The sequence below is a fragment of the Pseudopodoces humilis genome, chromosome 19 (assembly GCF_049639895.1).
Source record: "Pseudopodoces humilis isolate 2021_Gansu_Grassland_sample_001 chromosome 19, ASM4963989v1, whole genome shotgun sequence".
NCBI classification, from domain to species: domain Eukaryota; kingdom Metazoa; phylum Chordata; class Aves; order Passeriformes; family Paridae; genus Pseudopodoces; species Pseudopodoces humilis.
Window position 1 is genome coordinate 10,394,592 of NC_142218.1, and position 576,716 is coordinate 10,971,307.

Below are 576,716 nucleotides of genomic sequence, written 5' to 3' on the forward strand. Positions count from 1 at the left end.
TCCTACAGTAGTTTTTGTTTGTCCTTTTCCTTCTATTTGCCTGGTGTAAATTCCTACTTTTCCTACTTACTCCTACTCGAGTGGTGGGAATGTATTTTGTGTGTATTTGCTTATTCTTGATACAGATATTTCAAGGTCTCAATTTAGAGCACAGCTCTAAAGCAGCTGACCTCAGTGTGCCAGTGGAGATGGGCACCATTCCCACCAGCCCTCTCCTCCCCAAACCCAGGGGAGGCCTGTCCCTCCTGTCCCTGCAGCTTGATCCCAGAAAAACTGCCCAGAACTCCGTTCCCTGATGGAGAAATGCCCAGGAGCTCATGTGGGCTGGGAGGGAGGAAATGAGAGACCTGGACAGCCGAGGTGTGAGGCAGGGCAGGGTGGGTGAGCTGGAAGCTCTGAGCACATTCATCCTGTGGGAATGTGCCTGGGGCTGCCCATGAATTTAAAAAATAAATACTCTAAAAATAGCTAAACCTGGTCCGTACACAACACAAAGCAGGTCTGTGTGAGCATCCCCATCTCCTTGGCAACAGAAGCAGTCAGGGAGCAGGGAAGGTTGAGTGTGGGGGGTGAGTGTGGTCAGCAGTGACCATGGAGAAGATAAGGGCTCAACATCACATTCTTGAGATGGGAAGTGCTGTCTTGGAGGGTTTGTAGGCTTGGATGGATTCTTCTGTGAGTTTATGAAGTTGCTTTGTGAGTGTGGAGGGAAGGTCAGGAGGTTTGGGATCCCCCAGGCTTCTCCTGGTGTGGGCTGCCCCTGCTCCCAGGCCACCTAATTTATGGACAGATATATATACACATGAAATATGTGTGTCTGTATATCTATTTTATATATATTTGTGTACAAATACCTGCATACACTGAGAGGTATTTATAAAAGTCTGCTTTATATGCAGGGGCAGAGGGATGACTCTGTGACCCACCAGCTCTCCTGTATCCCTGATCCTGACAAAAGCTGATTTTGCAGAACTGGGGAGGTGTAAAATCGAATAATTTTATAATTGTCCAGCAAGGAGCCTTTTGAATGTTTCATCCTGCACATGGAAACTGCAGGGGGACACTCCCTCTGAGGATGGGGATGCTAAGGAAAGTTTTCAAGGAAAACTTCTGGGTCTTTTTCCCCTTACATCCAGCAAGCACTCTGGTTGTAGAGTATTTTGTGGCTGGATTTGGAAAGTGAGTGGGGTGAGGAAGTGTGAGAAGCTGAGAGAAAGAAAGAAATCAAAGTGTTGACAGAGTAGTTCAGCACTCAGCAGGAATTTAATGGCAGAGAGCAGGGGCAGTGTGGAGCCGGGTGGGGGCGAGGGAAGAGGTCAGTGCTGGGCTCTCCCTGCCCTAGGTGGTGAGGGAGAAGGCAATAATGACTCCTGGGAAAAATAATATAGAGAGGTGAGAATCGTGGAGGCAGCCGGTCCTTGTTTTCCCGTGCCTTCACCTGTCAGAGGGGATTAACACCGACTGCATCCCATCCGTGCCTCAGCTGAATTCCCGCTGAGGGAGGGCACGGAAACCCTCGGCTGGGAAACGCTCTGTAATTGATGTTATTTCATTAGGAAAGAGCTGCATCCGTTTTCTCCCTGCGCAGGGAAAGGCTGGGAGCCCGCACGGGCGGCCGGCTCTCCTCGTCAGGCGGCAGAGGGTGCTCTGAGCCCGGCTACGCCACCGCTCCATCCCCGCTCCATCCCCCGGTCCATTCCCTGCTCCATTCCCTGCTCCTTTCCCTACTCCATTCCCTACTCCATCCCCGCTCCATCCCCGCTCCATCCCCTCTCTATCTCCGTTCTATCCCTGCTCCATTTCCCGCTCCATTTCCTGCTCCATCTCCTCTCTTTCCCCGCTCCATCATCCCCGCTCCATCCCCGCTCCATCCCCTCTCCATCCCCTCTCCGTTCCCTCTCCGTTCCCTCTCCGTTCCCTCTCCGTTCCCTCTCCGTTCCCTCTCCATCCCCTCTCCATCCCCTCTCCATCCCCTCTCCATCCTCGCAGGGAAGCGCAGCCCTGCCCAAACCAAGGCCCGCGGTGGGGGCAATGCTTTTTTCTGCTTAATGCAAAGGATGAATGATTCATTTGCTGACTGATAAATAATAGGAAGTGGAGAGGGGAGAAAAGGGGATGCAGCTTGGATGATGTAGCAGGAAACCCACCCCCCTCCCCCAAAAAACCCTATAATTGAGAACAATTAATTTAAAGAAAAGGAATGAGGACAGAGCACTCTGCTTCAGTAAGGTTTGATCAGAATGGTTGCCCCAGACAATTTATGTATTTAAGTATTTTTGGGATGCACAGTCACTGAGTGGAGCAAATGTCTGTGAGCTACAAGAGCAAAGGCAGGTAAAAGCTGAGGGGAAAAGTGCAGAAGAAAATGAAACTGTCGATTAGAAACATTTACAAACAGGACAGAGATGTTCAAAGGGAACTTGTGGTGCTGGCAAGATGTAAGAAAATTGGTGTCAAAGACGCACAGTTCACACAGCATCAACATTTTAACCACCACCTCTTAGTTTCCCCACTTCTTTCAAATGCTGCAATTCCTGCAAGTTGCAAATGTATAACGGTCCAGGAGAGTTGTGTTTGGAGAGGGTGGAGGTAAACTGAGCCAGGAGTTGTGGATGCTGGAGGTAAAAAATCCCAGCTATGCCAGGAATGTGCTTTGGGACTGCAGGGCTGTGGGAGTGGGGCTGCAGAGCAGGATCTGTCCTGGTTCTTCTTCCAGTCAGCTTCACTGCTGCTTCCTGCCCTTACCCTAACCCCAACTCCTGCTCCTGGAGGAGCAGGCTGGTGGAGGCTTCCCAAGCTGCCTGGATCCAGGCAGGATCCTGTGGCACTGGGCCCTAAATCCCAGTTAATCTGTGTTGAGCTGTGCATCAGAGGGATTTCCCTCTCCTCATCCATCAGCGAGGGATGCACTGATGGAGAGAGATGGGTGCAGGGCCAGGCTGTGGGGACAGCAGTGGGGTGGCCCTGCTTCCATCCCATCCATCCATCCATCCATCCATCCATCCATCCATCCATCCATCCATCCATCCATCCATCATCCATCCATCCATCCATCCATCATCCATCCATCATCCATCCATCATCCATCCATCCATCCATCCATCCATCCATCCATCCATTGCTGGCAGCAATCAGAGGATTCAGTCTGCCCCTTTTCCCATCTCCCTGGGTGCCCAAGTCACTGTAAAGCTCCAAGATGCTCCCAAAGCCACACTCCAATGTCACCCTGTGGCTCAGGGGCTGGCTTGGTGCTGGCTGCCAGCGCTGTCATGTCCCAGCCCTGGCTGCTGCCTGGATTCCAGGTCAAACCACCCCATGGGCAGCACGGTGTCAGGGAATTGCTGTTTTCTAGGTCGTTAAGTCCTTTGCTCTTTATTTCTTTGCCTCCTGAACACCCCCAAGGTATGTTATAATCACCCCAAAATGCAGCCACTAATTGTTTGGTGTCCCCGTGGGGAAGGAAGAGCAGAGTCACGTTAAATCACAATAATCAAGAGCATCTGTAACAAATGAACTTGAACCTACTTGACAGGAGGAAGCGGCGGCGCTGCCTCGCGCTCCGCAAAGGGCCGTGTTTAGTCGTAATCTTATTTGTAATCTAATCAATATGTTTACTGAAGGAGAGAATATCATCAAGTATTACTTTAAGACACTTAGGGGATGTGACACCGCTCACAACTCCAATGTAAACAGGTTTGTTGGCTTTGTTTGCTTGTAGGCAGAAGGTGCCGTGCTCTAGCGGGGCTGGCACAGGGGCTGTGGGGAGCAGGGGCACCCATCTGCTCAGGGAGTCAGGGATGGGCTGTGCCTGAGCCCCTCCTCAGCTCCCCACATCCCTGGGAGTGCCCAGGCCCTTCCCCAGGCTGGTGGGCAGGCAGCTCCCTCCAATCTTCTGTGGCTGATGGTGAGCCCTTCCCAGGTGTCCTGTCCTATGAGAGTTTTTTTTAGTGTGTGAGCCTTCAGGAAAGTTTGGAGGTTTTATTAAAAACTTACCACATAACATCCATAACAGATATTTAGGCTCTAATGCACCCAGTGGAGGAGTTCTCCCCTTACCCCAGGCAGTTAGAAGGTGCCTTTTACCCTGAAACATGAGGGTTATACCTATAAAAGTGCATATAATGCTTCCCTTATAAAATTTTTATCCTGTCTAATGTATCCCAAAGCTCTCTAAAAACGGAAAGCAGAAACTCTGGAGGTTTGGCTGCAGGTCTGGGGGAAGGAAAGGCTGTTTAGGTGAAGGCAGCCCCGTCTGACACTGAGTGGGGGAACACTGTATCCCAAGAGGGCAGAAACATCATCCAAGACAGGCAGGACAGGACCAGTCCCATGGGTCTTGGACAGATGTGCCAAGATCCAGAAGCATCTTTAGGGGCCCAGAGCCCCCACCTCACCAATGGAAAAACACATTACCTGTGAGTTAAACTGACAGGGAAGATGGTGGGAAAATAAAAATGAGAGGAAAAATAAAAACTGCCTGTTCAATTACTTAAGACTTATTTGAAAGCTGTGTCTGCAGAAAACACCCACCTTCCCCTTTATTTTTTAAGGAGTTGGGGTTAGGTTAAGCCTTAGGCTTAAGCTTGAGAGAGCTGAAGAGCCTAGATCTCCAGGAACACTGGTGCTGGAAAAATGAGTAAAAGTGCTTCACAACATGGTTTAGTGGGAAAGGTGGTGTTTGATTGGACCTGATCATCTTGGAGGTATTTTTCAAGCTCAATGGTTCTGTGATTCCATGAATGCATCTGCTGCTGCTCTGTGTGGAGCTGGCACGGTGCTCCTGAGGTGGCTTTTTGTGGGATTTTCGTTATGTTTTTCTTGGAAGTGGCATGGTTTTTTTGAATAACATAAAGAGTGATTTAAAATAGAGCCCACTCATCACAGATGACAGGGTAGCTACAAAATCCAGTGTTTCAGGAGAGAAATGCCAACACAACAGCCTGAAGGCACTTGGAAAAGCTCATGGATAAAGGGTGGGTGACTGTGCTGGGGCTGGGAAGCTGCTTCCCCCTGCCAGGGAATGGGGGCAGAGGGGTGGGGATGGCATTTCTGGCACAGTGAGGTGAGTCCAGGTGCCTCTGGCAGCACGGGGTGGGCGTGTGGGATGTGGGCTGGGAGCAGAGGAGAAGCAGGGGCTGGCGATTTTCCACCAAAGCCTTGTAGGGATGCTCCAGAGCCGATGCCCCAGCCAGGGCACCCCCTGCCAGCTGCCATCTCTCCACAAAAGTAGAGTAAATGCTTTGGCAGCTCATCCCCCTGCACATTTAGCAGCTGCTGCTGCCTGAGCCATCGGGTGCAAGCCTGGGGGTGCTGGTCCCTTAATTTAAGGGATACTGGAGGGGAAAATGCAGCAGAGACCTGTTGTGTCAGGGATGTTTTTCCAGTGGACCTGCCAGAGGCAGGTGGCTCGTTCCCCCATTCTGGCTCAGACATGCTCCACTCCCTTCAAACTGAGTCTGCCACTGGAATGGGGCTCTCCAACCCTGAGGAATCTGTGAGGAGCCGCTGGCATCCTGTGAGAGGCAGAGCTCGGAGCTTGTCTTCCTGCTGCCTGCAAGCAGGGAGCAGTGTCCCCACGCTGGTTTCTCTGCAAGCTTTAGCCTGGTGTGTGGTGGTGACACTTCCCCATCAGAAACGCTGTCCCTGGATGCTCTGGCCACTGTCCCTCTGTCCCTGCCCATCCTCTCAGCATGGATGCTCCGACAGCCGAGGACTGAGAGGAATCCCCCAGGGTCCAGGGAGTTCTCCTGGGCAGGGAGAGGGCTTTGCTTTCATTCTGTTATTATCAGATAGACTGAGTCACACCGAGATAAATCCTGCAGATATTACAGCCTGTTCGTGCCTGAAAAAAGATGCATGTGGATGTTAACATTGCCAGTTGTCACCATGCTATGAGGGATGTTGTGGGAATAGAAATGGAGAAAATATAATGGATATTTGAGATTTGCAGCCTTAATAGCTTTACAGCACATCTAATTATTATATATCTATCACATCAATATACTGCAGCACTCATGGTATTTTTATTTAGCTCCATCTGGTGTATGATAACATGCTTCTGGTACCAAACAGGCATGAATTGGAAAGGAATTTAATACATAGTTCTGCAGAGAAGTCCCTTAAAACACATCCCAAGCCAAGCATGTGTCATGTAAAACCAATACTGCAGTTTGGACAGAGAAAGCACCTCTGGGTGAAAAGGAGGGGTGTGAGCAATTAAAAGTACACCCAGGCAGACACTGATCCAGGTTTCTTGCCTGTAGTCTGCAAATCTGATGTTGATGCTGTATTTGCCCATCTCCCAGCATTTAGTACTCCTGGGAACAGAGGTGTGGGATGATTCCAGGTTTTCTTTAGCTTTGAGAGAGATACAGGGGTGAAAATGAGGCACAGGAACACTGGAGACTGAGAGATGAGAGGGGAAGGGGCCAGTAAAACACCCTGTGGATATGGGAACGGTGGGAATGAGAAATGCAGAGCCCTGCTCTCTGAGGGCTCCTTCACCAAGACATTCTGACTTCCTCAGCTGTGTGGAAATCACTTAATGGCAAAACCAACAAAATGAATTCCCTGCTTGCTTTCCCCTCAGTTCCCAGCGGTGGCAGTGGATGAGCCAGACACTGTGGCCCCATTAACTGCAGATGGAATAACTGAGGGATACATTTTAAGAGGAAGGAAAGGGGCTTTGTGAGGGGAAAAATCCATTCCCCAGATGTGAAGGAGATGATGCATATGCTGCCAGCATGCCTTGCTGGGGAAAGCACCTGCAAACCCCTGGGATACACCAGTACCAAAACCCTCCTCCCTCCTGCTCTTGCAGATATTCACCTTTGCTCTCCCAGATGAGCCCTAGAAAATCTAATTGCATTGAACAACTCCAGTAATGAACTCCAGGTCTGCAGACAATCGGTTTATAGCCAGGCTGGCCATGAGCAGGTGTTTAAAACCTGGCTCCACCTGGCCCCAGGTGCCCTGGGGGTGTGTTGGCACCATGCACTCACCCTCCCAGCTTTGGGGCTGCTGTAGAGGAAGCACTGAGGAAATGGGGGCTGTGCCCTGGAGGAACCACGGGAGGCTTCCAGGGGCTGCTGGGGACAAGGTGAAAGATGGAAGTGATACAGGCAGGTGAGTGATGACTTCCCCACTTTGGCATCCGTGAGTTCAAGAGGAATTTTCCAGGGAAATCTCCCTCTGCCTCACTATCAGAGCATCAAGGACCCCAGCTTTGAGGTTGGCAAGGACAATCACAAACTTGTGTGTAGAACTGACCTGTAGCTCCATGCAGCTGGTCCTGCACTGGAGGCAGAGATGTGCCTGACTAACCTGTCCCACAGCAGAGGACAAGGGAGCTGTGCTGCATTTACTGCTGGATTACTGTTAATCACATGTTTCCCTCCAAACAAAGAATTGCCAACTTGGTACTTAGAGATCAAGGCATTTTATTTATCATTTCCAGGCAGGCACAATTTCCTATTAACGTTTTCCACACTTTACAGCCTAATTAAGGTCATCTGACCAGCAGAGTGCTGCTGTGTGTGCTTTAAACTACTGTACCTAATTATTTCTTTTAAAGCTTACATGGAGTAGCCCGTGTCTGACCAGCAGGTCCCTGCTGCAGGCTGGAGGCTCAGCACTGGCTCCCTCCTGCTCCTGGGCAGGAGTCAGCACATGTGGGGACGTTGCACATGGTCTCTGATGCTTATTCTTTTTGTTTGTTTAAGTATTTTTTTTTTTTTTGTTTTTGTTTTAAGACTTGGGAGCTCAAAATAAGCCCTGAAAACTGCTTGGCATTGACCCAGACTTCCAGCATGAGCAGCACCAGAGCCTCTTGCCATGGTGTGACCTCTGAGCAGTGGGAAAGTCCCACCTGAGCCCCGTGCAGACACACCTGAGCTCTGGTGAATCTCCTGCAGTTCCCTTTGGTGTCATCCCCATGCTCTCAGCACTGGTATCATTGAGCTTGGCTCGATGTCACATCTGATTTCACTGCAAATAGCCTCAAAATTCTTTGAAAGGCACAGCTTCCCCTCAACAGATTGTGGGACCTGCACCTACCTCCCTGCTACCTTTAAATCAAACTTCTCTGAATATATTACACTGCAGAGCCATATGTTCAGTGAAACTTCCCTCTGCATGTCATGTAATTCATTGCCTATAGGCTCCCCAAGATATATGGACGTTGCCAAAAGTAGGAAATGCTGGACCAACCCTCCTTCCCCTTCAGGAAAAACGTGCTTTCAGCTGGCTGGGGGAGAGGGCAGCTGGGAGTGGGCTTGAGGTGTGACTACGCAGGAGAAAATCCCTTAAACTTTGTTCTGCAGACCCCATCCTGTGAATGCTGTGAGGACAACCCTTCAGCCCTGAACCACTCAGGATTTTCCATGGCTCTCAGTCTGCATTTCCATGTAACACTCTGCTGGATAGAGAAATTGGAGAGTGTTGAGCAAAAGGCATCAAGAGCATCAATACATTTTTGCTGCCGTGGGGGGGACAAATGTGCACCATTCACATCTGAAGAGAATGGGATCTGCTAAAGCACTGGCAGGTTTCATCTTCATCAATATGAACAGACTCCATGGGCCCATCAGTTCCCTGTCCCCATGGTGCACCCTGCTCTTCTCCTGGTGTCCCCATCCTGGGATGGGCGCAGAACAGCTTGGGTTGGAAGGAGCTTTAGAGGTGAGGCTCTCCTGGATTCTGTTTCACAGCCTCCTTTACCCCACCTCTGTTTTTGCACCTTTGGCTGGGGCTGCCAGTCCATTTGGGGATGCTCAGGGTGTGAGGAGGTGCCAGAGCCCAGAATGGCCCTGGGAGCTGCCTGGCTCCGTGCTCAGCCCCAGCTCCAGCGCTGGCAGGGCACTGCCAGGCCCTGCTGATCGGGCACTGCCGAGTGCAATTACAGCTCTGGAATGCACTTTCCTGTGAATCCCTTCCAGACCAGCTAATATATGCTCTGATATTGGCACTGCTCTCGCTAATATTCCTGCCAGCGAATTCTCTGCTCTGCTTGAATATTCATGGGAAGCGAATGTGAGGAGAGGAACAGCCTAAATGAGGTGAGTACGTTTAAAAATTCAGCTTCCGAATTCAGTGGCTATTTCTTGCAGTACTCACCCAAGCGTTAGCTCCCACACTATTAATTTCAGTCTGTGTTTCAGACTTCTGAGCAAATTTTCTGTGTTTTCCCCTCACTGGATCTGCAAACTCTTCCCTCCCCTGAGATCAGTAGCTTTGTAGAAAAACAGCAACTCTCCTTGATGAACTTTGCAGTCAAAGGATTTGTTTTCCCTGACTTTTATTTAAATTATTCTGCCTTCACCTCCCTGTGCATGGTTCAGAGCCTATGGTGGCTCTGTGCTGGGATTGAAATGATTCTTGCTTAGGCAAACTCTCATTTGGACTTGTCAAAGGAGTTCGGTGTGTTTGTAATTAAGTGCCTCTCACACCTTCTTTAACCTCGCTTACAAGGAGTCGAAGCGATAGAAAAGCCTGCAAGAGGCAGAAAAGGCTCATTTGCACCTTGAAATGCCAATGTTTTGGGAGATCAATGCTGTCTGTATGGAACAAAACTATAAGCAACTTTCAAGTGCTCTGTTTAATGCAGTGTCTCCTTTGCATATTGGATTCATGTCTGATTATATGGTGAGTGAGGTGTGAGATAATGGGAAAGCAGCCTCTGAAGCATTAACTCCTTCACACAGCTCGGCTCTGCTTTCTTGTGCCTCCTCTGGCTATGATCCCACCCGGCCGGATGATGGAGAGGAACGCTACTGTTACAAAGCTGAGCGGAGGAAGTGTAGAGTGTATCGGAATTAGGGTAATTAGTGTTTGCATTAGGCTGCTTCTCCGCCATCCAGCCGGTCCCAGGGCAGGGAGGGAGGAAGGGCTGCTCTCCTCTTCCTCTGGGGAGGTGACACCAAGGTGGGATCACCGCCTGACCTTGTCTTGCTCTCCAGCTGCTCTGAGCCATCCCACATCCCTGTCCCTGGAATTGCAGCAATTCCAGCTTTGCCCGGCTGTCACTCTGCTCACAGCACTGCCGGGGTCTGCAGAACCAGGTACCTTGGTAATCGTCCGTGGGCAACTCGTGAAAAGCTGTGAAATTTCCAATTAGCCCGGAAAAAAATGTAGATAGGCGTGCAATTCTCAGTCCAAATTAAATCAAGCGTCCAAGCATGCTCTTCCCTCACTGCTGTGCTTCATCCAGCACCACCATCTCCCCTCTGCATCCTTCAGCACAGCACATTTTTCTTTTTAATTGGTGGCAGACTTTATCCTTGGAGTTTAAACTTTGCCAGCGGATGGAAGGAAGGGGCTGTCTTCTTTATTTGATTTAAAGAAAGGCTTTGCTGCTGTGAGGATCTAATGCATAAGCTTTTTGGGGGTTTCATATGCACTCCCATGGCTCTGAGATTGGCTTTGGTCTGGTGCAGCAGAGGAAAGCAGGGAGCTTAGTTTGAGATGCAGGGAGGAAACCTGGCTAGTTTGGGAAGCTGTGCCTTAGGGTTTACATTACAAACATGTTGACACTGCTGAACATGGAAAACCAAGGGAATACTAATGGTCCATTTATTAAATTTCTCAAAGTCCATTTAGAATCCTACAGAGACTTTGAGTAAATTAGAGTTCAGGAGGCAAACAGGTGCTGTTGAATATGCAACAGTGAATTTGTGTGTCCAGCCTGCTCCAGTGAGGGACATCCTCCACTGACAGGTGCCACCAGGAGGGGCAGATCCCGGTGCTCCTGTGCCACCAACAGCTCCCAAAGTCCAGAAGATGCTGGGCATGACACAAACTGGAAAACCTGTTACAAAAATAAAGAAATGATGCATCAGGCCATGGCTTTGTTTTAGGTGCTTGGATGTGGCATTTATAGAGGGGGACACTGGAATTGTTTTCACTCAGAGCAGAGTCATCCTGTCCTTCCCACCTGGAGTGTCCTTTCCCAGGGCTTTCTGATGCTTCCACCTTTCAGCATTCAGCAAGCAAAATTCAACACAGACCCTTTTTTGTTTACTTCTATCCCCATATAAAACTGAAAAATGTCTAGATCATGGGGAAGGCTAGGGAGCCTGTTCCACACCAGCTCAGTTGCTTTCCCCATTGCTTTTCCAAAGAAATACTGATCAATTATTTTTCTGTCTATGAAGCAATTGCTCCTAATTGCTGCCTCCATTGTGTGCTTTCTGATTTGGAGCATGTTTAATGGGAGATTTGTGCTCATCTTGAAAGGATGCTGGCTTTAATGATCAGGGAGAGTGTCAGTGAGCTGGAAGTTCAAAAAGCAGTGCCCTTATTTCTGATTTCCAGTGTGAACTCCCATCTGCAGCTCCTGCAGTTTAATACCAACAGGAACCCAGAGCTGGGCAGAGAGGTTTCAGAGTGGGTGGTGGTTCAGTTGTACCAGGGCAGGTGGGAGGGCAGGCAGACACAGAAATCATGGACTCATAGAGTTATTAGGGCTGGGAAAGACCCCCAAGCCCAACCTCTGAATGGACACCACCAGGCCCCCTAAACCAACCATGAAGTGAATGTCTGCAGCAAGGACTGGGCAGGAGCTGGACTCGATCCCTGTGGGTCCTTCCAACTCGGCTTAGTCCACGATTCTCTGAGCCCTTCACCACAAACATAAGACATCAGCAACTCCTCCACTTGCTGCAGAGGCTTGGCTTTGCTTCAGCATTTATGTAACAGCAGGAGAAACCCAAATCCTCTGAGAATGTGTCCTGTGCCCAAAAATGTTCATTTTGAGCCAGGTGGGAGCAAGGTCAGCGTGTCCCAAGGTGTTCTTTGGCAACGAGCACAGGTCTCCTGTTGGATAGCCAGCAGGGATGGCTGTGGCTCATGGCTGTGACAGGATTCTGATGGATGCCACTGTGGGCTCCACAGGCAACACAGAACAGGTGAAGTGGGATCAGCTGGGGACCCTGAAGGCAAAGCCTTGTGGTGGAGGCACAGAGCTCCTCAGCTCAGGGCTGAGCTTTGTGCTGCAGAAAGCCGGAGGAGAGCTCACCTTTATGACCCACTGCTCCTTCCAGCTGTGTGTCTCATTTGGTGGGGTGGGTTTGGACATGGAGCTTTGACTGGTGATGCCTGTGATGGGACAGTGAGAGGCTGGAGAGGGCTAGAGGAAGGGACTGGTGCTCTTGTCCATGTGCCAAAGGGACACTCGTGCAGCCTCACTCCCTGGTTTTGTTGTGTGACTCCAGGGAAATGGGAATTATTGTCTGTGATTAGATGGGTTTGGGGGGAGAGCTTTGATCCTGCCAGCAGAGGTGGGAGAATGATGGAAAGAGAAATGAGTTCAAAGAAAGGAGAGGGGAGGAGGGAAACACCATCAAGATGGTCCTGACAGATGGGGAGGAGGTGAGGGATGTGGCAGGAGATGTTTTCCAATGTTGCTCAAATAGGCAGGGGGAGGACAGGAGCTCAGGTTCTTTCTTGGGGAGAGCTTTCTCTTAGACCTGAGCTGTGATTTCCATTGGTACTGTCAGATCAGCCCTGGAACCTTGGCAGGAAGGGCAGTTTGACATCAACTCCTGCAGTCCTGTCTCTCCCTGCTCTGGCAGCAACCCGGGGAGTGCACTTTGGAGACAGATGTGTTTGACTCACAGACGTGATGCAGAGCAGTGTTAGGCTGTGCACTGAGCTTGGTGCTGCTCTGGCTGTTTTAAGGGGAACCAAGACCCTGGACAAGCTGGATGCAATGGCCTCAGTGAGCAGTGCACTGCCCAAATCCCTGTTTGTGAGGCAGAGCTCCACACAGGGACCCACACAGGGAGCTCTGGAGGTCTGGCAGCACTCAGGATGTGGGGACACAACAGGCAGTGGGCAAGGCTCCATCTCAGAGCTGCTCACCTTGAGTTTTATCAAATCATCCCAAAAAGCAGTGTCAAGTAGCTCTAGGTGTGCAATTCCCCCAGGAACTGAAGGAAAACAGACCCAGTGCAAGGCAATATCAGCCCTCCCTCTTGACCTTCCTCTCTTTGCTGGGGAGTGCCGTGTGTGGGGTCTCACCTGCACCTTCCTCCAGCCCAAAGCCCAGGGTTATCCTGCACCTGACACCACCCCACCTCCCTCTTGGCCTCCCCATCCACAGCAGATCCCAGAGGATGAAGAAAAACTTGTCTGGATCAGATCTTTTTGCAAACACAGCCCTGACACCCCCACACTTTAATGCAGCGCTTCCTGCTCTCTGTTGGAGGCTCTGTAGTGGAGGCTTCTAAAAAAAGGAGAATATCTGGAATTATTTACAGTTAAAAAGATTGGGTTTGACACATTTATGGCTGAGACAGTAAATATGACTTATGGCAAATCAATTCACTGCATTTGACAGTGACATGGGTGCTGCCAGGGATTTGGTTGGGGATTGATGGGATTATTTGCCAGAGGGTTGGGAGATGCCATCGGCATCACGGCTGCCTGGGGTCCAGGCTGGGAAATCGGGGTTCTTGCAGCATGCTGAGAGCTCAGCACATCCTGGCCCACCCTGCCATGCCTTTCCTGCTCTTCCCAAGCCCTGGGAATCACCACCTGGGGCTGTGATGAGGCCGATGCTGTCTCTCTGTGCTGAGCTGGCATTTTCACAGCTTCGCCAAACTTTTGGGTTTGTTTTCCATCCCTCCCCCTTTTCCTTAGAGTCCACTTGGATGTCTGAAAACAGAGACATTGAAAACTGAATTTATGCTACAAGGAGAAGCAGTAGAGATAAGGGGGGGTTGTGTGTGTGAGGGGGGAGCTCGAAAGGCAGCTTTTTAATTTTTTTAAAACTTTTTCGCTGATGGCAAGTGGTAAGCATGTTTTATTTATGTATTCTGAGATCTGCCAACGTTATGTTTTTCTCCTGACTGATGCCTTGGCTGCAATGACAGCTTACACCGAGCTGGCTGTGCATGAGCCTTATTTACCCTCCACAGACGCCTCCCTGAGACTGACAGTGAATTATTCTGCACCTTGAACTGCTCCTCACTTAATGCAGCACCAATTTGGCTCCTTTGTTAAAAAGTTTTGGTTTGTTTTTTTGGTTATTTTTTTCCAAATGTGCAGATTATTTTTCAATGAAAAGGAGGCTTTTTCAAGATGGTGAAAATGAGGCAATTTATGAAATTTGAGTGAACTCTGCCTTGCACCTGCCTTGCTGTTCCCTGGCTACGGTGGGGTGGTGCCTGTGTTAGGTGGGAGCTAAAGGATGGTGATTCCTTCCTCCCTGCTCTTGCTGCTGGAGGAGTGATGGGTGTTGCCTGTGACAGCTACCATGTACATTCCCAGTGCCTGCCCTCCTTTCCCATTACCTTCTTGAAAACTCATCTGTCTCCAAAATTCTTGTCCAAAACACTCCAAAATTTGTCTCCAGAACACTTCCTGGGGTGACCAAAACCAGATCCGAGCAAAGATCGATGTTAAATCAGACAGAAATTGGAGGATGCTCGCTGCAAGCTGCCAGGCTCTGTAGGGGATGCTCATCCCGTGTGTCCACGAGCACGTGTGGGTGTTCAGGAGAAACTTTCACCACCAGGAAAGTTCCTGCTGAGGAGGTTTTGCTGGTCCCAGGCAGCTCCCCCTGACCGAGCACGGCTTCGGCCCTGCCTCAATCCCAGCTGGGGAACTCCTTTGGCAAAATCATCTCTAAAAACCCTTTTAGCAGCGTGTGGTATGGAAGGCATCCAGGATTGTGGTTTTCCAAGGTAACAGCTGAAGGAAAAAAAAAGAAAAATAAAAAGTAAGACTGAGCTTTTGTTAAGTAATTAAAGAATTCTGGGTTGCTGGAAAGCCTCAGGGCTGTGCTTGTGTGGCTGATCAGAGGCTTTGTTTGCACAAGGCTGGTAAACAATTTGCAGTTCTTGGCAATAACCTGAATTATGTCCTACCATTACAAAAAAAAAAAAAAGAAAAGGAAGAAGTTGAAAATGCTGGGTTTATATCATTATTTCAGGAGAGGAATGAGGGAGGGACTTCTGATGGGCTGGCATTCAATGAGGTCTGTGCAGAGATGGCCTCACTTCTCTAGCTCCATCCGTGGGGTGCTTTTGGGTAAATAAATAAAGTTCAGCAAGAGCAGGGAGCCCAGGATTGCTCAGCACAGGAGCTCCTTCCCTCAGTCTGGGTTTAGCCACTGATTTAGGAACTGCACAAAGCATTAATCTGCTCCCAGTGTACCCTCAGTGCTCACAGCCAGGAGATTTGCACATGAAATCTCTGCTCCTGGAGCCTCCACACCCACATCTTTAATTAAACACTGCCCCACATTTCTGCTGTATAGGATAAGTGAATATATGCAACTGCAATGCACAGGAGAGAATTTTATAATGATTTTGCATTAAATGAGGAGGAATTTTGCTCTGTGGGTTCTCCTGAGCGACAGCTACACTTGGTTGGAAAAATATATGAATAAAAGCAGGATGCAATTTCCCATCTGGGGTGAGCTGCCAAGACACCTCCACTGGCACGTGGGGAGAGCAGGAGGCCACAGCCCTGCTCCCATCTGCTGCTGCCAGGGCCAGGGTCAGCCCACACCCTGTGCTCAGCTTCGGGTTAGGGCTTGCTCAGGGAAAGGGGAAATGGGAAAATTGGAATAAAAGCAAAAAGCACATGTAAAATATCCCCTCTGAGGGTGAGGTTTGCAGGGGAGGATAGGGGAGCACATCCCCCTGAGCTGGGGATGCCTGTTGGTGTTCTGTGCTGCCCCATGTCCCTGTACCCCATCAAGCTGTCACCACAGGGTGCCCACCAGTGCCTGGCCTGCCTGCCACGAGGTTCCTGCCTCAGGGATGGGATGGCAGGCAGGAGGACACTCACTGCATCTCTTCCAGTCCTGAAAATACATTGAGAAACCTCCTTGGACCCCTCCTAGGAGGAGACGCTATTAGAACAGCCTAATTTTTAAACACTGTTGACTCTGCCCAGCCTTGGGTCAAGTGGGGTTTGATAGCATGGTAAAGGACACATTCTCTGTGGCCTTTGTGAAGCCACAGGAGATATTCCTTTTATTAACCACAGCCACTGAGACTGGGAAAAAGCTTCTAGAACAGGCACCCTTCCTGGTCGTGCTGCGGGAAAGATCATCTGAATTAACATGAGCTCCTTGGCTATTAAACGGAAATTTTAAATGGGAAGAAAATTCTGCAGTGACTGCTAAATTGTGTGTCAGCAGAAAGGGGAAAAAGCAACGTGTGTCATTCCTATTATCATCTTGAAATCCATCTTCCCTCTACACGCCATGACGGTGGATAATCCCCGATACGACACCTGCATCGCTAATATTTGCAGAGGCAGAACTCCTGCTTTGGAAGAGTTTTGCTCAGCGTATCTTATCCCCCACCTTGAAGACATGGTCTGAGATGATGGGAAACGCTGAACACGCTGTTCCTGGGGGTTGGGTTTTGCCACTGGTGACAGCAAAGTGGCCTCTGAAGTCCAAGGAATCAAGAGAATATTGGAATGCCAAATGCTGGTGTGTCCCTCGTGCTGTGCCTGGCTGTGGTTAGCCCTGCTGACAAGGACAAGGGCTGCTTTCAAACCAGGAAAATATGGCAAGTGTGAGGGCAAAGTGGCCAGTGTGTGCACCCAGGGCTGCAGGAACACATCTTCAAAAGGAAGGAGAGAATCTGTGCTGCTTCTTTATTGCCTGTGGAAAAGCAAGGAGATCAGACAGGAATGCCAGGGCATGATCAATTTTGCAACACCTGCACTTTTTTAACCCCATGTTTGCATGGGATGTGATCAGGTGTTTTGCTGTGGTGGGTTTAGATGTGAATGAAGGTGGTGAAGGTGTCTCTGCTGCTGAGATGGAGCTGCATCTCCTGCAGCTTCTCCCTGGGGACGGGGACTTGGGGCTGTTGGTGACACAGCCCAGCTCCAGCTTCCCGCCCTGTGGGCTTTGTCATGGTCATTACCCAAGTGGCACGGGGTGGGTAGGCTCATGCTGGTGGGAAATGAGGGCAGGACACCCCAAATGAGTGATAGTGCACAGTTTGTCAGCCTTGGGTATCAGCCATGGCCTGTCACAAGTCTGCTCTCTGGAAAATATCCCGGTGGGTTGAGGGAAGTGGTGGCTGTGATCTTGGTCACGGCTTCAGTTTTCCAAGCCAGGCTTTGGTGTTTTCATGGTGAAAGTGGGCAGTGTGTGCCAGGTACCACTCAATGGGTTTTGGATACTGCACTGCTGTCCCCAGAACAAGTCATGGGCTGCGGGAGAGGAACTGGGGTGGGTTTGTTTGCAGTTGAGGAGCCAAGACATGGGAATGAAGTGAGTGTGGAGAACAAGATGTTGTGTGCGCACATCTTTGCATATGGCATGGAAGAGATCCAGACCAACTCCCTCCTTAAAAAAAAGAGCCTCAGCACTTTTTAAATAATAGTAATAAATAAATAAATAAATAATTAAACAAATTATTATTATTAATAACAACAACAACAACAACAACAAATAATTTTAAAATAAATCTGCCCCTCCAGCTCCCCATTCCACTTTGTCTGAGAGGGAGAGGAGTGTGGGGATGCCCAGGAGGAGAAAAGCAGAGTGAATGTCATCCAGGGTGAAAAAACCCAAGCTAATGATGTAGGCATTTGTGCAGAGGTTAAAAATGAAGCAATAAAACCTTTGCACAAACTTCCAAATGCTTCAGCAGCCACACGCCGCAGCTCAAAGTGGGGAATAAATAAGGGAAGGTGCAGGCAGGCAGAGGGAGGCTGATAGAGCCATCACTCCTCAGTGGCAGCCTGAGAAACACGTCCCCATGGAGTCCCCATAACCACTGAGGGGAAGGAGTGGGGACGTGGAGGCTTGGGGTGTCCTAATTTAATGCCTCCTGATGGGTTTGGGTCATCCTGTGGGGAGCAGAAGGGATGACACAGGAGCTGAATTTGCCAGGTCTCTTGGGCTCACGGCCTGGCCAGCAGGGCAGCTCGCAGGGTGGGTTTTTGTTCTCCAGCAAGGGCAAATTAAAACCTGTGTGTGGGATGGAGAACCTACTGAACACCCTTCCAGAAATCTGTGGGAGGGACGTGGGGGATCTTTCAGCCCTGCCTTTGGTTTGGCTGTGTCTGGAATGAGGTTGCTGTGGCCAAGAGCTAAAGCCCAGTTAAAGCCCAGCACTTCAGTGGTCCACAGCAGCTCTGTGCCATGGACTCCCCCACAAAGGCGTTATCCACAGGGCAGGGAGAGCAAGGAGCAGCTCCTGGGGGAACAGGGACAATCCACTTCCTATCTCCCAAGGCTCTCATGCTGTTTGCACTGACAACAGGCTTTTCTTAGCCTGTCTCTGATTAGTGGTGCTAAAGGCACAGCTAATTCATCATGAATTTTGAAAGGCAGACACTGCTGGGAATGCCCTTGGACCTCCTAAGTGGGTGCAGCTTCCCACCCTGCTGGAATTTCTGATGGTGAACCAACAGCCGCAGTCATTGTGCTACAGCAGCACGAGGCTGCCCAGAGAAGGTGGAAAAAAGGGATTTTATCCAAATGAGCTTCAGTTCAGAACTAGGAGGGGTCTCTCTGGTCCCTGGGGAAAGCTCCTCCTGGCAGTGCAGCCAGGAGCTCTGGGTCATCCTGCTCTCAGTGTACTGGGGCTTCTGATTATGAGCCACATCCAGCACTGCTTGGAACCTTTGCTTTATAAATGAATGTGGAAAAGGAATGTGAGTGTGTTGCAGCTTCCCAGGAAGCTACTCTGCAGCCTCTGCAGATGAACTCACTGTCTCCTTAGCTTAAGGTCTGGGTAAAGAACTAATTATTTGGACCTAAGCTTAAATCTGTATCCACAAAGATGGATTTGTGACTCTTGCCAGCTTCCCCTAGAGGATTGCAACCTCATTTTGTTCCTCGTGAACTTCTGCTGAGGTGTAAAATAACAACAATCTTGAGAGCTAAAATCGCTGAAGGATGGATTAAATTATAATGCAATCAGTCCAAAAGACCTTCTGTGTGCAAGGAGCAGCATTAGGCTGTCCCAGAGCAGGCAGCCTGTCAGGACTACCCAGCCCGCTCCGGCCGCTTTGTCTCCACCAGGAAACTGCATTTCCTGGGCATTTTCTGTTATCATCTGCTGAATGCTCCTCGGGAGCCTTGGCATCACCCTGCCCAGGGCAGGACTCACCCTGAGAAGGGCTCTATAAACCCACGACAAAAAAGGACAGATGGCAATGAATATTTTGAGGTCTGCAGCATATTCCTGGGGAAGGATTGCTTCTGACCTGCCATCTCTGTGCAGACTTTAAATCACAACTTGAGCAGCAAGCCCGGTCTGGGGTCTGTTAATATGTGTTTGGAGAGGATTTAGCATAGCAGGGCTCCAATCCCCACTGAGATTTTCGAGAATAAGCTCCTATAAATAACTAGGATGGAGCCCATGGGATGATTTTCAGACATTTGAAATACCCTGGGCCATGGCCTGGCAGCCCCAGCACAGATTTTGGAGCAGCTGGGGAAGCAGGAGCTGCCTGGCTGGGACCGACCCTGCTGGGTCCTGCCCTGCTCCCCATCCTGCTGAGGGATGACACGCTCCTCCAGATGCACCATGTCTCACTGGCAGGAGGAACAGGGCTCATTCTGGGACTCCAGGCACCTGGTGGGATGCTGGACAGTGACCTCATAGCAAACAAGGCACCCCAAAAGAGCCAGTGCAATAGATGTGGAGTTCCCCATGGTTCCTTGTAGCTGGCTACAAGGCCCCTTGGAGGCTCTGTCCCTCTTCAGGGCAGGTATAAGATCTCTTTTCCTGCCTGAACAAAGGTAACAAGAGATGCAGGGGCTTAATTATCTTTGTCTTTGTCTGATTTAGTTTTTCTTTGTCAGTGAGTTTAACTGTTTCTGTGGAGCAGGGGAGGGGGGATGCAGGCAGAACACAGCTGCTTTTGCTTAAGAAACCCTGCTAAAAAGACAAGTCCTTTCTGGAGATAAGGCAGTATTGCCCTCTGCTCCATGCTCACCTGCTGGGAGCCTCTGTGTTGCTGGGCCCAGTAGGATGCTTTGAGAAAAGTGGTCCCTGAGGACCCTGCCCTGATACTGCCCTGCTGAAGGTAGGCTCAGCCTTGACTTCACCCTTTGCCTGTTCACCTAAGCTGTTCTTAGGCAATGAAATGTGGAGTTTCTCTTAAAAGAAGCCCTTTTCTGCTTGGGCTGAAGTCTATGGGCTGACTGCAATCTCTGCCTAGAAGGAGGGAGCCCGAATGGTGGGGACAGAGCTTCCATTTGCAGAGGGGTAGCACAGTCAGGAGACTCCCAATGGCTGGACACCATTTCCAGTTTGGCTGAAGCCTCACTTGTTTCTTTGATAAGTCTGGATGAAAATATTTTGATTCCTTTTTGTTAATTTGTTTCTTTTTTAGGGCTATTTTGTGTTAATATTTTTTTTTCTTTTTGTGAAGAGGTTTTTGTGCTGAAATAGATTTCTTTGTAAAATGTCGAGTTAAGCAGGTCCACCCCCTGCACATACAGTGCCACCAGGGTCCTTCTGCAGCTGCAGAAGTTTAATAACAAATGGGAGAGACAAGCATGAACAGAAGCAGAACAAATGGAAAAGTAAGATGCTCAGTGAAAAATTTAGAGGAGCATTTTAAGCAAGGAAAAAGTTGTTCCTTTTCAATTTATTATACACCGTGGAAGCGAGGCACTGCCTGCTTGCAGGGGGCTGGGTACCTGCAGCAAAGCCCTGCTCTCCATTTGCATGTTTCCTTGCATTAAGGACAGGAAGATGATAAAATGCTTTTCATCAGAGGCACTTAAATAGCAGCATTCTCCTGTACAAACATGCTTTCCTGCCCTGATGTACTCAGGAGTGTGTCTTAGCCAGGGCTTGGGGACTGTGTACAGCCCATGGCTGTGGTGGCATCCCGCACTGGGGCAGGAGGTAATGAGAATTTCTTGTCAGACTTGTCCCAGGTCCCCTGAGCCAGCAAGGCCGTGGCACTGCAGTGATGTTTGGTTGTTCTGGGATGGATATTTGCTCTTGGCTTCATGCCTTTTACAAGAGCACAAATGTAATGTCAAAAGAAACCACTTTGGTAATGTACTTAGAAGTTAAATATTTTATACAGTACTATAGTGATGTGATATATTGCCTTCCTGGCATTGCTTTTTGCCTGAGGTCTGGAATTTGGGGTCATCTCTGGGGCTGGATTCCTGCATCCTCTCCTCTGTGCCCCCTGTGCCTTTTTCACAGGGTGCTGAATTCCTTTCTGTCCCTACAAAATGCTAAAAAGCAGCTCAATCCCAGTTCGTGATAAATTGTGAATTCTGATTATCCGATGGTTATTGTTTGAGCTCTCAGGATCGATAGCACTATATTAAAGTGAGGTACTCACTCCTCAAGGCACAAGGTGAGGAAAGATTTGTGATGATAAATGTATGTCAGTCTGTGGGCTGGGGAGCAGAGAGGAGGCTCAGGCCAGGGAGTCCTGACACAAACGTGTGTATCTGTGTCTGACCTGAGCTCCATCCCAATCAATATGGTTTTCACAGGCCAGGATTACACCAGGGCTGCACTTTATACTCTGAGGTAACTCAAACCACTTCATAAAGTAATGAGTTTGACTATAGATAGCACAGGTTAATGGCATGGTTGTTATGGACTTGGTTACAAAGCTTCCATGTGGCCTCAGATATTATAAATCTGCTTTATGAAGATTGGGAGTATTGACAGAGACCCAATTCTGCCTTATTCCTCCTGCAGCCTGCCAGGGATTTTTGGCAATCTGCTTTTAGCAGCTTCCAGCACAGGGAGAGAGAGACTTTATCTCTCTGAGGAAAACTTCTGGGTGAACACCAACTTGTTTTTTTTTCACCAACATTTTTGAGTGCTTGGAGGGTAAAACTGAGCCATGATAAGAACAAGCCAGAGGGGCTGAGTGCTGCTGGTGTGGTGGCTGCAAGAAGTGCTGGGGGCATTTTCCACTAGTTAAGGGAGCTACTTAGCTGGGCATGGGCTTCCCACAAGTGTCTGTACATCCCTGTCCCATCCTGGTCTTTTGAAGAATTTTGGACCCTGCTGACAGCAATAAATGCAGGGAAAGAGGCTCAAGTTTGGTGTCAGCCAGCAGCAGCACCTGCTAGTGCTGGGCAGAAGGGATGTGCACACCAAGGCACTCAAGAAGGTGAAGGTGCTCAGCTGCACACAGGACCCCACCATGTCACCAGTACAACTGAGCACGTTTCTCTTTACATGTGGAATGAATTTGACAGAAAAGAAGTCTTTTACCTTTTTTTAATATATTTTTTGAGCCTAGTAAACAGCTTGGCCAGTGATTAATAAAACGTTTCACCTTCTCAATGCTCCTTCTGCCCTCACTCAGTGGCTGTTTTGACAGTAGTGCAGCATGGCATACAGAGCTAGGGTTGATTCTTTTTATGGTAGTGCTTCTTGTGTCTGTTAACTCAGTTTTTTGTTAAAAAAAACCTGCTTTGTATTTAAAAAGAAATTGGGGGGAGAGATGGGCAGGAAAAGGTCTTGGTAATGCAAAGGTTTTAGTCTGGAGAACAAAGAAAAGTTCAGTTATTTCATTTATTGAAAAAAAAAATCATAATCCCTGTGTGTTTTGGTTTGATCTAAACCAAATTCTATTTCAAATTCTGGTATCTGACTTGGGAGAAAAAACCCAACCCAAGAGCCTATAATAATAACTGTAATAGTAATTGTTATTTTTAATTTTGATGCAAAAGTCCCTGGATTTAGGGGAGGGCAGCTGTTTCCATCAGCTTAGGAAAACTATTCACATGGTCAAAGTTAAGCATGCAGCTAAATCATTTGAGGAACAAGACTTTCTGCAGGCAGATAAGAGCCTAATAACATGATGATGAGAGCCCAGCCTTCCACTGATAGCAGAAACTAATATTTGTGATGCAACAGTCTTGCATTATTCAGTAGTTAAAGATAATTCTAAGAAACAGAACAGCTTGAGAATTAGCAAAACTAGCAAGAAAATATTCTTAGCTGGCTCTGGGGGGAAGTAAATTGCCATGTACAGGATTTGCATTCATCTTAATGTTCATTAAAAATGAGACAGCGCTGCTTTCCGCCCGTGTGGCCAGAACAGCTCCACAGACCAGTGGAGTGTGACCTCCTGGCCTCACTAACTCATGCCACGTGTGGGTTGTGTTGGGCTGGGAGTGATGGAGCCCCAGCTGCCCACCTAGACAAGTGCCCAGGCGTCCTGAGTGACGCTGCCAGTGCTAATTGCTCACTGTGTGCCCAGCACTCGCTGCTCGGCCCGGCACCAGGGTGTTTGTCCCCTCTCCCAGGGGTGAAACTGCCAGGGAAGAGCAGCTGAAGAAAAGCAGGAATGTTGGCCCTGAAGGAGATGTGCTGCTGTACACAGCAAGGCTGACACAAAGGGTTTGCACACCCACCTACAGCAGCTCCAGTTGTGACTTTGCCCCCGCACTTGCAGAGAAGGTGGAGAAATACAACTGTGAGAAGCAAACTCAGGTTTCCTCTGCAGGCCATCAGCTGGCCTGGGGTGCTCAGTCATTTCTTAAGGCCTTTTTGGACCATTCCTGTTCCCTGGCAGTGGGCAGGTGGAGGGGCTGGATGCCCTGATGCAGCAGTCAGGGGTGACTGAAGTGTTAGCAGCAAGTAAAGACCCCTGAAAGTGCTGGAATTGTGCTAAAGCACAAAGATCTGGTGAAATTGCCACAAAACTGATTTGCACCAGCAGCTCAGTGCAGAAGAAATGGATCACTTTGGGATGTGAGGGGAACCTGCACCACCTCATCCATAATCCAAATAACAACAGGGGCCAGAGGAGAGCCACGCTCCTGCCTTTAAAGAGTGCAAATTTCTGCAGGAGCACCGAGATCTCCAAAAACCCCACTGATGTCTGTGCACCTGGACCCACACCTGCAGCCAGACCACCCCTTGCTGGCTCACTGTGAGAGCAACAAACAGTGACTGAGCTGGGGTGGACATGTGGGGAAGGAAAATGGCACAAAAAACCAACCAAACAAATAATAATAAAAAAAAAGCAAGTGAGACTATTCAAAAGGGGGACTTTATTTTTATTACACTGGAGCCAGGCGTCAGTGCGCCAGTTCAGCTTTGATACACAATAAATCAGCAAACCTGTCACTCAGTTTGGAAACCAAGATTGCAGTGGCACTAAAAACACATTGAAAACATTTACTTTCTTCCCTTTTTTTTTTTTTCCTCTTTTGTTTTTGGTACAAAAATGGTACAAACAACAATACAAAATATTTGTGCTGTTGACGGTTACAAAAAAAGGTTTTTGAACTGGGTTTTAACGGACGCAAACTTTTGCTTTTGCGCTTCAGCGTGAATACAGCAGAACAGCAGAAGTCTTCCTTGAGAACAACCACAGTCATGCGGGCTGCTACACAGCTTCTCCATCAGAAAGGAAACATGCAAAATCATCATTAAAATAATAATAATAATAAAAAAAAAAGTGCTTCAATTATACATCTATATGCTGTTGTTTTTTCCCCTATTAGATTTGTAGCTTCAAGCACTAACTACATTATGTACACTGTGTGTGAACAGTTGTGTGTGGGGTTGGTGTGGATTGGAAAGAACTTTTATTTTCCCCATGAAACCGAGTAAATTTGCATGGGAGACACCTACGTTGTTTGGCTGCTGTTTTAAAACTTGCATTCATCGTGACACAGCATTTCCCCCCCTCTCCCAGTATTTTTTTTCACACTTACAAAGAAGATCTCCGAAAGACATGACAAATAAAAGTTCTGTATTTTACCTTTAATTTTTTTTTTTTGTTTTTTTAGATTAAACAAAGTTGCAATCTTGGCATATTGTGTGGTACAGACGCTGCACTGACCATCGCCACTCTTCAATGCCCGAGCGTCCACCCTACGTGAAGCAGTTCCAGGCGATACAGCCACCTCTGAAACCCCACTTCTGAAGGCTGGGTTTGCACCTGACCATCCCTAAAAAAACCCACGGGGAGCAAACTCCCCTTCACCATCCTCCAACTGCCAATGGCATCGCCTGGTCCAACAAAAAAGGGGAAAAAAATGGAAAACACAAAACCAGAAGCAAAACCATGACCAGAACGTGGGACACCTAGAACAGACTTGCCTATTTACTGTCATTAATTACCTGCTGAATCTCCTCCTTGCCTTGCAAAGCATTTCTGTGACTGACGCTGCTCCCAGTTTTTGGCTACATGATAAGCAGACCACCAGGGCTGTGGGTCATGTTCTGCTGGGGGTGGTTGTGGGTACAGCAGTGACGCTGGATCTGCATGGTCCCTGCCCTGGGGATGTGCAATCCTCATCCTTAGGCGGTAGGGAGGCCACCAGATGTGTCTGGCCCCAATGCCCTGGGTACTCACTGTCCCCATCCTTGGACAGCTGTGGTGGTGTCCCCTGGCAGTGCTATGGGGTAACAGGGTGGGACAGTGGCGTTTTAGGGACAGGATCCCTTTCACCTGCCTGGAAACAAGTCCTTCCCCACTGCCTTGCAGGGTATAAAGTGTGGGGATCACATCTTCAAATAGTTTAATGTTTTAGTTTAGATTAGTCGGGGAACAGGGGCTGTGGTCTCAATGCATTAACCCCTCCTGTGGCCTCCCACAATAAACAGCATCTGCAGGGTCAGCCAAAGGGTTCCTTGCCTCACTGCAGCTCCTTGTAAATCACCATCACCTCCAGCTGCAACTGGCTGTCACCACATCACATCCATGAGGATCAGAGTGGGACAGAGTGATGGCAAAGCCACCCTGTCAATGGGACCCCATGGATTTAATATAAATTTTCTTAGCTGGGTTACAAACCATCAGTAACATTAGCAAGCAAAAAGGTTTGTAAAAAGTGATCTGTTTTCACTGCTGGATGTGCCCTCGCTTACCTTCCACCGGTCCCACTGTGAGAAAAGGGGCCTGATGCTGCTGCTGCTTGTGGGGCTGTAAAACTCAGAGAGGGAGGAGAAAGGGGAAGAGGAAAAGAAAGAAGAGGAGGGAGAGGTCCTGCAGAGGGAGACTGAGCAGAACTGGGTCAAAACACAATAATCTGGTTGGTTTGATTTATAGGCTTGTGGGATTGGAACGGCTGGATTGCAAATGCTGCAGAAAAGATATCCGCTGATTTAAAAAAAAAAATTGCTAATGGAAACAGGTTGGTTTATTTTTAATCACTCCAAGAGTTTTGTTTGACTTAGGTTGCATAAATGTTCTTGAAAACCTGCAATGTTTAGACAAGCTGAAGTCAGACAACATCCCCTTCATGGCTAAGTGTCTCCTTTCACCGCTGGGGAGAGTGAGCGCTGCCGGTGGCCTGGAGCCGCCGTCCCACATCCCTGCCAGCCCAATCCCTACCTGAAATCCCTCATCCCAGCCAAAGCCACAGCAGATGTTTAGCACCGAGCACTCTGGAGCAGGGATTGAGCTCTCTCCCAGGGAAGCAGTGCCAGGTGGATGGCAAGGCAGAGCTCACAGCGGAGACCTGGCATTGCAGGATCCACAGGAGCATTCCAGGAGCCGCACGGAGCTGGCAGGCAGTGGCACCAACACAACAGATGGAGAACCACTGCCCGGCCCTCGAGCTGAATCCTTCTCCTGTGTTGGTGATGAGGCCACAGCGACGGACACCAGCAGCAAGAAACACCAAGTGCGTCTTTATTATTCACTACACCTGTGCCCGGGCAGCTTCTGCAGAGGTGCAAAGCCCTGGTGGTGAAATATTCCAGCCTGTGGCTTTTCCAAAAGAAACGGGGGAGAATCAAGAGTGCCATGGGTAAGGAAGAGAGGCTGCAGGGCCACGCAGCCTCTGTGCCAGGAGGCTGGGAACAGGGGCTGTGAGGTTTGCCAAGAGTGGCCAAGAGGAGGGGGATGGCACACGGCAGAAGCAAACCAAGACTGTCATGGTGTTCACACAGGATGACTGAGTTCACAACGATGGAATGGGAATCTGGAAGAGTGTCAGGTGCTGCCAGCCCATGCCTGTGGTGGGACATCCTCACCTTGCTGCTGCCATTAGCGCCGTCCCTCTCCTCTGAGGTCCACACTATTGCCTTCTGGTCTCCTCAAGAACCTTGGGTGAGAGTGAGTTTGCTCTCCGAGCCGTCAAAGACAAACTGACCCGTTGACTCACCGACTGACCGACCAAGAAAAAAAGAAAGATCTCACCCTTGGTGGTTAATAAAATCCTGGTAATGCTGAAGTCCCCTCGGGCAGACTTTTACCACATTCCACTCCATACAAGACACATTTCAAATGCTCATTAATTTACAGAAATTGCATTTTATAGAAAATATGATACAATGAAATATAAAATGCACTAGGAGCATTTCAAAAATCTATAGAGACGATCTTGCAGCCCAGTTTACCCTCTGAAAGGTGCCCACTCGTCACCGCAAGCTCTCGACCTCTCATTCTCTCTCTCATGTGCACACGCTCGCTCCCCCCACCTCCCCCCCTTTAACTCTTAGCATTCAACTTGAGAATCAATAGAGATATCAAAAAAAGTGTGATTATCCCCTGGATAATCACCTTCCAATACTGTGCACATTCTTGGATTTAAAGGAAAATATATCTAAGCACTTTTACAAGTTTTAGCGAACCCACTGCAAAATCGTCTGCAGAATATAAAACACAGGTAATCCAAGATTTCATAGCACATTAATTAAGTGGCTCATAATCCATTAAATGTGGTTTATATTACACATCCATGCAGTCTAAATCATTTTACAAACATTAGACATAAACCCACTAGTCCAAATCAGTAAAGGAAAAATGTAATAAAAAAAGCTAATAACTATTTGTTATTGGTTAAACTGACCCTACATATAAACTAGGTAGTTTGCTACCATTTATAATACTGATGTTGAATTATGCCTGGATGCTGCGAAACCTCTTGCTTACTTGGCAATGCTTGAGCATATTAACCACAAGATACTTAACAGGCCCTCGTCGCACTTCTTCTCCAAAAAAAACACATTTACTACAGATAGCAGCGCCTACCCATCGAATAGAAAGGACACACGTTAGCTGAGTTACACCATGTTGTTGAGCTTTGGCTACTAATGCTCCAAGGCATTAATGTGGTATACTAGACTAACTCCATACTTAGGGATGGGCAAAGTGTGGGTGACCTGTCCCCGTCCTCGGCACTGCCTGGGCGCAAACCCTGCCTCAGCCCAGGGGAGCAGCAGCGGAGCATCCTCAGGGATGGGGGACACCGCCACCGGCACCAGCAGCTCACCCCGCCGCTGCGTCCGTCGCTCGCGAGGTCGTGGGAGCCAGAACACGGCGATAGCAGAAAAACAAACAGATGGGCCTTTGGTCATGTCACCATTTACTTTGTAGGGTTCTAGGCAAGGGCTGTCGGAGATTTCTGTTGCAATAACCAAAGGCTTTATCAATGCTATAGTTCTATGCAGCTACATTGAGTGTGACCAGGGGCCAGCAGAGCCCTCTGGTCAGTATTTTGCATCTGATAACACTGAATTATATACAACATGATGACTAGTTCACCACCTGCTGAGGCTTAAAGATGGCTGTTAAGATTTCGACTCAAAACATCTCCCCCCTCCCCACCCCCCATCCTCTTCCACCCCAGAATGAGTCACCCCCTTAAAAAAAAAAAAAAACAACAAAATTAAAGGAAACAAAAAAAGGCAAAAAAGAAACAATCTCCACAGTTCCTTTTTGTTAACTCCTTCCCAGCTAGAACTGGCTTAGGGTCACAGGGAGTGCTGCCCAGGATGGTTGTATGTTTGTTTTCATCACTCCTGAGATTGAAGGGAATCTGACACATGCACCAAAAGGCACTTTCAAATATATATATATATATATATATTTTAAAAACAGTGCTTCTGTTCTAAGAAATTCAAGTTAAGACAGAGTGCCTTTCACTCTCTTTAGTCATAAAGCAGGTAAACGAGCAATATCCCAGCTGACATTAAAAAAACAAAAAAAAAAACCCAAAAAGAAACCTGCAGCAGAGACAAGTGTTCATGCGAGACAGCTCAATAGCCTAAGAAAAAAAAAAATACAAAGGAAAGAAAAAAAAAAAAAAAAAAAGAAACCTCCTATATCACCACTAAAAATAACAATACAGTCAGCAGGGGATATTAATTAAAAAAGCTGCCACATCTGTACAGTTCTTGCTCCTGCATCGGCTCTTTTTGTTAACGTTGTCTGTGGGTTTGTTGTTTGTTTGTTTTTCCTAAATTTTTTTTTTTTAATTTTTTTTTTTTTTTTTTTTTTAATAAGATGAGGTCAGTTTAATCTTCCTCTCCTCCCCCGTACATGTCCGCCAGTTTCTTGAACCTGGGCCCCCAGTCGTTCAGGTAGTCGTAGTCCTGGTCCCCGGAGCTGGAGGAGTTGAGGGAGCTGACGGAGCCGGCGGTGGAGCCGCTGCCCTCGTAGTCAAAGACGAGCAGGGAATCGTAGGGGGGGGCTGTGGGGTCGTTGTCTGCTGCACGCAGGCCCTGGGGGGGTGAACACACAATGTCAATGCCCACCGTGGGGTTTGGCAGGGGGCTGCGCTGGGGGGATCCCTGCAGCAAAGCTAAAAGGGAAAAATGAACATCCCAGGGCTTCCCAGATGCACCTCTGGGTGCAGAAACCTTTCAGCTGCCCCCAGCAGAAAACCCAGTAACTCCCAGTGTCCCTAAAAAGTATTGAGTGGCAGGGGAGTTATTTCCAATGATCCATTTCTGGATCTGGAAAGCTTTCTGTCCTGGCCAGCGTGTCCTTCATGGGGCTGCCTGTTGAGATGTCCAGTTTAGCCGGTGAAACAAAAACCAGCACCCTTCCTCTCCCACCAATATTTAAATTCTGATTATTTTCATTCATTCAGGAAAACAAAATAATAATAGTAAAAAAGATCACTCCTGGCAAAATCCTGCAATTAGGACAGACGTGGGGTGTGCACCCTGGGCAGAGGGCTGGGGGGCATTGCTGCTCCTGTGAGGTGTGGGCAGCAGTGTAGGCAGGCCATGGAAACGGCCTTGGGATATGGAGAAAAAGAATTGCTTTGCTGCAGAGCCCAGCATCAGGAAAAGCCAGGTGGAATAGCCCTGCAATAAAGCAAATGTTCCACATTCCCACCTTCAGAAGCCCTGGCCTCGGTGTGGGGAGGTGGAGATGGTTTTAGCAGCAGGGCCGTGTGTAAGAGCGAGTCTTCAGGAGCATGGATGTGTGTAAATGTCAGTGAAGGATGGGCAAAGGGACAAAGGAAGAAGGGATTTTAATGATGAAAATGAGAAAAGCACAGCAGGAAATGCATGTAATAATAGAATTAAATGGCTGTAACATTTATTTTTCTGGCTTAGGAAATAGATGGTGTGCTTTGTCTCGGAGGAAATAATGCATTGATTGGTTTGTAACCACTCAGTCACTCAAAACTAAAAATGAGATAAGAAATACCAAATGGATAGATATTTGTACAGGCAGATAAAGGAGCAGTAATCTAACATAAAATAAAGAAACCTCTCTGATCTGAGTCTCTCTGTGCTGCAAACTCTTTGAGGCTTTACACCAAACAGAGCTTACAAGGAAGGCAGAGACTGCTGAAATAATTACAAATCCAGAAGCAACCAATGGCTCATTCTGCCTGGGTGCTGAAAACCACGGTGTTTGCAACACCCACAAGACAGAAATCTTGTTTTTTTTCTGGTTCAATGCCTTCATTAAGCCAAGCCCTGCATCCTTTACTCATGCCAATCCTTTCCGTGGCTGGCATCAGACTTCTGGCATGAGCAGCAGCACTGCTTGGTCCGTGCAGTCAGGGAAACCTGACTTTAGCTGGCTGCTCAAGCTTTGAAGACACGACACAGAACCCCCTGCAGAACATACCTCATTAATAAAATCACCAATATCCCCTGGATGTGGGATTACTGGTCTTATAGGATACTGTGGTTCAGCACCAATAGGTCTTTCATCCACCCTTCTGACTCCAGGTGTCTTGTTCAGCACGTGGTCCATGGTCTCTGGCTGCTGGAGCTGGCTTAAATCGTAATCCTGTGACAAATGGGAAGGCACAGTGTGAAACCCAGAGCTTTTCCTTCAGATCACCTGCTCATTCAATGTGCAAACAAGTCAAGGGCTCTAATTCTGTTTCAGCTGAAGTTTGATAGCAAATCTTATCCCTGGGTATGTAGCATCTCCATCTAAATTAGAGATGAACCTGACATCTGAGCAGCTCATAAAATTGACCTCCTAAGAGTGCATCTTATAAGTTAAATCAAGTATTTAAACACTTTCTGAATACTTCACGCAGAAACTAAATATTTGGGATAAAACCCTGGCTTTTGTTTGTGTGTGCATAGGTGTACACATAACTTTTTTGACAAAATACACATTATAATGTAGAGACACAGTGTTGGTAGACATATTATTGCAATTACATTTCTACAGAAGTAAAAACATTAAAATGTGTTTTGCATTTATGCATGTAGGCTTTTCAAAGTAATTATGTTCTTTTTGCTTGTGAAAAATCCCAACAGAATAGGTTTCTATCATGAAATGAGAACCAGGTAATATTTCATTAAAAATGTATTCATGTAGGTAATGGTGTTTTGCTGCTCATTCTTTGCTGTTGTTTTTAACGAATCCTTCCTAAAATATTTAAGCCTACAGTGTAGTTGCCTGAAACCAGATACTTCAGCTACTTGGAATGCTTAGAACAGTGCTTTGTTCTACCAGGAAAACTATCCTTGTGCTCAGACAGGGATGATTGAATCTCCAGGAGCAATATTTATAAATAACTTGACAGCGAGAAGACAAAAAAGAAATGTTAATTGTGAGAATTTTTATGTGGAATAAGAACTTTTCAAGGTTTGGGTAAACTCCTGCCTCAAGAGTTTGCCATGGCAGCTCTCCCCGAGCTTGCCTTTGGAGGCCACCGGGACCTCCACGGCAGGATGTGCTGCAGGGCTTTTGTGGGATCCCTAAGCACTGACCTGGAACCATCCAGTCCAATTCAAAAAGCAAAAATAAAGCCATTACACAATGTACAGCCACGTAATCTGCATGAACATCGTATTTGAGAGGGTCCTGGGCTCTTCGCTCGTGTTTGGTAGGAGTAAAAAACCAGCGACTTCAACATGAGTGACCAAACTTTGCTATTTTAGCTGAGGAACTGGACACGTAGCAGAGGAAAAAGCACATCCCAGGAGTGCAGGCCAGGGGGGGTTTTCATGCAACATCAGCGTTGGTGTCTGTAGGAAAAGCCACTGGAGGAAAGCTGACGTGTTCAGGCAGCCTGTGGCTCAGGGCTCTGTCACCCAGCAAAGCTTTGCCACCACGCGCTGCGTGGTGAAAGAGAAAATCCCCAAATCTCTTTAGACATTTCTCACAAACCATGTCCAGAAATTAAAAGACATTAAAGGCACATTAGAGATGATTAAGTAAATGCAGGGAAAGCCCACAGAAGCTCAAGGCTCAAGCAAGCCAAGGCAAGAGACTTCAGCCACAGGGCTGGGCAGGGCAGTAGCTGCTGGCTGGTTTTATGAAGATCTCTGGTAAAATACACAATTTTAATGACTTAAGTAACAAAAATATGTTTTGAACATGAGTGTCAATGGAGTGATTTATAGTCCTTCCCCAGCAAGCTGCCCAGGGGGTAGAAAAATCCCTGTGGCACTGGCCTCCTGGCATCATCCTGCTTGCACAATCCCAGTAATATCCTGAATCTCCTGGACCTGCTGTCTCTTCACCACACCAGGGAAGCCAATAAAGCTGCCTGGTCATAAATAAAAAAACACAACCCTTTGCATGTACTGTATTAAAAATAATGTGGTTTCTGCTTTTTTGAGAGTAAAGACTGCACAGCTGCTCCTTGGCCACAACTCAGGGGCTCTTCTCACCTGGTCCTCCTCTCCACCTCCCTCCTCGTCGTACTTGAGGATGTTGTCCCTGACGTCGTCCTCGGGGTCGATGAGGAGCTGCTTGGTGTGGCGCTCCTTCTCCCGGCGCTTCATCCACACCACGAAGAGCAGAACCATGGCTGCAATGGGGAGGAAGCTGGGTGAGCTGGGACCTCCTGCAGCACAGGGCCAGGCTGAGGGTGTCCTAACACCTACCCCTGCCCACTGCAGAGAACCCCACTGGCTGCTGGAAGGAGGAATGAAATGTTAACCTACTGCATGGTCTAATTTTTAAAGGGGAGATCAGTGAGAGCTGTAAATACTGTGACAGATTCCCACTACAAACATTTCTTTAAGATCCATCACCGATGCTGATTGAGCTGATATTAATCAGGAGTAAAGCACACAATCAAAGGAGATGAAACCAGGAAGTGTGAAAACTGTGGCTTTCTCAAAATATTTGATCTGAATCCTGAGTTTTCAGGATTAGATTTCCACCTTTATTTTATTCAGGGGCATAAAGATGGAGGAAAGAGAGCTGCAGAGAAGGAAACAGGTGCAGATACCCAACATTTGTGCACAAGGGGCTGTTCCAGCAGCGTGGCACAGGCTCAGCCCGTTCAGGTCATGAGCCCTGACTGTGGCAGTCTCTGTTGTTTTCTGTGGTTGGCCAGGCAAGACTGATCTGGGGAGGATGCACAACGCTGGGTCCTGTAATCCAATTTGGCCACCCTCATATTCTTCTTTGGTCCATGAGGGAGGCTCTTAAGACTTCTGAGATCAGATTAGCCAGGACATTAGCACATGCATTTGGCCATCAACTTGGAAAGCAAATCTCAGATCATCTGAAATCCTTTCAGAGAGCAGGGCTAGCTTTGCAGAATGAGGGAGAGCAAATCTGGTAGCACACAGCCAAGCTCCTCAGGCATCAGCATTCACATGCCAGGCTCGGCTAATCTCTCTCAGCACAGTAATAGGGAGAGATGAGCAGGTCTTGAATCATGAGAAATTTTTCCTTTTTTAAACAACTTTACCCACAGGGAACACTGGCTCACTGCTCCCCACCCTCACCCTTCAAAGGGACACCCGCGTCCCAGGGGCTGTGTGCTCCCAGTGAATTACTGCATGCAAGATTATCTGGGAACTCAAGTCTCCACTAACATAAGGCAGCCAGATCTTGTCTTCTTCAAGAATGTGCTAATACATTTGTTTTCATTCTCGTACTCAGTAGCTGCAAATAATGCCCTGAACAATGAGGTTCAGCCTGGGCAGCTGCTGCACTTACACCTCCCACCATCTGCTCTCCCCTCCATTCTCTGTGCAAGCCCCACACTGAGCTGTGATGGTGACATTTTGCAGGAGAAGGGAGCAATGGATGGACAGTGGAGGTGGGAACAAGTGTCCCTGGTTCATTTCACCTGGGTCAACCTTCAACTGTGCCAAACCAACACAGCCAACACAAGCTAACCCAGGCAGGATGTGAGATCCCAAAGTTTGGGGTTTTTAGCTGAGTCCAGACCCTGGAGACATGGATGGGCCATCCAGCTTGCAGGAGGAGGTGCATAGGAGGATCCAAATTCTTCCTCTCAGCACCAAAGTGTTTATACCCAACAAGAACTCAGTGAAGTGAGCGAAGAGGACCGGACAGCTAATTACTGCCATTGTGTGCCAATTGGCAGCCATCCCTGCCTGCCAGCCAACAGAATTGTTTTCAGATAGTTCAGCATATCTTTAATGCTTATCCCAGATCTATTCAAGAAAGCAAGAAAGAAAAGGAAAGAAAATGTAACTCTCATCTGTACTATAAAACCTCTGCTATTTAGCACACTATTGAAGTCCTTTTTTCATTGTTCCTTTTCAAGTTTCTCACAACAAGGTACCTGACTGGTCCACAAAGACAATATTATAATGGTTACTGGGGTTTATCTTTTTATTTCCTTTTTTTTTTTTCTAAAAAATACTTTTTCATGCACTTGTGGAAAAAACGGTGCCATTAACGCCTTTACGGCTACCTTGGAAAAAAAAAAAAGACCTTCAAAGTGTCAATGGTGGATATAGTGCACTCTCCTTCCTTTTATTCACTTTGCAGAATGGGAAGTGCTATTACTGCTGTTAGAACCATTTTTGCTCTGCATGTAGTTTTCCTTGAAATCTATTGTCTTCACCCTTCACAATTTTTACCGCATTGCTCTTCTAAATGTGTTATTTGTGCAGCTAATGCATCAGGTAGCAAGAGGAAGAAAAAAACCCCTTTGAGCAAAGGTAAAGGCACAAACTTCCTTCACAGGAGCAATCTTGGATCTGTCCCCTTATTTCTTCTTCCTTTTAAAGTCATCCAGCTTTGACCTGCTGACTCTAAAATGGACAAACAGCACAAGAAAATCCCTCTTCTGCCTTTTTCTAGGCTATTGTTTAGAGGTCATGATATGAAACAGATAGAAAGGAGGCAAAACACTGGAAAGATGTAACTGTAAAACTGCTCATTGCAAATTACATTTTTCATCCCTGATACAGTGCTTTGCAGCTCTCCAAGATAAAAAAAAAAAAGTCAATTAGAATTACAATGAATGTAAAAATAAGCTTTTGTAATAAAACCCGTAATTTAAAATGGGATAATGTATCTGAAAATGGAAAGAGGAATCTCTTAAATCAAATGTCCTTCAGCTGAAGTTAATTTCAGTCAATAGGATTTTCAACCGTTTTAAATTGTATTTTAGCACTGGATTTATACAAGAGCAGCAAAAAGAAGACCTGTGTTTAATCATTTCTGTGGCTCCAGTGCAAACTTTGAGCCGAGGGGCAGCAGCAAACCTGCAGAGCAGAAGGAGGTGAGGCTGATGAACACCTTCATCTTCATCGGGACGTGTGACTGCGGTGCCCCGAGCAACCGCGCTGGCTGAAGGGAGCAGCCAAAACTGGGAATGAAGGGCAGGAATTGGGCACAGGGAGGCTCCATCAGCTCAGCTGGGCTGGGAGAGCAGCAGGGTCTGCACAAAACTCCTCACTCTCCATCCTGATCCAGCAGATCAATTACACACCACCCCTCCCACCACCAGCCCAGGGTGTGAATGGATGTCCAGGGGTGGCCCAATGCTCCTACTGTACCACGGCATGTCCCCATGAGGTGACATCTGGAGCATATGTCACTTTGTCTGCTGTTAAAATGCATTGAGGGTAAATATTAAATGTGATTTAGCACCATAACTCCCATTAGCTTTAATGAAAGTCCCATGGATTCATCCTGCGTTTCTTGATGAATATTTACCTCATTGTTCATTTCAGAGCTTGTTTTTATCTATTCCTACTGTGCCAACTCCTGCTTGAAGTTATAATAATATAATTTTTACTTTTTAAGTGTGCACACACATGGTTGTTGATAATACTCATGGAAGCTTGGGACTGACAGCACTCTGGGGCAAAAGGGAAGTTTTGCCTTGACGAAAGGGATGGCCAGTCCTTCTCTGTGATGTATCCCCAGCCCTCCATCATTTCTGACAAACTGGGAATCCTTCCTCTGAAAACACTCATAATCCCCCATGACCCCCCGATCTGAGGTCATTTTAAAAGTAATGGGAATAACTACCATTCTTCTTTTCCTTGGAACAACCAGGAAAACCCACTTATGCCCTGGCTCTGCAAGGGCCTAGCCAGACTCTCATAACCAGTGTATCTGATACTGGGAACCAGTATATCCACAGCCAGACTGACATGAGAGCTGTGGCAGAATCTGACAGAGATATTTGGAAGAAGCCTTCAACTTTATCCTGCAAAAAGCGGACGATCCTATCACACTCACTACTTACAAGTTGTTGTCAGGTGTAATAATGTTTGCAAAGCTACTGGAAGTCTTAGCTCTGACACAGGCAAAGCTCATTTTGCTGATGCTGCAGTGAAGGAGGTTTGAATGCAGATGTGTGAACCACCCCCACAGCCCAAGCTCAGGGACCTGCCCTCTGCATGGAGCTTGAAAAATACAGGCTATAGGAAAGAACAACAGGGAACAGGGAAACATGAAGGAGGGTAGGTTTAGAGCAGATTTTGGGGAGAAATTCTTTACTGTGAGGGCGTGGCAGAGGTTGCCCAGAGAAGCTGTGGCTGTCCCATCCCTGGAAGTGTCCACAGCCAAGTTGGATGGGGCTTGGAGCAACCTTGGATAGTGGAAGGTGTCCCTGCCTGTGACAGGAGGGTTGGAACAAGCTTTAAGGTCCAGCCCAAAGCAGTCTGTGATTTCAGGCCAGGCCCTGTGGTACTCACTCAGTAAGATAATGATGCAGATCAGGATGGCAATGATGGCCCCTGTGCCCAGCCCTGCAGCAGCCACGGCCCCGATGGTGGTGCAGTCGCCGTTCTCGTCACACGGGCACACCTTCACCTTGATGACAGAGGTGTTGTACAAGGGAGGGTTTCCTGAGTCTGTCACGATGATGGGCACATCGTACACGCCTGCTTCCAGGTACATGATCCTCAAACTGAGCTGGGCGTAGTCCCCTGGAGACCAGGACAGACAGACACAAGATGACACTGGTAGTGCCTTGCAGCCACACTTGTGCGGGCTTCTGAGCCCTGCAGAAGAGGTTAGCAACAACACACCTGGGCAGGACAGCCTCAGAACCCTGCCCCATCAGTCTGACCAACAACCAGCCAGTTGGCTGAAAGAAACAGCTTTCAGCTTTTCAAAGTTTTAAATTGTATTTTAGAACACGGTGTGTTCTCACTGCTGCACAGAACTACCTGGATGCCATTTGCAAATCCGGTTGCATGTGTTCAAAAAGGCATCAAACACAAAAAGGAACACATGGATAATGCTTCCTGAGGCTGGGCTGCCCCTGGCCACTCTGTACTCACTCACCCTTCCACCTGAGGATTTTGGGAACTCACTGATGACAGGCACAGGCAGGTAAACCCATTATGACTGAGCCCTGTGAGGGCACAAGCTGTTGCCCCCGGTCTGGCAGCCTCTGCCAGACCTCAGTGAGAGGGACCAGCATTGTGGCCAAAACCAGCCCATAATTCCATGACATTTTCCATGCTCTGCTGAAACTACCAATAACCAGAGCAATTAGGACCATTTGTGGTTGCACACTGCAATATAAAAATCCTTCACATACTGGTAATCTTCACACTTACCTAGCCCTCCTGGTTCCATGGTAAATTAAAAGGCTGCCTTTATGCAATTATGGTCAGAGAAATGAACATTGATCCTGATTGTGGCTTATGACAATTACACTGGAGGAACATAAGGAAGACTGATAATAGCTTTTTTCCCCTTGGCCATTATGGATGATTTATACTCTGTTCACTACTGATAACTGTTCATAATTATGAACTGCATTAAAAAAAGCCAAGTGCCAAGGCTCTTAGAGTTATGCTGCAGGTCTGATAGAAATCATTTCTGATTAACTATCTTGTCTATAATGTCAGCCGTAATGTGCTTTAAAAAATAAAAACCAGATAAAAAAAGTGGGAAAGTTTCGAAGTTGGAAGCCACACGTGGGGCTCATTAGTGAACCAGAGCCCAAATGTGCTCAGGATTGCCCGCCCCATTTACCATTGAGCCGTGTGATGGTCCAGTTCTTCCTCACTGCAGATGGCACACTTGGCAGCTCGAAGACGAAGGGCCCCACGTTTGGATCGATGTCAGCGTCCGCGGCGGTGATGTTGATGACATTCAGGTTTGGCTTCTCGCAGATCTGCGCCTCCTTTGGCAGCAGCTCCGGAGCGTTGTCGTTGATGTCGATCAGGTAGATCTGCAGAGTGCCGGTGCCGCTGGCAGGGGGAATTCCTGCACGGGAGACATGGACCTGTGACCTCCAGCTGGGAAGGCAGAGGGATTGGCAATACCACGGAGCAGCCCCCTCTCCACCTTCCAGTTCCAATAAACCAGGATTTTCACCTTCCCTCCCTGGACTTATTAGGGACATACTGCACTTTCATGGTCCCTTGCTCTAAGCGGTAGAAAACTTCCCCAAGCCTCCTAATGTTGCAGTTTTTCACTCCTGCAGAACAGGAGGTTGAGTTCTGCAGATCTGTAGCCTGCAGCAATGCCCCTAGTCAAACTAAAACTACAAGCAGGTAATGCCAAGCTGCTCCTGCAAATCTTGGTAATGGCTGTTTTGTAGAAGAAAAACCATTAGAAAGAGAGCTGACAAGAGGAAGAAGAGGGCTTGGAGGGAAGAAAAACCTACATAGTGTAACCCACTGGCCAGCATTTACTGTGGCACTTGCTGGCCAGTTTTCAGCTTTGCAGACCATTACTCTGCTTCAAGGGAAGCCCAACTCTCCGGCACATCCCACATCCAGCCCCAGCTGTAGTGGTGAGAGGTCCCTGCTTGAAGCCCACAGCATGAGCCATCAGCAGACACGCTGGGTGATGCCACTGACCCCCAGCAGCAGTGTTATGTCCCAATACACAATTCCTCATCCTCTCCATGTCTGTCCCAGCCAGCAGGGATATCACAGCACAGCAGTCCTGGTCCTCCACCCCTTTTTGATGGAGAGCCACATTTGTCAGACTAATGACTACTCACACAAAGTAGTATCTGCCCTGGCAGGAGAGAACAGTCTTCCCAGAAATGGCACAGTGTTCTTCATTTCTCTCCCCACACATTTATCTGGCAGCTCTGTGTTCTGCCCTCTGCCTGCCTCTCTTGTCTGGCAGCATGGCTTCAGACATTCTTTTTAAAGATTGTATTTTCAGTCCTGCCCCTTCCTCCCAGTGCTGGATACAAAGCTACACAAACCCCTTCCCCACCAGGCTTCTGCTTCCACAGACCTTCCTACCTGCATTCCTTTCTCCATTTCTCAAGGGAGCCTCAAAAATTATGAAGGAGCCCTGGAAATCCTTTTTTCATTGTTCCCACATAAGCTCTTCAACCATAGATTCTCATCCTTTTATCTTGTAAGCATGGGGTAGGTCTCCCTCTAAAACAATGTCTTTTGATCAGCCTTGAAAGCTTCTGGAGAGGCAGACAGCCCACCAGGATACTGGGGCTGAACATGAAAACTGACTTTTGGGACCAAGCAAAGTGATTTTACTGCTTTCACATTACCCAGAGTATCTTCTGGGATAAAAGCAAGGCTCCCACTGTAACCTCTGAGACAGACTGAATATAAACCCTCAGTCCTGAGAGGCAGTAACTGGCACGTGGCTGAAATAACCTGCAATTGCTGCACATACAAATGCACTTTTGTAGGGCCATTGAGTATTGTTGGGATCTGAGTCCAGGTATTTTTGTTTCTTTGTGTTCCTGAGTGCAGCTCTGGGGCAGTTTTAGGAGAAATGAAAAGGTCAAGTCCTACAAACTATGGAACATTTCACATTATTTCAGCTGTCTTATATGGAGAGAGCAAGGACACAGAGCAAGTACTGATGTGCAATGAAGGGTCCTTGGACTTAATCCTCAAGAGATGAGGAATACAATAGCACCACTGACTCCAGTAGAGAAGCTGGTCTGATCCCTGAAATTAAGATTGAAATACTAATGACAAAAGGAAGAAGATGTCTACATTTAACTGTTGAATTCTCCATCACTGCCTTTTGCACAGGGCCAGCATCTGCATTCCCACAGCAAGGTATAAGCCAAGGTATTTTCATGCTCAGCTCTTTGTTTCATGAAACCTGCTGGAATAAGACACATTTAAGTTCTCAGCTTCCCTGGGAGATTGGCTGAAATTGGCTGAGGGGTTCAAACACTGCCAGGCTCCACTTTTGTGTAGACACAGCGTGATCCAAGGGCCCCTCTCCTAGGAAACCAGGTTAAAACCATGCTGTTGATTAGGATTCCCCTTTTGCCCTCCTTACATTATAGCCAAGACTTTTCTTAAAGACAGCATCTCCACACTGGAGCCCAGGGAGCCAAAAAGAGCATGTCCAAGGAGCATTGGCTAAACTTCTTCTTTATCACGTACTGAGAAGAGCAGAAAGAACTTCAAGGAAAGAAGATGCTGCTACTTCTTCAAGAAAGAGAGAAAAATCCCCATCAAAACCCTTGACCCAAAGCTTTTCTTTGATGCTGGAGAACCTGGAACTTGGGAGCAATGTGGCAAGAGTCTATTAGCCTAGATGAAACTTTAGCTGTTATCCTAAGCACTCTAGACAGAATTTTAAATAAGGTGTTGCTTTATGTGCATTTTAATGGCTGCAATATACCAGTGATAGATTAATTTTTCAGAATAAAGAGATTTATCTAGGCCTTCACTTTCTGAGCTGCTGAATGATGGATGTGGAGGCACTGATGCACGGCTGCATCAGCACCACAGCCAGGGAAAGGGGTTAACTCCACATCACGTTGCACCAAGTGCCTGGAATTTGCAAGGTCAGATGGTGAGGATTAAGTTGATAGGTTCAAACTATACCACTGTGTCTGTGAACAGCCTTGGCCTCCTCATTTGACCTGTTTTGCCCTATGGCTTTTGCAGATGAACACCACTAGACCCCTATGAGAATATTTTGAATTTCCCTGTCCTGGCTGCATTCATTGAGGGGAAGCTTAGGACGGGGATGTGGGGTGAGTCCTACCATTCATGGCACAAAAAAGGGGCAGAAAGCACTTCTTGGTACAGCTCCTCAGCACTGAAACTCTTCCCTGAGTTCCCCTCACCCCTGTGACCTGGGATGCAATGTCTGAAGTGATGCATGGAACCCCAGAGGGAGGAAGTTTTCATTAGCCCTGCAACCACCACCAAATCTGCTGGTAATGACCATGGCACCTCCAGCTTGAGGGATCACACAAACACTGCCCTGAAAGCACCTGCAGAGTTTGAGCAATGTATTTAGGTGCTCACAGCCAGGCCTGGGCTGAACTGTGCTGCTGAAGCAGGGCTCTGGTTTGAGTGCTCAGCATCCTGCAGCAGGAAAGTGAGGGTGGGTGAGGGGAAGGAAGGCCTTCTCCTTGACCTGGGAAACTCCTCAACCTTTTCCAGATGGAGCAGCTGAGCAATTTACCAGCATGGCCACATTTGGGCATGCTTAGCAAAATTTGCCAATTCCTCCTAACGAGGATTAGGAAGAGAAAAGCAGGACAGCAGCACTGGGCTGCCTTCCCTTGAGCAGAAGTTCTCAGTGCTGACTGGACCAAAAGCACCAAGTGATCTTCAGTGAGAAGTACAAACAGGACTTCTCCAGGAGATCTGACTGGCCTGAGTGCCTTTGGTAACAAGCACAGCAGCACCCACGTCATCTGATGATGGCTGCACACTTCAGGAAGGCAGTGGCCAGAAAGAGCCCAGCTCACAGACACACCTTTTATGAAAGCCACCACATTTCAACAGGTGGGCTTATTTTTAATACCCTCCTGCCATCCCATAAAATTATTCCTGGTTTCCTGATGGAAGGCCTCCTGAATGCTCTGATCAGTGCCTTTGGGGGGACTACCAGGACTGGTGTGCTCGGCAGCCCCTGGAGAGCACATCCCTTTGACACTTTCTTAGGTTCAGGCTACACCGCTACACTGAACTCCCCAAATCAATTTTCCATTTGTCCTCCCTTTCTCTTAATAACACTCTCCATATACTGTGCGCATTTAATTTACTCCAGCAATTTCCCGTCCCACTTTCACATTTTTGACCATAAAAACCTGGGAAAAAGATAACTTATACTGACAACTCTGTCAGGGCATCATTTCTCTTAATGCATCACATTAGAGTCTTATTGAAGCATGAACAATGTGAAGCCTGGGCTCACCGTTGTCAGCCGCCAAGAATGTGGCCTCGTAGACATTATTCTTAATGTAGTCTGACTCTCGATCAAGGACAGCAGCAGTAGTGATCTGACCATTTGTGGCATTAATGTTCAGCCAGTTTGCAGGATCTGACAGCTTTGAGTATCTACAGAGAAAGGAAATAAATACATGGCAGTCTTTTCACTGACACATCCTTAATATTGCTTGAAATACGTTTTTTTCTGGACTCCTGACCCGTGATTCAAAGGACCTTTGGATAACTGGTTTTGTTGACAAACACAATGCTAATTGAGTATCCTGTTTTTGACCTTTACAATTATTCAATTTTTCAATTACTTTAGTTTTAAAGGTTCTTCTTTCCACTAAGTGCCACTTACATGCCAGTTTCCTGCTGCTAGGAGAGGACATTTCCTGAGGTCTCTGCAGCTGAGGAGAAATGGGCTCTGCAATGACCATTGCATTTGTATGCCTGAATTAGAGGATGGATTCCTGCTCTCTCCTGCTCCTGACCTTGTCCTTCTGAAAACAGGTTTTTAAAGTCAAAGATATTCCTGTTTTCTGCCCGTTTCTGTTATTTTCACTAATAACAGTTTGGGAATACCACGTCAGAGTCACCTCCCAGCTACTCAGTTAACTCCCAGTTGTTGTCTATTCATGCTCCACGCAACCAGCTGAGAATATGGGGTTTTTTGGGCAAACTTTCCCTGTCTTCTCCAGATCAGTGTGTTCAGTTCATCCTTCTTACTTGCTTGTTTTCTTGCTTTTCTGCCTCCCAGTTTTGTACTGCTTGAACTGAGGTGGACCATAACTATCCAACTGGAAGCTAATAAATGGCCAGACTATAAAGTACTGAAATAAGCAAACAGAAGCTGAGCTTATTTCATGGGTAACTCAGATCTGGTGATATTTTTATATAATTTGTCATTGGACATGCAGGTGAGAGCATTACTGGCTTCTGGTGAATATTCCTTTCCAGATTTGGGCTGTTTGAAGCAGAAACTCAAAAGGAAACTTTAGCTGCATCAATCCATGTGAAGAGGAAAGCAACACACAGCTGCACAAACTCCTGCCAAAGGAAAGAATTACATTTCATGGAGCTAGACTCTTTGGGATGTTTTCATTTCAATATCACTGCTGTGAGGCTCCTGCCCTTTCTCTGCTAAATGACCAGGAATCCAGTTTCAAAGCTGGCTTTGTGAATGTGTCTGTGGCTAATGAGGATAACATGAGGTGTGATACTGGCCGTGCCAAGCTGTGCTTTACGGAGATGCTCCTGCTTCCTCATCTTCTATTTGTAAAAACTCTATTTTATCAAAGACTATTCAGAGACTGAAATTCATGTGCAAGGCTCTAGCAGCTGGACCAGCTCTGCAAAGTGCTTATCATGGATCTGTAGGCTTAGCCTTTTGTCTATTTCTTTTCCTAACCAATGCCAACTGTAAAGTAAAAAATAAAATAATCTTTTTTTACATCTCACAGGACCCCAAAACCACCCCACTGCTTCTTGCAAAGCTTGGGCATTGGCTGTCCTGATGCAAAGGGAGACAGATTGTACTGGGGTTTGGAAATGAAGTGCTGGTGGATGCACAAAATGTGTGTCCTGGAAGCCCTAGAAAGAAACAACCCAAGTAACTGGCTGTTCATACTCACAGGAAGCCTTGCAAGACCCTACACATGCCCTGTGCAATGACAGGAACAGCAGGTGCTGGTTTGGATTACAGATCACCCCCCTCCAGGTTAGAGGGAGTACTCAATCATAAATGATTTGTTCTCTCTGAAAACCAGCCTTGGTACAGACATCAGGGAAATAAAGACCCTTCAAAGGGCAATATTTCAAAAAGAACGTAAGAAAAATGGGCTTGTTAGTTAGGATGGTCTCTTTCCTCCAAAGTCACAGTGCCTTGTCTAAAGACAACAAGATGAGGCAGTGAATAAACTATCATTTTCTAGACCCGACAGCTCTGTGCCAGGTGAAATATTTCAAACTCTTGCTGACACAAAATGTCACAACTGATGCAACTTTAAGTGGCTTCAGCCGTGGTCACGTCGTATACTCAGGTTTTGCCAAAAATACCACAGCCCTTACAGACTGGGAGCAAAAAAGGAAACAGTTTCTGTGGATGTGAAAGTGGATGTTCTTGGATCCAAGAGCAGGAAATGCATTTCCTGTCTGCACAGACGGAGCTGAAATAGTTGTGAAAGTGTCACAAGGACTCATTTTCACCTACACTTTTCTGCAATTATTTCCTGGTGGGAAGGTGTGCGAGCCGGGGTCCTGAACCCTGGATTCAGTCCCTGGTCTGCCCAGGTGGGACAAAACAGAGAGAGTGACACCCTCCTGGTCACAGCATGATTTAAAAGTCAGCTTAAGCTGTTTGGGTAGAAATCTGACTTTCACAAGGTTAAAATTTTGCCAGCTGAATCCCATTCACAGGGAAAGCAGCTAAGGAGGAGGTTATGTTTGGCAGGTGCTCTGAAGAGAAAGGGAAGGTTGGAATAAATTGCACCTACTGGGAGCAGGCAAGGGGAGCACTGGTGAGATACAGACCAAGTGCCAGTGGCCTGTGAATGGGTGTTTGACTGCTCAGGCAACACTGAACAATTTGACACTTTAAAAGCCTGCCCAGCAGCTGTTTGTAACCCCACCAGCCTTGCTCTGAACTAGCCCTCAGCTCCTCTTGCACTGTGCTTTTAAGCAAGGTTGAACCTAAATCCTCTGGAAGCAACACAAGGCATGATTAAAACCCCAGTCATTCCCTTTGAAAACCCAGGCCTAGCCCTTTCTGTGCCTCAGTCTCCCCTATAAAACAGAAATAACAAAGCTGCCTTTCTCTAAACCTCTGTGTTTATGAAGTGCATGAACCACACAGGTCAGAGCAGCCAGGGTGAGGCGGAGCCAAGGACTGGGTACAAAGCAGCCCTGACCTCCATAAGAGCACAGAAATCTGCTTCATTTGAAGGTGTGATGTGCCCCAGTGCAAGCCACAACACAGGATCCAGCTCTCGACCCAGCTGCTCCGAGCCTGGCTTACCTGGAGCAGGGGCATGGTGAGTTAGGGGCTTGCAGGACACTGTGCAAGCTCCCGACTGCAGGTGCCACTCCCTGCCAAGATTTCACTCATGTCCCAGCAGTCAGTTTGGAAATCAGCTTTCAGCTGCTTGGCTCCCCAGACTTGTGCAGCTGAACCCCCCAGCTCAGGGGAGCCCCCAGGCTGCCTGGTGTCCCACCTTACTGCCTGCTGCATGAAGCGATCCGGATCCACCGCCGAAAACGTCGTCAGCACCGTCCCCGTTGGCACCCCTTCCTCCAGCCTGATTAACTTGTGGTTTGTTGGGAAATACGGTGCTTCGTTGACATCTGTGACTGAAATTGTGACCCCTGCTGTCGACTGGAAGGACATCTGGATGCCACTGGCCAAGGGAGCTTGGTTTGATACCATCACTGTCAGCATGAAAGCTCTGTTCATCTCGTAATCAACTGCCTAAAACAAACAAACAAGCAAGTATAGAGCCAAGCAGAGAATAAATTCTACCTTCTGGCTGGAAGCTGCAAGATTAGAAGGCAGATGATATCAAAGTCATTGCCTCATCTTGTTTCCTCCTGAGCTGAGTTCTTTTGAAGGTGTAAATCCAGAGCAACTTCAATCCAGTGGAGGATTTGGCCTTCCAGTTTTTGGAGGGTCAAACAGTTAAAAAAATTCCACAAAGGAAAAAACTGCAAACAGCAGGGAGAATTTGCCCTGTGTTTTGTTCCAGAGCTAAGTGGTTTCCAAAAGACAACCTGCCTGTGAGAGCTGAGCATCAAATGAGCAAACCCACCCAGGGCTGCTCTAATGCAACAGGTGGAGCCTGTTCAGAGGGATGGGACTGGAACTGAGCAGTGCTATTAGCACTGAAACTGCTGACTGTGGAACCAGGACAGTCTCTGTGGGCCCATGAACCTGAAGGGCTCTTTATTTTCCCTCTTAAATGAATTTATAAGCAAAGGTGGAGCTGCCAGGAACGATCCCTGGTCGGGTTAAGCAGGTGGTGCTTCCAGTGGGACCTCTCATCCTCCTGGTGAGGCACCTGGTTGTCTCTGGAGGTTGCCTGCAGCTCTTACAGCTGGGTTTTGCTGCTGGGAGGCCACAGATCTCTTCTCAACACACACATGAAGACAATGTGTCTGTCCCAGGAGCCAGAAGGAGTGAAAAGCCTTTGCTGGCACAACTGACTGAGCCCAGTATAATAATAATTTCTAAACTATCCCACTAATTATTATGAGGGAAGTCGCTAATCATCTGCCAGGGAGGCTTGAGTTATGCAAGATCACACCTCTGCTTGTTAAAAACTGCTTTGCCATGATTTATAAATTTAGAAGCATATCCATCCTCCCTAATACCTGCTCCAGCGCTGAGTCTGCAAGGCACTCACTCAGGGTGTAAAACGCCACAGCTACACCGACTTGGGCAGGGATTTACAGCAGCAAGGGCTGCCTGCCATGTCCTGTTTAAAACCCAGTATTGTCAGGAGGGAAATCAAATCATAGGAGGCTACACGAAAGAAACAAATTTCAGGGGCAGAAGGTAAAATAGCGAAATCTCTACTCGATTGAAGTGCAAATGTTCCCGATGCTAAATGGCTTCCTGACAGGCAGGGCCAACATTTAATAAATAAAAGGAAGCATAAAGATTCCCAGTACACCCACCCATGCTGACTCATGGACTTGTGCTGCATTCAAAACCGATGCATGGTAAAAGTTCCCATTTAAACACTATTCAAGGCCTTGAAACAATTTGACTAATGCATTTCCTCAATTTCTTTTCATACCCCCTATAATTTATATTCCCCCAATTTTCTTTTTTTCATGCTGCTCTGTTTGCTAGGCTGTCCACAGGCACTCTGCACCTCCCTTTCCCCAAAGGAGCTCAGAGGCAGCTGGGGGCTGAGCTGAGCAGCTCCACGAGGAATGATGTGGGGAACTCCCTGCTCCTGATGCTCAGGACACACTGACCACACACAACTCTGCTGGGATGTGGCCTGATGCAAAGGGGTTGTGGGGTTTTTTCTCCCCACAAAATGTAGGGCTGTTCTCTCAGCTTCTTCCTCTTCTGGTAGCAACAAAACCAGGGCTGCAGAAAATCTGTGCAAGGAATGCAGCTGGACCAGGATCAGCCACACCAAAGGCTGTCTAGGACGCATCAGTGTCACCAAAAAGTGTACACCACACCTCAGCCTGCAAGACAGGGGTGATCTGCTCATCTCTCCTGTGTCCACTGAGTTCTATTTCACACAGTTTTGTGAAAAAAAGGAAAAAAAAAAAGGTAAAATCCTTTTACAGTCTGTGCTGTCCTAGCAGTCTGGGTTATTGAACCCCATGGGACAGCAGCACCTTGCAGCCAGACACTGTCCAGCCCTAAGGCAGAACTTCTTTCACACCTTAATAAGCAATTTATACCAGAACTGTTCATAACTCTGCTCCCTAAAACTGCCTCCCTCTGAGGATAATGGTGCACAGAGCACTCTGTGCTCCTCACACCACACTCACCCTTCCCACCTCCATGCATCTCACTGAAAGTGCTGTATATTGGTCATTTGACATGGCTTTAGGGACACAGTGGACTTGGCATTGCTAGGTTAACTTCTAGGACTTGATGATCCTAGAAGTATTTTCCAACCAAAGTGATTCTTTGATTCTATGATGGCAGAATCCAGAAAAAGCCAGAGAGCTGTTACATTTGGGACGAGGACATGTGGGACTCTTGCCTCGTTTTCACTTTCTTGTCCAAGAAGCACATGACATGAAATGAAGAAGCAGCACTTTTGCAGATACTCCTTGCTGGATGTTTGGTGTGTGATCTGGCTGTGAAAGATCCCCCTGGAGATGCTGCACATCCTCCTCCTTCACGAGCACCTCCAACCTGGGTGCAGCGGAGTGATGACAAGGGCTTGCCACGTGTCCTCCTTTTCTTGGGCTGCTTTTAACCAAAGTGAACAAATTTTCCTGGTGTTATAGTTGAGGCAAATAATAACTGAAACTTCAGCAGCATCTCCATTATAAATTCACAGCTCTGATCCATGCAGAGTTTATAATAACATTTTACTTAGCTTGCTGCCACAGGGCAGCCACTGCTGCTCTGGGAGATTGTCTTCAGACTCTGCGGCGTCTCATCTGAGTGGGAAGTTTCTCTCTCCCCTTGATCAAGGGTTTCTTTGAAGATTAGGGTCTTGCACAGTTATGGAAATGGTTTGGAAAGGCAAGAACAGAAAAGGGAAATGTTAAACTTTTGGTGATCACACTGGAGCTACAGATGAGGTTTTGCTGAGGGCAGCTGCAAAATGGCCCCCATGAGCATAATCTGAACTCCAAAGGGAAATCTGGCTTGGAAGGATTTCTGGCCCTCCATTTCAGGCCCCTAAAATGCTGGGGAAGTGGTGAGATTCTGCACAAAGCCCCACTCCCTGTGCTGTTGCTGTGACTCCTTTGCTTGCAGCAGGAGTTATGCATGAGTGGCTTTGAAGAGCCACACGAAAATCCAGCCATGTAGGATTTGTAAATAAATGGTTCATTACTTGACTTAATTTTTTACCTGTGTTTTCAAGCCACATCAGTGATCAAACCAGCAACAGACTGTTCCAACACAGCAAAGAACAAGCTCTGACTGGCCACCCAGTCAGATGAGAATACATCCCCCAAATCTTTAAGCATATTCACTTATTAACAGAGAACAAAATATTTCAAAGAAGAAGGTGGAATCCTAAGAGTCTTCCCTTCTTCACCATGAAAATTTAATCACAAGCAATTTTACTCATCCTCCTTGCTGAAAATACACCAACAAGCCTCCCAGCCAGACAGAGGTAGGGAACCCTGGTGCCCAGGAGGATCAGGTGAGGTGATGTAGTGAGGACATCCAATGCAATTTCAAGCTCTCAGCTCAGCTTGATGAGATCGGATTTTCATGTGGTTCTCTGCTTTGTGATCACTGTGGGTTACACAGCAGTGGAAAATCAACACCAGCATCAATGGTGTCTTGACAAATCTGCCCTGCTTTTTGCCTGCAAATTGTGAATAAGGGATGGTTCATTATGCACAAGTCCTTATGCAGCAGTGTTGATCATGCAAATCCCCTGTTGTTCACTTTGATGTGCCTTTAAACTACAGTCCTGACACTTTGCAAGATTAAGAATAAGGGGTCCTCCCCTACTTGCAGTGAAAATGTTGGCATTTCGATTTCAGTCTGGTGGCTGATGTCAGTGGAAGTTAATTTTTTGCACTTTTCTTCGTTGAATGTTTTCTGTTTAAGCAGAAAATGTACAGATTTGGATATGTGTATACTTACACACACATATACAACCATATGCAGGTGTCTAAGCTTGAAGAGCTTTCATGATGTTGCACCAGGTAAGGCTGTCAACCATCACCACAGAGCAATAAAAAGGGATAAATAAGAGGACCCTGCTGAAATACCATCTGGAAGGTAGGATGATGTGTCCCTTGAAGTTTCAGCAGAGCAGCAGCTCACATAGCCCAAGGGTCAGGGAACAGGACAGGCTCACACGTTCCTGCCAGCATGGCCTCACTGGCATTTCACTGATGTCATTTTTCCTAAGACACAAACTGTGCACATTAGGAATGACTGCAACTTGTTTAGCTAAAAACAAGGAAACAGGGCTCAACACAGAGCTGTTCTTCAATCATGCTGCTCTTTAAACTTTGTATTTCTACCTATTTGTTGATTAAAACTTTTTGTAAGGGAAGGCCAGACTTATCAGAAGGTGCTGGATGTTGCAACGAAGATAGAGTTATGTTCTTTGGAGGCAAGGAAGGAAACACGATTTGGCACTTGCTGCAGGTATCTTGAGGCTTCCAGCTCTACCAGCCCATGGAGGGAAGAAGGGATGGTGGATATTTCTGGTCTGATTTCTTGGGAGTCTTTAAAGGAGATCCTCTGCTGATCCAGCCTGCGGGGTGGCCTTGAGTAGAGCTGTACTGAATTGAGGATCTGTCCCACACTGTGTGTTTATCACTTAATACCAGGAAAAGGAAAATTTCTCCAACAGTTTTGCTGCCAAAAAAACTCAGCCAAAGGGAAAATTTCCTTCCCTTCTGTTATCAGAAAAATCACTGCTCCCGAGATCTCCTACACTGCCTGCTTTCACAGAGGATCACTTGACTGACCTAGGCAGTGAAACACTGCCCTTGATTCACAGCCAGCAGGGGCTTTTCTGGCCCAGCCCAGGTGGTTCCCTCTTACAGAACTCAAAGAGCCAAGGAGAAGCAGAAGGTGGAGGTCAGGCTCTGGTGCTGGGAATCCCTTCAGCATGTGAGGCTTTTTGAAAGCTCATGGTGGGCTGGGCTGAGCTGGGACACCCAGAACCAGCACCACACTCTGGAGGTGAGAGTATTCAGGACTCCTACACACAGAGATGGGAAACAAGATCCAAGCACTCGTACTTCCAGGCAGAGAAGGCACGAAACAATGGCAGGCTCCTGGCAATCCCTGCAGCTGTAAGGGTGACAAACACGGTGTGCTTTGGCTTCCCCCTTACCTTTACCACGGTGACCATGCCCTCGTTGGTGACGGGGTCTGTCCGGATGGTGAAGTGGCCCGAGGGGTCCCCGCTGATGATGCGGTAGATGGCATTCCAGTTGGGAGAGTGGGGCTGGTCCCGGTCCATCACCGTCAGGTTTGCCACCACAACCTCCACTCTGTTCTCAGGCACTTCTCCTGAGTACTGCAAAGGAAAGACAGGGCTGGTCATGGTGGGAGCTTTCTGTCCGTCCTCACACCTCCCTCTCCTCTCCCCTCCGTCACCATGCCCACTGGGAAGCCGGTCCCACAACGAGGACCATGGAGTTATTTGTAATGAGCAACACATCTCTTTCTCAATTCTGCTTTTCCTATTTTTTTTCCTTTGAGTATTTTCCCAAAGCCTAACTTCACCTCTCAGCCCAAAGGCGAACAAACCCATGATCGCACAGCCAATGCACAAGATTCAGCAAATGCCCCAAGGCATCCAACAAAAAACATTCCTGATATTCTTGCTCAGTTACAGCAACCAGAGGGTTAATTGTCAACAGCAGCAGAAAATGGCACACTGAAATGTCTAAACTTTTTAGGATGACTATCTCCTTTTATCCCAAGGTATTTTGCCTCACTCAGATTTCAGTGATGGCATTTTATTGCTTCTTCAGTGATTTTACTTCATTTTATTTCTTTCTTGCCATTGATTTGATTTTGTCTCTATTTGAAGTGTTTCTTGTGATTTTGCCACAGCCTTTCCTGGTGCTTAATTCTCTCATTTAGCACTGATTTTCATGGAGCATGTCCCGTTCAGGCACATCCTGACACATTAGCTGCATTCTTTTCTGCTTTCCAGTCCCTGATTTATCACATGGCTGATCAGGGATCCTGGCCTGTGAATACTTCCAGTGTTTGGGGCTCAAAAGCTGCCAGTAAGACACATTCCCAAATTTTCAACTGTCCTCATGTCTCAGCACTGCCTATTAGCAGCACTTGCAAATCAACACTCTGATTGACATATGGCAAATTAAACACTGGGGAAATGCCGGGAGCGGCTGGCTCGGAGTCTGCAGCTGAAATTCTGGCCCCAAACTGCAGGAGCAGAGCACTTCTAAAATCTGGCCTTTGGTGTGCACAAATGCCAGGTTGTGTAAATGATAATAAATCATTCCTTTGTTAGCACAAGAGTCCATTTCCCCTCCTAACCTATCCCCATCCTTTGGCATCTCTTGGTCACGGATGCCTGTATTTAGTATATATTATTTCACCACTGACAGCAAAAATATTCAATCTGCCTTATGCTAATGTAAATTTAAATTTGCCCTTTAGTGGTACCCTGAATGGCATCTTGCCCTCTTTTCTGCTATGCACCTGTCCTAAACAAGTTTTCATTAGTGAATGCAGATGGCATATCTTTCCAGCCATGCCGAGTGGTGGGGAAGAACAGTGGGAAGCTGCAAGATAATTCTTATTCCACTACATGCTACAGCTCTTCTTTTCTCTTTATTTCCCCTGATTTCACTTGTTCTTTACCCATTCTCTTGCCCAATTTGGAGTCTCTGCAGCACACAGCTTAAGCAAGGGAAATATATGGAAATTTATCAAAAGCCTCTTGAAAAATCCATTAGTTTATGTCATACGTACACTCTACTATCAACCTTGTCTGAACTGAGGCAGATTAGTTAAACAGGATCATCTCATCCTAAATCCACACTAGTTATTGCCCATTACATTAAATTAATGTTGTATGGCACGGCAGCAGTGACAAGCTGACGAGTCCCCAGCCTCTTTTAGGCTGCACTGCTGACAACAAGGGATCATATTGTAATTCCAAAGGAGTTAAACACTCCTTTGGACCACAGATTTTGTCCATCACTCCTAGGCTTATGCCCTGCAGAACCAAATGGAATTAAGCCATCAAGAACAAACCATCATCTGTATTTAACCCATTGAAGACGGCCAGTCCTGTCTGATCCCTGAACACCTTCAGTAGGTCACAACCCAGGTGCTGCCAATGACTTTGGGTTACATGGACGAGTCCCACACAATAAATTTTACAGCAGCTCCTCTAGCAGCCATCACAACATCTGTTTTCAGCCCACAGTGACAGAGTTTGAAACATGAAGTTACATTAAAAATTATAAATACACAAGCACATGCCAGTATAAAGCCTGGAGGAAGATCACAGCAGCCTATAAAGCTTTTCCACTGGGTTGACAGCCACAACTCTCAGCACATCCTGGACAATCCAGGAGTTCATCCACTTGTTGTTGACCTTTGTTAGGTACAGTTAGGAAATTATCAGTCCTAAGCAGCACTGAGAATGGGTATTGCTTACTGTGCTTATAAAGCAAAGTATTATTCTGATGAGAACAGAGCACCTTCACTGGAATCAAAGGAGCCATCCAAAGCTATTCAGGGTAAAAAGCAAATCTTGGAGAGACGTGCCATGAAGAAAAGAGTAATTTTCATCAGCTACAGATCAGCAGCTACTGGGAATTCAAACTGGAGTCTGCCTTCCCTCCCTCTCACACTCCTCCACTGTCATTATTATAGGTAAATGCTGTATTGTGTATTGTCCACAATTGTCTTTACCTTTAGTAAAATTAAGTAATGACATTAAATTACACCTGCTAAAGGAAGGATGGCAGCTCAATGCTACCCACACTTCTTTAATGTCATTCCCTCCCTACCCTGGAGTAATTCAGGATAATGAACATCTTTCACTATGCTGCTTTCCAGCATTCCCTCTGCTCTAAGTTCTCTTTCATAAGATTACAATTGATTTTCAAATAAAGAGAAGCATATCTATTCAAACAAGGTAAAACAATGGGCAACATAGGAGCTGCTGGAGTAAACACAAGATTGATAAAGCAGCACTTGACCTATACCTGTAGCATTTACTCATATTCCCCTGCATTTCATTTAGCTTCACTTTCAATTGTTGCACTTGAAGTTTTTAATTTCCAGGATTTTTTTTAAGGATCAGCCACAAGGATTTATATGGCTGATTGTTACACACTTCCCTTCTCAGATAAGTATTCATTCTGAAATTGGTATATTCTTAAATCCTTAAATTCTGTGGGTAGTTTTTTCTTCCCCTCCCATAAAGGCCTGTGCTGGCAAAATTCCTTCTTCCACTCCTCTGGAGCTGGCCCCTCTGAAGTCATGTCCTGATGAAAAGGAAATAATTCATTCTGATTTTTGGGTTGGTACTAAAATCAATTAATCCCAGAATCTGTCTTCTGTGTCATTTGGACCTGACAGCACATAAACACGCAGACAAATATCATTCTGGAGGAGAAGGGGGTTGATTGGGTGGACAAATGATGAATTCACACCATGACTTGACTTTGTACAATAAATCTGGAGTCAGGGCAGTGAAGCCATGCACGGCCGAGTAAAACCAATTAGCTGCTGCAGCCACTCCTAGGGAGGTGTGGGATTGAGACAGATGAACACAAAGATAATTATTCAGGCTTCCTTCTAAAGAGAATTTTTTTTCCCCAATGTTCTTACTTTTTTTCCCCTGGCTGGATTTGCTAAAAAGCTGTGAAGGCAAAGATTTGCTCACATGAATGTCTGCAGGAAGGATCTTTCTGTTGTCTCCAAGATTCACTAATGATGACACAACATTTGTTCCAGGCAGCAGTGGTTTGTGAAGGCTGAATTACCTGGACAAATAGTGTTTCATGACTATAACTATGGATTATCAGAAGAATAAGGACATCTCAGTCCTCTGATTAGACTCTGAGCCCCTCCCCTGACAACTATGACTGCTGCAAAGTGCTGAATCTTCTCTCTAGGTCCCCCAGGCTGGGAGAAACTGAAATGAGAGTGAGTGCATGTGGTGGTGGGGAGTCCCATCCCTCCCCAGCTCCTGCAGCCAGCACTCAGGGGGCTCCACTGGCTGAATAAAACCCACAGCTCCTCACTCTTCAGGGTGTCCACCCAACCCCATGCTGGCATCCCAGGCAAGGGTTTACCTTTTCTGCTAACAAAGATGATTGAAAAGCAGGAAAATTAATAAACAACTGAGGTCTGGTTGCAGCAATCTGTGTAAAATGGGGGGGAAAAAAAAAAAAAGATGAAAATCTCCTAATAAATCATTAATTGTGATGTGCCTGCCCAACTGCAGCATGGAAACAAGCAAATGCCATCCTAATTGATTGCTTCTTATTCTATCTTTATAGGCCTGCATTTTTTATTGTGGGGGTTGAATAAGCCCAGAGGTGTAAAAAAACCTCTAGACTGTACTCTGCATATCTGCCAACTTGATATTTAGATCAATAATGCTCTTCCCCCCCACCCCCCCTACTTCTACTACTGGTAATTTAGCTTTTCTTCCAGCAGACTAATTGCTGTTTTCTTAAGCCTTACTATCAATTCTGTGACCTTTAATTTCCAATATAGTTTGCTGTAGGGATGGGGTGCTGGGGCTGTGAGTTATCCCAGCTGCTGTGACAGTCACACAGGGACTGCCAGGGTCTCCCTCCACTGTGTGCAAAGGAGACCATGAGCTGGCTCAAATCCCCACAAAACCCCTCTAAAGCCAGCCTTATTCTGCAAGTCAGGCTTTGAGATGCTCATTTCTGGTTTTATTAAACTCCTCACTCTGGTGAAGTCTCGAGTGATGAGCACTGATGTCCTCACTCCCTTTTGAGTGATGCTCTGCATTACACCAGCCAGCAGCCCCTCCATAAACCTCTGGGCTGTTGTTTTTCCAGGCTCATGGCCAAAAAACTCCCTTCTTCAGCTTCACATCCACGTGGATCTACTCCACAGTCCATCCATGGATGCATCCATACCCAGCTGTCACAAAGGAACTGCACCTCGTGGTGGTCAGGCAGGAATCAGCCTTGCCCAGCCCAGACAAGGAAGGACATGAGAGTGAGCTCACCAGCTTTGAGAAGATGCTTTGGAAGTTTTGCCTTTGTCCTCAGCAGTTTGTGCTGCTAAATCACCTCACCTAGCTGCAAAGGAGGCATGGTGTGGTGGAGACAAGACACCCACCTGCCCACAGGAGTTTGTGCAGGAAGCTGGAGTGATCTTCAGCGTGGTCTCCTTGTGCTGGTTTCTTTTTCTTTGGGAGAGTTTGAAAAACAACAGCAAGCCTTAAAGTCTGGCACTTCTGAAGCTGATCTGAGGCTGGAACACAGACAGCCTGTGTCGTGTTCCTGCCACAGGTGACAGCCACTGCCTTTGCACTTTGTCTTTACTGGTGTCATCTTTCAGAATCTCGAGCAATGACTAACTCTGGATCAATATACAAATTTTTCTCTTTGAATATGAGGACAAAGCTGGAGCAGAGGAGAATAAAGCAATACCCTCTCTTTCAGAAGCAGCAAAAGAAAACTCTCTCACTTCCGACTCTGGTGTGAGGAAGGAATGTGTAGGTTTCACCTTGGTTCAAAGACTCTTTGAGTACTTGCCAGGAGTTCAGAGCACATAATAGTAAAAGGATATTAAAAAAAAAAAAGAAAAAAAAAAGAAGAAAAAGAAGTAGTTTGCATATCTGACAAAGAGCACTAATTTTTTTTTTTTCATTATCAGATGTTACATTCTTTTGATAGTATGAAAAGATGCTGCAGAAATGATGACACAAGACACCATTCTGCTGCAAGATAACCATTTCCAAATAAATATATCTTAAGAAATGAGGTTTGAAGTTTGCATAGAAATTTAGATATTTTATAAAAATGCATTACAACACAAAGGAGCTTTTTACAATATTCGTATGAAAGGTTTAAAAAGAGATTAAAATTATGTCCTTGGAAGGCATATAGCCTTGTCAAGGAAAAAAAAAATAAATTCTACATTAACCCCGTGTAGGAAAGCTGTACTTTATCTCTATTTCAAAGGCTATAAAAAACCATTTTAATCAACCTACTTGACTTTGGGGACTTGCACTTCTACACTGAAACTCACGAAATCTGGCATAGTGTGGTTTCCAGAACACAAAAGCCTTTAATCCGTAAACCGACACTCTTGTACATTCAAATCCTGATACTATCTCCTTGTTAGGAACTAAAATTGTGAATTTATCCAAAATGGGATCTCATCTCGTCTAAATGATGTAGCCTTTGCACGGTGACCTTTAACAATGATTATACCCAACAATGAAAGATTTTATGTCAGGAGCCAGTGGAAACAATATACATTAAAATTCTGATCTGATAGCACAGCCCTTTATTTTTCAGTTTTAGACAAGGATCCTTTGAACATTTCATTTGCTCTCTTGTCTAACATACCTTTGTTTCTTGCCCATGGAATGAACAGCAAGAAAAGGTGGCTAATACTTTTCTGCAGACTATTTGATTGTCAGGTGTAATTAGTAACGCTCTCTTTAAAACAGAGACATAGATTTTTAAACAGCTGGCACTGCCTACGAAGCCTCATTCTTAAAAAAAAACCCATATACATTTATATAACAGAACATTTTTTGCACAGATACACCATGGCTTTACAGCGCTTGACAGCCCTATGCTTCCCTTCAGCCGCAGAACCAAAGGCTGAAGTGACTTGCCTGTCTCCTGAGGCAGCTGCAGAACGGGCTGGAGCCGTGCCCTGCGCTGGGGCAGAATCCTGAGCACATCATTAATTCATGTGTTACTTGATAAATCCATTAGGTCAGCCTGGATTAGCCTATCGATCTCCCCAGTGCATTGTCACAGAGCCCTGTGATCCTCGCTGAGTTGCTGCTGTGGCAAGGCTGCCAGGGAACGGGGATCGGCTGGATCCCAGCACGGCTCTTCCCAGGCTGAGTTCCACTGGGGAGCCCACACAGCTTTCTACAGCCTGGGCAGGCCAAAAAAATCTTGTTCTGCTTCCCAGCTGGGAAATTCCACCACCTCAAACCAAAGCACCACGGGTTTGGGTACCCTGACCTCGGATTCCCAAAGCAGTGCCCCCTGCACCCCCCACCACGGCACGGGGGGCTTTCCACTTTGAATTTTCACTTTTTTTACTTTTCAGACAGTACTTTTACTCTCTAAAATAACCAGCTCCCTAAAAGAGGATGCAATCAATTCATTTGTTGGCACGTCAGGCCTCACATTTCCTTCTCCTGCAAACTGCAAAGCAGCAAATAACCACTCTGCTTTGAACAACACTCTGAAAACATGATTTTCCTGATTTAAATGTAAACCAGAGCAGCACAAATTGAGTGAGAGAGCTCAGTTCCTAAGAGAGCAAAATGTACTCCACAGGTACTGGCTCTATATCCCTTGTGAAACGTGTCTAGAAGGGGATGTTTCAATTCAGGCACCTGTAATAAAGTTTCATAAAGAAGGGCCTTAAGTTGATAAGTCTGGTTTAGGATTTTCTTATTAACTGCCCATTCCCCATAATGAGTTTTTAATTTAATTTTTTCAGATTTTAAGGCATATGAAAGCTGCTCGTGTGCCTCTGGGATCTCAAGATGAGTATTTGGGAAAGGAAGACTTATGAGAGCACTGAAACTGATTTTTTACATATGCTGTAATCCTGGTATTGAGATTTTTAACAAGTTTCCTGTGCAGCACAGCTCAGCCCATCTGCACACTGACTCCTGCTCAGGCTTCCTCTGCACTGCAATTGAAATCTCTGTTATTTCCAGATTAGTCTCAGAATTAGCACACAGGGGGTTTTTGTTTTTTTTTAATGAGTAGATTGGAACTCCATCATCAGGCACTGGAAGATCCTCTGGTCTGCCTATAAAAAAGGGTTCCTGACTGGACAGAGCAGTCTTGTAGGAGAAAGCCACTGAAGCAGGTGTTTTATTCTAAAAGTGGGGTTTATTCTGTGGTTTAAAGACATGATCTCCTGTACTGGTGCCACAATGGACGTTTCTTTATGTCCTTACTGATGCTTAAAATGTAATGGCAGTGTCTGCCAGAGGAGTGAGAACTTGCACTCAGAGGAGGTTTGTGCCAGGGTTTCTACAGGAAAGGATGGAATCCTCAAAATCTCAGAATTACAGAATGGTTCGTGTTGGAAGGGACCTGTAAAGGTCACCTAGCCCAACTCCCTGCCACCTTCACCCAGTGAGAATCTGGCATTCTAGAGAAATGCCTGTTTACAGCAACTCAGAGCACAGAAAAGACTACATTAAACACTGTAATTAATCAACCTTGCCATGAAAAAGAGGCTTCTTGCTGAAATTTTGTTTACAACATTTCCTGTGGAATGGAGGAGAGAAGTGCTGTGAGAAACAAGGGATATTGGGTCAAAGAAAAGATGGAGTCACTCTATACCTGTAAATTCAGGAAAGAAAAGAATATTATTTCTCCTTTTTTTGTTTCTTAGCAATTAAAACCTGATATTGCACTATGCTGAGCAATATAAAAAAGCTCAAAAAAACTTTGTGAAACCTTTCAACCATTCTCTAACTGGCTGTTCTCTGTGTTGTGACCCATTCTTCTACAACTAGGAAGCTCTAAGACATCCTGGACAGTCAGAATGATTTGATAAGAGAAAACTCATAGCACTCCCAAATCCTTTGCTAACTCTCCATTTATTTTCCCCCACAGCATGTCACTAAAGATTTCATAAGTGAAATGTACTTAATGAAATTCCAGATATATATCCTCTTAAAATGACAGCCCTTGGAAGCAACTGTTTTTAAAGCAACGGAATACTGAAGAATTAAAAACCTGCCGACCCAAGTTGGAAGTTAGCCAACCTCAGGAGAGGATTTATTTCAATAATGGAATTACAGAATGTATTTAAATTTCTCAGCCTCACACCAGTGCCTGAGATGTTGTGGAATTTTAAGATAATGAAGTAATCCAGCACAAATGGATGTTTGCCTGGGACATGTGGCAGACACCATGCCAGGGCTGTGTGGACATCCAGCCTAACCACGATGGTGCTGGGTGTCTACATTCCAACAACTGAATGAGGCTTTCCAAGGCCAGGTCTGGGTTGAAGAGGAGAATTAGGATATCTCATACATAACCAAAAGCAGAAAGAGGCACAAAATCTACAAGAAACAATTCAAATTTGAGGGAAATGCTACAGGTGGAGAAATGTCAGACAAGAAATGTGGGTAGATATGTGATACAGGAGCATCAATGTCTGATTTCTCCTTGAAATTTTAGCCTGACTGACACACCAGAGATGATGGGAACGGTGTCTGATCCACACACACGGATCTGCTGGTGGAGCCCAGGGCGATTTCCACGGCAGCACAGCACAGAGTAACAAGGGCATTTTCCTCTGGCATTTCCTTTGACTGCAGAGATTCTGTCAGTGACACGTGTCCCTGTCACACCTCGCTGCACACAGGTAGCTCACACCTGCCTGGAGCCTCCTTCTCCCCGGACATTTCCATGGAAAGCATGGGGTGGGGATGTGGTCTGTGCCTTCTCCCTCTAGATCTGCACAGACTGAACAGGGGAGGAGAGAAATCCCTGCTAAATGAGACATTGCAGCAGGAGACAGCTCTGCCAGATGCTGCAAATGAGAGGGCTCATGACAAATGGGGGACGGTGAGCGATGGCTGATGGGCGCTGTTGTGGGCCAGGGGTCGTCTGTGCTTTGATAACATTAGATGGTATTTAATATTAATTAAAAAATTTAAATGATATTATTATAAATATAATTATAATTACAATAATAATTATAATATTAACCCAGCTGCACAAACCATCAAACCAGCAGGTTAGAAAGCCAAATGTCAAACCAACTGACGTGTCACAAAGATGCATTGTTACACATCTCCGTGGTGCTGAGGATGGATGTGCCACTCACCCCGTGAGTGGCAGCTGCTGAAAGCTCTGCAGGGGCAGGAGAGCCTCGTGCTGAATGTTCCAAGTGGAACATATGCAGGAAGCACATGGAATCTGTGTTGCTCCTCCTGGCTCTGCCTCCCGTGTGGAGCTCACAGATTACACTCCCCAGCATGCAGAGGAGGTTGTATCATTCTTGATTTTACACCAGGTACTACACGTGTCCAATCTGAGAGAGACCAAAGAGTATTTTTTTATATCCATGCCACACTTTTTTTTTTCATGACAGAAAATTGAAATTTGTAATGAAACTATCGTTCCTGATTTTTTTTTTTTTTTTTTTAATCACTGGTCTTTGGCAATTTTAAACTCTGAGGTCTGAAAAATTCATTACCACTAACTTCCATCAAGGGTGTTCCTGAAACCAAAATTACTTAATCAACTCAATTTAGCTTCTTGTGTAGACCTAATTCAGAAAAACTTTATCTTCTTGAATTGTTATTGCAATTAATTTCCCCCCCCCTTTTTTTTTTTTCTGCAGCAGACGACATTTCAGTAATTAGATATTCTATAAAAATGAGTTATTCATTCAGAATAGATCCACTTTTATATTTGATTAATCATATTACCACTGAGGTCTGGGTTTTGTCTCCAAGGAAAGTTTAATGACCTCATTTTAATCCTTCTTTTAACCACCAGGCAGGTATCAATGAGGAGAAATAAAATTATCTTCTTTTTTCTATTTCTCTGCTTTATTTCACAATCTCGAGATTACATTTGATGCTTTTTCTGTGTGACTGACCCATTTACAAGGAAGAATCTAGCTGATTCCAATTAGGTTCAGGGCAGAATCAGGCTAAACTGAGCCTCGAACTGTGCCTTAATAACTAATGCTCAGTGTAATGGAGAGGAACCAGAACAGCTTTACCACATGGCAGCCAGTTTAAAGCTCTGGACATGATTAATTTGGTGATAATTTGAAAATGAATGTACTGAAAGGAAATGAACAAAACAAAAGGCACTGTAGATCTGCGTTTTTGATAAATGGGGTTTATTAGGAAGATACTTCTATCAAGGAGATGACTTTTTTTAAAAAAAAACTAATTCATATATACCAACCCAATGTAATGGAATAACTCATGTAAACCACAATTTGTCTGTGAGTAGAGACTTGGATATGATTGATGACTGTTTGCCTGGCATCACCATCTATCTATGCTTTGGATCCAGCTCTATGCACATCTATATTTGGTATTTATACATATACTTCTCTGTATCTCTGTTTTGCAGTCTCAAAGGTATTTCATCCTTTCTGTCATGTGTTACACTGGTGTAAAGGCTTAAGAGACATCACAGAAGAGGCTGAATGAAGAATGCTTTCTTCATTAGGACATGAAGAATTATTGTTTTCTCATAAAGTGAGAAATATCTTTCATTTTAGATGAAAGAGGTGATAAAATAAAGAACAAAAGTTGAGCATCCACAAGAGAGTACGAAGGGTGTCGTGTGTTCCCTAGCACGGCACTGAAGGGCCTCCAGCACTTGGAGATGCTGTGCCTGGGAAAGCCCCAGTGCTCCCAGAGAATCTGCACTTGGAGCTGGGGATCAGCCTCATTCTCTAACAGAATCAAACTGTGTGGGCATCAAACTCCCTCAGCTCCACTGGACAGGCTTTGCATTGAGGTAGGGATCCATCTCCAAAGGTCAGCTTGACTCCAAAGGCAGATCAAGATGTAAATAATTTCCTCCTTATCATGGCTAACCTGTGTGTCTACAGCTGCAAAGGCCTGGAATTATTGTGCTGAGTTCAGCACAAGGCTGAAAGAGGATGGGAAGAATGAATATTGCTTCTGCTTGTGCACTGTTTGTTACTGCTGCCTCCCAGCCTAACATCCTTAATCTAATTCATTGTTCATGGCAAAGGCTGTCACCAGGACATGCAATGAGAGGCAGAAAGCCCATTTCAATTTAGAACCACTGGGGTCTTATTTAGGAAAACTAGACTGATTTGTGGTTTTTAAGACTTCACTGACTATATATTTAATGGAAATGCACACAGAATTAGGTAGATGCCCATATACCCCAATGCTACTGGGCATATTCGATTCACTTGAATCTAATAATTTATTTCAGTTAGAAGTTGACAGCTCTATAACAGCCCAGGCTTTGCTGGGTACTTTGGCTGAGCCTCATTTTGACTGGAAAATTGTAAGTGAACACAGCCATCTGGGAATTTCCATGAAAGCATAATTGATTTTTAACAATAAAGCCTGTCTGCAGGACTGTACAGAACTCCTGGGTTTGTCCTCAGCTGTAAAACAACACAGTCCTGTACATTCCCTTACCACAGCACCTGGTCCTTCCCCTTGCCAGCTCTGACCTGTGCAATCTACCTAAATTCTGCCTTGTGTGACAACTGCCTCTAAATTATGCCACAGGCATAGTTTTGATGATTTAAAACTGCTGTATGATCCAGGCTAATCTACACTCAAATGTCACTGCAGGCTTTCTGAATGGCACAGGTGTAGTGACGGGGACACTGAGATCTGAATGGACAGCTACACATGCAGCTTTAGTCTGTACACTGGCAAATCGTGTACACAGCGCTCAAGATTTAAGCCCTTGATCTTTTCCAGGGTCTAGGGACAGGGAGGAGGCAGATGGACACGTGCCAAGGTCCTGGGAGATAGCAAGCTACCCACTTTCACTAGTTTTTCTTGGATCAGCCTGTTAAGATCTCTTTTTAGGGAGCTCTCGAAGGCATCCTGGTCCAATTTTCTGTCTGCAGGAAATCCCAGTGACATCCCACTTCTGCTGGGTTCTCCCTCCACAGTGTAAGATTAATTTGTAAAACATGAGCATGCATGTAAAAGTGATTTCTCATAACACTCCCATGTTCTGAATGCTTCTGGGTACATCTGCCTACAAATGTGTTTAGGAAACCCCAAGGCAGCCTGACGTGGATGCCGATTTTGGTTTCCTACGACCATTAAATATCATTTCTCCGAGGCAGACCTATTTGCATCTTTGCATCCCAGTCACTTGGAAGGCACAATCTTTCAGCCTGAAGGAAGAGCTGAGGGTTTTCCCTGCTACTTTGCTATTTTGAAACTCACCGTTAAAAATGGAGCTCAGCAGGATCTGACTGAGGGGGCTGGAGCCCAGGCAAAGCATTCACCCTACTTCAAAAAGTCACATTTTTACAGTTCTCATCAGCTATTTCTGTGCAGTGCTGCTCTTGCATAGGTTGATGCACAGCTCTATTCTCTCCTCAAACAAACAATGAACGTGAGAACAAACACATTCAGAACAGGGAATACAATTTTAGGTTGTGCTTGTTTGCTTTGTTTCCTCAGTTTTGGCAAGTTCACAGAGCAGGAGGCTAAGTGAGAGCTACACCACGGCTGTGAAAAATGAAATACTAATGCCTTTGTTCAAGGCACTAAAACTGGATTACTATATCCAAAGTGGGTCAGAAGAATGAAAACTGAGCAGAGCACGGAGCACAGCAGGGTTAGCAAGATAACCAGGGAAGGGAAGCTGAAGGGGTTGGAGGATCTTGGCTTGTTTTACTTCACGGAATGATGTACACCAGTAAATCACAGGGGAGAGAAAACGGGAAGGAAACATCAGAATGGAAGAAGGAAGAACTATTTCTGGTAAAGGACAATGCCAGCAGGGCAGCGATGCTCCGAGAGCATCTTCACTCTCAAATTCCAGAGCACGTCTCACAATGGGCTCATTAACATCTCCCACAGTACTCGGGGAACCAGAGCACCTGCACACACAAAGGTCAGACACTTTTGGCCGTGTGGTGCCAAAACCAAGAAACCCTTTTAACTTGGGTATCTCTCTGTGTTCTTTTGTGCAGGAAGCACCAAGAACTTCTCTGCAGATTACAGCACTGCCTGATCCAGCCCAGGTTAACTCAGCCTCACTGCAGCAGCCAGGGGTGAGCCTGGTCTGACAATATTAATTAAACAGGCCAGTTTAAAATGGGCAAGAACTGCTTTTCCCAATGTGCTTGCAGCAAGGACTTGCTCCTCCACTGATTAGCCAAGCCCATCTTGTAACCAGCTCCCCTTTACCCAGGAACACATCCCTCCTGCTCCAGCACACCTCTCTGAACTCAGGTTACTCCACACAGCTTTGAGTACAGCCAGTCTTTGGCCAGGCAGCCTTTCCCAGGCCAGCAAACCCTGTGAGCTGGGAAGCACCCACCCATCTCCAACAGTGCAGTCCTAAACCTTTGGAGCTGTTCCTAACTGGTGTCAGTGTCAGGATGAGCTGGTGAGGCAGGGAAGGGGATGCTGTCCTAGAGCTGCCTCTTTAAAACAGACTCCACTGGATTCAGCTTTGGAAGAGGAGATTCTCAAAGCAGTGCCAAAGGGCAAATTTTAAAGTAGCTTTAAATAAGACCTCCTAAGGCTCAGGAGCTTAAAGAACTTGAATAGCCCAGTTTCTTTTTTCCCTTTCTTTCTGCACCCCTCCAATTTTTTTTAAATTTTTTAAATTTTTTTTTTTTTGAGAGGTTGATTGCCAGGCAGGTTTTCCCAAGAATTGACAAGCTCAAGTAATCATGAGCACTTTAGCCCTGTGAAATAATATTTTACTTACATGGGCTACTATAAAAACAAGTTCTGCACAGTAGGCAAATTTAAAATAACTTTTAATTAACATTTCAGACACAGAAGTCTGATCATGCAAATTCATCTGCGTCTCCTCTCTGTGCCTGATTGTTCCTGATTGAATATGATAAAAATAGACTTTGTATGAGTCAAGTGTAGGCATGGATTTCTTTCACTTCTCCTCCCCTCTGATTATGCATTTTCTCAGATAAAGTGGAAATCCTTGGATGGCTATTAACAGTATCATGGGTCAGACTGGAAAGGGCATTCTGCCTGAGAGGAGTTAAAGATTTCACTGGAATTAAAGGTGTTCCTCCTGTGAGCAAGAAAGATGCTTCAATCTTACATAAAACATCACCTGAGACTATCCAGCATTGTTCTGTCTCAGCTGACTTTTAATCTCTGAAATACCAACTCTAATTTCACTGCACTCCCTCTATCTGTGGTGAGCATCTGGCCAGAGGCTATGGATCCATATTAGTATGGAAAAACCACAACTCACTTGCACACAGGAGATAAATATTTGAAGGGAGACCGAGGAATTTCCCCATAATTAAGATATGTTAGAAGACATGACCCTGTTATAAATAACAAGGACTCTGGATAATGGAGGACACAGTGATACCTTTATCCTACAACAGTAAGAGAGCCAGTTTTCCAGTAAAAATTCCTACACAGTCCAGTTAAAATCTCAATATTTTACTTGGCAGGTGCAAAATCCACCAAAAATTCCACAGAAATGAATGAGTCACAGAAAACTTGGGCAGGTGGGATTAAAATACCTTTTTCTATGGCACCTGACCCAGAGCCTGTGGCCATGGGCTGGATGGGCACATTGAGGAGTCTGTGCTACCTCTCTTCTTTGGCAGAGGGAAGAGCTGCCTCCCTTCATTTACTTTTGCAAGCAAAAATGTCACATGAAGAACACAACACTGTGGACAAGCTGAAGCCCGTTAGATAGCCAGAACATTCCCTGGGTCACAGTCCTGCACTAAACCATTAAAAATGCCCCAAACAGCTGCCTGTGAGGTTTACAGTGTTTCAGGGGATGCTCCTCTCTTGTGGTGTCTCTCAGGAGACACTTCCCCACTGCTGGCTGCTCTGTGATGCTTCTCAGCACAGGCACAGGTAGCACTGATGATCAAGAAAACATTCACCATCACAAAAAAAGAGCTGGAAAGGACCAGAGGAGGCACCTGGTCCTGGCTGTGCTGCAGCTCGATGCATGTAGTCCTCATGACTGTCAGGACTGGCCATGCTGATGGACAATGGCCTTAGAGTTAACAGCAGACTTGAGTTCCAAATGGTTTCATCCAGAGACTCTGATTTCCTTCCTCCTGCATAATTTCAGAACCCTTTGCTTGAGAAGGTGAAGCTCTTTCTTCCCCTGCCTTTCAGGTGGTGGGCCAAAGGATGTGAAACCCACTACACCAATTTCCATGGAGGCACCCAGGCATTCTGGAGTTTTACTGAGGTATCTTCATTTTGTACCTTTAAGGATCTCCTCTGTAATTGTGTTGCTCTTTTACCGCTTCTCATCCAGCACTACACTTTGATGCCAGCCCATCTGGTATTTTGGATGTTCAACACACCTCTGCTGGATGTGTCATTTTGGCATTCCTGTGTCTGTGTCTGAACCTCCACGTGCTCCATGCACTTCCCCTCTGCACTGTGCTTGGCTACAGACGTGCCCTGACTCTCTCGACCATCACAGTGGATGCTTTCCTCTTCCCCGTCCCGTTGTTAAATTTTACACAGCAACATTAATTCCTGCTGCTGAATCCATGAGCTGTGACACCAGCGTGGTGCAGTGTCCTCCTGAGCTACATCCCCATCCAGAAACGATTAAGTCTGAAACCACCCTGGCTGAATGACAGGTAATTTAAGAGCGCTATAGGGTGGGCCTTTGTATCTGTCTGGGATGAATACAGCTCCTGAGTTCCTCTCATCTGGCAGCTTGCCAAAGAGCAAGCCACAGTTTCACTTATTCAGCCTATTTTTGTTTTTACAGCAGCATCTCAATACAACTATTTAAAATAAAAATATACAATATCTCTCCAAACAGTCCACAGACTTAAAAGAGACCATGGGCTTTCTCACTCTCTGAGGAGCCATAGATTTCCTGGAAAGTGATTTTTGCTATTTTTTTTAGAGGTGTTAAAATGCAGATCAGACTATTTGAGGACAGCGAGGAGATTCAGCTCAGGCTTAAAGAAACTCATCAGCCTGATGCTGTTCCCTCTGCCAGTAAGGAAAAAAACATATTATACTTTCATACTAACATGAAATTCAGCCTGGCCATACCCAGGAGTATATCAAAGATATTTGTTTCCATAGAATCAGAAAGTATAATTGTAAAACACCCTTGGTTTTCAACTCTTTACAGAGAAGTCCCATGTGCCATTGTGGAAAGCCCTTTGGCCCTCGCTCTTTCTTTGGTGATTGAAATTAGAAAAATAATGGTACACATCAACTCTGCTTAGAGGAAGAGTAGCATTTTCTAATCCATTTAACACAGCTCTGTGGGTAATTCTCTTGATGGCTTTTATTCCTTCCACGTTTAACACACACCGAGACATTAAATACTCAGAATTCACCTGAAAGAAAATTTCCATTATCCCACCTTCCATCAGCTTGGAGAAGCCCTTTGGAAAGCCATTAAAATACACCCCATCTGGAGGGGATGCTGCCCTGTAGAAGGCAGCAATGTGCTCGTGCAAGTAACCCTGACCCAGCTCACCCTGCTCCCCAAAACCTCACCTCCCAACTTGCATCTGGAGACAGGGAGCCACAGCCTGGGTCATGTGAACAACCTGTGCTGAAGTGACATGGCCACTAGATGTCATTCCTTTTTCACTCAAATGGAGGGCAGAGATGTATTTACCTGGCACAATAAAATCCCCCTCACACACCAGGGAGCTGTGGCAGTGCTGTGCTGCAAGATCCTGTGGCCCCACAGACATAAATGTCCTTCCAGAGAGAACAATTCTGTCCTGGCAGGAGAAAGGACCACACAGCCCAAGACCTATGCTGTATTTTTATGGCTCTCCATAACTGTACCATACTGAAGGAGATTTTTAACCACAACATTACAACAGAGAGATTGGAACACTCATGATGGACAGGAAGCACATGTGTGCTGTTACATCCACTGGAGCAGCAGCACAGCCTGGGGGCTGATGCCCAGACCTGAAAATGTGTTGGGTGCCCATTTTGCTGTCACTCAGGAGGAACTTAGTGCCTTTCTTCTTAGAATTTAGGTCCAAGTCACTTTGTGAGAAAATGCTGTTAGGGAGCTGAGCATGTCACAGCCCCAAGCTCAGCTCCTGATGGAGATGGGAAGGAAGGACCCAGACTCCAGAACTGACATGAATCCAGTTTGGGTCCACAGGGGCATAAACTGGCCTCTGCATGACTTCTTTGAGTTTTGTGACATATCTGCAGTTTGTAAGAGTGTAACTAAGGGGAAACTTTGGTCCTACGCTAATAAATATTCAGAGATCCTTTAGGATGGAATGAAAATTCAGAATAATATAAATAATAAAAACATTCCTCCAAGGATGTTCAGTGACTTGAGCACAAAGAAGTTAGACCTTCCATATTTGTAAAGATTTGATGTCCACTTAAGATACATCGCTTACTGCTCCTTGTTGACCCTCATATGAATACAGATAGGGGGTACACAAGCATTTCTCCTTTATTAACATATAGACCTCTGCACTGCTCTGTGATTTCTAAATTTACTATGCACATTTCAGATATTCCACATTTATGGATCATGAAGGCTGGAATGAACAAGGCCACATCATTTCACCTTCCAATTCTTCATTTTTACCTTAACCAGCTCTAAAAATTTGTCATCTGCAATCTCTGTATTTTTTTTCCCTTGCCCTCCAGGAATACCTTGGAACACATGAGAACAGAACAGAGAAGACTTTGCTAATAAAACATCAGAAAAATCTTTAACTGATTAAAACCAGATGTACTGAAGAATGTCTACACGTTTACTGCCAGCACACACATCTGTTAGAGCTATCAGTGAAATACAGATTTTACCAGCTACCTGTTAACAATTTAGAGTACTTACAGCCCTCTTGAAATCATATCCAAGCCATAAACCCCAAATCTCTCTCACTGCTCAGCATTTCACTCCTAAGTATTAACAACTCTGATATGTCTACAGCCAATTGCTATGAAACAACTGCATCCTCTTTGGTGCAATCAGACATGGGCTGTTTGCCACCTTATTTGAGCTCCTTCAGTGCCTCATCCAAATCGGTCACCAAATACTTTGCTGGTTCATGAACCAGTCTTTTCCTTCTTCCTTTTTCTCCCCTGGAAGTCTCATTCCACAGTTATCCATCAAAGTTCCTCCCATCAGCCCAACCAGCTCGGAGAGACAGCAGATATCAACACCCATGAATTAAAACCACCGTGGCCATGCATGACCCCGCTGGTGTGTGGATACTCACAGTGCTGGTAGTGAATTCAGGGGGGTTGTCATTCACATCTGTCACTGTAATGATCGCTGTGGCCGTGTTTGAGAGGCCGTAGTTAAGATTTCCTTCCATATCTGTTGCTTGAACAATGACTATGTACTGCTGAACTTTCTGGAAAACAGAAAAAAAAAAAATAAAAAAAAGAAATAGAAGAAAAGGAAAAAGATGAGAGACAAAAACACAGCCTGTAAAATGCCTTGGTTTATTTTCCATACACAGGTGTGATCTTTGAGAAGACTGAGAAGTTAATTGGATTAAAAATGTTAGTACTAAAAGAAAAAAAAAATCAATGAATTTTTCTGCAATGCTTTTGAAGTGATTTTTGCATAGATTGGTGGACATCACCTGTCTCATGGGAAAATAAAAGTCTTATGGGCAAAATTCCCTGGTTGAAGCTGACATTTTTATTAACTTTCAAGCATTTTCTGCAACATTAGCTTCTGTCTTCTGAAAACCAGTAGAAGTTTTGTTCATGTGTTTTTACTGAAAACATTGCTTAGAACATTATACCCCCAAAATTGACATCAACATTGCCTGGCAGCCCTCCAGCTCGTTCTGCTCACACAGTTTGATGCCCAAAAAGCATTAAAATGCTCTTCGTGCTTCAATCCTTAACACAGTCTTGGTAAATAAGGAGAATTTCAGTCCAGTATGGGAGAAAAAAAATAATTCAATGCAATAAACAGCAGTACAGCAGAACTAATTTAAATTCCTGAGCATCCCCTACAACACAGCTCTTAAAGGAAAAAAAAAAACTCACAGAGCCAGCCATAAAAATCACACAGTGAAGTTCTAAAGGATGCTGTAAGTCAACACAACTGGAAAATAAACCTGAATAAAATAGGAGAGGCCATCTGATGTTGCATGCACACACATCTTCCTGGGATCTCTTTACTTAGGAATATCTGCCTGCACCAAGTCTCCTGATCTTTACAACTGGCCTCAACAATGAATTTTCATTTAGATCTGAAGATTTTACTATTGATTATATGTTGTGTATCTGTACAGGCAGCCAGGAAAGCAAAGCAGCTCTCCTGCAATGTGGGCAAAGGGATGCACAAGAACCAGGATCCAGCCATAAGCTCAACACAGCCCTGCTCCTTAAGGCTGCAGGTGGCACAGCAGAGAGCCCCAGAGGTGTGTAAACCAAGTGGAGGCAGAATTTTATGCAGGAAAGGCTTTTTTGTGAAGTCAAGTGGAGGGACTTTGATGCAAGGAAAGACCAACTACCCCCAGAACACAGCTCAGGTACCCAGGGCTGCTCCTTCAAGGTGCCAATGCTACAGGTGTGTGTAAAATGCCAAATGTCCTCTGAAGTTTCAAAGGGCAAGAATTAGGTCAATTAGGTCTCTTTATTCCCATATAAACATCCTTGAAGTGCTGTAATTGGTTCAGATCTTTAATTCTTCTGAGCTGCCAGAGTAAGAGATCTGCATTTTAGCTTTATCTTGATTCTAGAGCTTTTAATTGACCTGCTAAATTGACAAGACATCACACTTAGGGATCCATCAGCACCTTGCAACTGGAATATATTATGGAAATGCACTTTCATTATCTCTTCCTAGCTTGTATAATAAAACATGAGGGAGAAACTATTGTTAGCCCTTGTTTTGCCTCATGCAAGAAGGTACCGTTCATTGCTCCATTTGTAAAGCACTGCACAAGGCTGAAATGTCCTTATTAGTGAATGCAATTTCTATTTCATATTTCTCTTTTCTTTCCTTAATCTCTGTTACAGACAACCTGGGAGGCTGATGGAAGTATTTCCTAACAGGCCAAACACTTTGGTTGAAATAACAGAAGGTTTAAATCATAGAAGTGGGGAGGATACTTAAAAAAGTAGCAGCAATCAGATTTCACATAAATGAGAAAAACACATCTGTGTGTGTGTACTCACAGACCCCAGGTTTACAACAGAGTTGTTTTATTTAACAAAGCACCGTACACTGAGCTCTGTAGTGTTAATAAAAAACCCCTACACAAATTCAGAACACTAAATTAAAGAAATTTAAAAGAAAGATTTCGATCAGATCACACAGCACACACAAAAAAAGAGAAGGACAATGGCCAGGATTTATTATAATATGCAAATGTACCAGGCACAAAGAGCTGGTGTAGAAGGATGGAAAGAAGGGAAGGATGGCAAAGGAACACAGGCAATCCAAGCCTGGTGAGAAAATGTGGGGAATTACAGCAGATCTCAAAGGGATGGAGTGCTCAGGCAGGATCACGATGGGAATGGACATTGGAGACTGGTGCTGTACGTCAGGACAGCAGAGGCAGCTGATGGGAACATCAGAATTGAGCTGCTGGGGGAATCCTAGAGACATCCTCAAAGCTGCACTGATTTCCCTCAACTGAACACAAAACTATTGTGTTTAGAGCAAAAGTGGATTCTGACATGGAGAATGGTGTGGGAAGAACTCAGACATACGAAATCATAAAAATATCTAGGTTGGAAAAGACCTTTAAGATCAAGTCCAGCCATAAAGCCAACACTGCCAAGTCCACCAAATGAAAATAGTCTGAGATGTGATCTGCCAAACCTTCAAGCACATGGCTGCCATCCACATCCAGCTCCATCCAAAAGGCTCCAGCACTGTGGGCATATAAGGGTGCTCCCTTCAAGTGCCTAGTTTTAGTTTATAACTAATTCAATCTCCAGTGAGATTGGCCCCAGCAGATAACAAATTACTGATTTTTTGTTCTTCTCTAGCTAATCTTTTTGCTTTTGTGCATTAAGCTGATTTTATTGAACTATTCAATCAATTTCAATTTCAGCATGTCCTTCCAATTTGTCACATCATCTCCAGGGGCATCTCAGTTTGTTGTCCTAATAGTATTATTATTGTTAGAACTATTAAAAAAAAAAAGGCAGCCTCATGCCCCCAAGCACAAGAGACATTTTCTCGATGGCATTTTGATCATACAGAATAATTCTCCTATTCTCTTTCTTTGCAAAAATGACATTTTAAATAGCACAGGGCAGAAATTACAGCATGGAGGTAAACCAAAATGGTCCTAACATTTAATGTATGTTTGCCCTGATGGTGCTGCTGTGGAACTCGGGAAACTTGCCTGTGGCCCAACGGTGTCTAGACTAAAAACCCAGCCCCACTGAAGCCTGTGGGAGGTCTTCTGGCAAGTTTTTCTAATAAATCCAACAGATCTTCATGCTACAGCAAAGCAAATGTGCGGTTTCTGCTCCAGCCAAGGAAAAAACTCATCATGATAAGTGCAGAGCTTTTAGTCTGACCTAAAAACGAAGGACTTATAAAGGAAAAAAAAATATGAAAGAAGAAATAATTAAAGGAACTGTGGCAGATCTAATCTGTCTGCTCTTCTGTCAATCATTTGATACAGTGCCCCAAAGAAATACATCAGCTAAATTCCAGAAGATGGGAATTAGCTGAAGGAATGCTTTAAGCTCGTTAATGGCAAATTAGTCAAGGGCTTGGTTAAAAAGGTGCCTTGTACAGGAGGAATGGCAGCTTGGAAGAAGGGCAACTGAATAATAGAAAGATATTATATAATAGCACAAAATACAGGAAATTGCAGCAAGGCACCAATAAAACAAAACTTTCCTGGAAGTTGTTTTACTGGGCAGGAGGAAGGAGGGCGGTCCCCGTGTCCCACCCGCTCCCCGCTGCCGCACAAGCACAAATCCTGTGTGCAGCTCTTAGCACTGCACATCTGGCAGCCCTGACTCCCTGTGCCAAGCAGCCAGGGCTCATCGGGATGCTGAGCACAATCCAGGCCCTTGTGCTCGCTGCTGAGCCCCGGATCCAGCCAGGTGCCGGCACTGAAGAGCCCATCACCGGAGAAGAGCCTGGAAGAGCCTGGCGTGTTTAGTCTAGCAAAATGAAGGCTGATAGCAGATATGATTGCTGTCTATAAATAACATCAGGAGGATAAACACTAGGAAGGCAAAGAAGCAATTTAAACTAAAGGACAATGTTGACACAAGAACAAATGGGTATAAACCGGCCATGAATAAATTTAGGCTGGAAATTAGTAGGTCCTTCACCACTAAAGGAGTGAGATGCTGGAGCAATCTAATACAGGGTCTGGGGAGCAAAAATGTTCAAAACAATGTATTAAATTAGGGCTAAATCCTCTTGGTCTAGGTAGAAATTATGACAAATTGAGCTAAAGCAGAAGGCAGATCTCTCTCTGTGTACAAACAACTTTCTAAAAAGAAAAAGAAGAAAACCCCTTTCTGGCCAAATAGCACAGACTGTTCATGTGAAAAGGCTTAACACTGATCATTATCACTGAACCAGCCCATTCCATTGGCACACACAAAGGACCAGGTGCCCCAAACAAAATTACAGTTATTGCAAGTGGCTCTCCCCATCGAGACAGAGGCTGGCACGGAAAGCGCCGGCTCAAATCCCTGGCTGAGCTGAGCGCAGTCTTGCTGAGAGAGGACATAAACAAGAGTAAATCATATTCAGAGACAGATTAGAAAAGAACAAAGTGGTTTAAAATGAAGTCCTAGTAGTGGAGTGCTACCTGTGATCCCAATTTTCAAACGTGCACGCACAGTATTTGAGAAATGTGGCTATTGCCAGTTTACACAGGCAATTATTATACATCACAGATGAGCTGGGGAACTGTGTATACCAAAGTCCAGAAATGCAGTAATTATGTGATTAAATTAATCTGCATTATGGACAAAGGGTTTGCAAAATTAGGACCTACATTTTCAAAGCTCTGTACAAATATTGTCCAATTAATTACTACTTCCTGAGAAATGTATGAGTAGCTAATTTTAGCATCACGTCTGGTAAAGCAAATAAGGTTACCAGGATGTAGGATGTATTAGCAGGAATCTACTGGTGAAGGAGATAGAAAATCTAAATTCTATTTCCTCCTGTGGTTATCCTCACATCTTCCTTATATCTGTGTTTTTTTCATCTCCCCTTAATTTTGCAACACCAGTGAGATGAATATGAAATGTTCTTGTGATTTGTTTTCTAAATAATTTTTTTGCATGCTAGTGAAGACTTGATGTTCATGTTTTTGGGTATCAGAGATGGCAAACACACCATTAATAAATACTGCACCAGAAACGGGAAAGGCAATTGAAAAACAAATAAACAAACTCCCCCCAAACATTCACTTGACTCAAGCAGAAGTACTTTTTCTAAAAAGACCCAACTAGACACGATTTACACAAAGCTCACAGGTGAAGCTTTTAAAGAATATATCCTTTAATATTCCCTGCTTAGCCTTGGTTAAAGAAAACCAGGTTTCCAGCAGGAAGGCCTCTTCTAGAAGCTCTGGGAAGAAGGCAGCTTTCACAGAACACCCCAAGAACCCAGCACATCTGCAGCTCCCCCGGCGATGGTGGTTCTGAGTGAGCTTCACCCCTGAGCCAGAGTTGAGCAGAGTCTCTGATAAACCTTGACTTTTTCATTTCCCAGACAAGACAGCATCACACTGGGGCTGCAGAGTCCTCTGCAGACATCAAACCCTGGGCCTGTAAATCCCAATGCACAGGCTGCTGCCTGAGCTAAAAAGATTCAGTTTTGCTCCATCACAGCCTTGCTATACAGGCAGGACCAGCTCCTACCTGAGGTGTTCATGTTTCTGCTAAGACAGGCAGAAAACAAGGGAGGGAATGCTATTTTTAAAACAAACTGGGCCACTTGCTCAGTGCTGTGCAGCCACAGGCAGTGAAGCAAACACCAGGGTTGTTTTCTCCTTTTGGCTGGGGCTATATTGGCTTTTCCTCCAGCATGGCAAGGTGTTCTCCTTTCACAAGCCTCTGTGATGGCAGAGCCCCAGGCAGGGGTGGTGCTGGTCTGGCGCTGTCCAGCAAGGCACAGTTTGCTCTGCTGGAGCCCTGTGCTCCCCAGGCTGCTTTTCTTCCTAGCAAAGCTGTTGTGCCACCCTGGCCTGTGATGTGCTGGTCAGACCCTGTGTATTCCTGTGACCCTCCTTCCAAACCTGCCACCACCCAAACACCAATAAACTCCTCTGTGCCAAGAAGAGCCTCAGTCCCACCACCCACTGCAGTTTTATCCACACCTCCAGTCTGGAGGAGCTGTTCCACTCCCCTTCAAAACCCATTTTGTCTGATACAAATGAAGGTTCACTGCCAAGCTCAGGATTCTCATTGGCACTGGAGCTATACTGACATCCACCTCTAACAGCTTTCTCCTGGCAGCCTGATTAACCACCAGCAATTAAACTTCTTCTTGACACTTTCCCTCTCAGCACCTAAGAGCCATAACCTGGGGGATCTCACACCTTATACAACTCAATCTCTCTTGAGCTACTGCACTTTATGATAGTATATTAATTTGTTACACTTTACACCTTTTGACCCATTTGGAACCACCAGACACACCATTAACTTTTCCAGCTTCTCCCAGGGTGGGTGTTGAATCTCTCACAGAAGTGTAAATGGGACCTGCTCCAGCTTTTAGCAGCTCTTTCCTCTTTTGTGTAGCAGCTTTTGAAAGCAAAACAGCCTCTGGTGGTGGGTACAACACCGCAGCAATAGCAAGCTGAGCTTTCCTATGACAGCAGGAGGAAGTGCTTTAAAAGTTACCTGGAAGAAAGTGAATATGATCTTTTTATCACACAGAGGTTACAACATCAAAGAATGCCAGAAAGCCTTTCAGGAGTCTACTCTGTTTGTCCTTTTAGTAGCGTGAGACCAAACAGTTCAGTGGCTGCTGCCCACGGCTGCCTTTTCTTGTGCCATTCAGGTGGGGAAGTGCTGAAGTGGAAACCGTGCCTGCACTGGGTACACAGCACACCCCAGCACGCTCCCAAAAAGCCTCCCAGCATCCTGGCCACATCTCCCTGGAGCCTCTCAGACAGCAGGTCTGTGAACCAAACAGAATTGCTCACCCACCTCATCTCGTGGTGAGTGCCAGGACGCTGCTGAACAGCTCCAAGAGGGATCTGCCAGTTGTCAGGGATACACAGGGATGCTCAGAAATAGAAACTCCAGGCACTAAACAGCACTGAGACAAAACCAGGAAAAAAAAACAAAAAAAAGGAAAAAAGGAACAAAACCAACCCACAGCAGACAAATAACTGGAGATGTTAAGACAGACTGGGGGTCCTGACAGATCATTTTAATGATTCTCTTAACAGTGGCTGGTGCCAGCAATACTGTGCATAGGAAGGGCTGTATTAAACTGGAGCAGAGGTGCTTTGAGTGCAATACACTGCCACCACATTCATCTGAGATAGATACTTTTTTCTTCCTTTTTTTTGAGTTTTACTCCTAAGGGATTAGACACTGAGCCTGGGCTATCAAGGTTTTGAAAAAACATTCAAGCTGCAGTGAAAAAGGTGGAATTTCAATGTGGCAGCTTCTGCCCAAAGAAAAGGGCATACAGGAAAGTTCATCCACCGAAACAGTGAAGTGACCCAAACACACCTTCAGAGGGTTTGCCAGGCTCTGACCCCAGCTGGGCACCTCTGGTGGCAGCAGGATGTTTACAAGTGTGCTGTGCCCACAGTTAACAGCACAGTAGGGTTTGTTACTAATCCCATACTTGTTCTACATTTGGACTTGCAGAGGATGGGCAACAGAGGCCACAACATTTCTTATCTGATATTTGAGCACAGGCATTCCTAAAAACTTGAATGAAGTGACTCAGGTGCTACGAGCTGACTTCCAAACTATTATCAGAATTATTATCAATATTCTTGTCAGAAACCCCATTGTTACAGTGTCCCTGTCCTTGGAGAGTATCAACTTTTCTGTTTAGAAAGACTGAAAAGACTAAAGCTTCTCATTTATACCAACATTAGAATCACAGAATCACTAGAAATGGGCATCTCTCTTCTCAGTGATCCAAACTCCAGATCAGAGATAAATCCACAAGGAAGCAGGGGAGAAATAAGGAAACTGAATTACCTGCTTCTGACAGTCATGCAAAGGGACAGCAGTGAGCTGGAATGAGAGACAGATAAATTTCACAAAAAAAAAAAGAGATGTGATGAATATCTTGGATAATGTATTTTGATTCTGACTACAGCCACTGTGCCAAAACAGAGGAGGGTTGTGAAGACAGCTGCAGGCTGCAGCTTGGAAGATCTGGACTTCTTTAGCATTTTCCCAAACCCTCCCCAAGTGACCTTTAGCAGGTCATTTAATTTTTCCATGCATCAAAGAAATTGAAAATAACACTTCAAAATGAAATTAAAACTCTTTCTTATCTAATAGTGATACCATGGGAAGAGAAATCCATTTGTTGGCTGGAGCACTTGGCCACTGGGATGAGGGAGGCTGCAGAGCTCCCATCTCCAGCCCCTCTGCACAGGACAGAGCTGTGTCCATCTGCATCTGCCAGGAACCAGCTCTGACCCAACTCCCATCAACACATTCCAGCCTTTATGCCCCAGAGATTCCAGGCCATCTCACAAAGAGCACTTAAAAGGACACCTGAGGAATAATAAGCATTCTAACTTTTGGCTGAGGCAATTTCTGTAAAACCATGAAATTACATTTGGCTTTTCTTGGGCAGTGAGAGATGAGCAATAGTTCAAAATCTGGGTGGTCACACAGCACCCAGCGCTGCAGAGAGGTGCCCTTTGGTAAATATGCCAGAGGTAAATTGATGCTGCCTCCAGGTGGTTTTTGCCACTTACTGACAAAAGGAGTGAGTGCTGAGACAGAAAAAACTCAAAATCTCAAGGCAGAGAAGGGAAAGTAAACAACAATCTCAGAAACATTTTTTTTCAAGTGAAAAACAATCTTCTTTGGACTTGTGCAAAGCAAATGCCTCCTGCAGCGCATAACTTCTTGGTGATTACCCAAAGGCCAGGCTTTAGGATAAAAAAAATATCCTAGTTATGTCCATTGCACTCTTATAATCCACAAACCTTTGCTGTCAAATGCTGCCAGAGCAATTTAATAAACAGGGAGAATGCCTTAATGTATTCTGAAACCTGAAAACCACCCATCATTAGTCCCACATGCTGTTTTCCTACTTTCTCTGCTTTAAGCCATTTAGCTGCTACAGCTGTTTTTCTTGTAAGTCTGACTTCTGTTTTTATCAGCCTGATTTGTTTTCTGGTATATCACGCTTGATTAGAAGGAGGAAAAAAAACCTTTCACAATTCAGGTAAAACTGTCTTCTTCTTTAAGCTCTGTCAGGCTGGAAGCTTGAAAAAGATCATCAGGAGGATCAGTGTAGGTGAATAAATATTCATAGTATTGCTCATTATTTATACTTGGTCTCCTTTTTGCAGATAAGCTTGAAATTCCACACTCATGACACCACTGATGTAGCCAGACCTTTTTATTCTGAGGAACATGAGGTTTTTTTAAAAATCTATCAGTGCAGCAACTAAAAAATATAAAATCAAGGTATTATATTCAAACCGTTTTGTCTAATCCTATATGTAATACATGTGGTATGAACAACACTGAGATTCTGGATTTTAAAATTATTTGCAGTCAGGAGCACAACACAAGTCTGGGGCATCTGTACTGTGTTGACTCCTTATGGTCTGGATAAAATAAACTCATTTGGTGTCACTCGTTATTCATTGCTGAGAATTATTTTAAGGAAATAGCTTGGCTAAGTCCCTGCTGGGTGCATATCATATGTGCCTTATGACTTGAAGGGAATGTCCAAACAGAGAGGGAACAGGTTAGAGCCACAAAATCAGCTGATTTAATTAAATTTGGCAGAAGGAAAGGTTAGTGGAAAACAGTCAAATAACAGAGAAGAGATGAATGTGAGATGCTCCCTCTATTGTATTTCTCTTCAGAGCTGTTTCACCCGGCGTGGGCAGGGTCATGTGGCATCGATTTGCTGAGGGAGAATGTGATTGACAACTTCTGGAAAAGAAATTCAGTTTAGTTGTGAAGTTGGAAATAGTAGATGGGGCTTTTGTCAAAACCTGCTCTGCCTGCAAAGGCTTTGTTTTCCTGCCTTGGAAAAGGGCTACATGAAAACAGGTGCAGTGAAAAAGATCTCCAGTGCTGTGGAAAATGAACTGAAAGCTTATCTTGTGAGTGAAGGATTTTTTTTCCTGGCTGGAAATTCTGACCCATGACAAGAAACAAAGGCATTTGAACATGAGCAATATTTGGTCTTGCTAATTTTGTATATATTAATAACATTAAAGATGCAACACACAGGAAATAAAGACATGTAGTTGATTCAATACTTGACTTGTACTATATCTTGGTGTAGAAGAGCTACAATTCAGACTGAATCTGATGGAAAAAATAATTAGGTCCAGAGAAAAATACAGTAATAAAGTTTGTCATAACTTATCAAATGCTACACAGCTACAATTACTTCAATGGTACAAATCATTCACTGAGCAAGGTCTAGGATTAATGGAGGATAAAGTGCTACACTTTCCTGAAGGAGACATCTCAGCTTTTTTTTACAAGCTAATGATCCTGGTGTTTATACCCAGTTGTATTAGACAAATAGGAAAGAAGGATTTTTTATTAAACATTGTATTAATGGATTTGAGAGAAGTCACAAATGGGTACTTATGTGTACTCTTACAAAAGAAAGGCCACCAAAATGAGGAACTATTTCCAGAGAGCAGCCTTAACAGTACAGGGCTTCCCATGGAGATTCCTGATGGCTGTCAGTGCTCTCTGGGGTACAGCATTTGGGGCATGAGACACAGTGACCCCAGGAAAATACCAACTGCCCTACTGGCCCATCCTGGGTTTGCAACAGGATGTGGCTGCAGGGCATTTGGGCAAACTTTATGTTGGGTTCCATTGTACCCAAAGACTCAGCAGAGAACCAGCACAGTGAGGTCTGAACCCCAACCTCTGGTGACTCAGAGGTTTTGCAGAGGTTTTGAAAGGGACCCATGGCCCTGCAAGTACCTGCTCTCTGTTTTTAGAGTACAGCTCACTATCCTGTCTGCTCATAGGGCTTCAGACACGAGATAAAACCGGGCAAGCGAGGAACAGGAACAAATGACTTCATGATAAACTGAAAAACTGCTGATAAACGAAATGATTGAGACGCCAGGCTGGCAGAGTGCCACTGCCAGAGCTGCTGTGATGAGCAGGGACGAGTTCCTTCCCATACTGAACCTGCCAGCCTTAATCAGATCTGCCTTAGCAGAGCCTCTGTACACCCAGGTGAGACCCCAAAGAGAGAGCATCTCTGCCAAACTGCTCCATGTCAGGAGAGGGTCTGGTCAGAGCAGAGCTCCAGGAAAAGCAGACTGATATATGGAGTGTGAAATTAAATGCCCTGTTTATTAATTTGAAAGAGGAGGGAGTGGACCAAGAAGGATTTCTGATAATCCTAAATTTCCCCAGCTGTACAGGGAGACCTTTGGAGGAGTACCTTGGGCCTTTTCTGGTGACTGTGTATGACAAGAGGATGGAGCAGCAGCCATAAGCCACTGCAATAATTGAAGGCAAAATTTAATTTTCCCGGAGCAGGGCCTTAATCAAACACCATTTAATTTCTATGCTTTTTGTCATCTAAGGGATGTGCAGGATCTTTGCAAGTGTCAAAGGCCTTTAGGTGACCAGGAGCAGGTTCCACCGTAGCAGGGGAAATTTTTATAAAGGAATTGGCACTGTAGAGACCCCATTGAAAACCTCCCAGGTTCCTGTAATATGGAATTAACTTCACATTGCCACAAGGTATGAAAGAGGAACTTGCCAACCACCTTTATGTGATGAAATCCAATTCTTGCAGCTACAAAATTGGAGGAATGTAGCAGTTTCTTGGCTATTAGCTGCAAGAGGGAATTTCAGCACTTCAGCTCTCCCCAGTTCTGGCTACATTTCCGCTTAAAAAACATTTATGTAGGGAAGTGCTGAATTTCATACAAGAAGCAAAATGACCCTGAATTTAGTAGGCTACATTATCAAATACTCAAAAGTAACAGACTGAAATGAAAAATTGCAAAGCATAATTCTGCCAAGATAATTAATCCTTGTTAACCCATGACCTGATCATATATGATGCTGCTCTGACAAGCTTACTGAAATGCTATAAATAATGCCAGCATATTTTATTTTCTTTGTAAGCATAAATATTGACAAATTCCTACTCATTAAACTTCTGCAAGCTGAGAATTATTCCTGTTCCTCAAATAGGGAGCAGGCAGAAGAATTAAGGCTCTTTTTTCAGGGGGACTCATTGGTTTGCAGAGTCCAGTTGGAGATGCTGAATGCAATTTTAAGCCTTTTTTTATGCACAGAAGTAAAACTGTATTGATTAAATCCACCCTCACAATGTTACTTCTTTTCCCCCACCCTCAGCTCAGACCTGTTTCTATGTGCAAGACAGTCCTTTTGCTGTGTTGCATCAGTTCCCTGAGCAGAATTATTCCAAAAAGAAACTTCTTGCACATGTAAATAAACTGACTGTGAGTTCTGGGCAGCAATTCATCACTTAGTGCTCAGTGACAGAACCAGTCCAAAAATGTAACAGCAGACTGAAGATATAGGTACATAAAAAATTGTGAGAGAAGCTGGGGTGTAGATTTACAGTGCTTTAGGATCTGCCTCATGCCACCCATCACCTGCCATAAACCTGGGGTGTCTTATCCCATTTAAGGGTACCACGTGTGAGCTGGAATTTGTTCAGGCTATGTCAACTGCAGAAAATAGTCCTTATTCCAGTACTGATAATTTCTGGCAATTACAAAGGAAAATGGACACTGTGGGATAAAGAGTTCCCTCAAATGAAAGGTTTTTGCTTTGGCTGTGATATGGAATTCAAATGAAACCATCTTATCTGTGGTCCACACTCCAAAATCTCAGCTGCCTGTACAATGCAAGAGAAACATCCCCAAAACTGCATCCCTCTTTTCTTCAGAATCCAGCTGAACATCTTAGCCCTCTAGCAGATTTAGGAGGAGCTGATGAGATTCTAAGTTTAATACTCTCCAAAATACTGGTGAGACATGTACTTTTGGAAAAGCAAATTAGCATTTTTCCTACTCCTACAGCAGCATCAAGCTTCTGTGGAGCTGCTCACCTCGGGTTCAGGTGTATGAACTTACACTATAAATGTTGTATGTGTTGCTGTATTTCCTTCACTTCTCAGACAAAACCATGCTGGGAAAGTAGAAGAACAAGAAGCTGAATTTCTTTACTGCAAGAAAGCAGCAGGGCTGTAAGACCAGGGACCATGTGGAGCTGGTGGGACCATCCTTTTCAGGCAGAATGCAAAGGGATTTAGGACTCTGCTCCTTGGTCCCTGTCAGAAGAAGCTGGAGGCTGTGATAAATGAGTGTCAAGAATTTTGTGAGATGGATTGACTCCCTGTGGGGAGCAAGGTGAGACCATGAAATGTATTTAATTTTATCATAAATTGAACTCACATTTGTGTCCCAGAGTGAAAAGGTTTTATCTCACCCCATTAACAGCAGTGTTTACCTGTCTCTCTTGGTTAATGGGAGCTGTATGGATTTTTTATTCCTTTTTTTCTCACAGGAAATGTCAGAACAGTCCAGATTTAGAGATGTATTATCTGACAGCAGAAACAAAGTGCTACCTCACACCAGCTGGAACAGGTCCTCACTTTGAGTCATTAAGGTCTCTAACTAAGCCATTAGCCCACGGAATCACTGATGGGAGCCCTTCCCAAGGAAAACGCGGCACACACCACTGAGATCCCATTTTCACGGCTCTGTCTGGAACAGAAAACTAAAGAAGCCTGGCACCTTCTTTAGTCTAAACATTAGAGGGTGCATGTCTGAGGGACAGGGATTATCCCAGAGATTCTGCACTGCCTGTGGAGAGATGCCATGAGCCAGGCTCCTGGCACGCTGGGAGGGAAGGCACAGAGGGACGAGATGGATGCAGGAGCATCTCTTCAGGAAGTTTTCCCACCTGCTCTGCTGTATGCACAGAGCAGAGCCCTCTGCCCTTGGCTGCATGGTGCAGGCTGAGCACAGTGGATAAACAGGGAATTCCTGCTCTACCAAACCCTCCTCTCTCTCCTGGAAAGCTGCAAACAGGCCTTTGGGCTCAGGGCAACAGGAGGTGTGGGTGCAGGGTTTGATGGGTTAGCTCCTGGAGTGGCAGCTGGGGTACATTTGTCTGATGTTGTTTTTCAGCTCCTTTTCCAGAGGGAAGGGAATGTTCAGGCCTGTACCCAGGGGCTGGGTGTGCAGCAGGACTGGGCCTCGGGATTTTCACAAAATGGGAGAAAAGCAAACAAACCAAATCAACAGATGGAAACCCTCAGATGGAAGGGGACATACTGGTTATTTATTTAAAGAGCTGTTAAGTCCTAATGGAAATTTTCAAGAACCATTCCATTTAGAACTAGCAGAGGTTTATTTAGCCCATATTTTCTGTTTGTTTTCACTCATTTTTCATGTTAAAGAACATTTGCTACCAGTACTCATCTCCAGCATCTTCAATTGTGTATTCCCCAGCATTACCCTGGTTGCTACGGAGACAAGATGCCACAAACAACAGAAAGCTCTTCTGATGCAGGAGCAGTGCTCCAAGGAAAGAAATAACCCTGGAAAACATGATATCTAACAGCCCTTGCACACAGGCATGGAAAGGGGGGGACATTTATGGGACAATCAAGGTGCTGGACCCTAAACAAAATATTTCCCCAGAGCTGCTTCCCTGTTGTCAGCTGCTTTTCAAACTGCACAAAAGCCACAATCCATATTCCTCTAGACTTGATGCCAAAGAACGTTTTCTACCTGGATTTGAATAATGTGAATATATTAATTAAAGTTGATAATGGCTGATAATGATTTCCATCAGCAGTAGAATGTTGCTATATTTATCATTATTTATGAGATCACCGTACCTCACTGTAATTTATACAGAGAAGACTTGAAGTAACGTGACTTGACAGCTTAACAACTTTTCTGATCACAGCTTTAAAGCCACAGAACATTGTTTCCTCAGACAACCAGATCAGTATGGAAAGGAAAGAGAAGAGATCAAGGCCCCCAGGTTTTGTTTTGATCAGCTTGCCCTTGGGAAGGAGTTGACTTTGAGACTGGCCCCAGCACTGGCAAAAATAAAGGGACAATTTAGCATTTGTATTAATTATGGCCATCGCTTGGCAGAACTCAGATGTGGACTGCAGACAGAAGTGTGGCTTAAAGAGAGATGTGGGAGGGAGAACAGGAACTCTGTGGTGTCCTTTCTAAAATCCCCCAGGAGCTGTCCCTGTGTTCCCTGGCCTGAGCAGCACCACCGCAGGGTTTGGGGCTGCCAGCCCTGCCAGCTCCCCACTGCACTCAGGGAAAGAGCTCCTCTCCTCAGAGGAGCCTGTCACAGTGGGGGCTGTGGCAGCAAGATGGAAGAAGCATCTTGCAAAAGCAGCAGGAGGAAATCTGGAATCTTCTGCCAGCTCCTGGGCTGGATGGGTGGGCAAGGATGGGACCCTCCCTCAGTGGGGAAGGGAGGGGATGATCCCACTAAGGAAGCACCCAAATCCTCACAGTGTGTGGATCAGTAAGGTCTACAACCCTGTGGGGTGGAACTCAGGACTGCCTGGCTCTCACATGGATGCAGGAGGTATTTTTCCTGCTGCTGCTGTGCCTGGGTTCAGTGGAGCTCCTGGTAGGGAAGAACCTTCCAGAAGAAAAATTAGTCAGGCACTGAATGTCAGGCACTCCCAGTGGTAGTATACTACATGCTACTCCCATGGTAGTATAATCCAAAACCAGCTAAACTCTACCTGACTTTGAAAATTCTGTTTTATATCAGGTCACTGGCCAAAGACAGGTGAGTGAAAATTCTGAAAAAACCCACCAAAATATCAAAATAAGCACTTTCTATAAAGCAGGTCCCAGTGACATAAAATTTATAGAACATGAATTCATAAAATATGCAAACCAGATTCACTTTTAGCTGGAATGGCCAAAACTCAGAAACATCAGTAACTGACAGACTGAGGTCAAAACAGTTCAGAAAATAAAACAAGGAAAAAAAAACTATCCAGGAAAACCCAAATCTCTCAAAGCCACTGACATCACCGCTTTTGGTTTCAGCAGATGGAGGCACAAAGACAGAACAACAGGAATCTTCTTAAACATTTGTTGTTAAGGTGAATCTAAAATGATTGTCTAGCACAATGTTAATTACATTGTACAGCAATCAAAACAGAGACGCCGAGTCTAATGAATCCCTACTCTCACCTTTGGAACTGAACTGGAGTGTCTTGTTCACCTCCTTATTAGCCCATAAATATTCTAATTAGGAAGCAACTCCAGATGAATAGGATTAGCAATAAGGACATTTTAGACTAGGTACACAAGAGATACTCAAAACTCTCATGTCTTATCTAAGGCTCTCCTGACATTTATAATCATGTAGAAACGCTAAATTTACATAGCTCTGCCTAATTAGACATGGTTGCAATTATGTTTGTGGGCTTCCTTTTTTCCTGCCCAAGTATAACTTACAGTGTCAACACAGGAAGCAGGAACTGAATAGAAGCTCAGTAAGAAATAAAAGTGTTTTCTGCTATTTATTTTTTCCCGGTTTTAATTTGAAATTCATATTTCTAAGCTTTTTTTCTTTTCAGATTCCAGGCAAGAACTGGCTGTTATGGATCCAAGTCCAGATCGCTGCTGCTTTAGATGTAAAAAATGTGCTTTTTTTAGATCATCAGCATCTCAAGAGCAGGCACTAATCCAGGCCAAATTCTGCAAAAGGTGACACGTTCTGCCACTTGTGCTCTTGGTGACAGCAAGAAACAAAGAAACTTGTTTCCTTTGAGGACTGTAAGGTCCCTGAAATTCTCACCCTGCTTATAAATTTTGCCAACTGTCCTGGGGTTTTTGGTTTCAGTCCCCGTCCCCAGCCTGAACTTGACATTTCTACAAGAATCCTGTGTTTATCTTCCTTGGCCTTCAGAAAGCTGGTGGGAAGCAGCTAATCCATCACGTTGTATTTCTGTGCAGCAAATGTTGGCTTTATTGGGCAGAGATTTGATAAATGATGTGTACATTAGAAAACTGAATTTCAATATATTGTCTTTGATGTCCATAATCACAGATAAGAGTTCTTTCACCTCGGCTCAAATATAAATCAAAGTAAGTTATATGCACTCAATTCAATGTGCTTACAAATTCCTCTTTCAGAACTAAACCCCAATCATGAAAACTCACCTGTGTCAGCAGACTCACCTGCACAGAGCTCAGGCTGCAGACAAGGTAGATGGAGATGCCCAGACATATAAAACCCCCCAGGACTGGGACATCAGGGAATTCCCAGGACAAACATCCACAAATCCTTTTTTCTGACTGCTAGATGCTTAATTATCTTAACTCCTAAATATTTTGTTTATTAGAAAACCAGCATCTTATTGGACTCCCACATCATGTTTCGAGTTCCATTGAAACAGTGATCAGAGAATCATGGAATCATGGAACAGCCTGGGTTGGAAGGACCCTAAAGCTCATCTCCTACCTGGGACACCTTCCACTATCCCAGGTTGCTCCAAGCTCCATCCAACCTGCCCTTGGGCACTTCCAGAGATGGAGAAGCTACAGCTTCTCTAAGCACCCTGTGCCAGGGCCTCCTCACCCTTACAGGGAAGAGTTTTTTTGTAATATCTAATCTAAACCTGCTCTCTTTCAGCTGGAAGCCATTAAATGGCTCATGCCAGCAGAGTCATAGAGCCCTTGGAAGCCAGGCTGCAGAGGTCAGTGGCTCTGGGCAGAGCACGACTAAAGAAAATTGTCTTAATAAAGACTCATGAGGAATGAGATAACAGCCAAAGAACAGGATGAAAACCTCCTGTTTCCAGCTTCACTGCTTGGAACGTGGGAGAGGTGGAAAAACAACAGTTCTGCTCCAGCAGGTTTATAGAAGCCAAAATTAAACAATTAGGAAACCAAGTCTCCTCCTTCAGCAAACTGAAGAGAAGCAGATCACGCAGCAAACTGACCCTCGTGAGCACTCCAGGCTGTTCCTGCACAGCCCACGCTGGGAACATCCAGCAAGGCAGCCCAAAAACCCAACTGCAGCCTCCCAGTGAATTCCACACTCTGGCTCCATGGAGCTGAAGAGCAGGGGTGTTCCTGAGTATCTGCTTCTCAAAGGACATACCCAGCATGTTTTCCTGGCCAGGACATCAGTCCTGTGCCTGCTTTCTTATCAAGCTCTCTGATCAGGGCTTGTATTGGTCAAGGCAGCTGGATCTGAAAGCCTCTGATCCAGCCCAAGGAGCTGAAACAAAATCAATAACCACAGAAACCCCATCCTGTCCCCTGCTCTGCTGTATTTAAGATCATCCAATATGCAGAAACGACCAGTGCCAGGCACATCTGCACTACTCCTGCACATAATCAACTTTGTCTTGTCTCAGCTTAATAAAATTTTCTACCATATTAGCGGCCTTTATGATATCCTGTCTTTTCAAATAGACGTGATTCAGAATCACTACATAGTTCAATTGGATTACTGGAGTTGCACACAGACCCACACTCTCACACTTCCCCCCCCAAATCTGCTCTTGGTGACAGCCTCTCCTCACTCCAGCGAGGCTGGGATGACAGCCATGCTTCAAGTGTTTGCAAGGAGGTGACATCCACGGCCACAGCCAGCTTCCACCATTACCTCTGGCAGAAGAATGTGTGTGTGTATGTATAATTAACAGACTGGGAAAAGAAATGAACAAACTTATCAAATGCCATGCTGAAGCATCCATTTAAAACTGCACACACTTTTAATGACTTGGGTGAGGGTTGCTGTTGCATAAATTTATTTAACGTTAATGTCCCTAGTTTGCTGTAAATTTCACACTGTGAAATTACCAGGGCAGTTCTAATGGAGCTGAAGACTCCAGCTGCACTCCATGATAAAGGAGGAAATAATTATGAATTCCTCTGGGAAGCCAAAGAAAGTCAAAGATCTCCTTCGAAACTGCTCCCAGCTGAGCTGCTCATCAGGCAGCTGAGGAGGTGCAGAGCCGCTCCCAGCGCCGGGGGAAGTGGGATGAGCAGGACGCTCCCGCTGATGACGGCGCTGCCATCAACTGACATTTAATTTGGAAGGATTGAAAGCTGGTGTCTGCAACAACTCCTGCCAAGAAACATTATGAACAGTCAAGACAGAACATGGAAGTGGTTTTATGTTCCAAGTTCAGATGATACTGTGCAATTTTACATCTAATCACCTAGCGCGAGACATAACCGGCACACACAGCTCCAAGAGCTCGTGCCTGCAACTCTGACAGATGCCTGGATCACGAGAGGATGCTGCACTATGTGTGTTGTTCTATCTAGGATGGCATTCTCTACAACCCTTCAAATCCAGAGCTAACACCCTTTGCAAGAGTTTACCAGAGTAGAAAAAGTAAACTCCTCTCTTCCACCCTCCTTAATCTTCTACCCCTACAAATGTCTCTTCCTTCCATTTCTGTTTCTCTCTTTTATCTTCCTGTTTCTTCTTGTTACCTCCACACTACCATGGGCTGCCCTGGCCAACAGTGCTCTCCCTGCAGCAGGAGAGTGGGCAGTGAGCAGCTGGGGCACACCTGGAGACCCCAGCCCCTGCCTCCTCCCCACCACCACACTCCTTGCCTGGCATCCTCCCTTTCATCAGCTTGGAATTCAGGCCTTCACAAGCAAACCAATCGTGGCTCACCTCTGAGTGCACCTCTGAAATGATAAAACAACTCGTTCCTGGTAAAGGAATCAGAGAAATGTAAGAAACAAAACCACCTAATGGGGCAGCCAGGCAGTATTTATTCAGTTCCTCCTGGTGCATCACTCATAATAACGTCTTGCAGCGTACTTCAGGCTTGTTTCCCAAGAACAAATATAATTCTTATTTATAATGCAACAAAGGATAAAGCAGGTTTCCTGATTCTGATAAGCGACTCTGATTATTTCTTCAATAAAAACCATCACATATTTCAGATTATTCTTTCATGTTTTATTCTGGCTCAGAACAAAGACAGCACAGATGAGCATCTCTGCGCCTCGAGTCACTTGGTTTATTTCCTCATTTATAGAATGAATATTTTGGGACCTGCTAGAAAGCACTTCAGTGGTGCTTAAGGACTTCTGAACTTCATGGACTGGACTTGCAGGAGTGAATAACCAAGGCCTGGCTCAGGGGCACCCTCTATCAGATAACTGATCTGTGAGATGGTAACAGGGACAGAGGGAGTGAGGTGTTATCACCTTGGATCCTGACAGAGGGCTCTCCTGGAATGGCAAACACCAGCCCTTCCCAGCAAACAGCAACCCAAGATGCTGCTGGGGAGCCTGCCAGCAGAACTGCTGCTCAGTGCATCAGCACACACCAGACTTTGCCTTGATCTACCAAAACGAGGTGAAAAACGTGAAATGAAATGTCATCACCTGTTTGGACTTTCTTCTCGTGTTCCAATTTCTCTGCAAAATATGTGCCATATTATTTACTGTGTCTTCTTTTAAGGTAGCTGTCACCATATGACTTAGAAACTCCAAACATACTAAGAATGGGATTTTCTGTGTCAAAATGTCCCATTGAAATTCAGACACCTCCTTCTCACAGTCTGTGCAACACTGTGAAGCAAACAGGGCCCAGACCTTATTGGGAAAAAATCCCTAAACAAATGTTGTGTTTATGTAACGATCTATTTATTTAGGGCCACTTCAATCAGATACAGCTGGTTAGACTTGAAAATAACTGCATGTGAAAACGCAAACAATAATTTATGTAACTTTAAATGAGTTTTTGCAAGATGTTCTAATGCATTTTCCTTGAACGCTCCCCTGCACATCTGGATATGAAGTCTGTAATTTAGCTTTCCTTATTCCCTGTGGAAGCTGTGTGGAAAGGACTGTGCCTGTGCCCCTCTCTGAACTGCCCTGGCACAGAGTCTTGGGTCAGCAGAGTAACACAAAATCCATTTCTCAAATGTGTCAGTCAGCCTTTGAAGATGCTGATACTGCAGGCAATGGTCACTCTGAGTTACATTAGCAGCTCTTATAGCAAACACTGGAATTAGTTTTCAGAAGAACATCCCTAAATACCCATTTTTATGTGGTTGGATGACAGTAGTGGCAGAGACCATATAGAGAGCTGAAGGGGCCTGAGGATGAAAACTGGTGGAGAATATTATGACAAAATGGTTTTTCATCACAAGACACTAAGAGTGAAGCTGCTCCCAAGGACGAGCACTTGAAAGCTCTCCCTCACTTGGAATTTATTTTTATATTGCAAACGAGTCCTTTTTTGAAATGGTTTTAATGGTCTGAGCTAACTTTGACAAAAATTGATCTTTCAAAATGTCAAACATAATTTTGAAAGACCAATATCAATGTGACATTTTTGCAGTTATTAAAACAAAAATGCTAAATCTCTCCAGATTTTCTTTTTTGACTGGTAATTACAATTAAAAAAAATTGTTATTTTGTCCTAATTGGGGGTGGGGAAAATATTGTGGGGGCATTTCCTGCCTAATCAGGATGATCTACATAAATGATTCTGATGCTTCAATTTCTAATGTGATGGATAGATCTGAGAGAGTCTCCCACTTTTTACTTTAGGGATTCTCAGGGATGTGGCTATGACCAAAGGAGCTGAGGGTGGGCTACCTACCCTAAGAACCATCTGATACCTTGCAGGTTTCCCTGCAGGTTATTTTTCTAGGGAAGTTTGCTTAATTGTTTTGTCAAGAGCTCATACCCTGAAGTCATGAAGCCACCCAGCTCCTCTCCAGCACTCAGGGGTGGAAGCTGCTTGGCTGCTCATCTGTAGGACAGAGATAGTGCACAGCACTGGTAACCCTTCCAGATTGTCTCTTTATGCTCAAATATGCTTTCTTTCAAACCACATCTAGCTGCTGATTTACCAGCAAATACTGTTCATTCCCTTTTCTGTCAAACATTGTGTTCTGCTATCAAACATACGAGGGCCACATCATTTATAAATCTAGTAATGCATTTCCCATCTCCCTCCTCTGCATTGCCATGGTCACAAAAAGATGGAATCAGCCAAGATGAAAGCATTTTCAGGGCTGAAGTTTAATGGCTAAAATAATTGCAGAAGCATACACATCTCCAAAACAAACCACTTCCAGAATGAGTAATGCGTGGAGTATCCTCTCATCTACTACTTCACATCAGCACAGGCTCTCCTGTAAGCAAAATACATCCAGTATAGGATAGGGTGTTTTGATCACAGCAGATCTCTGAGGCTGGGCCAGCTCTACTCTGATGCAAGCAAACTGCAGGGTTGGCCCTGAGTTCAAGATACAAGGATCTTCTGACCTCTCTGAAATTCACCTTCAGAAGGGGACCACAATGATTCCTAAGTAGGCATTTTATCTGGCAAGCTCCTGCTTGGGTGGCATCAAGTCCTCCCTTTAGAACAGCAGATACCTGGCAGGAAAGCTTCCCACTTCCACAAGAGTCATTTGCTGTTGACTTACAAACCCCAGTTCCCATCTTCAGGCAGCTGCAGTCAGTCTGGTCAGATCCTTGGGCATCTGCCCAAACCCTGAACCATTAAAACAAGATCCTTCCCTACAAGCTGAGGTGAATTCCATGTCGGTATGAATAGGAAACTACAATCCATTTATTTTTCAGGCATGTATAAATAAGACTGGAAAGACCAACTTATTGAACATCTGGATAATAGGAGTCACTGCATTTTTATGCAATTAGTTCCCCTTCTCAATTTGAGCCATCAGATTTGAGGTCACTTGAGTATGTGACCTGTTTACTTTAACTGAAAACCACATTTATTTTTCTGGAAAGGCATTTGGAACAGAAAGCATTTTAAGTGCAAAGAAAAAAATGAATAGTTTGAATAAAACATGATTGTACTGACATGTACTCTATTTAATGAGGATTTCTTGCACAAAGTCCTGAGAATTTTTTAGAAATTGGAATAACAGAACAACAATGAAAGGAAAATATTTAGCCTAAAAATTAGAAGAAAAATTGTGAGGTTACCATGACAAAAGAACAAACTGCCTCACTGCTTCAGCTCTGCTAGTACAAGCTCCTAGATACTTTAATGTGCATTTCTGGGAAGAATAACACACAGCTCCATCCTGCCTGCATGTGGCACCTTGCTGGCCTTATCCACGAGCCCTCTCTCAGCCTGCAGTGAATGGAGAACAGCCCAAACCTCAGTACCTGATGTTGTGATTATTTATAGCCAGCCTAGTGATGCTCACGAGTGTCTAACAAGAACAGTCCTCCCCTTCAAAGAGCCACCTTCTGCCACCTTTCTGGATACTAATTAGTACAGAACTCAAGGAAATAGACAGTATTTGTGATGCAGAACAGCAAACACCCACATTTTGGTCCCTGTGCACACATCCTGTATTTTTGGAAGAATTACATCCTCTGCAAATACAAATGCCATGATCCTGACACTGTTCCAGATGAGATGTACTATAAAACCACTAGATACATCACAATTTAAATTATACTTTACAAAGCATGTAACAGCCTCTCTGCTATTTACACTGAGAACTCTCTATTTTAAGAATATTTCAGAATACAAGACTCTGTATTTGATCTTCTGACAGACACAGTCCTTTGCATTCAAGCTGCCTTCTTCTTATGCCCAGTTAAGAAAAGTAACTGATGCAGGGTGAAACATCCCATAAACTCACTCATGGTCTGGCAAATGTGTTGAAGACAATATTTAAGCAAGAAATGGAGCCAAAGATGCTCACAGGAAGGAATTCTGCTATTAAAAAAGTAGTACTAGGTCTAGGAAGAAGGAGTTAACAAAGTCTCTCTTTAAAATGCTAATAACAGACAATGGTCTGTGGATAAGTTAATTAGTGGAGCCAGCTTGTGTTTAATTATTTCACTTGACCTCGTGCAGATTTAGACAATAATCCCTTTAGAGAGGGGAAGGGGCTGTTGGAAAGTATGTGATGTACCAAAAGAAAAACTTTAAATCTGCCTGAGCTGAGCAGGTAGTCTTCTATCTGAAATTGGAATGATACACTCTTCTCCACTGTAAGACAAGCTCAAATAGAAAAAGAAATGCAGGTCTGAACTAGAGAGATTATGCTAAGGACCTGGTGAGCTTTCCACTCCGATACTTAACTTTTTTTTTCCTCCTCCCTATTCAGCTGGGATTTTACTACTGAATAATGTATAAACCAACCCACTGTAGTCAGAGGTGGGATTTCATGAGCAACTTGAAACAAGTGCAACCAGACTGTACCAGAACTCTCTGAACATATTAAATGTGTGTGAAGAAAGAAAAGGATCTACAGACTATTAGTATATGTGGAATTTTCTTATAGGAGAGGCTCTGAAGATTTCCATATTTAAAAGAAGGGAACAGATTAGGTGGGGTATCAGTCCTATTCTTGCTCGGACTCTATAATTGGATCCAATTAAACTCAAAGCTTTGTTTTATCTGAATAGTTCAACCTCAAATCATGCTGCTTTTCAATTTAGTAATATCTCTTCAATAGCTCACCCAAATATGAAAAAAACTCATTACAATTCGACATGTGAGTCAGTACAACCTCCTCCAGAGGCTCCAGCCTCGGTGACACCGAAAGCAAGCCAGGTGTATGAAGAGAATGTAAACCAAATGGGAGAAAGAATTAAAAAACCAAATAGTGAGCTACTCTGGCAGGCAGTAGAAGGTGTCAGAGGCACTGCCAGAGTGGGAGAAAACTCTTCATTTCAGCCAAAGGGCAGGGCTCACTCTTGGTGGAATGGGCTCCAAGGGAGGTGTAAACTGGCTGCAGTTTCCATGTACAGCCCAGTTCTGAGGCTGGAGCATCCTCCTGTGCACATCCTCAGAAGGACACACACTGCACTGGGACCAGAGCTGAAAACCTACACAGAACAAGCAGACCAATAAAACCAGCCCTACTGCTCTGTTTGACCCTCTTTATTAAAAATGTAATCTGATGGGGAATGAAAGGCCTTAGGACAGGACAGACCAAGATGAGTGCAAGCAGATCACACAGCCAGGCTGAGCTCACACAAACTCACAGCCAAACTGTGCCAATGTATTCTCACTTTGTACAGCCAGATGATCTCCAGCCTGTTACCCTTGTGTCCTGATCATCCTCCTGGTGTACCCTTGTGGGAGATAAATACCATGGCTGTTTTGCTGCCTGCTCATAGGACTCCCACAGGTTCCAAGCTATTTACCAGCCTCTTTCTTTGGAAAGTTCTTTTATTCTTCAAAAGTATCTCCTATCATACCCACTTTTTTTTTTTTTTTATCCCCATACTCATGCTATTTTCTTCCAAGGCCATGGCTCAGAGCCCTTCCTCTACCAGTTTTACTAGTCTATCTAGCTATCAGGCTTTTTTAAAGGAAAAGTAATCAAAAAATCCTTTCCATACACAGGAGCTCTAAAACTGATTGTCAGCTTCTTGTTTAGAGTTGCAGCAATCATGCAGAAGAGGGAAAGGTACAGATCCTTCCAGAAACACCCACCAGAAAGACACACAGGCACTGCAATTTGAGGAGCTCAAACGGGGAGACATATTCCTTCTGGGAATTGTGACAAGGCTTCAGAGCCACTGGCATTGTTCCCTTCTCATTTAAACAAACAGTGTGATTCCTGTGACAAGGATTTGCTCACATCTTTCCCAGCCCTCATAACAAAGGTTATGAGGGATCCCTTAAGCAGTGCTGGACCAACAGTGCTCGGAACAGATTCGAGCTCTTCCCCTCTGCTAACTTCTGGTATCTCAAATTACTGCAAGTGGCCCTCCACTGGGTGCACAACACACTTCCATAGGGTTAATAAAATGAATCTTCTTCACTGATGAGTGGTAGTGCTCCTCACCATAATTTTCTGAGAAAGGTCATTCTTGTCTGTAATGAGAAAAGGAAATGCACTGGGATGGTGGAACAAACTCAAATCAGTCCTATGTACAATGTAGAAACATAAACCAGAATCCAGCATAAATCTGCTGGCTAAATTCAGCTTATGGCTAATCAGCTCTTCCTTTGACAGGATATGCTGCTGTGGAAATGGGATAATTTTATAACTGAATAATTTAACCAGTTTTATCTTTAAGTAATTATTTCAGGCATATTAATACATAAAGCTTCAGTATTTACATTTTCGTTACACGGCCCTGAAAAATTACAAGGTATCAGGGATAACGTAGCATTCACGATAAATGATGTGCATAGAGTGGATTTCATCCCTCAGAGTGACTTTGTGCTCCACAAATCCCTGGGATGGCAGGTGGCTGCCAGGCAGACAGCGAGGGCAGAGCCTGTTGTGTGCCAGCACGGGGACGAACTGCTCCTCAGTGGCAGAGGGGAACTGCTTTCCAAAGTGTCAGAAACAGGCCAAGGCTGGAAGGGACAAGTAAAACACAGTCTGACAGAGGATGCTGAAGTATTTTACCTGCTTATCCCTGCTAAGACTCTGGTAGTTTATGTCTGGCTTGAAGACATGTTCCACAAGGACTCCTAATCACTATTTGAATGCTGTGAGAAGTGGAAGAGACACTTAACCCTGGAAGTCTGTAACAGTCCTTCATCATCCCAGTCACCCGGGGAGCCTGCAAGTCTGGGAGCCAAATACAAGGACTCGTGGTCCAAATTCATAGAAATGGATGTGCCTTGCTGGAAAAATAATTACTAATCCCTCACTCTGGTTCTCCACCTGTGAGTTCAGCTGTGGAGGAATTTTTCTGCATGTTTTGATGAAGTGATATGGGAAGTTCATCTTGAAAAGATGAACTTGTGGTTCTGCAGTCTAACAACCTTGTTTTAGTTCTTCTCTGGAAAAGAACATGAAAAGCAGAATCCCTCTCACTTTAAAGAACTCCTGTAATAGATACAAATAGCAAACAGGGTGGATGCTGGATTGTGCATGTCAGAAGGTGACATGCTTGTAGCAATTCTGCATAACTCCTCTCTGCTACTCGGAGAAGGTTAATCTGACTGAGGAAAATGGAAACAGAAGCTCTCAGGATGCATTCAGGCCATTTAGATGTCACTTTCCCTTGTTCTTTCTATTCTGTCGGTACACACACATGAATGACAATCTGCCCAGGTAAACTCATCCATCACTTGTATGGTGTGGGATCCCTGAGCCTCACACTGCAGCAGATGCTCCTCCAGCCCTGCCCGGAGGAGGAGAGGCAGCTCTGCAGAACATCACATTGATATGCAGTGAGGGAAATAATTAGCATGGTCACAGTAATTTAGAACAGAATCAACTCCTTTTGCTGTATTCCAGGGGTGGATAAAGGATTGAAAGCTGCTGGACTACACTGGCCAGGCTCAGCCTGAGTTACCTGTTGGCTACACCTGGATGATTGTCTGGCTGGAAGAGACAAACCCAGATTAAACCCAAACTGTATTTGGGTAATCTCAGACTAGTGGATGTCTATCTATGAGAGTGTTTCACAGCATAAAGTCATTCCTGTACCAGGACAATGCCTTGTTTACTCCCAGCCAGCATTTGAACGAACAAGGAGGTTTTGTAAAGCTGTTGCAATGACCTGGAGATAAATATAAGTTACTGCAGATAGTAGAAACCATCCCTGCTCAATGTTTGGAGCAGTTTACAGTTGTTGTTATTTTTGGTTTTTTTAATGGAACATTTCAAATTCTGCACTATCAGAAATGTCTACTGCACCAAACCCAGAGTGTTCGAAAAGAAATCAACTGTCTCTGCTAATAAGAAGAACTTCTCCTCTTCCCCATAAAAATTCTGCCATTTCATTCATAAATAAAATAAACCTCTAACTCAGTTGTTGGCAGGCTCTCCCTTTTATCTTTCACTCACTTGAGAAGGACCAGCAACATCACGTTTTCAGAAAGCCAAGTGCAGTAATCATAGAATCGGATTTCATGTATTTTTAAAAGCATTTGCAGCAGCAGAGATCCAATCACTTTTAAAAGAAATACAAACATACAGAAATTTGGAAGAGGCAACTCAGTGCTCCTGTCTGCCTTCATTTCTCCAGCACCAGATGAATGTGCTGGGAAGGGACTCCTTTCTAGGGGACATCTCAAAAAGTTAGCAACATTACACTACAAGCACCACAGTGCTGAAATACTTATTATCTCAAATAAACCTGGATGACATTTGAGATGTCTCTACATTTATTGGCCTGCCAGCAGAGCCTGGGATCAACAACCTCCTTTTCTCTCATTCCTTTTTTTTTTTTCCCTCCTGCTTGCTCAAAGTCTGTGTTCATAAAATATTTAGGGGAAGCTTTTCAGAGGATGATATTGCCTATACTATAGCCCCAGTGCAGGTTTACTGTGCTACTGAGACAGATATTCTGCCACCAGAGAAATCAAAATTGGTGATGGAGTTGAGTTACTGCACCAGGAGCACCATCAGCCTGACAGTCTGGGCTTGATCCCACCTGGGACACTGGGCTGAGTGGAAGGAACAAAGTAACATGTGGAACAGAGCTGGTCACTTTTAGAAGGTTATAAAGAAATGTTACTTTTCAGGATGGAAAACAAAAATATGAATGTTCTGCTTGTGTCTGAAACTCACCTGACCCTTTCTTACCTCTTGCAATTTTCTTCCCAGTGGGAAAAAAAACCAGCTTAATGAGATGTGGAATTCAGATATGCTGCTAAATGAAGCTGTCAGTCTGGCAGCATCTCGTGTAGTACCACCCACTTCTGCAGCAGCCTGCCATAAATTAAATCAACTGCCATGGTCCCTTCCTACCCCTGACCTCTGCCACAACCTGTTCATCTCCTGCATTCACAGCCTTCCCTAAAATCCACACATTTTGTGCTCCCACCATCGCATGATTTTTTCCTCCTAATTTCATTAAATCAGCTGCAGATTTCCACTCTAAGGTTTTCCTGCAGCAAGCATCTGCTTTTAACTTTTTCATCAAAACCTTGCTGTCTGAATGTACTTGTGAAACTCTGATGACCTTAAATCCCTATAATTTTCCCTGTTAGTTCAAGGAATAGGTGTTCCTTTGTTCCACCCTTGGCATTTCTCACCCTCAGGCATCCAGGCTTACATCAGGCTGTTGCTAAACTGCCTTCCTTTAATAATTTTTATGAAGTGCAGTCCAATTAACTTTATCTTCCTTGGGGATCCATTCAATTAAGTGCAGTCATAATGAGTGAGTGGACACAGAGCATTGTCACCATATTTACATCCAGATTAAGGGGAACCAGGTAAGATAACTTTAAAGCCATCAGTATTTTAATACTTTGGCTTTTGATTGTGCTATCTTCAGTGTCAGACACATTTAGGAGAGACCAGCACAGTTTGAGAGGCTGAGTTTTTAATTTCCTCTATGGTTTGTGGAAATGAGAGTTTAGAAACAGCAGCAAAAATACATGACTTTGTCTTAAAATAGTTTTGTTGCAAGTCAGACAAAACACTTGTCCTGACACAAAATAAGCCAAAACTTCATCCAGTTCATTCTTTCATGGATTGTTAGGAAACCAGCAAAGAACCAACACTTAAGTGGAGATGCTGAGAACATCAGGAAATCTCATTTAATGAGCATGCAACAGAAATGCTGAGCTGGGAACACCAGTTCTGAAGTGACTTTTCCCCCTTTTGAAAGACAAATGCTGGATCTGGAACATGGACCTGTCTCTCAGATGTGGAACAGCTCCAGAAGTTATTTTTACACCTGCTTTGCATTGCAGAAGCAAGGGAGAAGGGTCCAATGGAGACTGAAAACCTGGTTCTGTATCACCACAGCTTACCTTAATCATTTCTCAGGCACTGATAAATGTGTCAATAAGTATTTGGAGAAATAACTGGTATCCAGGGAATTTATCTTGGTTATAGGAGTTTCAGCTGAATAGGTCAAATTTGTTAACATTTTAATTTACACAAATCTGCATTCCAAATATTGCTCTTCATCTCCTTTTCCTAATGACAAGGAAATGTCAGCAGCAGAAATCCAAATTCACTCCTCTAATAGCTTCCTCAAGTTTTCAGGAAAAACAAACAAAAACAAAAAAACCAGTCTGTGGTACAGTAATGGGGATGTTTGAACACAGTTTTCAACTTAGACACAATATAACTTTATGTTAATGAACTGGGAAGTTTTGCCAGTTCCAGATGTAATCCTGAATGTAGGAGAGAGGGCTGGGAATAAGCATGCTCCGTAGCTTCAGGGCAGCCCCAGGATTATGCCCAGAGCTGGTTGTTCTGCCTCGATCCAAGTGTCCCTTGCCCAACCTTGTACTCAGCTTGGGACACTCAACACCAGATTTCCACACACAATGTGCCAGCTGTCATTTCCTGGACCCTGAGCACAAGGGAACTCCCATGAAGCACATGGTTCCCCTGCAAGTTTTTAAAATACTTCAGATGCAATGAGAGAAACACTAAAAAAGACAACCATCCTGCCTTATCCTTTCCCCCTAATTATCACCTGCCTCTTTTCTGAGCTGATTTGCTGAGATTAAAACCTCTCTCCCACCAAGTTATCCCAATCTGTGTTTCTGAAATTAATATAAAACGACGACCTTTCTCTGCCCATAGAGCCCTGCATTAAAATGCTGATGTCAGGGGGGCAATAATAGTTCTTTCATTTCCATAAAATCAGCATTTTCCTGCCAGAATTCCAATTTCTTCTCTGAGTACTCTGCTACCATCCCCCTGGGGGCTGCCAGCCAGCTCTCCAGCACTTGTTTCTCCTCCTCCACTGCGAGCCTGCCGCAGGCTCCAGCCCTGCCTGGGATAATCTACCTGCTTAAGATTCAGCCAACTTCCCAGCTCTCGGAATACAAGGAGTAGGGAAAGGTCAAATCTGCCCTAGGTTGTGCTTGCAGAGTCTGCCACATCAGGTGGGAAGGAGTCCTTGTACTCCCCCAGCTCTGCTTCCTGTCTTCACCTGGAAATCTGGAATCTGCAAAGCTCTCTGTTCTCCTGCCCTTCTCCTTGGAAAGCTGTTTCACACACTGTGTCACCCCTGGGCCAGCTCACCCTGAAACAGTGCTGAGGGTGAGCCCTGTGCTGTTCCCAGCCAGCATTCCCAGCCAGAATTCCCAGCCAGAATTCCCAGAGGCTGCCCTGCAGCTCCACACTTGCTGCTGAGCTGCTGCTGGAGCTTTTATCTGCTCTCAGCAGTTGTCTTTGGGATTCCTCCCCAAGCTGCTCTGAAGCTAAAAAGCAGCCCCAGACATGGGAATGGCACGGGCACAATCCCTGGCAGGGAATGTCTCCTGACTGGAGCCTGGACCAGCGCTCAGCAGCGGGGACAAAGTCTGCTGCTGGCCAGAGGGGCACGGGAAAAATCTGCAAGGTGCTGGAGGCTTCACCTCTCAAAGTTTAGGTCCCAGGCCCACATGTGGGGACTCCTGCTTGCTCTGCCCCTGCCCACAGGGGAGGAAAGGAGGGAAAGAAGAACAAAACCGGTTTCTGGTGCCTTATCCCAGGAACACAGCACACTGGGCTCTCCCAAATTGGACTCTCCCACTGGATGTGTTAACTCTGGGTACTGCCTGAACATAAATGTCTGAGCCTCAGACTAAGCAAGTCCTTCCTTCCATACTCTCTGTGGCCCATTGTTCCATGGACAAATGATCCTTCCTTCAATTAGCTCAATTACAGGAGCTCCCCCAGTTGCACTGAGCTGCACTCCATGACCTGCCCAGTCCGATGGGGAATTAAAAACAGAACTGAAGTTCTGGGGTTCTCTCCCTTTACACCCATTGATCCCATCCCCTCCTTCCCCACTCACTCCATCCCACCACTGACACTGCATTGATTTTTGTTTAACATCTGAGGTATAAATGCTTTGTCCTTGAGCTACACCCACAACCAGAAGAAGCAGAGCTCTGAGAATCACATTATATAGTTTACACTGGCAGAGTATTTTTTTGTCAGTAAAAGTGAAATTTCTGTTGCATTTGAAAAAGCTGCACATTGTAAAACACCAGAAAGAAGAGGCACTAAAGGCAGAACATCACACAAACCCAAAATCACTGGATGACATTTTACTAGTTTGGAAATGACACAAGGACACAAAGTGTGCTGAGTGCAGGCTGTGTTCCTTTTCCACGGGTAACATGCAAAGAACTAAGGTCTAGAAGGGGCTATAGATGTCTGGCACTTTATTGCCCCCCAACAGAAGCGGGGACAAATGACCATTTATTCATCCCCTTATGCCTCCTGGAGTATTTTCTATATCTTTGACTTTTACAAACTTAGGAAAGGAAAACATCAGCTCCAGGAGTTTGAAGATGCTCACAGGGTTTCATCGACTGCTATGGATTAAGACAAAAATATCACATCAAAGCCACTATGCCCCACAGTCGTTGCAGAAGCAAAGACTGTGATCTCCACACCTCAACTCAAGCTTTTAGAGGCTTGGGATTAAAGACAGGTTTTGGGCTTTTCGCATCAGCAACCCTCAACACCACCTGGTAAGACGGATTCAAACTCACCTCCCTGTCGAGCCCAGCAGCCACGGTGACAATGTCCCCTGTCTCGCTGTTAATAGTGAACATGTTTTGTGAGGGGCTCTGCGGGGTCTGGGTGACGATCCTGTACCTCACCATCCCGTTGGCCGTGGTGCCGTCGTCCGCGTCGTTCGCCGTCACCGTCATCACGTAGGTCCCTGGGAATGAGCCAAGAGGAATTATCAGTGCTACCTCATTGCTGAGCAGATTGTGGTCCCATTGACCCGGGGTCATGCATTTGGTTCAGAAATGCTATGGAACAGACATCTCACTTCAATCCAGCCAGCCAGGCAAGGCGAGGATTATGGAAATAGCAACACTGCTGAGATAGATGATCTGGAAGGATGCTGATTGCACGTAACTGGTAGACAGAGAGAAGTCATCTAAGGGTATGTATGATTAACTTCTAATTCTTTCAGTGATTGTAAGTTTTAGGGCAGCATTTTTTTGTCCTGCAATTTCATAGATACTCACAGGAGTTTTTTTCCATCCAATCACCGCATTCATGTGCATTCAGAAGTAGAATTTAATAGTGGAAAGCCCATCAGACTTCTCAGCAGCTTCAGAAGGACACTATCAACATGCCCATGCCCAGTACAGGAAGCAACTGCCTGCTGCTTCCAGTTCTTGGAGAAACATCCACCTTTCCTGTCCCTCCAGGATTAAAAAATCCATTTCTGCAGAGCAAATACAACAGCTGCTGCCCAGCAGGACAGAAAATCAATGATTTGGTATGTGTGGCCAGTGATGTATTGAATTGTTGGTTTGTTTCTTGCTAATCATCAGTGTCTTCATTTGCCTTGCAAAAAACAATCCCTACATTCTCAATGCTGTCGGGAGCGCACTGATGCACTGACAGGCTCATTAGCACTGGAGTTTGGCAGCAGGGTGTTTTGTTAAAGTGGGAAATTATCATTATGAGCGTAAAAGATGTTACTTGATTGGATGGACTCCTGCAGCTGCATGGTCCTGTGACCCCCCAGAGCTTGTGGGGCCCAGCTTTACACTTCTTATATTGATGGGAGGGAATGAGTGGAAGAGCAGGCACACACTGCTCACACAAGGCAACCTGCAGCAGTGGATGAATATGATGATATGAAACCTGAGAGGAGGAGTGGGAGGCAAAGAGAGACAGCAAAACCAGACAGAACCTCATTTTGTGATCACCAAACCCAACGGCATCCATGAAAAGAGGGAAGGTGCCACTCCAAGACTGTGCATTTGGGAAGTCTGAGCACACGGACCAGCTTAGGAGCCTGCCATGCTGGAGAGATGCAAAGTGGTCCTGGCAAGAGCCTGAGCTGACTCGAGATGGAGCCACACGTGGCTTTACAAAAAGAGCTGAGTTTGTTCTGGTCTCTGGGTTAGATGTGAGCCATGGGCAAACTTGAGGATGTGTGGCTGCATCCTCTGGCACACCCAGGTCCCCAGCCTGGTCACACTGGGAGCTGCCACACTCTTCATGCAGGGAGACCAGAGAGCTGGAGAGCTTGTTTGCAAAGAACTTGAAAAATACCCCATGCTCTAAATGGCTGCAGCATTTTGTACCTTAGCCAAGTGTCTTTAAGCCACTCAGCATGTAGGAAATCCCCCCAATACCTTTCCCAAATCTGGGAAACCAGTGTTTCTCAGTATTAGCAAGAAGTTTGTGTTTTTGCACTTGTGTGAAGTGCTTGGCTGATCTTCCATCTGCCTCAATCAGGCTCTTTTTGTTCTTGGTGGTGATACATATATTCCTGTGAGTTTTCTTAGTTCAATAAGAATTATAGATTAAAAAATAAATGAATGTGTAAAGCAAATCTTAATGATGAATACATTCCTGTTTTTCTGCAATAATCCTGATTCACATTTGAGAAATGAAAACAAACTATTCAACAACTTTAACATTCTCCCAATCAATAAACTTCAGAAGACGGAAGGAACACTGAATTGAAACAAGGCTGTGCAAGCAACAAATTTTCTCTATTTTCTCTACAAGCATTCGTTTTTTGCTCTTTTGCAAAACCAGTTATCACGAGACAGCTGATACAAATAATGAAACCAACCCTTAGATAACTACAGGGAAAATGTACAGGAGAAATTTAAATAGGAAATATGCTGAATGAGATGTTTGATTTGGAATTTATGTTATCTTAATGCATTCAATACTGAAAATATCTCTGAACAGAATGTCAAAACCTGGGGCTAATGAAAACAGAAACGGAAGAGGAAAACAGAATCTATTTTAGGACATGTAAAGTCCTAGGATGTATTCCAAAAAAGAGGTGGTATTTCATGATGCACTTCCAGCTCAAAAAACAGCTTTGAAAGTCATTTGGACTTCCAGGTTCAGACAAGGGCACCCCACAATTGTGGTCCCTCCTTGTGTGGGATGTCTCAGACTGTACTGTAGTTTCCAAAATTACCCAGAACACGTGTGAAATTATGGGTTCCCAGCTTGGCAGGGGAACCTGACAGCCTGAAACTGTGGTGGGAGGGGATGGGGGGACATCAGCTGTACCATGGATGAAGAGCATGGAAGGTCTCCTTCACTCTTTCTGTGACCCTTTTGCTTCTCTCCTGCAGTGTAGCACTGCACTGAGCACATCTGCTCTAGAGAAAAAGGACTGTTTCAATAGCATTTGACCTACATCTCTATAAAGGGAGATGGGGCAAGAGAAATGTCTCTAAAGTCATGAACTGAGCACCAGGGAGCTGTATTTCAAGAGGCAATCTGCTCCCTATCTCCTATCTTTAATTTTGATTATGAAACCCAACCACAGAGAAAATAAAGAGAGGAATTTGGCATTAATTACTATCTTGTAACTTAATCAAACACCCTCTGCAAAGGGCCCTGTGTGGCTGCAGCACATGATGGAGTTACAGCAGCCGCTTCCTTCCTGGCTTTCCCTGGAGCTGCCTGTCTGACCACAGTCTGCTGTAAACTGGCTGCAAATTGCTTCTCCCTCTCCACAGTCTGGACAGGGGCTGGTATCTCCTCTCCTTTCCCTGTGCTCACACTTTTCCCACCTGGCAGTGCTGACCGACAGCATCTCCTGTTCCCCCAGCCGAGGGCACCATCCCTAGGGACGGCTCCCGAGGGATCAGCTGGAGTAACCCACACCACTGCCTCTGTTCCACTTGGCTTGCTCTGCATTTAGGCTGTCTTTAACAAGATGTATCCTCCAGATACCTGCGTGCTGCAGTGTGAATGACACAAACATAGATCTGTGCACAAGAGTATTCAACAGAGTTATACACAGATAAAGTGCCTGACATCCTCTGGGTGCTGTATTAACTCCTGCACTATACTCAGATGGTTGGTGATGATCTACCTGCAATAAAAGTAAATAATGTCATGCTTCTATGTCCTTTGCATGGAGATACATCTTCATGTACTTTATATTAAAATAAAAGCAATATATCCCTGTATCCAGCCCCTAATCCTACACAAATTAGGTAAATATACAGTGGCAGAGAGCACAGCTTTAACACACTCAAGGATCGAAGCTGGTATTGTTTGTTTTTAAGTGACTAAGTACTGACTGCCCAATCTGGACACCCACAGGATGTGTGTGTTTTGTGGAAATAAAAGTATTAACCACACCCTATTTACAGCCCTGTATTATACCCAAACAGAGGCTAGGAGCAGTTACTACAGACCAGAAACACTGAGAAAACTCCACTCAGGACCCTGTACTCTGCCAATTTTGTACCAGATCCTGCTGGTGGTGATGAAACTACAAGAGTAAGTTGAACAAGTGTAAACAGAGCAAGAGGGACTTTATACTTTCAGTGCCTGAGAAAAGCATCACCTTTATTTTTCTGCTCTGCACTCAAGCACACTGACAACATTAAATGAATGCATAAAGTGCCCAAACTCAGAAATTTGCCCCAGCCTGTGCAGTGTATCACAAGATGAATACCCAGTGCAGATATAACAGATATATATCTGATATAACTGCATTAAACTACACACCTGGCCTAACTCAGGTACATAACCTGTTGAAAGAAAACAATTTCTCATCAAATAAGGCACATGGTGCATTAAATAAAGTACCAAACCTAGTACATCATGTCAATATTAAATCAAATTTTCTGCATGTTGAACAGCTCTTCTGAGCAGCAGATTGAATTACCATGCACATCTAGTGATGACAAGATTACTGTGCATTAGCCTTCATTAATTAATGTGCGGAGTTCATATATCACCTGAGTCAAAATTAATGGATGGCATGACAAAGGACATCTATCAATAAAAGGCAGGACCTCCAGAATCTGTAACTTGCCAGTGGAAACCCTTTGGTTTCCCAGAGCCCATAACCTCCCAGATGTTATTTTGTCAAATGAGATGGTTTTGTTTCTAACCATGGATAAGATACAAGAGAGAAATGCTTGAAAGCAACCCTTATGGAAAATATTCCCATTGGATTAATTAAAGTTTCTACAGGATAGGCAAAAAAATGCCTTACAGAACCTGGGGGAATGGAAGCAAAGGGAGATAATTTATACCTGTACATTCAGTTTTGTTTGTCAGTTTTAAAATGAATTGCATCTCCTTCTAAAAGACTGCGAAGAGATTTTGTTAGATTCACCATATCTCATTCCATCTATATATGTTAAGGAAAAAGAAAAGCAAAACAAGAGAGATAACTGCCCTGAGCATGTGTAAGCAGATAAGCACAGTCATAAACAAATGTCCCCCTCAAATCACTCTGGAATCTGAGAATCAGCTCAGTTCTTTGTAGCTCAGACAATCCCAAAGCATGCTGAGGGCTGCTAATTCCCCTCACGTTGTCTGCAATCTCTGCCCTCCCATCTATGCAACTTCATTTCTCCATAAAGATGGAGCTTTCAGGAGTTTAAGGCACACAAACAATATTTTGGCACAGCTGTGTTCCTGAAGTCTTTGTTACAATTGCTTTATAATTGCCATTTTTCTAAGCTGGTTTGATATCCATTAGTTAGATTTAATACATGTCAAAATACAGAGGTAATGGGCACTTACTGGGAAGCCAGTAAAATAGAAAAATAAAAACTCCTTTCACTTTGCCCTTTATCCCACATGTCTCTGCAAAAACACATAATCCTCTCGATCTTCTATGATATAAACAGAAAACACTAAAACTTTACCCACTTTTTACTGATAATGCTGTTTCTCTATCTAGCTTTATCTTACAGTTTATGTTTTTAAATGGCTGGTAAATGGCTGCAGAATCATTAAAGGTTGGTTAACCTTCTTAGTCTAATTCTGACCTACAAGATACTTAATTTAATCATTCCCACATGGAAAAGGACGGAATCATTATGTGCAGACATGTGGTGATAGCCATATTACATTAGATCTTCATTAACCCAAGTTAATAATGGCTTTGTACTAATGGAAGCTTCCCCTTACTCCTCATTTTTTCCCCCCAAATTGGAAAGCTCACTTAGTGGAGCCTCTGCATCTGATGCTAGAGATGACAGTAAGAGTTGTGGGAAGATTAAATACTGAGCAACAGTGTAAAATTTACAACATTTCCTGAAGCCAACATTTTCAACTCAGAAGAGTTTCCTGGTATTAGTTTCCTTCCCCACAGAGGATGGGAAGCTCAAGCCCCTACTCATAACAGGGAAATTCACATTTCAGGTGATTTCACCCATTGCAAGGAGGTCTCAGGGACAAAAAGACCCACAACAAAAGCAAAGGCATCAAAACCAAGTTCCAAGACAAGTATGACAGGATCCTGAAAAAATACAACTGAACTTTCTGTAGCGTTAAAGACTAAAGCATTTAATCTAACAAACCTGCATCCTCAAGTCAAAAAATTAAATGTGTTCAGTGGGTGATGGGAAACAATTTCACACACTCATTGCTCAGGGTTTCAAATGAAGTTAGGCAGCTGACCCAGCAACAGTGCTGAGTGGAGTCACAGAGGTGAGCAGGAACATGGACAAGACATCAAGATGACAGAAGTGAGAGCAAGCACTGCAGGTGTAATAAATTGCAAATATACTTAAATTAAACTGCATCCCACATGCTCTGGATAAAAAAAATGAAGTAGAAGCAGCACTTTCCTTCTGAATGGTATTCTTTCTGTCGTTACTGATAGCTGCTGTCATTCTCCTTCAACATAATTTTTGTAATCATTGGCAAATTTTGACCTTTCAAGCAGCTAACCTAATTCATAACGGATGCCACTTCCTAATTAGCAGAGACATTGGATTCTCAGCTTCAGACAGGGCAAGAGCCAACCTAATGAGAATAAAGAGAGTGAGCAGGTCTGGAGAGACAACAGAGAGAGCTGAAGAGGCTGCTGTCACCCAGAACGGAAATAAGATCTCCTTATTGTTAAAAATGGGATAAATACCTCCGGAGAGCCAGCGAGCAGATGCACTGACTGCAGCACACACATGGCCCTTGCCAGGTTTGAAGATCACTCCCCTCCAGCAGCCTGCAGCCTGCTGAGACCCCCTTACCCCAGAGAAATCTCACCAGTCGAACATCAGGATGGGCAAAGGCACATCCAGCCTCTGAGCAAATGGTTCTGGCTGCATAAATTCATGAGGTTCAGCTCAGCTGAGCTCCTGCACATGCATCCTCTCGATTTCCAGGGCTAATTTGAAGAAGGGGAAAAGCATGACAACTCAGGACAAGGTATCCTGAATATCCCCACTGAATTGTGCTGAACAGCACAGCCAGGTTTCATGCTGCACTGAAGGCAGGTGTGACTCCAGAAACCAGGCAGCCCCAGCTGCACACAACCTGACACTCAACACATCCTCCACAGGGATCCAATCCCTGAATTTTGACACTAGAATACAATACAATACAAAGTGGTGTAATATAATAGAAATGGTATTTTATATATATCATACTATGCTATTTGTAACTGCTGGTTAAAAGGAGGCAGAGTGTAGGCTATTACAGTGTTCAGTTGTAACTCCCTCCTACACTGGTGTCAAACCTTGATTTCTGCATTTTTTTCCTTTACATCAACTTGGCCTTTTTTTTTTTTTTTGGAGGGAAAACCCATCAGTCTTGAGATTTGCATTTTTTTCTCACTTGCAGTCCTATAATTCACTTCCTTGCTCTTGGGACTGGATGCTACTGAAAAGGAAATTAAGAGCACAGATTTCATAACCACTCACCTCGAAAGAAAATGGAAAGCACTACCACATGAGTTTGCAGAAAAAACAATTTCTTATCTTAAAATTGTGCTTGGCTGAGCAAAAGAACTTGAAAAAGAATATTGTGTATCCTAAGTCTGTGTGTAATGTGCAAGAGAATAGAATCAGGTTGGACAAAGCCATTTTTAATGGCATATGAAGTGCAAGGATAAGAGCAGCACCTGCCCAGGGTGCAGAAGATGGCACTGCCATAGATGAATATATTCAAGCTTGGGATGGATCCAGAAGTAATTCACACAACCAGTGAGTACCTCTGGGATGAATGGAAGAATCCATTGAGTCCTACTCTGACCCTCTGGAATATTTGACCTGTGCATGATCTCTCTGAAACCTTCAGCATTTGCATTATTTTTAGTTTCTAGTGCTACAAACCAGAACCTGTGGCAGCCCCATCCATGAACCTCTTCAGGTGCTCTCTTGAACTGGCACCTTCCTAAATGAAGAGTTCTAAAATTACCTCCAAGCTGAAAAAGACATATTGAATGCTTTGACTATGAGCAGCACGATGGTGTTTTTGGAATGGGTTGCAGTGGCAGAAGAGGGATTCACTCTGTGTCCTATCCATTTTTTAAAATGAATCATCTTCTCTTCAGCTCTCAGGCCCTGCCACCCAGCAACACCTGCTCTTTTCCTTCAATGAACAAACAACCAGGCACACCAGGCACCTCCTCATGAATTCCACTGTCAGGCTGGAGAAGAGGAACAAGCCAGAACTGCAGAATCCAAATTCTCCCCATGAATATATATATGAATGCAACTATATGCCTTAAAAGATTAATTTCACAAGCCTTAAATTGCAGTTTAATTTGAAAACTAATTCAGCCTCATAATTGGCTTTCTGTTCAAATCACTGAGGCTAAAGATTTAAATTCTTAATATTCAGATGACTTTCGAGTTTCTGGCCCCATCTGTGCATTAGTCCATGGTGTTAATCTCTGAGGGAATCTCTGCTGGCATAGAAATAAAATAAACAAACTGGGACACTAGTAGAATAATCGGCTTTTAAAATCCTTTTTTTTTTTTATATACTGCTTATTTTTTATGAAATTTCTTTAACTCAATTTGCCACATATAGATTTGGCTCCCAGCTATTTCATTTTTTCACGTGGCATGTTATCAACAATTATTCTATCAGAGTTCCATGGACTCAGGAGGAGATGGAGAAATTTTAAATTACAACATTTCTCATGTAAGAAATACTAATATTCCTTTATTTTGGAGGACTCTCTATACTCAGCACTCATTCACACCACTCCCAAGAAGGATGGTAGGAGTAAACTGTCATACAGAACTCCAGGAGAATGAACAGAGTTTAAAAGAAGTCACTTGGACTTGTGCTGTTGACTTGAAAGGGACCAAGATGTATCCAGAGTTAGTGAAGTGGAAAGGATGAACAGGAATGGAAAAGGCCAGTCTGACAGGAACAAATTGTTTTGGAGAGACGAGTTAATTTTTGACAATCTTTCTGTTAAAACAAAATAGATACAACCCAGAGCAAAGCACTCAAGTCACTGCAGAGCATTTCACATTGACCTTTTCAGAAATGAACGCTTCAGTTAAGTAAGACATCCACATCCTTCTGCCAGGAAGGGTTTGTGGTGGTTATAGCAAAACTAAGCTTCTGCAGAGATGGAAATAGTCCTTCTCCATCACACTATTGTTTTGTGATTGAATTCCCTTTCTTCTTTCATATTTAAGCATTTTCATGCCATCTTATTAATTTTTTTTTAAACTGTAAGTTTCTCCTGGAAGAGCCCTCCCCAGGGACACTGCTGGGATCCTGCACGCCCAGCAGAGGAAGTTCAGGGGCTGTGCTCATGGCAGGCGGCAACTGCTGCTGTACAGAGGGGAAAATCCCACTCCAAGCTCCAGTTCCTTCCTGCTGCAAGGAGGTGGTGTGATGCACCTCGGAGATGTGGGCATGGAAAAGGCAGCAGAACCCTTGCAGGGCAGCTGAGCTCTGCACTCATCCTGCTTTGTCAGCGCTTGAAAGGCAGCGCGCAGCTCCGGGAGAGCTCTGCTGATTAAGGCTGCCAGAGGGAGCAGGGGAATTTCAGCTCCAGCTTGCAGCTGCATTTTTAAAACTTGGCTGTGTTCTTCACACAGAGGCAAAGTTCAAAGAGGCAGAACATTATTCAACATGAGTAAAACATGGTCTTTTAAGATACACTTTCAAACAGTGGCACTTTAAATCAAAACAACTTGTGGAGGGGGAGAGTGAGGAAGAAAGATGGTCCTGTGGAAAAGGAAGTCCTGCATCACTAGTGTTCTGCATTTTTGAAGGGTCTGCTTTTACACATTTAAATTGCCCAGCTACTTGACCTGAGGATAGATAAGCCAGAAATGCAATAAACTGTTCTTCCAGAGAGTATCAGAGAAGGAAAGAGATGCAATTCAGTTTAAGAGCCAGCACATCAGAAGATGTCCAGGGGCCAGTTCTCACTACAGAGAACTTCACCAAGAGTGAGCTCCTGCTTTCAAGAACACTATGCTGTGGCTCAAGACACTATTTCAATTAAGGTATTATAATCCTAACCAGCAACAACAACCTATTATAATTAATAGTACTTGACGATTTCTTTTCTGTTCCTGCCAAGGATTGCTTCAAGGTGACTTGCAGAGAGCACGCTCCTTGGGAACCCAGGCTGAGTGCTCTGCAGGCTGGGAAGCCCCTTAAACCCCATCAGACTGTCTAATGAGTATCTTCACAGCGCTGCCAATTCATCCAGCTTTTGGACAATTTTGTATTCTGTACAAATTTGTATTCCAGGCTAAAGCAAACTTGCTTCTGCGGGAGGCTGAGTGCCCAGCAGTGTCACACCGTGCTGCAGGCTGGAGCACGCCTCCTTCTTCATTCCCATTCCCTTGGGTCACTCCACTCTCTTCTGGCTTCTTCGCTGTTCAGGAGGTCACATCTTGGCCACCCTCCATGCCCTGGCCTGGCCTGGCACACACTGCAGCTCCCTGCCAGGCTCAGAGATGAGGCCCCACACTCTGTTCCAGGTCACCACACCCCAGCCCAAGCGGGGACCAGGCTGTGTTTGGGCACAGCCCTGCCTGGTGTGCACACACAGCCCTGCCTCTGCTCCAGCCTGGTGCCCAGGTGTGCTGGGACAGCTTCACAGGGCCCCTTCCTGCTCCCAGGACTGGATCTGCTCTACTGGTCCTGCTCAAGCCTTACTGGGGCTTTCCCTGCAGCTCAAGGTCACTGCTCAGCCTCTGCTCAACAGCACACATTTGATGGTCTTGCTCTGCTAAAATTTCCATGGGTAGAGCTCAAGCTCCATATATCCTTTTTTATGTTTTTTTTTTTTTATTAAATCTGGGCAAAGAGCCTTTGGCTGCTCATTCTAGTTGCCCTCAGAGTCAGTGTTTATTTGGGATACTCTAGGAGACCTTTCTCATCAGAGGTGTGCAAAATTAAGAACATTGCAGATACTGTCGTAATCAAGTAATCCTGCATTTTTAATCACAGCCATTATAAATGGGCATATGGAAGATGTGAGAAATAACAATTGCATGGGATATCCAGGGAAGCATTTTCAGTCCTCAGGCATAGTTCAGCAGCACTGAGCAGAGAAAATGAATGCTGAACTCCTGTAACATCTAACAAGATTTTTTTGGTTTGCTTGAAGAACGGATATTCACACATATGCAGATATATTTTCTAGATCCATATCTAACTTACTGTTGAATCAGTACTGAAAAAATTTTGCTGTTACCTCAAAGAATATGCAGTGTCTTTCATTTCCCAACTGCTGCCAGAAGTAATCGTGAATTCTGCTCACGTATTTCTTCTCTTGCAATGGCTAGTGTGTTATCCTAAATTGTTACAATATTCTGAGACATACTGAACTAATAAAAACTTTCTAAATATTTGCAAGATCTGTGCTTAGCTAAATACATTGTCTCCACTTGTCTCTGCACAAAAGAGGGACATAATTTTGAGGTAAAGGAGGAGGTATTCCCTTTAACTCCATGACCTTTCTATCACTTTCTCAAAGGCACAAGATCACGTTTCTTGCCAAGCACACGGAATGAGGGCCTCGGATACCCAAATTCCTAGGAGGCTGTACAAAAGCAAGGAAGAGAAATTCAATACTAATATAAACCTTTAAAAGAATACCGATTAAACAGGAAAGAGAGAGAAAAAAAAACCCTGACAAATACATCAAAGACAAATGTAATTGCTTTTGAATAAAAACAGATTGCTTTTTACCTTCCTGCCTTAAAGGCAAGCACTCCAGCTTGGGATAGAGAACACCAAAAAACACTGCTAAGAAGCAGAGGCACAAGTATTTTGTAGGCAAAATTATCCTGTTCTATTTAATAGCTCAAAGGCTTATCTGGATTTCAGACAAGAAGAGGATGCAATTTACTGCTTCTTTGACAGATGAGCAGAGCTACTTAAAACATTTGGGAACACTTTGAATATTGATCTGTCCTCGAATAAGATGTAAGAAATTTGATTTGCTATGGAAATGTTGTATCAATCTTCAAACCTTTATATGCCCCAAAGTGGCCTTCAAATGAAAGCTGGAAAAATTCTCTGGGAAGATGTCATTAGAGCCATCAGCTCAGGGACTTCTCACGCTCCCTCCTCCAAGCAGGACCGGGTCAGGACTTTGAAGCTGGGACATCACCACCCAAAGGAATCAGAAAGCGAGCTGTACCTATTCTTTGCTCAGAAATAATGTCACGTTCTGTCCCCACCAGGCGTCCCCCACAGCTGCCCATCCCTCACAGTGCTGGAAGACAATCAATCACGACTGTGAATCACCTTGTTAAAAACAGTGCCCACCGGAGACTTCCCTCTCACACCTCCAGTGGAGCCGTGATAAATGTCTGCTGACACACACCAAAGTCACGGGGTATTTAACCCCTCAGCTGGCAAATAACCAAGGAGAGAATCCAGGAAAAAACTCCCTCTGATATCAGGAGACTTCCAATTGTACTGGTGACACACAACAATTTATGTTCAAAGAATGGATACATTCATTTTAGTTACACTCAGCAATGAGCTAAACCAACCCTGCTCCCATATTGGAGACTGCAGGGTTACACCACACTTAAGTAACAAATCAACAATAGAGTTAGAAAGAGAACAGTAAAGATCTTTATAGCTCTGTTTTTTCCAAGCATATAAATGTGCTCATGTAAAAATCATAATTTTTCCCCATACAACTTACACATTCACTGATTTTTTACCCATTTATTTCCTGAAATTCTTCAAAAACTTCAGGTATTCAACTTCCCCATTGTACCCTTTGTCGGAAAAGTGTCTGGGGACAGAGGATGAGCCTGCAATTTCAATGCAAATATTCCCACTTCTGCAGGTTTGCACCAGGTCCCAAGTAAGAAAGTGTTTTCTTGAGACAGAGCCTTCTTTGGAGTCTGACTGGATGCCAGATATTGAGCTGGCAAATGACTGAATTAAATATCAAGGAGGAGGATATTGAGCATTTGAGACACAGGGTCAGTGAAAGGCCACTGCCAGGCTGGCTTTCAGTGCTCTGTAATTAGAGTAACAGCCCTGTACGTGTGCAATGAGTGCATGAGACTGGTGTGACAGAGCATTACTGTACAAAACTGCTGCTTTTACTAATTCCACAGCCACCAGGGAACACTAGGATCCAGGTTCCCTCCATCCCAAATCTTCACTTTCTCCTCACCCAGAAAAAACACCAGATTGTTCCCACCTCCATCAGTCTTACACCAAGAGCAAACCTCTCCCTCATCCACTGTGCTCCCAGCAGAGCCCAAGCCACCAGAGCAGATCAGTGGCTGAAAATCTGTGAAACTTTGAGACTTTTTTTTCAACTGTACCTGGTTTAGAGCCTTCGTCAACAGATCCATTATAGACTTGGTTGATGAACTCGGGCCTGTTGTCATTCATATCAATCACATAGATGTAAAGGTCAATAGGATTCTCCACCTTGTTTCCATTCATATCCACGGCATGAGCCCGGAGCTGGGAATGAGCACAATGAAAGCACAAGATCAGCAGCTGGATTTGTTGCAGATTGATAGACTGTTTTGCAAGGATTGACTTTACATCATAAATACTTTCTCAAAATTGAATGGAGCCAGTATTTAATTCCAGCAGAAAGCACTGACATGGTTTCCATCTACACTCGATTCACAGACAGTTTTTCAGAGCTTAATAGAATATTGAAATAATATTTTAAACAGTGATTGTCAGTGGAAACACTTCAACTCTGGTGTAGTGATGCTATCCTATCCCCTTTGCAGCTCACAGACCACTCTATTTTAATTTTTAAGACAGATTGAACCTTGTCTGACAATCTGAAAAGCAAATTTTGCTCAGTTCCAAATAAAGTGAGGAAATTATTTTGCGTGGGAGGTTTCTTATGGGAACCTGCAGCATTTCACACCCGTAATACTAAGGATTAGTAAGTGAAGAGATTTCAGGATGATCTTAGTAATGTTTATTCTTTATTTAATCATGGTCTCCAGGAACAGCAACAGCTTCCGACCCCATTGCTCTGTGCACCAAAAGACATTTAAAAACTCCCTTTCCTTCAAATAATGGGAGCCCCCATGGCACTAAGAATGCAATTTCCTCAGGCTTGAATAAAATACCCAGTGCTGAGGCATTTCAATAACCAGAGCCACAGTGTTAAGCCCTCAGTTAAACTGAAACTGCAGCTTTATCTTATTAGCAATAACCATCAGTAATAATGCCCAGAAACAAGAGCATCTGTTTTCTGAACAAAAGAGACAGATACAGCATGTCAAAATGAGTAATTAATAAAACAAAGCAATCACAATAGTCTGGAACAATCAGTAACCAGGTGAAAAAAATGGATAGCTTTCTCATTAAAGGGAACAGATGGCTACTCTAAATGGTGTGTGGCTGAACGCGCTGCCGATGCTGGCGTCGGGAGAACTTCAACAGCGAGGGAAGAGCTGCACGGCCCCCGACCCGGCTGCCAGTGGGGAGGCACTGCCTGGCTGTGAGTACTGCAGATTTTGGCCACCATCCCTCTTCATTTCAGCCCCTGTGAGCACTGCTGATTCTCCACCCTGCCATGAGAGCTGGGGACGGCACTTGGGATGGCCGCGTGACATCCCACAGAGCTGGTGGGCTGAGGAACCGAGGCTTCAGAGGATGCCAGCTCCACAGAGTCACAGAACCACACAATGGGCTGGAAAAACCTTAAAGCTCATCTAGCTCCAACCCTCTGTCACAGGCAGGGAACCTTCCACTGGACCAGGTTGCTCCAAGCTCCATCCAACCTGTGCTTGAACACCTGCAGGGATGGGGCAGCCACAGCTTCTGTGGGCAACCTGCTCGTGCCAGGGCTGGCTGGAGAGGGGGGCTGAAGGACAGGGGACACACCAGCCTGTGCCATCCAGCGGGATGGAGGCCTCTGGTCCCTCCCAGCAGTTCCCTACACCATCAGGCTGCTCTGGGAGCTGACGTGACAGGGAGGTCTCCAGCTCCTCTGATGCATGACAAATAAATGTGCTAATTGCATTAGCCCTGGTTCCTGCCTTTCACTCTGACTGTGCTGGTGATTGATGCAACTTTCCCCTTCATGTATGGTGCTCAGAAGTCTAGAGCTTAACAAAAGGAACTGCACACCATTAGGATGGGCTGGATTAACGTTTAATCAAGCAAAGAGAACAAACTGCCACGTGAAATGAGCTGGGAGAAAAACACTTTTTTTTTTTTAAAAAAAGGAAATTAAGCATCACGTTCTCTTTAAAGCCTGAAGAAGTCCAGCTTTGCTTTCAATGCAGGGTGTACCATTTGTGTTTCATGACTTGCAATGCTCTTAATATCTACATTTCTTTCCTACATAGGAACTGCTTTGGCTCCCACCTGTTGAGCTATCCTTCATCATGTCAGATGTAGCAATTCAATAACTTTACAGTCAGAGGTCAGACAGTCTTTGAAAAAAAGTAATTCAGAGCTAAAATTAAAGTTATTATCTTCAAACTAAGGCAGCACTGGGCTCTCTCTTACAGCATTTCCAGCAGCGGAAATGGTTCCATTCAGAGATAAAGCAGAGAGCAAAGCTGGTATCTCCCCCCTCAGATCTGACTCTCCCCCTGCAAATTTTTAATTACATTCGATGGCTTTTGTTTGAAATCTTCAGGAGTAAGGGATTTCTCAGCAATGCACATCTATCTGCTTGTTGCACTCACTGAGCACATGTACCCATCAGCGCGTTACTGCCTGCACTCAAGGCAAAAATAATTCAATAAGCAAGACTGCAGGAATCTCATCAAACCTGTGGTGACATGCTCAAGTGTCCCAAGCCCAGCACCAGCTCTGGGCTAAGCTATGGGAGGCAGGGCTGTGCTGGGCACGTTGGTGTGGTCACTGGTGCCCTGACTCAGGAACATGGAACCCTCTCTCCTGCTCCTTTGTGTGGCCTGGCTTCAGTGAACATTTCTACTCTTCTCCTTTTGTGCTTGTTTGCATTTGTTTTCTCTGCCCGTACTCCCTGAACAACTCTCATGTGCCAATGCCTCCATATCTCCCACAACAGTTCTCTGTGGTCAGTGCCAGATGTGGCAGAAGGAGAAGGGAGACCTGAGCCAGAGGGTTGAATTTCAACTCAATGGGAGCTCTTCCTGCTAAAAACTAATCCTTGTTAAGAGAAAATTCCTCATTAGAGACCATCCTCAGCAGAGAGAACCAAGGAAGGAGGGACTCCAGGGGGTCAATCTGTCTGCTGGGAAATTGGCTGGATCTCCAAGGCAGATATATACTACATTTCCCTTCCTTAATTCATCTTCTCCCTCGTTCTCTTGTCCTACTTTAGGTATTCATGAGGCATCCTCAAGCTGGACAGCACACTTTGTTCTGGAGCCATTCCTCAATGGCCAAGGTGCAGCTCATTTCTGCGAGGCACAGTCGGAGCCCACGTGGTGCTCCGTGGCCACCTGTGACCAAGCCACCTCTGCCACCTCTATTTTGGTGGTGGAGTGATGGAGGAGATGAAAAGCAGATGCATGGGAGTGCTTTTACTTTGTAGTAAAAGGTGATGGTTGAGCTTCACCAGACACACACATCATTCTGAGCTGGAAAACACACCAGTGGAAGGTCAGGAGACATCACCACAGGACACATGCCAGACATGGGGCATGCACAAGTATTCAAATAGGAGCTGGTGGGTGGCTGAAGAGACAGTTAAGAAACATTTATAACGTTAGTTTAAAATATTTACATTTTCCCCAAGAGGGAGAACATGACAGGAGTGAAGAAGAAATAGAATCAAATGAAATACCTTGCAAAGGATTCTGAAAAATTAATACATGTAGCCAACTAATCTCTAGCTGATGCATCACTCTGCTGTACCAGCCAAGGAGCTGGCTCGATATTCTTTAACAAATATTGTTTAAAAGTGTGACAATTATTGCTATCATATTCAGCAGCAGCTACCATAGGTCTCTGAGGTTTTCCTACTGACAGCTTCCAGTGTAAATGTAGCTGTTGGCATACAAATGATTTGGTATCATGATTATTGATTACACTGGAGGCTGGTGGTATCTGAAGGTAGTTAGTCAAAGTCAACACAGTGAATTGTGTTAAATATGAATATTACTTAGGCACTAATACTACTAATACAAATATACATTATCAGTCAGTGACAGAGCCTTTAAGCAATAAGCATACAATGTCATGCCTAATTTGTGTGCTCTTAATTGTGATTAAAAGTTCAATTTAGAGCATTGTGACACAAATGGCTGGCATTATTCAACATAGTTCAAAATACTGGAATTAGCTCTTGTATCCCTTAATTTGCAGTAAAATTGTTTTGTTCCTTTGCATTTGAAACAACTCTGTCAGTCTATAACCCACCTGTTCTGCTCCAGCCATTGCTCAGGGAGTATTTCATCAGCCTGATGCTGACAGTGCACATGCTGTCTGGAACTGGATTAGGACTTGCTTCAAAGTTTCCCTATAATGCATATTACTTGAGTATCATAAGCAATGATTACTTACAGACATGTTTATGCTGATGTCTTTTGAAAACAGAGATTGAAAAACGTCTTGGAAAACTAAGCTACCAATTTTCTATCCCTTGTACTTGCCAGGCCTAACTGCAGCTTAATATGAAACTGGTGTCTGGATCAGAAAAGACATTCAGAGCCACTAATTCTGTCAGCAGCACAAACGGGACTTGGGGAGCGCAGCTAAATAAGGCCAAGAGAACTCATGCATATTAAATAATACTACCTGCTGAAACTTACTTGGCATGCAGTGAACATTTTAGGGGCTGACTGCAAGGGGAGATGCAGCACGTGCCTGCCACAGTGAGACAGCAGAGAAATGTGGGGAATGTGTCCCATGGCTGTGTGTCCCATGGCTGTGTGTCCCATAGATGTGTGCCCCATGGCACTAATGATGCTGGGGTGGCTCCCAGGGCATCACTCAGGTCATCACTGCCACCTGTGAAGTTCCACACCACAACCTGGGGTTGGTTAAGTGGCTGCAGAACCTTTTCATTTTCCTCTGCTCGTATTTTCAGCTGACTCTGAGTCTGGGATGTCTGTGAGGTCCCTGGAGGGTTTGTGCTCTGGTTTGGAGTGCTGACAAAAACAGATGAGGCCAAAATACAGCTGAAGTTGCAATCAGTGGGAGTGCCAGCTCACACAGCACCTGGGCAGGCCCTGGGAGTCCCAGAGGCACATACATCTTTACATACCTCAAGCTCCAAATGATCCTCCCTAAAAGTTCAAGAATAATCACAAAAATAGGGGAAGTTCTGCTGCAGAACTCCTGATCTAATTAGAAAAAAATCTGTTTCACCTTAGGGAATGAGGCAGATTTCATCAGACAAATGGCTTGCTGAATGCAATACTGGTGTTAAAACACTAGTATTTTAAAAATGGTAGTCCTGAAGCAATACAGATAATTATGCATAAGAAAATATGTGTTGAAAATGTGGGAGTTAATGAAACACAACTCTTACATGTAGCCTCAGAAACACTTGCAAATTATTGTTCTTTCTTTTATAATTAGTTTTTAGATTACCTGGGAACAAAAGCAGCAAGGACAACACTTGAGAGTGACAGAGATGCTGAGAAGACTCTGTTCTGTTTGGAGCTGCAGAAACCTGAAGCTGTATAAATGCACACACCTTCAGCAGGAGCACAAGGCTGCATCAGGCACAGAGATCGTGTCCTGTAGGGTCAGAGGGACCCAGGGTGGTGCCTTGCAGCTCCACAGACATTCTCCACCCCAGCTGAAGAGCAAAGCTACTAATTCAAGGTAGAGGAAACTACAGCAGATCTCAAACAAATTTAAAGGTGGTCAATCTCTCCAGTTCACATCCAAGCCTAGACCTCAGTCACTGCTCTTCCAGCATTCAGTTCAAACCTAGCTCCATGTTGCTTTTCCTATCAGTTAGAGACTGGGCTCTATGAAGTGGCATAAATTCACTGACTTCATCAAACCCTCCACTAGCCAAGACTTTGGACTTAATCTTTTTTCTGGAAATTGGACAGACTTTTTCTGATTTCCAGCACTGTTCACTCCTACTGTAAGTTTCTGCTCCAGTGTTTGGGTCATTGCTTTGTGCATGGTGTATTTATAAAGGCTTTGTAAAGGGTTTGTAAATGAACAGCTGATGGTTCAAGAAATCATCAATCCACTGCTCCTGAGGCTGAAGGATCTAAAGGTCATTTACAGACACAACTTAAAATGTTCTTCATCACCTTCTACTGTTCTCTTAACAAAGATTTTTCTATCATTCAGTATTCCTGTCTATAAGATCTCATAACATCCTTATCAGTTATTCTGTCTATAAAATATATCTTCCTGTAACCTTCAGAGTGTGAATATGCTTATTTACATATGGATGCCACTAGTTCAAGGTTTCTGAGAGGAACAGAAAAGGCTGGAAATCCTGTGGTATGTACAAGGCAGACTCATCCCTTCACCTTTGACAAGGCAAGAATTCAATTTGCTGAATTCACTGTGACTGGTAGATTCAGTTTGTTTTTAAGGAGCACAGGGTTTCTTATGATGGAGGACAAAATCTGTTTCATCTCATGTTTTTGACTGTGAGTGTCTGATCGCAGACATCACAGCGGCTCCATCAAAAGTCTTAACTTTTTTATTATTGACTAGACTGTTATAATAACCTGGCACTGCTGAAACAATATCAACAACGCTGAGATGACACACACTTTATATCAAATATTTTTTTCTCCAAAACAGCCTCTCTTCATATTTTCCTAGGCACAACAAACAAAATAATTGTTCTTGTTCACAGAGGATAAAATAATTTTTCTTCAGATCTCCTTTTACCCAGGGGAAATCTCTTTTTCCACCCAACTAAAGAGGTAATCTATTTTCTTTATCCTTCCACCCCAGCCCAGAAGCTGTGTCAACATGGTTAACTGGATACCTGATAAAGCTGACAGAATGTGCATCTCTGACGACGCAGTTTGGGATGCGGTGTCAGTGAAAGTGACCCGTGAGCTCCGCTGACATTACAGCATCCCTGGGAAGGACTATTACCATGCCAGGAGATGGGGCTAAGGCTGATAGCAATCCATGAAACAACCTTTCACAACCACTCCAGGAGACAACTAGAGCACAGATGCAGAAAATGTTTGAAATTTTGCAAGGCTATCATGCAAGGGGCAATCTATTCTTTTAGCAATTTGTGGGACTGGATCTGCTGTGCAATTCCACTGTGCAATAGAGGAGCTGGGATTTGTATCAAAACATAGCAATCAATTACACTGTGAGCATTCTGCAGGTAGAGCATTTTATGAACTAGGATAGCATGAGGCACCATCACTTTTGAGTGTAATTAATCTTCATTAATTTCCTGATATTTAATATTAGCCTATCTGTGTATTTAAAAACCTATCTGACACACCCCCATCATACTGCCTGAACGTCTCCTGGTGAATTAAAATGAAAAATGACTATAGCAATTATTGCATGTTTAGATGCAGTAATGATTCTTAAATTAGTAATTTCCCAAGACATGCTAATGTAGTCACTGGCTTCTCATGGTTTTGGGTGGTTCAGTCTACACATAAATTTGCATGGATTTAACAAGCAGTGTGAAGTTGCACCATTTTAAACAAATGACTCTGTGTCTGAAAGAGACAGCAGTTTATCTCCACTTTCATATAATCACAGAATTGTTTAGGTTGGAAAAGCCCTCTCAGATGAAGTCCAACTGTTCCCCCAGGACTGCCAAGCCTGTCACTCAACCGTGTCCCCAAGTGCCACATCTACATGGCTTTTAAATCTCTCTGGGGATTGTAACTTCACCACTGCCCTGTGCCAGGGCTGGACAACTCTTTGGGTGAACAAACTTTTCCTGATATCCAACCTAACTCTCTCCTGGCACAACCTGAGGCCATTTCCTCTAGTTCTGTCACTTGTTACCTGTGAGAAGAGACCGACCCCTGTGTGGCTACAACCTCTTTCCAGGTACTCATAGAGTGACAAGGTGTCCCCTGAGCCTCCTCTTCTCCAGGCTGAGGCCCCCCCAGCTCCTTCAGCTCATCAAACTCACTGCCTCTACCCTCCCCTGTCTCCACTGCTCTTCCCTGGACATGTTCAATGTTTTTCTTGTGGTGAGGAGCCCAAAACTGTCCCCAGATTTCAGGTGTGGCCTCACCAGTGCCCAGCACAGGGGGACAATCACTGTCCTGGTCCTGCTGGCCACCCTACTGCTGATACAGGCCAGTGGAACCTGGGCACACGCTGGCTCACATTCAGCTGCCACCAAGCAGCACTCTGCATTGGTTTGGCTGATTTAACATGTCCCTTCCTGGACCCAGCAATTCCGCTCTGAGCTTGTGGGCCCAGCTGAAAGTCAGGATGTTTGATGCTCACGTGGTAGGAAGCTCTTTCTTCCCTGTCCATCGGGCGTGTCACGTACATCCTGCCAGACACAGGGTCGATGTTGAAGACCTCCATGGGCGGCTGGTCGGCTCCCACTCCCGTGATGCTGTATCTGATATGGATCTCTTTGTCCTTATCGGAACGGATCTGGGGGAAACAGAGACAAGAATCCGTAAGTTCTGCACAAAAGCCATACAGATGTTTGAACAGCTTTAAAGATCTGAGCCTGAAGGCTGCAGAGATGTAATACCACTGTCAGTCCTGACAAGGGAGCTGAACGACAACGATTTGGCAAAAAGCCATGAAAAGAACACTCCACTTAGTTTCAGCTATTTCGCTCCTCTTTAATTCATGAGAAATCATTAAAATTGTGACTTTTCAACTAAGATGTGGAAGAGCCTAAAATGCACAAACCCCACTGTTTACATATTACTGAAACCCTGGTCTCCTTAGTGTCCAAAATTTTCAGCCATACCCAGAGTGTCCCAGCCATTAATCATTTCTGAAAATGCTGTCTGCAAGCTCCCCCATCGTATTCTCAGTCCCAGTGACTGTGCACATAAATACTCCCATGAAATTCAAAGAATGAGGCTGTTTGCTCCTCTTTGTCCAACCCTGCTGGCTTGAGAAGGCCGGGCTGGGAATGCACAGGGGATGTTATCATTTCATGTGATTATCTGTTGAGGAAAAGCATGTTTTGGACACTGTTTTTGAAAGCTCTTCCCTCCTGCACCTGGAGAAGAACACTGCAATCTGACTACAGCACAGCAAGTTCCATGAACCTCAGATACAGAGCTGAGGGAAAAAAAAGGGAGGTTAATATGTTGTCCTAGCAACCCTGACTATCTCTTTAAACACAAATTTAATTTTCTGATCAAATGCTGAAAGAAGTTCTTGCAACAGCATGACTGTTCCTGAAAGGAAGTGCAAGGTACAAATAAATTACCACCCCCCACACCATCACAAAGTGTCTTGGCACTGTAGAAAGCGATGTGCATAAATTTTTCCCTAACAGGTCTATGAATACAACGAAGTAGTGGGAAGATAATAGAGCCCTCGTAGCTGAGTGCACGTTGGCATCTCTGCTACGGCAGCTGCACCCTTGGAGGGGCCTGAGCGAGCTTAGTGGATTCTGTGTCCCTCAAACAGCCTCGATTTGGGGAGAGAAGGTCATTTCCCAAGGAAAGAGGGGGCTTTGCTTGTCAGGCAAAGGAATTGAGATGGGGCTGTGGGCTGCTCCACACTCCTCCCATATGTGACCTACTGCTATTCCTTCCTCTCCTGACACAGGAGGCTGACAAGAAGCTGAACGTGTCGGTGCAGGGCAATATCAGATCCCCGGCTCCCAGAATGTCCTTTGATACCTTTGTCCAGATCATTACCAAGTTTGTGCACTGTTTTCTTTGTACTTCCCCCACCAAACTGTTGGCTCCAGCTAATGGCTAATCATGTCAGTTATTACAGACACCGCCAGGATTGATCCGCGCGGCATCCGCGCTGCTGGAGCTGCAGGTCAGGGAATAGACACAGTTCCATTTGTCTTCTCTCCAAAGGATTCACTGCTTGTTACACTGTTAGTATTGAGGAAAACTGATTGGACTTACACTGGTATAGCCACTTAAAAGAGGGCCTGGGGACACTGCAAGTGCCCTCATGCTGCACAGGAGGATTTGTCCAGCTTTATACGGGGCTAGCGGGTATTTGGAAGAGAGACCCAAGTAGGCAGCCACGAATCCGACTTTCATTAGTAAATCTGTGGGTGAGGAAGGGTATACTAAAATCAAGCATTGCTTGCACAACCGTGGTTTCAGTGACAGCAGCCAGCTCACCAGTTTGATAGCTGAAGACCACAGTCCCCATTTTCAGAAGGTGAGCTCTGCCCTGCCAGAGGGAAGGGCTGGAAATGGAGCTGGTGGCAATATCTGTGCAGATGCACAGCTCACATCAGGGGGTTCAGGCTCCAAACCACTACATCCACATCTGGAGCCAGGCTTAAGGTAAGTGAAAACAGGAGGACACTGCTGGACCTCCAGCTTTGAGGCAGGGTGGGGTTCCCACATTACAAATTAAAAAGGATGATGTGGAACACAGCTGTGTGTCTTTATCAGTGTGTGTCTGCACAGCCCCAGACAAACTGCGATGTAAGTTTTCCCTTAAAAAAGGTGGAAAAAACCCCACAACAACCCAACAAAGCTATTTTGCACTTCTACCCAGCCCCAGCCTGTCCCAGCTACAGCTGTGCTTGAGTACAAACACCAAAGAGCTAAGCAGGCACTCCAGGGAACCAAAATGGGAGCAGTTTTAACCCAAATCACAGAAGGGAAGAGCCTGTTAGTGGACATTTTTCTGCTCTATTTCCTGTTGCATATAGTACCCAGATCCCGTTGTGATAGAAGCATTAGAAATGCATAGAGAGAGACAGAAACAGGGAAAAGGAGCCTGGATTTAAATACTCAGTGCTAAAGGCATTATATTTTATTTTTGGGAAACGCAGATAAACAGAAGCTCTCGAAGAAAGCTATGTACAGTTTAATAAAGTGCATGCTATAGGATGTCCTTGCAGCACTTTTATTAGCATTAATAGGGTCTAAGCTGTCTGTATGTAAATCATTGCAGATCTAGGAGATGAAATATATCATAAGAGCTTCACGACTCACCCAATTATACTGAGAGAAATCCATGCTAATTACACTGCATTTAGCAAAACGAAGATTGGGGAAATATATTGGAAATATTCAGCAAAGACTCATTATTTGCTGTTAATTGCAATCATAGCACAAGGGTTTGCCTGCTACCTATACTTAAATCCATTTCCAGTAAAAATACAAGGGTGTGAAGTGTTCAGGAAAAAAATAATGCAAGAAGTAGCACTTGTCACAGAAAGTTGCAAAGACCATTGACAATGAGGCATAGTACATTTTACTACAGGGAGATATTTATCTCACACATGCTTTTTATACTGGAACATATAATTTTAGCACTCTTAATGAGATTTAAAAAAAAAAACACAACGATTTTTTTCAGTAATCCTGTAACATTTTGACCAAAGGTTTCATTTGCCTAATTCCCAGGGTGCAATTTAGTAAATCTTGTTGAGAAGTTAAGAACATTACCTGAACACAATGCAAGGTTTACTTCTTTTGTTGAAACTGTTCCTGGAGCAGTTAATAATAAGAATAATAATAGTAATAGTAGTAATAATAACAACAACAACAACAACAATAATAATAATAATGATTATAAACCCCTCTCTATTCCCAAGGAGCTCACTAAATCAGGAGTAAAAACTACTGGTTGGGAGAATTTACTGGTTCAGAAGGGAGTTCATTTAGCCTGAGAAGTGTGAAGATGGTAACAGATCCATATGACAATCTTCTGACTGAAGAACATACACATGAATTTTCCTTTCATTTATCTCTCCTTTTATAATGCAGTCAAGAGGTATGCAGGGCTCTGGGTTACAGAGCAGATGGCAGAGGGATGGTTTTCCTTAGCTGCATTTATACATTTTTTACTCGGAGAACCCTTGGAGCTTTGAGCTTCTCTGGTGCCTGGCATGATACAACTCTGCATATGATGATGTGAGCAGGATGAATGATGATGGCTGATGACTGTCATAAAAGGAATTTGCTTGCAAAGCAGCTTTTATGCTCTGAAAAATCCCTCTGGGACGGAGCTTGGAGTGGATTGATACACTGGTGAGGGAAAATGTCCCAGATCAAAAAAGCAGTTTATGTTGGAAGATGCAATCCCTTGTTCCTATCCTACCTCATGAACACAGGTAGCATTTTCCATGCAGGAACCCTCACCAACCCTGACAGATACAAATGGACCATCTGGAACCTGTGGGATGAGCCACCAAAGCCCCAGAGGGAACCTGCAGCAGAGCCAGGCACCGCACTGGCGTTGCCTCCCTCTGCTTGGCTGTGGCCAGCAAGGACAGGGTGGCCTTGCAGCCCAGCAGTGAGAGGCTGGAGCTCCAACCATTGAGGCATCATCCAAAACACAGCAATGTTTGCAACTCAGAAGCAGAACATCTGGAATCTGGCTCAGCCCTTGTTTCTACAAAGCAATCCCAGAAACAGGAGAAATGGTGCAATTTCACAAGATGGGTATTTTCTACCGCAGATTCAGATATAATAACGAAAACATTTGAAAGTGAACATTGCAACCCTTGAGACAATACAGGGCTAAGGCCTACCTCTGCAGCAAGGTCACATTTAGACAGAAAAGCAGTGTTTGTGGCTCAGGATTGCATCCTGCTTTTTACAGGTAACATCTTAGGGCTCGTGCATCTCCATCAGGATTTACTGGGTAGCTAAACCATTCCCACAAATTCTACTGGTGAACAGAATTTCAAGCAGTGAGCTCCTCTAAGGTACCAGATTTTATCACTGGTTTTCTTCTGTTGATCCACACCCTTGTGCACTGCCCTTTCTTGCTGCAGGGGTTTGAATTCACAAGCCCCCCTCCCTTGTCCTGGCAGTGACAGGAGCCACCAGAGACCCTGCAGTGCTCCCATGCCAGGAGCAGGGCTGGTACAAGAGCATGGAAAGCTGTGTGGTCAGCAGATTGGAGTGAGACCATAAATTATACAGTTTTTGGAGCATGACATTGCCAGAAAAAAAAGAAGTGTTCCAATGGAGACTGCTTAGAGAGCAGCAAAGAAAATGCCTGGAGACTCAGGAAATGGAGTGTGTAAGGAAAAGCTGAACAAACAAGGACAACTGAACCTACAGAAAAGATGTGACTGTAACAACAGTACTCCTGTGCTTAATAAACCATATTTAGAGAACTTCATAAAGTGTCTGTGGTCTGGGTTCTGCCCATCCCTGCACTTGTGCCTGGAAATATATCTGGAGAAAGCAAAGCAGGACATTTATCCTCTGTTATATTTTCCTTCCACAGAATGAACCAGAAAATAAATTTCCTTTGAAGTTCTTTGTCTTGCTCTACAACATATGGAGTCAAAAATGCCCTTCAAAAAACACTTAGTTTACCAAATCTCCCACAGAATAGTATGCAACATTTGCACTAACATGACCTGGGGATACTCAGACTTGATTTTTTTGTTTTATAAAACCCATTATAATTATTAATGAACACATAAAATAATGTAAATGATAAGCAGTAAGTGTCTTTTATTATTAAGCTCTTAGCTATTTTGCCCATTAAGAAAACCAAATTAAAATAATTGAAGATTATAATCTGTCATGCATTCAAAATGCTCCATAGAAATTCAGACAGGCAAACGTATTCAAAGCCTTTAAAAGAGCACACTTAAGAGTCAGTCTAAGCATTCCAGGATTGGCTCATTAATTTTAGTGGAAATATTTTAATTCAACTACTCTTACTGTTTATTGAAATCTTTGCTAAGGACTTATTTATTTTTAACTGAATTTGCAATATGTTTAGGACTCATTTGTATAAAAGTTCTTAACTCTTATTTCACAGTTGTTTTAGAAGCCAGTAAAGAGGCACATCTCTAGCCCTGTATTTCCAAACAAATTACTGCTTGTTGCTGAAAGAATCACATATGGTTTCAATAAAAAGATGCAAAAGTCAAGCAGAGAAAAATTAAGACAGATTTGGAGACCCAACCAGGTGAAGGGAACATTTAACTTCTCTCTCATTTGATCATACTTGCCAACGATCCCAATATATGTCCTAGAAGGAAATGAAAAAAAAAAACCAAGCCAAAAACCCCTAAGATCCTCTAAAACACTTTTGTCTTCAGAGAAAACCGTCTCTTCTGTGCCTTGCAAAGAGGCTGTTCCAACATGGCAAGGACAGTTTGTATAAACCCAGAATTTTTCAGTAACTCTGGCCCTGGGTTTGACAGCAGCTTACCCTTAAATGTTCATCCACCCCTGGACAAATGACCATTGACTGAGCCAAGTGTCCATGGTGGTGGCATTTACAAAGAAGGTTAAGTAGGGGAAGACCTCTACTGGCAAAGAAAGAAGGGATGGAATCACACATTTTTATTTGGGGATTTCTTTCTGTCCTCAACTTGGACTGATTTCATGTCACACATGATTTTCTAAAAATTTTGTATCTGGTCTCAGATAAAAAGAAGAGAAGCAAATCTTTCCAGTGTGAAATCCATCCTCCTGGAGACTTAAGTATACATCACATTTCCTGGAAGAACTGGTTTTCTCTTTCCACCAAGACAAAGAGAGAACCAAAGACTACACCTAGACTAGAGACCAAATTTTCACACAGTTGAGATTCACTGCTGAGAGCTTAGGTTTCTTCCTCTTCTTTAAAATACAAATCCAAAGCCAAACTATTAAACATTCCCTTTGCCTCAATGGCTGGATCTTTCCCATGTCAGCTTAAATCTTCCAGCTGCAATCTGTGCAAAATGATTTTTAATGTTATTTATTTTGATGATAAGACAGAGCACAAGAAGTGCTCCAGAGAGATTAAAGCTGTCATTTAAGCCATTGATATAACTGATGATGCAGCCTGCATTAAAGAAACGAAGCTATGAGATGTTTGAACCCAGAAGAGAAGAACCTCTCCTGTGTGCATGGCTTGTTCTGTGGTACCTGCAGAGGAGCCCATCCCCATCCAGCTTTTCCCATCCAGCCATTCCCATCCAGCAATTCCCATCCAGCAATTCCCATCCAGCCATTCCCATCCAGCCATTCCCATCCAGCAATTCCCATCCAGCCATTCCCATCCAGCAATTCCCATCCAGCCATTCCCATCCAGCCTTTCCCATCCAGCTCTCCTGCTCCTTACCAGGAGGATTTGCTTCCTCTGCACGCACCCTGTGTGTGCTTGGCTAAAGTGCTGCACCAAATGTTCAGCTGCTGACAGCTCCCAGCATTTCACAGGTCATTTGGCTTCCACACTGCTCCCTCTGTCCAAGGGCTCCTCTCCAGCCCTGCTGCTCCCTTCAGACCAATTACATCCACATGGACACACTCCTCTGGAGCCTTCCCTATGCCCACGGGTAGCTTTGGTAGTTTTCACTCCTCCTCTCACTTCCACATTTTTTTTGAAGTGTTTACCAGGATTTTCCTCCTCTACCTGGATGAAAATGTGACACTGAGCAGATGGAGAACAGCATATCAATCAGGCTCAATAAGGAGCTGGTAATGCAGTGGGAGAGAATTTCTGCCTGCAACTCTGGCCAGTAACTGTGTGTGACCCCATGCATAAGGATGAAATTGAACTTGTCAGACTCACAGTCTAATTCAAACCTACCATTATCCTGCTTGGGACAGAAGTGAAATAACAATCCTTTTGCCTAGGAAACCAAATTCTCTACATGATGAGAGGACACATTACAAGCACAGAGTACCTGGTGTGCAGCAGTACATCCAGGTCAAGGATCTGCTGCAGCTTAATTCTACTTTCCCACCTGCTGAAACAGCAAAGAATCGATGTTTTAGCTTGAGTTGTCCTGACACAAAAAGACTGAGGTCTGCAGGGCTCATGGGGCCAGTCTGCTCTGTGTAACTCTGCAGATGGTCAAAGTTTCTGAGTGGTGACCTGGGACTGCCAGAAGCTCCTGCCAGGTCTCTGAAAAAACTCAGCAAACTGCAATTTGTTGCATGGTCTTTGTGATTAAATAATTAAATATTAAATAATTAAATTAAATAATTAAGTAACTTTCATTACTTGCTATTATAAAGGTCATAAAGCCAAGGTCCCCATATCAGGAATTGGGCAATGCTAATTTCATATCTAACAGTAATTTATATAGCACAGTCATTTCTAAAGCAATATGTGCCTTTCTTTGGGCCTTTTGTAGCCTGAGAACTTCTCTGTGGAAATGCTTCAGACTGTAGCAAGGCAAGAGAGAGGGAGGAGAGCAGCTCTGATGGGAAAAGAAGATTACAGAACACCTCCACGTGACCAACATCTTATCACTGCCAGAACCTTGATAGCAGAAGCAACAAAAGTAATTTTTACTACTCTTTCCCTTATCTCTCTTGCAAGAGAGCAGATTCTTCACTGCAGTGACTGAAGGCATCCCAGTGGAGCTGATGTGCTGCTATCAGGTGAATTTTGGCCCTGAAGAACTGAAGCTGGTTCATACTGTGCAAGATGCAAGGGGCTGATACTGCCTGACTGGGATTTGAACCAGATGCACAAACCCTCCTCTGCTGCAGAGGATGCTCCATGACAAAAGGCGAGAGGAAATACCTCTGAGAGTTCAAAACACACTGTTCTTCCTCCTCTGACAGAGGACTTGTGACAGGCAAGAGAAGATCATCCTTCAGAATCTATTTAAGAAGGACTACCCACTGTTTCTCTGCAGAGGGTACCATCCTGCAGCCCCTTCTTGCAGCTGACCCCACTGCTGCCTGTGATGGCTATGCCTAAATGAAGACAAAGTCAAGAAAAACAAATCACGGCAGTGGGAATTTGTCCTCATTTCTTTTTGAAGTGTATCTCTCCTGAAGACTTATGTCATTACATAAAGCAAGCCTGGAAAAGAGAATCCAGCACCTTTCTGGGTAAAAGTGAGCAGGAAACTCAAGTGCTCAGTGTGGAAGATAAATAAGGGTAGCAAATATTGACCTCCACAGGAGTAACCTGATCACTGTAACTAATGATTGAGGCTCTCAGCTGGTATAAATCGGTGCAGACTCAGTAGCTTCAAACAGAGGCACACTAAGTTATTTCAGCTGAAAATCCAGCCCATGGCATTTGAAAATTTAGCTGCACAGCAGAAGAACAAGTGAAGAATGATCTTCAGTTGACCCACAGTGATTTACCACAAGCAGCATTCCTCTTGGTAGGACAGTGTGCTCGGACACAGGGAACAAGCATTCAGGGGAGAACAAACACACTGGTGTCCTCAGGAAGAAAGTTTTTCCCAGACTCAAGGGATATAATTGGCCTTAGTGTGTGTGACCTTTGCTTCTGCAGTGAGCTCTGGCTTTCCCAGAGTCATGCATCAACTCCCAATGGCATGATGCCTACAGATATTACTGATCATGGAGAAGTGGTGCTGTGGCATGATTGTGAGTGCAGCTCTCAGCAAAAAAATAAAGCTTTTGGACCTGCCTGCAAATAGCTAACAATGGGAAACAACAATGAAACCCTCCAGTGTGTCTATTTTGGAGAACAAAATCTGCTGAGGCTTGTATTTGAGACACTACTTTGGGATGCTAGCAGAGCAGGATTTAAAGCTCTGCAGCTCTCAAAGTCTCTCTAAAAAAGTTTAATTATAGGAAAAGCAAACCTATTTGTTTGCTGTGTAGGGTAGATTACGTGGCACAGCATAGACATTAGTTATTTCAATGGTCAGTAAAAGGAAACACCAACGTGAGGAGCCAGGGTACCAAGTTCTCTCTGTGCACTACAGGAGCAATGCTAAAAGACACCAGTGCAGGTCTAGATTGGATGATCCTGAAGGATTCTGTCCCACCTGAGATATTCTATGATTCTATGATTTATTGACCAGTGAACAAAGACAGTGTGAGATGTCTTTGTTCCTAGGACTCATCCTCTTTTGTTACACAGGCAAAATATTGAATCCTCTCTAACTTTTCCCTGATGGCCAAATTCTGCCATGGATGCACACACATCCTTCCTTCCACAACAGCTCTGCTGGACACTCAAGAGCTGCATTTTTCCTTCAATAAACTTGCAGAGCAAGACACCACAAGAGCTCTGTGGTCAGGAATGCCCAGTAAGGTGACAGCAAACAGGCCAACATCAGGCACAGCTGGATCCAGCCCGTGCCCACACGTACACATCTGGCGTGCAGGTGCACAGCTGCATGCAGGACACAGCAGTGCAGGACACACTGCCAGGCTCATGCCAGCACACCCCCTCTCCCAGCCAGCTCTCCTGTGCCCTCCCATCACCTTCCTGCAGCCCTTGCCTACGTTCAAGGCCCCACCCAGCAGCTGCAGCTCCTGCACCAACACCCCAAGATCCAGGAGTACCTTTCCCCTTGGTGTGGGTGTCCTCACTCAAACCCCCATCGTTTGTGCAGATGTGCCTCGTGCATCAGGGATGGGAGATTGCCTTCCAGGAAATTTCAAACCTGGCTGAACTCTGCTCACTTGGAACGAATTCACAGGGCTGGATTTTTGGCAAGTTTTTCTCTTTCGTTAACTCAATTTCTGTGTGGGTTTGATCTGAGACCCCTGCTTGCTTTGACTTGAATTCATGTTAGACTTATCCATGTGACTTATTGATGTGCTTCCCATCCACACACTTTTAATGCATGAGGCAGACAGGCCAGCTTAAGGACATGGTGCCATAAATTTATAAAGAAAAAAAAAAAAAAAAAGAAAGTAATTTCTGCCACGTTACAGAGCCTTTTCATATCTCACTTCCATTTATGGCACATTCTGGTTCTGGATTTAACTCTCCAAAGCAAGTAACAGTTCTCAAAGATCACAAACACAAGCTTCTCACCCTCCAAAAACCCCAACAACAACAACAACTGCATTCATGTCATCAGGGATTTTAGAGTCCAGACTGGTCTAGGATGTTTATTCTCAACTCCCCCTTTAACTGCAGACACTCTTGATAGACATACGAAATTTCTTGTTTAATTTTTTTTTTTCCCCTGCAGTATTATTAATTGATAATTTAATTTTTGATCTGGTGAATTACATGCATTATATGAATTCACCATCAGTGAAATGACAAGTTTAGAGCAGAATAGTTTAGGTAAGCAGATTGTCAGTGCTTATGGCTGTAAGACATAATTATGTACAGCCAACTGTGTAACGCGCTTGAAAAAATTATAAGCCTAGACACAGAAATTAAAATTATTTCAAGATGAAGTTGTACAAATACAGCTGCAAAAAGCTGCAAAATCCTATTAATTTATGCCAACTGTAGTGGGTAGTGCAGGGGAGATCCAGCCCCCACCTCCCTGCCAAAGGAAGTTTAACACCCAGTGAATAAAGGGCTGGGTGTTTAAACAGAAGACTATTTCTGCTGTTCTTTATGTACTCATAAACTTGTGGGCATCAGCTGCTAACTTGGTATGATGACTCCTCAGTGTGTCAGGGCAAACATTAAACGCTAAATTACCATATGTCAGCTCAGGGTGGTTAATAATTCTACTGCATCTTGGACAACTTGAAGGTTTTCCTGAAATTGCTGTCAAATCGAATCTTCCCTTCGATCAGTAAAGGAGCACAAGGAAATGCACCATCCGTGGTGTCGAAAAGAATAGATTAGCAAAATACTGTAAATGCAGCTGGCAGGGACAACAAACTGCATTCTCTTAGCTAGAGATGCCCAATAACCACATCAATACTTCCAATGAGGGGACCTGCATGAGGAAAAGGCGGTGTCTGTTCATCTCATACCTACTGCTCTGTTCTGGCTGCCACCAAAGCTCCCCTGACCCCGTGCTACCTGTGGATCTAACAGGCAGCAGGTAATTATGGGAACAATATTTGTCCTACACTGCTGAGTCTATCAATTGCAGCCAGAGGAATGAAATAGAGAATCACTGTGAGCATGGAGAACCCCTCCGACCTGCTGCTTGTTTCCCAAGCTGTGTAATAGAGATATTTCTGGCAATACTGAGGATCAGGACCAGCTGGGAACAGCCAAATCACGTAGGAAAAGCAGAAATCTGCACATTGGGCTTATTTAGAGGGGTACTACCCACCCCAGATCGTGCTGCTTCTGCCACTTTTACTCTCAGTCAAGCACAGCTACAACAAACACATGCTACTCCAGCAAGTAAAACAGACTGAAAGAGATGTTGCTTCCTCTGTGCATTTGACAGCATCAATGACACATTTCAAGATATTCAACACTGGGAAATTGGGACCAGATCTCCAGTTCAACTGTGTTTCCTATCAAAACACCTTAAACCTAAATCAAATTATTCCTAGGTTTTCCTGCACATCTTACTATGGATATGCAGAATATCTGGCCATGGGCTCCTGTAGTGCAGCCACAGGATGCTCCAGCCTCTCCTGTGAGCCCTGGAAAAGATTATTCCTTAACAAGTGTCAGAAAAGGTGGTGCACTGCAGATGGCTTTTCTGAGCAGCACCCAGCCTGCTCCTCGCTCCCATGAGCAGCCCTCCAGGAGCAGGGCTGGGAATCCCTGCTCCAGTTTCTTTTTTTTTGAAGCACTAATGAAATATCAGCTCTTACGACATCTCAGTGTTTTCTCCTGCTCCTTGATCTCTTCACTACATTCACTGTCGTGTCAGATTTTATAGCTCAGTTGTGAGTCAGAAATATGTTCTCTGGCTCTTACAGATCCATCCCAGCCAGCACACACACCTTCCCACAGCCCTGCTGCAGCCTGGTGACAGCAGGAGTGGACCTGAAACACAGCGGTCCCCAACAACCTCTAAAACCATCAGCAGTGAGTAAGCAGAACCCATTTCTTATAGCACATTTTTTGATTTTCAGTAATTCAGGTCACTCCATCCAATACCCCGTTGCTGATAGATTTAGTTGTAGCAGTTGTTCTGAGGCTGCAGGGCCCTGAGAAAGTGATGTGAAAGTTGCTGGTTGCTGGTAGCAGGAAATTGCCTTCATAATGCTTTCAATTTAAAAAAAGTTGGTAATGACACAGGGAATAGGTCCTGTGGGAACCAGGAAGGTTGAAAATAATCCAACAGCAAAAGAATTGTGAACTGCCAACTTTGGGCATTTAATTGGGATGGAATTACAGGTGATCTCCCTCCATCAATTCTGTGCACACTCCAGAGGTGATACTAAAAAGGAACACATTATTTTATTTCATTCAGGGGTATTTTTTTTGTTTGTTTGTTTGTTTTTGATCAGAGGAAATTAAAAGAAAACATTCTGCCACATAACCAAACCATGCAGCTGCTTTATAAGCCATGCCTTGCTCTCTGAGCTGGTGTAAACCAGCACAGCTTCTTTAAGGTCAGCTTTGCACCCATTTCCAGTGGCTGCCACACTGACCCAGTATTTCTGTGGTGATTGGAGCGGGATATTGCTTCATGTTTATTTCTAGGAAAGCTCAAAGTTAGCCCTTGTGCCTTTGAGGAGCTGGATGTATGTGGGGAAATGATGTTTCTTCAAATTCTAAATCTTCAGGGCTTTTTCTTTCTTTCTTTTTTTCTTTTTTTTTTTTTCTTTTTAATAAGAAGCAGGAGGAAGATTTCCTGACCCTCTGAACTATCCCTGGGTTTGAATACACTACATGGCATGCCTGTAAACACAAGAAGAAAGCGCTTGTGTGGAACTTCTTAAACTGCAGAGGATGACAGACAGCAAATGGGATGCAAGCCAAGGAACATGACAATTAGCACAGAGAAAGTTTTCAGGGTTTATTCCACCAGTCAGCACTTAAGGAGGCTTTGAAGGGGAAAAAGCATCCTTTTTATATTAATCCACTACTGCACTTTCCCCCATTCCATGGATTTAGTGCTTAGCTGCTAAATATCTATATGCAGAGCTTTATTAAGAGGAGTTGGTTTACTTTTTGAAAGATTCCACATCCATTAGTTCATAGACAGAAAAGAGGCAAAATCATTTCTCCTGCTGCAGTACCCACAGTTTAAATGACGATTTACTCTTCCCCAGCTTTTAGTACTTAAAGATGTGGATGAGAAAAGAGCTAGCATTTCTTGCAATGGTATTTCTGGTCACCACCTTACTAAAGAGTTGGTTGTGCTACTGATAATTAAGTAATTCAGTAAAAGCAAAGGGAAAATCCCCCCTTTTCTCCCCCTTTTCTTTTCTATCTTGGCAGACTTCACATCTGAAGAGGCACCTTACTGTTCCAAGATAAAATATTTTCTTTTTTCTTTAAAAAGAAAAAGTTCTCTCAAGCAAGAACTTGGGCAACAGCAGGGGACAATGCCATGCCAGTTTTAATTAGCAAATTCCAAATGAATCATAGTTTGTGCTTAGCAGGGCACGGTAGAAAACGATGTGAACTTTTAAAATGTTGTGATGAGCATACAAGTTACAACTTACTTTCTATGTTTTTTTTTAAATCAGACTAACAAAGAAAGAGTTGCTTTGGAAGGGCATCTTATTCATTTCCTCCATGGCCCTGTTTGCAGGGATTTGTGCTCTGGCCCATCTCTTTACCCAGAGGTTGACACCCACCCTTAGCTCATCCCTTTTGGTTCGAGGCCACAACTGGGGGATGGCATTTTGCCTCTAATTAAGAGGTGGTGTGTGGGGTTGTCCCCACTGTGACCTGAATCACCTAGCAGGGGGTGCACAGTGACATGGAACACTTGTCACCTCTGTGCCTCTTTGATCCCCTGGGCTCCAAGATGTGCCTCTCCTCACGAGGAGTGCTGCTCCAGCCCCTCCATGCCAGGGCTCTCCAACAGCACAGGAGGCAGAACTGGGCAGTGGCTACATCTGGCAGCACTGATGGACTCTAATCTTAATTTCAGGATTATTCAGGTTGTGATTAAGATGGGGCACCTGCCAGTGCAAGGCTCATCAATTCTCTTTGATTTGGAAAACTCTGCATCTGTGTCAGGACTTCAATTCCAATGCAGAGCTCTGTGGCTGTTTTTCCTCTCTCTGCCTTCAACATTGAGTTTGAAAGAATCAGGAGTTGAGGGAAGAGACTGGTCTGGGGTAAGCAGCCATAGGAGGCTGTGAGCATTCATTCAAGTAGCTGCAAGGAGAAAAAGATGCCCTTGGCAAGCTGAGAAACGTGAGATTCCCAAGTCTCCTTGTGCTTTCCCTTACCCTGGCAAACAGAGCTGACAGTGCACAGAAGAGCTGGGGGCTATTACAACATAAAGAACAACTGCAACATCCACTGGGATCCAGAACATTCAGAGCTATTTTAATCAAATTACTATCGATTAGGGACAAACTAGAGTCTACTGAAGTTAATGGACACATTTCCATCGACTTCAAAGGGCTCTGAAACAGCCTGTAACCGAAAACAAGCAAGTACCAAAATGAGAAAATGCATCTGAGTCTCACCCTAATTGCATGAGATGAAAGAACTGTTTCAGATGGAACTTTTTGAAACTGTTCTGCCCGAGACAAATGTCAAACACCTCAAATGGTCAAAAATTTAGCAAAAGCTACAAGAAATAAGGAAAGTCTGACAGCAGCAAGCGTGGCCAGCTGAGGGTACCAGAGACACACAGACAGATGTATCAGCTCTACTGACAGTTCTGGAAGACCTTCACTAACTTACATAGCAAAAAAATCTCAGCAATTCTGTGTGTGTTTAGATATATACACTAATTTAGTTTTACTTTCCACTCAAATTTATTTTCTCTAAGAAGGAAGAAGTTGGTTTTTTTTTTCTTCTTCTTCCCTGGAAATGTCAGTGTTTAATTCCATGCTACAAATGTATCATTTGTCCTTTTGTCTTCACAGGACCTAATCATCTTCTCTGAGGGATGAATACGAAATCATGACACAAGCAATTTGTTTAAAGCAGCCTCTTTTACTGCCTAGAATATTTTGTTGTCTTTAAAGCTATATATTTATGTGACAGCCAGACATCCATTAAAACCCACAAACTTTAATGCCTATGAGGTACAAAAGGAATTTTTTCTTTTAAATTTTGTAAGGGACAAAACCAGGCCTGAATACTGAAGGGTCATAACTTTACTGACCTTCATAATATTCATTTTTTCCCAGAGCTGCTGTAATTAAGTGTTGAGTCAGTGGATGAAATAAGGAGTTTTTTTTTTTGCTATTTAAGAAGTCAAATTGAGATGGCATTTTAAATAGCTTGTAAGGACCAGCAGCACCATATTGTTGTCAATCCCAGCACCAGCCTTCTCCAGCTTTTATTCATTCAACAGCCTTAGAAAGTGAACATAAATCCCACTTGAGGCCACTTGTGCCATCCAGGATAGCAGTGGAGGCTGCAATGGCTTTCTTGACCACATGGTACTTGAGAAAATTTGGGGCATTATTAAAGGAAGTTTTTGGGATTAAATGCTCCATCCTGCCTGGTTCTTTCCTCCATCAGCTGTAAAGAGGATGTCTTTCTTAAAGTGTACCAGAATAAATACCAGCATCTGCATATATAGAGATACATATAGATATATGTATATATATATAGATATATATAGATATATATATCTGGATGGATGACAATTCCAGCAGCACTGTTACCAGTGAGAGAAGAGTACAAACATCCAACAAATACCCAGATACCAGAAGCCTGACTGACAGCTCTTTGGTAGAAAACCACACGGAAAGCTGTCCACCAAAGTCCCAAGGCTTTCCAGACAAACCCTTCACCCTGTGGGAGAGAACAGGTGCAGAGCACAGCAGGAGCTGATGGGAGCCCTTTTTCCAGGTCAAACCACAGTGTTCCAGCAGGGGAGATGCTGCTCATCCTTCCCTTCGTGCTGCTCCCAACCAAGTGTCACCTCAGTGGTCACCTCGAGTGTGTGACTGGAGCATGGGCTGAAGAGCTGCAGCCTCCACATCACTTCAGATTCCCAACTGGGACTGAAAGATATGGTTCAAGCCCCTTTTAATGTCCTATTATCTGTGGATCACTGACAGGGTTGATTATAACAGTTTGACATGGCTCCAGAGGAGCTGTTACAGCCTTTTGTGTCAATAGGTACCTAGGGAGTCTTTAATCTGCTACATGTGTAAAAACAGCAGACTAAAACAGCTTTTTTTTTTTTTTTCCCCTTAAAAAGCAGTAAAAAGAAGCAAAAGTAATGTTCATTTTAGAAATAAAAGACCTGTCATGTTTCCCATGACAAGAGCACAAAAAAGTCTGAAACCCAAGATTTTTCCCCTTTCAGCTGTAATATAAAAATGATCCAAAATGTTTACGCCAGGAGACAATTTGGAATGACTTGTTTTCCTGCTGAGCTATAATCTTGGTCAGCAGGAATGCTACTGATGTGCCTCAAAATGTATTGCTGCTCTAGTGTGAAGGAAAGAAGGGGTGAACTGTCATAATTCTTAAATTAGCAGAAATGGGTTTTTTGTGTATATGATGTGTGAAAGTATGACAGTAAACATGGGGGGGAAATTTTTTGTTTTCCTTGGAAACTGGTAGCTGGATTTGATTAAGGAAGGTGCAGTTCCACGTTAGGTTCTCGTGAGGTTCCTGGGTGCTGCAGAGACAGGCGTGGTGTGCAGGCACACAGCGACACTGGCGTGGTACAGAGAATATACAATTATCACTTGTGAAGTCACAGGCTCCTGCTTTTAACAAGCAGATTCTTTCAAAACACTGATTTGCCCAGTGAGGCCTCTGAGATGCGACATACCCAGAGCACAGAGCAATTCTAATTTGTTTTCCTAGAAAATGCTGTTAAAAATCGTTCACTTAATAAAGAATTCTGTTTACAAGCAAGAAGTTAGAAGATGCCTTGGAAACATCTGATTGCTCATTCTTTAAGCAGTATCTTTTTGCAGATACAGTACAATTTTCAAGAAAGGGTACAAGGTTCATAAACATCCAGGATCTCTCATGAGAACATCGCTGATTTTCAGTCCTATTTTAATTTAGTCCCGACAAAGAAACGCATCCACTGGAAGTTTTGCAAAAGAAAAACACTTGTGATGTTAGCAATTAAATCCTTCCTTGTACCAAGTCTTGATGTTTCTTTCTACTGACAGTCATGACAGAAGAGCACCACCATCTTATGAGAATTTTAATAAAAAAACTATTGAATGCAGAACCTCCTTTGTGTGACTTGGCACACTTTAGTCCTCAGGTCTTTAGGGGGAAAAAGGCTGCGTTGCAAAGCCCATACAATAGAAAAATATTTGACAGTATGTTTCAAAACATTATTTAAATAGAGATTTCTGTTCAAGTTATTAATGCTTTTAATATGGATTCTCATCTCCTCTTTTTATTACTTTGTGTGTCTTTCTGGTTATTTAAAGGGTTGTGAAAAGAGCTGGTCAGCACTTCAGAGCTCCCACTGCTCATCAGCGACAGATGCCGACCATAAAGTTAAAGCCAACACAAAAGAAAAGCCCAGTGCAGATTTCTTTCTTCTCCTCTCAGGGGAGGGAAGGCAAACACATCCATCCTTCCCTATCCTGCTCCTCCCCGTTTCCTACCAGAGAGCAACCCTGGAGCCAGAACTGAGCTTGATGGCTTATTTTAACTAAGAATGTGGGGGAATGAACTCTTTATTAATCACTATCCGACCTGGAGCAGAGCTGCTGCCCCGTGAGGCAGCGCTAAGAGAAGCCCAGCAGAACATCCTGCATCCTCAGAAGTGTCTGCAGGTGCTTGGGCAGCGTCTGCCCCCTCTTCTGGCACCACGCTGTCCTTTCCTCAGGGCAACAGCTGGCTGTGACAGCCTGTGTGCTTGATGGTCTGCAGATCACACACATGGGAAAAGGGTCACGCTTTCCAAATCATCTGCTGGAGTAATGGGAGGAGACAGCTCCCCAGCAGCACGCGCCAGAACATCTCCGCGCTCTGACATCGCGTCAGGGCAGCGGGACGGGCAAAGGCAGGGCAGCCATCTCCCGTGTCCTGCGACATCTGGTCATCTCCATCAGACCAGGGGTGGTGTCAGATCGTGCCAAAAGCATCTGGGCTCCTTGTTTGCTTCATCTCCCACACCTTCAATCTGAACTAATTCAAAGCACAGATCAGCTGGTGAATTTTTAGTGATCGTGAAAGCTGGCAGCATTAAACAAACACAGCGGAACAGAACAGACACAATCCAAAGGCACAAACTTGAGTCCTATCTTCTAATACACCTACCAGTGTAGTCCCAGGCTCTCCCAGTAACAGTTTCTTATCCTGACATGCTGAATGTTTATGTAGCATTTTCCACATAAACAGCACAGCAAGGAAATAAAGAGCCAGACGATTCATGTTCATGAGTAAATGATGTACACAGGGAGAGAAAAAGCCCTAATCCATTTGGAGTCTGAAATCAGATCTCCAGGGATGCTTTAGATTATTGCCCTACAGGATGCCCAGAGTTTGTAGCCAACTTAATGGCTTTCCAAATACCAAGATGCTCCTAATGAATAACAAGGCTGGATGAAAAAACTTTTTATAAAGTCACTTACAACTGGATTAAGTGTATCAAGATATTTTCTTTGATATTGTCTTGTCAGTTCATATCAAGTGACTCTTCCATGCTTTCATGTCAGGTAATTCCCAAGAAATTCATGGCTACAATCTAAAATAAATGTGTAGCTTTCAAATCAGCAAGAGCTGAATGATAGGAATTTTAAATTGCTGGGATAAAACTGCTAGCTACTTCATAACACTCATGCTGCTTCCAGATTTAATACCTGCCTTTTCAAACACTATCAATTCACTTAATATGTCAGTGGGGAATAACATTACATTATTTTATTTTCCTTTATAAGGATCATGAACCATTTTCTCTTACAGAAATGTACCAATTACCCACATGCCAATTGTCCCAGCCACACTCTGATCTTACAGCGTGGACATTCAGCTCAGGTGCACACAGAGCTTTCTGATGCTACAAAGGAACAACTGTGGGCTAAATTCCGGACTGATGTAAGCAGGCACATTTCTGCTGACATCAATGGAACTGCACTCCCCAACACAGGCTCTGAGTTTTGCCCTCTGCCCTAAGAATCTGACAAATGCCGATGGAAGTTGGAAAGAAACCTTTCATGTGAAAAATTCCTAATTTAAGAAATTAGCAGAGCAAAGCCATGGAAAGAGAGGGTAGAAATAAGCGACCATATTGTTCCATTTGTGCTGGGATAGGCAAATTGAGTCAACTGGCAGCTGGGACATCTGAGGATGGGGAATTTCCACTGAGGCATGGCCAGAGGTGCTGGTACCGCTCCCTGCCCTTGCAGAACTGCTTGGTACAAGGAGCACAACAGGGAAAAAGGGAGCCAATGTTCAGGAAAGGCTGGATCCAAGGAAAGACTGAGGGATCAGGTGCATGAGGGCAGAGCTTGGCCACTCAGTGTGGCACAGGGGCTGCAGTGTCTGCAGGGCACAGCGAGCAGTGCCAGCGCCGGGGGCTGCGTGGCTGTGCCTGCCCTGGCTAATTGGTCCTGCTGAGGGTTTGGGGGTGTTTGCCAGGGCCCAGTGCCAGGCTAATGGAGCTGTGTGGCTGCTGGAGCAGGGCTGGAGCTCTGCAGGGCACTGGTCTGGGCTGGCCAGGCTGTCCTGGCTGCTCACAGGACACGGCTGTCTCCCCTGTGCTGACGTATCCCCAGCCGTGCTGCAGCGAGCTCTGCCTCCTGCCAGGGTGCAAGAGGCTCTGACCAGATAAAGGAGCTTCATCATTCCAAAGCTGCATCCACTTACCCCATCCCAGAGCTGCCAGCTTGCTCTACACCTTTTGCAAGCTCCCCTGGAGGAGGCAGGACATGGCTCTTTGATCTGGGCAGAGCTGGCAATGCTGGGAGCTCTGCAGCAGGTCCCTGCCGATTTATTTCTGGTAATGGATTGTCCCACTGTTTCAGCATTGTTTACACTGATTTATTCAGAGTATATCTGCATATATATTATACATGCAGCTCTCACCAGTGCTGGGTAGACCTTATTCTGCACTGATGGGGATGTGCTGGGAGATATGTCAGACATTGCCAGCACAGAGTATCACACTGTACTTGGAAACCTTTACCTTGAACTTACCAATTCCTTTTGGCAAGGAAAACTCACCTGTCCCACTCTTTTGGGACTCCTAATAAAGCTCCAGATTAGAATGTTACCTGCAGTACCACTGATGCCAACACAGGATAGACACAAATACTATCCTCAACAGATTGATGAGCTCACCGATATCCCAAACACTGGGGGTATCATCCAAAGAAATAAAGTTTTTTAGATTTTAAATGTTTTAGGATTTAGGATACACATTAAGAACTGAACTGTAGCAGCCAGCATTTCAAAACCAGAAGTGCTTTGCTCCTGGTGAATGGGCATTGCATGATATTCCCCAAGAGTAAGAAAGGAAGGAGCAAGACCCTACCATGAATCCAGTGCTGAACCTGGTTATATATCTGTGTGATACTGTGGCAGGGAAAAATTAGGAAGAAGAGATGGGAAAGAAATAATTTGCAGCTGTGTGATAAAGGAGAAAGATCTCACTGAATCTGCAGTCTGAGGTATTAAACCTGTATGAGCCAGTAGGGAAGATATTAATGAGCATCAGACAAATCTAACAGGAGGTATCAAAAGCAGATAACAAAGATGTAAATAATGAAAGAGAAAAAACACACAGTAAGAGAATAATGAGATTGAACTGGGTTTTGAATCTTTTGGACACCGAGTAACAATTTAATTTGCACTGACCTTCTAGAAGCAGCCACAAATCTGATTTTAGATAAGCAGGCTGCAGTGCTGGTGCTCATTCACAGTGCAGAATCCTGCTCATTCCCTCTTAGCAGTGCTGCAGACAAGGGATCGAGGGGACAACCTCCTCCTGAGTTTTTCAGCTGCTCCTGGCAGAGCCAGGGCAAAGTGATAAAGCCCAGGGCACTGCAGGAGGCAGGGATGTGTTACAGGGATGTGCCACGGCTGGCTTGCTCTCCTACAGCCCAGTGGTTTCATGGCATATTCCCTTTTTTAACAGGTTGTGCTAGTATTGATTCAAATCAGTGAGAGCTGTATTGATCCCCCCAAGGGTTTGACTCTTACATAGGAAGAACATTTTCAAAAGACCTGATCCTCCTCATTTTTCACACTTGCTCCCAACAATGCAATAGGAGAGAGCTCGAGGCTTCCTCTGTATCCCTCCCTTTTACTGCTACACCTTAGAAACCTTTCCAAGAGGCGATCCTTGGTTGGCAGCAGCATTTTGAGAGGCTGAATTTCTCTGTGTAAAATCAGCTGGCGACCTCTCAGCGTGGCCTCCCTGGCCAAGTGCCCTCCAGGCAGGTTGGCAGCCCCTGTGGCCAGCAGCCAACCTCCCAGGGCTCCTGCTTGGACAGGGCCCTTCTGTGTTTTATTGGCCTTCATTTCCATTTTCATTTTAATGTGATGGTAAAATTTTTATCTGATAATCTAAACAAGGTAATAATTTTGTGCTATAAAAGTGCCTGTCTTCTGCTGTTACTGTCACCATCGTATATTGGAGAGTAATATTTGCAACATTATACAAAACTGTTATTCTATTAAAATGATAAAATGGCAGTGGTTTTATTACATGAGTGATTTTGGAGGCACTGAGATGCCCTTTACTGCAGACAGGAATAATAAAAACATTATTCACCAACACATTAGGGAACAATCCTGTGATTCTGGAAAACAGTTGTAACAAACAAGTAAATTATTACACTGACATGCTCAGGAAACACAGCCCTAAATCTCATCTACTGTAACTAAATAGTGCTAATAGCCAGGGACTCTGCCTGCTCTGCACTTCAGCACCCTGTCCCCAAGAAGTTGGCAAATCATAAGACAGACACTGAGAATTGTTCATGCACTTTTTGCAATCCCATCTAATCCAGGCCTTTGGATTTTAACCCTTTATTCCTACTGAAGTCTTAAGGATTTACCATCTGTCGCTGCAGAATCCGCGAAGATGAAGAAGGGGAGAGGATTAAATTAATTAACAAATTCTAATCCTAAAACAGTGTTGGTGATGTTAGGGCTCTTTGAATTCTAATGAGGATTTAAAGCAACGCTGACAACTTTCCCATTAAAAAGGAGGAAAATAATGTCACATTATCACGTCCCCAGCCTCTGCCCACCCCACACAGCATTTTATCCAACAGAAACTATTACAGGGACCATTCAGTTATCCAAGGCACCTTCCCAGCCATGTCTGCAAGCAGGAGCATAAGCCCACGTGCACAGGCCAGAGCTGCATCAGGCTGTTGCTTGAACACACTCTCAAGGTTCTCTGTATATTGTTGTACATACTCCAAGTTTTTTATAAGGTAATCCTGAACCAGGTAATATAACTTGGTATATTTGACTAGCAAACAGAACTTGTGTTTTTTCCCTTCCTCTTTTCTGACTCCATTTGCATCCATTGTCACCCAGAACTGCCAACAGTCTGTGCCTGCAGGAGATGAACAGGAAGGCCAAACAACCCAAATAAGTGTCTGAGGCGTCTGAAGTCACCAGTGACTTCAATTCAACAGGGAGAACACAACATGGGAAGACAAAGTTGAGCAGGGGGAGCTTCACAGGGAGAACACAGAGTTCTCCTAATGTGTTTTGGTTTTGTCATAAGAAAATCAAGCATGGGATGAAAACCAGACCGCACCAAACTGCAATGATGTACAACACATTCTTTCTGCAGCAGCAATGTAGAATGTGCATTAAAACAACAGTCCACAGCTCCACATCCATTTAAAACCCAAGACTTCTTGTGGAAAAGTGCAAATTTAAGCCATGTTGGGAATGGAATTTCACCAGGAGAGCTGGGCCCTTTGTGCGGGGAAGCAACTTTATATTTTCTGACATCGCCATGAATTTGGAAAGGAAACATATGGAAAGCAGATGACATATTTCACAAACTGCCAAGCAGATTTTGCGTGGTTTTGGAGAACACATACTCCAGGGAGTGTCCACAGCAACTTGATGGTCCTGATGGCCAACATTTGTTTTGCATCTTCACGCAGAAGAAGCGAGACATGACCATTCATCTGTCTCCTGTTTCCGTACAGGTGCGCGTTTCTCAGCCGTGCTCGGGGGACAGATGTTGCTTGCAAATGCCTTTTTAAAAGAAGGAAAATAGCAGGAAGGAGGGGGAGAGCCCACTGGAGCAGCTCTGAGGCTCGGACTGCTCTCTCTCCCGGAGAGTCCTGCCAGGCAATGCGGATGAGCTGGCCGTGGCACCGCTCCTCGGAGCTCAGGGTCTTTATGGGAACTGCTCACTATACTGCAAATGAAATCAGCTTCTTATTAGTCTCCATAGTGGAATAACAAACTACAGGATTCATAATATCTAGAGACCAGTGGCTACATTTTGATTTCCAAGCTTTTGAAACCTCTGTGCGCAAACAAACTCTTCAAAACAAATGCAAATTTGGCAGTTTATGCAGCAGTGAAAGCCACTTGGGGGGATTAAAGGCTGATGTACTATCAGCTGAAGAAATGAGTAGCCCTGAAACACAGAAATAGAGCTCCAACATTTGTATATTGATCCTCTATAAACTAGTGCTGAAAGTAGATTCTGAAGGACACCAATTCCTTCATTTTTAAGCCTTTTTTTTTTTTTTTTAAGTAGGAGAAAGCTGAAGAGATTTGACTGCCTGAATGTTGTGAATCCGATTTTCACAAGCAGACCCTGAGTTTTAGAAGCACAGCCTGTAGCACACAAGCTCCCAATGACACTGTTAATATGTACCAATACCAAATCTACCGAAGCCAATGGGAGTCTTTGAGGCTCTGTCAAAAATTAAGTATTTTATTTACGTTTTGCTGCTTGCTTTAGAGAACTGATTCACTGCACAGTGTGATGCATTTGCAGATACTCCTCCATCTCTGCATCCTTAAGAGATGGAGTTGTCTGAATCCTGCCTGTTTGTTCCCTGCCAAGGATGGCTCACCTGCACATCAGGATGAGAACTTTTTGCTCCCAGTAAGCTTAAAAACATAACTTCAGAAACTACAGAAAAACTTAGGCTACAGCAACCTGAACCCCATTCAAATTAGCCTGTCTCCTTTGAGACAGCCTGCCAGCCTAGCAGGAATAAAAACCAACTTTCCCTTCTGTACATTGTGCTGCAGAATGCTGTTATCTCCAAGACATTTTGTTCACTTCTTGAGAAGGCCTTATCAGGGAGGCACAGTATGTTAGAAAGCCCAAATAACCACGCTCCCCAAATGTGTGTGCATGTGTGTGGGTATATATCCACGGGCAGGACTGAAATAGATTTAAAAATACTTCAACACAGCCAAAAAAAGCTGGAAGATGGCTGGTAATTATATGTACATTACAAGTAGACCACACATGGGGGGGGTGTTAAAACATTCATATAAATTATACCAACTAGCACAGAAAGGAGGAAAAGAAACACTGAGGACATTAAATACGAGACTTCTATAACTGATACACAAGAGTACTAAATCATGGCAAAACAGTGCCCTAGAAAACAGTGACCAAAATGTCATCCTAAAATGAGCTCCATCTATGGCTCTGCTGCCTCTGTAAATGCAAGTCATCATATTAATGATGTATTTTGAGGACACAGGATAAATTAGAGAGCCAAAAGAAACCATGGAATTTGAACACATGGGGAGATTTTTTTTTTCTGGAGGAAATAAGGTATTGCCAGAGGACTGGAGTACCACGTATTGTAAAGATTTTTTTTAATTGTGTGGTCAACTGTGGAGATTCAACAGCTTCTGGGGTGTGATAAGAAAATGGGTTTGATGAAATTTTCCCCCTCAAAGCACAGCACAGGCTGTATGGTGGTTCTGGAATGCCTGACCTACATGTCAGCAGAGCCAGCATGACACTGTTTTGTTCAGAAATCTCCAGTCATGGTGCCTTGGGACAGGGGAATTAGAAAAAGAATTAGGATAATCTTTACAGGCAGAAGATTTAAAGTCTGCTACAGTTATTCTCCATCGATCCCCAAAAGATTGCCAAGAAGTGTGTATCTTAAAACTGCTGCTAATTAGGAGGTTTTAAGACACTGTTATAAAACACCTTCTGCTTGGCTTGTAAGGGAAACCATTTAGACTTGTAGTATAGAGAACAAAACAGTCATAAAACTTTATTTGTAGCTTCTATTATATTACCATTACACTATATTATCACCAGCATAGTTACATACCTCACATAAAACCATTTAATGAAATGTTTGAACTTTCAGGAGACCTACTGGCAACCTTCTTATTTTTAGCAACGGGGCTGACATTTCTTGTTTGCTGCAATACAAACAATAATAATTACACATTGAGATGTTAATGGGGATGAAAACTAATATTTAGTGCTGCTGTCTGCTCATGACCACTCACACAAATACAGAGGCCAGGATTAGTAATTTAAGAGGGCTTTGTTGTTGCTTGGATATATAATTTATTTACTCCATTATTATTTGTCCTGAATGGGAAGTTTAAACTAGAAGCAGTGACAGATAAGCAAAGAGGCTGCTCAAATGAAACAGGCTGCTCTACAAACTGGAGAGCTCAATGTTCTTTTCATTCCTGTAAGAATGGAACAACCTTTGAAAAGTTTTCATCATCAATTTGCACTCTGTGCAGCGTGGCTGTTCTAAGCCATGTATCTGGAATATGCTACATCTAAATGCAGGCTGTGATGCTGTCTGAACATTGATTTTATTAGTCTGTAAGGATGGCTACTCTTGCCTGGCCAAACCACATGACCTTTAACTATTTCTTAAGTGGGAGCTACCGAAAGCCTGTCCCAGACAATTACTTGAGATGTCAATAAGAAAAGGGAAAGAATAATGAAAATGTTTCCTAATATTTTCATGCTTTTTCTCCCCCTTTGTGTTATTTTCATTTTCCTCCTTGCTGTTTGCCTGGATCTCACTGGTGAGCTACAACTCTGCTTTTCAGTGCTGGCACCCAAACTCGAGTTCTGTGGGATGGTTTATAGTCTTTGGTATTCACACTGAAAAACACCACGAACCGCAGCCAGATGTGAAAAAACAGTCAGAAATAATGGTTGCCCCAAAAATTGATTTTTGTGGGATGATTTATTCAATTTTCTGTTTGTTTGTTTGCAATGGCTCACAGAAGAAGCTTTCTTAAGACTTCTGTAAATGGGGAAAATCATTGCAGGTTTAGGTAAACACAATTAGGCCTGATCACGAGGCAATTACAACATCCCATTTCCAGTGAGTAAAGAGCGTGCAGACAGCAGGTCTGGCTTGACTTTCCATTTGAAAGCTCAGCTGCTCTGATGCCTTTATATCTCTTTTTTTTACATGTTTTCTCATGATAATTTAGGATTAGCAGCTTTGAGAATCAAATCTGAGAACAAAGTTTCATGAGCCTAAATTTAATTCTGACTTGGTTCTGATCCAATGCCTTTGTACACTCGCCAACTGTGCCATACAGCATCACTGAGAAGAGGATCATTGAGTGGTCTTTTAGGTCCTGCAGGTTTTATTTTCTTGTTGAAAAATGGAAAAAAAAAAAAGAGAAAATTATGAGCCTCAGCACATTTTAAAATATTTGACTAAGAGTTTAATATTACGGGATTTATCTCTTAGATCCACTAAAGTGATTGTGTCTTAATACTGAATCCCTGAAAACACCTGGTATATGAGAGGGAGAGGGTCATCTCTTGGTCATGAAAGAGCAGAGGGATTGACAGAGCATGTCGATTATTGCAGCATGCCTGTGACTTAGATCTGTGTCAGCTTTGCTTTAGAAACCACCAGAACACAAGAAGAAAAGAAAAAGACCATTAACACTAGAGGGGAAAAAACCCAAAAAGCACACAGGGAGATGTTAGTCAACTCAAATGCAACAATCTAGTGATCAGCCATAAATTCTGGGGCAAACCTCTCCTCCACCCTGAGCCAATCCATGGGCATGCCCAACTCCCTCCATGGCTATTTCCTGCTATCTCTCCCAGGGGTGGTGTTTGCATTAGAACTGTCACTGCAGGCGACAGCTTATTCCACTTTCCCAGTGAAATACTCCTTGAGGAGTGTCGGTGTGCAAATAATGAGGGTGCAGTAAATTCCCACCCCATCTCACCACACGCTCCCATTTGATCTCTGTTAAGCTTTTAGACACAATACAGAAAATACTGGGAGCAGCCACTTTCCCTTTGAGAAATGACCAGCCTGCTACAAGGTGTGGACAAAGCTGCTCCCCCTGCAGCCTGCCCAGGTGCCCAGCTGTGCCAGCACCTCTGCACGCCCCATGAGCACCATCCTGTGCCCAAGATCCCTGGGGCCCTGCACTGCTGCATGTGAGCTGGAGCTGGGTTATGATAAATGTGACACAACTTGATTTTGGGGCTGCTGGAGTTGGGAACCTGCCTGGAGGAGCCTGTTTCAAGTTGGATCAAGGCTAACCCCATTCCCAGGGCTCACACACTGCAGCTCGTATCATAGTAGAGAAGGAGGGAAAACAGCAGAGCCTGCTGCACGTGGTAGGAGACAGTGCTGTGTATTAGGGGGAGGCCAGAGGAGAGAAATGGTGAAATTCAGAGGGAACTCTGGCTTTCTGTGAAAAGGATTAATGCAAGAAAGCCACGGGTTTAAAATAGCTTAATTGACCCAGGCATAATGTAGTTCACAGTCACACGGTGAAAGTCAGGCGGTATTTGAATGCCTCCTCATCATTTAATATAACATTTCTGTTAATAGAATATTTAAATCCTATTTTATCAAAATCTCATCACTCAAGTGTAGGAGCCTTTTCCATTGCTGGAGCATACAGTGTTATAAATTCATGAAGGTCATAATTATGAGCAGCTTCAACACTGCAAATGTGTTTGGCAAAGATATTATGCCCTTTCTAAACAAGATTTGAGTGACTACAGCCCACATTCAGAGTTACAGGGTTTTGCTTTTCATGTGCCTTGCAAGAAGCAGACTATTCCCTTTCTCCAAGATTCCCACTTGGACAGAAATGCCCCATGACCACGAGGTCACCCCAAAAGCACCACTGCCACCAACAAGCAGGTACAGAAGAATAATCCTGCTCCCTCTTGACACAGGAGAAGTAGCATGTTCAAATCCTTATTTAATTCAGCCATTTCACATCTGAATAATTAGTCAGGCAGGAGATCATTTCCCAGGAAACAAGGACTGATTACCTGTCAGTACAACTCACGTGTCCCCAGACCAGCATTGTGGGGGACTTGGTGGCCACAGCACAACCCTGGCAAGCTTTCCTCTCTCTCAGGAGGTGACACTTTTTTATCCACTTTTCTCTCTTTGATAGGCAAGCAGCTTCTCTGCCCAGCTCCAAGCTGAGGATGTTGCTCCAGGATCAGTGCTGAGCTGTCCATGTCTCAGGCAGAGCTCAGGTCTGAGCTGACCTTGGTGCTCCCAGGTCCTTTCCTGGCACTGCCTGTTCAGCTGAGCCCCTCTCTGTGGTGCTGGGATCATGCAGGGCTCAGCTCCAAGCTGGACATCTGAGCACTGCCCACAACCCTGCAAAACACAGCACCTGGCACAGATTCCACACAGGTCAGGTTGGCTGGAACTGATGGAAATGCCAAGTGCACGAAACAGTCCATGTTCTCCTCTCTGGAACACCTGGGCAATCTTAAAAAGATCCACTTTGGGCAGCTGAGCTGCTCTGTATTTGCATTATAAGTGAGGAGATGAAATTCCCGTGACAGTTTTACACAGGGCTGGCTCTGAGCAAAGGCTGCTGTGTGGGGAACTGGTTTGGGAGGCTGTGACAAAATCAACTCTGCTCCCTCTAGCCTCATTCACAGATTTCTAAGCCCTGGAAAACCAGCTTGGCTGCTGTCGCTGCTACCATAGCAAAGATTGAAAAAACAGAACTGCAAAATGGTAATGCCAAAGCCCAGGACAATCAATTCCACTCACATCCATCTCTGCCTGCAGGGCCACAGCCCATCACCTTGTGGGCTCTCCATCCTCATCCCAGCCCCATCCTCCCTCCTGTGAGGGAGCACCCAGCCTCTTGAATGCATCCACAGTCTTGGGAAGCCCTGAGCTGGCTCTGGTTTACTATTCTCTTTACAGGAGTTTGCAGGAATATTTTGGGAAAGGAAAAAAAAATGCTTAAGGGATTTATTCTTTAGCCAAATCTAAAATTATTTTCCGATAGGATGAATTCTCCTTCCGTGGTGGAAACTGACCAAGAGGCTGAAGCCATCTGCACAAGAAACCAAATGGAAATAAGTGGCAGAGTCAAGATTACATTCCCAGAGATTAAGATAATACATTTTTACAGCCTTGTGCTTTGTGCACTTTAACCTGTGCAGGAATAAAATGTGGCCATGTGGCTTTCCATGCTCTCCATTTGCTCTCTGTGACCCAGCACTGTGCTGCTGTGCATCACAAACAACATTTCATGCTCAGGCAATCAAATTCATCCACCAGTAACACCCCCCTGCACGTGAGGGTTCACAAGAACAAAAACCACGAGTCCACATGGTGGCTGAAAAGTTTATTTCTACTATTCAGCATCCCACAGCACACTAACACATCTTCATAACCTATTTATTTTACCAAATGTTCCCTTATATTCAATTAGAACATGGTTTTTATACACCCCTAATAGCAATTTCCAAAGATTTTCCAGTTCTACAACTGCTCTAAGACTACTGAAATCAGTAGAAATTTTCCAATGGTCCTAAATGGATATTATTTGATAAGAAATGTCTTATGAATATCAGAAAGAACTGTTTTTATTTGAAAAGGCTTATTGCTAAATAAACCACATACAGTCATACCTAGTAAGGTTGTCACGGTACAGCTTTAGGGGTGAACACCCTTTTCATTCAGATCTTACATTTTGCACACAAGTGTCAGGTGTGTAACTTTTCTATTTCTACCATCAATGGTAAAATCTGTCATGAAACACAATGAAAAATCACATTTGAGATAAGAAGATCTGCAGAAGCAAAAGGCAGCATACATAAAAGTTACTGCACTAGGTTTTTTCTTCATGGTCATGACTTCTAGGTTGCTTTCCAGCGGGATATATCCTTAAAAGCCTTTTGTTCACATTCTTTATTCTCTTCTTACTTGCAAACACTTAACAAGAATCAAAGCCAACCAGCCACACAAAGAAATAGCCAAAATGCTGAGATGCAAATAAAGGTTTGAGATATGTATTTTTTAATAATCAAAGCAAGCTTCTTGGATCTGAAGTACAAAATTCTAAAAGAAAAAACCCTAAACTTTTGGTATCTAGCTATGAACGTTGGGCAAGGGGGCACAGGCTGACAAGTAAATATTGAATTATACAGAGCTTTTTGTTAATATTTATGTTCATGCTCCAGATAGTCTAATAGAATTGATCAGATCTGCACTTTAAGACAAAATTATAAACATGTTTTTCACAATTGGTCTCTCTGCTGAAAGATGAGGTTAAGTGAAATGAAAATATTCCACAGTTACAGCATTTTGCTTACAGGAAAGTGTCCATAGTATTGAGCTCTTTAGTCACTTCTTGCCAGAGAGAAAAGAAAATCCAATCTAACAAAAAAATCCCTGAACAACTTGGCTGCTTGACTAAAAAAAATGAATATTCACACCCAGCTTGGCTTCCCCAAACTAAAATCATTTGAAGTGGTTTGTTGTCTTCCCATTATGAAGAAGCTTGGGAAACTCTTGCTGTGGTGGAAGCAAGGATGCAGGGATCCCAGGAGCAGCCTGTTCCTGGGAAAAGGTGGCTGTAGCAGGACACAGGGAGCAGGTCCAGCCCTCAGGAAGGGCTGCACAATGAGCATGGCATGTCCTGTGGAGATTTCTGAACCCCCTGTGCTGAGACTGGGAGTGCTCTTGGCACAGCCATAGATGGATGGAAAACTGGGTGGAGGGATAAAATGATCCAGGAGGGGCTTGGAAACGCAGAGAAGGTCTCCATTTAACTTTCTTTGTAAGCCACTACCTCCAGACAGCACTAAGCACAACCATCAGAATGTGACTGTATTAAGTGGCTTTTGGAAGGCTTTTATATTTATAAAGGTACCAGAAGAGAATTCCAAAGAAGGAAGTGCAAGTTGTTAAACTAACACGACAAAAACCAACATAACCCACTGAGCTTTAGAAGCTGAAATCAATCGAAGCCTTTCCATTGACTTCAGTGAGTGCTGGATCAGGATTTAAAGAGATTACAATTCTGAAGTTCATCTCTGTTGCAGTTCAGACTTTTTCTTTTGTTTCACATCACATTAAAGATTCAGCATCTCTCTTCCTAATGCTCTGAAATATAGTATGATCTATAAGAGAACAGAAAACAGAGCTAAAGGGGGGGAAAAACCCTCCTACACCTCATTAAGATCTAAAGTTTGTCCTTAATGTGTGCATGAACTCAGAATGAGTGTCTAAATGGAGACGTTTTTTCCTGCTACAGGGTAAAGTGATTATAAATGTCTCTGTGCAAAAGCTTAGTGGTATTTTATGCAGCTGGCACTGCAGAGTTTGAAACAAATCCAAGAAAACAGATTGTATCTTTAAGGTTAGAAATCAAACTTTCCCTTGCTGAAGCGCACATTTGCTGGTAACGGTCTGGGCTCTGACACCGGCAGCTATGCAAACAGGGGCTCTGCCACTTCCAAGTGTGTTGCTGTCTTAAGTGTATTCCCTGTGGCCTCTTCATCTATCCATTCCACTCCCAAGCCATCATTAAATGGACATTATAAAGTCATTTTTTGTAGTTTTCTGCTTCAGGTACTTACCATTCTTTTTCCCCTCTAATACCCATTCAGAAGTGTGCCAGGCATCCTTTCCTTATGCTTTATAACCTACATTCTCCTATAGACCTGCAAACAGCGTTGGTGCCTTTGTCAATCAGCAAAAGCAGCAGCTTCAGTTTACAGGTAGAAATACCCCAAGCTGCTAAACATCAGTTACAATAAACTTCATGCAAGAATAGAGATAGCCTCATGCACAGGCTGCAATTCTTCCCAGACTTTGGAGGTATTTCAATGCCAAGCACACATTTTGCATATGTTCTTTCAAGATGATTGAATTGACTCTCAAAAGCTTCAGAAATCCTGTATAACCATATAATGACATTCCACTTTGCCTCCACTGCTAAGCCGTGCTCTCACCCAGTGAGATGGGGCTGCTCTGCAGGGCTGCTGGGAACAGCAGGAGCAGGCTGCTGGATTCCTGGGATAGAGCAGCCCCAGGAGCAAGGAGATTGCTCTCCACCCCTCGAGCAATCTGCGCTTAAACCGTCTGGTGATGTGTAGGTTAAAAACAGCCTCTCGAGGTGCATTTGCCTCCCCTGCAGTGGTGGGAGGCACAAAGTGGTCTGCTCTGCATGATGAACCACCCAACGAGTGGCAGCTGTGTTCTAATTTAGCTCCCGACTGGTCCTAATGAATAACCTCATGTACAGCACGGGCTGCAGAGAAAGGATTTGTCTCCTATTCCTAGCTAGAGGCAGATGAGGAAAAATCCTATTTTTGGCTACAATTGCTGCTTGATCTTCCACAAGCAGCCCTGCTTCTAATAAAACTCCACTCAACTGCACTCAGTGGGGACACAGCGGTGAAGAGCGGAGGGCATGGAAGATGCAGGCTTGGAGAATAGCAAATGAGTCTGTGAACCAGCTGGATTTATGACCCACAGTTTGCTCCAAAGTGGTCTGTGGCTAGCAATTCCTGCTGATGGTGTACAGGGCTGTGCTACTCCTGCAGATGAGGGGAACCTGTTCTTTCCAATATCTGTGATTGCTGACGAGAAACTTCAGCTGTGCTGTCACCTCGCCTCTAGAACTTGATGGGATGTATCCAGCACGGGTACAAAGTACATCTTCTGCCTTGGCACACAGAGCTGGGAGAGATTACACTCTCACAGCACATTGCTATTAGTATTCCTTACATATTTGTAAATGTCTGGGTTCAGGGAGCGTGTCAGGTTAATACACAGCTCCGTGACTAATTTCACTGGAGCAGCTCTGTGATTACAGCCTGACTCAGCACAGGTACCTGAGCAGCTGCACAGAACCCATGGGATGCCCTCATGGGAGCATCTGTGTGGGGTTCTGACCTCAGCTCATCACCCACTCCAACATAAAACCAGCTCCATAAATTTAAGTTTCCCTGGAATGCACTAAGGTGAAAAACAAGCAGATTACCCTAAAAGTTTGTAAAAAAAGCAGATTACCCACCTGGCCTATGACCTGGGGAAGGTGACAGCAAATACTGTGTGTCCCTGTCGGCATAATTCAGACCTGCAATCTCTTGTCACAGATACCTGCTCAAACATGACCTTGACTCAGTTCCTGGCAGCTCTGTGTCACTAATAACTGATAGACAAACAGGAATATTTACTTGATGTTTACCTTTCTCTTTACCCTCCTTGCACGGGCTGATGCTCAGAACCAGGCTCCCCGATTAGTTCTGCTCACTACAGTAACCCTGTGGCCCTCATTAAAGAACAGCTCTTTGAGAAACTGTATCCATCCCATTTTCTATCATCAGTCCTTTGTGAAAACTGGACTGAAAGGACCTTGGTGGTGAATCTACCTCTCCCAGAGGTAAAATGCAAAGTGCAGAGAATGATGCTCACCAGCGGAGAGAGGAAGTGATTAAAGGACAGAGCAAGAGAACAGAGGATGAAATGCTGGCTCCAACAGGAGATGCTGAGGATAAATGTTGAAATTCTTAATTTTCAAAGGACTTTCTCTGTTTTGTTTTCTGCTTCAAGGAAATCTAGATCTCTAGTCCCAGAAACCACAGCATGAATTAGCCTGATGTCACTTGGCAATCAAAGACAGTATCCTACTTACTGATGGTGGGAACTGCACTGATCCTCCAAAAACATTTCAAATATCTGGATCTTCCTGTCATATTTACTATTTCCATAAAATTATATTCTCCTTTTTTTTTAAAAAAAAGGAAAGAGTTGTGGAGGGTAGCAAAGATTAAAGGCAGTCTGTCAGTCTGCCTCTGCCTGGTTTGTATTCTCACTGGAGTGTGTAAGTAATGCCTTTGATTGCTTCCATGATGGGGCTGGTGTCACCATGGCATTTGAATCACAGCACTTTCTCTTTGTATTGCTTCTGTCAGTCAGGAACAATAAAGAACTTTTTTGTTAAAGCCTTTAATTTCACGTAGTAATTACCTATTTGATCAGACAAAAGGTGCTGTGAATGAAAGTCATTTACTTGTTTGATGTGACTGAGACTGAGTGTCACTACAGCTGCGAGACTGTCAGAGAAAACACTAGTGCCTGATTAGATAAGCAGTCCTGCCCAGAAAAAAAGGGTGGAAATGGAATGGGGGAAGAATAGTCATGTTCTGCCTCATCTAAATACAAGGAAAATGAGAAATCCCTCAGAATATAATTAAAGCCATTTTTGGAAGATGCACCTTCTCTACAGCTTCACTGAGGTCAACTTTCCAGCTAAAGGGTTAAACACCCTCCTCTTTCCCTCCTCTCTCCCTCCACTCCATCAGCCAAGGCTGATTACAAAAAAAACAGGGATCTGCTTGGCACTTGCTGAACACCTGCTGCTGTTCATGTGCACATTCACACTGCAGCAGAAATCTCGCTACAAGGACATGAAGAAGCATCATCTGCTCGTGCCAATCTACTACTATTCAGATAAAGTTTTTGTGTTTGAAATCTAAGATGCTGTCACCTTGCCAAAATGAGCCTTTAGGCACCTACTGGGGCACAGAAGGAGTTCCAGGACACAGTGGGCATGACTTCAGCTTGTGGAGACCTGCTGGATTCCCCCAATGAATTATAACAAAAATGTGAAAATCTCTGAGGCTTAGCTGGACACTTAACTCAGCCAGACCACAGCCCTGAGAACCTCCCTCCCAGTTTTCAGTTTTGGTTCCAGCACAGACCCAGCCACAGATGGGAGAGAGACCCTGACCTTGTCTTCAGATGTGATGACCTACCCCAATCACAGTCATTTGCCTCCCAGGGTCCATGCTGGGCTTGGGTCTCATCTCTCTGCACAATAATCAGGATTTTATGGAGAGAAGGACATTTTCTGGATATGAAACTGATGAAATAGAACCTGCAGGATGAATTCACTCTTCTGATCATCTCGACTTCATGCCAGCAAAATATTCGTTGCACAGCAGCTGAATCATCTCTTCCCCTTTTGTACACAGAAATATGCACGAGGCAGGTGGCTCCAGCTCCCAAAAAGATTTTCCTTCCCTTCCCTTTCTTCTTCTCATCCTCCATGAAAGCAGGAAACAAGGAGACTGCAATTTCCAGCGGTTCCTTACTGGTAAGTGTGATGCAGGAGAGGCTGAAATGGAGGCTCTCATCTCTGCTCACTGCTGGTCTCTCTGCACTTGCTGGTTAGAGCTGCACATGTTTAAAACATTAACTGGAAATATTTTATTCTGTTGGATAATGTATCAAACAACACTGCAATGAAACTTTCAAGGGTTTAGAAACTGTGCCTGGAGGTACTTGAGAGGTCTTGTGGACTCCTTCAGCAGCACAGCCCAAAACAGCCCAGAATGGGTTTCTTCCCCCACAAGTGACTCAAGATGTAGCACAGAGGCTGAAAGCCTTAATTTGTCTTCCTACTCTCTCAAACAAGGCAGAAGGTAGAAGATAAAAGGGAAGCCCTCAGCTGACTAACAGTTTAGTGTGTGCTTAACGTGCAAGGCTACTGGAGAGATGAATGCCACGCTGTGGGAAGCTGGAGCCACTGGAGCAGCCCTTGCAGCCTCTGGCAGCAGCAGGAGAACGTGTCCTCAGCTCCACTCGTGCAAAGAGGGGACCCTGTGCCTGCCCCTGCCCTGCACTGCTCCAAGAACTCATCTGTCTTGGGTGATGTGAGGTGTCCCCTGCCTTGTCCCCATGCCTGGGGCAGTGTCCCCTGCACAGGGGTTCCTCAGGCCACACGTGCCCAGCCGCGGCTGGGAACTGCTTTAGAGCAGCTGCTGCTGCACCACCTCCCTTGGAGTGGCTCTAGCACTACAAGACACTCTCACAAAGGCAAAGCCAACACCACAGGGGCAACAGTTCCCTAAAAAAGCAAACAGACTATTTCCCTTTACAGGCTGCTCTCAAAATCTAATTTCACAGCATGATCAGTCACTGCGCTGCAATGACTTGCTTTCTTATTCAAATCGAATGAACATATTAACAAATAATACTCAAAATTCACTGGACAACACAATGGAAGGAATTACAATGCATGAAGAACTAGGTTACAGAAGCTACATAACTGCTTGAGTTAGATGCAATATGTATTAACCCAGAGAGGCTGTATATAGAATTAAAGAAATCATCTTATTTTAAAGTAATATTTTATTCAATGCATCCCTCAGTGCATGTAAGGGCTAAATGAAATGCATTGCATGCTCTACAAACACATCATCACCTTGTAAATGAAATACTCATGATATTAAAACTGATATAACATTTATTAAAAGCATCATGCAAAGAACAAGGTGGAGTAGTTGAACAGCAGTTCAACTAAGGCAAGTGCCGGCTCTGGCCTCGCACTCGTGCTCAAGCTAAGCAGCCTGTGGCTCTGAAACACTAATCAGAGATGTCTTTTCTAAAGGTGAGAGTTCATTCAGCTAGAAAGAAATCCATGTCTTGCCTGAGAAGAGTAAGGAGACGTGTTGGAGTCTTTGGCAGAGTCACGCAGGATGCGAGGGGCCGTGAGCTTTATGAAAAGCGTCACTGCCCCAGAGCAGGGCACCAAGGTGTCTGCTCTGTTCCACAGGAGGTCACTGTAAGAGCATGTTAAACCCTGCACACAGCTGAGCTATTTGGTTTGATATTCTTCCTTCTAGACTAACAGCAAAGTCCAACAGTAACATATGTTGGGATCAGATCATGACCTGCTTTCTCAGGATGGCAGAGGTTGGAGCACAGGGAGGATTTGGTGTCTTGCCCCTACAGCTCTGCTGTGATGGCCAAAGGATGCTCCAATCCCCAGACTGAAAGCAAAGCAGTCCTTGATTTGAGAGTCCCAAAGAGGATATGGAGGGGCTGAGCAGAGCCTGTGTGCCCAAGAGAACCTGTGCTAAACCCAACAGGGTGATGCCACTTTCTCCACAGTCGTTTTTTGTGTCTCTGGACATCCTCCTGCTCCCTTGCAGAGTGTTCTTGCTGCTGATTCTCTCCATGCATTTTTAAGATATTTGACAAGTTTTCAATGTAGCCACCTTTACCATCTTCTTTTCAAAATCAAGCATTGTACTACTAATTAATCTGTAGGGGATAGGTCTGACTGCTTTAAAAGCACAGCTCTGCTGTGAATACTTGAAGCATATTTTTAAAGGAAAATCTCAGAAATTTACTTTACGCTATTACTTCATTCTAGCCTATGACATTTTTAGCTCTGCACAAAGGATGCCTCTCTGCAGAACCCTGGCAGTTCAGCCGAGTTACACATTATAAAATCCCTCTATTTGTCACTGCCTTCAAGCCTCTTCAAAACGAATCCTGGTTAGGATATGTGAATGCAAAATGCTCTTGTTTCCTAGTGAAACGCTTTGAAACGCGCTGTAGGAGAAGCTTGATTTTACCCTTCCACAGGCACAAAGAGGAGTTCTTGCCTTTAAATGTTCTCTCCTGAAAGAAGAATTCACACAAACCACGTAGAGCTCAGGCTGCCAAAAAGGGAAATACAAACTCTTCTCCATCCCTTTCAACAAACCTCAGAACAGAACGAAATGAAGCATACATTCAGCAAAAAGGGATTAAGGGAAAGATGAGGGGAAAATCCTTTTAAATACTAATATTCACTAGAATTAATCTCCAATCACATCACAACAGACACAGGCCCTTGACAAAAAAAAAGTAAAAACCCACCTAAATATACTTCATGATGGCAGCCCTGCATCTTTCTCCAACCAGTGCTACAGGACTCTATATGCACACACCTACACAAACTTAATACCAAAACCCCAGTGCAAGCTGTATTTTGCTACATAGGTACCACATGCTGTGCTCCAACCCTGGGGATGGTAATCCTGGCATCTCCACATTCATTATAAACTGGTTAGGGATCTAACAGGGCTGGAGTCTGGGCTGGCTTTTTATTTCTAAGCACAACTGAGCAACAGAGTTAAAGCATCTCATTTGAGAGCACAAGTTTAAACTTACACACTGTGTGCATGAAAGTATTAATTGTTTTTTTAACTTTCAAATATTTGAGCATTGGGAAATTACATCATAGAAAACATGGACTGACTTTTTCGCTGGCACTATCATTAACTGCTCCCTTTCATGGGTCACACACAATGGCTGAAATACTGGGGACTTTCTGGTCAGACATTTCTAATCTGATCAAGAGAACACTGGGACATTTCATATGGCAAGACACAGACAAAAGCTCTCCAACACTTCATTATGTAAACAGGTATAGCTGCTAATTAATGAATTACAGTGGAGAAAGAAACTGTTGGCAAGGATGGAAACTTGGCCCAAAATCTCCCCCGAGTAATGCTCAATCAAGTGACCTAAGCCCTATTAGCGCTCACTGGCAGGTGCAGCTTTAGCACCTGCTGAAGAGAGTGGATTTTTTTACAATATTCACATTTTTTCTCTTCCCATTTCCCACTAACTAAGAATTCTCAAGACGGCTTTGCCACGCAGCCGGTATCATTCCGTATGTACAACAGCTCTCCACATCAGGCACGGAAACAAGGAGCCGAGGGTCAAGCTGTTCCTCTCTGAAAAGGACACGTGGTGCCACCTCCTCGTCACCTCCTGCCACCCGTACACGGCACTACACGAAGCCAACAAGCTGCTCAGACACGGCTTGGCTGCAGAGGAATCGTGGGGAAATGAAAGACTGACTGAATTCTTGTAGAGTTTTTGTCGTTTCCGTGCAGGAGGGAGCGGGACAAATCGAGGAGACCGTAAGGAAATCTTTGGACGGCGGTAGGGAATACATGTGTCTGAGCAGTGGTGAAGTGTTGGAAAGCAAAGTATGAAAACTGAAACCGTGCTGGTCTGAATGAGGACAAATTACTGTCTCTTAATCATACTCCAGGCTGCCTGGTTTTTATGGGATGCTGTTCCCATTTAGTTTAGCGGTACTGTTTTACACATGATGAGGATTTCAGAAGTGCAATTAAAGCTTTATCATCAACATAAAACCCAGCACAGTTTGCCCAGTACTAGACTTAAAAAACACTAAGTACTGTAGTCTAACCAAGGGGAAAGTGGTTATATTTTCACTACATATAGTTTGGAAAGCTGGGGTTGAATGAATATGAGAATTACAAACCGATATTCCAGAAGCACCACTGAACTGTAATCTAGATAAAAGCCATTTAGAAAGTGGGATTTTTTCTTTATCTGCAGAAAATTAATGAAGAACAAAGCCTACATGAATATTAGAATCTTAATTTTGCCAAAATACAGTCACATTTTGAAAAGCAGGGCCATTACTGATTATGAGAAGTATAATACTACTGATAACATTATGGAATGTGAGCACTTGAAATAAGTTTCAGTTTGGCTGGATGTTATTTTTAAAATGAGATTTTGCAGAAATATCTATCAGCTCAAGTAACCACCAGCAGCATCTTAACAACTCCAGAGCAAATGCAAAAAACCTAAGGTGGAGGGATTACTTGGGGGATTTGGGAGAGTCTGCTCAGTTCTCAAATATACCTTGGATTTCCTTTCTGACTTCTGCAGAGTCATTTAGGCTCCCGTGGCATCAGCAGCATTTGTGCCTGCAATTCAGTTGTGAACTGAAGCCTGAGAGCACGTACTACTAAATATCTGAGGAGAAAATCCAGGTAGCTAAAGCTGTAGATTCAGCCACAATTCCATTTGTAAGTGAGAACTGGAGCCAGAGGAAGAGAAGCTGGATCGTAACCTTGTTGGGTAATTTACTGCTTAATTTCTATCAATTTCTTGTTTAGGATTTTACCAGGTGTCAGGAATAATTGGTTTTGTGTACTTGTGGTGAGAATACGCTCTGCACCGTTTACTATCCGAGTGCAGTTAACAGCAGCTTGGATTTCTCCAACATTTTCACGTATCTAACTAAAGCAGATAACTCAGCAGGACAGTGAGGCAACCTATCCATTACAAAATAAATAAATCAGTTCTAAGTTCAGACTTCAAAAGCGAAAGGGTAGATGCTCCATGAAAATCTCTGTAGGCTGAGGTTTCCACAGAGCAGGAGCTGAGCAGCTCCACGGCTCCATCCTTGGGCAACACATCATGGTCCTTGCCCAGCACAGATTAATGAACAGCAGGAATGGAAATGCTAATAATTAAGAAAAGGTTAAAATGTTCACACTGTGTGAGAATGATGCATAAAAGGATACAACCGCTAAAAATCACTGCAGCGATGAAGGGTTTGGGTTTTTTTTTTTCAGAAACTAAATTCCAACTGGGAATATATTAAGAACAAGAAGAAAGAAATTCTCAGGGCATAAAAAAAAACAATGCAAAACAGCAAGTGAAAACCAGTCAGCTCTGTGGAATGGAGGGACTATCCACACTACAAACTAAAGCTCCATTCTGAACCAAAAGCTATTTGAAAAGCAAATTTAGGGAAACATCCAGACAAGACAAATCCCAAAATTACTATAAAAATCAGATATTTTTCCATATTAACAGTTTGCGTTCAAAGCAGCATTTGTCCCTTAAAACTCTACTAATGTAGCTGTAATTCAGAGAGTAAGAAACTGACCCAAATTTTCCAGGCAGGTGTTCAGTCCCACTAGTTATTCCAGTGAATCCTCAGGCAAAGCCTGTGCCACCCTCTGCCTCCCAGAGATTCCTCCCATGAGATCTGTACTGGTAGAGCAGTCCCATCCTCTCTGGGCACACCAGATGTATGATTTAAACACACTCAAATCTATCACACATATAAAAATATACATATATATTGGTAGGGGTGGGATTTGTTTTATCTTTAGAATTCAGTACACACTGACACACTAAGGGAGACCACTGCCTGAGACTTGTACCAGACCTCCCACCTCCACATTACTTCATCCTCCAAAATCTGGCAGTCACACCCTGCTATCCATGAACTGCTTTTAGTAACAAAATTTGAGGAAGCAACTTCCTATACTAGTGGGAAAGTAACACAGGGAAGAGTGATGGCCCTTCTTCAGACAGGGACATTGAGATTTTATCATTATCTTTTGCTGACTATTGCTTTCATACGCTTGCCTGAGATTACAAACTTAGCCTAAGATTTTATTTTTACACACAGGGTCAATTTCCACTTGCATAACAATTATTACCTGCAAACCACTAGCCCTAAACATAGGAAACAGCATATAAAGATTTCTCCTTAAAGTTAATACAAGCATTGTACTGGAGAAAACCTAAAAGGAGAACAGGGCCTGTAGAACATGGGTTATCCCCACCTGTCCAAGAGATCCTGTCAGCAACTGGATTCCTAATCACCACAGATTCATCTTCCCCTTGCTTGCTGCAATTATGCTATTGAAACCTGCAGGTCTGGGTTTTTTTCTTCCCTTCTCTTACTCTAAACAGAATTCATTTTTAATGTCTATTGCAGAAGGCCAATGTGATATAAAAACCCCAAACATTTCACTACTCATGCACTCTTATTCATAATATCACATCAAATTGCTGAAGTAGTACCATATGGCGCTTGAGCACCAAGCCAGAACAAGTTGTTCAGCTTGTCATAATCTCAAAAGCTGCATAAAACTTAAATAATTTCTCTATGAAGTGGAAGATCTTTGGGTTTAATATAACTCATCAGAAATGGATTCTGAATTTTTCTTCTATTATTTCCCATGTTTTCTATGATTCACATTCCATTTTCCAGTGCAAGCTATCAGTATAAGTGGCTACAACTATGGGACTGAAAGGCTTTAAAAGCATCCTGTCCATCCTTTCTTCTTGATCATTCATCACTGAAGGGATAAATAGCTGTCTCAATCAGACAGACATATAATTATAAATAAAAAAAGCTCAATCAGAAAAACTGAATGGAAAAGATTAATGAAATCTCCCACACTTTGATTCAGCCCTTAAAGCAACACCCTTGGCTGTGAAATGTCCACACTTCCACCCACACTGTCCTGTAGGAAAACGCAGCAGCCTTTCAAGAAAACTGGAGTGGTGACATTTAACTGGTGCATAAATCCATGGAGAGACAATGGTGGGAATGCTCCAGGTTTCATCATAGATTGCTCTGTATTTACATTCTCAATTTCTGGAGACACCACAAGCCTAGGTGTTTGTAGTTTTTTTTTTATTAAAAGCTATTTCCAACTGAGAAGAAAGGTTTGGAACTGACGGTACAAGAACTAGAGACAGCCAAGACTTCAGCCAAGCTCACAGTTTCCAGGGATTGTGATTGACTCCTGATCCTGAATGGCTGAGCAGCAGCACAGGGTCCACCTGAGCCAGAGAAAACACATGGAAAGATCCCCTGGGAACACACTACAGCAAAAATGAAAATGTGAAAGCAAGACCCGAAAAGGTGGAAGAGGAGACGAGAACTGGAAATGGGAAGACACAGGAAGGGAGGTACATGGACTGCAGTATTCCTCTAGAGGGGAGGGCATTATGGAACTCCTCCAATGGAAGGCTTATTTTAGCAGCTGCTTAACCAATTGAAGAATAAAAAGAAGAGCACCAAATCAAGCAGAATTTCCTAACGCTTCCTAGCATGTATGTTCAATCCTTGTTCCCATATGGGATTAGGATAGGCAGGAACTGCAGGCTGGCACACAGGCAGTACAGAGACAGCTATTACACAGCTTAAAAATAAGAGAGAATGGGGACATGTCTCCTGGAGATATGGACTGGGAGTTTCAAGAAAAACATTTCTGTAATGGTTACATTACATATGTGATTGTTCTTTTTTTTCCTTAGCTATATGGAGGAAAAAAGTGACTTGTCACCAGCCCAAAGGGAAAAGCACTTGGCTGCATGGAGGAAGACAGGATGTGTTGCATCTGTGGCTTCACAGAAGGAAAGGAACAGCTCTTCAAAAAAGGCAAGAAGCACAGAGAATACCTAAGATAAATAAATGAAAGGAATCAATCCCACTTCTGTGGTGAAGAAATGATGTCCTGGTTCCCAAACCCTCCACACAGCTCAGAAGGGGCAGCAGCAGCCCGGTGTCCCTGCTGTGGTGCCACTGGGCACGTGGCAGGACCTGCTAAGGGACCAGGTACCCTTCAGACCTTGAGGGAATCTGGGTCAACAAGGACCAATTCTTTGCTGCTCCTGATCATCCTCTGCACACTGCTGAGGAAGAAATGGAACTTCTCCAGGAATTAACAGCATTTTGGGTACAAAAAGGGTAAACCCAAAGGAAGAAGGGACTAAAATATTGAATATATGCTGCTTTGATGTGACTTGGTGGAGGTCTTCATCAGCAGAGCTCCCAAGGAATAGAAAGACAGCCTTGCTGGGGGGCTGACTGCCACCAAGAGCTTGGGCAATGCTTGGGTTACTTTAAATGCTGTGTTGAAAGCACCTTACCCCAGAGAAGAAAAAGAGGAAATGCAAAAGCTGAGGTGTGGAATTTGCATTTCCTTTCCTTCCAACGACAGCACCTTTTTGCTTGCAGCTTCTGGAAGAACAATTTTAATGGAGCCAAGGCAGGCAGGACTTCAGAGCAGGAGCATGAGAGAGGAGATGACCTGTGAGTGACAGCACCCCTCAGCCTGGGCCACAAAACTCTTCCCCAAATGCTGAAGCAGAGTTACTGCACAGATGCAAAGGGAACCTCAAGTTTTCCTTAGTTTAGGATCATACCATCCAGCATTTACTCCCTTCTTTCAACAGCATCCACACTCCCTGCTCAGTGCTTATGAATACCCTCTATCCAATTAATACCCCATTAAGCCGCTCGCCCGCAGTGACTTTATCCCCAGACCACTGTATGGCAGCTTTTAACTCCCTAATACCCCGGCATTATTTCCATATTAGACTACAAGGGTTTGATCCAAAGCTCATGGAGGTTAATGAGGGCTCATTAAACTTTGAATTGAGCCCTAACTGCTCAGCAAACACGGAGTGAAGTGATACAGTACGTGTCAGATGAGATGACAGAGGGTGTAGTAAACTTTAAGGCGAAATATTGAATGCTGATGGTGACAAAGGCAGGGAATGTGTGAGAAAGCAGCCGTGGGAGAGAATTATGATTGTGTTACACTCGGTATCAAGCAGGACAGATTTGTGCCTATATAAATAGACATGCCTGGTCTGACTCTGATGTGATTTTTGTCATCATATGGTTAGACAGAGCATAATATTGACACTATGGCTTTTCTTCAGATTTTAGTTTTGAATTTCAGCTGGAGAGTATGATACTGAAGACTTGAAATCAGTATGACTCCTTCCCTAATTACTGATTAATCAAGAGCTAAGGTTGCCTACATAAAGATTCATGGGGAGAAGGAGGAAGTCTCATTAAGAACAAGAGGTTAAAAAAAAAGGAAGGGAGGGGAACATTTAACAACTGAATGGATGCAGAAGGAGGAGGAAAAGAGATGATTTCCTAACAGCATGTTATACCTGAATGTTAAATTTTGTATTCATGTCTAATTAAAAAAATTAAAAGAAAATGTTTTAATGCTTGCAGATACCATGGGTTATGGTTCAAAAGGAAGTACAGAAAGTTGTTGGGTTGTTTCTTTCCAATGACTGCAGAAATACATATATGTTGTGTCACTCTGTCCCTCAGGTGCTCAAAAGACACAGCAGCTGTTTCATAAATTCTGAATTGCCTTTTCCTTTAGCATACAAAAAGCTGTGCCATAAACATAACACTGTCTGAAAAATATTCGGTAAACCCAGACAGTTGTTGGAAATGCTTCCTCCGATATTTAAATTCCTCTCTTAACAGGAGTTTCCCTGCAAAACCAGATGCTAACGAATAGTGCTTCTGCCATTGAGCTGAATGGGAACACTTTGGTGTAGCATTTTCCTTTTTTCCATGGAGACATTACAGAGTGCATTTCCCATGACTGAAAGAAAACTGCCACCTTGCTTCTCAATTCTTTGCTTTCAAATAATAAATAACTGCTATAATCTTCCATAAAAGATTTATGCTCTGATGATGTCTGATTCTTCTACTGTAATTTCCTTTTGTTAGAGGCAGTTGAATGCCACTTACTGGTAAGTAAATTGTGTCATCACTTCACTGCAAACCACACCACTGAAAATGTAAGCTGGCCAAACATTTATTTTTGTTTTCTAACTCACACAAATCCCTTCCGAGGGCTTGGATTAACTAGCAACACTTTTTAGTGCAGATCCTTAATCTTAGTTTCCTTTCCTCTCTCTACTAATATGCTCCCTTCAAGTGATGTTACTTCAGAAATAACTCCAAATATCTCACAGTGTTGTCAGAAACTCTGCATTTTAGCTGCCATATCTTTTACAGTGACTTGGAAATACAGAAAATTGGCCATTCCCACTGAATTTTTCATAGTCCTGCACTAATGGAGGCACTGCAGCTCCGCCTTTTCCACAGAGGAGTTCAACTAGCAGAGGGGCACATGCACTGCAAATTCCCCTAAAGGTTCAAACCACGGGCTCCATGTCCAATCTTTTCACAACACAATGCATGCCTTTCATTTCTTAGACAGAAACAACAAGCCCACATGGCTTTTCTTCTTCCTTAAACTGTCCCTCTTTTAACAAGAAAATTGGGTTCTTTGCCTAAACTAATGTTACAGCTCACAAAGCCTCGAAGCACAAATCAAACAAGTAAGTCAACTGCAAAACAGCCCAAAAAGGCTACAAACCCAAGCACAGATGCAAAACCCTCCTCAGGTCATGGTGTTTTGATTAAAATGAGCAGAGATCACGAGTGGAAGGAGGAGTCAGGAAGGAGAATGTCCTGGAAATGCCACCAGCACTGTGGCATTTAGGGGTCTGTTATTATTTCCATGAGAAACTTTTAGGTTTAGGAGTTTACAACTTGAGTCATAGAGGATTGTCCTGGTTTCCAAATCCTGATTCCTAAAAGGGAATTTCTCAGGTAAAACTTTGCAAGGGGAGGGCAGGGCCAGGTGGTTATGACAAGGATGAGTACATGGCAGGTTCAGCAGCTGCAGGGGCTCTTAGGGGATGCATGAGTTGGTTCATGGAGGGAAAAGAATTCAGCTCTCTTTACCCAGTGCCAAAAAAATCCTATAAAGCTCTACTGGGTGTTTTTTCAAGGGAGGTTCTGGTGCCTATTAGGAAAAAAAAGGACATATGCAAAGGCTGATGTGCATGCACATCTGAAAGTGTTCTCTCTGCACACTACCAGTACACTGAGAGAAGTGTTATTAGAATTTGGAATCTAATAAAAACCATAAACATGGCCAAAGAGGTTAGTACTGCACAATGCTGGATACAATAATCCAGTAAGGCATTATTTGTGTCCTTAGTTTCCAGTCAACAAATAAATTCTAAAGAGCCACCAGAGTTACTTAAAGGCTCAAATTTAAGCACATTCTTAAAATCTCTGCTGAACAAGGGCCAAAATGTTCAGTACCACCATCTGCAGATATCCAAATTGCCTTGGGCAAAATGTTTCCCTTAATATAATCCAAGGTTTTGTTTGTTTGCTTTTTAAGTTGTCTAACTGTTCGGATAGGAGGAAAATGTCCTTTAAATTAAGGAAATTAGCAACAAATATGAATGTTATTATAAATATGGTAATTATTAAAAAATATGGTAAAAATTATGGGAAAGGACAAACTGCAAAGGCAGGGGCCTTTAATGAACTGGTAAACTACTGTATATTCACTCTGCTACCCCATCATGTAGCCATGGCTTACATATTTCATCAGCCTGCATTAGAGACAAGAAAAGATTTGGATGGTGACACCTTTATCACTGAAGATCTCAGCTGTTATAAAAAAATAATTAACCACAGCAGTGAGAGCTTAAAATTAACCCAAGAGTAAATTCTCTAAAATCTTAAAAGCTGACATCTGAAATTCCAGGGTGCTGTATTTAATTCTTCATTGGTGCAGACTATCAAGAACATATGCAATAGTAAGGAAATAAAAACTGTAGATTTTTTTTTTTCCTATCTCATTCCAGCCTGCTACAGTGCATTTCAGGAACAGCCTAGCTGTCAAGGTTATATCTGCACCATCATTCAGCAAATCCAAACTCACACCCACACAACACCACACTCTATCTTCAGGACTCCATTTCAACTCATCAAGGAAGCCAAGTCCACAGCCACCTAATGTGGGTGATGAGTGTTAAAGAATGAACTCCTGCAGCAGAGAGGCAGATTGCGAGCTCTTTGTTCTGTCTCAGCTTTTTTTCATTATTACTGTTTTACTCTGGAAAAGGCAGGAGCAAAACCAAAGCCTTTTTCTAAGCAAATTAACCCACTGTTTTTGTGTACACTGTCTTTACAGATTTTCAATAGCTTTCATGAGCTGTGTGCATTAGCTCTGACTATGCCTTCCTGCCTGTACACAGAATGAGAGTGGCTATTACAGTTATCTCACTTTCTGGAGAGGATGGCAGGTAATGATATGTCGCAATATGTGCAATGGGGTATTATAGCTAAACACTCTTTGGAGTGACTGATGAACTCTTTTGCAGTATGCCTGTGATGACAATTTGAGGGGTAGTTATCCTTCTGTGCTTCCTGAATCTCTTGCTCTCGATGCAAAGCTGGAGCTGAAAGGTGAGGAGCTAAAAGGTGGAGGAATTGCTGGATAGCCAGCAGAGAGCAGAGAAGCACCTCTGCATGGCTGTGAAAACAGAGCTGTGTACAACAGACCTGATGCACAGGTGTAGCAGTGTATTCAGACGTGGAACAATGTGACTGGATAGAACCACACAGAAGATTCTGACCACTCCATTAAAATCCGAGTCCATTATGAGATTCTTCAAATAACCCAAGGACAGGCCCCGGTGCTGACAACTGGAAAGTGCTGCCCATGGCCATGGCAACAGCTCTGTGGTCTCAAACAAATCCTCACAGCTTTCCTGCCTTGGCTTCTATCTGTGAGAGAAAGACCATCCCCAGCGATGCAAGCAGGCTGAAAACATCACATCCTGCATGGAAAAAATACCTAAGCAAAGGCTTTATGGATCACAGCTGGACTTGAGGATCTTAAAGGTCCTTCCCAACATAAACAATTCTATGTCTCTCACTTGCAATTTGTATTTAACCAGTAGTCGTTGGTGGTAGGGTCACAAATCCCTGTTAGTACATCCCACCCCACTGCCTCAGGGGATGCTGAGTGACTGCAAAACAGTTTGAAACATCAACCACAAGGTCAGATCACATGCCTTTTATCCCAGTCTCCTCCCAGTCTGACTTGCTGTACCCCAAATTAACGACTTGAGGTTAATCATAAATGTTATCAATGATTTTTGAGACTTCTGAAATGTCATGCTGATACTTCCCCATCAGTGGGAGCAGTCTCACTGCTTCCAGTGGCTTCCGAGAATCTCAGTCTTTATGTTGTGTGAGAAATTAAAAATTCCATTTCCTTCATGCAACTGGGATGCTACATTCAAAGGAGATTTATCACTTCCAAATCAAATGGCATTTTATGATTTAGTGGGTTTTTTATGATTTACTGGGGCATTTTTCCACTCACGTTACTATTCCCAAAGCATCCTGGAAAACGGCAAAAACTCAAGGGCAGCTTTTTTAGCTGAACTGGGCAATAGGAGTCCTTGATATCTGTCTGCAAAGTGTCAATCACCTTTAAATCCCAACCTCACTCACGACGGTTCTCCTTGAGTAAGTGACAAGGCCAGTCTGGCAAAATGAAATTCTTCAGTAATACATTGACAAACTCAGAACCACAGAGCACCAAATTCCCCCTCAGTCTGGATTTGAATGCATAAATAAATAAGGCTCTTGCATTTATTTCTGCTAGAAGATTGTATTATTCCTTTCTGCAATTATGGAAAAATGCAGAGCACAGGCAAGATTTAGTGTCTGAGTTTTTGCTGCAAGACTCATGTCAGTAGAAAGGCGTTTGTGCTCTTGGGAATCAAAGTGAGATTCACCCATTTGTGGCAGGTGTTTTAAAGCACTCAGCCTAACAATCTACCCACGCATGGCACTACAGCAATTCAACGACTAAATTAAATCTCTGAATATTAAATTAATGATGGAAATCTAAAATATTAATATATTCTAATTGAATATTCTCTGATAAATTATCTAGGCATTCTCAGCAATTTGATTTTACTTTCATTTCTTAAGGAACTTTCAGCTGCATAAATACAGCTATTAAAGCAATTCAAAAAGGGAACATTTTCTGCTCAGACAAGAGAACTCTAAACACAAAGAATCTAAAAATTTCTTTCATATGATTGATTAAATCATAGAGCCCAAGACAGCTGAATCATTAAATGACTGCTTTCCTTCAGTCCCTCTGGCTTTAGCAAGGACAATATAAATTCCCCATGGGTCTGAATACAAGGAAATACAATATGTATAATTACAGTATAAGCTTGAATGCTGTTGTAAGAGAATTTTAAATGGAGCATTTATGCTGTAGCTGCACTTTTCAATCCATAATGCTGGGTGTGCGTGTGCATGGAAAGCCCATAAAGCACTGGGCATCTGCTTCCTTTGACCCAGATTCCCAAATGGCACACGCTGGGGTAGCCCCACCAGCTCTGGCAGAGATGTGTGATTTACATCAGAATCTGCCCCTCTCTTACAGTAAATGCTGGAAAATGAGAATGGTCTCATCAGGGAGAATGCAAACCAAGACTCCTTTCAGCAGTACATATAGCGTGGAATATGTTTTGGAACTTGTTTCAGACTGTAGATTTTAAAGGAATTTCAAATGGACGCATCAAGCAAGCAGCACTGTGTCATATTTCACTTTCTCTGTTCATTCTGTGAGTCATACGTAAGTCCTGGTTTGGTAACACACACACACAGAGGAGAGATCAATACCAGAGCCAGGACCATGGCAAGATAAACATTTAATGAACCATTTTCCTGCTCATCTTTCCCTCTTTGATGTCAGGTTGTTTTGTGGTGTGAAATTGCAGTAAAGCCAAGAGCTGTCTCAATCTACATCCTTGAACCAGCTTTTAAAGAAAGGCTGTGACTCTCCTGATCACCACAACCTGCACAGTGTCCCATTTCCTCTCCACTCCCTGGGCTTGCTCCTTCTTATCTTGGTCTGAGTGCTACAGTAAAGACCAAATCCCCTAATTTCTGAATTTCAGCGGAAGATGCTCACAGGCCATCACAAAGGTGAGGTGCACTGAGAACCAGAACTAGCCATTTTTTTTTCTTTGAGTGTGTGTGTGGCTGGTAAGGCAAAAGAAACACCTGTTCCTGTGGAGAACAAGGAAGATCTAGGTCTGTTTGTAATCAAGGCTGTCTGCATCTCTCTCAGGAAAAGTATGGTCTGATGTCCTCTGGGAAGCATTTGCAAGGCCTTTTCTCAACAAACCTTCTCTCACCACAGACAGATGTCATCTGTCTTGCAGCTGGGGGCTAATGGATTCTGCTCTGCCAATTTCACAGCAGTGAGCAACGCTGTGATAGAGGAGGCAAGAGGGATTTCCTACACAGCACAAAGGCACATGCTGAAACAGCCATGAGGAGCAAAGGAGATGGCAGAATTGGGGGCTGATGGTCCAAGCTGGCAGGAATTTCACAGCTCAGTGTGCCTTGTGTGCATCCAGCACCAGGATTTCAGACTTTGGGAGAGCTGTCTCACCCATTTCCTGCACCAGGGCGGGCTGTGGCTCACAACAAGGCTGTTGAGCTGGAGAATGTGCAATCAACCCTTTTCACATTAAATATTCAATGTCACAGGATAGCTTAAGATGAGCTAAATCCACCCATGAGTCCACCACAGGATTTTGCAGCGTGTCAAGAGGAGCTCTTTGCTCCCTTAATGTGCCCCATGCTGCCGGAAACCCGACCCACCAGTGACACCCCTGCTAAGCAACAACACAAGAATTCAGGTATATTATATTCTTCAGGTATATTATATTCTGCCAACTTTCCAAGCCACTTCAGGACTTTCTGATTAAATTTACATAAAATGCATCCTTCCCTCTTATTCCCTGTTACACACATCAGGTTATTTCTAGTATTCTTGTGGCTGAGATCACCAGCTCTCGCATACGGGAGCCCATGCTGTGCCTGCAGCATGCAATCAAGGCAGTTTGTGAGAGCACCAAGATCCTGACTTGGTCATCCTCAGGGGATTTTCATGCTGGTAATGTAATGAGAATGAACGACTTGTTTATCATAAAAGAGCTAACAGGAAAATAAAACATTTTTCAGTTCCATGTTTAATAAAGGCAAGCTGGGAAAATTAGGGTCTATGAAATGCAAGCTGGGAGGCTCCAAGAGCTCTGCAAAGGTCCTGGAGATGAACTGAAAGTTTGGAGCCCTCACAAAGAACACAGTTGCAGTGGTTGATAGAGGAGCCCATCATCTAAGCATGTCAAAGAGGGCCAAAGGCCAATTCTGCACAAGACTTGGATTTTTAAATGAATTATTTTCACGTAGCCCATTGAGATGGACCAAGACTTGCCTTGAAAACTGAGTCAAGATTCCCATTCGAAGCAGCTGGAGACTGGCTTGGGGATCCAAAACTGAGATTCTTTTTGAAGTTCAAAAGAGGATGAAATACAAGATAAGCTAATAGATAATTAGATAATAGATAATTAAGAATTAGCTACGCGTGTGGCTAAAAGGGATGAGTCAGTGAGAAAACAGACAGAGCTCAGCAAGGGTGCAACTATTTAATATATTATCTTAGCTGATCAGTGTGCCTGCATGAGTCATTTGCTTGGAGAAGGAGGGGGATTTCATATTGTTTTTTGTATTTTTAATAGGCATTTTTATGGACTTCAGTTATAATAATGAGAATACCTGACAATTAGTAATGAAATTAGCCTCACTACAGTGAAATATTTCACAGCATGTACAATATTATTCCTAGTACAAAGGTGGAAGTGAAGCAGAAGGAAATTAAACCCAAGATTTTCATAAATGTTTCCAAAATAAATAAGCACATATCAATAAATTTTGATAACTTTTTTCTCAGGTCAAAGACAAAAGCAGAATTTACAAAACGTTTTTTTGTACTAACAAATTATTTTTAGCTTATAAATGTCAGATGTTCATTTAAGCTCTTCGAAGACTAAGTAAATCTTTTCAGCAGCCAAAATTAATTAGAAATTCCTATTATTATTTTTTCAGCTATTATTTTTCTGAAACACATTTTCTAGTTAGTGTGGTTGATGTATATGAACAGATACGGATGTTCCTCTGAAAGAAAAAAACCCTGTAATTAACAGAAGGGGTTTTTTTTGGCAGGGATAATGTTCCTTTTTTTCTTTTTTTCTCTAAAAACTTTTTCATTTAATGTATTTTATCAGAATGAAATGGTTTAATGAGCAGAGAATTATAGTTGATCCCAGCTGAACCAGATAGGGCTGCCTTTCGAGGTATGCAGCTCCCATCAAGCTGCATTCACCTTTGCTATGATTTAAACTTCATTCAGGCACAGCCTTGCTAAAAATACTGACAAGTAACTAATCAACTTCCATAAAATGGAATTTTTACGTTCACAATAGGAAGCAGGAGTAGGAGGGAACCTGAAAGATTTGCCTATGCATTTCAAATTAGTCTGACCTATAAAAACGCAAACACCAAGTGGTTCTATGAAAATGTATTTCTGGTACGGCTTTTTGGTTTTTAGTGATGAGATTTTTCATGCCATCCCTTCCTCTCCTTGGAAGAAGCCAGAACCACAGATAGCACTATGGAGGGACTGGTTTCCATCAGTTATACCTACAAAATGCAAGCTCAGGCAGATCTTTCTGGACCAAAAGAAGTTCAGTGTCCAAGAACCAGCAGTGGGTTTGAATGTTTTATATAAAATAGCAGAGAAAACGGTGACAGACCTGCTTCTGTACAAATGAGATCTGAGCTGCAACTTCACATGTGCACTTCTGGTTCCAGCTTGTGAGCAGATGGACACAAAAATATTCAGTGCTCAGCAAGCAAAAGCATGGGAAATCAGATCAAAACTCTTACCTAGATCTAGGAGACAGCAAAATGCTCCAGGGCAATCTGAAGATTATGTGGATGGAAATAATCAGATAGTGCTGGTCTTTGAAGAGATGTTGATTTGTCCTATTTAGAGCAAAGTCTAATGGAGGGAGCTGTAACTCCTGGGAGGAATCACCCAAGCTTCACATTCAGGTGTTGGCAAAAGGGCCAGATGCTGCAGAGGAGCAGCAACTCAACCCAAGCCTGAAACATCAGGGGTCTCACGCTTAATCAAGTTGCACTCTTTGTATGATCTTCCCTGTCATTATGATGCTTTCTGTATGTCAGATGAAGAGGAAAACAGCCTTTTGTAAGCCAGTTTGGTTTTTTTATTTCCCACCCCATTTTTACTTCATTTTCATTGTTTCCTCTAGCATTTGTATTTGAAAATGGCAATGGAATATAGTGCTGAAAATCTGGGAGTTCTGTATTTCTATAAGCCAGGTTATCTTTCCAAGGTTACTGGTAGTCTAAGTGATGAATATAAATTCTTCTGTACCTATATAAAATTTATTATTTGTCATTTCCATTAATATTAGAATTTTGCATAGTCAAGTCCTTCTGTTTCATCTCCACACTGTAGGGTAAAAAGTGCCACAGAGATTTCAGTCCTTATACATCAACAAATTTGCCATGGTAAGCTGGTGCCAAGTTGTCCTCTTGCTGTCTAGTCAAAACTCAAAAGAAATCAGCAGGGAATGGAAGAGAGCACAAGTTCATTTTGCAAGTACTACCCTTTATTTTTCACAGGAATTCAAGATTTAATCTAAATTATTAATTTTGAAAGACATTTTTTGACACATCAGGTTATTCTCCTCTTCAGCTATTTCTTCAGCTTAGTAGGAAAACACATTAATGGGTCACTCCATACCCCACAACGCTGACCACACAAAGACTCCCTGGCTTCCCTCCCTGGTTTTCCAGGACAGATGTAAGAATATTTGCCACCTGGTACTTTTTTGTACTCCCTAATTGCACAGAGAAATGGCACCAACAATCCAAGTTTATCCAATCCCTGGCTGAACTGGGAACATGCCCCTTCCTCCTAGAAACAGGTAATGATGCAACTCATGTCAATCCAGGCACTGCTACAAAAGGACTAAATGAACTTCCTGAGAAGGGATACCAATGACACACCACTGCTACTCAAAATAACTTCTGAAATTTTGTAATTGTTGCCATTTTCTTCCAAGGAAAGTGCTGGAAGTGTCTGCCAAGGAGTTCTACTTTTTTTTTTTTTTTTTTTTTTCTTTCCAGCTAATAATTTGACTGCTCCAAAACCCTGAAACCAGCACCCACAAGAGCAATAGCAACACATATTTGTATTTTGCTAACACTTATCAACAGCAACAATAAATCAACCAAATGTCTCTGCAAAACACTCCTTTTCCCTTCCTTTTCCTATCCTCCCATAACCATCACAGAAAACCACACGGGTAAACCTCATCCCAGAGTTTATCCTTGTGAAGAAAGAAAGTAGCAGCCCAAGGGAGGCTGCCGGATCCATCTGCAGCAGCGGCAGGCAGCCAACCTCCCCCGGGCCGCGGCGCATCTGCCCGGGCTGGGCGCGGGAGGAGGGCACGGCGAGGGAAGGATGCAGCACCCTCATCACTGGGTGCCACCGAGCACAGCTTTTACACCTGCAGCTGCTTTCTGGATGAGAGCGTGGGCAAAGTGCCACCCTGGCGGCAGTGCCAGCGTCTCGGGAGGGACTGGCTGGAAGGAGGCGATTAGGCTGCCGTCAGCTGGGCAGGGAAACTGGGGTGAGGAGCTTTGGAGCAGCATGGAAAAGGAAACTGTTCCTGCAGGATGAGGGGGAGAGCAGAGAGCCTGTGCTTTGAGCCAGGCTTCCCACACCTACTGCTTCACCAGAGCCATGACAAGATCACCATTACTATTTGCAGTTATCCCTGTTTTGTACTCACCCGAACCAGCTGCTGTGGGAAGGGCCCTCTGGAGTTTTCTGGCACGTTGATGGGTGGGATGACCCAGTCCCGCTTCTGCCGCCGCAGCCCGTTGGCACTCTGGTGCTGCCGCCACGGCAGCAGGGTGTCACTCTGCTGCTGCACCAGCTCTCCAGGCAGTGCCTTCCTTCCTTTGGGCTGTTTTGGACACAAGAAAGCACAGCCAGTTAGCTTCTTCCTCGCCTCTTAGGACCTGTCCCAACAGTGGCGTAAACGGCCATGTGGAACAAAGACACAACGCGCTTTACTGGCAGCTCTGCTGCCACTTCGTTTTCACAGAAACAGAATCAGAGAATCAGATAGGTTGGAAAAGGCATTGGAGGTCATCAAGTCCAACCTGTGACCTAACACCACCTCATCAACTAAACCATTCACAAATGTATGGAGCTGTCACTCCCAAGGCAAGACACCTCCCAGAATACATCGTCTTCACTACAGCAGCTGCAAGGAGATGCAGCAGAGCACTGGAGTGAAGAAGTTTCTGCCAATTTCCCATAAGTACAATCTACCAGAACACAAAAAATGGGAGAGGATTCCTTTACAGTCCATGTCATGGGTCCAGCTTTATAGTCTGGTACTAAGCATAAACAGGGCTAGAGAAACCTGCACTCTGTGGTTCTGCAAATTCTGCCACACAAACTCAACCCCAGCCAGAGGAAGAGTCAGCCCCATGGCTGCAAAGGTGTGTTAGTTCAGATTCTTAATTCTTCATAACAAATGATCTTTATATGAAAGCTGGGTTTTGAACACAAATCCCAAAATACACCCTTCACACTGCCTGCAAAGTGTAATACATCTCAGGCACAGTAAATTTTTATTATTTGGTGTGACTTTGAGTCTTTCTTTGTGATTTTTTTTTAAACTATGGATTCTCTGCATGGAATACTTTGCTGTTGGAAATGCTACAGTGCTATGAATAAAAATGGAAATGATGGGACCATGGTTTTGACTTAGAGAGACTGGCTCACTATTAGAAAATTTATGCCTTATAGAATGATGAATCAATGAAATGTAGATTTGGGAAGGCTCTTCAGAGGTTATGCAGTCCCAAAACTTCAATACTCTGTGGTCTTCTAGGATTCCAGCAATTACTTCTGAAAGTCTGCAGAAAAGATAACTAAGCAAGGCCTTTTGTTACCATATGGTGACCCAGACTCCCACCAGAAAATGTTTAAACTTTCATAAATCACAAATAATGCAAGTTGCATTCTTTTCATTTGAGGTAAGATCCAGTGGGAATACTGTTCTCTGAATGTTACAATTTTCAGTTATTTTTCTCAAAAAAAAACCCCAAAACCCACTCAGCCCCAAACCAAATTCCCCAATACACAAGAACAATGCAGGAAAAGCTATCAAAGCATTTTCTGAGGCTCCTGCCATTTGAAGCCACATTCACTTTTTGTCTTACTCCAAACATAAAAACCCAAACACCCGCCAAGCAGTTATCTGTAGGCACTGATTTCAGTGGGAATCATTGCTTTGGGCTTTCTAGTTTGATGTAAATCCATCTATTAGCATATTTCAGTTCTTGACTGGGAGGTAAAGAAACAGGCAGTCACCTCAAGACTACACAGTATATGGAAACTGAACAGTGTAAGAAAGTTCAGCTGAGATGTGGCTCTAGAGCTGTGTGAACCTTCTCCAGAAAAGCTGGAGATGCTGAGAGCTGGGCACAGCAGCAAGGAGCCCATTCTCACAGCTTGGTCATGGCTCTGATCTCTGTTACCTGTGGAGGGCAGACATCCACTGGCTGCAAGGATGGGAAGCATTTGTGCCAAAATGCAGATATTTTTACTGGAAACCTTAAAAACAAGCCTGTTTCAGAGCTAAATTTTCACAGCACAGACAAATATGGTCTTTTCAGTCACACACAGAGGCACATTCCTCAGGTCCTGTCTCACACTCACGATGTGGGTTGTGATCACCTAAGTGCTGTTTACACACCTTCAACAAAATCACAGCACCATGTTCAATATTTAGATGTTGCTCTTAGAATGCTTACTGAAGTGTGCAATAAACAAAGAAACAGAATCTTGGTGTGGCAGTGGGAGACTTTCTTGGGATAGTCAGGATACTGTAGGCACTCCTGACCTCCTCCTTCCCATGGCATGCAATGCTATATCCAAAAGAGGTTTCATTTAAAAAGGATTTTATTGCCAGAAAGGTATCTTTTCTGAACACTGATGAAAACAGTGTTATCTAAAGAAGACACCCAGAAATGCATGACAACATGAAACAGGAGTATGAGACATGAGCCACAGAATAGTGGATATCCCCTATTTTTTTTAATTGGCTTGTGATTCCCAAATGGGAATCCTTTGAGAGCAGGTATTTGGATCAGTTTATATAATTGGCAACTGAGCATGGGGATAGATTATGAAAGGATGGTCAAATAATTTGTGCTCTGCTGAGTTTACACAGTGGAATGAGTCTGAACTAAAGACAGACTTGAGAATTAACACAAGTCCCAAAGCTCTGTGTATACTGAAATAATTAGTGTCAGCTCAGCAAGGCAATACCAGCCTTTTTAGTCTGTATGAAATACTTGCTGGCAGGTGACTAGACAGTGACTAGCTTGCTTGTCACTCTTCATGATGTTTTCCTATATTAGAATAAATCATCAACATGACTCTGAATTTGATATGTAGAATTTCAAAAGCATCTTGCAACAACAATTTTTTTTTCTTTTTTTAAACAACAGCTCTTTTCTATCTTCATTTGTTGACAATGCATTCTCATGACCTTAATTTCTCTGGTGTTGTTTAAATATGTTGTACATGTTTTCTGCTGTTTAAAAGCTGTGAGACAAATGCAGTAACAAAGTCTGGTGAGTATAAGTGCCAGAACTATTCAGATCTATGACTGAAACATCCCAGAACATATATGGAATAACAGCATCATTGAACTGTGAGCCCCAGAAAACTCTCCTGTGTCTTTGAGTTTGCAAGAATCTAAAGTTCAACTCAAAAGCAGAATGTGACACCAAATTCAATTAATTCTAAAATACAGCTTCCAGTTCTGGTTTTGCTGAATAACAGTTTTTACTGAGATGACAACTGCTTCTTCTCTCATGGCCTCACTGGCCACATGCTTTATGAATCTTAGAATAATTTTCAAAAGATAAAATATTCCTCTACCCTTCTGTAGTGCCACCAGAACACAAACTGTCCATACTCCTTCACAAAATCAAATCAAGCACTTCTAGTGCTGCTGCTTTGGGGTGGTTTCCCTTCACTGTTTTTGTGGCTCTCTTACATACAGCACGAGGGTGATGGTGTGCAGCACCAGAGAAGGCAACCCATGAAACACATGCCCAGGGGAAAATGAAATCCACTCTCCATTCCAAAAATTACACAGTGATGTTTATAACTCGTTACAACAGGATCAAACTCTAAACATGGAACATGTGATCACGGTCTTTGGTAATACGGAGATAATTACAGGAGGATATAAAATAGTCAGGTAATTCAGTAATTATGTCTGTCTATCACTTTGTGACACTGATAAGCCAGAGAAACACAGCTGAGCCAAAACAGATGAAAACCTTCAAGATCAAGAGGAAGAAGTAATTACAAAGTGTGGGATGAAGGAAAACAACAGGAGAAGAGACCATGCTGGGATGTAAACTTGTTAGGAGAGTTTGGATTCAGTAGGATTTAATGCCTTAGTATTTGTATTGGGGCAGAATCTTTCAGAGCCTGCTGAAGAAGCTGAGCAGTCCTGTGCTGGCTGTATTATTTAAAGCCCAAATTCCGCAAGTCTGGGATTGACACTTGGCTCAGAGTTATCCCACGTCTCTTCCAGTGGGCTTCTGGCCCATAACTGTGACACACATGGACAACGCCAGTGTTGGCAAACCATAACGCAGCCCTTGCATCTTCTGCTGATAAATGCTTCTTTCTCTGGAATGTGCAACTCAAATATTTGTTAAGAGCAGTTGCAGGGAAGAGGAAAAGCCTCTTGGAGACTATCCTCCCTGCCTTTGATAAGGCAGCTGAAGAGCTGAGGATCAACTGAAGCTCAGAGTGCCAGAAACTGCCCTGCAATTTCCCTTGCCACTCTTTTGGTTTGGGGTTTTTTTTGTTTGGCTATTAGTTGACATCAATTAAAAACATATAGGAATCAATCAGAAATCTTTCACTGAGATGGCAGATCAAGCTTTCAGAAAGCAATGCAAGGTTGGAAGAGGTGCAGCCTCAATCACAATCCTAATTTTTCACAATCTATAAGGATTGTGAAAAGAACTTTCTTCTCCCAGGCTGCTTCACAGAAGGTGTTGGGGTGTCTTGGAGTCCATATCAGCAGCTTCAGTGGCCTCTCCCAGGAGTCATTTCCAGTCCCTTTTCAGTCTGGAATTGCCTTTAAGGATGGTGAACACAATTGGCTGCCTTCAGAAGAGGACACAGCTAAATCCCAAAGGGACTGTCAGACCTCAAAACCCAACAGCCTCAGGACACCTTACTCCAAACTGGTGAGGCTGTAGGGTGCTTCACCTAACTCCGTTTACACCCCAATGCTGAGAGCTCAGGGACATTCCTTGTCTGCACCTGGCACTGGGAATAAAGAATAAGTTGAAAAAGCCATTTAGTGAGTTATAATCTCCTGTCAGTGTTGGTCTGTGGCTCATCAGCCTTTCATTTATTGGGAGACTCAGACTAAACCCAACCTTTACTCTTAAAAGAGGTCGAAAAATAATCCCCTGACAGAACAGGACACGTGGGACCCCAGCAGCCCCTCCAGCCCTATCCTGCTCGTGACAAGAAGGCCACAAAGCACTGACTTTTCACTAGTCCACAAATAAAAGCAGTGAGTGTGAAGAAACACCAGCTTCCACCTTCCGCTACACTTAGCAGTAGCCAGTCTCGCCAGCTGGCTTGTCTCCCCTCCCAGCCAACCTGCCTTTGATATCCGTCAGCCTCTGGCTACGGAGACATCTGGAAGTTATTATCCAGCAGAGCGTATCACAAACCCATTTACATAATATAATATCATATTTTGTGTTCCTGCTTAGCTGAACATTTTGGATCACTCTAATGTTTGGGTAAATAAGCCGCCATTCCCTGCATATAAATAACGAGTGAGTTAGGGTACGTTTGTTGGAGATTAATAATTTCATAGGGCTCAACCCGAAAAATGAAATGCTCCAGATTCGGCACTAAAATATATTGTATTTGCACTTGCAATAAAAACTACCTGCAACTGGAAGAAAGGGAATAAGGCCTTTACTTCCCAGGTATCAAAATTATTTATGATATAACCTGTTTTATTTATATGCCAGTCTTATTATTTTCGTAGGATCTTTAACGCTTCACACTAGACATTTTTCAGGAAAGAAATAATACTTGGGTTGCTCTCTTTCTAGTGTCATTCATAGGGTTTAACTGAGGCAATGTGTTTTTAATATATTTTTGTCAATACAAGGGGCTACAAAGCCACCTTTAGTCCATTGCTCAAACATATTTCCCTTCATCTCCTATATCAATATACATTTTGGAAACTGGTACCATTTTCTCCCAGAGAAAAAAAGAATCTAGTTAAAAATATTTAATCTGAAGCATTTTTGCTTGTTTCCATGGTAGCTGCAGAAAGGACAGGAGAAAATGATATTTACCAAACAGAAAATAAGACAATGAAAATAGAGCTTAGTTCTTTAACAAAAGGAACATGAGACTGCTGCAAAATAAACATTTGCATGAATTCTGTTCTAAGGAAACAACATTTTGCTGACATCAGGGACAGCAGTGGAGGACGAATGAACCCTTTTTTCCCAAAATGCACCATTTCTCCCATTTTTGATCTTTCAGTATAGAAAGATATTCCATTTTGTGTTCTCACACGGTAGAATGAAAGGGTTGCAGAACAAACAGCAAATTTATTTATTTTACAGTAATTGATTCCCTTTTTATTTAGGTCATTGCTGAATTCGCTGAAGTTGGAGACAGGAAAAAAAAAAGTAGTTTTAAAAAGATCAGACTTTTTATTTTAGACTTTAGTTTATTATAGTTGTGCTATGTGAAGCTATTATTTAAGGAACTGCACAGGTAAGGAATCCATAATCTGTTTTTCTCCTTATCCACCCTCTAGAACTCTGCGATGACTGTCTGTATTAGCTTTATTTACTAATAGTTGTAAGCTGTGGTAAATTTAATCAAAGATAGCTTCTTGTCACATCCCATTACCATCACAGCATAAATTGCCATTCATGAATGATTTGTGTCAAAGAGCTCTGAAAACTATTGTTTTAGCAGCAAGATGTTCCAACATGAGCAGCTCTTCATCAGGGGCATTAAATTAATGTGTTTGCAGAGAAGCCACTAATTGACAATGAGATGGGATTTTGGCAGTACACTTCCACTTTAAAGATAATGAACAGTGTTCAAATACAGAGAAGAACCCCCTCTGCTCCTAAAACTATAGTAATAATTTCAGGTATAAACCAATCCTGACAGGATATTTCCAGTACCCAAGCAAGCTGTTTGATCATCACGACTTCCAAAAGCAAACAGTGGAATTGCAGCGTTTGTGACCTTTATCAAATCTGGCTACATACAGTCAGGAATGTTATGTTTGGTTAGGAACTCATTAAACAAAATTACCTCTCCATTTATAGAAACCATACAAGTACAGTATAAAACATTTTAATTAAATCAGCTAGTTAAGCAAAAATTCATTACTTTTTGTTTTTATCAGCTAGCAGTGGGGCTGCATAGAGCAGTTCGCATTAGAGTCAATTAGTAAGAAAAATTGTCAGATTTGGCAAGTGCATGAGCTTCCAGAACACATCAGCTGACAGGAAAGAAAAAGTTTGACTAAAAGCTAACCAAGTTACTGCCCTCAGAGGAGGAGAATGAGCCACGTAACACACACAAATGCATCAGCCATGCCAAAACCCCTCGTTCCCGAGGAGTCAGTGTCAAAGCTTTACATGCCCCGTGCCTTGAGAGCTGAAAAATGAGGCATGCATGCAAATTTAAGGTTATTTGGTATCTGGCTGGCTTTGCAGGCTTTGGAAAATTTTACCCGATAGAAGCAGTAAAATGTGATCAGCGTGACAGAGGAGTCAAAATGTTCCTTGGTGTTGCAGGGCTGCAAAGCAAGAAAAAAGCTGAAGAAGAGTAACAGGGAAAACAAGGTAATTTTTAAATAGGGAGAACAAGACATACTTGGCTTGTGAGTCAGACAGAAGATCCTTTCCTTGCAAAAGGTGCAGCAGGGCCCTTTGTGGGTTTCTGTAATTAAATACTGAGTTGAATCTGGACTCCAGAGAAGAGAGATGCACCAGCTCTGGGCATAGCCCATGTGGTTACCACAGAAGGCTCTTATTTAAAAAACCCCAAGTACATGTTACTCTCTTTGATCAGAAAACCTAACAAGGCTGGCAAGGGCCCCATGGACACAGGCTGCAGCCAATGCCCCTGGGGCCAGAACGGGGCTTTTCGGGTGCCTGATGGCCAGGCTGGGACTGCAGGTGTTGATTTCCCAGTAGGATTTAACTGAAATTCAGAAATCTCCTGAACTCACCCACACATTCTGTTGGGTAAGTTATCACCAATTTAAGCTGAAATCCAGCCAGTCACCAGAGCACTTCAAGAGGCTTTGCTTTTGTGCTGCAGAGTCAGGATGGGCGCGGGCAGAGCGCTCAGTTCGTTACTGAGCAGACACAAAATGCCCACGGGATCTCTAAGGGATGGGAGTTTCAGCTGGGAAGGAGAGGCAGAGCTGTGCTCAGACTTATTCTGTGGTACCACACGGATGATTAGAGGCACCTCCTGGCCAGCACTCTCTCAGGGTTTCAAATGATCTTCCTCTTCCATTCTCTGGAAGAATCACGTACCAAAGCAGGTACATTAGAAATCTGTCTGCCTTTGGTGGAATCTTTTATGGTTCCCACAGGTTTCCAGCATCTGTGATACTTTTCTTGTCATTGTCAGGCTTTGAATATTGCAAGAGCTGTCAATGGACAGAAGATGACATCACCTCCAAAGTACAGCTCTGGATGTACTTTTTCCTCCTCACTTTAAGGCTTCAACATCTTATCCCAACAAGAAATGTTCTGATGAGGTTCTTTCCTTGCAAAGCTCCCCACATCAACTTGACCTTTTCACACTCCCTTTGTAAGATCTAATCTCACAGTGCTTCTCAGGTAGGATTGTTTAAGAAACATATAAATTACTGTTGTACTCTACCTTCTAGTGTTTACAAAGAGACACTTCTATCTTCAAGTTAATGTCATTCTTGTAATTGGCAGAAGCCATACACAATGGCTTCAGAAGTACAAGTACTTCTCAAGAGCAGGGCTATTAAATCACAAAATACTCATACTCGTTACCTGTAGGTTGGGAATAAAGGTGGTAGATCTTGTCACATATTATACAGTGAAAACCTCTATTGCAGCTTGGAATTACCTCTCTCATCCTGCACCTAATCTTGAGAAAAATGTATGAAATATCTGGGCTTGCAATTTGAGTTCTTCCTCCCCAATAAAACTTCTAACAAATAATTGAAAACATGCTTCCAAAACACATTTCTTTTGCTTCTAAAACTCAGGCTACTACAAATGCTCTTTATCAAGGACAGAAGTGGGAGCAAGTCTACCCTTTAAAAGCCTGTGAAAAATTGTAATCTCATTTTATTTTTCTAAAGCCATGAGGTTCAAAAGATACATGAATTAAAATATTCATAATGAATTAAATGTAACAATAACTCCTCCTCTTCATAATGTTTGCAAGTAAAAAGATCACAAGAGATTTAAAAGATCACAGGCACTGCTGCTACTTTAGCACAAAGCAAAGTAATTCAGTCTGGTACTTCTCCTCAGTGCTAGCATGAGAATTTGCCCTTTCAAGTTATCCTTTGGTTATTTCAAGAGGCTCTTGAGAAAAGGCTGTTCTTCTTTTTTTTCCTCCAATTCCAGAGTGCACCTAAGAAATGCTCAAAGTTGACCGTGAGGACACATTCAATTTATCTCCATTTGCAAGATGAAATTTAAGCCTGAGTTGAAATGCTTTGCTGGGTAGGGCCAGTGTTTGAGATCCCACTCCTTGCTGGGACTGGAGGCCCCCAGGCCACCCTGCTCTGCTGGACACCCATCCCTGGCTCCTCTCCTCACTCCTCCAGCTGGACACGACTCACCCAACAATCCAGGACCGGCCTCCAGGGGCTGGGAGGAACCAAAACCCTCCTCACACTGAGCTTGCACCTACCAGTCTGTCTCAGCTTGCCAAAGGAAAGATCCTGGACACTCAACAGCCCCTAAAGAAAAGCTTATTTTAATGCATGTGCTGGTATAAAGCAATTTTTGTCTGTACTCAAACTCATGTTTACAAGCAGCTGTCATCAGATTATCACAGCAATGAAGGTATTTTTAGGCTATCCAGTCCAAAATATTTTTTTTGAAGTGGCAGTCAGACTTCAGCAGTTACTAACAAAGAACATGAAACGGGAGGTCAAAAGCTTTGATCTGGCAAGGGCAAGGAACACATCACAGGCAGGAGCACGCAGCAGTCCAAGGGGTTGGTTTTATCAGAAAAAAACTTATTTCCGTGTAGGCAGTTCAATCCTTAGGACTTCTTTTTGTTTGAAGGAAGACAGATCTGGAGTGAATTTCACTTAGAGATGGTCTTTCGAGCCCAGCTTTGAGCCTGACCCTTGGTATGATGCTGACTGCTTAAGAACTAAATGCAGCAAGTGCAGTGCTTGGAAACTTCCCGTAGTGGGCTGATTTTCCAAGGCAATGAGCACCTGTGTGTCACATCTTATCTTGGCTTCAGCACCAGGCAATGGGATTCAGCACACCTGAAAATCAGGCCAGGGAAGTTCACGTGTTTTCACAAACACCACCCTCTCCTCCTGCAATGATTCCATGTGAGACGTTCAAATTCGCTTAAGCACGAGGTCAGGCAGGGTCAGCAGATACTTCTTCATTAGACTTGCACAAGTACCATGAGTGGTCTCACTGGTAACAATTATATGATATTAATTTATTAATCATCCTCTTTCTCATCTTTTCCACAGATCTGATTTGTTAAAACACCAAACAATGTCTCATGAGTTGTCTGAAGGAAACAGAAATTTCTGTATGTACCCTACCTGATGGACAAATCCAGGCCTCGCTTTACTGATGAGATACAGAAATAAAATTATTCCAGCTGTCATTTTCCTGGGTTTAGTTACTGCCTTGGATCCCCCACAGATGTAGTGAAAGAGGACAGTGCCACTATAATGACCCAGTACTTAAAATATGCACCAGTATTGTCAGAAAAAGGCCGTATGACAACTAAACCCTCATTTTTTTTCAGCCCTTCTCTAGTGATAAAACAGTTTGATGGGGCAAACTCTCATCACCCTGATGTCATAGATAACATCTCACCCCAGTGCAGGGAAAAGAAAGAAGAAAGAAAGTGAACACATTTTTTCTCGTTTCCTCCAGGTGCACCTGCTCAAGAGTGTCAGGGAGATTGGAGTCACTGGAAGGAAGCACGGATCCCAGTTAAAATCTGATTTTCCTCCCTCAAGTTAGGGCTCCCCAGCCTCTGCAGAGCATCCTGGCTGCACAATAACCCAGGCCATGAAAAAGAGCAGTGCTGAATAAGCCTTTCCTTGCCCAGAGACCTTTGTGCTTGTGATTAGCAATAAAAGGCTGTTCTTGGAATTTAAAAACCTCAGCCAGGTAAAATACCACAGATGATTATTTAAAGGCTTTAAATAATAATAAAAAAACCACAACCTTCTGTCTGTAAGAATCAGCTTTTCACATTCACATTGTATGGCTGTGGACTCATAGCTGGGTTATGAAAGCAGCCCAAAATAAGATGAGACATAATAAAACACAAGCTGGGCTTAAGCAAGAATTGATTTCTGACAGCAGCTCTCAATGTTTTAAACTCTAGCTGCAGACCTCATATACTTCCAAATTTAATTGCACAATTCCCAGTGATGTAACTTTACAAACATTTACATATTTCCATGCTCATAATTTGAAAAGCTCAAGCAATGAGAAACTTTGGTTGACATAAACATGGTTCAAAGAAAACAGTTATTTTTTTCCCCAAACAAAGTCACTGGCAGCAGATGACTGACACCTTACATGTGCTGAATATATCCTGTACCTCTAAGCTCTTTTGTTGTGAATTCCTTTCTATGCTATATTTCTACAACCTGGATTTTAACTTGTGAGGTGAGAACTAACAAAAATAGATAGCTAAATAAATACAGAAGAAAATATGCCAGATGTGCCTTAGACACATGAAAGGACTGAAAATTAAAGAAAATAATCAATATAAATGAGAAGGTCAGAACTTCACATGGGATGAGCCAACACAGGGGGTGGAGGAAGTTGATTTTCAAGGAATGATGAGGAGGAGCTGGGGAACAGAGGGCAGGTGTGGGGTGGGAAGGACAAATGGCACAATATTTCTACTCGTAACTGGGAAGATTTGAGTTTCAGTAACTAAAAAACAGGACACTCTGAAGACTACAGTCCTCAGCAATGTCACTGTTCTCAAACATAATCTTAATTTTTAGACTTTTGGTTGAATCAATACCCAATTTTTCAAAATAATAGAAAGCATTCTTAGAAAAGAAGACGTTACATTGCTAATTCCAGATAAGTAAAGCCTGGCTTTACTTTTTCTTCTGGAGCATTATCCCACTCAAGTTCATCTTTCATAAATGCTGACACAAGCCACAAAGACTTTATTATTTCATAAAATATCATCTTTTTTCATTTTCTCCTTTATTTTCTTCTCTTTCCTTTTTTCTTTTACTTTCTTTTTCCTTCTTCCCAAACTACACCCACAGTCCTGACTGATACTTTGAATTGGAACAACAGGCAGACAGACAAGAACAGTAGAAGAAACTTTATCTTAAGTATTTATTGTTATGCTGGAATATCACTCAGTTTCCTGTGGGGTAATTCAGCACTCTTGTGGGAAATGTGTGACCTCATTTGCATCTTCTAATTGAATTGCTATCAGGTTTCCTGCAAGACTGAACAAAAAATTTCCTTGAGTTACTAACATCACTTGTAGTAACCAGAAAAAAAGTTTCCATTCAAGTGTTAACTGGGGAGGAGGGGAAATGTATGCTTCATGTATCATAAAATACATTTTTGAAGTATATGCCTTCTTTTCTATCATTTCACCCTACTAGCATGACACTTTAATGTTGTAGTTAGAACTCTTTCATTACAGAGGTTTTCACTGAAAACTGGCAGGTTATTCAGTCATCTAAAGCAATCAGCACATTTATAAGGCCAACACTGAAAGAGGGGAAATTGTCACTGTGTTGGGTCCCTCCCCATTAAAATGTCAGGTTGTGTCAAGAGCAAGGCTCAGCTGGGGAAGCTGAGGTATGGACACCAAACCTGGTTTGGCAGTGGAAGCACACAAGGGGAGGACTGTCCCAAGCAGAAATGATCTGCTGCCCTGGAAGCCCTTGGCCGCTACCAAAGCTCTCCCAGCCTGTTACACAGATTTTCAGTCACACATCCTGTGACAAGAAAGTATCACAGACCCAAAGGATCATTTATTGATGGATTAATCCTCTGTGCTCTCCTGAAAAGCAACCCACGGTCCCCACTGTGCAGGCAGGCTCACTCCTGGCCCCCCAAAACCTCAGCCAGTATCCCAAAGCCATTGATTTCTCCTATAACGTTTATTCCCATTACATTGATGTATTATAACCTCCACAAATAAACCAAATGTCTAATAATGGCCATTCTAGGAGGGCTGGTTTTGATGCAGTTTTAATCCCTGGATAATCACAAACTAAATTCTGATTTATCCTTTCAGAGAGGGTTCTGAGGGGCACCAAGCCCCCCGTCACGAGGGGCTGCTCTTAATGAGGGCTGCTGCTCATGGAGCTGAGGAGAACCAAGGTAAAATAAATTTTGTGCTGTAGGTGCCAGCAAACAGTGATCAGCAGGTGCAGTAACTGAATTTCATGCCAGTTATAATGTCTGGGAACTGTTCAGCATTTTCACAAAATCAGTCACAAATTTACAAAGTAAAATGGAAATAAATGGATGCACCAGAAGAAAACTGGTCTCACTCCCTCTCAGGTCACCTTCTCCTTTCTCTCCCACATTTGCCATCCCTATATCCTGAGTATAACAAAACAGTCTGAAATGTCTTTAAAAAACATATATATATATAGTTTTGCTTGAGTCATATTATTCTATACAAAACCAAACGTGAAATCTGCTTCTAGTAAAAGCCACAAAACGTATAAGGGTCATGGCCTGAAACATATTGAAATGGATATTGTAAGGTTTGGGGTTCTTTTTTCAGCACAAACACTATTATTTTTAAAAATAATCTCATAATCATATTTATTTCTTTAGTAAACAAAGGATTATTTTGCTTGCAAAAACCACAGGCATTTAAATAAAACACAAGTCAGATGCCTACTATAGGGACCCACAATAAAACTGCTTATGACCTTGTCATTAGTCTTGTTTTCTGTATTTTTCCAGCCTCAAACTACAACTAATAAGGCTTTTAGAAAGGAGAGATATGAATTTTAAGAAGCTTAGCTCTCTCTGTTTTCATCCAGAGTTCAGATTACATTAACATTAGATATATTTCCGACCAAATATTCTACTAGAACAGAAACGTGTGCTTATTCAGGTTTTTTTTTCTGCTAGACTTAGAGAAGAAATTTAAAGCACTATATAAGACATCTTACTTTGTTCCTTCAATATTTAATTACTTTTAGAAGGAAGCAGTATTTCTTTGGTTAGAAATGGCAAATAGAGTTCACAATAACAAACAGGACTTAATTACATTTTGAACAAGCCCAAGCTATTCTGAAGAGCAGCAGAAGTGTATTCATACGACCCTAAGCCCTGCAAAACCTTAGGGGTCAACCCACTGGGCAAGTGAGAGATTTAAGTCTGTCCAAGTTTTTTCCTTTTTGTCTCACATGTGGCAGAAGTTTTCCCAAATAGCACAGATTTACATGGTGGAATTCTAACAACTTGACACAGGAAGTCTCTCCTTCTTTCCCCATCCTGCCCTGCACTCTCTGTCCAAGCACTACGGAAAGGATGATAGCAGAGGATGATAGATTCTTGCTGTTTGCACCATTCCTGTGGTGCATTAAAGCAAATTACAGCCATGGCCAAGAGACCCCACCTGTCCTTGAAGGAGCTATGGCAGCTCCCAGGACACACACCTCCATCCTTACTCTGCAAGATCCAGCAGTAAATCTGGCTCTTGAAACAATTCCCTGCCAAAACCTGCCCAAATGTCACCACACAGCCCAGCACTGCATTGTTTGAGCCAGCACCAGAGGAAATAACTGCATTTACTCCGTGTAGTAAAAGATCCTCATCCCACACTAACACTGAAAATGAAAATTTTGGCTGCTGCCAAAAGTATGGAAGAGGTGGGAAAGTGACAGCAACTCCAGGGGCAGAGCAGAGAGTTTTCATGGAGCAGCCCCTAATTGCAGCGGCTCTGCACATTTCACTGAAGGAACACTGCTCTCAGACTGCTGGGCAGGGACGGAGCCCTCCTGCTTTTCAGCTGTGTGTACAGAACTAAAGCAGAAAGAAACCATCTGTATCCTTTGGAGTGAAAGGCTGGCTCTGGCTTTTCTCTGTCGGGGTGGGCGAGGGAAGATGCTGGCACCGAGCAGAGGGGACGTTGGCACCGCAGCGCCGCGCTGAGCATCGCTGCCTGCCCCGTGTGTGAGCACGTGTCCCTTATCAGGCAGCAGCAACGCTCCCTGTCCTTGCAAGGGAAGGAACAAGCCCAAATCTCTGCTCTGCAAGCTGCAGGGCCATGCAGATTGCTCGCAAGAGTAACTCTGAAAACCAGGGAGATGAGGAGCAGGGCAGAGCTGCCAGCGCGTGACTCTGGGCCTGCGCTGTCACAAAAGAAATCTGAACTTAACCATCAAGAAGATGGTTGATTTTGACTCTTCACCCTTCATCTGCTGGTTTGACTTGGAGTCAAGAGAGATTATCAGCATTGAGGTGCATGTGATGTACATGATCTGCAGTGTATGATAGAGACAAGTGCAGTTAAAAATACAGAATATGAACGTAGAGAACACTTCCCTCACTGGAGAGTTAAATAATTTCTGTCAGAGATGCTCAAGGATCATTTGCAAGGAATTTGATGTTGCTTACGGTACCTCCTTCTTGGACAATTCCTTGTGAAGCACAGACCAGACAACACAAACACTTTGGGGCAAAGGAAGAACAAAGCAGGGAAAAGAGCTTTGAAAAAACTCTGACCTTGTGTCCGTTGTGTTGGGACTTCTCTGCCACCAGAAACCTGACCATGGCCTCCCATCTGCCCAGGGTCTGGGGGTCCCAGGCGGTCACCACCAGGATCAGCTGCTTGGAGGGCACCTGCAGGTGGTGGGCAGCGTACAGGGTCCCGTCCGCCCTCACCTTGAAGTCCAGGCTGTTGGTTTCGTACCGCACGCCCTTGTTACTGGCACAGTTATTAAATTTTACTAGAACAGAGAGGAAGAGATGGGAGAAATGTGTGAGATTGGAGTGATAAGGAAAGCAATCAAATACAAGTTTCAGACATTTAATTTTCACTGATGTCTTCTATATCTCTAATAACCATCAAGGAAATGATTTAACTGTTTCTTCGACCTTTCAGGAGTGCTCTTGTGCTTTATCTCTGTTCCCCAGGGAAGAAGTTGTAAGCCATTTTTAAAGTATTTGATACAGTTTCATTAGATCTCAAACACAGCTGTTCCCCATTTCTACAAGTGGATTTCTCCCTTGTCGCCATTATCTTTTAAATTCAACTGGAGTCTATTACCCACACTGTGGGTATTTTTTTTCAGGAAATGTTCTCCATTTCCCTAACCCTTCAATAACCTACTTACCAGATAGCCTATTTGCACATTCTTAACTGAAATTCAAAAGCCCATAACAATTCCATTATCAGAAATATAAAAACAACAACAAAAAAAATTAACACAGAAATAAAAGTTCAAGCCATTTTGGAGCATGCATCTGCTGCTGGAACTGGACCCCCCATCCTGAGCTGCATTCCCACCTTGGCCAACCCCTCACATGTTACAGCTACTGCAAAAAGGAAATGTAAAACTGTGCTTCATAAACCATAATGTGTCATTTGAAAGCCTACTTTGTCAGATCAAAGCACCCCAGTCGGTGATATTTCTATTTTCGCCCTTTTTTTGGTCAAAGTCTTTCACAGTCTAGTTTGAAAACTATTTTTATTGGCATTATGAAACATGTCGCACACATTAGACCAGCAGAAAGATCCCAACCCTATTATATGACAGAATTGACAAATCTGATAGAAATTGAACCTGCAGCTAATAACACAGGAAACAAAGCACTTTCTGCCATTTGAGTAATCCACGGGGCGGAACACACAATGTGGTGAAGGAAAACAAATTGTACCCGTAAAAACATCTCAAGTGAGTGAGAGTGGATGCACAGCGCTCCAGCCTGGATTGTTAGATGGGTTCTCACGCTGAGGTGCTCCAGCCCACCTCGAGATGAGGAGAACCTGCTGGGCCAGCCCTGGTGGGCTTCAGTAGGCTCTTGATTCCTGCAGAAGGGCTGGGTCAGATGGATCCGACCCAGTCTGACTGCTGGGAGAAGGGATGCAGGGCACTCCGGCTGAGAGGAGCTTCTGGGACAGTTGTACCCCAGCTGTCCCCTCCTCCTGTACCAACCACAGCTCTGCAGTGCTGCTCTGAGCTGAATCAAGGACTAATTTGGATTTAAATTTAAAAATCCCAGGCACAGGTGAAAGAAAAAAGCAGCCAGGAAATGGCTCAACCCATCTGGCTGTCAAAGCCCCTGGCCACATCAAAGTACAGAGAAATGAGGAGCAGGTTGTAGCAGAGAAGGGGAAAATCCTTCCCCTCCTTCACCACACTGCACCCCTCAATAACTAGGGTGCTGTGATGGTGTCATAACTGTACATTTACAGAGGCTTTCAGTGCTGTGTATTTATTTAGACCACACTGATACATTTTTATGTGTGTGGTGGGAAGTGTTACCAAATGCTGCAGCAACTGCTGGGCACAAACAGTGAATGTCACACATTGATTTATAAAAAATAAGATGGATAAAGTTATCTAGTACATAAATACAACCTGAAAGTCCTGGATGAGGGTAAGCATACACACAATTTGCTGACACCTACAAGAATTGGGACAATCTCGGGGACCTGTGTGGGGAGATACCCTGGACCTCTGGGACCACCCAGCTGGGAGATCACCTTCACTTCTCTGGAATTTCTGAAAATCTCCCCTGCATTCACAGCTACAATAAATATGTGTGAACATATCAAGTGCATCTTCACTTCTAAATGTTATTTATTTTCAGCTCAATACCGTGGTCACCGTTAGAACCTTGGTACATCAGCTCCTGTAGTGCTGCTGTGTAATGGTCACGTAAAACCCAAGTTCCATCCCTACTCCCCAAGTACCCACACATCACACACTGAAAGACATTTAAAGAAGAGAGAAAGGAGTGATAATGACTGCACATTAAAAAAAACATTTCAGAGCCTATTTGATTTTATTGAGATTAAAAGAAAGCCCTACAGTGTACTGGTAGTCTGCAGAAAATAACAACAAACCCTTTCTATATGTGTATGTAGTGATTTCAGTATTCAAAGTACTTAAACATCTGCTTAAGACCCAGCTAGTGGCTCCAAGATGCTGCTCTGGTGTCATATGTCACTGTGTCGACTTTTATGCTCCATTATCTAAAAATGGCTACCTCGTAGACAAAGTCCCTCTGTGACTAGCTAATTACTTCCATTAGTTTAAAACAAACTTGACTAGAGACGGAGAAAACCCTGAGAGAAATAGTCTGATTTTGTTGGTTTGTTTTTTAAACAAGCACCGTCTCTGTCCCACATTGCTCCTCTCAGGTGGCACAGGTAGGTGGATGCTCAGCAAGGCATAAGCACAGCCAGCTCCTCTCCTAAGAGCCTTTAGGAACTGCATGAAAGGCTTCAAGGACACAAAGATTCCACAGTTTTCAGTCAGTCTGCACAGCAGCAATGAGCCCTGGCTCACCTGGGCAGCCCTGCAGGAGATTTCAGCCCCACAGGGATGACCCTGCTCGGTTCTGTCGGGCAGAGGAGCTGCAGGCACTGCTCATACACAGCACAGGAAACACTGGAAATGCAAGTGAGCTGCTCCCACTTCCAGCATCTTGGAGGTGTTTTCTAACCCAAGTGATTCAGTGATTAGAAATCCTAAAATCATCCTCTTTGCTGCCCTTTCAAAATGAGTCCTTGGGATGTTACAAGATTGCTGAGCTGCACTCTTTTTTATATATATATATATATATATATACACACATATACACACACAAAGATCCACATAATCGATACATCTCATTTAGATATATTTATATATAAAATACTTTTCCCAAATATATATGTATAGGCTTAGGAAAAAAAAAAAATCAAGCTTTTGTTCTATAATGAATAGCATAACTCAAGGAAAGGAGATCTCATCCATATTTTCAAATTCTACCTCTTACCCCTACTCTTTGCTCTTGCAGAGACAGAAATTAAAATTTCATTCAATGGCACACAACTTTTGGGGTTTTTCCCCTTTTTTCTCCTTTAGAAATCTCTAAATCTATGTAATTTTCAGTTGATGCAACTCTTGACTTTCAAATAATGCAATAAATAAATAAACAAACATTGTCTGTGTTTACTAGACTTAGAACTCTCCGTGGACACAAATCAATCTTTCTTTGACCAGTCTGAAGCCTAAAGAACACTGCACAAATTTAACATTCAAAAGCTGCAGCATCAGTAATTAGGATTTTGGATAAACAGCGGAGTCACACATCTATCATTTTTACAGGATGGTAAAAAAAAACCCCCAACTTTTAAAAAAATACACTGGAAAAATGTTCAGTGAAGCTTATCGAAAGCTTATGCTAAAAACAGCATCTAATGCCTGATGAAAGGAAAACCAAGAAGGCACCCTCATTAGCAAGCTTTTAGGTTTAACCCTTTACCCTCATCATTTTTAATTGCTTCCCTATGAAAGGAGGAAGTACAACAATTTGATAAACTGAAACAGGTACCGAGCAGCGGGCAGAGAAGCTGCAGGAGTCTGCAGCAAACTGCTGGGCATCTGAGAAAAAAAAAAATGCTATTTTACTTCAAAAAAGATACAGGGTAAAAAAAAATTCAACAAGTTTTGCATTGTTCCCTTTTATTATTTAGCTTGTTAAGCTGGCTGGACAGAGTCAGATGTTCAAGCCAGGATCTTGAAAGATGTTTGAATACACTGAACTTCTTGCCCCCCAAATGTCTGAGAGAAATACTGAATTTAATAGGACTATAAATGGTATAAACCAAAGAATTTGCTTTTAGCCTTATCCTTCTGGATTTTCCTTTGACTTCTCCTAGTCCATTAAAAAGTGCCCCCTCTGGCAAGCAGCATAGGGCTGCAAGAGCAGGAGGGATAATACTCGTTTATTAGGATAAACCCCCTGGCAGGACATCATCCCACAGTTCAGGATATGGGTCCCTTCAGGACTCTGTTTTTCCCCATGGTTTTGAGGATTATCTCTGCAAAAAGATGTTTCTCTCCTGATGAACTTTAAAGCAGCAAACACACAGCACTATTTCCAGCAGGACCCATCTGCTTTTCAAGTTGTGTCTCTTGACCAGCTCCCTTTCACCCGGTGCACTGGGATAAACCTAAGCTGCCAAATCCGCCCCTCACAGCCCTTCTGTGAACATCATTAAGGTGAGGATGGCTTAACTGCAACCTTTGGGAATTTCAGATGTCTGGGTAACCTGCAGAGCCCTCAGCATGCATGGAAACGTCCCCACTGTGTGATCATGAGCAAATCACTTGAATTCCTGCCCTGGCGCTTCTGGCCCCACGCTTCCAAATGTCTGCACTCATCCATCTCCTCCGGCTTCTGCAGGGGGTCCAGTCCTGGCCAGCACTCCCTGCCTGTCACCACACCAGAAATTAAAAAATCCCAAACATGTCCTGTGTGGAGAGGCTCCTGCTGCCCAAGAACAGGCATGAAACCATTCAGTTAACCACAAAAATGCACGGGCACATTACAGCCTTGCAAAGTGAGCTCTCCATTAAGTGCTAATGTGAAGCAGAGCGTGCTGTGCCTTGTTGGGAAGCTGCATTTATTTGGCAAAGTAAGTACACAGCATAAAATTTTACACAGCCACATTTTCGAGGCATCCTTCTTTACGTTTGTGAAATCCCTCTGTGGTTCTGTGAGAAAACTGTTTTACAGCAGTGGGAACCAACTGCAGCCGAGTGAATTCCCCATGGCCACGCTGGAAACCTGGAGAAAAGCTGGGATCTGAGTACTGGAATTCAAACAGCAAGGAAACTGCCTCCATCACCCAGATACAAGTGAACAAGACAGAAAAATTAGAAGGATGGACTTTCAAAAAGCAAACAGAGGCAGACCTTTCTCCCTGTAAACGACTGGGCATTTCCAAATCAGTGCAGGGTGAAAAATTCAAGGGATCTCACACAAATTATTGCAATTGTTGTGCGAAATGGAGTCCCATGAGCACATGTAAATACACGGTGGAATTATTCTGTGCCTGAGATAGCCTGTCTCTAAAAGGCAAATGCTGAAATGGAGGCAAGAGGATTTTAACAGAATTGTAGAATCATGAAGGTTGGAAGAGATCACCTCTCAGATCACAGAGTCCACCCCTAAACCATGTCAAGTGCCACATCTGCATGTTATTTGAGCACTTCCAGGGATGGGGATGCCATCACTACCCTGGGAAGCCTGCTCTACTGCCTGACAATCCTTTCAATGAAGAAATTTCTTCTCATATCTAACCCTGGTGCAACTTGAGGCCATTCCCTCTTGTCCTGTTTTGTTTCTCTGCATTAAAAGGATGGATGTATCCAGGTATCACAGGCATTTTAACCACTCTGGAACAACTCAGAGATGGTGTTTCAGTGTTTTGTGGAAATTAAAAGCGACTTGAGCCATCACACTTACACACAATGCTACGTCTAAGTCTGGACTCCTGTTTCTATCCCACTCCTGCTTACAGTAAATCCCACACTATCACACAATACACAGCCAGATTTGCTTCCTGCAGTTCATTAAAGGCTCGGAACCCTTCTCCTTCTCTACAAGAAAAACAACACATAAATAGGAAAAAATGATGGCTGTAAAACCTGATGGAGACAATGTGTAATTTTCATCCTCTCATTACTAGTTTTATAGGTTACATTTTCCACCGTGTCCCCATAAAGGATATCACACTAATAAACTCTTAGTGTCTTTATTTAATATTTATAGCACCGTGGGAGAACCAACCTCTTCTGGTAAAAGGTAAAAACAGCAATTCAAACAGCTGTTTCAAAGACTAATAAACACATCCCTAGTGATTAAGAGTATACAGTTTAAAAAAATGCTTTGATACAAAAAACTGTAGGAAATAAATAGATGGATGTTGGTTGGTATATGAATGTATATAAAAATGTACATGCTCACACCCTCAGCTTCACAAAGCAGTGATTATTTATTAAGTTTTCTTGTAGTAAAAAACAAATATAATGAATGAGTTTGGAGAATTAATGAACCATCCCACAGTCTATCATCTGCTGAAAACATTTAGCATGATTTAGCATGTTCTTAATGTTATTTTCTTGCAATTAATGGCACAGAAATCTGCTGCAATTCTACCCATTTCCTAAATCTCAGGTCAATGTGAAACATTACATCCAATTTTCCAGCGCATTATTTATGATCTCTGAGCTATGACTGCTAATATTTGCCTTACTGGAATCATAGCAAATTACCATAACAATTTACCGTATGTAATTATGTTAAACAAAATCTTTCTTTATTTATCTTCTTGTAATCTTCAGTTACAGTGAATCCTCCTATTCAGAATATGCAATAATACAACATTCATGACATTCCCAACCTATTACATGCTTGTTGGAAATGGCTCCATGTGCCACTCCACTGGTGACACCTTGGAACCAGCAAACGAGCAGCAATCTGCCTCCAGCAGAAACTCAGAGAGATTTCAAAAGGGACACAGAAATATTTTATGTTTAAAGGCACATTTTGAATTTGCCCTCTCTAAGTTCCAAAGCTCAACCCCCTCCACGATCAGATTATCCGTGTGGGTTTTAGGCACACACCACTGAATTCCTGACTACCTCATGTTCATCTGCAGCTGGTTTGCTTCCACAAAGCCAGGACTGGAGGTTTTACGGGGAAAATGGAAAGGCTTTTTCATGCACAAGTCATTTATTTAAAAAATATGAAATACTTCTGTGGGCTTGATGGAACTACATGGAAAAGTCATCTTTTCATTTCCAGAGCCACCTAAATGCTTTCAATACCTTTTCCAGCTTTATATTCACTTTTATCAGCTCTTGCTTACACAGAATTTCTGTTTCCATGGCCAGAGAAAAAGAAAAGGAACAATACATTTCAACAGACAAATCGGGATCCTTTAAAAAGTCACTCTGTCACGTGTGCAGACAGCCAGTGGCAATGAGGAGTTAAGGGTACATTAAAAAAAATCTAAATCCCATTCAAACAAAACAAAAATCTAAATCCTAGACACCGAGTGCCTTCTTCATATTCCCACCTGTGCCATTTTTCATTTACTGGAAGCCAATTCAACTAAAATACATGTTTTTAAGGAAGAAAAAAATGAAGAAGTGTATTTCACTTTTGGTTTGGAATTGGAGGGGAGTACAGACCCCTGGGGAGAAGGACTATAGAACATGATAGAAAAGATGAATCACTCTGGCAACAGCCAGCCAGCCATTAATTTTCAGCAAGCCAGGAGTTGGTCCAATTAAGCCAGGCTCCTTTCTCTACATTAACATGCTTTACTCAGTTTTTTTCTGAAGCTAAAACATCAGCTCAAGACCCCAAAGGCTTTTCTATTTAGGATCAATCAATCTACCTTGCTGCACTGTAAAACATACACTGTCAGCTCCGAGGCGAGCTCAAAAAAAGAGCAACGGTAGAAAAATTTGATAAATCGACATGTTCTGGCAGTTAGTAGAGAGATTCTTCCTACACTGTCACTTATTTTTATCTGATTAGAAACAAGTATTAGTAAAGGGAATATTCCCTTCTATTCTCTTTCTGGTATTTAGCATTGGTTTAAGAGGAGTCTTTTTATCCCCAATTTTCTACATTCAATCCAGCAGATTCCTGCCAAAAAGGCGCAGAGATACTACCCAGCTTTCAAAGGGCAGCGAGTTTGAATTGGATTTGCAGGATGTGGACTCATATTCAAGCATTTTCTTCAGCACAGAAACATGAACCAGCATCTATTGGTGCTCATGTTAAAGACCTTTCTCCTTGCTTTCCACATTCTCCTGCTCAGGGCTTTGCTGTGACCACACAGCCTCACCCCCAGGTTTCCAGCACCTGCTTTGGCAAGGATTGCTTTATTTGGGATTTCACCGCCCACTTGAGATACACTCACTCTCCCTTGGCCTTACTGAGGCATCTCAGGAACGGTTAATTAACACACAGGCCAGGGCCTGATGACAGAAGGACGCTTACAAGGTCCAAAGTTCTCTGCTGGGATAACTTGGAGGATTGTGGGTTTTGGTAAACACCACAGTAACTGTTATTGGTTTCCATGTTGTTATCAGAATCTTTATCTTTGGATTAAAACCTTTCCTAACAGTCTCAGCAGGACAGTTCTCTGTTTTTAACAGCAGTGTAGACAGAAAGCCACTGGGATGTGCAGCTGATGTTCCAGCTCCAGATTAAAAGGCCAACAAAGAGAAGCCTGGTTTGGGTTATCTTGCCAATACCAACTGCATCACACTTTGTGGCAGATGCTGAGTTTTTACAGGCAACCATTTTTGTTCTTTGTTCTTGAAATTTCACACATCTGTAGGATAGTACTGAGATTCACTATGGCACTAATGAGATCATTTTGCAATTAAAGGCTAAGTAGAAACAAACCTCTCACCACTCTACAGGAGACTTTGGGTTCTCTGATTAAGCAGCAGTAAATAAACCTGTTTCACTCTTGGTCCTGGTACGCACCAGAGACTAACTCTCCAAACAAGATGGACTGATTGACCCCATGGATTAATCAATGAGTTTCCCAGCTTCAGAGCACAGTGCAAGTTGTGGGAGTTACGTGCAGTAGGATATGTTCTAATTATTATTACCAGCACAGAGTACATAAATCCCAGGGCACTTTATTTCGAGGTTTTACTCTTAGCACTAATGATCTCCACAACACTCTCATGTTTGTCAAACTACCTGTGTGGGAAAAGACTTTAACACCACTATGCATTTCTTGAGGAAGAAGTGCAGGTTTTTGGAAGCTTGATGTGCTAATTACAAAGGGTGGAGTCAGTGTAATGGTAGGGCAATCTCTGGGTTGTAACAGCTGCTCACCCCTCACACCTTTGGGCAGGAGCATCCCTGGAAGAAGCCATTGGGAGGCTGGGACTGTGCTGGAGACAATCCCCATGTGAGGCTTGGAGCCCTCCTGGGCACAGCAGAGAGTCCAGCCCTGCTGGTAACAGGCACCTTCTCACACTGGGAGCACTGGTGGGAAGTGGGAAGGGACACACAGCTCCTGCACAGCCACAGTCCCCACTGCCAGCGACCTGATGGCCTTGGGGGGCTTTCCTCTCTGCCACAGATCTCTTTTCAACTTGCCAGAAGTGTACTAGGAAGACATCAAGAGCTGCAGGAAGATTTTTAGCAGGGGAAAAAAAAAGTGAGCAGAGGCCATTTGCAGCCTAGGAAAAGAAGTTGAAAGAGATGCTCCAACTGCAGCTGTGTCAGACAGCCTCGGGCTTCTCTCTCCTCACACTCTTCAAACAAACAAACTCTCAACACCTAGAAACAGAGGCTGCACATGTCAGGGGAAAAAAAAAATAAAAATCAGACACAGCAGTAAAGACACTGAACTCCTCGGGGACTTGACTTGTGTGTAAACACTGTCAACTTTGGGGTTGAGTGTTCTCATCTTCCTCAGCCTGGCTCAAGTGTGAATGCATGCTGATCCAGGGAGTCAGATCTCAATGCAGTAAATGAACAGATGTTTCAGGCAAGAATATTAGAAATGGAAGACTTTGTTACCTGGAAGAGTCAAGGCAGGGTAGCTATATTTAACTTGCAGCTGCTGTGCACCTCTGCTCTTCTGCCAGCACAAAAAGCAGAAGCAGTCCTTTACCTTCAGCTACAACCTACACAGATCTGCAGGTTTCAAGAAAAATTAATACTATGTAAAATAAAACACTGTTTGGTTCCTGGTGGGCTCAAGTGCTTTGACATTTGGACAAATACAGGGAGTTTTATTTACAGATGGAGGCTCTGGGTTCTGTTTCTGGCACTTGATCAGAGGGAGCAGGAGGAGAACAAGTGGCCTTGGTGCCCGAACTGCACTTGTGGGGGTAACAAACACTGGCCAGTGTCAGGGCTGCCAGGCTGCAGAGAGCCAGAGGATCCTGCCCAGGGCTGGGCTCCCAGTCCACTGACTCCACAGGAATTTCACCCACAGAGCAGGAAACTAACTGGAAAAGCAAAACCACAATAAAACACAGATCCAGGCAGTTTGGTGGTGGTCATCACTGACCCAAATAGAATCTTCTGGCCTCTGCAGCCACCCTGGAACATGTCCTGACCATAGCATCCCCACAGCCAGAGCTTGGCTGCTGCTGCTGCTGCCACTGATGGAGTCACAGGGATGAGGTTTACTGAAACTCCCCCTTTTCTCTTTTACATTCATCCCCTCTGGCCCTTCTTACCACAGTGGTGTTCAAAAGAAAAGTTGTCCCCTCACCTGAAAAACCATTTTTAGGATTGAACTAGCAACCTTAAATTTCATGGAGCACTTTTGCAGGGCTCAGTCCCTTCAATTAAAACCTAGAGAGATTGAAGCCTGTAAATTAGAGAATGTGACAAATGCAGCACAAAGCACTGAAGATCCCAGAAGGTATCAAATTTAGTGTTAAAGTAAAGAAACAATAGGGAAGTCCAAGACATTTCAGAGTGTAGTGAATCAAATTAAATTGCCTTAAATTCCACATGGAATACATTTGACAAATTTCTTTCCCCCTCTTCAGCTTTCTGTTTGAGATGAACTGTCGTCTGGCAGCTTCAAACGTCTGGCACAGCTTCAGCTTCAGTTTGCTGGGGCTGAATCCAAACACGAACCTGAACTTTACCAGTTCTGCTCTTTTTGTAAACATACTTGCTGTGGCTGCCAAATGCTTTCCAAAAGCACACAAAACCCAGAATCCAAAAGGAAAATATTGTCTTGCCACAATAAAATTTGCATTTTACCACCTATGGGCAGCAGCCCACTTGCGGAGCCGGCGGTCGGGCTGAGCCCACCTTGCCTCGCATTCCTCCCAGATTTTGAGAGGGAATGGTGAGCAGGGAGCTGATGTGGGAAGGATGAGCCCAGCTCCAGCCCCAGCAGTGCCAGTGCCACTTGCCCCAGAGCTGCAGGGGAAGCAAAGAACAACAATAATAATACAACAATTAGCAGTAGGATTCCTCAGATGTGCTGGGCAAGACCAGCAGCAAGAGGTCATTAAACACATGTCAGTGATAGTGAAGACTGGCTTAGATGCCCCCAGTGAGTAGTCTCAGAACAAATTCATTTTAAGGTTGGGAACTTCAGCAGCGGAAGAGGCTGATATAAAGAGGGTTATGATCAAATTGCTCCTGAGAGCAGATAGCATCAGCCTGGATATATCATGGCTTTTTTTCCCATTTTGCTTTTAAAGCATATTTGGTTTTGCAAAACGCTTACAACACACATTGTGCTTTGATGCAGATGTGATTCTTCAGCAGCACCCCACAGTCTGGGTGGACTCCCCCTTAAAAACCCTTTCTTTCTTCATTTTAAACCTTCTAAAACACCCGAGCCCCATAAACCATCCAGCTGCAGACAGCTGAAGCGAGCCCACCTTCAGGCTGGAGAGCAGTAAATGGCACAAGTGTCTGAGCTCTGGCACATGACACAAACAGCTGCTGCTGGAAAAGCGTATTTTACTGTCCACAAAGTCTCAGCCTCACCTCTGAGGGCCACATGGAGCTCCCCCACTGCCCAAAATAGACAACATCTGGTTCATACAAACACTGATTTATTGCTTGTTTTCACTCCCCTTGGGTTTTAATTATGAGTAGATCTTGTAACTATTATATTTGTATGTTTTATCCACCTAGATATTTTTCTGCACTATTAACTACAAACTGAAAGCTCTTTCTAAAAATAGTACAAAAACATACTTAAAATATGCATATGGCCTTTATTAAGGAAATCCCTATAATGAAATCTTAGATGAAGTAAAAGCACCACTGAAACCACTGATTAGCAGGCAAGCCTGCACCTGATTTCATGAACAGTATGAAATTAAGAAGTTTCTTTTTATAACAATAAACTCCTAAAGAAAATAAGAGTATAAAACTGACTGCTGCTCTTAATGCAAACCAGTGTGGCAACAGGAAAAAATCCCTCATTACTGCAGCCCCCTCAGTACCCCCAGGGGCTCTTTGGGGGTGCTGAGCCAGTTCCAGTGGTCAGGTGTCCTCATTTTAAAGCACCTCCCTGGGGTGGCACTTCCTCAGCAGATGGGACAGATCCATACTGCACCTGAAGAATAAAACACTGTTACTCCCCTGGGTAAGAATCACGCAGTCAGGAATGCAATTGTTCAAAGCTTTCATACTCAGACTTTTTTTTTGGATATATTTTCTGGTGGTTTGTGTTTGGTTCTTTGCGTTGTTTGGAAATTTTTTGGTTTTTTTGTATTTTTTTTTTCTGAGAAAATTCTTGATCTTTCTGTGAATAAGTTGATTCAGAAGTGACTTAAATTTCTACAGTTGAACAACTACCACCACAACACAGAGTGCAATAAAAAAATAAATACCACTTGCAAACTTCAGATTTCTCTGCCTCCACATCACCCATCAAAACTAATTTTGTGAAAAAAAGAAATAAAAATGGATGTGACAAACCCAACCCACCTTTCTCCCCAATTTACAAAAAGGCTGGAAACTATTTCTGGAAATGTCCTAGTGTTTCTATTGAATGGCTGAGGCTTCTCAAAGTGTTCAGAGGTCCTACATAGACTGTCCAGGAGGACCAGCAGATCTCATCTCTGCCAGCCCAAGACACCCACTGGGCATTGCAGGTCCAAGCATTTAGGCAGAATCCTGTCCTAGTCACGGCACAGGAGTTTTGGGAATATGATGAAAACCAGAAATTGCCCCAGATGTCTGAACTGCTGAAATTGGAAGGCAGAAAGGGCCGATAGCTGTGTTTTCCCTCCCCCAGTGTCAGCACAGAGCACGACTTGTGTGCTGAACCATCTGCAGACCAACAAACCCTCCAGGTAGAGCAATAGGAATGCGAGAAATATCTTGGCTCCATATCTGTTTTTTAATTAAAAAGTTTTGCATGTAAACAGATACCTTCTCTTCTTCCAAATCCACACTGACATCCACTACTTATCATTCTGAGGCAACTGCTAGGGGAAACATGATTAAAAATCCCATATTCCATGGAAGTGATCTCAGAAGTGCCCATCATCAGGCCGTCTGCTCCCCTTTCACACCAGCTCAGCTGTGAGAGCTTTAAGCTGAAAACAAAAAGTCAGGCCATTTGAAGAGATAAAAGTCAGTTATGAGGGCTGCAATTTTATTTTTTGTTTATTGATTGATGGGTTGAAAAAGAAACATTGACTGGCTGGTATCTTTTAAAGGTTAACCAAATGAGATGAAAAAGGCTATCGAAGGAATTCCTACCAAACCTTAATCCCCACTTTTTTTATGAACTACACAGATACCAGGGCTGGACTGGGTGGGGTTTTTTGAGCAAGCTGGGAGGTGTCTCTGCTCAGGGCAGTGGGATTAGAATGAGGTGATCCTGAAAATCGCTGTGCAGATGTGAAGGGCAGAGCTGGCACCGACCCCACGAGGACACAGCCCTGGCTCTTGTGTCCTGTTACCAACACAGGGAGCAGCACTTCAACACTTTGCAGTCACACATTTGCAGTTTTTTCCAGAGCAGGCCTCAGTAAGGACTGTCAGCTACCACAGTCAGTGATGTCTAGCTCAGTGTAAACACTTTGTTAGGAATGTGATGAAATTACACCCTCAGGTTTATTCTAAATACTAAAATAAGTCTTGGCACAGAACAAGTGCTCATTTGTACTGTAGTGCAATGTCCACAAGTTTTAATTTTTACTATTTAATTATTCATCCTGGATCAGGTCTCAATTTAAGCTAATATGCAAAGATGAGAGAGAATGGGCACTTGTTTATCTCAGTTTTTCCAATTAATTCAAGTTGTTCAGTAATCACATTGCTTTTCTACAACGTGATAAGGAAGAAAAAAATGACCAGCAACCATCCAAAGAACAAAAAAAAAAGACTTCCTTTATATAAGAAGTAGGATATTCTACAAAATCTACTTGCATGAATAGACTCCAATAAACCAATTAAAATACTTATTTATAGGGATGGCTCATGTTATTGACTCAGCCTACAGGGGAGATTTTTCTTCTTTTTTGCCTTTAATGTCCACAATATTACCAGTGAATTGACCTCATAACAGATTGTATGATGGAGACTGGCACAAGTTTCCTGAAACTGTCCTGGAAATATGAAATTGTCCTAAATTTCCCTCTTGTTCCATGTGGATAGTGGCAATAAATGGTACATCAAGCAGCAATTCCATGTCTATGAACTGGTGCTATACCTGAATTAATCAAAACAAAAGCTTCCAGCCCCCTAAATGTCTGCTAAAATTAACCACCTACTACCTTTTTTCAACAGAAAACTGGGGGAAAGTTGAAGTAAGAAACAAAAGTATAATATAGGGTCCATAATTCATACAGTTTTAATGGTATTTCTGACCTTTAAAACAAAAAGCATGAATAGCTCACCCAGACCACTGGGCAAATAGGAAAAAGTAACAAGAAAAGCCAGCAAAGAAAAGAGAAACTACCCATGAGGAATCCTCTGCAGTTCCAATATGATAACATATCTACTCCATAAAAAATAAAATGCCATCAAACCTTCACCAGCCACTCCCAACCAGGTCAGTACACAGAAGAAGGGACAGACACTGAGCTCCACTGAACCAGCCACACCTCACCTGTATCAGTTAACTTAATGTTTTCCTAAATGTCTATAAAAAATCAAACAAAAATTACCATGTTGAACCTGCTTGCCACAGGCAAATCCTTTCTCTCTGCAGGACTCTCCCTGTGGATGCACCTCCCAAAACACCGTGGACATTGCTCCCACGTGGTGAAGATGAGGTCCTGGCAGTGCCCCAGGAGTATCCAGTGCTGCCCAGGGATGGGCACAGTGCTGACATGGTCAGTGTGCCCCTGGCCAGGACACCTGCCTGGCACCCACCTGCAGCTGCTCTGGCTTGCAAACCACTCCCTGCAGCACCAAAGGGACTGAAGGTGTGAAATGGAAAGGTACAGGGGAGCAATGCAGCCATCTGGGCAAGATCCACCCAACCAGCAGCTTCGGAATGAAAAATACAGGCTGTCTTCTTTAAAACACTGCCCTGTGCTGAGGTGGCCGCTTGGGCGTCTGCGCCACACAACGCCCCTGTGGAGGGGGATATTACATTATTTCTGTTATTTCTGGATGCTTAAGGAGCAAAGGACCAATATCCTGCTCAGCTCTGCTCAGTTGGTGCACGAGGGATCGGTGAGCGATGGCTCTGCCGCTCGCTTTCCGCACCTCGTCCTCGCGTGGCACCGCTGCCCTTTGGCAGTGATTGATGGCTTGCACCAAGCCCCTGCTACCAGGAACCAAATGGGTTTTTCTTCATGAGCTGCCCCTTATCACGCAAACTTTATGAGCTTTTAGGGTAGAAAGCTTATCCTCTGGAACAGACTTTCCTGGCTGAAACACCTCCTCCTTTCTCCTGTGATTTACTGTTCATTTATCTTTACTGGTGTACAGGCTAGAGACATCTGAGGCTCTTGTTTCTGGAAAAGCCAGCCATGGAAACCCAAAAAATGAAAAGCTGACACTCCTACCAGCATATTAGCTGGTTTAAGACCACAGTTAATGGCTTGTCAATCATATATAATTTCACATTAAATTTCATTTACATTTAAGTCACAGTGACTAAGCAGTGGTGTACATATCCATCAACCAGCTTCCACTGCCTACCAATAATTAACAGCCTCTGTTCACCCTGTGGGGGTGATTCCCAAATTCAGATTGACATCCACCAGACAGACTGGCTCTCCAGACAGTATTTCCACAAAAACTAATTCACACCTGAAACTCAGCACAGACAGCCATTCCTTTGGCAACGGTTTAGTTCCTTCCCAAAAGTCACCCCTCTGATTCTGGGCAGAGGAAAACCACTCTGCTTTTAACTTGAAATGGAACTTTAAAATGAGCAGTGCTAAGTATCTCAGACAAGGCAGGAAATCAACTAAAGGATTAATGAATTTTATTTACCTACTGCACAGCACCCCACAGAACAGCCACAGAAAGAGCTTGTGCCCTCTCCAGCCTCTCATCCCAATGCTTGGTTGTGACTGTCTTGAAAATCTTGGTTCCATTGGGCATTACCCGTTGTCTGGATTTCAAGTCAATATTTAAAGGGGAGATGAAGGTTCTGGGCTGGCCTAAATCGTACTTGTTATGGACTCAACATCATTTGGCAAGCAAAGCATTACTGATCTTTTGAAAGTCTACCTGCTCTGCCAGAGAACAAAGAGGAGCCAGCCCAGCCCTGGTTGATTCAGAGCCACTCTAAACCATGAACATCCAGATGACTCTCAGGCAGCTACACTGCAGCCTCCTAAGCAGGGTTTATCTCCATTAATTTGGAATTCAGGCCATTTTTCTGGCACTCTTCATCTGGCAAATGAGGGCCAAAGGATGATCAGGTCTACAAAGAATACTCTCGGGTAAGCAAAGGACAGAGAGGTAACCCTGTTGTTACATCCTTGCTTGCTCCAAGCCTTTACACTGTATTTAGTAATTTATTCTGCTTAGTTCTAGCTAGATCACTAAAACATTCTCTTCTGTCTTAGCAGCAAGGCAGGGTGTGTGTGGGTACACAAGGTCAAATCATGCCTGTTTACGCCACCTTTTAATTTAGCTGGTTTGAACTGAAAGGTTTGCTCAAGAGATGAATTACTCCTTAAGAGGTTTCTTTAAAGCAATTAATTTTAAGAAAAATTTGAAAAGCTTAAGGCCTCCTAATACATGTGAATACTTTGCTGTGCTTCTGCCCTGGAAAAAAAATAATTATGGAAGCAACAAAACTCTGTTTCTTCTAGTAATGAACAGTAAAAGCTTGTCTGGGGGAAAAACCAGTGATTAGATTGTGAATGTGTGTTACTTCCAAATGTAAAGCCATTTTGCTTGAGACAATATTAAGATGCTTAGATGCAATGTTTGATCATTAATTTTGGCTAACACTACACATTAGTGTTGCCACAGTCTTAGATTTTTTTTTCTTCTCCTTTCTAAGGTTTTAGACAGCCTTAATCATGCTTACAGCTGATCCTAATTGCTGAATCCTATCACTCTCCACCTTCTCTAAAATGCTTGGGGCAAAAGAAATAGTGAAGATTAATGGCAGATGTGTAATTAGAAGAAAATGTAAAGATCTTGTGTTAATCATTCAGAAATAACTTGATAAATATGAAATCCTGAGGAGCTCTCGGAGTAGAAGATGATAGAATGAGTGCTGTGGCACAAAGCTGAGCACATTTGTATGTGCCACACTGGGAGCCACTGGAAGGAGGGAGCTCACGCCCAAGTGTGTGGGAATGCAAGGGAGGCTTGGGGAACATAATGGGATTCAGCATGGAAGACCATCTGTTTTAATTGAGCAAGCTTATTCGTGCAATGCTTTGCTCCACTAATCTTGTTTAGATTAATGTTAATGTTCTATTAAAAGGTAGTTTATCATCCCACAATACTGAGTTAAAGCCATCCCACCCATAGCAACGTTCCCAGCTCTCGTGGAGGCACAGAGCTCGCTCATTACCAGGCTATTGATCATTTACAGCACAAGTGTGAGGCTTGGGAACCTCACTTAGAAATAACCAGAGGTCTTTTGTCCAGTGAGGATACAGGCACAGATAAACAGCTTTCCTTTAATTAATTTAAAATACCAAAGACCACAGTCCCCAAAATAATTCTCAATTATGCTTCTGCGTAACTACAGGGATGATACTTTGGTTAAAAACTCCTTTCAGGCTGTAACAGAGAAGTCTCAAACTGGGATGGGTTTCTCTCAGTTTCTTCCTGTGACACGTCTCCTCACCATAACCCTTGGGCTGTCCTTGGTGTTTGCTTTTAATGAGAAAGCAGGAAGCTGAGTGCTAGCTGGAAGTACACCTATCATTAAAAATGCAGACACAGGGCAAGACAAAAATGTGTAGCAAAGCACCTTTTGTATATGGATCTAAAAATCCCAAGCTGTAGGAAGCATTATTATATCCTGAAGTTTTGTTGGTTGTGTATTTCAAATATGGCAGAATCTGAAAATGAGCTCTTGTATCCTCCATGCTTGGAGAATAATGCATCTAAATGTTTTGGTTATTACTTTTAGAGGTTTTGTTTTTTTAAAACAGAAGCACGTGCCAGCCAATAAATGAATCATTTCATCATTGTTTTGGGGTTGGGTGCTGGAGTAGTAAAATGTATTACAATCTACTATATTTAAAATGTTTATTTGGTACAGCTCCTACTTCTCTGGGGTCTTTAACTGCAGCTGCTCAACAGCATTGCAGCACAAATCAGGAAATAAAAGAAGCAACAATTGCATCCCCTACCCCTCCTTCCCAAATTTAAAATATGGCTTGAAAGAGTCCACTTAAAATTTTTATTTCCTAAGGGAACGTTTTATAATTACATTTTGGACATGAGAACAAGGAAGATGAAAGATACCAGGAGAAGATGAAATATATTTGAAGAAATTTTTCACATGCCATTCTAAAAACAATAATCTCACAAAGCAATAATTCAAGGGAGATTTCCTCCCCAAACACCCAAACATGTCAGTCATTAATTACAACTCAGAAAAGCTTTTCTGTGATACAAAAGCATCACCATTCCTTCTCTGCAAAATTGGGAACTTGAGAAGGGGGAAAGTTTAATGGATCATCCAAGAAAAAAACAGCTGACAAACTGCAAAACACTGCAAGCAGCATCAGATTATTCTTCCCACACTGGCTGTGGGGATGCCAGCAGCTCCCCACTTTAGCCTGGGGTAGGTTTTAAGTTTCTCAGTAAAACTAAACCTGAAATTAGCCCAAGCACTGAATTCTGAAAATCCCACCTGAGCAGGCTCCCAAGTACATGAATTATGTCAGACACAAAGGCAATGTCTCATTAAAAGAACCACACTCCGAGATGAAGCCTTCTCTGACTGGTGCGCTCCAGTGAAAACAGGGCTGGCTGAGGACACATGTACCAGCCACAATTTTTCATGGGAATGTTGGAAGAGACTTAAATGAACCCCTTAATTTGCAGAGTGGAATTGTTAATGTTTCCCTTGGAAAGACAAGATGCATTTCTACCTCTAACGAGCGATATCCATCCATAGCTAATGAGCCTCACAACCTCCGAGCGAGCGCTGACAACTTCACATGGGAGGCACACGAGCCAGAGCTTACACTGGGAAAGTTGATAGTGCTCAGGGTTAGAAATCACTGATTTCCTGAGTACTTGTCAAGCACCCATTCCACGCTCCAGGCTGTGTCCGACAGAAATTACAAGTGACAAAATTAAATTTAAATACCCAGACATTTCTGCCCCCATCTGTTTTCAACATTTTGTCCTTTCCAAACAACTTCCTGTGTTGAGCTCCATCTCCCCAGCCTGGCTGTGCCCCACGGAACTACTCCTTCTGCAGAACAACTCTGGGCCCGGGGTTTGCTTCACCAGTGCCTTGTTTTTAGGGCATTTGCCACATTTTGGGGGCAGTGGAATGGAGAGCAGCTGGGATCTGTGTTGCACAAGGCCCTGCATGCAGTTGTGAGGCTGCCTCCAAGCACTGAGCCCAAGGGAAGGGAAGTGGGAGAGGCAGCCAGGCACTGTAAGAAGGCTGAGAGTGAAATGGCACGAGAAGTGTGGAAGTGCCACACTCAGTCACAGACAGCACACAATCCCAAACTCTACTGTGTCTCATCATCAGCTGTATCCAGCACTGGTGTGTTCCATCAGCTCCTCGAGGATGAAGTTACACTGTGCAGGGCAGGCTGGGTGTGGACCTGCCTGTCCTGCTGGGCTCTGTGGGAGAGCAGAAATCACACAATCCCTGTAAAAACCTACCTCTGCACCTTCCCTTCGATTTCCTGGCTGCTTCCCACATTTCTGTGCACAGAGGGGAGGGAAAGATGCTCCACCTGCATCCTTTGGGGTCTCCTCTCTGGTGACAATGCTGAATGAGGTGCCTGTGGGTGGAGCAGGAGAGTGCCTGCACTGACATGAAAAGCACAAACCTAAAAACCTCCTTTGGTCAATAATGCAAAGCAGAACATGACTGGCATTTTCTCCTTAAGAAAATGAATTCAGGAACCTGTGCCTAAGCTGCACGGGCTGTCAGCCAAGGCTCTGTATCTACACATGACAAATTATGAATTCATCCATTGTTTGAAAGTTTTGAATTCACTGTTGGTGGTAAACTTTTTACTAGAACACACAGATGGTCCTGCCTGATCTTGTTAATGAAAAACTCTCACACAGCTACAAAAACAGACGTGATCATCTGTTTTTCAACATTCTGAAAAAAATCTACAGAGGTGTAAGGTGCTATACAAATGAGAATAATTAGCTTGTGCCATCTGTGGACATTAAAAAAACCCAGTGTGTCTGTATTCCTGTGTTTTATAATGATAAGCATTATGTCTTCAGCAAAGTACATACTTAATAACTTTTCAATTTATTGTGACCTTCTGCTCCAATTTACTTAAGGAACTATAATACTAGCAGTGCCTCACACCTTTTCCACCTTATAATTAGCAAGTAATAAAAAATGCTATTAAAAAGTAATAAGTCTGAAGCTCTCTGACAACTCACTGATTAATTCTTAAGATTTTGAAGTATGTTGGAACATACTTAGCTAAAACATCAATTTTACCCAGTTTTCAGGCCCGCTAACGAGTGCTGGTACATGATTGAGTCTCACAGCTCGCTCACAAGTGATGGCAGTAGGAACTGTACCCTCACTGTTATATCTGACAGGGTCACACTTCCCAAGTCTTTCTAGTCCGAGTTTAGTGGTGAGCTGAGCTTGGTCCTTGCAGATGCAGCACTGCATGCCCGGGCTCTCCCGCAGCAGGGGCACAGCGCTGCAGCAGCCGGGGAATGGATGCCCTCAGCATCCAGCGAGGAACAGCCAATACAGATGAGTGCCTTAGAGGGAAAACAGGAAAAATGATCAGCATCCAGGACTGGATTTCACCTGATTTTGTACAACATCCCCTGGAGGCACTTAAACATGCTGAGGGTGCAGAACTTCTATCCCTCAGCCTCCATAAAAATGGGAAGTGACTAGGCAGGCTGGTCTTGCAGGCTGTCCTTGCTTGTTTTCACAGCACTCCCACAGCACGGGCACAGATTTGTCATTATTGCTGCAAAAGGGTCATTTGCACACAGAATGAAAAGCAGGTTAAACAGCACTGCACAAGCTCGGGTAAGAAAGAGGAAACCCAGGCAGGAGGGCTGAGAGGGGAGCCCACCTTACACGGACATTTGCTGGACACCAGGACCAGAAAGGCTCAGAGAAGCTGCTTCCCCAAGTTCATTCCCATGTCTCCCACAGCAGGCACTGGTGTGAAATACCCTCCATGTGCCATCCAGCTCCTCTCTCTGAGGCCTGCACTCTTCTGTCAATGGGTTTCACTTCATATTAAGTTAAAGCAAAAAATGTTCAGTGGGAAACTGCTGATTCCATGGGGTGGAATGATGAGAAAATGCTGGAATGCAGCTGCCTCTGCCACTGCCATTTCTAGTGCCCTTCCACCCATGGACTGCTCTTGTATTACTCCCACAGATAAAAAGGCAGCCAGATCTCATTCCCTCCCAGCTGCTAGGGAAACCTGGGACTTTTCTCAACAGCATTTTGTACATAGAGCTCCAAAACAGACCTGAGCAGCAAGCAGGTTAACAAATGCTGTATTTTGTTTATTATTTAATGGTTTATCATTACTTTGTTAGATGCTGGTAACAGACCCCAAGGTAGAATACAAGATCCAGGCTGTGCCCCAAACAGTCTGACACCTGGAGAAGATTAAAATACAAAACACATCCTGTGCTCACCTTGTAATCCTAGCATGGAAACCTGCAGCTGCAAATACACAGATGGAGAGTCCTTACTCTCTTACCTGTGCTTTAATAACTGCAAAACCCCTCTCTCTACTCATATGTGACTTGAAACCAGGACAGGTGAGTGAAGGAAGAGATAGCAGCAGTTGAAAGCATTTTTTAATTGAGTAGTCACCACTCCCAACAAAATCTTGTGGTGTAACTCATTAAAAAAAAACCCAAAAACAAACCCTGTACTTTCTAGGTTTTTTTTTCCTGATTTGTACTTTCTGATTTGAGCTACTGCTATGCTGACTCACCTGCTGTCTTTAAAACTTTCATAAATTTACCTAGTACAGATGGTTATGATTAAAAGTGTGACTACACCATCTTATAACACCAACTCTTTCTCATCCATTTTGTAACTTTCCTAGGGGCATGGATAAGTCAGTCTTTGCTCTCAGTCCAAGGACCTGGTGTTGTTTCAGCTTTTAAACATTCTTCCCTTAACTGACCCATTTCCATTTCTATTTCTGAAATGCCTCCAATTTCCCCTCCTCTGCTGCCATTTATTTATACAGCAATTATCTGCTGAAGATTTGAGAGTACCTGCCTTTGCTTTTGCTGTTGTTGTACTCATTTAAGCTGCAGCATCTCCTAGTTAATTTATTTCAAAATGTTTTTTTCCAGACTTCTACTGGATAGAAAGCAGCATCTCTACTCTGAGATGACTTGGAAGAGCCTGCATGCAATGCCATCTCCTAAGTGCACTCTGAAGTCAAATCAATTCACAAAGTCATGTTCACAAAATGGGAAATGATAAGAAAAGAATGAGTTCTGTTCTACAAATTACCAGCAATTCAGTGCGGTGCTTTAATGTCATTCCTGTTCTTCATGGATGTCACTGAATGCACCAGGCAAGTAAAATGCCCATATGAAATTAAGACACTAAAAGTAAATGTTTGCTCCCTTGCTGTAAAGAACCTCATAAACGTCAGAGGTTTTTATTTCATGCACACCACAGCTTGTAGAGACACAGGAAACATTTGGTTCTAATGGGAAACTGATGTTCCTTTCAGCACCGTGGTGCCCATTAGTACCTGTCTGAGCGATGTTCTGCTGCCAGTCTGAGCAGCCCCACACACCAGCTGACCAGCACAGCACAGGCACAGCTTCAGTTCTGTGTTGTTTCAAGTGCCAAGGGAAGAGAAATTCACATTCTCCTCAAAAACACTGTGTAAAGTCTCGTGTCCCGTGATGCTGTCACTCCATCAGTCAGAGAAGCTCCTGCTCACGGTATTCCCCCACAAAGCCATGAGTCCCACAACGTCTTTCCCTCGCCTCCACATCCTTCATTTCACTCTGTCTACTCAACAGAAGTGTAACTTGGAATGCACAGACAGCTGGGAGGTGAGGAGAGGTGGGAAACTCATTTGGGTTACAGTGGGTGACTGCAAGTAGAAGAGAAAGGAGTGCTGAGGCCAGTGATTCTTTGTTCCTTCACTGCTCCACTCGTTCCTAAAATTTTGGGGTGTACTAATTGCACTGAGATGAGCTTGGCAGCGTATAACTATCTTGCACTGTGATTTAAGCTGGATACTGCCAGCATAACAAGGATATATCACATTTTCCAGCTCCTCCTACCAAGCAATGCTGTAAAAGCCTCGTGCAAACACACGGGGCCAGACTGCCAGGAGAGACCAGAATCTCAGCAGTTCCTGTTGAAACAGGGGTCAAAAAACCCCTAAGGGCATGGTATGAGAGATGCTCCATTCCCATTACAACTCACAGACAGATGGTCATCCCCCAGTGACTCAAACCTTGCCCTAAACCTGGCAACTTCATCAGGTGATTCAAAGGTGGCTCCATCCTTAAAAGTCTGGTTTCAGCTATGAGAAGGCTACAACTGAGCAGCCGACCCCAGCACCTTGGGAGATGGAGGTTGATCCCTCCTCACAATCCAGGTATTATCCTGGGGAGGAAAGGAGAGGGGAAGGGTTCTGGCAGGAGCTCAGCTTGCTCAGAGGCAGACTCCCCTTTGGAAGAGGGAGACACATGCTCAAGTGGGCTGCTTTTCAGTCTTGGAAATGCTAACAAGATTTTGTGTTTGATTTTTGCCTTTACACCAGTCAAATCAAAATTAAGGGATTTCTATGTGTGATACTGAACACATACTTTTGCATTAGGGATTTGTGTTTTGTAAATTATACCCTTTAGCCATATCACTAGTCATTAACCTAATTTAAATTTCAATAAGGAGATTCTCCATTTTTGTCATTAAAATTAACTAGCTCCTCGCTGCGCAGATACAATCAGGAGGGTGAGGTGAGAGGATATCACCAAGTAAGTCTGATTAAACCCACCTTTTATTCGGCAGCTCCTTGCACTCCCCTGCAGTGATACAAAAGCACCTCCCAAGTGACTTCCCGTGGCTGATGGAGAAGGTGTCAGAGTATCCCTCTGCAGTGTCTCAAAGGCCACTCGGTGCCTGCTGTTTCTGCTAAGTGAAGTCTGTCATGTGCTGCCGAGGTTTATACACTCACAAGCGCCTTTCTAACCGATTTCAAATGCAGGAGGTCATCCCAGGAGTCAGCAGTGCCAGCAGCAAAGGCAGTCCCTGGGAACAGCCCTGGTGGCTCAGTGTGCCAGGAATGCGGGAATGTGTCGGGAATGTGGCTCTGGAGCTCTGTGATGCTCACGAATTTGCCATCAGAGCACGCAGTGACCTCCCCTGGCCACTCGCTGCTCCCCCAGCCAGGGATGCAGCTGGAGTCAGGTGAAGGACTGGGAAAAACTTTATCTGCCAGGAGACAGCGGGACAGGTCTTTGTGAAAAATCAGTAAAGGGATGCTGCCAGATCCAAAAAAACCGAGGAAGAAGAAACTGCAGGTGTGGGAGGCAGGGCAGGGATCGGAGAGCTGTCCTTGGGGCTCGAGGATGCCCAGCCGAGGCACAGATCCCTCCAGCTCCCGGCAGCAGCACCAGAACACGGAATGTGCTGCAGCTTGGGAAGAACTGAGCATAACAAACCAGGACAGAGAGAGATCCAGCTCCCCCATCAACCTCTGTCCTGCATTTCCAGACCGGCAGAAGCCACAGGAATTTCCAGGCTTCTTTGCCTCGGGGCATATTTTATTCTGCAATTCCTCCTTCCAGAAGTAGCTCTAGAGTCAGCAACACCAGCCAGCAGTGAGTGCTGAGAGCAAACACAAAGATAATACTTTGTCCAGAAAAAACTTCCTCTGTACTAAAGGACATGCCAAGAACTGGAGTGAGTCAGATTTTATGGGTCCTGATGATGTAGCAGAAAATTAACAAGACTGCATATTTCACAGAAAACAGGTAAGAGAGGAGGCTGAAAAGAAATGTTATTTTAATTGGATTTTTTTGTTCTCTTGTTATCTTCAGCACCTCAGCAATGCCTGCAGTACTTAAAATCTCCTGTGACTTAAGAAAGTTCCATTTCTTTGATTCCATTTTCATTTGAAACTTATATGAGCAATATTATTGGTATGTAAGGAAAACCATATGTACAACGCTATGCAAAGAACACCCTACACTAAGTGGTGTAGGGTAAACCCATAGCACACAACCAGCAGCAGATGCAACCCAAGAATTCTAAATTCCAATCAAACGAATCTGAAGATTAATTGCAAAATGCATCAAAGTACTGTGGGGAAAAACAGTAAACTCTACATAAACATTCAGGGACTTTTCCAAATTCCTGCAGCCTATAATTAGATTTAGTGAATGCCATGAAATCTGAGGCTCCAGTGCAAATATAGACAGTTTCTGTTGTTTTAAGATGCGTACACAGATACATGGAATGTGCCTAATTACCCATAGTTGTTTTGTTTCCCTATTTAATTTCAGCAGCACAAATCTACTCAGAGTTTTGCGTACATTGGAATAAATAACTGCAAAATTGGAATGTCTACAAAGTTAAAAAGTAAAAGACAAAAATGGAAAGTAGTCAGAAGCACTTGATGAAGCTGCTTTGCCAGCCAACTCAGGGTAGGGATTGTGGTGTCTACATCTCTCATATAATCTCTATCCAGATTCATTAAATTCTCATCTTTACTTTTCTCATCACAGAGAAATACAAACATACAAAGAAGCAGCCCTTAATCCTGCAGTTTCATCCAGGTGAAGAGCATGCACAGAGCCCTTCCAGGTAGCCAGGCTGTGCATCTGCAACAGGATCCCTGAAGCCTGCAGAACCAAAGCAGGTCATTTCCAGCCACAGGATCTTGGGGAAGCAGCACCAGCTTCCTCCAAATCCCCAACCCTCTGTTTTGAGGGAGAGCTCTAAAGGAGACTTTGGAAAGCAAATTCACCTTCCCAAAAGCACCCATGTTGCACAAACAGGTTGCCTGAGTGAGGAGGAGACAGCAGGGATGCTGCAGTGCAGATCACACCCTGTGCTCCACTCTCTGCTTCCCCATCAAAGAGGAATTCACCTCGTCAGCATCTGCAAAACAGATCCTAATCTACACCCAGAGCTACAACAATGCAAGACTCGCTGCATCTCATATGCAGCCCATGTCTGCATCCATGTGTTGTCATAAATGCATTAGTGCCTCTAATTAATGCACAATTATGCTTCATTTTAAGACTAAAGTCACAGGATGTTTAAATGCATGTGGACCCAAAAGACAATTCAGGAACAAAATTACAGATGACATTCTTCACCCTTAGCTGCTCTGTGCAAAATATTTCCCAGATTTGAAGAAAGAAGACACTAATCTGTTTGGTAGCCGAAATAATTTTAGAATTAAGCAGAACACTTTTCTATTATTGTTGGTACTTGCATGTTTAATTTTAGAAGAGTAAATCATGTAATTGAAGCTTTGACATGAGAAGTGATTATGCTCAAATGCAGCTCTCCATGCTATGAGAAAATACAGAGGGATGATTTCAGAGTTCTGTATTTAAATAAAAAACCCCATGCATTTTAGAAACACAGAATACTGTACAACAAAGAGATGCTGGGGCTGTATCTTGCAGGCTGAGATGCTCTCAAGCCCCAGAGCAACCCAGGACTGAAAAACTACAAATTACTTTGAGCCATAACAGCCATCATAAACTTCTTCCACCAAGACCTCTGTCTTCCAAAGGAGAATGACTAAATCTCCTCTCTATTGCCAAACAGGTCTGGCAGACAGACAATTTCTGTTCCTTTCTTTTGCTCATCTTTCCCCCTTACTGAAAAGAATCAGCACTGCTGAGTTGAAGTAAACTGATAGCTACACAAGATAACTTTTTATAAAAAATTCATAATTTCATATTGCATTAATAGGCTTAACATAGATCTCTTAGACTTTGTTGGAAATTAGCCCCTAAGGGAATTAGAAGCCTAACTCACCTTGACTTTCCATTGTATTTTGAGTCTAATTGGCTTAGCATCTTTTGAAAATTCTAGTTTTAATTGTTGGTTACATCAGTTCTTAAAGTTACAGCTGAGCAAGAAAAGAGAGTGAAATGCTGCTTATCTCACTTTCTAGGCAGGGTAACAACCTTGCAAGCACATCATCTGATCCTGTTTTGGACCAGCTCTCCAGTTTCTCCAGGTTGCCAGATGCTTGGAGCCACGACCAGGAGAATGGAGCCAATCCAGTGCTGCTCCACTGATGCCTGAAGAATTTCACCAGATTCCCAACTCCCCTATTGCCTACAAACTTCCCTAGGCACGTGTGACTCCAGGTTTGCCACCACCACACCCCTTCTGCCACACAAAAGTACTGGCATTTATTTATCACTGTTACAGGACAGCAGGGTCAGGCTGTAATTCACTTTTATCCAATATTGATTTTCTACTCCTTCTCCTGACCACAATTTAAAAAAGAATCAAAGACTGGATCCCAGAGAAAGGTGTAGGCACATCATGAAAGGTTTTTAAGGAACATTATGGGGCTGCCTCTGTTTATTTTTTTTGTTTGTTTTTTGTTTGTTTTTTTTTTAAGAAAAAGCTCTGTGTTAAACCATTTCCAAACAGATGGGATGCAGGCTGAAAGAGAGGAAGGTTTTATCACAGGTAAGAAGTGGATATAGGATGCTAATGTGGCTTACACCTGATTTATTCAACTAAACATTAAGGTAGGGATCAGGTTGCAAAAATTGGTGTGGGGAGAAAACATTTTCCTACTTTATCTGCCCAGTGAGAGCCAGGCTGGATCAGCAGGGGCTGGAAGCTGGTGCTGGGTGAGTCCCCTTTGATGGTGGCTGCCAACGTGGAATTCCAGCTGGCTGCGACGGGCGGGCGGCCAGGCTCGGCTGGAACTCACTGGCAACTTTGCAGGCAGTTTCATTTGCTCATAACGTGCTAAGCAGAGAAATAACATGAATCAACTACACATAAATGAGATGGGTTTTAAGTGAAAAGGAGGAATAAAAGGAGGAATTCGCTCAAAGGTGCCTGTGCCTTTGGGTTATTCCAGCAAATAGCCAGGGCACGTATCCATAAATGCAGCTGGAGTCTAATTTCAGTCGTGTTTTAAATAATAGCACATTCACAGATTTCACTGGCACGTCTCCCAGTTTGCATTCCAGTAAATTGTGCCATCTCCATTCTCTGCCTCCCTCCAGGAGCAGAGTTACCACAGGTCTGGGGTTCCAAAAATCCCTGCAGAGGCTGCAATTCTTGGGTCAGTCCCTTCTCCACACCTGGGGAAATGGATGCTTGCCTAAAGCACAGGCTGTGATCCGTATGATCCATATGTACCACGGCCCCAGGTCAGAGTTGCTCTCACAGAGGGGAGGAGAGGAAAGGACACATTTGTCCCTAAAGCTGGCAATTTAAAGCAGTCTCTCTGTTGATATATCATCTATCTTTTTGTACAAGCAGTGCTACAAGACCAAGGAGAAAAGCATTTGGGGAATGCTCAAGGATTGCCTGTGTTAGAAACAATCTCTGTGTATAAATCATTGCTATTATTGTTAGCCTCTGAACTAGATTTCATCCTGCAGAGATGCCACCTTAATAAATCTGAAGTTTATTTTAAAATGTAAACAGTTAAATGGAATATTCACCATTCAAACTCTTCCCTCAGTTGCTGGAAATGTGTGAGCCCAGAAGAAAAGCAGAATAAATCTCCAAGCTGCAATGAAAGCAAGTTAACTTCCTGACTCTTTCCAAACTTATCACTACCCATGGCACAACTATTAACGTAAGGGGCCAGATTTGTTGTCATTAAAATATGTATTAGTGCAGGAGGACATCAGGTTTTGAATGCTCTACACATTTTCTTAATCTGAGCTTCTCCATATTCTCTTATTCCTGTAATTTCTTTGGCTGTGCCATGTGCTCCTCTGCCTGCAGCCCGAGTAACCTTTGTGGAAGCATGGAACAGTCAATCAGTCAGCAGGGAAAATCACTGAACAGGCCAAAGTGTGTCCCAGACAACCACATTTCATGTTAAAATCCAAATACCTCACTTTTACATACTGCAATGAGCACACACGAAATGTAAATACAAAAACATAAATACAATCATTTTCCAGTATTCTGTGATGTGTAGAATCTTCTGGCCATACTTTCAGAATATGACATTTTAAATAGCAATCTTACTTCCACAGGCAGCTGATTTCCACACTCACTGATGAAATGAGGCCTTTCACATTTCCATTTCCTATTGGGAATTTTCCTATTGGGTGCTTCTGTCACCAACTTGCAGGTAAAAAGGGAACATTACGCATTTAACTTGTTCTGGGTAACAATTAGAGGAGTTAAAATAAAGACTTGACTTTCTGTGTCAGAGAATTTTCCTTAAACCCTGTGCCAGAAACAAACAATATCTTTTGTCCCATTCTCACAGTGCTGGGTGAGGGGAGCTGTTACTTGGGGGATGGCTCAAAGGTAGAGCAAAAGGTCAGTCCTGTCCTGCTGAGCACAAAATTAAGAGAACAGACTGCAGATGGGCAGGGAGAGGTGGGTAAGGGAAGAGGCTTGGAAAAGAAGATATATTTTTATCAGTATGTCCTTTTTTCTCCCTTAGTTCTTACTGAACAACAATATAAAAGTGTTGGGTTTTTTTCCATTCCTAAATTCTACATTTTCATGTTCTCTGGATTTTCACTGCATATTTATATACTGGTTTCCATGTCTGCCTGGTTACTTTGCCTCTAAACTTACAATAGCACAGATCTCCTGAGAGAATAAATTGCATTGATCCTAAAACGTATCATTATGAATATAGTTTCTAGCAATACTGGCATCAGAGAACATCTGTTTACTTTGAGTTAATCAAGATTAATATTTTATCTTCTGTCTGGCTAAAACACCCACCTATATGAAGCAATTTGCTTCAGCTGTAAGGATGAAATCTTTAAGCAACATAATATTAAGTATATACCAAATTTCTGACAGGGTTGTATCAGGGTAATAGATGATGAAGACTGACTGAATGCTTCATAGCCAATCCCATCCCAACATCCTGAAATAACTCTGAATCTATTAAAGGCACACACAGCTACACAGGGGATGCTTATACAGACAGACAGCGTGGCTTCATGGACACCTTCCAGTGATGTAAAGAAAAGTTGAGTCATATTTGGAACTTTCTCCCAACTCTCATTTTAACAGCAAATATGGCACAAGGCAGCTGAGGGCAGACTGGGAGCCCTCGTGGCCTCACTGACCCATCTTCTCCCAAGCAGACTCTGCCAGGCTTATGGAGAATTCCATTTATTCCTCCAGGCAGGTACCCATCATTAATATGGGCAATCTGGACGTACGATTTCAAAGCCTGAAATTCCTGCTCTCACAAAACACGTCTGTTTTGATCTCTTTCTATGCAGCCAACCAGTAGAAATGTTGCACATATTTTCTGCACCTATCCAAAGAAATTTATCTTTCACACCCTACTTCATGCCATATGTTGGAAGCTGAAAGAATGAAGGATTTAGCTGTCAGTCTCTGAAGGCAGTACAGGCCCTCTTCCAACTGCACACGGCGTCAGATCTCAAAGTATGACATTTCACTTTAGCTTCTGTCAGCACTATCTGCAGTGTATCACTGGTGCACTGTTGAAAATATTCTTGATAGGCAGCTCATATGCGCTGGATAAAGTGCTCATTAATCTTGCCTTTAAAGAACTGAGAAGTTGGGTGGTAAATCCTTAAGGGGACGCGCCCGGCTCCCGCACGGAGCGGACGTTCCCGCTGCATTTCCCAGCCAGCAAAGGGAGCCTTCAAAAAGCCACTTCTGAAGCGCTTTCAGCTCTGTTTGTTTGCTTTAGGTACGTTGTTTTTCCCTCATGGAAAATCTCCTTCCTCCCAGTGGGTTTTGCGTTGCTGTCCCAGCGGCACATGAGCGGTGCCGCGGAGCGCCAGCCCCGCTGGGTACCAGCTGGGGAAGGGTTCTACCTCCCCCACGTCCCCCTGCAGTGGTGGCACCTGTGGCTCCTCAGCAGCCTCAGGACACAGCCCTGTCTCACAGCAAACAGAATTAATCCTCTCGCCGGCACAGAGGTACATTTTGGAGGTACATTTTAAAAGAACGCTTTTGAACCGCCTCAAGAAATGCATGCATGGGGTGATTTTACAACTTCTCTTCCCACCATGCTTGAATATTTTGGTGTTTAACAGGAACAGTTCAGTCTGCAAGAACCTGGTTCTCTGACAAATATTTTAAAAATGCTTCCACAAAACAAGGACACTTCATGAAACATTTAATGAAAATATGGATTTTTGCTTGTTTTTAATCCCTTCCCTATTAATAAAAGATTGGGTTTTTTAAAGATTCACTATTTATTTTTCTCCCTCTGCAACCTAATACAGCAGAAGCAGGCAGTAGGTGAGGCATTTGCCAAGAGCAACAGGAAAACAATAAAATGAAACAGAATAATACCCTGCCTCCCCCCCCACTCCCTGGGCAGAAAAAGTATGAGATGAAATTTATTTTGACAAGGGACTATCAATCACTTCCTCCAATTTGTCATTACTGCTAAACTATTCTATGCTTATATTGGCACCCATATGAGAGAATCTGGCTTCATAGTGCAACACACTAAATAGCTGAAAAGCTGCATTTCATAATAAAGGCAAACCCATGTTTTGGATGAAGTCTTCCAGTCTTCCAGCTTAATTCTATCAGGAATAAAAAGCCAAAGAAACCAAACTCTCAAAGAGACCAACCACTATCTCTCAAGGCAGATTTATAATGTAAGTGATACCTGTAACAAATGAACTGAATGTCACTTATTTTAGCCATATTAATAATTTTGCTCTGCAAATATCTCTACTCTAGGTAGCTATGCTGATGAAATCCTGGCACGCCCACTTACCAACCACCACACTACACAGTCACATAAACCTGCAGCGATCAGCCACAGCAGAGCCTGCTGAAGCCTCAAAATCTCCTAATGTCAAATCAGGCTGGTAGGAAAGTGTCTGCACCAACTCTAAGTCTACCTGAGGTCTTGAAGGAGAGATGCAGAGTGATGCTCTGCGATTCATTCACAGAGAGGCATGAATGAATCAAAGAACTTTGAAATGTTCCTCAGACTCCATTCATGCTTGTGGAACAGCAGCATCCCACTCTCACGAACGCCCATGCCTTTTTCCCCCCATGATAAAGCAAGTTTTGATCTATGTTTGACTCTTTGCACTTATTAATGCAATAATTAACATGCAAAAATACCTACACCATGATTTCATATGAATGCAAAACTCTAAACCACGTTCACTGCACCAGGGGGCCTCTCTCAGCAACAACATTCAGTCACAGCCTCTCACAGCTTGGTGTTAACTCCCCTCTGCCAGTACCTCAACACATGTACCCTTCACAGTCCATCTGCTTTGGGGAAATCTGGCTGAGGAGAAGCCCTGGCAGTGCCTGTGAGCTGTGCCCTACAGCACACACAGGATATTGGGAATAAACCATGGACAGCAGGCTCTCCAGCAAAAATGTCTGGTCCCCCTGTGCCAGCTGACTGACAGCTCAAACCTTGTAGCTGTGCTGTAGCTCTACCTTAAGCAAAACCATCTCCAAGTCTTGGAAAATGCTCCACTTTCATGCCCTTCTTCCCTTCCGAATTTCCAGGTCCCAAGACCATCTGGCAAGAATAATCATTGGGCTACCAAAGGTGTCAAAGGTGCACTAGTAAAAAGGGACACCAAAACCACACCTCCCTTGGGAGTCCCACTGTGGGGAATTTGGTACTGAGCCACCAAGCCCTCAAACCCTTTGCTCACCATGAGCTTGAGAAAGAAGGCACACAAGGTCTAAAGGTGATCACCTGCTCAGCCAAGTTCTTCAGGATGAAGCTCTGCCATACTTTTCAGGAAAGGAAACAACATTTCAGGAGTACCAACAGACAGGACCATGGTCAGTTCAAAAGAATACTTTAAGTGACAGAAAACATCTGCTAAATCCATGTCTCATTATCACCCAATGACAATACTTGTGTATTTTGCAAGGTCCAAGAGGCTCTGACCAACCTGTGACTGGAACATGGGAAGCAAAGGGTGAGTGAGACTTCACAGTACAGCTGCCTGCTGAGGTACCTCCTTACTAAGTCCATAGAATGTCTGGAATTGGAGTTTGGAACAAATCCCACTCGACTTAGCCCTAGAGAAAGTAGTAAGAAACTTGTATAAAATGTCTTTTAAGCAAAATCTGTTCAAGCCTCAGACTTATTAAGCCTATTAAATCTTCATGCACTCCATCTTACAAAGGTCAAACAACCAAGCAGGAATTTGACTGATGTATAAATCTAATAACACATGCTCATGTAGGCTCAGTGTGTTTGTGCCAGAACAACTGCTCTGGGCATCAGTCTGCCATTTGCACACACACCTTACAAAAAAGCAGAGTTTAAATAAACACCCTCAGTGCTTTGCCCGTGGTGTGTAGTTGTGTTTCTACCTAAACAGACAGAGAGGACAAAGCACCAGGAGATGATTGAGGAGTTCTTTGGAAAGGCACCTGTATGGGATGTGCACACCAGGTGGGTCTAACGTGCCTGAGACAATTTAAGTGTAGCACACAAACACCGAGCTCTGTGCCATGTTCAAGTGTGTTATCAGCACCTAAGCCGTTTGCAGCAGAACTGAAGTGTTTATGTGAAAGCTGCTTATGTGGCCAGCCACCCAAGAGTTCTCACTTTAAAGCACCATGAAATAGGCACACTATTATGGGAATTAGGGACATTTCTCAACAGAGGCCAGCTGGCAATCACAGGGAGACCCTGCTGCATCTTCAGTGGGATTCTGCACGTTTCACCTGACCCACCACACCTGGATAAACCCAGGGTGTGCTGAAGGTTTGGCTCCAGAGAAAAAGTGTCTGTGAAGATCATACAAGACTCCTGGCAGTGCCTTTGAGAGGAAGAACCCTGCAGGCAGGGATGTTGGAGCATTCTCTGGATGCTGGGGAATGTTTCATCAAGCTGCGCTTGATCCTGTCTTGTGTTTTTGACTCACTACTCTTTTATTTAGCAGGCACATTTGGAGGAGTTAAAGTTTCCTCTGCAAAATTTAACTCACAGAGAAGGCTCTCTTCTGACACATCCTAAATTCCAATCAAAAAGTTGTAACTTGCTGCAAGTGCCACACAGAGTTTCCCATTAACCTTCCAGTGGCTGCCATCACAACGTGTTACAGAGGAGATTCAGCTACAAACCACCACAACAGGTAAAGCTGGTTTGAAAAATTCTGAAAGAACCTGAAGAATAAATGTGTGACAAAGCTGCCACAAAACATTTTGACTTCATTAAAATAAAACCTTACAGAGGGAATATCTAAACATTTCCAGCTGAAATTTTTCAGACGTGCAATCACACAAGGTATTTCTGTTCCTTTTCTGGGAGTGAAATTCCAAAATGACTGAAAAACAGTTTAAAAACACTTTGGTAAAATCTCCACTAGCCCACACCAGCAGCTGTGAGGGTTTAGCCAGAGGCAATGGGGACCCTCAGCACAGAAGACTGGGACATTTATCCCTCCCTAAATCTACTGTGCTCCAGCTAGAGCAGCTACTGCCTGATTTTCCACTATGACTCACCATGATCTAGCACTGAACACAGCACAGATCCACTATTTAGAATGTTTGGCATTATTTGTCATTTCTGTTGTGTTTTATATGAATTTCTTTCCAGAATATGGTGGATGTATTAATGACGGGGAAAGCTGTTTTAACAGCAATTCAGTATTGCAATAATGCTTTTGTTTCCAAGTATTTTCATCTCAAGACTACAATTTCAGGCAATTAAACATTTCACCATGCCTGGGAAACAAGTAATTATTGTCACTTCCATCTAACAGACTGAGGATCTGGCAAAAACCAGTCACTGACTAAACTGAACTGGGAATGGGATGTTGGGAGTTGCTGCATGAGATCAGAACTGGCAGGAATCTCTCCTAGCATGCTGCTCCCTACCTGGGGCAGAGGAAGACAGGGGGAAAACAGTGGGGAATTCATCCTGACCCTAGGAACTGCAGATCAGCTCAGTTCCAAGCAGTTTCAAGCTGTCTTTTATTTAGCAAGTGTGGTATTTGGAAGCTGTGAATGCTTCACAGCCACTTCAATGCCATATTTCCCATCGAAGATGCTCACTAAATTCTTCGTGTCAGTGACATCTTGTGGCAATGAACTCTTTGCTACAGCATATGGGAAATGCCAGCACGAGAGGGAGAGGCAGAAGCCCAGGGACAGGCAGAATTCTGGACTGGAATGTCCCCTCATGTCCCTGTTTGTCCCAGGCAAAGCTCAACCCTGAGCAACCCAAGTTTCTAACCCTGCTCAGGCTACAACCCTTTATGGAAAGGGCAATCCAAGTGAAAATTACAGAAGGAATTATACCAAACCCTGAAACTAGACATGCTTTTTCACATTTCTTGTCCTTTGTGCCACTTGAATGCTTGGGCTTCTGAAGTCCATAGGAATCATTCCAAAAGCTTTCCAGCTCAGAATGCAAATTTGGCATAAAATACATTTAAACAAATTGTTTGAGTTCATAAGGACTCAAATAATTTTGTTTTCTCTTCTTCTTGTTCCTTCTTTTGTAGAATGAAAAGGGATTAGTGCATGTCCAGCTATCTAAACTGAGCTTTTTTTAGGAAAAAATGTTGACAAAGGAGAATGTATATTTTTATAGCTCTGAAATCCATGCAGAAAATAAGTATTTCTGAGATAAATACCGCAACTTCATAACTTCAAAAAGTATTTGATGAAACAGAATCAATTTTCTTTAGCTGCATTTCATTTCCTTCTGTTCTAATACTTTCTCTCTTAGACTTTCTTCTCTCACTTTGTGTTGTTGGTCTAGTGAGTCTAAAAAAAACCCACTGAAAAGCCTATGGCTGCTCCACAGTCTGCTCAAGCAAGTGGGAATCTTCTTTACTCTCAGCAAATCTGAGGCCAAGCCCTTTGACAGCCTTAACCAGATGGGTATTTTTTTATTTTTATTTTTATTTTTTTGCATTATGGTTGTTTCTCAAAAACTCACAACGTTCAGCTCATTTACACATATTTGGACATGTCAGCACTTTGCTGTCGGTGGGAATGCTGTATCTCAGCACTGCTAACTTCCATCCAGGTTACTTGCCTGGGATTTTAGAAGCTGGGGGAAGGAAGGATCCTGGCCAGAGAGAGGCAAGGGAAGCCCAGCAAACTGGAACAAGGTAATTAGGTACGTTCAGATTGCTAAAGGTCACAATAAATTACTCATCTCTGAAATACGTGGGTGATTTCATCCTAGTGAATGCACAGGCTGGTGGTGTAAAGTACAAAAGACAGACAACAACCAGCCTTTTACAGCCTGATGAGGAAAAGGGTGGGAGAGGAGGAAATTTCAACAGGCAAATGGCACAGCTTTAGATAATTGAAAGTAGCTCTCAGTATCTTTTGTTTGGAAAATTGTCTGCATGGTCTGGCTCAATGTCTAACAGATTTTGGGCTCTGGAAATCCCACTGCTGTGTGCTGCAGAGAAAGAGAGATGTTCATTTCTAACTGCAGTCTTGTCTCAAAGAACATGGAATGTTCTGGAAAAAGCACTGGACAAAACCAAACATTTTTGTCAGTTACTATTTTAACATTTGTTTAGCCTCCTGCCTGCTCTCCTGATCATTGTTTTCCATTTAGACAAGTAATTAAAAAGCAATTGTGCTATTTTACATGTGTTACCACTGATTTACTTTTCTGCTGCATATCTGAAAAACTGCAAAATGAAGGCACTTGAGCCTGGACTTAGACACCCAAAATTCCACCTGAGTCTCCACACCTAATGTTTCCAGTTAGAGAGATGTCTTTGCAGACCCAGCAATCAGGTGCCAAAAAACCACAAACCCATCAGACTGTGGCCCTCTGTGAAAGCAATTTGTTCCAAAACCACAGAAGAGATTGTGTTGGAAGGGATCTTTTAGACACTTTTCATCTCTGAGAGCCTGGGTCAGCCAAAGGGCTCCTGAGCTGGGGCATCACTTCCATACATGGTTTCAGTCAACATTCGTTCACTGACTGGATTTAAAGGCAGGCTGCTGATTGATTTATGTTATAAACAGGGATAGCAACTTCCTGAAAATACACATATCTATCCATAATCTGATCCAAACTTCCCTGTGGAATTCATAGTGCTCAGTCCTTCATCTGACTCAAAGAAGGTTTTACACTAAACAGTTGTAAAATATGGCTTTAGTAACGTCTCTTGTACAGAGAAAAACTTTAAAAATGGAACTTTTGCCATGAGGTACAGATGTCTGAAGTAGATAAGGAAGAGTTTCTGTGTGCTGAGGGAAGTGTCTGATCTGCACTTATCAGAAAACATGAAGGACTGTAATCCATCCCTGGAAGGGTTCTGAGCTCACAAAAGGCTGAAGATGAAATGTTGGTACCACAAACCTGGAAGTTTTGTGCCTTCAGAAAGCCAAAACTCTGTGGATGCTTTTCACTAAGAACTGGGCTCATTTCCATACCAGATCATGTCTGTTTTGTACGTGTTCATCCCTAAACACCAGGGCAGCAGCTGGAAAAGCCAGCCACCTCCTGAGCACAGGGTGCCTGCACACGGCAGGAACCACAGCAACTTCAGGGATGTGCCAGAGCCAGGAACCAGCACACACTGCCTGCCTGGAGAACACTGTGAACACCTCACCTGACACAACCAGGGGACATTTCATCTGCTCAGACAACAGCCAAGATTTGATCAGAGCATCAGTGTCAAAGAGAAATGCAAAGTAAACGTAATAAAGAGAAAAGCAGTATCATTTCCTGAAGAATGCCAAATCCTATGAAGTCACCTGCAAAGCCTTTCAGGAACAACTCAGATTCCAGAGTCAGGGCAAAGTGTGTTAGCCTGGCTCAGTCATCCTGAAGAAGGCAAATCATTGTAATTCCTGTTCAAGGCAAAACAATTTCAAACTCACTTTCTGTCAGGCACCTGAGCACAAGTGGTCTCATTTCCAACAGCAGCAAGCACCAAGGCTCTCAAAAAGATGAATGGGAGCTGTGATTGCTCACCACTGCTGACAATCAGGTGGCTTGTAGTTAAGTGTCTACATCTGCAAAAGAAAACAGCTGGGTCACAGGCTTCATTTTCACTGCAAGTGCAAGCTGGGGTGTCTGAGTGCAGACAACAGCCTCAACACCTTCCTTGCAAGGTCTTGCAGCCTCCAGCAAAAAAAAAAAACCTAAAAGCCTTGCACGGGTAATGCTCCTATTTGCAGTTTGCAGTTGTACCTTCCTAAATATTTTAAAGGTTTGACATCAGTTGTAGGCATAGGTACCCGAGGAACGTGTGCCTCCTGTGCTGCAGGGTCCCACGGGATCCACCAGCTCTGTCCTTGAACTGCAGGGAGTACTGCTGACTGAGGGCCACTTGCTGTGCAGGATGAAGAAGCTAAATATTTCTTTAAATAAATTCTTTTAAGCTGGATCCATTAGGCTGGAGCTCACTTAGGCTGTATATTCTTACTGTATTTGGGGTGGGGCTGTGAGCTGTCAGATAGGCTTAATAAATTTTCCCCTCCCCATTTAGTCAATTTATTTTAAGAATCAGCTGTTCAGTAAAATACAGAGAAGGATCATTTCTCCCCAGGAAAACAGAATCAGCATTCCTTGCTCTAAGATCCTGTCCTTCATGCACAGAAAGAGTGCCCATAAATCCAGAATGGTGGATCTGAGAAGCTGAAATAGGATATATTTGGATGCCTTCCACACACTGCAGCTATATTTCATAACCACTTGCAGCACTCAGTGAATTTTGACATGGCTGCTCTTGAAAACACACTTTTCATGGGGGGAATAATTAACTGTGCACCTTCTACCCACTCAAGAGGTATCAGGCTGAGTGCATTATGAGCAAGATCAGAAATCTGTTGCTACTGCACTGGAACTCTTATGGAAAGAGAGTTTAAAGTTCTAGGCATGATGGCAATCCAGAAATATTCAAAAACACAGCCTGGACCCCTTCTTTGCATTCCCATCAAATCTCAGTTACCATGTTATCTCCACGATCAGTGTCAATGTTTCTGCTTCTTAACCATTCAAATGAGGAAGAATTGTTCTGTGAATAGGGAATGTCATGACATCTATATCAAGTTAAAGAAGAAGGATACAAAAATTTCTCTTTTAAAGATCTTATTTTTGGGGGAAAAAAAATAATCATTTCATCACCTACAGCACAACACACTGGTTCAAAGCCAGACCTGAAGGAAAGTGAGAAAGAAGAAAGTGAATATAGAGAGGGGTGTCAGCTGCTGTACCTAGGAGAGAAGGGATTCAAGTAATGAAAGGAAATTGGGGCTGAACATTGAGATGGAGGAGAAATTCGTCATAGAGGAGCTTCTTAATGCAGCACATCACTTCAATGCATGCTTTTTACCTTATGGAAAGATTTACAATCTCTGAATGTGTGTACTAGGTGCTTGACTTCCTCTGGCTTTTGAAAAGAATTAGATGCTCTAACTGTCCTCTATGCCTTTGGAAGTTTTCTCCTCAGACCCTAACTAATCCTTATTCACTTCACTTGGTCCATTTCCAGGCTGAAAATTAAGCACTCAAGTGCTTTGCATAGGATTATGGCAAGGCTGAAGTTCCACCATGTGAAACATTTCCAAGGACCAGCATCCTGATAAAGGCACCAGGGTGCCCAGCCAATCCTGCTCTGCAATCTGTAAAGAGCAATCCAGCCCCTCTTCTCCATTTCTGCTTCTTCCATCCCAAAATCCCAAATTGTTATGTAATGACAAACTCATAGTTTCAAAACAGAGCTGTGGCTTCTGTGAAAACTGAAGTTTTTCCTAAAGGGAGGATTTTTATGCTTTAAGTACAATAGGCGCTCATGAACCCCCCATTTTAATTTTTCTTTTTGCCTCATCAGGTACTTACTGAGCAGAAGGTACTACCTGTGATAAATGCTACCTGTCAAGACTTTACTTTGATCACGCTTCAAGAAGGAAGGATTTCCAAATCATTTGCTTGGAAATTTTTAATTCTTAAGTGGGTTGTTTGTTTGCCTCAAAGGAAGCACTAACCTATTTTACATTGTCAAAAATCTATTTTTAAACAAAATTTTCCTTTGTACTTTAAACATTCCCTAAAAATACTTCTTAGGCTCAATTAAAATGAAGTAGATGTTTAAACTAGTGTCTGATTCAGCAGCTCTGTCTCTGTGCTTATCCATTGCCTATGGAAGGATCAAATCTGGCCAGTGGCTCTGTTCACCTGAATTAGGGTGTTGAGTTAATACTGTCATTTGTCATGGCACTGAAGTCCCCTAACTGTGTCAAATCACAAACAGGAGAGATTCCTAGGCCCTCCTGAAATTCTTTTAGAAGTCACAAGCAGAGCACAAGTATTACAGCCCTCTCAGTAGCCCTTCCTATGGTTTATATTCACTGTCAAAAATAAAAGTAGGAGGCTTGGTGTGGGAGGTGGTTTAAAAGGTCACCTCTATAGCTTATAGAAAGGATTTGCTGTGCTTCACTAAGCCCCAGACACTGTACTTCAATTTTCTCAGTTAAATTTGACTTTGCAGGACTGGGCAGGAGGGGTGCAATCCTTGGAGCGCGGTCAGCACAAAGCAGGGCGCGATGCATCACAGGTGAGCAGCAGTGCCAGGAGCAGCCCTGGGCTTGGCTCTGCAGGGGAAAAACCAGAGCAGCCTGTTTTCCTTGCAGAATGAAAGATTTGGATGTGCATTGACACCCTGAGCTGCCATGCTGTGACTGGGAGCCTTTTTATGGAACAAGGCAGAAAAATAGCCAGGATGCTGCTATAAACTGAACATCACCTGTGTACAGAGGGATCCGAGCACTAATACTGCACTGAGATTTTAATCAGCAGTAAAAGCAAAGGAGACTTTGCTTTTTGCAATTGGAGGATGTTCTTTTCCACTCCCTCGTCTCCTGTCTGAGGGAATTACTCACAGGAAACACAAGAGCTAGACCCCTTTGTTTTGCACTTGCTGTTCTTAAACTCAAGGATTTCATTAAAATCCCTTCACGTTAAAAAAATGGAAAATCTTTTGAGGAAGGGAAAAAAATAAAGCTTTTTTCCCCATTTTATTTACAGACACTGCTAAGCCTCCTTAAGCTACTTTTGCCTCGCTGTCTCATACCCCGACAAAGCAGATGTGAAGAAGGCAGATATATAACAGTACAGCACACACAGCAGGGCTGCCAACTGTCAATAAATTTATGAACAGTTTGGAGATCTACAGGAGTTTTCTGAAAATTCTTATTCTTCCAGTAAAAACTGGCAAGCTCTCCTTGATCTTGGCAAAGAAAAAAATAGAAAAATTATGATTTGGGAACATTCTGGTCTACTTACACCTGAAAAAAAAACCTCACACAAAACATAATCCTGATGTTGCTGGATCAGATCAATTCTGCATGGAGCTCTCTTTCAAATTCCTCTGATGTTGGAAGGGATAAGAGCTGCTGATGTTTAAAAGCAATTGGCAAATGAATTCTGCAGGATACTGAAAACTGAGCAACAAAACGTGAATGCAGTTTTGTTCACCATTAAAACAGAAATACTTTGTTTCTGAAATAACTTACTGACACTGGAGTTTTATAAATAACCACCTGGGATTACTTTTATGACTAATCCCACGGGATAGTTCCCTTTCTGCCCCAAAACTGGGTAGGTTGGTATTCAAATGCTAATCAGCACAAACAGCTACAAGCTTCATTTTCACTGATCAACTTGAATGTGCAAGATCTGTGCTTCCAAATGTACTGAATCTGTTCTGCATAACTGCCTTAATATGCATGAAATTACAGGGGCATCCTACAAATTAGTCATCGTGTGCTTTGTACTTGCACCTGTTCCTGTGCAAACCCCACACCTGGACACCCAAACCACACAAACCTGGGGCAGGGCTAATTACAGAGGCCAGCTCATGACCCAAAGTCATTTAACACACCAGGCCTCAAATCCTACACTCAGGTTTAGCCCCTCTCCAGCTTATGGATTGCCAAGGTTTTATTTAGGGAAGTGCAGCAGGAACATTTTTGGAGAGGAGCCTTGCCTACAAATTTTTATTGTAACGGAGTTGAATTTATTCCAGCTGGCTTTCTGCAAATGCAAATAGGGCAGCCAAAGATTCTACATTCAAGATTAAGCAGAATTTGAAAGGCAGAAAGTGTGTCTGCCTACAACAGCATCTCATGAGGTTCCACATCTCTTGCTGTGGTTGAAAAAATAATGAAGAATCTACAAAATGTCCATTCTTCCCAGCAGCTTTCCTTGTCCTACAGCTAGAAGGAAAAGATTTTTCAGGCTTATGCTATCTGTCAGGCTTCATTACCATTTTGAACACTCATTTAACAGTTAACCACGTCTTATCCATGCTGTTTCTATCAGCTACTTTAATCAGAAATAAGTGTTCAAGGCCAGGAGCATCCTGGACTAGTGGAAGGTGTCCCTGCCCATGGCAAGGTGTTGGAATAAATAATCTCTAAGGTCCCTTCCAACCCAAAACATTCTATAATTCTATCAGGGACTTAATAAAATCAAACTAAGTAACTGAGACAGTGTCTTCATCTTCTTCCTTTTTTTGGTTTGGGTAATGGTAAACATGAGCTTTTCATAACTGTCTACTTATATTATTTTTGGAATGTGTTTAAAACAGGTAAATTTGAATAGAACAAGTGAAATTAGCTGTAACATTTCCTTGCATGTTCCCACCTTAGCTGTGGAGGGAGCAGAGAGAGAAAGAGCAGACACACAAACCCAGACAATCATTCTGGTGAAGAAAAAAAATTTGCCCTGTATAAAACTGAGATTAAGTGAATTTCTGCAATTGCTGAATGACTTGGGAACTCTATTCACTTTAATGTACTATGAGCTGTCATTCCCATCTTTATACAAAGACACTCAGTTTCTCAAAAGCGGCTTGCAAAAGTATTCAACATTTTCTGTAATTTCTATATGTATTTTTCTCCTGTAAAATGATACTGCTGCATGCTAGCAGGAATAACACAGACACCTTGGATCCCGCTCTTTTCTGTTTGTATGCATTATTTATGGGGAGCACTGGCTCCAACCTTTGCATTTAGGCGAACACTTGCTATTATAAAATATTATTGTGACCTTTTTTGAGTTCTTAACACTGTTTTTTTTTGCAGCTAGCTTTGGAAACTCAGAAAAGGCCCTGAAGCCTTTTCCTTGGTCCATGAAATTTGTTTCAGATTTGAGGGGTAATGATTCGAAAATCTCCATTTTGTTCTCTCCCTTGGTCAGCACCGTTTTGGCAGTGTCAGATAACATCTGGACACCTGGAAGTGCTGTACCACGGCAGCAGCATCTTTCACTGCCCTGCAAAGGCTCGGATGTCAGCTGGAGTCCTGGCCAGGCACACGCTCCTGGAGGGACACTGGTGTGAGCACATCCTGGAGGGGCACACTGTGCCCTGGCAGTGCTGAACCTGCTCTTTACACAGATCCCTTCCAACTCTGGGCTTGCCAGTGCCACGCTGGAGTGCTGGGGGTGATTTCACACCACACCCGAGAGATGCTGGGAGCCTTTTGCCCCTTTGTGCACCTGAGCACTCACAGCAGCTCCCAGGGCTGGGGAGCCCCCAAATCCCCATCCCACCACCAGCACAGCATCCCTTGCTCTGGCCCCTCTTGGTGGGTCCAGGATGGAGCTGGAGCTCCCTGGCTGTGTCCCAGGGGGAAGCAGCGGCTCTGGAGCCGTTTTGCAGCCGGTTGTACCCACGGCAGGAATGCTTTCAGCTCCAGTGACTCTCTTACACAGCAGCAGGGACAAGATGACAAATCTGATTATTTTAACGTCCATTCTTTCACCCAGCCCTTGGAATTTACAAGTTCACCATATGCTTTAATGGAAGAACAACCTGCCTTTATTTAGGTAACTGTTGTTTCAGTTTTAATGGATTCAGCCCTTCCATGCGTTCAGTGCCATGTACACGGAGCAGTCAGCTCCTGTATATTCATGGACAACACTCCTCTTGGCACAAGCCTGAGCTCTGTGCCCAGTGCCACTCAGGCAGCAGTTAAGGGATGTTTGCAAATGGGTCTCCCCACTTCAGGGGCATTTGTACCCAAATGTTAAAAGATGCTCAGACATCTTTTTACTGATTGGGTCCAATTAACATCAGAAGTCTATATACATAAATAAACACAGGGCAGGAGAAAGAAATATATATATATATACAGAGAGACAGAGAAATAGCTCATCTATTTTGCCACCTCCCAATTTAACTATATTCCACTACATCAGATTTTAAATTAATTATTATTTTCTTTAAATTTCAGAGAAGACCCATTGTTCAGTTTGTCAGCAAAAGAAAATCCTCACTGCAAAGATCTACTTGGCTGCAGTGCACATGATCTGTAGGTAACTCACACAAAATTGTATCTCCCATTCCACTGCGTGGTACAGAACAAAAGATGTGCCAGCAAAATTGGCAATGGAACATCTGCAGAGAGAATCTGAGTATGGGGCAATAAGGCACATTCTCCCACTCTCCTCACAAAGCACCTGTGGAAATGGGGGTGACCTAAATTCAGGGTGACCCTTTGACAACCCTTATGTCAATGGGACCTTGCCACCAAACAGGACAAAGAATTAATTTCTGAATTTCTCTCCCAACTACACTGAATATAAGCCCACAAAATACACTAGGAAGGAAGCGTGGTGGAGTGGTTTTTCTTTCTTTAAGTTTATAGGTGGGCAAAATTAAGATCTAGACTATTTTTTTTCCTCCTGGTATGTGGGTGTCAGGACATTGCAGCTTCTTTTGCACCTCATGCAATATGATTTTGCTCGTGTTTCCCTCACGCTGTAACAAAAAGCAAAGTGGGTGGTATGGACTGGCTTCCAGAAGTGCAAAGTCCCATTATGTTTTGTATTACATTCAGATGTGGTCTGGAGGAAATAAAAGACTTTATTCTGCAGAAGGGATGGATTTTCACTCCTCAGCTCCAGTGTGCACACACCTGCACCTGTGTTCCCACATGCAGTGACACCAACCTGTGGAGGAGCCCCAAAATAAGCACAGAAAGCTGCAGAAACTGTGTGCCAGGAGGAAATTCTGGGCCATGTAGGTGTGAGGCTATTTAAAGGGTTGCCAAAAATGTCAAAACGTTAGCACATTTCTTCTTGCACCTGCAAAGTGAGGGTTTGCAAATACCCAGTTTCCAGCACATGTGGAGGCAGAGCTGAGGCACAGGTACACGCTGAGCTGGGGTAAACATTGACTTTGTGTTCCTCTCCTTATATGAAGGCAGAAAAAGCAGAATGGTATCTTAAGAGAAGGACTTGATAGAGACCCAAAGCCCTGAAGAGAGAAGTAAAAAATCCAGAGCAGTGGAACAGCCCTTCCCAGCATGAACAGCAAAGCCTTCAGCCATTCCAAACAATTTCCTCTGAGGAATATTTGGTCTAGAAAAGCAAATGAGAGACATCCACCCCCGGGTGGGCGGCACCTGCCCCCTCACATCCACACTGGGGACTCGGCTACAGAGGAATTCCTGGTTCTTTCTTTCTCCCTGGTGAGAAGGGGGAAGAAAGAAGAATCCCAGTGGGAATGTGAGCAGGAATATTGCCGTCAGCCCCCTCACATCCCCGGCAGAAGCGAGCCCACGCGCCTGTAAGAGCTCAGCAATGGCCATCGCTGCCCCAGCTGCAGCAGCAGAGGTTGCCAGAAAGCACCATCAGAGGAACAATCACTGCAAAACTGGAGTGGGTTTTATTTTATTTTTTTTGAGATGACTCTTTTTCTCACACTGCTTTTATCAAATATATAAAGATCAAATAAAATCCCTAATTACAGTACGTGTATACATGCTGGCTCACATTTAACTAATCCCCATATTAACGAGTGCAGGATTTTAACATCTTAATTCGAAGAATTCAAGTCTTTGGAGAGCTTTTCAAAAACACCAGCAGTTGGGGTGCCTGATGTTCTTCCTCCTGAGATTCTGTCACTTAAAAGATATGCATAAAAATGCTCCTTCCCAAAGCAAGGCGCCAAATGAAATTTATGCCCCTAAAACCATGCTTCATAATTTGCATGTAGTTAAATACTTTCCATTTTCTGTCAATTTAAATGTTATTTACAGTACAATGATGCCTGGTTTTAATTGAATATTTAAATAAATGCTTTCTAATATATGAATGCTCAGTGCCTGCAATAGGAGGAGGTAACCTTGCTATAGATGATTGTGTCCTGCTTTGATTTGGAGTTTATTTCAATGATAAAATAACCAAAGGGATGTGTTTAGCCATGTTTACTCATATATAATTAAGGGCTGTATCTAACTTCCATGAAAACTCATCAAATGGAACTCTTTAGGCAGGAATTGACATGCATAATTGGTTTAAATGAAGTTTGCAAGTTGCATCCTGCCAAAAGCCCTTCCCTTTGAGCCCCTCTTGCCCACTGCACCATGTGTGCCACCTTTGCCAGGAGAAGTGGGAAGGGAGACTTTTGGATGGGGAAAAAGGTCAGTTCCTGTAAGACAAATAAGTAAGAGGAATAAATTCCCCTATGTTTGAATATTAATTACTTATATGTGAATAATAAACATGTCCCATGAGTCTAAATGATCCACTCATGTTTGTAAATGAACTATCCATAGAGATTATTCCCACAGAAACTTGTGAAGACCTAATCTTGCCATTGCTGATGTCAAGAGCAACATCTCTATAAATCTCATTATGCTCTGGATTTGTCAGGCCCATAACATCATATTACAGTCTTTTCATTGCAGGATAACATTTCTCAAACTCCAAATTCACTGCCAGTTTCTTCAAGCTATGGATACCCAAATCCATCCTTCCAGAAATGATGATTTCATCAGTTCCTTTCAAAATGCACACACACACACACACACACACACACACATATAAATGTTATTTAAAACAACTGATTTTGGAGGCTGCTCTACCCCATGCTAATCCATATGGATACATTTTCAAAACAGCTACCAGTGCACAGGAGAATTTCCAAATTAATTCCTTGTAGTAAAATTCACAAAGGTGCTGTCTCCCTTAAACCACTGTGGCTGCAAAATGAGTAACACTTAAAACCTAAATGGTGCCACACATTCCCAAGTTCACCACTGCTCTGCTTGCTGGAGCTGTGTAGATAATTAAAAGCCACTCTAAGTTACATAAGAAGATTATTTTTTTTAGGAAACAGTACTTTAAAAGCTTCACTTTGCTTCCCCAGCACTTAGCTATTTGTTTTGTTTCTTAGAAATGTTTTATTTTAATAAGTGCAGTTTTATATGGATTCTACTGCTTTAATGTAAAACACATGAATATGAATGTGCAGTATTTACAGGAGATTTCCCCCCTGCATGCTGCTCTATTTTGTCACATTGTCTGCAGTAGATATGTGATTTTTATTTTCCCTTTAGCAGTGAGGCAATTTGCCCATGTTATTTGCTCTGTGGGCATCCTCATAACACATTTTGAATTTATTTCGTGATGTCTCTTGAAAGCACTGTGAATCCAAGACATGCCGAATCAAACTAATGAAGTAATCCCTGCACTAACAAACCCTCCCTGTCTCAGCTCTGTTAGAAGCAAAAAGGACATGAGACTGAAAGACAAATATTAAAGATATAATTCTTTTGGACTTGGTCCACATGTTCACAAGATAATGAGACCTTAACAAAGACATGGAGACTCATAGGGAATATTAGATCTGACATTTCATTTGAGGTGAAAATCACCAGTCCTCCTAATGACATCTTTTCTTACCAGGTACAAGAAAAAAAAAAGAACTGAACTGTAAAAACTTGCTTTTTACACAGCACCGATTTTGATCTTACCACGCCAATCTCCATTGAAGAATTTTAAAGTGAATACAGTGAAGAGCTGTCAAGAAAGGAAAAAAAAAGCAAGCTGCTGGTAGCTCACTAAGAATTCCTTTAATTTTAAGAGCCATGAAACAACCTACTGATACCCCCATTATTCCCTAATTTGTGGCTGGCTCAGGCCCCTAAGATTTAAAATGTTTTACAGGAAGCAGAGAGGTTGAATGCAAAGTGAGGATATGCCTTCTCCAAGTCAACACTATTTATCTCGAAATACTGAGGGGGTTAAAACCAGTTTACATCAACCCAGACATTTCCATTCCTCAAGTTGCATCTTCAGCTCAGTCTGTGACCTTACAATGTGATGTGTCAAAAAAGAGAGGCATCTGAATCTTTTATTCCAGCTGTAGTATTGCATCCTGCATACATTTATCCGTTTTGTTTATGCTCCAGTGTCACATCCCATTCCACATTGGTCACTCAAACACAGCTGCCAAAAGTTATTTTCATTAAAGCCTTTCAATGTGTTGGGAGGGGAAGGAGGTCAGGTTCTGTGATGCCTTCTTTTTTGTTTGCTTGCATTTTGCTGGGGTTTCTTTTAGAAGAGAAAATATCAAGAATACAGAAGAAAGGAAAAGCTTCCCAGACAATACTGAGGAACAAGGGAACGCCATGGCAGATATTCACCCCAGGAAGATAAAAGAGACATTTAAGCAAAAAGTTCAATTTCACCTATTTATTCTTAGCAAGAGATGGCAAGAGTTGTAAAGCAGTAATAATAGTAACTTCAGTGAAGCTTTACCCCAGTAAAAGCAAGGGTCCCCCACTGTAAATGGTGTAAGAAAAAGGTGGTGAGATGTCCTCACAGCTGGATCTGTTCCCAATCCACAGCCAGACTACAGCAATTAGCCCTTGGGGTCCAGAGAGCTCCAAAATCATTCTTGAGGCTCCATCTCCAAAATCACTGTGCACAGCCCAGTCACGGTGATAACAGTGTGTTTAATTTTAGTCACCTGTTAATAGATCTGCAATTATGGGCCACTTTCTTTCTTCTCCTCACCCTTTCAGACAAGGTTCAGAACATGGGCAGGCCTATGAGAGAGCTGGAGAGAGACTCTGGACAAGGGAGAACAGCTCTGAAACATCCAGAGTGGATGTTAGGAAGAGATTCTTCCCTGGGAGGTGCTGAGGGGAGGAGGGAAGGAAGGAGGGAAGGAAGGAGGGAAGGAAGGAGGGAAGGAAGGAGGGAAGGAAGGAGGGAAGGAAGGAGGGAAGGAAGGAGGGAAGGAAGGAGGGAAGGAAGGAGGGAAGGAAGGAGGGAAGGAAGGAGGGAAGGAAGGAGGGAAGGAAGGAGGGAAGGAAGGAGGGAAGGAAGGAGGGAAGGAAGGAGGGAAGGAAGGAGGGAAGGAAGGAGGGAAGGAAGGAGGGAAGGAAGGAGGGAAGGAAGGAAAGGAAGGAAAGGAAGGAAAGGAAGGAAAGGAAGGAAAGGAAGGAAAGGAAGGAAAGGAAGGAAGGGAGACAGCATCAATTAAAAATAAAATCTTTGCACATAGTGCAGCACAGCCTTAACATGACACACTCAAAGGTCTGGAACACATTTGATGCCAAATGACCCCAGTAAATCAGGAAGCAACCTTGCTCTTTGTGCCTCCATGAGCCTCATGAAAGATGAATAAACAGCAGCTGCAGTGCTATTGTGTTTGTGTGCTCAGAGTAATCTTGAGGTATTATTGTGAATCCTTCCAGACTGTCTAAGCCCCTATGAAGGGCATATTATAAAAGGCATTCATCATCTGCTAAGAAGCTACATCTGGGACATTCCAGCTCCTAGGTAGTCACTAAAACCATTTAACAGGGAGAAATGGCAATCAGGAAGATAAAAAACTTGTACCACCCAAGAGAGAAATCACCCATTCCCTCTTTTGAACATTCATGTATTCTTAAGGAGATTAAAATCTCCAGTTGATTTTTAAGTAAAGCTACAGACAAAAGAGGGATAAAAATATTTTTTAATTCTTCCAGAATATTAAAACACAATCTGGAATGATGAATATCAATAAGAACCCAAAGCACTTTTATTGGTTATGAAAAACTGGACTGTTAGACGCTGAATTGGAGAGGCTAAAACCCCCCAAATCAATGTTTATTTATATATTTATTTATCATTGCCTTGGTAGCTGTAAATAGCATCATTTTCACGGTTATAAAATACAGTGGCATGTGCTTTGCTTCATTCAGCACAGGTCACTGGTTAGATCCAGGACAGCAGATAAGCACATGCTTTAAAAAGGGTGTGTCTAATTCCCAAAACCTGGCCACTATATACAGTAGCACCTTAGTGTTTGAATAGCATCCTCTACTTCAGAAGATAATGTCTTCTGTCCTAACTATAAATATACAGTTCTTGACAACTGTTGGTGATTCTTAATTATTTTTGTTGCTGTTAACATGCTGGACGTATTCCAATGAATTCCATAGCCTATAATGGAAGAACTGTTTATCCTAAATTATAAATTTTTATTGCGAACAGAAATATCGATCTGCCAGCAATAGCAATTTTATTTACTCAGTATCTGTAGGATACTAGGCCTACACAAGTCCTTTCAATTATTAAGTCTATGTTCAGTAGTTATATGTTATGTACAAATTTTTCTTCTTTTGTTAATTTTAATAAAAAGTCCACTCCATGCCTGCTGTGTTCTTTTTCTACAAAGGCATTTAAAAGATTAGTCTTAATTATGGGTTTCAATATACAGCATGGGAAGAAAAAAACCAACAAACACACCAGCAATGATGGATGGACTGCATGGCTTTCTGCTAATTTCTCAGCAGGCACAGCCCTGTGGCATTCAAAACACAGACAAAAAATGACTCCTAAAGTTATTGAGGGAAAACTACCAAAAAGCAAACTCATGTGCTGTGTCACAGGCTGAATCTTCAAAACTTCCTATAGCCATCTATTAGATGGGGTTTTTGTGGGGGGGGTTCAAAGAGCATTTTGCTGGCACAAAGATTTGTCCCAGTGCCTTGCACAAGTGAATTATGCACCTGATCAGACTCATTTCACCGGGTGTTAAGGAGCCAACTGGTTTAAGCATTTAGCAAATCCCACCAGACACCTGCCTGCATCCTTGGGGAACTGAATCCCTGCAGACAGCTGGATGAACACTGGATGTGTCCACACAGCAGCGTCACTCACACAGGGACACGCGGCAGGGACAGAAGTGCCTGTGGCAAACACAGCCCCGCTCTGGGTCTCACACAGCAATTGCCACCAGTGGGTCTTTTCACACTTCTGCAATCTTACAACATTCCTTCATACTCTGAGGGAGGAGCAGTTACAAACATTAACAAAAGAGATATGGTGAGGATGGAGCTACACAAACACTCCCTGCTTTGGAAGATTTTGCTGCTGCTACATCCTTCCCACAGATGAGAACCTGCAGCTGCAGAACGTGGGAACACCCCGGTGTCCTGGTGACAGCTCAGGAAAGCAGCTCTCACTCTGCCATGCCCAGCCCAGCTCATTGATGGGGCCCAGATGGACTTTCCCTCCCTGAGAGATGCTGCATTATCCGCTCCCCATGCCAAGTCCCTCAGAGCCCAGCAGCCACCCTGCCTGCTGGAATGGAAAAATTCATCAGCCCCTCTCTGTTTGTCCAGGATCTCAATGTGCTCGTTCTTCTCCTCTCTGCCCTTTTTCTCCAGTTCAGTTCAGTCTGAATTTCATTACAGCCTTTCTTCCCAGTGCCTCTCTACATCCACATTCATCCACATTAACTCTGAATGGCAAAGTCTCACTATCTGTTGGGATTGCTGACAACAGATTGTTTCATAATTAATTGAAAGGCAAAACCTGGACATTCTCAATCAATGCTGATGGGAATTACTTTGTCCAGCTTCAGTAAATCAGCAGTGCATGGTAAAGGGAAACCAATGCTCCAGTTAAATACTAGTTATTTCCCTGAGAGCTGAACATACAATTTTAAATTTGTGCTTATTTTAAGAAACCTTTTAAAAGCACTGCTTCAATGGTGACTAGTATAGACATTTGGGGGTAGATTATATCTGGTTAAATTAGCTAATATTTGCCTTCAAGCCAAGATTACATAATATTATAGTTTCCACTTTCAAAGTCAATGTGGATGTGCAAGGGGGATCAGACATCCATAGTATACAACTATCCTAGCAGAAACATGGGAAAGGGGCTGTGCTTTTTACAGCACCTATAAGAATCTGAAGATGGATTCAGTGGATGTGGAATCACTCTGGTGCATGGCTGTGACACATCTGTGACACTCAGGACATGGTGTACAGTCTTGTGCACCCAAGCTCCTGTTCCACCAAGTATGGACGAGGCTCTGGTTTGGACAGAGCTGCAATAACTCTGTATGAAGTTATTCCACAGACATGTTCCTGCAGTTTATATTTGCGTGCATCAGGTGAAATAGAAATGGCCCTTTGAGATGAGGCCAATGGTCTAGAACCTCCTCCTCACTTGCAGTCCATCCCATAGCTCTCAGCAGTCAGTATGGATGGTGTTAGCAGCACAAGGCTCTTGCTCATTACCCCCTTAATTAGAGTTTGCTCCAAAGAACAAAGGTTTATAGTCTGTACCAATCCAGCCCTGGCCATCTTTCCTACCTAAGTAATCAGGGCTCTCACAAATCTTACCAAGCTTTACATCCTGTAAGATCTAACACATGGGATCAGATCAAAGGTCCTGATATGAATTATATCTTATCTTTGCCAGTATGAGATACTTGAGATGGATAATGCAAATTTACATAAATAAACATACATCTATTTAAATATGCATCCATCTGACTGTGCCAGTGCATACAACTAGAACCTTTATAATGCATATATATAAACAAATGTTTAAAAAATGGACAATTTTAACTCATTCAGTAATCCAACACACATGAAAAGCTACCATCCCATACATCTGCAGGGAAAAACAACTAAAAGCAGAACCTGAGCTAATGAACCCCATAGTTTTGCAGGCTGGGAATTGTTCCTGGGGCAATGGGAGCCCAGGCTGCTGTGTCAGCAGTGCCCCTGTCTGGGAATGGCCCTCGTGTGGTGAGGGGCAGGCAGCAAACAACTGCCAGGGTTTGGAATGGACAGAAAGACCATGATGCCCTTTATTATTTCTTTTCTTTTAGCAAGAAATTGGGAAGAAGGGTTATGTTACACAAAGAAATCCGGCACATTTTTATCATTCTGAGAAGCTGACAGAGAAGCTACATTTTCAAAAGACATCAACTTTTGTAAGGAACAGAGGACTGAAATGTTTAACCATTTGAAAGGCTCCCTACATCACAGTTTTGCTGCTTATACTCTTGACTGAACCAGGGAAACTAAAGAAGGTGTATTCTCTTAACACTGCTTCAAACCAAACGAACACAGATTTCAACTAATACTTTTTAAATGCTCCCTTTATTCTGTTCAAGATACTTTATTAAAATACAAGTTAATCTTGCACTATACATTAGAGCATTGTACCTAGTGACAGTACAGCAAAGGATCTGTCAGGCTTTTCACTACAAAACCCTATTCTAAGCCACAAAAAAAAATAATAAAAAAAAAAATCCCTCTGGGCTGAATCTTGGAATACAAGAAACTTGAAAGAAATCCATTTTGTGGTTTTTGAATTCTAAGAGTGCAAAGAAAATTGATTTAAAATGTTTAAGCGACTGTGCCATGCTTATGCAACCTAAAAAAAATTTCATGTTGCCAAACAAAATCTCACTAGTTTATTAATCTCCACCAAAAATCAAACAGACTTGCTTTTACAATTAATGTACTCCCCTTAAAATCAGAGATCTTCCAGCCTTCCCAGATATACTGTCTATTAATGAGAATTTGTACAAATGCTATGTATTTCCCACCAAACTCAGACAGGCATCTCACAGGAAATATCCTGGATACATCACAACTGTGCTCAAATGGGTAGACATAAGTGATTTAAAAAGACATGAAAGAAAATAATAAAAAAGGAAGAATAATGATGACAGCAACTCAGGAAATCGTATGAAAACCATCTGATTTCTGCTGTTGAAGGAAGAAGGGGTATTTACAGCACAAGTGGCTGCTTCCTCACTGCTCCCCTGTTTCGGAGAAGGCTGAGTGGGACTTTCCAAGTCCCTAAATTGTGCAGTAGAAGGGTGTGGAGTTTGCTGCACTGCTATGGGGGTGTCCATGGATGGCATCTCTGAGGCAGGAGAGCCACAGCAGCTCACAGACACCACTGCCCCTCACTGCAGGGGGACCCCCCAGACAGGAGCTCTGGGGTCTGGAATCCCTTTGAAGTTGCAGTCCTTGAGAGACATGAACTATTCTCAGTCCACTAGTCTCCAAATGGACCCATTTTTGCAGCTGGTGGTGCAGTTCTGTGTGGTGAATGCTCCTCACCATGGTGAGGAGCTCACCTCACCTTCCTGGTGCTTTTTCACCACCTCCAACACAAGGCACCTTTTCCTTCTCCTTCTGCGTGCTGGGATTTGATCCAAACCAGCCAACCACCACGCCTGTGGGTCTAATTCACTGCTCTCCTCTGCTGATAAACACAGAGGAGGCAACACAGGTGGCAACCTGTGGCAACCAAGGCCCATAAAACCTCATTTTCTCCCCTCAGGACCAAATGTCCTTTTCCCTCCCTCTGCTTGCACTCCTTTTAATTTTCTGTGTGCTGGAACCATCGTAACCCCTGCCCTATGATCAAACTCATCACAGAAGCTGTGGCTGCTTCTTCCCTGAAGTTCTGAACTCCTGGATCGATGGGCAGGTTAAAGGAGGCAGACATTGACTCCTGGCAGGGGAGCGAGGGCTGGATCCTGACTCAGCCCTTGCTCTGACACGCTCCTGCTGAACTCAATGGGAGTTAATCCGTAAAATGACTGGCTAGAAATTGAATCAGGATGTCAGAAGTCAGTTCTTTATCTTCACAATCCAAAACCTTTATTAAGTTCTCACTCAACCAAAACTTGGCAAAATCGATGGGACAAATCTCAAACTGCTTACTCGGTTTTTACAGCGTTAGGACTAAAGCAAATTTCTATTGAGTTGGAGCTTATTTGAGACAAGACTCAAGAAACAGAGCGAAAACCCTGTGAGATGGCTCATGAGCAATTTGAAATTTTATCCCCAATATCTTTTCCTCTCCAAGATGAGGAAAATGAGATATTTGCATCACAGAAAACCTTTAGAGATGCGTTCTTGCCAAGAAACTTTCGCAAAAACCTTAGTTCTTCCTTCAGCACCGTTTCCACCAGCGCTGTTGCTCACCCATATAACACCTTCTTTTCACCCCTTCCTACAGCATGAACAAATATTCTTCACAGTCCCTAACTAATTTTTGGGGTAGGAACAGAAAGGCTGAGAAGTTCCTGGTGAGGCAGATTTATAGCTGCAACTGATGCTCTTGTTTCTGATTTCCACGCCAGATTAGCAAACCATGCTCTGTCTCATTTACCCTTTGTGCCTGTGAATTGTTTGGTGCATAATACTGTGAGGGTTCTGTTTAGTTGCATTCCTAGAAACCTTTCCTTTCCTTCCCCTCTGCAGGTTAGAATTTCTGTCTGGTGGTGACTGAGATTTTGGATTTTTTATCTTTTTTCAAGCTTGTCAGCAATAAGCACTAGCACAGCCAAGCTAAATCCACTGGTACTAAAACTTTTAAGCTCCCTGGCAGGGCCAGGATGGAGTAGGGATATAAATGCACCCATGGATCCTGAAAAGCTCCCACATTTTGGGTACAGTCCTTAAATCCTCCAGCACAGCGTTTCTGCCTCATGATTTGTGAGAAGGCTTGTAAGTGGCTCTATCAAATTCTGTACCTTTGATACTACACTGGCAAAGGTGCTGGTAGAAGTTCAATTACAGAATCCCTTGTTCAGTATGTTTGCTCAAAGGACAACAATGTCTTTCTTCATCTTACAGGTTTATTTTACTGCTGTGAACAAGGGTGCAAGGTTTGGATCTGCTGAAATGGAATCCGTCCTAAATAATCACAAAATGCGCCCTTTGCGATTTAATAATCTCGTAGAATAGCAGTATTTGTGTACACCCACTGAAATGAAATGGGAGCACAATCATCCCCTGATATCATTACAGGGCTGATGGAAGTCATTCTTGAATTTAAAGGATATTTTATGCAGATAACTCTACTAAGTACATAAGAAATTTAGGCTCATAATGTCAACATTTTGCTGAGACGAGAGTTCATTCTGGAGTGAAGCAGCTCATTTATCTCTCTCAGTAGTGCTCTTTGCACTATCCACTTTAATTTTCCAACAGAAAGGTGAATAATAGAATTATTCACATAATCCTCCACAACCCCTCCCCAGTCCCAAAATCAATACAAACTTTGATTTGCCTTGAATTTTCTCCCTAATGGACAATGAAGATGTAATTCAAATACTCCCAGGTACGCACACTTCATACAATATGCAGCATTAGTGCCACACATGGCCTTTGATTTGGCATTCTTTGAGCAACCTAGGAGCTGCCTGGATGCTCTTTCCAATGCAGACTAGGCAACAGGAGCTCTTACACTACCTCACCTGCATTTACCAGCTGATATTAAGAAACACTGAAAAGCCAATCATTATTCTTTGTCTGGTTTCTAATTTACTCTGCAGCTGAAAAACTCTTTCCGGCGCAAAATCCTCCATCCAGCATGGATGCAAAGCACTACTTACAGGTTGAGCAAGAAGGAAATGTTTCAATCTATGGATTGCTTAGTGTTTATAGATTTGTGGTGTGATAGACAACTGCTGTCTTTGATTTAGAATAAACAAAGGAGAAAATGAGCTGTGCTATGGCACTGTTGAGTTTATTAAAAAGCAGGACTAGGCGAGGCAGTAAATTTCTCTGTGCCCCAAGTTCCAGGATCCTGTATCATGGTACAGAGCTATTCTCCTGGCTCACACTGTCAGCAAGACCAGATGGGTCTGATTAGTTCCAACCCAGAAATACAAATGGTTGACAGTCTGTACGAGACAACAGGGAACAGGGAATTCAGTGAAGTGAAATGCTAGAAACCTCCAATTGCACACAGATATTCGCTGCTCCTCAGGCTACAATAAAGGAAACGCCAGGAAACGAGGAAGTTTGGCCCGTGTTCAACAAGCGTGCTGAGCTAAAAGAAGATGGAAATCCACTTACTGCATGGCTTCCTTTGTCTAATACATCAGTTACTTAAATATAGTTTAAATGCTAAATCCTGATGCTATACAGACTGGAGTGAGGGGAGGAGTTCCCTGATCAATGATATGGGCATAATTACATTCTCTGCTGTAGATGGAGCTAAAAGTCCTTGAGGAATAAGGCAATTTTTTCATTTGTTTATTTTAGCAATGAACAAAATCTGCAGAACTGCGCACCTCGCATTCACAGACTCACTTAGGAATTACAGAAGCAAAAGATTAAGTCTGCTAAAACTGGTATTAAGAGCATGGCATCCTTCAAATTGCTGCAATTCCGCAGAGCTGCTGAAATCCTTTCCTGTGATGGGTGGAATTACACAAAGTAAGTTATGAACTCTTAATAATTGTGGAATACTTGTTTTGTTTCATAAGCTTAAATTACTTTTAGAGTGTTGCACAGGAGGGAAGGCCCATCTGCCTCTGAATAGTCACATGAACATTAGGAGACAGCAATAACTGCAGTAGGATGGATACTTGCTTAAGATTCATTATATCAGAGCAGGTCTCAATTCCCCACTCTTCCAATCAGTCATTTCCTCCCTGTGCCATCTACATTCCTGGAGATGCACTGAACATCAGTGCTCTGTATTTGAGAACATGTAAATACCTTAGAGAGAGAAATATAATAATCTCTTTAAAAAAAGGGAAAAAAAAAAGCTGCCTCAAGGACAGCCTGGGTTTGCTCTGTCTAGTTGATTTAGAAAACACTTTAAAGACTCTGATAAGCTCATTAGTACCAATGACTCAATATATGCATTCAAATCCCTGTAAATACAGGAGGGCAACATCATGGATAAGTATCTTCCTTTTTCATTTAATAAAGAGCTCCTAAGGACCACAGATTTCAGGATGTCTGGTTTCCTTCCATGCTCCCTCCCCGACAGCAGTGCAAAAATGGAACAATTGTTTCATTTATTCTTTCCTGCTAGAAATGGAAATCCAGTTAGAGAAATGTGAGGGTGACACTGTCAAAATTCCCATCTTTTTCTGGAATCTCAGTCTAATTTTCTACAACAAGGTTATCCTTCCTTCAATACAGATGAGGAAAGCTGGCACAGAGCAGCTCGAGCTGAGAAGCAGTTGCAGGGAGCTCAAGAGCTGCCACTCCAGCCACCAGATGCCTTTTCACAGGGGCATAAACACTCCATCACACCGTGCTGCACATTTGTAAATGTAATTCCCACTCAATCAGCATGTTAATTCCAGCATGATTCATCCTTTCCACCCAAATAAGTTTACACTGACAGGTTTGTCAGGTACAGGAATACAAAGAATGACTGTATGCATGGTTCCTCCTCACTCAATACAACCAGATGGACCAACAGGTGAGCAGACAACAGCCTGGGGCCAGAGAAAGGCTTGCAAATACCCCTGCAGTAAGCAGAATGATAACAGCTTATTGCCTTCATTTTTCCATAAATATTAATGTACACACATGGTTTTAATAGAATTCTTTTAAGAACCGATGGCAAATCATGCAACCTGGTATTTCTACCATGAGCAGCCCCTGAAATGTTGTCAGCTCTACCCAGGAGACAGGGGTGTTACACAAATCCTACCCAATTCAGTGACAGTATCTCTGCCAACTTCAGGGATGCACAATCCAGCCTGTCCTGCAAGTCTTGTGAAATTCTCTTAGCCTTTTGAGCGGCTCCAGCCTCCAGGAAGATGTGACATCATTTCATTGCTCATTAAAAGCAAAGTGGATTTTACTATTCCTCCCTGTCAAGAAAACTTGAAGAAGTCATCCCTGAAACTGAGATACAAATATAAACAACATTAAATGTGTCAGGTCCCCTCACATCACTCTTGGGGTTTGGAGGTCTGATGCCTGTTTTCCATCAGCAATGCTATGACGTGTTATCATCCATGCAAAACTGCCTTAAAGCCACATCTCCACTATTTACCTATTCCACACAGGGGTTGTGAGAACGTCTGCAAATGTCAAAACTGTGTTTTGAGTATGTGAAGTACTATATGTTTTAAATATTATTCTTATTTGCATATGACTACACAAACAAGCTGTATCCCAGATCTCAATCAAAACAAAGCAAATGAAAACCCAAACCTGTAATTGAAGGAAGCCCCACTGACAGCAGGAATGGTAATCCAAACTCTGTGCTGCATCATGCTTCAAATGGTCAAGTAAGTTCTTCAGAAAGAGTAGACATGACTATCAGCACATTCTGCCTAAATATTTAAATGAATCATTAAGTTTTTTCTGAAAGTGCAGGGAATCTGCCACTCCAGCAATCCCAAACACCACCCTTGAACACTTGTGCTCACACACAGATGCAGCAGAACTCTGCTATTTATCACTGAAAAGACAACTACGATTTGAAGATCAAGGGCTTGCATCTTGCATCACATCAGTCACGGGAAAATATTGTAGAAAAATCTTTTGAAATGCAGAAATGGTTCTTCTGGGTGGCATTATTCCTTCTTTAAATCATTAGGAATGATTTCAAATGGGCTGCATTTTATTGGCTGCCACTCTTGCTGCTCCATTGAGCGATATCAGAAGCTGTTTAACCCTGGCACCCTGGAGGAGGATGAGTTAAGTTCTGCTCTCAGAACAAATGAAAGGCAAACACCAGAGGTTAGAGGACATTCATACACAAATGAAAGGCACTACTGCTTTGGATGTGTGTTTTCTGAGGAACCACCTGTAGGTGCCTAAAGCTAAAAGGTTTTCAAAATCCTGGTATATGAATGTACAGGTATGCTGAAGGAAGAGTCCTTGAGAGAACTGGTTTATATTGAAATCAGGATTTTTGTTTTACTATTTTTTTTTGTTTTTATCAGAAATACAAAGAAAGGCCAGGGATGAACTAGAACCATGGCTGCAAACTTTACACCTGAGTTGCCCTGCATTTATGAGTGGCCTTTATCTGGAGCCCTGTTTGGGCCCTGTCCTGAATTATTCAGGACAGAAGCAGTGTATAAATCCAAGTCTAATAAAGCCAGTGGGATCTCTCTGCCATAACATCATTACTATCAGCACAAGAGATGGAGGACTTGACTGGAATACAAAGATGGAGAAATGCCTGCAAGAAAAACAGTAATTATTATAAAAGGTCTTAAAATCAGCTGCAGGAGTGCTTGTGGAGAGTGGCTGTAGCTGCACAAGATGAAATGTGCTGCCATAACCTGCAGCCCCTCTGACTTCAAAGATGCAGGGCAAAGACAGGAGGATGCATGGAGACAGGGAACTGGGCTGGGGGCAATCCCCAGTGCTGCTGAGCTGCCTGGTCCAGCCTGCAAAACTTGGAAAGACAAAATTACCTCCTCAAAGAGTTGTGATTTATCTGGTTACGTACAGTACGTTCCCGTTTGTGTTCCACCCCTCTTCCTTCCCAAAGCAAGGGAGAGAAGCCACAGCTCCGTGTGGAGCTCTCACTTCCACTGGCCTCTGCTCATGGGAGGGAAATGCAGGAAAATAAAAGCTGCCACATTTCACCCTGAAGTTGCAAAATCTTTCAGGCTACCAGAGAACCAGTTTGGCACCTCCCTTTGTAGTGGCCCCAGACTCATTCACCCAACACAGCTCCTCCTGGCTGCTGGGATTGCCAGGGACACAGTCAGGATGTGTTTCTGCCTCACACAGATCTTCAAACACCCTTTCCCACAGCTGACACCACACAGGCTGCGGGTGCTCCCTCCAGGCTGCACAGGGATTTCTGCACACAAAACCCAATGCCACACTTTTCCTTGGTGCCAAGCAGGAAACAAAACAAAAAACAAGGGAGGAAACACTCATTCCAAGAAGCTGCTTACAAATTAATCATGAAACTATGTGCTGGGGAAAAAAAAACTGTCTCCTGCAGCTTCATCCTGGAGGAGGAGGACAGGAACAGAAAAGGGACAGCACAAGTAGGATGTTCAGGAAGAAGCAAAAGTGCAGGGCTACATCTCTGGTATCACCTGGGCTCTCTCCCAACAACAAGAACAAAAAGTTCTCTTTGGAGAGAATGAATGTAATCCAAATATTGCATCCACATGTCCAGAAAAATCCCATGTAGAAAAGCAGTTTGTCTTTAACGCAGGTGCCTCCCATGAGCTGCCTTTGGTTGTGATAAAAATTCAAACCCACACCTACGGGAAAGCAGGGAAGACAGATTTTGTGTTTGACCTCAACACAGTCACTCACAAGCTAATACTTCTACTTTACAAACCTAAGTGCACTTCAACTGCAAAAGAGAAAGATGGAATAATTAAATTTAATTCAGGAATCCAGAACAAGGAACAGAGGGATAAATCTTAATAGGAGCATGGGATTAATATCTTAGCATAAATAATAGTCTCAGGAATTGCATTTTGATGATTCAACAGTTCTGCTATAAATAATTCACATCAATAAAAGAGAGATAACATCAAATTCAGTTGGAACATTAGTTAATCTGAACATAAAGTGAAGGACTTCACTCAAACTAAAGGACAGCTGTAAGTAACTGCTCTACTGCATGGGAATCAGCACTGAGTATTATTTTCTGCACACTCATATAAGTTACAAATTGCTTTCCAAAGTTACACAAGAGTATCCAAGGGGTGAAGAAGGATTAAAAAGCTGTCAGCGGTCACAGCTTAAATGCCTACACTGTGCAACAGAAAATGAGTGCAGGACAAACAAGTCTGCTGGGGGATCCTTTGTGTTCAACGAGAGAAATACTTTGTCATTTCTAACTTAGAAAAATATCTGTGTTCACCTGCAAAGTGTAGTGACAAGGAGGGTATCATAAACTGAGAGCACACATCAGGATTTTCTGGTTGCTCACGTCAGCCTGAATTCATGGTTTCCACCTCGACAGCACAATCACAGAATGGGCCACCCACACTAACAAAAACCTCTTGTTCTGAAAAGCATAAAAATATATATGAAATAAGCCATGGAGCAAGAAGTCCAAGGTGAGGGTTGGTAACAAAAGGGTAAGTGATTTGTCCAGTCTCATAGAGGAGTTTGGGGTAGGGTTTGGAGTCACAGCCAGGTTTCCCAGCTTCCAGGGTAGAACACTGACTGCAGAGTAACCTTCTCCCCGTCCCTGGGCTGGAGTGTGATCAGCAATGCCATCGATATTAATAATGTATCTGAAAGGCTTATTATTTTTCAATGGTGCTCTTCACCCCGGGGAGGTTTCCAGAGCACTTTAACAATTATTTATATATGAGTCAGTTTTCCCAAAGAAATGCAGCCATCCCTGTGATCCGAAGTGGCAGCTGTGCCGCAGTGCAAAACTGGCTGGGGCCAGAAACTCAGGGAAGGGACTGCACTGAGTAGGAACTGCAGGAAGTATTTAGGTAACAGACTGCAAGATTTAATTACACAAGTTGGAAGCCAGCCAGCAGGCAGGAACAAATGTTTTCAGTGTTGTGTTTAAATATTTTAATTTGCTTTTTTTATAGATGTTACTGTAAAAATAATAAAAAATGGAAAAGGGTCCTTGTTAGACAGAGCATTCTCAGCAAATGAAAAATGTTGGTATTTTTATCCCCCAAAACCCTGTAAAATATATAAAAAGTTCAACTCCTATTGAGATTTCCTTGAAAAGAGGCATAGAGGCTTTACTTAAAATACAAAACATCATCATTGGAAAAACAGGCACCACCATCATTGTCTGCAGTGATTAGGAAGATTCAATTTTTCTTTCCTTAAGCATAATAAAACCCTCCTTAAGTCAAGGTTGCCTTGAATTCAGTAGATCATATCTCAGACTCTTACTTCATTCAGTAACTTTATTTCCTTTTTTTTTTTTTTTTTTTTTTTTTGTCATCCAGCTCCTTCCAATGCCTTTTTTCTTAAGGAGCTGACACTCATATGTCAGATCACACCCCCTCTGTCCTGCCTCACCTGTGTCCCCTCACCCACCTGGAAGCAGAGCCAAGGTCACCAAGACATTTGAGATCTTAATTAGCACTGCAGGGACCTCGGAGCTGACCAGCCGAGGTTCTGCTGTTCATCACAGCCCTGAAATTACCTTTCATCTCCCAGGCTTATGAAGATCTGAAGCCCTGGATGTGGGCAGCTCCGTGACAGACCATGCATCAAAGGCACGCTGCCCCGAGAGCCAGCACCAGCAGAACACCACCATGCATCACCTTGGAAATCCCTGCTCAAAGCTGGATATTTCTCCTCCTGGACTAAAAGCTGTTGTCTCCTGGCAGTGCTAGGATGGATTAGCTTGGAAAGAGAGGTTCAGCCTTCTGTAGATTGGTATTAGGGCAATTAGAGATTATAGTGGAGATACCTCCAAGCCCTATCTGCACAGAGAGCAGAAATATGCAATATTTGGTACATTGTGTCTCAGTGATAGATGAGGCTGGGATCAAACAATGCTAAGCATGTACAGAGCCCCTTTTACTGAGTATTGGGTCAATAACATATAATTATGCACAAATAATATGTGTCAGGGGTGATTGATAACACTCCAACCCACCCACAGAAGACTTCAAGGCTGGGCCAAATCACATCCCATAAATGACTTAAGGAATTTGTTTGCTTTCAATTTTTCATCTCACACTCAGCATCACCTTGACATCTGTCTGTCACTTCAGACTCGAAGAACTTCTTTCAGGAAAGCTTTTGTGTGGTAAACTTCATTAGACATCAATGGAATCGCAGCTCTTTAGTGTTTTGAATGTTTTAAACATCTTGGAAATGAGCTTGCAAGAATGTGGATGTGCCAGGATAGCAGTCAGGATATACTTTTAACCATGCATACCATGGGACAATTTAGTTTTGCTTGATACTGCACAATGTTATGATATTTTTTATTTTCTTAAGAAAATGTAAAGACAATTACAGGAACACATTGCCCACTGACAAACCTAGCTTTTGAAAGTGTTTGGGTATTTTTTTTACTTTTGCTTTAAAAAAAAATCTTTTCCCACAATTTATTTCATTATGGCCCATTCTGTCTCACTGTCAGTGCTCAGGCTGTACAAGACTTTGATTACCATAAAAAAGTTATCTGAGAAATCAGAAATAACAACCTACTTGTGTGAGAAGCAACATGAAACACGTTGTGGCTGGTTCCTCAGAAACAGTACAGGCCACATTTTCCATGGATTTGGTGCCCATATATTATATATGCCCATAACATCCTGAAGTTAACAGTCCTTTCAAACAAATCTGCTGTTTAAAGTACAAATGCAAAGAATTTTTTTCTGGGATCCCAATTTTCACGGTCTGTCACAGTTGAATGTCCTCATGTAACATATCCCACCTCTCCTGCTTGATGCATGACACACCCCTCTGCCAGAGGCACTTTCCTCATGGTTTCATGGTTCCATGTTCAACCAGGCTTTAGGGCAGAAGGACAAACCTGGATTTACATGACAGCAGCACATGGAAATTTTGGACAACAAGATTTGCTGTGTTTCTTCCCCTCCCATCTCCTTCTTTGAAAAAACTTGTGGAAATGAGAAGTAAAAGACGGTCGAACAGAGGAGGGGAAGCAGCAAGACCAGAGCGCATCCACCTCCTCCCTCCTGAGTGCTTCTTGTCTCTGCTGCCTGTCCTGCCTCCACCTACCCCAATCCTGCCCCAAAAGACCCAAGAGATGATGGGACACATGTGACCCAGCTCCTCCTGCAGCCAGAGGCATTGTTCCCTGGATGTCCTGCTCTCCTTGGTGCCACCCCTGCCCTCTGAGCTCGGACAAACTCCAGCCATCGGTGCCCAGAGGAGGGGCTGGGCAGGAACCACGGCCAGGGCACCCCAGACCCCCAGACCCATCCCAGCCCTGCTGCAAAAACACTGCTGGGACCACCTCCCATCTCCCTTGGAGTGGTTGTTTACTTCTAATTCAAACCTGAACTATGAAATATTAAGATGATATTAGGGAGAATACAGAAAAGTCTCTGAAAATAGACCAGTCCTGTAGCCACAGCTTTCACTGTTCTTCATACATTAATCAATAGTTCATATTTAATTAATTAGCACCAAGTTCACTTGGTGATGAAAGTAGAATTTCCATGAATAGGAAAATAAATTAATGTGAAAATCCAGCTACCAGGCTGTTCTAAAGACTCTCTCCTACTGACTTACATGTGATAATAGATGTCCCTTCCTTATATTATTAGGCTTTTTGAGATTTTTTTAATTTTATTTTTTCAGAAGGAAAAAAAAAGACAGCTCTTTTTTTCCCCACCAGCTGGGCAAGAAATATCTTAAGCTCCCATTGCAGCAAGGCCACCTGTCTGGTTTAGTTAGATGGTATCAGCAATCTGTGGATTAGCACTGACTTAGGAGCACACTTAGGATGCATCAAAACTGCTCCAGACAGCACTTGAGTCTAGAAGTACAGAACATTTACCAATTAGAGAACCAACCCAAAGCATTTATTTCCAACCAGAAATTTAATAAACTGCTGATATACTATGGAGTAAACACCTCTACTGCTGCCGAGCAAAGTATGTTTAATATTCAGAATCTATCTGCAACGTTATCATGTTCTCTTCATTAGAGCATCCGTTTTGTTAATTAGCATTTGCTCATGTGAGGAGTCCCCTTGACTTTAATTGATCCATTTTCATGAATACACAGAACATAATTTTATAGCTAAAGAACTCAGCTCCTAGTGAATGCAACAGCCGCTGTTCCCAAAGTTTAATTCTTAGCATAATAAGGAAACAAAAATGAGTACAACACTTTTCATCAGATAGAAGAGAAATGTGTGTAAGGCAACAGTGGAAACAAGAATGAGTCCAAGACAAGATACCTGGCTATCAAATCCATTTTCCTTGCTCCCTCGCCACAGGAAAACAACACAAAAGACCTGGCTAGAGATAAAGTTGTATCTATTATAATGGCAACTCCTTCACTAGCAGTGCTTGTGTTTTCTGAAAGGCCAAGAAGCCATCTGCCCTTCAAATGTTTGGAGTTAACAGACCACGAGATGATGTGCTGAGAACTGAGGTTTTAGAAGAAAGAGAAACAGCACAAGCCCCATCTGTTTCCAAAGGATTTTTTCTCAAGCTCTCACTTCTCATATATGCTCTGTGCTTACAGCTGAACCTTCTTGTTTATACTCCTTTTTATTCTTCAAACTAAAGGCTTCAAAATAGATTAAGGATTTTATTTTAAAGTATCCTGAACAGTAGGATGGTTCAGTCAGACTATTGTAGCTGAAATTTGGAAGCTTTCTTCAGGATGGCAATTAAAGATGGAAGCAGTGTTTTCCTTTCAGAACTCCTTATCACATTTCAAGAATATCAGAATACAGATGTAAACAAAGATAAGAGTTTGGGTCACAGTGAACTCCCTCAGGCTGACAGAGGGAGGGTGGGAAATGTATTTCCTCCATTTGTACAAACTGTTCACAGCCCTGGCTTGAAGTTGTTCCCATTTCACCATAGGCTTTATGTCTTTAATTTTATCCTTAATCCAGAGTCTGAGGACACAGAGCATGAGATCACCAATAAATCTTTAAATTTATAAACTAAAAATGAGTCACTTTAAGTAATTTGGAGAGAATTAGTATGTTTCAGGAAGCAAGTCAATTTAGTGGGCTAATTGCTGTGTGTATTTTTTTAGAGGCCACCTTTGAAAAGGTGCCTGCAATCACCAGGTGCCTTTAGAGATTTCTTATGTGACTGATTAGAGCCACAAATCTAATAGGCTGCAAAAGGAGGAATGAGAAATGCTGCCCTTTCAGGTGAACTGTTTACTCTGTGACCTTGCCATTCCTCCATTTTCATATATAAGTTAACAATCTCTTAACAATGTTCAGCAAATGTCTAAAGGGACGGAGCTGAAGTTATGTGAAACTGAAAAATAGAGGCTTCAGCCAGCACCTGCATCTAATCTGGATAACCCAATAAAATATCACCCCTTTTTCCCAGAAAGGGATTTGTTCTCTGAGAGACTCACGTCAGCTTTGGTGAGACAGCTGATCCAACAGCTGAAACAGCACAAAGATTATGGTCAGCATGTGAAACCCTTTTCCAACTCATCAGGATTTTGATGCTTTAAAACTATTCCAAATCCCTATGAAGAGAAGAAAAGGATAAAGCAATCTAACATGTCTTTGAAGATTCACTACAAAGTTATTTCCCTTAGTTTGGTAAAGAGGTAACTAGCAGATAAAACCAGAGAAACAGTTCCTTTCATGTGACACAGATGGATGACCTACCAATTCTGTCACAGACCACATTATCCTTTGATATATTAACTGTAACATAATAGTTATCAGCCAGTGCTACAAATTGCTTTGAAGATGAAAAACCCCACAAACCAGGTTTGGGTGGTTTTGAACACAATTTAAAAGATGTGTTTGGAAAACATTATTTTCTCAAATTGAATCTATTAACAAAAAGCCTGGCAGGGTGGCATTACAGGAGCTTTGGAGGTGGAGGTATAAGGATGGAATTATGTATTTATCTGCATTAATTAGCAGGTATAACCTAATCCACATGCTCTACCACCTCTTGACCTGGCAAAGTCCCATTGACCACCCTACAGAGAAAAGCCCTATGGATGTGCACTGCTCCATCACATGGGGGACTTTGCAGGTTCTCAATCTGCAGCGCAGGGGAGCTGGAAAACAGAGTCCTTGGGTTTGGTCACCCATCCCAGCAGGTGCTCCATGAGCAAGACATAATTAGGATTATTGTTTATTGCTACATTTATCATAGATCATGAAGTAACATCCCATTCCTTGCCCTTCAGGACTCGAACACTTCAATTACCAAATTCTTTTACCACAGAACGCTGGTAAGGCACAAAGTATTCACTGAGACACAGATAAAAACAGCAAAATACAGGAAATTACTTATATAGCCAATAAAGGAAATCAATTAATTCAATGAGACAGAAGATGGTAAATTACCACGTGAGTTGATGTTGCCACTGGTTATTATCAATAGCTTGCTGAGTAACTGCCTTTGCTCCTGCTAGAGTAGGATGTGACAGGATGTGCTCTATGTAATTCAGAAACTTTGCTGTCTGCATCATAAACATATTGATTACATCAGTTAGGGGTCAGGTAGGCAGATAATAAATCATAGTTTATCTGGTGTATTTAGTCCATTGCTTTTGAAAACTCCATGAAGAGTTTCCAAATCTCACATGCAGTAATTTTACCTGGATATGTACAGCAAGTACTTTGTTTTATTGGACACCAATATTCATTCTTGCTGTTTTCTTCTTTTTTCTTTTCTTTCAGAGGGTAGTGCAGACGTTGCAATCAACTTTAAACTGATGAAGATTTCCTTATGAAGTCTGAGAAACTGCTTTGGCAGGTAGCAAAGTGGGTGAGTAAAGTCGGTGTGAAATTTGGATTACAACTGAATACACAAAAGGAAGTGGCAGCTGCAGTAGGGAAAGCAGAATTACAGTGAGATGAAGAACTGGAGAGGGAAAAGTTGAGCTTGCAGAAGTTGTTCATCAGCCTTAATACCAAAGACAGATTTGGTGGCAGTGTGAAGACCTCCAGGAATATTCAACCCTTACAGAACTGAGCTTTGCATTTCTGTTTTCCTCCCAGTCACAGGAGGGGTATATTGCTTCACTGAAAAGATGACACATGTTCCCTGTCTGTAATGCCCAAGCATCAAAGTCCAGTTCCTGCATTGAAATTCCCATTCTCATACAGGGAGTTTTTGTATTCTCTCCTTCACATTTTCCTCATTTTTGGAATATTTTCCTTTATCATTGCTGAAGAAAAACAATCAAGGGAAGCAGAAATTAAAAGGAACGCCTGTGAGAGAGAATACGGAAGAGGAGAGCAGGTTTTGGCTTATCTTGTTCTGCTTTTGCTGGCATTCATGAAAAAGAAAATGTTTTTAAAAGTATCTTTCTCAAACCTACAAGGCATGAACATCTGAAGGAGCTCACAGTGCTGGGCTGTATCCACAGCTCTACCAGTGGGTACTGCTTGACCTTGCACACACCCTTCTGCCTCAGTTTCTCCAAGTGTAAAATAACTTCACCAATAGTGACTTCCTGAAATGCCTCATTGCCTCAGTACCTACTCATGAAAAATATAATTACAAGAGTGTAATTATCAGTTTCCGAGCAGTCTCTGGAAGGTGGTGAGGTGAGTCAGCTGACTCGGCAATGAAAAGCCAGTTTTCCTCCTCAAGGTGTCAGAGGAAACACTTAGGATGTAACCTTCAAGTTAATTCAGCTCCCCAGAATTCCTGTTTCTGGCCCATTTTTAGGCATTCAGAAACAACTGCATTTCCAAGCCATCTTCTCCCACAACATATTCCAACACTTGCACAAAGTTTCTTCTAAAACTCCCCCAACTCTGCTTCGCGGCTGGGAAGGGGGACTCAGCTTCTTGAGAATCCCTCCATCCCTCGTGAGCACCACGGAGCTGATTTCTGCATCTGAACCTGACTATTTCCACATGGAAAAAAGGCAGCACGTGCCAAAAAACTCCACTCTTGCTCCAGAAAAAAAACCCTGACCACATGACAAATGAACATGGAAATGTTTGTCCTCCTCCTGTGCCCATTTTAATCCTACAGGCCAACTCTGATCAGGGAAAGACCTAGCCACAAAAATTAATTCTCACAAAAAGACACAATGAAGACCTCAGGGCAAAAAAAGTGGTTTGTTTTCCGTTTGGTAGTGCTTTTTTTGTTTGTTTGTGGGGTTTTTTTTTAAACCACAGTGTTTGCAGGGTCTTATTTCAGCAGGAAAGTGTTTTTACCCTGGAAGGGAAATGTAGTCTGGGGAAGCGAGCAGGGTTTAGTCGCTGTCTGGAAGTGCAGGATACGTGCGTGCCCATGCAACTGCGTAAATCTGATGCTGTCAGCAAAACTTGCTGTCTCCTGACAGACACCCCGTGCAGCTTTCAAAACTCCTACAGTCAATCCTCTCACCTGTCAGCCTGAAAGATAACCTGGAGTGCTCTTCCCTTCTCTTCCTCCACGAAAACACCAGCCGAGGTACAGTTCTGTCACTCGGAAATATGAAGATTCTGGGATTCTCCAGCACAGTCTCTCTCCGAGGGGTTATTTTAAACATTTTTATCTTCCAGCTCGCTTAAAACTCTAACAAATAAAACTAAATGATGGTGTTAATTTTATCTGCTGCTCCATGTGCTGCTGCAGTCTTCAGTCTTCCACTGCGGTCCAGCCTCCAGCGGCGCAGGCAGCAGAGCTGGAGCAGTGGGCCCTGGCTGGCTTTACAAGATGCCTCAGCTAATAATCTGTCAATTTATCTTCCTCCACTGTTCTCTTCTGCTTTCCACGGGGGGTAACAAAGAATGTTCCCAAAGCTTTTTTTTTTTTGCCTGCATATGTATGTCTATATAATTATCAAAGCATCACTTAACGTTCGCTAAGACAGATCGCGTCATTGAACAATTCATTTTCAGCTCTGCAGCCGGCTATGACTGGGCCTTTTGGCATAATTGAATCCAGACTACTGCTGTCAAAACAGGGAATTTATGAATAATAAATTGATTGTAGCCAGCAAAGCTAAGTCTGAAAGATAGCAGGTTATGTCAAGGAATAAGAAGAAATTTAAAAACACAATAAAGATTAATTTAGAATCAAACCTGCAATGCTTCCACAGTGGACAATAAAAGCAAATAAAACTGCCATTCTTCTATGACATAACTTATAGTGCCACAAAGTGCTTGAGCTCACAGACAGAGGTGAAGAAAAAACACAAGCACACCTAAAACATTAGTGCAAATATAAGATGCAACGTAATAATTCAACACTGTGGATGTTGACATAGCCCTGATGGTTTCTAGGTTGGGTTATCACCGTTTATAGAAGAGGCACTGTGTTTTATTAGATCAACTGATATGCAGAACAGCAGCAGACAAGTGTTCTGGCATGGTGTGTGTTTGTGAGATCTCTGAACTTCAAACAAGCACGGCTCAAGGCTTCTGCGCCAAGAAAAGGCAAAAATAGAGATACAAAGGAACTCCACCCAGCAAAGAAACAGCCAGAATTAATGGCCATGACTGAAGGCAGCAATAAGCTGTAGGGTGTGAATGTCTTTACAGCAAAGGCACTTAGGAGATGGAACAAAGGGTCACAAGGAGGAACACATTCCCTATCCCATCGCTTTGAAATCACGACTCACTGCCTGTCTGCAAAGAGCATTTTAACTGCACACAAGTTACAGGAGCAACGGAGTCACGGGGTAAAATCCTGCAGCCTGTGATCTGTACAAGTCACTCAGTGACCTCCCAGCCCCTCAGGGCCTTGGGCTGTGTTAACCTCTGCCTGTCCTGTGACCACCCAGGGCCCTGCAGGTCCTGGCTCCACGTGCAGTTCGTCTGCTGAGAGGAGCTAATTAAGACAGCACTGCTGGTTCAAAGTGGGGACTCCAGCAATTTCAACTCATCTCCTGTTACTCCTGTTGTCTGGGAAATTGTTTTCTCTTTAACTTTCTCTAGCTCCTGGCTCTGACCATAGACTTCACAACCCCACTAAGCCTCCACAATTGCTTGTTTCTGGATTCCTCTTGAATTCAGACCTGGTCTGATTTGATGAACTTCAGCATTGCTTCAATCATTGTGGATGAGAATCTACCAGGGCAAAATCCTGCCTAAACCTCCAGCTTTCAACACTTGCTCTGCATGTGCTGGCCAAACTCCCTGCACATCACCTGCAGGTCAGACCACAGGAGTGGCAGGCATGGACTAATAGGAGCAGATGGTCCTGCAGCTTCACGGCTCCCAGGGAGCCAGTGGACTCAATAAAGTAATCATTAGCAACACATCATGTTGGTTTCATGACAAATTGTCCTCCAGGAATGTAAAGTTAACACAGGATCAAGACCTCTCTTCAGAACTTTGCCATTAACAGCTGGTCATTATTCTACTTTTAAATAAAATGAGTAATCATAACTGAACTCAATTTACACAAGAGACATAGAAAATTCCGTAACTGCCTCAAATTCATCCTTCATTTAAAACAAAAAGTTCAAATAAGCTAGACAAGAAAAAATTGGTATGACCCGGAGCCACCCTCTTCCACACAGTAAATTGAAAGTAACCACTTCCAACTCAGTGGATTTATGATGACAGGTGCTAAAATAAGGAGAAAGCTGTTGGGATGAGGTCTTCTCTGGCAACATTTTGAATAAACATTACTGACTTTTTAGCTGGGGCATATACTGATACCTAATAACATCCAGGTTTCCAGCCCTGTATTCCCAGCCTGGATTCACAGCAGTCATATCTGCAAAGCTCTGAACAAACCCAGAGCACCTACAAAGCTTTACATTTAAGCTGTGAATTTAGGAAAAAAAAACCCCAACCTCAAAAGCTAACCAAAAAACCAATTCCACCATCTGCTAGTAAATGAAACCATGGGTTTATTGGCAAGATTTTCAATAAGGAAATGTTTCTCAGGACAAGATTGATTCTGATGACAAGATACAGTAATTGGGGCAAACAGATAAACTTTCAGTCATTGCACTGGCTACCAGCCTGAAAACATCTGTGGATTTGGATGCTCTGGTCAATTCAAAGGGCAAAAGTCACCATTTCAGGATAGTGAAAATAGTAGAGGCTTTCTCCAAACCTCTGTTGACTTTGCTAAGAGCACAAACTCTCAAAAAAGGAACCAAAAAAACCTATCTATACATTTATGTGGATGTCTATATTCAGCTAAGAATTGCTCTGTGCCCTGACCTCTTATCATAGCTGGTCTTATTGTGTTCTTTTCCAATGGTATTGAGTGATTCTATCGTTATTAATAAGACATGTTGATATGACATTAATAAGACAAGCTAAGTTCTCCCCCACAGCCTGACAGAATACAAAGTAGCTGATAGGCTTATGCTCTTCCAGAATGGATGGATTTTCTTATTCCCAAGTCTCTCTCCTGCCAACTGCTCTCCCTTCTCATCTAAGAGGCCTGGAGAGAAGCAGGACAGCGTGGATGGGGGATGGAGTTGAATGCACAAATTTGTCTTTGCCCACCTGGTCCTCTCTTCCCTTCCGCCCACTGTGAACATCAGGACGAGGCAGTGACAGGGGACTCCGTATCCCACGGAAGAGCTTTGTAACACTCCCCCCTCAGCAGACTCGAACAGACATATGTTTGACTTCACTGAAGAAGTTGCCAGGGAACCCAGCCATGATGGAAGAGCAGATCTATTCAGGAGGAGGAATGACGCCTTCTCAAGGAAGGACCAGAATAGTATTAATGCTGGGTACACTTCCACCGTCTTCTAGTGCAGGATATTAAAAGTGCTCTGCAAATCAACAGCCTTGCAACATCTCTCTTGGATGGTTAAGAACTCCTAGTTTTCAAGGTCAAGCCTCACACTGTATCACAAAGATAAAAACTACAAAATTATCAAGGAACTCTCTCCCATGCAGAGGATTGCAATTTATTTTTCTTCTTTTTTTTAAGGTCCTCTTTTGGGGTGAACCTCAAATTTGTAGTCTCCAAGAAAAAAGAGAGACACTTTCAAGGAAATATTTCAAGGAACATCTATCCTTCTCAGAACCAGTGAAAAAGTCCAGATGAAACCTTATTTTGGATACTGTAATGCTCATCACATCTCAGCCTTTAATGCTCTGCAGCTCTGGATGATGCTGGTCAAATTTTACCCTCTTTCACACTACAGTAAATCTAGGCTAAATCCACTGATTTAGCTGGAATTACTTGCATTTCAAGCTCATCTCCTAGAGCATGAAAATGTTATTTGTGGTAAAATGAGTTATTGTATTTTTCTCTCCATTAACATTGATGTGTTTCATGTAGCAAATACTGGATGTAGTCACTGTGTGCACCACCGATGATGAGGGAAATCAGTAGAAGATCAGAACTTAATTGTTAAATGATCTTTCAGATTGTCAGAAATTTAATGGCACACTGTGGGCCATGTAGTGCATGCCTTGGAAATCTCAGTGCAAGTTCCCAGCTCATTTAAATAATTTCAGTTTATACATTTAATTTGCTTTTTATGCAGACATTTAATTTGCTTTTGTTTTGTTTTTTAAAGAAAAACACCACGTATTAGGAATCTTTATGCACGCACATGTACATACACAATTTCCAAGAAAGTGCTATTTTCAAGCAAATTATATGAAATGTAAAATTAACAAAATGCAAATAATATAAACAATCTAAATTAAATATTAAAACAATGCTATATTTGAATGACTGGATTTTATTTTCATAAGAAGCTAAACTATAAAGCATTCTTACCAATGCAACACCCAGCTGTTTGGTGTTTAGCAGTGGAATAACATTATTCTAGTGCAGCTGCTGTTATTGTTTGCTGTATTTCTGCCAACTCGTGAAAGCCAGAGATGTTCGTCTCGCAGAGAGGGACAGCTCTGATGAAAGCTCCAGTTTGACAGATGCTCCCATCAACAACTTTGTTCCTCTGATTGACTACACGGTATTTTAGGCAAATTAACCTGTCCAAAAAAATTCTTTATTGCTATGCTTGTGGCACAGATGGAAATATGAACTTGACAATTCTGGGTACTGGCTTAGCAATTAACTGAGATGTTTCAATAGACTAATGAACTTTCATTCAAAGCATGCTCCCTGTCAGGAGAAGAGACAGGCTGTTGTTTGAGAAAGTGTTACAGAATGTCAAATAGATCTTGACAATGATGCTACTATGAAATCTGAAATATTAGAAAGGCACAGAAAGGAAGTCATTTAACACCTTTATAATCTCGGGTGATCTGAGATGAATCTTTGTTATCAAAGTCTGAAACCCAATCGCATTTTACAGTCCTTTTGCTGTAATTCACACCCTGGATAATAACAGTTCTCAGTCACTACAGCTGTTCCATTTTGAATGGTCACCCATTAGAGAGGAGGAAAGAAAAAAATCAAGCCATCATTCTTCTGTTTCATGAAGATGTTAACATCCAACTAAATAATTATCTAAGAAATTATTACAGGAAACCCAAATTATCTGAAATAGTATGGTTAAAAGGAGAACTATGCATAATTAGTGTATGTAGATAAACATTAAAAGGATTTATTTGCTTGGGGAGAAGTGAATGGAAGGTTCTAGTGTAGGCTGAAGAAAACATACCGAAACAACTTAAAAACATGCATTTGATAAACTGAATTGACATTTCTGGGATCCAGCTTATATAGTGCATTTAGGGCTCTTAATGCAGGAACACTGGACAAATCTCATCCTTGATGGTTTAATTCCTGCACATTTCCAGGATGGAGGAAAACAGGAGCAGGCCAGAGAGAAACATTTTTCTAGATCAGAACTGAAAATCTGATGGTTCTCCCAGCTATATTTTTTTCAATACAATTTATTCAACACAGGCAATCTAATCTTTTGACAGTCACATTTCATTCCTTTTTTTGGAGAGGAGCTAAACCGGTCCCATTACAGTCAGGTACCTAACTGGGTAAAAACGTGCACTGTGACAAAATATAATCCACTTTTCCCTACACACCTCGTAAACAGCTTGAATCTCATCATAAAATATTAAAGCTTAATATTGCAGTTGGTTCCTTCTGAGTATCAAGACTTGGAGTAGCCCCAAGCATGTCAAACACGCATTGGAAACGCTAGATTTTTACAGCAAGGCAACTTGTTAACTGATATTCTGCAATATTTAGTCTAAAAACCTTTGAACAGTTTTTAAAATCCTTGAAAACATTAACTACTTGGTGACCTAATAACACTAAAATGACCATTAAACTTTAGAGTGGGCTTTTTAAAAAGTCATAAATAAATAAAATAATATGAAAATACTGCTCTGCTGCTATATTTAATCCTACAAACTGGAAAATTGCTTCTCCTACTTAATCTAACTGCAATATTCCCACTGGTTTCAAAGTAATTCCACATATTAGCTTGTAACTTGGACAAGTGCCATACCAGAGTGATTCTTTGAGCTGGCAAAGACAAATTAATAAATCAGGTAAGATGGGAAAACAGCCCTGACCTGTGTCTCCCTTCGCCTTCCAGGTATACCACGGGCAAGGTTGGATCTCTGGATGCCACTCCAGAGCAAAGCCCAGCCCCTCCTCCACACTAATCACTGGATAAATCATTTACCCTGACTCCTTTCTCAAACTGTTATAATGCTGCTTACATCTATTCCTCTTGAAATGATGCTCACAGCCATAAGTATCATAATTAATTATGCAGACTATTATTGTACATGACATACCTGCTTCTTACATTTAACCATCAGAGCAAGCTGTTTAGCTATGACAAATGGGAATACGTGTTTCCAGTGCTCTACTTTCCATTAAAAAAGAGACTCACAGAAAACAAGCTATTTTTGTTGATCAGAATCAAGTAGGAATATTTTCTACCCATCGCCTCATACGCTGCTACCAAAATTTCCTTTTTCACACAATTTCCCAGTATCAATTTATGAACATTTCTTTATCTCTGGAGATGTAATGCAAAACCTGAAGCAGCCAGAAAGCAAATATCCATTTGAGCACGTTATTCAGCAACACGTTCCTCACCTGAACCGCTCACCCCAATGCCGCTGGATCAAGTGATGAAACACCAGAGTTCAGAGCTAAAGGGGACAATCCAAAACAAAAAGAGCTTGGGAAAGAGACTGTATGAGGAATTACTCCAGCCAGAACAGGGAAGGTAGGCTGAATCCTTTGAGAGGAACAGCAGCCCTGATAGTAGCAAGTGGAAGGTCAACAGAAAGCCCTGTTCAGTGGCAAAAATAATGAGGATCTTTTTGTTTAAAGGTGGTAGAAGAGCAGAAAGCTCTGAGGACCTTTGGCATCCTGCTGAGATCAGTGCAGTATTTGTGTCCCAAGGCACCTGGTTTATATTCTCCAGCACAGTGGCTGGGGAGCAGGATGTCAGGCTGGGGCTCTCCAGAAGCGCTCTGTCTGTGAGGGATCAGTCGTTGAACAGGGAGAAGTGGGCAGACGACCTATTGACTACACAGATCGATTCCTTTTGTAATCCTGGCCCATGAAACTCTGCCAAATTTTAGCGCCAGTAAAATCATCTGAAATTCCCTTTTAACTTGAGGATGAGGTTTCCAGCTCTTTAAAGCAGCCTGCTCTGATATCAGGCAATGCAAAGACACAGCTGAAAGAACACTGCAGTGAAAGGCCAAGAAAAGTTCTGTTTGCCAGAAAGTGGAGTTGAAAGGCTTGCCTTGGGAACTGTAATCAAACAGCCAGATTAAAGCAGTGCTGGATCTCCTGAAGTCCACAGGAATCCTCAGGAAGGCCCCGCTCATGCCCCAAGAAGACAATGAGTCAGCGGCTGCTCTCTCTGTTTGAAAAGCTCCTCTATTTCTCCCTCCATTTCAGTCGTATCAGACCGAAGATGAAAGACCTGGTGACTGTCACATGCCTGGGACCTCCTGAAGCACGGGGTGTGTCAGAGGGCAGAGGAATGAGCTCCACTGCACAGGAGGAGAATAAAGCTGGGGGGGCTGGAGAGGGACTGCTGATGGAACAGCAACAGTGGAGAACCACAGCCCCACATCCAGCAAATGATGGGACCCACTGTGCGAGGACAGATCCTGGATGCACTCTGTGGTGCTTTGAAGTGATGGAAAGAGGAGAAGGCAGCATTGCTTGAACGAGGAACATATCTATAGCTACATAAACACAAAATATTATACATATACATCAAAATATTTACAGCTGTACGCTTTCGTAAATCACTGCGCAGCCTTCAGTCTGCAAAACATTGCTGGTGATTTCAACAGCTAATTACTTGGTATTTCCCCCCTCATTCTCCCAGTTCTTTATCCACTATAAAAATGACAGTTGTAACTCCTATAAAATGTCGATTCAATTCGAGACACTTGGTAAATTTACCATCACCCCTTGCAAAGCAAAATTAAGGAACGCCCTACCAACCTGTTCCTGCTTTATAAATAAATTGTACTTCCTGACGCAGAAATTAAATGTGTTGCTTGGGTACGGTGGTGAACTGCAGCCAGACTTACATTTTATGGAAATCTATGCTAATAAGGATTCTTTATTTTTCATTTACCAAGTTCCATCTTTCTGTATGAGCAATATACCATGCAGAAGATGACTTTGAGCTTTTCTCTACTGGTAAATATGAGATACTCTCCCTTATTTAACTATTATTTATCTACTGGCTGTTTGAAAAAGCCCATTCTTAAAGCTGAACTCTAAACAATCTTTCTCTTTCATTTTTCACAGCACTTAAGCTTTTTACTTTTCTGACTCATCAAACAGACAACTACAGTCCCATTTTGGTTGAAATGGAAAAAAGGTGTTTCAGTGCTTGCTGCTGCCCAGTCTTAATAACTGTGGGGGTAAACACATGCCCTTGTTTCAGAATTGGGAGTTGGAGGCTGCATCCTGCCCATTATATTTAATTATCACCATAAGCTCTCCTCCTGCTCCTGCCTATTCCACTGATGGATCATAGCTCATACTACATTAGCAAATTTTTTTATGTTGGTACCATTTCCTTATTATGGTTTGCATTGTGCTTAGCACAGTGGGACTCTGTCCCTATGTGGCATCATAAAACAGTAAGCATAAAATAATAGTAGCAATTATCAGTAGAAAATAATTAGATAAAAAGACTGTGACCTCCCAGTGACAAATCACATAAAACCCCAGTACATAAAGCATTCAGGATTCTTAAAAGCATCAGCACCAGCAGAAGTCATGCTGATGATAAATACAAGGCAAGAGGCCATGGATGGAAATATTGTAACGCCCTCTGGGAGCATTTCCATGGGCTGTAGACACATCTGTGCTCCTCTGTAACTGGGACACACAGGATCACCTGGAAGCTGGTGAGTCACCCACAGAGCATCTCTGTCTGCACTGAACAGGGGGAGAACAGGGAGACTGCACCACCTCACCTGGAGACCAGCACTGAGACCAACACGAAGGGACTGAAGCTCTCCCCTCTGAAAAACGAGGCACGGACCGTGTGCAGGAGCTTCCTAAAAAAGCTGCTTTTTGCCATCGAACCTGCAACGTTTTGGTGCGAACCTCTGTTAGACAGTAACTCAGTATTGCCAGAGAGGTTGCTCAGCAATTCAGGAGATGACACATCAGGAAGCAGCGTGCACCTTGCAGAGCACTTAATGCTCAGTTCAGACATTCAGAAACAGAAGCTTTTCAGAGAGTCAATGATAAGCCACAGCAGCCACCCCGGGTCCTGCCCAGCATCGCTGGTGATGCCACTCAACACAGCTCCCCTGATTACAACCACAGTTAAACACCAGACTTGAGCTGAGGATCCATCTCATGGTTTCTTTTGTTCAGAGATCTCTATGTACTTATTTTTCAGCCAGGCAACATGAAAACACTAATAGAAAAGAAGCATTCCCACGAAGGCGATAATGAGATGGTAAATCTAGCGATTCTCCTGTAGTTCCTGTAAGCAGCAAAAAAAGGAGCTGTTTGAAGTAGAGGCTTCCATTGGAAACACGGAGAGTCATCTTTTAAATACTGCATTTATTCAACAAAAATATTTTAGTGAGGCTGAGCAGGGTACAGGCTTGCAAGGGAGCCTCTCCAATCCCTTGGGTAATGGGTCCACAGTCAGTTCCAGCCAGGAGCTCCAGGATCACACAGCATCTGTTCTACAGACAGAAGGTGCAGGAGTTGACTCCAGCAGTTCCCATCCCTGGAGCAGAGGGCATATGTGGCTGTGCCACTGCAGAACAGCTTCCTCCATCTCCACTGACCTGCCTCTATATCAGCACTTTCTCTTTTCCCTGTAATACCTAGAAATGACCTATTTATTTGACGTGCAGCTCTGTGCCTTAATAACTTTGCCATTAGTGATGGAATTTGCATCCTCACTAATGCTTGGACTGTGGAATTATCAAAAATACCATTAAAAATATTAGTGATTCTGTCACTAAATGGCACATTTTTAATGGTACCTGCTGTATTAAACCAAGTGTGCTGTGAGCAAAAAGGATATTTATTAAAAAGAATGTTTAGTTTGCAAAGCTTGGGTGCTGTCCAGCTTGACTGGCTGTATGTATGCATTAAGCAAATCCTTGTCCAGAGATTACAACACAATTTCATATCATTAGTGTAAAGTGAGTGACATTTTGAACTTTTGTTGGAAGACATGTTTCAAGAAACCAGAGAAGCTGGTGTCTGGAAGGTAACCACAGGGTCATTACTGCCACTGAGAACTCAATAGCAGCTATAAAAACTGACCTATGAGAGTACCCATGGATGAGATTCCTTACAGGACTTACAGCACAGCCTGAAAAATGCACTTTATAACTTGGCATAGAGACTGTTACCCAGCTATGCTCATGACCATATCCTTCTATCCCCTTGAACACTGAGAAGGTGGTAATGGACCTGTCCCCAAAGGTACAGAAAACACATCCCTTTACCAACAACCCTTCTGGAGATGGGGAAGAGATGGTTTTACCCAAGTCTGTGGGCTCTACTTTGGGAAGCAGCAGCTGGCTTGCTCACTTCCACTGCCTCAGAGGCATAATTCCCTTCTTCAGCAGGAAAAGGGAAAAAGCTTTCCCTCCTTACTCCCTTCTTTGAAAAACCTCACAGACAGAGTGCTATGAGGGGAGGAGTGCTGGTACTCCACTGCTTCCCCAGAGCCCCGAGCTGCTGTAACTCAGCTGAGCACCATCTACTGAAACAATCGTTTGTTTATATTAAATCTTACTTCAAACATGGTAATGGTATCATTTTATATTTATACAGAGCTATTCATCCCAGAGGATCCCAAAATGTTTCAGCTACTTATGGGCAGCAGCTGTTTAATAGTGGATGGTATGACTGCACAGCAGGGCAGGGCAGGAGCAGGCAAGAGCTCCACATCCAACAGAAACTGCAGGGGGAATTCAGGCAGGTGAAACTGAATTACCCAAATTGCAATTTAGCCAAGATGCCTGGGGCTAACATCTCTCTGCTCACAAAATGTTGCCCTTAACAATTCGGAGGGCATTCATCTGTTGACAAATAGAAATGTCTTCGGCTATTCATGCAGCTTGCTCAACCCAAAAGCAAATTGAAAATTATAATAAAGCCTGTTCCACATTCTTCATTCATTAAAGCTGTGTTTGTGCCACGTTACTTCTGGGCACATTAGCATCTTCTGGGAAGAGCTCATTAAATGACCATTAGCCTGGTCTCCTCTCCTTCCAAGACAGTGCAGGAGCTGAAAGTCTGTCCTTCCTCCATGGCACCGCACATGGAAATGGCAACAGGACAGGATTTCATTTTGGCAAGACAGATAACAGAGAAAGTTTTTTGTTGGAAGCAGCTGTGAAATAGAAGGGAGAAAAAGTGCAGGAAAAATGTTGCTGAATAGCAAGCCTAGGAAAAAGTACTGCCATAGTAATTAAGGAACAACTGCAGTCACCCACAAAACAAAACAGGGAAAAACAACCTTGGCCACTGATGTAAAGAGATTTTTCCCTCAAATTCAACAAGTCAAAAGGTAACTTAGGGTGTTGAAATGACCTGTACAGTAATGATGCTAAAGAAACATTGCTTGGGCCTAGAGTTTTGCCAGACCCATCTGTAATAAAACCACATCTGCAGCAACCAGAGGTGGCTGCAGAACTGACACAGTCTGAGCTCCATGGAGAAAAAACTTGTGGGAACAGCTAAGCTAAGGGGAGAATGAGAAAGAATCAGATTTGACATGGGAAGCACCAAAACCCAAAGCAATTCTCAAGGTCTCGTGGTTGGCACAGTACAGATCAGCTCTGAGACAAGCTAGAGGTGACACATTTACATTGCTTTGCTTTTCTTTTCAAAACAAATTACCTCTCACTCCTACCAGCAGAGCACAAAACATGTGAGCTGGAGTTAACAGACACAAAAGTAATATTGCAGCTGCAGGAATGAAAAGATGGGAAGAACCTTGCTCTCCAAAAGTAAATAAAAAAGGTTGAGGGCTAAAAATTGTATTAGGGGATTATTATTTTATGGAAGGCTTTCCTGGTGGAGAGAGTCCATCAGGGCACTGGTTTTATGGCCTGTAAAGACATTACTGGCTCATGTCTTCTCCCTCTTTTTGATTTATAAGGAATATTTGATTTACAAAGATATTGATTTGCAAGGAATTACAAGGAATAATAAGGAATAACAGAAATTGTCATACAGGAGCATGGCTCTACCGTCATCTCCCTTCTTATCACATCTGTGATACTCTTTCTAAACATCCAGTTTGGAGCAAAGTTCACAAGAGTCTGCTGTTGGCAGTCATGGAATAATCCAACAACCATCCTCATGACCACTTAACAAAATCTGCAGATTTACCAGCCCAGGAAATTACGCCTTTCCCTGGATTTATGGCTCCTTGGTTCTTTAGCCTCATTTCTCAAAGAACCAGTACCAAAGAATCTCAGTGTCTGTGCTCTCCTCACGCTCTCCCCTCCAGAAACTTTGAGCCCACTTCAGCTGACCTTGCCAGACAGAGATTCCAGAACTTTTATAAACAAAATCCAGAAAAAGCTGTGTAAGTACCTCCACCAGGGAGAGCTGCAGTGTGAGCTGAGCTCCTGCCGAATTCCCAGGCATCCCCCTGGGACAGAGTGCCCAGGAATGCCCAGCCATGGACAGCACAGCAGGGTCTCTGGAGAAGGCAGCTCCAAGGGATGTTCCAGCAGGAAACCAGGCTCCCACTTGCATTTGCTAACCTTCCTTGTCACAACTGCCCTGACCAAACAGGTTTTGGAACCTTCCCAACAATATTGTGTGTCAGTGAGCTCCACAGACTAATTAGAAACCGCATGAAGGCTTTTCCTTCGGCGTGCCTTGGGTTTCACTGACTATCCCCCCCTTCCCTGCAACCCAGAAGGAATTAGATAGTCTACATCACAGACAGTAATTACTATCACCTTCTCCTCTTAATTGATCTGGCTCCAGTGAGCAATAAGATATTAAAATAATTAGCAGATGTGCCTGGTGTTCCTCCAGTCCCACCTACACTTTGTAGTCTATTTACTCAGAATCAGCCGGGTCCATCTCTTTCCCTGCCCCACCACGTCTGACTCTCCAAGCCTGGAGAAGTTTCCCAACCCATACACAAAACCCAGCTGTAGCTGCTGTATTGGGCAGGTGCTCCATCACCACAGCTCTTCCTGGAGGCTCATTTGGACAACAAGGGAGGCTCAGGGCTCTCCTGTCCCCTGGAGAGACAGAGCATTGAGGAGGTCTGCATGCTGTCAACATTTATATATTTGCTCCACTTTTGCAGAGAAACACATACATCCAGGTTGGGAAGAGGAGCTAAAGTCTTGCAATAAAAATAGCATATTTAAGGGATTAATTTCAGTTTTGTTCCTAGTGATTTCAGCATTGCATTAATTAATGTTCCATCTTGACTGCTGAGCACGGACAGATTTATTTTATTTTAATAGGAGGAGAGAGCTTTAAGCACCATGTGGTTTTTCCCAAGCACTTGCTCCTCCAGTAGCTAAATGTGGAGATATATATCACTTAAAGTAAATTGTGCCCTCTCTCTGCCCTTAGCAAATAGTCAGTGGTTTTGTTTTTTTAATTTTTTCCTTCTATGCACAAATAATCTGCATCTATTGCCCTCCTTTCAAGAAACAAGGGAAAATCCAGACCCCAGCAAAGTTCAATCTTCCCCTCCCTGCACTCTGTAAATTTAGTCAACAATATTAATCCACATCGAACAATTCTGCAGAGTACAACAACAAGCTGGTTACACAGACAGGGATGCACTCAGAATTTAAATGAGTTCCTGTTATTCTCATTCTCTTCAAGCCTGCACAGTGCTGAAGAAGCCTGTCTAATGTCTCCTTAACAGAGAAAAAAAAATCAGTTTAAAATATTTTTAACAATTCTGCTAGTATTATTGTCTGTACTCCTGAAGGAGAGTTTCTTGATTCGCCCTCCCTCCCCAATTAAAGGCAGTCATCAAAGATACACATTGACCCAGATGTCTTGACAATGCTTTATGATTAAAAGACTCAAATACCTTCAGCTTATTGTGCATTTAAAAATATAATGAAAACAAAGAGTAATTTAACATTCTGCAAGTTTTTTGTTTCTTTTTTCCTTCTACTTTGGAATTCTTTTATTATTATTTTTTTAATTCCTATTGCAATGCTACTTAATGAGGGCAACTCCAATACTCATCATGCTAGGAGCTGTAGGAACAAAAATAATGATAGAATATACTCTTTTTTAACCTGAATCCATACTATACATTCTCCTACCCTCAACTCATATTGTGTAGTGGTTGGACTAATGCCTATCAGGGAAATGATGAACATTTGTGTATATTTAAGTCAAATCAGGTCATAGTCTGTTCTTCCAGCACAAAACTCACTGAATTAAAACACATTATATTCCCGTCTCCTTTTCTCCAACACATCAAGGGGTTAGTCAAAAAAAAAAAAGAAGAGAAGATCTTGGCTACCTTTCAAAGTAGGTTCATCAGTCTGTGTCCTCTTGGACAGCACAAGTTAATGTGGACCGTGCTCCTCCACCACTGGCTTCAAAGCTTCCACCAACGTGCTCATTTGGGAGCTCTCTGACCCTTCACCAATAATCTCCACTCCTTGCTCTCTTCTGGCACTCAATACAAGCAGCCTGCTGCCTTTAACATCCAGGGAAGCCTTTCTGTGGATCCACATGGACACAGGAACAAGGATGGCACTGACGCATGCCCAGGGCCTCCAGCTTCACTGGGGCAGTAACAGAGTGAAGACAAAGATTGAGAGAAATGTTGGAATACTGTGTGAAATAAAACCAGCTCTAGGGCTGATAAATTCCTTCATTAGAGCCACCCCTTAGACAAAAGTCCAATTACACTCTGGTCCTACAACGCTGTACCCCAAAACAAAAAGCTTAATGTGACCCAGAGTAGATATTTCCACAGTCAGAGCTGACTGCTATTGGTATGCTGAACTGATTGTGACAAAGGAATGTGTTTGTTTTTCAAGGCCTAAATATTAAGTCGTATTTTCTTTGAAAACTTTCCTTGAGAAAAAAACCCTTGCTCTCATTTGAGCTAAAAAATTTTCTTGGTGTTTCCTCCTGGGCTCTTAGAGCTTTACACATTTTGTTGCAAAGAAAGAAGAATTATGGTAATTTAATGTTTATTCTTCTTTGAGAACCACTCTTGGCTCTTCTGTATAAATAACTAAATGCTCTTATTAGTCCTAACATACTGAAAAATACATTCTATTTGAGACTTCTCAGTGTGAAACCTGTGGCAAACCAATTTCAGTCTCTTGCCCTTTTTTTTTTTTTCAACAAGAGTCTGATATTTCCCTCTAGCTTTTTCTCACCTGCTGTTCCAGCAGCAGCATCCCTCCAGGTACTAAGAATGGGGAAGGACCATGCTCCAGCTGGGATAGCAGTACTCCTTTCTGTGATCAATCCAGGCCTTGCACTCATTTCTGTCTGCCAGCACACAGAATGTGCTCTGCAGGCTCCACTGGGCTGGGCACACACCTTAGGAGCAAACAGCAGTGCCAGGAGCTGATGCCACTATTCCCAGGAATACTGCTGGAGATGTTCCCAGGATCAGTCCTCAGGAATTGCAAAGCCCTGGGATGCTCACATCACGCAGCCATTCCTGTGCCAGTGGGGCAGCCACGATGAGAACGGCACTAACATGGCACATTCCTCTTGTTTTAATTGAAATGAAAGGCTCAGGAAAGATTGTAATTTCTGGAGAAAACCTCACATCTCCAGATATCTGTGATAGTAAGTCAAACTGCTTTTTTATTTTTTTTTCCCACAAGTCTGAAATTTCCATGCACTTTAGGCTAAAACACTTTCAAAAGAGCAGAAGGACACAGAGGTTGCTTGTGAAGTCAAGGAAGAGAAAAATGACAGTTCGAATTTTCAATGGATTGAACTGCCCAGTGGAAATATCTCTCACTTCTCACTAACAAGGTAGAAAGCTGAGAAGGAACTGTGCTCCTCACTCAAGTGAAAGAGAACATGAAAATTAAGTACAGCATCTGCTTCAGCATCGGCTTCGGAGACCTCAGCAAAGAGAAGCAGAGATCAAGCCAACCTGAATTTCAGCATCAGCTCCAAATGTACCTTTCTGCCCTGGGGAAACCACCATTCCTCTACTGCCATTTTTTTTTTCCCATCCATGAAATGATGATGATAATACTAATTACCCGAGGCAGTTAAGCTGAAGTATGGATTTTTCTTCCCACATATTTATTCCACATTATTATGGCACATTTCTATAGAATTCTAACAGCAGAAATGTTTGAGCTTTTCTAATCTTTACCACACTACAGCTGCATTTGTAAGCACCCAGAGCTCAAATTGGCAAGTATTTGTTCTCTATTCTCATATTGATTTCAATAGGACTTCTGAGCACTGAGTGTTTTCAAGAGCAGTTTACATGCACAGGTCTCAGAGTGGCACATTGTCAGTGAATGGAAATGAATACACGGTAAAAAATAACAGCTGCAAAACACAGGGGGATGTTCTACGTCAGATGCAAAAATCCTCAAAAGAAGAAAACTGTACAGAAAAACTTGGCTTTTTTTTTTTCCTATGAAATATGGAGATTAGCAGACATTAAGCACAAATACATAATATTATACATGTATCTCTATAAACACATGATTTTCTGTCTTTCTAAAACTGTTCAGAATGGAAAAGAAAACTACACAAATGACTTGTTGATTGCACTGTGAATCTAAGAATTCTCTAATTATCGCTGACGTCTCCTCATAATTTCAGAAGCGAAGTTGTTTAAAAAAAAGAAATCAAATCCTGACACTAATAACTGTATCTTTCAAGTTATTTTCCCCCTCTCAGAACAGTAACTGCTTGTGTGTTCTAATAGTCCTTTTTTAATTTTTTAAGATACTTTTACAAACAAATGCAAATATTGATGATGCAAACTCTTAAGAACAGTAATCATTTTTTCAGCAAGTACATAAACCTCTGGAAAAGAAAAGAGAAATCTGGGCTTGGGTGGCACACGCTGGGGCCTCTCTGCATTTTAAGAAACTCCCCGTGCATTTGAGGTGGGAAGCTGGGAGTTGAGGACAGCCAAGCTCCACACACCTGCTCTGCTGTGCCTAAGCCTGGGCCAGATGAATTTGGGAACTGAAGAGGTCTAAGCTGTCTTGCCAGCACACCTATTTATGAAATCCTTCTTGGTTCAACAGTCTGGGCCAGCAGAAGACACAACATCAACCAGAGCCCAGTTCTTGTGAGGGATGCAGCAGGATGCACAGAGACGTCTCCCATCTTTGGAGAATACAATTTTGGAGGTCAAGGCACTCTGCAGCATTAGTGGGAATGCAGGGATAGTAAATGCTCTCTGTCTGGCAAAGAGTTACTTAGTACAGGTCAGAATACAGCAGTAAGGAATTGACATCTTTCTCCCTCTGAAACACATTCCCTCTCCTTTCTTGCAAATATGTTCTATTAAGAAACTTGCACAAAGAGAGGTGGCAGCATTTGTCCTTCCCACATTAAGGAGAATAAACCCTGAATTCTCATTTTGTGGAGAATGTTCCTTGAGAGACATGATGGTTATAAATTGTTTTAAAGAGACATCATTTCTGCATAGCACAGAGAGGTGAATTTGGATCGATGTTTACAAGATAGTAAGATGCTGCTGCCCAACGGAATTAAATGCTCCATTTTTTAAAGAAGGCAGTTCCTCAAGACTGAGGCTGGACCACAGAAAGGGGGAATGCCATGAACTTCCAGTCTTCGGGCTAATCAAAATGCAACTTGTGCAGAAGAGGTTGGATGAACCTCAAGTGCACAGCTGCCTGTTTTACAGTTTCATTTTTTACATTCTGAAAGTTTATGTGATCTAATTAGGCATTTTATTTCACAAAAATACATTTTGGCACTGTTGGACTTGGAAGAACTAAGGAACTAAGGGGTTTCCTTATGGGGGAGGCAGACAGGCACATAGAAAATAAGCATTATGCTTCCATTTCAGAGACATTATGATGGGGAAGCAGAGCTGAGCTACACTTGCACGGAGATTACTTCACCAATTTGAATGTTTTAGGTGCTATAAATATGTTTAAATCTAGCTAAGAAAAAACTGACAATGCCTAGCAGGAGCACTTAGAGCTTTATTCCAGCACAATGAAAAGGCTGAGAAAGCAAGAGGCAGGAGAAGCAGCGTGTGCTCAGCCCTGGGTTATCTGCACCGCTGACCCCCAGCCCACCGCGAGTTGCGGCGGCACCTGGGACATTATCACAGAGCCATCTCCCTTCCCCAAAGCCCTCTGCTTCCTCCTCACATTCTGCCTGCCCTTTCCTGCAGCAGCTTCTCTGCCTCTGATTTTATCTGCTTCCCCAACAACGTGGATTATGATACTTCTCATTTCCAGGCACTGTTCAAGGGTTATCCAAGGCATGGGTTTTACCAGGGAAAACACAGCAATTACATTCCTGTGTCTGTAGCTGTTCAGCAGCACCAACACCCCAGGGAAGACATCCTGGCCACGAATATATCCAAGACATCTGGATAAACGAAAACATCTCATCTCTGGAGCCAAATGTCAACCAGGCACTTTTAAAAAGCACCGAGATAAAATATCCGCCAGTGCTTAAAGAGCTGATGCAGACCTGCTCACTACTTGACCCAAAGCAGCTCTTAAGCAGCAGCTAAGATGCATCCTGCTCCCACATAACTCTCTTCTGAGAAGAACTTTTTTCACAGCCAGAGGACAAAAATGTGCCCTTCCTCCTCTGCCTTATCTTTGTAACGTGAAGGAAAACCACCCAAATTAAAATGCCTGAATTGAGACATTACCAGGAGATTTCAAAAACAAGACAGAGCCTCTTGTTAACATCTTACTCACTGTTTTCATGCCACCACTTGTGATTAAAGCTAAGTATTAAGGCATAAATTAGTCATAGAACAGCTACATACTTAATACATTCAGTCTTTTTAACTCCCAGGGTCTGTGTGGATAATCTGCAGTCCTACATTCATCGTGATGGGATAGAAAGTACCAGGGAAGATCTGACTCTCCCCAGTTGTATTCATCCAAAAGCAAACACACCAGCAAGAATCAGGGTGTGTATTCTGTGGCTGTGAACGCTCCACCAGGGGTATGGAATAACCACTGCTTGCTTCCATCAATTCTTGCATCCAAAGTGCAATTTGAGTAACCTGAGGCAAATCACGACACTGCAGAACATCTTGAAAATGTTCAAACAATAAGTACTTTGTTTAAAAGGATCTGTGAATGCAAACACATCTAATCTACTGAAAACCTCAATCTCTTTCTGCTTGTCCTTGCTTTAATCAACCTCACAGGAAATGACATTTAGCCCCAGCTGACAGGGACTGACAGTAAGGATAAAATACCTTTGTACTTCAAATGCCCATCTATCACTATTGAAAATATCAATGTCCCTTGATGATGCAAGAAGCTGCATTTGTTTCTCTCATAGTGTTGATGGATTAATTTCTTCTCATTAGAAGAATAAATCTTATTGTGTACCTTATTGCCAGCAGCAACGTGACTGGCTCCCAACCTGGATCAGGCCTCCCGTGTCTGACAGTGTGCATAGATTTGATGAAAGACAGCCCTTACAGAACAATTGGCTGATCATGGGGAAATAGCAGCACTATTTTACAGTCAAAAAATATGGTACAGATAATTAATGATGGGGCTGTCAGAAAAATAAAAACCTCTGCACTTGAACACACAGATTCTCATCTGTGTGTATCAAGAGATAAGATCTTCTCCAATCATTAGACTTGCTTCTACAAGATGCTTGTCCAAAGTCACATCAGTGAGCTGCCCTGTCTTTCTTGGAAAACACATTAAATGCACATTCACTGAGCACCTTCTATGACCACACACTAAATACACTCGTTAATTTACCTATTAATCATTTATGCAGGAGTAACTCAAGCATATTGGCATAGAAATGTTGGTGTGTAGTGGTGCACATGCAATATCCATGGGCTCTGGGCATTTATCAGATGTGCTGATGTGCTGAAATGGTTTCCACACTATTACTAGCTCTGCTCCAAAACTTCTCTAGACCAAGGAGGTTCTAATTTTCCTGTCCCACTTCCATACTTCACAAACTTAAGCATCACTTCACATTTCCTTGCTCTCTTTCCTAGCTTGCTTTTTTTTTTTTATAAAATTTTCAGAAAGACAATGCAAACAAGATTTTTAAAGAGATTAAAGATATTTAAAGTATCAAAAAGCAAAAAACTTTTGAGTGAAGAACAGAAGGGTTACTCAGCATAGTGAAACATTTGTAGGAGTCATGATGTCCTTCAGCTCTGTGGAGTGGTGATGGGTTATCTCTTATCGCTCGCATGACTGATTGCTGGAAAAGAGCTGCAGAATGATGCCAACTTCCCAGCAGAGACAGGGCATTAGGCACAGAATTAATTGCATGGGATGGTGTGCCAGAAGCTCAACAGTCCTGGCCCACACCAATTCCAGCCCTGTGCTTGGTAGGGGGATTTCAGCACCACATCCCACACACACTCCTCAGGCAGCCGGATGTATTTCAGCTGAAGGATGCAGCAATGGATACTCAATGCCATAAACATGTTACCAGAGACACAGCATGGAGACCTGCTCTGCTATAATTTAGGAGAGATGCTTAATCAATTGCCTTGATTTACTAAGCTTTACTGCTTTCTAAATGAGCAGCAATACATAACAGTTTTCAGCCCAGTTTTAGGAGCCATGATCATTTACCCCATTAAATCAGGAGGAACACAGGCTGCTAGTGGGGAGCATGTGCTGATTCTTATATGCAATTCTCTGACAGGAAAACACATTGCAAACATGCATTTGCTGTTTCAGCTGACATATAACACAGTACTCTGAAAGAAAATATTAGCTTTGCCACTGCTACAGTTACTGATATGTCCCCTCTAATTTAGTACATGCAATAGGCTGGAGGATAAAAACATCTCAAAGATACCAGAAGAATTTATAAGTCAATGATCTGCTTATGAGGAATGGAGACTGCTGATGGAAGCTGCAGTCTTACTGATAAAAAAATGGATTTCCCATTGCCAATAGCACTGGGAGTTACTTGGCCTGAGTTTGCTGCTGCTGACTGTCCTGTGCTCATCTGGGCTTGCTCTGGAAGACCCAATCAATCATGAGCCCAAGCTGCAGCTGACCCATAGGCAGCCACAATTAAAACTCAGTTCCTACTTACTTAAAGGTAGAAAGTGAATTTAACCTGATCTAAGCAAGGGAGAGAGCGCTTGAAACCACTTGCAGTCCCTGAGATGTTCTATCACTTCAGACAGCCCTTTTTCTTTTTCAGCAGAGCTTTTCATTGCCCGCAGCCTTTGGGAGAGCTCACACACCATTTCTGCAGCTGGTTCCTCTCCCAGATGCAGGGTGGATACATCAGGATGCCACAGCAGCCCAGGACCCTGAGGATCAGTTACACAGCTCTTAAGGAACTCACCGAGTCACTTTAATGAATGCTCTACCTAAAACTAATTACCTGCTTGTGCTCACAGCACTTTTCTGGGCATTTGACAATTTATTTGCCTGTGTTACAGAAAAGCAATCCATGAGAAAAAACCCTCTTGGAATAAGCCATGAGTTGCAATAGATTGAGAGGAAGGCTGAGCATATCCTTGGAAATGCAGACACTTGGATTGTGAACCTGGATTAAATCTGGCTCAGTGGTTTCTAAATGTACAGTACACACACGAGACAGAAACTGCACCAATTCAGTATCACCCCTGCCTTTAGACTAAAGCTGTACTGAGAACAGCAGGGCACAGGGAAGTCAATAACAGTTACACAAAACCTCCACAATTAACAAATAAAACCATCTCATAATGGCTTTTATATACTACCCGTGTATTTCTAGAGATCTCGTTCAAAAAATAAAAACAAATAATTATTTTCAATGGAAGCTGAATTTTAAAAGCTTTTCCCACTACATATACTCAGCCAGGTACCCCCAAAATATCTTCTAATGTATTTTTCAGGCTGCGCAGTTTTATCATTCAGAAAGTAGCACTTCTTTTCTCAAAAGGAATGAATTAAGGGCAAGGCAAGTCATATTTCAAGCTGCTCACATTTTCGGTCAACTTCAGATTTCTTCACACATTCCTGTCTGAACCCCCTTCCCCCCATACAGCAAGAAGCACACAGCTGGTCAGCTTAGAGCAAAACCGAGCAGTCGAGTAAATGGGAGAGTTCCTCTCTGGAACAGCAGGAATTTGCTTTGGATGAGTATTCATAACAGATTTCTTTGACTTAAATACTGCTCACGGACAGTGTTAGAATTTAGGAAAACAGAAATTGGTATTTCACAGTCAAACTGAAAAGATGCTAAAGTGCTGCTTACACTGGCCTGCTCCCTAGCTAATAGTATGCATTTGTTCAGACAATAACGTGTTCTCTCAGTGCTGAAATCCCTCCTGCTTTGTAATTGTCCAGAAAAAAAATGGTTTCCTGTAAAATGTCACAGGTTTTTCTAGAATCAGGTGTATGTCCACTTTTTAGCTCCACTTCAGAAACACAGAGAGTTTCCAATCACAAACTTACAGGAAGGAAGTAATTACCACTTAGCTACTGCAGGACAGGATGTCAGAAATTCAGCTGTTGCCTAAATCATAACATTTTCAATTTAATCAAGCATTCATTCTCTGGTTTTGGTGACAGCTACAGTTGGGCAGAAAGCCCAACAATGTTAACTGGGCAACAACTCCAAACCAAACACTTATTATAAAGAGAATTCTTTTAGAGTTAAGTTTTTTGGCTCTGTTACTTCCTCTGCAGAGTGAACATCTACACAGGGCAAACACTGGAAAAAAATGCAAAGGACCAAACACCGAAAAAGAGAAATCACTTCAATTTTTCAAAACTGTATTTCAATCATGACCTGGACTGCAGGAAATAAACATCATTTGGACTCTAATTCCTTTGGAAGAAAAGGGAGAGCAAATGCTTGTTACTTGGGAGAAGAGACCAACCCCATTGTTCCTTTGCTATGTTGTACTTCAGCAGACATCTGGAAAGTTGAAATCCCCCATGAGAAAAGGGGGTAGGGGTTGTGAGACTCCTCCCAGCCCTATACAGAATATTTCATCCACCTCTTCATCCTGGTTGGATGATCTGCAGAAGACTCCCGCGAGGATATCTGCCTTGTTGGCCTTTCCTGATTCTCACCCATAAACTCTCAAATTTATTGTCACCACCATTAAGCTCTGCTCATTAAAAAGTTAGAACAATCAGAAAAAAAGTATGGGGAAAAAAGTCATCCTCAGGACCTGTGTTTTACAGGATTCCATCACAGCAGTGGTGAAAACATGAGAGCTGAATTGCTGAGAGTAAGCCTCCTGCCTTTGGACCAGGACCTGGCGCTGCAGTGGCAGCACAGCCACTCTTCCACCTTCTGCCCAAGAGCAGATATCTCCTCCTTATCCCCTGCTGCTTCTCCCTGCTTGCTGCAGTCAGCTCTGGCTTTGTCACTGCCCCTCCCTTCAGGACAGAGCCACCACTCTGCTGTCAGGAGATGCAGGTGAGACAGAGCACCCCAAACAGCTCATAGAAAACACTCCTTTCTTCCAGCCCTGTTAATCTCTCCATTAATGGGATTCTGCTTATTGCACTGTTCTTTGTGCTTAAATCCCTTGGGCTCCCCAGGCACTGACTGCTAAATTATGAAAATGTTTAGAGAGCTTTGGTTAGATGTGCCATCGTGTTACACCAGCTTTTCTTAGGTATAAGGGAAACTCCAACCCCTGAGGGTGCTGCTCTCTACCCATAGCTCCTTCAGTCCATCAGATTTTAAACAGTACTTGCTCAGGAAAAAAAATAAAAAAAAATGTCTTCCTCCTCCTTGTTTAAAGTTTATTAATACTGTCACATCAAATCTCAACACAAAGTGATGCGAAATGTCATACACTAAAAATAATGTGCTGGAAATGGGTCAGTACTGAAATATTTGTACTGTCTACAAACTGGTCTATTATCTCCTCCAGTTTCAAGCTCTTTTAACCCAATTCTCAAGTATACCAACACGACAGGGAGTTAAGTTCTGATGAATTTTAAAAGAAATACAGACAGAACTGAGTATTTAGGTCACTGTTAGTGAAGTTATTTTGAGGGGATTTCATAATTTTTGTGTAAAGTAATGAAAATGCTTTCTTCTGATTTCCCTCCTCCAGTTCTGACAGCTCCATAAAGCTGACAAGGTGCCCAAGAGGGGCAAGAAGAGCACGAGAGGAAGAGCACTGTGGAATCCTTGATGTTGGAAGGGACCTTGGGAGGCCATGAGGCCCAACCCTCCACTCAAACCAGGGGAAAAATGGGAGAAAAAGAAAAGGAGAAAGATGGCTTGTACATGGATTTGATGAAAGACAGCCCTTACAGAACAATTGGCTGATCAGTTTTAACAAAATGAGAAGGCACAGAGGGAAAGTGAAATGGCAAAGATGTCCCGGGAGGCAGAGAGAACTGTCCCAAAGCTTTACCAGGTCACTCATCAGCTGGCAGAAAGCACACCAAGGCAAGGAGGGATGTACCTCTCACTAACTCCACATGGAGAACACAGACACAACAACACATTAGCTGTGGGGGATCATCAAACCAGCAAACATGTGCTGGTATGTTTACAATGAAAATGGAACCGTGCACTTCTGCCACGTGCTAAGGTGTCGTAGTGGGAAAGCGCCTCTGCTGTAAGAAACGTGAGCAGTTCACTGCAATAGCCACAACACAGTCAACAATGTCCAAATAGCTGTCATCTGTTCTGTAAATAATTAGCAGGAATTACTCTGGGAAGTGGCTGGCTCGGGCTGTGCTGGGTACTGAACAATGACACCGTCACAGCAAGGACAAATGCCCATTCCAAGTTATTCACTCCTCTACGCTGCACACGCACATCCTTCGAGGAATGGCTCCAATCCACCTGGCACCCAGCAACGTAGGAAGCAGTGTCATAACATTTTGGAGTTTAAAGTGCAGGCACAATGTGCCAAGCTGAGGTAACAGATGGGGATCCAAACATTGCTAAGCGCTACCTAGCAATTCAGCATATGCAGTGCCTGGAAATCGTGACATCATCTCATGAATGAAAAAGTCTTGCACTAATATTCAAATTGGATACCTAATCAAGTGAAAAAAAAATGGAGATGAGCAAGGAGGAATGGTACCAAAGGTAGGAAATGTAACAGTGTCAGGAACAAAAAGGATAATCCCCCTGGTCCTAGGGAGTGACAGAAGTGTGGATCCTTTGCAGTCCACATCTTCCTCCCTTTCTGCTTCAACAGCTTTTGGCACTCAGATAGACAACCTGTGAGATGGTTTTGTGTTGAGAGTTTTGGAAGGGTAGGCTGGTATAAAAGAATTTAAGATAAAAAGCTAAGCAGACTTGCAGAATACATCCACCTCCTGGAAGCTAAACATGCACTGTACAATTGGAGGGTCATCAGTTGGATTATTCTTCTTAATTGTTAAGTATGTATCAAGTCTACATGATCTTTTATTTATATTATTTGGGGGGATTATGATGAAGAGAAAAATTGGTACAGAATCCTGAACACCCAGCTTGAAAATTCTGGCCTTCAGTAAGAAGATGAAAACACTTTTTACTGATTCAACTTCCATTCTAAACTCATGTAATTTAATCAGATATGTTCACAGCTAGAATTGCTGCATGCTGGAAATCCTTCCTGGCAATATAGAAGCTACCACTTTACCACTCCACAGATAATTTTCTCATTACATTATATACTGCAGTTAGGAAAAGCTCAGTTATATTTACAAGCATACAGTTCAACCACTGATTGTAAAAATATGCATAATGCATAGCTAGTTTGCCCTAGTAATTAATGTGATTATGCATTCAAAGCAGGTGAGTGCAATAATTGGGTTGCTGTGCAAGCTGTGCAAGTGCATGCACAATTCTGCACACCTAATGCTTTGGGAGGTTTTCCCACTTGGGGAGAGTCTGCAGTTCTGCTTTGCAATCACAGCCTAGAAAATAAAAATAAGATTATTTCCTGTGCCATAAACTGACCTAACCACCAATACTACTTTCCCAATATAATTCAATGTTAAAAGCCTTTAATTAAAGAATATAAATCAGAGTGAATAATGCCAGACCAGAGCAGGCTTACCATACAGGCTGCATCCAGTGCTGGGAGTGCAGGAGAACAAGGCCATAAAAATGCCATTCACACCTTTTAATTGGGACATCTGAGCATTCCTTTTATTGCTCTGCCAAACCAGCAACGATACCACTTCCCTTCTGAAAACATTTTCACTCTCCAAACTTCAATCCAAGTGTTGACAATGACAAATGATGGCCCCTGATTCCCTCAAGCCCCATCCAGAACAAAGCAATTCTTTGCCCTGGAACGCCTGAAGCATACCTGGGCTTGGAATTTAGTTCTCTTTCATATTGTATTTCCTTCCATCTCAAGCTCTTAGATAGGGATTTTTATTTGTTTATGTATTTATTTTTGGGGACAGCAAATATTATTGGTTCCCTTGATACGGCTGTGTCATTGCATGCTGAGATAACATGGGGAAGAAGCTGCTGGAGATAAAAACAGGGGAAAAAAGCTGCATTTTTTCCTGCTGAGGGGCAGAATCATCCCTCTCTCTCCTTCTCCTTCCCCCTCTGTGATCTCTGCTCCCTAGCAGCAAAGTGATGGGTATCTATATATTGTGGGCATAATAATATATTTATAGATTGTGAACACAGCAAACTACAGCAGGGTAAATGCAATCAGATTTACAGATAAACTCGAGGCCTCTATAAATCTGGACTACAATAGAAATTAGAGTGAGAGAGAGAGGGGAGGGAAAAAGGTTTTTTGAATCTGAATGCTGAGATTGAGCTTCAGCTCAACAGTATTTAAAAAGCTTTTGTTCCCACTTTCTACAAACAGGCGAGCATTCAGGGCTTGCAGCTAACATCGAGGAACACAGCAACAGATTTTGAGCTTGTAAATAACTTCCAACTGTGTATTCAATTCTAAATTTCGGTTTATATTATGCTGGGTTATTGTATAAGAGTCAAATACAGAAAAGGAAACTTAAACACGGGATAATACAAAATCTCAGTACTACAAAATTCAGCAGTAATTGTGATGCAGAAAGAAAACAAACCCCAGAAAGATGCATCAAAGACTTTTACAAATAATTTCAAATATGGAACCACTCTAAGGATTTTGTGGTCAAATCTTTAATAAAGAATTCCTCAAAGAAAAATATTTGAATTATTTACTCAGCCCCAAGGAAGTGAATAGAGAATAAAGCAGATGAAAACAAGTAATCAGAAACGCTTCTTTTAAAGTTGTGATCTAAGAGTAAAATGCTGCTAAATAATGGGAATGAATACCCTCATAGATGTTGAGCATGCAGGAACAAGCGGGCCAGCTCTCCCTGCAGCCCTGCAAGCACAATATGGGTTTACAGCTGGTCTCAAGAAGCAGCAGGCAGACCTCAGACAGTCTGGCTGTCGGTTCAGACGAGCACCCAGCAGCTCGGGTTCTTATCCAAGGCTCACTCAACCTACCTGAACCTTTTGGGCCAGCAAAAATGGAGCTGGCACTCTCCTCAGCACAGGAGTCTGACATTCCTGGTACTGCCTGCTTCCAGTGGGGTTGGAGATACTGCAGGAATAATCCTTCTTTTTTGACATTTCCTATTGTCAGAGTGGCAGGAGGCTGGAAGTGTGGAGATGCACAACATGCAAGATGAAAGAGGAAAGCATTTAAACCACCTGAAGCAGAGTTTGCAGGGAAAGCCTGGTAGCCAGGAGCCACATTCTGCTCTTTGTCATCCTCGCGTGGCGTTGAAATCACTTAAGCAAATATTTTGTATTTTTTTTTTTTTAGTGGTTTTAACCCTGAGGAGATTACCACATAAACAAGTTGCTTTGCAGTGGGAAGTCTGAGGGCCAAATGGTGCCTTTCTGCAGCATCTGAGGGGTGCACCCTACTGTGTTCAAACAACACTGCTTGAGGCACCCAACACAAGTGTTTGGGCAGAGCCTGATCCAGCTGAGCCATGGCTGGCAGAAAACAGGGCTGGAGCAGCTTCACCTCGACTTTCCTTTGCAGCTGGCACGGCAGTCCTGGCTCCAGGGGGAGGATGGCGGCTCTGGGGAACCACCAGGATCAAGGCCAGATGAGGATGGAGAGGCTCTGCTGCATTCTGGGGTCTCACTGTGCTGTGGGGAGCTGTGGTGAGCTGGGAAAGCATCACACAGCAGCTGATGGAGCCTGCCCTGAACGGCACAGGAGGAACACACCTCCGGAGGGAGCTGGGAATTTAACTGGGGAAAAATGAAACTGCCTGTAACGGGAGGTGGTCTCTGCAGCACAAAGTATCTCTGAGAAGTAACAGCTTCTTGTGTAAAGCCAGATGTGAACAATGAGAGCTATTCCACACCTATAGACTTTCCTGGTAGTGCATAAATGATAAAGCATCCTTTATGATCAGCTGGGTAATCCTGGGAGGACTGGGGAAACCACTTGGAAAGCTGAAGTAACAGTTAAAACTAAACCCATAAATGAAAAAAATAACCGAAGACATTCAGTTTTTTGATTGTGCTGAGAGGACAAGAGCTTTTCTCCCCTGGAGATGGGAGAGGAGCTTTTCTGGCTGGGAGAGCTGTGCTGTGAGCAGCAGGCACGGGCACTCTGCTGGGCTGGGCAGCCCTGTCCAGCAGCCTGCGGGAGCCTCTGAGAGCCAAGAACTCGCAGCTCTAATCCGAGATCTGTCACCACTCACTGCACAGCCTTGGGCAAGTTACTTAACCTCCTTGTGTCTCACTTTCACCATCTGCAGCACTGGGCTAATGCTGGCTTGGCCAGTAGATGGGGGCATTCAGGGGCTTAATCAAGGGTAGCTGGAGTGATTAAATTCCAGCTGCTCTGTCTGTAGCTGCAAACTCACTGCCCACCGTCAGGCCCCGGCACACGAGCCAGGCACTGCATCCTCAGAGGAGGCCGGGGAAGGAAGGCGCTGCCACAGCACAATAAACGGGTCAGCATCTTCCAACCACAGCTGCCAATGTGCTGACTCGGCACCAGCCTCCTCCTGGCCCTTGGCTGAGAAATCCTGACACTCCCAGCCCGCTGGAGGTGGGAACAGAGCCAGGTCCTGCCTCCAGACAGTGAGAAATGAGTGGACTGCGCCTCCACATAAGGGAGCTGGAGGCAGGTACACGGTGCCCTGACTGTGATGGAAACACAAAGGCACAGGAGCTGTGCTCCATCTGCCCTGCGGAAGCGCTCCCGACCGGCATCCGAGTACCCCTGGCCACCAGCCCAGGCAGGACTGAGCACAGCCCAGGCAGGACTGAGCACAGCCCAGGCAGGACTGAGCACAGGCTCAGGGCACAGGCTGGGTCAGTCCCACCCAGGTGCTGAACCATGGAGCAGGGCCACCAAACAGCACCAGAGCTGGAAAACAGAGGAGTCCTGCATGAAAACCCTTCCCAGCTCCAATTTGTTCTTGCTCATCCCACCACATACCCCCTTTCATCTTGAGCTCAGTGCCTGAATCCCCTCAGACATTTCTCCACTTCAGATCTCTGCAATCTCCTCTCATCATTTTGCTCTGTCAGATGCACCTCCCTTCTCCATGCATTCCTTCACTGGCCATCAAACAGCCAGAAAAACACGGTCCATCCTTCAACTCCTTCTTCCATTTCAAAGAGGTCTTCAGTATTTATAGGACTATTCAGGATAAGAAGATCCATATATTTATATATAAATAGGTATTAAGTACATCTTGGAATAAACCTCAAGGTACAAGTGATTGCACAAGTTGCAAGAAGACTCTCAACAGGAAAGAGAAACTATTTCACCTGCAATCATTAATCAATGCATCAAAAGGACATAGTAAAATGATATGGTTATAAGTCAACCCCATAAATCCACATAGAAACTTAATTTCCAAGATACATGCCTAGAATTAGATGACATAAAGGAATTTCTTCTTAAACTTTCTTTCCTGGGACAGCAGAGAAAAGGTGAGGGAAACCAGTCCCGTAGATACCAAGAACCGTGTCTGTGTTGGCTGGTACCACTGTGACAGTGCTTTGGGGGTGTAAACAGGCTGCCACCAACCCTTGCCACATGAGATCAAACACTCTGCTGCTGACTCTGAACCCCAGCAGGAGCCAGCCAGAGCAAACACCAAGAGAGGATTGCAGTATTTGGCTCTGAGTTTTCACAAACAACGTTATTTCTCCCCGTGTCCTGTGACCTAGGTAATAAAATAACATTTACAACTCAATTAAAGCATCTCAAATACGGATCTGTGATTTAACATGCAGACACTTGTGGTACTGCAGATTTAATATGGTAATGACTGAACAGATGTTTAGGAAATTGTGTACACTGGCAGATGCTGACTGACAAAGGATCCCTGTTTCAGGTGCTTGGCTTCCATGGGTTTACACATGACTGCCAAAAAGAATGTTCCGTGCTCCAAGAAGCGCAACTGCAGAAGCCCCTGTGCTTTACATCCATGGCAAATTCAAGTAAAATCTCATTCTCTCTTCCATATACAATGGAAGGGACTCAGCTTCCTCTCCCTGTGCTGCACAGGTGCGACTACCAGCACTCCTTGCACTCCAAAGAAGTAACTCCAGACGTGCAGAATAACTCAGAGCTGTCTCCAAGTCAGGCAAGAAAACACACAAACCGTTTTTAAAACACCACATCCCGTAACTGCACTTTCTTACCGAGTGATGCATGCCACTGGATTACAGGAGACTGTTCCCATTAGGAAACATAATTCAATACAACAAAAGGTGGCAAAATTGAGCCTGGATTGATCAAGAAGATTTAACTTCAAATTGACAATATTGCTGAGCAGCGAGGCAGGGAGCACAGGCATAATTTGGTTTCCTGCAGCACCACTCCAAATGATGGCTATCAGTATTCCAATCAGTGGCTGATGGTTTTATTTCCCCCTTGAGTTTCTCCAGGTCATCCCTGACAGTTAAAAAAGTGCTTACTCGCTTGGGCTGCGCTGAGCAGATGGTTCCTGATCAGAGATTAGTTCTGGAGCTGGGGGTCAGTGGGCTGCCAAAAATCCTCATCCAGGGGCTGCCTACTGCAGTCACCCTGGGAACAGCGGTTTGCTGACCACTACAGACAGGTGACACGCTCAGCAATGCTACTGGACATGTCCAGGTCTCGCTGCAGTACAGCCAGTGCTCACCTGATATATCATTTATATCCCTGTGACTTCACTGCCTGGTGTTACAATATCACTTTTGCCTTCGGGTCGCTCGGCACAGACTTCCGCAGGAAATGGAGGGCACACAGAGGTGGTGGGAGAGAATGATTAAAACCCAGACCATCCTGCCTCTGCCCAATCCCCACAACTCACATTTTTCAAACCTCAGATCAGCATGACAACAGCCACCTCTTTTCATAGGTTTATTTTTACTCCCCCCTCCCCAAACAAAGGGAAAAGAGAACGGAAAGGTTAAAAACATCCAAAAGCTGATGGGGCTGTAGAACACAAACTGGTATTTCAGGGCCAGGCTTCTAGGACTACTGCTATGCACAGCATCTATTTTCTCCCTCCTGATGTGGTTCAAAGGTAAGTTTTGGCATTGACTTGATTATCATGAAATTCACACACATTTAAGCCAGAAACGAGCCCCAGCTTTACAGTTGTGGACTCTCTAAATGGTGCTTATTTTTACTAAAACATAAGGACCAATCCTTGCCAAGCACTGTGTGTGTATTGTTTTTGACCTGTTGTTTTCCCAGTTTCAGTAGAGTTTTGCTGCCACAGGAGGAAGACAAGGATAATGTTATGCTGTAAGATCCTAGGGCAAAATCACTTTTCCCTGGGAAAGGTGATGAAGGAACACAACTGAGCTTTGCTCTGGCACTAGAGGAATTTTGAACACCATTTCTGATACTACTGCAGTACAGCAAGAACTATTCTAAGGACAAGAGCCAAACATAGAGTACATACCATACAAACCAACCACAGGGAGCCATGCCCTCCAAACCTGTGTCTATACAGAGCAGAGGAGAAGAGAGGGGGGGAAAAAAATAGATGCAAGTAAGTTGCTGAAGGTAACCCGGAAAGTCACTAACAGAGTAAGAACCACAGTCTCCTGACCCCTGTTTTAGTGTCTTCAAAACCATCTGCACCATAACAGCAAGCGACTGTCAGCAGTCACCTTGATTCAGGGAGTTGAAAAATAAAGGAAAACATAAAACCATTTTACACTTCTGAAGCAAACAATCTTATTGTCCCCGATTACAGCATCCTATAAAGAATGTTGCTTAGATACAGTACTACACATACAAAAATAGGTTCCAAACTGTTCTCAAATTACACAACGATATTAGTTTGGGGACAGTTTTAAGTCTTGCTTACTTGATTCAATTTTAATCTATTTTCTCACATGTGATTTAATTTTTATATGCATTTAATTACGCACTTCTGTGACAGAATTAAGTCAAATCTCAACCCTACAAACACTTACACGCACGATTAACTTAACATACACACAGCCTCACTATGAATTTATGGATGTCAAATTGGAATGACCATGGTTTCATTGTTTCCCATTTATAGTGATGTTTGCCTGATTTATTCCTATTATTCTTTTATTTCATTGATTTGTTTTGACATTCATGCATTTATTTCCAAGCCAATACATCATTTGAATGTAAAAGATAAGACTCTTGAGGAATTTAATGCAATGAACTTCGAAAATTGGGAAGTTATATCAGAGAAGCGCATTAAAAACCAAAAAATAACAGAAGTTACATCTAACCTGCCTTGAGATCTTTTTTATGGTCACAGCTGGAAATCAGTTTGGAATTGCCATGATGGCAACATAGCTCCTGTCTCTGCAGTGCAGTTTCTGTGTGGATAATGGATCTCTGAGGTTTGGGTTCTGAACCCCATCCCCTTATCACCTAAGCATGCATACCCTTCAGCATCTCTATCGGGTAAAAATATTCAGGTATGCTCCCAAAAACAGGGGGAAAAAAGGCTGTTATATATCACAGAGAAGCTACATTTTAATATTATAATCTAATCTATTACTGCAGCAGTGGTTGGTTTAAATTCTGAGTCTGTGATAACACTTGTTGCCTCGAAGTCCTGAACCAGCCAAACAGCATCTCCTGATAAAAACCTTCCCTGATGTTCGCTGCAAAATCCTTGTCTGCTGCAAACAAACACCTCTAACTACATTAAGGACTTCAAATGTTTTCAAGTATTGAACACCGGCTTCAAGCAATAGCACAGTGCAATCTACAGCAAGTGGTCAGCAGGATTTCTCTGGAAAAATACCAATGAACTTTATGAGACAACAGGCGGCACTAGCAGGAGCGGCACACACGTGGTTTGAAGACTTGAGAACAAGCTCAATTCCCAAGTACATTCTCAATTTAGGCTTTGTACAAATGTCTTGTTCCCTGCAATCTTGGCGAAACTGGAAACCTTCCACATTTACTCGAGGCTCTCACTTCTTCTTGCGTCAGTTATTAAATAACCCTCATCCTCCTCAACACATGGGCAACGCCTCCTGCACACCACTTCTGTTCCCACCCACTCACTGTTGGTACAGGTGACCCAGACCAGCTGTCACATTATGTGGCAATAGCTAATGTCATGTTTTGTCCCAATAATTACCCAGAAACTTGCACTACTTCAGCGGCAACAACAAATAACCCAAACCCCAGCTCCAGCCAGGGGACTGCTGTGCAGTGAAGCTGCCATATTTCTGTGCAGTTTTCCCCATAATAAATATGTACAGAAGCACCTCAGAGGAAGAAACAGCCCTACCATGCATGTTCAAATTAATTGTTTAACACAGAAGTTCCCAAGCAGGAGTTTTCCTGTAATAAACTGACTGGAGAAGGCTGGATGGATTTTGGATGGTATGTCTGCTCACTGCTACTGCACAGGTAGCTCCCACCAAGTGCCAGACATGGAGAATTTGAAACTGATTGGGAAGACACAAAGAAAGGAGACATCAAAAACCTTCCTGGACAAACACACCAAGGCACTAAAAGAAGGTGTGTGCACTCAAAGGGTGAGAAATGAAAGCCCTGTTGCTGTGTGCTAATTGAAGCAGGGCTGGGCTGCTTGTTCAGAGCCACCGGGTTATTACAGGAATTATTTCTCTTTGCCTCATCAGACGGTCCTAAGCAGTGACTTTGGTTTGTGGGAGAAGCCCCAAGCAGGGCCTTCCTACCAGCACCACTAACTACAGACTGGGTGGAGCAAAGCCACGCTCCAAATTCTGCAGCTTTTTGTAACATCCCTGTGCCTCCTGCCCTTGCTGTGGTTGCTCTGCACTCAACTCAAGCAGCACTGATGGTTCAGTTCATGCTGAACATGAACCCCCAAACCTGCAAGACACAGTTTCCCTTTCCCAGAAGTTTCACCCCTAGCTGGCTGCAGAAATGAAACATGAATCATTATACATTTCTCTTTTCCACTCTAAAGGTGAGTTTTTCAAGCCAAACCACATCCTTATTTGTGTGTTAGGGGAAGGTTTTTAGTGAAGTTAATAAAAATGTAGGTTCTAAAGCACAAGTTACAGCAAATAAAAAAAAGTCTGTCTGTGTCTGCACTAGTATATACCAGCCAAAGGTCCCATGATAGTCTACTTGCCACAATTACTACTTTGAGTATCTATCATTTACACCTTGAGCTGTGTGCTAGTAGCCTTTTGAAACAGGATTTGCTTTTGTTCCCTAATCGCCAAAAGAGATTTCAAAGCTATCAAATTCTACTGATGCAAACTCTTGAGCATACAGAGTATTCTGCTTGAGTATTTACAAATGTTTTTCTTATTCATGAGCCACCTTGTAAGCAAGAACTTGTTTGAAGAAGTATTCCTGGAAAATGAAAAATAAGTTACAAATATGATTGTTCATTAATGCCACATGCAATATTCAAAGAGTTCTTCTTTCAAAGGTGTTTTAAGAATGAATTCATTCTTTTGTGTAGTGCTGCAAAGATGTAAAATGCTAAGTGTTAGGGATTATTATACTACCAGTGTCTAAGCTTGTGGCCCCTCTTGGAAATTCATTTTTGTACATCTGAGACGAGAAAGCAAAAGCAGCTAGAGAAAAGATAGTTGAAAATCTGCCTAGCATATTTTTTCACCCAAATATTGCTTTTAATGTATAATCAATCTTTATGGTCTGTTGCTGCAGGGAAGGTGTAATAGAATCAAGTTTTCATAAAATTGCAAGTTGCATGAATCTTTCAGAAACAAGATCATAGCATTCTTCATTCCCAATCAATATCGATTATTCCTTAAGTTACATATAAATTGCTTTTAGTCGCAGACATTTCATGTCATACAAATGTAGTTAATAATGGGAAATATCCCTTTCACCACACTAACAATGCCCTCCTGCTTGCTGGGCTCATCTAGTGAGAAAGATGACTCCCTTCCTTTCCTCATATGCTATTTTAAATATACTTTAGCCAACCTGTGTATCCCATTTCACTCTTGTTACAGCTGATCTGTGCAGAACTTTCCAAGAATAAAGTATTTTGTGACACAGATGTTGCAGGTCTTGACCAAAAGGCCATTTCTTTCAGCTGATATTTCCCCACTGAAGAATTGAGCTCATTCTGAAGGCACATGACTCAAATTCTCTAGGCAAGAAGCAGAATTCAAATTATTCACACCAAGGAATGAGTCACAAATCATGCAGGAAACAAGTCAGAGGAGGAGGCCCAACACTGGAAGTGCTGCATGGGCGGATTTCTACCAACAGCCCTGGAAACGCACACACGGGGTAAAAACATCGAAGTGAAATCCCTGCTCTGGTTGTTCCATGTTTCTGCTGCTTCCTCTCTATTTGCAAAATACACTTTAAATTAATAAAATTGAATTTAAAAGCCATAACAGTGAAGTTTACATTCTCCACAAACTGAGGATAAGACATAGGAGAAAGAACTGGAAAAGTAAGCAGTGACTTGGATAAAAATGAGGGATGCTCAGCCCAAATGGTGCCACTCACTGCACCTCTGCTGCTGCTCTGCCACAGCACTTTTACCTGGGGCCAACACAAGAGCTTGACCAGCATTTTTCAGGGTTTATTTCCACACAAGGAAATACAAAGTTTTCTCCCCCGTAAAATGTTCTGCATTATCTTTCATGGCTTTAAACCACAAAATACTCCTTACATTTTATCTCAGTGTTTAATGCTTTTTAAGTTTATATTTGAGCTCTGATGATTAACTTTAAGAAACAAAGTAAACTGTGTGTGCTTTTTAGCCCCTAAGGACAGTTATTCCTTCAGAATGCAACTGCAAAGATATTTTTACATTGTAGGAAACCAACCATAATGTACATTACAGCTCATTTTCTAACACTGGATTGCATCATAAATATATTTTAAGCTGCTGTGTTAAAATTATAGTGGAAAATTAAAACAAGCATAACCCATATTATTTAAGATTAATTTTACAGCCAAGTAAGAACCAAAAGGAAATAAAAACACAGTATATGCATCCAAGAAAATTTGGTAGAAATAACATAAAAAACTGTTACGGCTAAAACCTACTTAAGCAAAAAAAAAAAAAGTAGATGAAAACATTTGCCATCTGTTGAGAGCATGGAACTGTCTCCCCCATTAGGAGCTGCAATCTCAAAGCCAGGGATTAATATCCATAGCAGGGTCACCTCCTGAGGGCCAGACAGAAAGTAGATGGAAATAACCAAATCTGGGAATTTGTTCTGGTTTGCCTGTTTGGTTTTTTGTCCATTAAATATGGAACATTAATTCACCTGAAGCCCAAACTAATTGTTGCAGCTGGCAATCCTAACAGGCAATGTGGTGAACTATAATGCCTGATTTAAGATTAATATTCTCTTTAAGACTGATGCATACTTGGTCAACATTATATTCTCCTTTTCACATACCCACAGATACACTCAGCAGATCTATAAAAACTTGGTACTAATTACTGCCTGCAATTAGAGAGCCTGCTCAGGGTTAACAGTGCATGAGCACATCACACAATGTGATTTTCCTGCTTTGTGCCACGTTTGACCACAGGAGAACAGAGAACATTATCATGAAGAGCAATACATAATTAAAATATATTAGCCTTGTCTTATATGCTGATGTTGGTACCAAAGACCAGAACAGTAATGAGGACTTTGAGTCTCAAGACTCGGAGTTTAAGAACACTGAGAACTAACTCTGTACAGGAGCTTGATTTTTAAGTTGATGAATCTGCTTGCTGCTGCAGCAAAACAGAAAAGCCATGGCTAGTTCCAGTCTTTTGGCAGAAAGATGGATTTCTGTCCTGACATCAAACTCAACGTTTGTTACTTGATAATTATCAGGGTGAATATTTTTTGCATTTTTCATCTCTATGTCCTTAATAGTCAAATAAAAATTTTACTTTTTTCAGTTTACTACCTCCAAAATATCTTCAAAAAATCACCAGAACTGACAATGTCAGGTATAAAACTCATCAGATACTGGGATTTTACAACAGTGTGAAGTATTACAAAAGATCATCATCAATACAAAGTATTGTATTTATAATAGTAATTTCTTGCCTCCATCAATGGTCTATCTTAACAATTCAGATAAACCATGGAAAACAGGCAGTGTCCTGGTGTCTCACTGCCATTAAAAAGTCCATTACCACAAACAGGCACCTTCCCTTTCCTAAAGGACAATGTTAAACACAATTCCAGCAGATCCCCAACCAACAGTTGTTACAATCACTGTAAAAGTAAAGGAAAAGTGAAAGAAAATAAAGCTAAAGTGGCAGGACTAGACCCCCAACTTCCTGCCAGAGATGCAAATGACCCAAGCAGACACACTAAAGTAGGCACCAAGGCATTAATAATTAATTCAGAATTCACCGTAACAATACTAATTGTGATGTTTCACGTGGCATCATTGAGAACATAATATGCACTTCTACAGGAAATTAATTGTAATTCACCAATTAATGTATTAAAAAATGTGTTTTTACCAGTCCTGCTGAAGTTTGAAAGCTGGATTTAAATCTCCACCTCGGTGACATGTTTTCAGAAAGCAGAGAGAGTTCAGAAGGATTTGACAGCAATTTTATCTACACAAGATGCAGGGCTGAGTTTCTCAGCTAAGTAGCCTACAGGAAGAGGGCCGGGAGTTTTGTTGGGTATTTCAGAGACCGTGTGTGATTCTTCTGTAAGGCTTATCTCTCATCTCCCAGCTAGGCTAAGGGATCTAAGAAATCCCTCTCATTCAAATCAAATATCAGTCCAATTCCTATTGTTCCTGCCCCTACGGGAGATGCAATCCCCTTGATAAAGAAGGATGCACGGTGCTTCTTGAAGCACTTATCAATACAGCTCCTGCAGCAGAGAGCAGCCCTGCCCATCTGAGCAGCACGCACTGACATGGGCTGGGAAGCCTGAATTGATGAAAAACAAAATATTACTGCAAGGCTGTGGGTGGTTTTTAGCTACGTTTTCAGTCCACAAAGTCAAATTCAGAGGCTTATCTGAGCAGGGAGTCTCATATCCCTGACACACGGACGCGCAGGAGCAGCGAATATCCTGTAGCAGGGCAGGAGATTTGATGAGCGTTTCCATACTCATTTACAACCCTCGATACTGCTGGTGTTCACCAGGGTGTTTTGAGGCCCACATTCTCTGATGTCCCTTCTGGACAGCTCTGTACCTGTGAGGGTGGGGCAGAGTCCTGTTTTCCACCAAACTGCCCAGGAATGAGGCCGCCTTAAAAAGGTGCAGAGACACAGGTTCATTATTCAATCACTCAGGAGAACATTAATACAAAATCATTTATGCCTGGGCGCCTTTGCAGATACCAGGGCAAAAAAAAAGTCTGCAAGAAGGGGAGTGCTGATGTCTCCCCCAGTGTGCTCTCCCTCTGGCAGAAGGGGTGAAGGATTCAAGGGCACACATGGAAGAGAGCCCAACCTGGGTCATGGCACACATGGTACATGGCAGAAGCACCTGATTCACACATAGCATCCTTTAAAAAAAGCCAGGTAGGAGACCTTCATACATTTGTGGTTTTATTAAGCCAAACCATTCCTTCTAAATCCCATCCTCAACTCTATTTTCAACTGCTATTATGTCTGGATCAAAGAAAAGATGGATTTTAGTGTATTTTAAAAACTGCTGAGCTTGGAAACTGTTCTTAAAAATTACTAATTGTATCTAGCTAAAAAAACCCAATCACTTTTCTTGAAGTCTGGGAACAAGTCTCCTTCCCACTCCCAGAAATAGCAGCAAGGAGGAAACATCCCCATCTCCAAACTTCAAGCAGAGCAAAGCCTGCAAGAAAAAAGAGGCTGTTTTGGTTAATTCTTCACGTGAACAGACAGATTGGTCAGGATAAAATGCCAGCACTGCTGACCTCTGCCTGGCTCCTGTTCCCTCCCTTCAGCACCAAGAGATGCTTGGTCCCCATGGCCAGGGTAGCTCCAACTGCTTCGTCTCCATCTCATGGAAATATGGAGATGAGAAAGCTGCTTCCTAAAATAGCCTGTAGGTACAATAATCTGCCCTCAAGCCAGCCAAACCCAACGTTAACTTTTATTACCAGATTTTCTCAACACCCTCTGCTAACAAAAAAGTTGCCTCACCACATTTTTTCGAAGAACTTTCCTTTTCAGTTCCATCTTTCAGACAGGCACACTAATCATATTCAAGGCTAGACCTGCAAGCAGGATGTAAATCACTTTACCAGCTCAGCTGCCATGTATTTAATAACTTATTCACAGTTGCAGGAGGAAAAAAAGGTGAGATTATATGGGGGGTAGACAAAGAGGGAATATAATTTCCAGGAGTTATACAGGACTTCCCATAATTTTTTACAGTATTATGGTGGAGGGAAAACCCTTCATCACATTGCAGGGGCTAAATGTGGAGCCAGAGTTAAAATCATGTTGGTGTTTGGGCATGGGAGGACATCGCTGCTTGTAAGCAAGAGCAGGTGGAGGGGGAGTCAGTCTGGAGGGGGAAAAAAAGGAAAAATAAAATAAGAAAGGTTTTGTTTGTCAGACAGAGATGTACAATTGTCTGCAAATGCCAAGGAGGGCAAAACTCTCTGAAGACATGTCAAGGCCCTGATGCAGCTGTCAGTTGTTCTGGTAGGCAGAAAATGAAGGCTGACATGTGAGAGGGATCCTCACGGTGCCTGTGTGGTGCACCCAGCCTGGGCCCAGAGCACAGGGAATGCATTATGCAGATTTCCCTATTAGCATGATTGACCTAATATTGGATGACTCTGTACCCAAGTGCTTATGTGAAATAATAAGCCCGGCTACTGAGCAATTATTAAATACAAGGAATTGTTAAATCCTTGCATTGTACATATTCTAAAGGAAATTAATCATTTTGAACTCTGGAGAATACAGTTTTATAAGAAGAGAAGAAATAGCAAATACACAATAGGGTATTTAAATGCTAATACACTCAAACGGTTTAAAGCATAGCATACATTTTAATATTGGTTTACTGAATACTAATTGTGCTCTCCTAAGCAGCAGTAAGTAGCATTTATTATGACTTGTTGAAAGTATTGATCAAGATGGTGACAAGTGCAATTTCCCCTTCTCGCAAAAAATCCTTAAAAATACATATTATCAGATTACCAAGTCTTCTTAAAACATGTTTTTCTAGGAATATCCTGCTCCAGCTATCAGTGGCAGCCTGATGTGTTACAGCCCAGAATTATTTCAGCCCAGAATTATTTCAGCCCAGAATTATTTCAGCCCAATTGCATGAGGCAAAAAGATAATATTTGTTATCCATGATCCAAAATTTACTGTCCTTCACTCAAGGCTGACAACTTTACATCTTGTTTTTTCATCTGGTCACACAGTAAGCCTACACAGGATGGAGAGGAGTCTTAGCAGCCACTCCCTGTGTTCTGTCAGCACTGCTAACACTAATAAAACAAACAGACCATGCTTTGGGATGCTCTCAAGTGCTGCTGAGCTCATTCCCATGGGTGATCAGGCAGGAGGGGCTCAGCCTGAGCTGTTCCCAGCTCAGGGCACCTCAATGCCCTGGGCAAGGACTCCAGAGGACACAGGCATTCCCACAGCCCAAACAAATAAAATACTAAAGCCCCTTCATGCCCACGCCCGCTTTGAGAAGTACCAGCCTGTGGGCCATCCACTAATTTTAATTAAAATAAACTCTGCTCAACTATGGCAAAGGAGCAAATTCAACCAGGCTGTTACTAAATCAAACTTGGCTGGGATAGAAACCAGCACAGGATTCGTCCCCCAGCCTGTAGATAAAGGTTCTCTAAGCACATTGAGCAACAACTGCCATGAACACACAGCAGCTAATTCTTAAATGCATATTTTAATAGTAATCTTCAGTTTGATTAACATACAATACCTGCTGCATTAAATGCAAATTAAATATGCACTAAGTAAATTCAATTTAAAGCTTTTCTGTTTTCTTTTATCTGTTACATCAAAGATAGCAAAAAAGTAGTGGCTTTATTTTTTTCATGTGTTTCAGAAATATAATGTGAATAGAGCTGACTTAACGGGAACATGAATGCAAAAGTAGATTCAACTCTATTAACTTTTATAATTTTGCTGCAGAAATTGTTGCTCTTGATATTTTAATTTCAACTTTTCTGACCGTGGAAAGAAGCAAGGTCAGGACCTCTGCTGCTGTTCCTCAGACTGCACAGGACCACTTAGCATAATTCAAGCAGTTGTAAAAAATTAGCCCTGCATGCTACAATAAATGGGCTTGTGTTTGTGTCTCTAATGGAACAGGATTAAGGTTAAAGAAAATATCATTTCTGTAGTTCAGCTGAAATAAACATTACAAAAGGCCGATTTACACTTCCAAGATTATGTGTAGTGACACAATGTTTAAGAAATTATTTCAGTCTAGTATTGTTCTGCCATAGAGCTGTAAGTAGGCCATTCACTACAATATCCCAGCTGTCTTTCTCAGCAGCAACAAATCACAAATGTTTTACAATTTATTTTTATCACTAAAATTAAAGAGAATACTGCTGTGTTTACACTGTCACAAGGGTAATGTATCATGGCTGAGAAAGTAAAAAAAGAACCCCAAACAGATGAAATTAGCATCATCTTCCCTATTAAAACTCACCACTAGAAACTTTACAACCCAAAACATCCACTTTTATATTTGTCAGCTTGATACTAAAAAATCCACAAACCAAACAGCTTTTAAATAGTCCTCTTTGTAATTTGCTGCATCTGATGAGCAGGTGAAAATTCACACACACACACCCTTTTTATACTCCCCTTGCCAGGCTTTCAGTTTGAAACCACAACTTTTCCAAGTGTAAAGGTATTCAGGTACTCACAATTAACAAGTTATTTTGTGCAAGCAGAATGGCCAAATCCCCTTCCTACACTCCCACTCTTCCTTTTGGAAGAGAAGTTATTTGTGGCAGGTGATGCACAGAGACAAAATGGTTTTCAAGAGATTGGCAAAAAGCTTTAAACTGAATATCCTGTTTGATTACGACTTCATGCAACTGCAAGTCGGTGTGATAACGCCAGAGCCATTCAATCCCAGTGCTGCTGGAACACTGCCAAAGCAATTAAGGTTGCTGACTTGGCCATGGAGCTGAGAATATATACAACAATTTTACACCCCATCATGTTGTGGTAACGGGTACTTGCACCCACACAGGAGGGAGAGACAACTGTAAAGCATGGTCTAAGTCAATGCACAGAATATTTACCAAGATCAAACGGCTCTCATGGGAGATAAAACCCCTGCCACCAATGCAGCCCCAAAACTGGGAAAAGGTTTGTGTCTTTAGAGACCCAGGGCAGAATTTTTCTTTCGTGTATTCCCATGGGATGGCCCCAGAAGAAGCAAGCACAAGGATGTAACACTCAGCAAATCTGGGGATGCAGATGTAGGAACGTACACTCAGTTTACACATCTGCCAGGCAGCTCCACCTGTCTTACATTCCTGTTTAAGCTTCATGTTCTCCTCCCAGCTCTGATTCCCAGTGAGGCTGTGTAGGATTCACCAGCCCAGCAGATGGGAAGGCAGAAAGCAGGGCTATGGAGGGCACAGCTCCAAGAACACCTCCAAAAGCAACTCTTGGTCCTGGAGTGAGCACAGAAGAGAAACAAGCAGCCTTTGGGAAGGGCTGCTTGAGCACAACCCCAGACACACAATTCTTGTACAGCCATGATTGCTCTGGGCTACAGGACCAGCCAGTCCACCCTGATGAGGGGACAGCACTAAGCCACAAATGTGAAGGGGCAGATTTTCAAATGGAAAAGTGCAGAATTTACAGCAGCAGAGCTCTGCAACAGCCAGCAGCCTTTATATGCTGCTTAATATAATTATCAATATATGGATAAAAAAAAAATGGAAGTAAATGAGGAGTTTCCATAGCAACTGTTACCTCCAAGGAATATGAAAGCTATGGGACCCCCCTCACCGAGGGTATGTTTTATTTATTGTTTCCTATTTTGAATGTTCAGCAAAGTTCTGCTGCTGGACACTGCTGTGCAGGCTGGCAATCTTCACTGGGCAGCACTTGCATTTTGTTGGTGGGTTCTGCCTCGAGAGAGGCCCCTCATTTCCAGTGCTGACAGGCAGGACCAAAGGCAAACTCTCCCATCAGCACGGCAACATCTGCTCCTAATTCGAGTGTCTGCTGATGGTCAGCACCTTCCCTGCTAAATTACAACATGCTCCCAATTTATAAACCAGCTAAATAACTGTTACAGGGAGAAAGACAGCGAGATTCACTCTAATCTTGGTGATGATAAGCCTGTAAGGACTCATGGGTTTTCCCATTTGTTCCTGCTTTTTAACCAGGCACTGGTTTTGCCCTGAATCACTCTTTCATGGGTAGCTGAATGTCCATGCAAAAGATTTTGAAGCACATGCCTAAACCCCACTGGCATTAATGGGACAAAAACATGTGTCAAAGCATGGAGTTGTGCAGAAATGGTGCCAAAAACATGATTAAGTACAGTTTAAGCTTTGAGGAATTCCAGCCTTTATGCCATCAAATTTAGGCATGTGTCCATGTAACATTGTTACTGCTGGACAAAGCTGAAAAATTGGCATTTGGGGCAAAGGGGAAGAATATCACTATTTCAGGATCTGCTCAGTGTCCAGGACACAAAGGCACAGCAGAAGGAAATGAACATGTGGCTTACATTTAACTTCATCAATATTGGAGGTCATCATCAAAGAACACAGCATTTTGTAGATACCCTGTTTTTATGAATGGATGCCACAAGAGAAATAAAGGGTAAAATGCAAGATTTGATAGTAGTAAGAGTACTAGAAGCAGCACCAATGAAATAAAATTAAATAACCCAATCTAAAATTCTATGTAGATGCCTCCACAAAACTGGATTGTGTTCATAAACTCAGAAAATTATTTAAATTCCCTTTTTTGTTGAGGCTAAGCTTTGTCCCTATGACATCAGCAGACTGTCTATCTCCATATCTATTTTATTTCCTGTTCAGCTTATGCATTTCCCTTTCTTTTCCTGCTGTAGTGTTCTTTAAAGATGCACTGTTAATTCTGTCAACAGAGACAACGGGACCTTTATTTCCACTACCTACCATTTCCTTGAATAACAATCTAAATAATATTTCTAATCCACAGATAATCCATTAATATTACATTAGTGGAATGCCAATGCACTTGCATGTAACATGAACTAAGAACTTCTAAAAAAAAAAAATCAATATTATCAGCTGGAAGTAGAAACAGGATGGCAATGCTGATACACAAAAAAACCAAAAATTAACAATAACAAAAAACCCAGCCTTTTTTCTCTTGGCATAAATGAAGCAGACTGGATTTAAATCAATCAAAGTCTGTGCTAGCTTTAAAAGGTAAAAAAAAAGCACAAAAATTCAAGCTTACTCTTGGAAGCAGAGACAGAATTCAAATCATCCTTCTAAAAAATTCTCATTTTAGAAGCGCCATGTATTGAGCAGCCATAGATGAACAGTAGCTGACAGTGGCAGTGCAACATTCACTTGCTTGGGTTAAGCCACACGAAAGAGAGAAATTCACCCCAATTTTTCTACATTGAAAAATGGAGATTTCTTTTCTCCATGCCCCACAAGACGCGCCCTCAGCAGCGGAACGGGATGACACAGAAACTCTGTCTGAGTGGAAGGGTGCCAGCAGCACAGCCCAGACGGCAGCAGCTCTGCCACCAACTCTGCTCTTCTCCAAGGCAGAGGGAGCCACAGAGGGAGCAGCACCAGTGTGAGTGAGGAGGATGAGCACCACAGGACACTCGCACACCACACTCCTCCCTCCAGGCACAAGAAGGCCAGCGAGGAGCGCTTACAGCTCTCCCCGCGACAGCAGCTGTGCCAGTAGGAGCTGCAGCCTTAAAAAAGACACATATCTCTGTTTCTCCCTGGTATTTCCTGTCCTAACTTTCTAGCTTGCTTTGCTGCCAAGGCTGAAATAACATCGCTCTGTGCATCGTTTTAGGGAGAGCTGTGAACTCCTGTGTTCGCCCGCCAGACGGGAGCTGTGAGCCCGCGCATGGCGCCAGGACAATCGCAAAAAAGGGCTGAAAAAATGGGAAATTTGCCCCTTAAACACGTCTGAACTCGGCTCAGTATCCAGGGCAGAGTGGAACAGCTCACAGGAGAGGTGCTCAACCCACTGAGATGTGTTCAAACATAACATCTGGACTCCAGAGTGAGTGTATCTGAATATTTCATCTGAGCAGAGCAGTGGCAGCAGGAGAAGCCACCAGCATCGTCTGATCCTCAGGGATGTGGAAATCAGGATGATCTCCTAGGACATGAGAGCTGAGCCCCAGAATTGCATGAGGAGAAGGGAAGGCAAGTCATAAACTTTCAGATTTTGAACTCTGTGCTTGTAGGTGACACAGAGGACAAAGAGATCCTTCAAGCACACATCCTTCCACAGCTCTGCTCCTCCCATTTAGCATCTCGCCACTTCTCCCACAAGTGTCTGAAATTACTGTCCTGGATGAGCTCTGGTGGAAGGGCTTGTCTGACACAACTTTTCTTTGTCCCACCCTGACAACTTTTTTTTGGCAAGTTTTGTTGGTTTTGGCCTCCCCCCCCACCCCATTTCATACGAGGAAAACAGAGATGGGAAAAAAACCTTTAAAAGCGCATCACTCCAAACAGAGAATTTGGTTTGTCTGCCAACTTGGAAAATCAATTATTCATGTTATTCAAGCAGCCAAACTTGTAGGCAGAAAGGGATTGTCAGCTGAATTTCCTGCTGGGACACCACAAATGCCACATGGTCCCACAAACCTTTCAGCAAAGGTACTGACCCCAGCTCCATTAGGGATGACTTCCAGCAGTGCCCAACTCCAACATCTCCAGGGATGGGCAGGAGAAACTCTGTGCTGACAGACTCAGAGCTCCAAGTGATACAAGCAGCCACAAAATCACTCAGGAAAGGAACGAGGGCACCTCCACTTCACCCCACCTTTTCTGCAGCGTGGGGCAGAGCTCCCAGGGATTGCAAAGCAAAGCAGCACCAGCAGAGCGATTTCCCTGTGCTCACACAGCCATGAGGCCTTTCTTGATGTCACACACATTCAGTGACTGATGATGGCAAAAGTGGGTGTGGGGAGAATTTGTCATGATTTGATGGTTTAAGTGAAAGACACTTCAAGGGAGAAGAAAATGTTCAAATTATAAAAAGGCCCGTTTCACTCATGCACTTTAAAATGGCAATAATCTATTTCATGCCAAAAAGAAGAAAAGAAGAAAAGAATCAAAGAACAATAAGAAAGATGCTCTGGCTTGTAATTGTACTTTCTTCTCTACAAAGTCTGCAGCCCTTTTTCTTCCTGCTCTACCCTGAATCTTCCACAGCTGCAAAGCCCTCAAGCTACAGGCAGGTTTCAGTCCAGTAAGACTGTCTGTGGCTTATTACAGCTGAAGATCCATGATGAAGGGCTGAAATATCCTCAAGTTTGCACACTTGAACAACACTAGAGATAAGAACGAACTTTAAAATCCTGGATAATCCTCACTTTACTAATAAGCAATTTTATCTAAATCCTCCTTTAAAAAATCGTGCTTCCCTGAGTGATGCTGGGGGAAGGAAGTTACCACGTCCAATTTCCAGCTCTATTCAACCAGTATTAACCTGAGCTCCTGCCAAGTCGTGGGGGCTCTTTGGTCTTCCTCATCTCAGCTGCCAGGAGTTTCATCCTCATCCTTTCTCCTGACAATTTGAGGTTTAGCTCTCTCCAGGCTGCCTCCCTATGGTGCCAGGTATCCCCCTCCCACTGGCTGCCCTAATGCAGCCTCCCATCTGCTTTATCACAAAATACTTATTCTCTCAGCACCCTTGAGAGGCAAACAAGTGCAATTATGCTTTTATGGCTCTGGAGCTGCAGCAAAGGAAGCTGAAGAGAGAGATTTGCAAAGATGTTTATATTTTGAGGCCCTCAGCTCTGACTAAACAAGTTATTTTATTCAGTACCCAGAGCAGAGCCCACAACATTCAGTGAAGCCACGAGTCTCCTGTGTCTCCATTCAGAGGGAGGCTGCTTTCTCACCTGGCATTTTCAGGCACTTGCACCTGGTGAGAACGGATCAGGATTCTTGGAGGAAGCAAAGTTTCATCCAAATTATGTCAGTTAATTAATCAACATGTTCCAAACCTTTCACTGAATGCAAAACACTCGCCAAAGGATCCTCCGGCAAGCATTTCCTCACAGTATGACAGGCATGCACAAAAGAAAGGTACTTTTTTCTTTATCTCCACCCAATAACATCTTTTGAGAGGCTTACTCCATGATAACATCCCTGGAAACTACAACAACATCTACACAAAACCTGTCACAGCCCACAATCCAACTTTGAATCCAAGTGATGCGCTTCTAACAGGAGGAGCTAGAGTGGGTCTTGGGGCCTAAGTGCACAGCACTAATTCAAATAACACAGCACCCAGGTTATTAATCCAGAAATGAGCCCAGGAAGCAGCTGATGAGCTGTGTCTGACTGCTCCAAATTTGTCCAGGCGGTTGCAGTGACAGGGCAGCACGGCCACACTCCCACATCTGACTCATTAAATCCTGACAGCAGCTTGGGGACCTGCCCTTGGGAAAGAGTGGGGAAATGGGCACCATAGGCTTGTCCTTTACAGATAGCAAACAGGGGCTGTGCCAGGGTGAGGCAGGAGAGCTGTGCAATGACTAAATTGTGCTGTGCTGGTATGGGCTGACCTGCAGAGCTTTCAGTGTGTCACTGCAGCACAGATCTTCAAAAGAGAGCTGGAGCACGACCGCAGCTTGAAAACGTTTTCATTGTGGAAACTCTGCCCGGCTCCTGTTTTAATTCTGTGCCCTTTTTAGAGGATTAACTGTGCAGCACAGGACTGTATTCCAGCTGGCTGTGCTCTGGCAGAGCCGGTCCAGCAGCAGTCCAGGACTTTGGATCACATCAGCATCTCCTGATGCTGTGGCTCGTTGTGTCCTCACATGGCTCCTGGAGCTGTGGTCCTAATTAATGCAGCCACATCAAAAGAAGTGCACTCATAGGTGTGCAAATGTGGTTGGAGGGTTTGCTCCTCACATGTGAAAACCTCTGCCTGCCTCTCTCTGCCCCAACCCAGTAAGCTGTAATTGTAATACAGGGGATGAAAGACAATAATTAGTTCTGAAAATAAATTGAGTACAGTTAAACAATCTCCTTGCTGCAATCTTCAATTAGAAAAAATGAAAGGAAATGAATGAATAATTCCTTTCCTCCTCAGGGAATAAGGGAAACCAGATCTTCAGAAATAAGGAGTATAAACAACAAGGCAAGATCTATTCCCAAACAAATTCATCTACAAGGCAAATACATTAGAACTTTTTTTTCCATTAAAACATATTTGTTTCTCAGCTTATGAACCAAACAGAGCAAACTGCACATACATTTGAAATTCTGCATTAAAAATGTGTGCAAACATTTCCAATAATCAAGATGACTGTGAAATGTTTGTGCCAAGTGTTTCAATAGCTCTTCTTCATTTGAAGATGGTTCATATCCATCACATGGTGTTGGTTCCAGGCCCAGTGTTTCAGCCTGAAGTACTCAAACATCATGAGTCAGTTCCCCTCAAAATCATTTCAGTGACTTAAAATGAGACACAACATACATAATTCTTGGGTTCGTTTGAAACTGCCTTTTATCTCACAGGAATATACACCACTCATTTTCAGCTGCCTTTTTCTACCACTAAAAAGTTACAGAATGTACTACAAAAATTAATATATTAAATGTGAAAAGGAACATGTTCTCACATTTATGTTATTCCATGAACTGGAGGGTTAATGCACCATTTATGATGAGAGAATCCTGAAGGTCAGTTGGCTGCTCCTTGATTGTGAAGGTGATTTGGAACCTTCCAGACTCCCACACAACTTGTTTGGTTGCAGGCAGTGAAATCCAGCAGGCAGTGGACTCACGATGACACTGGCACTGCAAGGGACCCTAAGGTATGGAGCTGCCAGGTAAATAATGCTCCTGGCAAGGGGAACAGATCCCAGAATGTGGCATGTCAGAGTGCCACAAACACACCAAGGCAAGCTCCTATTGCTGCTTAATCTGGGTTATGCCTTTGCAGTGACTTCTCTTTTCACATTCTAGCTCGTTACTTTTGTTGATGGCATTTTCTCAGCAGCCATCACCACCACATCTCGCGTCCAGCCCTGCCAGGCTGTGCCAGCTCCAGACTGCCAGAGACAGCCACGCTGCCTAAACATGTCAAACAGCAAAATTTTGACATTGCAGCCTACAAGAAGCCTTCACAAGCTTAAAACCTCACAAGCTGAAAGCCCCACACTCAAAACCCAACACAACACCGCACCAACCATCCAAACAAAATGAAAAATAAAGTGCCAAGAGCTCATCATGCATAGGAAGTAAGTGAATGCCAAGTTCTGTAGGGATCTTATTTAGTTTTAAAGTCAAATGCTCTCTGTCTCCTTGATAGGCAGAACCTGTGCCTCTATCCTTTCAAATATCAGCACAAATAACACAAAAAGCTGCCCAGATATTTTTCGTTAATCTCAGCCTTAAGACAGCCTATTGTCACTTTGGTTTGTTTAAAGCCAGGGAAGCTCAGGATCAAAATATTTCTGCAAAGTAACCACTCTAGAGCCTGTTGGACAGCAGTATTATAAAAAAGAGGAAAGGAAAAATCTCACCCTTACACTCGCCGGTGTTCGTAGGGGAGCGCTGCACAGAATTGTCACAATAAATTAATATGACAGTATAAAAGCCAGTACTCACCCTGGGATTACACAATAAATAGACTCCATTAAACTACTCTGTAAACTCTCCTGTGAGAAATTTCTCTTTGATCCAGAACTTAATAGGAATTATTTAATCATAATGAGATGGTAATAAAACAGCATCACCTGAATAAGCTATTTTATTACCTGTTTCATAATTAGCTCTTCTTCATTATAATTCTTTCAGATACTGGAAACTATGCTAAGGCACACAGAAAATACAGAGGTGATTGATGACAGCCAGTGGGGCTCCATGAAGGGAAAATCGTTCCTGACAAATCTGTGGGCCTTCTAGAGGGGGGTTACTGTGGTGGTGGGTGAGGAAAGAGAGACTGACATTGTCACCTGGGCTTGTGAAAAGCATCTGCCACTGTCCTGCACAACATCCTTGTCCCTAAACCGGGCACAGATGGGTTTGACAGGTGGGTTTGGGGATTTTTGCTCAGTTACTTTTCCTTACCACAGTTTCACAAGGCCCTGCACTGGCACCAAAGGAGTGACAGCAAAATCCAAGTTAAAAACCAAGACCTGTCCTGAATTTGTGTTCACAACAGAATCCGTGGTTTAACCCATCTCTACTGATGATGTTAACACACTTTTTTTTTTTTTTTTTCCGAAGACTAAGAAAATTTGGTTGTAACTTCTTGAGAGAGTCAATCCTCTGCCTTCTCCAACCTTGGGCCAAATGTCAAGTTTCTGCACCAAAAAAAGGCTACACAAGACCCTAAAAACTGCAAGATCAAGACACAAGCTTGGAGTAAAACCAGGATGTTTTTGTCAGCAAAGCACATTGTTGAGTATGGCTGGACAACTGTTACTGAAGCTTTCCAAAAACCACCTGGCACACACCATGCAAAATACACACATGAATGATTTATTTGAATTTGCCAAAGTTACCAATGGAATCCTTAAAATAGCCTTGAACCCTGAAAAAGCCCTGAAAACAAGGACAAAGCACATGCATACATCAAGAAATTTAAAAAATAATGTGACATAATAAGATTCTACATTTCTGAAGCGGATTTTTGACCACACAGATTTATAAGCAGACGCCCTCGCAGAGCATCCCACAATTTTTAGCAACCATACACCCTGGGCAGTTGCACATGTCTCAAACAAGACTGGAAAATCAGTGTTTCACCCTTTAATTTTCCTTTAATCTAAAACTTTATTTAAAGATATGAAATCTTGCCAATACAATGATTTTTTTCTCCCTGTCCACACCTCTCTCATGAGTATTTTCACATAGATACTGGGAAAGGTAAGGGTATTAGAATAGTTTTGTAACACTTTGGTATTGATAAGTTCCTTTAGTGTAACATGAAATCCATCAGAGTATTTTTTTTTTCTTAGAGCTCATTCTGAGACTTCAAAAAAGCATTAACAGATAACTTGACAAGCCTTTAAATGCTGTTGAGCTCCTAACACAGACTTCATGCCAGAATCCAAAGCCCTGGCTGTATACATGGGAAGTGTTAGGCAAGTTTCACTCCAGTAAGAATGTAATTGGATTAAAACACATCATTTGATAATTTTGCAGTTAGTCACCGAAATAAGCATGTAAGTAATTTCAATTTTGCAGAAAAGTAGTTCTCTTAGTGGAGTTGTACAATTTAGTAGGGAATTATTTTTAGGAAATTTTGAAAGACAGCGCTATTTAAAATCATATTAAAGATGTAACTGAAATTAAAAAAAAAATTGTACAAAATTCTGTCAATATCTCAATTTGTGAATTAACCAGCTCTTGATATTCAACTCTACTAGAGTGATTATGGGCTACAGCCAAGAAGGGGCATGTGTGATAAATATCTCTTTTTATGCCTCCATAAAATGCTCTTCTATCATGAATAAAAAAAAAGTAGATAAACAATCTGTGATGACAAATTAGCATTTAAAATTTCTAGGCTATCTAACCTCCTCTGCACGTACTCTGAACAAACACTAATAAAGTGCTCAGCTCTACAATGAAGCTGTTTGGGTAGCTAAATAGTAATGGAGCAGATGCTTAATATCAGCCTTTAAGCCTCAAAATGTTCAAATACAATTAATTGCCAGCCCAATTTTGGAGGCTGAGTTGGTAGAAAAAGAAGTGTCTTTGAAATTCTGACTGTAGGCAGAATTTTTCTTTTGGAGGGGGGAGAGTGGTGTGTTATTTTAATATAATTAAAGCCTTTTTAGTGCAAGTATCACCTTCACCGGTGTTCTTCCCACCCCATCCACTGGTATGGAATTCTCACTGAGATTCTTTTTGTTACATGGAGTAAGAATCTGAGCAACACAGATTATCTTTTCTTAAAAGGACGATTGCCCCATTCAGCTCTTCCCAATGTAAGCAATTTGAGGTTATCAGTCTGTTTGCATGTGTTTTCACTGTGCTCAGCACAATGAAACCCTGACCTTAATTACTGGCTATCATCATAAAACTACCACGGTTACTACCACCAGCACTGAGTCAGAAGCTTTGTTTTATACATGATTACTAGCTGGTGAACCTTCCCTGATCAAACTGAGCGGAGCAGCGCTGAAAATAAAAGAACCATTTAAAATAAAATCAGTTTTCATAGTCTAAAGTGCTGCTGGAAATAGGACAATATGAGCTATTCATTCCCGACACCGCTGCTGCGAGTACAATCTATGGTTTATAATTAACAGATATACAATACTTTTCCCCTGCTACTCCTTTTTTAAGCTCTCCTACATTTATGACTGTGCTAATTCCCAGTGGAAGTGCCTACACTGCAGTGCTGCTGAAGCTCCCCTTGTAGCAGAGTCCTGCTAACACACGGCATTGATCTGGCAGCAGTTGCTGGGTGGGAGAACATTTGTGCATTCCTGGTGTTGATATCCCCCCTGTGCCGCTGGGTTCCTGTTTCTGGGGCTGTGGGATGGCTGCAGATCCCACTGCCAGCAGGGATGTGCCTCAGGTACCACGGGCTCTGCCCCATTTCCCTCCCTGTGACCCAGACTGGAGTAAAAACACCACATCAGCACCAAATCCAAGGCAGGGCAGCACTTCAGACAGGTCAGTGCACTTTGATTCGCTTGGATCCTTCTCAGTTCTTCCCCCTTGTGAAGCCCACTGGAGGGGTGATGCCACTCAAGCTCCTGGCAGGTGCAGGAGGGGTGGAAAGGATTATTATATCCATATCCCTTCAGGCTGCACATCCTAGAAACAGAATCAGCTTGGTACTACTTGGCATTTGGCCCACAAGAAAAAAAAAAATAATCAGCAGGTTTTAGGGAGATCTCTTCCAATCCCTGCCCAGTCACATCTCTCAACAGAGGTAAAGAAAAGAAACCCAGGAAAGGGTTGAATTACACTGCCACATCCATCACTCTGAACTCCATCAATTTCTTTATTTCTTTTGTACAATGAAGAGCAAAGTACACACCTTAATTTTGCTGACACTAACCCTGCTCAGTAAATAAGCATTCTGTATCAATATTTACTTCCCTCTGCACAATAAACCGCTGCTGGAATTCAAATCTTCCTCGCTCCCTTTCAGACGTCTCAGCTGCCCTGAAAAAAATCAATCAGCTGTAGCAGTCACTCCTGAAGGGTTCATAATAGCTCAGCTAAGGCACTGGACAAACCCAAAGATTATCATCCAAAAGCCAGTTCCCTCTAAATGACATTTCTTCTTCAATTTATCACCACCTGGGACAGGAATCAGGCCCTGTGCAGTGTATTTAGCAAGGCTCAAGGAAACACCCAGACACAACAAACAGGCTCAAAGGCACCTCCATCCCAACCATGGGGAGCTCTGATGGGCTGTGGGGGATGGCCAGAGCATCCTCCCAGCTGGTGGGAGCCCCAAGGTCAGCACATTGAGGCTGGGGGTCACCTCTTTGCTACCCAGAACTGACAGGAGCAGCCCACAGCAGCAGCAGTCACCCAGAACCCAAGAGAGCTGTTACAGGCAGCAGCAAGGACGAGGGTGGAAAACACAGAGAGCTCCTGGCTTTCAGTCATATCAGTGTTTTGGGTTCTTGTTTGTTTGATTTTTGTTTCCCCCCTTAAATACAATTTCCAAGGGAAGCTTTGCCCCCGCCGGGAGGAGGAAGGAGAGCGATTCAATTGATAAAAACAGATTACCTTTTACCAAGTTAAATAAAAGCCAATAAAAATGAAATACCAATGCACAGGGCAGATTTATGCTAACCACTTCATTGCAAGGCAGACACACCTGGGTATGATACTAAAAAAGATCAAATTAAACTTTCGTGACTGCAACAGCAGGTGACAGAGCAGCACTTTCCCTTACAACACCTTGTGACTATAAAGTATATCCTTGCCTTCTGCCTGAACTCACTTTTCAACCTTCCTGAGAGAAGTAAATACTATTTCCTGCGTTTGTGCATGACCTTGCACACACATATGGAAGAGAGCTGACACCAAAACCAGTTCCCAAACCCAGGAACTGCTTTCCAGGAGTATTGCTGAGCAGATTCCAGAGCTACAGCTTCTACATAATGTTAAAACCTTGGGTTTGCAAAGTGTGACCCTGTTGCAGCTGAAGCTGTGCTCTAATAATGTCTCTATAATGAAAACACAAAGCCACGTAAGGGGCCTTCTGCTTAGACACCAAGAACAGTTTGACCTCTTTCATCATAGCCAGCACCCTGTCAGAATTCTCTTATTAGCAGAAGTCACAAAGATGTAGAAAACAGTAAGATCCCATATTCTGTAAACGCTAACTGGGGACAAACAGCTTAATGCCTAACAACAACAGCAGGCATTATAAATGTGGCAGCTTGGGGTGAAGGGTGTTTAGCTTATTATTCCTGAAAAGTCATTATTTCTTCAGCCTTATTGACACACACAACTTGCACAGCTGAATGCATCACATTCTGGTTCATGCTATGCAGGAAACAGCTCTCCCCATTCCCTGGAAATGAGATTTTTCACTCTGTGCCATGACACAAACGCAGCGTTCAGGGCTGAGACAACCAACCAAAGGCTGCAGACCTGTGACTCAGGGAGTGCAGGGAACCAACATGGCTGAGGATGGGAGCTGCTGGCTTTTTAGCAGCCCAAACCTGCTGTGACAGCAGCTCTCACAGCGAGTGCCTGCACAGGCTCCCACTGCCTTCCCCGGGTGTTTACTACAAGAGTGGGGCCTGAGCACTGAGGAAAGAACCACTTCCCACCCCCGCCTCCGTTTTGTGAAACGTCTAAATTCAATTAGTTATGCTTTCTCTCTTCTTCCACAGCCCATGCAGTTGATTTCACACTGTGACAAATGCAGCCTGGCTTTGAATTTCAGCATTGAAAGTTGACTGCCCAAATGTGTGCAGAAAGGAAAAAACAAAGTGATGCAATCGTGGCCAAGGTGAATTAATTTAAATTTTAAATCAACACTTGTAAAGCAGTTTTTAAACACCACTCATCTTGGCTTTCCTCCCTCCAGAAAAAACATTATTTTAAGCAATCAGAAAATCCTCAATTTCATGTTTCTGGTTATGTACACAACATTTTCTATTTTATATCACCACATCACAGAGAATTGTTGGAGATTAAGAGTCTGTTTACCTTTTACCACAGCAGTAGGGCTGCTGGAGTCCAAGCAGAATGTCCAAGCTGAGGATGAACAGTCCTTTGGCCCACTAGGGACTTTAATAAGCAAATGTTCAAATGACTTTATGAACAGTACATGGAAAATTGTCCTGAGGATCATGCACAGGTTGGAGTTCTGAGAATCACCACCAACACATTTTTTTTGTCCTACAGAATTCTCCTCCTTCATGCTAAACTTGCACTTGCAATCAGCCCAGCACTCAAGCCCCAAGCAGCTGCTGAGATAAGGAGCTCTCCTGCTCACCTGGGTTAGACAGGGCCAAGGAGAAATCACATATTTTGGGGCCAAACTGAGAGCAAAGCCAAGAGCCAGATCCCAGCAGTCCCCTGACCTTTTGCACTTGTCCTCCTGTTCAACTGAGCATCTACAGACAAGCACTTTTAGGACACCATTAGAAGCTTGGCAGAATATTTCTCCACTTGCCCTTTTATCTGAGACTTTGCATTAAAAAGGCTCTTTGAAAATTACTTTTGTCTATTTAATTAATGTTTTGCCCATATAAAAATCTTGAAATTATTATGAACACATTCAATTTTACTTTCATTGATTTATCTCCATCTGATGACCTATTTTATCTTTTATAAGGCTCACAATAGCAGAACTGGGTCATAATGTCAGTAATACAGCAGAGTAATGTACATTTTGGTGAACCCTGGTATTAAACCTCTCATTCCTCTCTGCTCTGTCCCAAATGAAGCCTATTACAGCAATTGGACCTGGACTGCTTGGACCAAGCTCTGTAAATTGGACTGACTCAAGCTAATTTTTACAGCCCTAATACTGACATCCAGTGCACCAAAACCAATCCCAACAAGGGAGCCCCACAGTGCTCCTGCACATAGACATGACCAAAGTGGCCACAGCAGCATGGTGGGAGGTTTTAGGAATGATTTAGGAATAATTTAGGAAAAAAATGAGAGGAAAAGAGGTCAATGAAGCCCAATGGGGAATGGTCAGCATAGTTTCAGAGCATAACCTGCAGTGAGGCAGGAGCACTAAAGCTGGACTTTGTTTTCAGCTGCAAGTCCACGGAACTGACTCAACTACGTAAAAGTCTCCGCTACCAGAACGAGTGTCCTTGCAAAACCCTGAGCATGGAAACAGCCTGGGACCATCCGACTTTGGACTGAAGATGAAGCCCAGGAAAGTCAGTGTCTGTGAAGGGCGTTATTTGGTTTGCTGCTAAGTTCCCAAGTCCCAGAAGTCAAGTGCTGCAGTCTGAAATCAAGATAAAACGAGCTGTATCTACTTTGCTGCAGGCTGCTTATCAGCAGCGTGGAGACATCCCAGAGACTCATTATATACAATATACATGAGAGATGTGGAAACAGTTCCTTCCAATTTATTGTAGTATCAATGTCCTTAGGTGATAGATTCTGTCTTTGTGAATACTATTAGGAACACTGGCACGGGGAGCCTTCTGAAGACTTCTTTTTCCAGGTGAGATCCACCTCAATTAACCCAGTGAGTACAGGGGAGATGAAGTATATAGGCTGCTATTCAGGAGTTGCTTGAATTTCATTTCAAACAGAAATTCATCACCATGGGTGAATTCACCCACTTCAGAGGGCTAATAAAAAACATTCACAGCACTCTGGCATCTGTTCACAATCAGACCTTTAAGTGAAGTTTTGCATCCAACTTCATGTTCCACTGGGAGACTGCCATTCTCCAGCATCTTTCACTGGGTATTTCCTGTATTTTGATAATATTTATGAACACATTCACCTGCTAATAATGATTTAAAGGGCAATATTTGAAAGTTAACTCTACATTTAATATACTCTCTCAGCTTAAAAGAACTGAATATTCAGTTGCTGCTGCTGTACCAGTGCATTTGGTATTTAACTTTATGCAATGATGATAATGCACCATCATGGCATTGAAAATGGAATTCTTTTCTTCTTCAGACCTTCTAGTTACAGCTCACTTTATGAGAAGGAAATACAGTATTTTTACAGTAACCACCAGTCTGTCTCCTCTTGATTTACAGATCAGAAACCCAACGAAGTCTAGCTGAACACAAATACTGAGAAATACAGGTTTTCTCAGCACACAGCCCCCACAGACTCCAGCATGACCCTGGCTGGTCAGGCAGCACATAAACACAGATGTGGAGTTCTGTACCTATGAGATTCCCTCTTTCTTTTCCTCCTTTCCTGAAAACACCACCAGAACAGATTTTCATCCATCCTTTTCTGTTCCCACAACTTCTTGCCCTCAGTCCCAAGGCTCCAGAGCACTCCCACCACCCCAAGCACGTGCAGGGACCAGCAAAGCCTCCTCCCTAAACACAAGAGAAATGTCTTTCTGCCACTTCTCAGGTCTGCTGGTATCACAGACAGAAAGGGAAAAGTTTACTTATCCCTACTTGATTAAAATTAATGTTACCTCTGAACACCACACAGAGGTATTATTACCCAACTGAGTCTTCAAGGAAAGAGAAAATCCCATCAGCTTTATTTTGTCAATCTTTGCAAAAGTCTGTAATTCTTTTTAATACCTTCTGCCCACTGTACTTGTGGAAACTGTTAAAAGTGGAACAGGTCCCCAAGTAGCATGGAATAGCCACAGTCACAGAAGATATTCTGAGAACATGGAAATACTGCATGTCCTCATTTTATCTCATTTATGAAACAGCGTCAAGAGCGCCTCTCTAGAACTCAGTGAAGAGGGGAAAACCCCTTACATTCACTATACAGAGAGATGAGTCTTGAGATGTAAAACTCTACAGATGCTCAGTGAAAGGCCTTTTGGTTTTTTTCTTATTTAAAATGCCATTTTTAATATATATACACTGCTATAACATATTTATATATAGTATACAACAGATTAGGATATTTTTATATATTTAGTAAGTAGTCAAAAAGAATTCCAGCCATAAACTTCAGGAATCCATTCTGCTTCAACCCATTTTCAGGATAAAAACATACAGTTTTTCTATAGCAAAACAAAGAGAGCTGTTCTCACTGCAGCAATCACCAATTAACAAAATTACCTTTTCACAATGGTTGCTGCCTCGTTTACCTCTCACATCCTTCACAGTGTTGCATTGTCAGACACGAAAGAAAAATGGATGTTACAGGTGTTCTTTAAAAAGTAGTAATAACGCATCTCAGGGAATGTGGCAGTTCATGAAATAATGATGCCACAAGGGTTCACAGCAGAGCAGGAATTGTGTATGATCAATTCTAATCTACTACAGGTGTGACTGTCTCTTTTACTGAATAAAAGCAGGACAGGATTGAGAAAACAGGAATGTTTTCCATTAGGATGGGAAATGGAAACTGGCATTTTATGCCAGGCTGTATTTCAAGGTGGAGACACAACTCTTCATCAGCCAGAATCCTTGAGAAACCCAACCAGCACTGTCATTCTGACAGCAAACATCACAGCCTCTTTCACAGATACAAGGAAGAAAAGGCAATGATCATATTTAATTTTCATACAAACTAAATGTGTACTATCTGCTGTCACCCTTAACGTCAGGTTATCAGAGTACCTTTTTTTGTGCAATATAAACAATTGAAAAAAATGTTCTTATCATGCAAATCTTCATATCTCATGCATGTGGTGCCTTTCAGATGTGTTTCAAGTTGACTAGAATTAAATGTTTCTTTTGTAAAATCCATATTCTTGGCTGTTTTTAACCAATGCAGTATCTGGCTGGCCAAGGTGTGTCTTTCCAAGTGCCTGCCCCAGCTTGAAAGCCCTAGCTGAAGGAGGTCAACTGGGTTCAACATGAGTAAAACATTTGTATGCATTCAAACAATCTGGCAATCTTTTATTTGAAGAGAGAGATGTGGCATCTGCACAGTTTTGAGCAACAGCTGGGAATTTAACAGGGGGGGCTTTGAACACGAGAGATGCCCTTCCTCCAGCCCTCTGAAAACTGGGATGTTGGATCCCACAACATCAGCAAATGCTGATCTGTATTTCCCTGTTCAGGTTTCCATAGAGAACAGGTCAGAGCTCCAGGGGAAAACACAGATCACTGACAGGGAAGGAGGAATGGGTCAGGGCAAGGCAAGAAGTCAGGTAAAGAAGGGGGGTTAGAGGTGAGGAGGACAAGACTGCCAAGAAGGGCACAGGCTGGAGAAGGGAAGGGATATTCACAGGGCTGAAAAGGATGAAACAGGTGGGGAGTTGGTGGTTGAAGATCACAGAGCCCAATCAAATGGTCTCCAGGACACACCTAATTAAGAATGGAGTCATTCCTCACCTTCACCAGTGCCAGCCTGGACAGAGGAAGGCAATCTTTCCACTCCTGTCTGTGATTTCATTATCTTAAGTGCAGGGGCTAAATATTCACAGCTGCAAATGGACTCAGTGGGAGCCACAATCTGGTTGTGTAAAGTGCTGTACATTGCTAAGTAAGCTGAAAAAAACAGGTCCAAGTCATCTCAGATTGGACACCTGAAATTAATGGGTAGTTTTGACCTTAATCTCTTGTTGGTCAATTCAGTCCTACAAGGTGGGAGCAAACTGGAACTCCCCCTTACCTCACAAGGAGTTTTAATTCAAAAAAAGAAACTCTGAGGTGCTAATGATCAAGCCAAATACTAAAATGATGAGCACTACAGAGGAGCCCAAAAGGAAATTAATAATTCTGCCTCCAGAACATGGTTTGAATTATAAGCAGAAATAAGGCATAGGGGACACATTGATTAATGAAAGGAAAACAAAATATTGAATAGCCTCTCATTAACTAAGCATCCTACTTTCTGTGCACTGAGCACTGGTCCTGTGCAGAAATAGCATGAGACCATATAAAAGCATCATTGTAATGCAGATGCACATAAGATGCAAATAAAGGTTGCACAGACAATCTCAATTTAAGGATATCTTAAGGTTTGCGTGCTCTGTTTTGCTGCCTTTCTAATATCCTTTAATGCAGGTATTTTTGTGTGTAACGACTTGCTAAGAAACATACTCTGGGAATGCTGAAAGGGCTGAATATTTCCACCAGATAAATCAATTTCTAACCTCACCCACACCAGTGCCACTGGAAAGTGTATTTGACACGTGATTTATAGAGATGCAATGCTTTAAACATCCAGGCATGCTCCTGGTGCTTTCTGATCAGCTAATTCAAGATATCACCTATACAAGAGCCCCTTTTAATTGGCATAAGTGTAAGGGCAATATATTTTTTTCACGACACAAAAAATGACAGTGTCTATTCAGCTAGGGAGAGGTGCATGTTTAAAGCACATTTTGCAAACTGTGGCAGCACAGTTCTGTATGTGCCATTAAAGATACTCAGCAGCAATGACTTCTGAACTTGGTAATTTTCCTCTTGGTATGGTCATAGTAGTATACTTGTAAAATGGAAATAGATTTCAAAGAAATAGCCCAGAGGTTATATATATATGGAATATATCACTGAGCTAATCACAGTAAAGTAATATCATAGGCAATATTAAACCCCCAGTGATAACTGCCCCAGGTATTTAAAGTAGCAGTGCAGAAAATGCTGCTGGAACCCAGGCAGTGCTCTATCTGAAACTGAGACTGCATTTCCTTCTCTGATTTAAGGGCTTTAGACTGAAACATGCTGACTTCTCACCTAACTTGGGATTATAACTGAATTCATATGTACTCTCTACTGTCCAACTGCTTTTTCCTCCTTAGTGGTAATTCCCACAGCTGGTGCTTCAAAAGAGCAAAACCAGGACAAATGCAGGGACAAGACGAAGGCAAGGTGGTGCCTGCAAAGTCTTTGAGGACAAAAGTGAAGTGTTTAATTAAGCACAGCAGCCTGTCCACCCTGACCCCTCTGCCCAAACCTACGCAAACCAACATGAACTGGGCCTGCCTAGACATGGCTTTCTCTTTCTCTCAAGGTGAGGCACCAGATGAATTTCACCACACTTCCTGCCTCCTCTGAGGTTCAGCCAGCACTGTGGAGCTTTAGTTTTGGCTGATTTATGCAGCTCTTAAACCACAAACGTAGTTACAAGCCCTTCTGTGCTCCAGCAGCTGCCACCTGCCCTGGTGCTCCCCGTGTGACTTCAACAGGGCATCTCAGGAGCTACAAAAATGAGCCACTTCAGTCTGAACACTGCTTTCTAGGGGCTGGGTGTGGATTTGTCTAGTGAGAAACTCAGAGCATTCCCAGGGAGGGGTGACAGGATGGATGCAGCTGGACCACAGCAAGGCAGCGCCTCCAGCCATCCCCAGGAGGGACCCACACAAACGCAGGCACTGCCCATGGATGGGGAACATTCCCAAATATGCCAAGGAAGGGGCAAGCACTGCTTTGAACAGCCCTGCAAGTGCTCTCAGAATTCCTGAAATGCTGCTCAACCCCTTACAGAATAGCCAGGGTGATAAGAGCAGGATCTGTGCCCTGGATGAGCAGCAGTGAAAGGCTTCAGAGAGCCTGTGCTCAGACAGAACAAGGTGCTGCTCTGGAATAATGCACAGGAACAGATAAAAACCAATAAACTCCAGCACAATGTACCAGCCAGCTTGCTAAAATCTGTCCCTATGTGCTCCTCATCTTCCCAGGCTCTCCTTTCCCTGACCCTGTCCCTTACCAGCACCCTCTGCCCCAAAACTACCTGTCACTTTCTAAGCAGCAAAGATTGGGTGGGATTTCTTTGCTGTGCTGGAAAGCATTAGCCACCTTTATTTGGCTTCTACTAGGAACTGAAAAAAAACCAAATCTAATTACAAAACCAGTGTAAAGTGCTGATGTACTGCTGCATTATCTGAAAGATCGTTATTATAATTAAGACAGCTCTGCTGTACTCTATCTTCTAATGAGAGACACTGCAAAATGTTATTCCAGAATTTGTCAGGAGGAAAAAAACCCTTTCATTATTTTTTACTTCTTTATGTATAAACTGGATTACACACACACCTGACACAAACACCAGCTTTACTAGCTCTGCTTCCTGTGCAGAGGAAAGATGCTAAAAAAGTTTTAATATGATGCCAATACACGTATTTTTCTTGTTCAGACTGAAAATTCTCTTGACTTACTGCATCAGGAGTGATGAACAAAACTGTTCTGTGTTTAAGCAGTCAGAAGCATTTGTCTCCTTAAATAAGACATCATAATCATTCCTTTTGTAGCCTACTAAAATAACATTCCAACAAAACTCCTCTCTAAATAAGGATAAACAACATGGTGGCTTGATCACAGCAGACTGCCAGAACAATCACACTTACAATCTTAGCACTGACAGCACATTGAGCAATCTCAGTTACAATTACTTGGTCTCATTTCACAATATCCTCAGGATGATGATTCTGAGAATGCTAGGAGAGAGCTCAGGAACTGTTTCCAGAAATACAAGCACAACTTGGCAACACAGAAGAAGGAAAGCCAAAAGAAGCTACTTTAAAAGAGCAGTATTTTTGAATGAAATCTCCATCTTTGAAATATGTAACTGTGAGCATTTTTTTCTTGATATCTACCTGAAAGAAAGTAAAGCACAAGTTGGAGGGGTTCTCTGCACAATCTGAAATGAAGCCACCAGACTGCATTAGAAGTTGTAAAACCAAACGCATTTTCCTATTTTTAAGTCATCTGTATTTGCCACTAGTAAAAACTGCAGCATCTCAGGTTCTGTGCCTCATTTCTGTCCTTTCAAATAAGAGCTCTCTCCAGCCTGGTAACCTGATGGGGAGTCTGGAGCACAATTTGTTAAATCAGATCACAGCAATAGCTCTTACTTCAGCAATAGTCATTTCTGAGATCAGTGAAGGCAGATATGTATAATGTAGGCAGATACACGGTTTAAAATAATTTAAAAAGTGAAAATAGCCTGGCATCAGATTTTTCTTAAGCAAAATATTCAAATATAAGCAATGAAGTCTGAGGAACGTAATCAAAAAGAAACACCATCTTCTACATTAGAAATGCTCTGAACTGCTGTCTGTATTGTTTCATCATTTTTTCCATTAAATCAGACACTTCTTCTAAATCAAGCCCTTGGGGAGCAGGAGACAAAAGTGATGAGAATGCAATGTGTGAATACAAAAGTGGAGCATGTGTTTTATAACTAACTCTGTTCAGAGATCAAGGGAAATGTCACTGTTTATAGCCATCAGGAAAGAATCAATGTAATTATATTTGTAGTATCAATTCAGGTCAATATTCTAATACAGACACCGTAAAGCCACAATTACAATTTACATCTGTGTCGAACGATACATTTACCTCCTAACCTCACGTAAAAAAATAGAACAAAAACCTTTTTCCTTCTCCCACACACATCCTCATCATTTCCATCTTCAAACAAGATGTAGTTGAGCCCCGCAGATTAAGTCAGAAAACAACGCAGTGCAACTGGATTTGCTCTGAAACCAGAGAGATCTGGGTTCAGGAGTGAAACCACAGCACCAGCTCTTTAAGGCTTTGAAACCTGGATTCAGTAAAAACGTTCACTGAATTTCCAGATTTGGAGCAATTCCCACTTTAAAAAAGGGGAAAAAAAATCTAATAGCATCAGGATACTTTTCTCCACTTGCTAACCCAGACCCTCCTGGCTTGCTGCTTTTTGGGAGGGTTGAACTCCAGGCAAACCAATCCATCCCACTACTAAAACAAAAATAAAATTCTTTCCAAACCAAATTGTGTCCAAGAAAAATCCTATGATAGCCCTTAATCGTCCCTCCATGGTTTTCACTATGAAGGATAAAATCACAGATACCTACACAGCAATATTTCTGCAGCACCATCAAGATGGGTTGAGATGAACAAGCACCAGACTTTTTCAGCCTGTCTGCACACTAACAGGCAATTTAAATTAATGGGACTTTAGCCAACAACAGATGAAAAAAAAAAAGAACATTTAAAAGGTGATATTCTTAATTTTACTCCATTCAGTCTTTACCCTTAGTAGTTAGCCTCAAACTTGAATCTAAATTAAAAATGTTTTGCACACAAACCTGCCTTCTCTTCAAGAACCTGCAACACCCATTAAACATGACAAAATTCAGAGGTAAAAATGTCCATAAAAATTCAGAAAGGACTGAAAATCTGTGACAGACTTTACCAAAAACTGAAGCAAAGGAACTTTACTTGCTCAGCAGGCATCCGACTGTTCCGAATTCAGAGAACTTTCCTACAGTTTCAGAATGGAGACACTTACCTAGAGAAAAACAACAAAAAAAAGGTATTAAAGGACACATTAGGCAGAGTCTAAAACTCCTAGAAAAGTTTTGCTTTTTAAATGATGAGATTCCACTGGACAAACTTTCATTATAGATTAAAATTACATCTCATAAATACTTCATTATAGCAAGGTTTCACTGATAAACAGATATCAAGTATTAATATACCATTAATGCATATTTTTCAGAATGGCTAACCAATTTTAAAAAGTTCAACAAAACTGGAAATTGCTGATGCTTATCACAACTTTCAGCAGGGATTTGTTAATACTCTCAATTTAGGTTTAATCAACCCCTTGCTCACCAGCTGGTGAAACAAGCCCCAAGCCCAGACTTGTACAAATCCATATACACAAGGCAAACGGATATCAAAGGAAAACTTCAACATTTAAGGTTCAAATTCAGGGTGCAACCCAATCCAATAATTTTCAAACGCCAGCTCCACCTCTGGAAGCCTCGTCTCAGCAATGAAGATCAGCACCCTCAGAAACACCACGTGGAGCAAACAAAGGCTGAGTGCAACGTGGCACAGCATAAAACATAACAAAATTCACTGGGAAGAGGAATGGGGGAAGAAACTTGTAGGCAGGAAATACATAAACCAGGTTTAACTATCTGTGCAACCTGTTCATTTCCACTCTGGCCTTTACAGAGCTTCCCTGTAACTCCAGTTAGAGAGGACATTTCACACCCCCAAAGTGTCTTGTGATGGGAGCTGGCAGAGATCTGGGAGAGGAGCTCTGTGTGTGTGGGGCTTTCAGTCCTTAATCCTCCTGTCCCAGACTGGATTTTAGCACAGATTTAAACCCCAGTGACTCAGCTGGGCCTATGAAGGTACATAAAGTTGAAAACCAGCTCAAGGGCTGCCTGGAAGGGCTAATGGCTTACATCACTCTCACCCATTCCTCCTCCAAACAAGGTAATAGTTATAAGTTTTAGGGAAAAAAAAAAGGGGAAAAAAAAGGAATAAGTAGAAAGTCTGCAATGTTATTTTGATCCTTCTAAGCCTTCGGGACAAATGCTTTACAGACCTTCTAGTCTTACAGAGTGCAATTTATAAAGATTAAAGATTAACATTTATAGAAAAAATGCCTTCCTTTAATACTGTAGGGATGCCATAAAAAGTAATACTTTTCATTATAATACCACTTTATGGTACATGAGAGCTTTAGTACGCCACAGGTCTTTTCCTCCTCAGTATCTAGAGGGGAAAAGAACACAGATTGCAAAAAGTAGATGCTTCTTTCTTTCTTTCTTTTTCCAGCTCAGCAAATATATATCATTACTTCAGTCCCTTCAAGGTGAGCTTTGTTGTGAGGAGAGATAAGGCCCAAAGCAGAGGCAAGGTTGGAACAAAATTAGTCATTGTATATGCATTTTTATCCGTTTTGACAATGTAGAATTTTAATGAAGGAATGCTACAAGGATTCTGCTTGGAAACAAGCAGTTTAATTCTCTCTGTAATTCAGAAAGCAAGTTTAAGTAATGACTTTATAATTCTTAATTACCATGGAAGAATCCCTTTTACATTCTCTTTTTCTTCATTACTCCAGTATATCCTACCAGAAATTTAATTTTCATTTTCAGTTTCTGCAATAATATTTTTCATTATTTGGCAAATAAAACACACTACAATGAACAAATTAGAGAGGGGCACGTGCGTGAAAATAGCATCCTCTAGACTGTGTTTTTCTCTGTCACATCCAAGCAACATTTCACGTTTTGCTGTGGTTGTAACAAGTGTTATTTCAGCCTTTTTTTTTCTGAACGTGACAGATTTGCACTCAGGGCAGACCCCTCTGCCCAGGGACACCCTCACTGCCTTTCCTGCTGCACTACCAGGGACTCCTGGCTGCTGCATCCCCTCTGTCCCTCCAGGAGGGCAGGACAGGAGCTGAAGTGACACGATTTTACAGCTGGGATGAATACTGACCAAAATCTGTTCTCATTCCAGCTACGAGGGATGAGCCACAACCCAGCCTGAGACTGAAGGCAGCTGGAGTTGGGAGATTTGCTTTCAAAATCTGGCTGAGATTTTCTCTGTTCTACATCTACCATCCTTCTAAACCCTGCGAACTTTGACACTCAGCTTGTACCCATTTAGCTGAAACTCCAGTAGACAACGTACAGCAAGCAGCTCTTCATCTCTGCTCATGTAAAAGTTAGAGTTTAGTACAATAAAATAAAATAAACCTCAAACCCTCGGAACTAATTATCTGCAATATGTATTCTTATTTTTATATGATTTTGGCACTTACCATCAAAATATCACGCTCATAAAAAATAGATTTGCCTCCTATACAGATGATCTATTACTACCACAGCTCGTGTTATTTCCTCAGAAGAAAATGAAAAGCTCCATTTGAAACTCACTTAGCAGCTGGTTATTCTGCATTTCATAGAGAAAGCAGCACCCGTAAAGGTGAAAATGAATAATGATCCGTTTGCGAAGAAGTCACAAAAATTCAAATGCAAGACTTATCCAGAGCTTTGATACTTCAATCCTCTTAGAGAATTTATGAAATAGTGCTCTGCTTGCTGGGAAAAAAAAATTGATTCCACCCACTGTATCAAACCAAAGGAAATTCATTAATTCATATTATAGAAGAAAAACAAATTAAACAAATTCGGAGGCCTGGCAGGCCTGTAATTCATTAGGAGCAGCCCTGGGGTCCCTCGGGAACAGCCTCACACACTCTGCAGAGCTGGGAAACATGTACTTTGAGACCAGGATCAGCTGAAAACTTGCAAATCCAGAGAATGGTTCTCTGTTTAATTCATTTTAACGCTTTGCTTGGCTTTGGCTGTTCTCTCCTGCCGTGTCTGCACCCAGAGGTTTGTTCTGCTCATCTCAGCAGAGCAAGCTCCTCTCCCTGTGGAGCCTGGTTTGATCTTGTCCAGCCTCAGCTTGTTCCAGCCTTGTCTCCTCCTCAGCACCCTGCACTGCAGGGCAGGCTGGATAGGGCCACCAGGCACAGTTTTTATGGACCCCATTTCTCCTGGCATTTCTGCAAAGCATCAGCTCTGAAATCTGTGCCTCCCTACCACAGAGAGCCACAACAAAGGCAGTGGACTTGGATCTCTCTGAATGGCAGGGGGAGGGTTGGAACTAGATGTTTTTTAAGGTCCCTTCCAAGCCAAACCATTCCAGGATTCTGAAGTTCTACAAATTAAACCAGTCCCTGAAGGATGGCCAACCTGGCCAGCACAGACTCAGCTCCCTGCTAAGGTAACTCAGGCTGTCAGAAGTGAGACAAGATAGCAAAGTAACGGTGAAAGTGCAGCAGAGCCAAAAGCAAGTGCCAGAAGCTGTTGCGTTTTGTAGAAAAATTCTCGATAAACATTTTTCTGCGTTTTCACAGTTTTATAAAAAAGGACTCAAGCCCACAATCAAACTTTTTCTTCTTCAACAGAGCTTGACCGCAGGCTCAGAGGCGAAGAAACAAACATATCCTTGGACAGCAGGGAAGCTGCTGGGCGTGAAGTTTTATTGAGAAAAACCCCATCAGGAGAAGAAGCTGTGTGGAACACAGCGGACTCGGGCTGGAGACGCCGGCGATAAACATCTGAGCTGAGTTTCCAGTCCAGTGGCAGTACAAATGGTGCTGAACACCTCTCACAGATATGCCTGGTCTAGCTCGAGCCTGTCAGTCTGAAAACTCGCACAAGGATTTGTATGCAGCATCCCAGATTACCCTGGAGATGCTGGAGCTATCACAGTGTGGGGTGGATTTCTAAAGCAGCTCGGCCAAGTTTAACAGGCAGAGACAGGAAAGCTTTCGGAGTCGAGACACACGCACACGTATCAAAGACACAATCCCCAAGCAAAAGCTCCTATTACACCTTTATGTGCCTACAATATGGAAAACACTAGTTGCATTTTAAATTTTTAATGCACCCCAATGTTCACAGAATTTTTTATTTTTGCTAAGAGGGAGCTTCTAGGCAATATTGCTGCTGGTACATCTTGAAACGCACCACCTCTGTGTTTTAACAACTGCAAGGAATTGGGTGATGCACATCAAGAAAGTTAGACTCCTTCTGGCTGCTGGGGTAAAATAGGTCAGGAGAGCTGAACACAAGGAGACTAACCCTTACTGACTGGAGAAAAAACTAAAATTTTGGGCTGTAGCCCACATTTTTCAAGCTGTCCTTCCATTAAAGCACCCAGCACAGGCAGGAAGGACAGAACAGTGTGACACGGCTATAAAGGTGTTCTGGCATCTGAAATAGGTCATAAAAGCACTGGGGGAAAGCAGAGCTTCCAGGCACCTCATTCTCAGCCAAAAGGGAATCATCCACTGGAATGAAATGAATTGTTGGGGATAAATGTGGTCAGGGTCAAGAGGAACAATCCGTATTAACTGCTCTCATGTCTGAAACGTTGTGGAGCAAAATCCCAACAATGAGGACGTACAGAGAGGGCTGGATTTTATTGAAAGCGTGCTCCTGCCAGGAAACAAAGCACAAACCAACCCATTCCCTGAACCTGCAGTGACTTGAGGGAAAACAAATAGATTTTAAAACCAATCTTGTTCTAGCTCCTTAAATTCTTCTTTGGTAACAGTAAAGGCTTAGCAATCATTAAAAAAAACCCAAAACACGTGGGATTTTTGTCTGTCCTGAAAGATCTTTAGTCCCCAGAGGACTACCTGTACCAAAACAAGGGAAGGTCTAAAAAGGGGCCCCATTCCAGCAGCAATGCACTTCTGTGTAAGGTAAAAAATGAGCTCAGGGGAATTTCACTACTGTGTTAAGAACTGACATTTTATATGTAATGCCTGATTAATTTGTTCCTGAATGAGAAAAAGACTTCTGGTCAGAAATGGGTCAGGTTGACCAGAATTAGCTGGTAGGAAGAAAAATGTGGATAGGAGGGCTGAGTGAAAAACTGCAGCATCACAGGGAATCAGTGCCATGCACTGTTTACTCCTCCAGAGAACAATAAACTACTCCACAGTTACAACACCACAATGTTCTACCTAACCTACAAAAACTTCCCTCTTTGTTTAAAGGTCTATTAATTTTTCAGTGTCCCATTAAAAAAAAAAAAAAAAAAAAAGAAATTAAAAAAGGAGGAAAAAAAACCCCTGTCAGTCACAAACCCCACAGCACTTTTCAGCACCACACCTTGGCAGACATCCTCCCAAGGAACGTGCACACAGAGCAGACCCCTTTGTAACCACACTGACACTCTGCAAGTGCTGCTCCAGCTGATTCTCCAGAGAGAGATGCTACAAAAACCAGCCAAATTACAATGGGACTCTCTATAGCAGGGCAGCATAACACACAATTACTGTAACCTTGCCCTGAGGCATTTCACAGGAAGATAAAAAAAAATAGCCTGCATTTAAGTATTTAACAATTTTTCTTAAGAGAAGAACAAGAAAAAGCTCATTTTCTTGGTCCTTCCAAAGCAGGCAGCACTGGGATGGATGATTCACACAGAGGGAAGCTGAAGGAGGGATCTCCTTCGTGAAGGACAGGTTTGTTGGGCAGATGTTTGACATTGAACACAGTGGTTTCCCTCTCCTGTGGATAGGAAGGACAGTGCAGAATTGCAGCAGCTCATTAATAAACGAGATAATGAGTGGAGAAAAAGCAGCCACTCCCTTAGTCCAGAAATGACCACACTCCCGTTTGGAGAAACGATCAGGGTCTGCAGGAATTGGTTCCCTACTGTTGTCAGGACCTGAATTATCCCTGACACTATCCCCGTGGTGTGTGCCCCTCTGACACAGCCAGGATTTGCAGCACATTCCAAAACACCTGTGCCTGGGGCACAAATACCTGGTTGGCACTCAGGTATTTATGGCAACTGTTGGAGACTCCACAGCCAATTTCCCAACATTAAGGGAACCACAAGGAGACTGGAAAGACCAGGCAGAGTCTCCAGAACTGGGTCTGCTGAGAACCAGCCTCTGCTGCAACAGAAAATTTAGAAGGATGTAAGTAGTGACATGGACTAATCTCTTAATAAAAATGTAATTCAGTTGTTTCCCCTGGAGGAGAAGCAGAATCCTGCTCCCACCCAAACAGGAAATGCTTCATTATTAAGCTGAATTAGCTAATTCACCCTTGGTACTTACTTTGGTCTCATTCAATAATATCCCCAACATCACCTTAACAGTTGAGCAACCAAGTGAGAGAATGGCATTACTCTTATTACTCTTAGGTACTGCTTCAGCAAAATAAATACTTTTTTTTTTTTTCCCTAATTGGTAAAAGGAACTTATCTTTATGGATAAGCATCATCCTGTCCAGACAACCATTATAAAGCCTCTGCTATACCACCACTGCAGCTCATTACACACAGATGCACAAAAGCCTGGCTTTGAGAATATCAGACAGAGATATTCCAGTACTTGGTTCACATCTCTGGGAGGTGACTGCCAAGCGAGCCAGTTTTGTGTTTGAGGCAGTGACTGTGAGCACAACTTCACCAGAGCCTCACTGGCACCTCAGATCCTGGAGCAAACAGCCCTCAAACAGGGGCTCTGGATACCCAGGAATGCGTTCAGGGCTCCTCCCAGTCCCACCAGTATCACACAGCAGCAGGAAGAGCAATGGAAACAATTAAATGCTTGTCTTGATGACCAAGCCACAGGGATCCAAAGGGCTGCAGTAGGCAGGAGACAACAAAATGCAGATTAGGTTTTGTAGCTCAAACTTGGAGCCATCATCAGATGACAAAAATGTTTGTGAAGGATGTGCTAGTTCACTTGGAAACCACAGCTCTGTGTTTGGGGACCACAGCACACAGACTCACCTGCAGCTATTGATTCTGCAATTCCAAAGTGGACCCAAAAGTGGACCCAAAAACCACACACTTGTGCATGTTGGCCACACCCAGCAGCAGGAGGGGAAAAAAGAAAAGCACAAAAATAAAAACCCTTCGAATTACACTGATTCCCCCTCTTTTGGAGGGAGGGGAAGAAGGACATTTTGAAACTTAGTTACTGAGACACATTCCCTGAGTTTATAGGTGTTCACTGCTGAGGAATAAAACTCCAGCCAAAGTTATCACATTAAAAATTAATCTTGCCAGTTTTCCCTCTGTAACTCAGCTGCTCTTTGGGAGACAGCTATAACTGCAAAAACCAGCCTGAGAAAAAACACTTACAAACATGGTACTATTAGCATAGATAACTGCTATTATTAAAAACAGGAAATTTTATTGCAAAGACTAGCCCACAGAGAAGCTAAAAAAAAAAATAAAAATAAATCTTTCCTCCTTAAAGACCTGAAGATGAAGAACCCAAAACTCCGTGATACCTCTTAATGCAGCCTCATCCTCCTCAAGAGCAATTTTATGCAGAAAAAGCCTTTGATGCAAGAGGAATTAAAAGGACAATATTAATGAGAAAAATTAGATACTATTTCATCTCATTGTCTCCAATAGTGCCATTAGCGGCACTTAAAATAATGATAATTCAGGATTATTTTAATTATGTTTCACGCTTTTTCAGGGCACACTAATGAAGGGCAGGGATAAAGGAGCAGAGCTCATTCTGGTGGGCACTGTCAGAACTGCCCAGCACCCCACATGAGGGATGCAGAATTCAACTTCTCACCCTCACTATCAATTCCCTGTTGATACCTCTAACTCAAGGGCTGTCAACTTCTAGAATCCTGGCCAAATTCCAGCTAAATAATTAGATTGTGTCTAAAGTGCTTATTTATTCCTGGAGTTTTAATTGGATAAACACATACATTTTCTTTTCTGGATAGCCATGAATGCTGCTGAGCACTTTTCAGTACTTTCAGAGTTTATTCCACAGTTGGCTCACGTTGCTCCAGGTTAACTCGATCAACTTCTAATTCTATGCTGGCAAATTGTCCACAGATTTATATCAACAGTAAAACTTAAAAGAACAAAGTATTTAATCCTTCTTCAAAATTAGTTCATAAAGCACTTAAAAATCACATTTTCCCCCTCTAGGTTTATTAATAATTTTGAAGCTGCTCTACCCCCAAACCTAACAGCAAATTAATTCTTAGTTGTACCACTTGCAAATTTCTTGCAAAATCCCACTAAAATGTAACCTTCAGTTTGATAAAATGTTGTCATATGTCAATTTTATTTTATTTTTTTTTTTCAAATTTTGCTTTCAAGCTCTAGAACAATGTTTCTTTCCAACCATCAGCCAAACACTATTATTTATCCTTTGCTTGGAGAGGTGGCCTCAGGCACACAGGGGAGAGCTCACCCCTTTCTCAGGGGTGTGAAGTTGGGAGGCACAGACAGGAACCCAAGCTTCCATTTCACTACTGCAGATTCTGAGGAATGAGTCAGAGTCCTCAGGAAACTTTCTGGACTATCTAAAGGACTTCAGTCCCCAACAGACTCCTAAATTAGATGCCTGTTTTGAGATGTGTCATTGTCTCATGTTTTCAATTGGATTAATTGGAAAAAATGTCTACAGCTGCTAGATCTCCTAAGGGAGCAAAACCTCGTTCTCTGCCATTAATTTCTATAGGTCCACAACTTTTTTATGTAATCAGACAACTAAAACACTGGCTTCTACATAAATATTTTCATAACTTTGACAATTACTTTCAAACAGGAATAAAATGCTCAATTTGACTGCGGCTTCTTTTCCTATTCATAACACATTAAGTATCTTAGGAAATCAAAAATTGATCCTTTGTGCAGCCAACTTCATACTACTCATAATTAAAAAGCAGATTTTGATGTGCAGGAGGCACATCAGACAGACAATTAATTGCCTTTATAGCACAGGGTACTCTGTTGCAAACGTCTACACCATGAAAACTGAAGATACAATTTCTACTGAGCATTACTAAACCCATTAGGAATACAACAGAGCAGAGCATTTTTGCTGTCCCTCCCTACCCCCCAAATATCCTGCTGAGAATATATTTAGCCTGCAATGGCTAAAATCCATAAATGTTGAATCATCATCATACTCTGGATGATCTTCTTTTAACCTGATGAGCCCAAACTAGGAGCAGTCCTGCTGAAAAGTGTTTGTTAATGTATCCGAGGCATCATCATGCGCATCAGGTCCAGCAGATAAAAGGGCTCTGAGGCACATCATTCTACAGGAAATGAAGCGTCAGTGATGAACATCGGTTTCTCATTTTAAATATTAAAACAGGCCATGGGACTTTGCCCTTTCTAACTGGGACCGAAGAGACAATTTGAAAGGTTAATTAAATGACTGACACGTAAGGGCGGCACGGTGCAGGATCTGCAGAGTAAGGTCTGCCCATGGAAATCCATGGCTTTTGCTCTGCAGGCAGCAGCAAGAGCAGGACCAAAAGTCACATCAACAGCATAAGGACACTCGGGAAAGTTGAGTTAAATCCACTAATGGTGTGCAGTCACCGTGCAGGAGTCGCAGCACATTAAATCCCAGTGGGAACGCTCCCATGGGAGAGCACAGACACCCCCCTGGGTTTTAGCTTTACAGCTGCTTTTCTCCTGAGCGTCAACATCCACACACCATTTAATGTGCTTTAACTTGTGCTGCACACCCTCCACAGGAAAACTTTCTGGAACTTTGCAAAGCAAGCGAGGCTGGTGGTTTTACAGCACACATCCCACAAGGGCTGGTTTTGTTTCCTCCACGGCTGAGTGTGCCCTGACAGGAGATGATTTGGTTCTGGAGGCATTGCTGGGCAGGCAGCAGATGTGATGGAAAGCAATTCAGCCCCACCAGTTCTGTCCTGAGAGCTCTCTGCAGCCCAGGCTCCATGAGCATTAGCTGAATAAAACACAGCAGAACTTTTGTGTTTTACCTTGGATGCAGGATTGGTGAACAGCAGCTGAAGATAAGAGCTCTGCCTGGGCTTTTTTAATATCTACACCTTTATCCCCATAAAATTCCAAAGGAATGTTACCCCTGCCTGCAAAGGCAGCAGCACATCCTCTGTGCAGCCCCTGACCCTGAACATCCCCCTGAGCAGCACAGAGCAAGGCAGGAGCACCACAGGTCATCCCTCCCAATCACAATTCCTAAAAGCGTGAGTGAATTTAAAACAAGGGAGTTTTGACATTCAGAACTCAAATTTACACAGAATTTATGTGCACGCATGTACAGAACTTCTCCCTTGACTCTATCTCTGTATGTACTAGTGACTGATGAATAAGCACCAGGAAGATTTATAAGATTTCGTATACTTTTACATCACTTACACAAGTGACAGCTGTTTTAATCAGATTCAAGCTAGCATCTTCACAAAACTTTTTCCTCCTCCCCTCTTTTCTCTAAATTTTGTCATTTTTTTAAAAATAAGCTGGCCAAGAACTGAATTTCACACAGAAAAAAATGAGATTTTTTTCATCCTAGTCATTCAGTAGGGAAAAAGAAATCCATACGTTTATTTCAAGCTTGGATTCCTACTGCAACATCTTGAAATGCTCAATAATTCCATTAAAGCTTTGTAGGTGAGAAATATAATCTGCTATTCTGCTACTAAGGCTCCTCTGTTGTAACACAAGCCACAGAAGCAATTCCTTGAAACAGTAAACAAAAAAAACCACTCAAGGCATTAAAATAATATTTTGAAAGAGCAAAAGAATTAAATGTTGGAAACAATCATAATTATGCTTTAAAGAGAGGGTTTGATTGCGTAACTTCAGTTACCCAGGGCAGAATGATTACAAAATTCATAACTCTTCCCCATCAGAGAGAAAATGGAAAGGTCTTAATAATCTAAAAAATATTACAGTATCTTCCTCTATTTGGAGTAAATCAATGATATTTATAGCCCCAGAGGTATTGAATTTCTTTTGTATCAAAGAACACCAATAATAATGTACAAGTCCATTATGGAAGTGCACAGCAAGAAAGTGAGCACTGTCTAAGACTACAAAAAGGGAGAAAGTCAAAACTCAGCTTGTGATCCCAAGAAAACATGTCAATCTTCTCCCACCAGATGAAACAACCAAATCATCTCAGGTGTTTGTAGCTCACTGGATAAAAATGAGGTGAAAAATGGAGACTGGTAACTAATAAGATATTTTACAGGGTTTGACAGGAAAATTTCACAGCCAAACTCCACAAAAAAAATATCCTAAGCAAATTAGAGTTGCTTATAAAAAAATTAAATATATATATATATGTATGTAAAAGAAACAAACAGAAGACAGCAAAGACTTTGCATTGATTCTGGAATCTAAAGTAATTCAGAGGTACAAGCATTCCCTAAAAGCAGGATGAGAAAAGAGACAGGCAAAGAGGGAAGTGCCTGGCCTGTTAACTCCACAGACCTTCAAAGGAACAATTTTTTGCCAGCAAGAAGAACAGCTTCACTCTCTGGATGCTCCCTGGCTTTATTCTCCCACCTCTGAAGAGTGTCCTCAGGCATCATCCAGCAGTTACAGAGGGGACCAGTGGGAGTTATTAAAGTAATTAGAACTGCTTGAATGTCAGCAGCAGATGGTGCCATGGAGGACAACGCATCCCTACCCTACTGTTAACAGGAGATGTTAATTTTGTGAAATCTTTTCTTTTGTGTTCTGCTTTCCACATTAACTATATAAGGCAGAGCCCAAGAGAAAAGACCTAGAAAGATCTTGCCAAGCAAGGTACCCAAATGGGCCTGGTTACCATGGCATTGGCATCCAAGTGCTTGTACCTGCAAACTGAACATCCTCTGTTAGAGGGACTTCTCAATACTTAGTGAATCAGTCAACCAATTCAAATAATGGGAATTTAAGTATGCATAAACTCAGATCTGGCTTGCTCCTTTTGTAACTAGATTCCTGTTTCTCAAGGATGAAAACAGCACCTCAGCTGAAGGCTATCACAGGCACAACCCAAACTGCAGAAGGTGCTAAAATCAAGCTCAGCACATGGGCCTGACACCATCCTGGGGCAGCATATGCCACAAAGTCCACCACAGCTGCCACTGAGCTTGGAGTCAACCAAGAAAAGTTCAAGTGCTTTAATAAAGGAGAAATTTCCCATTTAAGTGAGCAACAGATATACAGATACAGGTAAACAAAAAATGTTGCCTGTATTACCAATAAAAATAAAAAAAAACGTGCCCAGTGCATTCTAGGCAGCCAAGGAGAATGTTCTTGCCCCCCAAATTTTCTGAGTGAAAGCATAAAGCAGGCCTATGGAACAGAAGTGAACTTATCAATTCAGTATTTCATGAGCTATAAGCAGCATCACTGACCTTCTAGAATAGTAACTGATTATTGAGCAATTGTGAGAAGTCATTTCACTGTAAAAGAAAAAGAGATCCTGGATATCAGAAAGGGCTAACACTTATATCTATATGCAATATGAATTCATTTTGTTCCTCTTTATACTTTGCTATTCTTAGACACATAACAGCTTCATGAGACCTGATTTATTGTCCATATGTATCAAAATAGGAATGTGCTCCTACGTTTCAAAGCATTAAATGAGATTTACTCCACAGTAACTTCATTCTGCCTTAGCAAAGCAGGATTTGCCATGCCTGGCACTTCTGCCACAATAGAAAATCTCCTCCAAGAAATGCAGAGCTTAGTAAAAAAGTTACTATTACCAGTGTCTTGATACTTAATATTGACAGCCCAGGCCAGCCAACAGAAGTGCTCTATGACTAGAACTGTCTGGAGGGAAGAATGGATTAGAACAGTGGAAACAGCAAAACGCAGCTGAGAAGAGGTGAGTGCTGTCCTCAGTACTCCTGCAGCCTCTCAGCATCCCAGGCTGGTCCCCTGGGCCAGGGCTGCTCATGCCAGGGCAGGAGGGCACGGCCACGCTGCTGCTCTGGGCTGAGAGGGCCGATTTTGTCCTGGGTAAGTAGGGGCTGTGGTCTGGAGTTGTGCTGAAAGCAGTGCTGCTCACACAGGGATGTGCCTGTCGGAGCAGAGCAGGGCTCTCACCACCGAGGCTCCTCGCCCCATCAGCGAGGTCAGGGTGCACAAGGACAGCTGGGACAGCTGAGCCCAACTGACCCAGGGTATTTCACACCCCTGGTGCTCAGCAGACAGAGCTGGGGGAAGGAGGAGAGGAGGGAATGGTCAGAATTAGGGCATCTGCCTTGCCCAGTCAGCACCACACGAGATGGAGCCCTGCCTTCCTAAGGATGCCCGAGCCCCCGCCTGTGCAAAGTGCCTAATGAATTCCCCATTTTCCCTATTAAACTAAACCCACAAGTTTTCTTTCCCCATTCTCTCCCACATCCCACTGCAGGGGATGTGGTTAAACCATGACAGCCACAAACTGAAACACAGGAAACTCCATCTAAACATAAGAAGAAACCATGATTTCCACAGGTGACTTCCAGCCTCAACAGCTTAATGGTTCTATGATTTCCAACATGTTTGTTGTTCACCTATATGAGCACTTCCAGCACAATATTTAATAACTGTATCCTTAGCTACATATGGATTTTGAATCCAATTTCAGAGAATGATAAAACATCCTAGATTTTAATAGGTCATCACAGTGACAGTCAGGTCAATACAATCCCTGATTCATTACTCACACTGCTTCCTTCTGTTCTCACAAAATAGATTGTGCCAAGGGAACATGTGTTTTATACCATTTTAACTCTTCTCTCTGTGTGTATATATATATATCTCTATATAAAGTTATTTCACAGCATTTCTGTGAAAGAAAAAATATATTTCCCATATTAGAAAAATCAGGGAAACTTGAGGACAGCTTATAATGTGATTTTCCCAAGGTTATATGTAATTATGTAATAACTGACACCATATTCATGGGGAAAAAAAAAATGGCAACAACAGGAAATCCTCCACACAGCACACACCCATGAAGCACTTTATTAGCTCTGGCAACTCTTTCAGCAACTTACAGCCAAAAGGAAAATTCAGATTCTTATTCTGAATGCATGTACAGTGCAGACCTTTTGTTTGTGTTTTATGTCAGGTGCTGTTCTGTACCTGTTTGCTTCTTGTTTCACTGCTCCATGAAATTCTGCAACACTAAATGATATGGAAATAGCTACAAAATTATTCAGCTGGAAGTCGAAGCTGTGTCCATCACTTCAAAGATGTGCAGTCATGAAGAGATGTTGCTCCATACAAACAGCATTTCTGTTCAGATTTCCTCCTTTTTAGATACTCAGAGCTGGACCTACACTACAACACACCACAACAGCTGAACATTTTTGTCCTGTTCCGCTTAGGATCAAAGTTTTTTTTTCTCCAAATCCCAGCTCTGAGAGTTGCATGTTTCACCTGTTACAACAGGACCCAGCAACATTTGACTTCACCCAACTATTTTCCTACTAATTCTATTTTAAAGAGTTTATATAATAATAAATGGACTATCCAATATGTGCTTAATAATAGCTCAGGCAGCCTCTGACAACGGGGTTATCACATCCATTTGATAAGTTTCATGGGAATCCATAACATTCCCCTGAACTGTCACCAAGGAACAGGTTGCAAGGGAACGAGGTCTTCCAGAGGAGCACATTATAAAGGCAGCTTTTATGATACACATTAATGGAGGTCAGAGGCAAGGCTACTGTTCTCATTTATGAAGGGAAAACACTAGATCATAATGATGGCATGAGGATGGGGAGAATAATAAAGTCATCTCCCTGCTTCAGGAAAGATTAGCACATTTTGCCCAGTTAAGTCCTTTTCACTATAAAAGGACTGCCTAGAGGTACCTTTAAGTATAGATTTGCAGACAGTCAGAACTAGGTGTGTGTACCACATCAATTGCAGCAGGTGACTCTGTGCCTAATTAATTTATTAGGAATAAATACCCCTTCCAGAACAGAAAATCAATTCAATGCTGATGGCACTCCTTGATTGAGAAGATGTGGCTCTTGAGACCAGAGTTCCAAAAGTGGACCAAAGCCTAAATTACAGTAAATCCTAATTCCTGTCTTATATTAGGAAATTTTATATGGTACTAAAATGCACAGTGACAGCTGAAGTTTCTTTTTGAGCTTGTAGATATAAGCAGTGACCCATGCCTGTGAGGTTATGGTAACCACTGCTAAGTGCATACTTGTTACTCATACAATTCTTCTCCAAATTACTTAAGATAAAAGAAGCCAAGAGTGAGCCAGGTAGAATCAAACATGATTGCTTCCTATTAAACAGCTGTCAGTTCCACCAGATCTCACCAACCTTGGATCAAAGGCAGTCACACTTGGACACTTTTCCTTTAATAGTTTCATTCATGCCTGGGCAGTGCTGGGAGTCTTTAGCTGTGCTCTGATGCTATCTCAACACTCGAATGAGCCCTGCACATTGTGCTGCTCTGTACCTTCATTCAGTTCTGAAAGAATCCTGCTGGGTAGAGAAGCACAAGGATCTCAGAGGAGAACATCTTACAGTGGGTAGCAAGACCAAGCTTGGTGCTCTTTAAATTTGGGGGAAAAAAAGGCAGATGCGTACAGTATTTAAATATTTCTATAAAAATTGAACATTCTCACTGAAACTGACCACAGGCCTATTCCCAGTGCTACCCCAGCTCAGAAATCCCATTGGGAACTGGTCACAAGAGCCATTGGGAGAATCATTATCTTCAACTGAGAGCAAGCAGACTGCAGCAGATTGAAGCGGTGTTAAACTGTAAGGTTAAAGCATGATGGTGAAAGTAACCAGGTCACAACTGTGACCTCAACCTAGAGCAGTGCAGCTCCCAGTGAGCAGCTGGTAACTCTTCTTGAAGAAAAAGAATGATTGCCCTAATTCAGAAAGGTCCTCAGACCAGCAGAGGAGCACTCAGATCTCAGCTCTATCCGATAAGGAGAGCACCCCAGCGTATTCCACACATTATTAACTTTTATCTAAAGGTTTTAAAATTTGGAGGCTGGGTTTCCTCATTTAAAGAGGACAGAAAAAATCCTGTCCCCTGAATGGTTTTCTTGGGCATCCATTTCCGTGCCCCACAAGAGAACTCCCACTCTGCTCCCTCAGCAAACACCCGACCAGTGCTCCATGCCCATGATCAAAGTTTCTCTTGGTGTTCAGTGGGGATTTGGAAACACAACCTTTAAATGTAAAGGAGTGTTAAAATAAAAAAATTAAAACCACTGAAGCCAAACCCCTTGTGTTTTGAAGACCTAAAGTAACTCCAAAGACTTGGCTAATACATGCACCAAATTTTACATCTCAAGGCTTTAGCTTATTAAATAGGGAAAAATGTAAAAATACATGACCTGGATGAAAGCACCATTCTTTTCTGCTGTGTTCCCGAGTTTTTGAAGTTGGGGACTTTGTTCTTAGCAAAACTACTTTGGTAGCAACTCTGTCTCCACTGGATGAAAATCTGTGTCATGGAACAGCTGACCTAATTTGGATCCACTGTCCAGTTCTGCTCTAGAGAGAACCCTGATTAAACTCAGAGTTATTCTGCACTTCTTTAGAGGGTTGAGGCATTCAAATTAGCTATTAGATCCTTAGCAAAGATCTTGCAGCTCTTGTGCTAACTCAGACTAGCAGATGTATCAAGGACTATAATTTCTAGCATTACACAAACCAATTAACCTTTGCCAGCGGTACGCACTGTAGAGAACTAAATATAATAAAACATTTTAAGAGTATTGTTTAATTCATACTCAGAGTAGTTTCTCAGAGGTAGTTATGATCTGATATGCACTGAATCACAGCATGTTACTATGTTGTTCAGTGTTGCTCTATAAGGTTCAAATTAGACTCCCCCTCAGCGCCAAAAAAACCTTACCCAAACCCGGGCAGCTTTTTCACCTAAGTTAGCTAATTCTTCTGCAGATAAAAGCCAAACAATAAGCACAGAGGGTCGATGGAATTAAAAAAAAATTAAATTAATCTGCATCTTATAGAATTGTTCACTTCTACCCTGAGCACATGTATATACTTATACATATTCAAAACTTTACTCATTTTTGGGTTAACAAAAAAAGAATGCATGTCTTTCAGAAACTGGAAAGAACAGTGGGTAGAAAAGATGTGTGTTTAACAAATGCCATTCTCAGCTTCTGAGTTTGTATACAAAGATGTGCACACAAGACATTCATGGGATTGTCTATGAAAGAAAGAGACACCTGGCAATGCCAGATAAAACTCCTTACTGGTACGGGAACGTTGTGTTGACAAAAAGTATTCAACATGCTTAATAGCAAAAGATGAAAACTATCAACTTTTAAAGCTTCCTTTCTGTAACCATATCTTTGAGAAACACTGAAATACGTCCAGGCTGTTCAAACAGGAGGCTCACACCTGCCCAGGACCAGGAGGGCACAGGTTTGGTACAACACCCCCAGAAATTAAACTGCTTGCAAAGGCACATTGCAGCCCGATGAACCAAGCAGGTATTTGAGCCAAAAGTGCCTTTCAACAACCTGAAGCTTGCAAGCTCTCAAAGCAGTGTCAGCACACAACCTGGAGCAGATTTGCCAGAAGGAGATTACCCAATTTACTCCCTTTAACAAGTAAATTGGTTAAATCACAGTGATATTTTTGTGTCTTACTAAAGGTCTATTTAGGATGTCAACATTTCTTAACAAAAAAAGGTTTTCATCCTGTTTCATCTCCGAGTGAAAAACCAAAAGTACTCTGTGTGTGAACTCCATGTTGAATTGCAGAAAGCTGATTTGAATTTTAAGATTCAATACAAATTATCTCCTGCATGCACAGAGCTACACTGAGCACTGTCATCAATTATACGGGCACAGAACATCACGTGGAGAAGTACCCAGCACATAAATGGCACTTTTGGGTGTGTATGTTTTCCCAAATCAGCCTTGTTTTAATTGTCAGAGGGATTATCTTTCTGTAACAGTTTGTTCTGTTTGTTTTCTTCATGCTTATCAGCTATGAAGTCAAATTCCAATAATCAAGTCTAGCTTCCCAGCCTCTCTTCAAAACACAAACCCAAAAAAAACCCACAAACCGGGGCGGGGAAACAATAATAAAAAAAAGCTTCCAGATGACCATTCAGGAGTATCTCATCTAACAGGAAAAGGTGAATCCTATGTGACATGCATTTTGTGGTCGGGTTGATGGGAAGCCTGAGGGTGTGAAAAAGGCAGACCAAAATCCTTAACAAACCTATAAAGTGAAAAAAGCAACATCTGCCTACAGAAGGTCTAATAAAGAATGACACATCGTAACTAGTGTTTATGTATATTGCCAAAACCATTGCCCTCTGAAATTTCTAAGTAAATTTCAGTTTTAGTCTCTTAATCAGTTCAGCATTCTGCTCTTGTCGAAATGTCTTGTCAAAAGGCATTACCATGACTTAAAAACTTTAAGTTCAGAGGAATGCTAGAGGAACCCAAGCAACATCTATGAACCATGGCGCTTCTCATCTTAATTTTAAAACAGTTTTCACTTTCATGATATGAGGCACTATGTTCTGTGCCCTCAAAATTTACACCACCTCCCAGGGCTGAAATAAGAAAGCATGTTGAATAATTCCTCTCTTATCACTTACTACTGAAGTGTAAAGTAAATCTGCTGCTGTTCAATAAAATTCCTCCTTGAAATCACAAGTCTCTCAGTTACTCTTTCTGTCTCAGTGGCATTGAGTATTCCAGGTCACTGCACAGGTTAAGTGAACAACCTCACAAATGCAGAAATAACACAAACTGAGATTGTTCCAATTTCCCCACAGTAGCACTTGGAAAAAAAAAAAAAAAGAAAATAATCACATCTACCATCTCCATCCAGATATGCACCCCACGCCTTTTATTTATTTAAGACTTTCATTCTTATGGCCTCCTTAATATGACTGGCTCTGCCTCGAGCGTTCCTTTGGTAGGCAGCTGCTCTGATCTGCAGCCTCCCTGCTCTCGGAGCATTCCTGGCAGGAAGGGCCTTCTCCAGGGCCAGTCTCATTTCATCAGAGCTTGGATAAAGCTCTGATCACGGATTTGCTGAGTTCTGACACTCAGCATTCTGACACTTGGGGTTGTTTCACCCCCTCCTTCCCCACTTTTTTCCCCCTCGGTACTCTAAGCAGTTCATTAACCCCACATAACTGCCAATTAAGAGAATTTCTCCTCAAGAAGGAACATTCTCTCTCTATGAAACTCACTTAATTACAGAAAAATGCATAGCTTAAATATAACAACCTCCTCTCCTGTTAATTCAGCTGTGGTGAATTTTGCATGCTCTGTTTTATCCTCTGGTTATGACATAAGGGAATGCTGAAAAATACTCCTTTTCTTTTCCTTTCTTTTTAAAAAAAATTACCTAGAAGTTCCTTCAAGTTGGGCAAATCCTGAAGGTTTCATTCCTTTAGGGATTACTGCCACAGACATCAGAAAGCACAACTTCAGGGACTGCCATAGGTGTGTATTCCAAGACAATCCAGATCCCTGTACTTGCTGAATGCTCACAAATGCTTTGTGTATTTTTCATAGACATTCCTATAGAAAGAAAAGTTATCTTCCATTTACAGCATGCCCATGAGCCTAGGGAATGTGTCCAGGCTGACATGAAATTCATGTGAACAGGTACAGGACCTAAACCAAGCTTATTCCCAGTAGAAGGCAAATACTTTGGTACCCTGTTCCCAAACTCCTGAAGAGGCATAGTCCCATAGTTTAAAGATGCTTTCCCTTTTGATCAGCAGATTTTCAAGGGACCAAGCAGCAGAGAGGCAGAAAAAAAAAGATTAACTTCTCAGAAAAGTTGTAAAAATGTTACTATTTTTGAGACAGCTTCACCTATTTAGCATAATTTGACCAGATGCAGTGGCAGAAAGGTGGGGGGTTTAAACAAAACAAAGCTCATTTGGGTGTAAGAGCATGTTTCCAATATTAAAAAGCCACTGACTTCCTGAGTTTGCTTTCTGAGCCTGATTCTCAGCTGGTATAAATTGATAATGTTGCTCTGATGTGGTTCTTTTTATGTCTGCTCTGCTCTCTGCAGTGTTCTCGGCACAAGGCAATCCTGGGGTTTGCTGCACCAACACTGAGCACCCAACTGATGATGGGAGATAAGCAGAGTAATTAAAACTCATGTTTAGAGTTGTGAACTCTGGAAAGAAATGCATGCAGATCAGCTGTCATCAAAATACAGCTGCTAAAAATAAACAAAAAAAAAAGGTTATACCATTTAAATGTATTTATTCACAGACAGCAGTGTTCATTCCTGTACCCTTCTCTGTATGCAAGAATACAAGGGACAACCAATAGAAATTATAAACAGGATTAGGTGTAATAACCTTCCCCTTAAGTGCTACACAGGAAAAACACATCCAGCTATTGTGCTGGCTCTCCATTTCCACAAAGCTTCCAGTATCCATCCACCCTGCAGCTTTCCTGTGGAACGACTCTCCCTCCTCCTCACATCTGCCAGCAGGTAAAGGAAAATTCAAAGTGCTGCTTGGTCAGCATGACCTCACTTGGAGACGAGGCAAATGAGCTGAACACACCTGCCCAGCGTGTTCCCTGTCAGGCAGAGCCCAAAGCAGCTCCCGAGCTGCAGTTCCTAGCGAGCAATGCAGCACACAAATCACCAGGTGGCCCTATTATGTAGCAGTCATTACCACAGACATCCCAGCCCTGCATAAGCCCTGGCTTTCATGTAGTGCAACGCTGTGTGATTATCTGAATCAAAATGTTTCCCATGGAGACAGCTCCCCGTGGCTTACACCTTGTTGGGGACAAAAGAAACGATCTGGAGATGCTGTTAACCTCTGGAAAGATGTGAGAAAGGCTCAGCTGAGGACAGAAAAGTGAACGCTGGCTATGACTAATTGTTTAGTGCAGGATTCGTCTTCGTTACCAGCATATAAACTCTGGGAAATTCATTTATTTTTCCCCTTCAGAGCCTGAAGTGGGATAACCAGGATGGGAATGGACCCTGTACACAATTTGAAGGAGGGCATCCCACACAAACCCAAAATAATTTGTCATACAATATCTGCCCAGTCATTCCACAGGCAATTGAAGCAATTTGTTTCATATTCTTGGTATTCAGATTTTAGCTCAATATATGTGCATATAAACAATTCTCACTGTGCATTACAAGCTTAACTACTCTAAGCTTGAGTAGAAGCTTTGTAGAAGAGCTTTGCATCTACAAAATTATAGATGCACATTAAAAAAAAAGTTCCTATTCTTACATCCCATTTAAAAAGGAACATATTTTCAAGTGCATTATCTCTCTCCTGTGAACCCAGCCACTAAAATGTGCAAAAGCAGTTGGATTTACAGCCTTGGACTACTTGGGGACAAGTAGGGATGCACAAATGCAAGCATCAAATGACTTCAAAACTGGCACCAGCACTTCTTGTTATACTGTTAATTTAGCTGTGTGGGTTAATGGGAGCAGTCAGTGCACAAAGCTGAATGTGTGTTCAATCTTGGCTTGGTCAGGACTTGGTCAACAGTTGCAAAAGTAGCTGCCACAGTTAATGTCAAGGAATCTTGAAAGGCCAGGATGATGCACAGTTAAATACTTCCTCCTTTGGGCTGGAAAAGCAGCAAAAGAAAAACTCATCCCTGGGTGTTTCCAGGTGTGCTCCATGCAAGTCACCAGGGCTGAGGTGAGCCCATTTCCCCAAGATCAGGAGCACAGGGCCACGCTGACTAGAAAGGAAACCTCCAAGGGCCAGAGATGAAACTCCATTTGCCTTAGGTCAAAAGGTCTGCTGTAGTCCCCAGTGAGCATCTGTGTACATCACAAAGCCTTTGCACAACTCAGCAAAACTGGCAGCCAGGGGAGACATCACTGCTGGAATTCCAGAGGGATTTCAGTGCAGAAGCGAGATGTTTCAGCTCAGTTAGATTAAGGAAGCTTCTGTCTCATTCATGTGCCTGTGAGAACCTGAAGCATGACATGGGCAGCCAGGAATTGCACCAACATGTAACAAGAAAAGAGCAAAACACGAATTTATCATTCCACCCTCTTATGTCAAAGGGTCCTTATCAGAGCAAAACACAAGATGTATTTGAGTGAAAGGTCAGGTCTCTAAGTGAGCTTCTTGGATTACCTCCCAAGTCAGAACTTGCCCTATGTGTAAGATATAAATCACTAATATTCTCTCATGTTACAGCGACATTTTAATTGCATTGCATATTTTAATATACTCAACTTGGGTTTTAGCTAAAAATAATATACCCAGCTTGGGTTTTGACTGTATTTCTTGATTTCTTTGTGTTATTTAACCATTTATTATAAATTGACATGGTTATTTCTCAAAGTTTCATTTGCATATCTTAATTTCCTTGCTTAATACAGACTCAGAATTTGATGAACATTTGCAGATTACACAGACATTTCCTCATACAGAAGACAGAACCTTAACATCCCATGCAGATATCAGTGTACCAGTACAAGAAACAACATTCCAGCAGCAAAACAAAACCAAAACACATGTCAGAAGAAAATCATATTAAAATTCGTACCAGCACTGCCCAGAGAAGGTTCGACACTCGCAGGTTTATTGGTATTAGACAATTCAGAACATGCATTATGACAGAAATCTTTCCATTTTTATGCAAGTGTTTCCCCCAGAAAAAAAAAATGCATCTGTATGCAAGAAGTAGATGCCAATTCTGATACACATGCTTTGTAAGAACATAAAATGGAAATGCACTGCTTGCTCTGCCCTGCAACACCTGTTAATGCTCCCATCTCAGCAGTTATGAAAATCAAACCCAGAGAAATAACCAATGATTTCCAAACCTTCACTTGAATAGAAAATAGGGTTTCTTTACCATTACACTGTAGTATCTTCATTTTTTTTGCTTGAACAACACAAAAAGAATAATGATCCTACCAATGAAGAGCCCTTGTAATATCTGACTTCTGCAGTTCATTAAGCAACTCATGTTTCTGTTGGCAGAAGATGCTCAAAGCCACACATTATCCCTCTAAGAGCACCATTCTTTAAATCTTTTGTATTTTTATGAAAAGATATGAAAATAAATCAGAATCTACTTGAAGTCATGATGATAAGCACCAATACCCAAGCGACAATTAAGCCACCCCTTGTTGTCCATGCTGAGTAAGGGCTGGAGTTCCCAGCAGGGATTTGGTCTCTGTCAGCCACCTGTGCTGCACCTTTACTCCAGACACAGCTAAAAATGTTTCACCACTGGCCATGCTCTAAATGTGGGGGGTTTTTTTGCTCACTTTTTGACTTTACACCCACAAACCACCCGCTGTTCACATTTAAGAGAAAGAATCTTGAGATGTGTTTATACTCTGCTCTCTCTGAGATCCCAGGAAAACCATCTCTGTCCATGTGAAGCTGTCTGCTCATTCTCTCCTGTATTTGTTTGCATAAGCTCAAAACATGATGGTCTCACTTGTGCTGCTGCTTGGAGACCCTGATGGGCCCTGCTGTGGACAACAAAGTCAGTCTGAATTGGGAACTTCCCAATCCCAAAATCCCTCTCTATCAACAACAGCCTTGACCACATGAGCTGACTGGTAGGCGTTGCAAGGTTGGGTGCTCCATCTGGATGAAGAACTGGGGTTATTTTTAGGATTACAAGCATGACTCCTCTTGCACACAGCCCTGGAAGAGTCCTTACTGCCTGCCTCTCCTGCTCAAAGCACAATTCCTTAGAAATCTACAGAGGAGCAAAAGGGAGTGTTGTGCATAAAAATAAGCAAAAAAAAAATGGTCTGGAATTCGGGTTTAACAAATACAGCTCACACTGACTGGTCTGGGAAAACAAAGCCTAGGCCCAAGAGTTGTAAAGGAAACACTGTGGGACAGAACAGTTGTTACATCAAGAGCTGCTCATGTTCTCCAACTCAGTTAATGTAATGGGGGAAAGTAAGCAGAAAACACTCCCTGTCATAGCCCTGGATAATGAGGCTAAAGAGGAAACTTGTAATATAAGATATTAAAAGCTTTAATTATTTCTTTTTCCTCCAGTCTGATGGCATCTACCTGTAGCCATCAAGCACGACCTTTGTTAAAGCCATGCTTCTCTCCTGTCAGCACCTGCTCCCTGCCCAGGCTTCCCCAGGGCAGGGGACATTCCCTCCTGGAGGATGTGAGGCACGAACTGCACTGCAATAAAGCAATAAAGCAATCCACCAGCACACAGCTCCCACCACAGCTCTGCCAGGCCTCTTCAGAAGCTGCTGGTGACAACCATTCCACACCTCACATCCACAGCAAATTACCAGGAATCACAAGGATCCTGTTTGAACTCGGTGATTCCCAGGAAAAGTCATCATCTCCTCTCCCATGAACTTTAAGTAAACTGAAAGGAGTCTGAAGGTTTGTGTTTCCTCATGATTTTATCATATGAATTATGGGGCAGGAAAGCTGTTTCAGATGCTCCAATGTTCTTATATAAAACTATTCCCATACAACAATATTTTCCTCCTATGACTTGTTTGGTGTTGGGCTTATTATTTTCATTTTCATTTTGTAGCTCGTTCTCAGGACATGCATATTCTCTTGAATAACAACTTTAAAAATGAAAGTCTGCTGGTTGCAGCAGCAATCACAGCACATTCCATTAAAATTGAGCTTTTTAACAATATCTGTGATTAAATCAATTTGGTTTGCCCTTTTTAAAATACTCCGGAACTCTCAGAAAACATACTGCATTCATTTATTTCCAAACCAACATAGAAAATACCAATGAAAATAAAATGGCATTATATATTTTTGGAGATTAGACATGAAAAAAGCACATGTAATTAACTGTACCTGGCTGGACAGTAAATGGCAAATAGCTCCAGGCTGCCTTTGTGTATAGAACTCTTTATTTTCTATTTTTTGTAATGTCTCATAAGAAATAACAAAATACTCATGAAAATCAACATTCCTGCTGCACCAGATCCCAGGGTTACCTACTGAAATATCTCCTAGGGAAACAATTAAAAAAGCATCTATTTAAGCTACCCAGAAAAAAGGCAAAATATTTTGAATCATTGCTAACCTAGGTAGGTTTTTAAGTCTTAGAAGTAAACTCTGCAGCTCAGAACCCAGAATTAAACAGACCTTAAGCCAAAACAACACTACCTGATTTTTTTTTTCTGAAGAATCCATTAATCATAGTAATACAGGAGAATAGCAGAGAAGTAATAAACTTATCTGTGACAGAACTGATTCACAAAGGAGGAATGACTAACACATGACCAGCTACTCTGAGTAGAACTCCTCAACCTGATGGGAGTGGGAGCAAGCAGCAATGACATCTTCATAACACAGCCAAAAAAATTCCTGTCACCTCAGCTGCCATGAGGCAACACTCCAAATCTTTGCTATAAATCAGGTGAATTTGAGTCTTCAGATATTTTTATTTTAATAACTTCACCAGCAGTGTCTCCTTTTGAAATTAATACATCTGCCTTGGTGGTTTTTAGTTTTCCTTGTAAAACAGTGACAGTTAATAGGAAAGCACTGTCATGTATCCTGACTAAAGGTAATGTATATGTGACAGCTGTGTGATCATCAGTGGGAAAGTATTTCCACAAGACAAAAGGAATAATTAAAACAAGCCTGAAGTCCTGGCTTTGGATTTAAATGTTTTAATGTTTTAATTTGAAAGAACAATGGCTCCTTGAAGCTCCTTCCTATCCAGCTCTGACAGCCTGTCATCCCTTAACCAGCCCTAAGTTACAGTTGTGCAAGCCTGAGCACCAAACAGCAGATTATGCCTGATGATCCTTAAAACAGCACCACTGCTTCCAGGAGAGCACTGGAGATGAACCCAGCTTTGCAACCTTTTGAAGCATTTATTCCACTAACAAAGCATCCTTGGAAATGAAGCTAATGAGAGAAGTACAGTGAGCCTGGATTTTGTTTAGGTCTCGTTTCACATGCAGTAACTTTGGTACTGCACAGCAGAGCCCTGAGCACGCTGCATGCGTGAGAGGACTAACACAGACTGCTCCACTGCTGATTGTCCACCAAACAACCATCCCAGAGCTCACACAGACTGCAAGGCAATGGGCATGGCACAGGGATGTACCTGTTTTCATTTCTGAGTCAGATGACATTAATGGCGAAAGATTTGCAACTACTGCCTGACAAGTGCTTGGCACTGAAACACAAGGCTCTAATCAAGCAGCATCCAAAGCTTCTAAAAGTTTGATTTTTCAATAAAAATCCAACTTCTCCTTCCTTTGGAAGATTCTACTTAAAAACAATTTGATTTATCTAGGTTCACAAATATTTTCAAGAAAAAAAACTTGCTTTTTCCCAGGATAAGGTGTAAATGAAAGGCTTTGCTACTGAGCTGTTTCCAACATGTTACAGAACTCCTCTCCTATCAACTCTCCCTCTCAAAGAGGATCATCCTCCCACTGATGCTGGTGGCTCCAGAGCCACACAGGCAGGGATATATTTCAGATTAAGGGATTCTGCATTTTCCCTCTCTTTGGAGACAGGCATAGAATGAAACAGAAGTAAAAATGGCAATTATTGGCATGGAAGGAGAAACCCAAGTTTCTCCAAGTCCCCATCAAAATATACCAATGTGTGCATGTCCAAAATGTTTTCCACCAACTGCAAGGCAGAGTCAATGCCACAGGATCAGTCCCCATGACCCCACTGCCCCAGGAGCCAGAACAAATACCAAGGAAGACAAATAAATTGATTATATTTCAGTGACATTAGCGTCCCAGCAAGAGTTGCAATTCCAAATGGTTTTGGGTCCTGCTTCCTCTGCTTTTCCACTTGCATCCTTTTATGAGACAGCAAAAGGAAACAGAACAACACGGGTTTTTAATAGAGCAGATGTTTCTGTGGAAAAGGTCAACAATTCAAACAAAGATTGAACCTTGTCAGCCAGAGAGGCAATGTGTCACCTGGCTGAAACAAAATAAAACATCCTACCACTGCTGAACTGTCTTTAACTACACAGATAAAAGGGATTCTTTTCTAATTTTAGAATATATGACTCCTAAAAGAAAACACTGCTGTAAATATTTCCTTTAAATAAACACTTGGATTTGACAGACTTACTGGTGGCTAAAAAAAAACCAACACAAAAACCCACCACACAAAAGTAAGAAGAAATAACCAAAGTATTTTGCTGTGATTTGGGATTTTAGCTTCATTTGGATGTTTTAATTTTCCTAGTGCCTGAATTATTTATTTCTTCTCTCCTTCAGGGCACACACATTGTATTTCAAAAACAGTAAGAACAGTACTATTTTTTTTTTTGTTTCCTACTCAACTGAAGAAGAACCAGAGTCAGACCTCAGGTAGCCTGGGGGACAGGACCAAAGCAGCAGATAGAGCTGGGAGCCATGTGGGAGAGGAGATGCATCCAAAACCCTGGGTACTTTTTATTTTGGGGGGCTTTTATCTGCATCCTCAAGGTTGCTTTCTAAAGATCTGAGCTGTCCTGTGGGATTTTGGAAGGGGCCTCAGGCACCGCCATGGTGTGAGCACTGAACCCTCACTGTGCTCCCCTACAACAAAAAAACCCTTTAGCTCCTTGGAGCCCAACTCCCACTCCATTCACCAAGCCAAGATTTCACCCTGAAGTTCTCCAGAAGCCAATTTCTCTGGTTTTCCATATGTATACATCAGTTCTGAGGCCAGTGTTTGCTGTGGGTGCTGCATAGGAGAGCCAGCTCCAATAAACATTCCCCACACGTTGGCGAAGTACACATACCCAGATCTGCAATAAATTTGTACTGAAGGTGATAAACCATAATCACAAGCCAGCATCAATGGAAAGCCAAGTTTCTCTTACTCCAAAGCGTGCCACTCTGCAACTTTTCAAGGGTTCAATAAAATATAAAGCTCTCCCAAAGAGTGCCCTACACATGTAATGTTTTCCTTTTGCCGTAAAAATGCATCTTATTGATTTATAATGTACTTGCAAGGAGAACAAAACCTAGTCTATAAAACTAAAATTTAGGAGAAAGCACAAGTGTTGTACAGGAAACTCCATACCATTAGTGACAGGGGTACATATTCTCATCATTTCTGATGGACAGATTGTGTTCTACAGTTTTTTACTTCACATAAATAGGAAATAAAAGACAAAAACCGCAACTATAAACATAAAAGATAATCACTACTTCTGCTATAACCCACAATTTAAACAAAGCTTGCTATTTAATAGACTGAAAGCTGCTAAAGCGCATTTATTAAGTGTTACAGAATAGGATGTGAACCTTAAATTTGCATTTGTAGAAACCAAGTTGTTTGCTCTTCTTGAAACTGAAATTTTTTAATAATTTACCACGTTTTCACAGAACTGTAATTGAGACTTGAGCATCTCCAGAACAACATTGCTGCTGTTTTTCTTAACATCAACTTCCATTTCACTAAATTTTTGTTTACCAACTGTTTTATTGAGCTAAAATACAAGGAGTTTCTCACAGATGGATATGGGGAAAATGTTTTTGATTCTTGTTATTCCATCGAAGCCATGTTTATGTTTGTGCAAAGGAACAAAATTCATCTCTACCTAGGGAAGAGATATGTGTTGATGTTATTCTAGCCTACACTGTAACTGCATTTGTTCTCATGATAACAGAAAATAAATCTGTTACTGTGCTTAGCACATCAGTACACCAGAAAGGGCTTTTATTGTAAAACAACCCAGAGCAATGCCAAAGAGAGTCTGCAGATAAAATAGCTTTGCTACTCATTTCCTAAGGAAAGTTTATTTAAGTTTACAACTGTGGTGTAAAGGACTCACAAAATAATTACAAGTGAGAGAGAGTCATGCTTTATGGCTCAAACCCATCAAGTCCTGTCCTCTTAAATACAAGGTATAAATCTCACATCAAAGACAGAAGATGCATGAGAACTCTGTAAAAGCTCTAATTCCAGTTGCTCCTGCCACCCCTCCACAGGCTGCACAGCCTCTGCTGTGCATGGCAATTCCCACTGCTGTAGGAATTCTTTAGTTTCAACAAGTTCCAAGCCAAGGGTGCATCAATCCCACAGCCCTGCCAGGAGGGTCAGATTAAGAATGCGAGAACAGCAATACTTGCGCTTGTGGGAGCGACAGCTTTGCTAAATAAATATAATCACAAAACACTGCCAAAATTGGAAGCCTTTGAGTCTCTAAGGTACTGGGAAAGCTGGTTCATCTGCATCCTCTAACAGGAGAGAGAAATTAATGGAATGCCCCACTGGAAGTAGGATTCCTATACCAAATGAATTCCACTCAGTGCTTTCAGAGGTGGTTGGGTTTGGTTGTTTGTTTTGCACAGTTAAATTCCCCACAAACGGCATAAATTTCATAGTTGGTAACATCTGTAATTAGACTTTGAAATTCACACTGCTATTAGCTGTCCTACATGGCACAAGTTTTGCCTGAAAACACCATTTAAGCTGTTTTCATTTTTTCAAACTATCAAACTTGAAAGCCTATTAGATGAGATGAATTTTTCTTGAAGAACAAAACTAAACGGAGTTTATTTGAAAGATCAAACTGTAAAGACAAGATCGAAATAAATGTTTGGTTGCAACAAATGACCTGCTCTATAATCAAGCCCAAAGAGGATACAAACAAATGACACAGACAAAAAAAAAAAAAAAAAGCAGACACCAATTCCTCAGATTTGATCTAAGAAAATGAAAACTATAGGAAGGAACCTGTATGATTAAGAGCAAGAGAGCTGAGAAAGCATCAGGTAAAACATAGGTTCCTTTAGTCAAAATTTGTATCACTGAGCACTGGTGGACACCGTGCTGGTGCAGGAGTTTTATCCCAACAGCCTCACACACACAACAATACAAGCAGTAAATTATTTACAGGGTATTTTTCCATGTAGTGAAGTGCTTAGCAGAAGTAGTACTTCTATTTGAATAATTAAAAAAACCTTTTACCTCTCTGCCCTGCAAGGCTGGATCTCAAGTCCTTAGCCTGGACCCCCATTTCTCCTCCATATGGGATGTTCAATCACCATTCAGTTTTTGAGTGCTAATAGTGGCCCATAACTTCAAGTAGTGCTATTCAGAGTCAGTGCCTTTTCTCTGATTAATTACTATGGAGAGATGATACCTCTGGGAATCAAATACATCGTGTGCTTAACTCCAGAATAGACAGTTCTTGTCAATAACACATCCAAGCAGCTTAAAACTTCAAGAGCCTGGTTTCTTATATACTGTAAGTGGTGGTGAATATTCAGTTTTATTTCTGTTTCCCTGCCAGTAGGAAATAAAGAACACACTTTTAGCTAAATGAGAACTGAAGTGCATTGGAAGAGTGCTATAAATTATATGCAGGCCACCAAATAAAATTCAATTTTCAGGTAATGTGAAGGTGTAATGCATCTGGAGAAGCTGCTTTGCATATCACACACGACAGCAGGCAATAAGGAGCAGGGAATGACTAAAACCTGATCTGTCACATGCAACTCTTTGATTGTTCCCCCTACTTTGCCTACTCTAATCGCGCTGTTGCAGTGTTGATTCAGAACACGGCGGCCCATGAAAAATGTCACCGTTCTGTCGATGTTGCGGATCCGCTGGCAATTTCAGCAAGCACTGGATGCACATAAAGGGTGATAAGGCACTATATCCTGCCATGCTCAGCAGGTTTTCCATTTCCTCCTGCAATTACACATCAAACTGTTTTAGCTTCACAAGCTTCGGCACTATAAATGGCCTCAAGGCAGAAGTCTGCTCCGCACACTGATGAGTCTATCTTCAAAGCAGAGTGCAAACTCAGGTTTTGGGGAGAGATGATTTTTTTTTTTTTAAATACCCTTTTTCCAGAGCTTTTAAGAGTTTACTTAGAGATTATACCTACCATTATCTCCATGTACTCCAATTAACAGGCAGTTTTATATCAGCATTAACTGGAGCTGCCTCTACGAGGAGGTGAAAGCCATGCATACACAAGAGCAAGCCACCATCTGCACAAGAACCCTGTTCACAGTATTACATCTCCACAAAATGGGATGTTTCTTTAGCTCCACCTTCTCTTTTTTCCTACAAGGCTACCTGGAACTCCAGACAGCAGAAGAATCTGGTTTTCAAACACTCAAAACTTTGTCTCACACTACAGCAATGCTGCCAAAACTGTATCATTTCTCCTGTTGCTCCACTGAAAGCAATTCATACATTCTGGTATAGATATCTGACACTGATGTAAGAAGGAATCAAAGCAGTGTTAAAGTTACTGCTCTCAACCATTCTTGGCACCGTGATCTGCTCAAAACCAGATATTTAACCACATAAAAGCAGAGAATCCCGGGATGAGCCAAACACAACTCTGCTGGCATCTGTGGACTCAGAGGACAAATCCAACCCAGAAACCACAGCTCTCACCTGGGTCACACTCCTCCTGTGTCCCAGGAGAGCTGAAAAGTGGGATATTGCAGTAGTCCTATCTGCAATATGGGGATTGCCAGCCACTCCTGACTGGCCATGACCTCCATACACCTCTGAGCATGAAAGCCCCCAGGAGGAGCTGCTACATCATCTGCACCTCCTGCCGTGCAGATGGATCACCCACACAGGCTCTCAACACAGACACAAACCACACAAAACTCCTCCAGGTGTTGCCAGCTGCAGGACACACTGGTGGCTTCTCCCACAACCCATCCCTGGGATACCATCAATGCAGTATTGGGACAGAGAGGAGAAACCAGCACTGGCACAGAACACAGGGAGAACCCTCCCTACCTGTCCCCCCAGACAGCCACACAGCAGGGACCTGAGCCACCCCAGTCACACCCTTTATCCAATGACAGCAACAACGACACACAGGACCTGGGCTGGCCTGAAATAACAGATGGTTTGTGTGCCCTCCACCTCTGTGAGACAGCACAACAAAAGGACTGTCAGAGAAAACGTGGAGCAGCAGCTTTAGCCACCAAAAATGAATAGAACAAACAGCTCCTTGCACACCATAACTGACAGCTTGTTCCTGTGCCTCTCCAACGACCCCATCCATGAAGAACATGGACCTTTTGTAATATGCTTCAGGGTGTATTATCATTCATTGCCAACCTTTGAAAAGCTTAGCTGTCACTGCTGCCTAAAATGAGCTTTGGGTTCTTTTAAGAAAAAAAAAGACAAAATATTCTCAACTAATTATGTTTAACATACACCTGATTTTCTTATTAAATCACTTATCAAAGCATATGCAGGTAAGTCACTTCTCCAAACCAGGACTGCAGTGCATCCACTGTAAAACAGGCTCCAGCTTCCTGAACAGCAAAGACCTTTCAGGAGGGAGTCAACAGCATCAGGCTGCACATCCAAAGCAGCAAAATCTTTATTCAGATGATCCAGCTTGTGACTCCAACCTGTCCCCATTTATGCACAGAGAGCACACACAGGACTCCAGAAGCAGCAGAACCACCAACCAAACCAATTCCACCACGAGGACAGAGACAGAACACAGCAAGGAGGGCAGAAGAGGCTGTTCAATACCTTAATAAAACTTAACAAAGCTTTGAATATTTGTGTGTTGTTAAGTAGAACATAAGAGCAGCAAACCAAGGCAGTAATGGGCCTAAATGGGAGCAGAACTGCTGGCAGAGCAGGACATTCAAGTCAACACAGGGAAGATTTATTTCCCTATTTGATGGTGATCTACGCCTTGGCAAGAGCAGCATCTGCCCTGAACATTTATCATCACTGCTACCTGCATCTCTGACTCCACCTTTGCCATCCCATGACAAGATATCGCCTCGTGCTCACTGCAAATTCAGACATGTCTGGCACTGCTTGCTGCACTAACTTAACCACCTGCTGTTCATAATAAAAAGACTATTTCCTTATTTCTTGGCATCTTCTCGTAGGTGGCATTGCTACACTTGCTGTAATTCTCAAGTGCTGCTCCAGATTGAAACCTCATCCAGGATAGAAAAAAACCTCTTCAAAATTCCAAAAATAAGCAACTACTAAAGTGTGTCTGGGCAGGTTCTTTTAGTAAATTTTTTGCATTGCTGTCATTTTTTAAGTCTGAAGATGTTTGCAGGTTTGTCCATCCAGAACTACCAAGAAGAGAATGAGAAAAACAGGTGAAATTCTGTGACAAGGTGCAGATGGAAGACACTGACGTGAAATAAAGACCATGCTGTCAGCAGTAAAAGGACTAAGTCCAACAAATTTTCTCTGCATTAACAGCTGTTTCTGCATTAAATCCATTTGCAAAGAAACAAATCAGGACTCAGTGATTAAATACTTGTTTAAAAAAGCCTCATGAAATGTTGTTTAATATGTCTGCTTTTTAACCAGTGCCAAAACCAATGAGAATCACACCACCAAATGTGTTGAATGTGAAGTAGGTCCAACCTTGTGAAGGAGCTCTTAGTGCTGCTTACAACACGTCCTGTTGAAGGGAAGCTTCAGGGATTAAGGAGAAAAATTAAGCCCTGGAAGTCTCCTCATGAACAGGAGTCCAAACAAGCCGTGGTCAGAATTTAAGTGGCTGCTACTAAGTTTAGATTATATCGTCTGTGAATCGTGGTGCTGCACCTCAGTTAATAGTGTGGTTGCTGCTCTAAGTTCTTTTTAGTTGTGGATGCTGGCTGATTTGATATCAATCAGCATGAAGCACAAGAGCATCCTTCCATCTCCAGCTCCTCAGGAAAGCTGTATTTTAAGGAGTCTTTAATGAACTAATAAATACAGAGGAAAACATATCCATGATCACTCACTTAACCAAGGCGCCATGAGCATTTTCAAGCAACTCACTCACCACAGTCACATCAGAATGTGATTTCAGGGAGTAGCTTTGTTCGTGTTATCCTAATGTGAGCTTTCCATGATCCACCTACAGTGTATCTGCCTGAGCAATTCTGTCAAGCATATGGAAACAAAGCTGGCAGGAGGAGAGGAAGGGACAGCACCACACCAGCTGAATGGGATGCAGAGGCACGGGGATGGCGCCTACATGGAGCTGCAGAGACCAACTGCTAAACATTCTGCCAAACAAAATGATCATTCTCAGATATACTATAATTATTTGAAATTCAAGTATGCTTACAGAATAGTTCAGCTCCTTCAAAGCATAAACTGCAAGAGATGATGTTCAAGTCATTTCTATTACCCTGACACTGTTGACAAATGCACCATTGAACGATTTTATCACTGTACAAACTCATCATGACCATCAGCACACACTACTGGTAACAAAAAGCACTTTATGAAGTGCCCTGTGTGAAATCTAAAATTTGATATGGCTCCTACCTGACAGCTATTCTGAATGAAGATCACCTTTTATCTACAGTTAAAGCCAAGTGAGTACCCCAGCAGCCTTGGAGACCTGTGCTAGAATAGCTGGGCAGATGGAGTCCAGAGAAGCTAACTAACACCAATATGAAGAGCATCTAAGTTCACACAGACTGTTTCCTCCAAGTACAACGTGTGATCTTTAGATGCTACATCAGCCATTTGTGTGAATCCCAACAGGCTGTGAAGATTCACGTGCAGTGACACCTGAAAACAAAAATTAATGCAGGTGGTTTTCCTGCCTGAACATATGTTCTGCAGAGAAGATACACAGCTCTTCATCCTGCTAAGTGCAGTACAGAGTAATGCTAGGAAATTATGAGTGCACAGACATCTTTATGTTTTGCCTACTTGGCAATCTATGTTTTCTGTACACAGATTTATTTGTAAGTGATCCATATGCATACCATTCCCAGAGTTTGTGTAAAGCCATACTTCAACAGCAAACAAAATTAAATCACTGTGGGTGCAGTGAAGGGCAAAAAAACCAGGAAGGTTGGCACACAGTGTAATTCAAAGAGCTCAAATTGAAACTAAAATGCAGGAAATAATAGAATTGGCTCCAAAATCAGACAGACAGCTGACATTCAAAAAGTAGAGAGGCCTTTTTTTTGTGGGATTTTCTTAAAATTATCATTTCTAAAAATACCCCTTTAGGTAGTTTTTGCTGTTGAGAAGAAATCATGGCAATGAAATGGGGAAAGTTTGGATAGCTCCAGACCTGGCACTACTGGGTACCCCCAGCTGCTCAGCTCCTGATTCTCCCCTTCAGGACTCCATCACCCCCATTTGAAACACCTTCACCTCTAAGAATGTCTCATCCACACAAAGGTTACAAATGATAAAACAAGGACTCAAAATTCAGGTACTGCTGGATGAGTCAGGCAGTGGATCCAATTTGCATCATGCAAGCAAACAAAACTTCTGCCAACTGAAGCCCGGAGAAACGACAACACCTTCAACATGCACATTTCTTGCTGTTTAATCAGAACTGTTTTCTTTCATATTTTTTTGTGTATGTTTGATGCAATTACTGGAAAACTTTTTAGCTTGTTATGCAGGTTGTCAGAAGAGATGATCTAACAGTGCCTCCTGGCCTTAAAATCTATGCATCTTTGATATATTTCTCAGGAGCTGGTGAAATATTACCCTCACTTTTAAAATGCCTAGGCATACACTTCTCTGGCAATCTGCAAGGTATTACTCACATTTCATTTACTTAATGCTCTATATTCCCAACAATTTCAAATAAACTTTCTATGGGGGAGGCATGTCAGGGTATGCTCTCTAGTACTTCTCTGAAATTAAATTCTAATTGCATGGTGTCATCTGCATCAAGCTCAGCTTTTTAAACTGTAATATCAAAAAAAAAAGCTAAACAGTCTTGCTGAGATGAATCCACACAAAGAATGGCTGGTCTCTGCTTCTGTCCATCCCATTCTGGCTGTGCCAAGGGGATTTGCTGTGACTGACTGGAAGGATCCAGAAGATGATCAACCTCTTGATCCCACTCTCACAGCCAGGGCAAACAGCACAGCTTCACACAAATGTGCTTTTTCTGCCCATATACAGCATGGGTGCAGAGACAGATTGGGACTGCAATTAAATACAAACTGATTTACAAGGGAAAAGGAAAAAACCCCAAACCAGCCCACATACAAGTTTTAAAGCTGGTCTGAAGCCTCCATTTATTGAAAAAAAGCTGGTTTGTAACACAGGGTCCAGTCCCCTTCTCAGCTCATAACACCACCGCAGTAGGAAATTTGCAAGTTAAAATACATTTCTAGCACACTGAAAACACATGCAAAACCACATTTTTAAGCCATTTCCTCCCCAATTTCCTCTCCGTGCCAGCTCACTGCTGCACTTCTACTATTTCATGAACTTATTAATATTGCAGCTGCACAACCAGAATTATATATAACTATAATGTATATAACCAGGCCCAAACTGAAGCTCCACGTACAGGGGTCAGTTTGTCAAACTCCCCACAAACAACACCTCTAACAGCTGAATTTGAGTTGAACACTTTCTTGCTGGAAGCAAGTCTCTGCCTTATTAACTATTGACTTTGTTCCAGAGTTGCCCTAAACTGCATTTTTAAACCTGATCTGCATCAACAGGAGCTAGTCACAAGCAGAAGAATTTTCTGACTGCAGTATAGGAAACTGTGGAAATATTTCCTTCATAATCACAATTAAGACTTTTCTCTTAAAGTTAAGATGCTTCCTGTGATCAGCAACTTCGTAGTACTAACCATGATTTTTTTTTTTTTTTTATTCCATACAAACCCAAAACATTTTCCTTCTATGTATCTTATTTTAATGGAACTCAGTTACAAAGACCTATCACTGCAAACATTTAAGTCCATGTCTGAGATTCATTTCAAACATAGCTAATGGCCAGCTGGAGGTTTGTGAGACACTTCCAGGTTACCCTCAGGATTTATGCCTGTAAATCCATTTCTGGCACCTTTCCCACATTTGACCAGTATTCATATCCCATAAAAAGCAGCAGTCAAATCCAGAAACAGGACGACATCAGTGCCAAATGCCTTCTGAAAGTCCTGCTCTGTCCCTACAGGAGTGAATCAAATTGTGGAATTTGCCTTACTTAGAATCCTGTAATTTTGTAGAGACAGTTTCTCATAATTTTTAACCAATCTTTTTTCCACTTTGAGTTTACCAACTGAGTAAAATGCTTAATTTTAACCTCCTTTATCATGACTGTATTTTTATTAGGACAGCTCCTGAACAGATTCTTCCCTTTCTATATTTTCAGTCTGGGGACTTTCATGTTGAATGACGGTGGTCAAAAGACATCACAAAGCCTGAAAAAAATTCTTCCCAAGAAAAAAAGTGGGAATGAAAAAAAGGAATAGAGGGAAGCAAGAGATGGAACGGAGATGACCCTAAAATGACTTGAGGAAAAAAAAAAAATTGAAATCTGCTATAGCTGTGGGTCCCAGCTGGGGCCAATTGAAGAGGTTCTCCCTTATCAGGAGGAACATCCCCGTAACACTCCTGGTTTTAATGCAAAGGCCGAGGCGAAACCTGGTAAGCACAACACTCCCCATTACAGCTTCCTCCCCATAAAAGAATGTCTTTCCTAAAAGAGATGATCCAGATCGTGGAAAAAGCTATACATCTTTTCAATAGATTGTTCTCTTTTCATCATAAAAGCAAGCTCCGGCAGCTCTCCCATGGAATTCACTGTGAAATGAAATTTGCAACCTGGCAGCACTGTCTGACGAGCAATATACAATCCTTCCTGAAAGGCTCAGGGGGATTCTATTGTTTTGAGGCTTAATTTTCAATTTGCATCTTTAAAAAGGTATGATTTCATCCAAATTCACTGGTCTGCTCATTTATATTTATCTGTAAGAGACCACATTTTAGTTCCTTTGAGAAGAAACACAGTAAAAAAATTTTATGTTCAAAATTATTCTAAGAGCACTACTCATATTTCTTGTTTTATTGCAATCTGCTTGGACAGAGATGTGACTAATTTATTTTGAAGGGCCAGATTCTGCAGTCACTCCACAGTGAGTAATCCCTTTGTGTTTTGCATGTCAGGCAGCAAAAAGAGGGGTTCAAGTGGCGGAAATCGGCACAGTTTCATTACATCAGTGGCTTTAGGCTCATTTACACCAAAAGAGGATAAAGTCCTGCATGTCAAGATGAAAAATACAGAGATGTTTTGCCCCACACTAAACAAGTCTCTCCCTAACAATGACAAGCTGAAAACTAACTGCAACTGGAATCAATTAAAATTCATCGCAAAGCGCCGGTACCTTGCTTCAAACCAAACAAAAAGTTGTGCCTTGCAGCCTAAAATATCTTGGGAATGTTCACACCAGCTCCCTTCAGAAAAGGCTCTTGACTCTGCTTCTATAATGAACATCTTAAGAACTGTAAATGCAACATTAGCTGGTGGTAAAACCTTCAGGATACACAATGATTTTGAAAGAGAGCAATTAAACGGAGAGTTATTTTGAACCCGTGTCCCCATTTAAACTATTTTCCTTGTAGTCCATCTGCCAGAGAGCCTCTAAGGCAGACAGGGAGATGCAAAACCCATCCCAGAAAGCTGCTTTTGCACTAACATTTCCAAAGGCCCACAACGCTGACTATCGTGAGCCTCATTAACGAAACGCGAGTTGCTCCACTATCCTTAAATATACGAGTTCCATGGGCATCGTGCACAGAAACGAGACTCAGCTCCTACAGCAAACACAACCACGGGCAGCATCACCCTCCCCACACCTGCTGTGAGACCAGAATGAAGCCAAGGTCCTACTGATCCCATCCCAGTCCCATCGTGGCCATTTGGAATTTTTTTTTTTGCATGGAAAGTTTTCTATTTCAACAACAGAAAAGATGAGGGAGGCCTTTGCAGCTCTCCCAGCTGGAATGAAAAGTTTCTCATTCACGACTACCAGATGGCAAAACAAATTCCAAGAGGAAGATGAATTTTAGGGTTGATATTTTTACTACACATGTTCAATAAAGTAAATAAAGAATGTGAGGAAATTTATGTAACTCAGAGGAGATTTTCTCAGCACACAAAAATTCAGGAATGAATTTAATTGCTGTACCTGAAGAAAGAGGAGATGTACCTGGGAAAAATTCATTATCCTGCACAACATTCACTTTATTCACCTTATCATCAATGTCAGACAGTGGCAGCTATTTTCATCAAAGCTCAAAATAATCCAGCAGCAGTCTGGGATGAAATCCTCACCTACTGGAAACAATGGGAAAGTGATAAATTTGGTCTGGGCAGGATTACAACATTTGGATTTGATGTGTTTACAAAGACTGATGAACAGGATTCCAGGCTGATTTCTATTTGGAAACCTTCCCTCCTTACCTTTGGCATTTCCTCTACAACACTTTCCAACACCTTCACTGGCAATTCTCCTCTGAAGGCAAAGAAAATCAAAAGGTCAAAGCCTTAATTTGTACAAATCATACTGTGCATGACTAAAAATGTACTGCTAACCGTGACACTCAATAATTGATGACCCAGCCTCACTTGGAAAGCAGTAAAAACAAATAAACAAAATCAAGGGAAAATTACTTTGTGGTTTTGAGAGGCATTGTCACCACTGGCATCAAAAATCCTACATTTATTTTTTCTGCTAAATTCTGGAAATTAGGTTACTGGAAAATCCTCCTTTTAAATATACAGAATACAAAAAATACAATACAAACGTTGGAAGATTGGAAATTAGTATGTATCTGAAGTCCCTGGAACTGAGAAACAAAGAACTTGAAAACACATCTCCCTTCACCAGTCTCACAAACATCTGGAGACTGACTCAAGTTTTGGGCTGTTGGTTTAGCTGTTTTTTTATTTCAAGGTTGGCACAACTCCGCTGTCATGATTTTGCCAAATGGATCCTTTGGAGTTAAAGATACTAAGGAGAATAAAACAGATTAGATAAATACTTTTATATATTTCACTAGCTTTCCCAGTCAACGCTGTATTTGTGAGACATTCCACACTGTAAACTTCAAGTAGATCTCTAATGTAAAGGCATTAAATAAGTGAGAATTGAGCTAACAGAGCTGAAGTGTTCAGCAAAACCTATCACCAAGGCTGCTCCATCTGCTTTTACTTATTTAGGAAACAGCAGGTTTCACATATTTGAGATGAAACGAATGAGAAAACATTACAGCAACATAACTTCCCTCAACTGAAAATATCCACCTAACAGATTTTAAAACAGATTTCTAATACATGTAGGAAGGGTTCCCTGATTTTTTTTTAATTGGCTCAGTAAAGTACAAAGATGTTTCATTTCTCACAGGTTTACTTCTGTAACACTTATTTGTTTAACAGTTTTGCAGCAAAAAACGGTGCTGCCAGCTCATGCTGCTTCTTCCCACACAAAGCTGCTTAGAACCCATCCTTTAAGAAAATAACAAATGAAACTTGGGTCCCGATGGCAAGAAGTGTTTACACGGGTGCTCAATCTTGCCCACAAGGAGCAATTCCTCAGGCTCATTTTCCCTGCTGCCTGTGGCAGCCCTCTCACACCTCTGATCTCCTGTGCATCCATCCATGCGCTGCTTTCCACCCCTCTGCCTCCCTGGGAGCTTCAATCCCAGCAAAGTTTGGGCTCTCTGGTGCTGCAGAGCCCATCCTGCCCTTGGGGCCCTGCTCATCCTCTCTGCTGTGCACAGCCAGCCCCAGCTGTTTGGGAAAACCATCCTTGATGCCGGGGCTGGATGCTCCGTTCTGACCTCCAAATCCCCGGCAATCCATTCCCAAACAGCACTGCTCCCATGCAGCCTGTGCCGGGGCTGCTTCATCAGCCAGACTCCCCAGCCTTTGGGCTCCAAAGGCTTCTCTCCAATAGGGGAATTTGATGATAAAAGCCAGGATATCATCAGTCCTGTGCTTCCCTGAGATAACCATTCCTTTAGTACCACATATATATATATATACACACACAGAGGTATATATAAATACATAATCTCTCTCTCCCAGTGCACTCACTTGAGCTGCACGAGGTCTTTTGACTTCAACTCAGCATAAAAAAACTACAAAAAGTCTCCACTCAAAAAAAAGCCTCATGCACCCATGATATATTGCACACCATGGAATTTTTGAAACATCCTAAACTCTGAGTTCATCTGCAGTTTTCTCTCTCAAGTGTGCTATATACACATAAGGCACTAGAGATGATAAAGGAACGGAAAAACCACAAAACTGGAGGGAAACCATAAAGGAGAAAATTCTCCATCAAGCCATCCCACAGCTGACAGCTTTACCATCTCCCTGTGCTATCCTCATCAAGAATCATCATGTAGCTTCTTTGCAATCATCATAATTACAATTAAGTTTCAAAGAACTACCTCCAAGCCAGGTGCTATCTACATTTTTAATGTCACTGGTCATTTCTGAAATGCTGAGAAGCATAACATTTTTCTGATGTTGAATGTGACAACAACCCAGCATTACAACAGTGTGCCAACTGTGAAAATTAAATAAATTAGCTCAATCTTCCAAAGACGTTATTGTCAAGGATACTCAACCATTGCGATGTTATTGCCTCCATGGGGGGAAAAAGGGAAAGCTCACTTTGGAAAGTAAAATGGAATTCGCTTATTCTTACTGCTACACAGAAGACTGAGTCAAAGGAATGGAATCAGGTAAAAGAATAAACCAGCAAGTATCTTCCCATTGTCAGGCAGCCAATTTAAACCAGCTTGGTATTTGCTACAACTCCATAAGCTTTATGGTCAATATAAGTGAAAGCAGTACTTATCCCTAACATTTTAATCTTCCACGGTTGCCAGACATTTATGTATTTCAAAAAAATAATTTAAAAAACCCCTCCATATTTTCTAAAAGCTGCCTCCTGTAACATTCATTTTTTACTTTAAGGAGAAAAGCAATAATTGAGACCATGTAAGCACTGCTTAAGTGAAGAGAACCAACTGACAGAAGTCTGGACTTGCACTCCAACATCCCATTTTAAACCAGTGCTTCCACTTCAAATAGTGGGGGCTTCCATCTTTCTGAACCCAACACTGACAGGGGTGGAACCACAATTCTCAGTGCTAGGGTTGGCAGGAGCTAGATTAATTAAAAATGCAAGCAGAAATAATTTGCTTACTTAACACATCAAAGCCAATTGAAAATTTGAATATTTAACTTACGTGCACATTGGCATTTCAGAACTTACTCTACATTGTGAGGAGTTATTTGTGAAAATAAATTGTCACCTGAAAAAGTTATGCAGTAGAGTTTTCATTTTATATTATAAATCATAAAATAACAAGCATAAGCCTGCAGTTTGTTCCAACAGGGCTCCAATCTTGTCTTTTGATCAGGCTGAAACAAACACCTCTGTATTTTGTGATCAGCATGCCATCAAATCATAACTACTGTTCCACACTGATTTTACCACAGTAAAATTTACTATTCAATTTTACTGATCCTTTGACCATTTCTACAAAGCTATCTGGTTCTAATATAAGCCCATAATAAAAAAAAGCCAGCAGTGAAACCAAACAACTCTCCTACCTTGATAAAAGCCTCAGTCTCCCCCTGCTTCACAGTATAAATTCTCTCCCAGCCTTTCCCAAGGAAGAAAACACTGCTGCTGTGTAAAACTGCACACTCACAGTGATCCCCAAGTTGGACTGACCTCGATTCTGGCACAGCGCTCAAAGGCTGACCAACACTCGAGCCCATACATGATAAAAATGAATAAAAAACCACATGAATTAATTACCCAGGGTTTACCAAACACAGTGCTAATTACTGGCTGGAACTCATGGGCTCCAAATGCTCAGTGCTGGCGATGAGGATTCTGTCAGCACCAACAGCCCCACGGTTCTGCAGATGGGACACAAAGGGAGGACAACCAGAGAGGATGAGAAGGAAGCCAGATCAGCCTCTAAACATGCCTGTGCTGAGCTTAAAGCTTCAGCACGAGCAGCTGTGAAATACTTCATTTCCAAAATAATATCATCTCCTTGCACATCTCCCAAACTCTCCATGAGCCGTTTAAAGCCTGCGAGGTGCACAGGAGTGAAAAATCAAATGGCCAAACATCAGCTTTTATTAGCTGCACACTGAAGAGCTGCATCTCCCATGCCCCCTGCATATACAAAGGCAATACAACATCATCCAATTTTGTTTTGTCATTTTTCTGCATAACTTAGTGAGCTAAACATGTATTTATCTCCTTTTCAAGTATCTTGCTAAAGGCTAAAGCTCATGTTTATTTGTACAGACAGAAGATACATCTCACAACTGAAAAATGTGTTTGAGGCTCAAACAAATGCATTAGAAACAAGAAAAGGGAAATTGCTTGATGAATAGAATATTTTGTGTAACTCCTCTAATTGGTAAATATATTTTGCTCGGAGGAGGTGAAGGGATACTATGGCAAAAGATGAAGTGTACATTGTTTTTTCTGTCCTGCAACTCCGTTAGATTGTTACCTTGTATATAAGGCAATTCATTCAGGACTCATTCTGAGGCATTCAGGTTGTCCCAAGACAAATAACATTATTAGGCAGATCAGTAATAGGTTAAATTTCATAATAAAGCCCAGAGTAAATTGTACAACAGATCCAAGACTGCAAATTTAACAGCAGCAGCTGCTTCCCATTCTAATGTAAAACTTAATTTCATTTGGTAACAAAGCTGGAAAATATGGGCAAAAAAAAGGCCACAGTCAAACAGTCCAAAAGAAACTATTTTTGCAAGACAAGTGATAGTTTAATTTACTGACCATGGTGAGTTTTGCAATGAAACAAACTGCAATCTAATTACTTGCTGCAAAACAAGAGCCTGATTTGATTTTAGGAGAGGTTCTCTCTAATTCCCTGTTATTGTTTTGTCACTGTAAACTTAGATATTGCTGGAAGGCCAGCAAGTTTAATTTTCAAATCAATCCTTGATTTACACACACATCGTGCCTGGCGTGCATGCGGAATGTGCATGTCCCCAGGCAAAAGTGCTGCACAAATATATAGAGCTGGAAAAATATCCACCAACCTCATATGTCTGCACACATGGATCTGGGGGTTAAAAATAACAATTAAAGAAAGCCCTCAACCATCTGCATAAGGAGAAAAGGAAGGAAACTCAAGGGAGCAGAGAATACAAAGCACATCAGCAAATAAGGAAATCTTACGCTCAGTTTCTAGAACAACTTTAAAATGGGTATGTCTTAGAAATTAGAGCTCTTTTACTTAAGTTATAGAAAGTATAACAAGATTTCTGCTCAGGACAATCTCTTGCAATTGATGTTAAGTTGTTTAGAGAGAAATGAGTTTATGATTGGTCTGAAATCAAAGGGGAGCACATCAGTTCTGTCACAGGATGCTCTGGACATGGCAGCAATCCCATGCAGTACCAGCTGCATTATTTAAAGCCTTTTCACACAGCTCCTCACACACACACACTTTCAGCTTGGGAATCTGCAACACGATGCCTGTGGAAGGCTTTGAAGGTGTATCCTTGGAGAAAACTGTCAAAGCAGGAGCAGAGTCCCTGGCAGGAGTCTCAGGAGCGCTCAAGGAAAGCCGGGCGCAGCCTGAGCTCAGCCAGGGCTGTGCTGGCAGAGGCAGAGCTGCCACAAGCAGGGAGCAGAGCTGGCATTCACTCCCCAGGAGCACATCCCTCCCCTGGGAATGGGGCAGGGCCAGCATCCCACCCCAAGGACAGCATCCCCCTGGCAGCTCCAGGGACGGGACCTGCAGCCCAGACCAACAGCCCAGACTCATGGAAATGCCACCTCCAGCAGCATGAAGAAATGTCTTTCGAGGCAGAAGATGAGAACTCAGGGGAGTTAAATTAACAACATAGCACAACATTTTACCAAGTAATAGCACTATATTTTTTCTTTTATGGAGCACTGCTCGGGGCAATATTTAATCTCTTGAGTTTAATGAACTTTTAAAACTACTCAATAAATACTCAAAGCCATGACAAGTACAATCATAAGATAAATTTAGTCCTACTCCAGTGGACTATATCACTTTTTGTTATTAAAAAATGTTAATTTTAATATACTAGGGGACTTCATTTCTATAAAAGAAGGTGTCAGGGTTTCTAAATTCATATCACAATGGTTAGTTTTCATTAAAGATGTTAAGTACGTTGTCATTTTTAATAAAAATACATGGTGAGCCCTTCTTTCTAGGCTAATAATAGAACTTTGGATAAATAGTCCTATCTATAAAATGTTCCAGCTCTCAGCAAGGCTTCCTTTAGTCACTACAGAGGTTAAGATTTCATGAAATTACTTGATGAATTTAATTCATGTAGCTAAAGAATTTGTGATGGACCTCAAAGTGAAGACCTAGCTAATTATTCCATATTAACGTGTTACATGCACAATATAACATTAGACACTTAACAGTAATGTACTTTATTGTGCATATAATACATTAACATGCAATTAATATTCACACTAGAGTAAACAAAGGGACACTACATCTATAAGAACACTAAAATAAAACAGAGCCACCCTCAGAGTAACATCACTCCCAAATAATGCCTTTAAGGTCTGTTATTGCCCACATCCAGAAGAAAATCCATTAGAAGAATATAAAAATTGCACTGTGAAGTACTGAAAAGGTAGGAAGCACTACAAGTGAGGTTATGGAAATGTCAGTCATCTCTTAATTTCATTTTTATTTACCTCTGCAAACAGTGTCTGCCTGCAGGTGTTCAAGCACAGCCTCCAAATCTCTGTCTACACCTCCTTGTATCAAAATGGAATATCAGAGAAAATAGAATCAAAACATAAAGAGGGTTTGGTCACTGGCACAAAAATATCAAGAAACCAGAATTCAGCATACCCAGCTCATCACACTGCCACAGCCAACACCCTGCTCCAGACGGAACAGCCAAGGACACCGTCCATGCTGCCTTCATCCATCAATATATCACTCCAAAAATGCCTTTGAATTGACTGCAGCTTTGTATATATGCTCTCTGAGTTATCTGACATGAAGTACTAAGTAGTCTCCCCATTTATTTTTCATTACCGCCCTGAAAAATGGAGAAAATCAACTGCTACAATTCCTTTTGAAATACATTTCTGAAATTCTGGGTATTGATTTAACCTCTTTCATGCCACATTTCTTTCAATTCCCAGAAGCGTGCCTTGGTAAAACATCCCTATTAGTTTGAAACAGCAGACAGGATGTACTGAGAGAGTTCTGCTTCTCATGAGAAGAAGCTCCACAGATGAAATAATGTCCTTCTTGCTTTAACTTTGCACATATCAGAAACAATGATATGGAATGTTTCCCTAAAATCAAGCTTACAAGGCTCCCCACAAAAAAAAATAATTTTCTTCTACAGATTATGTCTGGCATCTAACTACCAACATCCACTGCCTTGCCTTCAAAAAGCTCTGAGTGGTGTCTCCTGAGCCAGCAAGAGAAGAATTTGTACTAAAGCATCCATGGAAAGTGTTCCAGGTTACACAGGACTCATTTCACTGCTTCCTAATTTTTTTCTCAATCTGATAAAAAGCTTCCACCATTTTTACAGGACACAGGAGGTTGTCATTCTGGGCCACAACAGAAGTGCCTGTGCCCCATCAGTCCCCATGGAAAAGCTGTTGGTGTTCCCAGCAGTGCCCTGCCAACAATCCAGAGGAGTCACACACCCACACCATGTTCATCACCTGCCATTATTCTCCTGTTAGTGCCTTCTCCAGGAGCCCAGGCCAGGAACTTACACTTCCAATTTTCCCTCAAATGAAGCTCCTTTGCACCTTCTCCCACTTCCACGGTTCCTGTTTGTAAGAGCTGCTCAGGCAAAAACGCTTCCCTTGGAGGATGCCGTGATCAGCCTTGTACCTTGGCCTATCTGTGTAGCTCTTGGGGGATGTTTACCTTTGTTAGATGATCAGATAAATCAGAATTACAGAAAACACGTAGGGTTTTTTCTCTGAAAAAGGAGAGTAAAGAGCTCTCAAAGGCTGGGATCTCGTATAATTTTACAGTTAACAAAAAGTTCTTGGGGAGGGAAAAGCTACAAGAAGTCAGGTCTTTCTCACCTATCCACAAATCCTAGGTCTCAAAATTAAATCACAAGACTTTTCTAATGAACTCTATTCTTTGTTATTTCCAATATTTATATGTTCTTTCAAGAACAACAACATGCTGTGTATTTAATAGTGTTCTTTTTAATTAATTTTTCTTATAAACAACCCTATAGAACCAGTTTGCCTTCTGCTCAAGCTGCTGCAGCCACTGTACACATTATTATCACCACACTCAACCAGATAAGTCTCATCTCCTAAGGTTCTGACACCTTTGCCACTCAAAGCACAAGGTAATATGAACAAATGAGATCATAAAAAATGGTCCTGACATATAACTAGTTAATTCACGCATTATGTTCTGATAGCTGAAATTGCCTTCCCAGTTTTATGAAGAGATTTTAGGACTGGAAAAGAGAAATTGGGTGGTTCAGTTCCCTCTTCTCTGATCCCATTACTCAGCAGGCAGAGCTGTCGCTAGGAAAGCTTAAACCATAAATATATTTCCTGTATTAGCCATACTCTACAGGACATTTCACATATGGCTCAAAAGATGCACTTTCAAATTTGCCAATTATCTTTGATGAGCATGTCACCCAAAATAATTGTGTACATTGAGTGCAGTTTTCCTAAGGATTTTCTTGTCTTTAATACATTAGAAGGCTGCTGCTTATAGCTGATGATGCAGCTTTTGGCAAAATGGAGCCACCACCACCAAAAGCAGAGCACAAAAGACAAGATGAACTTTCTGCTGTACATGTAGCAACTAAAGTGAAAGAAATGAAATAGAAAATCACACTAGGGAAGGATCCTGTTATTACTGCAACCATGGAGAAACTTTACATAGGAAAACTCGACCTGATTTGTCTTCAAACACAGGCCCAGCCAAACAGATCAAATCCTCAGCATTTTGCATTTCCTGCACTGAGCTACCCAAACCCCTTTGTCTGGGGCTGCAAGGATGATGACTCTGCAGATTCATCACTGGGAAAAACACCCCATCCTCAGGGTTTGCATTCACTCTGTTTCTGTTCCATACACAGAGTTAATTTGGATTTCATCAGCCAGCCCCAGCTCACGCACTGCCTCACACCTGAGCTACCTTTAAGAGTGGTTGTGAACAAAACAAGAAAAATCTGTCTTTACCAACTAAAATCCATTTTTTCCAATTTCAGATGGAGGCTTCCAGCCTCATAGGAGTAATGGGACACAACCACTGACATTATAATTCAATAAACGGAAAAGAAATCATATCTGTCAGTCCATCTTTGCATCACAGGGCCTCTTTCTTGTTCCTCCTAGCTGACCTCTGCAACAAAGCTGTCAGCTTGGAAGAGCTTAATATCTTGAGAAGATAACCCCCTTAAATTTCTTCCCTGGCTCACTGACATTCTGTCAACTAGGAGAAAACCTGGCCCAAATTTAGGATCACTGGGATTTCTTTCAGCTTGCTGAGCAGCATGCCAATGCTGTGTACATCTGCCCAGGGTAAACTCCCAAAGAGAGCCTGATCCCAAAAACTGTCAGGAGTCCAAGAACTCCACTAATGCCTTTTAGCAGCATGCTGCCTAGAAATTGGGAGACATTTTTGGGCAGAGAAGGTTTAATTCTCTTTGGTCTTTTAAACATAAATAACGCCATACTAGAACATGCCAATGCCAGCCCAGCTGCACCTCTCTGCCTCCAAACTTCATTGGCACACCCAGAGGAACAGGAATTTCATTGTCCTTCCCCAAGAGGAAGAGGAGAGGGTTGCAGTCCTCCTGGATCAAAATGGACAGCTTCACCTCAGACAGGGATCCAATTCCAACCTGCCAGGGCTGGGCATCACCAACACTTCTAAGCACTGGTTGGGAAGTGAGATGTAAACTAAGGAACTGTCAATCTCCAAGGCTTTACTTGGGCTCTTCTGGAGTATTTCCTGTTAAATTGTAGAAGTGCATTTGTATGTCAGATCACAACCTAGAAACCAGGTGCTAAAAATCTGCCTTTGAAAGAGCAGAGACAGAAGCAGCATTTCCTTCTTGCACAGGGATGGAATATCCTGTCCCACAGGCAGTGCACACATTCCAGCACTGCTCTGCTCTATTATGATGGGAAACAGCTTCTGAGGAAAAACCTTCATCATTCTCATACTGTTGCAATACACAAGCACTAGATGAATTAAGAAATAAAAGATGTTGCTACTACTAATTGTAACTAATGTGTGAGAAGCTCAGATTTTGGTTTGGGCAGTCAATTTAGCTACAATCCAAGCTGAAGCTTTGCTTTTCACATTCTGATATTCCTGACCTTCTTCAAGTCTTTGCCATCAAAATCATTCACAGTCTTAGAACCAGAATCAGCATTTAGTTATCTAAAGCCCATTTAACCAAATTTTCCCACAAACATTTTCCAGTAAAATACAGCTTTTAGCTCTTTTTTTCCCCCGTCTCAGATAAGCAATTTTCAATCACCTTCTACATGGCTGGAATTTCAAGCACTTGATGGGTTATAAAGAATCAGGAATAAAAAAACTCCAGGGAAGAGAACAACAATCAACTGAAAAGACATTATTTATTAAAGCATATCAAGTGAAGAGATATAATTTGCAAGTTCAGATGTAACAGTTGACATCTGCCCTTTGGTGTGTTAACAGTAAGGTACAAAATCCCTATCAGCCACCCTAGTACTGGCACTTGGCAATTAGCATGCTTTTAAAATGCATCTAAATCTAAAATCTGATCAGATTTATTACAGGAGTAAAAGAACTTCAATTTCATCTCCCTGCTGTTGGTGCTATGAAGTATTATCACCTGTCTTTGCTGTGCACAGACAACAATAGGAAGGGTTTTGGAGGGGAAGTTAGCAGAGGCTGCTGGATGTGCACTTTATTATCTTAAAATTTAATGTATTTCTGGACAAGGTGCATGGAAATATCATACATTTTGTGTATCTAAGAACATCTGAGAAACATGATGGCCAGGCTCTGGCATTGGACCTTGCACACAGATGCAAATTGTGTGATTGCAGATCATTACATCTCTATCAAGGAATGTGGCATTAGAAACTTAAGCAAAGGAGTGGGATGAAGCAGAGACAACAATGATTAATGTATGAACAGTGTCCACTCAACCATTGAGGCAGTAATAAAGATATTAATTTGACTGCAAACATTAAAATGTGTACAGTAAGATGGATTTTTGAACAGTGCAGTGTGGCATAACCTTAATACAGTACATTAAAATCATTCATTACAATGAATAAATAGCTTAATGAGATTTGAAACATCCAGCACTCTCTGTGTAAGCAGGTGATGAAGTGAGGCCTGATATCAGCACCACTGAACATAAATTATGCAAAAGTAATACTTTCAATGTCATCTATTCACTGGCATCGTTGCTTTTGTTAAATATTCCAGTGTACATCCTTCTGGGACAATATCAAATTAGTCTGTCCTGGAGTTTACAACTAATTCCCCTGCAACAGCCTGATTTGCATAAAAGTACACAAAATAAAAATGTGCACATGAAGTGTGATTTCCTTCCCTTGGTTCATTTTTGTAAAGAAAAGAATTTATCTTACCAGGGCTAGAACATCTCTTTGCTTGTTTTTTTGTTACTGGTGGTGTATTACTCCCTCAAAGTCAGTTGCCACATTAAACATGGTATTCCATGTTAAACTGCAGGGGTACAAGATGAACTGCTGGAGCACTTTTTCCCCCCTATTAATTTAAACAACTTATTAACGAATCAAGGCATTTTATTTAAATTACGCGCCTAACCATGTAATTAGTTAAGTAAAACCACTTAAAGCACATTTTTCTTCCCCATTTTCAACTGTGATGTTGGAGCTGTTCTATGCTAAAGCATAAAGAAAAGCAATTACTCCAACAATGATTTTTTTAAAAGGCTGGTACACAGGTTCTGTGCAGCACAGACAAGGCTGTGGGTTTTGTTTAATGATCACTTATTTCTTTACTGTGTACAGACACAGCTCGCAGTTTTGGATTAATTTCAATAAATATAAAAATCTTTATTCTAACTGTTCCAAAGCACTTGTTATTTACATTTGGAAGTACAGGATTACTCATGCATGGCTGTCTGTCAATTAATCCAATATCACCCTGTGGATTTTCCCCATTTGTAATTGGAAAAATAGAGCTTTCCTGGTTCTCTGCAGAAACAACAGCCATTTAACTACAGGTGGTGCTCAGAGTGGCAGTGCACACACATCTTCAATGTTTATATAGAAAATAAAACCCCTATTTCCTCCAGAGATAGTAAAACATTTTGGGGGGTTATTTTCCTGTCTCTAGCATTAAAGTGGGGTTTTATCAATGACAGAAGGCAGAATAGCAGCAATGGGTGAAGGAGATTGATAATCTTCCCAGCATGGTGTGGTTTAACCCCAGCCACAGCTCAGACTCCCCAGTGGGATGGGGGAGAGAATCCAAGGAGTAACAGCAAGGAAATTTGTGGGTTGAGATAAAAACCCCTCTCAGTGGTGCCTGTGAGTCGCTGATCCCCTCTGCTGACTGCCCATGAGTTCCAGAAGCAGAGGGAAAGTGACCCAGAGCAGAGCACTCAGCCAGGTCACCCCATGGGATGTGCTGACAGTCACACAGCCAGGCTGCATGGAATCACATGGAAGAGCTGATGGATTACTGTCAACACTGGCTCCCAGAACTCCTACATATTCAATGCAAAAGAGAAGGAATAAAGATTAACCGAGTGTATATTCCCTATGGTGTCCCAGAGAACTTGAGTTTTTACCAAGTTATCAAAATCCAACAACTTTTATCACAGAGCTCCTTCTCATCAGCTAGAAAGCATCCAGGAGAAACTCATCAGTTTGCCTTTCCTGTCACCCATGATTGCTCTCCCAACCCTCTTAGATTCTTAAGGTATTTACAGCCAATTATTTACATCCCTTCTTAGAAAAGATTCACACAAACATCTTAATTTCTGGATATCTTCCAGGGACTTTCAGTTTTATGAAATGCCATTACCACCAGTCACAGTGCTCTAATGGGACCAGCAATCATCCAAACTCAAGGGGTTTGTACTCAGATGTAAAATAAAGAGCTCTGACTGTTTAACTCAAGTGGAGAACTGTCCTTGCCCAACAGGAGGTAGACAATTCACTTTTGAGGCACACACTGCATGCTCCAAAAAACCAAATACCATTTAATGTACAGATTCATGTGAAGGAAGGGCAAAAAAACCCTCAAAAATATAACTCAGCACTAGAAATATCATTCCAGAACAGTAATCTCAGGGGAGATAAACCCAGAGTCCAACCCTGCTGCAGAATAAATATGTGTTTACTTTCATTCAGTGAATGAAAGAGTAATCTCAAGTACACCACAACAGCATTGACATCACCTAATTACTCACCAAATGCAGGAGCAAAGCTTGCTGACCCAGCCAACATCCCTTCTTTCTTCTTGATCCTCAGTGTCCATATCTCTGCAGCACACGGCAAGGCACAAAGGTGGCACAGCAGCTGTCACAACAGGGGCCACAGGCTCGTGCTTGCAAAATACATCCCAACCTGATTACATGCTTCAGCAGCTATCACTTCTCAAAATTCAATAGAAATTAATTTCTCAACAATGAGGGCAATTAAAAGGTCTGCAGACTATAAAGTAAGGATACCTGCTGACACACCAGCTATGCCAATAAACCTGTAAACAAAGCTGGAACGCAGGGATATTAAAACGAAGACATCAAACTTCCTTGCTCTGATTATGGGTCTGTTAATACAGTTAATGAAACAGTTACTGGTTTAATACAGTATTAACTCCAGCACAGCTTGTGGTACAGTAAGTTACACATAGCAACTGCATTTTGTCCTCTAATTAAAGGACTTAAAGTGAAGTAAAAAAGAAAGCCATTATATTTGTGGTGAAACATCTTTGTTAAAAGGTTCCAAACAATCAATGCAATCAGCAGTCCTGGAGCTTATTGAAGGCCTTGTTTTCACCACTCAATATGAGTTGCTTCAACTCCTCCAGCCATGCTTGAAATGTGAGCAAAAAAAAAAAAAAGATCATCAAAAAAGTATTCTGATGACTCACAGGACCAACTGCACTGTCTGTGAAGCAGCAATTTTCTGAGAGCAAGGTCAACTAAATAGGGGTTGTCCAAAATACTTCAGGAATGCCATGATGGTGCCTCAACAGAAATGGCATGAGAAGCTTTCCCTTTAGCTAACTTTAATCCAAATTAAACAGTTGCCCTCTTAGACCTTAGTGGCCAAAATTAGAGAGCAAAAGGAAGAAGTGTTATCAGAAGTGGGCTGGAGCACAGCTCCTGGTTGACCATCAGAATGAGCATCTTTCTGGTAACAAATTCCTTGTGCCCTAACCACACCTATAAAGTAAAATTCCAACTCCAAATCAGCAGTGCCTGTCTACTTCTAGCTCCTCTGGCAGGTATAATAAACACAGGTAGCTGTATTTAAATACAGAGCACACAGCCATCTCCACAAAAGTGAAGTATTTTCCCTTCTTGAAAAACCTCCCCAAACTCCTGAGTGGTCATGCTGAACATCTTTTGGTTTTGAGGTATTTCCTCGGTAGGTGCCTGAAGAAAGCTGCCATCGCAAGATGACAGAAATAAAGGCAGGATGACAAAGTGCCTTTCCTTTCCCCAACAGCTGGCTTCAGCTAATTTTCAGTTATTGAACAAGCTCGCGCAGGTGTGGAGTGTTTGTGGGAAGCTCGGTGGCACGCGGATAAATGCGAACAGCAGCTTCCTGCAGCTCACAATCAGGCACAGGAGCGTCTGTGCCGGCTGCCACCGCGGCCGTCACAACAGAAACCACGGGGTGTCATCAGAATTCAGGTGGAGTTCACATTTCCCTTCCATAATCGCTTTATTAAGCGCTTTTCAAGATATGTAAGCTGCTGCTCTAGCAGCCCACAGCCTGGATTGTCTCTGGCCACACATTCGAGCTTTAAATCAGAACAAACTGTATGTCAGATGCAAGTCATGATTTGGGAGGAAATAACCATGTTTAGTCTTTTTCTTGGAGAATTGAATAAGCAAGTTGAGGTGGTTTTGCTGAGTTCAAGCAAGCTCCTGGCACAGTCTGCCACATTTGACCCACAGACTTGATGCCACCACAGCCCAACTCTTTATTTTTTAGCAGAGTTAACCCAAAAGTTGATAATGGTATTACAACAGAGGAAGGAAACTCTGTGGTCACAAGTGAGACATCCTCAGACCCAAAGATCACTCTGGGAAGCTTCAGGAAATAGGAGGCTTAAAATCCATACATGTTTTTTTGCAAGTAGTTCCTCAAGTTATGTAAGAAATCAGGCCACTGATATTTCACCTTCTTGTTGCAAAGGGTCATAAAAAATACAGATTTAAGCTGCAGTCTAGGCTGGAAGACACAGCAGTTGCCCAATACAAAAATAAAAACCCAAGAAGACAAAAAATAAAAGCCAAAACATAAACCCCCACCAATTTCAGCATCTAATCCAGAAAACACAACAGTTCACAGAACTGTTTGGGATGCAACTTCATTTTCACACATGAAAATGAAAGGGTCACCCTGAAACCAGGCTAAACAGGCAAATGCAGATTTCACTTGCTAAAAATGTGTACAATTAAAGAGTCAATCTTTCCCCTGAAGCCAACCCTAAGTTTACCCTGTCTTTAATCTGGCTCAGCTCAAAACTGAAGCAGCTTTTTCCATTCTCTAGTACCAACACTCCTTCAAGACATTCCAGCAGGAGAAGTTCTGCATCAGGGACAGATCCCTGGTGCCACCCCACCTGGTTTGGGCTTGGTGTCCATCCAGCCCCAGGTTCTGCTCAGCCCTGCCCCATTCCTGTCACAAAGTCACTCCCCAGGAGGAGGAGCCTTTCTGCACCAGGTCCCACTCTGCAAACACACATTTCAGCAATAATTAGGTTTGTAGGTCCTTATGCTTAAGACTTGTGGCTTTCTTCAGTCTGAATAAGGCAACACCTCCAGGATCTCAGGCAAGGCTGGAGACCTCAGGCAGCAGGACTTGCCTTCTAATAATATGCAAGGAAACAGTAAAATTTTAAGAAATAGGCCTGACATCTGAATAATGATGTCAGCTGATAGCAATCATTATTCTATTCCAGAAAAATTCCTTCACCATTTAAATACCATGAATACCTCTCTGCCCACAAAGGACATTCCACACCTGCTTTTTCTGTTCATTTCATTCATCAGCTTTTCTATTTTTTTTTTTTACTGAAACAGAGACAACTAATTAAGTGCTAATATCACAATGAAGGACTGGGCAAGACCAAAAGTCTACATCAATATTCCCTCAGAGAAAAAAACTCCTTCAGGTGATCAAATTGTGTGAAAAATTAAGAGAACTTCATATAAATTAAGTATGTTGCCATCACAGATCAGAGAGCAGCCCTGGGAGTAGATTTAGCTGCTGGTGAAATCACAGCATTGCTGTGACGGTACACTGAACACAATCATTTCCATATTTTGCATTGCAGAACCTACACATGAAATGCTGAAATAATATTTTAACCTGAGGTAAAACAACATTTCCTCTGGTCAGGGAAGGGTTTTTTTTTTTGAGGTTCTTTTTTATCAGGTTTTGCCTGCTGCCTCAATGCTCCAGTGTCAAACAAGGTGTAAGATTGTTAAAGATTTTTCCCTTTGGTAACAGAATATTCCTCTTATGCCCACCTATAACCCTGAAGGTACTTTATTATTTTTGACACTTCTACTTCTTGCCAGCAAAATCTGTACCAGGGTACTGAAGCTGCCCAGCTGGTTGAAAAGTTCCTGGGAAGTCAGTCAGGGAGAGACAAAGGGCACTCAAGCTTTGTCTCAGAACAGGATGAAAAGTTTTTGATGCAACACTGCCTACACAGAACTGCCACAATACAAAGAAAATAAAACTTAAATTGTTTCTTTTGCAGAGTATGTCTAGATTAGACAATGAACATGAGCTTTAAAATAATTTCCTTTTATCTTCAGTATTTACTGGCCCCATCTGTGTGTGAATTAACTACAGTTCCCCTCCCAAGACCCACTCTGACCTAAGATATGCCCTAACCTGGGCAAGAGGAGAGCTGAATCCATTTGGCTTTTATTCTTAATTAAACTTCCCTTATTTCCATCATTCTTTCTTACCAATGGGATATAGACAAATATATTTTTCTCTGCCTGTTGCTAAGTTCTGAATAGATGTTTAATTAAAAAAATCATACAAACTGGCATCGTTCTTGGAGCAGGGGTGAGACAGCAGCAAGTTCTTTACCTGGTTTTTCTAAAGCAAAAAAATCCAACACAAAAATAACCTGAAACAGAGCTGTGCCCACTCCATTTGCAGAGACAAACACTTAAATTGCCCCCACGGCCCAGCATTACATACCTGGACATTTTGCACAAACTCAATTAAATGCTCCAGTGCTCTTCAATATTTTCCCACTTGTCAATATAAGGAGATGTGTGCACACAAAAACCTCTGCCTTTTAAGCAGCCTTTTTATCTGCTCCCATTACTTCAGTGGCAGTGCTGTGTTTTGTGACCTAACAGCACAATGCTTCAATAAAGGGCAGTGATGAGCCACACTCTGCATTTCCATGTTCTGAGGTTTTAAGGTTGGGTTTCATTTGAAATCTTACAGGTTTACCCCCAATCCTGAACAGGGAAAGACCCCTTTGGGGACTTCACATCTGAGTTTTTCCAAGAGGTACACAACACCAAAGTTACAAAATCTCAAATCCAAAATTTAGTTTAGACTGTGGCATGCCAGCATTTTTCCTTCCTTACCAGAACTAGTTCACAAACACCAAGTGAGATCTGACCTGAGGTCTCTGACATTTCCCCCTCTGCCTTGTGTTTGTTAAAAGACAGATCTCCTCTGACAGGACTTCTTTGGTTTTGCTTTTCTTTTTCTGTGAATTGTTAAGTAAAATATGGGCCCCACTGTATGCATCATTCAAACAAAACTATCTGCACAACGCTCAAAAGCTCCTTTTTCAGAAATGGGAAACATAAACCAGAAAAGGAACTAGGTCTGTACAATGAGATTATTAAGGAAACATTTGTCTTTAAAGCACCTGAATCCCCAGTTTGCTGCTGTACTGTAACACAAGGCTCATTGCTTTCCCTCTGCCTACCACGCAATAGGCTGTGTGAGTACCATGGGGACTAAAGTAAATTCTTTGTTATGTCTGCACAAAGTAGTAAATGAAGCATGCAGCTCAAACCTCTCCTGAAACAGCCAGATCCTCAGTGCTTTTCCTTTTGGTGTGGGAGATTTAATGCTATTTTCTTTTCCATATGCTTCATCTTTCAGCTTTAGCATAAAAAGTAAAGGGAAAATCTAAAGGCTTCATTTCGCACTAACTGCTCCCTTCAGATTCTGAGACATGTCTTGATGAAAGCTCAGTTGTGATGGAGCAAAATCAAAAGAGGAAGAAATTTCACCCCATGAGATGATACTTAAAAGGGGGGGAAAAAAGACCTTGGAAAAAAAGTTCTTTATTGAGTAATTAGCCATAATCTTAGATAAGACAACAGATCAAACAAGTTCTCTTAAAAGAGTTGTGGGAAAGAGAGAGAGGCTTTTGGCAAGGGTTTACAAATAACACTAAAAAAAGCTAAAAAGCAGAAACACTGGCAAACTTTTCCACCAAAATTAAAGCTAACCATGCAGTTGTGTCTGCTCCATTTCAAAACGGAAAATGGGTCTGGGGAAACTCCAGAGGAAAATAAGCTCTTCCCCTCCCTCCCCAAACACCAAGGCCAAGGAGGGCTCTGCTACGCCAGGATTGCCAGCACTTCCTGGGGACCTGCAAGTCCAAGATCCAAGCAGCTGGAGCAGGGGATTAAGATGGCCCAGAGCTGCTCCTCAGCTTTAACTTCACAGCACATTTCTTTACCCTTTCCCTCTGCTGACTTTTGCCATCAGGTTAAAACAAGCAAGATTTCAAATCCTAAATAATTAAGAATTCTACATTTTCCCCATCATTGCAGAACCACTAACTGAGAAGGAACCAAATTACCAATTTGTATACCTCTGATCTCCACTGCCCTAACACCTGAGAGCCCACCTTACATGTCTAATTTCCACAAATGCCACCTATCAACCAGCAGGATGCTCCCATGGACATCCATCAACAAACAAACTCTGGAAAAGCAGCAGGATGAGCTGTGCATAAACCTGTTGGCCTGAATAAAACATGAAGGGGAGAAAAAAAATGAAAAAATAAAAAAAACACACACACAAAAAAAAAAAATCACACCATAAACTTGACATCCTCTTTTTATCCACATCCCTTCTTGGATGCATCCCTACTACATCTGAGTAATCCCCCAGTCCCAGAATAGTCACGCTCGATTCATGAGCTAACACTTACCGACTTGCCAGATGCTTTACCTCAGATGACAAGTTTTGTTTTATACAGGCAATGAAGACTTAAATCAAAACCCAACTATAAATATTTTGATGAGACATTTTTTTGTCACATTGTGAAAACCTAATTAAAGGGCTCATTACATGTGTGAGTGACTGCTGTCTAAATAAAGCTGGTGCTTGCCCTGGGCTTGTTATAAACCCAAGCTAGAGCATCCACTCCTATTCCCAAACCCACACAGGGCTCACCCTCCTCTCCAAAGGCTGGGCTGAAGTGTTCCTGATGGGTCTGGAATGGTTTTCCTTAACAAGGAGTTTGCTCAGCCCACTGGATTAGGGGCAGCACGTTCTCCAGTCAGTGGTGAAACAGATACAGGCTCCACACAAAGTGGAAGGGGTGGAGATACAGTGAGGAATTCTGCAAAAACACCTTTCCCACAAAATAATTAACTGGGCTTTCAAGCCAGATTACTGGCAGATTGTTCTAAATCTTTGCAGTCTTTTTATGGTGTAATTTTGGGATATTCTCAAACATCCAAAAGAAATAAACACATGCAATCATTTGGATGGCAGCGGGTTTCTTCCTAAAATAAATGTTTCTAAGAAGGCATTTTGCCAGCCATGAAAACAAAACATTACAGCTGTAATTTGTTTCTTCCCTTTTTTTAATAACAGTTTTAAATCCTAACTTCAAAAAGACTATAAGCAAAACTATTATGTTTGAGTTTAAGGGCATGCCTGACCTCTTTGATAAAGGTTCTGCCCCTTTTACAGCGGGTGCTATGAAGTTCCCAGAGGTGGTTTGGAGTTTATGGCCAGGAGCCACACCTTGACCTTATGAGCATCTGTTCAGAGTTGTGACATCCCTGAGTGCCCTTGTCTTGTACAACAGCACTATGATACCAAGCAAGCAGTGACCCAAGCCATGGATCAACCCATGCTCTCCAGTATCAAATAAAAGATGTGTTCTGGAACATTTTTTCTTTCAGATCTCGATACACATTTCATATTTTGTAGATCTATTACATTACTAGTTTCAGCTGTTACTGGAATGCTTCCACCTCCAGAAGATTTTGATCAATACTGTTTAGAACAAATTAATTACCTCAATGCTAAAAATAGGAAATACAATGCAAGTTATGAAACAAGAACTCTTCGATCTGTGTGATTAAATGGAATTTGGAATCCCAGGTCTGTTGACCGAGTCTAACTCCTGGAGCATTTGGAAAAGGATGAGCCAGGCCATGGTTAATGGGACCAAAGCAACCTTTAGGTCCTTCATTAACAGCATAGCACATCTTGGTGGATGAAAGACAGGATTGCACCACTGGCTGAGTGTATCAAGCCTAAAAACAGCAATACACATCCACACAGAATTTGCAATAAAACAGGCTTCATACTACAGGAATATATTTTCACATTTTCACAAGGTTTAATCTCACAAGTTTTACAGAAGGCAGCGAGGTGAGTCAGGACCCCAGAGTTATCACTCAACATGTCTCGTAGCTTTTAACTGACCATACCCAACCCAAAGTTTAGATTTCCTAAGCTAAAAAGATACAGCAAAAAGGATTTGGCCAGTTGGAGGTGCAAATATCCTGTGGTGCATCAGAGTATCTTGTACATACAACAACAGGCAGAGAGGCTTCCGTTCTGAATTCCACACCTGGGAACATCAGGGCTGGTTTTGGGCTTTGGTTGTTTTGTGCTCTTAGGATCCAAGCTGTGCACATCTTCCAAGTGATGCACTAATAATATTATTGCTCTTTAATGGCATTTTTTATTATATAATTATGCCAGAAGCCTCACAGCCATGGAAAATATATGTTCACTGGCATTTAATTGCTTTATCATCATGACTATAATCACAAATGAGAACCTTCCAGAACTGAGAGCCAAGAGAGGCTTTTACTCACTTGGTTCTACCTGTCACCATAATAAACACTCCCTGGAAATTGCCCCTGTGCTGTATTTTAAAGGATTATGTATCCAAGAGTCTTTATTTATGTATTTTGAGTGGGTGGTTGCTTTTGTACAAAACTGTTTCCATTTCTCAGGATGAAGTGTGCTGTGCAGAGGGATGAACAAACATGCAGTGGGTTCTCCCACACAGCTGCTCATGGCACACACCTGGAGGGAAGCTGGGATACTCCAGGTGCCAGAAGAACAGGGTTACCTGTGCTGCAGGTGTTTGTGCACCTTCACCCTGGAACACCGCTCCCATCCCACATCCCATCCCAGGAGGAAAGTCTGTGCAAGTCAGTGGAAGAGCCAGTTCCTATCTCAGCAGAAATATTGCATGCAGAAAAAATTAAAATCACCTGCCATACTTCCATAGTTAAAGCAACATCCCAAAAAATAAAACTCGGGACACTAATGCCCTGAAAGATACGGGGTTACTCTTAAATTGTATATGGCTTAAATTGTATCAAACCTGTTTCCATTCAAATCCATAATGTTAAAGAGCTCAGATCTTGGGGTTAGATCCTATTTTATGAAGCTTCTGAGTATCTACTTCTCCTAGATGATAAAACTAAGAGAACTCTCTTCAAGGCTATTTGAAGGTAAAAATTATCTTGCATGAAAGCAACAATTAATTAGCACTCAGCAAGGTTCCCTCTACTCTATGCTGTGAAGTAAAAGCAGGTCACTTCTGCAGCCCCTCACACCTGTTACAGGTCACAGATCCTTACCTGAACACAGTATCTTATTTGCTGTTTCAGCACCTCAAGGTTAAAGCCTATTTTCCATCCAAACATAATAGCAGTTAAGTATTTTTTTAGCATAACTGTATCAAGGGATAGAATCCGAGATGCTTCTGTTTGAGACCTGAAAAGATGTGATTGTATTCTGCTTACATCTATAAAAATCTAAGTACGTGTGCTATAATTTATGCTCCAGACACCAAGACAGTTTTTGTTCCTCTTCATATCCTTTTTCATAGAAGGACACATTTAACAGGAGGGCCACCACATCCACCCTTCTTTAAGCTCTTGCTTAAAGATGAATTCTTCCCTGTTTTCCCTGACTGAGACAGGGCCCAAGCTCCATTTGATTAGTTCAGATGGCTGGCAGCTTTATGTTATTTGTATATCAGTATTGATGCTGCTCCACATTTAGTGTAAATGCAATTATCATTAGGGCACTCTGAGCTATCAACTGAGAGTACTTTGAGGAATGTCAATGTCTAAGCAGAAATAAATGCACGCGCATGCACACAGGTGGACTCGGAATAAATTCTTAGGCTCTCTTCCCCTTCTTTGCCCATAAAATTTCTCATCTAGGACCTCTGCTCTCATTTTCTCACACTTCTTATAGTAAATGCTACTTGAGAAAAGCAATCCATGTAAGACAAGCTTGAAATTTCACCCCCCCACCCCCCAGAGCTGTGATAGTTCTCATGCAGTTAAAAGGATGCTCTGCTGGAATGTCAGGCAAGGCTCCAGTCCCACTCCCACCGACATCCCAGAACCTTGGCTTCATATCTGGGGAGGAAGTCAGTCACCACCCCACTCCCAGGGTGTAACTACACTGAACAGGACTTGCAAGGCTGATGGACAAAAGAGCCTGGAAGGGAGAATTTGAACTCTTTGACCCTCAGGGAAGATGCAACAACTGGGCTGCTCCAGTCATAGCTCCAGCTCAGGCAAGAGCAAAGTGAAGATCCACAGCCAGGACATTGAGCCATGGGATGAAAAAAGACCAAAATAAACAACAAAACAAAAAAACAAGTGTAGGACCACACATTTCTGATATGATTTTGTGCAAGTCTCAAGTCTCATCTCAATCCAAGCTTGAAGAGGACAAACAGCACTCAGGGCATTTCTCCCTGTCCCTGCTGACCAAGGAGAGCTCACCAAACTAACACCAACCCCATGTCTAAGTTCTCATGGCAGTGCCAGAGGAAATCAATCCTTCAGCCTGGAAAATGGGACAAGAGCAGTTCCTGCTCCCCATGGAGCTGGGAGGCCAAGAAACCAGAGAAGGATGGGCTGCAGAGCCTGAGATGGACCACTAAAGGAGGTCAGTGGGTCAGCTCTCCCCAGAGCACAGAGGCACTGCCAAGCTCCTTTCTAAAAAAAGACTTCTTCCAAAGAAACTGACCAGCAAAGGCTAAAACCAGATCCCACAAGCTGGATTCCCAGTGCTTGAATAACTCGTGTGAAAACAAAAAAATCAAAACACCAACAAAACAGAGTAATCAAACCACACACTCAAAGCCTCCTTACTCTGTTCTTTACTCAGGGAAATGACAGCAGGCTGCAAATAGAAGATGATTTCCAGCTACAAAGGAAAAAAATCACCCTGAAAAGCAAGAATTTAATAAAGCTACTTGAGCTTTTTATATTGCACTATTAGTTAAGATTTTTGAATACATAAATGAGAATTATTTGACTGACAGCCTCTTTATCAATGGTATAATCAGCTTTCTACTGCTGGAATAAGACATTTATTTCAACAGTAGAAACATTTATTTTAGCTGTAGAAATATAACCCTATTTATTTCCAATATGCAAAAGTAACCCTTGGTAGTATAAACTAATTTAAAGAGAAAGGCAATTTCTTATCTGCAGAAAGCAGCAACAACACCAGCAAAGGACAATGGGCTGCATTTCTGTTAATGCAAGCATTAACCTTCCATTGCCACACTTGGATTTCTAGACTCAGAACAATACCATTATCTACAGCAGAACTAAATTTATGGTAATCTAATTTTATCATACATTATTTAAGTATCAGTACATTTATCTATTAATCTCTCCTTTTACCTCCTCAGTGTTAATATTCCCAGCCTGCTTACAACTTTCAAGGGCAAGTCTGCTTCATCACCAGCTGTCATCATTAAAAAAACATTTCTTGTATTTATAAAGCAAATGTAAAGTAGTAAGCCATGTCACAAAACCTAGACAGAGAACATACTTCTGCATACAGTCATGTGCTGATTCCTACTTGACTGAACACCATCATATTTTTAGGTTCTATAATTAATAGCTAACAGCTTTAAAAGTCTCACTAAATATTCATTATTAGAGGAAAAAAAAATTGAGATGGTCTAATCCATTTTAAATGTCTCTGACAACTGCCATTAAAGCATCCTTGTGCAGCCTGTCACAGATATTTATATTCAGGCAGCGCTGAGATGGATTGTAGGAGTCCACATCCTGTGTTGTTCTTCCTCTGTTAAGTATGAGTAGAGTAAGTGTCAAATGTTATAATTTACACACTTAACTCCTCCCAAAAACCCCTTCTCTGTGCTTACAGGGGTGCACCTTCTGCAATGCTTTGAGCTGACTTCTAAGGGTCATCTCATTCCACCCCTGCCATGGGCAGGGACACCTTCCACCACCCCAGGTTGCTCTGAGCCCTGTCCAGCCTGGCTTTGGACACTTGCAGGGATGTGGAGCCATCACCTCTGGGTCAGCACCTTGCTCCAGAGCCTCACCACTTCCAGTAAAGTGTCTCTTCCTTACACCTGGTGTGTGAAGTACACCAGGGCCAACCTTTCAGGCTGTGTCAGGTTTCAGGTGCTGGATTATTGTTGCTGCCCATGGGGTCATCAGGAGGAGTGCAGAGGCACCACGGGAACACAGAGCCACCACTCCATTTACTGCTGCTTGGCCAGGAGGAACCCTTCCCTCAGCTCAGGCAGAGCTGATTCCATCAGGAGCCTGAAGCTGTCACAGCCAATTCTCCTAAAGGTCCAAAAAGGTGCTCCAAAAGTCAGTCCCATCCCTTAAAAATGAAGGCCACGTTTGCATTTTCATAACAATTAATACTTTTTTCCCTGCTGCTTAATATAGGTTTTAAAAGCCAAGGGTTTAACAGTTCATTTTACAATTGACTGAGATGCTGCTTGGATCCAATAATAAGCTTTGCTTAACCTTGAAATTGGCCACTTTTAAGTTGGAGGAAAAAGCATTCTATGTAAGCAACACATGATCTTTTTGGTATATATATTTTTCAAGGATTACATTTTAATTTTATTCCTTTTCTCATTAAATCACTTGGAAGTTATGCTACAAAACTCAAAATGGGTCTAGCTCCCATGAATGCAGGAGGCCCAGGGTCCTGGTACAAGCAGTTTAAGCAGCAGAGAGCTCTTAAAATCAGCATGTTTTCAGAAAGCCAAACTGCAATTTTTCAGACTGAAATGCACGACTGGCAGTAATCCATAATCCTGACACAGTGTCATGGGTGCCAAAGGGCCTCCAGTGAGTGCTGCCTTTGCATTTTTAAAAATGTTTTATGAGCTCAAGACCCCAGAATTAAATATCTTTACTTCACAAGCAGCCTGCCACTTACTATAGCAAAACCAAGCCAAAGAAAAACAACCAGTCAAGCACAGAACAAAGGATCTCTAACCCATAAGTAAAGTCTCTATCCCCAAATCCTCCACTTTGAGTGCTTGAGTGTTTAAAGCTAAGAGCTTTCAGCTTCAAGCCCATTACCATTTGTTCTTTTTTATCTGCACCAAATTGCTTTTGTTGCCAATCAACATTGGAAAAAGAGTAAGACAAACAGATGAGCTTACCACATGTACAGCTGATTCCTCACAAATGACCAGGTTCCCCATTAAGGAGACTGTAGAATTAAGCAATAAGGAGATATTTACAGGCCTAGCAAAAGATGGACTGTTTTATAGTGAATTAGGTCCCCAATCAATTTCCTAATTGCTAGACCACAGTGTTTACCAACCTGACTCCAGAATTACTTCATTCCCTGCTCCAAATAAAAACATTTACAGCCTACTGGTTATTTAAATAAGCTGATGAAGCTCCATTTAGCATAAGGATACAATTTTTTGTTTATTTTCAAAGAATATGGAGGCATGGAGCTCTTTACACACAGCTATCTTTGTCTTACTGCCCTTCAGTCAGTAAAGCAAAGAGTAAAGCAAAAGGGCAAGGCTGGAGCAGCCTAATCAAGATTCTTCTTCTCTAAATGCTGTCATAAAAATCAAACATTAGTTTTTTAAAGAGAGTTTCTGCTGTGATCCTGAATGGAGAAATACAGAGCTGGTCACAGTCAGTATTTCATTAACATTTCACAAGAACTGTGCTCTGGAACGATTTCTCCAGGTAAAATATGTAGACAGGTTTTTTTAATAAGGTTATAGATACAAAAATTAGAAAAAAAATAGTAGCACCATATCACATTGTCTCCCAGATGGAAAATTCCCAGAGTGGTTTACAGACACCTTATGCATCTTTTTTCAAGCTTTGTAATCTTAGTATTTCTTTAAAAGAGATTAAAATCTCATCACAGGAGCTAAGCAAGTGCATGAGACTGAAGTAGATCAATACTTCTCTCAACACCCCCGGAGTGCCTCTCCTGAAGGAAAAGCAATGTCACAGCTTGGGGCAGCCCTGCTGTGCCCATGGCAGGTGCAGGACACCCCAGAATCCACCCAGCACCAGCAACACCCCAGCAGTGAGTGCTCCTAAAGCCGCTGGGCAGCTCAGCACACAGAGAGGAGCCAGGGAGATGAGGAGGAGCTTGGATGAGCTCACAGACAGGGACATTGGTGGCCTGGCAGCTGTAAGGAAGAACATCTCTGCAAACACGACTAAAGGTCAGCATGTGGCACTGGAAGCCTGGTGACAACCCTACACCACTGAACTCACAGCATCACCTGACCCTCAGTACCCCAGCCAGGTCCCAGTCTCCCAGATGAGGCTGAAAATGCCTGGTTTGCAGTCACACAAAGCTTCAGGAGCTTTTCACTACAGCACAGATGCTTAACTTCATAATCCAGGTCATTTTTGTCATGACACTGTTCCCACAAAAGATGCACATAATCCACCTCTGCAATCCACATTCTCATTGTCTGCATTAACCACGATCCCCAGCCTTGCAGACAGCTATAAAGCACCACAAGGAGGGTGTGCACAGAAGGGTGCAGAGCTGACCCTCCCTGGCTTACCCAGTCAGGAAGCAGCAATCCCAAACCTGTGGAAAGCTTCAGCCTGGCCACCACCTGCATTGCTGAGCAGCAGTGCCAGATGACCTCAAGGTACCACACAGCTTCAGTCATTCTGTGATGCCAGACCTCTGCAGGATGACAGATCCTTGAAAAGGGAGTGCAGCTGCTCAGGGCTCCTGTGGGACAGTTATTTCCCTACCTATTTATTTTTCCAGACCTTCCAAAGCAAGACACAGCATGCAAAAACCTGGAGTACTAAAAAAGCTGTAATTCATGACAATTCTATTCTTGTAATTGTTCTCTCAATTCCAGGTATCAGAACCTCAAGGAAACCTCGCTCGGTGTTTCTGTGGCTCATTGGGTAACACCAGAAACTACTGAATCTTACTGTAAGGTGATTACATAAATTAGCTATCAATGTCCAAAACTGAAGCCTAACAAAGAAATGCACTCATTCCAGCTTTGGCTCCTTTTCTTTTGCCTTCCCTCTGCTGATATCCATGAGACCTCACAGCTGGATTGGAGTTCCTGTAGTCCAGAGGCAACACATTTTCCTGGAGGTTTGCTCTGTGCCCAGCAATGACACTGCTGTGCTATTTCAACACAACCCTCTGTGAATTATTGGTACTTAACATCAGCATACTGAACCTGGAGGAAACATTAAAATTCAGCGTGTGTGTTACTGCCATTAAACCACCATTACCACCCATCCCTCCCACTGAAGTGAAGTGTCTGTCCTGCTCCACCTCAGGATCCCTCTAACATCCCATCATGATTCAGGCTGGGACACCACACAGCACATTAATTCAGAAACAAAGGGAGAAACATTCAAAAGCAAGAATAACAAAGAATTAACAAAAATTACAGATTAAAAGTAAGATGAGTGAGAAGTATTGGTCCCAGAGCAGAATTTATGAGTAGTCCAACAGCTGGCATGTCAAGTTTCTGCCCATAATGATTTTTACTGTCCTGACTACAATAAAACTAGAGAAATTAGATGCAAGCAAGAATAATTAGGCCAAAAGAACCTTTCCACACAATACAGAATGGATTTAAACTGTTAAAAACAAAAACATCCCAACATACAATAGCAACACCTTTTACCCTGACCTCTGAGCACAGTTTACTGAAAATCTAACTTCCCAGTATTATGATTTACCTACAGATGAAGAACTTGAACTGTTCTCTCTATGCAGGGCTACATAATCAGAGGAACTTCAAATACAAAGAAAGCTCAAAATTTGAAGCAACTGATAATTCCACCCATGAGAAAAAGGTGGAATTACACACAGCCAAACTGCATTGGAATTAAATTTACACATGAACTGTCAAACTTGTTCATCCTAAACTGAGACAGCTACTTGGAAATGCCCTCTGCTCCACCATAGCTATTCCTGAAGAACATGCTTAGACACTAGTCTTGAAGAAAATGCCAGTTGTACCCAGATAATGTAAATGCCTGGAATTGAGGCTTCCCAACAAACTCCAACAAGTGCCAACAAGTTGTGGATCTTTACCTTACACAGTGCCTGTTCATCACTCAAGTGCCTGATAACCTTGTCTCAATGCTTTCATCAAACCTTAGGTTTGACCCCAAACCAGTTCACATTTTTTAACATGAAAATTACATGCTGAGATCAGTTCAAATTTGCCTTTGAGGGATGGAAATTGTCTGACAAGCTTTATGATGACAATTTAAGAATGATGCAGCCACTCACAATAGGGCATTTGAGATGCGAGGAGGCAGCATTCAGCTACAGAGGCATTCTGTCTGTGCTGATGTCTGGCTAAAACCTCATCCTGGATAAAAAAAAGCAAAAATTTTAATATCCAACTCCTAATCATTATCACCTGCTAGAACAAAAAGTTTCAGGTGAAAATTATATTGTTAAGTCCAACAGCTGGCTTTGAAGATTTCAGTAGCACCTCTAGCTGCAGAGAAAATGGAACACCCTCCTGGAAAATTCACAAAAAAACTTTTAACAATAAAAGCTCCAACACTTTTTTTCCAGGTGCCTCTTGGACAGTTCCCACAGAGATCCAAAAAAGTGCTACAAACTGCCAGGAAAATCAGCATCCTGAAAGTGCTGACAGACACAAATGTACTGTGCAGGTATCTCTAGCAGGTATCTGAATTTATGATAATCCCTCTCCAAAGCACTTCTGGAGTCAGCAGCATGCAGCCTGACATCAGGGCTTTCAAGTCAACAGGGAGCAGGATGCCTACCTGAAAATAGTAGTTTTTGTTTCATTGCACTGTGTCACCAACCCAGGAGCTGGATATTCTGTGACTAGCACCGAGGGAAATCCTCCCTCCTTGGAAGCAGCACTGTCCACATCCCCAGAACAGGCAGAGATGCAGCTCAGGGAACTGCACAGGGCCCAGGTCTGATTAAAACATCATCACTCAGACCCCGGTGTATGCCAGGAGTGATCTGGGTATTTTGCCTTCCTAGTAACAGACTGAATTATGACTGGGGAAAGATTTTGAGAATGATTTCGCTTCTTTCAAAGAGTATATCATGCTCCTTAATTTCAGGGAATTTGCATGGGCTAAAGCCCATAGGAAAGTCAGACTGCAGCCTCTCAATCACTGACACACAGCAGCAACAACAGGGCACAACCACCAGGTCAACAGACAGGCAGGAACATTTCTCAAGAGATTTATACCCTAGAAAAAAATAAAAAAAAATACAGTTGCTCTATTTGCACTCAAGTTGTCCCCCTTTTTTAAGCTTATCTAATTAAATCAATACAAAGATAGGCTTATTTCAGTAAAATGCAATTATACTTCTCTTAACTTGAAAAAAAAATCCCATCCAATGGATTAGAAATTTTTCCTCAGTTAAACTTCAGGTAAACTGTTAGAATAGTTAATCTTAAGTGTCAAGAAAACAGTAGGAAATGTCTCATTTATATACAGAAGCAAGTTTTGCAGAGTCCTAAACTTAGAGCATCTGTCAAACATCTGTCAAACAGTTAAATTTCATGGTTACCAAAAATTTGAAACTCAAAATTTTTCAAAGAATTTATTGTTTTGCATAATTAGAAAAAGTATTACTTATAGCCCCCTAGGGTAGACATGGAGATCCACAGACAATCAGACTTTTAGGAGATTATGGGTTCCAGCTGTTTGCCTTGCCTGGTAATCTCCCTAAGGTGCTGTTTCCTCATGATACCAGTAATCACTTTTCATGGGTTTACATAAAAGGTGCTGTGTATCATCAAATCAAAAGGTTATTGCTCTCTTGTTATGCTGAATATGTGGCTTACTGCTAAAAACAGAGAGCCAAAACAAAATGCACATTTTTACATTACAGTTGACCTACTGGTTTCCATTCAATGCATAAAAACAAGTGCTGAAGTTGCCCATTAACAAAATGGCTTCAACATTTCATATCAAATAATGTAAATATATTCACATTTTCAGTAGTTGTGCTTGTCCAGTATTGCTGAGCTTTCAAGTTATACTCAGGCTGAACAATACAAATCCATGACTTGTCAACATCCTTCATCTCATTAGTTTCACTCAGCAACAAATCTCAGTCATCACGCTTATTAAAATAAAAACTGTTCTTGTACCCTGTTGAAAACTGTGGGATATTTGATGAGGTAAAAATGCCTTGTAAAATCTTTTGAGGTTGGAGTGGAAGCTCAAGTATTTCCTTTTTTTCTTTTTTTTTTGCATCTGACACAAAGGAACCTTGCAATGCTCTTCTGAGGCACAGAAATAGTCCACAGTGAAGTTCCTATAGTCATTAAAACAGCTGAAAACAAGAGGTTTTACCAGAGGGTTCTCTCTCCTCTGCTCTGCAGCTTCCCTGGCTGGAGCATCTGAGCCAGAGCCAGTTCCCAGCAACTGAGTGACCTTCACAGAATTTGGAACTTGGGACTCTCAGTCTCCAGAAGCCAAAATCAACCATTCTAAGCCATTTCCCACTTTCTCCATCTGGAAACCTGAATTTTAATGAAGTTGTGTTGACATACAGGAGAAAGGAAAGTGAGTGTGAGGAAGCACCAGAATGGAATGGTTTGTGTTGGAAAGGACCTAAGGAGTCACCCCTTCAGGTGATACCAGGGCAATGAAAATGGCTCTGGGCTGCAAAAAATCTAAATTAAAAACACCAGTGTTCCTTGACAAGCCGTGCTGTGCAAAAACAAAATCCCCATCAAACCAGCCCTACCTGCTGCTGGAAATCTGCACATACAATTCCTGACTCAAGTGCCACCGCTGTTTCTTGCGGCCACAAGTAGTTTACAGCTCCTGCTCCATTTGTCTGTGCCTTATGCGAAATACTTACTGCTTCTGCTCAGAACTTCAGCAGCACACATTCAGATTGCAGCTTTGTTTACTGCAATGTTTCCTTCTTTAATTGGTTGTTTTGTTTTTTTAGAACTCAGCATTATAATATTTAAAAATATCTTGAACAGAAAACCCACAATGTAATGCAAAGACTATCTCTGCAGGAGTGGGGAGGACAAAAAGAGTTGGGATATAAACCCTAGAGTATTCTGTGGTCTAAACAAGACTTTCACTGATGAATTTAGCTGTGTGATGAAATTAGCACTGCATACAAGGCAAACAGTGAAGAACCAGAGCTTCCAAAAAGCACAGGCCACATCCATCAGCAGCTGCTGGGAGCCCCAAGACCTGCCCAAGGGCCACAAGCAGAAGCTGCAGAGGATAAAAGCCAATGCTGAGAGCATCAGTCCTAAATCCTGAAACAACCCTGACTCCAGAAATCCCATCATCCCTCCCTTCACTGCCCTGCTAAAACAAGGGCAAGAAGTTTTACAACCAGCAGGCACATCACAGAGTCTCTTCCAACATACTTTGGAAGCAGAGGGGGGAAAAAAAAAGCAAATAAACAAATAAAACCACTCACCATATTTGGTGTCAGTCTTTACTGTCAGTGCAACTACAACTCTTCAAAATATCGAAAGCTCCACAAATGTTATTAGCAAAAATTTCACACTTTTTTAATGGATATTTACACTTCGAGGCAGTCTTTTAATTACTTTTGTTATTTGTATCTGATGACTCTGGGAAATGTTGAATTCAGATACGAGACTATCAAGGACCGCTGGATGAAGTCCAATAAAAAAGCTGAGATCAGCCTAGTTAAATTAGCCATCTGTCCTAAATAAACACAAATCAGAACTACTTTTTAATATTCTTTCAAACCCAATCTTTAGTGAAATAAGAACTTCATAGAAGGCAGCAGTTGTGGCAAGATAAACTCCAGGGAGGTTTGCATCCATCCGGTTTATCTTAGTTCAACTCTAGCTACAAAAAACCCACCCCAGATATGGCACAAGAAGGCCACATGACTACAACCAGATTTCAGTCTTTAAATTGTGATAAAAATGAATTAATGAATTACATTTGTACCAGTTACTGTTCTAGTTAAATTATTACCAGGAGAGTGGATTTATAATGTGCTGGTTCCTGTTCTCATTACAATCCATTCTCACGAGAACTTATAATCAGAATTTTAATGCCTCCTTCATTCTGGGAGAGATAGCTGTAAAAATATATTAATTTGACCTTTTCAAAATTTTGTTATTTGATTTGGTGCCAATTTTTATTTGCTCCTATCTACAGCTCCTATATTTGATCATATCTATAAAAATGAGTAGGAAATGGAAGTATGTCAGTAAGTCAGAAGAGTTTTCTGTTCATTTTTCCCACCCAACCTCATGTCACTCCTTCGATACCATGCACAGGCCAAGGTCACTGCATAAAGCAACCATTACACTTTAAATAATGTTTCATCAATAGCAGAGGAACTGTGATATCCTCAAAATATAAAGAAATACAATAAAAACCATTCTCAGTGGGCCTTTCCTAGATATTCCCAGAGGATGACCCACACTGGAAACAAAACCAATCTCCCTGGAGACTTTCCCCTCTCTGTACTACAACAGGAGCCTTGAACACTTGGATTACAACACAAAGGTGATTTTAATCCCCGTAATTGTCTCTGCTCCTGAAAACATGCCAGGCAGCAGAGCTCCCAGGGACCTGGAATTAACCTGATCCACTTCCACACTGAGACAGCCCCAGCAACCTGTGCCTGGTGGGAGGCAACGAGCACAGGGCTGGCACTGCAGGAGTAAAAGGAGGATTCCATCTCCTGCCAGCAGCCCACGGGGACTGATCCTTCTTGTGACCTGTGCACAGGCTTGGAGTCACTGTGCCAACCCCCTGCCCACCAAAATATTCCCTGATGACTTCATCTGAATTAACCTTAATTTCATAGCACACAAGGAGGTTAACAGAAAGCAGATTTATCAGAGAGCAGAACCTGACCTTTACGTCACAACCAATCCTGTACAGTCAAATCTGTTCTACCTCTGAAACTGGCACTGTGCTACAAAGCTTTGTACAAAACCAGTGACAGGCTGAGGACAGCTTCAGGTGCCTTCTCAGGAAACTGCCAATCTGCTTTTATAAGTTTTGGATGATTTATGTGACACTAGAGCCTAGAATTTTTAATTTTTTTAAATTTTGGTCATAAGACTGATCAAGATACTGCCACCTTTCAATCACTGATTTGTTGTGGGGTTTTTTTTAAACATTCCTTAGGGTTCTACTTAGCTGGAGTGCTATTTAAACTAGACCTAGGTAATCAAGTGAATGCTATCCAGGAAACTGATCTTGAAATTCAACTGCACTTATATGCTGTAAACTAACAAGAAATGTATTTCTTTCAGCATCAGGACCAACAGTTCATTCAGGACCCCAAAGTAAACCTTCCAGAAGATCAGTACCATCCACACTCAGAAAAAGAATGGAACCTGCAACAATAGGTAACTCTTACTCCTTGTCTGGTGCAGTTTTCAGATCATACCCATCCTCTTCAATTCAATCCTTCTGTTCTCACAGCATCTGAAGTTATGATTTCCCCTTTTTATCTGCCTTGGGAGCAAAGGCTTTTCCTCCACAGCTATTTATGATTACAGATAAGCACACGTGAAAGGCAGTCAGGGAGGAATACATGTGTGTAGATATATTTATCTACACACACTTCTCTAGGTCCTCAGTTCTACTTCAGATGAGGACAGGCACAAACCAGAACTGTGACAGTAACACCAGCAGTGAGTGATGTGGCAACCTGAACCTCAGTGATTACACCACTGATGGATCTTGGTTCCTGAGTTGCTTGGGTACTTCTGAAAATTACACCTGTAACACCTACCACATCATTACAGGAATGAAAGCTGCTGGAGCCAGCCCTGACAGCATTTCCCATTACATCCATCACAAGGCTGACAACAACAACATTCAGCCCCAATTAAGGGCAGCAGGTGAGACAGATGCCTCCCTGTCTCCAGTGATTTGTGGCTCACAGGGGTTAGGAGACAGAAGTCACATTTTTATACAAGAGTGCTCAGCAGCCCAGCTCCTCTGGGTAGGAGGTGGAGTGACCTCCTCACACAGCAGCCAAGAGATCTCATGAACATCCTTCTCTATGGAAAAGCCATCTCCAAAAAGTTTTTTTCCCCCTCATGATCCAGTCACTGGGATCCCATTTAACTTTCTAATTTCAGAGGAAAGTCACACATACTAATTCAAAGAACACATTGGGATGGTGCCTTTTCTGCAGTTAATGAAAAAGCCCTGAGAGTTGGAGTTGTGCTGTGCAGAGATGATGTTTCTTTGACCACGCTGCTGCTCCAATGAAGGCAAAAGCAGACAGTGTTGTTACAAAGAAGCTGCTGCAACCTTGAAATGTTAATTCCTGGTGACTCCGGGGATTGGAGATGTCAGCATGGCAATGTTCATGGCTTCCACAGGGGATGGAGCGTGTTCACAGCTCTGCTCTAACAGCAACCCCTACAGTTTAGTGCACAGAGTGGAACTGATGCCTGTCTCCATAGAGACCTCCTGTCCTGCTTTTAAAAACAGAAAGAAAATGGAAACTATGACAACAGACAAACCTGTGGGATGAGAAGGCGTAAACAAGCCAGCAGGAAGCCCACGGTAGTACACCGGGGCCAGGCCTCGTGTTTTCCTTGTTATCCAATATTAACATAAACAGATAAGAACTTGGGAACGGAGCCACCTGCAGCACCAGCAGAACCAGAATCCACCCCAGGACAGGAGCTCTGGCATTCCAGCTGATGAGGAAATGCCTCCATTTCCATCCCATCAAACCCCAGCCCTGCAGTGTTATCACTGTCATCTTCCCATCACATAGAGACACAAACATTGAAGGCACTGATGGAATTATCACAACACCTTTACCCAAGACAATTTATATGCAGAAATGGAAGCAATATAATTAGATGAAAAAGACAAAGTTAAAATAAAAATCATAATTTATTTCACCTTCTTTAAGACAACTTAAACCAAACCAATCTGATGGCACAGCTCCTGTAGACAGATCCACTCAAAGAACACCGCTGCCTTCTCTCTCTGAGCTGCTCCTGCAAACCTCATTGGCCTGAGAAAGCTTCGCCACTTAAAGGCAGAAAAATATTCAAGACTTTTTAATAGAAGACATCCCTATCTAAAGAGCACCCTTGGTATTTGTAAAGCATTTTGCAGAAGTAATTTGCTTTAAGGATGATAAAGTCAGCTCTTCATTGTTTTATTAGAAAGCATCCAGAAGGTCGTTACCTCAAGCACACCGAGGGATTCATCTCGTGGATTGCAGGAGATGCCAACGGGCAGCTGTTCGGCAACTCCTGGAAGAATTAGAGCCTGTAATCAGCTTCTGGTCAGGTTCTTTTTTGCAGCTGTAGCCTGGATACACGGCCTCCAACTACAACTCTTAAGTAGCAGCATAATCAAGATTGTTGGGTTTGCATCTGCAGCATTTGTTCGGTGACTCCTGCCTTACACACCCACATTTGTTTCCTACAGAGCAAAAACCACACCACCACCACCAAGGTGAGCTCTCAGGGTGAGGCAGGCACCCAGAATAAAGCTCTATGTTTAAAAAAAACCCTCTTCACAGGGCCTCTCCGAGGCAAACAGTTTTCCTGTGCTATCTCTACATAAATATCAGTGCTTGATATTTGCTCTTTAGATGTTTAGCTATTTCACCAACTTGGCTCAATGAATTCATTAGCATTTCCCCAGCTTTACAGTCACACACACACACACTCTCAGTCTCAGTTTAGGGGATTACCATCCTCTGACTCTTCCCAGCCCAATGTTGCAGAACTCAAGTTGCCTGGGTTTGAAGCAGCACATTGTCCAGAACTGTGCATGCAGAAACATTTCATACTCGTTCCATTGTCAGTAATTAAATTTGCTGTTCCCATCTGGGACACAATCTTCCCCGAGTCTGCAACAGAATCTCTTTGTCTGATTGCACTGAGAGATTGGGATGATGTTCTCCTCATTATTATACACTTCAGATAACAACTGAGATGGAAAGGGACTACAGCTAATGAGGTCAAACTCATACAATAAACAATATATTGCATAAATACAGATTGATCAAATCATGACCTGGGATGCCCTTTTGTCAGCACAGTTCAAATACTAATTTACAGATTTAGGGATGGGAATCATCTGGTAAAATAAACACTGCAGTCAATCAACTTTTTTATTTTACCAGTAAAAGGAACAAGGCCACATAACCCGCCACAAAGATACAAGGTAGCTCCTAATCTTAAAAGGAGTCATGCAAATCTTTTTTTTTAAACCACACCTGTTCAGGTGTGTACAGAAGGAGATGTTTGTTCTGTAGAAGATGTACAGAATGCTTTCACTGAACAAACTTCCACCCAAGGAAGCACAGAACAGAGTTAAATACACAGCTGGACATTCCCAGTTTTGTCTAACACAGCAGCACCAGGAGGTTATTTGATGTATGAATTTATCCATGAAATGCCTCAATGAGGTAAGGAAGCTTTATTATCTCTGCCACTTATTGAAGAACTGCACAAAAACCTCCCAAGGCCATACACATGATTTCTAGACCCACAAAAAGAGTGTTCAAGGCAGCACCAAGATCCCCACCCTGCAAGGAGGTAATAGTGTGTAGCCAGGGAGAGATGCCATGGTAGAGGAGGAACCCATTACCAGATCTGAGCCACATTCCACAACACAAATCCTAACACAAATTGTAAATGATCCATGACAGACTCATTTTTTGTGGGCTCCCAGATAAGGAGCTATTGAGGCAAACAAAACACAGCAAGAAAACTTCTATTTTTGAGAGAAGTGCTCCTGTTCTTGCAAGTATTGGTGAGAGAATCTGGGCACTGGAGACCAAGCAGCTCTCCTTGCCCACCTTTCTGTTTGTTACTAAAGGTCACAGCCACCAGTCAAACATCTGAGGAGCCTGAAAAACACACAGAGACCTGTGAGCACACCTTCCTGTAAATAAACCCAGCCAAAAGCTGTAAACAGCTTTAATCCTGTTCCAAAATCCCTCAGATTCACAGGCTCCCACAGATTGCAACAGGTATTTGCTCAATCCCTTTGCACAGCATTGAACAAATCAGGGAAAATACTTCAGTTATTCAGTTTCATGTGTAATTTCATTTGTTAACAAGTTTATTTACTAACAAACATTGGAATCCATCAACAACATGACTATCCTGCTAAATCATCACCAAAAGGCAGCCTGCAATACCTTTGGAAAGCACAGGGATTTGTTTTCTCAAGAGATGGAGCATTTTTCAATAAAGAGAACCTCTCCAAAAAAAAAACCAAAAAAAAAACAATAAAACACCCCCAAAAGCATCCCCCCCCCGCAAAAACCAACAAAATAAGCAGCTGAAAAGGAGGTGAATTTCTTTCCTTTTTCTACCCTTCCCCCTACTACACACCAGCCAGACATTTATTCAAGACTGTGCTTGTGCACTGACTGTTTAGAACTAACTACCCAGCAGACATTAGTACGACTACATTCATCTCATCCAAAATTATTCCAACTGTTAGGAAAAAAAAAATTTAAAAAAACATAAGAGCAACAGTAATAGACAAGTTTGAAATAATCTGTGTGAAGTTTTTGCTAAGATTCAGCTCAGGACACATCAAGGGTAAGATTCTATCACTATTAAAAAAAGTTAAAGAGTCTCTCCCCATATTTAACATTCTCATCCTACCACCTTTTAATATACTTATCCACAGAAGAGGTATATGCCTGAATAATTCGTGATCTGCATTTTGACAGGAATTTTGGGACAAGTCTGCAGCAGAGAAACTTCAAACTACTCCTCTAATTCACACAGGCAAGGGAATTTTCAGTCCACAGCACGTTTAATGACACTGAAATGTATTTCAGGCCAATACCAGCACTGTGAATACCTTAAGGGAAATGAGACTTGTGTGTGCCATGGAAGAGAGCAGAACAGTGCAGGTGCCTCTGTTAATGAATGGTTCATCTCTTAATAGCCAAGACCTGCCTGATATGATTTATGCCTGTTGATCTGTGATTAACCACCACTACCACAGCAAGATCTACTGCAGCTCATTCTATAATTGGAAGTAAATTGACTGCTTATAATAAAAAAAATTAAAAACCCACACTAAAAAAAATCTGCTGTAATGAGCATGGTATAGACCACATTTCCTCAGAGCTTTTGCGAGCAACATGCATTTGTCTCATCAATCACAGAAGTGCATTTTTATGTCAATCAATCATCACATTAATGTGCTGCTCCATTTTCCACTGTAAACACGCATTTACTTGGTAGAGATTGTTACAGAAGAGGGGGAATCAGCACTTGCCTCTCAGAAGGTACTGCTTGAAGAACTGAGAAACTCAATATTTACCTGATGAGAGGTAAAAAACACCCAAAACCCAAGGTAAATTTTCTCTTGAGCAGGGAGATGGAATAGGGAGCAGCTGTTTTGATGGCTGGGCTCACAGTGCCACAACCCTGGGGCACGAGGGACTTCAGTCAGGAGTACCTTGATATGGATCTGGTGCAAACCAGAAACAGCCTCAATCTACCCAGATAAAGCAGATTTCTGTTCTCACTCTTTGCATCCAGCTCTCTTCACAGTCAGCTTAGCTGCAGGTTGGAGGCTCGTGCCTTATGGCCTCTCAATAAATCTCCCCACTTTTCTACACTCCAAATACTTATACACCAAAGAACTGCAAAACAGGCTTATGTGAGCAAATGGTGGAAAGGCTGCTTGTCTTTAGGAGCCAAGAAGGCTGTTTATAATTAGCAGCAAATGTATCTACAGCATGGAACTGACAACTCTCTATCCAGCAGAAATCAAAGTGCAGTGCCAACAACATCCAGAATAAATAAAAACCCTTCATGAAGTTCACACAGAAGAACCTCAAGACGTGTTTTTATGTAAATGTACATGTTGTTTTGCCATTATTTTCATCCTTCTCTGCAGATCAGCCCTCTTCTATAAGAAAGAAACAACAAAGACTAAGAGGGATGAACACCACCAAGATGACTAACACAGAAATACAACAAATTCACAAATAAAGTCAGAAGAGCAGATAGGGAGTCAGCACCCACAGTGCATGCATGTCAAGGCAGCCCCAGGAGAGCTCTAGTTAACATCTCTGCAAGTTACACAGGGTTTACACACCTGTTTCCTTTCCAGTTCCATAAAGCTCAGGTAGTTACAGCACAGCAATAGCTCCCTCATCAAGTGCTACCCACCCCAAGATGAAGAGCACTTTCCCTGAGCAAGGCAGGTTCCTGCACTGTGCAGAGCAGCTGAAAAAGCACCAGCACATCCACACTTCACATCTCACCTGCTCAGTGTTGATGTTTTTTGTGGTCAGCATTGCTACAAGACAAAATACCCCCATCACTCCAGCCCACCTTCATCAAAAACCAGCACAGTCCCTTCCACACATGCACAAAGCCTTTGTTCACAGAGCTGCAAATCCACACAGGTCACAGCTGGCAGGCCAGGACACAAGCCAGCTCAAAGCTGAGGTTTAGGTGCCCCCATCCCTGGGAAGGAAAGCAAAGCCACATGCAAGGCACCCAACTCCTTCCTTGCAGAAAATGGACATCTAAATGTGAAATACAGACAAAGCAACACACCGAGCACCTCACCATCAAGATAGAGCAAAGAGCCAGACAAAAATAAGAGAACTCTGATTATCTTGGGGGCATTCTCACCTGCTTCAGAGTCACAGCCAGATTTACAGCCTAAATCCTCAGCTTCCCACAGCAAGCACTGACTGCTAGCCCCCCCAGCCTCCTTTATAGCCAGGTCACACACCTGCAACCCATCAATCCAAAAATGCCACAGCTGCCCCCAGTCTGGGCACTGATGCTGGTTCCAGGTGCTGCCAATTTTCAGCCTCGGAGCAGAGATCACAGCTCCGGGGGTGCTCTGAGCTTGGGGGAGGTGGCATCAACCCCAGCACAGCTGGTGGCAAGAAAATTGAGTTCCTCTGGAGATTCTTGTGCTCTGCTGAGTAGGGAGAATGCTGGCAGGCATCAGGGGCTAAAAATCTAAAGAATTTTGGGATTAACTACAAATTAACTTGAGGAGGGAGAGGTGTCTCCCACAATTTTGGAATTACACTATTAAATTCTACCCCCTGTGGTTTACTGAGCTACCTAACTGTTACCATGCCAGAAGGTTAGAATCACTTCAAATGCTTAGGAAAAAAAGTGTATTTTTAAACTTTTATTAATGTGCTCTTCTGTTCTTATAGGATAGAAATATGAAATATGGCTTAATTTGGAGGAATAGAGAGCTCATTCATGTGGGAAGCATCAATATGTTATTATAATGTGCTTTTAATTAAGCAGACATTGCACAGCACTTGGTAAGATCAAGTAAATGCTGCTAATGTTTCCTCTACTATTGCCCCTACCCTGCAAAGTATAAGGCAATCAACAAAATCAACTGAGAAAATAACAAACTTTATTGGATTTTCAAATTTATGAACAATAACAGACCCCAAAACTCTCATATGCCAGTAGATGGCAATCTTCAGATAGAGTAAAAATGTGTCATTAGCAAATGCGAAATTTCAAATTAAAACTGTATGAGAGAAAAAAAAAATCAACTTCAGGGCTGAAATTCCTCAAAATTTATGTAGAATCACTCCAGTTTCATTTTATAAAAGAGAAAAAGAGGACAGAGAAATTTTGTTTGGTTTGGTTTTATTTTTCATACTTAAAATTTCCTTTTTTTTTTTTTTTTTTTTTTTTAAACAAGTTAAAGAAAGAGCAATATGGAGACATGCATTAGCATAAAAACTGCATCTCTTATTCTGGGTAAGTGAAATATTTGAGGTTTTCACTAAAACTCATGTGGCCAGAAGCACAGCCACTTTTCCTTGGGCAGATGTGGCCTAGAGCCCATAGCTGTGTACCCACTTTATTAGGGAGGGGGGAGACCTGAGTGATGGAAATGAGAGAAGTTTGAGGGGCTTTTTTTGCTACTCGGAAATAAAACTGTGCACTCAAATTTTGGTTTAAAACTCAACAGCATCCCCAGCTCACAACACGTGGCCAGCACACCACCAGGAATGCACTGGCCTGTATTTAATTCCTGCTCTTCAGAAAAGCTGAACTTGAAATTCTGCTTACTGTTGTTTCTCAATATTTTAAGACCTCAGGACATCATGGAATGTGATCACACTTATAACAGCAGAAGAAACCCAATAAACAGTTTCAATATCCATGCTGATCCCAGCTCAGTGTGCAACCATGGGAGGGCTGGTAACTCAAACACCACTCAGTTGTGTCCACTGATAAAAGAACACATTTCAACACATGCAACAAGAACATTTTCCCTGACATCATATTTTTAAATAAAAAAAAAAAGTAACTGTAGGATGCAAGTTTAAAATTTTTTGGTTTTTTACACCTAAAACTGCATTTGTAATAGAAGTTGCAAATTCACTGCCTGCAATCTTCTTTAAAAGAAAAAATTATCTCAGACATAGAAACCTTCCAACCTGCTACCTGAGCTCTCCAAAGGGAACTCCCAGCCTCCAGAGAACAGAAGTGGGACAAAATCCGTAACAGCTGGAGCAATTTTCTTGAAGTTAAAATTAAAAAGCCTGACAGTGTCATAAAAATAAAAGATCTCAGAAAAAAAGATGATGCAAAGGATGTTATTAAAGAAAGGTTTATGAAGTTCAAGAATAATTACAGATAATGTGTATTTATTATTCCTGCAGGATCAATCCGTGGCACAGATTTCAATATCTGAAGCCAAATGTACAGATACTTCTCAGTTATCTTTGCTCTCAACTCCCACTCATCTCCCCAGTGACACATTTACTGTTTCCATTTGTGATATATCAATACCCTTCATTTTATTTATTTCAGTTTTCCCTTTATGAGGAAGAAAAAAAATGAGGAAGCTGATTTTAATTTTTGGTAACAACCCCTCCATTTCTGACAGGACTCAAATCCAAGGAGTAAAAGCCCAAGTGCAGATCATCATACCAGGCCACTTAAACAATGGCTGATCCATCCTGAGAGCACATCATGAACTCTAGAGTTAAAGAAATGCCTCTGAAGACTCAAAGTGCTCTACAGTCAAGAGGAAAGGGCAGATTTTCTGCTCTTTTGAGGACACCTGTCCCAGAAGATGTGTTAAGATCTCTGCAGATGAAATCCTGTGTATCTGACTGGGTTCAGCAATCAGATGTGGAAGGTTGTAGGGAGATCACAATTCACTGAAGGCACAGAAGGCTCAGCCCTGCTGCTGGCTGTGGTGTCCCACGGCAGGGCTGTGTGACAGGAGCTCCAGCGACACCTCCAGCCACCAGAGCTCCTCACAAAAACCACACACAGGTCACTCCTTCAGCACTGCCTGCTTTCCCCTCCCTGCTCTGCAATCCTGTCTGCAGTCCAGCTGAGAGATCCCCCTTGCAGAACAAGCACACAGCCCCAGACAGACTGCAGATGCTTCAGGAGTGTTTAACTCTTACCCTTTACACATCTTTATTTCAGTCCTTAAATGGGAATGCAAAAGGCCTGGTTTTAATTCTGAAACCACAGTTCACCTCATTAACTAATAGAGAAAGCACAACTATTTAAAACACAAAATCCAAATATTCAGGGCCAAGAAACCACCTTATACAAATTTCTGCAAGTTTCCCTTCCTGCCAAAAACATGATACATGATACCATGCCAACTTCATGATACTAAGTTCTTAGAACAATAGCTTTCAGTGGATATCTGCATGCCATTTTCTGGCAAATGAAGAAGTTTCTAAGCACAAGTAGGACACAGAAAAGCAGAACACATTAGCTACCCTTGTGGCCAAATTATACCAAATTCAAAATTCACTTTCTTTTCCTGTGCTCTCCACTTGCCTTGGGTTGCCTGATCACACATTTCCACTTACAAGTATGATGGAAGCAGGGAGGTGGGAAAAATGTTTGTTTTCTATTTAAAATTATATATAGCAGTAATCCTACACACTGATTCCAAGCAAGATTTATTTTTTTTTCTAAAGGGAAAAGAAAAGAACCATTAAGTAGCCAGGTAGGCAAAGTTTCACTCTCTTTGTTTGCTAAGAACAGCACCATTTTCAGAACCATTTTGTTTCACTAACCAAAAGTTAACACCAGCTCCCCAAATGTCTTAAGGAATTTTGCTACTGAATGATTTCTTCTTATCATTACACCATTTAAAAATTAACTTGAACAAAATGCACCATTTAAACACATCCAGGCTGTCTCTAAGTCTTGCACCAATTATCCTGCAGCATTACACCTCTTCAACATTTCCAAGAAGAACATCACCACCCTTTAACACCCTCGTTGATTCTGGAAATATTCTTACCTCCACATCCTATCGTGGCACCTAAGATCATTAGAACTGAATAATTTAAAAGAAATCCATTCCAGTTTGAGAATTCAAACCATCTCAGGATTTGATCCAGAGGCTGATTAGCAGATCCCACAGCGCTGCCCCCAGCCCTGTGAAACCCCAAAGTCTGGACACCACCCACTTCTAATGAATGAATAGATAAATAAATACCCATGGCACTTCCATCAGCACCCAGCTCTCCTTGGAAATACAGCGTGACAACCACAGACAGCATGACATCTGCTCCATCACACAGGCAAAAAAAAGGTCAGTGTTCTTGTACACCACCAAATATCCAAATATCCAAATACCTTCAAAATACAGAGCTGCTCAGTGCTGTTCCACTTCCCTCCCTTAAATCAGCAGGTATGGCAATGAGGGGTAAATTTTTCATGGAACACAGGAGACAAGCATTGAAGAAGGGAAAAGAAAAAAGCTTTTCTCTACTTCTGAAAAACTTTTAGAAGAATTATTCTTGAGGAATTAGTGGAAAGAAACTATTTTTTATACACAGTATTAAGTGATTAAAAGCTTGTTCATCACTTTGCTTAGTTTAATTTTAGAAAGGCCTACTTGCAGATTCTTTGAAATGCATAATTAATTGATAGCAGCGTGGTTACATCAGTACAGAAGTGAACGATAGATGTGAAGTGGTTTTTCCACAAAAAAAACCCCACAAGCAGTACAGGGCACAATTACAATATCCGATTCACTCCGCCCTCCAATGAGGCTGTTTGATCTGCACATCTGATTGCACAATCATCCATAAATATCCCCTGCATTAAAATTCTGACTGGTTTGCAACTCATTTCAACTCGTGTGAGATTCTTTTTTTGTCAATTGGATCTGACAGAAAATTTAAAATAATCCTCTTTTACCTCTGCATTATCCTTTAAGTACTTAAGTTTTAATTATATCTCAAGTCTACCTGAAGACATTTCGGGCAACTTCCAGTAACGTGCATAAGCAGTTGAATACAGTGTAAAAGTGCATGTAATTTCCAGGTCCCCAGTTGTTAATGAAATCCCAAACATTCAGATTTTAATTGAACTAGATAAAGATTAAGAAGCTTAGCAGCAGCTGGCATTGCGAATTAGTTCTCAGCAGATTTTTATGTTGTACTCTAAATCATTGCTTTTGTAATCTTCCTAAATTGTCCTTTATCTTGCTAATGCAGATATGATTCTCAGAAAGCATTAGGCTTCCACTGTTCCCATTGCCTGTAAAATCTTGAACTGTAAAATCTTAATAGTCTTTTTTAAATAAGTATTATGATCTATATGTATAATGCGCATTCAATAAAATCTTACTGTAATTAGAAGAAAAGTTTTTTAGTTTTTTTTACGTGACCTGTTTTACAGATTAGATTTATTAAACAGCATAAACTGTTGGAGCTGTTTTAAGACCTATTTAGAGCCGTCTGGCATCAGATGAAAACACAGTGCTAGACCCAACGCTTGGGGCTCGGCTCTCCAGGAGGTTCATTAGGAACTTTCCTTCTCCTTCTGGTTCGGGGAGCTCGGCATAAACAGTTTTATGTTGCCTAAACGCCTGACAATGTATTATCAGCACTGATCAAATAACATTTTGCTCGTAGGACTTTGCAAGGCTGAGGGAAAGGATTGAGATTAACAGCAGAGTTCATCAGCTGTTCCCCCTCCTCGTATCCTACCCTCCACCCCAAGGGTGACCCGCACACACCAGCTCTTTCTGCAGGCTGCAGACTCTGCAGGGAAGGTGTGTGTTTGAAATTAGCACGAGAAACGTGCTCTCAGGACCTGTTTGTGCCCTCTAACAGCTCTGACGAGGGTTGTGAGTGCAGTTATTACTTGCATAGTAAGAGGGGTTATATTTATGCATCTCGCTTGAGGATGCACTGTTTGTATTCACACTAATGCAGATAAAATTGGAGTTCATGCTTTATGGGGGAAGTGTGGGGAAAAATAAAAGAAAAAAGATAAATACTAGCACTACTACCATCATCAAAAAGCAAGTAACATTTCCATTTTTCTCCTACATTAAAAAAATTCCAGCTATTTTTCCAGCTAATGGTATTGGTCTTTCAAGTCTGTTGGTAAATGACCAACTAATGCAGTTACGTATGCACTGAAGAAGAAAATTATAAAGAGATAATACAGCCAACTGGCATTAAAATTTTGAACAGAATGGAATTTTAACAGTTCCACTGAGGTCTTTTAATATTAAGAATCTTGGCTGCTCCAATTTTCTCCCAAGTAAAGGAAACATTTGGCAGAATAACAAACGCGAATGTCAGAAGAAAGAAAACATCTTCACCTGCATTTGATGAGTTATTTATTTATTCATTAGAAGGATGGTGATGTCCAGACTCCAGTGATGGCATTTCAGTGATGTGTTCTGTTGCCCTGGCCTCTACCCAAGATCATTTTCCCTCTTCTCTCCTGCGTTTTCCCTCTACCCAAGTGCATTTTCCTCTTCCCTCCCGTGCTGAGCTCCGTGGTGCCACCGTGCCCAGAGATCAGGATGCTGCAGGGCAGGGACAGCACCACCACGAGGACAAGCACAGTGATCAGTCTGTACCTGTCTTCAAAGGATTATGTTTGGTTCAGCAAGTTTTGAGATCGTTGAATGAGAGATGCTCTAACTAGCACTAAGCAATTTTCTCTCCCTCAAACCAAGATGAAGCCGCGAGCTCCTCACGTCTCCTCAGGCCCCTTGTTACTCTGCCATTTCCCCTCAGCAATCTTCTCATTCCTGACTCTGACATTCTGGCAGCCCAGCTATTTTCAGAAACTATTATCTGAGTTTGAAATTGTGATTTTTCTGCTGGGTCTTTTTTCCAAGCAAGCATTTCGCTGCCGAAACTTCAGCAAACTTCGAAGCAGATTCCTAGACACAACTCTATTTTTAATTTTTTTTGCCATAAAACAAGGAGTTAACTTAGCAATGCTGACTTCTCATTTGTGCCACTTTCTGAAGTACAGCTCTGAAAGTGACTTTTGCCTCAATTTCCTGATTTTATAAAAACTTGACAAATTTTTTCCTAACATTAAATAACATATTCTTTGGATGTTCCCAGTTCAAACAGGGTTTTTGCTGTTGCTGTTAATTCCATTGAGCATTATTATTGAAAAGCCTGTTACGAATTTTGTCCTTCAAATTACTCCAGTAAGAACAATAGAACTTGGCTGCCAAATTCTTTCCAAGGCTGAAGGATTTCTTTTTCTTTAAGATAGCCTGTAAATAAGAACTTCAACCCGTTTTTTTTTTTTTTACAACACAAATTATGCAAAATAATTTGACACTGAAAAGAATTTTGTTGTGGACTTTATTTAGAACATATTGAGTCCCTAAGAGCCCATCATCCCCCCTGTGGCCTTATCCTCAAGTTTCTTCAGAATTTACCAGTGCACCTTGAGAACAAGAGTAGCAAAACCAGAAATCTCTCATTTAGAACAAAAATGAGACATTTAATTTTCCTAAACACACAGACAGGCATGCACAAGATTAATCATTCAACAAAATGTTTTCCTTATTGCATGAAAATACACAGGGTGGGAATGCAAACAAATTATAATTATTTGGACTCCTGTTAAACAGACTAGTGAGCCTTATAATTAGTAACATAATCACTTTAAGACAAATACACTAAATAAAATAATGGATCCTCGGCAGTGCTCCACAGAAAAATGCTAACAATTTATGCTTTATTAATTAGCTCATTGCTTTATCAAAGTTGGGAATTTGGAATCTCGGAGATTTGCCATCTTTGTTGGCTGGAGGATTTGCTCCTGGTTGAACAGAGGTGCAAAAGCAGAAAGGAGATTCCATGGAGTCCTCACCCAGCTTTGAGATCTGCTGGTGGGGATGTTGATTATCCAGGACAATGGATCGATAGAGTTCCTGCATTCCAACCCTCTCCTCCAAACACACCCCCCAGCAGCCTTAATTGATTTCTCTGCTAGCTAATGAGCAGCCCAGATGCTCACTGACTTGAAAACGACTGACCAGCACTAAACAGTGTTGTGACCACATCCAATGGATCAAAGGGACTGAAAAGAGCTGGATAAACTGTGTTTCTGATATATAACCACACATGCAACCACTTCTATTACTCAAATCATAAAGCAAAGAATGCTTCATCAACTGACTACCGGAGTTATTGGAATCAGCCACTCAAGTGCCACTTGCAGGCATTAAATATTCTTCAGAAAATTTCACACTGAGGTGTGCTCATGTATTACCCTACATGGAAAAAAAACCAAAAAAAAACAGATTAAGGAGCTGACACCACAATGTAGACAAGGAATGCCTGGAGCAGCTATAAAGGGAAGGCAGAAGCAGGGCAGACCTGTGCCAGGCCAAGCAGTTCAGGCAGGAGCTGGGCCAGCAGGAACAGACTGAAGCAGAGAAGCTGCCACAGAAATCACCAACATGCAAACCAGGAAAGATGTTCCAGGATCAAAACTCACCGTGTGCTAAGGTCACTTCAGAGAACACAAAAAAGGTTCAGTGATGATCTCACATTAAAAGTTCACAAGCCCATCAGAGGAATTTTCTAATGAAAATTATTTTATCTGAAGAACTCTCCTAAGGCCAAGTAGAAATCACAGGTTTCAGCGAGTCTCCATTGAAAAGAAGAAAATTACATTTTAAAACACTACAGAAAGTTAAAGGACTTATAAGCAATATGGGGGTCCTTAACGTGGGGTCTCATACCCCGTGTGACAGCGGGGACTTGCAGAACTGGGTTTGGCATCACTCAGAAAAGATCTTCTGAAAAAAGAGTAGGTTATTGTAGTCCTTGATGGAACAGGAAGTTCTTAGAAACATTTCTGCCTTTTTCACAGCATCACAGAGTAACCAAGGTTGGAAGGACATCAATAAATGGTCTGGTGCAACCTCGGAATTTTTATTTGTTGATCGCTGATTAATTTGTCTATGACTTCTATTAGAAACATAACCCAGAGCTTCAGTTTTTTTGGTAGAATTATTCCAGCAATACAGAGTCTAAACATAGCATTCAATGTTTTTAAAGGTAGCAATGAAGAATTAGCTTTGAAAATAACTTCCTCCAAAATCTCTTCAGAAAACACACATCACCAGCAGATATCATTGCTCAAATTACTCTGCTGGAGACAAACATTCCACACCACCATTCACAAAAGCCCAGGTGCTCTCTGGACACACACAACAGCCTGTGCTCTTTAAAATATTAAATGAAAAAGAAAATCCTTTCCTACTTCACTTTTGCTCACCCTTCTACTCCATGAAAACAATTTGCCTGCTTTCAGACTCTGGATGTGACTACTTTGTTTTCACTTCCTCTGAATGCAACAAATAATCTTGGTCACGGCTACAGAGATAAAAGCCAGGAGAATTCATTTGTTCCAGGCAGACACAAGATGCTGATGACACCTGCACCATCAGGAGTGCAACCTCATGCTGAAAGGGAACCTGCTGCCTCCACAGACCCAAACACACCACTCCCACTTCATTCATTTCTCTAATAATTGCATCGGTTTCCTGGACAAACACATAATGTTGCAAGAACAGATCCATCCTGACAACCAAGGCCAGCTGTATAATGCTTGTCTAAGTGGCAATAAGATTCATTAATTAGGTTGCTGCTTTAGAGTGTTGTTCCCCTGCAGCTATGTTCTGCTCAAGGGTATTTTCAATAGTATTGAATAGATGCAGCAATTACTAAGCAAAATCCACTAACTGATGGCCGGTGTCGGATTCCTCAGGCCATGCTTCCCATGGGGGCGTGTACATATATATTTATTTTTATTTTAACTTGAATGAGGGATTGAATTTATGGGAAAAAGGCAGAGCAAAGAAAAATCCCAGTGAGGCACAGCCTGGTGATCTCCACTTTTAGAGGTGTGATCTCTAAACCAAAACTCGCCCTTGGCAGGCACAATTAAGTAGAAGGGGCTACAGGATACCTGACTGCACATGCAAATCAGATTGTTTGATATCTAAAGGCACATACTTAACTCTCACAGTTAATGGCAGGCAAAGAGAGCTTTACCTAAAATTATTTGCCCTCTTTAGTGACAGCAGTACAAGGAACTTGTAAAAATTGCAAAAACTGGATTCCAGCTGAGTGTTCCCTGCTCAGGTATCTGACTTGCAGGCTACAGTTTTATTCTAGTAATACTATTTTTATAACATGACATAGTTCTAAGCATTTGAATTAAATAAACACAGCACAAATATTTTGGCTCTACTGTAAACATGTGAAAATATCTTCTTGTGAATTGTTGGGTTGGCTTTTTTTTCCCCTTTCTGCTACTTCAGTTACTATGATGTTTAGACTGTGCCTCATTAAAGTTGGGGCTAAAGTAAAGAAAGTTTTCAGCAGAAGTATTATTTTCAAAGTTCAAGATATCTGTAATTCTAACTGATCTTCCACCTGGCATTAAATCTTCAAAGAATGTCAAAAAGTATCTTAGAAATCTGAGATGCCTGGCTGTATACAGAGAAGGAACAGATGCACCTCTGTAATTTGCCCATAAATAAGTAAAAATGAACCCATCAACTTTTCAGGGATACTTGCATGCAAGCAGGCAAACACATTCTTTTTTTCCTTTTCTTGTGTGTTTGTGGTTTATTTATTTATTTTTTTCTACAGTTTTAAAATATCTTTTGAACTAGACCTTACAGGGTGCTGGAAAAAACTGATGTGTTTGTTTTTAGAAACTTACTCTGCAGCAGTGCCATCTCGTAACCTTCTGCTACTGCCTTTGGCCTCCAAATTCAGGGGGACCCATCTGTGGCAGTAAACCACACATGCACAAAGTACATAACTTCTCCCAGAAATAGTGAAAGCTCCGTCTGCAAGAGCTTTCTTTAAGGTCACAGCAAGTCAACTGCTGAAGAGAAGTTATCACCATAAATTAAACTATTCCTGAAACCCAGCAGACACTTAACTGAACTCTCCTAGTTCCCCCTGCTCCTTTTCATCTCCAGTTTTGGGCATGCCTCTGAGGAGAAGTGCACACCCTTCTCTAGGCATTCATCTAGCTGAGCAAAGAAGGGAAAGAAGAGAAAATCCATAAATGTGAAAGACATTTAGCTGTACATTTTTAATGGTGGCAAATTTCAAAAGATAGATCTAAAAAATCAAGTTGAGGACAATCCAAAACCACTTAGAGCACCCAAATTTGAACCTTCATCTTTATTCTTTACAGATTAATAAACACATTCTGACAATTCTTCTTCCAACTGATTTGACCTATTTCTTTAAAACGTGATGTAGGAGTAGTGGAGTAAAGGATGCAAATTTTAAAATATCCTTTAAAGTCAGCTGTGCAGAAATGACAAACAATTTGTGGCTTGCAAATTCAGAAGGAATCATCTACACAAGCACAGGTGAGGAACTCCCACAGCAGGAAATCCTTCAGGCTGACGGCATTCCCCAGCTTGACAAAAACGTGTCTGGGTGGGTGATCAGATGGGGCACCACACTGATGCTTTGTTCTCTTCAGTAGGCTGTGCTAGGTTCTGTAATGAGCCTCAAGTCGAGTCTGAATAACACACCTAGGGAGGAATCCTTTCATTCCCTTATCAAGAAGGCGCAGAATGAAAAGAAACAAAGGAATCAGCTGTTTCTGCTAAAGCATTCCGGTGCCAATTACGAAGTTGAGAATGGAGTAAGATGTACATCGGTGGCTGACAGCACATGAGCTCTGCCACTGTAGATATTACATCCCCTTATCTCGTGTCATGATACTGGCACGTTTCTTTCCATTTTCTTTGGTGTTTTCTAGTCCTCCTTCAGGACTGCACAACCAGACACGGAAAACTCCCAGCGCTGTGGAGCAGCTGTGCTGATCTGGGCGAGGTCCCAGCCAGCTCAGGTTGTCTGTCCTGCTCTAAGGGCCACTCGTGTGATCACTGCCTCCCACCTGGCTCCAGAGAGATGTAAGCTTCCATTTCTCTTTTATTACTTTCTCCCATTCATAGATGATCAAGCTTGAAGAATCTTCCTTTTCAATTATTCAGGTCTAGAGGCTGCCTCCTTCCCTTTCTGAAAAAAACCACGTCCTTAAAGACAACAATAACACAGAAACCACAAAACAAAACCAAAAGATAACACATCAAAAATTCCTGAACAGATTTCTGTATCACCCTGCTCTAAAACATTGTCTGAGCAGGAGACTGAACAGCTCTGAGCAAAGACTGAACAGAGATACCCAAAGGCATCTCCTGTTTGTCTTATTAATCACTGACTTTAAGGTAAAAACTGGGAGACCCCACACATGGCCAGGATCCCACTATGCCATTTGCTTTATAAACTCAGGTCAGGAGAATGGTGATCTCCATCTCAGAGATTATTTACAATCTAAGATCAAGAGGTAGATACAGAGGAGGACAAGTGCACAACTGAACCAGTGCTAGTCAACAAGTAAAAACGAAACAATACACATTCAGTTTGTAGGTTGCTTTTATTTGAAGACGTTTATTTCTGTCACATCCTGACAGAACTAATAGCAATTCATCACATGTACACCTGGAAAGGAGCAGGATGTCTGATACCTGACAGACATCCATCACTTTGCCACAGGTTATACATGAGTCCTCAACAGAGAAGACCACAATAGAGAATATATCTCTCATCTGAATTGGAGGAAATAGTTATGAGCAGTACTCCCCTCCTTCTATAAGCTTTGATCAAGGAGACTCAAGAAATATGTTCTACCACGCTTTGATTTCACTAGAGGGCTTTTTGTTATTTAAATAGTGAATAAAGATGACAGGCAAATAGTCTAATTAGCACAAATATCTTGTTTCCTGAAACTTCGGGCAATTTTTAAACATCTCTTGCTCAGTGTTATTATGAAGCTTTCCATTCCCAACCCTAAGCTAGTCTGAGTCTTTTGCCTGACACAAGGACACTTTTCTCCTCCATTTCTGGAAGGAAACAAGGCATTCCCACCTGCACCATCCTTGCCCTCCCACATGGGAGTGGAGGGGCAGTGGGACCCCTGGGTGCTCTCACATTCCAGAGGGTCAGTGGATTCTGCTGAGGTAAGGCACATCTGCTGGGAGTCACTCAATCTCCATTTGCAAAGCCCAAGGGTCAAAGTGTATTTCATTTCACTTGGTGGCTCCCTCAAAGGGCAAGCCCCCACCTGCTGGAAAATCCATCAGGGCTCTCACTAACCTCGCGTGTTCTCTGTCAAAATCTTAATATTCCCTTCTCCTGTAAAGACACAACAACCACCAGTATAGAGCACAAACAACCTCTGTGGATCAGCAGGACTTCACAACAAGAAGATTCTTATATTTGGCTAAGAATACGTCAAAATGAATCATGACAAACTTTATTAATGGATAAAAGCCATCACTGCCGAATTGCCCTCAGCCTGAGGTGACAGAGTCCTCGTGGCATTGAGAGCTTGTGATAATTGAAGTCTGAAAATATTTCACAGAACAGCTGAAATACCAACTTATATTTAAAGAATATATTGAATTACCACAGATCATACAAAAAGAGGGACTAGAACTTACGTATTTTGTTGCTGAACTTTCAGCTCAGCATTTTACAAAAGGCCATCTAGTTTTAACCTAGATAAGTTGGAAAGATTATTCAACTAATGTCTTCTCAGGAAGACTGCAGCTCTGGTGCTAATAAGGGAATTTAATTAGATGGACAAGCCTTGACAGCAATCCGTTTCCAATACACTTAGTATTGGAATAGGTCTAGGAGTTCCAAGATTTGTAGAAGAAATCCACTACTCATGTTAATGTGGAAAAATATCTGAAAGTTCTGACTAACCAAGCCATAGGCTCTTGTTTTTCTGACTTGATTTGAGACACACATCACATTACCAACAATTACACCAACAGATAAAAACCCCTGTTCCAAATACACACGCTGTAAAGTTGGAGGAGAACTGATTTTTCCTTCTGCATTGGTAAAGCTCACAAATTCCCTGGAAATCAGCTGAGGACAGCAGCCCATCCAGCAGTGCTTCCATGGGACACCCACTGTTTCACCTCCCAAACCCCAGGACAGAGCAAATCTGATGGGCACTAGGGCTCGGCACAACCCCAAGCCAGGATCTCTTTTAGGGTATTTACAATAAAAATACACGCCCACAGACAAAAGGCACAGAACAAAAAAAATGCACAAAGCCAGTACTTCCTAAAATTGTAGAGGGAACCAGGCTGCCAGCAGGCTGGTGAAACACCTGAGATAAATTAGCACAATCAATAACAATGCTGCACCTTTAAAACCAGCAAGTACAACGTGATCAATTCATATCTCGGTGAAGTAGCATAATAAAAATCTGCAACTACAATAAGCTAATTTAATGATACTTTATCAAGCATTCACATTTCCAACCACTGTTGTTCACGGCAGAATGAAGCCTGTGTAAAAATATGTCATGAGTCAATATGGCATTCTGCTGAAGAGAAAAGACCCACATCATTAAAATCTTAAATAAGCTTTCATTAAATAAAATACATGAAATTAGCTCTTTCAAAAGAATTTAATTAGTCAACACTTGCAGGTTGAACTCACAATCTGCCATTGTGGTCTTTTAAGCCGTTCATTTTCTTAAAGCTTTGTCAGAAAAGGATTTTTTTATTGTTATTATTTTTATAATATGGTGGGAAAGCACAGTTTCTTTATGAAAAGGACAAAGTATCCCTTGCAAACAGCAAGACACATTTTCATTGCTGCTCTGTCTAGAGCACTGCCTTGTTAAGGCAATTTCAATCATTTTACGCATCTTCATTAAGATTTTCACATTCTGCTTTTCACACAGAAAAACCTCAGCAGCTGCAGAGAAAAGGAGGGACAACAGATTCTTAAACAGAAAAGAGAAATTACCAGTTATCTAGCTTGAAATGAAGCCTCTGGGAAGCCCCATCTGCAGTCTCAGTCATTACAAATCACAATAATTACGTGAGCTCTCAGCCCATATATAAAATTTCAATACCTATGAAGAGCTGCAGTACTGCAACGTCCACAACACAGAAACATTGCCAGCTCATTTTGCCAGGCTTCAGGCTACTTGTAACACCGAGAGAAGATGAATCAATAAAATGTTATCAGTAAAACAGTTTGATTCCTGCACAGTTAAGCGCACGGCCACTTCTATATTTCAATCCCCTCAGGTCAATATAATTTTACACAGTTACCCAATTCTCAGCAGTGAAATGATACTGGAAGATGTTTCAGATATTCTAAAGCACTTATTTCTACATAGGGGGGAAAGAAAAAAGAAAAAATAAAGAATCTCTTGTTTCCTATCTGGTTCAAAATTGAGCTTTTAGACCAGTTTTAAAGACAACTCGTTACCCCAGCTCCAGCAAATCAAATCCCTCTGAAGAGTTCCTCAGCCAGATTCTGGCTGTCCTATTCACCCAGCGCTTAAACAGGCATTTGGGAAGAAAAACAAGTCAAATCTGGATTTGGCCTTTCAGTTGAACTAAATCTGAGACATGAAATAAGATGCAATTTCTGCCTACTCAAGAAAATCAGCCTATTTAAGCAAATTGAACTATTCACCAATAAATTTTACTAGGTTTAGTCACCTAAAGGGCTGAAGAAACTCTAAATGCTGCTGACAAAGACTAACTGCACAGTTAATACAACATTTTGCCTCATACCCAGATAATTCTTCATGCATACTCTGAACTTCCAGCTTCCCACCTGGGTCTGCAATAAAATAATGCCTCAGGTTAATCACATACCTCCAGAGAGCTGCATTTTTTGCATAAATAAAAGCAACAAGTGTGCTTCTAAACCCAAGGAAGAAATAATCATGTGTAATAAACTACAGTGCTCTAGAGAGGGAATTCTCATAAGGAATCTCTTTTTAGATACAAAGTCCACCTTCCTTGACTTAACTTGACAACATCCTAATGAAACAGAATAATCCTGTTATTGGACCAGCCGTGGGCACTGTGAAGTCAAGAGCAACTGAGTTCAGCTGGACAGGACCTTAGTCCCAAAAAGCCAAAAAAAAACCCTCAATTTTATTTCATTTCACTACCAATTTCATCTCATTTGTCTGGTTCATTAACTCCTGCAATACAGACAACACCAGTGCACTCAAAGGCAAAAAGTACTTTTTGGGATTTTTTTATTGTAATAAAGACTGCTTATTCCCATATTCAGTTCTCAGCAAAAGAAATGAACATTTTAATAACAAGAAGATCCATAAAGCACCATCTTCTGTCCTGTCACAGCTCTTTTAAAAGGCTTACTTAATAATCTTCAATGCTTAAAGGACAGTGGAAATATCTGAGGAATAAAGTTCCCTGGTTTATATGGTGCAATTCCCTTGCCACATATGTCTTATTGGGAAATTGCATGGATTTCCCAAATACTGGCACTAAATTTTTAACTAGTTTAAAAATTAGCAGAAAAGACCCAACTGCTAAGAAATAAAGCACACAAATTTATGGAAAGACAAAGCTGCACTAACCCATTAATTTTTATATTTTGTTATATCACCAAAACTGTTCTCATTGCTTTCTTCTGAACAAGTTTCATAATTGCAAAATTCTCAGACAGTAAAACTTAAGTGATCTCCATACTCTGCTTTCCTCCTAAATAATGAGCCAACCACCACAGAGACACACAGGAGGAAGAAGCCTGTCTATTTTACTAGAAGACTGAGCTCATGAAAATCCAACTGCATCAATCCTTCTTTTATTATTCTTTCAAACTTCCCAAATCAAATAACTTTCTTGAGCTTGGCTAGAGCCTTCTGAATAGAAATTCCACTGGGGAAAGGGGTTTTAGATTAACAGCACAATACATTCAGAAATCAATAGATAAACCCTGTGTGCAGCAGCTGTACCAGAGTCCATGAGACTGAACTAGGGCTCAGAAAATAGAACAAACTACTCAGAAACAAATTTCCTAATCTGCCCACTTTTGTTTTTGCACTGAAACCAGCAACATGAACTTTACCTCTGTATCACACCCAGAGAATTGTTGCCTGATGCTCTGAATGAAGAATACGTTTTATTTGCAAAAATATATTCATCTCTGTATTAAAACCAGAAGGTTTTGTTTGGTGGTGCTTTTCTTTTTATTTCTAAACTACAGACATAAAGCTGAAAGGCAATAATGCAACTCCAAGACAACCACATGTGGGGTGTCCATCCTGATACAATGCAAGCCCCTTAAAGCTATAAAACAATGTGACTGGAAGTCAGGTTAGGGAGAAGCAACAGAGTGAAGCTTCTAAATTTACGGTGAAAATTCTTTAAGCCTGGTCTCAAGTTCAGTCCAACACCTGGCTTAGACAGGATCAACTTAGATTGCCCTCTATGCTGGAAACAGGATGGCTTTCACTGGATCTGTTTGACTTTTTCTCTCCTCAGTAACAGTTGTTTTCTCCCTTTGTCAGAGTCCCTTTTGCAATCAAGAGGATTGGAGGGGAAAGGGTAAATCAGAGAAGAGCAGGACCTGGCCAAAGACAGCTGGACCAATTTCACTGCGAGCTGCAGTGGTGGAGCCCAACTGCAGAGCCCAGCAGAGCTGGCTCTGCTCTGGAAATACACACAGCCAGTAGCTGCCAGAGAAATAAAACACACTTCTGCCTCTGCCCATGTGTCTGTTAGAGCAGTCACAGTCATCCCAGCTCTGCAGGATGGGAACGAGGCACAGCTCACCACAAAGGGCATCTCCCCACTACTCCCCCTTGGGTCAACTCCAAACCTGCCCAGATTAGATGAGAAATGTACCTGTACTGAGACACAAAACGAAATGGATTCCCCCAAATTTTGGTAAGCTGGAGCAGCTCTGATGGCACAAGCCCCCTGCCTCACTGGTGCTCCTGATGTGTTATATTCATTAAATCCCACATTTGTTATTTACCACCCTGCATTTCTGTAAGGCAAATCTAAAGAAACGTTGCCATGACAAACACACACAGTGGAGTTTTCATACTAACCTGATCCCCATGGCGTCCCTTTCCTCCATTAGCAGAGCCCCACTTTAGTGCATCTCAACAAGACAATCAAAATATTTCCAGTCCTGCTGCCGTGAGCCTCACAAAGGGGCCGAGTGCCAAATCCAAAAATCCTCTGCATCAAAGCAGAAGAGCTTTACTTGCAGCCAGACCTCTCAGATGCCATGGGCTAGGATACCATGTTATACGGCTGTAAAACTATGGCCTGTGGCTCCAGTCCAGCCTGCAGAGTAATTTAATCTAACTCACAAAGAAATCAGGAAAATGGCCTCTGCTGTGCTGAATCAGCAGTGCTGGAAGCCGTGCCACCCTCTATCAGCTCGTAAGAGAGGGCTTTGTCCACGGTGCCAACTCTGTGTAGAGCAGCTATTGGGCAGAAGAAAGGACCAGCAGGAATATTATGTGCCAGATTTTCAGTAGATGTAAGTCAGAATACTTCCAGTGACTTAAGGAGCTGCACCGATTTACATCATTTCAGGATTATCAGGATTTACATCCACTGGAAGTTTCACTTCTCCTTTTTTGTCTTTTAATTAAAAGAATGGTGTAGACTTGGCAGCACTACGAGCCTTCAAGACACTAAGATTTGGGAAGGATCCTGAAAAAGTTTTAGGCTCAGGGAATGGCAATAAGCCATTTTTAGTTTAAAAATATACAGTGGCCAAATTGAAATTCACAGGATGTATATAAATTCTGATCTATACATGAGCAACGTACATAAGCATATATTTTCACTCGTTACATTGGAGCTCCCTAAATATAACAATGGCTAAAGAACAGCAATAAATGAAAACTTTGTTCATTCAATCTGGTTATATATCACAAAAAACTATCAGCACAGATGTTATCCCTATTTATGAGTCACAACCAGCGCCAAAACAAATGCCATGTATTACTTAATTTTTTCTCCTAACTGCAAGTGCCAAAAAAATGACTGCCACTGGGATTAGGAAAAAACACACAAGTGGAAAAAAAAAACAAACCAGGGGGTACTGTTCCTGAGGAATCAAGCCAACTAGGCAAGGTTTGGTTTGCTCTGATTTCCAAATAAACTCAGAACAAGCACAAGATGTCCTGTGACCCCAGAGCAGTTTTTGTTGCTCACCTCTTAAAAACAGATCCATCTTAAACTTTAAAAAATCTGCCTAAAACCACCTCCAGAAACGTGCACACATCTCACCTGTTACCTACAGATGACCATGATGGGGAGAGAACGGGAATCTGGTGCCTGAGATCCTGGAATGGGGAAGAGATTGATGCTTTAAGATCAAAAGTGAGCAGGACCCACAGGTATGGCCGCGAGCAGAACTACACACAGATGCTCTTCAAGCTCTTTCTGTGGCACAGTGATCCACTCCCAGCCCAGCTGAGCCTTCAGAAACACTCAAAAATATTAAATAAACAGGGCACTGTTAGCAGTGCAGTTCAGCTGACATGTTACACAAGAACTGCTCCAAAAGCCACCTCAGGAAAGAAAAACTTAAGGCAAAATGCCTCAGTATTGAAGGAATGCAGCCTCATTCCATCACATCTTTTTCACTACTCACCTCTGAACAGGTCAGTTTTAAATCTCCTTCCAACGAATCCAATTAAAATGTGTTCTTCAAAGGATTCTGCAATTTTAGGAGTATTAAATTTTATACCTCCTGAGCTATTTATTAGCTGAAGAAGTACTTAATTGACATTCACCAGATATTAACTTTTTTTGAGCATGTGTTACAGATTTTGATACATAACCTTGAGGTTTTTTTCTTTACTTTTTGTTGGACTTGTCTGTTTATTTAGTTTCTTTGTTTCTTCTTTTCCAGGACAGCTCTCCTAAGAACAGGTTTCTCAGTGTGTGGACTCCCTACAAATTTCTCCTGTAAGTGCAGACAGATGTACTGCAATAAAAGACTGCTCACAAGGGACCTCGATGCAGATGAAAGGTCAAAAAACCATTTTGACTGTTAATAAAGTGTTGCAGAAATATTGTCTTTAAGTCAAATAAGCTTTAAGTCTCCATAATTTGCACGACTTCTGGCTTTGTCCAGACCCAACATGAACCCTGGCCCAGCAGCTCTGTGGGGTCCCCAGGGCACCAGGCACCCATAACTCTTCTTCCACCACCCTTATTTTAATTTTCTACTTTTTTTTTACCAGAACAGCCCCACTCCACAGGTGTCAAACTCTCCCTCTTACATTGCATTGCTAAAGGACACAACTGCTGCAGTAACAGAACTTTGCTTCATCACCACATCTTCCAGGCAATGAAACTTGCTCTATTATTGCACAGGTAAAATTGGCTGTGCCCCCAGTGCTCGGTTCTGCTGCTCTTTAACAGGATACAGCCAACATTCTGTCTCAATTCACAGCAGAAAGGGAAAATAAAACTTGGTTTTATTGAAAACACAGGAAAATTCATTCTGGTGAAATGCCTGACGTGCACTGATCTCTGCCAGAACACCACAGTTAATTCAGCACTGACAGGAATCCCCCCTGCCCTGGGTGTTGAGTGAGCAGGGTGGGATCAAACACTGCTAACTGCACACACAGCCCCTCTGGGAGAGCCTCAGAGAACAGCTGAGCTTGGAAATGTCCTCTGAGAGCATCAACCATTCACTGGCCCACAGCCCCAGGTGCCACATCCTCAGGGCTTTTAAATCCCCCCAGGGATGGTGACTCCACCACTGCCCTGGGCAGCTGTGCCAGTATTTAACAACCTCTTTGGGGAAGAAGTTTTTATACTGCCCAACCTAAATCTCCTCACTTTCTTCTTGTCAGGAGGTCTCAAAACCACCTGGTACCACTGGAGTAGTTTGCTAGCTAGCAGATATAGCAACCAGCCTTTTAACTTTGAATTTCTCTTATATCTGAGACTCCAGGCAAACAAAAAAAAAAAAAAAAAGAAAAATCTTTCAGTAAACTTTGCACAGAGATAATCAATCTCCTATTCAGATATTTGAACAGGCATCTAGAGTTCAGCATTCCAGAGATCACTGAACTTCTCCTGACAAGGGTCTCCTCCAGCAGTTTGAGAAGAGGATGGGGAAATCTTTGCATGCAATCCAAACATTTTTTATAGTTGCAATCCTTGAATATTTCATCACACCCAATCTTGCCTTGACCTATAATTTCTCCTTTGTCCTATCAACAATACACATAGTTTTCTTCATCCTTAACCTGTCCCTTCTGTCCACAGGCAAAGGAAAAATCCAAACAATATGAAAAATCCGTTTTTTTTAATAATGCCATTTAGCTACACTGCTTTAGCCTCTACAGAGGACCAAAAGGAAGCACCAGATCAACTGAAAAATGTCCAGAAGCTCATAAAAAGGCAAATAAATAGAAGTTTAATTTCCAAAATAATTCAGGCACAAAATAAAAACATTTAAGGTTTATGGAGATGAGCAAAACAGTTGCCTTTCATGTGTAATTGTGTAAACCTGTTTTAAAGGGAGCAAAGCAACCAGCCAGCAACATCAGGCTCCTAAAGACAAGCAGCAGAGCACACAGGGTCTGAAACAATGACTTTTTCAGCCTCCCCAGGGAAGGATTTTCACTGGGAGCAAAATACTGGAAACTCCCTAGCCCAGCTCTTTTCCCCCTCTAAATTGAGATGCTCAAGAAGATTTCAGCAGAGAGAATCTTCCTCCAGCACAGGGAGCAGCAGGCATCTTCCTTTCTTCAGTTACCAAAACACACAGGCGTGATGAGCAAAATTAAAGAGAGACACTAAACAGTAAAATATTGAAGTGTGGGCTAGGCCTCCTAAAAAGGTCTGTGAATAATACAGATCTATAAAAACAGGCACTGCAACACCCAGCTGGTTTGTGTAGGGTGAACACCTTGCTTTCCTCACCTTCCAAGATGAGCTGGAAAATGGGAGCACAGCAAAGGTGGAAATCCCCAGCCAGCAGTGGAAACAGGTTCTAGCAGAGTCCATACTCCACATCCAGGTACAACACTGCCATTTACTGCTTTAGCTTCAGTTTAATCCTGTTCTTTCAGCTCACATTGGGATTAGTAACAGCTCTGTCAATAAAAATGTCTTTTAAGGAACAGACCTCCAGCATCCTGGGGAAAACCAAGCTGAACATTTTGTCCTGTAGCCTGGACATACCTCTGGTCCAGCAGTTGAGTTGGGGCATTAAAACAACCCAGGGAGCAGAGAATTCCAGCAGTCCTTCCCCTCCAACAGCAACAGTATTTTATTGAAATTCCATGAATCTAGCTTAAGCTTTTAACCTGGAATGTCTCTTGATGGTGAAAATTCAAAGGTACCAATGCTTGTAATTCTCATAAAAGTCAGGGAAAAGCACTGACAACTGAATTTGGAATTGTGTTTCTACAGATCCCTAGAGACAACATCAAGACATTAAAGGCTCTGTTGACCAAGCCACCATTCCAATTTTAGTTATTGAACTAACTTTACCCAGAGCATGTTTTAATGGTGCATGGTCAGAGCAGAAGGCTCTATCACATGAGCTCTGCCACAGCCTGTTTTGAACTGGGTTTGTTCAATCCTTTATTAACAGAACAGATAAAGGAATGCAGCATATGCTTGTTACATCTGCAAACCATACACAAGCAGGATGCAACTGCAACACTGTTGGATGTCGAGATCAGAATTCAAAACAATCCAAACCAGTTAGATAAGGCTGATGAGAAAACAAAAATAAGATGTAATTCAACACAAGAGGAACAAGGTAACACGATTCAGCAGGATTAATCAACTACACATATAGAAAATGACTGGGTAGGTAGCAGTTCATCAAAAAACGATGTGGGAGGTTATATTGGATCACAAGCTGAACATGAGTCAACAGTATCATACTGCTAAGAAAAAAAGCAATCATCACATTAGATAAATCAAGTGGAGTATTGCCTGCAAAACAGGCAAAGTAATACTCCCTGTCTGTTCAGCACTGTGAGACTTGGCTGGCAGTGTCACATCAACCTGGAGTATCATGTTAGTAACAAAGACAAGGGCTCAGAGGAGGGAGCCAAGTACCACACACAAAAGGCAACAAATGAGAGGTTCAGCCTAGAGAAGCTGAAAAAAAAAAATTCAGTTGTGTCTGTGGGAGAAAAATTCAACTGTTCTGTGCATCCATGACAAATACAAACAGGTTTAAATTATACCAAGAGAGCTCCACTTAAACTCGGAGGAAGGAAAGGGAAGCAAATGTAATATATTGGCTTTGGTGTCCCCACCAATGTATCTTCATGCCCCCATCAGGGACAAACCTGTTACAAAGGAGCTGCTCGTGCCCTGGGGAAGGAGAATGCATGAAAAATCCTCTTGAGCTCCTCCAGCCTGGGTTCTGAGCCCAGGAAACACCAACACACAGCTCCAGGAGACACCACAGACAGCTTTTGGTCAGTGAGGCTCACTGACAGAACCACGCCATTTATACAGAGTTATCTGTTCACCCCCACTGACTACACCAGGAACAAACAAGTTATTAAATTTCATACTTTAAAGCAGTCCTTACTTGCACTTTATCACCTGTAGCAATTTTTTTATTTTTCACCATCTTCCCAAGCTTGCATGCTTTTCTTTCATTTACCAATAATTCCAATATGCTTTTCTTGCTACGTGGTCAAGTAACAGACATTTGTTTCACTGACATGCCCTTTATGATTCTCTAGACATGAACTGACAGAGAGAGTTGATACATAGCTCTGTATAGAAGAATTCTTGTAATCTGGACTATTTATCTTCGGCTAATTGCTACATTCATAATTATTTTAAAGACAATTTCGTTTAATAAGGATTGGAATTACTACGAGACAAACTCATTGTAACAAAATTTTAGACTAAAAGTAATTTTTGTGACTAACCTCTGAACTGCTAGGAAATTGTGATTTATAATAGGCATAGTAATAGCCTTTAATGACTGCAGCGCTTCTGGGTATCAATGAAAACAGACTGGCTCATTTCAAAGCAGAAAGAGCATCTATTTTACTTTTTTCTCCTTCATGGGTGGCCCGTACATATCCTCAGGGTCCTTGGAGGAGCTTCCAACACCCCCAAGTGTGCGCTGCACACAACAGCTGCCATGACCACGCTGGTGTTAATGGGCTGCGGCTGATGCGACCCCTGCGAGCAGCACAGCCCTGACTCGCTGGCATGTGGGGAGCAACAGTGGCAGCAGAGTAGTGAGGGCACGGCAAAAAAATAAAAAAAAATAATTAGGATTTTGCATTGGAAGGGAGCAGGAAAGGGGAACGTGGATGCTGCAGCCTAGGGTCAGGAGGCGCTGGGCGGCGAGTGCGGCTCGGTGCTCCCAGTGACAGAGCAGCCCATATGCCAGAGCATTTGCCACTTCCCGCTCCCTCTGTGCCACTGCAAGCCACAATTAATAAATAAATTAGGGATAATGAACATAAACAAGAAAAATCGCAAGCCTGTGGCAAAAAGAGATCTTGTTCAGCCCAAGCGTTTTTCATGTCGCAGAAAACTTGCTTAGGAAACAAACATCCTCCTGAAGGAAGCAAAGTAGCTGGTTAGAAGACAAATATTTTGGGTTAAACAGTAACTCCGCATGTTCTCTTTCATTCTATTAAAAATAAAGAGGAAACTGAGAGCTTTTTCAACCTAAGTGCAACATTTCCTAATGCCAGGAGACAAACTGTGCCTAGGTTAAGTCTGGACATTAATGGAAGCAAACAGCTGAACGCTGGTCCCTGGTGTTTCAATTATTCCCTCTTCAGAGGTTGTGCTTCCAAGAAATTAAAGAAACACAGCTTCCCAGTAAAGATCATGTTTTGCGGGCTCTTGAAATGTTTTTATTTAAAGCTGTGTGATTTATGTCTGAAGAAAAGCTCAGTTCATCCCTCTGTCTTTTCATCTCTTCACCTGCAAAGCATTTCCCGGAGTCAGAGCCCAGTGGAGGCTGCAGAGCCACTCACCCAAGCCCTTGCTCAGCACAGGGACAGCCAAAGCAGGCTCGAGGACCACATCCAGGTGGGTTCCAAGCATCTCCAAGAACAGAGACTTCATGGCATCTCTGAGAAACCTCCTCCAGTGTGACAACCCTTGCGCTGAAAGCTTCTTCCCACGTTTAAGTGCAATGCCCTGCATTTCAGTGTTAGCACCCATTTTCTTCTGCCCTTCCTCTGTGCACCTCAACACACTCTCACAAGGAATTTATACACAATTATAAAGTCTTCTCTTCTCCATGCTAAACAATCCCAGCACTCTCAGCCTCTCCTAATAAATAAATATTAAAACAAGGTATCTAAGCAAATATATCACAGCATCCTGAGTAGTAAGAAGACCCTGCCATGGCAGGGCTGGCCAAGGCCACTTGTGGGTTTTACCTGGAAAAGCAACCCTGGGGCTTTTAGGCACCCAAAAGGAAAATGGAATGTGAAGCCAAATCCTCTTCAGAATCTTTGGCTGGGGCACAAAAGGTTTACATACACAAAAAGGGATACAGATCAATTCCATCGAGCCTGCAGAGATTCTTCCTGCAGTGCTCCACATCAGGATCCTGGGGAAATCTGTCTGGAATCACAGCCACAGGTTCATCCCAGCCCCCCTGTGAAACCCCCAAAGCTGGAGCTCCCAGAGGCAAGGACTGGTCTTTGCCTTCCCAGCACCACTTTCTGATCTTAGTTCTTCCGATTTCCATTTCTCTGAAAACAAAAAAGTTCCACTTGATACAGCGATGGCCCTAATTCTGAATATACCAGTAACCTCAAATCAAACAGAAACTCCCTTCTTTCCCTATGTTACTCCAATTCATTCTATGAGAAACATTAAGCAGCAGATTTCCAATGAAATCCTATCCTCTGTAGTTTTAATCTCTTCTTGCCCTTCAAATAAGACTTTTAAGTATATCTATATTGCTAAAATATTCTGTGAGCTGTACACATGGCCCATGCTGCTGTGGAACCAAGTCCTTCCCCAGCTTGAGTTTGAAATGAAATAAGCTCCCTCTATAAAAACATGAGACTCATTCCCAGGGTAGAAATTAAGGCAGAAGGAGGCCTGCACATAAATATCAATGAAATTAGGCAATGAGAACTGGCATTAGGTCAATGAAAATTAGGCAAGAAAATATTTCACTGCTAGAATAAATAAGTTTCAATTGCCACATGCAAAAACCGTAATTTCCAGAATGCTTTCAGCATCTGCTCTGTGAGATCAGAGCTCATGAGCTCTGTCAGTGACAGTCAATTCCTGTATAAAGAACTGACTTTAAAATTAACATTTTCCAACCTTAAAAGACCTAAAATTATCAGCTTAGTGCTCAAAACAACAGGTATTTCACAATAAATAACTAATTGATACTGTTCCAGACACAGTTTATTTTCTAAAAGCCTAAGCATAAATAAAGAAATTAATAAATTATTCAACAGAAACTGTTGTTTCATCTTCTTCCTTAATACCTATTTAGAATGCCTAATTTGAAGCAGCACAATTCTCTAAAAGACAAATCCCTGAAAAAAAGAGAGAAGCAGATTTATTCAGATAAAAATCAGTTAACTCCCCAGAATGCAGAAAAATGTAATTTTGCTTGGGTTTGACGAATTTGGTTCAAAGCTCTGAACTAGAAAGCAATATATACAGTTATTAAACAGTGTAAGGGGATTAACTCTACAGAGTGTTATTGACTACTCCAGTCTCATTAACTGCAATTTTATTTAGATAAAAATGTCATCTTAAACATCATTTTTGTGTCAGAAGTTAGATCTGAAGAACAACATTAAAAATACATAGGCATCAGCAGTTCCCCGATCTGCAAGAGCTCTTTCTGGGGTCTCCCCTGGAACTCATGATGGAAATTATGGTTTTGATTTGCAACGTGCCCATCACAAGAAACTGCTTTTAAAAGAAGTTGTCCTGTGGAATGTGAGAAGTGTTTTCTGAGAGGCAGCTTCGCTGGAGCTTGTACAAACCCAGCACTGAGAGCTGATGCCTGCCTGCCTCTCCTTCCTCCACGAAAGGAATGAAGGAAGGTGAGGGTAAGAGCTGTGGGCTCCTGATGGACGCTCTCCGACTTTCAGATTTTATTAGGGAACTGTGAAGCTAATTATGTGTACAATAACTCCAGTAACTGCTTTTCATGCAGAATCACAGACCAGAAAATAATGAAAACATGAATGGAAAAGCCTCTCTGCTTTTTTCAACTCTGAGCAGCTTGGAGGAGGCACTGGCTATTCCAGGAGGCTGCAGCAGAGCTGCTGCAAGCACCGAGCAACCCTAAGAGGTGCTCAAACAGCCTCACCAAACAAGACAGAAAATCCCAACATTCCTCAGGCTCTTCCCTTTCCAAAAGCACCTGTAGGACACACCAGAGGGCACCTGGAAGACACAGGCATGGCTGTGGGCAGGGAAGTCTCAGAAAGCCACACACTCTTCAGAGACAGACCTTGACCTGCCTGCGGGAACCAAGCTCCTGCCAAAATTGGCAGCAGATGGGAACCTGGGTATTATTTTCTGGACTCTAAACCCAGGAAAAGTGGGAAGCCTACACCATCTAGAGTATTCTCCATGATCCCAGGGAGGTTCATTGTTGAGGTTCACTGGTCTATGCAGTCAATATTTTCTGAACAGCATTCACAGCCTTCCTACATTTTAATATTGGATGTGGTGAGGGCTAAAGAGGATGGGGGTTTTGAAATCTCAGTGGAGAGAAAAAAAAAAAAACAACTTTTGACCATGAAGAACATCCTACCTCTAAGAAACTTACAAGAGATGATCTCCACAGTGAATCCTTATGGAAAAAAAATTATTCCAATAAAGCTTTCATGTATTTTGTTTTTAACCAAAAATCATGCTAGTAAGAAATCCTAGAATGGAAGCAATTACATTTTTATGCATTTGCATGAACTTGGCTACCTTTGGTTTCATACACTTGCTTCAAGCAGAACATGCTGGCAGAGTTTATTCATCTCCCCACATGAAATAAGCTGTGCTGCCACGCACTTGTCCCCAGCCGTGGCTGCCCACACAAGTGAAGCTCCCCTGCTCCATCAGCACAGGCACTGCTCAGGGCAGTCAAAGAAACAACAATCACTGCAGGTGAGGGGATGCACAGGAAACACAGAAAAGTGGCTGTACCTCTCATCTGCTCATGCTGTCTGCTGGGAGTTGTTTTGTTCAGGTGTGTTTGAGAGGTGTTGGAGGGGCCACACTGGAGAAATAACGAGTTCAACATCCTGATGTCATTGCACCCACTCCCAGTGGCCACAGCCTCACAGCGTGCCAATTAAACCTGAACTTCTAACTTTGAAAAACATCTTTTTTATTAATTATAATCTTAAAAAAGCACTAGCAAAAAAAATCAAAAAGGGTATAAAGCCAATAGCAAGAGTATCATATTGCACAGCAATTTCAGCATCCTACTCCTTTCCCTCCTTCCCCAAGAGGCTGCTGGTCTTCATCACTCCCAAACACGAGCTCACATCAGGAATCAGATCCCCTGGGACACTGCTGAACTGCTTCAGTGCAGCCCCACATGTCCCTGCTCTCCACCCCTCAGGACCAATGTTCTCACCACGTTAAGTTAACATGAATAATTAACAAAGAGGAAAAGATCCTGGTGCCACAATCATCCTCTGCCATACTGCAGACATGGAGATCTTTCCCTTAGGCTAAAGAAGAAAATACTTAACGAAGCTATCTTAAACATTATCATGCCTCAGTGATCAAGAGTAAGTTTATTATCCTGCAAACAAAAACCAAGACAAAAAACTATAACAGATTACACCCCAGTAGCTTTCATCAAGAGATGCAGTGATGGCACTTCTGAGGAAAGCACTGGCTCCACAAATCACCTCAGCTGCCCCCCCAACATCAGCCCACCTTGTTGGCAGTGATGTGCAGTGTGTGGTATTTGTGGCACTACTGGGGAAAACTATTTTAAGTCTAATTAACATGAAATTTTTAGAATGCAGATGCTTTTCATTTATACATAAAACAAAATGCCGTGACATTTCTCCCATCCATTTATCATAAACAAGTTAATTACTGTGTAACAAATAGCTCCTGCTAGAATCTGTATGTTTTGAGCATGTTAGAGAGCTGACTCAGGCAAATAAGATGAACCACAAAGTAGTAGCTAATAGCTTAAGGCATACTTATAATAAAACAATGACTCTGTAAAAGCTCTTGTTGTCAAATTAAGGCTAAGCTATTTCCATTGGAATAAACCAATTATAAGCAGTCATTATCTGTTTAACTTGATTCAAACCTAGAATACTATAAACACTTTCATTTTGATGCATTCATAACAGTGCATACATTTGAGAGCTGGATATTGCAAAGCTTAAAAGGGAAATGCTGGGTTTATTTATTGCCACACAGCTCATCCCAAACCAGGGAACATCCAAACTTCCCCAAGGTGTGGAGGAATTTCACCACCGTGCTGAGGTCTGCAAGCTCCCCGATTTCTGATGGACAGACCTTTAGTGATAAACTGTCCCAGGACTGCCCACCTCTCCTTACTAAGGACAAGGTGAGCATTATCCATAAAAGCCTCGTGTTTTCTCCATGAAATCCCCTGACAGCCATCCAAGCTGCAGACACGCTTTTTCCACCCCCCAGATTCCATGAAAGCACTGACAGGTGAATTTCTGCCTACATTTTTTTTTTCTTTTTTTTTTTTAATTCAGGCAAACAGTCCCATTTGGCCTGCAGATGAATTACTGAATGCTGATGAATAAGATGGTGGTAGCTGGCAGCAGAGCTTTGCGTGGTAAGATGGTGTGAAATAGTACATATGTCAATCTATCAAACATGATAATGTAAGCAATCCGAACCCATTTTTGGTCTGAACTATTGTACAATACTTCACCCAGATGGAAGAAAAGAGATAAACATTTTATGCTTCAGACACATCAAGTGCTAGGAAGCAAAATTAAACCTAAACTGGAAAACTACCAATTTTACATACTAGAGTATATATAAAGAACAACACAAGCATGAAGAAGAATTTTCTTGCCCATTATTGTATAAATTAATTAGATATATTTGCTTCCTATGATAAACAACAGCATGTATTTGACTGTAGATTAAAAGGTGCAAAGATGATAGTTTACTTATTAGCAAACACAGTACTTGCACTTTTTTCTTCCTCCTTTTGTTCATAAAATGCTTTTAAATCATGGAACCTGTGACAATGTTATCAGGACATGAATCTTACAATTCATGTTATGACATATGGATACATAATGTCCCCAGGGTGAGCTCAGCCCTAAATCAGAGGCAGGTTTGCCATGACTAATGTAAAACTACAACTGGTCCCTAAAGGATGAAATCAAATAGAAATATATTTTCATTCAGATCAACTTGACAGCCTGTGTAAATATAATTTCATATTTAAAAATTAGCAGTTAGACCAGAAATGAAATGACAGCCACTGTGCTGTTTTCAAAGTCACAGCCATCTAATGCCTCTGAACAGACCCTTCTGCTCCATCCCTGTTGCCCATCTCCATAAACACAGCACAATTTATCAAGCACTAAACTGCAAAAAACCACTCTTCTGAGCAAATGTATTTATGGCATGGCTTTCTAAAGTACTCAGAGAACATTTTTTATCAAATAATTTGCAAAGCTAAAAGAGCATGAAATCTACTCAGTTTCCAGACTGACCTGTAAAGCCGCCTTCACATTTAGAGAAAATTGCTACAAAGCGTGTAAACTATCGCTATTTGGTCTCTTCAGGGTTACATAATCTTGAGCTTGTCCATCTCAATTCCCTCTTTGGTTACCTTTCAAACTAAAAATAAACTCCCCAAGGTCTACTAATTAATGCCAGGCCAGTTACGAAAATTCCTGAACAGCAACACTAAGACAGCTGGGCACAGAAACAAAAGTGGTTGCCAGCTCTTGCAGAGCAAAAATGTCCAGTCCTGGATTCTGCTGAAGCCACAGAGAACACTGACAAGTCTCCCTCTCTTCTGAGAAAAATCAAAGTAACGGAGCAGGTGTTGGCTCTGGAGGAAGACAGAAATCCCAGCTTTCTGGCAGAGAGACATGCATGTGAGCAAAATGTATTCAGCAAAACACTGCAAAGGGTTTATAAAGCCTTGAGTAGAGCACCAAGTCCTGATGTGCTCCCCAGCTTCCTGGGGTGATGAGGGGTGGGCAGCATTCTGATCTTCAAAAATTCTTATGGAATAAAGTATTTTTCTGTGTCATGCAAATATGAAGTTTAATTATTTTAAACTTAAAAGGAGACAGATCAATACACAGGATAATCTACTGTTATGTGGATTACGAAGACATCTTAAGAGTTTATAATCACAAAAGTGGTTATAATCCCGCAATTACTATAAAGCTAATTGGTAGTTTCTTTTTGCCTGTGTTTTCATGTTGTCAGTGGGGCAGTAATGAAAATGAATGCCACATTTGTGAACAGAATGTCTGTAGGCTTGTTTATCACATTTCCAACAACAACGTCTGCTTTATCATCCATTTCAAAGCAGAGATAATTTAGGGATCTTAGAATTTCATACATAAAAATACTTTCTAAAATATCAGATGCAGAGTTCCTTCAGACAGGGTGGGAGTGGGAGACTCAAGAGTGAAACGATGACCTCGCAGAGTGTGACAAACAGTCCACCTGAAGCAGACAGCACGCGGACTTGGAATGATTCATCTGTATTCAAAACTGTGCTCAGGTAAACCACTTAGTGTTCCATCCTCCTACAAACATAATTGTGCAGACAATTTCACCATCAAAACCAGCATCTTTAAGCCTCCTTTCACCTCCTGAAAATACAGTTATTGCAGAAGCTATTAAGCTTTTTATTCCACTTACCTTTGAGTAACTTCTGCCCCTCCATGATGTTCTGGGAGATGAATGCTGTGTAGTCTTGTTCTGAGAAGCCAGGCTTGCATGTGGGTCTAACTGTAAGATCCCCATTGTGTGCCTGCAAAAACAAAACAAGGAAAATGCACTCCATGACTTTTGTCATTTGGGAAAATGTTTTGCACCCAGTGATGAAGTGCTTAGGCATGAGCAAACCTGAACAGTAAAGCAGTGTGCAAGTAGAAGTTGCTTGTGTTAGAGTGCCTATCTGTTGGAGTGGATCCATACTGTAGCTGCAAAAAAATAAAATGGGCCAGCAATAGTTGCCTGACTACAAGAGAGCATTGTTTGTAGGAAGGCTGGAATACTGGGCACTGTCAGAAGAGGGGAGGAAACAAAGAGCAGCAATTCATCAAGGCGCTGTGCTCGCACTGGAGACACGCAAAGGCCTGATGTTGCAACATCCAAACCACCGAGGTTTGCTACTGAGAAACCGGGCAGACCCCAGCATGGAAGGGGGAGAAACACCGGAGCCTGTGACCAGGTGAGGACAGCCTTCCTTGCCCCTGCAGCAGCATCCCAGGCTCTGCCTGCTGCTGCCTCTGGGACCCTCCAGGCTCTGCTCTCGCCCGGGCAGTGGGAAGGGATGGAGGGGATCCCAATTAAAAACGCAATAATGCACAGAATCGTGCCGGCACCCAGAGGGAAGCAGCCAACGAAACACTCAGCTGCAACTTTGGACCCAGCAGAAGATCCAGCCCCCGCCACCGGGACAGGGCAGTCCAGTCACAGCAGCCCGGGCTCCCCGGGATTCCCCGGCAGGGAAGGTCCCAGACCCCAGCTCCAGGGGAACTCGCTGACAGCACACAAGCCCGTGATTTATGCGTAGCGAGTGCCAGGTGATTTACGCACTAACAAGTGCTGGTGGCAGGGGATTTCTAACGCGCCCGGGCTGTCGGCAGAGCCAGCCAGAGCATCGCTTAGCGATGCTGGCGGCACCTCCGCCGCCTCCAGACCCGGCAGCGCCGGCTGAAGCCGGGGGAACGGGAGCGGCGCTTCCCCGGCAAAGTGCAACTCCGGGCGGGCACCTGCCCCCGGGGGAACACCGCAGCCCCCCAACACTCCGCACACCGACAGCGCTGCATTAGAGAGCACAAGGGGAGAGGAGAGAAGGGTCCTTTCGGACGAGCTTAGTAAGCAGAACACAAGCCAATGTACTCGGCTTAAAATCACGCTCGGGAGACGGATGCCAGCTACTGCATGGGAAGCGCAAGGAAGCGGCGGCTCTGTTGGACTCTGACCGCGTCTGGCAAGATGTTGCCATCAGGAAACATCGCAAAGGGTCTCAGCGAGGATAGCAGACTTCAAATTCGAAATCGCCCCATTATTAGAGAGGTGCTCGCTAAACGACAGCGCATCGGGCTATTCCTGAGCACCCACCAGCCTCCACAAGGCTCGGGACATCCTCACGGATTCAACTTGGCACCGGGGAATTGAGGCAGAAAAATAAGCGGCTCTTGTTCCCTCAGCCAGCCCAGCCCGAAACCCAGCAGCCGCCCGGCTCGCTCTGTAACACTGGAGCCACGCGTTCAGGCGCTTGTTGATGTTCTACAGAAACCCGTCAATTTCGGGAGGCGTGGGAATAAACCCTAAAAACCCCAAACTTTTCAGAGCATCACTCTCCCCAGCACGATCCGGGCCCGCTCGGTGGGTTTACGAGCTTGTAAAAATAAAAGTTAGGGGCTGCAGCGCGGCTCGGGCTCGGCGGGGAGCGCGGCGCGGCCGCGGGGGCTCCGCGGGGCTCGGAGCGGCTCCGCGCCGGGACGCGCCGCTGCCCCCGAAGTTTCTCCGGCGAGGCGCAGCAAGGAGGGCAACTTGTGCCGGTACCGCAGCGGCTCAAATAAACCCCAACAATTAAAAACTGCACAGCGGCGATTCGATTTTTTTTTTAAAAAAAAAAAAGGAAGGGGGTTGGGGGAATGGCGGGGGGGAGGAGAAACGGCGGAGCGGCGGGGGCAGCGGAGCTCCGCGCACCCACAGGCATCCTCACAGCCCGAGCCCCAAGTTGCCGCGGAGGAGCCGCGGCGGGGATGGCTCCTCGCCCGCTTTCCCCGGGGCGCCCCCCTTACCGCCGCCGAGCCCCAGACGGGCAGCAGGAGCAGCAGCAGCAGCCGCCGCCTCGGGCCGGCCCTCATGTCGGCGGCGGGCGGCGCGGAGCGCAGCGCAGCGGAGCCGGCCGGGTCCCGCAGCCGCTGAGGGCTGCAGGTGAGGCGCCCGCCGCGCGCCGCCCCGCGCGCCGCGCCCCGCCCCACCCCGCCCCGCGCGCGGGCACGCGCCGCTTAAAGCGCCAGGCACCGCCCCGCGCGGGGGGAGCGCGGCCCGCGGGGAGGAAAGGGATGGACGGGAAAGGGAAAAGGATCGGGGAAACGAACGGGGAAACGAGCAGGGAAACGATACGGGAAAGGATCAGGGAAAGGGGTTCGGCGGCGCTGCCGCTTCCTCTCTCAGCGCCCTGCCGAGCTCCGCGACCCGCGGGAGCCTCGTCTGTCCGGAGAAGAAACTTACATGTCCGAATTGTCCCAGCGAAACGCTGCTGTGTTCGTGGGAATGAGCTCCAAACCAGGCACCCGGCGCGTGCAGAGGGGCTGGAGGGAGATGGGGAGACATCGGGGCTCACGTCTGTAAGGCTGCTCAGAGCACGGCGCTGATGATGCCAAGGTCGTGGTTTGATGCCGGCCATCCACTTCAGGGTTGGATTTGAAGATCCTCTTTGCATCTGCCAGCTCAGATTCGGCGATTGCCTGGTCATCAAGTCCAGCCATCAACCCAACACTGCCGCTGTCACCCCCAAACCATCACCCAGCACCAGATCCAGACACCTCTGAAACACCTCCAGAGATGGAGCTTCCACCACCTCCCTGCACAACCTATTCCAATACCCGACCACCATAACAGTAAACATTTTTTCGAATATATAGTCCCAATCTCCTCTGTCTCACCCTAAGGTCATTTCCTCTAACCCCCTTTCCATGTGCCTACAAGGGAGCAAGCAACATATCCAGGGGAAAAATAAACACAGCCCTAGAAAGATCAGTGCTCAGAAGGCAAAAAACTAAGATGCCCAGGGGAAAAGCAAGTGTATCCCATGAGGAAACATAAGTGTGTTCACAGGGAAGATCTGTGTCCAGGGGTTCCTGAGTGTATCGTGGGGAGAGCAGAGCCCAGGCTGTGAGGGAAAGGTGGCATGAGGGGGTAGTAGCAAATCTACAAAAAAACTGATATGTCCAGAGATGAAAAAACTCAGGATAGGATAGAGAAATGGGTAGTGCCAGGACTGCCTCCTCAACCGTATCTGTGAACCAGCCTGAGCCTGGCCCTGCTTTTTTTAGAGGAAAATAGACTTGTCAGGCCTAATCCACATCCACATCAGTAGCGGAGGAAGCTAACTCCACTAAACTAGCAAATTTCTGGTGTAAAAATAAAGACGGATCAACACAGGGTCAGAAAGTGAAACTTCGGTCACAGAAAACTGAAAGCAGCGGCTTCAAGCAGAGTGTGGCTCCTGCTCTTTTCCTACGGCAGGACCCTGGCATCCAAATCCCATCCTTTTCTTCTCCAGCACAACACCACAAATAGGAATTCTCAGGCATGAGTGTTTTGTGCTTATAAATCTGGCAGCAATTTGCATAAATAGATGCATATTATCTGATGTACGTGCAAAATCAGACATTGCAGCTGAGAAATCCGGCCATTAAACTATTCTGTTGGATTTGCACGTTTCCCAAGGAATGAGACACATAAATCCACTGGCTGCATCTTTGGCTATTGAGTAGATTTAATAGCATTGTGTTAACACCTAGAGACGTGAGCGAAGAACTGAGGCCTCATTGTATTGAGCTCTGTGGACAAGAATAATGAAAAGATTGTTCCTACCCCACAAATTTACAGTCTTAGTGGATTATGTTTTTAAACAAAGTCTAAAACTTTAAACTTGTTTTCAAACAAGTATTTCTGAGTTTGTTATATAACATGAAATAAATGCCATCATTGTATTGAATTTAATGTAGACCCTTTTTTATGAGCCACTTCCACAGAGGCAGAAATAATTGAGGGACACTATCACAGCAAAAATGAATCCTTATATATATATATATATATAAAAATCTAAATATTGTTCCTTTTATCTTTATCCTCAGTTTCAACATTTGGAGCAGATTGTTCCAGGTTTAAGGGCAGTTGCTATTTAAATAAAACTACAAGTGCTCTGGAGACTACTGAAGATATTTTGGATTTGGGCAACTACGGTTTGGACATTCTTTTTCGAATACCTATGGGCAGTTATTTTGACTCTTGCTGGACTACAGCTGTTGCTGTGCAAGTGCTTGCTCTACTTGATAACTTTGTTAATATGACAAGTTCTACAAGTATTATCAAAATAAGTCTGACACCACAACAGATTGTGAAGAAAAGGCAGAGCAGTAGTGAAAAAAAAAAAAAAATGGAATTCTTCAACATGTTTACAGTTGATTTCTAATCTGATGGCAAATTGATTTTTTTCCCAAACTAGTTTGCCATCCTGCTTTTGTAAGCTGTGGTAACAAACTGTGCTCAAGGAATGAGGCTGCAAATGGAGTTGAATTCTCAGCTGTATTTTCAGTAACAGTGGCCGGTGTGAAACAGCAGGTGCCTCCCAAACTGAGGTGTTTCCAGAAGGAGCTGAGGGGAATCCAGATCCATGTTCAGACACTGGAAATCTCTGGTTCATGTGTGTGGTTGCTTTCGCTCTACCATTTTCCTTCAACTTTTGACACTCCAATTAATTTTGGAAGGAATTACAATTTTTCTAACTGATTAACTACTATTTGAGCTACCTCCTTGTTTAGCAGCACTTCACATGAAGTGCTTATAAAATGTCTTCCTTTAGATCTTTAAGGAAAATTAAAAATATGCCATTTACATTTTTATACCTACTGAATTTTTCCCAAACTTTCAGATTGCAGGCCTGAGCTGGGCCTGAACATATGTTATTTGGGAGGGTTTTCTTCACTTGGAGTATGCTGGGAGACTGGTTATGAATTGGTGTTCTGGCACAAAAAGGAAATAGGAAGCTCCACCATCTAACCGCTACAAGATGTGGGGCTGGCGGGATGAAGATATTTAAGAGTGTACACATGCACAGTAAATCAACTTGCTAAACACCTCAAGAGCAAAACTGCTGATCCTAGGAGGCAACTTGCTGTACTGCACAACACTCAAGAGAGTAAAAGGCTCACAGAGGAGACATCTACAGAGCTGACTGTGCCAGGATAACGAGGAGCATGGAGCACACCAGGGATTTCCCCCTCCTTGATGCACACATGTAATTCCTATTGACAGCAGTGGGAGTTGCACATCCACACCGAGGGGACAATGGAACCCTTAGTGGTGGAGATGAGTATCGGATGTGAGCTGTGTGACCACGGAGAGGGAGCCAGGGAGAGGGAGGTGTGATCACTGAGGGACTGTACAACATACAATAAAATTGTCAAGCAGCCATCAAATACGTGAAAGCATGGGAATAACAAATTAAATGGACAGGAGGTGAGAAAACAGAGTCTCAAGAGGATTTTGCCTTCCTAGCTTAGGGCTGATATCTGAATTCCTTATCTGGGAAATATTCCCCCTGGCTTAACCCATTTAATTCTCTGACAAGTAAATATTTTGCTGAACTCAAGCAAATAGCTGTGGCCCAGATGCCAAGGATAAAAAGTGGTTTTATCAAAAAGTGTGATAAACAAGAAGAAATTAAATTAATACAGTATGCAGACCTTAAAGCGTGTTTCTTCTGTATGATCTGGTGATTCTTGCTTTTCAAGAAGGGGACAGCTGGGTGACCAGTGGTTTAGAGTCATTATTATTAATTTGGGTTTGTGTCAGAAGTAGTAACAAAGGACACAACAGGAAATAATGATGATTCTACTTTGATAGATAATGGAAAATTATGTGTTTGTGGTAGCAGTTCAAAAATGAGGTGAATGAGAAATGCCTTCAGATTTAATATGCATTTAGGATCTTTTAAGGATGCTTAGGGAAGAGGGGACGAGGTGAAACTGAACAGTGAAGTGAAAAGTAAATGAAAGCTATGGAGAAATTAATGATTGGGGAAAGAAAGACTTCTACCAGATCTTGATGGAAACCAACAGAAGAAACAAAAGTTGCTCCTAAGTAGGAAGACCACAATCACTGAAGGAAAATAACTAATGGTAAAAGCCAGAGTTTGTACATTTATGTAATTTTTTTAAGTAACAGCAACTGGAACTATAAATGAATAGTTGGGCACAGCTCAACATTCTGGATTGCCTATGATCTGGCTTCAGTACAAAATCCAAAGACAAAATGATGAATCACAGAGGAGAAAGTGACTCGAAGAAAGAATTCACAAGAAAAGTCTGCACTGAGCAGGAATGGGATATGTTTCAGTCCAAGCTGATCCCATCCCTGCAAGTGCTCCCTTTGTGCTGGAATGGAGGGAGTGACACAGCTATCTCCCTGGTCAAACAGCTCTTTTGAAACCACATTTTCAGTCCTGCCAGACAGGCTGCAATGCCAAGGAATTTGAACCTTCTCTCTTGTACGCTACCTACTCATCCGCACATTGTGGATCCAAGGGATTCTTCTTGCGAGCTGGTCATGCAAATGGCACTGAGGAAAACACAGCTTCAGAGGCCCTGAACAAATCCTTCCTGCTCACTTAATTACACTGGCCAAGGGAGGCCAGCTTTGGTGCAGTCTGACCTCCAGTTATGAGGCGCACTGTGGTCTCCTCACTGAGCTGTGCAGGCATCAGTGGCAGCACGCCAGCAATGGCTCTATTAAAATCAATTTGAAACTCCCCATTCTATGTCTCTTTCACCTTAGGTGAGGTAACACACCTTATACTAATGCAACTCTTTGTAAAATATTGTAAAACAAAACTTACCTGTGCAAAACAGTGAACAGTTCTATTCTCTTTTTGTTTTTTTGGTCATTTTTTGTATTCTTGCAGAAACAAAGAGAAAAGGAAAAAGCAGACCAAGAGGCTTAGTAGATCTCTATCTTTGCAGTGGACTGCGGTTTAAAGGAGTATTTAAAGAAGGAAAAAAAAAAAAAAAAGGAAAAAAGCAGAATTATGTTTGTTCTCAGAGTCACCAAGGAGAATAAACTGCAAGAGCTCCCTGACACAGCAGGCAGGCAGTTCCCAGGCTGCTCCGTGAGGCAATGCTTGATATTCATGGAAACAATGAAATCTCACCAGATTTAGTACAAAAAAGAGATGAATAGCCAGTCTGTGATTTTACAAGCAGGACGAAGGCCACAGATTCCCAGTTTCCCCAAAGCATTCACAAATTTACTGATTTTAATGCTTCTCAGATGAGCATCGCCTCAGAAGAGTTACCTGAAGGGTCATCACCTGCTTTACCTGGAACAACAATGGGAGAACATTATCAAACATGAACAAAAACCCAGGGATTTCCTCCCCACCCTCTCCATGCACCCTCAGCAGCTCAAGAGCAGATGATTTCCTAAAGAGTCCTGTGCCTGTGATTTCCTGTGCCACTGGAACACTCGCTCTCACACTGAGTGAGGTACCAGGGGAAGGGGGCAGGATCTGACCTGACAAACCTTATGGTTTTTAATTTTTATTCATCATACACCAGAAAACTCCAAATTAATATCAACATAAATAATAATTTTACCAAGTGACTGCTGAAGGAAAATGAGAATCTTTCAGACTTGCAGCTTGTGCTGTTTTTACTGTTTACAGAAGGAAATCTCATCACCATTGCATTCTTCTGATCAACATAGCCTCATATACATTGAAATGTTCACAGTAATGTAACTTATTCCAGTCCAAATCTCAAAATAAGTTACCCTGCTACAAGCAGCAATATCAATAAATGACCATTCTTTTATCTAGAAAAAACGTTAGTTCCAGATCAGACTTTCTAATATTACAGTATACTCTTTTCTTCTTTATCAGAAAAAAAAATAAATGTTTTTCTTTGGTAAAGGATTGGTAAAACATAAAGAGAAGTGATGTTCTGAGCTCTCTCAGCCTTTTGTGGCACCCAGCTTGTTGGTATTCCTCACAAATATTTTTCCTCACAATATATCCAACAGTTTTTGCACTGCAGCAGATACTCTAAATTGTGTGTGTGCCTGGTAAATGCTGAGGCAGAGCTCCTCAGAGAAAGCCCCAGTTACCTGTTTAATATGAAGTAAATTTCTGGAGCTGTCAGCATTTTTGGTCAAAACCACCTGGAAGACAAAGCACTTTGCAAGAGACAGCTTTGACAACCTATGGATTTTAATAGTGGAACTGAAAGGATAAGACAACTTGGAGAGAGGGGAGAGAGAGGGAGAGATGTGCTCTTGTAAGGGATTACTTTGTGAAACAATATCCCATACTCAAAGTAATGCGGCGTATTTCCAATTAGGAAAAGTAGTGAAAATTTTACAGTGTTTGCCTCATTGCAATTCCTGTCAAGTTAAAGATGTATACAAAATTTATTTAACTATCTGAAGCAGTGATTTAGCCACAAATGAGGATAATAATATGATAATATTACATACTAATATCAATATTACATGCCTCAGTGAAATAAAGCCTAGAAATAAAAGAAAGGGAACTATTTAGGAACACCACATGCATGAATAATATGTACTGACTGCAGGCCAAGAATAATAAAAACCAAAGTCTTCCACACATGCATAAACAGAAAGGAAGAGAAAGTGCAGAGTCACAGGGGTTAAAGTTTTATTAACTACCATTGGTAATCACCACCTGACCCCTACTCAGCTGATAAAGGCTGGTTTTGATGTTGGTGGAGTTCTGTACATGAAGTAACTGCTGCTTTTGCCAGTGTCTAGAAATGCCCAAACTCCAAAGATTAATTTTTCAAGTTCATGCATTCATCTAATGAGATTATCTGCATTTATCCTATTAACTCTGCCCAGCAGATCCTGTGGTCTCACATCCCCTAATCCATTCCCAGCTGCACACAAGCTTTCAAGTCAGACTGGAACCGTGTCCAGGACGCACAAACAGGTGCTAAAAATATTGGTACATCCAAGACTAGGTAACCCCCAGCTGAAAAGTGTCTTTGATCTCTTTGAAAGAGAAATCTGTGGGAGATATTCCTGCACCATCTTTCAGTGTGAGCTACTGGCAGGCTTGTGTTTTAATAAAGTTCATTTTAAGTGATTCTGATTGTGCTAATTCATCAGTAGGCAATGGCAGAATCGTGGATTGGGTTTGTTTGTAGCCCAGAAGCAGCACAGGATTTAGATGAGACATTTTTAAGATTTTAACAACAAATACAAATTGTCTGGTGCAAGCTACAGTAACCTGGACTTCACCTATGCAGATATTTTACCAGAACAGTCATTTGCAAGCTGATCCTTAAGTACTTTATGAGAGATAAATCTAATAACCTTTCTGGGAAAACCTCAGCAGGATGCAGACACTGTAATAATCCATATGCAAGCTACCACATTGTATTGTGTGCTGTCAGACAACTCAATTATTTTCTTCCAGATCTAACATAAGCTTCTGTTTAGTAAACATGATGAGAGTCAAACTTTTACATATATATATATAAAGTGCTTAATTTGCATGCAAAATTGCCCTAAGTATGTATGCAAATAGGAAAACTCATGCACAGATGACTAATTAAGTGCATTTATGTGAGAAATTACCCAATGCACGCATGGAATCTCAGTAATTGTACACACAACTCTGTGAGCCATTGCCTTTGCAATTTGGACACGTAACTGATTGAAAAAATTGTCTCAAAGTACTGTGTTGGAATAACTGATGTGGAGCACATGAAGTAGGACAGCTGAGGGGGCTTTGGGAAGAAACTGCAAAAGCTTGTGAGGAGCTTTCTTTAGCAGAATTTGCTATCTCTACCATTACTGTTTTTGTATTCACTCACAACCATCCTGTGCTGATTTGTGGCTTGAAGAGAGTCATAGCTGTAAAAAAACAATTAGAAAAATAAAATCAGAGTGATGGCACAAGAGGTGGTGCCATTAAAATGAAACCTGAAGTCTGTAGCCTGCTGTTGCCTGTCCAGTATGTGTTTTGAAAACAAACAGCAAATTTTACTGTACGTGTCTTGATCGAGCTCCCTTTTGTCTCATCCAAGCAGGTTTTGTGGTATGACAGCATAATATCCCTCTGGAAGGTTCAGGGAGTTTTGGTGAGAAAAGTGGTATCTGTCTGTTTTAATTTTCCAGGCATTGATATTATTGTAAGTTCTGTTATCTCTAAGCACTAATTAGTTCTCTGTATAGCCCCAAAGTTAGAAAGTTCATGCTAACATTGATAAAATTCAATATAGAGAACAAAGTTCTTTCAATATGATATGATAAACATCACTGACTTCAATGTCCTGCAGAGAAAAATACCTGCCCAAATTGTTTGGATGTGCTCTGGCTGCTGAAAGCAGGGAACATCCTCAGCCAGCTTTGTGACGTTTTCCTATTTTCTGGTCATTGTGTTGATATTGAGCATAACAGGTAGAGGAGCACCTGTTTATTTACCCACAACTCGAGGTCAAACGTTTCAATCAGCCACTAAGACAGGGAGAATGTGTGTGTGGGCACAGTGAGGTGTGAGGAGCCGGCAGAGGGAGAGGGAAGCTGGAGCGGGATGTGCCGGCTCTGGGGAGCTGCAGGGACACACTCAGCCCGCCGGGGCTCTGAGCTGACAGCTCGGCCAGGAGAGGAGAAGGATGCGCTGTTCCAGGCTGGTTTTACTCGGAACGAAGTTCCTCAGATTGGATTTTAGAAGGGAGGATTCGAAGTCTCCTTCTGCCGCTAAGTGGTGCTCTAAACAGCGCAGCATCCTTGTGGTACCGCGGCCCTGCCAGCACCATGAGGCTGATGCAGACACTTAACAAATGTCCATTACTCTGATTTAATCCTTCTGTGCCACTGGATAAGTCAGGGGGAAGAACAGGCCAATCCAAAAGATTAAAGAAATCCAAAGATTGAGCCCTGCTATACAGTATCTGAAGTAGCGGATTACAGAAAACAATTGTAATTTTTTAAAAAGCTTTGTCTGCCTTCTTTCTGTTCCTCTTTAATTATTAGTATTGTTTTCTCCAAGTTTATAGTTGTTAGAACTGGAAGTACTTACCGAGTAAAACTGAAGAAAAACACTTAATTAATACTTGCAATTATTCCAGAATTTACTTTTAAAACAGATGCTCCATTTTTTTATCAGTTAAAAAACAAGGTAGAAAATAGTTTTTCTGGAATACATATCTACATGTAGATCTAATGTTTCTCACCCTCCAAAAAAGATGCAATTGAAAAAGAGGGTGGAAATTTAGGAGAATGCAAGTTTACAATTTCTTCTCTCCTCAGTCCCAGGAGAAGTGTAAATGCAGCAGGCAGAGGACCTGTTTTGGCATTTTGACACCCAAGTTTTTGCCCACAAAATTGGATTCATTATCTGGAGTGCAACAAGCCAATGGTCACACACTTGAGAGAGAGACATTGGTTATTTATTTGAGAGTTGTGCAAGCCTGGATGCTCTGTGTATTCCACAAATCCAACACCAGCACTGGGCTTTTCCTGCCTTTATTTATACACAGAAATTCAGATTAAGTGACTTCCAAGTACAGCCCCTCTGTGATGGTTGGTTGGTATTTTCTGTTCCGATTATATAACCCCAGCTGACACCCCCACATGCTCAGGGGAAAGGTCTGCACCTGGGCAGGCTCTGTAGGTGTGATTTTCAGTATTATAATGAACATAATCAAGTCTAGAATCCATGGACATTGAGTGTGTTGCTAAATTAGCAATGTGTACAGAGATCTACATCAATATCTCGATGTTAATACATCCCTAAGGCTTGTTAATTCCTGATGTCCTGACTAAGACATGCAGCTGCTCTGGTTCCACTGTTTAGGTTTCCTTTCTTGCTGATGGGAAGTGCACAAAGCTCTTACATCAAGGAACATCCTGATTTAAGATAATCTTGACACATTCCACATTTTGCTGAGCTGTGAGCCCTTGCCCCAGGCAATTTCTGTGTCCCTGGTGCCTCAGACATGGGAAGGATCAGTGGACAAAGCTGTGCAGTCCCAGGAATGCAGAGGCTCAAATTCAGGAGTCAGGAAGTTTTTGTCCTGTTTTATAGAAGGAGGAATTTGTTTAACCACAGTCCACAGAGGAGTTTATTCCTTTTCTCTGCCGTGGGTCTGTCCTACAAAGTGAAGGATGGAGAGAAAAGGGGGGTCAATGAACGCTCAGGTTCTTGGATCCCACATGGTTTGCTGGTGGATTGCTCAGCTCCCAAGGGAGCAGGTTCAGTGCTCTGTATTTCCACACCCATCAGGTGGTGTCTGCAGCCAGGCCCAGCTCAGCCTGGAGTCAGCACTTTTTAGCAGATCTGAGGACCCTAAAACATTGCCTTGCACTGAAACCCAATGAATATCTGCCTATGTGAGCTGCTCTGCTGAGCAGAATCCTTTAAAACCGGAGGTGGAACTTCTGGGGAGAGGATTAGTGCCTTTCGTGAACTGTATTTGTGTGCAGGGTGCTGGTTTATTCACAACATTCCCTGAGAAGTGCTTTAAATCAAGAATCAAAAGCCAAAAGGGTATCAAAGCTGTACAGGAACTGATTACTACTATAAATTTTGCTGAAAAAAGCTGATGCTTTGCTGATTCTTTGGTATTTTTCTGGTAAAAATATGTCAGTGTTAACTCACAGCATTGACTTCTCTGTTTTATTTTTTCATTTTTGTTCCATGAGAATATTTTTAGCTCCTGTGCATTAGCTCTGCTTCAGGAAAATATTGAGGTAGAGGTTGCAGGTTCTTCCTGAAAAAAACAAATGATTTATTGATAGAAATGCAACAATACCTGTATATCCATAAAATTAATATCATGTGACCCCTTCCCCTCCCTTTCTGAATGGAGTTGAGACAGATGTTAGAGACACAAGTGAATTCCTCAGGAGAGGAAGACATATCAAGGTAAATCAGCTTTATACCAGAAAATCTGATAGAAATGAGTATAACAGCTGCAAAATAAGTAAACTCTTAACAAAAGAATTAATCATTTTCAATTTTAAGGGAAGTGGTCAAATTACTCAAAGCAACTTGGTATGAGTTATTTATACTATAGAATAATTTCTGAGCTCCAAACAGTGGTAAGGAACAGTAGCTCTCCAAAATGTCCTCTAGAGAGAGAAGCAGAAATGCAAAATTCAAATGCCGTGAGCAGGGTCAGATGCAAGTCCAGAAACAATGTGGTTCTTCTAACATTTACATTTTGTAGGCATGCATTTACATATCTAGAAATAAATTTATAGTGGCTTATAATTCCTCTGGGAAGCTCTTGAGTTTAGATGTAGCTTCACCACTGGAAATCCTGGCCTCTCTGCAATCATCATCAGATTTTCCAAGATTTAATCAGTGTATGTCAACTTTAATACCTTTCTTGTGATGAAAGACTTTTACAATTTGTTGGAATATTTTCCAAGTGTTGAAATCCACTTTCCCAAGGCCAGCTCTGTGTGGTGGCATCAGTGTGGCTGCCTTGTCTCTCTTCCCTTCCCACTGTTCTTGCACTTCCTTCTTTCACAGACCTTTTCCTCAGAAAAATTCCAACTGTAAGCAAACTTTCTGAACTGCTGGTATCTTACTGTTTTTCTCCAAGAAAATACCACAAATTCAGTAGCAGTGACCTCAGTTCTTCACCTGAATTTCAAATTGTCAGCTGACTTTCTGATACCTTTTTTCTTTATATTTCTGTTGTCTGTAAATTTGGCCTCGGATCTTGCTATGTACAATTAACTCTGGTTTCTGACAAATCATCTTTCTGAACATGTGACATTCAAAGAGAGAAAATGTTCAATTTTCATCTCCTTTTGTCCTGTTTAGCCTGGTCAGACACTGTTCCCACAATTCCAGGAGAAAACATGGAAGTCTTCCAAAATTAGGATCCCACCTTCCAGCTGCCTCTTGCTGGGAAATTAATCAGAATTTTTTTCCCACTTGTTCCTGGCTGGACCAAGAAAGAGGCTCAAGTTTGAATTCTTCATTTTGGATACAAGAGTTACACACACCGTGAACCCTGTCACGGACTGTTTTATCCCCAGAAATTATTTGGAAAAAACAAATACAACTACTTACATTTAAAGAAAACATCAAGGGAAAAATCTGGAAATGTGGCTTTGTATTACTTAGAGACTAATATTTCTCAGTCAGATTCACAAAAAACTTGTTTAAATATTAGACATAATTCCTACAGTGGTAGAAGTGGATAAGGAACTTCAAAATCCCAGTTTAAACCTGCAAGAAGCTTTCTGTTAAGGAAAAATAGTGATAATATATTTGGAATATAAATGAATCACTGGGTAGTTTTCCCCCCCATAGAATGTGTACATCTTGTACATTATTCTGCAAACTACAGACCAAATATTGATTACAATTTGAAATAAAATACAAAACGCCATTTATGCCAAGTATCATAAACAACCTGATATCCTCTCATCTCTCAGAGTTTGTGAAGAATGGAGACAATAGCATTTCCTCACAGAAACTATAAAGAATTTAAAGAGTAGGATCAATATTGTAAGAGGAACTTCTACATGTACATATCCAGCTGAATTCCCAGCAATATAAAAGGGAAATATTTGTGCTGAACTCCCTGCCTAGGGCTTTAAATTGCTGTATACTATCATGCATTACGGCCTGTATTAATTATCTAATTGAGACATTTATATGGTCATCAGGCAAGTGGGGACCTGGAGAGAAATCCCTAATTAAGACTTTGGAGTTTGATAAGAGGCTGCTACTGCGCGGTGATAAAACACTATTTTTGTCTTATCTTATGAATGTGTCAGGGCAGATTATGTTAAATGCTACCTACATGCATAATCAGATGACATATCTCTGGCAAGGCCTGCAGATAACAGTCTGCAAATGCACATTTATTATTTTACAGTTCAGGCTGTTAAAAGGAGAACAAAACTTGTAGACCCAGAAGTGCAGCCAGTCCACCTCGGCCGTGCCCGGTGTGTCACACCATGGGTGTTTCCCTTGGGATTTTGAGTTTTTGGGGTGTGGTGAGAGGCAGAGCAGCTGGAAGCCAGCAGCTGGAAGCATTCCTGCAGGCTGTGTATCACTGAGCTCTCCAGGCACTCCCCTCCTGCTCCCTGACACGCTGTGTATCCGAAGGTGGATCACAGACATCGGAAATTCAATTACTCCTGAGGAATCCCTGTCCGAGTGTTCCCTGCCTTCCCAAAGAGAGGGGAACAAACAGGGATCCAGCCAGGCAACACTCCACATCTCATCTCATTCAGAGTGCACTCCCCATTTCTTGGCATTATGAGTTTGTTGTGAATGCTGAATTTGTAATGCAAAAACACCAGAAGTGAAGATTTTTTTTCTTTTTTCTTGACAAGTTTTCTGGGAAAATCCAGAGCTGCTCTATTTTTTGCACACAGCCACCCCATCCTTCTTCTTGTCTGCAAGGTGGACTCAAACAATGGGATCCACTACAGGATCTCTTTCCTTGCTAGGTGCTTTGAGGAGGATGGTCAGCTCCACCACCAAAGCAAAACAGAAAATTCAGAGAACAAATCATACATGGTAGTTTTTTTTAATGTTTTTCCTCTTGCCATCATCCAACACTGCTGACATCAGTGGTAAATCTCCTGCCATATCTTTCACTGTTGGAGCCTTGCTCCAACAATGGAAGGAAATGTTTACAAGGTTTGTATAAATGCATATATTCGTATAAATAAATACATAATGTGTATATGCATTATACAACTACACATTTATACGTGCACACACGCACACTAAATTTAACACTGCAATTATAATTTGGGATTATTCAAAGCCTGCATTTTGAAACTTCCACAACCTTCTACCTGGATAATATCTTTTTTAATTTTCTGCTATTTACAGGCGTGCATAATACAAACTGACAAGTGCTAGAGCTGCGGAAAAGAGGCGAGAAACAAGGACCAAAGGTCCTTGCTAAGTAGCAGGATGAAAGATGGCTTAGTGTAATTTTGCAGAAGGATTCGGTTTTGCAGATTTCCAAACAAGAAACGTGGATATTAATGGGGGTTTGCAAAGAGCAAACTCAATAACAGTCCCAGTCAATTAAAAGTGCATAAAGTATTAATGTGTTATCCCCTGGTTTGTGTTTAAGGGGCTGTGGAGACTAATGTTTAAATCCCAGGAGAAAAAGCCCAATCCTGTGCTCAAACCCCGTATTTGGAGCTGTCATCCCTTACCAAACATCACTTCATTAATATTCAAAAGATTTCTCCATGTTTCCCAAAACATGGATTAGGTTCAGGGATTTAGGAGAGCTGAGTTTAACCAGCCCCTGTATCCTAGAAGCTCAGAAACATCTCAGCTCTGCCCTCTCAGCTCAGTGTCTCCTTCTCCCTGTCAGGATAAATCCATCAGATTCCAAAGGACTGGATGCTGCTCGTGATGTGCTCCAGGTCCACAGCTCTGTCCCCTGAGAGCCTGGGAAAAAAATGGAAATTAATTATAAGCACAACAAAAGAATAAAAGCTGCACATACCTGGTTGAGGTGTAAGCCAGGAGCTTTCCCAGAGTGCTGGCCCAGGCATGGCAAAAACCTGGCCACAACAACTGTATCTAATTCCCAGCTTAGAAGGAAAAGAAGAAAAAACAACCACTTGTGAAAACTTTATAACCCCTCTGCTTCTTTTTTAACCTGATCACTGCATGTCTAAATAGGTGATGGCATGAACACGACCCAACAAAGCCTCTGGGGGTTCGATTGATGGAGTGGCCCAAAGTAAAACACTCATTCTGAAAAGCTGAAGAGAAATGCAAACTTTTAATAACATTTTCAAATTATTTAATCATACAAGCAGGCCTGACCTTGTTCAATATGAAACTTCATTACAGCCTGGAATGTTAATATGGAGTTCCAAAAGCATCATAAATTACTGGTTTCCTCAATGATGCATGGGCCTGTCCTGCTGTGGCCAGCTGCAATTTTAATATTTTCTTAAGAAATGAAGAATTAGCAAATAATGGCATGATCCTGAAATTGGCTAAAAAAGATAAAGACATTACTCATTTCCATAGATAAATAATGTAGCCAGTCTTTTTTTTTATTTTTTTTTTGGGGGGGGGAGGGATGGAAATCCTAAATGCTTATTTTTGAATAGATCCATTAATAATCAATTCAACTGACCTACCTTTCTGCAACATGACAGGTCTGACAGTCAATGAAGGAATTACAACGTGTAACTGGCAATTTCACCATCAGACACATTATTTTGTATACAACTAGTACCTTGTAACAACTTAAAAACGGTATTCACTGTTTGAAAAGGGCAAAATAGAACCACTTGCAATAGTGACTGACAGAGATTCTTACCTGGTGCTCATTATTTAACAACAGAGCAAGGAAAGTGAGTGGATGATTTAAAAGTATTGAAAAATCAGGAAAACTGAGAGGCCACTGCACTTTTAGCTCAAAAATGCATTTTGTAAATGACCTGCAATGACTGTTTGTTTGGAATTAAGAAGGGAATGCTCAGATCTTGGTGGTTTTCAAGAACAGTCCAGTCCCCCAGTTTGATGGTTCTGTAGATTTCAATAGAACTGTATTGAAATACAATGCTCTTTGCTTAATTGCTTATCAAAGCATCATAAACAAATTGTGATTGTGGGTCAGACTGGCCCAGGAAACTTTCCCTTTCATGTCTTAGCCCCACTGTGTTTGCTGGGGTCTGAGGCTCCCCGTGGTGCAGGGTATTCCAAAGATAAAGTGCTGTCAGCACTGAAAAACAACAGCACAGGCCTGAAAACAAAGCTAATCAAACATTCTGCAGCAATTAAAAAATAAAATTGCATTTTGTCGTATGATTTTCATATAATGAACAGCATGGAAATGTGGAGATTCAAGCAGCTTGAATGCTCAATTAATTCAAGTTCAATTATCGTTATGACCAGCACTATGAACCTTCCCACCATCCCTTTCCCCTACCTAAACCTCTGTTTGTAACCTCTGCTGCATTCTTTTAAATCTGTACCAGATTCACTCTAAAAGCATTTAAAGTAATAAGAAACACAAGACAGTTCAGGTTTTTTTCTGTGATGCTCATCCAAGGCTTTACTTGCCAAGAGGCAGAAATACTGAGCAATATTGTGCAGAAATATATAATTTCCTCTACAATAACCTCGGTTTGCTTTATTTTTATTTTTTTTAAATTTCTTCTGGCCATGAGACAATGTAAAGAGTTTTCATGGGCAACCCATTGCCAAGAACTAATTGGTTGGAAAGCACAGTAAGAAAAGAATTTCATTGTTTTCAACCACAATATTAAACAACTACTTAGCAAAGGGCGAGAATAATGGAGAATAATTATTAACTGAAGAAAATATTCAGAACACATGGTAAAACAAATAATTAGGCCCAATTGTGCCAGTTCTGTGAATGTTTTACGCTGCCTGCAATGAACTCCCGTTTGAAAGCTCAGTTTTACACTGGGCAATGGTTCAAAACCCAGAGACACATCAGTCCCAGGCAGGAGCTCAGAGAGAAGTGCCAGACTGTAACTGACTGACAGCACTTCCCACTGCAATCTGGGCTTGTCTTCGAGAACTTCTATTCAGCTCTGCTTCAAATCAAACTTCATTTAACTGAGGGATTCTAGCGAGGTCGCAGAGCAAGCGAGGCTGCCTGCAGACACCAGCCATCCTTTAGTCTGTTGTACAGTCACACATGGGAGATTTGCAGAACAGAAATGCCAGATACCTTCTGTGGCAACAACCTCATCAGACAGAGCTGCCACAAAATCCAAAATGTTGAATTTGCAGCTACTAAGCCACGGCACAGTCTGTTTTGTAAAGTCCGCTACTCGACGCTGTGACTGTGCACCCACATTTATCTTGGGGCAAAAATGTAACTGCAAGAACCAACAGAAGGGAAAATACAACTGGACAGTACACTGGCAATTACAGAGCTGAGAATTAAAGCTACAGAGGGAAAAAAAAGTGTTTTGGTGATGAAAGTAATCTCTAGAGTTACAATTATGATGAAATTTATTGCCCTTGCTTAATATCTATTTTATATTTATTCATTCTGATAAAAAATTATATCCTGGATCCAAAGCTTCAGCTTCCAAAGTTGCAGAATGAATGTTAATTAAATATTTGATATAAAGTCTTTTAAAAAAACACAAAAATTACTCAGTTTACTTAAAATACGACCCAGCGAAATACAAAGCGTGGTATCAGATCCCATAATGAAGCCTTTCAGTTCCCTTGAACTCCCTGCATTTAATGTGAAATATAAAAGACAAACTTTTATATTTGTTTCCTTCTGGTATAAACAGACTGTGTAATGAGCTGCTGTGTGATAGGAACTGAATGGCACTCAGAAGGCAACACATCCCCAGCTCACTGGTGGCTTTGCCCCTCTTAATCTTCACCTTATATCTGAGATGTTCTTTCCCTTTTTCAGGAATGCTCATTATGTATCTGTTACTCATTCTACTTTGCTGGATTGGAATAAGTATGGACTTGTAGATATGACATAATCTTCCAAAAACTACTAGAGGAGTGAATATTATTTGCTGAAAAGCCTCCTGCTCCTGAACAGCTTGTCAGTCTGCTCGCTCCTCAGAGGTCTGTTTCCCCATTAGTGCACATTTCCCCAGCTGAAGATTTAAGGTTTTTTTTTTTCACCACTGTCACAATGAAAAAAGAGGAAAACGAAGCAGGTGGTGTCTTTCTAAAGTCCAAGTGTTTTTTAATGATCGTTCTCTATTTCTTCAAGTGCAGAAATTTCAATTCTGATTAAAATGAAAAACTGACAAGCCATTACAGACAGACCTCCATTCTCCAAAGGCTCCCCTCTGAATACACAATATGTTTTCCTATATAATGCATGCACCGTATTTCAATATTAATTATAGGAAGGTCTCTTTGGGGGTCACATGCTAATTATATCTATTTAGAATTTATCATGCTATTTCCAATATAATGTGCTGTCATTGTATCCTGTTGTTTTTCCTTGCCTGAGGCAGGAGGAAGCTACAATAAACCTGAAAATAGTGGGAAGAAATGTTCATTTCAAAACATATGGGGTGAAAGCTGCACTAAGGGCCCTGCCCAGTGCTCACTGAAATCAGCAGGGACCATTATGTAAACCTCAAGGGAAAATGATTTGAACCTGTTAAATGGGTACAGTTCTATCTGAGGGGCTCTGTGCATCTCTCAGTGTAAGGAAATGGTTGCGCCACAGGCAGCTGTAAATAATCAGGGAGGCATCCAGCATCGTGCCAGGGAGGATGTGCACAGAGGAGTTTGAGCTGTCCTGATTCTGAGGGGGTTAGAGTGGTACTAAAACGCCACGAGATGAAGAAGAATCAAAGCCTCTGTTCCAAATCATCTGGAGTGTGTTTGATAAGTTCATCTATAGCATTGTGTGGTCACTGGGTCTGTGCAGGAGGCAGTGACACTGGGGATTTGTTAACCAAGCATTGTATTACAGTACTGGATTCAGATTTGCCACATTTTAAAAATTCTCCCTCTTTACAAGCCCTAACGACGCCAGCACATTTGCTGATAAACACTTATTGTATTTATAATTTTCTTTTCTAATAACTGGAATAATTCCATCTGCATTTACCAACCCAAGGCATCTTCTCTGTGTGAGGAATTCCTCAGAGTTCCCTGCACAAATCCCAACTACAGTTAAATGGTGCCTTCCTTATGCCACCACCAGAAACAATTTTCCAGCCTTGCCACCTATGTACAATTATTAATGCTAGAGACTTGGCCCTGCTTTCAAGAAGTAGGTGCCTGCAGAATTAAACATGGATAACACCTGGAAAAAATCCAGGCACCAAAGATAAGGATCTTGTCCTAAATTATGCCTCTCTTGTTTCCTAGCCTTCTAAATTGTTAGTGCCACATTACCAGGCAGCAGTGACACAAATCAGACAGTCAGTGATTCAACAGGCAGGAGATTACCTCATCCAAGTTCCCACACATCCTTTCAACCCAATTACTGCCACTGGTGGTCCTTTTACCTTCTGTGCCTTTCTGTGGCTGCATGAGGACTTTTCCAAACACACCTCTCAGTATTTAGGTGCTGCCTGTAAGCAGCCTGACTCCTAGAAGTAAGACTCACAAGATACCAACTTGACAAATGACATTTACATATCTATATCACTCTGTGGTTATCTTTTTTATTTTTAAGCCTATAACAAGATGTTTTCAGACGAAGAAATATGTTAACATCCAGCCCACAAACTGTATTTTTTTTTTAATTGATAGGTCTCAGCACAGAGCAAACCGATATTTGAGTGGAGAAAATGAATTATCTGGAGCCAAATGTATTTTTATTTTGGTAGGCCAACAATCAATAGAAGAAACGCACAGTCATTTCAGTAATTGCCACAGCTTCATGACAAATGCTTCCTAGAAACTCCTGGCTAGGTGATCTCGGCATCCAGGGTTACTGAGGTGTATATTTAATGCAGGTTAGCTCAGATGTTCAGAGACACATGCAAATTATGCAAGCATGTGGGCTATTTAATTTTAATATCCAAGGTCATGAGTCAGATTGTCTCATGTTGTGTAAAAACCTTGTAGTGGAAAACAAAGCTCAAGTATGAGAATTTCACTTTACTTACTGCATAATAGTAGAAAAGCCAAGTAAGTTGGTAAAACCACGGATGAGGGCCTGAGGACAATTCTCCCAATGCCTAAAGGCACAAGACCACCTTCCACATGGATCCCACTGCCTCCATTTCTGCGAGGAATGGAGGCTCCTTGTCACAATTAGCTCAGCCTTGTGAAGCTGCCGAGGCAGCTGCAAATCCTGCTCTGAAAACTACTGAGCAAAACTTCAGGGTCTGCTGCTCCTCCCTCACCTTCTCCTGTCCTGCTCAGCCCAGGGGACAGATACAGAGATACAGCCCAGGTTCAGAACAGAGCACTGGAGAGGAGATGCAGCATTCCCACCTGGACACGGAGGAAAAGATGTTATAGCAATAATAATCTGGAATTGGGCTGCCAAATACTTCAGTCCACAGCTGAGCTTCCAGAGGTGGGGTGGTCTGGGCCGTGTCCTGTGGGAGCAGCTCAGGGTGTGAAAAGGAGCTGTATTTACATTTCTAGGGTCTGATGAGGCTCGGAATGATGGGGGAGATATGGAATGGCAACAGGATCCTTCCCCCTGCCAAAATGTGAATGATGGAACATGAACTGATCATGAGCTGTAACTGAGGCTCACTGTAGTGTTTGGATCCTTCTGAGAGACTGGCTACTGCCCGTCTTGTGGAGTTCATGGCATTTTGAGGGATTTTTAAGCTCATGGGGACCTGATATTAGTCTATTTTTAAAACGCCTTGAAGAAAACAAAGAGCAGTGAAATCACCAGTTGTGAGGGGGATTACAGAAGAAAAAAGCGCAAAGCATAAAGCATGCTTTTCAAATGTATATGACTTATTAATCTACTTTCTCTGAATTTTCCACAAGAAATGAAATCCTGTTTTACTTAAATACTTTGGGATTTTTTCCCAGTGGCCATTTGTCTCAGAGTTTTCAGTTATGCAGATCAGACACTCGGGAAATGGAGAACATCTTCATTTCCCTTTTTGTTCTGAAACAAGAAATATTCTTTATAGCATCTGAGGGAACCTCCAAAGTATGAGAGAGATTTTAGATTATAATTCCTCCTTTAAAGAAAAGCTATTCTTTTGTATAAAGGGAAAAAAGGAAAACAGAACAACAAAACATTTGAAGAGTGTTCAATCAAAACAAACTTAGCCTTGAGTGTTGTTGTGAGAATAGAAATTTCTTCTGCCAGAAATCATTCCTACAGGTAATGCTGTCTTTAAGCATATTTTTTCAAATGGAACAGGAAGTAAAGGGTAAGCTTCCTACTTGTAGCATAATTAGCAAATCTTGGAAGAAGAAAGGGAATAAAATATTTTACACATGTTTTTTCAGTGTAGGAAATGTAAAGGATAAAATAATTCTGGTTGGAAAAAACCCAGCCCAGTCATAAGTGTACAATAAAGAAATATTGTCATGTACCTGCCCCTACAAGAGCAAAGTGCCTGTGGTTGGTCAGAGACAAAGAAAAGACCCTGAGTTCACGAATTTGAGATGAGTGAGAATGCCCACAAAGGAGCAGGTAAAATTGTTTCCAACCCTCCTGCTGTGAACATGTGAGTTCAGGGTTACAGACAATTCCTAACTCCTGAAACAGGAGGAGTTGTTTTACAGGGCCAGTGGGTAAATGCAGTCAGGATGCTCAGGTTTGTTCCTTGCTCACCCTTGTCTCAATCTACAGTGGTGATTTTATTTGGCACAGACTACACCAAAGTATTGATGGCAAAACCTTTCTTCAGTCCAATGTGATAACACAGCAGCTTCCCCGAGTGAGGCTGGCTCCTGCAGCCAGGATGTGCTGGGCTCAGCAACAAGAGGGATGCTCTGGAGTCTGTCCAATTCACATCCCTGCCTTGCCACAAACTAATCCTGTGTTCTGGCACAGGAATTGTGGCATCACCTCTGCCATCTTTCCCACACTGACCTGATCTTCCTACTAACTTCCACATTGATTTATTCCAATTGCACACACAAAATAAATAGCAAAATGTACCAAGTGTCCAAGCAGACTTGTGCCTGCAACTCTGTGGCAGCAATAACTGTGTTTAAGCTGAAATACAGTTCTGTTCTGCAAAGCCTACAGCCTCAGGTTGTTTTCTCAGCCCATTCCTAACGGAGGTTCTTCATTTTACACTGTGACCACACACTAAGTTTGTTCTCACTAATTAAACAGCATGACTAAAACGTGTATTGTAAATATAATAATCTTCCTGTTCTTTCCTGAAATGGTTGTTCTGTGTACCAAGGGATTTTAAATTTAAAAAAATCCAATCTAGTTGTGTTTGGCCACATGTAGCCACATTACATGAAAAAAGACCAAATAATGATTGATTAGCACTTACATTTCCAAAGTTTTTGTGATCTTCCATTTCTCTGCCTCCATCCTACTGAGTTTGAATTGCTCCCCTATAAGCCAGTGCATAGCAAAGTACAACCAAATATTTTCAGAATACATCTCTCACCCTCAGGATCCTCACTTGATTTTGATATAAAATGTTATTAACTTTAGCTCCCAGTACAAAAGGTTTTGATCAATAATTGTTTCTACCTGTCTATCTTATTTCTGTATATCTTCTAGGACACTTTTGGACTGCTGCCAATACATTTTGGTTTGTAAGCACATAACAGTGTATCATACACCTCAAATCTATGTGGGTTTATCTTATCTTTTCATTAGTTAGAAGATGGGGTTTTTTATCTACATAGATTAGATTAGTTCAAGGTCACCCTGAGAAAATGGAGAGAAGAGGTGAAGAGAGGAGAAGAGAGGAAAAGAGAGGAGAAGAGAGGAGAAGAGATAAAGGATAAAACAAGGGAAAATAACAAAGGTAATGCAAGCTGTTAGGAAATGGAACCCATATATTCTAATGTAAATCATCCTATATCACACCTAACCATCTCTTCATATCATATTTGCTGATTTTTCTAGTCTAGGAATACAAGAAACAAAACCAGACAACCTTAAAGGGGATCCTGTGAACACCTGCCCATCCTGTCTCTTGACAGTGCTCCAAAGACATGTTGTCACCATTTGACCATAATATTGAAAAGATCAGGTAGTACAGCCAGATGATCCTAAACACCTGTTTAAATTAATTAATTACTTAATTTAATACCCGGTTCGGTGTTTCATTCCTGAAGAAGCAAAATCACTGCAGGTTATTTTCTTTATTCTCTTTCTTGACCACAGTGGAAATATCATCATGTGTGAAAACAGCACAGAGTCTCAGAAACAGATAGTTTCTGATTTTGTAAGGTAGTACACAAGTATACCAAAATAACTAAAGAGGGGGTGGAAATTCACTTATTCTGTCAGTAATTCAGTCCCCAAAGATGGTAAAATCAGCAGAAAATAAGCAGTCTGGCGTATTCAGCAGCTCCACATCTCACCCATTCATTTAACTCAAAAATAAAACTTTCTTGCTGCGTTCTCTACTAGTTAAAAATATTGAACTTGAGAAATTTTCACCACCCATGGTGATACCACCAGGTGAAAACTCACCCCAGGGTGCATATTTACCATGAGCTGTGATAGAAAAACATAACTTCCTGCAGCACTGTTGTGAATATATTTTAAAACAACTCTACTTTGGTAGTGGAGAAAGAGCTGTGAGCAAACCAGCACAGGTAAAGAAAGCAGGAGCCCCTCTGCCACCTGCAGAATTTAAACTTTCACCTTAAAAGGACTGGGCAGGAGCTCCACAACAACAAAAATAAATCAAACACAACAGATCAAACGTTTTTAAACTCATAAAATCTATTTCCTGGTACATGGTACTTTTGCCATAGCTATATTTTAGCTAATTTGCTTGGTGATCTGCATTTGGAATATTAGTGAAACATTTGAAATTCTTCAGGGTAAAAGAAAAATCAAAGGGGTTTTTGAATGTTTGGAAAACAGTATGGAAAAGGGGGAAGTGGTAGAAGAAAGAGCATCGTGCCTGGAGGCAGCAGGGGAGGAAACTCTTCTCCTCTCTGTTCTGTTGATAAGGGAACTCTCTCACTCATTTAACATTTGAGGCAACTTTCTGAGACAAAACATTACATGAGTCTTTGAACTCTTCATCGTTGAGAGTCAATCTCTGACTCACCAGAAAGGGCAAAGAGCTTCCTTATAAAAATGTTGCTACCAAGACACAAATGTCATCAGCTGGCTAATTGTGTGGGAGGGGTGAGGGGAGCAGAAACCCTGCAGTTGGATCAGAGCACATCTGTTCAGAGGGCTGGAATCCACCTCTGGAGCCATTCCCCGCCTCAGGGAATTTTCAACCTGTAACCTCCAACTGAAACTTCAATGGATTTAATTGGAACACAGCCCCAAACAATCATCTGGCACTGATACGTTTTTACAGCCATATATATATATTTAAGACCTTTCTGCTTGACACATTATATTTAAAAGAAGCTCTGGAGAGTGCATGATTTCTATTAGATTTTCCCTTCTCATGATCTACATTGTTTCACAAGATCTGCGCTAAAGATGGAATTTTGGAGGCAGAGCGAGTGGGAGGCTGTGAATAGTTTATTCAAAAAAAAAGTTAATTAGACTGAAATTATTCACCATTTTGAGTCAAGCTTGGAAAATAACTCAGGCTGATTAAAAAAAAAAAAAAGCAAGTGGAATATAAGTGACCATTCACAAAACTTGCAAGTCAGAGATCTCTGAGTCTCTGCCTTGTCTTAGGGACCATGACATTCATCTCACATGGGGACATGTGGTTTCAAGTGTTCCTTCTGCTTGCTTCAGAGCAGGATTTGGGGAATGCAGCCTCCCATTTCCAGGTGAATGCTGACATCACCAGCAATGAGGATTCAGATCTCTTATGAAAATAAAAAAAAAAAAGGGTGATATTTTGAAATATTTAACTGGCTGGTCCGAAAAAAATGAAAGATTCCAAATTTGCTGGTTTGTTTTTTCTTTTCAAGTGGAACAAATTCACTCCCTTCTCTCCCTTAAATTTAGCTTCCTTTCCAGGAAGTGAGGCTCCTAATTCCAAAAAATGGACTTCTTGTTGTAGTCTTAGGGAGGATTCATCTCACCTAACTTCAGATCCCTAGAACAAACAAAATAGCTTTGAATTTAAGCCTCCTGAGATCACTAGTTCAGCTAAGCTTTTCTGTATATCTGCTGTCCACAAAGGTGAATCCCATGTAGGAGGTTTAATTTCCCCAGCAGACCATTAGGGGGGATGAGCAGGGGGTGCATTTCCATGTCAGTTTTCTGTAGTTGGTGATGTGAATCCTATCCCTGATGCAGCCCTTTTTCCCCACCTTAGACTGCTATTGAAAGCAAGCACAAAGCCCTTTCATAATCCTGTATCTTTGCTCTGATACCAAGATACTTTAGAAAACAGACAAATTGGTAACCAGTTATTCCAGCCGTCCTTTTCATTCCATAAATGCAAATTAAAAATACTTATCTGCCGTATGAAGACTTGGCATGTTTAAATAACTATTATCCTTTAAATATATTCCAGTGATGTAGGAATCATTATTCTAACAGATAGAATAGGCATTAAATCCACAGGGGAGTCATTATAAGATGGCTATTTCTCTCTGTTTGACCGAAGCAGCAGTTGTAATGTATTTATTCAGGATTTAGCAAATGGAATTCAATTAGAACTGAAATGGTGTTAAATTGAGTAATTCCTATTGTATTTGTCTGACAGCAGGAGTGGCACAACCTGGAAAGTGAAAAGGAGCAACATTCAGCCAGGATGTCTGCAGGCTGGAGCACCTGTTAACAGAATGCCACTGAACAGGGATCTATCCTGCTTAACTTCTTAATCACCTGCTTAACACCTGTAATAAAAAAATAAGGACCAACAAACATCTACAGACATTCAGTGATAAAGTCCCACCTCAACAGAAATAATCTCATTTGTTCATAATGACTGAAACAGAGCTTAATAGTCATTGTATTACAGTGGTGTTTGAATCAAATGTTCTAATTCAATTCTAGGCAATGAGAAGGAATTCAGTGTTACATAGTGTCTTGTTTCTCTGGAAGAGTTTTTATTTATGGGCAATGTGATTTCAAGGTATGCAGAAATATATTGTCTTTTTTTTAAACATGTTGTGAAGGCATAAATATTTTCCACATTATTTAAGGTGTGCATCTGCACATCTAAAATGTAGAAAACTGCAAGGATGAGTGGGGTGAGTATGGATGAAGGTCAAACACAAAATATTCTGTATATAAAGCGATTCTGGTGGGGCATTGGTCAATGTAATAAATCAAGGCAGGGATGTGCCCTCCCTATTTTTGTAAAACCTCTTTGACAGGAACAGATGGGGCTGGGGTGGCGTTTCCTGTGATTATCCATGGGGAATGCAGCCTGATGCCATGGAGCACCAGGAGCTGCTGCTCATCAATAAAGGTGCATCCGCTGCTGCATTTGCTGGGCTGTCCCTCATGTTGATTATCTCTCACTCACACACAAAAACCAGTCTGGGAGTGACATCTGGCACATGTTGGACATAGAGGAAAACAGAAAAAATTGCATGAGAACAGCTTAGTAAATTCAAGAGCCTTGTTAAGGAAATTGCCCTGCTAACAACACTCTCAGATACTTCAGCCATTGCCTCACATCTTCCACAGTCAGAATTAAAACAGGGATCAGGGTAAAAGACTCTGCACAACGTGGATATAAATATTTTTTTTCCATAGTGGCAAGCAAAACAATCCTCTTGTTTCAGTCCTGAAACACAGAACAGGACCTCAGATGGTGCAAAGAATTATATTTTATTTTTCTCTTATTCCCATGGTTTGGATCTTTCTAGCTGTAAGCACCTATGTGACTTCACTCCCATTAAAATTCCCACCCGTTGCCAAATCTCTAATTCAACAAAACACTAAAGCTCCTGCTTAAAACTGGGCATGTGCTTTGCTGCTGGTGGCTGAAAGGGCCTGGGATGTGAGTTAGACTTAAAGGAAATAAAATGTCAGTGGAATCCTCACCCACACCCGCCGTGCTCCTGACGGAAGGGTTCCGCTGTAATTAGCATGCAGGGAACGGATTTTCACAGGAACAGAAGTTGCTCAATCAGGTCAATAGAATTCACAGTTGAATAAAGCTAGATTTTGTTTGTTCTTTTCAAAATGTAGATGTGATTGGTGATACTAAAAGGCATTTCTGAGAGCATTTCGGTGAGCAATTTGTAGGGGACCAAATCCAAAGCTCCTAGTGCAGAAAATGGGTCTGTTGAGTCTAATTTAATATATTTGCAATGATTCTGAACCAAAAATTGCTTCTGATGGGTACACACTAAATATCTGTGATTAAATACGGAAGTATATCATTAAGTATAACATTTCTAAAAAGCATTTTACGACTTCAACCTCAATTTGCTGAAAGTGCATCCATGTGATTTTAATATATAAAGTATTATACTGTTTAGAAGGAAGAATTATGCCTTTAGCTGCTCTCTAAAGTATTCAGATGTTCAGAAAAAGAGGCAAACATATGATAAAAATCCCACTGGACACCACAGTTCCCTTTGGAGTACTGGAAAGCAGATGGTGTCTTTAAAAAACATGACAAGATCGGTCTTACAAAAAAACAGATGCTATCCATTTTCCAGGAAAGATCACTGGCAACTAATAAGTTCACACAATAAACTTCTGCTGACTCAAGAAACATATTAAAGAGTTTAGAATAAAGAAAATTATCTAGAATATTTCTAGAGAAATAACTTGAGGCTCAGGAAAATTATTTTTTCCCCACAACAATTATCATCTCCACATCAATCCAGACCTGTTTCCAAGATGAAAGGTGAAACTATAAAAGCCCAAGGAGGTGAAAACATTGCCTAGAAATTTAGGAAAAGAAAACAACACTGTCCTAAAATCCTTAAATTAAAGACAAATCTGGAAGTATAGAAGAGGAAAAATTGCAATGCATTAAGAGATGTAAATTTGGATATATAAATAGAGTTTAGTTACTTTTAAGTCCATAAGTTTAGGAGCACAGAGCAGTTTTCAGGAAAGCTTCTGGTCCCTATGGGTGGCAATCACTCCTGATTAAGAAACATTTACCCGTTTATAAAATGTTGTGCATGACTCCACATGGAAAGAACAGAACTGAAATTAATTCTATTCTATTCTATTCTATTCTATTCTATTCTATTCTATTCTATTCTATTCTATTCTATTCTATTCTATTCCATTCCATTCCATTCCATTCCATTCCATTCCATTCCATTCCATTCATGGATTTAAGAATACATCCCTTTTCTCCCCGGTATATACTGAAAAATTAAACCACAGGGGTTTTTTTTTAGGAATATATCAATCTGTGTGGACATCACTAAAGCAGGAAAAAGCTCACAAAATTAAATTCTATAATGAGATGTTAAAAGGGAGAGTAAATTTTGAGAGACAATATAATGTAAGTTTTAAGAAATGTCTACATTTCTCTTTATACATTCAGAAGGAGAGAAATCCTGAGTGTGAAAGTCATCTGACCCCAGCAGGAGTGGATTTCCATTTGTTGTTTCCATGTGCAGCCCTGGCTCATTGGCCAGCTCTTTTATTGCAGGGGATAAATACAGAAAATCCGCTGAGCAAAACACTCCACTCACACAGAGTGCTGCAGTTCCATTAATTCTGACAGAGTAATTGCAATATATAACTTAAAAAGCATCCAAAACTTTCCCTCTAAGCACCAAAATGTTCTGATGTGGTATAAGTGGGGCTGTCCTGCTCTTTGTATCTGCCACTGAGATTCATCTCACTTCTGAAAACAATGTTCCAGGTGGGAAAATGGGATGCAACACCTTTGGGAAGTATCTGGGGCTGGGACCCAGGGAGCACAATGCCCAGCTGGATGTTACTGCTGTCCATGGAATGTTCCTCAACCTGGGTACCATTTCTTGCGGTTTTATTGGTAGATTTCTACAAATGGATTTCAGCTAAGTACACAAGAAAAAGAAAGTTCTATGACAAAAATGTAGTTCCCATTTCTTTTAATGTGACCTCAAGGAATTTATAAGATAATAATAATAACTACAGTAGAATGTTTAGAGAGGATTTATGAAAGAAAAACTCCAATGTGTGTGAAGTGCCCAGATATTCCAGGAACATTTAAAAAAGGCATTTTTCAGGGCCACAGGCAGTTCATACAAACACAAACCAATAAGAGGAGAAAAAAAAAATACAGAAGAAAAAAGAATGGACTTTTCACAGAAGCTTCCTGAGTGCCACATTACAGTCCTGCAAAAGTAATCTAAACTGAAAATCATTTCCATTGTGAACCTTTCACAGGCCTTTCACAGGGCTTGGTTTTGCTTCTTTCATAACAATTCTGCATTTGGCTCATCTTTCCCTCCCTTCTTTCTTTTAAATCATGGTCAAACTTAGATAATATAAGTTGAAAATAGAGAGATAAAGACTTTCTGCTACATTTTTCTTATTCAGGTTAGAGGATAATTCTGTTTACTTGATTCAGGTAATATTCCAGTTGTATTGCAAGCTGCCGCTGACGAATGAAAAATTGATTTTTCTTCTTTCTAAAATATAGCCTACACGAGCACCTATAATCTTTATGCATTTACAGTGATTTTAAAAAGAGCCAAATAGTACATAAGCGTGTTAAAATCATAAAATGTTCTCCAGGCAGTGCTGTCTCTGGGCTCCTTCAAGCTGCAATGTGTGCAGAGGCGGGTGGGTGCTGCTCTGCTGGAATTTCTGGCAGGGTGGGAGGGTTGCAAACTCCCCAGCTGTGCTCTTGGACACTCGCTGCCAGCTGCAGCACAGCTGCTCCAGGAGCCCAGAACTCATGGAAGCACGGGATGTGCACTGGTGGAGGGTCACTGTTCCCGTCTCTGGTGGCTGTGGCTCCTGTTTGAGCCTTTCTCAAGATCAGGACAGACACTGCTGCACATTGAATCAGCTCAGACCCTCTGATGGGAGATGAATTTTTCCTTTCTCAGAGAGTGGTGGTTTTCAGATTTGTTAATTTAGGCTTTTTCACCTGTTAGATTTGAATTTTCCCATTTGAAGAGTTATTCTGTTCACCGGAGTGAGGCTTCAGGGATTCAGAGCCAAGTGTGTGAGGTGCTGAGAAAGAAGTGCTAGATCTTTCCTTTTACCTCATTGCCTCCCAGTCAACTGAGTTGCAAATCCAGCTTATTAAAACTTGAGTCATGAAAATTACTGACTCTTTGCAAACACAAAGCTTTGAGTTAACTTTTTATTCACATGTCACGAAGATACTATTTATCAACTTAATTAAGGTGTAGAGAACATCAGACTCTCATTTTTCTTCTCAGCAAGCAGGTTAAAGAATGTTAAAAATTATATTAACACAATTGGAAAATATGCCATAGTAGAATCTGGCAGTGGCGGGGTTGTTTCGCGTGTGAGGAACCTGAATGCATTTTAAAGATGTTTCCCACGTGGGGCTGTCACTTTTGCTCCTCCGTGTGTCACAGCATGAACAACAACAAGGTTCTGCAGCTGCCTTTGCACCTTGTGACGGCACCAACACCCCTGCAGCCCCTGTTCTGCTGGGCAAGGGAAAATGCCCCAGCCTGGGCCAGGGGGAACGGGGCAGCCCCTGGGAACAGCTCATCCAATGCTTTAGGATTTGTCCCCAGGGGCAAAGTGACCCCTGGAACCACCTGGTACAGCTGGAGATAGAGCTCTGCAACTCCCCACTGGAGAATCTCACTCTGCACTCAAAGGGCCTCTCCTTTGTGAGGCTGCTGTGGCTTTGAAAGGAACAATTATCCCCATAAAGTTTCACTGCTGGATTTCCCCATGTAGACAAGTCCTTACATAATGCCAGGCTCGTTTGCTCCCAATCAAATGTTCCAGCTTTAAAGCTATCATTGCTTCATTTGCTTGTTTGGCATTTACCTTCCTTTTGATGCTGATATTGCCTGACATATTATCCAGTCAGTTGTTAGACAGAACAATTATTCCTCTTAACTGCTATTAGAAATGCCATCTATTTCCTTTTGTTAATTCCTCTGCGTCAAAGTTATTAACTCTCCAATCAACTAATGTTGTAACTACTGCACATTTCACTGCTGAATGATCTGTATTTGCACCAAACATAAAAAGCAAACCCTCACTCTCTTTCCAGAGGCCAATCCTCTTCCCACAGGTCAGGATTCTTTACATCTTTTTCTTATTCTGTTCCCACAGCTAAACAAATTTAAATAATTTTATATTATATTTTCAGAGAGCCTGTTTTGTTCTTTTGTTTTGTTTATTTGTTTTTGTTTTTTCTTATAGTATCAAGCACAGATCCAAATGCAGAACAAAAACCTTCAAACTATTTATAAAGAAATTTAAAGAATTTGCTTATAAACTAGGCAGAAGATGCACATTGTTGCTGGTGACACAGATTGCCTGTGGCACTGACTTCCTTTATTGCCCACTTATTTCAGCAAATAAATATGGTAATATAAAATCAGGGCTGGAATGTGTAATCTCTGGACTTTGCAAGCCAGTTTTTGTTTGTGTTACTGCAGTATTTTGAATATTGTCAAAGGTGGATCCTTGTAAAAGGTGTAGATGGTTGAGCAATCTAAAGATTTTAACCACAAAGTGAATACCTGGAAAAGTAAATCAAAAATGACAGAAAGAAATTTCCAAGTTTATTAAATAATTAAGCAGTTAATGTGCAATCTTACCTTTAGAACACTTTCCCAATTTAGGGAAAGTGTCCATGTGCATCAGTTGATTTGACTAATCTGAAATATTCTTAGCAAACCCACAAAACCACCTTATTCTAACATTAAATGTCTGCTGTGCAAAAGGCAAATTCCTTGCTGAGCTCCCAGGGATCAAAGCAGCTCGGTGTGGAAGCCCCTGATGGCTCAGGCTGCTCTGTCCATGGCTGGGAGAAGAGACTGAGCCACACCTGCCCAAACCTCCCAAACCTCCCAAACTCCCAAACCTCCCAAACCTCCCAAACCTCCACTCCCACTGAAATGTGCTGGGCAGCTCCCTGTGAGGAGCTGCTGCCTCAGCTTTGCCTGTCACATCTTACAGCAACATGAGGTAATGGAGTGAAGCATGGGAAAGAAAAAAAAAATCACTCTGTAAACCCTGACGTGCTCCCCAAACATAATTTGTTGGGATTTCCCAGGGACTGCCTCTCCAACTCTGCACTCTGGGCTGATCCATGGTGAGAGCAGCATAAACCCTGCATTAACACAAGTGACAATTCAATCTCTTTTTAAATCAGATGTCAAGAAGCAGCTTCATCATGACAATGCAAAGAGACAGTGATGGACAGCCGGGTATTTATTAGGTTTTGCTACCAAAATGTTGTATTCTGTGTCTCAAAAGGTGTCTCGGTTACTCAGGGAAGGTAATTCTGCTTTTTGGGGAGCCCGGCTCTGTGCGACCTGACCTTCCCTGTCCCTAACTGGATCATTCAATATGAAGAAATGCTATATTCACTTTACAACTTCAGCAAGGTGAGAAGTAACATCTTATGATTTACTGTCTCCCGTAGCAGTGAGGCATAGCACAAGTGCCATCCATCTCTGGCACAGAGACTGTAACATTTGCCCCAGCACAGACATAAATTCATGACCTTCTCTATACATTAAATATCAGGAGTTCTTGAGTGTTACTGCTCTTTGTCAAAATAAAATCGTCTCCCCATAGGAAAGGGACATCATAAATTACTATGAAAACAAAATTTCTCAGCAACTTTGTCAAAGTGGGATATGGTGACCAAAAACCTATTTCTTATGAAGAGAGAAAGACAAAACAACAGCCGTGTTTCATTCAAAGTACTAATGTAATCAAACAATAACTGCTGCTATTAATGTGAGAACACCTTGTCAGGTGTTCTTCCAAAGCTTGTCAGAAACCCTGTGACAGGTTTTGTTGTGACTTTATTTAACACCCTAGTCACTCACTCTGTCATGATTTGTTTCTTACTTGTTACTGTAGGTGTTCCAACCTCTTGCACTTTGATGTTTCACAAACTTTGCCAGCAATATATTGGATTTGTCAACCAATTCTAAACTTGTCGAGTTTCTGACCATAACTTAAATCTACTTTCCCTCCCTCAATAGCAAAACCCAGGGAAACAGAAAAAACCCAACAAGCCCGTCAAACCCATCTCTAAGATGTAACCAGTGGGTTCTGGGCAGGCTGGGATGAGCTCACTCCCCTCTCAGCACTCCCTGCTCTGCCTTTGGACCTCCTTGGACATGGGCTGGTTGCTCCCACCTGCAGCAGCACAGGGTGCACACTCTGAGGGTGTGCACAAGGAAGCAGAGAGAGAGGATTTAGCCTTCCAAAGGCACTGATCCCTTCCTCTCACTGCCTCCTCTTCCCTTAGGGTGTATTTGAGCAATTTAAATGAAGATCTCCTATGTTCTTCCTCATCAGCAGTGTGCAAACCCAGGAAACAATCCGGGATCATTTGAAAGGCAAAAATGTGCTGGAATACACTAAAATCATGTCAGACTTGACACTTTCTGAGTGCCATGAACATGTTTTGGGTATTTTGGGGGGAACAAGGTGACCTGAAAATACTCCACAAACCACATCCTGCATTTCAGATGTAATGAAGAAAGAACAAAGTAGAAAAGTAATTTGTCACTTATTCTCAGGTGGAGGGCACTTGGCGCAGGACTCAGTAGGAATCCCAGGGCATACAGATAACGTGGCTTTTCTATCAGAACACCATTTCACCACTGTCTTTGTGTTAAACAGAGTAATTAGTGCATTGGGAGCCCCAGCTCAAAGGCATTGCCTGTTCTGGGGGATGAGTGCCTCTATTAGTGTATCATATCTATAAAATCCAATCGCATCCAGGGCTGATGCCAACAGCTCTAGTCAGAGACCTTTCTCCTGAGGACCCTTCTCCATTCATTCCTTCTTGTCCAATGAATATATTATTCCTTGGATACTAATTATACATCAGTGAGGTCTAAATTATCTCCTTTTTTCTGCAAATGGCTGAGAAAAATGGGCTCTGTACCCCACAATCATGGGGGCTAGTTTCCAGACATTATTGCACGTTTTCTGTACAGGTCTTTTGTTCTCAGGTGCTTCACTACTGAAGTGTTGCAACACTGTGTAAATTATAGTTTGCGAGTGAGCAACGGGGACTTGCACAGTGATTTAGAAAACAAAGTGTCTTTTATCCTGTGGAGAAAATCAAGATAGAACAGGCTGAAGGCCATGTGGTAACTGGAGAGGCTAAATTGTATGCTGAAGTTATCAGTTTTGTGTTCTAAGTCACAAACAGGCTAAATATCACTGAAGTAAGATGGTGTAAAATCTGCCCAATAAATGGAGTTCAGAGCAAAATATGTCTCTTCTTTTGTTTATGTTCCTCAAATATATTTATAAACAAAAGTGGCTACGTCAACAATTTATGCTCCTGTGTGGAGCCAAAAACTCCAAACAAACCCAAGACACTGACTTGTGCCTCTCCTTTAAACAACACATGGAAGGAAATGCAAAGACTCTCGCTTATGAAGATTTATGTGACAAGAGAACCAAAGAGAGGAGGCAGAAAGAAGCACCACATACAGCTTAAGAGAACTGGCAGGCTCAGGAAAACTTAATGAGCAATTTGGGGCCAATTAATGACTCGAAACAGCCAGGAGTGATAAGCAAAAGAACTTTCCAGTGGGGATCACAAGCTCTGCATGTTCTTTGTGGGGGTAAAAAAACAAAAGGAAAAAGACTGCATCAAAATGATCTGCATTCATCTGTTTCTCTTGCTAAATGAAATTATCTGCAGCATCTGAAACTCGATTGATACTTTAGGTACAGTGTCTTAACATGCCTCCACTCTTATTTGTGACCTCCATGCTAGACCAAAATAGATATTTATGGCATGAATTATGTATAAATATATACACATACATATGCATACATACATGTATACAGGACTATGATTTATTCATTATTCTTAGGCATTCTGGATAAAACAAGTGGAAACCAGTAGTGGAGGAGATGCACTTACACTGACAGAGTAAAAACTGATGCACATTATTTATGAAGCCCGTTCTGTCAAAGTGTGTTTGTTTTGATGATCCTACTTGAGTCAATGCCACCCTTATCTGTCAAGTGAGACACACACCAATCTTCTGCTTCTCTGAGGGAGAAAAAAGGGCTCCCAGAAATGCACACCTTATTATAAATAAACATCAAGGCACGGTCAGATGAAAACACAAGCCTTGGTATATGTGTGTTTTAATTGGCACCAGACAAAAAAATGTACCAATGTGTGTGTGCTCAGTCCCACAGCCACAGAGTAGGATTTGCAGTTTGGAAATTGAGGTTTATATTTTCATTTCTGTTGGCACTGAAGAAGGCAGAGAAATAACTGTCAGAAAACTGGAAAGCAGCAAAGAGAAATGTAAAGATATTCCTCTTATTTGTCAGAAAATAAGAAGTTCAGATGCATCTTGCCATCGAAGCAGTTTTGTTCCTAATGCTTCATTTTTCCTCCTTGTAGTTGAAGACTGTTATAGAAACTAATAGAGGTGGGCAGCAATCTGATTTTCTGTTGTATGTGTCATTCTGAGATCTTGACAGGCTTTAGGTTTTTATAATTAAACAAAACAAAACCAGAAAAAAAGTTCATTGGGAATGAAAATCTGATTTGTGGGTAGTTTAAATGTGCCACTCAGGTTCCAGAGATTTACATTTTCTAACAAGATAATCCACTTCAGTTTTTCACAAAGAGAGTGATCAGGGCTTGTTTTTCTGTGAAACATGTTATTTTGATTATTGAGAAAAAATGGAAAAACATTTCACTGAAATATTTTTGTTGGGTAGAATTTAAATTTTATGTTATGCAGCGACTGGCTCAGACCACTGATAAATAGCACTAAAAAAAATGAAGGAAGCTCCATGACAGCATTAAGTTGATTCTGGATTTACTCCAAAACCCCTAAGAGCAATTATTTACTTCTACATTTTTAATAAGAAAAAATGTGCACAAGGTACAAAATATCCTCAGAATCACTAATGAGAAGGAAGAACAAACAGAAAAGAAGACTGAAAAATATTGCAGAAAGGAAAGGACCCACTCATGAACCAACATTTTGCATGGAGTTTAATGAAGCAAACACTGGAGGTTTGAAGAGATGACAGCAAACATCCATTTCCTGTATTTGTACAAATACAGTTTCTAAAGAATCTAACTGGAGATTTTCTCTTGACTGAGAAAATCTGTGACTATTACAGCAGGAAAGCTAATTATTTCTGCCCTTCAAGTTTTCAGGGATTCTTAAAAAAAATTAAATCCTCAAATGTTATTCCTTTTTTTTATCACTGATCATCTTTCCTATAACCTCCCAGAGAAAGCATCCTCAAAGAGGGGGCTGTGTGTGAAAATCCAAATATTATTTTCAGTCAAAGTAATCAATTCTTGGGCAAAACTTTGTCTCCAAAATGCACTGGCTCAGCTCAGAGCAATGCCACTAACCCAGCAAAGCTCCAAAGCTCTCCTCTCACTCCAATGTGTAACTATTGTTGAAATCAAATGCTGTGCTTGACTTTTTGACTCTCTGAGTTAATCTTGAATCTCCATCAACTTAAAACTATTTTGCATCAACTTTTACAATGTCAGTGTGTGACTTTCTAAGCAAGAATCCAGAAGAAAACATTCCTCTGAACCATCAGATCAGATCTGCCTCCCTGGGCTCACAGGGGCAACACCCCAGCAGGCTGCAGGGATCCGTGATGGAAATACCCAGCATGAGTCAGGACCATCATGTCTGAAGGGATTAAAGAAGCCCAGGTCTTTCCCAGGTTTTTCCTACCAGTCAAAAATGGAGAATAATTTGTAGACAGCCAAACTCCACAGAGCTCTGCAGCACTCAGGGCACAGCAGTTCGCCGAGGGTGAGGTGACATTTTTGAGCTTTTTGAAAAGAAGGCTTGGGTGGGTGTTGGGAATAATCTGGTGAGACACAACGCCCTTAATTACTCATTGTATCAAAGCCATTTGTGAACAATCACACATGCAAAAATTATCTCTCTTTGGTTGGTAATGTCCTGTTTTCAGTCCACTCAGTCATAGAAACACTTTTTTTTTCTAGTGATTCATGTTGCAGGAGTGTTGTAAGTGAAGCTATATCTTATTAGCACAACTGTTCTTTTCTTCTTGCAGATTTGAGCTCAGTATGTAATTTTGTGCTAATATTTGCTCTGCATAAATGGTATTCAATTTAATAAATACAAATAAATAAATATGAAGAAAATGAAGATTCATTTTTAAATAAACTGAAAGTGGAGATTAATGAGTGTGGAAGCATGCAGGATGGCTTTATGTTTTAAATCTAGGATTGTCCAGAAATTTTAAAATTAGGAGTGTAAGGATCTCATCTAATTTTGCAGTCATACATGTGCTCTCACCTCATGGCACACAGTTCCTGTAGTGGAGAGCTTCAGTGACTGGCAGGTCACATCATTTCTCCCCTCCCTTAAAATGCCTTTTGTCATCCAAAGAAAATTTTATTAATGGGATTCAAATTTAAAAAGCAAAATCAAAAACCCCCAAACTTAATATGCTTTATTGGGACCAAATGTGGTCTTTTTGAAGAGACTAAAATCAGCTGAGATTTTATTTGATGAGAATGGAGAAGCTGAGCAAGTCTGTCTGTGGTTTACATGTCTAATGAGAAGAAAACTTATCTAGTGCCAGCTGTGAACAAAACCAAGCAATTATCACCTCTGTATTTAATAGAGAGAAAGAAAAGCAAAACAATAACTGTGGATTTGTTCTTCCTGCCTTGTCAACAACAACAACAACCCCCTGAAGTAGTTACCATGTATTCAGGAAACACTCACTATAGAACTTGCAATAGTATTTTTAAATTTAAGCACAAGCATAATGTTGAATTTTTGAAACAGCAAATAGTGCTTCCCAGTTGAACCCTTTCTATTTATAGTGTTTTCTAGAGATGCGCAGACTCAGAGAGGAAGGCAGCAATATTTACAAAAATCTCACCATGTGAGAAAATCTGTTAAGGAACAAGTGTAAAACATGAAGATGCATGTAAATGTCTTTATAAAACACACAAAAGCTGTTAATTTTCTTATGGTCAAAAGTATTTGCTGATGACTAGAGGGAAAGAAACTTTTTAATGGATTAAGAGTTCGCTGGGAACAAGAGATTGATTTGTGTTTGCTAACTTGGACTAATGAAAGCAACTGCCAATCATGCTTGTTAGGAAGAAAATGTCTTGCAGCAGCTAAAATAGAGCTAAAAAGTTAAAAGGCAATTCAGTGCTGGGTGCTGTAGGTATGGAACATGCTGCATACAACAATCACAGCCAATAAAATGTGCCTGGACTAGGCCAGCTGCTGTTAACAAAATGTCATGAGCTGCTCTGGAGGCAGCACTGTCACCTCACACCCACATCAGCACAGCGAGGAGCGGGATCTGTCCGTGTGCTGATGCCTTAGGATTTTAGTCTGTATATTTTCCATATTTGTAACCCTGCAGTTCTTTAGTGTGTAACTCTAAACTTCACTCACAGAGTGAGCTGCTGCTTCCCCAGTTTGGGCAGACACAGCAATTCCTCTCCAGGCCTGGGGATCAAGGACACCTCACTGCCTCAGGCCCCAGAGATGGAAACAAAAGGGACTTGGGGCAGCAAACTCGGGGTAAATTCCTTCATTACCTGGAGCTGAAATTGGAAGATTAACCCCAGTGTGCAAATGGACCAAACTTATAAAAGCGTGAAACCTTTGACCCACCATCCATTTTTGGGAGCAGCCCCTGGGTGGGCCTTGCCTGCCCTGGTGTACCCAAAGGCCCTTCAATAAATAGAAATTATTTTTATTCTCTTAGCTCTGTCTGGCCTCTGTTTTTAGGTGAGCCCATCAAGGCATCAGTGCCCCAACACCTCAATCAATGACAGTTCTGGTTTAATTTCCCATTCCTGCTTTGGGCTCCCAGCTGCTGCAGGGGTGTCACTGGCCATGAGCTGTGTGCATTACTGGGACTGCTGGTACAGAGCACAGCTGGGCAAATCAAAACACACAAAAGGTGGAAAATTACAATGGCACCACAGAGGATTTGCTGGAAATCTCTCAGCAGCAGAAAATGAAGGCAACTCTTGCTTGAAGACAGGTTGCATTGCTGTTTGGGATATTTAACATGATCTCATACACTTAAGAGTTATATTTGTATTTTATTTATTTAGCAAAGGTTTTGTGGTTTGTTTTTTTTTGGTAGATGGATTACTTATGCCAGATATTATCATTATACTCATTGTTAGCTGGTTTTACTAGAAAGCCTTTTTAATTCAGTGAGAGCTATGGGCTTGTCCTGTGTGGCACTGAGTGTATTTTTCTCACTCCAAATAAAAATTTTCATCAAATGTCCCATTTCTCCCAGCTATGCCAGCCAGTCTGTCAGGAACAGTCTAAACACTCAGTAATCATAAAAAACCAACCTGAATTAAAACATGGAACTCTTCATGCACTCCCAAAAAATCAGACTGGATGTTTTTACAGATGCTTTTCATGGAGTGCAGCGAGCACCACAGCATTTTATTTATCTCTTTGATTTTAAGTTGTGTTTTCGTCCCAGAGTGGTCAATAAAAGTGTTGCTTGTCATCCTCTGAGCCTTAGCCAAGCCCTTAATTGACTTCACTGGGTTACACCAGTGTGGGCTCCTTCATCCTTGACAGACATTGTTTAAACTATTCTCCGATCATGTACAGGACTGCCTTTAGCAGGAAACATTAATCTTGTTCCCAATGCCACAAGAATAAATAAAAGTCCCATCCAAAACCAGGTCCATAACAGACACCTTCGAATGAGGGAAGCAGCAGCTCAGAAAGGACTTGGTAGGAGGATGTGTGGAGAGAGGAAAAGAATTTGCTTATTTTTGGCTGGTGTGTGATACAGAAAAAAGCACCAGGGACTTTAACACTGCTCTCCCTGCAAGTGGAGGAGCTGATGGAGCAGGGGAGATTCCTGATGGGCCAGAGCTGAGCCCGCAGCCAGGGCTGGCTCCACATCCAGGGGTTGGGATGCACAACGCAGCTCATGACAAACCTACAACAAGCTGCCACGAAATGGTATCAGTTCTGTAGGTTTCTTTGGAAAATAAGTGAGGAATGAGAAGAAACCTCCAGCAAAACAGATTTCAGGCCACATGTAAGAAAAGCAGGTCCATGGCAGCCGTCTCTACCTGTGTACTCCAGGTCAGCTGAGTTGGAGGCTGTTTGAGCAAAAATCACCTGAAATAAGTTCATATTTTCTAATGTGCAGTTCTGTGGTCTGATACTCCTTCACTTCTACCTTGTTTTATACCAGATAAGCAAAACTGTCAAGTTCTAGTCATTGAAGAATTAGGCCCTACGCAGGATTGGGACAACCTCCTCATCTAAGCCCCAAAATAGTCTCTAGCAGGTAATACAGTCAGAAAAAAAGTGCAATGTAAGGCTGAATTTTGTTCCATAACAATATTTTCATACTGCATAACATTTTATCAATTCTATTCTCCATTTCACTATTGAAAGGGGTTTTCTCCCCATTCTTTCTTTCCTGATGCCAATGATAACTGAGTTTGGCTTCTCTTTTTTTTTTTATCCTGGCATGATAATTTTGCAGTAATCTTTCATAAATCTCAGCATGTTCTCACAAAGTAAATGATGGCATAATTTTTCACTATTGAAAATGCATTTTTTGCCATGACAGTATAATTAGACATTCTTTTCAGAAGACATATTAAGTATATACCAATGTATTAAAGCTACTGTGCTGAAAATCCATTTAGTTGATTTATTCCTTGTCTCTGGCTTCCTTGCCTTATCATGATACCCACACAGTCATGCATTCTCATTGCAAGAATAAGAAAAAAAAAAAGCTCAGGCAAGGAAGCAACACACTGTAAGAAACAATATCCACAGGTTAATTCAAGTGGGAACAGGATGCAATTTGACTGCACTTTTGTACCAATTCTGAACGCATTAATTATGCAGTGATCAAAATAATTTCCTATGCATAATGCTGACCTCATTCACTAGAGGGCAACAAAACCCCAGTTTAAGAAGCCTCCACCTTCTCTACTTTCAATGACAGAGCACTTTTAATAAGATGTGGCGTGGATTTCATAATGAACACCCTATTAATTTTACATAAGTGCAGAGCTCCTCCTGAGCAGGCAGGCAGGCTGGGGGCCAGAGAGCATGAAGGCTCCCTGCAGGTGCCAGGAAGGTGTTGCTGGAGTCACAGCCCCACAGCAGACGCGTGGGTGTGCTCATCTCTTTGAGCACTCCTGGCTGGCCCAGGTTACCCCACCGAGCTCTGTTCCACAAACCCCCCTGGACCCTAAACTGCTTTTGTAGATCAAAGCCTGTGGGTTTATCCAGAGATCATAAAGATACCAATGTTCAAGCCACTTAAACTGTGGCAATGAAAACCTCTCATCCATCTGACTGGGCTTTGCTTTTGATCAGGGAGGTTTGGAGGCCATTTGTTGCCTGGCTCTGCCCCTGAGCTGCTTCTCCTGCCACCACCTTCTCGCTCTGACTAAAGAGAATGAATATTTTCATGCTTAACCAAACTGCAATAGAAACCCTTTGCTTGTAATTTTTGAAGATGTTTGTTAGGAAGTCTGAAAGAGTTGATACTATCTCTGCCAACAGTCTAACAACTAATTAGTTTACTATGGGCCACCACGTTAGCTGTGCTAATTTAATTTTGAAAAGTTCACTCTGCATAATAAAATCTGGTAGCTGGATCTTCTCCTCCAGTTGTAAATAAGAAATAGCTATTACTGTTATGGTCTATTGAAAAAGGGCTTCATACACTGTGAAAAAATGATTACACAGACACAGACCCAACCAATTGAAAAATAATTATGTGAATTTGTCTTTTGTCCTCAGATGCAAGTAATGGCTAATGCACATAAACTGCCAGAGAAGTATTTTATGTGCCTTTTATAGCAGGAATAAGAATACATTTAACCCATTTTTGATGAATAGCTGATTTTTTTTTCCCCACTGGTTTTGTTAGAGAAGACAATTATTATGACCAGATGCAAATACCCATTTCTTGAAGCACTTGCTCCCAGAAACACGTCCTTGGCCTCTCCTTTAAAGGGGTCCATCCCAGGAGGTGACCAGATATAGACAGATGCATTCCTGTGTTTCAGAGGCAGTGCAAAGATTAGGAAGGGATGGGGAGGTGCTCAGGAGGGAAGAGATGTACAAATACATTTTTCTATTACACAGTTGACAGCCCCTTGGGAAAACAAGTCTAAGAAATGTGCAACCTTGAAATGTGTGCACGCTGCAAGGGATATCTTCAATGTGAACCCTGTGTTGGGGTTTTCAAAGTCCTTGATCATTTGGCTCTGCTGGGAAAGAGGGATATACTGAAGCTTCTAAACAAACAGAAAGGTTTGATTTTGATGCTTTCTGCTCCAGAAAGGCAGAGTGGGCTGTCCCTGCTACACCCCCTTGGCAGGGCACTGCAGCCCCCACACTCTGTGCCTACTTAGCAATATTCTCCTGCACACAGTGCAGCATGACACATCCCCTTCCTACCAAAGTGTTTAACAATTTCCTTTGAAAGGCAACTCATTATACAAAAGCAGAACTAAATAAAAAATACTCCAGAGAGAGAACAGATTGCTAGATATAGATTAGATGTGCAGCCTAATCCTTCACAAGCATTAAATATTTAACATAATCACACCACAGGTGACAGGAAGATGTCTGCATTGTTTAATTAGACTTAATTAAACATAAGGAAAATCTAATACTAATTCAGGTCTAGCTTTTAAATTGATTACAAAACTCTTTTTAAAGTACTTTTGTATTCAGAAAAATGTATTCTTTCTTTCATTAGCTGGGGAATCCTCGCCATGCAATGCTCAAAGCCCATGAAGAGACGATCTGTTGTGCTCAAAAGCCCATGGATGAGAGTAACTTTTCTGCACTGGGTTAAGGACAAAGCCAGAGGACTTGGCACTTCCAGCAGGCTGTAATGCTGAGCTCTTTTGGCCGTATTTTGTATCAGCCATTACACTCGGGACATCATTTTTTTCTATTACCTCTTTTATGGTCTTATTGTTTACAAGAAAATAGATAGAGCATTTAATTATGAGATGGACTTAATGTTCTATAACAACTCCTGTATGCAATACATTGCCCCTGGAGCTCTGCTCACAACTCACATTAATGCGACAAATGAAAAAACCCAAACTAAACAGTGTAACGGAGAAGATGTTTTGCAAGAGGAGGGTGATATCTAATGCCATGAATCATTCCCTGATAATATTCTCACGTCTCCCAGTTAAAGTTATGGTTCAGAACTGTGTTTAAGCACAGATGAATGCAACATGAGTTGTCAAAGAACCAGGGAAAATTTATGCCTTGCTGTTTTGTTTCCCAATCACCTTATTTAGTGACATTATGTGGAATAGCCTGATAAGGGCCCAGCCTCATGAGTATCCTCATGACTGGATTAAAACTTAAAGTATTATTTTTTCTACAAGTTAAAAGTTAGAAAAGATTAAAAAAGTGAAGCCATAACCATCCTAGAAATGAATTAATAATTCAGTGAGGCCCAGCTCTGCCAGGCAGCAGTGATCAGTCAGCTCCAGAGATCACCAAACTCAGGGCTGCCTGTTGTTGATGTGGTATTCTATATATCATTGTGGTGCCTTAGATCAAATAATTTATTGATTTGTACTGAAACCAGAGTACTACAGCTCTATGCTTTTATTGATAGTTTCTTGATTTACCTGATGCAGTGGCTGCTTTCCTCCTCCTCTTGTTTCTGGGTTACTACAACTGATTTTTAGGGGGAGGATACAGGTTGTGGAAATGGTAAATGCAGAATTTTGGTCTCCAGATGTGTGTTCCTGGCTCATGAGAGATGGCAGTCCTGTCATCAGCCTCCCTGTGCAGGCGTGTGCTCATCTCACAGATGTGAAGGTGGGGTTTGTACCATGCATATACACAGGCAGGAGGTTCTGCATCTGGATTTGCGGGACAGAAATTTAGGTTTCTTCCTTCTTTAAAGAAATTAGATCCATATTGAATTGCTGCTATAAGCTTGGAACAAGAAATAGCAAAACACCCTTAAAAGAGTTACAACAATAAATGCCCATAATGCAGGTAAGTGACACAAACTCCTGGTCACACACAACAAAGAACCTTTTATTTTTTTGCTCTCCTCAGGCATTAAGAGGTTGAGGCTTTTTGCTCAGCTAACCTTTGTCATGTGGTGGTGGTGAATCACACCCTGCTTACCTTTCTGAGGCCTCAACACCTACAGTGATATCTTTCTGTTTGCTGTGCTTGAAAACACAGCTGATGAAAGCAATAACCACATTCATGGGGCAGTACCTTAGTCAGTATTGTCCCAGTAAATTAGAATTTATCTACAGAGAATAATTTGGTATGCTCTGGAAATTACCACACTTACAACAGAGAATAGATAATAAGGTCACAGGAAATAAATTTTAAATTATAGTCAGAAATCAAGGGAAATTTCTGTTTTAGGCAATTTTTTTTTCCAGGAACAGGAAAAAAAAAATGGAAACTAAATTCCACAAACAAGACAAAAATGAAGGATGTCAATCAGAGGGACAAAATCAGAAGGAAGTACTGGAACAGGAGGAAAGTATTGGAAACACTGACAATGAGTGAGCAGCACAATTCTTCCAAATATGAAGTACATGGTATTTAAATTCCAGACACAGGAAACAAAATGTTGTGTGTTGAGAACTTTTTCCTCACAGGAAGTGGGAGGCAACTGGGGGCATTAGCACCCAGCAGAAGGTACCCAGCACCTGAGGGGAGGGGATGAGGCCGTGGGGGTGATTAATTCCCAGTTACACAAACTCAGCTCGAGGTTGATGTAGTGCATATATATATTTTAGGGCTCTCCTCTACAGAAGCTACATTGATAAACTAAAGACACTCCTGAAGAGGGCAATAAAAATGATGGAGTGGACACAGTGCTTGTCCTGGGTAGTCAGGCTGAGTGAAATGGATCTGTGCCGTATGGAGGAGCAGTGACAAACAGGGGACAGACAGGTTACAGGTGTATAAATGACTGAAGGTTACTGCCTGATACCCCAGCCAGAGATTAGTGCATTTCCAGGAGTTAAACACAAATTCTAGAAGGCTGTGATTCTATCATAGCAGTTTCTAAGGGTGCCAAGACCATCCCAGAAAATCCCCAGAGTAAGATAATCCATAAATGGATCAGTGGCTGTGCTTCCCATGTGTCCTGCCCTCTGGAGAGGAAGGAGAGGCTCTGATCCTCACCAGGAGGAATCCCTGGCTAATCCTGTCCTCCCCAAGCCCCATCACAGTCACACCTGCAGGAGAGGAGCACATCCCCAGCCCTGGCTCCACCACCACCACTTACTGTCCCAGGTGGATGCAGAGTTCCCTCCAGGCCAGAGATTCTGGCCACAGCTTGGGCTCTGTTCTAAGCCAGAAAAAGGAAGATGTCAATGCAGTAAAATGCAGGAAAACAATTTCATGTAATTTTCCCTGTGATGGGTCCAGTACCAGCAGAGAGCAAGGGGCAGAAAGGATGGAGCAGCAGCACTGAGAGGCCTCATGGCTGCAGTGCAAACAATTTGGGCCTTTCCTCCCTCATGGCTGAAGTCCCAAATATCTCCAACAATGTCCTTTTAAAGAAGCTTGCGTTGAATGTACACAATCAATGCCTTAACATGATGAATCAGCTTTCTGTTTCAGAATATGGCATGGTGTGTGGGGCTTTTACCTTCTAGGAACTGTTTCAAGCATGAAGAGATCAGTGCAGGGCAAACTACAGATATCAGATCTTACTCATCCTTTCATAGGTTGATTTTCCACGGTGTGTAGGTTTCAGCTTTACCACAGCCCCTCCCTGGAGGACATCTGGAATCCTCAGCTTTGTACCACAGTTTCAATAGGGGAATATTAATGTTTAAACTATAATGGGTCTGACTTAATCTGATTTCATTTACATTTTATTAACAGCTGTGTCTAGGCAGTCATTTTAATCATTTAACTATATTTCGGGAGTGGGGTGGGAGGGTTGGAGCAATTCAGGGGAAATGACAACTCAAAGTCAATTCAGTCCTGCAGTTTTTCTCAAGCACAACTCACACACGGTCCCAGTTCGAGTCATTGGCCATTACCAGGACACAGCATGTGCTGTATAAATGTCTTCTGACATTCTTGCTCAATGTACACCCCAGGAAGAAAGACATATGCTGGGGCTGTGCTAAGCCCCACCAGCACATAATCAAAATAGTATTTATCATAAAACCCCACAGTCTTTCAGACTTCTGAAATGAGCTGTCAATAAACCAAAAAACCTCAGAGCACTAATATCTATCACAAAACTCCTATTAATGTCAAAAGGTACTTCAGCTGCTGCTGCCCTTTGGACCACTGATCTTTGTGTTGGCAGCAGAACCAGACAGAGACCCCTGGTTTTCTGATCACTGAATCACAGCCATGCAGACACTTGAGAAGCCCTCAGATCTTGGCTGCTGTTTGGGGACAGCTGTGGTGCTCCGGTGCCTCCCCGCAGGAGACACAGAAGTGCAAACAGCACCAGCCCCTGCCGAGCAGAGGAGCTGCTCCTGCCTGGCATCACACCCTGCCTTCAGCAGCTGCTCTGCAGCCACCACCGTGTGAAGCACGGCCTGGGAAGAGGAGGAGAAAGTGAGCAGCGTTTTGTGTTGGGTGCAACCCAGCTCCTCAGCTCCTGAGCGATTTGCAAGTGAACGACAGAATTTCTCCACGTCGTTGTTGCAAATAAAATCCAATGTAAAATCCTCTAAGACACAACACACTCCAGTACTTCATGCTTAAACTACCTCCAGTTATTCTGGAGCTCCTAAGCTTTCAGCATTTCACTACACAATCATTTCTGGATCACAGAGAGAAGAAATTGTGCATGCTATACAGCACTGCATCAAATTCTGACATTTTTAATGACTAAAGGACTTGAGAAACAACCTTCTGCTCCCTCCCCCTGAGATAGCAACAAACAACCAGAACTCAAACATAAAATTAAATACAGTTTATCTCCTCCATGACATCTCTATTATATACACCAAATTGGAAGAAGTTTGCAATAATAACTTTCCCTCTCTAATATGATACTTATTTCAAGCACTTGAAAACAGAAAATAGCTCAGAACATTCTTGCTCTAAGCCTGAGACCTCAATTCTCTTTACATTCCAGCCTTAGTCGTAATTCATATCCTGGTTTATTCAAGAGCAAGCACTCCATCTCCCACATAAATTTTTCTGGATTTCCAAGAACACTGATGCCAGCTGAATGTGACTGAAATAAGTAAACCGTGGGTTCAGTGAGAGGATTCTGATACCACAGTGGCTTAGTTTAAGACTGAAATTGAGGAGCAATATGTTAAACTCACAAAATGCAGGCATCTCTGAAGCATTTTATTGAAGGGTTTGTTCAGGTAAACCCAACCAAATTGGTGCTTTGAATTTTGTGCTTAGGAAAACCAAATTTTTCCAGTTGTCCCATTAGTTCTAAGTCAGAACAGAAATCCCAAGGAGCCAAGTGCTCCTTCCAGACACTTCAGTGCTCAGATCTGCTCAGCTCATGCCCTGTTTGTGATGCACTGAGGTTTGCAAACAGCCAGAGGACTCTGAGCCAAGCAGTTCTGACCTGCATCCACCCAGAGAGTCAAAGGATGTTGTTCCTGCTGCATCATTCTTCCCAAGATTAATCCAGTTTTTTTGCTCAACACACCTCTTAACTAGCACCACCACACATTAGTGGGATGTTGCCAACACTGTGCACTGTCAAATTAATGCTGTTAAAGACAATGCCTTTGTTTACAGTGTGAAAATAAGCTGTTGTTGAACAAACGAGAGGGTAAACATTTACCAAGCTGGAGAAAAGACTGCACAGCTGAAGCTGGGCTGAGGGTGCTGCATTCCCTTCTCCTTTAAGACAAACTTAAAGGCACAAAATTATTCCAGTGCAGTCACTCCGAGTAGAGTGACTTTTCATGGTTAGTTTTCTTCATGGGACTAAGTGAACTTGAGCAAAGCGCCAGAAGGAGCACAGCTTTCTGGAAATATTGAACTTGAAAACAGAGATGCTCTGTGTAAAGATAATGGGCTCATGGAAGAGACATCCTGATAACACATTTACATGAGGACTGGGCTGGATATAGCACAGAAAAAAGAAGAGACAGCACATCACCCTTAGAAGGAAGGTTGGGCTCCTTCACATTGCTACACTCCTTCCTGTGAAAGCCTCAGCGACGGCTCTGTGGTGCCTCCGAGGAAGGAGAGCCTCACATCTCCACAGGTATCAAAATCCTCCAAAAGCAACCCAAGGCAAAGGCTCCACCATGAGTATGCTGGCTCAGGGAGAGCTAAAAGTGAGCAGAGTGGTGGGAAGCTTTAAACACTCCCATTTTTCAGCACATCTTTGTGAGCACCTTGGGTCTTTCTAAAAGCAGAGGTTTTGTGTGGGTCTTTTTCAAAGCAGTTTTCTGTTGTGACCTCATTTAAGTCAACTGGACATAAAGGAGCAAAGGAAACCAGAAATGTAGGAGCTGTATTTTTAGCAGTCTGAACTTGGACCTCCTTTAGTCATCACAATTTTGGAATTCAAGTTCATCACCACAGAATTCAAGTTCATCAAGCTCACTGTGCTGATGAAATTTATCCTGCCCCACACTGCATCTGGAATGGGAATAAGTTATAAAACTGGTCAACCCCCAAAAGTATACATCCTTAATACAAATACTTCTTTAAGAAAATGACTTCCTCTACACAAGTGAACTTTGGGAACCCAAAGGTTTGGACTACTACATCCAATTTATTTAAAGACAATAACTTACTGATATTTATGTGTATGGAATACCATTAATATAAATCAGCTCATAATATTTTGGTAGTGATATCAGTCTAATTTGAATTTTATATTGCACAGTAGAATTGAATGCTAGACTTGATTTTTTAAAAAGTAATTAATGAGCTAAGCTACCTGAGAGAAAAACAAAATGATGATTATAATTAGAAGTGTTCCATGGCTGCTACCAACTGTTTAGATGTACTTACAGGTAGCATTTCTAATTAAAACCTTCTCAATGCTGAGACATCTCTCTGTTCATTCGTTATTAAAAAAGTGGGACTTTTTTTGCATTAAGAAATCCCTTAATAGAAAAATAATAGAAAAAGTTACATGTAATTACATTCTCTGTGCTATTTGTGGTGAGCAGTTCCTGTGAGAAAATGAGCTGCAGGTGTGTAAGAGGAAGAAGTGCTGGTTCTGACTTCACTTGTTTGGAGTATTCCACCTGGAAAGGATTTGGGATTTAGGCTGGCATTTTCAGCCTTAAGGGGTTATTGGGATTTTAGGGTATTTAAGTCCCTGGGGGTTATGTGAAAATGGGATAATTTGGGGGAGAGGTGAGGAAAGAAAATCAATCACCGCAGGTTGCGCTATTGAGAACTGTAAAATCACAGGGAGTTATGAGCACAGTGCAGGGATTGTGACAGTGAGCCTCGGATATGTGGAAGTCTGACACAGACAGACTTGCAGAGACTGAGGCTGGGCAATGTTTTCCCAGTCAATAGATTAAAAAAATAGATTTCAAGCCACTGTTTGCAAACAAAAATTTCACTCATTCATGAAAATCAAATCTGTAATGCTGTGGCAGTGTTCAGTTAGATTACTTACCAGCCAAGACTCAGCTTCTCCTACTTCCAGTATCAGTAAATATTCCACATACAGGGGAAAAAAAGCAACCCTCGAGTCCCATTTGCCAAATTTCAGGACTGGCAGTGAAAGTTTTGTTTGCACCAAGGGGGTTTCTTTCTGCTACTGCCCTGAATCAAGGCTGTGTCTTTCCTCCTCAGAGTTGTGCCTCTCTCAGATGGGGATGACTGTCCCTGATGATCACATTGTTGTTGGTGCAGTCATGTTGAGGATTCTGAAGCTCATTAACTTGCAATCATGAAATGGCCTAACGGAGTAGTCCTTGTGCAGGTGCAAACTGTCCCACCTTTGGTGATGTGTTGGTTTCACATTAATTAATATTTAGTAAGAAATATTACCTAAACCACTACAGGTGACTTCACTAAACTGCAGCTGGTTTACACCTCAGGAGAGTCCCAGCTCTTAATTTGCATTGTTATCATTTGTAAGCAATAGCAGTCATGTTAATAAGCTCCAGCAGCAGTAAATTCTGCCTCCTGCTTTACATCAGAGCCAAAAGGTGAAGGGGAAGCTGAAATAAGGTATAATTAAGCCCAGAAGTGCATGTTTGAAAGGTGAATAGCTGCTTCAGATGATCCGAGGAGCTGGGAGATAATCTGTTTTCCCACCAAAATCCCTCTCCTGGCCCAGAATTTGGCTGTAAGTACAAAGGGCACAGACCAGCCTTCTCTCCTTCTTCAGACTGTACTTTTATAAAGCAGGAGATTTATAAACATTTGCTGTGTTCAATCACTTCATCATCATTAGATATGAATTTTCTTTTTTTAAAAAGGTGTTTTAAGGAAGCATCTTAAAAGGCTTTTGGAACAACAGACATGACTTTGAAGATGAGTCACGGAGTGGAGAACGTGTGTTCCTGCCTCCAAAACCACTGGGAACTTTAGAGCCAGAAAAAAACAATATCACAGTGGGAAGTGAGGGAACCTGTTTGCTTTAATAGCAGGTGCCTTGCTGTCCACAGTTTGCACATTGGAGAGTGTAGGGATGGGCTGAAAAGCCAGAAAGTCAAAGTTGGAGAGAAAGATAGGAAAATAAATGGATTTAAAAAGTCCCCAATATTGCTTACTCTGGAGGGACAGGCTTGTGGAAAAGAACAATGAGTGAATAAAGACACCCTGCTAAGTTTAAAGTACTCTTTTGATATCAAGTGTGCCACTTTCTCCTGTGGGAAGAATAAAAAAAGACACATTTCTGATGATTTCTTATTGATTTAGAGGGGTGGGGTTTGCAGCTTAATTAATCTGAGTTTTGGGTTTGTTCATAAATTACAGCATGTCCAAACTGTTCTCAGCCATGGTCAGGAATTTGGGAGTTTGGCTGCTTTGATCCAGGGCAGCATAGCTCAGAAGAAATACCTAGACTGGAATTTTTATTGCTCCATCTAAAATGCTTTGCTTCTTGCTAGAATAGAAGCAGAATGCTGTGGACAGGTGCACAGATTTATGTTTGTATTGACCACTTTTGACCTGGATTTGACTAGTGAAATTGCAATATTCATAATGTGGAGCCCTTGGCCTGATTTCTGAGATTCTCTCTCTTTCCAGTCACATGCAATATGCTTCCTTATTAATCTGGGTCCCAGTGACACTCAGCCTGCACACAGAGCTGTGAGTTTTTGGCCATGTTTCTCAATGATGTTGTGCTCAGGAACACAACAGGATATTCACCCTTTTCTCAGCACATCCACCCACTGATGTGTGGCTTTTATGTGACAAGCAAAAGGCTGGAGTTAAGTACTGAGGCTAATAAAGAAACACATTTATTCTGCATGTCTGGAAGTTACGCAAATCTGATGTGAAAAAACAGTTTAATCTGAAGTAAACTGGTGTGCAAAATGCAGTGTGGTCTCCCTGTCATTTACACCCTGTGCAATAGAAACCCTTCAGAGACATTAATTTCTGTCTCTGTCATCAGAGATACCATGATAAATATCATGCCTGACCTTTATCTGCTGATGTGTGTATTGTAACCTGGTGATGCAGGTGAGATAATCTAAACAGAGCTAAAATCTCATGCCCAGCTGGTGACTCAATGGAACAGGTACCTGTAGCTGTTTAACACCCTGCTATGAGTGATCTCTTTATCCTTATATCTGCACTGTGTGACAACAGAGCTGATCTTTAACCTATACATCCCTTAACCAGCTCTTTGTCTCTGGCAGAAGGCTTAAAAACCAGCCCTGATGCAGGTAATTACACGTGTTGGAAAAAGGGAGAAACAACTTTGGGTTGTAATTGGTTAATTAAATGTTTTGCACATCCCAGGATCATGCTGTACACCCACCATGAATGAACTGCAGGTTCAGTATTGGAAGGGAGACTTAGTAAAAGGGCAATAAAATCAATGCTTCTTTCTGGGTGGGGTTAGGACAGAAACTTCCCTGTTTTAGTCATGCCAATGAAAACTTGACAAACACCTTCATGTACCACAGAAAAATGTGGGGTGATTATCTTCTACAGATTTTTATACTCCATTCCTCCCCCCTGACTGATGAAATAAAAAACAGAGGGGAAGATATCTGAGCCACAAGGTGAGAGCTCAGCTCCAAAGCTTCCTCAAGCAGAAGCATTCGGCCTGGCTTATTATACAGGCTAAAAGTCATAAAATTTGAATGGGCTTTCCAAGGTGAAAAGATGTGAAGTTCTGGGCCGATCTTTAGTAAAAAGTTTTCAAAGGCATTGAGGGAGATTATGGAGTAAGGGCAGGGGGTGAAGGAAAGCCATTGTATTGTGCACTGCTCTAGCCAATCCCTCTCCATCTCACTCCTCCTCTGGAAGCAGCTCAGTGCCCATGGCTGTGTGGGGGCAGTGGCAAAGGGCACAGTGGCAGCTGGAACTGTGAGTGCCACCGAGCCTCCAGAATGTCACTGCTCGCTTCAGAGTGCACTGCACTCCTTGTGCACAGAAGTCTCTGTGAAACTGAATTCCACTCAGAACTTCACTACATAAAAAGGAGGTTTGTTCCTCAGTCCTCCACATCTTGTCTCCATTGTCTGTGAAATCCAGGAAAGCTCACTGCCCTGTTCAGACTAAAATGATAGCAAATTATGCTTATTTTATTATTGGGATATTTATAATGATTCCAACATAAAATAGCTCTAGGATAGGAAACATGCTTTCTTTTTTCCTAGAAGTTAAATGCATGTTTGTAGCATAAGTGCAACAACAAACATAAAATACCTTCTGCTTCCCATGGATGCTTCAACACACAGGTAATACCTGGCCCTGAACTCCAGAACTTCCTTTGTGAACACCTTTGACTTCTGACAATCAGACCACAAAAGAAGACCTAAATCTAGATTTATTTTAAAAATGTGCCACAGACATTTTCTAGACTATGACACTCAGCAAAACAATGAAAGAATTAAATTCTGGAGAAAGGATACAATCAAAAATAGTTAAGCAAGCTTAGCATTCCGATAGCATGGGCACAAAGCAAAGGTAAGAACCAGTTCGTTTGTTTTGCCCTCTTCTGAGTCCACTGAAATTCAGAGCCCCTGTTTTCACAAGCAGACCTGAAGAAGACAGCAAGAGGAACTGCTTTTTGAAATTATTTTTCATCTGGGGCAGTACTAAATTACCCCTTCTGTGCCACCACGCAGCCGTGTCAACAACAGGACTCAGAGTGAGCTCCCTGTGCTGCTCCTTTCCTGGAGAGCTGCTTTTAGTGGGAATCAAGGTCCAAGCAGCAACCAAGGAGGAGCATAAACTGCTTTTGTATTGAAGCTAATGAAACCTGGAAACTATGCACCGTGATCTTAAGTGGATTTCTAAGACATATTGAAAAGTTCTTGGAGAGTAAGTGAGGCATACAGCAGTCAGCAGTGGCTACCAGACAGCACAGCCAACACAGACAAAAGTAGAAAGACAAATCATTCACATGACAGTTTGTAAGGAAGGTGGAGTGGGATTCAAAATGTTAAATAGTCAGTAATGAAGGAAAGCATTTGCTTGTCATCCACTGTGTGACAGCTGCTGTCATGGGCACTACTGAGCTGTGCCAGGAATTCCCAGAGTAAGGCTCTACTCCTGCAGGGGGAAATTTTTTTTGATTTGTTAATGTTTTCCTGATGTCGTCCACAAAATTAACTACAGGGAAAAAGCATTCACAGCATGTGTACATGTAAGGATGAGATTTGCACACTAAATCAAGCAGTTTCAGGTCCCAGGGTTCTTCCCATGCAGCACTGGAAGTGTGAATAACTTTCCAGAAGAACATCACAGCTATACCATGGCCAGACAAGTCTTATTGCCACAAGTAACACTCCTTTATTAGAGGATATGTGAGAAATAGGGAGTGAGAGAAATGTTTCTGGGGTATTCCTTCTTCAGGTTAGATTCATGGGCCTTAATATCTGGCTGGTTGGTTTGTTTTGTTTGGTTCCTTTTTTACTGAGTACTGATTGAACCATTACACGGCATTAACACTCCCAGAAATATTTTTTCAGATCTTCTCATATTCTGTCAAGTGTCATCCCCTAAAATCTCAGTTTATATATGACCACTAAAAACTCTAATTAATTTGGCACCTAAAAATCTCTGATAATTCAACCTGTGCTGGCTTTGCTTAATGCAACAAGAAGTTAAGGAACTTCACTTTTTCCTTGTCCTGGATGCCAAGGACTGCAGCAATACAGAACACAAGATCTGAGAGAACAAGTCCCTCTGGCAGAGTCCAAGTGGCACAGAGAGAACAAGGGAAGAGATGCAGTGGAATTCTCAGGGACAGGGAGCTGAGAGAGAGACGAGGAGCCCGGGGGAAAAGGATGGGTTCTGATGTTGATTCCACTGAATAATCGTTCAGTAGACCTCTGTGAGCCATTTGGAAACAGGACATAAATGTAAAATAATACACAGTCTGGAAGGGAAGGATATGGTTTCAAATAGCCTTTGTGAGCACACTGGAGCAGTTATTTTTCATAATAGAGTGAAGCATGGATCCTTTCTCTATGGGTGTTCTGGGTGAGATAAATGAAATCTCCAGAGGATCCAGGATGACTTTCTTGAATGTCATTTTTTCTCCATTATCACCCTGTACGTTCCCCAAATCCATGGCCACAGCTGACAATCCCAAAGTGCAAAGCCTTGCATGAAGGGCCCTTCCCTCACACAGCTACAACCTCAGCTTCAGATGAACAGCTTTCCTCAGCCCTAATCCCTTTGTGCAGACATGTTTACAGTGACAAAGAGGAACAAGGAACTTTGTGCCACAGTGCCAGCACTTGCACTAGCAGGGCCCAGTGCCCTGGAAAAGGTCAAGATGATGCCCTGATTGCACAAAACAGTGAACACCAAAATCTCAGGAGCTACAGAGGGGCAGGTTACACCCAGCAGGACAAGCAGATTACCAGCAGCAGCAGCATATACTGTAACATATCTCTGCTTTTTCTGTCACTAAGCCATATGAAGCAGTTGCTGTAGAATTATTCTTACATCTCTTCTGTTGATAAGCTACTTAGCAAGGTGGAGTTGAAGCTAATCTGAGTGCTGTATGAAAAATGTGATGTGCTATTGCACTGTGCTGCTGTTTGATATTTGGTTGCCTCTTCCCAGGTACCTTTTGTGAATTGCAGCTGCTATCTCAAAGGTAAATCCTTAGTAAAAAGAGCCTGAAAGCAGAGCATCTCCTGAGCAGAAGGAAGGTATGACATTTTCTCTTAGTTTGCATCTGAGAGCAAGGGAAGGAGTTTGGTATCTTTAAGCAAATTCCTTCTGAACTGCACAAGGAAGCAATAAGATTCTGCTTTGCTCAAGTTTGATAGATGACTTATTAATGCATAAAATCTATTTCTGAAGAAGAAAGTTTATGAAAATATATCAGGCACTGTTTCTGTGGTCATATGACTGATATTGCACAGAGCAGCCAATATCTTGCAATTATTTTCTTCTGTAAATCTTTTGACAGTCTAAAATAACTCAATCAGGGGTTTTCAATCACTAAAGTTTATAATTTCAAGGTTTTCCCCTTCTCTAATCAGCAGTTTTATAACCTACTGCTCTTCCTTCAAAAAGAGCTGGTGATGATCAGTGTTTATTCCAAACCATTTAAGAAGGCAGCTGTTTATTAAAGTGCCAACAGCTATGATTGATTTCTGATGCTCATGAGTGCATCTGTTTTCTGGTTAATGACATCATTGCAAGCAAACAGATACAGCAATCTGGGGATCTAATGGAGAACTAAGGCAGCCATGCCTTCTCTATAAGAAAGAAATTGATTTCACTCAGAAAAAAAAATCTATTAATATGTCAAATGTTCAACTTACATTCCTGCCAATTGGCATCCTTACATGCAACTGGCATTTCCTCAAAAAGAATCTGACAGAATCTAACTGTGGGTTAACAGTGCTTATATTAAAATCTTTAAAGGGGACATCTGTTAGTTGAAATTCCAAAAGTAGTGACTGATTTATGATCTAGTAAATCACATCTGTACTGGGTAAAAAAAATACTGAACTGCAGCGAAACCAACATCTGTCATCAGGAAACTACAGGCCTAGAGAGTGAATGGAAAATGGAAGTGCTGCAGGTTGGGAGGGTTCCCCTCAATTCTCTTTTTGTGGTGTTTGAGATAAGGAATTAAAATGAATATACTCCAAGCTCCACTGAAACTTGCAAAAGTAATAGCTTTTTAAACCTCATTTCTTAGGGCCAAATTTTATCTTGTATAAACCAGCTCACTTTTTACTGGCTTTACCTTTTCCTGCCTCCTCAAGAATGCACTGCAGGCCACAGTGTTGTCAAAAAAGCACTGATGGTATCTCCTTTTAAGAGTCTCTTTTTAATACAACTTTATTTTTCTTAAAAAAAAAATATAAAGAGCATACGTAACCATTTCTTTTGCAATTCCTTGCATGCATCAAACAGGGATGTGGAGCCAAGAGCGCTGCTGCCTCCCCACCTCCTCCTGGAAATCTCTGGGAAATGGTTCATATTTTATGGCAAACAGGGTTTGATGTGCTCAGACAACAAGGCCATGACTCAGAAACCCTGAATCTGAAGGGTCTGTCCTGAGCAGAGCTTTAGCTGGGTCTGTGTGATGCACTGGAGGTGGAGAGTGGGCTCATCCTCAGCAGGGGCTGTGCCTTGGTGCTGTCCCAGCTCTGTCTCCTGGCACTTCCTTCAGGAGTCCCTTCCCCGTCTCTCCCCTCACTAAATGTCTCTTTTGGTGTGTGCACATTTTGCCTGAGTCTGCAATTTGAATTGAATGAGAGGCACTAGACCTTCAAAAGCAGCCATTTGAAATTCTGCACACTGGGAAAAAAAGGGTTTTTTAAAAAAATATCAGAAATAGTGAAATCAAACTTTGAGGCCTGAAATAAAGCCTCCAGTTTTCTTGGCTTTTGAGTCCTTTTTTCTTCTTCCCTGGCTCTTGACCTGAGTATCAGCAGCTTCTAAAATTTGGAAATATTATTCTGCAGCAATGCCTGCTTTCTCCCTGTTATTTCATTGTCTCTGTTTCTTTCTGCCTGCATTCTTCCACTAGAGCACCAGGGAACAGCACTGTTCTCCTCACAGAAAGCAGATGACCTCTTCAAAGCCTAATGAGCCTGACCTCATTCAGGTTTAAATATTTAACTTTGAGACTAAATTTAACCCTACCCAGCCAGTTTTCATTCTTTGTTATTTTCTAACTTTTCTCTTCAAATAATAACTCTGAATCTCATATCCTTTCCTAACTTCACTTATAAATTCAATCCTCCTACAAATAAAGAGTGTCAATCCCTATTTCCTCTTCTTACGTCTTGAAATAATTAGAGATGGATATAAAGACAGCAGAAGGCACTGGTGAATTACTTGACCTGCAATCCATGGCAAAACTGTCAATGATTGCTTTTTTGGTTGAGATTGTAAATGCCTTCATTTCACCCCAGAGAGGCTTCTTATAGCACAGTTTGATCCAAAAGTGGCAGAAGCAGCAGATCCTTATGGGCACCGTAAGAAAGCTTGGCACTGGAGATCGCTATTGCTTTATGCAACAGTCTGAAAGCTGCAGACCCTTAACTTGTCTCATTAATGGCTCCATGTGATCATTCCCCATCAACAGTGGGATAATAAAATCCCATTTGTTCCAGAGAGAGGTTTTGTGTAAGATTATTAACATTAAATGTAATCATGCACCTGACAATGAAATGCTTCCCTGTGATCTCAGATCTGACATCTGGAAGCCTGACTACATATTTCAGTTTTCCAATAGGGAAATAAGCCCAGGGAATTGCCTGGAAAATCTCACCCTGTGCCTTCAGGGAGCTTTGAAACATGAAAAACCTTTCCTGTGATTACAGTGGAAATATTTAACATGGAGGGTAAATAAATATTTTGCAGAAGGTTTAGATAATTCATAACTATCAAATCAGTGGACTCATTTTGCAATGTTTGATACCATTTCATTATATTAATTAGACAACAAATTCAATAATGAAAACAAGCTTCTTACAGCTTTGGAACAAGCAAAAAAAATTGGAGTTGTTTCCTCATGACTTTTCTTTTTATAGCTATTTTTAATTTGCTCTTCATGAAACTTAGGGGAGGAATTTTAAATCTTGACCTTTCCTACAACAGCTTAGTGCATTATGCTGCCCTTACTCCACGGGTAAGTGCTTTTGTAGGCATCCCTGATGCTGAATTTGATATCCTAAACATTTTCATTAAACTCATTTTTCGGGGCACGCATTATCACCTCAGGTAGCCGAGCGGCGAGCGCAGGTCCCGCTGTGATTGCGCTCGGCAAGCGGGCGTGTGCTCGGGGTACGGCAGCAATTATCCAGCAGAGCCCTGGGAAAGGTGCGGAGCAGGGATGTACTGGATGAGCTTGGAATTACCTTGCAGCAGGCACAGCAATAGCACTAGAGCTGATTAGATTGTTTGAGGAATTATACTGTCAAGTTTTTAAATCTTGTTTCGCTGCCGTCGTTTCCTGACAACACTAAGGGTTAGGTTGTGGGTGATGGACAAGCGAACAGAGAAAGATCACAGGATCAGAGTCAGTTTGGAAAACACCTTTGGGATCTTTATGTCCAACCTGTGACCAACCCCTTGTCAACCAGACCGTGCCACTCAGTGCCACATCCAGTTGTTCCTTGAACACCTGCAGGGACAGTGGCTCCACCACATCCCTGGGCAGCCCATTCCAGTGTGTAGCCACCATTTCTGTGAGGAAATTCATCCTGATGTCCATCCTAAACCTGTCCTGGTGCAGCTCCAGACCATGTCCTCTTTGCCTGGGAGAAAAGACCCACCCCCAGCTCCATGTGTAGGAAGATGTCCCTGCACAGGAAGGGCAGAGACAGGCCTTGAATTTCCACAGGGGCTTCATGGTAATGGCAATCAATAGATAAAAACACCAGAGGGACCAAAATGTCTTAAGGAGACTGAGCTTTAGGAAATCACACCCTATTAATTCTGCTGCTCAGAGAACAATTTAGGATTTTCACTTATTTTCTTTCTCTCAGATGACATATGGCCGTGGTTTCTGAATACAGCCAGCATTTAAACATTGACTGGGTAAAGAGAAAACACTCTCATTATTTTAAAGCTTTAGGGAGGATAATTTAACTGCCCAGTTTCCTCTGATTTTGAGGGGGGAATTGACAACTCTCCTTAAGAAGCTGACCAGAGCACCCGACAGATGCACTCAGCATTAGCAGATTTTACACTTTCAATGCTGAGACTTGAATAAAAAGGATAGATAAATGAAAAGAATATTATTTCTGCAGCCATCAAATTAGCAATATCTTGTTGGTTTTGTTGTTTTGTTTTGTTTTTTTTAAATTCCTAGTAAAGAGAATATAAGAAAAATGTACAACAAGGTAAATGTGTTAGTGTGATCCCTAAAGCACCCAGCACCATATGCACATGTTTGTGAGGTATTCTGCTCCAGTGAACAACTCAAACAACACAAAATTTCTCTGATCCTGGTTGATCCCTGGAGAAACACTTGCAGGTCGCTGTTTAAATGAGGAGAAAATTGGTTATAAATCAACTTAATTTTCAAATATATTAATCCAAAGAGAACCCAATTTTGTGTGAAATGGTAGCATTTAGAAAGGTGTATAAGTAAATCTCAGTAAGAAACCCCCTTGGGTTTAATCTTAGCTATCATCCAAATTGTTACTGTGTTTCTCATTTTTCAGGTCCCCATGTTTCAGCAGTGATGCAGAACACAAAGGTATGATTAATTGTAAACAAAATATTTACATTTTGTACATGTAAGTATGATGGGGTTTAATCTTCCCTTTCTTGCCGACTTTGGGTCAAGTATAGGCTGTGACAAACAGCTGTTACCTGCAATTTCTGAGGCCTTGCATTTCTTCTGAAAGGAAATGGTTTTGAATCAGAGTAAGATGACATGGTTGTTTTAATATCACAACTTCTGACTAGCAAGAATAAAGGTTTGAATTAACTAACATATTTCTCTCTGTTCTGCCACATACTCACTGAATGAAAAACAAACTTGCAATTGTGTCCTGCACTGGAGCCCAGGAACACTCATCCCCACTCCTCTCCCCAGGGAGCTTGGGTAACACTTGTACCTTTAAAAGATTTTTCCTTGCATCACAAAACTGCCACACAACTCAGCCCAATCAAGCTGTGTTCAAAAGAAAATGAGCTGCTTTGAAAAGGTGTCAGAGCTGCTCATTACCATGGCTTAGGTGGAGAAGCAGGGAAAGTTTCCTGACCAAGATCCTCTCCTTGTGCACACCGTTATTGGTGGAATTTTTCAGGGGAAGGGTTCAGTGAGGGGGCTAATCCTGCAAAGCACTGGCTCCACTCAAGTGGAGGGAGCTTGCCAGGGATGCTCAGCATCTCACAGAGCAGACTCCAAGTGACAGCACGAGAACAAAATGACTTCAAGGTCAGAGAGATGCAGAGAACGTAAATCTCTGCACGCTCCAGACATCGGCTGTGCACACTGCCTATATTTCACATTAGAGATTGCCACATCATTTTTATAACAATTTTTGGGGAAGAGAGGGGGGAAAACAATCAGCAGAAATACAAAGCAAATAAGCTTCAAAGACAAGAAAGTCAAGGTTCCAGAAAATGTATGTACTGAATCAGAGACAATTTGGACTCCACGGCTTTCTCATTAGCTGGAGGACAAATTCTCCTCTCTTTTCCTGTTACAGAGTTAATGAGTAAGGTCAGATCCAACTGCCTGGCTGAAGCCAGCACTTTTTAATATCAATATGTAGCATGTTGGTACTGAGGGATGTGCTTTTATCTCTAAATGGAACCAAGTCTTAAAAACATTCATAAAGCAACAAACAAACCAAGCCCTGTGGAAAATCCAGACCAGCACTGGAGTGATGCATGGCTGATCCCAGTGATGATCCTCTCTTCCCAGATGCAGCAGATCCAGTGATTAAAACACACAAATAGGGCTGAACAGCTCATCCCACACTGATTTACTGAGTGACCCTCCCCACCTCTTTCCGAGCAAATTATGCAGTCCCTGTCACTTTTTTTTTACCACATGGTCAGGAAAATATTATTCCCATGTTTCTCTAACCCAGACAAATGGTGAAAACCAATTACTGTTTGTGAAATGTTTTGAATACACATTGTCTGAGCACAGCTAAGGGAGAGAATGGTAATTACTCACAGTTTTCATTCTCTAGCACATTTAAAACAATTTTCTGTGCCTCAGCTGAAGTGATCACACCCAAACCTGATCTCCCTTAAACCCCTGCTTTCAACAGGGAAACATTACAGTGCAAATGTGTAAAACAGACCAGAGAAATCTGAGAGTCTTCAGTAAATATGCTGCCTGTTAGATAAGATGAATTGCAAAGTTACTCTCTTGAGCATTTAAATTTGCAACACTTTCATCTAACTGAAGCCATTCACATACAGTTTATGTAGTGTCCTTTAGATAATGATGAACTAAAGTGTGCTAAATACTTGAAAAGCAAAGATTTTCCTGCCTGAATGAGAAGGAAATGTATCTACAAATACATTTATAGTTATATATAAACCACAGACAGATATATGTGAGTTTATGAAAACACCAGAGTTACGGAGAAATCAGGTATCTATAGTAACAAGATGCTGGTATTCTAATGTCACTGTGCCTCCTCATAATAGGGCCATTAATGAAATAGTTGTTTGATGTTCCATCACATGTAATGATAGCTTTTTGTGCCCTAAGTAGACAGCAATACAGATGTGTGCAGATACATTGTTATTGCCAAAAAACTCCTCAGCAGGGCCATTAGAAAAACCCATCATCACAGCCTCGCTTTCTTTGATTTATAGTTGAAATATTCCCAGTCTACACTCAACAGCAAAAATACCTGCAATTCTGAGAATGCAATGTGCTGCAATGTAAACAGACAAACAAATAAACAGAAAAAAGATAAAAATCATTAACCTGGTGAAAAGAGTTCATTTGCAATATGGAACTGTTGGTTGACATGCTATTGCATTTGAGGACCCATCATGCAAACTTGCTGACCCTGGAGTTCTCTCTCATTCCCTGGAAAATCTGCACTTCACTGGCATAAAACTATTTACATAATTTTTTAATCAAATAAATTTTGGGTAAGGATGATTCACTATAATATTCTTTAATTTTGTTGGTTTTTTTAAATCACATTTACTACTTTTCCCTATGCAACCACTTCATTTATTCATCAGCAGATAAAGCAAAATGCACCCACATTTGGACAAATATCCTTGACTTATCAGACACATCATCATCCTTGACTCATCAAGTCTCATCCTTGGCTGGAAGGAATTTACATGTTGCAACAAAAATACCTTCCTTTCTTTTGGTTGTAAAATACGAAAAAAATTCTGTCTCAAAGCCTCAGGTGTGAAGGTGAAATCAGGTTCTCTGTGCCTCATTTGTACCAACACACATTAAGAGTGTATAAGGCCGGGCTCATTTTCACTTTTCTACACTCCAAGGCCCAGAGCTGTGATTTTGGGAAGAGAACAAGCTTCCTGCTGTTCCCAAGCCCTCAACTGAGGAACAGATCAGCTCCTGGTGTATTTACGACAGCCTATTCTGACATAAAAGGCCTGGCAGCATCTTATCCTCCCCTTCAGCTGGACTTGGAACTTCTGTGACAGGCAGTAACTTGTTAAAATATATTGCTACACTTATTTTTAGGTCTGTTTTAAAGAAATGAGAGTTTGGAAAGGATGTTTACTGCAGATGGTGGATTATAAGGGGTCACACACATGATATAACAAATTGCTTTTAACAAACAAGTAGTTTGTCTCCTATTTTCCAAACAGGTTTATAAGGAAGGCTTCAATCTGGCTCTTAAATTTCACTGTTTTTAAAGTACTACTTCTCAGCTTCAAAAAACGATAACAGCACCTTGAAAACAAAAACCAACATATTCAGACATTCATGCGAAGATAAAAACAAACACCTTAGAGACAGAACAAATTCTGCATGTGCAGTTCAGACAAGTGTATTCCAAGGAGAATGGAGTTACAAAGAAGTGCCTTTCAGTCTCCAGGACATTCTCACAAGTGTCACACTTCTGCCTATTGTCCCTGCACGGCGGTGGCTGCAAGCCCACTTTGCTCTGATATTCAGCACCCTGAGCAGGCTGATCAGCTCTCCGGGCAGGTAAGGGCACTAAACCCTCTCCAGCTTCCCTGTGATGATCTGAAGGGAGCCAGGCAGAGGCAGGAACCTGATCCCTGCCCACGCTCCAGGAGCTCAGTGCTGCTGCTGGCAGGAGGGTGCCCACGGTCAGAGCTGGGCATGGAGACCTGGGGCACTCAGGGTCTGCAGCTCCTCCTGACTGTCCTCACGCACTCATCCTGCATGTTGGACATGGGGGCCATTCTATTGTGTTTTTATCTATTAGAAAGTTGATTTTGGAAGGGTATTATAACACTGAAATTAATGCTAATTAAGGAGGACACACTTTTTATTCACTGTTGTACTGCACATATGTGCATAAATTTCTGCAGGAAAAGGTAGTGACCATGCTGCCAAAGCAGAAATGTGTGCAGAGCTTTTAGAACAAAACAAAAGATGGGTGTCTTGCTATGTAAAACACATCCTTACAAAGGACATTTTCACCTTGAATCCCATCAGCCCTCACTTTCAGATGCATTCTCTTATTGTTTGTGTGCACTCAAACAGCAAAGGATGCTTTACACAGCTACAGCTTTAGAACTGTTTGCCCTTGGCCCAGGCCCATTGGAATGAGTAGAACTGGTAAACATTCTGCTCCAACACTGCATTTCTTTTGTTATCTAAGATGTAATGAGTCAATTCTTTTTTTTTCCCCTGAGTAATTACAAAGCATTCTTGGTTTTTCAAACCTTTATGACATACAGCAAAATGTGACTTACGGCACAGAAATAATAATGAAAGCTCTCTAAAAATTTATAGCCTCCTGCATGTCGTAAAAATGCCTCACACATTCATTATATCTCCCACTAGAAAATTATTTCCATGGTATGCCTTAATGAAGCTGGAGATGGTTTCAACACCTAGGTTGTTGAGAAGGAAAACTGTTATTTTCCTGTTGATAGACTGAGGCAAGCTTTCAGCCATTTAGCAGCTGCAACATTTTCAGACACAGAGCTACACTTCCCTTATAAAGCAGGAAAATTATTTCATCATATATATTCATATATATCATCATTGTGATGATTTGATTTATCAAATATGGGTAACTAAAAAAAAGGGGTGGTGGTGGTAGTGGTGTGAAAAAAACACATAACCTGTCCAAAACACTGAATTACTGAATTTGGAACACACAATTAATTTTAAAACTATCATTATAATAACTGCATATCAACATTATAATATCATTAAATAAGATTTTTTTCCAAAAGCCTGGAAACCATAATATAGAGTCTGATTGATTAGAACTCAAATTCACTTACCTAGAAATTCATTTAACCCAAGCACAGGGGTTTTCCCCATCTGTAGGTACAAGGAGAGTGTGCAGAGCAGGAGTTGTAGGTGTTCTTGCAGAGGGAAGAGCACTGGAAGGGGTTGGACACAGGGAATTTTGATGCCCAGGACAGTATTAAAGGTTGATAAAACATGACAAAACCATATTGAAATATTTTGTTGCTTTTAGTTATATTTGGAAAAGTTTTCAATGATTCTTACCCAGGACCAAATAAAATTCCCAAAGGGAATGTACCCCTAGAGTAAATTACTGCACAATGCAGAATTGCACCAGCACTAAGTTCAGTTTATTTCCTCACATGCTTTCCTACAAGTCTAAACACAGCAAGTAGGTATTATAATTATCTCTGTAGAGATTAATTGTTATTAAGACTTTACTCAGTTCTGTCATGAAATGTAAATATTTTCCTCGAGTTAAGCCAGAAGTAAATCACAGCATTGCATTTGATGTAATTTCAGTGAGGTGTTTGTGACACCTCTGAATTGCAGGGGGAATATAAAAGCAAAATGTTGTCTGAGAGTGTTTTATTGCTGTGAAGCTCCTCTTTGCATCTTTGTTTTCTGCTTCCATTCCTTTTTTTTGTCCCTGAGACCTAAATAATGTGAGATCAGGAATTCTGCAGTCTGTTTTCAAACAGGGCTGCCTCTGGGCCCATGCACATTACTCTGGGTGCCTGCTCTAACCTGGACAGCACCTCTTGCCCTTTTCCTGACATTCTTGCCCAACTCAGCTGCCGTGGGCACATGGAGACTGCAGAGCCCAGCCAGATGTGCTCTAATGTAGACTTGGTGCTCTGAATATCCAGATGTGCTCTAATGGAAACTGCTGCTCTGAATAGCCACAGCTCCCTGAGAGCAGCAGATGAGCTCAGCTCCTGCAAAGGGAACTCGCTGTAGCCTGTGCTCCCAAGGCAATCATCTCAAACAAATGATATTTCTCCCCATCAACATTATTAAAACCTTTGTGTCATCAGATCTATTTATCACTGTCTGTCTTCCTTTTCTCATATCTCACACATCTTGGTCTAACCAAATTCTTAAGATTAAGCATCTCTCATGAGGCGGTGGTTACAGCCTTCCTGTCTTTTCCAGCTATACACACATAATTAATAATAATATTAATAAATATAACAATAGTAATAGTAATAATAATAAATAACTGTGTGCAGCTGAATGAATTATTTATAAATGAATATACTAAAATGCTTGACATTATCTTCATCTTCATATATATCCAAGAAGGATGACTGTGTATATTTCAAAGTCATTTTTCTGTTAGATCGAGGAGTGAGAGTTTTGATGTGTTCACAGTTAAGCACAGTCAAGTCAGTGCAATGCAAAGGAAAACCTTCCCAAACCCACACCATTTTTGCCAGAGCACAGAGCTGGCTGTGCAAACAGGAGCCTCTGCACGTCTGTGCCCACAAATACAGATTCTTTACTAAAGCTGTGCAGACATTCCTGCTTCCATTCCTTCTTCTGTCCGTGCTCCCTTGCCTGACAATTCACCAACGTTTTTAAATATAACTACTCATTTCCCTCCTTTCTGCAGAACTGCAATTTTGGAAACTGCCTAAGTAAGTGAATTTTTTTTCCTGTTTCCATTATACTGGGATCATTTCAACAGAGTAGAAGAAAATGCCACATAATATTCTGTCTTACACTTTAAAATACAATTATAGTCAAAACGTGAATCTAAAAATGGACTCATGGGACCAAATTCTCAGACACTGTAAACTGGCACAGATTCATTCTCTTAGGCAGAACTGGAGTCTACAGCTGAGAATTTGACATAGCAGCTTTATATCAATGAATTCACTTAAAACTGCAAGAGTTTCCAAGTAAAGAGTTTTCCTGTTCACCAGCCTGATAAACAAACTTGTAAATTTAGTATCAGAGTCCTTGATATTGTGTAAGTGGCTATAAATTATTCTGTAGTCAATTAACAAGTCTGTTACTGAAATACGAGCCAGATTTAAGTTAATTCAGCTTCCCATGTTTGGGACCTTGGTTTGTGCAGCAAATGCAGCTCTGAATTCAGGCAGCAATTTACCCTGGTAAACCCCAAAATTTATCACTAAACTTACAGACTTGACTCTGGACCATACCTGTATCTCATGAATTTGTATTCCTTAATTTCTCTGGGCTTAAAGCAATATTTATTTATGCAGACCCCACAGTATTTATGGTTGTTCTCCAGGGAGGATGGCAGGAAAAGCAGAGCCCCTTCCTGGGAGTGCCCATGACAGGACAGATGCCAGCACAGAGGCTACACTGGGGGATAGAGCCTAAACCATAAATTGTAGAGCCTAAACCATAAATTAAGTCTTTTTTTACATCTGCAGGGTGAGTGGATGTGGCTTTGTCCCCCCTCTGAGTAAATCTTGTGCATCTCTAGTTCCAGCTTTTCAGCCAGGTGTGTGTCAATATTCAATAATTTACAGAGAACATTGCCTGCTTTTTATAAATGTTTCTGACTTCCACAGAGATCTCACTAGCAAGTTTCTATCTTCCCAGCAATAGGAATACAGAGAACAATTCATATTAAATAAAGAAAACACAAAAAAAACAAATGCATTTTTATATCTTTCTCATTTCCATGAAATGGGACCTACCTAGAGCTCTAATATCAATACACAATAAAAACAGAGATCTCTAAGTCAAATAATTTTTTTCAACGTATTTAAACACACCAGTGGTTTCTTTAAGTGAGATAGACCAGTGTGTGTCTGCTGATGGCAGTGGAAGCTGAGGGCTGTTACAGCATCACTGATGAGAGGATGTGTTACCACTTAGAAACTCAACTGGATAACATGGAGAGCAACTCTTTTAGCACTGCTTTGTATTTCAGTCTCTCCTAACTTGACTTACCAGAACAAGTGTTTTCTTTATTAATAATTCCTCAGACTTCTATAGAAACAACCAAAACAAATAGAAATTTCCTATACTTTCCATTGCTGAAGTTCAAATGCACGACTGTACAATTAAGATAAATACCCAGGAATATTTGAAAAATAGTATAAATATCTCCAAAACGTGCTAATAGTTCTAAAGCAAATGGGTTTTTATTGCATTTGTTACTTGTGACTTCTTAGCTCAATAATTCAGGAGAAGGTGACTGCAACCACTTGCCATCTAATGGAAGAGGTAAATGCTGTTTGGTTTGTGGATATTTCTGAAAATGTAAAATAATTGTTTCTCTGAAACAGGGGAAATGATACTACCCACAAAGATGCACAGCCAGAAGATTGTGTGACACAGGAAAACACAAATTATTGCATTGTGCAAAGCAAAGAGACACTGTCCAAAATTCACAGCTCAATATGGAAAGGGGATTGGCATATTCCTCAGAAAGGAAAAACATGTGCCAAAGCAATACCTAATGTATTAAAAACAGATAACCAATATGAACTGTCACTGATAATCAATAAATAATTGATTTTTATAATGGAAACAATTTAGAGAGGCCCAAGTGCCTTAATTCCCAGCTCTCTTGCACTAACACAGAAATGTGGCACTCAAAGCCTGGCTCAGCGCACAGGACATTCCCTGCTCACACTTGCTGGAGAGCTCTACCAGTCCACAGTTTCCACCCAAAAATGCACTGTCTAAATGAGATTCTGGGCCAGTAACTTCTTCTTCCTCTGATCCGCTATCGCTGCCACCAGTTTGGCATCACAGATTCACCCATCACAAATACATTCTGTAGACCCCTTGCTCATGTTGTATTATCGCCTTCCCTGTGTGATGCAAATAAAAACTCTAAAGGAAGTCAGCTTTCATTATAAACACTGTTTTACCTGCCCCTGAAAATTTCTGCTTCTTTTAACTCTATCAAATAATATGGCTAGTTTGGTTTTCAGTCTAGAAAAAACACACAAAGAGATTGTGGTAATGGAGACCCCGGCTGACATCTTCCTTTGTAATGTGTTTCATGTGCCCTCAGATCTTTTCATTAAATTATTCAGTGTCTGAAGAGGGGAGGACAGGACAGGAAAGAAATTGATTTTAGAATTCATCATTACATGCCCTTGGGTTTTTTCCTTTTTTCCCGCCTTTGTTTTTCTAATAACAGTGTGGCATTGTCTGTGGACAGAATCGAAGAGAGAACATCAGAGAAGTCAGATCATTTGAGGATTGGTGTCAATACATAAATTTTAATGTTTAAACTCTTATCATATAAGGTATTTTCTGGGAACTCTTCATGGAAACTGATTTTTTTTTCAGTGCACAAAAATATCCACACAATCATGCCCACACAAAACAGGGATTTTTCATTAAGTGCTCTGCAAGTGCATGGGCTGGGATGGCCTTTCCATCTCCACTGGCTGGCAGGTCAACTGCCTCCCTGCAGCACTGCCACAGACTCCTGAAAGCATTTCCAGCTTTTTGAACAAACTGATAGAAAACACGTTAAGTGTGACCCTGCAATTAAGTTGCATTGAGCAGGATCAGCGCAGTTGTTGCCTCCTGCAATCTCCCCTCTGCCAGTTCAAATGCAAAGAGCACTGAAAAGCATTAATGGCAGCCAAGTCATAGCTGAGCCTCAACACTAATTTTTAACTTGTTTTGGTAATAAGTCCAGGGACTGCTATTTGAAGATAATGGCCCAGATGTATTTTAATCTCACAGAACTACAGGGTGGGCAGAGGAATCTGCAGAATGTCTGAGTTAATTCTATAAAGATCCCTCCGTCCTCGGTGGCACTAAAAAACTCTGGTGAGAAGAACTCACATCTCTGTTTTGCCTAATGGAGTGTAAATAAATAAATCAATCAAGGAGCTGTGTCCTATCACAGAGATTACCTTGTCTTTGGAATTTCAGAGAAACATCAGCAGGTTTATGTAAATATGTGTGGGAAATGAAGGTTTTGTCATGGAGAGATTTGCCTGGAGAAATACTTACTATTGGATGTGTGTGAGAGGCAGACCTTCCAAAAATCCTGATCTGGGACAGTCTGGGTCCCCTCTGCTCCAGCTGAAGCCAAGGGCAGCAGAGAGAGCCAGGCAGGTTCTCCCAGTGGCTGAATGGCAGGTTTGGAATGACACCTGGAAGGGCTATTCCAGAGCAGCAGTGTGACTCCAAGATGGTATTGATTGTGCAGAGAACATCCAGCAGTTACTGGAAGCCTGTCAAACTGTGCCTGGTAAAATTACATGCATTGGGAATTTTGGGTTGTTTCACTTCTGTTTGTGAAATCATTAAGAACTGGTTCTGATTTACCAAAAATGTATTTTTAAATCAAAATGCTGGTGTGCAATTTCTGATTTGTTTATGAGGCAATCACTTGAGAGATCTTAGCGATACATTTTTATGGTTAATATTAAAATAGCACTCACATTATCATTCCAACATGGCAGAAGGTGTTGAGTGTCGTGTGGGCCCTCCCAAAAGAACATTTTTTCTCTGATTGTTGCTTCTTATTTCATACCACATCTGCAGTTTCTGTCTCCCCTCTGGATGTGTGAACTGACCTGTAGATTTGCACAGAATAGAAATTTCAGGACTTCAGTGTGGAGCAATTGCTCAAAGTTATCAGAATTTTACCTAATTTCATAAACATTTTGTCTGCACACGTTCTGTCACACTCTCCTGGTATTTACCTGGATACCAGGTAAGGCAATGTTTTTAAATTGAAAGGATATGCTTTGGAAAATCCCTTCTCAAAGCACCACATCCTTCATCTCCCACGTTCTGGAATTCAAAGGTAGAACTTCTCTCAGCATCAAAGATCTGCATCACAAGCATGTAACACTACCTGCCGCTATAACTATGGGGATCATTGTGATTGCAAATTTAAGGTTGTAATTTAACTTATATTTAGGGTGATTATTACATAGTTTAAAGACTTCATTAGCAAGATTCAAAAAGGCCATTAAACACCATTTTTCAGTTGTGGTGAATAGAAAATCTAAGGAAAACCTTAAAGCTGGTTGCAAAATTAGAAAACTCCTGTGGTTTTTGACTCACAGTGATCATTCTTTTAAGGTTAAAATCAGTTATTATTGTAGGTTTGTCTGTTGGGAAATGTGATTTTTTTGGCACTGCACTGGTACTGCATTTGTGAGCCCTGTTTTGCTTTCCCCAGCTTTTCACTTAGGGTAATTACCATGGGAAAACCTTCCAAAAACAGAGATTCAGGGCACGAAGATCTCAGTCACAGAACTTCAAGAGATCCGCGACAGAAATTGGATTGACTAAACTGCTCTTAGAAGATCCACTAATCACTCAATTTCAAACCTATTCCTCATCTGCTTCCAGAATCCAATTTTCAGTATTCTTCTCATATTTAGAACTAGTTCAGATGGGTTTGGAGGTGATGAGGATCACTGCTGACACACTCACTCAGCATCTCGGTGCTGTTCCCTCCCACTCAGCTCCTGGACCATGGGATGCCCATCCAAGCCACAAAACACCACCCAGAATGGAAGGACCATTTGGATATTTGGGGTCTAAACAGAAAGCTGGGCCCTGCCTCTCCTGTGATTGCTGCCAGGCTGAAGGGATCCTCCTAAAGGTGCTGGGGAGAGCCAAAACCAAGCAGTGGGCAGGTCCTGGTCTGGATTGACAGCTGTGACTGAGGGAGCACTTCCAGAGGAGCCTGTGCCACGCTGGGATGGAGCTGGCACTGCAGTCCCCACTGGGGATCCCTGTGCTGTCACCACACAATGGGCAAGTGCCCTGAGCAGCAATGGGGGCTCAGAACAGCTCAGAGCTGGAAGTGTTGCAGCTGAGCCGTTGTTCTCTGTGGGCCAGTGGATGAGTAGGGGTAAAAGAAATAGTTTTGCCACCTAAACCATCACAGATCCAGTACAAACAGGCCCCTGCCCAGAGGCTCCTGGCTACATTGACCCTACTGGCCAGTTCCATGAGACAAAGCCCCCTCCATCCCTTTCCCATAGTGAGCAGGGTCCTGGCCCCATGTGCAGCCAACAACCAGCACCAAACACCCCTGACCCCAAGGGGCCTCGTACCTCCTCCTGCTGTGCCTTCCAGCCTGAATCCCAACACAAGGCTTGAAATTTTACTTTACACAGACCCTAATCAGTGAGGTTATTTCTCAGAGAACTTTTCAAGCTAAGAGGTACAGAGTAATTTAAATCCTGTCTGTGGTGCAGCACGAGAGCTCTGAGTTATAATATCCCCTTACACGCTGTATCTGTTTTTATCCGTCTGTGTCAATGACAACATGCAGGGAGCCAACAGCTTCAGCTATAATTGCTGGGAGTGTAGGTACAAATAAAACCCATTTTTTCTCTTTAGTATATACAACATATGGAGCAGTGCTGTGGGGTCAGGAGAATTATGTCTCAGTGTTCGTGGGCAGGTTTCTGATACAGGTTTTATTTTTTGGTGTTGCAAGCTTCCAAGGAGTTATGACATTATTGTTTCTTTTCAGAGTGCCTTGATTGAGATCAAAGTTCAGGGGTTGTGTTATGTTTCCCAAAGATTGCTTTGCTCCTGTTCTTTCCAAAGAATTGCATGGATCTGAGCTGAGCTGAGCAGCTTAAGAGACAACAAGCCTTGGCTTCATTTTTGTTTGCAATAATTAAAACTTGGGACTAACAAAACACAATTAAGCTCATGTAAAAGAGAGGAGACTCCAGCCCACAGTTTTTTCCCTTCTTTCCCTGCCGTGTTGTTTACAGAGTGGTTAAAAAGGAGTTACTGAAAAGATGCAAATTGTTTCAAACTGTTTTCATTGTTATATTTACTTTCATTGCTCCTGCTTTTCAGGCCAAAGACTTTCAGTGTAATTCTGACTTCAATGCCCTTTATACTTATCATATAACTCCACAAGGGAATTATCATATGCAGGATAATTAAGCATCTTTGCTGATGGTGGGTTTTGACTATGGCAAGATTTTTACAGTACTAGTCTTATTTTCTGAACTATTTTGTCATTTGCTAATTAGAATCTGGCCTTAAGGTCTTTCTGAAACATTTTCCTGAACTCATATTATTATCCAAAACTTTTCTCTGAGTTTTCCTAGCCATCATATAGCAGCTAATTGCTAATGTATATATTCACTTACAACAGAACCTTAGTCCTGAGTGAGGAGCCCTTTCCTACAGCTCTCTTTTCTCCAATGAAAAGTTGAAAACTGTTTCCCTGAGAAGGACAGAGAATGGATTTGTTGTCAAAACCAGCAGCATTCTGGAGCTATTTCAGTGTGTGTATACTCCATTCTGGGGATGCTGTGTGTGAATATCCCAAAACCCCCTAGAGAGGAGCTGAGATCTGAAACCAAGGGTTGCACACAGCTGAGAACATTTGTGTGCTATGAAGTACAAGATCACTCCAAGGTAGACTCATGGCTTGGAAGCCTTGGAGGAAAATTCAGGGAAATGGATCAAGATAAAGAGTTTAATTGTGTGAAGACTTCATTCTGTTTTACTTTACACACATGGATTTTCCCTGTAAAGCTAAAGGACTGCTTGAATATTTAAAATTAAGCACACAATTAAATCCTTTTCTGGATTCAACCCAGACTGCTCAGCAACTTGCTGTATTATCCCTCTGGAGAGCAGTTACTTTGTCTTTTGAAAGCCAATTTGTTCACCCTTAAATGAATCACTTCTTGCCTGTGTCCTGTGTTTTATTTCACTGGTTTTCACATGCATTTTTATGAGATGAAACTACCATCCTGCCACCCTTCAAACACTTCTGACAACCCAAATATTCAGCCCAGGGTAGCACTGAATCCCCCTTCCTGGCAGGATGAAGATCCATAACATTACCTTGGGAGCATAAGGTGTGAAGTGCATAATCACACTGCCTTTGCCAAACTTGAGCAAAAAAGGCAAACACAGAAAATTGCAGCTCAGGAGGATGAGAAGGGCGGTGAGTCAGCCACCAGCCCAACTTTATCGTGGTATGATGTTTCTTTTCAGCTCCACAGAAATACAAAACACAAGAGAATATAAAGAAAAAAACATCACTAACAGGCTTGTGTACTTCATAAACACATACCTAAGAGAACTGCAGCTCTGCAAACAATCTGCCTATGACTGACAAAACATTTATTAAATCAAACAAGATGCTTTTGGCACTTCCAAAACAATTGAAATGAGAGGCGAAAGGATGAAGTGAGGATCTGAGTGGAACTATCCAAAGGCAAAGGTATCAAAAATACACAAGGCACAGGGCCCTCTAAATGTTATTTTTGCTCATTTTCTAGCAATTTGTTTTGCTTTATCATGGGTATAAAAATTGATGACAGCCCTACTCTCTTATATACTAATTATTTCTCATGATAAAATAAACATTGTCCAGTTCTTAGCTCATTTGTTGCTACAGAAAAACATCAGACAAATGTGCAAGAGAAGAAAGAGAAGTTTAAACAAATTAAAAAAACAGGGCCTGAAACTGGGAATGGGGAAAAACTCAGACTGGATCAGAGCCAGAATGTGGACTGGGGACCATACCTGGGATGAGGAATGGGAGAAAACCCAGAATGGATTCCTGCTGGAATACAGAATGGGAGAAAACCTAGACTGGATTAGGGCCAGAATACAGAGTGAGGAAGAGCTCAATAAAGCTTCTCAAGCAGAAGAGAACTGAATAAAAGTCTTCAAAACATCTGGCAGCAGTAAAAATTTCTCTTCTTTTCCCTGTCCCCCTGCACTGCAGAGCCACACCTGAGGCATCACTGCCCCTGGATCAGAACAAGGGCAGAGCCCCCAGCAGTTGGAAAAGCTCCTGTGGAAGCTCCAGGAAGAGCAAGGAGGAATCAGGATGTGAGTATGATCTTTAAAGAGCTAAAACAGTCCCTCTATCTGATTTAACCTGTATTACATCTCTTTGGGTATACTCTTCCCATTCCCCTCTCTGGCTCTTACCAGAGCACTGAAGCTGATGAGAGCTCTGCTGGTTTTGCCCATTTCAGCTGGGGCAAACTGCTAAACAAATGCTGACACAATTCTGTATCTTTAGATTAAAAATGCAGCTTGGTTTTCTATGGAGTAATTACAGCACATGGTGTGTTTTTCAGGAGAGTCATCTAAAATCTATGGGAGCAACACCCATTCTGCCAAAAAGAAGAAACCTTTTACTTGTATTAAAGCAGCAAAACAGCTCCAGAAACACCATCTGAAGTAGAAGCCTCCAGCTCATCAAATCTACTGTATGTGCATTATATGCATCACTACTCCCCAGAACAACAAAAATTAGCCTGTGGCTATAAGAAAGTACAAGTTGGCAAGGCAGATTTTATCCTTTTACTCCGTCCCTGACTTGTGGTGGAAATACAAAGCAGCTGCTGTAGGACCATGCAGGATCTTAGGCCACATGGAGAGTTTAGAAGAATCAAATCCAAGGGTACAGATGGAGAATGACCCCATTTAATAAATTTGTCTCTCTGGATTGGATAAATTTGGTTACCTGCAAGAGTTTTCACTCTGACAGTCTTTGGAATTAGCTGTGCTGGAAAAATTGCTGAAGGAAGTGTGAGGAGAGTGTCTATAGCTGAAATGGATACTGTAATACTGAATGACATTTTATATTTTTGGCACAAGAATGGTACTTAGTTATTTTAAGCTATCACATTGCACCATGCAATGGCAGAGGGAGCCAAGATGATAAAATGCCAGCTACATATTCCAAGGCCTATTCTGCCCATCTATTTTTAGGTATTCAGGTTGCTATCAGCTCTTATACCATTTCTAGGGGAAATAACATGACAGACCAACAATTCAGTGGAGGGACTTAGAGCAGCCTGTCAAGCTCAGGCTGTCAGAAAGACCCAGTTTGTTGGTATTCAAATTACTTGGGAGCTGGATGACCTGAATGTGGCTCAACAGGCAAAAAAGAAATCACCTTCCTGAATAACCAAAGGAAAGTCATTGCAGGAGAGGTTTGGAGAAAAGCAGATACTAATGAACTTACCTTCTTCCTCTCTACCCGAAGAAAATCAAAGTAATATTCAGGATATTGAATTCCAGCAAGATACCAATCAGTGCAGACTTCCCTCAGGTGGAAACTAAGTAGTGGAAAAGTGACTCTGGAATTCTGCTTCTGCAGCTTCTAAATCAGACCATTTCATAATTGATACCTGTGATCAGATATGGCACTTGCAGCAAATTCTGAAAATACACACATTTCTTAGGGAACAAGAAGAAAAACCTTGCAGAGGTTAGCAATAAAATAAAAGAAAGGAAATGGCTTTCAACCTACCTCAAAATTGTATATATTTTAAAGTTCTGGCTATGCCTCAGCACAAGTACACATAACCTTTAATACCTACATTGTTAAGATTTGCCAGTTAAGAAATGCTATTATGTCTTTTATAGATAGGGAACAGCACAGAGAGAGCCTGACTAACTTGTTCAGTGTCATAAAGGGATCACACAGCAGAGCTGAGAATGAAACTTTGTTCTCAGAGCTCTCCAATAAACGCCACTGTTCATGAGTTCTTTAAATAAAATTGTTTAATGGGAAAAAAGAGGAGGCAAGGGAAGAGGAGTTTTGTATCACTAGAGATAAAGAACTGAAGTGTTGGAGGAAGAAAACTCAATGCAATTTAATGTGGAAAAGTGCTATAAGGGACTTCTAATAAATAAATTAATCTGACCACTAAAACCAAACCAACAAACAAAACCTAAAAAGGAGGACTATTTATAATTAATTTTTTAAATGAAAAACCACATTTTCAGCATGAAGCAGAAAATCAAGCCTTTTCCATTTCCAAATAATGTTGAAAATACTATCAGAATGTATCATCAGGTCTTCATAGCATTTAAAGGGAGTTCTTCTGATTTAAACTTATTATCCATTCTACAATGTTCAAAATGATCAGAAAATCCCACCCTATTTATTATGTTTTTATCATGTTACCAGTTCATTATTTATTTATCAGTTCTGTAATGATAAAAGCTCATCAGTTAGGAGGTGCTCTGTGAGAATGCAAGGTTGAAGAAGGTGTTTTTCAACTTGAAATAATCAATAATTTAGTTTTGATCAATTCTAATTTCTATGCAAATCAATGTGGCAACCCTGGCCCATCTGTTCAGTGAAGCCCACGCTGAATGAACTTGTTCACACGAGTAGTCTAAATTAAATTCAGGCTTTTAACTCCATACTAAAGGGAGAAATTACCTGTGATGGTCAAAAGCTGGACTCAGTGACACCAGGAGTAGGCTCCACCGACAGAATTAGGAGCACTGAAAGGTCAAGTGTTCCTCCAATATCCCAGGAGCAGCTAAACAGCACAGGGGGTGATGCACTTCTGATACCTTGAACATTTTTAAACTATATTCTCTGCAGTGTGGCACTTTCCATAAGAATTCTGTTGCACTTTATGCATTTATTTATGCACACCACATATTCATGCCTGTCAGGAGATGTCTGCATGAAGATTTACTTTAGTGGACTCAAATGATGCCTCTTTTACTGGTGTTGAAACACAAACAGCAAAGCTTCCCATGCTTTAAAATCACCCCCATTAGCACGACCTTCTTAAGCAGTTAATTCCTGCTCTAGGATATATTTGTAGCATGGCTCATATATGGCTTAAGGAAAAAAAATCCTATCAAAATCTGTCCCCAATTTTGCCTTTCAGCAAATATTTTCTGTTTTCTTCCTCATTATTCCTCAGTGAGATTCTCTGCTGTAACATAGTTCACATAGAACGGTTTGTGTTTGTCATTGTTGGTGCCTTGGAAGAGTACAATTAAAATCTTTCCTTGCTCCTAAATGTTTCCACTGTTGTGTGTTCTCCAAATGAGCATTGTAAATAACAATGAGGAAGGGAGCAAGCATATACAGAAAAGAATACAGGAAAAAATCCTGCGCACTTTCCTCCTTAAATCACAATAAAGATCATAAACCCCCACAAAAACAAGGGAATAATCCTCAATAGCTTGGAGCTTACACTGACAAACTGCATGAAATCTTCCTTCTGGTGTTTCCTTCCCCTCCTCTAATTTAGTTGTAAACTAGCTTGGAATAAATTCTGGAGTCTCCAAATATGCATTGAAATGAGTGTGACACAGGGAAAAAATCTGCTTAGAAATAATCTGTATGTAAGGTTGCATTGTTCAAAGAAGGATTTTTCCAAGCAATCCTCTGACTTCATGTCCCCATGAGAGGGACTCTGTTCATCATCTAAAAGGCTGTAATTAATTGGGAAAAAAATAACTGAAGGTGATTACTGGGAAACACATGGGAGGTGAGACAGACCATTAAATTTACTTCCAAGAGGAGATGTGGAAAGTATTACAATTCCTTTTCCAAATAACCTTAGTTAATATACATTGATCAGCTACTCCTTCACATATAAGCTCATCTTATCAGTTTATCAGCATCTCAAGGTTTTGTGCCAGTTGTTCTGACATGTTCTCAATAAATATAATAATAGCAAAAAAGACAAAAAAATAAATGGGAAGATCCATCTTTCAGTGACTACAACTACCTCAGTAGATCAATACATGTCATAACACTCTTATCATCTGGAAAACAGAAATCCTTTTATGGCAATAAATCTTCAGTATTCTAGTTATTAATTTAGATCAGTCATGATGGACCCATGAAATTTCAGACTGGCACAGGAAAAAAACCCTAAAATTAGTCCAAAATAATTGTGAAAACCATGTGATCCTAAGTTAAAATTATCACCATCATGGGTCTCAAGGGTTTGAGATTTTTTGCCCAGATTGTCACTGCCTATTTAATGGGACAGATTTTGGTTTTATCTTGTGGTGGAATTCTGTAAAGTAAGCAAAATGAAACTAATGTGCTGTTTTATATTACTGTCAATCAGCAAATAGTCAAATCCTGCTTTTGGAATTGGAACATGACAATTGTCATACCAAACAATACAATACTGCCAAATAAAGGGTAGATTATTGCTGCTGCAAGCCGTAACTTGATAGCAGGTGTTACAATACGAACTGTTGAAGTTTGTGTGGTTTTTCCCACATTTCCACACTAGATATTTTATTTTCTAGTAGAGCTAGATGCTGTTATTGTTTTTGATGATGATGATAATGTCTATAGCTATCTATAATTGGTGACAAGTAAAACCCAGGTCATCTTGGCTTTTAACATTGTAGCCCACTCAGTGTTTTTGAAGAGTGATAAACATTTTTCCTTTGAAGATAAATTTAACTGTTGGACTTGACGTTCTTCAAGGTCTTTCCAACCTAAAAAATGATTCTATGACTCTATAGATTAACTCATTTTCCTGATTAGAGTAAACATTGATAGCAACTGTCTGGTTGTGCTAAATCATGATTCAGGGATTTCTGTCATTATTTTCCAATTCACACAGAATATCAACCAGGCTTTAAAAGTTCCATATGTGCAATTCACTTTGAGCCTAGGAGCTGCTGCTTTTGACTGGGAAGGCTGGAAGAAAGCTTGGCTATAAAAATTATATATTCTGTATGTTCATGAAAAAAAGATGGCATCAAATATAGTCAACTTTTCTCTCACCCAAGGCTTGGAATTTATATAGGGCATATTTCAGGGAAAGGCTGGCATTGTATTTTATATCTGGCTGCACCACCACAGCAGCAATACTAATCTTTGGCACAGGGGAAAGCTGTCATGTCAGACAAACTCCAGCTGTCCACTCCGCCTGTCACTTCCTTCAGCTTCAAGTCTGCAGCAGGGGATGGTGAGGTCTGTGAGCACGTTAGCAGCAGGACCCGAGGGACAGGAGCAGGACAGGAGCTGCTGAGCCGGGGGAGGGTGGGGAGAAAGGGACACAAACGCATTAGAAGTGAGAAAAGCGTTAAGAGAGAGTGGGATGGGCAGAAAATAAAAGCCTGGACAGAGAGTGGAAAGAGAACAAGATGATAAAGAGAAAAGCCACTGGATGTCCCTTAGGGTTATTTGCTTTTTGGCAGACAGAGGAAGTTGATGCTCACTTATTTTGGGAAGTTCTCAGTGTGCAGGTGCCTTTAAGGTAAAGCTGGATGGCCCTTGGCTGGCTGCCATGTCTCTGGAATGATTCCTGCCCCAGAGCAATGACATCAGGACGTGCATGATGGACTCCACCTGATGTCATTGTCTGGGGCTTCCAGCCATGTGGCTCTCAGGAAGTGCAGTTTGTGGAAAGTTTGTGGAAGACAGCTCAGACAGAACAGGAAGAGACTTTTGCCTCTTGAGACAACCTTTGAGCACCCACTCCTCAAGGTGAACAAAACCTTAAAATTCAACAGATAGGTGATTCATTAACATACAGAATAACACTCACAGGAATTTTAGGGTCAGGTTCACTCCAAGTTTATGAAAGATCTGGTTTTGGGATGTTTTCTCCAGTTGGCTGATACTGCCAGCAGGCCTGGAACATTCCATGATAACACAGCCATAATGAGTGACAGAGGCCAGGCAACACCCCCTGCCAGCCTGTGGGATTGAATTACAGCATTTTCATTCTCTCTGGATGAGTTTCTGTGGTTGGGAAAGCTGGGAGAGATTTTTGAGATGGGTGTTCCTACGCTTTGTTATAGGGGTGAGCATCAGACCCCCTCAAAGACATTACTTCTTTATTTAAAAGTCTTTTGAAAATATATGTTCATTCATTAGTCTGTCTAAAATACTTCTGAAAAGTATTTTCCCTGTGTTTCCATAGAGGTGGATGTAGCATCCATCCACAATCAAGAGCATCTTCATCCAAAGATAATGGAACAAGTAGCCCAAGGGCTGTTATTCCCTTGCACTTCTTATCAGTGGTCCTGCAGCTGTTCTTGAGAAAAAAAAAAAAAAAAAAAGAATAAAAAAATTTACTTTGCTCTGAGAATTAAACCACTGAACATTCTTTGCAGCTTTATATTTAGTCTAGTACTTTCTATTTCTCTTAGTCTGATAAAACTTTGGTCTATAATTAAGCACCCCACAGTGTCACCACAGTTTTCAGAGGTCTGGAATATATTGTCATATGTCCTTTTGGGAAATTTTAAATTGCTTTCCAGTCTTTTTTCAGAAGTTGTATGTACTATACCACTGAAAAGTTTCCTTTCAATATAAAAAAATAGTTTCTTAGAAAATAATAGTGTCTGTAAAGCCATTTAATTTTCTTTCAAGAAGGGTCCTCCCCTTCAGTTTAGCTTTTGTTTGGCTCCCTTTAAGATTTGCAGATTTGCAGATGTACAGTTTTGAAAGGCTGGTTCATTACTTCTTTTTCTCTCAATCATTTCATCAACTGATCACACAACAACATAAGATGAAACTCAGATTCCAAGGAACAAATGAAAACAACCTCTAAAAAATACAAAACATAATCAAGAGATAAATAAATCTTAAACCTACTTTTAAGATCCAAAGAAAGCAGAGTGTTGTGCTTTTATATTTCTGTATTTCTGTTCTCTTTGCCAGAAGACAGGAGATTGATCTGAAAGGAGGAAATGACCAATCCATGGGCTGTTCTAGGATGTGACACAATAGGCTCAATAAGAGTGGAAAAAGAGAAAAATACAGTGCAGAGCTGAACCTGCCTCGTTCAAAATAGCTGCTGCAAACTAGAGAAAAGTGTTACAATCACGGATTGTTGCTAAAACAATGACGAGCAACACTCTCAACATTTTTGTCATTCCTCTAAGGATTTCTGTCCACTGAATCCCATACTAACTGAATCGTTCCAGTGATATTTTAATTAAAACATCAGGATCACATACAGAATATTTTAGCTACTTTAAGACATGTTCACTGTGCTCTGATTGAATTTCATTAAAACTCACTGCAGGTGTATTAAAATTTTGCAATTTTATTTTTGTCTACCTTTTTCCCTATGAGTGATGTTTCAAGGGCATAGCAGAAACACACCAAATCAAGAAAGACTGTTCAGCAAAACTAAGCTTTCCCAGTGCTGAGTAATTAAAGCTCTGCAGGCTTCCCCAGCTCTGTACAGAGTTTAATCCTCACTAAAATTTAGGGAAAATGGGGGAGTAAAATCTGTTTACCAACATTACAGAAAGTCTTGGTTAGCTTTGTATTCTTGACTCTATTGCCAAGAAGTCACTAGGAATGTCCATATGGGGAGGAAGGTTTTGTGGTCAGTGTGGCTATGTATTCAAGGGGTGACCACAAACATTGGGCTTAAACTTTCCTCTATTTTAATTTGTGGTTGTCAAAATAATGATGGTAACACCTAGGTCCTGAAATTACAGAATGCCAGCTTGAAAAGAAAATAAAACAACCTCCATGGCTTTCATATATTTACAGTACATCTAAAATTAGCTGCATATTTACTAAAAAGAGTCTGCACCTCAAGGAACTGGGTTCTAATCTGAAATAAAGGAATTCTGACGAATATAAAGAGTTAATCATTATTCTGGGAAACTCGATGTGGTAAGGTGACTGCATGTATTATGAAGCATCTTTTATGTCTTCTTGTAGATTTCTCTAGCTTTGGTGTTGGCAATTCCATGAAATGAAAGCATAGGCTGAACAAAGGTCATTGGATAAAGTTAATATAGTTTAGTGTGTTGCAATATATGAAAACCCCCACAAATTTTTCTTCCACGGTTTTTCATTTCTCCAAGTCTAAATTAAACTTCCAGCATCATATGCTGCATAGAGCCTGGAGCTGCCACTAATATACCTGTTTCAATGTGAAGAAGCAATTGTTTCTCAAGAAAAGATTATGAAGCCAAGAGAAAGATAGTGGGGATGAATTTGGTAAAGTTGCCCAAAGTGGAACTGAACCCTTTTTGCATGATGTATCCTGCTTTGCATTTTTGTATCATATGAAACATTGACAATCTACCTAAGCTGCCAAAAATATACAACAAAAGAAAAAAAAAAAAAATCCTTGCTTCTCACACATACAGTGGGTCTTAGCAAACCCCAAATCAAGAGATGTACAAAATTTAATACAGATCTGCCCTGGGGGTTTTTGTCTCTTGCTGTTGTTTCCACCAGAGCAGTCAAAGCCACCCGTTCCATGAGCGCTCACAAACAAGAGGCAGTGGAAAATAAACACCCCTAAATCTGTGCAAATCACTGAAACCCTGCTCTTTCAGTGGTGAACTCTGGCAGTGGAAAAAGCTGGGTAAACAAAATGTTAAAAGATGTTTTTCTTTAATTCGCTCCAACAGAGATGGAAAGAGAATGCCCAGACAATAAAGAGATCCATGGATTAGTCACACGCTTTGTTCGTGCGATGCCTCTGCTCAGTTAAACTTGCCCTTCCTGACCTGCCTTCAAGATGTGTTATCATATTTTCTCTGACTATTATTTTGGGAAAAAAAACCAAGACAAGACATTCTTTTTTATTGATTTCTTCTGCCAGATTTCTTGATGCAAAAATACATTTTATGATCAAATTTCAGCCTTTACTTTTATGATAGTAAACAATATACAGAGCATTTTTTGTTTTGTTTTGTTTTTAAAGGAAGAATTTGTGCACATGTGGTGAAGGAGGTAGAAGAAATGGGCTGTTTCAAATAACTCAAAGTTCAATTCTTTATGTATTCCCTGCTCAGTTCCTTCAACCTACTTAACAATAACCATCACTTGAGGTTAAAAGTCTAGAATTGCCCAGAAGGCGAAAAAAAGTGGAAATCAACTTCAAAACTTTCCTTCCTAATTACCAATTAAATATTAATTAAGTCTTACTTAATACATAGATCTGCAATGCAGCTGAGTGCCACCAGAGCATGAGTCACAGCTCTCTGATGACTGGCTAATGAAGTCACCACTATGTCAGCCTGCACACACAGGCATGCAAAAGTTTACAGCTACTGAAATCAATTCTTAGTGTAGTTTTAACATCCTGAAATATTGCAAATAACCTTCCCATCCTGTCCTTCAGGATGGCTGCAGACATCCCTGTCTCTAATACTAAACAAGGGCTGTGTCTCTGTGTCTCTCTTTCAGGAGAAGGAGTGTGCCTCATCCTTGGAAGAAAAGGACTGGATAAATCTCCAAAGATATGTAGCAGGTACATACACTGTCACCTTGAACTGGAGGCAGGTTTGATGGCTCCCAAAAGAATACTCAAGAGATTTATTTAAAGAAATAAAGAAATCTGCTCTTCCTTTAGGCACTGATCATATGGACTATAAGGGAGTCAAAATCAGTTCATATCCACTAGACATATTTATAAAATAAAGCTAAAAGAGAGGGGTTATACAGAAATCCCATCTTTTATTTAGTCAGGGAATAGGCAAGGATGGAAGAAAGGATCATATGCAGCACCTGACTGCTACAGAATGTGGAATCACAGCACTCATCTATAATTTACGAGTTACTGCAACAGTTCATATACAGCTACTTCATGTGGTTTTCACCCCAACAGCCAGAGTAACGCTGACAGAAGGTTTTCTGTCTTTCCCAAAGTGATGATGGTCATTAGCTATTTTTCTGTAAATTCTTGAAAGAAACACAAAGATAGAGAAATATGCAACCCTACGGATTTTTGTGAGCAGGGCTGACTGACAGGATGACTTAGAGACCACTGAATTCTTGGAAAATTGTCTGTGGTGGGTGGGGGGGAAGCAAATGACAAAGCAAGATATAAACCCAAATATTTTTCTATACACAAACCCAAGCCAAATGTATCAGATCTTCATTTTGTCTAAGCTGATTTGATTTTAAAAGAAAAATCTCCAGATAATTTTAGGGGAAAAGTGAATTAAATAACTGTTTATTTAAATAAAAGTGGTTTCTTCACTTGACAGCAATTGTTGAGTGTGAGGAACCAACAGACCCCACCCTGCTCAGTCACCCAGGGCTGGCTGCACACCTTGTCATTAGGAACACAACAAACACTGAGAAGAGTGTTTAATGCCTTTCGTCAGAAATGGAAAAACATGGATTTTCTCTAACAAATATCTTGGGAAAAGAAGCTTCATGTTGTCAAATATTGAGTAACTTAATCAATATGCAGCACTAAAGAAAGCTGAAGCACTCTAAAATAGCATTACCTCAGCAGGTATGAAAAGCAAGAGTTCAGCCTTACAGGTTTTTCAGAGGGGAAATTCAGCAGGTTTAATTTTTTTCTTTTTTTCTTTTCATGAAAAGGACTGTCACAATAATAACTGTCCTCAGCAGAAGATCTTATGTGCATAACAGAAAAAAAAAATGAAGAATACATGCTTAAAGATCTAAAATCTGTCGTGGAAACTCCTCCATTTCCTAGCTAAAAGAAAAAATCTCAGTGTATTTCTGTGTAGAAAGAAAAAAGTTTCACCATTTCCATGGTACAGGAATGTTTAGAAAAATTGTCAATATATTACAAATACTGAGGAAAAAAAATCTGCTTATGATCTTTTTCTAGCTTGAGATTTGCATTTAATGTCACTTAATGCAGAGGGAAGTGGAGATGTCATTTTTCGTGGTTTTCTGATTTTAATAAGCATAGACTAATACAAACATGTTTTCTCCAGTTTCTGTACCCCAAATGCAATATATTCCCATTTCTTAGACCAAACCCCAAGTGTACCCATAACAGGTACTTTGTTGAATCTTCTGTTGAGTTCTGTTTTTAGAATGCTTTTATTTTGGGGAAAAAAAAAATATATATATATATGTATATGTGTGTGTTATTTATATATGTGTGCATATATATATATGTATGTATGCATATGTGTGTATATGTATACACACACACACTTTCTAGATGAAGGATCTTTTTCTCAGTAAATGATTTCTTGCCAAGAAGAAGCAATCAAGCATTCAAGTGAAGAGTAAGACAAAAATCTTTGCCTTCTGCCAAAATTCTCAGCTTCAGGACACACTAAGTACATAAGGGAGGTGCAGAGAAGGCTGAGATCATTTACATCTTCCCAGTTATCAGAGAGATAAATTCACTGGAGCACTGAAACTCAAAGGAAAAGCCAAATCCAATTGTCAGGAGATTTCCAAGAGGATTCAGAGACTCCACCAGAGTCTTTTCCTTGGCAGGACTGACTGTGCTATTCCAGCAGTGCATTTGCAGGTTATTGTGCAAGCATCTCTCCTGCCCTTGTACAACCCCGGATTCTCTTATTAAATGGCATCACAGCTTGGCTTTGGTTTGGATTTTGGGGTTTCTCCAGGATTCTGCATGGGAAGAAGGCATCAGAGCCTGCTTTTCTCCCTGCTGATCCACAAGGTCAGGCACTGTGCTGTGGACCAAGGCTCAGGGGAAAGCGCAGCACACACCAGGTCATGGAACCTTTCTGCCTTTAGACAGAATTAACAAAGTCCTGGAGAACCAGCAAATTATTCAACAGCATCAATGCCTCCAAAGAGAAGAGGAAGGGACAGGGATGTCCCTTGCACAACGAGCTGCTCCCCAAACCACTGCCACTGCAGCACCTCTGCCAGCCTTGGGCAGCCCTAAACCAGCATTTCCATCCTGCACAGACTATGGAACATGGAATAAAACAAGCTGGAGCTGACCTGGAAGCTGATTTGTTCCAGGCTCCTCGGGTGCCATCCCAGTCCCTGGAGAAGTCTCTGCCTGGTGCAGCCAGGGACCCACAGCCCTTTGCCAGCTGCTGCATGTGGGGGGTTTTCCAAACCAATTGCAAGTTAGCCCGGAGGCCACTGGACCTGCCCTCCAACCAAATCATTTTTCTGCTAAAAATTAAGATCCAAATTGCTGGAGACTGCCAAATGGAAGGTACAGCTCCCCACACATCATTTTTTAAAGGCAGAAAACAAGCTAAATGCAAGCTGAGGTTAATGCAATATATACAAGAAGGAGAAATAAGATTAAATGTGATGTATGTGCCAAGAGGCCTTCTGCAGGCAAGGGAAAAAAGAGAATAAGGTTAACATCTTTGATTTTTCTCCTCCCCATCCCCAAGAGCCGAGAGGAGTCTTCATAGCAGCAAGGTCAATTCTAATCTTATTTCCTTATTCCTCACAGTTATTTCATTCCCTTCATTCCCTTCATTTTTTTAAACTTCACAGCAAAAAAAAATTCCCATAAATTCAATCCAGGATTAGTTAGATATCATAGCAGCTCATTTTAAATAATTAACAAACATGAGATGTACAAAGAAACCTCTTTAAACAATAGCCACCTGCAACAAATATTGTAAGAAAATGCACCCTTTTCTTCTTCTGAATGATTGCTGCCTCTCTTGAAAACATTAACATTTTGCACACACAAAAAAAATGATGCAATTAGCAAGAACTTTCTCTATTTCTGCTCTCATTATTGCTGATTACCAAAAATTATCAGGCAAATAATGTCTGCTTTCTCTTCTTATGATCAATTTGTTCACCCTCCATCTGATTTCTCTGGCAATGAACTCAAATGTAGCCTCTTGTGTCTGTGGCACTTTGTAAGAGGAGGAAAATGGGGGGAGGAAGAGAGAGAGAAATTAAACAGCAATTATGTGTAAAGTGTCAGAATGTATTTAAGTTATCTGTGCCAACTCAGAGTTTTACTTCAAACCCTGCAATTTTTTTAAACATTTTTGTTAAAATCAGGTCCTGGAATCATCTGATTAATCCAGACTTCATTTATTAATGATAACAATAAATAAAACCAACTTCTCACATAGCAGAAAAGTTGAAAGTGTGTTCTCAGTATAACTGAAATTACTAAAATGCTTAAAAGCTCCAAATAAAGTCACCCCCCCCAAAAAAAAATTTAAAAGGGAGATCTCAAATCTCATCATTTCAAAGGCACTCATGATTTTGGGGTGATAACATTAATTTTTTAATAGTAGGGCAAGACTGTTACCATGGCAGCTGGCAAAGATGAGGATTGCTTCCACTTGAACACCAAAGCACAGCCAAGTTTTCAGCAGTTGCAGAAAAAAGCTATCTGGGAACAGTGTTGGAAAAAAAAACACCCTACAAGATCACCCAAAAACCTGTGCTGAGTTCTACATTGCCAGAGTTATTGCTATTACCATCCAGCTCCCCAGTCTAAATCTATTTGGCACAAACCTTTGCAAGCTGCAGTCAATCTTTGGGCTGTTGCATAGACACCCCAGTATTTTTCAGGAGGAGTGGGAAAGATTTCTCTTGCTTGGAGCATTTCATGCCCTGAAGTTGAGGGTAGAGCTGAGCAGGCTCATGCTCTGCCTGGGAGGACACCCCCAGCCCCCTCCAGGGAGCTCTTCCCTGAAGGCACAACTGCACTTCCCATACTTAAGACCAGGCAGAATGATTTGCTTTTCAAAATGGAGAAAAAAAAAAAAATACTATTCTCAGCCTGAGACTTTGCATTTTAAGCTTTAGCCTGGAGCAAATTATTAAGGCAGAATTACTGTCTGAATCCTTGGAAATAGGGGTTTATAGTGAAAATACTGACAGATCCATAACTATAGCCATGCAAATACAGCAGATAAAAATATGTATGAATGATAATGTAATTTAATGGCTTAAAGAACTTTTACTGGGGAGGAGGGGAACGTCTGCTTTATTTTGACAGTGTAAAATGTCAGAGCAGAATCCAAGGATGTAGCAGAGTCATACTCTATACTTCTTGGAGATTATTTGACAAGAACAATTTCAGTGTTCTATTTAATGCACTTATGACAAATTTAAGTGATGAATTGATGCCTGAGAGACAGTGTGGCTGGAATTAGGAGAACAAATTTTCTTGTTATGGGAGCAGCTACAGGCCAGCTCAGTGCTGAAAGGCATACTGAAAGTTAGGTAAAGGAAATGTGAAAAGAGTATTCTGTCAGTGAAAGTGAAAGTGGAAAGCTATATATTTATTAAACCATAATGTCACCAGGTTAGACTTTGAAGTACCTGAGAAGCACTGACTCCTCAAAGTCTGTGGATACAAGAACAGGATCAAAGTCTTTTTGGAAAAGTCGGTTTGCTAAGAAAAGCAAACATTACTGTACAACTCCAGGTGTCACTTCTAGTCAAATATCATATTATTTCATTGATCTCCTCTAATATGGAGTAAAATTGAGCAAACTGCTCTATAAAAATGAACCGTGATTTAATAATAGTTGAATGAAGCCTGGCATAATTCTAGAGGTCTCATTTTTGTATCATTTTCCATGCTCAGTAAATAGTTACAGCCACTCTGAAATCTGCAGTTACTGGAGGTCTAATTTCCCCAATGTCCCAGACACAGCAGCTCAGGGGGAGAAACACACCCATAAAGAACATTGAACTGAATCTTTTTAAAGCATCATGGCAGTGAAAAGCAGGGGCTGTAAAGTGCTGCCTGATCTACATCCTCAAAACAGTCACATTTGCAGGATTTTGGAAAGAAAGGTTGGCCAGCTGGTGAAGGAGCACATCAGAAGACCTGAATCCAGATATTAAATCTCTCCCTTTGTGGCCTTAGCAGCTTAATACTTTACAGGTTTTTTGGTCCATCTGTAGAAGAGAAACTATCCTTCCTTTCCAAAGTTTGGAGAAATATGGAAATGCCTGAGCAAGAGACCTTTCACTCTGCACAGGCATCCCTAAGTTGAGGATCTCCAAGAAGGGATAGTTTAAAGGATGTTGACATCCTTAAAAACACTGCTCATGTAAAATAGGGATGGGAGTTCAAGGTGAGTACAGCACAAACTGCTGCTGTTACTGCTTCTTCTAAACTTTAAATGTCAGTGATGGGAGAAGAGAGGATGGAACTTTGCATATGTTTGTAAGTATTGCAAATGCAGATGATACACAGGTTTTCCTACATTTTCTGTATTTAAAGGTTATTGCAGATGGAGAGCTATGCCAGATATAAGGACTTATTAAATGCAATATGAAGAGTAGCCTCTCTTAATTCAGAAGGAAAGTAAACACTCAACAATTCAGATATCATCCCCATAAAAACCTGTTGTGGAGTTCATGGAGTCACCTGTGCTTGTGGGCTTCGTAAATCTTCAAAACCAGATCTATGCTTAAATTATTCTTGATTTCTGCCCACCCCCATCCCTCTCTCCCCTACTGGCTCTTCCCACTAGCATTTAACTTCACCCACTGACATTATAGTCAATACTTATACTGTTTGCAAAGAAAAGAAAACATGCCTGGCAACTTAAACCAGGAATTCTCCCAAATCATATAAATACTTATGGACCTGAAATCAATAATTAAAGCAAGAAAAATCTACCATTACTGGTTTTTGTAATTTCCATATTACTCTACTTTATCAAAAGCCACACACTAAGTGATCAAATTAATCTGAGGCATTTAGAGCAGGGACCATGTGGCAGCTTACAAAGCATTGGTTGTTCACAATAATTTGGACATGGCAAGTAGCCAAAGGACTGCTCACAAACACATGGTTATTTATTTCCACTAAACAGCCACTAATACAGCCTGTTTGCTACATTACTTGATAAATATAACAAGCTTCAAAACCAAAAAGGACCACAAGTGCACAAAGCAATTAATGAAAACAGCCCAAAACACCGTGTAGAGCCACCAGCCTCCTGAATCCCAGTGTGGTTTGCTAAATTCTTTTCCACTATCACTCAACAGATCCCCAAAGACTGGCTCAAACTTAATGTACTGTAGCATGTTTGACTCCTTTGTTTAATCACATCTGAAATGGCACCTTCTGGAGTGACACACCAGCTGAAAGAGTTTAACTGTTGTTCTGAAAACATTGATCCATGTTTTGCTTTCAAGGCTGTGAGAGGTGTCTGTGTAAAGAAAAGGTGAGGGAGTGAAGTCCATGTAAGTGGTGACAACAGGGTAAATTTCTTTTGGTGCGAAAGAAATTGACTTTAAAATGAATTACATAATTTCAACTCTTCCCATGAATTTAGATTCTTTGCTCCTTGCCAAGTACCACAAAACAAATCCTTAGTTGCCCATGAAATATTTGAAGCCAAACAAAATATTCAATTTTGACTGAAAATTATACCAGCAGAAAATACTAAACAGAAATCTATGTGTGGGTCTTCCTCATTATCCAGATCACACAGCCTCTGTTTACAGCTCCCAAAGCAATCCAGCGACTGCTGCTTCCCAGGGTCAGCCAGGGCTTTGAGGTGGATCCATTGAGACCTTTTCCTTGTCATTAGAAAGCCAAAGCTTTTTGTTTTCAGGCTGCAAACTGGGCTGATTACACTTCTGTAACAGAAAACTAGAAAGCAAACCAGAAGAGATATAAAAAAGGTCACAAGCAGCAATTTTCCTCCCAGCTGTGTTCTCATGGGGAATTTCTCACTTCAAGAGCTGGTGCCTGGTCCCATGGGACACTCTGGGGAAGTCTCTGGGACACTTCTTCTGTCCCCATGAACACTGGGGTTGTAACTTCCCTTCCTCCACCTCCATCAGAGGAGCCAGCCATCATCTCCAACCCCCAGATTATCTGTGCTTCCAAAACGCCCTGCCTGATCCAGGCACAGCTTTCCCAAAGGAGGGAGCTGAGGGCAAACACAACAGGCGCTTTCTGCCACCTTGCCCAAGCATTTTGGAGGCAAGACCCAAGAAATTCAACATATTTTATGGCTCAGCTTTCCTAAGACAGCAGTGAAAGATGGGAGGGCAGGAGCCCACCCCTCTGCTGGGAAGCTTCTGGGCCACCAGAGCAAGCTGTCATTTTTGTAAACAAACAAATCTTAGGTGAGAGGAGCGGTTGTTGCATTATGGTCTTAAATCAGAGTGATTCCCTCTGCTGGGATCTCACTGGGGATCATCAATAGCTCATCTGAGAGCGCTGCTGCACAAATCATCCTCATCCCAGGATCTGTTGTATGCTAATGAAGAGCTCTGACTTCTCTGCTCAGTCAGGCAAGATTAAGTGACAGGATTTACAATCAGCAAATGTAGCCAGAGGGTTCAGATTCTGAGGCTGACGGAAGGATGCACCAGCCACAGAATAGTGTTTGAATTTGGCACTCAGGGAGGATAAATGTTTAAGGATAAACACAGGCAATAGGTTACAGAATATTTTCTCTGTATCTAGAATAACTATATGACCTACAATATCACAGCCATTCACTTCCTCACTCTCTTACAATATACTAATAGCTGCTAAAAAATAATGGCCAAGTACTTTCTAATGGAAACAGATATTTTCCTGTTAGAAAAACAGAAAATAAACCATAGTAAATTGATATGCAAAGTGTTCTTTTACCTTCTTCTAATGGAAAATAACTGAATGTCATTTAAATAGGATTTTATGAAGAATCTTGTTCTTGACTGAATGTATAGAAACAGAGCTTCCTCATAAATTGATCTATTTCCTGGGGTTTAAGCTCTACCAGAAATTTTACTGGAAAAGAGAACTGACAAAACCTTATCCGTGGTAGCAGAAATAATACTGTTAATTATACCAGAGAATGAGCTGTCATTTCAAAATTTGCATATACAGAAGGCTCATTAATAGTGATTTCTAACTCTCTTTACTAGCATTCTCTTAACAAGTGCCATATCTTTTGGAAATGAGGAAACAAAGGCAAAAGAAGGGAGACACAGGATGTCACACTTCCAGCCCTGAGCAAAGAACAAGACAACTTTGGCAACAGCAGATAAATCTTGAGGCTCCAGCACTGGGAGTGTTATCACCCAGCTGTGGAAATAAATGGGCAACATCTGTGAGGATTGGGCAGTGGACATGTACCAAACCTTCACAAAAACATGAGACATCATGGAGAGGCAGAAGAAGGAAAAAAAACAAAGAGAAATTTGGGATGCCAAAGTGCCAATAATGTTTGCAAACTAAAGCCAGTGTAGCAGACAGCAGGACAGCAGAGCGAATTCAAGGCACAGCCAGAACAGTCAGTGACCTTCTTAAATTATTCATAATGTGTCATTTGTTTGCAGCCTGAACACTTACTTGAAACTCACAATCAAGATTTGAATCCCACTTCTGGTTTTGGATAAACAAAAACGATTTTTCCATGACCCATTGAGCCTAATTTGAATCTTGCTATGGAATTTGCCTAATTAACCCATTGGGTATTTTCCTGCACTCTCTTTAAGCCACTATTGACATTTGTTTTAGTGCATCGACACGTGGGACCACCAATCATACTCTTCATTTGTAGAACATGCCAGATTTAAGCTCTAGTGGGAAAAAAAAAACCACCCAAATAATTCTCATTTCAGCAAAACATTTTTAATTCTTGGAAAGGATGTACCTTAAGCTGACCACTGAAAATCCCAACAATTCAATGTATTATGTCAAAGCAACAGAAAAGGGAATGGTAAAGATGAAAAGAAATCAGGACATGCAAAAGTAAAGATGTTGTGACCAGAGTTAAATAGCTTTGGGTACAAAACACACTGAATATGAAAAGCAAGGGCAGCTCTAGGATGTCCTAAATACAGCTCCTTTTGAAGGAGTCTGATATCAAACCCAGCATGGGAGCACTACTATGGATAATTCTCTGTACCTATGTTCTTAACTTCCTTAAGTTCAGCAGGGTTTTGGTTCCCTTGATGGCCTTGGGAGGTGCTGGACAGTGGAAAGCAGGCTCAGGTTGATGGAACTCAGCCTGTGCTGCTGCTCGCTCCCCACCCTCTCTCCAAGACCTCCCAAACACCAGGATCTTCCTGAAGATCAGCCCAGCAGTGACACATCATTATGCAACCTCTGATCTAATCAGGAATAATCCAATTTCTTCAGAAGGCCAAAGAATTTCTCTGTCCACAGCAATGTGACCCAGCAGTGTTGCTGGGGCAGCACTGAGTTACAGCTGACTGTTTTCCACTTTCACCCAAGGCTGATTTCCTTAAGATCCCAAAGCCCTTTCATGCAGAACTTCTGAAGACAAAGACACTTTGTTAAGGAAAGCCTCAGTAGCTGATTCTGGTGGCAATCTGCCCTAAATTCGAGGTGCTCTATTGCAGTGGGACAGCACTCAAGTACCACAGTGCCTCCCTCTCCTTGGCAAGGATGGACTCCAACAGTTTCCTCACAATAAAATGTCCCCAAAGCTTCAGCTAGTCAAAAATAATGAGTCTCCTTTCTCACCACCATGTGTTTGCACTTCCTTTCGATTCAGTATTACTGGAATATGTGACTGGAAAATACTGCAAATAATTTAAACTTTTTTCCCCTCTAAGGTTTGTCAATTTATACTGTTTTTTACTAATTATCAACAATTAGCATGTTCATAACTGAGATACACTTCTGACTTTCAAAACACAAATGCTGCATAAAACCCATACAGCATTTTATCATACCTCAAGTCATAAGACAATTTTTTACCATTTCACTCTTTTATGCTAACTCCAAAATTCAATCCAAGGTTTCTCTGCCTTAAAAGGCACTATTAGTTTAAATTTCTGGAAGTGGGCTTTTTTTCCATTATTCATATTTAAATTAAGTTCCCTTGAGATGGAAGAAAAGCAAGGAATTTTTATCAAGAGACTAATAATATAACCAGTGAAAAATCTGAGCATTTTTATATTGAATTTATAAATCATACTAGCAGTAACCAAACTGTTTAAATAATACATAGAGTTTAACTATAACATACTTATTGGCATAAGTAATTTTAGTGCTTTTTAATGTAACAAATCACTCAGAAAATATTCTCAGTTAATCATTAGCATACTCAAGCCTAGAGAGAGGTATATATATTGTTCCCTTTTAATTTGGTAGGAATGGCTGAGTCATAAAACCTCACACCGTGTGCCACTTGATTTAAAATTTCCTGAAGATGTTTGGGTACCCTGACAAAATATCAATTTATCTCTGTGCTGTGAGCCACACTCTGGAGATGGAATAGCTTGTAATTAAACTCGGGAGCAGGGATTAATTAAAATATACATGTCTGAGAGTGCATAGATATGTATTTGTGTTTATTATAGAAACAGTAAAAATACCCTCTAGCCCAGATATGTGTGAAATGAGCCTCTTCCTCCCCATCACTATTTGTTATTGTATTTATCACAGAAAGAGAATACAAAAGTGGTGACTACACAAAATTACTGGAGGCAAAGGGGTTTAACTTTGGGAGTTGTAACTCTGGGCTGTGGTTAAGTCAGGCAGTGATGCTGGACAGATTTCAAGGTCTCATTCTGCAGGTGATGGCTCATCCTGAGCACTGAGCCCATTTGTCCATCCACCCCTTTCCCTTAGGGAAAGTCCTTAGGAAGCAGCAGCTCTGTGACATTCAGAGGGGTTGGAGCCTTTCTTTCTGTCCCCTCCTACAAAGGAGCCACCCAAGGGTCACACGGGGTGTGGGTAACAGAGATTTCCTGAACAATTAGGTGGAATCCACTCATAGCATTCAGTGTGAGGAAGGACCAGAGCTCAGGGAGTTCAAACCAGACACACTCCATTGTCAGCCTCACTTATGTGAGATGACATTTTAATTACAAAGGGTCACATCTGAGAAATTTGTGTCAAGACCCAGATCTGAACTTTCCCAGATTACTGTAGTAGTAAAAAGTTGAATTTTATGCTGTTTTCTTGTCCCATCTCTCATTTGCATACTGGAAATACTTATCTATTAGTATTACCATCAATATTCACCCAACTTCAAGGCATTCCCTTAAAATTCCAGACATGCACTCTACTCTTGCTCTTTCAGTGACAAATTCCCATTCAAGTGATACAGTTATTGTGCTAGAAAAGCACAGATCTTTGAGAAAATGACATTTTATGGGTTTGTTTGGTTTTTTTTTTTGCTTTTGTAATGTTGCTACTTTTGTTGAGCACCAAGTCATTTACCTCCAACTTTACAAGACACAAGAAATAACTCAAACCCCCGTGGGTATATTGGGAACCTCAGGTTTATCAGGACCAAGGTGCTAGGCTCATCTGCAAGTTTGCAGCAGGGCAAATACCCTAATTCATCACATTGTGTAGTTTTGGTGCTGCTGTATAGAATTAATTGGCTTACTCTGTTAGGGATATTTTATGATGAGGTCCTGTAATTAAGAGATTTGAGATGAAATAAGAGGGTATGAAAAAGCTGAAAACTGCCCGCTAGCTTCAGTTTATTTTTTATGACCAAACTACTTAGATTATCAATTAGCCTGAAAAGTCTATTTCTTTTTCAGATGTTTAAATATTAAAAAGGGCAGAGTCCATGATAAAAATATAGATTAAGGCTAAAACAAATGTATTCCATATAAAAGTGAAAACGATTAGCACAGCCATTACAAAAATCACATAATTCGTGTGTCGCATTTGGTGGAGATTATTTAACTTCTGAAAAATTGTCTTCACACATTTGGGTTCAGGAGACAAGAAAGAGTAGCTCCATTAAGGTATTTTCCTTAGAGCATTGTTTCCCCCTAAATAAAAATATCTACAGAGAAGCAGGTGGGAATTACAAGACAGACTTGGAGAGAGTGTATTCCTCACCCAGGAATACACCAAGACAGAGACCCGCAGTTAAGGGGTTCCCAAATTAGTTCAAGAATCCATATTTCTTCAATATTTTAGTATTTCTAGTGCATGTGATTTCAAAAAAAGTGATGAGTCCCTAAAATGTTTCTTTATAATCTGCTGAAAGAGAAGTCTGGGGCTCTTTAGAAAATGTCACGGGTAAAAAGAAACTCACTTAAATACACAGATGTTGCATAGGAAATTCTATCTGATTGATTTCAGGCTGATAATAACCCCAAACTGAGCTTTATTCTACACTCATCTATAACTTTAGGACACTCTGATGCCTAGCACGTGTGCCTGTGTGCAAAATGACCATTTCTCTGTACCGTGATAACCTTTCCACTATGATTCCCTTCATCTGGTATAAAAAAAAAAACCATAATTAATTTGCCTTATAAGTTCTAGTGGACAGGAATACTTGTCCTGATTTTATTTTAAAGCATCAGGGACACCTGTGATGACTCACCAATAAATAACATTAAAACCTTAAGCTCACATGCTCGATAGCACTGTGGTAACACGAGGCAAAAGAGTGGTAGTGGAATTATTCCAACCCTTTTACCTCACTCAACTGAAACACCAATATTTTTATTGAAAAGCTATGTCATGCTTAAAAGACAAATCTTCCAGCTGTCATCTTTTCTCCTTGGCTAGAAAAACCTACTGTTAGCAACTGTGAATTTCCCCATCCTTCAAGTCACATCTGTGGCTCCTGCAAGCCCAGTCACTTTGTCCAAGCTGCTCAACTGTCGTGTCTTGATTTCAGAGTGATTGGAGGATACACTCCAAATTTCTCAGGGGACTCTCATGACCTTGTTATATTAGCCTTTCAAATGGATATAAATTTCATTCCACGGTTCAGCAGACATGGGTTCTATTCTCAGTTCTTTGATTCTAGGACACTGAGGGCCATGATTTTGCAAAATAGAGGCATTTAAGGAAGGTTTTAAATGTCTGTGTGAGCTCCTGAAAAAGGTGACCAAGAAACAGTCCCAGAATCTTCCTGCCACGAGTGGGAGCTGAAGGAGAATACAGGAGGCTCATTGTCCTGGAGCAATGCACTGCAGAGTGAAATGGGCCCTGAAAAGCCTCCAGACAACGTGGTCACACTGCTCCATCCCTTTTCTGGATCCCTGTCCCCCTGAGGGGTGTATGGGACAAGCTCTGCTGGACCCCAGAGTGTCCAGGGGCTCCGGCACTATGGCAGCTTTTACTGCCTCATCTGCTTTGGTTGGAATGGCAGCACAAGGGGAAAAGCACTCATTTGTACAGACAATAAATAAAAGCACTCATTTGTACAGGTAATAAATAAAAGCACTCATTTGTACACATAATAACCAAAAGCACTCATTTGTACAGATAATAAATACATCAGGGCTTTTAATAAAAACTTCTTTGCTTGTCTTTGGAGCAGGAGTAACTTAGAGAATGTGTTCTGGAGAGATGAAGCATCCACACCAAGGCTCTCACAACATGGCTCTCTGAAGTCAATAGTCCAGCTAAATCCACATCAAGAAATGAAATGCTAAGCCAGATTTTCAAAAGACTATTTAGTTTTAACTCAATACCTACTGAATTCAACAATAAACCCCCCAGTCATAGAGGGAGCTCTTTTAGGTCAACACCACTGCATTTCTTTCTGCATACTTTTCAAAAACATGTACAAGTACTTCGAGATTTTGTCTCCAGGAGCTGCATCTTAATATCGGGGAAAATTTCTGTTTAAAGGATAGGAGAGATTCTCTAAAGCCTTTTCTCTTCTGCCTTGTCTGCAAGTACTCACATCCTGAGGACCAAGGATTTATTACAAGCTAAAGAGGAGCATTCTTGTGGGTGCCCTTTGACAAGAGGTACCAGCACTACACTACACAGAGACAATAAATACAGTTTAGGCTATTGTACTCTTGCAAAGGAGAAGGTTAAAGGGGAGATTGAGTTTTGGTGGCTCAGCTCAGAAGAAGGATTAGGAAGGGGATATTGTTGGTACTCACTGAACAATATCTACAGTTGCCTTTTGTGTTGTATTAATTTTCAGCAACAGAATAGCAGCCAGGAAAAATTTAAATGGAGAGCCCCAAATGGCTGATACCTCTATAAGATGCAAGTGATTGCCCATGAGACATCAAAGAAGAGCATTGCATTAAACACGTTGATATAAGATAAAAGTAATAATAACATAAGTAGCTGAGGATGAATCCACGACACAGTGCAATTTCCTTTTAAAAAAGATACTTTCTTGAGATGTTTCAGCTTGAAAACACAAGCAATGGTCACAGCCCAAATTACTACTGATTGTTAAAAATCATAGCCAAAAAATACCAGAAGGGAAATGTAGTAAGATGCTTAATATGTTAAAGCAGAACACTTACTTATGCATTTATCTTGCTTCAAGAAATTAGATTTCTAAAATATCTGCTATTGGCCATACAGTATTTTGTCTCCTCTGTTTCAGAAATTTAATTTAGTCCCATTCTTAAATATTCAGCACGCATGATGGTTCATTTCCTAATCTACCATGAAAGAAACTCAGAAAATGTTTATATTCTTCCCTTTTTTTGTGGGGAAGGGAGGTAATCACAGCTTTGTCTCTAATGTGGTTTCATGCTTTCCTTACAGGCATTATTAGATTAACCCGATAACTCTCAAACAAATTTTGCCACCAGTGATGATCCAAAGACATTTTCAATTATAACCTTTCAGTATTATGCATATCATGATTACCACTTAGCAGATGGAAGAACTGTGCAGTAAAAGCCTTCACTGAGGAAGTTTTCTCAAATGTTGAACACATTTGCACCGAGATTGACTCAAAGCACAGATTTGTCTGTGTCCTTGGTCTTTTGCTATTAGATAAATATAATTTTGCAGCATTGCTTTGCTGCTATGTTTTTTGCTGTCAAGAAAACAATATTTAATACTTTTGAAGTACGGGGATAATATCAAGCAGATTATGCCAAACTGACCTGGTTTTTCCCTAGCAAGACCAGGATCCAACCTTGGTGTTTTGGCCTCAGCAAAAGAACCACTCTCAAAGTGTTCTGTGATTGTTTCCTGTGCCACTCCGAGCGCTTTGCACTGTTAAATTAACTGAATGGGTCTTGTGAACAAAATCAGTAGAAGCTGAATTTTCCTGCCAGCATGTTGGCCTCCTTACTTGAGGAGTTTGAGAGAGCTTGTGCTCACTCAGGCTTTCCTTTTTTTATCTCTTACCAGGCACTGGCTGATACCAGAATGGGGTCTGTACAGAGAATTAAAAACCCAGGGCTGGGTATGGGAAGGTGCAGGGAGATCTAAACCCTCTTTGGTGTCATCAGAATTTGAGGACACTTGGTACACAATAGAATCTGGCTCCTAGGGCAGGTCAGACTGGAAACACAATACCCTCCATCCTGGAACAGGTGAAAACAAATCCCTTGCCTGGCTTGCATGGCTTCAGCCTGCACTTTGGGCAAAACCCAGCAACTAATGCTTTTCCTCAGCACTATAAAATCACAGGAAAAAAACCCCAAGCAAGTCAAGCCAGTGTTCCTTGTCTGGACCCCAGTGACATCCTGTAGGAAATCAGAATTGATCCTCAAAGCCCTTCTTTTTTGTTTTCTAACACAAGCAAGCAAGCAAGGAAAAAGAATGGGACAAAATTCAAGCAATAAATAGATGTTTGAATTTTATCTCATGAACAGAAAGCACAGTGCCAACAAGCCAACATCATCTGCAAGTATTTTATTTTTTTTTTTTCAGTACTCTTACAAAAGTTTAGCCAGTCCTCTGACTTTGAATGTTTGAGAAACACAGACTTCAGCTGTAATTCCTGGAATAGTGATGGTCCCAGAGAATTCAGAGTATTTATGCAGTTGTGAGCTGTGAGTATCCCCCTCCTGCTCTCTCAGAGCTCGATGAGGACACCTTTATTTGAGGGTGCTCCTGGTATCTTTGGGTTTCCATGTTTTAAAGAGAGGTAGATTCCCAGGAGGTGGAAAAATCCTTTTCCCAGCAACGCAAACATTAATTGGAGCCTCCATGACCCAGCTGAAGCTGGAAGTGGTCTCAGGGATCAAGGCCACAAATTTGCAAAGGGTTATGAATATGCCTTATTTTATGAAATGATGGCATTTCCCTTTGGCTTCAAGGGAAATATTCACTGTATAAAATCACACAGATGTCTAAATCTGAGCTGGACGTGTTCCCAAAACCTGACAAAGAGGCCAAGAAGATGGACCAATTGTATAGCAGAGAATACAGCATTTTAAAGGACAGAAAAAGATAATTTTGTAAGAAAATACTCTTTCATCTAGAATTTAAGAATGAACAGCATCTAACCATATAAATACTCTGCAGAATGATAGTTTTTACCATGTTTATCCAAACCTGTTTGCTACATTATTCAGAAGTGATCTAAAAAATCTGCAGTGCCTTTTTGCTCCTTTTCCCAGTGTATCACCAGGGATAGATGGGATATGATAAAGAATAATTGCTTGCATATAAAGTGAACAATTTCAGATCCTAGCTTTATTTTGAGGGTACAAGTTATACCTCCATCTGCACATGAATTGCTGGTGCAAATATTAACATTTGAATGGGAAATGACCTGATTTATGAGCATGTGCCAGGTTGCCAGCTCTGCAAGTGCTAAATCCATATCCTCTTTTCCAAGGGTAGGCAAATTTGCTGAAGCTGTATCTCAGCCAGGATAAAAACATGATAGAAAGATGTTCCTTAAATATCTCTGACCACTGATGCTGAGGTGCAACTCCCAAAGGCTGGAGATGGCATATTCTAGAGTAGAAAAAACAGAGGTTTGTTGCACTTTTGAGATTAAAGCAGCATTTTGGCATTTGCATATCAGCAGATCAAGATGTGTCTGAGGCCTGTATGCGAGACAGACCTGTGATGATTTAAGTTGTCCTAGAAAAGCTTTATCAGGATACCAGGGAGTTGTCACAAATATTCAAAATTACCAAGGAGAGAATACAACCTGTATTCAAAGTTTTACTATTACAGGCAGATAATATAAACTCTTCTATAAATCCCTTTCTAATTAAACTTTCAAAGAAAAAAGTAATTACTAAGCCCATTTATCTGAACTTATTAAGATTATTTATATGTTTGTTTCAAATATTACATTAACAAATGTTGTCAGTTTTCCAATTAATAAATTAAAGCCTGCCAATATAAACAAGCAAAGGGAAACAAAAGACAAGATTATGAGAAATCGTTTCCATAGCTCCTGAGCACCTTTTAGAAGAGAATAAAGGCTATTATTGAACAGTCAATCTGCACTGACTCAGAGCAAGTAAAAAAGGGATGAACGTCTCTTTTCTGCTGGTTTGATATCCCCAGTGTGTTTGGGGTTTCTTTTCCTTTTTACTAAACTATTTAACCTTGGCAGAACACACCAAGAACATAAAGGCTGAGACACAGCTTTATTTTACTGCATGTAAATTTCAGAAGGAATGATAATTGTTGCCAGTTTTCATCATATCATTTTTAAGAGCCATCTGATACATGTTATTAATAGGAGGAATATGTTCACCCCAGCCCAGCGTAACCCTAAAATGAACAATCACCATCCTCTCTCACACAGACAGCTCTGAAATGCAAAACCCCACAGATGGAGATACTTCATGCTGAGCCATGCTCACTGAACTCCCAAGGGAAGCAGAGGGGAAATGTTTCTCCTGTTGGAGCAGGAAGGCATTGCTTAACAAGCCAAATACGCAGGTAATGCTTTGATCTGATGGATTCATGTGTCCCCAGATAATTGGGAGAATCTTTCTCTGATGTAGGGCAGTGGAAAGTTCTCCTGAACACCTTGAGTCTGACTGGCCCCTGAAGTGCTCCAAACAGAGCCAGAGTGCTCTGAAAAAGCTTGGCAAATCTTGGGAAAAGGCTTGGCAAAGATGGAATTCAACCTAACACACACCAGGAATGGGGTGAGGCAGAACCTCTAAGAGGGTGTTTTTGACATCCCACAGAGTAAAATATTGTGCTCCTCATTCAGGTCCTGACATCACTGAGATCAAGAAAAGAAATGTCTGTCAGTGGTCAGTAACAAACTGAAAGTTGTCATGAACCAAGGTGCTGGGAAGTACAACTGGATCATGCATTTAGGTAACCTCACATTCAAGTTTTGCTCCATAATTCCTCATAGTATTTCATATTAAACCAGAAATTCAAGGATGTACATGAAACTTAAGGATATTGGAAAGATTACTTCTTTTAAATACACACCATATGTGTTAAAAATACAGAAATTCAGGAAGCCCAAGGGATTTTCTAGAGACAGCAAAGAAACACAATTACAAGAAGTGAACCTGGACTACTGTGTGCAGTTACTTCACCCACAAACTTCCTATTTTCTGTCTGTGATGTCAAACCATTTAAGGTACAAAAGGTCTCATAAGATCTTCTTTAGTGTGAGTGAACACTGTAGGGAAAAGAGGAGGGTATTATGTATGTTCACGAGCTTCTAAATGCATCCTTTTTCATGCCTGAGGAGATCTGACACTTGATTAGGCTGAATCAGGTGATGCTGTCAGACAGGCTTCACCCATACAGAGGCACCCAGTCATGCACTGTGACTGTGCCCCAGTTAAAAGTTTTCTGCTCTCAGGTGTGCAGAATTCTTGAGGTGAGCTGTGCTGTTAATGACAGCAGATACTGCAGCTCAGCAGACCTCCATGAGGATTGGCTATTCTCACAACCAAAGGCCAAGAGATGTTATCAGCTGAATGCAAAGATGTTTTATCAAGGACCACTTATCACAGCTGTTATTTCAAAGTTCTGAACTGGACACATTTTGGAAAACATGCATTAATTATATCTCAGCTATTTTTTAGTACTTAATATATAGATGGACTCATTAGAGGAATGTGTTCATTCTTGCTTAAATCTTTTCTCTGAACAAGTACAGTAAGGTACAGTAGACTGAAATCTTAATAAGGTAAATTCATGTATTTCCTCATACAAATCAGAAAAAATGCAGATTTACCCTGACAACTGACAGCTACAAATTTTAAAAAATAGTGACCTCTGTCAAATGAACTACAGCACTAATGAAAATAACACAACCTCCAAAACTCCTCAGTCACACAGAACTGCACGGCTCTGACAGGCCAAGGTGAGCTCCCTCCCCCAGACTGCTGATGCAGTTCTCTGCTGACCCTGGAAAACTGTGCCACAGACTGGCAGATTATTTCATTGCCCTCAATTGACTTGGGAAAACATCTTTTTTTTTTTCCTCTGTCAATTTGGTTCTTGGTTTCTCTGCTAAGGATATCAACCCAGTGGGCAAATATTTTGTGATTTTCTGGTGGGTACACCTATTACCTCTCCAACTCCTAACAACCTGCAGATCACCAAAAGCCATGAAGATCATCCTTCAAAAAAGCAAATATTTTGTAATCTGATCCAAAACAAGCAGTCCAAGCAGGAAATAATTCTCCAGATGTAGTTAGAACTATATAAAGTAGAAGATGAAAATATTCTCGTGTGATACCTCACATGCTTGGCCTGAATCTCATTAAATTGGAGCAGGTACAACCACGGAGCATCATAGGGAACCAAGGGCTGAGGCAGCTCTCACAAGACCTAATGATGTAGGAGAAGGTATCAAAGCAGCCTGGACACCCCCAGGATAGATCTGCTCCCATCCTGATATCAACAACGTTTTCTTGGAGGTTTTTGGCAGCCTCACTCAACATCAACATCTCTGCGTCTAACTTGATTTGTTATTGATTTCCTGGAGGGTGTATTTGAAGCAGCAATTTTAGTGATCTTCAGAGTGGAGACACTGGGCAAAGAGAAAGCTTGGCTTAGAAAGAGGGACTTGAGTGGTCACATGCCAATGTACTGAATTCAGGGGATTTTTCCAACAGAAAATCTGCAGTTTTGGGGGAAAATGCAAATCATTTCAGACACTTTACCTGCTTTACTAGAAATCTGAACTACTTCAAATTCCAGCACCTGACTGTTAGCAGATCTGAAAATAAGTATCTTATCATAAACCTGGCATATTTGTGACAGCTGTCATATATTTGCTGACATACTAGAGATTGAACTGTGGAGCTGTTGAAGCAAAAAAATGAAGCTGGTATAGGCTGAGCTAATAATCCCCAGCTTGAGCTGCAGGCAGGTTCTTTCCAGGTAAACCATAGAGCAAAGTGTGTGTTCAGATGCTCACACCAGAGCTGCGATATCTGCAGGGGAGGGAAGCTGTGAGCACCCAACCCGAATGGGAAATTTCAGTGTGCTCACACTCGTGGAGCAGCACGAGGTGTTACTAGTAGGGGGGAATGCTGCATAAACTGTGGTTTAAACAGGATTAAACAACCTTTTAATCCTACTCCAGAAGAACACCGAGCATGGAGTCATCAAAATTTCGGATGCTTACATGTAAAGCTCGTGGTTACAGCTGAAACTGCTGCTGGATGAGAGAAAAAAGAGATACGGGAGAAAGGATCCCTTACCATACCAAAGGAAAGATCTGCCATTTTCAAGTCTTATATATACCTGTAATATTTATTATGACTGCAAACAAGTTGTACTTTTATATTAATGGAAAATGCTTTATCACTATAATGATCCATAAATGCAGACTTCTATTGTGGCCTCTATAAAATCCTCTGAAATCCAGGTTTTTCCCTAAGAAAGGCCTACACACAGTCTCATAGCACAGCTTACTCTTTGTTATTAGATTGCTTATACATGTCACTACTTTTTGGAGACCAGCATCAACATTTTTTGATCATTAAACTTGAAGTAAATGTGTAGCACTATCAAATGTGATAGGTTTAGGTATGTGAGGTTACATATAGACAAAGATGTAGGGGTTGGGTTGCCTTTTTTAAAAATTATAGCTCCTCTAGGAGCCTCTAACTTCCTACCACCATGAGAATTTCAGATGGTGATTATTCTGTGTTTTCTAACCATCAAACCATACACAGTTGATGTATTTTGAGATCAGCTTTGAGCCTAGAACAGCTGTGTAAAGCAATAAACGAGTCATCTTTGCACCCTTTTCCTTTTCTTCACCCTTCTCAATCCATTTCCTCCTGGCAGCTCCAGCAGTCGCTGCCGAGAGAAGATGTAGGAGACACAATACATTTGTCCTTGTAAGCCTTTGTCAGCCCATTTCTAATGTGATAACCTATTTTGTTTGATTAAAATGCATGAAAATAGCTCTTAAAGCACATCCTACTGTGGAGTTTAATCCTTCCTGAGCAGAAGGGGGGATCGGGAAGGTTTTTGTTGCTGTTTACTTATGCCAACACTCCAAATAATCACAGTGCTTACATTTGGCTGGGATAAAAATTCCTTGTCTCCCACTACTTGGCAACATTTTGATTTTTTTTTCATGAAGTTTTATGGAAGTTTCAAAACTAAGCAATGCAAATCACATCAGCTAATGCACTGAGCTCTGGAGCACAACTAAGAGGAAATGCATATATTTATATAAGCAACACAAAAAAATTGTCAATAAATATTTTCTAAAATTTATTTACTCAATCATCTGATATGCTGTGATTTCAGAGGCAAGTTTTCCCAGTTACATCAGTATGAAAAAATGGAAATAGAAAGTCAAGGCCACATACTCCTTTCCAACACTAACCAAAGATATAGAATATACTATAATCAAAAAATAGAATATAAATTATATGAAATGTATGAATATATATGAATTTAACCATCCGCTTTTTCTGACATTCATGTAAAGACCTCTCAAAGTACAAAGAAAATCAGTTTACAGCTCCTTTCACAGTATTCTGTGAACAACTTAGGCCTCCATTTTCTTTAAGCAAATACTTTATGATTTCTGCAAAGCTGTAACTCTTTGTAGCAAAACGTGGATTTTGCTGTTTCTTTCTGAGGGCTTGCACTTAGCATCAATTGCTCAGCTTTAACAGTTGTAAGCCATTAGCTGCAGTGTATTTACTCTTGCTTTGCAGGTGTGCAACTAAGATGCAAAATAAAATATGAAACTAAGAAAACTAGTGGGAAAACAGCTTTATTTTCTTCTTCATTAAACTGACTTTTAACGACTGAAATTCATTCAAATTGCTTCCCTCTTCCCAGAAAGCTTGAGCTTTAGGAATTTATAGCTTTGAGAAAAACAAATTAGCTCAGAATTACAGCTGAAAAATCACATTGTGGCATGTGATGTCAGGCTGCATCAGTCTTGCTTTATTCTACAGTACAACTCACCAGGAGTGACACAAGCCAAAGTGACTTTGCACAAGACAACATGTCAGCTAAAAAACCTGAAACAAATTACTTTTATCAACATTATAGCTTAGACAAGTCCACTTTTAAGAATGACAGTTTACTACTTTCAAATGAAGGTAAAAAAAGAGAGATACAAAGATGTGGCTAAAATGTTTAGAAACCATACAAGAACAATATGTACTCTAGAGACTCCAGGGATTTTATTCGTTTTCTGTGTCATCTACACATTCTAGGGCAAACCTCACACACTCCTGTCATCTGGCAAGTGCCTTTGTACACACAAAGCCAATGGAAATCTAATTCAGTGGAAACACAAGCCATCACTGCCAGCACACACATGCACCCCCCCTTTCCTAAACTGATCAGAAGCTGCTCCTCCAGAAAGGGCTGAGATCAAGCATCACCACCAATCCTTCCTCTCTTAATGAGGTTCCTAATACACACAGACTATTTGGAATATCCACAATGGAGCTTGCTCTGGTTTCTCTTGCTTTTCCAGGGCTTCTTGCCCACTGATCTTTGAAACAGAAAGCTCACTTCCCTCTTATCTCTTTGGGATGCTGCCTGTACTTTTATTAAGGTATCAGGTGTGATGCAGAGACTGGAATAGGGTTCACAGGAAGGCTATTCGGTCAAAACAGCAAGTCATGCTACCTAGTTAAAAAGTTAATTGATGTATTATAACACTTCCCAAATATTTCTGTCCTTTTTTTTTCTTTTTCTCTTCATGCAAAAATTTCTTTTGTGTCCTCCCTCCACCTAAACCCACAATTTCTCCAATTATAAAACTCAACTGAAGCCCAGCTCAAAGTTTGTGTATTAGCACAGGCTGTGATCCCATGGCAGGGAGGTGCAGTGGGCATCGGGTCAAATGTTGAGATGAATTGAGTCTGACATCTTTCAGGGACATTCTTGCACATCTGAATTGCAGAACGTGCTCTGTGCCAGCTTAATTCAATTGATAACAGAGGCTTCACACTGACCACGGCACATTTCACACGTACAATCATTTAAGCACAATGGGATTTTCTTCTCAGAACGTTTCTGGAAACATAATGACTTAGAGATTATATTAAGAGCATAATACAAGGCTAAAATCTGAGTGCTATCTTTAGCTTTCTTGGGAAAAGAGCAATTTTTATGTGTTTTAGCAGGTCTTTCAGAATCATTCTTAAACAGTAAAGTTATCTCCACACTAAATACATTCAGTAAGAGGCAGAATTTGTCAGATATTTAGATACCCACTCTATATGGGGGAAATACAGGAAACAATTGAATTTTCTACAATCTACATGAACTCAGTGGAAAATGTCCCACATACTGCCTAGAAATACTACTTGCTATTAAGACCTCAAATGCCAGCCATTATCTAGACATCTGTAATCAGCCAATCAACATTTACTTTTCATAATAAAATAAGAAACCATTTCCTCCATATCATCCAAAAAAGAGAAAGCATTTAACTATACAGATTCATATGCCTTTTAAAATGCTGTCCCTATCTTTACTCCCACTTATAAATCAAAAACTAGAAAAGGTACCAATATTTTATGCATTGCACCGTAAAAATTTAAAATCAGATTAGAAAACATGGTTGCCATGGTACCTGAGAGCTACAGTTTCATGCAAAGCAATTTAACAGATGCAGAAGAATTGAACCTTACAGCAGGCATGGTATCATTTTTAGATAAACTTAAGAAGAAGCTGTAAGGATATTTCCAGGTGGCTGGGTGGCTTCTTGTTCTGCATTTCAGGAAGCTGCAGCTCTGTGTTTGCAACTGCTTCAAACCCTCTCGAAGGGCTGAAATGTTCCAGGGGTGAAAACTGGATGTTCCTTGATTCAATGGGGGTTTTACCACAGACTTCAAACAAGAGAAGGCTTCCCCCTGGCTCTTTGAAGAAGGATGACAAAAAAGAAGCATTTGGGTAGAACAGCGGCCTCGAGCCAACAAGGTCAGGCTAACCCACACTCTGGCCCTGCTCCCTCCCTCACAGGAAATGTTCCTGCAGCCCATTTTTACAAAAGCTGCTTCTTTGGATCCCCTGAATCAAATTTAAGAGGAACAGGTTCACAGATTAATGAGAATAATTTCTTTTTCACAGTATGATTGCAGGTGTTGTACATATTCTTTTCTTTGTCCAGGGGCACCATTAAGGAGAGAGAAGAACAAAGAAAGAAACATCAGGAATACTCTGGCACATAAAAGCCAGAAATAATAGGGATTAAAAAAATACCTGGTTTTCTATGCAAAAGACTTTTTTTTCCAAAAAAAAGGAAAAGTCACCTTTTTGTATTGTTCTTACAGGAACATTGGACTGGAGAGCTCCTTCTCCTGACATCATTGAAATTTGATTCACAGAGACATCTAAGTTGCCCAAGAAAAATCTACTTCTTTGACAACCAAGAACCACCTCAACAGATTATTAAATTACTCATCAGGGGTCTGGCCTGGCCTTTCAAATTGTTTAATGCCTCCTATTTTCTGTTCTGGCAGCAAATTAATGGTCAGGACAGCAAGCTGGTCATTCTTCCAATTTTTTTTTTTTTTTGACCTGGTCAAAAGACTGTAAGTTCAACACTTTGTAAAACTCAGTCATTTCAGCATGACTAAACATTAGAAAGGTTTTAAAAAAATCTGTTCCCAGCAGTTTGTTCCGTGTAATTTATGCACCTCAGCCTGTGAGCTCATTAATAGTGAGGGCTAAGTCTGAAGATGAAAAGCTGCCTCCTGTTTTGCTGGGCCACCAAGAGGCAGTGCTCTGCCTCCCACTGCACTTCATTCCCTGATTTCTGGGCTCATCCAGGAGAAGCAGATGTGGCCAACAGGCAGCTAGAAAAAAAAGGTAAATTAGCACCAGCTTCCTTCGGTGCTTCAGTGAGATTATTTACTCTGAGAGACACAGTCCTAAAACCAACTTCTGATCACGTCAAGTACCGTAGAGGGCTTTGTGCACTAAAAGAATCTGAGAGAAGAGCAAGCCAACAAACAGGGAATCTGCCCCGGACAAGTGCCTTGATTGCTGTTATTCTGTGGCCCAACGGGATTGCTGAGCAAGAGAAAAGATAAAGGAGCCCTTTGAAGGCACTTGCAATGACACAGCACACGTGTATGCACATCATGTACCACCTTTCACAGCTTTATCCTTTGTTGCAGGGGTTTAGTTTAGAAGGAATTATCTCACTTTGTAGCAGGATTGCTGGTGATTTCAGGAAGGCTTCTAGATAGATATAACTCCCTTTAAAAATAGAATTTTAACAGAAAGGGGAAAAAAAAGATACAGAATTCCCACTCCCTCAATGAATACTTGAATTTTGCCAAGGAAAACGAGGTATTGTGTTCAGACAGCAGCACAACGTGCTGCAGCGAGTTGTAAACTGCTGGGGCAATATCCCAATGTCCTGACACCAAACTTAAAGGACCACACTCTTCCCTCCTCAGATGTTGCCCTCTTTTCCATGCAGCCAGATCCCACAGAGCCAGCTTCTGCTCATCTCCTCCTCCCTCATCAGGGAGGCGGAAGGTGAGGAGCGGGGACAGCCACCTACAGCCACCAGGCACTGCAGCAGGTTGGGTTCATTAGAGCACAGGCACTGAAAAATCTCCTCATTGAAATTCCCCTTCCTGCACCTGGAACGTGCTTTCCTCCAGGAAGCTGCACCCACAGAGTTACAGTGCCTTGCCTGCTGTGTCTGGGTCTGATTAGGAGCACACACAAAATCTTCCCATTTTTACTTCATTTTGCAAGGAAAGGAGAGGAGAGCAGCCATCCCACCCCCTGCCTATCCCTGCAAACTCAAAGCAGGGGATGTGGGATGGGAATCCCTCGAGTGGCTGCTCTGGAAGAGTCCTTCCCTCTCTGGCTGTTTTCCAGCAATTTTCCCCTCCTATCTTTAGCCTGTTTGCTGTGTCTGTATTTTAAAGGCCTCAGAAATTCTGAGGAAGCTGGAACCAAGTTTGTATAGCCACAACAAGGCTCAGCCTTACAGTTCTGGTTCTAATTAATAAGGTTAAAATACTGAAACACTTGATTTTTAAGGAGAGGGAACAAACATTTCAATCTCTATTCTTCTTTTCCTTGCTACCACTCAGCCTATTAAAAAAAAATAAATAAATATAAGGTTCAGGCTGTTTAATTCCATTTTGAAGAATGCATTCAACAGCACTTAAAAAGTGATACCATTAGCTATTCATTCTCTCCAATATGTTTCATATTAACAGTAAAGTATCATAGTGCAGAAAGATTATTAAAATCTAAGCAATAGGAGCTTTAGAATAAGTGAACTGGCACACTTGACTAACCTTGAAACCTGCTTTATAGATTAAAAGTGCTTTTTTGCCATGAACACTTCGGTTGCTTCACTTTCTTTATATTTTTCATACCTGAATTGGATTTCATTCTTTCCCTTCATACACTTGATTCTATTCCAACAAGGGAAGTCATTCTGAAAGCACTGAATGTGCACCTGATCACTGAGTTTTCCTACTTTTAGGTCATCAACAATGGGCTTGTACTCACATCAAGGTTCTCAAAGCCTCACCGGTGAACACACAAAACCTGTGCTCATGTAGAGATTGATCCATTTGATTAATCAAATGGATCAATCATGGAATTTATGCAGGTAGTGCATTTTATCACTCAACCCCAATTTGAATGCTGATCTCTAAGTTTAAAACTGAATTATTTAGAGTATTTAAATGTAGGTACCATAGGTATAGAATGTTGTGTTTGTCAACAGCAGCATAGTGCGAATTATGACAAGAAGTTTTGACAACAAAAACTGCTTTTCTATTGGGAGGAAAATAAAGAGATTCCTTCCAAAAAAACTAAGAAAAAAGTCATAAGATATTACCAAAAGCTTGTAACTTACTGAACAAAGGAAAGAGATTAAAATGAAGATAAAATGGATAGAACAGAGTAATTATAACACAGATAAAAGAAAAAAAAGGGGGGAAGATGTGTAACAGAACTGGAAATAAACTTGCACCTTTGTGGTTTGTGTACACCTACAACTGAAAGGTAAGCAACAAAAATTGCATGAAATAACAACATAAAAGTGTACTTGAAACAAGAAGATAACAAGCAAAATCAATGCAAAGCACTTCAAGTCCAAAAGAAACAAAAAGGAATAAAATAGAAATCAATAGTATTTAAAAGGATTAAAAACAATAGCTCATCCATAAAGCACATTTCCCTTTTGGATTTTAATTGACTTTAACATCTAGAGCAAACAGCTCAGGCCACAGTGCTACAGATGGCTGCACAGCAATTTTTTTCTGTAAGTAAGGCTTTCAAATTTGTTAATTTATCTCATTAGCAAAACAATCCATTTCATTTGAGACGAACACAAAGTCCTTTGACATTCTGTACCTGTGTGGAACAGGCTGGTGCTGGGTGGGCAGAGCACAGACCTGCAGCTCTCCGCAGGGTCGGTGTTTGTTTGGGTTGAGTGTTCTGTTACAGGCAGCAAGGGAAAGGGCCAACATCCCTTCCTGCATGAGCCTGAAATAGTCATGTTTGCAGGGAAAGAGGCCTCTGGAATCTCACCCTAACACTCTCCTCACATCCACAAATGAGTGTACTCCAGCAAATGCAATTGGCTTTCCTTGCCAGGCAGAGAATGGATAAAAGCAATAATAGACCCAGGCAGCCATAGATCTGACAAGTCTTTCCATTTGTTGGTTTTCACCTGCTCTGGCTCCTACTGCCCAGCTCTGATGTGTGCTTGTGTGAGAAATGTGCAGGAGGTGCACAGGACAAGAACCCTGCTCTGCTCCCTGTCTCCTACAGAGCAGCAGCACACCTGGGTCAAGGAAAAGTCAGATCCTTCGGCCATTACAAGAAGATGTGGGATGAGAATGGTTATTTTGACAAGAATGGGGGAAAGGAAATCACAGGAGGAAGGGTCAAGGCTCATAGTTAAAAGCTACAGCTCTTCATGGATTCTTACCTCAGGGTATAAAATTATTCCCTCATGTTCAGAGACACGCATGCTATCACAGAAATAAATTCTCCTTTTATTTTACACTAGACCCCAGCTTATTTACAAGTCCATGCAGGCAGCTGATTCCTGGCACAATCTGGCCAAACAATGACTAATTGTTACTGACTTCCCAGATGGTCATTCTAATAACTGGAGAAGGGCAACCAACCCAGCAATCAGGTTTCATTTAGCTGAGGACAGCACAACAGCTGTCTTTGCCTTTCCTACACACTCAAGCAGAGCTTTCTGTTGTTCCAGTAGTCTCTTGAGCATGCAGCAAATAGAGCTCCAATGAGCTGGAAAGTCCTGCTTTAGATGATGCTTTGCTGAGTTCCCCCCCCCCCCCCCTCCCACCCTGCTTTGCTCTTCTCTTCACTGCACTTGCACTGTAACTTTATGTGGGGAAAAATGCAAGTGCTAACCCTGGCCTGTTCAAAGCATTTGCATTCAAAGGTGTGTTATGAGAGAGAATCCAAAGAATCCAAACCCCACACAGAAGTCTGAGCCTTTGCAAACTGACAATTCAGTTCAGTTGGTTCTCACTCAGCTTGGGAGGAACTGGCCAGTTCCTGCAGCTCTAGATACCATTCTGAAAAAAAAAGGTATGCACAGCTCAAATGGAGAGGCCTTTCCTGAGGAATATAACAGCAAGAGAGGTCAAACCTTTGCCTGGTAAAAACTGCTCTGGCTTAAAGGCCAAACGAGCCAGAGGAAGCCTTGAGGCAGAGACAGTCTGGCACATGCTCTGCTACAAACACTGAAACTGGGCTGATATTCCCTGGAACTGCTTTGGCTGCAGCAGAATTAAAACTCTTTCAACTGTGTGTTTGCACTTCAGCAGAAAACCATTTCTAACCTAAATATATCTCTGAATGTGTTATGGTTCTTGACTTCCAGACTGAATACACTTCAGCCAAGTGCCAATCTTGAAATGTTATCAGCTACCGAGTCTAATATTACCTCAGGTGAGAAATCAGATCTCCTCCACAGAGTCTTAATTTGTCATATTTCTTTCCTTGTCTTTCCAGTCCAGCCTTTCAGGCTATGTATTTGGTCCAGTATTAGCCCAGGAACAGTGGGTTTAGCAGACCCCACATGAGGCAGGATGCAAAGCTCAGAAAGCTGAGGGAAGAGGAGATTTTTGTCAGGTACATCTCACCCAAGGCTTGTCCCCGCTCCAGTCGTCACCTCAGTTCCCAGTGGTGCCAGCACCAAAAGCCCTCTGGCTGCCTTCTTCCCGTGGCAAGATTTGGGTCACCCTGCAAGCCCTGCAAGAGCAGAGCTCCTCTGCTACTCACAGAATGCAGCTCCACCACTGGAAACCCTACCTTAACAAGTCTCAGGTGCCCTACCCTACATTAGCCATTTACAGAACAATTACACAGATAAATGCTACAAATAGCTAATCCCAGCACGCTTTCCCTTTTGTTTCTCTTCCTCTTAAAAATATCAGACCAGGGAAGTCAAGACTCATAGCACAACAGAATTCCAAACTGCTTCTTTCCTTGTGGTTTTTAATTGCCATTGTGTTGGAAATATGAGGATGGCATTACGGATTGTTTCTGAAATCCTTTCACTGGGAAATACCATTATCTAAATGCCAAAAGATGAGTTTACAAATAATAAAGCTGCTCATGTATCTGAAAGGGAATATATTCCCCTATGCTTTAAAGATAAAGCACACCATTTTTGGGGGGCTGGTAAATTATTTTCCAGCTAAACACAATTGTTGCAAATATAGCATATCAGATGTTCTGAATGATTAATTTTCAAGTGCTTTTAATAAGCCATACAACTTTTATAATGTTACTTTTTATGTTTAACATTTCCAATGAAATCACATAGGTAAGTAGAACTTGTATACCAGAACAAGGACATCCTAAAGTATTTGAAATTTTGGGACTCAGAAACCATTTTACACCTTTTCAGCAATTATCCAGAATTATGAATAGACTTAGTGACTTACAATTAGTAAAACAAAACATTCACTAATATAATAATTAAAAAACATTGACTGATGAATGCTTTTATTTCCATTTGGTATCTGTATTTGTCATTAGTCCTAAAGTTTCTGAATTTGGGTCTGAGGAGTGTTTCAGGCATGCAAATCCCAGGAGGGGAGATGAACACAACCCCAGGGCATATGGAATTTCTTCCTGACTGGAACTGAAGGTGAAATCTTCAGCTTAGAATACAAACTTCTACTGGCTGGGCAAAGACTTTAAACTCTGAGCATGAGAATCCAAAGCTTCAGCATCAGACTGGCACAGAAAGGCCACTTAACACACTGTAGCATGGAGCTGTGTTTAGGGAGACTGCTAATGCCCAATAAATATTTATTTCTGCAAAACCATCCCCATGTAGGAGCCTAACTCAAACCGAACATATCTGAATCTAAATATGAACATAACCTAATAAAATGTTTTCATTTTTAAATTATACATTGCATTCAGGATTTTAGAATACATCAAAAATTCTCTTTGTTAGCTTGGATTAATATTTTAAAGCTGGAAGTATGACAAGGAGACAAAAGGAGTATTGTAGCAGATGAAACAAAAAACACCCTTGCCACATTAAAATAGCTTTTAGAAATAAAGGGACAGCTGTTCACTGGATGAAAAGAAGTTGGAATAAATGAAACAACTACATGATGCCTTGATAGCCTGATGTATGCACTCCAATGCCACAGATCTCTCTTTGTACAATATTTATATTTGTTTCTCAGTAAGATTAACCGTGTTCTTATTATTCATTTGCATTTATGACTTGGTTTCAAAACAGCTCTCAGATCCCCTCCATGTCTCAATTTTGCCTCTAAGTGTAATAGGAGAAGAAAAACAACACCTGTGCCCTGCAAAAGCACAGTGTTCCTGCAGAACATAAACTAATGACAGGTCAGGCCACCTTTTTTCCCCTTTTTCTTTAAGAAATGGTGTGAGCATGAACATATTTCCTAATTTTGTTTCTATAACAAAGGAAAAGGTAAAATTTTCTGCAAGGTCCTTTGGATAAGTAAAATAGCAAATGTTCTCAGTACCCTGTGACTGTATCTGATTGCCCAAGAGAATCTGTAAGCCCTGGAAGTCAAGGAAAAGATCTCTCAGAGCTCAGAGGCCACAACTCCATTAAAAGCCAGCACAGAGGCACATGTGACTGCAAGGCAGAGAGGGAAATTAGCATGTTCTCTGAAACGGAGTCAGATCAAACATGAACCACGTTTGTCCCATCCAGGTTGATAACTGGTTTGATTTCAGGGCTAGCAGCTCACCCCAGGAGCTTCCTCAACATCAGTGCTTCTGCTCAAACTCCTCTGCATGTCAGAGGTGACTGAAGTGAGGGAAAGTTGAGGTGTCACAGTAAGAAAACCTCAGAAGAGCTTGTCTGCCTCCTCAGGTCAGCTGGGACAGCAAAGTTGCCCTGCTAAAGCTGTTTTGTGGCTCTCAAAAACCTCCAAGCAGCCCTGAGCCCCCAGAACAGCCCCAAGCAGCCTCAGGAGGCTCTCACCAGGATCCCAGTTATTTCTGCAGTCACTGGGGGAATTCTCCACAGCAGAGCCATGGCAGCACCCTGCTAACAGAACCACTGCTGAACCTCCTCAGCACGTGGAACTCCTGTGCCTGGAGAGAGTTCTCAGGGGATTTTCCCTCAGGAAGGAGGGAATTGCCTGTTCTCTGCCAGGCTCAGGGATCGGGTGTCTCAGGGCTGGCTGGCAGGGGAAGGGGAGCTCCCCATCTCCTCAGTCCTGCTGCAGCAAGGAGAAGTGGGCACAGCCTGGGGGGAGCAGGTCTTGGGCAGAGCACTGGGTGAATATCCAGTGTCTGAGGCACTGAAGATTCCTTCCTGTGCCAGGCTGTTGAGTTTTTACAGATGATTTTTACCCACACAGCAACAAGACAGGAGAGCTCCAGGTAAAACCATCCCTTGTGCACCTATACCATAAACTGGCCATGTCCTATGTCCCATGCTGGGGGGAAACAATTCCCAGTAAACAGGATTCTATTCTGTCTCTGATAGCCACCATTTCACCAGTTTTACCCTTCAGAAACATTCCATTTTATCTGCTTGCAAAATTACTCCTTAGAATATTGATCCATACAGGCAGTGCCTGGCTCTGAACTTATTCATTAGAGAAGGATTAAGGTGGGCAAGCAAAAAAAAAAAAACCAACAGCATTCTTTGGAGTATATAAGAAGTGTGTTAGAAATTAAGTACCACAAAAGTGAGTCATAGGGTAGAACAGATCAATGGTAAAATTCAAATGAATGCACTTGCAGATATCAAGTGATCCAGAAATGCTGATTCTCCCTGCAGGGCGAGTGCTGTGCTATAAAGGAAACAAAACAAAAATGAATTTATCATTCTGTTCTTCACTTGAAGCAAAGTGTGAATACTTGATAAGAAAAATTATATAAAGTTGAAAAATAAGAGTAATGTAAAACAATTTTGCTTTGCTTTTTGTCTTCTTGCTCACAGTGAACAATGGTTTCTACACATTACTAGTCCACTGTAAAACAAGAAAAGCTTTAACAGAAATCTCCAGAGAAGTCTGGAAGGCAGAAAGGGAATAAAATCCCACATAAACAATAGACCTGCTTTTCTGCCCTGCATGGATCCTGCTTCATTCTTGTCTCCATGAGCAGGGGATGAGTCCCTGTGATCATGAGACATCCACACCTCATCTCTACCTCAAACTCCCTAAACAAAGAGCAACTGAGAACAGACTTAAAGCTGCTTTAAATTCCACCTTGGGATAAACAGGATGCAGGCTGTTCCAAGGCTTGGGACTCGGGCAGTGTAGAGTCCTTGGGTTTTTTAATACCTTTTTATCTTGTCTCCACGGGAGAGGAGGGCTGACTCCATAGCTCGAGACCCTGCTGAACAATTTGGATGCATCTTTTTGGACATTGATTTTAATGTTTGGAGTTATTTTGCAGAAGATCTCTCAGCAAGTGTGTGCTGCAAGAGGAATGATTAAATAACTCCTGTTTACCTGAGGAATCCCTTCATGGCAGACACAGATCTAAAACCTAGCCATTTGTTAGACCATTTCTCTTCTAGCACAACTGAAAAATATTTTTATAAAGAAATAATTATTTTCCCCAGTTTTCTTTTCTCCAGAGGCAGACAATTTTCTATTCAGTGTATGATGCAGATTAAAGATCATCTGTACAAGAATACTTAATATAATAAATAGTTCAATTAGGCCTCTTAGTATGGAACAAAATGTTAAGTGCAAGCATGTTCTAAACTTAAATGGCTCAAAATTTTGGGGATGCATTATAAACACTCTATGAGCTGTTTTTCAGAGAGGATGCCTTGAGCAGAGCCATGGAGCAAGAGACACTGGAGAGAGAAATAAAGTAAGAAACTAAATGAGGAGGACTGATTAGTACAGCCACAACATATAAGAACCAATGGTTTAGATGAAGGAAAAAAACGATAAAATACTGTTACATGATATTTGTGACCCCTGATTTTCTGCATGGCTGGGATTTTTCTGGAATTCCATCCCTTGCTTATCCCAAAATTTTAATGGTTGATCTACTTAGGAAGGAGCACAAACCAACCCAGTGTAAATCAACAGATTTTAAATAAGACCAGAGTTTGTCCAAATAAAAGGAGCTATGACACATGTATTTTTGAACCCAAAAATAATATAGCAGATACATTAAGGAGGATGTGACTGTAGTTCAGTCTCCTCTGGGCATCGAGATGTAAACACACTTGTTCTGCATCACAAATAATACACCTGATCAGTGTTCAGCCTTTGAAAAATCTTGAACAAAGTTTCCCTCAGAATGATCAGAAGCAATCACACTCTGGGCTGCTGCTTAAAAGCTTTTACAAGGGTGTTCACAGTAGATTTCACGAGGCTTGAATACCTGCTGTGTTTGCCCAGAGATGTAGGGATGCTGCTGGAAGTGTCCCACACAGGTTTTGGTAACCCTGGAGCTGGGTGTGTCCATGGAGAACAGATCAGCTCCATGGGCTGATGCTGGAACACCTCCTAGCAAGACAAATTTTGGAGTTAAACAGAAGCCCTAGGCCAAGCAATTACAAAAGAACATCTACTAAAATTATACAGTAGATAAACATCTACTTAAAACAATCTAAATATCTAGATTTCCAGATTACAGAGACACAGAGCCAAGGGCTCTGCTGGAAGCTCAGTAAAATCTGCAAGGGATTGGCCTGCAGCACTCCCAGGAATCCCAAACAGATCCAGAGGCACTCCCTGAGCACCAGGCAGGAGGAGCAGGGATTGCTGACAAATGGGTTTCATTTCTTTAGACACACACATGGGGGGTTATAAACACTAATACCAACACAGCACTGCTACAGCCACACTTAAATCTAATCCTAAAGTGTCTTCTGGCTCAAGACAGTAACAAAACAGCCTTCAGAGACCAACAGTGCTATCTTCTGAAGGATGCATAGTCCATGCCTGCATTTATTAAAAAATACAGGCACTCATCCTGCAGCATTCTAAGATTTGCCAAACTAAGTTGACTTCAAACAAGCATGATCAGCACTCACTCACTTTGTGCTGATATAAAAGCAGAATTCAGCTCTGTGATATTGCTGCAGTTGGCTCCTACTCTAGTGCATAAAAAGTTATTGATCAATTTGCAGACTATTTGGAGAGTCAGCCTGAGGAGCTGTGCACAAGATACCTACAGAAAACATGACAATTGCATAGATATTTTAAAAGAACAAAGAAAGGTAAGTAATTCTTTTGTAATATTAGCCAATGATTTAAATAATATTTAGATTTAAATATTAAAAAAGATAGAACTCTAAGGTATAGAGAAACTTCTTCATAAAGGGAAAAGTTTGTCTCTGGAAGAGACCTGTCCTCAGAATTACTATTAATTCAGTTACAGAGAGCTTTTCACCTTTAAGGATAATAGCTGAAGCAATTCCAGTCCCTTTTATATCTACACTATTTAAAAAACAGGAAGAATACTCACAAACTTAGAATGTCAAACCTAAAATCTTGACCATAAGTAGGAGCAACACTAAATCCTTCCCCAAAGTTGGTTTGGCCTTGCTGCTTTATTAATGCTAACCAGAAGTTATGGGTCAATTACAGAGTTCATAATCCAATGCTACAGTTATACAGAAAGATGAAATGATTCATTCAATCTACCTAAAATTGACTTTATACAGCATCAGTTATTTTAAACATTGCAACATCAAACTTGATATATCAGATTCTGCCACAACAACCAAAAACGCTCTGTGCTTCCTTCAATAAACCTCCTTAGGTAATTTATTCCACAAGTTCTAAAACCCATTTAGACCTTTGCATCACATCTCATTGCAGATTCTTCTATGAAACTAAATACTGTCCTTTCTTAAGGTGAGAAGCAGCTGCTCTGACTATACAGACTTTGTTCAGTGGAGGCTGAGAAACTTCATGGCCCTGAATCCTGATTCCATTTGGATGTCAAGCAAAAATACTGCAGGAGCAAGGCAGGAGGCCTTGATGCTCTGAGCAGGTCACATTCCTGTCAATGTCTGAACAGAGTAAAAGTTTCCAGGCTCTTGTTTTCTTCATCAGGAGCTTATCAGAATGGTTGGTGTTCAATATTTAACATCTTCCCCCCTCCAAATTTACACTTAGGTTGATGGAATGTTCTAAATAAAACATTAATGTACGTACTATCAGTGGGATGGAATAGAAATAAAAACTGTTGAGATGTTAAGCCTTAAACATATCATTATTTCTTGTTGGCTACCTTTATGTCAGGAATTTTGCACTCAGGATAACCATAGACTGTAACCCCTTTGTGTAATGTATTATTTCTTCTGCTTTCAGAGTATTTTCAACTGATTTGGGAGAAAAGAGAGTTTTAATGATTTTTTTTTCCCTCAAAGACAATGCATTTTTTTATATTCAGTAATGATTTTCAACATCAAAACTCTGTCTCTAATGTGTTTATTTCCCTTACTTGTTTGCATTATGTAGAAATTAAGGTTGCTTAAATAATTCCTCATTTCTTATCCATTAAAAAATATTTTTTTTCACCCTTTATGAAATAGCTTTAGAAACAGATTCCTTCATGTCTTTGAAAGAAACATTTAATAATACCCACCAGAGAAAAAGAGACATTGCTGATAAAGTTTCACAGGTCGTAAGTACCACACCAAATCTTTACACACCTGATGAAATTAGGTAAAAATGTTAAACTTTCATCTGGGAAGTTATAAAACCCCAAAGTTTTGATACTATGGCAAAGTTTCTTCCCTAGCTGCAAATTCTCAATACCAAACACAAAGAGCTGCATAAGCAGGAGCAAGATGAGGATCTCTCAGCTGATTGTGTGAGCAGAACAGAGAACTCACTGACACCAGAATTGCTGTCACTGATTAGGGATGAGCTGCTGTGACCCACAGAACCCGTGCTTTTGCTTTGTCATTTATGCTTGCCAAGGTTGTCTCCATCCTGCTTTAAGAGAAAAGATAACAAAGAACTTCAAATGCTTGAATGGCTGCAATTTTCTACATAGAACCTATAACATTATAAAAGAACTAATGTGCTATCTGAATAGGTAAAGGAGAAAAAATAAAATAAATTGGTCTAGCAACATTTAAATGATGGCAAATGTAAGTTTAATATAAAACTGTATTAGAACAATTGAGAATCACGAGAGGCTGATTTATTATTTATATAACACACTGAAAGTTATCTGTAAAGGAAATTGTGTAATATGCAGTAAATTAGACAAAGCTGCACTATAAATTGGGATTAAATCTTAAACTGGTTTTAATATTTAATGTGCTATCATGACTCACATTTTCAATAATGCTTGTTCAAAGTTCAGGAAGAAGTGTGAAAGCAGACGGAGGAGAAGCACTTGCAAACCCTTGCCTCCTGATGATGCCAATTAAATCAGATCATCTCTTAATTGCCAAAAGCAGACAAAAGTAGCACTTTTGCTACTGCTGAGGACCTGGTCCAAAACTCACCAGGAATACTGGAAAAACTCTCATTAAACCCAAGAGAGCTGAGGTCACAAAAACTGCACAGGGTGCAAGGAGATGAGTTCCTGTACATATGAGAATTCATTTCTGAAGTTAAAACTTGTTTATTTGTGGAGTTCCACCTAAGGTCCTGGGGAACCCTGATTTCAGGGGGGTTCACCTGCATGCCATAGTCCTGCCTCAGATATTTAGATTTCGCACTACTGTGAAAAAACAATTGTCTCACTAACAGTCTGTGGCCTTAACACACTGTGCAAAGCAAATAAATCAAAGTCCTTGACCGACAAGGTTTATAACTGAAGATGTCAAACAACAGACAGACAAAAGCAGGGACAGTTCAAGGAAACCATGACACAGCCTTGCTCAGCACTTTAGGCAGTGATCTCAGCACATTGGCAGCCTGACTCTCTCAGGAGAGCTTTAAAGAGGAAAGGCTTTGTTTCACTCAGGGTTAGAGGAGCCTCAAGGGCAAAGTGGAAAAGGCACCAAAATACTCCATGGACTCTGTGGGGCAGTTGTCAGGCTGGGGGGAAGTCAAACTACAACATCTTCATCCTAGAAAAAGTGGGATATGGCTTTACAAAGGGAAAATGGTCTAAACTTGGTCCAGTGGAGAAGATAAATGACAGAATCTAAGGCAATATTTCAGCAGCAATAATCTGGATGGAAATGAGCGGGTGACATTGTTGGTCAAGATCACAGGAGAGGATTTGCACTGCTAAGCAAGACACAAAATGATCCTTTATCTGCACAATACTTACCTTATGGATCACTAAAGTTCTATCTTAGGTATTCTTTATGAAATCACTTGTAAAATATAAATATATTTATATCTGTGCATATGAATAAAGAGATGTCAGGGTAAAAATACTATATATTTCAACTCTTCTCTATCATATTAAAATGCCAGATGTCTAAATGTATGAATATGCTGAATCACAATGTGGCCAGTCAGTGGAAATTTTGGATGGTTCCACACTAAGCCAGGACAAACCCTCAAGAGTTTTGTTTATCTTGCCTTTAGCAGTTTAACTCCTCTGCACTGCTCTGTTTGATGCCCATCATTCCCCTAAAAGCATCACAACTGTGAGTGGAGCAGATTTTAAAAGAAACAGTGTAATTTGCAGCTTAGACTTCACTAATCTTTTTAAGGCTAATGTGTTCTGCGCAAGAAATAATATTTAGTTGTCTGGAATGTTTTGAGCTGCTTAAAACCCCTAATTGTCATGTTGATGAATGTAAAAATAGGCATAAGACAGATAAATGTGGTCCACAGTGAATTGGAATTACAAATGGTAATACTTCCTAGCCCTGCTGCTGTAGGAAATGTGGATTTTAATCATTGTTTTACTTTAAAAGACATTATTTTGCACAAGAAGAGGTCTCCTTATCTGCATGAACTCAGACTGCTGAGCTAAGCAGTGTGGCTGGAGCATTCCTTGAAGGACAAAGGAGAATCCTCTGTTAACAAGCTTTTGGGAACACAGCTTAATCTTTGGTCACCTGGCTCTAGGACACAGTTTCTGTACTGAAAGATGTTTCTATCACACAAACCAGCCTCCTTGACTCTCTTCAGCTCCTGTAGTTTATTTCTTCATTATCTTTAACACCAGAGTTTGTTCATGGCTAGTTATGATTCAGGTCATATGTGACACAAATCCCAAATTATTGTGTATTAATTGTATACTGACTGTACACTATTAGTGCAATATCCAGGCTTAAAAAGAAAAAAACACAAGAAAACTTACATTGCCAAAAAAGACAAATATATAGGGAAAAAAAACAAAAAGAATCCAAATCCTCCCCTTGAATTCACGTATTTTGGAAACCATTCCAATTTGCTCCCAATGCCAGTAAGAGTTTAAGGCATTACACTAAAATTTTTCTCATTTATAACAGCCCCTCTCTTTACAGTTCCACAGTAATATAGCTTCTAGAAAGACAAAGATACAAGTACAATCTCCCTTCCCAGCTTTTATTTATTTCCATCCTTGTTACAAATATCTGAAAGCCAGCAGCAGTGTTTGGGAGTTGGCCTGACTAGGTTGCTTTTTATTATCTAGCAAAACTGGTGAAAGACATGAGGATGTTTAATTCCCAAAACTATCCAGTCACTTTTTCTGTTGTTGAAAGAAAAGTGATAAACTCTTGGTTCTCAAGGGAAAGGTGGGTTAGGAAGTAAAGATTTCCATGAAAAGCATGTCATTCCCTTTATGCACTATTAAAATCCATGTTTCTCAGGAATGTATCTATATATTTTCCCAAAGAATATTGTAAGTAAAGGTTTATCGATTTCTGGAAAGCACAGACTATGAAAGAAACCGCTGTACTTCTTTTTGCTGGAGACATCTGATGTTCAGAAGGTAAAGGGTAATAAATTAGAATTCCAGACATTTTCTGCACCTGCTGCCTCTGGCCTCAGTCCCAGGATAGCAACAACTGAAATCATCCCTAACAGCATGAGCTTGACAGCAGCAGGGACGAGACCCACTTGTCACTCACACAACATTTCCCTCCGTAATTATCCATTTTAAAGGCTATCCCTGCAGACTGGGATTCCTCTCCAGCATGGCACCAGGTGCACAGGGCCACGGGACCAGGCCTGACAGAGCTCCACTGACTCCAGCTTTTGGCTGGAAAAATCACCCAGGGTGGAAATCAGGATACAGCTCCAGCTCTGCTGAGCTGGGCTTGATGCACAACTACAACCACAGAACTTCTGCTGTGGGAGAAGAAACCCTGGGAGTGCTCGTGTGTGTGTTTATTCTCCAGATCAGCATCTGAAAATCCCTCTCACTGCAGATCAAAGATGATAGGATAGACAAATAGTTCATTTGGATATTTTCAGGGGTGTCTCTCTACATATTTCTATCACTCTCTGGGAAAAATGTAGCTCAGATAAATGTAAGCCAGTCTCTTTCTGGAAGAACATGCTCTAAAATATATTTCTGGTGCTGATTATAAGCTAAGAATAATTTGTTTTAAAAAATTTCTCAGCAAGAACATATCCAGTCTTTATCATGATATGGAAAAAACCATTATGATTTCCAGCTTGGTATTATTTTTATGAGTTCCATTCTTTCTTAATAGAAACTTGAATAAAAACCGGTCTGGCCCAACCTCTCTATTTTATTTCTTTTATTGTAACCATTAAATCAGCTTTCATTTCATTACTCTAATTGTGCCTGGGAGCAGCAACTGCCACCTTAAGGCACATAACCTAATTTAAAATGCTCACAGCTCATTCCACCTTAAAATATATTGCAGTACTTAGGTTCAGCACAGCAGGTCAAGCTATACAACAGCACTCTTGTGATCAGAGGACTTTTTGGCAGTTAAATCAGGAGAAAGACTGAGGCAATGTAGAAAAAAGTAACATTTCTCTTGCTTAAAAGATACACAGTAGTTGACATAACCATTTTTTATTTGTACCTTAAGTGTCTCCAGAGGATTCTTATTTAGGTAGAGATTTCTCACATCAGGAGTGTTTCTTGGCAGAGCACACAAACACCTAATTCACTTGGATGATTTTTACTGTGGGGATTATACATGTAAAGAGCCACCTTGCTGGGCTGTGAGGGGAAAATCCATTATGATGATGTATATGCCTGTTTGTGCTACTTGTGTGGGCCTTTCTCCCATTGTTTCTGACTGTTCTCAGTCTTTATCTATTCCAGGTCTCCCTGTAAATTGCACATTCCCTCTATTTTGTTGGTGGGGAAGTGAGACACACAACAATGAAACAACTACCTAATGTTACATAGGGCTGCAAAGACAGAGCTGGCATTTAAATTTAGGTCTCCTCCTTCCCAGGTGAGTGCTCCATATAAAAGGTGCAGTTGTAGCTACTCCTCCTTTCCTCTCTCACAGTGAACAGACTCACACTCCTTACGGCAGTATTTCTAAAAGCCTTTCCTGTAGCTGAGGGATTCCAGCCCCTGTAAACAAGGCCGTCAGTGAAACACTTTGCTTGAGGAGATGTGGGGCAGATCTTCATTAGCAGAAAGTGCAATTACAAACCTGAGCTGTTGTAAGGTGCAATAAAGGGAAAAACCAACATTTCCAGTCCTGAACATCTACAAAAAGCCCAGGAGCACACCCCAGCCACCTGAAATCCCTGCCTACAAAGCTCTGTAACCCAGTGTCTGGCCCTACTGGACCAGAAGAAGCCAGAAAGGAGACAGATCCACTAGGGGAACTGGGATTTGTGTGAGGTGCAAGGTCCAAGGGAATTCAGTACAAACAACTAATAAATCTCTGCAACCTAATTGTTTGCCTTGGAAGCAGGAGGGATATTTTCCTTTGTCTTGATAGGAAATAACTCCCCACTCTCCTTGGAAGGCTGCAGCTGAGAAGCTGCTCATTTTATGAGCTAAACAGACCCTAAGTGCACCTTAAACAATGAATGGATCCATTCTACTTATGAAGCTGTTTTAGATATGAGAAAGCAGGAGATGGATCAATGGACCTTGACCAAAACCCCATAATAATCCTCCTTTGGCATGTTCTATGGTGTTACATCTCTATAAGTATTTGCATAAACACATGTTTACATATTTCTAGCTACTCACATGCCTCACGCATCTATAAAACAGATTCTCAGGACAAATGCTCAGTCTTTCATGTATGTGTTCAAAAAAAAGGCAAAATATGAATTTTTAAACTTCCTCAAACCTTCTTTTTGCAGATATTTTTAAACAAGTTTTACCCTTGAAACAAATCAGCATATTTTAAAAACTCTTCAGTTGAAGTGTCATTGATGAAATACTCCAGGCTGGGGAACTTCACTATGTGATAAGAATGACTTAGCTGGGAGCTGAGGCATCCCAAAATGACAGTTTTCAGAAAACCCTGATTCTGTTTTCATAATGTAAATTAGATGATTGAGTGGCATATGGTTATCCTGTTGTTATGACATAGCTGTGTGTATTTTCTCTGCATCAATAAAATTAGAACTTGAAAAAAAGCACTCATTTAAATTGGAGCACGAACAAAGCCCTCATTTAAACACACCATAGATATAATGTGCAGGGATATAGATTTACATATACATCAGCTTAATCCACATTACAGCTGACATCAACCTGCTTCAGAGGCAAGGACACCACAGGTCACTGGAGTTATCCACAGTTATCCCAGCAGCCAAACTGCTGCTCCAGGATCAGGTCATGGACTTCACCTTCTACTCAGTGCAGGAAGGTGAGACCTTCCACAGTATGGCACCATTTTATTTGAATTCCTGATTATAAGAAGCCTGGCTCTCAATTGTTTTTCAGTCTTGGAATTGTGTTTCACAATAGTGTCAATTTTAGTGAAAATACTTTCAGTGCTTTCCCTAAAATATTTTTGATCCCACCTACAGATCCTTTAATAAATATTTAATTATTTTTATAGAGTGCAATAACCTAGGTAACGAGGACATGAACCTCTTACCTCTCTAGGTGCTTCAAGGGCAGAGGTTCAAAAACCTTCTACAATTCCACCATGTCCACACAAGTGCTGTAATTTTGCTGTCCAGATGAGAGACACGGGCATCTCCTGCCTCCTTTTCGCCTGTATGCTCAATAAATACAATTTTAACAAAGAATTGCAGTAATAAAACCAGTGGCTCATTAATTTTTGAGCATCTCCCCTAGATACTTTGTCTGAGCAGCTCTGGAGCAGAACACAAACAACTAATCCACAAGGATTAATTTTTACCACAGAGATTACATATGGTAAAATGTGTCACATAAAATCTGTGCGATGCCCTGGTGGGATGAAGGCTTTGGAGAGAATGCTTGTTTTGAGAGTTGCTGGAATATAACTGAAAAATAACATTACCTGAAGAGGCAGATGAGCACGAAGGCTTTTAGGCCACATTCAGGCAGGACTGGCAATCACTCAGGAACTGGCTGATGGCTCCTGTGATGCAGTAACTTTTCTTTTTTAGTGCATATTGGCAGCTTCCTTCTAAACTCAACTTTGTAACCCAAGTCTCCAGCAGGTTTAGAATTGCAGATGTGTGTTCTGAGAATTTGCAGTGTTTGCCAGAAAGACACTATATGATATTAGCACAGTTGGTTCTGAATTTTAAACCCAAATCTGATGTTCTATGACTCACAGCCTCAGGAAAGAATTAGATGAATATCTCATAAGGGGAGAGACACTGCCTGAATATCTTTACAGAGGAGATATGCTGAATAATAACCATTATCTCCATATGACAAGCTACCATTCTATTTAGGATCTGGTGTGCTGCTACACAAGCAGAGAATGCCACACAGATAGTCATATCTGAATTATCTTTAATATATCCAGAGTGCCAGAAATCAATGGAACTGCAGCAGCACAGACCTCACTCAATGCTTTTTCTTTCAGCTGATGTCCAGGAGGCCTCAGTGACACCCCTGGACAGTCCACTCTGAAATCCAGGCTGTCCCAGCACTTTCAGAGTTGCCAGATAAAAGCTGTCCCTGCTTGTGCTGTACTCACACCTCTGGTCACAGCACTCTAATTTGTAACCATGCAATAAACCAGCACTTCAAATACAGAGGGTATTTACCAGAGCCTCAGGATAGCTGGCCTTTCATTTAGATAATCAGCACTTTTCTTTTCCCCTGTACATTTTTCTTGTAACAAACTTCATTTCCATGTACAGTTTTTTGCAACAAAGTCCCTCACAGCACCTAAAAACAATTAGTACAATATAAATCTAGCCCCAAGTAGATCTAAGAGGAATTTCTGTAAATAAAAGAATTATGACATCTGGTTTTGAAAAGTTTGGGTCATCTCATAGACTGGTTGTTATTAAACATAGAGTGATGTTATTTTCAGGGTTTTCAGATTCCATCATGTGCTAGGATTTCCAGGATTTGCACTGGGTATTCCTCTCTCTTCCAGGAGTCAGGAGTACTAACGTTAGCTTCAAGAACTTTAAGTAAACTGTGTCCAAAGAATTACAACAGAGGAGTGAACAACAGCTTGTGGCATTGCAAGACTCGTGGTCCCATGTAAATCAATCTGCTCCAAGCATCCCCATTATAATTCTTTTTAAAAGGCCCAATAAATGCTTGTATAAACTGATTATAAATCACAAATCCTTTAATGACTTACAAGAGGACACTGCTTTGCATGGGGAGGAGGTGCACTTCCATTTGGCTGACTTTACTGCCTAACTAGGCTCACATCTGGAACAGCAGGATTTATGGCACCTTCAGGCCGTAATTCTGTTAAAGTAATGTGGAACAGCTCCTTTCTTTGTGTATCTCTAGGAAATGCCCACACCAAACAACTCAAGAGTAGCTGGGTTGCTCCTCTGACTTATCAAGTATTTTTCATTTTTTTTTTTACAGAGAAAACCTAGTGATTTATCTTCTTTATCTCATTTTCTTATTGGATTCACTGTGAATCCCTGGTTTAAACTTTGTGAGCAGAAGGAGGACAATACTGGAACATTCCCTGACTTGCGCTCTAATTTCTGATCGCAATTATTGTGGGGAGAGAGGGAGCTGCAATTGAAATGGGTGTGTTTTAACAAGTATCTGGCATTTCTGGCTCTGTACTTGTACATCCCTGGTACCATTTCTAGACTATGCCCAGGAGGAGTTTGTGTGCTAATGCTTGCAGATTTGGCTTGTGAAAAGTGCCTCCATAAATAGAATTATCCTTTAAACATCAGTCTCTCCTTCCCTTCTTAGCAACATCTTTCATTTTTCACAAGGTGCAAAAAGAACTTACTGATGATGTCCTTTTGCTCCTCTAGAAAAGGGAACTCTTAAGCCCCTCCAGCAAAACATGTCCCTGTTTAACAAGTAGCTGAATAAATGCAAATTCCATGGAGCTTTGCTTAATGGGGCAAGAACACGAGTTCAAAGTTGAAGAAATCACAGATGCTAACTTAGAAATGCTCCTTTCCCCTGAAGTTCAGCTCTGCACAGAATCAAGGAAATAAAATCAGCTGGAAAAGATATACACAGATTTAAAAAAAAAAACAAAACAACAAACCCAAACATCGCAAAATTTGAGATGTAACAAACTATTCTCAGATATGTATACAGATAAAGTGATTTTTAACTAAGTGGCAATAAAGGCATGACTTTTCATCAAAAAATAGGCTGGTATGGAAACACTGAATACAGCAGTGCTGACACCTTGCAGGCTTTGCCAGTCCCAGATAAACCACAGCAAAGCCTTCATGACTCTAATATTAAACTTTCAGAAAAGCTTTTGTTTCCTCCCATGCTGCTTACCTAAACAGAATGATTGGTAAACATCTGCAAGGGCACTGCTTGCTCCCTTTACAGCCCTCCTTAATCTCCAGTGCCATAATGGACCCACAAAAACAGTGACAGCTTGAATTGGACAGCTCAGGATCGACATTTCTGCATTACATCTTGAGAAATGTTGTCTCCTGGGCTATTCAAGCTCCTTTGTAAGCAGCTGTGGTCTTTTTCTTCTCCTGAGAATGCAAGATTTAGGGAGAAAACACTGGATTTTTATTTTTTTTTTAAGTACAGTTCTTCAGTACAAAGTACCTGGAACATGAAAACACAGCAGCACCACCTCCAAAATCTCTCATTTCTTGCTGCACTGTCAGATCTGAGTTGTGATGAGTTTCTTCCCTGCTTATAGAGGACAACCCCAAAGCACAAACAGCACCCATGGTCTACAATGGGTGCCAAATGGCAATGTTCAAATCCACTTCCTTCCAACATTATTCCTTTTTTGATCTCAGATGTAATTTTGAGGCCAAAAGCAGAAATTTCAGCTCCCAGAGAATACATAGTGTGTAATAGAGAGCTCTCCAGAGAAGTGTGGCTTCTGGAGCAAGGGGAAAACATGAACCTAAACATTTCTAAGGGACAAAACTAATGGTGATGAAGTGGTAACAAGATTTGGTTGGGTAGAACTAATTACTCAGGGGATGAGAGCAAGGGCTTGCTTTGGCAATATGGGAACTTATTGAAAGCAAGAACAAGTAATAAGCCTAAATATGGGCTTGATTAAGGGAAAGATTTTCAAAATTCAATGTATGGAAGTAATTAGACAGAAAATTAGAATGGGAAAAGTGGCACCAACTCACTTGGAGGCTCACTAAAAGTAAAAAAAGTAGATTTTCCTTAGGCATGACATACACAGTGGACTAAAGCTCCTATTTTCTGATCAATCTTGCTTTATCACAAAGACATTTATTTTCTAGTCATGAATGACTGGATTCAATTAAAATACAATCTCGCCTGTCAATTAAATTAAAACAGAAACTCTGCCGACATCCAGAAGTGTTAAAAATCACCAAGTTCTACCAGAGGTTGCCGAACTCTTCACACACAGAAGCAGAATGTATACTGCTACTGAATTACTGTAAAATGTGAGTTTCTATTATCTTGTGGGGTTAATTTAAAGGAAGAAAAATATTATAGTCCTTTCTAAAGTCTGAGGATTTAAGTTTTTTAATTACAACAACAAATATTGCAATAGGAATACCATGTATATATGCAAGGATATGATGAATTATTGGGTGACTCAACAGAGTCACTTTCCATCTACATTTAAAAGCTGCCAATTCTTTATTAAGTTTACTCACTTAACCTGCCATTTCATCCAGTCTAGCGAAGCTTTGCTGACACCTCAGCCTAGTTTAGTTTGCTTAAGTGGAACTTTGCTACATTTAAATACACATGGCTTCAGGCTCCTAGCTTATTTCACATCACTAAAATAAAGTGAGGTACTGTGTATACTTGTACTCTGAGTACAAGATTTCTTTATGAATTGGGTCTGGAAGCTGTACTAAAACAACTTTTGAATGTCCCCTGGAGGAAACAAATATTAAAGTTTTATCTCTCATATTTCCTACGATCCACAGAAAATGCACCAGCAACACTGGAGATTTCCAAGCCAAGGCCAGCCCTTCAGTCCCCTCAGCTGCCAAGGCCCCCTTGTTTGTGGCTGGAGCTCTTGACCCTGCTCCTGCAGAGGGAAAGCTCTTGGCTCAGTCAGTGATGCTGAGGGAATTCCCTTTAAGGTAAGCAGGGATTGCCAGGGATGTGCCAGTGGAAGTCAGCCTCTCATGGGAAGCTTTACCCCTTCAAACAGCATGAGATATTGGAACTTTACTAGGATTTCTCATCTGTCAGGAAGCAGAGCTAGAATTCCCTTGTTAATAGTTAGTGCTAGCAGATACACAATAGGCCTGGAAAGCAGAGTGATGTTAAACTGCTTTGAGTCTGTTATCGCCAGGATTTGGGCTTGTGGCTTGTGCCTTTTTTAAAAGCAGACCACCAGAAAGGTCACTTCACACTTGGCTCTTAGTCATTAGTTTTGCATTTAGCAGGATTGCTCTTTATTCCTTCCATTCTTCTATTGATCCGGGGGGAGAGGAGGCACAGAGGGAAAATGACAAATAGGCTGCATTTGTCCCTTCCCTTCTGTCATTTGTTTCACGGGTAAGTGAGTAGAAATGAAGACAGCATGCTCCACACCGAGTGCTGAGAGCACAGAATATGGCCTCCAGCTAGAGCACAAATAATTCCTATGCACGATGAATCCTTTCAATAACAAGGGCCCTGCTAATGCAGGATCAAATCACAGTCATTAGCTCTTGGCACTGTTCTTAAAATGATATAGAAATCCAAGTAGCATCCAGCCATGCTCCTGTAGCACACACACCAGCCAGGATTTCAGTTGGCAATTTACTTTTCTCATCAATGTGCTGGTATAATAAGATTTTTTAAAAAGCTATCTGATAGGATGAACTCCTCTAAAAACAATAACCTGCTTAAGGAAATGATGGATCATTCTGAAATAAGGGGCTGTGGTGTGAATGTATTGATGGATGAATTGATTCTGGGACTATTTCAAGACCTGTGGCCCTGTGTGATGGATGATTTTCTATGGCAGGTAACAAACTATTGAAACAAAGCCATATATTCTAGTTCTGATTTTCAGTCACCAGTGCCTTTTGAAACCATGGTACTTCACAGAAGGAGTCACACTTATAGCAGAAAAATGCTTTCAAACCGAGTTAAAGCTCTTTGACCGTGATCCAGAAGCTTCACACAGTCATTTACAAGCATTTCTTGTTGCCTCAAGCCATCTTTTTCTTTTAATTCTTTTGTATTATTATTTTTACATAGGTAGTAGTTATATTCCTATTCTAATTTATAATACTATTATTCAGTATTTGATCAATTTAAAAATTTTATTAATATCCTGCAAAGTGTAAATTATATATTCTCTTAAAATCCCCAAATAATTACTTTGCTTAAGTTAAGCGAACATAATATCTGATTTTTAAACAGTACTTTCTTGCAAGATTTTTTTTTTTATTTGCACTTGGTTTAGTAACTCTGCATCCATGAAGATATTTTACATTTTATTCTTAACTCTTAATGGATTTTTTAATGAAAAGAAAACCAGTAATTAGTAAAGTATTCTACTTAGATGGATGCTTCAGTATTCCCTGTGTTACTGTTCTTTAGGGAACAGTGCCTGGCAAAATAGATCCTACTATTTTATAAATGAGGTTCACAGAAAATTAAACTTCAGCCTGTGTTTCACATTCTCTCACTGCAGATAAGGGATGTCCCCTGCACCCCGTATATATTTTTGGCAGTTTATCCACTTGAATAATTACAACTTTCATAAATTCTCACAGCACTGGTGGATTTAGTTTGATACAGTGCTGAGATCATGGGTCTGTTCAGAGTTTGTTGGGTTGAAATGGATTCCATTTGTTACCCAGGGAGGTGGTGGGAATGTGCTGGTTAATGGATTCCCTGGAAGTGCCAGCAGGACGGTGAGGACAGGGCCAGGCTGCCCACCCTGTCTGGACAGAGCCCCTGAACAGCTCAGGGGCCTTTGCTGCTGTCTGCTCAAATCAAGGCAAACCTGACTGTGAAATTTGCCTTCTAGACTGTGGCCAAAAACCTGCTGAGCAAACAATTCCAAACATCCTGGAGGCTTAGCAAACCCCAGAGGCAGCACTGACATGAAAAACCAGATACCTGAAGGAGGCTCTAGCAGTGATGCACTCTGGTTTAAAGCCAGCACAGAGCTCACTGCTGCTGAGATCTAGAAAACACCATCAGATGCTCAGATTTGACAATCTCAGACTGAGACAGAAGACACCCAGGCCATAATTCAACAACATCAGACATAAATGTTGGTGCAATGGCCTGCTGATACCTTTCCTTGTTCCCTGAATTCCATAGAAATGCAGTGCTGAACAACCTGTATCAAACTGAGCCAAAAAAGAGGATCAAGAGAGGTACCATTTTAAAGTTGGTTCAATATATACTTCTTTCAAAAAACAAGTTTTTAGGATGCTTCCATATGATCTCCTCTGGAAGAGGATATATCTTCTCTTCCAAACCTATTTTGCTGACTTTCTATGCAACCTTGATTAAAAAATAGAAGACATATTTTGGAATCAAATTCCAAGTGATTTTCATATCTGCAAAGAGAATGTAATTATTTTTTTAAATGCCTTGACTTTTTCCTCATCCAAAAAAACCTCATAAGCCACCCACCTTAAATGCTAAGCAATGACTCACCTCACTGCTAAAGTTATAAACCAACTGGACATCATTGGTGATAACATCTGAAAACATCTGTGCTCTTCCTTCTGGGATTTACTACAAAAACTGATCAGTGCAAGAGGACTCTAAGCAGCAGAAGGGAAATGTGGTGCCTGCAGACAGCTGATTGCACATTTGTGTCTAATGACAAAGCTTATAGAGCAATATAACCATTTTGTTATTTAGGAACATTGGATTCAGGTCTGGAAAACACCTTAGCAATCACTATATGTAGCTCTCCTCTGTTGCAAGCTGCCATATTTTACATGTTCCCTGTTATAAACCAGAATTAATTTGCTATAATGTAAGATGAAGATCAAAATTAGAACAATATTTTCATCTTCTCTTCAGTCAGTTTGTTTCATCTAAAAGAAAAATCACAGCTTGAGCTGTGTAATCTCAGCCAAAGATAAATCTCAGTTTATTATGTATCGAGACTTCCTGGGAAGCCATTTGGCTGAATTAAGCTCATCCTTCCTTTTTTGTGACAACTCATGTCATGACATTAAAGGTCATGTTCCTTCCTTTCTGTCACTTTCAATTATGCCATCAATATCAAGAAGTGATCCAACAGAGAATGTAATAAATGCAACAGAATTATTAAAATCATGCTAGGTGGCTGCTTTTCATACATTTCAGCAGCTCCTTTTATGATTTCAGCTAACACTTCACATTCTTAACAGGAAAAACAGGTGCCTTGAATATAATAGGAAAGAAGTTGAGGATGCAAGTCTGGGGAGGAGGAGTAACTCAAATTCCAGTCACACCATGCCCATAATCACAGCAATAGCAGCACACACGCATTCATTAAGGAAACATTCAGTTGCCCTCTTTGCAATCGCGTTTAAAATGATTTAGCTCAACACTCTATTCCCAAAAGCATACATCTGGACTAAAATAAGAAATAAATAATTTAAAGGGATAAAAGTTTATTGAAAACATTTGCATTTGACTCAATCAAGTGTTTAGTTGTTACTTTTCAGCATCACTATTTTACTTCCATGTTGTTCTTTGTCTTTTAAATGAGAAATTTAGGTTCCATTTTTCAAACAAAGCACCTTTCTGTTTCCCCCACCTTCTGGCAGTGAGTCCCGATCTCCTTTCTAGGAGATGACTTGGAGTTCCCCACTGGAAACACAAATTGAAGGAATAATCCAGCCATAAACACACCACTTATGTTAATGCTTGTGAAAACCAACCTGAAGAATTAATGGCCACACAGCAGCAGAACGTGTCCTCCCCTTGTCAGAGAAAGCAGCAAGAGCTCTGGCAGAAGGAAATAAAACAATATATTTTTTAATGTAGCTGCAGATTGAGATATGGCTCTTTTCCACAGGTTTAATTAGTATGGAGGCAGAGATTCCCACTTTGTAATTTCTCTTCCTTAATTGATTCATAGTTCTATTTTTGAGTTAAAATTCTACACCTAACTACACACATTACACGTCCCAGGAAGCAGAAACAAAGTCATTTGAAGAACAGCTGAGCAGCTCACTGCAACATGGATAGAGGTAACTAAAGGATTTGTTGTTTAAGTAATATGAAATACACATAACAAGGGTGTGGGGAACAGGAATATCAAGGGAGGAGAACCTCTCAGTAGCACTGGAGTTGGAAAGGCCAGGAGAAAAAAAAAAAGAACTGACTGAAGAGCACAGCAGTGAAAAGAGGGATGAGAGGAGAAGAAAGGGAAAGAGATGGCTGAGGCAGCAGGACAGGGAATAAAGGCTGCCCCAGTCATCTGCAAAATCAAACTTCACACAGACATGACACCTGGAGCCCACCTCAGCCAGGGGACTCTCTGCTTATGCTTTTCAAGTGAGGTCAGGCGGCTCTTCTTGCCTCTCCCACTTGGAACTACATTTTTTTTGTGCCTGCAATTTCCAGCAGGATTTCTTCCATGTGCAGAAACACTTCTCTTACCCTTCCCTTTGTACACAGGAAGGATCTTTCCCCCTTGCATTTTTTCTCCTCCAAGGCTGATATAAGAGATGGACACATTCAGTACTGAGAGCCACTTACTGCAGCCTCTTCTGCTGAATGATGGAAGGAAAAAACCAGAACAAGAAATCTTCTCACTGCCACTTAAATTTCCACTATTTTAACCCCAGTGCCAATGCTGACTCTTTCCCTCTGCAGCTAAAAGTGTAGTATTGCTATGGGAAAGGGTTTGCTTCAGACAAGACAATTTTGCTGCATGCATTTTAAGTTGTGCCCTTGAATATCTCTGAGCATCCAACTTCAAATTTAGCTTTTTGAAGGACAA

At 42.1% G+C, this 576,716-nt stretch overlaps 1 protein-coding gene and 1 long non-coding RNA gene across 3 annotated transcripts; both read right to left on the reverse strand.

The window, feature by feature from the left end:
• Positions 1–28,570: 28,570 nt before the first annotated feature.
• Positions 28,571–441,511, reverse strand: CDH4 (cadherin 4). Of its 2 annotated transcripts, none has more exons than XM_088064463.1 (16): positions 441,408–441,511; positions 439,288–439,399; positions 193,878–193,942; positions 178,436–178,612; positions 123,084–123,239; positions 115,064–115,208; positions 102,071–102,243; positions 69,769–69,906; positions 50,984–51,169; positions 45,683–45,936; positions 42,457–42,599; positions 38,323–38,556; positions 37,029–37,262; positions 32,775–32,914; positions 30,763–30,927; positions 28,571–29,393 (listed from the first exon to the last, which is right to left on the reverse strand). In XM_088064463.1, exons 1-16 carry the CDS (start codon positions 441,471–441,473, stop codon positions 29,187–29,189), a joined length of 2,595 nt encoding a protein of 864 aa, XP_087920589.1. In that variant the 5' UTR covers positions 441,474–441,511; the 3' UTR covers positions 28,571–29,186. The 2 variants fall into 2 exon arrangements, with proteins under 2 accessions (XP_087920589.1, XP_005524884.1); XM_005524827.2 differs by having other exon boundaries at positions 193,719–193,942.
• On the reverse strand, positions 391,151–407,974 carry LOC148182821 (uncharacterized). Its single transcript, XR_015774145.1, has 3 exons — positions 407,925–407,974; positions 393,462–393,511; positions 391,151–392,662 (listed from the first exon to the last, which is right to left on the reverse strand). It is a non-coding gene; the product is annotated as an uncharacterized LOC148182821 (long non-coding RNA).
• Positions 441,512–576,716: the final 135,205 nt, after the last annotated feature.

Excerpts from the sequence above, each read along its gene's own strand:
- CDH4 (XM_005524827.2), bottom strand. The coding sequence starts at position 441,473 with ATGAGGGCCGGCCCGAGGCGGCGGCTGCTGCTGCTGCTCCTGCTGCCC. Across the intron at positions 115,209-123,083 it reads AAGAAAGAGCTTCCTACCAC|CTCCGGGCTCATGCCGTGGA; the intron begins GTGAGCATCAAA and ends GCTCATTCCCAG. Across the intron at positions 51,170-69,768 it reads CTGAATTCACTACCAGCACT|TACTCAGGAGAAGTGCCTGA; the intron begins GTGAGTATCCAC and ends TTTCCTTTGCAG.